The 483,946-nt window shown below is 43.9% G+C and overlaps 1 protein-coding gene across 1 annotated transcript; it reads left to right on the plus strand.

The window, feature by feature from the left end:
* The first annotated feature begins 37,366 nt into the window (after window positions 1-37,366).
* On the plus strand, window positions 37,367-476,985 carry LOC144792084 (putative cation-transporting ATPase 13A4). The gene is made up of 32 exons (XM_078666936.1): window positions 37,367-38,345; window positions 41,831-42,445; window positions 44,241-44,425; window positions 76,762-76,935; window positions 140,372-140,518; window positions 147,333-147,403; window positions 147,495-147,575; window positions 149,625-149,694; window positions 150,355-150,489; window positions 174,481-174,553; window positions 190,305-190,436; window positions 191,021-191,191; window positions 195,564-195,721; window positions 219,232-219,420; window positions 233,906-233,967; window positions 238,607-238,757; window positions 286,928-287,011; window positions 293,243-293,399; window positions 299,547-299,664; window positions 308,279-308,403; window positions 330,418-330,572; window positions 360,801-360,923; window positions 361,834-361,913; window positions 393,354-393,396; window positions 405,158-405,267; window positions 407,548-407,644; window positions 430,814-430,886; window positions 437,944-438,118; window positions 444,648-444,826; window positions 465,619-465,707; window positions 474,064-474,144; window positions 476,370-476,985. The coding sequence occupies exons 1-32, from the start codon at window positions 37,367-37,369 to the stop codon at window positions 476,565-476,567; spliced, it is 5,280 nt and encodes a 1,759-aa protein (XP_078523062.1). The 3' UTR covers window positions 476,568-476,985.
* The last annotated feature ends 6,961 nt before the right edge of the window (window positions 476,986-483,946 follow it).

The following is a 483,946-nucleotide window of genomic DNA, read 5'->3' on the forward strand; positions in this document are numbered from 1 at the left end:
GAGTGATTCCTCCGAAATGTCTATCACCAGCAGGCGCAGGGGTTGGCTATATAAATAGCATGGGGATACGTCCATTATTTTGATAATGAACCTCCAAAGGGAGGCTAAAAATATAAAAATAAAAATAAGAAGCACGGGGATTATCCGAAAAAAGGGACAAAAAGAGGACGGAGACACAAAGACGAGAGCGGACAGACACTAGGCACTTTACTGCGGTCGCGAAAGTGAAAGCAACGTAACCCGTTGTGCGCGCGCCACACCCACCGAGACATGTGTTTTGAATTAGCGCGCACGCATCTGTGCACGATAATTCAAACACATGGCGCCTGTGCTAGTAACCGCAACGAATATGCCATGGGCAGAGCAATGCGCTGGCCTTTGCCCAATTCCGTGCTTTCTTTGTTAAAAAAACGCACGCAAAGGCCAATAGCCTGGGGCAAAATAAAAAACAGAGGGGCATATTATCAAGGACAGGCGATACATTATTGACGCCTTTCTCGGCAGGAAACTGCCGATAAAGCGGCGATAATGGCCTTGATAATATGCTCTATGAATTCCAATCGAAGCCCATGTTAGATGTGTTCCAATTCCCAGGATGATGGCGGAGGGACTTAAGTAAGTCCGCCATCGTAATCACCCCCAAACTTCTTTAGGCACAGGATGTAGGGGATTAGGGGGTTATGGGTGGGGAAGTGTATTACTACTCAGGTATTAATTGTAGCACCTGAGTATTAATTTAAAAACAGAATAAATTAAGATGTTAAAATTGTTTTTATAAAAAAATATTATCTATGGGTTTGAAAAATAATCCTTTAGACCCGGGATGTGAGGGATTTAGTGGATACGGATGGGAACGTGTATTAATACTCAGGTATTAATTATAACACATGATTATTAATGTATTACCAGAAATATTTAATATTTTAAAGTAGTCAAAAAATATATAGTATATATGTGCTTGTAACACAATCCTTCAGGCACAAGATGAAAAGGAACTAGCGGGTGGGAAAGTGTGCTAATACCCTGGTATACATTTTAACACCTGAGTATTAATCAAAAAACGGAATAAATTAAGATTTTAAAATAGTTTTTATGAAAAAAATATTAGGTTTAAGTTTTTAACATATCCTTTAGGCACAGGATGAGAGGGATTTAGTTGTTATGGATGAAGAAGTGTAATAATATTCAGGTTTTAATTTTAATGCTTGAGGTTATTTCCCCCCAAATTAATACTTATAAAGTGAAAATTAAAAAATGTAACATAATATTTTAACACAAGATTATAATTTACAATACATTTTATAAAATAAAATATAATAATTGAAGCACTATAAACTTTTTCCAAGTTTGATTTTTTTATTAATATTTCAAAATAAATAATATAATAATCAAGTAGGTCGTGTAACAGTTCCACCAGTCAATTGGGAACCTTGGTTGCCTCCTGTGACCTGACTTGCTCAGATTTGCAATCCATGTTTCTTCAAAATAATTTAGAAAGGGGCCCAATTTTTCGTTATTTCGTGTGAAGTAGTTAGATTCAGAAAATGATGTGTAGTATTCAACTACACAGTTGGGTACCACAAAGCATAAGGCTTTTAGTTTCTTTAGTTGATATTGTAGTTCACTGTCTGATATATAGAGGTCGATTGCGATGTCGGTCGAAAAGGCTCTGAATCGGATTTGGAAGCTTTGTTTTCAACTGAATCAGAAACCTTTATGTAGGAGCAATTAAGATTTTTATACTTTCCAACTCAGTTCTGAATTTGAAGTGGATGGCATTCGGCAAGTCCGAGTCATTGGGAGCCAGATCATATGTGTGTAGGGGTTGCATTTCCGAATGACTCAGAAGCTTTCCGACCAAGCGATTGCGATGATAGATTCGGAAAGCGTTTACACAGTTGGGTACCACAAAGCATAAGGCTTTTAGTTTCTTTAGTTGATATTGTAGTTCACTGTCTGATATATAGAGGTCGATTGCGATGTCGGTCGAAAAGGCTCTGAATCGGATTTGGAAGCTTTGTTTTCAACTGAATCAGAAACCTTTATGTAGGAGAAATTAAGATTTTTATACTTTCCAACTCAGTTCTGAATTTGAAGTGGATGGCATTCGGCAAGTCCGAGTCATTGGGAGCCAGATCATATGTGTGTAGGGGTTGCATTTCCGAATGACTCAGAAGCTTTCCGACCAAGCGATTGTGATGATAGATTCGGAAAGCGTTTCTGAATCAGTTGTTGCGACTCGGATTGGCAGTCAGAATCTGAATTTGGGGGCCCATGTCAGGCCCCCCTTCACCTGAATCTTTCTGAATGTGGCCTGTTGGGGCACACATGGGTCCCCTCTGTACAATCATGCGCAGTGTGGCAGGCACCAAGGGGTGCCCACCACAGGGCGCACGATTTTCCTCAGCTACCCCTTTCTTCAAAGGGGGCCTGTGTATTAGTTCGGAACAGAGACTCCCATTGAAGTCAATGGTAGTCTAACTGAATCGTATCGGGAAGCATCCGGATGCACCGTAATCAGTCGATTGGGCCGCCTGGATCTGATTCGGTCAGAAACCATTCCGAGACTGATTCGGTCAGAATGCTTTCTAACCACGATTTTAATCAAGCCCATATCTTCACCTGATGTAGTTTTTTATATTTTATGCCAATATACATGTGAATAGTGGAAAACATCCTTGTATTTGTGTTTCTGGGTAAAATGTAGTAATGGTATTAGTCATAGATAATTCAAAATCAATAATCACTTTTCTAGGACTTTTATTTAGAGTTTTAGTTTTTATTATTGACAAAAATGCAGTGTAGGTTGAAGCTTGTTTTTCAGGCAATAAACTGTACACTAAAGGAGCAGTAGTGTTGTTCATTTTGGCATGAATAGTGTATATTTGGGTGGAAGGATGGGGTGAGGATTTAAATGTACGATCCATCTCCAAATATCATTATTCTCTGGTTTAGCAAGGTTACTGTGTGTGCTACAAATGAGTAGGCGCTTTAGATGGTTGTTATTGTCATATAGAATGAATGTTTTGTTAGTAAAGGTTACTGTTAATTCCTCTGGTATGTTGATATCTGAGTAGGTTTTAGGTGTTTGAGGTTTACTTGCCTTTTTTTGTCTTTGTATAATAGTCATATATTAGGAATAGTAGGCATAGAAATAGCTACACGAAAAACTCCCTCAAAACTGAGCTACAGGGCTCATTAGAGGTGGATGAAAGGGTTTTTATTTGTTCAATATTTTGGCGAACTTTAATCTCCATTGCCGAGGCACCGTGGTTATGCTTGGTTGTTTTTTCAACTTTGTCACCAAGAGTAAATGCTCTGCCTGTGCAATGGGATGCATAATACTGCACACACCTCCAATGACACCTGAGCTCAGTTAACCTCTCCTTACATTAAATGTATCCTCAGTAACTCAGTAGTCTATTTCTCCTGCTTGATTTTAATAGTCGGCTTGTTTTTTTGCTGCCATTCTTTATCTGTATTCAGAAAGAAGAAAGAGAGAAAACATTGTTTTAGTAATTTGGTATATGAATGTTTTTAAAACAAATTCACCTGTAATTGAAAAAAGTTTTTAGATTAATTATTTTACAGACTATTTATCTATACTATAGCAAGGGTTGAACTTCTTCGGTTCTGCAATGTTGTCATTGAAATGTTTGTTTTGTTGATACCTGTGGGAAAAAAAGTTATTTATGAAGAGAGTTGACATTATGATGTCTGTTAACTTAAGTGGGTTCTCTGCTGTGTGGTTTGTATTTCCTGAAGGAGATGGTGTATCTTTTCGGATTTTTTGAGAATTTGTTCCTTCAAATTGGTGATGTGTTGTGGCTTGTTCAGTTTTAAAAGAAAGAGAAACAAGTAATGCTTTCATGTTTTGATTTAAAAATGTACTTTTGAAATTAGCCTGCAAAGAAAAAATATTATTTTAGCAAGTTCTTAGTTTTTAAGCAATGCTATGTTTGCATACACATGTATTTTTACTTGCAACCCATGAAAAGAAAGTTATTATTTGTCTTAAAAGTGTTTTGTTCAATTTTACCTTGTATGGTTTGGCTCATTGTTTGATTAGCAACCTCTGATGGTGTTGATGTGGTTGTTATTGATTATGTGTTCCTCCACACTGGTGGTGTGATAGAAGTTGATCTGTAGAGAAATGTAAAGTAGAAATAGCTGTATATTATTAATTACTTTTGTTTTCCTGTGAATGGATGGCTTGCTTTACACCTGGAAAAAGGGAAATGCTTTTTTATGTGGTTCTAAGATACACCAATAAGTTAGATATGTGTTATTATATCTAGTGAGATGGGGTTAGGAGTGGTTTTACATGCCACTTTTTTGGGTGCGGTTTCTAATAATGTATGTACATAATAGGTTCTTGTATCAAATATTTACCCGTCCAGCTATTTCAATAGGCAGGAACTCTTGGGATTGGTGGTAGTATGTTGGGGTGTGTATTTTGAAGCTTTGGTTTCCTTGTAAATCTGAAAAAAAGAACAGAAAATGTGAGTAGGAATAGTAATCTTGCCCCCACCACCATCCAGCACCTTCCCTGATACAAACACCCATTCAGTGCCAACTCAGCACCAGCGCAGTACCAACTCAGCTCCAGTGTAACACCACCTCAGCTCCAGTGCAGCACCACCTCATCACCACTTCAGCTGTAAAGTTCAGCAGCAACATTTCTGATTCTCAGAGACCAGCAGACTGGGGACGTTGGTTCTTAGTGGTATGCAGCAGACTCGGCCATTTACGGCTATGCATCCAGTAATTATTGTAATATGTGTGGCAGGGCAGTGGTGTTTCTTAGGCTGGTCTAGCGGTCTAGTTTTTGTTATTCCCACTCTTCGGGAATTAGTTTAAAAGTCGATGGAAATCCCAGCGTGCCGCGGAGGCGCGCAGCGGACTCGCTCAGCGGACATGCCTAAGGCAAGCCTGTCTGCACCCGTCCGCACCTGGACCGGGCCATGGCCCAAAACCCTGGTAATTTTTCCCCTGGGTATCTTACTAGAGATACTTTACCAGCACTGAATAAAGGTAAAAGGGAAAACTGTACGAACATAGATTGCTCCTTTTTAAAGGTCAATTCTGTTAGGCAGTGCCCATCGTGTGACCGAAGGGCAATGGCCAAACCCAGTATGCTCTTCATTGAGATCAATCTCCATCCACATAAATGAGCATCCACTCATATTAGGAAAAAAAATTAAGAAGCAAAATCCAGGAAAAACAATACAATAAAATACTGAATACGGATGCAAATAAAATAACAAACATGCTATCTTGTGCAGTGTTAAACACTTAGGGCCAGATGTAGGTAAATGTCATTTACCGATTCGTAAATACCGAATTTTAACGATTCGGTATTTACAAATCGGTAAATGCTATGTAGGTATATTTACCGATTTTATTACCGAATCTGTAACATTTGGTAATTACCGAATCGGTATTTACAGATTTGGTAATTGCCATTGATTCCTATGGGCCGTGAGGCCCATAGGAATCAATGGCAATTACCGAATCGGTAAATACCGATTCGGTAAAATTACCGAATTTGCAAGGGGGACAGGGTGTCACTTTGACACCCTGTTGCACCCCTGATTCTGGCATGTGTGCCATGTGGCACACATATATGCCCTTAGGGCATGTATGTGTGCCACAAGGCACAGGTGTACATGCACAGATGTGCATGTACACAGGAATTCGTTATTTACCATGACATAGTATGTCATGGTAAATAACGAATTCTTAAGGGCCTGTGGCACTGTTTCCAGTGCCACCTACATATAGATTTACCGATTCGGTAAATTTACCGAATCGGTATTTTACAGAATCGGTAAATTTACCGAATCGGTATTTTACAGAATCGGTACATTTACCGAATCAGTAAATTTACAGATTCTGTAAAATATAGGCCCCCTACATCTCAATCACCAAATACCGGTCGGTAACGGCCGAAATCGGCCGTTACCGACAGGTATTTGGCGACCTACATCTGGCCCTAGATCCCTAATAAAGCACAGCTGCGAATTCCATTTATTTATGGAAACGTATAGACCCACGCTGGTTTTTCTTACAGAATCTTGGGCTGAAGCTGCCTGTGATATAGATACCACAGGGATTCAACATTTACAGATGTGACATGGACCAAAAGCCTGGAGGCGGAGTTGCAGTTATTACTAGAGAAGATCTAATATCTAGCTGCAAACCCTCATTAGCCTCTTTCTGCATAGAAATTAACAAGCAACAGTCCTTCAAAGGCATAGTTTTATACAGACCACCCAGTCCCCCAAAAGATTTATTGCAGTAAATAGCTTCTGTTTTGGAAAATGTCATCCTGGAAACAAACTATACAGTTATGGGAGACTTCAATTATCATTTAGAGTTCAGCACTGACCCCGAAATTCTCTGACTTGAATTTATCATCTTCTATTGGGTCCACTAAAATTAGCAAACAGCCTTTCGAAGTAAATAAATTAATGACTGAGTTTGTTGTCCCATCAGCCGAAGACATTAGAAACTTACTAGAAACTACCACTTTGGGTTTGCAATTTGTCCATGTCCACCCAACATACCACCGTTCTTGAACTTCTGCCACTGACATGCCTGGTTGTTACACTGCCTGCTTCCTGCCACATATTGCGGAATGCAGCGGGTTGATTTCCGGAGCCACAGCTGCTTCCCTGGATACTAGAGGGGTACCGGACTACACTACCCAGTAGCCCGAGCGGCGCGCATGCCACTGTTGTCAGAACACGCGCCAAGAGGTGTTGAAATGGAGACCCGGTCTCCCGCAGTGCGGGACGCCGTTCTTGAACTTCTGCCACTGACCTGCCTGGTTGTTACACTGCCTGCTACCTGCCACATATTGGGGAATGCAGCGGGTCAATTTTCGGAGCCACAGCTGCTTCCCTGGATACTCGAGGGTTGCAGGACTACATTACCCAGTAGCCCGAGCAGTGCATACGCCGCTGTTGTCAGCGCGCACGCCAGGAGGGGCTGAAAGGGAGACCAGGGCTCCCACAGTGCAGGACGCATGCGGGCGCGCCCAAACAAAGGGCGGGCCCATTCAAGCCCGTCAGAGGCAAATGGAGGCCGAGCTGGGCCAGGTTATTAACATCCATAAGATTGGTGGCTTCCAATGGACACTTGCAGAACTGATCCGAACTAAGGGGCCGATTAGGATGGCGGGCGGGTTGCCCCCACCAGGCCAGCGGTACTCACCGCCGGCCTGGCAGGGGCAATCCGTCCGTCATCCGCTCCTGAATGCCCTCTCGCCATATTAGTATGGCTCGGGGGTCCGCGGCGGACGGAAAGACCGTCCAACACTTTTCTGCCCCGGTCGCCTTGCGACTGGGGTGGCGATGGGTTTATATGGTGGCGGTGTCTATCAGACACCGCCAGCCATATTAGCATGGGCATTAAACAATGGCCACAGTAAGGCATGCGGAGACTCCCTGCAGGGGCCCGTTGTGGGCCCCCAGGGACTCCGAGGGGTGGGGGTGCACATGGGGGGTACCTATGGTACCCCCCAGCAGTTCTATGCACAGCATGCCTTCCTGCCATTGTGGCGGGCGGTGCAGAGTGCCCCGCCCGCCACAATGGTAGGAATGCAGGATGCACCCGCCACTGTGGCGGGCGCCTCCTATTGCTGCCCACGGGACCCCCGCCCTTATGGCGGGCGGTCCCTTTCGCAAACAGGGTGGCGGGCGGGCAAAGTCCGCCCGCCATCCTAATGGACCCCTAAGTTATCAAGGTACTGGGCCTGAACTGGGGTGGTTATCTTTTATTTATAACTAGCAGCCCGTCCCAACGTTGTCCGGGTATGAATTGCTGCCGGCCAGTAGTAAATTGTTTTGTAGGATTTCATTTTGATAGCATTTCTTATCTGTGACAGGCCTGTGAAACGCTTTGATTCACAGTGCACTGCTGATGCACTTAAGAGTGCACGTTCAGTAGTGTGTGAACTCGAGTTTCCCTACTTTATTTTTCCTTGCAATATTATTTAGCGCGAACTCGACAACATGGCATGAGCACAATTTACATTACAGAAGAACACATTCATTTGTGGTAGGCACGGGGAGACAAAGCGATTTGCCTGGATCACAGGATGTTGAGCTGTTGCCGAGATTCGAACGTAGCTCCCCAGCTCTAAAGTTTGCAATTCTAGAACTTGTGGCGGGAGGTGTGTCTAAAAGTGTATGTCGGTGCTGGCCATCAATGAGAGAGACCTGTGCATTTTTCAAATCGGTGGTGAAAAAATATGAGTATGTTGCTGGAGATGTGTGCCGCCGTGCCACCAATGTACTTACCGGGGGAGGGTAAACACCCATTATTCTGCAACTTTCTTTCCGCATACCATCACTCCGCATACTTTCATTACAAAAGTACCATGACTCCGCAATGCCATTATAACACATGGCATTACATTTTATATGCTTTTACCATGCATACATTTACAACAAAATTCGTTGTAAATGCATGAATGGTAAAAGCATGTTTTTTTTATGTTTGGATAAGGTAAGTATGGGTATAGGGGTATATGTTTTGGGGTACTGAGGTATATGTTTGGGCTGTTTGGGTATTTTAAGGGTTCAGATATAGTTTTGGGTTATGGGGTATTTTTAGGGTTCAGGGCTAGGTTTGGGTATAGGGGTATTTTTAGGGTTTAGGGGTAGGTTTGGGTTTTGGGGTACAGGGGTATTTTAAGGATTCAGGGCTAGGTTTGGGTTTTGGGGTACAGGGGTATTTTTAGGGTTCAGGGCTAGGCTTGAGTTTTGGGGTACAGGGGTATTTTAGGGTTCAGGGCTAGGCTTGAGTTTTGGGGTACAGGGTTATTTTTAGGGCTCAGGGCTAGGTTTGGGTTATGGGGTACAGGGGTATTTTTAGGGTTCAGGGGTAGGTTTGGGTTTTGGGGTACAGGGGTATTTTAATGGTTCAGGGCTAGGTTTGGGTTTTGGGGTACAGGGGTATTTTAGGGTTCAGGGGTAGGTTTGGGTTTTGGGGTACAGGGGAATTTTTAGGGTTTAGGGATAGGTTTGCGTTTTGGGGTACAGCGTATATTTATAGGGTTAAGATGGGTTAGTGTTTAAGGGTGTTGGGGTATTTTAAGGAGTAAGGGTGGGTTATGATTATGGGGTGCAGGGGTATTCTAAGGGAGCAGGGTGGACACCCGGAGCTGTAATGTACAGAACCTGGGAAGAAAAAACAATGAAATATTGGGCAGAACGCTCGCTTTTTTTCCCGCAATCCTGCGCCCCGCACACGCCGCCCCCAGCACACACCCACAGTACACGATATGAGACATAGCATGAAGGGCGGAATGTACCACACGCCCCCAGCATTTGTCACGCCCCCAGCACATCCCCACAGCACAACACAGACACGCCCACAAGGGACTACTTTGCTGGCACGGTTCTTTTACGTTTTAAATGTATATGGTGGGCGTCTGCATAGCCTATGTCCTTCTGCTGCAACTGCCTATTCCAACGCTGTATTGGGTGTTGTGATTGGTACTGTGGTTCCTGAGATTAGCAAGCGTTATGCAGGAATAAACTAAACGTGCAGACAATTTATAGCGTCACAGTCTCATGAACTTGGGCTTCTGGTCGCAGTGGTGTCTGCAACCCTCGCCAGGGGGTTTGTAAAAACGCCTGTTGCAATCTCACTGTAATGCTGACAAACCTTAACATGTGCAGACAATTTATAGTGCCACAATTCCCGTAAACTGGGGCCTCTGGTCGCAGTGATGCTGGTGTCTTCACGCACTGATTAAACGCCTCATTGATCACTGTAAATCAGCGATTTGGCAGAGACCTGATAAAACCTCAGCACCCAAATTGTTTGCGATGTAGAATTCAATTTTTTATAAATGTGATTTTATAACAGGAGAGACATTTACTGTGAGTGGTGTTAAAGTGGAAACAGCAACAAATATGAAATGACTTCACCCGATGAATATCACAAACTACTGATTCTCTCTCCCCTCCCTCCCTCCCTCCCCCGCCTGCCGCGTCCATGATCCGTTATCAGGTGTTTTTATCAACTATCTCTGCCTCTTGTGAGTCTCCGTAGCTCCGGGGGGAGGAGGGTTAATCCGGGCCTCAGTCCCTGTATTCCTGCGCACTTTAACAGATTCCGAGTAACCACAGGCCTGTTTTATTTATTTTTCTGAGTTGTCGAGGGGCCTTCTTTTTCCCTGTTTATTCATTTATTTGTAGCCCGTCCCGATGTTGTCTGGGAGCAAAAGGCTGCTTCTGGGCCCCCGGCCGCCCCGACGTTAAGGCTGCTTCAGGGCCCCTTGCAATACTGCAGCAATTGTGCCTGCCACCAAATAATGCCATAACACACTAAGCAGCGGGGACACGACTGTAGTGTCCTAGCATGGACACGTTCTAGTGTTCAAGTGTCTGTATTACACTTTACACCCACCCACCACAGACGTCATGGTGTCACATGACGCTGGCAATAAAAGGGGCCGAGCGCACGTGCTCGTGGCCATTCCCACTACCGTCATCTGGTGTCTGTGTCAGGTCATTTACTGCTCCTCACATGTGGGCCCAGGGCCCTCCACCTCCAACTTTACAATGGCGACGAGGCCGGTAGTGCAGCCCCTGCGTGCCACTACCCTCGGCTAAGGAAAAGGGGAAGAGAGCTGCCCATCTAGAGGGCATCCCCTGTGGCGAGGCGCGACGCGCCGAGAAGACCGGTGGGCACGTCGGAGCCCCGCAGTGACCGGGAGGCCCTCAGCAAGCCGACCGGAGCCCACCCGCGTCGACCGCCACCACCGAGTGCACCAAGCAGCTGCGGACCGCCCAGAGCCCACCTGCGACGGCCGCGAGGCTTACGACCCCCACCGGAGAGGTACCCGGGCCGGGCGGAGCCCACCCGCCGCGACCGCGACGGAGCATCTGGCCCGCCGGCCGAAGGTGAGCCCCACGGGCGAAGTGCCCGCCATGAACTGTGCCCAGCAATAAGCAGCGCCAGCGGAGCCTACCCGCGGCCTGCCCGAGTCGTCCCCCGCCCCCGCCGCGTGTGAGCTTGGAAGCGGCAGGGGCACAGAGACTGAAGACCGCGTGAAAATAAGTGCGGCCGGACCCGCAATCACCGAAGACTACGAGGGGGAGGGAGCGGAGTAGCTAACCGCCTCCCAACCCCCCTCGCAACGTCATCCGGGCCAGCGGAGCCCACCCGTGGCCCGCCGGTAGTGTCCCCCCCGAAGGAAGACTCTGCAGCGCCGGCGGAGCCCACCCGCGGCCTGCCGCGGCACCCACAACAAAGGAGAGACACTGCAGCGCCGGCGGAGCCCACCCGCGGCCTGCGACAAGCAAGGCAGGTCTCCGCCGCGCAGCGTGTGCATAGTGAAGCTGCTGCGGCGGGAGACCGAAGAGTGGAGCACCATAGGCATTTAAAACAGCAGGGCCGGCGGAGCCTACCCGCGGCCTGCTTCAAGCGCCCCCGCCCGAGGAGAAGTAACAGGAGCGACGCGCTCCATCCCAGCCTGAAGAAAACATCAGCGTTACCCCCCCCCCCCCGCCCGCGCAAGGACTGCGAGACGCCGCCGCGGGCAGGGAGGACAGAGGGAAAGGTGACTGGACTGCCGTTTTCTGTGCCCGGGAACTGGCGCCACGCACCCGCCAAAGAACGGCTGCAGCGGAGCCTACCCGCTCAGCACACCACACATCGCTGGCACAACCCCCAGCAGTGCCTCCCTTGCTAGCACAAGCACTCCCATGTGCCCCCACCGCTTGAAGCAAAGTACCGGTGCACCCGGCAAGTACCTGCACATGTGCCCCTCTGCAGCCATCAACCATCTGTGAGGCGCATGTGCATTTCTGCCCCCCAAAAAAAAAAAAATGAAGAAAGAAAGAGACTCACCGGGAGGGTAGTTTGAAACAGGCTCCCAGCAGCAGCAGCTCCAGCCCCCTGTGCACTGTGACAATAGAGTGCACATCAGGGGAAGACAAGACAGGCTGCTAACAATTCCTGCAACACTGCCACCCAGTGGCCAAATGCAAAAGTGCACCTGCCTCCACTAGGACTAAAAACAAGCATTGCACAACGCAAGAAAACTCACGCAGCAAGTAAGTTCTCCACAGCGCAAGTGACAGCGAAAGCGTCGAAACTCCCGCAGCAAGAAAGCATCCAACCTCTCACTCAGCAAGTAACTGCGCAACAGCGCCAGCGACACCCACACACACCAGCAAGGAGTCGGCGACTGCCAGTTCCAACGCGACGTGGGAAAAGGCACCAATGCCTCACAAAGCATCCAAGCACTGACGTCTGGAGGAAACGGCTGCCAAGCACTAAAAGAATGTCCAGGGAAACGACTGCCGCGATCAAAGGACGGAGAGAGCAGCGACGCCTTGTGGCCACAGGCGCTCACCGCATCATCAACTACTCCCGTCAACGGTCCAAAGCATCAAGTACCCGACGACAGCCAAAGCAGCAAGTACCCAACGTCACGCCGCAGGCGTCCCAGAACCCTGAACAGTAAGTGCGCAAACAACGCGCCACGTGGCGACGCACAGCCACCGCCAGCAGAAAGAAGAATGCATGCAGCGCCATCGCGCAGAACAATCTTCGCGAACGATCGCCCATCAAGTGCCGACCCGCGACAGATCCATGGCGCCTCCCAGGAGCCGATCCCCAGAATGATCGCCCATCAAGTGCTGACCCACAACGGGTCCCCCAGGAACTGTTGTAGCGCAAAGTCCGACAGGACGACCGAAAGCAACCTGCCAGGCATCGGCAGAAGTGGACCACCAACCGGTCCAGGACGTTCAACCATGAACAGGTCTACAAACATGGACCCCCGAACGTCACCAACAACCATCAAGAAAAGAAAGCATCAAGAAAAGAAGGTTCGCGACACCAACTCTGGCTGCTGAGGAAGAAGGAGAAAGTGTCCCCGACGAGGACAAGACCAGGGGTGCACATGCAGAGTGCGCGCACTGCATGGAGGACCCAGGTCAGAAGAGAAGACACAAGATTGGTCCAAGTGATGTCGCGATGCAGAAGGAAGAAAAGAAAGGAGAGATCTGAGTGGCACGTTTGCCACCGTGAAAAGGAAGGAAGAAAAGGAGAGTTCTGAGTGGCACGTTTGCCACTGCGAAAAGGAAGGAAGAAAAGGAGAGATCTGAGTGGCACGTTTGCCACCGTGAAAAGGAAGGAAGAAAAAGGAGAGATCTGAGTGGCACGTTTGCCACCGTGAAAAGGAAGGAAGAAAAGGAGAGATCTGAGTGGCACGTTTGCCACCGTGAAATGGAAGGAAGCATATCCATGTGGCCCGTTGCCACAATTAAGAGTAGAAGGAGAAGTCAGTGCGAAGCAACGTCCTCACAGGGAAACAACTAAGGAAAGACAGAGAGGAGTGCAGGAAGACGAAGACCGCTCACTCCCGAAGAGAAGTAAGGTGACAAGTGCCAGGACAACGGTGAGAGGAACACGAGGCCGGAAGAACACCAGTGGCAAAGAAGACCAGCTGACAGACGATGTTTCCGCACACCCAGGATCTGCGGAGAGGAGCAAGCGAGACCGTTAGTGACATCCACCTTTGGGGTCACACGGACACTGGACACATGCCAGCCGTGGTGACCCAGGGGCAGAGGCCTCCGGGACGCAGTCCCCGCGACGAGAGACGGTCCTCCGACGCCCATCCGAAAGGTCCGGGGAGGGCGAAGACATCGCAAGCAAAGACAGAAACCAACAGCTACCTTGGGACGAGGCTGCGGAATCTGAGGTGAGACACATCGTCTCTTCCATACCCCCACTGACGGCGGCGCAGGAACAACTGATGTGGACACATCCAGCCCAGCGCGAATCCGAGAAGAGGACCTCAAGGATATCCCGTGGCAGGGGAACACCGACGAGAGGGGTCATCCTAGTGAGAGGGATGCCTTGCAACGGATCTGCCTTTTGCCAAGTAGGACACAGACTACAAATAAAGCTAAGGCCAAGGCCGGAAATCGTGCATCATTCCCCGGCGAACCACCAGAACTCTAACTGCACCCGTCGCCGTGGAAGTGAGCAAAAGAAGGACTGTGAAGACAATCTCGTAGCAGAGTCATCAACAGACTGTTTCCATCGCGCACCACAAACCGGTGCCACTGTGAACTGATGTTACCCGCAACAGGTTGAACACCATCTGTGATTCCAAGCAGCGGCGGATTGAAAGACACTGCGGAAGCTGAACACTTTACTGCATCCTGATACATGTTATTTTCCCCACAGGTTGATTTCTGAATGTGGGTCTTTGCAATTAAAAAATGGGAGGGATGTAGTGTCCTAGCATGGACACGTTCTAGTGTTCAAGTGTCTGTATTACACTTTACACCCACCCACCACAGACGTCATGGTGTCACATGACGCTGGCAATAAAAGGGGCCGAGCGCACGTGCTCGTGGCCATTCCCACTACCGTCATCTGGTGTCTGTGTCAGGTCATTTACTGCTCCTCACATGTGGGCCCAGGGCCCTCCACCTCCAACTTTACAACGACCACCTTGAATAACGCAGCGTCGCGCCTCCGTCTTGCTTTTAAATCAGAAGGGGCTTTGCAAAAGTACTCTGGAAACTATCACCACGCTCACACGGCATATCAAAGGAAACAGCTCCCAACTCGAGAGTGGCAATGTTGGCACTGCACCCGAAGAGGGTATCGGAGGCATTGGCATTTTACACTTATTTAAGGTGCAAAGTGAGGAATTATCTTTCCGCGTTCCAGGAAGTCCCTTACCTCGCGTCCCCACTGTCGCCGCCGCTCTCTTCCACGCTCCTCCCGCCGAACGCCGCATTAGTTTTCCTCCCCACGGCTCCGCACATTTCAGTGAACCGGGTGTCGGTTCCGCGCCGTCTTTACTTTTCCTCCCCACGGCTGTACTCCTCGCGCTGCTGATGATGTCAGCACCTTCGTGCACACGGCCGGCGCTACTTCCAAGGGACTATTTTTTTTGTAAGGTATATATTTTTTTAAAACTTATATTTTTGGGGGTTATATAGCCTATGTCACTCTGCAGACCCTGCCAATTCCAATGATGTATTGGGTGTTTGGATTGGCGCTGTGGTTCCCGAGTTTACCCGCCTCAAAGGTTCCCAGTTCTTACTTTATAATAGTAGTATAGACTAGAGTGCGTATTATTCTGTAGACTGTATTAGATCGCACTATATTGATCGACTGATGGGGAGAAAAATATGAGTAAGCGTATAGGGCAGGGCGTTGTGGAGACACTGGATGCATTCCTATTAAAGGCAGAGTCAGCTTTAAGACATGAAATTGCCCTTAAGGATCGAAGACTATCACTAGAACCAAGTTGTCCTCCCTGTCATGTAAGTGTAAATGCCCCCTCTGATAAAATCATTGCCACGCCTAACCCTCCCTCACCGGAAGACCAGCACTCATCAGCATCTGATCCAGAGATCATTGACTGCAATGAAGTATCTGATAGATGAACGAGACCGATAGATGGGGTATTTTATTAAGTGTTTTTTCAGACTTAAGACAAACTTAAGACAAAATCCTAACTTAAGTCTATCTTAAGTCTGCCTTAAGTTTGTCTTAAGACAAAATCCCAACTTCTGTGAATACCAAAAGTAGTAAGTGCATTCTGTGAATACCAAAATAGTAGTACGTTTAGGATTGAGTCTTAAGTTAATTCTGTGAATCGGGCCCCAGTTCTTGTTCCGCAGGGGTGTCTGCGAATAGAGGAGAGGACACAGAGAAAGGTAGGGGGGAAGTGTTCTGGTGCGAGGTCCTCCGTTTCTATTGCTTGCGGCATCACTTCCTCACATAGGGGTAACTGCGCTGGTCATAATAATTTGCATCTTCCTCCTGAAGGTACTCTATGCTGGCCAATGTTCCCCCCCTGTCATCGGGAGAGATGGAGCATTGCTCGACACTTAGAAATAAGTCCTTACATCTACTAAGTGCCAGGACAGGCAGTACAAACCCACTATTTGCAGAGTTTAAGGTGGCAGATTGGTTGGGTAGGTAATCCCAATAAGACATTAGCTGGATATTGTGTAGTCCTAACATTTAAGACCCCAGCTCTGGTTCGAAACATACTAGGTAAGGGGGAGATTGGCCAGTCAGTGCAACGGGGATAGACATCTTACCTCTGGGCTTTTTTTATTAACCATATAGATGCCCACAGCATATGCCAGAGGAAGACAGATTGACCCGGTTAAGACAATTTAGGTATGCTATCCCAGTCAGCAATTGTTACGATATCTTTAGTACTCTAGAGGATATCGACTGACTGGCATCACAGAGTAGCTACCCGAACCCGGGATAAGAGCCGATCTAGATCTTGTGGTGACGTAACTTGCCTCAAAGGCAGTTAGAGAAGGTAGAGAAGTGTGGCTCCATGGTTAGAGCGGCAGACCCTGATGCAGTAGTCTGGCCGGGACCAGGGTTTAATTCCCGCCTCGGCGGGTCTCGGGCTCAATTTCCTCGGACCTGATAATTCTCGCCTCGGTGCCTATTCTAATCATGAGTCCCACTGTGCACCTCTGGGTAATAGCTTGCTTAATCTCTTCAATGGCCCCAACAACGCTGTGGATGCCTGACTTCACCTTGGGGGTGCCCAGGAGTGGGCTCCTCACAGGGAAAGGCCAGGAAGGGTTCCTCGGCGGTATTCATACAAGCGCCGAGATGCCTACGGGTAGTCGTGCGCTATACAAGTGCGTAATCATTTCATTTCATCACACTAGATTCGGTGGAACTAGTGCCTAGACCATCGCCTGCTATATCAGAAATGGAACCGTGCAAGAGAGCATATAGTACCAGCGGTTTAGCCCCAATACCTGTATTGTGAGGGCCCCAAACACGAGTGAAGCCTCCATCTGGAAATTCAAACATAACCCGACAACCATGGATCGAAATGGATCCCTGTCCAACTATGACTGTCCTGTGTGCAAGATTATATCCTGGAATATTGCAGGGCTGTGCAATAAGATGAATAATCAAACATGGCGTGATCTGATATTAAATTATGATATACTTTGTTTCCAGGAAACTTAGGGCCAGATTCATCAAACAAAAATCCGCTTGCAAAGGGCCAGATTCTGAGAATCTGGCCCTTTGCGAGCAGTATTTTTGCATTTGAGATGCATCATCCCAAATGCAAAAATCGCAATTTTAGAAATCGCTAAATTGCAATTATTTGCATTTAAGGAATCTCAATTTGAGATTCCTTAAATGCAATCCATGAAAGTTTTTATAATAGCGAATTCGCTAATAGGGCACGCAAATTACCATAAAGTACAACTTCATGGTAATTTGCAAAAACTTTGAAAAATGCACTGAAGTGCATTTTTCGCTAATTGCGATTCGCAAATTGAGATTGTCTTCCCATTCATTCCTATGGGCCTCTAGGCCCATAGGAATGAATGGGGAGATATTCCTCAATTAAGGAATTCTAAGAAATCGCTATTGTTGAAGTGATTTCTTGATGCATTACTTTTTGCAATTCCTTAATAGCGAATCGGTATTTTTCGCTATTAAGGAATCGCAAATTGGGTTGTTGATGCATCTGGGGGATAGACTATAGATCCAATTCATATTAATGGTTTTAAAACACTCCATATGTCTGCAGGGAAGGGATTACGGGGTAGAGCAAAGGGAGGGCTCTGTACATATTCATCTGTGGTAAATAAATAAATAATACCCTATTTTTGACTAGACATATATCATAACAGATAGCTCAATAAATAAGAGTCAAGATTCGAGGTAGTGGGAGTTTTTTGCAGGTTTAATACAGCATAAGGACAGGAACAGGACAACCTGCATAGGAATAGGATGACAGGGCCCAGCAGCTGCTGGGGCTGGATCTGGGATGAGCGCGCGCTGGGCTTTAATAACAATACATGAGCATATATACATAGCGCAAACACATAGCATTACATTGCAGTAGGCGTAGCAGTGGGTGGAGCAGAAGCGGTGATGCGTAGCAGTCGCGAAAGATAAGAGTAAAAAGAAGGTGTAACTCAGACATGTGATACAAACGTAACAGAATATGTCATGAATGGGCGGAAACATAGGAGGGGGCTACCTAAGGAGCCGGGACCTCTAACCTGGTGGTGCGCGCAAACTGGCAATGACGTGTTACGAGGAGAAGCTGGGGGCTATGAACTCTGTGCTAGGAGCAGAGACTAAAGTCTGGAGGGTCGGAGCGACATGTACCTAAACCCTATCTAGTATCTGATGTTTAGGGAACATGTTGATATAAACTAGAAGTCATGAGGGGAAAAGCTAATTGACTCTAAGACTAGAGCATGCATTTATTCTACATGTAGTGCGTGATGAAGAATATTAAATGACCATTAAATACAGTATTTCTCTTAACATGGAGCCGCATAGGCTAGACAATGACGGAAACTATTGATGCAGTTCAGTAGCTTAGGAATGCAGAGAAGGAGGACTAAACTGATAGCTGGAATCACAACATAGTCTTGGCAGACTCAGAGGCAGGGCCAAGCTGCACCGGGCACTGCGAGGCAGGAAGTAAGTGAAGGGTCGAGGATACAGGTGGGGGCTGGATCGCTCCTCAGCGAGGCTTCAGGAGACAGGAGCTGAATCTGATGTCCGGGCCCTGTTGAGGCCTGGAAATGGGGACTTTATAATGAAATAACGTGCACACTGAGAAGCGTGGCAACATTACTTTACATAAGCCTGATATTCGTAGTATTCACGGGGACTGGAAAATGACATACCAGAGGTGGACACAACTATAATTGCGTCATTAATCGGACATGGGGAGTACATATGCATATTGGTCATGCACACATAACATATGATGGATGACACGTAGGGACACAGAACATGGCAAAATTTACTTTTCCACATTCCCTCCTTGTCACTACGTTTCCATCAGGAAACATCAATATTCATGATACCGTCTATCATTTCATACAGTACCATTTGTTCATCTCGAATTGTCTTGGAACGGGATTTAGAACGGGGCTTGGGACTAGGAATACAAGAGGTAGCACACATGCCGCAAATCGCAGGGCCACATTGTATACAGAGGCAGCAGCTGAATATGATCGCTACTGCGATACCTAGAAAGGACAGGACTTTCCATCCCCAGGCGGAAATTATATTCCAGAACCAACCGGACCATGTCCAGGTGCCTGGATCTTGGTGTAATAGATGGGCAATTTTATGGAGTCTGGTTATAGCTGAATAAACAGACGGCGCGTTATTTGGAATGAAAATGCAGCAACTAGATCCGATGAGTCTACAGGCCCCGCCCCTATCGGCCAGTATGACGTCAAGGACGAGACGATTCTGGAGCACAACAATTCTCATAAAGGATTGCTCTTTGGTTAAATTACCTAGAGCGGAGGCAGTCTCATCTATTACAGCTTCAAGGGTTCTTGTTAACCTACGAATTAGCTTACTATTTACAACTGTACCTAAATATGGGAAAACACCTTTATCAATATCAATGAATTGCTCTGCAGCAGTTTCAGTATAGTCGACAATCGGGAGGTTTCTCTTGTGTCTAGTATGTACTAGGAAGGAATTCCTATGGTAGTCAGGTGGGGCTAGGAAAACAGGTGGCAGTAGGAAGGCAATGTAACAGGTTCCCTCCCAATCGAGGGGCAGACGAACATATGCGGTTTGGCCACAAACAAAATAAGAATGACGTGAAGCTTTAAAAATAGATTTCCCACTGTCACTATACTGGATAATAGTAGTACAATCACTATGTCCTACGTGTACAGAACCATAATTACGGACACATAATTCGCCTTTGACTGGTAATACTGAAATAGCAGGTGAGTCTGGAGTAGTATCAGACTGAACATTCAGGACCATGAAATTCGAAGAATAGTTACCTAAATTGTACACTTCATTTTCTAGATCTAAACCTGTTCTGTGGGGGAAACCTTGCTTGTCTGGGAAACATGTACTGTTAAGAAAAGACATATCTGTTGAGGATGACGTTAACGTGGACCATGCTCCACACGAACCATTATGTGAAAAAGGATAAGGAAAAAGTGGCAGAACTCCCTTCGGGGTCTGGAAAGGGGGGAGTCGACCACACACCCAACAATTAGTGGCATTGCTGGTCTGGTGTGAATAATGCAACATGCGGATAAATGTATTGTTACGCATAGCGAGGCGGTATGAATATTCGTGAGGAGGCAGATCACTAAACGTGTGCTCTACTGTAACATTAGAAGGCTTATTTACATGAGGAACTGGAAAACACAGGAAAAATGCGTAACTAGTGCAGGAAATCATTATGCTGATGAATAATATGAAACTTAGAAAAACGATACATCGGTTTGAGTTTTGACTGACTCTCTCACTATGGGGGTCTATTTTATACATGTCAGAAACAGTCTAACCGTTTCACCTAGGGGAGGACTTAGACAATCAAACTGACTGACTCAATTTACTAGACCGTAGTTTTTGTTTATACTCCTGCTGCGGAGTTTTCTCTAACAGGGGGGGTTTTGAATCAATGTCATTTGCGGGACAGTCCTTGAGAACAATATTTTGACAAGTCTTGATATCCTGGGAAATGTTCTTGGAGACCGGCTTTAATCCGTAGAATTTCTTGACGTGCGAAAGGTGCACCCAGCCGCGGCGTCCTTCCAATTTCACAGCTGTACGGGTGGTGAGGAGGACCTGACGGGGCTCCTTCCAACGTGGCTCCAGCGGACTTGATCTGTCGAAGTTACGTACGAGCACCATCGAACCTGGAACGATTTCATGCGGTGCCACCTCGGTATTGTCTGGAAATGCGGCGGCAACCTGTGAACGACATGAGTTGAGGGCAGACATCAAGGAAGCTAGGTAATCTGTCAGCATATTACATGAAACATCAGTAATACTTCGGGGTCTAGGAGTACCCCACATGTTAGGGGGCCGGCCGAATACGACCTCATACGGGGACAGACCTGATCTGGAATGTGCGACCATGCGCATATAAAACAAAGCAACTGGCAGAGCTACTAGCCAGTCCACACCCTTATCTTTACATATTTTGGCAATTCGGATTTTCAGAGTCTGATTATGTCTCTCGACTAGACCGGCTGCTTCAGGATGGCGTACACAATGAAACTTCCACTGGTACCCCAACAACAGGGAAACGTGCTTCATCAACTCAGATGAGAATGGCTGGCCGTTATCAGAATATACGACTCTAGGGAGTCCATATCGAGGGAAGAATTCACGAACCAACTGTTTGGCAGTGGTCGCGGCTGTGTAATCTGGGACTGGATATGCTTCTGTCCATCTGGACAAAGCGCATACAACTACAAGGACATACTTGAAACCTCGACATCGCTCCATCTGAATATAATCCATCTGGAGGACCTCAAAAGGGTGGTCAGGAGGCTGGAAACCACCTTGTTCCACCGGGACACTTTTACCTGGATTAAACTGACAACATATCATACAGGTACGGACTTTCTGCTTGGCTGCAGCTCGTAAATGCTTGTTGGACCAAATGTTCTGGATACTGTCTAACATTGCTTTTTCTCCTAAATGTGCTGGACTATGTGCGGTATTAATGATGACTTGAACCATAGAGTCGGGGAGAAACCATGCGGTCCTACCCTTTGTTAACCATCCTTGATCTGTCTGGACCCCTCCTTGTTCAGACCATTTCTTGATTTCATCGGGAGTAGCATGTAACTGGATATCTATGACATCTTGAGTAGGGTCCTTAACTGTCATACATGTAGTCAGATCTGGAGTATGTGTCATGTTAACTGGACTGTCTAGAGTCTGTGCTGTAAGCTTGGCTGTGCGATCTGCTAGATCATTACCTTGAGAAATAATGTCAGTAACTTTCGTATGTGCTTTGCATTTCATGATAGCGATAGATGTCGGTAAGTGTATGGCATCTAACAGAGCTTGAATAAGGAGACCATGCTGAATCTTGGTTCCATGAGAAGTCATGAAACCTCTCTCCTGCCAGAGCACTCCAAAGTCGTGTACAACTCCAAATGCGTAACGTGAATCTGTGTAAACATTAACTTTCAGGTTCTTGGCGTGTATACAGGCTTGTGTCAGAGCAACTAGCTCTGCTGCTTGAGCGGACAGGGTATCAATACGGTGTGTCTCAATAACTTCGGTGTCAGTAGTCACTGCATACGCGGCTACTAGTTCTCCTGTACTAGTTCTCATACATGAACCATCCACATAAAGTGTCAGGTCAGGATCTGGTAACGGAGTATCTGTCAGATCTTGTCTTGGCTTTGTCGTAATGTTGACTACTTCCACACAGTCGTGTGTGGCAGGATTTGAACTAACTGATGGTAACAGTGTAGCAGGATTCAGGATGTTGCAGCGTCTAATTTCTATGTGTGGCTGAAACAGTGTCAATTCATAACCTGTTAAACGTGCAATTGTCAAGTGCTGTGTTTGTGTTCGATTTGAAAGAACTTCCACGGAGTGTGGGACTTGTACTGTTAAGGTATGTCCTAAAACTATGGAATCACTTTGTCTGATAGCTAGTGCTGTGGCTGCAACTGACTTGAGGCACGCAGGCAGAGCCTGGGCTACTGGATCTAATGTGCTCGAAAAATAAGCACAAGGCTTGTTTTGTCCTGCTTGATCTTGTGTGAGAACAGATAATGCTGTACCTTCACGTTCAGTAACGAAAAGTGTAAAAGGCTTACTGTAGTTCGGTGTCGCTAGAACTGGAGCTTGACATAAAGCTTTCTTTAACTCGTTGAAACTAAGTGTATGTTCAGATGTCCAAGGGAGGACAGTCGATACGGCTGCCTCCTGTGTCGTTAACTGTATCAGTGGCTTGGCTAGAAATGCATACTGAGGAATCCATTGTCTACAATAAGAAGTAAGGCCGATAAAGGCACGTACCTCCTTCTGGGTCCTGGGCTGAGGAAGACTCGCTATTAACTGGATACGGTCTGGTGTCAACTGCCTACCCCTCTTGGACAGTAAGTGTCCTAAGTAGACCACTTGCTGGACACAGAATTGAAGCTTCGAAGGGGACACCTTGTGCCCCATCTCGGCTAGGAAATACAGAACCGTCAGTGACGCTCGCTCGCAGTCACGTTCAGAACGAGCTGTGATCAGTAGATCATCGACATACTGGAGCAGGGCAGTGTCAGTTGGCATGTGAATATTGTCTAGTTGTCTCTTAAGTGCTTGACTGTAAATACTAGGGCTTTCTGTGAAACCTTGAGGAGCTCGTGTAAACATATAGCTCCTTCCATTTAAACAAAATCCGAAAAGAAACTGGCTGTCTGGATGAATGGGAACACTAAAAAATGCATTCTTGAGGTCTATGACAGTGAAGAACGTGGCTTCGGAATCAATAGCAGTTAACAGGGAAGAGATATCTGGGACTACTGGGTACTGCGGAATAATACATTTGTTAAGTTCCCGTAAATCAATCACTAATCGATATACTGGGGGTGCATTTGGATCAGTACGTTTCATGACTGGAATGATCGGAGAGTTACATACATTGGAGTCAGTTTCTACAACTACTCCTTGAGCCATGAGCTCGTCAATAATTTTGGATAAGGCTGCTACAGCCTCAGGTGGCAATCTATACTGCCTGATTCGTGGTAACACTACACCTGGTTTCAGGGTCACACGATGGGGTGTGATTTGCATATAACCTACATCAGTTGGACCTTGCGCCCATAAATGCTGCGGAACCTTAGACAGTCTGGGATCAAAATCTCGTAATACATAGTGACCCTTAAAGTCACGTAGGAACAAACGTATTCCCTCCGGGGAACAACATATAACTGCACCTAACTCTTTCAGTGTTTTAATGCCTAATAGATTTTCTGGACATGACTTAGTAAGTAACAGATCAGTAGTGCGGGACAATGGACCTACTTCTAGAGTGACTGGCTTTGAAATCTCATTAACGATAGGCTTTCCTGAAAATCCAAGGGAAACATTTCTTGAGCCTGAGAGCGGAGCCCCTGGAACTTCGGCATGACTAATTGTGGTCCTACTTGCCCCTGTATCAATCAAAAACTTTCTGTCTTTCCCTAATACTTGACTGTGAACATAGGGACCTTCTTGATCTACAGGTATCCGGATGAGAGGCAAGCCTACCTCCCTCTCTAGGCTGTTTCATGAATATGGCTGGTACTCTGGATACTCAGACTGTGCATACTGGTACATCTGCGATGTAACATGCTGTGTTGCAGCAATAGGCTGCGGTGCTGTAACTGTCTGTGGTGCATTCTGTGACTGAGGAGTCTGTGAAACTTGCTCTTGTCTAGGCGGACGTGGTCTTTCTTTAGTCTTACCAGTAGCTATGTTATGTTTCAGAACTGCACACTCATTTATAAAATGACCTGGCTGTTTACAATAATTGCAGTTCCCTTTAACGGGTGCTGCAGGATGACTGGCTTGATTCGGACCCCTCTTCTGACTGTCTTGAGGAACAGATTGTGCAACTAGTACTTTCATTTTCGTGTCTTTCATACGTTTTCTCTCGTGTTCTTGCTCTTCCCTGATTCTATTCTGGTGATACTGGAGCATCTGGAGCATCTGGGACGGAGTATTTGCTTGCCAGGTGCTTTCGACTTTCAGAACTCGGTTTTTAATTGGTGGACTTGAATTCTCGACTAATTTGGTAACGAAAAGGTGAGGGTATGACTCACTACTTGTCTTGAGGCCACTGTTGATACTAAAGCACTTTTCAAACCTAGAATAAAAATCACTAATATCTTCATCTTGTTTCTGTTTACAGGCTGAGATTGCATCCCAGTCTTCTTTTCTCGTTGTTAATAATCTGGGTAAAACTTGAATTAATAATTCTGGTAATTCTTTACATTTATCTCCAAGACCAGTACCTGGTACTCGTATCTTATCTTCTGCTTCTAGGACTGCCCAATCTATCTTTTTCTCTCCCACCTCCCATTCTTTTTCCTTTAGCTTTTCATACACCCCTGCGGGTAGCAGAACCTTTAACATTTTAATGATATCTGGGTAAGTGTATTCTCCCATACGGAGCATGTCTTTTAATTCTCTATGGAACCCTGCTGGATCTTTGTCATGACAGGGAATTAATTTCTTCATTTCGAGGAGTTCCATCTTTGTGATCGGAGTGTATACAAACACTCGCTGCATTTCGCCACCCGCTCCTCTGACTGGGTGGACTTCTCGTAACGGATTCTGTCTGTCTATGTCGAATGATTTACTTTCTGGGGGTGAGACATGAACAAAATGCGGGTTCAAGAATGTTCTATATTTATGACGCTGTTCTAAAATGACACTAATTAAATCGGTACCTAGACCTCTCCATTTGTACTGGAGTAACTCGTTCAGGATATCATGTAACGGGCCTGGATCAGAATGTTGACCCTCATACAGAGTAATGAGGTGCTGAATCATATACATACCCACCAGTCGCTGCTCGGCCGGGGGCAATTTCAGAAACATTTGTGCCACTATTTCGTCTGGAAAAGTGGTAGAATCAGTAATCCATCGGACTGCTGACCGAACTAGTTCCTGTTCATGCATGGTACTTAACTCACTATAACCGATTCGTGATTTCAGAATATGATCGGTAGCTTGGAATACTTGTTCTAGGGAACCTTGTTCTGGTGCTGGATGATGGAAAATAGACTTGGGTTCTAGACGTAAATGGCGATCTGGAAATCTAGGTTTTCCTACATACGCTATTCTGGCAGTATTCTCATCGTCTTCCTCTTCAGGATCAGAGATACTTTCTTTCTCGCTTACTTGTGCTGCTTTACGCTGTTCGTGTATCTTTATTATCTCTCTACGAATTTTCTTGTACATACTTTCCATGGCACCAATGGTATTGTGCTTTCCTTCGGCTATATTATCACTCCACTTTGTCAGAGTTTTCATTTCTTCCGGGTCTTTAGACGGGTAATCTTGTTCTCTTATTAGACAGTTAATTAAGAACTTTAATATCATGCGCTGAATCTCGGCTTTCCTTTGAGACATGGCATCACTAATACTTTGTGGGTCATCCCCTGTACGGATGAAACGATATATCCTGTCTAGATCTTCTTTCATATTCGGCAGGGTGACTAGATACTCGGTCACTCTCCTTACGCGTACGGAATATAAAACCATATTAAACTCGCCTGGAACTGGGTCATAGACACATTCGCCAAGGGTTTGCCTGATTTCTGCAACAGACTTATTACTTTTAGGAGTACGCTGTGATGCTTGAGCATGTAATTCGAGTGCTGATAAACGCTTGTATGGCGGCGGGGTTTGAGGAAGACCTCCTCCTGCGGCCCCTAAACTAGAATACTCAACTGATGCTTTTCGTCCTGGCAGGGTCGGTAACTGTAACGTGGGCTGGACTTGTATGGCGGGCTGACCCGGGGGGGCTGTTAAGGGCACCCCGGTGTCTGGAGGAGCAGGAATTACCTGGTTTACAGGGACTGGCGGAGCGCGAACAGGATTTGCATATTCGGGGACTGTGTCGTCCAAATAGGACGAGATGAAAATATCAGCTGCGGTCGGTTTGTGACGTAGCTTGGTCGGAACTAATGGTGGCGGAAAATTACTGGATGCCTCCGGGGTCGCTTTTGGCAAGCCTTCGGCAAGAAGAGGATACATACCCTTAATGAGGGCATTCCTCTGTCTGTCTGATTGCTCAGTTCTAACTCGTTCACCTATCTCGATTAATTCTCTTTCTTGGGCTCGTTCTTGGGATTCTCTACTTAGTTCTGACTTTCTGATTTCTTTTTCGGTTCTTTTATGAGCTTCTTTGCGCCATAACTCGATGGCATCTTTCTGTGATTGTCTGGCTTTCTTTTTCCATAATGCCTCTTCTACTCGCATGATGCATTCGGCATCCCATGTACCCGATACGGGCCATCTATACTTTTCTTCTAACTGTTTGGTATATTCTACCCATAAATCTAGATACAATATGGCACTTATGCCATGTTTCTGATACATAAAATGACCTGGACTGTCCCTAGGCGGGACGGGAACTGCTGCTTCCAGCAGACCCTTTCTAGTTTTTAACTGACGTAATTTTGAGAAGAGCGGCATGACTGGACTATAATCTGGACATAATACAATACACAATGAAAACACGAAATCACGTCGCACTCATACCACAACATTAAAATACATGAAGAACATTATAAATAACAGTTCGAACAGAATACCACCTGAAAATACCGTGAACAGAACACTTGAAATTTCTCGAGACCAGAACTGACTAGAACAGAAACTAGATGCACTGCTGAAACAGTACGAAACTTACCGGTCTCTTAAAGAGACACGTCAGGACCCGCATCCACCGAAGTGGACACTTCGTTTGTGGGACTGTGTACCACCAACCCACAGACCAGAGTCAATTAAATTGACCCTGTCTAGATACCACCCCAGTAACGGTACTCACCGGGCAGCAAGAACGGAAGGCCTCGGACTGGACTGGACTGCTACGACGACGAACTTCGGACTTCGGACTTCAGTTACGGGTGGACCTCCGGATACCTCGGACCTTGGACTCTTGGCTTGGGCTCTGGTCGGGACTCGCCGCGTTCCTCCACCGTCTCGTCTGGATGCTGGACCGCCTCCTCCGTCTCCTCCGTGGGCCTGAGGGATACTTGAGCAGAAATATCTGCCACTGCGCAGAAGAGTTCCGTCACGACTGCAGAGGGTCAGGGGGTCGGCGTGGCTTCACCGACGCGTGGGCAAAGGGCAAGTCCCTGTTCGGGCGCCATTATGTGGTAAATAAATAAATAATACCCTATTTTTGACTAGACATATATCATAACAGATAGCTCAATAAATAAGAGTCAAGATTCGAGGTAGTGGGAGTTTTTTGCAGGTTTAATACAGCATAAGGACAGGAACAGGACAACCTGCATAGGAATAGGATGACAGGGCCCAGCAGCTGCTGGGGCTGGATCTGGGATGAGCGCGCGCTGGGCTTTAATAACAATACATGAGCATATATACATAGCGCAAACACATAGCATTACATTGCAGTAGGCGTAGCAGTGGGTGGAGCAGAAGCGGTGATGCGTAGCAGTCGCGAAAGATAAGAGTAAAAAGAAGGTGTAACTCAGACATGTGATACAAACGTAACAGAATATGTCATGAATGGGCGGAAACATAGGAGGTGGCTACCTAAGGAGCCGGGACCTCTAACCTGGTGGTGCGCGCAAACTGGCAATGACGTGTTATGAGGAGAAGCTGGGGGCTATGAACTCTGTGCTAGGAGCAGAGACTAAAGTCTGGAGGGTCGGAGCGACATGTACCTAAACCCTATCTAGTATCTGATGTTTAGGGAACATGTTGATATAAACTAGAAGTCATGAGGGGAAAAGCTAATTGACTCTAAGACTAGAGCATGCATTTATTCTACATGTAGTGCGTGATGAAGAATATTAAATGACCATTAAATACAGTATTTCTCTTAACATGGAGCCGCATAGGCTAGACAATGACGGAAACTATTGATGCAGTTCAGTAGCTTAGGAATGCAGAGAAGGAGGACTAAACTGATAGCTGGAATCACAACATAGTCTTGGCAGACTCAGAGGCAGGGCCAAGCTGCACCGGGCACTGCGAGGCAGGAAGTAAGTGAAGGGTCGAGGATACAGGTGGGGGCTGGATCGCTCCTCAGCGAGGCTTCAGGAGACAGGAGCTGAATCTGATGTCCGGGCCCTGTTGAGGCCTGGAAATGGGGACTTTATAATGAAATAACGTGCACACTGAGAAGCGTGGCAACATTACTTTACATAAGCCTGATATTCGTAGTATTCACGGGGACTGGAAAATGACATACCAGAGGTGGACACAACTATAATTGCGTCATTAATCGGACATGGGGAGTACATATGCATATTGGTCATGCACACATAACATATGATGGATGACACGTAGGGACACAGAACATGGCAAAATTTACTTTTCCACACATCGAATAAAGTAGGAATAGTCAAAATTGACTCAAAGTGGGGGGACAGATATTACCAATTGATCAAATTATATATAAGCCTTACCCATTGTATTATTTTGATTAATTTTTACAACAATATCCTACCAGTCGAGTTTGGAAAGGTAGTAAAAAATATTGCCAGTGACCTTAATGCGGCCAGCAATGATAGCACAAAAGATACAATGATACTCATGATGGGGGATTTTAATTGCCCCCTTTGTTCCCACGAGGACAGTAGAATTTGCGGTTTTAGTGACGAAGAAGGTACATGTAACACTCATTTCTGCCACACATTGTCGGGGGAACTGCTTAATAATCTGATCATCAGTAATGAGCTGTGCTTTGTGAACGACTTATTGGCTAACCCGAACTACATGCCCCCCACATTCAATGGGAGAGGTCTATCATCGACCATAGATTTTATACTTACATCTCGTAACCATGCATTTAGGTTGCACTCCTTTAAAGTAGGTGATAACCCCATGAGTGATCATTTTCCCCTCTGCTTAACGATTGGTATTAGTCTGGCATCACACAGGTCTCAAATTGTAGACAACCCCACTGAAGATTTTTGAACGGTAATGCTGGATAAACTGAATGTTTACAGATTACCGTGGTCTAAGGTTGATCCTGAAGCAATTATGAAACAACTAGTAATCAAGTATAAAACCTCTTTGGACACCTGCTTGAGTGAGTTAGCCCCGCCTAATAGTATATCATCTTCGTTTCAGACATTATAAGCCTGGGAGTTATTACTTGTCCAACATCGGAATAAAGTTAAGAGCCTGGGGTGGTTCGATAAACAATGTACGCGAGCATATACCAACCTCAAAACCGAGCTACATAGGCAGCCCAGCATTTCCGACAATGTCAAAAAGGCAAGACAGGATTATAGGCTGGCTATCAAGGAGAGAAGATGCACCTTGAGAAAGGAAGCCTTGTAATCCCTCCACAATGCGGCACCACAGAAACATAGTGCCGCCTTTTGGGGACCAGTGAAAACTCAATTTTTACAACATGTGGGGTGCCCCTCCATAGAAATCGCCATACCTGAGGATTCCTGGGTTAGGCACTTCTCAAAGATCTATGCTGGGCAGGAGCTCAGTAATGACACCCATACTGTTAACCCAAGAGATAAGGTGGATAAAGCGGACTTGAATTTCACACTGGAGGAGGTGGAGAGAGCTATTTCAGTGAGTCAGGGAGGCAAAGCTGCCGGCCCCGATGGAGTACCAGTGGACTTTTTCAGGTCAACCATTATTCTTTGGGGGCCTATAGTAACCCAGGTTTTTAATGCCATCTGTGAGGACGCGATGCCAAAGACCTGGGATGAATCCATTATAGTTCTGATATTTAAAAAAGGGGACCGTAATGACCCCGGATGTTACCGGCCCATTTCCCTACTGGACTCCATGGCTAAAGTAGCTGGCCGAGTCATATTCGAGCACCTCCAATCATGGGTAGAAGATAGACAGGTGCTATCAGATATACAGTATGGTTTCAAGAGGGACTGGGAACGACCGAGCAGAGATTAAACCTTGCTTTACTTGTGAGAAAATATGGCAGAGTAAAGAAAGGTACCTTGTTTTTGGCATTTGTGGATCTCACGGCGGCCTTCGACTCTGTGAGACACGACAGACTGTGGGAGATACTTGAACTGGCTGGGGTGGATCCCATATTATTCTTTTTTTCAGGTATTTGTATAGCGGTGCCTCAGCTACGGTGCGCTTTGGAATAGGGGAAGACGCATAGCTTCTTTTCCCATTAGAAGGGTGGTCAGGCAAGGTTGCGTACTGGCCCCCTTTCTTTTTAAACTCTATATTATCGGTTTGGAACGAGCACTGCTTAGGAATAATCATGATGTCCCCTTAGCATGTGGTCGACCCATACCTGCTCTCCTTCATGCAGACAACGCAGTACTTATGTCGGGAACTCAAATTGGTCTCCAGCGGGTCCTGGACAGTTTTACAGACTTTATGAAGGATCTAGGTCTCTCAATTAATACATCGAAGACATACATTAGGTAAACAACGTTTACCACAAATTTTTTACTACGCGGTACCTTTACCACGCGGCCGTTACAACGGAAGTCGTTACCACGACTTGCGCTGGAGGGCGTTGTGGGATAAGGAATTTTATAAATTTATATTCCAACACCTTCCCTAGTATCCACGGGGACTGGTGTTGGAATATAAAATTATAAAAATCCTAAGTCCGCGCCCTCCAACGCAAGTCGTGGTAACGACTTGCGTTGTAGTGGCCGCGTGGTAAAGGTATGCGTTGTTACAACCTGCGTTGTAACAACGTACATCCCATACATTATGAATTGCGGTGGGAGAAGCAAAAGGTCTAGGGGCATGTTTGTGGATGGGCAGAAGTTAGATACAACCAAGAGCTTCTCTCACCTAGCTATCCTATTTAATGAAGGCGATTCATGGGCTCAGGCAATATCTACAAAAAAACTGGTGTTTGCAAACAGCTGCCATTAGCTCCTTTTCTAAGAAGCTAGGCAGGAAACCCCCAGCAGAGCTCATTCAGTTCTATAAAGCCAAATGTATTACAATGGCAATGTATGGGGCGGGAGTTTGGGGTTTTGTTAACTTTCACCCTATCCAAGCAGTGGAAAATGCATTTTTAAGATATATCTTACCAGTCCAAGCTAGTACCTCTTCCTATGCCCGCCACGACGAGCTGGGTCTTCTGTTTATCTCGGATCTCATAAAACGTGAACCCATCCTGTTGTGGCACGGGATTTGGCTAAAGGAGCAAATCAAGCTAAATAGGGAGATACTGCAAGACTGTCTTAAACTAGAGGGGTTTTAAAAATGATCTAGGGCACACAGAATATTTTACCGATCCAAATGCAATGCAAGAAAGCCCCAGAAAGAAGCTAAGAAAGGGGGGTCCCCAGCTCCTGGGCATAATAAGAATGTCTGAAGAGATTTTAATGCCCACTGTAAATCAACACCAGTTAACTTTAACAACTTTTGATATTAAACCATATCTAACATTCGTACCAGGTGATTTTTGACAGGTGGCTTTCAACTAGGTTCAGGCTGGGTACTGTTCACAGACTAGTGACTTTTCAAAGAATGAACGATTGGTCGCGGACACTGCAAACTTGTCTGTGTGATAATCAAGCTGAGCAGTCCACCATACACTTAGGGGCAGATCTACAAGAAAGTGCCGCAGCGCGGCACCGCGAGCCCTTTGGCTGCGCCACGCTGCGGCACTTTCACAGCACAGGAATGCGACATATCTACATGTCGTATTCCTGGTACAGAAACAGCTGCCATGTGCCGGCGCAGGCACCCTGGCACCATGGTGCAAGGATGCCTGCGTCATGGGGAGATTGTTTTTGTTCAGGAAGGGTCCCCTTCCTGCACAAAAGCAATCACTGAAGGCATTTTCCTCTTTCAATGCGTGCTGTGGAATGCAGCACGCATTGAAAGAGGAAAAACGAGGAGAAATTAAAACATTTCTCCTCGTTTCACTTGGCTACGCGACCCCTATGGTGACGCAGCACACTGACGCATTTCCAAGTTTATGATTTCTCGTAAATCTGGAATTGCATCAGTGGACATGGGTGTTGCGAGGGAACACCCACAGCTACACCCATGTCCCGCCCCTAACACGCAAAGTGCTGTGTGAACAGGGGCGATATTTACAAGCACAGGTTAAGTCACGCTGGGTGAATTTACCTGTGCTTATAAATATCCCTTAGCAGGCTGCGCCACCGGTGCGTCACGCAAGGTGATGCACTAGCGGCGCATGGGGCTTGTAAATCTGCCCCTGAGTTTTATTTTGTAAATGTTATATAGTGTTAATGAAAGTGTGGATTCTTCCTCTTTTAAAACAACAGGGGCTAAGGCAACGTCGCCCGGCCTTGGTCAAACTTCTGTTCTTGGAGAACGAGCATGTTGCTTGGCGCATAGCAATGTTTTTGAAGAAAGTACTGCATTTTAGAAAACGTATGATACTTGATGAATTATAATTGAATGGGCATTTGCCACTTTTTAGATTGATTCTTATCATTGTTCTTTTTAACTTTATACTGAATCTTATATTTTTGTTATTTGGTTTGTGTGTAATTTTAGCATTGTCTGTATTTTTATGAATTTTTTGAGCTTTCATGATTGTCAAAATATGCAGTCGAATAAAGCTTTCCTTGACTTGACTTGAACTTAGTTATCATCAGAAGTCATCGCATCCAAACCAACACCAATCTATAAACGTATGTGTGAAACAGGCGTTTTCCCCAACTTTTGGAAGAACGCAGCAATTATCGTCCAATTTCCCGTCTCCCACTACCAGCCAAAATAGGTGAGACATTTCTGAATGAACAACTAGTGTCCTTTATCGGAGCCAACACACTTTTCAACACTACCCAGTTTGGTTTCCGCAAAGGGTATAGTACGGAGACAGCTTTGCTCAAGGCAACCGAGGAGATCTGGCAGGCTTTTGATAATGGAAAAGGGGTAGCCCTTATCCTGCTGGATCGCTCGGCGGCTTTCAACATGGTGACTCATGAATTACTGCTAAGTTGATTAAAAACTTGTGGGGTTACAGATCAGACATGGAATCTACTAAAATCCTATTTAAAGGACAGAGAACAAATAGTGAAGTTAGAGAACTTTACTTCACACCCATTCTCCCTTTCATGTGGAGACCCGCAGGGATCCTTGTTGAGTCCCACCCTTTTTAACATTTATGTCTCCCCATCGGCAGATTTGATAAGAGGTTTTGGTTTCTTGCTAACCTCCTATCCTGATAATACCCATATTGTTATCTCTATAGGAAAAAATGACATGGACACAGGAAGTAGATTCCATGATTGTATGATGGCAGTCTGTGATTCGGTGAGCAACAACTGCCCTAAACTAAATGCAGATAAGACTGAAGTCTTACTTTTTGGACCACAAGAATACTTTTGGGCACCATCTCGTTAGGAAGGCATCCAGACGACGGGGCAAGATGGCCGCCGTGAGGTTGTGGTGAGAAGTCGCTCCTGACCTCTCTCCCTGTAGCACCCAGATGACTTTGGGATAAGGACGATTTACCCCATATGGAGTTTGCTGTCTGGCTGCAGAGAAGAGTCGCCCAAATACGTATAGTATATCCAGCAACCAAAGCGAGAATCAACGCTCTTTTCCTCAAACTGGCTGGCTGGAAGGCGAAAGTACGGATGCAGCCGGCGAGGAGGTTGACTCGAGTGTCTAAAACGGAGAGGGGCAGAGACACTGAGAAGGAGAAGACAAAAGTGTCGCAAGATACCCCAATGCACCAGCAAGGCATGAGCGCTAGAGGTACCCCGGCAACACCGGCAACTATTAAAAAAAATGCGGTGCCATCGGGATTACAGCAGCGCGGGACCGGTGCCATCCGTAAAACTTTACCCTCGGCTCAGAAAGGGAAGAAACTGGAGAAAATGGAAACTCGACACAGCAACGATGCAGGTTCTGTGGAGAGGGCAGCTCGGCCCGGACAAGGCTCGGATCACTCCACAGCAGATGCTCTAATGGCCCCAAGACAAGGATCCAGCAAAGGAAAAGAAGCGCCACTTAGGCAGCCTACCTTGAAGGAAGCTTTTTCCCCCAGATCGGTCCCCCCGCTAGACGCCGAGCAGAGCACACACAGGAACGTCCTCGAGGACGCAACGGCAGACGCTCCCAGCGCCGAGGCAGAGGTTGCTAGGCAACCACAGGATTCGCCTTCAGATCCCGGCTGTAGCAATGACATCGGCGGCAGTATGGACGGAGCCGGAGACCGCGCTGGCGGTTCTGTAGCGCTTCAAGGAATGCCCCAGGTAATGCAGGATACTTGTGTGAGTGGCAGAGGGCTGAGCAAGGAGCAGGATTTCAACAATGGGCTAGGAGATGATCCGAGAGGGTCACCCTTTGGAGCTGGGACCACCGGGAGCGCAGATATGATGGAGGTACTAATACAAATGGAGGCTGATATGAGTAATAAAGGTAAAGAGGTAAACGTCGGGGATAGTAATCCCAATCTTGTGAGGAAAGCTGCGCCTCTAACTATCGGCAAAAAATCGTTGGGCCCTGAGGAGACAGAGGGGGCCTCTCTGGAAGGCGAATGCTTCTATTCGGTCAGTGAAAATACTGATGCCACACAAACAAGCGATGATATGTCAGAGGACGGAGAACTAGACGGTGGGACAAGCTCAGGGTCTGCCACGTCGAGGAAAGAAAGTACGCAGAAAAAGAGAAAGGTGAAGGGAAGGAGGCATGGTGGAGGCACAGGCTCGCCAGCAGCAGTGGGGAAGAAGCTGCTTTGGGACTATTCTGCGACATCACAGACTTATGCAGAGGAGAGTAACCCTGGCAGTACCCCCGTTCCGGTACAATATATGGCACCCTTTGACACGATTTGCTCCACGCTTAAACAGATGCAAGGAGAGGCAAGGGCAGAAAGTCGAAGGGCGAGACAAGCTACAAAAAAGGTACATAACACCCTTAAGAAGGTTAATAAGCTATACGAGGGCATTGCCGAAAGAGTTACTGAAGTGGAGGAAAGGACTGGGAAGTTGGAGGAGGATGTTGGGGCATGGCAGGACTTTAAGGTGGAGCAGGAAAAGTTGACAAATGATTTACAATGGAAGCTGGAGGACTTCGAAAATCTCCAGAGGCGTAATAACATTCGCATTTTGGGCGTAGAGGAAGGAGCAGAGGGACAAGACATTATGAACTTTGTGGTTAAACTGTTAAGAGGATCCTTCCCTGAATCACAGTGGGAGTGGGAAAGGGAAGTTCAAAGAGCACACAGATTCCCCTTCACCATTAGAAAAGCCCGAGGCAGTGAGGGCCAGGGGGGGCTCCCCAGGGCTATCTTGATATATGTCGGGAACTACCTACTCAGGGAGGAGATAATGGACAAGGCTAGGCCTGACAGGAAAAAAACCTTTGAAGGAATTACTTTCTTCGCCAGACCCGATTTTTGCCATGTAACGGTCGAGAGGAGGTGGCGACTCCGGCAGCTCATTAAACCTTTCCAGGCTTTAGGGTCCGAGGCGTTCTTCCTGTTCCCCTCAAGGCTAAAGGTAGTTACAAAGGGCAGAACAAATATCTTCTTGTCCGAGATTAAGGCCCAAGAGTTCCTGGAGGAGATTAAATCACAGAAAGGGGGTTGAGAAAGCGTAATTTGTGTAAAAATGCTTGGAAGAAAGCTGAAGAGGAAATATGAACTATTAGTGTAAGGCTCTATAATCCGACATTAATCCGACATGCACAGAGGGGGTATAAAGTCCATAGGTTTTCATCTATTGGAAGGGTGGAGGGGAGAGAGGAGCGATCACCACTAGTTTGTAGCGGCTACACATAGGTCCTACGGACCTATTTGCCAGTAAAGGGGGGGAGGGGGGGAGGAGACTGAGGGGGGTAGGGTGGGTTTAGGGGGTAAGAAAAGGGTTGAAAACATAAAAATACAAGGTGACGTAGGGGTTAAGAAACAGCACAGGAACTCACAATTCAGCGCGCAGGGAGCTAAAATAATGCAGTACGCACTAAACATAAGATGGCACATAGTTGACAAATATCAGATTGCACGGTTGGCCAAAACCTATGATGTATTTTAATGAGTTGTAGAATCGCTACTATTAACATCTGTGGTTTGAATGAAGCCGGCAAAAGATTAATGGTTGCCGCCTTACTTAGGACACTACAATTGGATTTGGTCTGCCTTCAAGAAACGCATGTTGAAGCCGATAAAAGCTATTTGTTAGAGCAATTAGGTTTTTCTCTTCTGGCACATTCCAAACAGGGTACCAAGCATAGGGGGGTGGCAGTATTAGGGAGACCCAGTGATGTAGAGGTAATAAAGAAGAAGGAGGATCAGTGGGGTAGATGGGTGATATTAGAAATCAGGTTTAAGGGGGAGAGGTGCACTATAGTTTCCGTGTATGGATCTACAGAAGACGATCCGGAGATATTTCAATTCTTGGACACTGAGCTAGCTCTGTGGCCTGAGCCCATTGTTTGCTGTGGGGATTTTAACGTTCACGATCCCAGTAGCTCTTTTATGCAGACGGGGAGGATATATGTAGGGAGGAAAAAAAGAACCCACAGGGTATTGACAGATATGGTGGCAAATAATTCTCTAGTCGACCCATGGATTAAACTAAAACCAGCAACAGATGGCAGCACATACTACTCAGCCCCTCATAGGTCACTTGTTAGGTTGGATTACTTTCTGATTTCTACTCCCCTGCTGGCTGGGGCCCAGATGGAGAAACAGCCTCGAATCATTTCAGATCATAGCACATTGATTTTAACCATTAAATTAGGGCAGGCACAGCGGAAGACTACACAGTGGACATTTGATAGAAACCTACTGAAGGACGAAGCATATAGGGAATATATGACAGCTTGGATTGGGGTTTTTTGGGACATCAATAAAGGTACGGCTCCCTCGGGGGTAGTATGGGATGCCTTCAAGTCAGGGATAAGGGGGGAAACAATGAGCTATGTGTTCTCAGCTCAGAAGAAGGCCCGGCTCAAAATTAAGGAAATTAATCAAAGGTTGATAAGAACTAAGGAGGAACTGGCGCGGAATTTACGGGAGAATGTTCCAATCGAAGAACACTTGCTTAAAATAATGGCCCTTAGAGCAGAAGCTGCAGAAAGCATATCTAAGAAAGCAGCAGAGAATTACCTAACCAAGAGGGAAGCTGTGTACGAGTTAAGCGAGAAGGTGGGTCACTTATTGGCAGTCCGGACTAGACAAAGGTTAGCAGCATCAGATATCGCTGAGATTATGGATGGGAACGGGGCCATGGTTATTGAAACAGTAAAAGTAAGGGAAGTGTTTAGGCATTTTTATGAAGAATTGTATACTAAGGATAGGACAGGAATAGTAAGTGAGGTCGAAAATTATCTCAGCGATATTACTCCCTCGGCTATATCTAGGGAAGAAAAACTTAGATTGGATTCCCCCTTTAGTCTGGAGGAATTTATAATTGCATTAAGTACCTTACCATCAGGTAAAGCAGCCGGTCCAGATCAACTCCCGGTAGAGTTTTACAAAGTATTTCATCAAGCCATAGGAATGGATATGTTTAACGTCATGTTGGAGGCCCAGAAGGGGGTCATGATACCCGCCTCATGGGGGGAAGCGGATATCATTGTCATTTTAAAAAAAGGTAAAATTGCAACACTCGCAGGGTCTTATAGTCCTATTACACTGATGAACGCAGACACCAAGGTGTACTCCAAAATTCTGGCAAGAAGGCTGGCAAAGGTGATAGAGGGGCTAGTAAGCCATACGCAGCACGGGTTTATCCCAGGCAAAAGTACTACGCAACACATCAGGCAGGTGGTTACAACTTTTGATGCGGCAGACGTCCTGGGAGATCCTATTGCGGCACTCTTTCTGGATGCCGAAAAGGCGTTCGATAGGGTCTCCTGGGAATATCTGTGGCAAACGCTAAAGTGGTATGGTATGGGGAGTAGCTTTATTACCGCGATGCAGACTCTGTATAATAATCCCTCAGGAAAGATCAGAGTCAATAGAGGATATTCATCAGCAGTTAGGATTGAGAGAGGGACTAGACAAGGCTGCCCGTCTTCCCCACTGCTTTTTGCTCTTTACCTCGATCCCTTGATAAGGAAACTAGAGGCCAATCCAAGGATCCCATCAATAAGGTTGAATGGGACCGAGGTAAAGACGCTAGCCTATGCGGACGATGTGGCTATTATGACATCTAATCCTAGCATGGCCATAGGGGAAATAGAATCTGAAGCGCAAAGGTTTGGTCAGATATCTGGATATAGCCTAAACAGCACTAAAACTCAGATAGTCTGTAGTCGCCACATCATCTGCAATGATTCAAGAGTTGTGAGTTCAGCGACTTATTTGGGGGTCACAATTACAGCTGATTTAGATTCGCTGGTGCAGATTAATCTTGTGCCCCTAATGTCAAAAGTCAAAATGGATTTAAATAGAATGAATAATTTGCACCTGTCATTAGTAGGATGTACCAACGTTATAAAAATGTTAATATTACCAAACTTTTTGCATTTGTATAGGACAATACCGTTATTTTTTGAGTTAAAATGGTTTAGCGATCTCGAAAGCATCTTGAACAGATTTATTTGGGCACACGGCAAGACTCGCAGGGCGTATCGTTTTATGTCATTACCCAGAGAAAGAGGAGGGTGGGGCGCGCCAGATTTCAGACTATATTACTGGGCATCTGCATTACAATATATGCGAGGATTGATTGGAGGGGGTGGGTTGGATGAAAGAACAACAAACAATTCAACTAGGATATATTCTGTAGTGTTGGGATCTGAGGTAGAAAATTCATTTCTTAATTGTACTGATTTTGTTTATTTTAAAAGAACGAGGTTTAAGACTGTCCAAGCCGCAATTAAGATTTGGAATGCTGTGATGAAAAAAATTGGTATGGGCCGATATAATTGGTACACCCGATTGTATAAAAATATATCCTTTCCGGCACAGATATTTGGGGACACCACAATGGCAGGCTGGTCGGAAAAGGGGATTGTGCAAATAGGGGATCTGAGGAGCATGGAGGGGATTGTACAATATACAGAACTAATGAGTAAATTTGGACTAGACCGAAGAGACTTCTTTAAATTTTTACAAGTAAGAAGCTTCCTCGGGAATAAGCAGGGTGGGACTGTGGGGTTTGCCAAGGTAGAAATATTGGAGAAAATCCGAGTAGGAGGGGATTGCTCAATTCGGAGCTTCTATGCAAGCTTGTTAGCAGCAAAAATAGATGATAGAGACAAGCATAGTGTTAAATGGGCAGATAAATTAGGTGGGGAAGTTACTTGGTTTCAAGAGGCATTGGACTTAGGTCGCACACTGCTCTGCTCAGCCCCGCTCCAGTCGCAGCAGTATAAAACTCTTTATTCGCTATACTACACACCAGCAAAGATAGCAAAATGGGGGGGTAGTGTAGGTATTACATGTCCGAGATGTAGCTCCACCGAATCAGATCTAATACATATATTTGCTACATGTCCACAACTGCATACAGTGATAAAAGAGATAGAGAAGTTTCTAGATAACTCTTTGGGTATCCAGATTACTCTAACACCGGTAGAAATATTGTTAGGAATAGTGGTGGATAGCAATATTGCTCAGGCGGACCTTATTTTTGTCGCTATGGCAGTCTATAGGCTCTGCATAGCCAGGGCCTGGCTGGATAAAAATCCCCCAGCAATGCAAGTTTGGCTGTCTAATCTCCTGTCAACATACAATCTGGAGAAAAACATATATGCTCGGAAGGGCAGGAAAAAGAGGAGATTGGGGTTAAGGATATGGGAACCTATTATAAAATGGAGAGAAGGTTTGGGGATGACTGATTAGTGTAGGAAATATTGAAGGCTTTTGGCTCTAGCCACTGTAGGAATCTCAAGATGATATTAACTCAATGAACTTAGTAGGATGTTTAGATGGATGGATAGTGATCTCGTTGAAAATAATTCTGACAAGTAGTGTACTGTAAAGAAAATTAATTGTCTTATTTGAAAGTATGCGCTGTAATGTGATAACTGTGCGTTGGCTAAAATAAATACAATTAAAAAAAAAAAGAATACTTTTGGGGTCCGTCAGTTTGGCCAGTAACTTTGGGCCCCATTCCCCTCCCAGTGGAAAAGGCCAGAAGCCTGGGAATCATTATTGATATTGATATGAACTTCTCTGATCACGTGAACAAACTTACGTCCTCTACGTTTAATACCCTAAGAATCATAAAAAAGGGAAGCCATTTATACCTGATAATCTGCAAAATATGTTAGTTACTTCCCTAGTCATGTCTAAGATAGATTACTGCAAGAGCTTGCTTTTGACCACTCATAAGTACAATATTAACAAACCTCAGCTACTGCAAAATACTGCAACCAGAATTTTGCTCCTAAATTTTGCTCAGTATCCAAAGAGCTAAAAAATCTACACTGGCTCCCCAATCAAACAAAGAATTACCTTTAAGGCACTATGTCTAGCCTATAAGGCAATCCATGGTCTTGGTCCGGATTTCCCGAAGCAGAGTTTCAAACAGTATCTCCCTGCCAGAAATCTCCGGTCAGCAAAGGCAGAATTACTAGTAGTGCCTAGATTCAATCAAGCACGATGGGGAGGTAAAAGCATTGTGCGGAAAGCCTCCAAAATATGGAACCTACTTCCTCTTGGTATAAAGACAGAGCCCAGCCTCCTTGCTTTTAGGAAAGCGGTAAAAACCTGGTTATTGAGGACTTAGTACATCTTTTACCCCTTCCTGACACCTGCACCAACTAATCTGTTTAGCACTTAGACGCCTCATGGCATTAATGCGCTTTATAAATTTAAATATCATAACATAACATTCTACATGTGGATAGACCCGCGGACAAAAGGGGCGGGGGGGTCGCCGTGATCTTACGCAAGTCTCATAAAGTCACCCTTCTACCATCTTTGAACCTTACATGCTCAGATAACCTGATTATCAAACTGGATAACAATTGCGGCACTCTACTTATGATCCTCATTTACCGCCCCCCTCAAAATATGCCCAGCTTTGCGGCTGCTTTAGCAGAACATCTCGCCCCCTTAATAATTTCACATAAAAAAATAGTGCTGCTAGGTGATCTTAATCTTTGGTTGGACTCGGCGGAGTTAGGTACCCAGGCAGCTGCACTGAAAGATGTCCTTCTAGATATGAACCTCACTCAGCAGATCCACCTCCCTACTCATATAAAAGGTCACAGCCTTGACCAAATTTGGTCTCAGAACATCCCTCTGGCCATCAACTCCATCCTGCCTTCATTTGGTCGGATCACTTCATGATCAAATTCACCTTGACCGTTGAAAATCACAGGAAACCTCCTATTCAGTCAGGAGGCAAAACTAGAATCTGGAAGAATGTGGATACTTCGGCTTTTATTGGCACTTTAAGATCTTCTTGTCCTCTTTTAGATCAGGACACTGAAGAAATGGAAGCAGCATTCTCCAGGTGGCTACTTCAGGCTGCCGATGTCTATGCTCCTTGCACCAACTTTCCCCGCTCTCGTCCCAACGACGCTCATATGTGGTTTTCACCTCTTTTGAAAAGTCTTAAACTTGGAGTTCGTCAGATGGAGCGCAAGTGGCGAACAGACTATTTAGAAGCAGACAGAGTTAACTATTGCAAGACACGAAAGGATTACCAAAAACTGCTTCAGGAACATAAAACTAACTACTTCTCTAAAAAGATCCTTAATGCTCACAACAAATCCAAAGAGCTGTTTAACATCGTAGAGAACTTGAGTGCTAGCGACAGAACGTCTCTCCCGATAGCCCCTACTCAGGAGCTGTGTAACTCACTAAATTCTTTTTTTTCCGATAAAATCAGTGCTATCAAACAAAGCATCCCTACTACTCAGTCCCCGCTTTTATTGACTGACAATTTTCATAACACTGCGACCTTGAGCTCACTTCCCCCTGTTGACAGCATTATGCTGCTCAATCTCCTCGCCAAAGTTACATCAGGTTCTCCTGACGACATCTGCCCCCCTTTTATCCTGAGAGAAGTGGGAGCCAGTATTCCTGAGGGTATACTCTCTTTACTGAATGGCACGCTCTCTCAGGGTAAAGTCCCTGAAAATTTTAAAAAAGCCCTTCTTATTCCCTTGTTAAAAAAAGTAGGTGCTAATCCGCAGGACCTGCAAAACTATAGGCCCATATCCCTGTTGCCTTACTGCGCCAAACTTTTGGAGGCTCATGTCTGTAACAGCATCTCCAAATTCTTGGAAGAATCAGAGTATTTTGCACCGAATCAGGCCGGTTTCCGCCCATGTCATTCCACCGAGGCGGTCATCCTCTCGGTGCAGAATACCCTGAGACGGAATGCGGATGAGGGAATACATCAGGCTCTGGTGCTGCTGGACCTCTCAGCCGCTTTCGACACGGTCGACTATAACATCTTGGTCGACCGTGTCGAGCAGGCAGGTCTCAGGGGCCTGGCATTGAGCTGGATCCGCTAATTTATTACGGGGCGCACTCAGGCTGTCAGACTAGGACCTTTCACTGCCCCCACCATATCCTCTACTTGCGGAGTCCCGCAGGGCTCTTCGTTATCACCCCTGCTTTTTAATATATATCTACGCCCCCTTCTGCACTCCCTTAGGAGGGCCAAAGTAACGATATTCAACTATGCAGACGATCTGTAGTTGATTTTCCCTTTAAACACCAAGGATGCTGTGGTTGAATTTCAAAACACTATGTCCCACATTTTAAAATGGATGAACTGCAGTCATCTGAAGCTCAACCCTGGCAAGACCGAACTGGTCTTGCCGGGACTGAGCGCCCTCAGCTGGAACCCCAGCTTCTGGCCTTCCTGTATGGGAACTCCCCCATCTAAGTCATGTTCGGTCAAGAGTCTGGGAATACACATTAGCGAAGACCTCTCCCTCAAAAAACAAGTCGGAGCAGTTGTCTCAACTAGTTTCTTCCAGCTGAAGAAAATCAAGAAAATTGCTAGCTTCTTTTCCCCGGCCGCTCTCACTCAGATAGTCATCTCCCTGGTTCTGTCCAGACTTGACTTCTCCAACAGCCTTTACCTTGGCATTCAAGCTGGAGAGCTCAAACGCCTTCAGCTGGTTCAGAACCAGGCCGCCAGACTCCTCCTGATACCTCTCTAAGAGGCAGTCTGTAAGATCCGGCCTGAAACAGCTACACTGGCTGCCTGTGGAGCAGCGTGTGGCGTTCAAAACAGGGTGCATTGTATTTAAATCTCTGCATGACTCTGGCCCCCTTTTCATCAGAGACATGTTTAAGAGATATACTCCCTCACGTAATCTCCGCTCCACTCATAAATCTCTTCTGACTGTTCCATCTTACAAGAGGAAGCGTCTTGGAGGCAGCTGCTTTGACCTTCTTGCAGCTGGTTTCTGGAACTCCCTTCCCCTCCATCTGAAACTGAATGACAACATCCTCAGTTTTAGACATTCCTTGAAAACCTGGCTTTTCACTCAGGCGCACTGTTGAGCTGCTCCCTCTCCTGTGACCCTGCGCAAGCTCCTTCCTACAGCGCCATAAAGCCCCCGGGCGTACGAGCGCTTACAAATACCTATTAACATTAACATTAACATTAACATAACTAGTGAGATTATAATTCCAATCCCCTTCAGTTGAGCACATAATAATCAAATCTACATTGATTAAAGTATCTGAGGGAAAATATGAACAATAGTTTCTAGCTACTGCAACGTGGCAACATTTGCTATTTGTGTGTTTGTACATTATTGCAATGGCCTGTGCTCAAGAAACACACAACAGCTCCACTATTGACAACACATGGGATGTGATTGCTTCGATATTGTTAACAACCCTTGATTTGTTACCTTAGTCAAAGTATACACATCTGCAGTCAATGGACCTCAATGTCATGTCTGTCTTTCAAACAGTCCTGATTTTTCAGAAACTCATTCTAAGCCACAGCTGCGTGATAGAGCCGCTGAAACTACAAGTCCCAACATGCTTAGTGTTGTTGACATAAAGCCACGACTGGCAGAAGATCACACTCATGGCATGGTACATTTCCACAGCTATGCCAGGTACTCATTTCTAGTCCAGGCATGAAAGTCTTCAGCATCTTATGGTCACCGCATATTATGCATTTCAACATTCAAAACCCCGGGCACAGAACTCCGCTAGACCAGCCTGGTCCGGTCTTCACAGCGTGGGGACACACTGTTTCTAGTGTAACCAGGCGCTTTATAAATGTGTTATTATTATTATTATTATACATTTGTTATTATTAGTATGCAGAGTTTTGCAAACTCGGTGCTCTGCTGGGAATGCGAAGTTTAGCTAAAAACTCCTACTCCGTGGCGTAGCGAGTTTGCCCTGCCACCCACCCCGGAGAGACTCACCTCCGTTGGCTTTCTGGCTTACCTGGTCACGCCCGTGCTTCTGTACCCTGCCCGGGCTGTCCTCCTCCTCCCAGGGCGAGAAAGCAAAAGACTCACAATTGATGGACGCTATGCAGAACAAATCAAAACATTCACCCCTAGTCAAGAGATCTGAGTTTAATTCCTCATTATTTAGCTCACCATGCCACCCCAGTTCAGACATGGCCATATGCAAATCAGTCTTGACCCTGTGCCTCATGGGAAAAGTCCAGCCCGAACTGCCAAGCCAGGTCCTCCCTGGACCAGAAACAAGCCGAACCATCACTTTTTCTGACGCTCCGGTGGTGCAAACCTCTCACCCATACCCATGAGACCCAGCAAAAGCCCGCTTTGAATGACCGCATAGATCTGCAGCAAGACGAAGAAGCGCAGGTCGCTGCGTTGCCTGACTCTGTCCCAGGGAGGCGTTCCATGGGTGTTGCAGTGGATTTTCCCGTGCGACACCGATGGATTTTTACGCTGCCCCATTTTTACTTAATCACGAGAACCTGTGGAAGCCCCAAAACCTTCCGCCTCCCTGGAGCAGGCAGAACGAGTGCAGGAAATCTTTTTATGTCTCCTTGTTTATTCCTCTTTCAATGATGCTGCATTCTGCAGGACACATAGAAAGTAACAACGCCGCTCTGGATTGTTTTTGTGCAGGAAGGTGTCCCTGCCTCACAAAACAGATCCTGCAGGCACCGCAGACACCCTTGCACCATACTGCGAGGGTGCCTACATTGACGCTCGGCTGCTATAAAGGTAATGATAATAATGATAATTACGCACTTGTATAGCGCACGACTACCCGGAGGCAACTCGGCGCTTGTACGAATACCACCAAGGAACCCTTCCTGGCCTTTCCTTGTGAAATGCCCACTCCTGGGCACCCCCAAGGTGCAGCCAGGCATCCCAGCGCTGTTGGGGCCGTTGTGGAGATTAAGCAAGCTATTGCCCGGAGTTGCAGAGTGGGACCCATGATTAGACTAGGCACCGAGGCGAGAATTATCAGGTCTGAGGAAATTGAGCCCAAGACCGGCGAGGCGGGAATTGAACCCTGGTCCCTGGCCAGACCTCTGCATCAGGGTCTGCTGCTCTAACCATTGAGCCACACTTCTCTTCTAAATGTGCCAGCACAGGCAGAAAGGACAGGAATGCATTGTATCGTTCAAGTGAGGTGGTCTCCTTCCCTTTCACTCTGGCATAGGGCAGCACAGCAGGGGGGCTTGGCAGCACAGCAGGGGGGCTTGGCAGCACAGCAGGGGGGCTTGCTGTGCTGCCCTGTGCACAGTGCCATACATGAGGGTCTATCAGCCTGATTCATGTACATGCCGTTTTGCGTGTCCCTAATAGCGAATCATAGCGATTCGCTATTGAGGACACGCAAAACGGCATTCATGTAGGAATTGATACTTAAATAGCGATTCCTACATGTTCTTTATTTGCGAGTAGCAATTTGCTACTCGCAAATACTCCCCATTCATTCCTATGGGCCAAGAGGCCCATAGGAATGAATGGGGATTTGCGAGTAGCAATTTGCTACTCGCAACTAAGATAGCGATTTTAAGGGTGCCAGGGGTGTCCAAAGGACGCCCTGTAGCACCCCTAAAATGCACTTTTGGACAGGTGTTGCGCACACACATGTCCAAAGGACATGTGTGTGTGCTACATGCAACTTTGAAAAATGCTTTTAAAAGCATTTTTCTGAGTTTTTGCTATTTACCGACAGGTCTGACCTGTCGGTAAATAGCGGCCCCAAAAGTCCAAAATCGCTATTTTGTTTTGTGTCATGAATAGCATTTGAGGAATCTCTATTAGAGATTCCTTAAATGCCATTCCACGCAAATATGCGAATTCTTACATAGCGATTTTTGCATTTGGTATCATGAATACCAAATGCAAAAATCGCACTCGCAAAGGGCCAGATTCTCAGAATCTGGCCCTTTGCGAGTGCAATTTACCTACATGAATCAGGCTGTATGTGTTGACAGCCTCAAAACTGCCTTTATTAGTAAACATGGCCGCTCGTTTATCTCTCTGATTTGCCACTATGGGCCAATTTCATGTTGGAGCCCGGGTCTATTTTCTGTCCCAGTCCAACCCTGGTTTTAAATAGAATATTTTTTTATCCGAGTTCTAGGGTTTGATTTCTGCTCTGGTGATTTTATCATTTGCTTTTTTTGTTCTTTGGAACAGCAACGGTGTAAAATAAGTGTCCAATACAGTGAGTTTATTCTATTCCTACACAAACTATAAACTCCACAGAACTCACATGCCGCAACCACTGCAGGCACACAGGGCTGTGGACACAACCCCTGGAGGGGAGGGAGGGCTGTGCTGAGCTGTGCTGTGCAAGGGGCAGGGGGAGTGTCTGGGAGCACCACGAGGCAGGGACAGTCACATCATAAATTCATCCTCACCTCAGAATCAGTAGCACTCCCGAGCTCCCACTCAACTTCTGCAGGCACATACAGGCTGCAGCTGCAGGCAGACACAGGCAGCTGCAGTAGGCAGAGACAGGCAGCTGAAGCAGGCAAGCGTGAGGCAGCTGAGACCGAAAGAGACAGGCAGCTGAAGCAGGCAGAGACAGACAGCTGCTGCAGGAAGACAGGCAGCTAAAGCAGGCACAAAGTGATGGGCAAACCGAGGCCAAAGAAGGAGCGCCAGGCACTCCTCAATGAAGGGGAGGAGAACGAGATGGTGAGTTTTACTTTCACTGCCACTAAGAAACCTTATTTGAATGCCTGTGCGTGCTTGTGCAGTGAGCCCGTGCTTGTGCAGTGACCCCGTGCTTGCGCAGTGAGCCCGTGCTTGTGCAGTGACCCCGTGCTTGTGCAGTGAGCCTGCGCTTGTGCAGTGAGCCCACGCTTGTGCAGTGAGCTCGTGCTTGTGCAGTGAGCCCGTGCTTGTGCAGTGTGCCCGTGCTTGTGCAGTGAGCCTGTGCTTGTGCAGTGAGCCCGTGCTTGTGCAGTGAGCCCGCGCTTGTGCAGTGAGCCCGTGCTTGTGCAGTGAGCCCGCGCTTGTGCAGTGAGCCCGCGCTTGTGCAGTGAGCCTGCGCTTGTGCAGTGAGCCCACGCTTGTGCAGTGAGCCCGTGCTTGTGCAGTGAGCCCGTGCTTGTGCAGTGTGCCCGTGCTTGTGCAGTGAGCCTGTGCTTGTGCAGTGAGCCTGTGCTTGCGCAGTGACCCCGTGCTTGCGCAGTGACCCCGTGCTTGCGCAGTGAGCCCGTGCTTGTGCAGTGACCCCGTGCTTGTGCAGTGAGCCCGCGCTTGTGCAGTGAGCCTGCGCTTGTGCAGTGAGCCCACGCTTGTGCAGTGAGCCTGTGCTTGTGCAGTGACCCCGTGCTTGCGCAGTGACCCCGTGCTTGCGCAGTGAGCTCGTGCTTGTGCAGTGACCCCGTGCTTGTGCAGTGACCCCGTGCTTGTGCAGTGAGCCCGTGCTTGTGCAGTGAGCCCGTGCTTGTGCAGTGTGCCCGTGCTTGTGCAGTGAGCCCGTGCTTGTGCAGTGAGCCCGTGCTTGTGCAGTGAGCCCGTGCTTGTGCAGTGACCCCGTGCTTGCGCAGTGAGCCCGTGCTTGTGCAGTGACCCCATGCTTGTGCAGTGAGCCTGTGCTTGTGCAGTGACCCCGTGCTTGTGCAGTGAGCCCATGCTTGTGCAGTGAGCCCGTGCTTGTGCAGTGAGTCCGTGCTTGTGCAGTGAGCCCGTGCTTGTGCAGTGAGCCCGTGCTTGTGCAGTGAGCCCGTGCTTGTTAAGTGAGCCCGTGCTTGTGCAGTGAGCCGTGCTTGTGCAGTGCGTCCATGCTTGTGCAGTGAGCCCGTGCGTGTGCAGTGAGCCTGTGCTTGTGCAGTGAGCCTGTGCTTGTGCAGTGAGCCTGTGCTTGTGCAGTGAGCCCATGCTTGTGCAGTGAGCCCGTGCTTGTGCAGTGAGCCTGTGCACTTGTGTGTTCTTGCTGCTTTGGTAACACATGTGTATGTTTTCTGCCACATTATCATGTTGTTCAGTCCGGACCATGTCTAAATCCTGCTGAAGCCTAAACTATCTCTAATCAGCTGTGTCCAGAGAGACCCTTTGGAAAGAAACCTTTAAATACAACAAGGAGCAACAAGGAATCTGATCAAAGGGCTCCTGGCCTGCACAGGAGTGATCCCACACGCTTATAACCGTTTTATTTCTGGTTCTTCTTGTTTGTTAAAGTGACCCCCGTTGGAGAGGTCACAGCTTCAAGGGCCTTTCCTCCCTGGGGTTTGTCATCCTGTGGCTGCTTGCAGGTGGACTGTGGGGAGGGAGCACCCAGGTGTGATCTGAAGACAAGAGTCAAGGTGGAGATTCACTAAAGAGACACAAACAAGAACAGCAGGGTGAACTTTAAATGCCACCAGTCAGCAGTGACAAGGAATGATGGAATGTGATGAATCTTTTGGAGTGTGTGAATATACAGGATTTAAAATAAGGACGGGGCAGTTTGAAATATGTGTAAAAATGAGGAAGGAAGAAGAGGAGGCAGCAGTGATGGGGCGAGTTTTAGGAATGAAAGGTGGTTTGAAGCAAAACACGTGCATATTGAATACAATAACAGTGTATTATACAGAATAAAGTATCCCGACATGTTGATAACCAAGGCTGCAAAAAAAGGCCACTTTTTAAATGCGTAGGCATTGGTGGGGTCCTCTGCTATTGTTCAGAAAGGGCAAATGTTGTCTGGTTGAAGTGGAATTGAAGTGCAAGCCAAAAACACCATTTCGAGCCAGCATTCCTAGAGGTATATAGGGGCATATTAGCAAGAACCTCGTTAAAATTATCGCCGTCTTCACAGCAGGAAACTGCTGCTAAAACGGCGATAATGGGCTTGCTAATATGCGTTATAGAATTCCAATAGAAGCCCAGGTTAGATGTGCAAGAAAGAGGGGACCTTTTTAAAGTGGATAAAATGCTAGTATCTTGTGTGCAAAATCCAGTAAAACATAAAAAGAGACGTACATGTCTGTATGAACCAGGATCACTCCCTAGACCCGTCCATTAAGAAAAAACAGTACCTGGTAGCCATGGGTGGGGTCTCAATAGTTTGTGCATAATTCCTGTGTTTAATTTAGACCAAGAATATCAAGTTGAGCTAATGGCTGATGGGGCTAAAGTTACGTCACTATCTAAAAGTCTACTTTGGACATTCTGTAATACCGGCCTCCTGATGAACCACATGTTCCTCAAAAATTTAGCCATTGCAAAAAGACCAAAACTTAAAGTTAAAATAAGACAAAATTCTAACTGTAGTACTCCTAAATGTGTCTTGTGAATACCGAAATTCATAAAGTTAGGATTTTGTCTCAGATTACTTTTGTGAATCGGGCCCTTAGAAACACATCTACCATCAAATCCAGATCTAGACACAATAAATTCCCTTAAAAAACTATGTGAGTGGCTACAGGAAGCTTTTGATATCCTGATACCACTAAGAACAACACAACAGAAAAAAAGAAAATAAGCACCTTGGAAAAATACAGAGCTAAAATAGATAAGACAACAAATTAGAACTAGGCCTGGGAGGAGTTCTCAGAGTTGCACTACGCGGAACTTCACGAAGTTACAAAAAAACTCTGCCGAGTTCCGCAAGCGGCCGAGTGCAGCATGAACTGCCATTCATGCTGATCTTTCTGCTGCTCAAGTAGAAATTCTACCCAAGCAGCAGCTCATGCTCCTCAACTTACCATTGCTGAGCGTAAGTGGAGAATAACTCCACTGCACTACGCAGAACAGAGTTTTCTGTATTCAACGAACTCCGCGGAGTGCAGAAAACTCCACATACTCCGTGAACTGAGGAGAATTCACCCCCCAGGCCTAATTAGAATGCGGCAACACACCTGGCTTGAAACAAACACCAATCAAGACAAACTTCAGCTAAAGAAACCTAACAGATACAAAACAAGTCAGTAATCAAAAAAGCTAAGAAAAGGTAATACTCAGATAGAACTAAAATTGTTAAATGTTCAAATAAGGGATTCTATAAAATTCTCATAGAATTTCGTAAACCAAATGCCTACAAGGAGCTCATCCCATTCCTTAAGAATTCACAGACAAACTGGCCAATTATTACACAACCAAAGCCGATATGTTGACCTCCTATTTTAAACAAAGACAAGCCACCAGCACCAACCCTTTTCCAAAAAGCCCCTCCAAGAGTAGGCTAACCCATCCTCTTCAGTCCTTCCAACTAACACCACACAGCAGCTTTATGGACCTGGTCAAAGCAAACAGGCCTACCAGCAGCCTTTCTGACCCATGTCTACTGCAAACCTACAAGAAAATTCTTCTAACTACATCTGCTGCCACACCAGAAAGAAGAATCATCAACAATTCCTCAACTACGGAAATCTTTCTAGAACTCCTAAAAAAGGCATACAAATGCCCATTACTAAAGAAAACAAACCTGGACCTGCTTAACTCCGACAACTACAGATCAATTATAAAGGACCTTTTCTGGACAAACTGATAGAAAGAGCAGCATTCGCCCAAATGTCACAATTCATTGAAGATAATTCTATACTTTCAGACTTCCAACCAGGATTCCATCCAGGAAGAGGCACAGAATCTGTCCTCCTCGCCATCTGGGATGATCTTAAGGACGCAGTGGACCATAACAGGGTTGCGGCCCTACTTATCTTGGACCTCTCAGCTTACACCCTAATGCAAAGGCTCTACGAAGCCGGCATAGAGGGGACTGCTCTTGACTGGTACAAATCCTACCTCCAAAACAGAACTAATGTCATCCATAGCCTCCTTTCACATCCAAATTGTACTTCCCAAAAGCAGGCATCCCTCAAGGATCGCCCACGCTTTTCAACATCTACACCAAGCCATTACTGGTAGTGAAACATCAATTTTGCCTCACATGCTATAGCTATGCAGATGACACACAAATACTCCTAAAACTTGAAAGTACCAAAGACATTGTAAACTCACAAATTTTCTGTTCCCTAAGAGATGTTCATTAGTTGGTGACATGGAGCCATCTCAAATTGTATACTTCCAAAACGGAAATACTCTCATATGGTGATTGGAAAAATTATAACCCACTCGACGCCTGGCCTGACGATCTGGGAACACCGCTTAAAGTATCTAAACAAGTAAGAAACCTTGGAATTACTGTAGACTTCAAGCTATCAATGAATGCCCAAGTCGACAAACTAGCAAGCTCCAGTAATCTTCAACTTAAGCAAAGGTAGAACCAGCCAAATACTCACCATATGGTTCAACACCTCAATTTCCACAGCCACCTTCTCTGAGGACTGGAAACACGCAGAAGTCAATGCACTACAAAAGAAGCCTTTGGCAGACCCCAGCAAACTCCATAGCTAACCACCAAACACCCTGCTTCCATTCCTGACCAAAGTATTAGAAAAAAACTGCAACCAGCTCTCCTCACCTCCGACGCAACTCTTCCCAATCCGGATTGCACAGCAACCACAGCACTGGGACAGCCCTCATCATGGCTACCGCTGGGCAGTGAACTCCGCTCTGCTCCTGGAGTTTGCAGAGTTTTCACAACTCTGCGTTACGTAGAGCTTGCAGAGATCTGAAAGCTCCGCCCTGCATAGCATAGAGAAGTTTTTTCCTCGCTCGCTTTCGTCAAAGTCAAGTTGGTGAGCATGAGCGAGGAAAATCCACCTCCGGGTGAGATCTTTCCTCATTCGCGATCGTCAACATTTATTTATTTATTTAAAGAATTTATAAAGCGCTGCTGACACCTTGCAGGTTTCCTGGCGCTGAAGAAAACTCTTAACTGAGGCAAATCGTAACGGGGGGATAGGGGGAGGGTTTAAGGAAAGAGCCAAGTCTTAATGCGTTTCCTGAAAGGGAGGAGGTGGGAAATTTGGCGAATATCAATGGGCAGACTGTTCCAGAGTTTAGCCGCTGCGATTTGGAAAGATCTGCCCCCGATTCTAACTTTATAGTAGTTCGGCACTTTTACAAGACAGGCAGATGTAGAACGCAGGGTCCTGTTGGGGGTATACCAAGAGAACAAGGCTTGCAGAGGTTTAGGTCCGAGTCCATGCAAAGCTTTGAAGACCAGGCAGAGGGCTTTGAATGCCACCCGCTGCTTCAGTGGTAGCCAGTGTAGCTCGGCTAGGGCTGCTGTGGCCGAGGATCTCCTGGTCCAGCCGAGGGCTAGTTTGGCAGCCGCCGACTGAATTCTTTGCAGCCGATCCAGCAACACGGTTGGAGACTCGAGTAACATCGCGTTACAGTAGTCAAGGCGACTAAGAATAGTGCACCTGACTATCGTTACTCGGGCATGTGCGGGTAGGAGTGGCATAATTTTGCGCAGAGAACGCAGCAAAGCAGAACAAGTCCCCACTGTTTTTGTAACTTGAGTTTCCATGCTCAGCTTGTTATTGAGCATAACCCCAAGGTTACGGACCGAGGTTACTGGCTGTGGTTTATCCGGTATTTCCAAAGGCCAAAAATCGCTCGGGAACGGACGAGGAATTCTATTTCCAGCACAGAACAATACCTCGGTTTTGGAAGAGTTGAATTGTAGGGAGTTGTTATGCAGCCACCCAGCCGTCTCTCGTAGGCAAACATGGAAGGATGTTAAGGGAATAGAGTCTTCACCTTCCCAAGAGAGAATGAGCTGGGTGTCGTCAGCATAATTGATGGTTTTTATCCTGTGGGACTTTATAAGCGTGATCAAAGGCTTGAGATACACGTTAAAAAGAATGGGGCTGATGGAGGACCCCTGGGGAACCCCCTGGGGCACGGCTGCAAATTCCGATTGAAATGGGGGAAGGGATACCGCCTGTCTCCTGTCCTTCAGGTAGGAATGAAGCCACAGCAGGGCTGTGCCGTCCACACCGGCCTCTCCGAGTCTCTCCAGCAAAGTCTTGTGGTTGACCGTGTCGAATGCGGCAGACAGGTCCAGCAGTATCAGGGCTACTGCCTGGCCCCTGTCTGCACGCATTCGAAGATCCTCCATGGCAACCAAGACCGCTGTTTCGGTGCCGTGGGCTGGGCGAAAACCGAATTGGAGGTCATCCAGGAGGTGGTTCTGCTCCAAGTGAGTGGAAAGACAAGAGCTGACCCATCGTTCGGTGACCTTTGCTGGAAATGGCAGGAGGGAAATGGGCCGATAATTCGACAGACAGTCCGGGCTTAGAGAAGGCTTTTTCAGAAGCGGGGTGACAAGAGCTTGCTTCCAAGGAGTGGGAACGTACCCACAGTGCAAAGATTGGTTGCAAATTCTGCGCAGAGTGTCGAAGAGGTCAGATCCAAAGCTTTTCCAGATTTTCGGAGGCAAAGGGTCAAGAGGGGAGCCCGAAGTTAATCCGAGCGCCAGTCTTTCAAACTCAGTTTCTGGGATAGGGGGGAATTCTCGCAGCCTAGCCATGGGGGGGGGGATCAGATAACATCGAGTCGTGGCCAACAGTGCTGGCCCTCGGGCTGTTGGAACAACCCAACGAAGGTGAAGTCTGCAGATTATGAATGATGGTATTAATTTTTTCTGTGAAAAAAGCTGCGAGATTATCACAGAGTTCTTGTGTGGGTGACTGAGTCCTTGTAGCACACTCTGGATGGGTTAAATTTTTGAGGATCTGGAAAATGCTTTTTGAGCTATTGGAGGCGTTGGCAATAGTTGCACAAAAGTAATTAGCTTTACTTTGCACTATAGCGGTTTTATAAGCTCGAAGATTGTCTTTCCAGAGCGATTTGTCAATGTCGGAGTAGCCTTGCCGCCATTTTCGCTCCGATTGTCTGCAGAGTAATTTGAGGGCTCTCAAGGAGTCGTCAAACCAGGGGGCTGGTGCTCTGCTCTTAGGTTTGCACTTTTTCCGGGGGACAAGAGAATTTGAAGTGTTGGAAATTGAAGTGCAGAGGGCGTTGTAATTGTCCTCTACCGCTGACAAGGGGGAGAAACTATTGACCACATTGAACACCGGACCAGCCGATCTGACTTTCTCCAGAGCTTTCCAATCTCTGTAGAAAGTGTCGGGAAAGATGTTATGTGACGGCCTACTGGCTCTACTAACGTCTATGTGAAATTTGATAAGTGCATGGTCGGTCCAGCACATAGGCAGAATGTCGCTAAGGTATGCTAGCTGAGGAGAGGAGAAGATTAGGTCGAGCAGATGGCCGGCGGAGTGAGTGGGTTTATCGACCAGTTGGGAGAGTCCCAGACTTTTACAGGACATTAGGAGATTATTCAGGGCGGTGTCCAAGCTGCCATTTGGCCAAAGATTAAAGTCGCCCAAAACAAGCAACTTATTGTGGGTGGTGGCCATATTAGTGAGGGTAGAAAGTAGCGACTGTTGCTGCCGGGAGTTGAAGGCTCCCGGGGGGCGATAGCATATCAAGGCTGTGAAGGTAGCTCCGGAGAGACATTTTACAGAGAGGCCAAGAATTTCCGTTCCAGCAACTGGATCCATATCGAGGATGTTGATGGACCAAGAGGCTCTGTAAATAATGCCCACCCCACCACCACGACCCTTGGGTCTGGGAAGATGTAGTATTTTAAAATCAGGTGGACAAGCCCAATCCAATTCAATGTTGCAGTCGGAGTTGGTCCAGGTCTCAGTAAGAAATAGTACGTCGAGATGATGATTATCAATGACCTGTACGATTTCATTGGCGTGTTTAGGCAGGGACCTAACGTTCAACAAGCCACCCAAAAACAAACCTCTGCAGGCAAAGTCATGCAGCGGGTAGGCGGTGTCGGAAAAGGAAAGGTTACCTTCGTGAGCAGAATCTCTGAGACGGAGTAATGACTCTCGAGAAAGAGACGGAGAAGGAGGGGAAAAGTGGGGGACTTGGACGGGAGGAGCCGATCCAGCCGCTTCCGAGGCGCGGACGAGCGCAGACGAGCTTGCCTTATGCGCGCCTTCGGCGCGCAATCGTCGCGCCCGCTGCGCTCGTCCGCTGCGCTTCCTGCAAAGACTCATATTATATAGGGGCTCAACGCCTGGGAGGGGGGGGCGTGGCCAGCCAAGGTGGGCGTGTCTGGCAGGACCCTCGACCAGGGGGAATGGCGGCAGACGCGGGACCAAGGCTACACAACAGCTGTTCTGCTGCTGAGCGCTATCGCGGTAATGCCAGCAAGTTAAAGTGCAAGCAGGTATCTAAAAACACAGAATGACACTTTTAAAATTCAGCACAAGTTAATAAAACGTTGCTCCCGGCTTTCCGCCTCAGGAGTTTTCTTAGAGTAAAAGCACAGCGCTAGCAATCAGCGCGCTTTTAAATGCACCTGGGAGGGGGGGGCGTGGCCAGCCAAGGTGGGCGTGTCTGGCAGGACCCTCGACCAGGGGGAATGGCGGCAGACGCGGGACCAAGGCTACACAACAGCTGTTCTGCTGCTGAGCGCTATCGCGGTAATGCCAGCAAGTTAAAGTGCAAGCAGGTATCTAAAAACACAGAATGACACTTTTAAAATTCAGCACAAGTTAATAAAACGTTGCTCCCGGCTTTCCGCCTCAGGAGTTTTCTTAGAGTAAAAGCACAGCGCTAGCAATCAGCGCGCTTTTAAATGCACCTGGGAGGGGGGGGCGTGGCCAGCCAAGGTGGGCGTGTCTGGCAGGACCCTCGACCAGGGGGAATGGCGGCAGACACGGGACCAAGGCTACACAACAGCTGTTCTGCTGCTGAGCGCTATCGCGGTAATGCCAGCAAGTTAAAGTGCAAGCAGGTATCTAAAAACACAGAATGACACTTTTAAAATTCAGCACAAGTTAATAAAACGTTGCTCCCGGCTTTCCGCCTCAGGAGTTTTCTTAGAGTAAAAGCAAGTTGGTGAGCGTAAGCGGGGAAAGCGGGGAAAATTTCACAACGTGGGGGGGGCAGGTTTCTCAATGCAAGTGGTTGTGTATGCTTGCTTACGCTCGCATTGAGAAACTGCCCATTCGCATTAAGAAAGCTGCTACTCAAGTAGAAATCTGCTCGAGCGGCAGAATGGAAAGCAGTGCCCGCTTGCGCTGTGCTTGGAGCCATTCACGATGATTGTACAGTGCGGACAAGCATCTGGCACTGAAAATCACTGCGAGCGGCATTTTTCTATCGCACTCCACCTCTTTTGGAGTTCCGCGTAGTGAGGCACAGTTTTTTCCCCACTCTGCGAACTACGCCCAGGGTTACCAACAACGTCCATGGCCTACTTAGTTGAGGAGAGACTGCGGCTCTGATCTTCCTAGACCTGCAACCCGCTTTGATACAGCCTCCCACCACACACTCATCACAAAGCTCCACAAGATAGACATACAAGGCGCCACTCTCAAATGGATTGCCTCTTTCCTCAGCAGGAGAATTCAAACAGTCCATCTTCCCCCTTCACCTCTGAACCAAAGGAAATCAGCGGTGGAGTACCCCAATGATCCTCACTTATCCCTACCCTCTTCAGCACTTATATGACACCTCTGGCTAACATCGCCAAAACCCATGGACTCCACATCATATCCTACACCAACGACACACAACACATCCTCACTACCAACACCAAAACTAACTTCCTCACCTAAATGACAGACATTCCCAACTGGTGAAGGACATGTGCCTAAAGCTGCACTCAGACCAAACAGAGGTACCGTGTTTCAGAAACAAAAGCTCCCTGTGGGACGTATCTTGATAGCCCTCAGAACTCAGACCTCCCACTGACCAAGCTAGGAACCTAGGCATCATTCTGGACAATAAGTTAACCATGACAACACAGGTCAACCCAGTCTCCTCCGCCTGCTTTTTCATTCTCCGCCTGCATTGTAAGATATTCAAATGGTGACCTTAAGCTTAAGGTCAAGACACACCACCAACCAGGATCTCATCTCCAGCCACCTGAACTACAGCAACAATCTCTACACAGGGATAGCAGCTCACCTCTTCTGACGACTACGGATCATACAGAATGCCGCAGCCAGACTTGTCCTGGATCTCCCTAGAAGAAACCACATTGCCCCCTACCTACGGGAACTCCCCTGGCTCCCTGTACAACAACATGCCAATTCTAGCTCCTGACCCATGCATACAAGGCCCTACAAAACCATGGACCCGCCTACTTGACCCACCATCTGAACATCCATCAGCCCATCAGACATCTCCGCATCCATTCCTCTAACCGTCACCCCCTCATACAACATAGCAGATGTGGAGGTCTCACCGTCTCCAGCCTTGTAGCAAAGACATGTATGAGCTGCCCTTTCATCTACAGACCTCCCCATCTCTTTCAAAGTTCTGGAAGTCCCTGAAGACCTGGCTATTTGACTAATCAACTGGACTCTGTCCTCACCTGGATTCCTTCACGGGCGACAAGAGTGGTGAGCTCAGTGCACGTATGAGTGACATGCAACTGCCAAATATGTGACGCTTAGAGCAACACTTTCTCGTGAGAAAAACCAAGCAGTGAAGCGCATGGAAAGAGAAAAATATCAGAAATTGCACCCTTTTTTAATTAATGAGGAGCTTTAAAATCTTTGCATTTCAGCACACATCGAAACAACACACCGCCTGTAAAAAGATGTCCCTTCCTGCAGATAAACAATAACACCTGCAGTGCAGGCACCCTTTGTTTAGTTTTAACTGCCAGCAATGGATCATTTAGATCACATTTTAAACTGCTTTCACTTTACACATACTGATTAAAAAATATATATTGATCAGAGGAGGAAATACCAGCTTAAGGCGACTTTCTTCATTTTTGTACCATCCAGGGCATTTAAATACTGTTAATGCCGGTTAAGAAAATGGCCTGGTGACAAGCACAGCCTGAGCAGGAGTAGGGGCCTTTGGCTAAATGTAGTGCTTCTAGTTTTCACCAATGTTTCTGGTGCTATGAGCTTTAAAATTCATAAATTATTGAACATTTCTCTAAAAAGCAGCCCAGTGAGACTAGCCAAATGCTGTTTCATCAATGTGCGTGATCAGGGAATGTGGGCCACTTATTTTGGGCGTGCCCGTGCCGAATTGTGCTCTCAATCCTTCCCTGTCCCAAATGAAGTCACCAGTGTGCCCACCCTAAGCCACAAAGACCAGGGGTGGGCAGATTTGAGAGATCCCACTGCATCCCAGGTATGCCTCTCTTTTTGTTATTGAACCCAAGGGCATGAGTGCCCTTTTCCCTTGCTTGCATTTGGGTTGGTTAATTATTGGACATTTCATGGAAACAGGCCATCACTGCAATTCCTTCAGCCCCTTCAGAGGCTCAGAGTTAGGTCACATTTCTGCAGCTGACCTTGTCTCATTAAACCCATCTTATCCCTTGGAAATGCCTTGGAGAACTGCTGATATCTTGGCAGTTTGATGCACACAGTGGAAATAGGCAGAAGTAGCCTTTCAGACTCTCTGGGCCAAGTTCATGAAGATATTTAAATGTGTAGCTTGAATTTACATCTGCGACTGCCAGGATTATATTAAGAAACCATCACCTTACAATTGCCCATCCACACAGCCAAATATTAGTTTGAAGTTTGAAGTTTTTTATTAACTGTATAATTAATTAAAATCTTTACAGTAAAAATGAACAGTATAAGCAAGCTAAAAACTGTGATTTCAAACCTTGGTACAGATTAAAATTTGACACCCCTCCCCGAGACCTGTGTAGTCTTTCTCCAGCGCGTTAGCGCATGTTCTTTGCACTATTTGCGCCCGAAGATGATCTAGTATTTATTATTATTTTGAAGTAAAGTGCTATTCCCCCAAAGCTAGTCAGGGAGCTCTGTATGTGTGACTAATCCATTTAAATGCAGTGATGCGAACACCAGCATTAAAATGCGTTACTTAAACCCTTGAGGCGTGGTGCCTGGCAGGGCTGCACTTACTGCTTGTGTACTGTGCATTTCAGAGTAGCATATATTAACTTCTCATCCAAATTCCTTGTCCCATTCCTTACTAATGCAAATATCTCAAAGCAAACAAAATGTATACATGTGAACTACTGAAGAGAATTTGTGCAACAATATAATTGATGGATACCTAAATCTCTTATAATTTCACAAAAATTCATGGCATGTTCTGTGAATTCAAAATGTTTGTACCAAAGTACAATACATTCTCCTGGGCTAAATTGAATCTGTAGTGTTTCACAAAGGTAGAGGTTTTGCCAAAGCCGCTGCTCCACACGTGCCAGTAATGACCACTTCATCCAATTTCACCCATGGGGCTGTCATTCTTTTGCAGTCAGAAAGTTTTGTAAAGATTTATCAATAGACAACAAACTTATTAGTAAAATAAAAATATATAAACATGTATATTAACTACTAGCGGTCACCAGTAGGTAGTTCTAGTTAGGACTTAGTTTCCGTAGGAAAAGCATTTTTTGACTTGGCCATAACTTTGGCATTGTTTAACCAATCTTCAGGAAATGTTCCCAAAAGTGTCAAGGTGGGTTCTATTGTTATGGAAAGTTTGGGGGTGATGCGTGAGATGGGGACCAAGAATTTAGGGTTCGAAATAAGGATGCTTTTGTAATGTTTATTCCCATAGGAATATTTAGCCACACCTACAGCCTGAACCGCTGAACGGACTTAAACCAAATTTGACAGGGAGGTAGATGTGGTTGAAGGAAGTGCCTTTTGCATTTTTGCCGTAAATCTGTTTAGTAGTAGTTGAGAAATGTAAGTTTGAAATTGAAGTGATATCTCTGGCCGCGGATATTTCGCAGTGGTTTCACAATGAATCATGAATGCATATGCAAACTGGAATGCTCTGATTGGCTGGCACAACCTGAACAGGAAGTTGCGGGCCATTTCATCAATCAACATGTTCGTGTGGCTGAATTTGTTTTTTAAAAGCTAACATAAGGGGTCAGAGTGGAGGTATTCTGACCCCATGTTTGAGAAATGGGGGTATTAGTGACACAAACTATGTGTCCAAAATAGTTTTTTTTTAATTGTGAGCTATATTCATGTACCAACACGGGGACATCAGGACTATCAACGTTGATGCAAATATTGGTGAAAAAAATATCAACGAATGATTAATATGCATTGTTATAGCGATATTGATATCTTTTTATAAATGTTTTTATAGAGTTATTCATATAGTGAGTCATCTACTGTGATGGTTAGAATTAAATAGGAAAGTTAGAATTTTTTAATGTGGTGGTGAATATTGAATTACGGTTTTTGCTTTGATAGGTTTCAGAGATGGTTGCTCTAGAAATACACTAGAAAAACATGAGTTTGATGTGCACAGTATATAACCCTTAGAGTTTAAAATTCTGTAGTATGCGTGCATATATGTGTTTTCACTTTATGGAAAAGGCGCAACTGTCGTGGTTAACGGCGACAACGCGGTGTCCCAAATAACCGTAAACATTTTAAATTAGTCAGAAAGATAGTTTTTAAAGAAACTTAGTAATGAAATATGAGTTTAAAAAAGCTTTTAAAGTATGTGTGTAGTAATATGTGTAGGGTAATGTGCAGGAATGAATTTTTTACATTATATTTTTGGATGTACTAGGGGTTATTGAATGTCTGCTTTTGTTTTCTTTTTTTGCGATGTGCCCACGGGATGGCGACGTCTCCATAAATATATAATACGTAAAAAAAAAAATGCTTACTAATCCACTGAAGGAAATACAAGTTAATAAAAATATCTCTTATAGAGCCATTTTAGATAGAAAATGCAATTTAAAAACCTTAAAAATTAATTTAAAAAATCATAAGTTACATGGATGTTATAGTTGGGAAATGAAAGTTGAAAAACCTCACAAATAGACTGTAAAATCCAAAGATTACGGGATATAATAGTGAGGATTTAGCATGTAAAAGTCCTTACAAATTCAATAAAAAAAAACAAAGGTTACAGGGACGTTTAGTGAGGCTGACAATTCACTCATACAAAGCCAGAGAAATCCATTATCTCACGACCCTGCAATACACTGCTTATGACCTCACATATTACATCACTCATGACATGATCAGTGTCATCACTGATGGCATCTCAAATGACATCACTGATGACCTCAGCCACAGAATCTCTGATGCACCCACTCACACCCCATGTAACCTTTCATACACCCGGTGTGGGTCCACACTACCACAGTACCTCATTCACAAATATAGTCACTCATATACTAAAACACTTACCTATACTGCCTTTCTTATATCCAATTACTTACCAATATACCACTTATACAATCATTCACTCACCGACACACCATACGCTCACCTATCCAGCCCCTCACTTACACACTCACTAACCCATACAGTCACTGACTCACCCACTCACTCATCCATGCAGGCAGTCACACACCCTCTCACCCAGCCATACAGACACTCATTCACCATACAGGTACTCAGACACCCAATCAATCACCCATTCAGCCACTCACGTACCCACTCAGCAACCCATACAGCCACTAGGACACCATCAGACAGACTAAATACAGACATGCTCAAAACCTAGTCACTCACCCATACATTCACTGAGTCACCTAATCACTCACTACAGTTAGTCACGCACCCACTGAATCATCCATACAGGCACTCATACAGCCACTGATTCATCAATACACCTTGTTGTATGTATTTCACACATAAACATGTTATAAACACTCACAGTCACTGGATTATGTCATCAGTGATGTCATTTGAGATATCATGAGCGATGCCATCAGTGATGTCGCAGACTATATCATGAGTGATGTAATATGTGAGGTCATAAGCACTGCATTGCAATGACGCACGTTATAGTTGGCTCAGCTAACTATAACTGCGGAATTTCTCTCTCTGCTTCGCCAGTTTGGCGATGAGCTGGTGGGAGAAGCAGGTGGCCTGGGTGGAAGACAACCAAGAGTTTGTACCAAATGTTTTAATATGGACCCGATATGTCGATGATTTGTTTCTACTTTGGAATGGTAAACAGGAAAGAGCATGCAAATATGCTCACAGGCTAAACAGCAATCCTTTCCATTGATGGTTTACGGTCTCTATGAGTTCAGAAGAAAATATGTTCTTAGAAATACCATTGAAGGTGCAGGAAGGTAAGGTCCACAACTCTACACAGCGTAAGGACACGGAAGGAAATAGCACTCTGCACTTTAGACGTCAACACCCTAAGAGTCTCAGAGAAAGTATCCCTTAAAAGGAAACCCTCAGATTGAAGAAAATATATAGCCAGGATGAAGAACTCTCTAAACATATATTTTATATTGTTGTATAGCTCCTATATATCCTTATATCGTGTTAAGTTAGCATAGGTACATTTGAGATTTAAACGCCATTTTTCCTTTCTTGCAACTTCTGCACACGACCCTCATTTGTTGACTTAGCTTTAAACCTAGTAGTTTGCCGTGGTGAATGTGAGAATAATATGTTATTGCTCTGATATCTGCTTTGTTTAATAAAACATGTCTGCACGGAGAGTGCTGAAGTTTCAGGAGCAACACGATATGGAATTGTTATGAGGTCTGATCTTCACGCCTTCATAGTCATAACACAAGTGCAGCCTTTGCCAACTTGGGCTTGAGGCGGGATTGATATTGCTTTGCACGAGAATTGTTAACACACTTGATGCGGTGCACATGCAGAGAGAGCTGGTGTATGCTGATGTGATTCCTTCATGCTAGGACACTAAGGTATGGGCCCGCCCTAAAACAACCCAAAGAGACCTTCTTAGATAATAATATAATATATGTGTTAGGGAGGGTGAGATATAAGTGTTGTTAACTCTTATTCATTACAGCATGTTAACATGCTGTCACCATTCGCTTTTTATGTCTTAGTAACTATGCTGATAATTTTGCTACTGATAATAAGTATACTTGTATTATCAAAGATACTGCGCCTGAGAAGACGGCATTAGTAAATAAACATTTCAAATGCACATGTGTCTTCTTTACTCCATGTTCTGGTTTGTAATGATAATATAACGAAAGAGTGTTCATGAGTCCCACGTACCCTGAGGTACTGTAAGTTCGTGTTCTGGTTTGTCTAAACATTGGGTGTTTGATATGTCCAATGAGACACTGTAGCTAGCTCGGTAAGGGGTGAGTTGGTTGCTAAGGTAAGTTTTGGGACACCCTAATTTGCCAAGGTTCCACTCCTCTGTGCACAGTTCTGTGTGAGTACAGAAACCCTGCAACATGGCGCCCAACGGTTTCGGTGGTCTTATATCATGACACTCGAGTAGTTTATCGTTCATGCCTTAACCCCTTCACGTCCGTTTCCGGAAAACGGGGTGTTGGTGAAACCTACCTATTTTTTGAAATAGGTCTTTATTCAAGCTTGATTCTTACTTAAACGGTTTCTTTGAATTACTACCCAGTTGTGCTACAAAGTATTCTTTGTGTTTTCTTGTTTCCAATTCTGTGATGGCGGCTGCGGTGGCTATTGCACAGCATAGTCGCGTAGCGATACGCAACCATCTTCAGACGTACCAGGTCCCAGTAGATGGGATGGCTGTGATTTTCGTGGTAAGTGCAGATCCGGCGTTTCCTTACGAGTTGTTTTACTCTTGGGTTACGTTTCCGGCTGTGGACGCTAATTCTGGTTTGTACCACTCCTACACCGCCTCGGATGTCCCGGCTGAATATACGCCATACAGGGCATTGGAAATACCTATTGATCATTGGCAGCATCGAGTTTGGTTTGATGGCGCCCTCCCCCACTCTTTGTCCCGTGCGAGGTTAGGTCCACTCTCAATTCCGGGTACTAATTGGCCTGCGTTGGGTGGCTTTACCCCGCACCCGAATCACGGGGCTTGCACCCTGGCTGAAATTCGCAGGCTGCATGTAGTTTCCATTTCCGTGATTCGTGCTTTAGTGCAATACATCGGTCGACATCTTCCTGGTGGTCCCCAGGGGGGTGCGGCCGCTCCCATGGAACGAGGCGGTATGCGTCTCAATCCAGTGATGGTAAATTCGGTTTTTGGTGCGCGTCCTGTTGACAACGATGACTTCCCATTCTGGCTAGCAGAGAAGTTTGATCAACTGGAGGCGGTTTTTCCGAATTCTACTCCTGCTGATAAACATAGAATGTTGACGATTACTCTACCGAAGGATATAACTCCTGAACTTGCTGACTGTGACAGCTGGGGAAAAACATTTGCGGCAGTTTATACAAGGTGCTTCGGCACCCCGTCTATGACTGCCCTGCCTGAAATCGTTAGACGTGTTCAGAATGATCACGGTCCAGAGGCAGCGGTTGAATTGGGTATGCGCCTGTGTGGTTCTTTTGAGATTGTAAGTGATCTCATTCTCTCCAATGTTAAAGGAGATGCAGTTAACTTTCAGGTGTCGAATGCTTTGGCTGCTCTGCCCGATGCCGACAAACCCCGCCAGTTAGCAAAGATTGTGGTGGCCGCTTATAAAACGATTGGCCGCACAAGTAGAGGTCTGAAATATTTTCCAGTGAAGGAGAAAAAACAACCACAGGGACAATCTGCAGTGACAGATGCCCAGCCCAAGTCCAAGAAACAAAATTGGCCTAAAAAACAGACACAGAGGAAGCAGACAATGCAGACTCAGAGTACTTTTCCTGCAATAGAAGCTCCTGCGCCATCCGAAAAAGTTTATGATTTGCGCGACCGCGCGATGATTAAATCACCTGATCGTTTTCAGGGTTCTGATCAACGCTCTCCTCGTTCCTTTCAGGACACATCGGCCCCGAAGACCGGTGGAGGAGGAGGGGGTGGACGTGGACGTGGTGGCCAACAAGGACGTGGTCAGTCCCGCCAGACGGACGGCGCAGTGAAGCAGGAGGATTCTACGCCTAGGCGTCCGCAGTTTGCGAAAAAGAAAGTCGCAGCCTTAACAGCGCATCGATATGCCACAGATAGTGAGAACGCGGCTTCGGAATCTGACTTGGGCTCTGACGTTGCTGGACAGCGCGGCGGAGATAACCATAGTCAGAGAGGCGCTGCGTCCACTACTGAGGGTGACAGCGACTGATGTCTACGTTGTGATAGAAACAGCGGATACGAGACTTGCTCCCCCTGAAAGACTATATGAAATTGTCCTGTTAATTGAAGGTGACATACAGCGTACCGTTAAAGGTGTATTTTGGGAGAATCTGTCTTCCACATATGATATTTTACTTTCGGAGGCTGACTGGCCCCCACCTTTTGTGCTCGCGGCGCCGCGAGGGGAGGAGGTAATCCTACCCAGTTTCGCGAACACTGTCTCGAAAGAGCATGCGCAGCATTTTGCAGAAGAGTGGGCTCGGGCTCTCGCGCCGGCTCTGTACCGTAACCAATGTGGTTGGGATAAATTGTCGCCTTGCCACGAAATTCCGTTGCGGTCTCAGCCGCAGCCTCAACCTCAATATCCCATTCGGCGTGAAGCAAAATCTTCCGTCGCGGAAATCCTTGAACAATTGGAATATCAGGGAGTTATTGAAACGTGTGTGTCACCGATGAATAATCCCCTTTTTACTGTGAATAAACCTGACGGATCATATCGTTTGGTTTTGGATTACCGGCATTTAAACTCGCATTGCCGTAACTGTGCAGTACAGAATACCCACGGCTCTGCCCTAGTGGATAGTCTCGTGCGTAAGCGTTTCAAGACAACGCTTGACATATCCAATGGTTTTTATGCCCACAGATTGGACAGCTTTAGCTCCCAATGGACCAGTTTTACAAGCGCTGGAGTCCAAAAGCAATTCCGGCGTCTTCCAATGGGCTACAAGAATAGTCCTGGTGTATTTACCGCTCGAATTGTCTCTATTCTGGAGGCACTCGACCCTGATGCTTTTTCGTATGTGGATGACATATATCTCACAGACGACGATATTTGGGAGCATCTGTGTCGTGTAAATTCTCTTGTTTGCAACTTCGCAGACATGGGTTACAAATTCAACTTTGCAAAATCGCACATTGCTGAACACACAGTGTTGTTTTTGGGCTATGAGCTCAACAATGAAGGTAGAGGTTTGGCTCCTCACTTCTTGGAGAAGTGCGCACAATTGCGCGCACCAACAACTCTGAAAAAATTACAATCCTTACTGGGCTTTTTGAATTTCGGCAGAACTTACATTCCGGAATATGCCCAGCGTATCAAGCCTTTGTATGCTTTGATACAACCAACTTTCTCAAAATCATGCTGGCTGCCTGAGCATTCAGCCATTTTGCAATCCTTGCAGGCTGATCTGCTCGCTTCTAAATATTTACTGACTCGTGATAACCACACCAACCTGGTCATAAGAATAATTCCTGGGACGGTGGGTTTCACTTACCTCACTTTTAATGAAGGTGACACAGTACCTATTGCTTACAAGTCACACTTGTACACCTCGGCTGAGATGCGGTTTCCCACCATAGAAAAGGTTTTAACTGCTGTACAGATGGCTATTCTAAAGGAACGAGCTCTGTCACAGGGGAAACGCATGCTAGTGGTAACACCCTGTCCTCATTTGGAGGCAGTCACGAAAGCCAGTGTACCAAATTCAAAAGCTTTGCACCCTCGGTGGATTCAGTGGGCTGCGTCATTGTCATCCTCGGATGTCATGTTTATTTTTGACGCTTCCTTACGGTCACAGGAGTTCTTGCAGTATGAATTCGTTCACCCTGCTCCTCTGGCGATGCGACCTTTGGAGGACTTCCATTGCATCATTTACACTGATGGGTCGGCGCAGGTTGCGCATGGCTCTAAACATGCCTACGTTTCCGCATGCGCCATTGTGGTCGGTGCTATGTTGAATGATGAGTTCATTTCCAGGGAGGTACACACGTTGCCCCTGGGAGATTGCACCGCACAATTGGCAGAGCTTCGTGCTCTCTTACTAGCTTTGGAGTACGCAGATCCAAGTGTTACTACTCTAATTGTAAGTGATTCTTACTACTGTGTCCAGTCTTACAATGAAAACTTGTTCTTTTGGATTCAAAATGAATTTCATGATTCCAAGGGTAGCACAATAAAACATAAAATGATCTGGGTTCGAGTGGCAGAGCTTAAGGCTATGTTGCCACTCGTTTATGTGATTCATACTCTCGGTCATCAGCGCGTGGGAGTTCACGCTTTTGGCAACTCGCTTGCTGATGAAGCAGCGAAATCAGCAGTATCTACATACTTAGTTGCAGCAGTTACTAGGTCTAAAACCAAGATTGATAGCGACATCTTGGCAGCGATTGCTGCCTCTGAGAAGGGAAGTAAACATCCTTCGGGATTCCCTTCGAAGTATAAATACCACTTAAGTCCCGAAAAGGTTCCTTTTGTGACAATTCCTGATGTTGGGGAACGGCTGATTCCCAACTCGGATCGCAGAACAGACTTGATTGCAGCGGCTCATGAAGGTGTGGCGTCTGCGCATGCGGGCGTCTCAGCCACTGTAACGCAACTACAACAACGTTTCTGTTGGCGGGGACTGTACAAACAGACGCGTGATTATGTCCTTCTTTGTGACATATGCCAGCAGATTAAACCTTCAACTGCTACGCGTCCGCCTCAGACTCAGTTGTACATTTCTAATAAACCACTAGGCTGTGTTTATTTAGATCACTGCGGTCCATTTTCATCTGATACTGCGTATAAATACATCTTAGTAGCAGTTGACTCATGCACACGCTTTGTGTGGTTATGGCCACATCGCAGCGCTGATTCCCGGACTGTCATCAGAGATTTGCGTATCTTTATAGGGATTTTTGCCTGTGGTACCTTCCATTCGGATCAGGGTCCGGCTTTCGCCTCTAAGGCGTATAAGGATGCCATGACTTCGATGGGGGTCCAAGTCAAGTTTTCGTCACCCTACAGACCCGAGGGTAATAGTGTAGTTGAACGAATGAACCGTGATTTAAAGCAATCTTTGACAGCCCGAGTTATAGGCACTGGCAGAAATTGGCTGGCTCACCTCTATGGCGTGCAGCGTGCTCTTAATAATCTCCCTAGAAGGTCTCTGGGTGGGCGGACCCCATACGAAATGCTCTTTGGCATCAAGATGTTCGTCCCTGACCTTGACGGTCTAGACTCGGTGGTTCGCGCCACTTCCTTTGACGCAGATGAACATTGCAATGTTTTACAGAATCTACAAAAGACGAGAGACGCTCTTGCAAAGGAACATTTGCCCTCCACATCGGATGATGCGTTGCAGATCCCGGTAGTTGGCTGGCTACCCCAAGTTGGAGAACTGGTTCGAGAGAAGATCGACAACAAGAAAGAGTTTGGTCCCTCCTATCGAGCTCCGGTCCCAGTGCTTGGAGTGAAGGGCACAAGAACAGTCATTTTACCACCACTTCCAGGTCGTAAGGAAAACAGGTTTATTTCTATTGACAATGTCAAGATACACAGAGTGGCCGATTCTTCTTAGCATGACACCGGCTGTTTCCTGTCCTTCCATTGTGAGAAATTCAATTATGCCCACTGCTTCTAATAATGAACCTGAGGTGGCCATCGAATTACCTGCTGTTTCCACTCCATTATTGAATAATTTACCAGGAACTAACCTTGATGAGACAGACTATACATACCCCACTGATTTGTCCATGCCTGACCTGCAAGCTCGTTTAGCCACGGAATCCAGATTTTCATTTGACTCTGCTTCCCTTGCCTCGAAAAAACCCTCTAAAATTGCATTATATGCTAGCCTGTTTAAAAAACATTTTTTGATACCTCCTTGGATATACATTTGGCTGGTCCTTTTTTCAGTTTACCTTTTTATGTCAATTGGTTTTGTGTTTTATTTTTTTCGGATTATGAATGGACACTATGTCGAGGAGAGAACTTGCATTACTCATTTGAATGGAACTTTGGCCCCACTTTCCTCTTCACATTCTACACACAGATTAAAAAGAGACTTGACTTTGGTTAACATCACAGCGTGGCCTGTTCTGGATGGAATCGCGTGGGATGCTGTTCGTTTTCAGATTCATGGTCCAACGGAAGTCGTTAATGTTCCTAATGTACTGAGAGTTAATATGGGGGATGTGGTGAAACAAAACATTCGTTCTGATGATTGGGATGTTAATGCTGTGGAAAGTTTGTTTTCTGATTTGAAATACTATGCTGCCTTTGATGCTGAGGATTTATATTTAGAATCTGCTAATTATGGTGAATTGTTCTGTTACCAACATTATGGCAATCACTTCTTACACAAGACATCGTCCCGAAGGGATGCGGTTAATTTTACTCAGTGGGAACATTGCCCAGCACCTACACAAGGGAGTTCAGGAACGTTTCTTAAAAAGTATACTTATTTCACTGACTTTAATCAGTCCAATCCCGAGTCATTTTATTTTAAATTTCAGAAACAGCCACTGTCCAAGGTTCGACTTACAAATACAAAATTGTTATATTCAAAGGCCTTCCTAGATGAATTAGTTACTGGGGGGTATGAGTTATGGAAGGATACCATAGACCTTAAATCAGTTTGGGGCTCAAGGGCCTGGCAGGTACGAGGCACTGAGGCTTTGCACCGTGCATGTCTCATCCCAAATCATATGTGGTTTTTGAATGAAACCATTTCCCAAACCACATGCTTTGGATTGGCTACATCTAAAAGGTTAAACACCCCGTCTTTCCCGGAGTTGGAGGAATATGAGAATTGGAGTAATTTTACTAAATTGTCCATTAAAAATATACAGGCTCTGCTTCTGAATTCCTCCTTTAACATTTCCAGTATGAATCCAAAGGGTTGGCTGCTTTGGCACCGTGGTGCTGATTCTTGCCAGAAAAGATTTTTAAATATAACTGACGGTTTTAAGGCTGTTAGATCTGATCCCCGTTTTGATTTGAGTCATACTGTCACCTCTTACTCTGTGGGCAAGTTGTGTCAAGCTTGGCTGAAACATTCAACTTTACCTGCGGTTAAGTATCACCTTTCCAAACTGAATGCAGACGTGGATTTGAATGATTTCATTAAGGGCCCAGCTAGTGGCAGGTCGAAAAGGTGGTTATATGGTGTTTACAATGAAATTTGGAAACTCTCACAGATTGAGGCTGCTTCACGCCTTAGGGCTATTGATCAGGCAAATCTTGAGAAAGTGCTTGCAGTTGTTGACAATAGCATTAACGTGCTTTCCTCTAGAATTTACACATTAGATAATATTGTGTCGTCTGTTGTTGATATTGTGCATGATGAAGTGTCTGTATTATACCATGGTCAAAATCAATTACGTTCAATCATGCAGTTTGCATGGACACTACAGACTCTAAAAATGGGTAAAGTTCCCTGGGGATACATGAACGTTTCCTCTTTATTTGCACCTTTTAATTTGACAGACAAACAACGCTTGCTTTCAATGCGTGATGCTTCCTTTTCTATGCTCCATATTGAAAGATTGGAATCTTTACCTTTTTCTGTGGCTGAGACCACTGCTGCTACGTGGCTTATCCACGGTTTAATAACGCTGCCTTTTGCTTTATATAAGTTTTCAAATTGTATGAAATATGTGCCAATAGGTCGTTTTGAACCCTTAGGTAGCGGTTTTCTTCATGAGGTCTGGTCACTCCCATACACATACAGATGTTTCAAGGATGAACAAGAAGTTTATCTAACAGGGGATGAGTGTACTGAGACGCCAGATCATTCTTTAATGTGCAGACACATACAATTACACGGTTCATGTAACCAGGACCGACCGAATATGGCTTGCGTTTTACAGGGCACGCCAGTTCCTGCTATCATCCCCACGTTTAAATTGTTAGAGAATGGTAGTTATTTAATGCTCAATAATGAAAACTGCTGTGGTTTAATTAAAGGTATAGCTTTCATAGTAACGGTTAGTGAGCGAGTTATTTGCTGCAGAAATGTTCTTTATCCTCCCACACGTGAACATAGGGAGTCTTCCATTTGGCCACAGATACCGACCTTGGGAGCAGAATTCAGCGGCATGGCTAGAATAAGAGCTCTATTGTCCCAGAAAGAGGTGGCCTTGAGCTCGGCCCGTGAAACTTTCGTGCTTCACATTGCTAACACCCGCACGGAGGTTCAGGCTCTTTTAAACACTGATTTGCCCTTGCATTTCGGAGCCATGGTCCGTTCTATCTTTAACGCGTCCTCCACGACGGGCCTAGCACATTTTTTTAAAGTTGTTAGCGGTGGTCTCGTGACTTCCTTTGAGAAGATTTTTGGAGTCATCCCTGCTTTCTTCCATTCTATTTTTTCATCCTTGTTTGGAGGATTTCCGTTTTTGCTTGCATTAGCGGCTGGCGCATTGGTGGTTTTCTGCATTTTTAAATATGGATGCCCTTCCTGTGCAAGGCCACGCACAGCTACTACTGACGCGGTTTCGCAACCGCATGCTTGATTACTATGGCACACTGCCGTTAGCGACTCTAAGCACGGCGTTTGGATTATCTTTTCGGTTCTCCTATTTCACCTGTGTCCAGCCTGTATTTCACTGCCTGACCTGTGATTTCCTTTGGGCCATTGATTTGTGTCTCTGCGGACCAATATCTTCTGACGTCGATTTTGATCAACTGATGAGTCCTATCATTGCTCACGAGTTGGTTTGTTCTGACGAAAGGATTATGGCCTTGGCGGTGGCACATGGACTAATGGGTCCCTGGGATGTGTTGTCGGCAGCGCAAAATTTCTTGGAACGAAGTTTTCTTGAAAACCCACCGAGCTGTCCTCTGATGGTTATAGAGGATGCGGTGCTGGAAGATCACGTATGTTCCTTTCATCTTTTAAATTGGATGGCTGAACTGTTTTCGGATGAGGACAGTGACTTCCTCCTGGAGGCTGTTGCAGCTTACTTTTCATATACAGTCTTATCATAGACACTGCCTCAAATTGACATGCTGATTGATAGCATTTCCTTGATTTTATTGACTTTTGGTCAAGACATTTTATTTTTTGCTTGCCTATTGGCTTGAGCCACATTATACTTGTGGGCTATTTTTTAGCATTAGTTTTTATAATTGAATTTTTATTCATGCTCGTTTATAAATGGATTCTGCTCTCATGTGATGGCACTTCTGTTATCTTATTTAGTCCGTTCTCGGATCATGGGGGGGTGTTGTATAGCTCCTATATATCCTTATATCGTGTTAAGTTAGCATAGGTACATTTGAGATTTAAACGCCATTTTTCCTTTCTTGCAACTTCTGCACACGACCCTCATTTGTTGACTTAGCTTTCAACCTAGTAGTTTGCCGTGGTGAATGTGAGAATAATATGTTATTGCTCTGATATCTGCTTTGTTTAATAAAACATGTCTGCACGGAGAGTGCTGAAGTTTCAGGAGCAACACGATATGGAATTGTTATGAGGTCTGATCTTCACGCCTTCATAGTCATAACACAAGTGCAGCCTTTGCCAACTTGGGCTTGAGGCGGGATTGATATTGCTTTGCACGAGAATTGTTAACACACTTGATGCGGTGCACATGCAGAGAGAGCTGGTGTATGCTGATGTGATTCCTTCATGCTAGGACACTAAGGTATGGGCCCGCCCTAAAACAACCCAAAGAGACCTTCTTAGATAATAATATAATATATGTGTTAGGGAGGGTGAGATATAAGTGTTGTTAACTCTTATTCATTACAGCATGTTAACATGCTGTCACCATTCGCTTTTTATGTCTTAGTAACTATGCTGATAATTTTGCTACTGATAATAAGTATACTTGTATTATCAAAGATACTGCGCCTGAGAAGACGGCATTAGTAAATAAACATTTCAAATGCACATGTGTCTTCTTTACTCCATGTTCTGGTTTGTAATGATAATATAACGAAAGAGTGTTCATGAGTCCCACGTACCCTGAGGTACTGTAAGTTCGTGTTCTGGTTTGTCTAAACATTGGGTGTTTGATATGTCCAATGAGACACTGTAGCTAGCTCGGTAAGGGGTGAGTTGGTTGCTAAGGTAAGTTTTGGGACACCCTAATTTGCCAAGGTTCCACTCCTCTGTGCACAGTTCTGTGTGAGTACAGAAACCCTGCAACAATATGAGATGGAGGTTTATGAAAAGAGGCTACACTCGTAAAGGATCAAATGCAGCAGCTAAGAAAGCGGAAATATTGACTAGGGGTGAACTGTTGTACCTGAACTGTAAGCCAGATAAAGAGGACCAAAAGATACTATTCATTACATGTTATAATTGTATGTCATACAAAGTAAGGCACGTGATGGGCAAGCATTGGCTGATAGTAAAGGGTGACTTGGAGATAGGACAAGAAATGCTGATTATTCCCCCTATAACATACAGGAAAGAGAAGACTCTCAGTGATGAATTTCCAGATAGCTATTTTACTATAGCCCAAAAGCCAGCGACATGGCAATCCGAAACCAAGTTTTTTTTTAAGTGAAGTCATTTTAATGTTTGTAAGACATATATACTACCTCAGATGGATGCAAGAGGAGAATAAGCAGTTTATATAATTGTAGTTCCAATCACTGTGTGTATGTATTGACTTGTCTGTGTGTCCTCATGTATGTGGGGAGCACTATGGGGCAGATTACGATGATCGTGGGACCTTCAGTGGCAGTGCCACGGACATAAGAACCATGTATTCCGCCCGCCACATTACCAGCGGATGGATGGTTGGCACTCAGGGATAATGATGTCCCTTTCTGCCCACCTTTTCATGGCTGTTAACCCGCCATTGAAAGGAAGGCGGAAAGGGACTATGGGGGCCTGTAGGGGGACCCTCTTATTCCTGGCCCTAAGCTGTGTGCCTTAAGCTATACCATGCGGCAGGCACCACATGGTGCCTGCCACGTAGTGCAGGGATAACTAAAGTGTGCTCATTTTGCATTTCGGTTTGTGCTGCAGCCAGCAGCACCTGCCACAATGCAAAACATAGGCATTGCGATGGCCATGGTGGCGGTTGCATCCTAATACTTCTGTCTGGACTGCTAACAGCCTGTCGGGCGGTCCCATTTACGATAGGCTGGCTCTTTGAATGAACTTCTACGCCTAGACAAATAAGCAGCTCCCCCCGCTCAGCACCGTGAGACCCTCACAGGTGATTAGCCGTAATATACAAATCCCTGATAAATAGATTGATTGATGTTGTCTGCAATTGTAATCATATAAAAAGCCAGACAGTAAATGTAATTAAAAACAAGTGTGTGAAAACAGTAGAAATGTGTTACTATAGCTACAAAAAAGGAGGAAATTGTAAAATGTTAAATAGAGCCATTTTCAACAGAGCGCAATAGGGCCAATTGTGACCAGAGGAGTCACTAGGAGCCAATGCAAGCCTATGGGAAATTACAAAGTTGTCAACAAAATCTATTTTTGTGAATGATTTTAGTGGAGTGGAATGAATGGTAAGAGGATCACCAGTGGACAAGGTGAGACTCCTTTTGGGGATGAGGTCTGTTTGAACCAGCTTCTGAGGCACATCAAGGTTTTCTTAGAGGACAAATCTCTTCTGAGAAATCAGTCATTGGATTGTGGCATCTAGTGAAGTTTAAAGGACATCATTCAGTGGGATTAAATTATTTCATTGAAGAGCCTTGAACACCAGGCAGATTCTCATAGAAACTGAGGTTCCTCTGACTGATGAAGCAGGACAGTGTTTGTTGTGTACGCTTGCTAGTTTCATAGGCTAATCTGTCACAGGTTTTACTAACTTTGACCTCCAAACCAATTGAACACCTAACGCTGATTCCAATCAGTGGCTCTCTGATACAGAGCAGGATTCTAGTAGAATATACTGAAGGTGATGTGAGATATGAAATGTACAGTGCGGTACATGGTGTCAGTCGATGCTGACAGGGTCATTATTTGACTGATCCTAGTAAACTTAGATCCCCAAAAGGCGACTTTAGCGTCATGCAAACTGGGTTGGCTGTCAATCAGAATATCTTAGAAAAAATATTTTCTAACATAAATTTTTGTATCCTAAATGTCATTTACAAAAGTATTTCCCCATTTCTTAAAGACTTTCTAAAATTAACTCCAATAATGTTTAGGACACAATATGTAAATCAAATGAGATTCTGACAAAATTAATGTAGAACCACTCCCCCACATCCAGCCCTATTTGGCTATCTCCACTTTCATGAAAGTTTCAAACTGTTTGTCCTGTGAAAATGTTAAAAGAGACAATGTATTGACCAGTTTCATCAAGAGTGATCCAATATCAGTCCTTCCTAACATTTCCAGCAGGGTTAGAAGCTTGAGCAGACAGGGTCAATGATTCAATAACTTACCTTTGCATAGCGTTTGGACTCCTTCATTACCCTGTACTCATAGGCTATGCAACTACTACACCTTTTACATTGCGACTCTAAGAGCAGGGATGCAGGGCATCAACAGAAGACAGTGTATCTACCATGGCCTGAGGTATAAAGTACAAAGGTAGAAAGCCATCTTTGACAGATCTGGAAAGCAAGGCTTTAGTTCAGAGACTATCCTAGTTTGGCCGGTTCTTCAATGGTTATTTTTTCTCCCATGCAGCTGCAAGACTTGTTGGCATTATGTTGTTGCTCAGTTAGAGATGGCTGGTGGTGGTCAGAAAGGTTCAATTTATTTGGCTTGCTTTGCTCATTGAGCTTTCCTCAACCAGTCTTCCATTTAATAATGCAAAAAACAGCTGCTATGACCAATCAGGAGTCATTGATCCTCCTCTGACTCTTTCTCTTCTCCTCACTCATCAACATAGAAAGAACTTTCATTTAATCCTACACTATTCTGCCCTTGGATTATGGACCTGTTGCAGCTCTGGTTAGAAAACGACTGGACCTCTTGTGCGTCCACAAACCTTCAATTACCTGGATCTTCCAAACACAAGCCCCTTACTTGTGCATTCTTTGTCATTTGCCAAGAGGCCACAGTCCTAGTGTTTATTTTGCCTACAAACAACATTAATAACCAAATGAACTCTCTTTGTGGCACAAGGAAACTTCTTTCTTCTATGGTGGTTATTTCATGACAATTGTGAACACCTTTAATGCCACATTTATAGAATTATATATGAGAGCTTCCCAAGCATGTATGAGGAGTACAACCTACTCTTTCAAGTTGTGAGGTCCTAATCTGATTGATCTGTGCACTTTGGGCAAGATAATTCTGCCATCCTGTTTGAGAGTTCATCGCCAACAATAATCCATAGTTTTATCACATAATGTTTAAAACTTACTTTGGTTTTGCTTCAGTATCCTTTATTTTTCATCCTCAGGAGCTCTTTGGCTTCAGGGCACAGACGTGCCGCGTCATCCTCTGCCTCCTTGGGTACCTCTTCTCTCTGGGGTTCCTGAAGCTGCTCTTCCATTGGAAGCCAGAGTGGGACGTCTGGGCTCACTGCACCCCCTGCACCTTGGAAGATGCTGATGTCATTTTACTTCGAACCACAGTATGTTAGTTTTATTTTAAACGCGAACTTCAAAATTGTTGGGATGAGAGGTGAGGTGGCTTTTCAGTCAGGTGGATTTTCAAACCTTGGTGGGGGCTTTGCAGATGATTCATTTAAGTGTGAAACGTATACAGAATTTGTAAGCATAATATTGAGCTGTGTCTGTCTCAGTGTAGTCTGTTTGGTGTGTCCTGCACCAGCTGGAGCCAATAGAGGATGGTTACATTGGCAGCCACATGTTACATCTGTGTGGAGATGATGGGGCAGATCCTGAAATCTAAAATTCACTTATAATTGTGAGGAAAGGGACAGGGTCAGCTCCTTCAACAGCTGCAGAGTGTGCTGGTAAGAAGTGTGACCTGTCTGGTTGGAAGATTAAGGGGGAGATTTACAAGCCCCAGTTGCATCACTTTTTGTGACGCAGCAGCAGCGTAAAAATGCAACGTCTCGGGAGATGCGTCACGTTGTAAAGCCCTGTGAGACATGATACCTGCATCAGGTATAATGTATGCAGGATGGGCGTTCCAACGCAAAAAAGCCTCATAGAAGTGGCACCGTGAAATCTACAAGATTTCACTGCGCCACTGCGCCACTTCTAGTACGCAAACGCTTCAAATATACTTGGAGCAGGCAGAAAGAGTGCCGCAGGACAATGAGGATAGGCCTCCCCCTGCTTTGCTGGAGTTGCGGCGTGCTTGCGACACGACTCCAGCAATGCGTGACTTTTACGTCAACAGAATTTCTGAGACATCTGCCAATCCTTGCGCCATGGTGGGCCATATTGTAAATACTTGAATATAATGAGAAACCCAATATACCCGTGTTTTGAATATTTATTGTTTTGTGATTGGTTCCGTGGTTCATATGTCCTCATAAGGAACACAAATATTTCTTAGATAAAAGACATTTGAATAATATCTCTCTGGCGAGTTTATCAATAATTCTTGCTGTTAAAAATATATATCAAAAGCAATAGAACATAGTATTCCAAATAAATTCCTTGAAGGCGTATTGTAAATACGGCGCATCCATAGTGGCGCAAGGGTTTCTCACAGCGGTGCAGGGAAAGTGACACATCTTCACCAATACATCACTTTCTTGTAAATCTGCCCCTAAGTGTTTATCTTTATGAAGTGCAGTGATGTTGTGCCATGGATCTTAGACAACTTACAGTGGTTGAATGAAGACGCCATGGTAAAAAAGGCACGTGTTAAGAGTCTTTGTGTAAGAATCAAATAGCATCAGGGGTCCAGTGGTACAGTCACACATGCTGGTGCTCACCATCCAGTTTGAAAGATTAGTAATATATTTGAATGGAGGAGATTCCACAATTTGAGCGACGAGGTCAAATGCTGTGGTGGATGAGAGTTGATTTTGTGGTAGGCCTGCCCTATGTCCATTAAAGGGGCATTAGGCAACATTTAACATACTTATGGAGGCCCTTTCCACTCAGTCTTGAGGACCAGGTCAAGGAGGGTCTTGCAGGCGAGCGAGTCCTCCTTTGTGTGACTGGAACATATACATGGATTGGTTACAAGTGCCGAAGAGATTTGACATCTAAAATTTGTGATGGGAGAGGTGGAGTGAGTCAGTGTGTGACTGAGTCGTGTGCTGTACATGTGTTGATATGTTAGAGGTACTGATCAAAGTCACTGACGATGGCCAACTGATGAGTACAGGAGTCAGGCAGCTCTGTCCAATCTGTGTGGAGACAATGAAGAATAAAGGATCTTTTCAGGAGTTGATCAATGGAAGACAGCATAAAGATTTGTCTCCAGTGAATAGTATTTCATCAGAAGGACAAGAACCTGTCAAGATCTTCAGCCCAGCATGGGAGTTGATTCACTAAAATGCCAGAGGTAGTGGAAGTGATATCCTACAGCCTTTTAGTGTATTGACAACACAGGAAGTGATGTCACACAACCTTAGACCTGATAACATCAAGATATTTCTTCTCACTCTCACTCTGACACCCTTCTTCTTTATTATACACTCACTTTGTAGCACACACACACACACACACTATCACTATCCCACATGCTAACATACATGCTCATATTTGTACATGCTCTCTTACCCGCACTCTAACTAACCCACATGCTATAAATTGACAAGTATTTTAGTTTACTATCCTAGGCTGCCAGTGAAGGTCCCTCTCCAGACCCTGCTGCTCTACTTTGTATTCCATGAATAGTGAATGACAGATTATTATTCACTATAGCATAATACAAAGCGAGCGGAAATAGATGTTGGAGCCTCATGCTAGGGACGTGAGACACCAATGTGTTCTTGCCACTGATTTTCACACCTTTGAGGCCCAGAGGTCGCAAAGGCAGTGCCAGGGGTTGCAAGGGGCAAACCAGGGGTCGCAGCTGCGACCCATAACTGATATGCATGCAGCCCAATGCTCTGAGTATGTCCAAGGGAAGGTGTTCTCATCAACTGAGCCAATGGGTGCTTGAGGGCCCCTCACCATTAACCTGGGATGGGCAGAAATATTAGTAGAAACTGATAACAGGTACCTAGATGAACAAGATGATATTTTTGTATTGGGCAACGCATTTCGCGGATTCATGCGACTTAATACGGGACCCTTTTCAGCTTGGTGTTTGCATTTTTTAAATCAATCAATCAATTATAACTTTATTCGGTTTCAAGAATTTGAAAAACCATAAAAGTACATATACAAAATATTTAGTACATTTATGCAGAGAAAAATACACTGAACAATTACTTAAAATACTATTAAGTTAAAATGATCAATATCAATAAGGAAACACCAAGGTTCATAAATTAATTCTGTGTCGTATACAAAATTTTAAAAATCTGGCAATGTTTACTGCTAAATAGTCCGTCTCAAGGAGTTGAAGAGCCAATAAAGCAGGGCGACATTGGCGTAAGCCGAGACTTTTTAAAATTGGAACAATATATCTCTTTCTAGGCTCTAGATAGAATTTACAGAAAAAAACCAAATGTATGGTGGATTGGGATGAAGCATCGTCACAAGGGCAACACGGGAGCAGCTGTGACCAATCATTAGCATTAGGAAACGTAACTAGCCGAAAGATGATGTTCAACCTAAACCTGGTTAATAAAAATCTATCATAATTACTTAAGTTCCAGGTTAAATAGGGCTGGATCAGGATGGTAGATTGGATCATGATAGCATGCTGAACCGAGGATTTGGTGGCTTCCGTTGTCAGGCGGAGTTCCGCCAAGTGGGTTAAACACATATTTTTCAGATTTTTTCTGGCGATCGAGACCATTGATTGCGAGGTAAAATATAGATTCTCTAGGCCCATGTCAACAAGGAATCCTTTAATATATCTAAGCCAGCAGATCTTATTTTTGTTTTCTAGCTGGAGACAATCGCTTACAATACTTTGGGTAAAGGCAAGTTTGTCTGAAGTCCAGAGATGGTGCCATAAGAGTATAGGCTCGACCCTTATAATATCAGTAATATAGGGCAAGCCCAGCTCTAAATGGCATCCAAATGTGGAGGAACCCTGGGGAATAGCAAGCGAAAACTTTAGGAAACTATTGTCCACTTTTTGGAGGGTTTCTACCTGAACGTAACCCCAAACCCCTGCCCCGTATGTAGCAGTGCTAGTACATTTTGATTTATAAATATGAATCAGCTCCTCAGGCGCTCTTCTCCCAATCTCTCTGTAAATTTTACCAGGGCCATAGTTGATTTTAAAAACGGCAATTTTCTTGCCTCAATAGCTTTTTTTCCAAGTGCCCTTCTCGTCTATTAGGACTCCAAGGTACGGGTAAGTGCGGGAGTGCTCAATACTAGTATTATTAAGGTATATTGCTTGCCCTTTACTTCTTTTATGGTCACATGTCATGATAAAGGTTTTTTTAACATTAATTTTGCGATCTAGATAGTATTATATCGGGACAGTGAGCGCTGAAGCTCAATAGGGGTGCAAGCTATAATCACTGTGTCATCCGCGTAGAGGAGAGCGGGGATCTGACAGTGTTGGATTAAGTGTAGGTCCTTTGTCCCATCCAACATGGCATCCTCTAGGCCATTCATGTACAAGATGAAAAGGTAAGGGGCAAGTACGCAACCTTGTCTGACTCCCCGCTCAACTCTAAACGGAGCTGTCAGCTCCCCACCCGTGCCAAATCTCACTTGAGCTGTGGCGTTTGAGTACATCTCCCGTAGGAACGTGACCAGCAATAGGTTGAGTCCCATGTCTTTCAAAATGATCCATAGCTTTGTGTGACCCACGCAGTCGAACGCAGCAGTAAGATCTACGTAGGCCAAGTAAAGGCTTCCACCTTTTGCGTCCACGTATTTACCCTTTAACAAGGACAAGTTTAAAACCTGCTCGATGGTGCCCAAACCCTCCCTGAAACCGTATTGGATATCAGATATAATCTTTTTACCCTTGGACCAAGACTGTAGTCGTTCTAAAATGATACGCCCCACAGTTTTTCCAAAGGTATCCAATAGGGGAATCGGGTGATAACAGGTTGGATTAAAACGGTCACCCTTTTTAAATATTGGTACTAAAATTGATTTTGACCATGAATCCAATAAGCCAATCTTACAGGTTGCTTCTAATACCCTAAATAATATTGGAGCCCAGAGATCTGTGTTAAATTTATAAAAGTCGACCGAAACCCCATCGGGGCCCGGGGCTTTTCCCCCTTTACTGGCTCTTAGTGCGTTCTCAACTTCATTTAAGGTAAATTCCAGAGCGAGTGGGAAGGAGGGGGATCTAATGGTGCTTGAATCTGTCCCCGAGTGGCACAAAACTGTTTGCGGGGTAGCCATGATCCCAAATATTTTAGAAAAGTGGCCAATCCATGTCGGTTCATCTATTGGGACCTCTATTTTGTTTGCTTCACTGGGACCTGATAGGAATGGGGTATTTATCACTTTCCAGAAAGCGGCGCTGTCTTTCAGTTGGGAGCTTTTATGTAGTTCTGCCCAGAGTTCTTCTTTTAGATCCGACTTCCTCAGTCGTGTGGCTTTATGGTAGGTTTTCCTAAGTTGAGCAATCTGATTTCTATCTCTAATGGATGCATTAAGAGCTAATTTCAGATTTGAATAGGCTTTGGTACAAGTAGAGTTACACCAGCCATACTGATTATTTTTTACTCCTTTAGATTTTTTTGTTAGTACTTGTTTTATAGAGTTGGCCAGTGTCAAAAAACTGTCAGTAATGTCCCGTGGGGAGGAATGATCTGCCAAACAGGTAGTTATTTCTTTCATGGAGTTTCTCACTACTTTTACTGTGATCTCTACTGGATCGACCTTTACCCACTTCAATGCATAACCATTCAACCTGGCCAATAGTAAATTTTCCTCCCCAAATAGGTTACTCTGTTTATTTCTTCCTCCTAATATCGGGAGGGAGAGGGTAACAGATATGGGGAAATGATCGCTAAATACGCAATCATGGGTGGTAAAATTCAAAATAAGAGAAGAAGACGTCCCTGTCAAAAGGATAACATCTATACAACTGGAAGCACCTTTGCCATTGAAGGTTGGTGACAGCAGAACTATGGGTGATACTAATTCATTGGCCATAGTTAATTGAAGGCTCATAATCATTTTGTTCAGACAGGCCCCACTTTGAGAGTGATTAAAATGGGTAATACTTATGTCATTCTCGTCTAGAAGGCACCATGTAATATTTTTATTTTGTGGACAGAGTGCCAAATTAAAGTCGCCCCCCCAAATAATAGACAGATTCTTGCTTTGGTGCTGAGTATTAAAATCTAAAAGAAACTTACGGATTTCCTTTAATATAGCGATCAGCAAAGGCTGAGTTAGATTATTATAAAAATTAACTAACACAAGGAAATCTGTTTTATTTGTATCAATTAAAATTATCTGGTAATTAGTCTCTGCCTTTAAAACTACAATTTCCCTGACTTGAATTAAAGTTGTAATGTACACTACAAGACCTCCCTTTGCTCGTCCCGATGGTGATGGTATTGCGGGAGAAAAATATGTTTTATAGCCACTTAAATGTATAGGATCAACAGCCCAGGTTTCTTGTAGGCATATAATTCCATAATCCTGGTTGAAGGTAAGCCATTCGCCTAGTTTTACTTTTGAGAGAAGGCCAGCGATGTTCCAAAACATAATTTTAAGCAAAACCCCTCTCATAACATTTGCCCCAAGTGCTGAAGTCTGGCCCCCTTCAGATGGAACCGGAGTAGGATCAGTGAGCATAGTTGAATGAATCTCCCCCTGTCTACTGCCAATGGGGATTTGGTGAGAGTGTTAGGGTGGTGGGCCCCTTTGCTTACTTCTATTGTGCCCGATGTTTTCCCACGACCTTGAGTTAGTTGTCAGTCTATTTCCTCAAGGGGGGATAGCTGCTCAAATCTGTTCGATGTTAGGACTGACCCGTTCCCTTCTCTCCCAAAAGTTGTTAAGGGTTTATAGAAAAATCCCAGGGAAAGCGCCGAGATACTTGGATGAAGGGAAGAGCAAACCTCTTTGTTATTTAGAAGGGAGCGAACCATTTGTGGGGACCTAAAATTTACAACAACACAGTCTCCCTCTATTGTTTTGTCTGAGGAGCCCAACCAGCCTACTCTACGGACCATAAGTATTTAATTTGTGTAGCCAGTGTTAAAACATTTGTATTTACTCAACCAGTCCACCACCTTGTTTCGGAGAGATATCCAAGATTCGATCTGTCCCTGTTTTAGTGCTGGAACCCCTGAGAGAATTAGAACATATGGACAGGAGGCTGGTGGTAAATCCAACTTCACTGTGTTTAATCGAGTTGGAGGATTAGGTACATTTGCCCTATGTGATAACCCTTGGGTATTTCTATGCTCCTGCCTAGTAATGGGCGTCACGTTGTGAGGCAGTGCATCTTGTCTTAGAAAAGTTCTCGCATGTTGTCCCCTTAGTGATCCTGGTATAGTCTCCCTGCTTTGGGCCTTTTCTTTGTGTTATAGAACCATGCCTAACATGTTGGTTTGGAGTCAGATTCACTGTAGATGTTCTAAGTGAGTCTTTGTCCCCCTTCAATAGGTGTAACTTCTGCTCTATGGTACTGAATCTTTCGTTTATTAGAGAGGTTAATGTGGTCATCATGGCCTTGGTGTGTGCTTCTACGTAACCTCTGATAAGAGCTTCTATAGATGAATTAAGCTCATTTGGACAGTGTGAGGGGGCATTAGAAATCAAAGTGGGTGCATGAGTGCTAATAATTCCCTCAGCTTGTATGTCTACTGACTGTTTTCCTGTAAGATCTGGACCCTGTTGCTCCTTTTTTCTCCCTACCCTGCAACCCTTTGTGCCAGTTTGCTTCGGGTTTACGTCAGTCCCTTTTTTTAATTTTGTTTGATTCCGGGTTTTTGGACCTGACCCTCCTAATGGGTGATGTTCTATGTCTCTCTGCTGGTTCATTGAGGCAGGGTTTTGTGGAGAATGACTTGGAGTGGTTATCTGTTGTTGAATGATGACCCTCGGAGTTAGGGGTCTTGTAGTTCCTTCCTCCCTGGATAGCGGAAGCATTGTGGGGTCAAGGGAGAGTCTACGCTCCGTTAGTGCAATCTCATGGGTAAGAAGTGATTCTGCCCTAACCATAAAGGCGTCCAGAGTGCCCACTGTGCTCTTTCGTTTAGCCATCTTCCTTTGTAACAAGCACTGTGTGAACGCCTTCGGTGGTTCTATACTGCAGACTTACTTCTCTTTAGGGGGATCAAATGCAATAAATAGGAAACGGAGCTAAACCGTAGCTTCGCGGACCACAACTAAGAGTTCAAAGGAATGTTACTCACAAACCAAGGGGGGTGGCCCTGCCCTGACCCTTCCTGGCCCTGACGGGCACAGACGGGCCCGCCCTTGGTCCGGGCTTCACTAAGTAGCAGGGGGAGGCGGGGCTGGTGAGTGCACAGGTGCGCGTGGTCCTGGGGCACCTGGTCGTTGTAGCGCTTCCCCCTCCTTGATGGCGAGCAAAGTTTTCCCCGGTCACAGTCCGCAGCTGCTGATTCTTTAAAATGTTCTTAACATTTTTAAATGGCTTACTACCTTTCTAAAACTGAGAGTCCACTGAGAGACCGCCGTCTGCAGTCCACGAGCGTAAATAGATGATAGTAGTAGTATGGCCCAGCCCAGCCCAGTCTTGAACAGCCGTGACGGCCCGCCCTTGAGGGGCAAGACAGCGTTTTAAGCGCAGCGTGATGCCTCACCCTCGTAAGCGGCGGCAGCAGAGAGAAAGTGACTGGTGCACCCTGGAAATTGTGGTCCCACCAGGGCGAGGCACTCAAAATCAAAGATGCGGGCGGCAACCGCCAGGGCCACCAGGGACTTTGGTCCCACCAGGATGCCTGCAGGGATGCCCCAGACACCAGCCCAAACACAGGAATCAAGGCAGCATCATCCCGATCACTAACCTTTTACCGGCGCTGCCAAGTGATCAATATTGTAGACATCACAGGAGATCATGGCATGAGACCTTTGGCATTGATTATGTTGCAGGAAGTAATGTCTGTAAAATATTATAAATGCTGAAAATAAAATTAAAGGTGGTAAAGCCTTGTTTAAATAGGCACAAATTCTCACCAAGTGCCCAATTAATACACAGGAGTTCGCATGAGATAAGGAAAATGTGGCTGCCTGCTGCAGGGGACTCGCTCCTGGCCCCTGGCTCCTGGTGGCAGCCTCCAAATGCCCCCAATGCGAATCTACCTGCAGGCTCCACACACATTGTGCGGCCTCGGTGCCTCCATGCTGGAAGGGTGGCCACTCAGCATCCCACCTGTCTACCGTAAATCTGAAGTTCTGAAGAAGAATGGTGGGTCAGTGAGCACCCCCGCTCCTCTTACACCCCGCTGTGTGTAAAATACGGGGGGGGGTCGCGAACAGGGAACCGAGCGTGGGTACTGGGATCAGAGATCACCAAGAACAGCCGGCGTACTCCTCGCGCCCTCCTCGATCTGCGTGAAAACCCGAACCGGATTGGCTGCAGTCAACACGTCCCTCCGGGGTGGGGGGGGGGGTTCATAAAGGGCTCTCCTAAGACTTCAGATGTGGATTGAATGCTACCAAAATTATACTTAAAGAGCAAAATATGATTTGTCTATGCCTTCCATTATATTGTTTTTAGATAAGCAGTCCACCATAAAAAAGCCTAGTGACTTATCGGTCAGAAAATAGTTTTAGTAGAATATGCAATGCCTAGTAGAAAATGTCTCTTGCCATGACATTTTCTGTGTGAACCAGTCTTCCCCTTTTGAATTCAAGATGCACATTCAAATAAAAAAAAACTAAAACACACTGCATAATATAAGAATTTCGCACATTTTAAATACTCAAGCAAGGTGACAGTTTTCTTGAAGCTTGTTTCGTAAGACACGTGTGATATCTCCTGATGGGAGATTTAAGGAAGTAGCAGCTCAAATTTTCAAAGGTAGATAAAAGCAACGACATTTTCTAACATGGTACAATGGAACAGCAGGAGCAAACAGCCAATGAATTATCATGACATTAGCTATAGAGATGACAGATACCCTCAAAACCTAACAATAGTGGGAACAATATATGCTCAAATGTTGCTTGGAAGTTCATAGAATTGACTGGCTATTTCAAAATCTTGAGTTGCTCTGCAGGATACTGAAAGCTGTCAGAAGAGTCTTTGGGTCTGATTCAGATCTCATTGGATGGGTTACTACGACACAACGATGATAGATAACCCTTCCACCATAATATAAATCCCATTATATCTTTTGGGATGTGTTTTTTGCCTGATGGGATATCCTTCACTGTTGTGACAGAGTAACACGTCCGCCAATATCTAAATCAGGCGTTCTGTTATGATAACTTTTATCCATTGATCTACTGATGGATCTCAAGAGATGTAAAAGTGAAAAACAATAAATAACAACGGGTCAAAAAACAGAGAGAAAAACCAACAAAACAACTATGTGCTATTATTAGGATACAATCCATGAATCCAAAGTATACATGGTGAAAAATATGTTCCCATCAGATACCCGTCCTGTACCGCCCTACATCATTTGGGATCCTTCACCAGAAGGAAGTGGAATAAATTCCACTTTGGATTAGGTAGATTGTGCCCTAATCGTTTTTGAAGGATGCAATGATGGAATAATGTAAACTATATTGGTATCAGGGGGTAAAAAAAAAAAAAAAAAAATTTGGGGGGGTAAAAAAAAAAATAAAAAAAATTTAATTAGCAGTGCAGAAAATGCTATGTGTAGCATGTGAATAAGTGAAATAATATTGGGTTGCAGGAGTGGAAAAAAGTTTTTAATAAGATCCTACCCACACCCAAGGTTAAAAAACAGTGCGAAGTAGTGTTAGCAAATAACTACTTAGGTGTAATCTAGGTCGACATGTTTCTGCAGATTATATAGGCTCACGCGATGCCTGTCTGCTTCATCAGGACCTTCACAATAAAATGCTACTGCTGGTAATAGTGTTTGTAGTGATTAAATCATATCACCTGGGGTCGCCAAACAGAATGATCCAGATGGTCAACGTCAGGTGGACGAACAAAACATACACAGACAATTGAGAAAAGAATGCACATAGTTAAACAAGATGGCTTTAGACACAAGGAAAAACTCTCATGATATTACATGTTATGCCAAACAATATTGGTCACTGATTGCTCTTTTAGTCAATCTGATAGCAAAGGTCAAAATGACCATATGGAAATAGACAAAATAAATCTCAGTATTCACTCACCCAAAGTCTGGGGAATGAACTCTCCACCTCACCCGGCTACAGCTCAGGTACAAATGGAGCACCGCTCTAGTGAGTGTAAAGAAAAAGAAAAACCATGAAAGAGAAAGACCTCTCTAGAGTTAGTTCACCAGACACACCCTTGCCCCAACCTGTTCGGTTTAGCAGTCTTAAATTCCAGCGTGGTATGGGGAGGGTCAATAATGTTAAAAATAGAACAAAGCCAAGTTTGGCACTCAGTAAACGATGTATGTGCTCGGACTGCCTTTAGTACAAACTTCCCCGTCTATGTTTATTTAAAAGACGGGTGCCTTTCCTGAGCACAAGTGTCGGCGGTGCTCTCTAATGCGCTCGAATCGCATTCCAAAGCTAACAGCCTTTCAGCAAGGGCTGCTCACTCGAGCTCACAGCATAGCTAGCGTGATTTCCCAAACCCCTTACCTGTCCGTCGGTACTCCTCGCCTCCGTCTTGGCTGTCAGTGGGAAGTACCGAAACGGACAGGAAGCGGGTATTTGAATTGTTTTCCGTCGCCCGACTGGAGAGTCACATGACGGATTTCGTCGCATGCGCCTGAACTACAAAATTCCTGGGGATTGTAGTTCGCATGCCGGAATAGTGACGCGCTCAATCACGCGCGTTTAGCCTGTCGGGGAGAGTCATATGACGGATTTCGTCGCATGCGCCTAAACTACAAAATTCTTGGGGATTGTAGTTCGCATGCCGGAATAGTGACGCGCTCGATCACGCGCGTTTAGCCTGTCGGGGAATGTAGTATGCTGGCCGGTTCTACCAAATGCATAGAAATAAAAGAAACACTTACAATGTAAACAACCCAGTCGATGTTTTTAATATATTTATACTCAAATAACCAGTGTCATACAGATTACCGCTAGTCAGTGGAAATCTCATTATTTTTCATTGCGCTAACCGGCAGGTCAATTGTAATCAATATGTACAAGTCAATAAAGGCATGTACAACCGGGTAATCTGACTTGTAGACAGCTATACATCAGAGAATGTAGTATGTTATTTGTATTTACTGTGGAATAACTATCATTAGTTTAGAGGATGTAGAAAACAAAGTGACAGCAGTTGGTAAAAATTGGAAAAGTACAAGCCACTAGTTGTATGGTGCTTGACCCTCCAAACCACTGGTATAACACCCTGCATACAGTGAACAAGTTGTCCACTCCTTACAGTGACATCCAAGGGATGTCTTCGTTCAAGCCTGTTCTGTCTGTTTGTAATTTGTACACCCATCTTTGTTCCCTTTTGTGTAGAAAGGTGCTCACATCTGTAATGTGTTTTGGAATTAATGGGTGTTCCAGCACTGTCCAGTGCAGATCAGTCGGAGCATGTTTGGCCTCTAAGAAATGTTTGGTCATTCTTGTTGCTTGTTTATTGCAACGTATCGAGCTTTTATGCTCGGAAATTCTGACCTTTATTTTTCTCGTGGTCATGCCCACGAATTTCTTCTCACAAGGGCAACTGATTAAATAAATGAGGTTAGAACTGTTACAGTTCGTAAACCTGCGCTGTTCCCATGGATGTTCCGTGCCGATGTTAATTGTGGTTGATTTACAGGTCTGTGGACATGCTGCACATTGTCCGCATGGATGGTGTCCGGTTACTGCAGGCATCTCCCACAGGGTCCCTGTCATTTTTGGAATTTCCACCCTTGGTCTGGTGTGGACCAATTTATCCTTCAGGTTTTGTCCCCTTTTAAAAGCAAAAAGGGGGACGGGCAGTTTGTCGTTTCCTGTATTTAAAATGCCCCACTGTCTTTTGATAATGCCGGTGATTTTGTTTGATAGTGTCCCGAATGTCGTAACACATGTCATTCGTTCTGTTTTTTCTTTCGGCGGCATTACTTCTAGTAGGCTAGCTCTGTTGTTATTTGCTGCCCGTTTTTTTGATCGGGCCACCAAATGTGATGGATAATCTTTATCCAAAAGATCTCGTGTTAGATTGCTAGCATGTACCTCAAAAGAAACCCTGTTTGTGCAGTTCCTCTGTATACGTAAAAATTGCCCATAGGGCAGATTGTCACGAAGGGACTTGGGGTGGCAGCTATGGTAATTTAGCAAAGAGTTTCTGGCCATAGGTTTCTGATAGAGCTCTGATATAAGGCCATCGGTCGTGCCAATGATCATCAGATTTAAAAAAGCTAGTCTGCATGTGTTGTATTCCATTGTGAATTTTAAATAGCGGTTCTGGTGATTCAACCACTCATGGAATTCTGTGAGTTGATTTACATCCCCACGCCACACCACGAAAATGTCGTTGATGTAGCGTTTCCACGCTCGCAGACACTCAAGATGGGGGTTAGTGTCTGCGAGCACGTGCTGCTGTTCAAAATGATGCATATATAGATTCGCGAGACTAGGGGCAAAAACGCTGCCCATGCTAGTCCCGCTAATCTGCAGATAAAGAGAGTCTTCATAGGAGAAGAAGTTCTCTGTCATAGCCAGTGTTGCTAAGGTCATAATAAGTCTGACAGGAGTTATGGAGTCTAAGTCTCGTAATAGCAATAGCTCTTCTATCACCTGTAAAGTCTCCGTTTGGGGTATAGATGTGTACAAACTCTCGACATCGAATGACACCAACAAATCTGTTGATGTCATATTCGATGTCGGGTAGCAATCTTAAAACATCTTTGGTGTCCTTCAAATAAGAAGGCATCTCCAGTACCATAGGTTGGAGAAACACATCGACAAAGGTCGACAAAGGTCGACAAAGGTCGACAAAGGTTCCAGTAGTGAACCTATCCCAGATATAATGGGACGGCCAGGTGGAGGGTGTTGGACTTTGTGTATTTTTGGCAACTGGTAGAAGTACGGAGTGACCGGATTGGACACTTGGAGATATTGGCCCTCTTTAGGAGTGAGCCAACCTTCTGCTAATGCTTCTTCAACGATGTGAGCTACGATATTAGTTAGTCTAGCTGTCGGGTCTTGTTTTAGTTTTCTATACGCCCGACCATCGTTGAGCTGGCGTAGGCACTCATTGCGGTATGTTTCCACATCGAGGATAACCACCCCTCCCCCCTTGTCTGCTGGTTTTATCACAATGAGGGGGTTCTCCGTTAGATCCTTAATAGCAGTTTGCTCGTCTCTAGTCAGATTGGAAAACATCCTCTGTCTGACAGTGAAGAGTTCTCGTATGTCATGGTTGACAGCTTCTTCAAAGGTAAGAACCTTGGGCGGTTGGCCTAGAGTGGTTGGGTTAAATGTCGAAGGTTTCTTCAATCCAGTATTGGTAGGGGGGCTGCATTGCGAATTCACAGTTGGTTTATTCGCAAACATAAAATGAAGTCTGATCTTGCGATAGAGTTTGCTTAATTCAATTTGAGCCTGGAACGGATCCGTACGATTTGTCAAAACAAAACCCAGGCCGTTATTCAATACTTGCTCTTGGGTCTCTGTTAGTTGTTGCGAGCTCAAGTTGATGACTAAACTGGTCCCGCTGCGGTTGACGGTTGATCCTGTGGTATCTTTCTCCCACTCCTCAGATCCATGGTCTGGGGTGGGATGTTCCAGCGGACCTGTCCTTGTCTGGGAGTTCTTTGACGACCCCGGCTTCTCCTGCCCCCCCCTAAAAAAGGCTGTTGGTTGTAATTTCCATAGAATGGGGGTGGACAATATGGGTTCATCATTGGCGGAAAAGGTGGTTGGCCCCATGGTGATGGTTGCCACCATGGTGGACATTGTGGTTGGGAGAAGGCTTGGTTGTATCCTCTCCACCCTCTCCTATTCCCACCACGACCTTGCTGTTTGAAAGATGGCTGACTGGTGTTTGATCCATTGGAATCACTAGAGGCTCCATCGGTGCTAGAGCTCCCATAGTTGGACCCACCTTTGTTTCCAGCTTTCTGGTTGGTAGAACAGAAAGTGTCACTGGTGTATGGATACACCCTTTCCATCGTAAATTTGGCGAGATCTTTTTTAAACTTTTCCAATTTACTGAAGAGTATCGAATCTCTGAACTCCTTGCTAGACTTATTGCCCTCGTCTTGGTGTTTGGTAAATATTTTACTGGATGAGATCGTTGTTTTTATCAGCCCCTCTAGGACCTGAATCTCTATCAGTATTTTATCTGCTGTCATTTTTGCTGTTTTAATGATCAGACAAAGCCAATCGCGTGTGCACTTCCACGCTATAAGCGACCAGTCATGTAGGAAAGCCTTATCGTCTAAAAATAGACGAGGGACATTCCCCACTAATAGACCGCTTGGTGCACAGTTATTTCTCAAGTAGTCGGCCATGACAATTCCATGTACGCTCACTCTGGCATGATTCTTTTTTAAAATGAGTATCTTCGCCCACCCATCTTCAGAGCTAGTGGAAGCAGCTGGTGGCGTAGTATACATTTCAAGCATGCTAGGATTATCCAAAAGAAGTGTCTGAATTTCATTTTCATCGAAAGCTAGGCCAAGGTTTGAGGCCATGGTTCTGTGTTATAAAAGTCTTGAACTCTACTCTAAAAGTTCCTCAACTCAAACTGGTTATAATTCTCAAAACACGCATGAGTCGGAAGAATATTAACGCCCGCAGTCGACAGACTACACTAGAACAATAATACATTAAAGAGGGCGTGTGAGGGAAATATTTACTGACCTTGCATTGTTATAATCCCCTGGCTCAGTGAAAAACAATAAATAACAACGGGTCAAAAAACAGAGAGAAAAGCCAACAAAACAACTATGTGCTATTATTAGGATACAATCCATGAATCCAAAGTATACATGGTGAAAAATATGTTCCCATCAGATACCCGTCCTGTACCGCCCTACATCATTTGGGATCCTTCACCAGAAGGAAGTGGAATAAATTCCACTTTGGATTAGGTAGATTGTGCCCTAATCGTTTTTGAAGGATGCAATGATGGAATAATGTAAACTATATTGGTATCAGGGGGTAAAAAAAAAAAATAATTTAATTAGCAGTGCAGAAAATGCTATGTGTAGCATGTGAATAAGTGAAATAATATTGGGTTGCAGGAGTGGAAAAAAGTTTTTAATAAGATCCTACCCACACCCAAGGTTAAAAAACAGTGCGAAGTAGTGTTAGCAAATAACTACTTAGGTGTAATCTAGGTCGACATGTTTCTGCAGATTATATAGGCTCACGCGATGCCTGTCTGCTTCATCAGGACCTTCACAATAAAATGCTACTGCTGGTAATAGTGTTTGTAGTGATTAAATCATATCACCTGGGGTCGCCAAACAGAATGATCCAGATGGTCAACGTCAGGTGGACGAACAAAACATACACAGACAATTGAGAAAAGAATGCACATAGTTAAACAAGATGGCTTTAGACACAAGGAAAAACTCTCATGATATTACATGTTATGCCAAACAATATTGGTCACTGATTGCTCTTTTAGTCAATCTGATAGCAAAGGTCAAAATGACCATATGGAAATAGACAAAATAAATCTCAGTATTCACTCACCCAAAGTCTGGGGAATGAACTCTCCACCTCACCCGGCTACAGCTCAGGTACAAATGGAGCACCGCTCTAGTGAGTGTAAAGAAAAAGAAAAACCATGAAAGAGAAAGACCTCTCTAGAGTTAGTTCACCAGACACACCCTTGCCCCAACCTGTTCGGTTTAGCAGTCTTAAATTCCAGCGTGGTATGGGGAGGGTCAATAATGTTAAAAATAGAACAAAGCCAAGTTTGGCACTCAGTAAACGATGTATGTGCTCGGACTGCCTTTAGTACAAACTTCCCCGTCTATGTTTATTTAAAAGACGGGTGCCTTTCCTGAGCACAAGTGTCGGCGGTGCTCTCTAATGCTCTCGAATCGCATTCCAAAGCTAACAGCCTTTCAGCAAGGGCTGCTCACTCGAGCTCACAGCATAGCTAGCGTGATTTCCTAAACCCCTTACCTGTCCGTCGGTACTCCTCGCCTCCGTCTTGGCTGTCAGTGGGAGGTACCGAAACGGACAGGAAGCGGGTATTTGAATTGTTTTCCGTCGCCCGACTGGAGAGTCACATGACGGATTTCGTCGCATGCGCCTGAACTACAAAATTCCTGGGGATTGTAGTTCGCATGCCGGAATAGTGACGCGCTCAATCACGCGCGTTTAGCCTGTCGGGGAGAGTCATATGACGGATTTCGTCGCATGCGCCTAAACTACAAAATTCTTGGGGATTGTAGTTCGCATGCCGGAATAGTGACGCGCTCGATCACGCGCGTTTAGCCTGTCGGGGAATGTAGTATGCTGGCCGGTTCTACCAAATGCATAGAAATAAAAGAAACACTTACAATGTAAACAACCCAGTCGATGTTTTTAATATATTTATACTCAAATAACCAGTGTCATACAGATTACCGCTAGTCAGTGGAAATCTCATTATTTTTCATTGCGCTAACCGGCACGTCAATTGTAATCAATATGTACAAGTCAATAAAGGCATGTACAACCGGGTAATCTGACTTGTAGACAGCTATACATCAGAGAATGTAGTATGTTATTTGTATTTACTGTGGAATAACTATCATTAGTTTAGAGGATGTAGAAAACAAAGTGACAGCAGTTCTTTTCTCAATTGTCTGTGTATGTTTTGTTCGTCCACCTGACGTTGACCATCTGGATCATTCTGTTTGGCGACCCCAGGTGATATGATTTAATCACTACAAACACTATTACCAGCAGTAGCATTTTATTGTGAAGGTCCTGATGAAGCAGACAGGCATCGCGTGAGCCTATATAATCTGCAGAAACATGTCGACCTAGATTACACCTAAGTAGTTATTTGCTAACACTACTTCGCACTGTTTTTTAACCTTGGGTGTGGGTAGGATCTTATTAAAAACTTTTTTCCACTCCTGCAACCCAATATTATTTCACTTATTCACATGCTACACATAGCATTTTCTGCACTGCTAATTTAAATTTTTTTTTTTTTTTACCCCCTGATACCAATATAGTTTACATTATTCCATCATTGCATCCTTCAAAAACGATTAGGGCACAATCTACCTAATCCAAAGTGGAATTTATTCCACTTCCTTCTGGTGAAGGATCCCAAATGATGTAGGGCGGTACAGGACGGGTATCTGATGGGAACATATTTTTCACCATGTATACTTTGGATTCATGGATTGTATCCTAATAATAGCACATAGTTGTTTTGTTGGCTTTTCTCTCTGTTTTTTGACCCGTTGTTATTTATTGTTTTTCACTGAGCCAGGGGATTATAACAATGCAAGGTCAGTAAATATTTCCCTCACACGCCCTCTTTAATGTATTATTGTTCTAGTGTAGTCTGTCGACTGCGGGCGTTAATATTCTTCCGACTCATGCGTGTTTTGAGAATTATAACCTGTTTGAGTTGAGGAACTTTTAGAGTAGAGTTCAAGACTTTTATAACACAGAACCATGGCCTCAAACCTTGGCCTAGCTTTCGATGAAAATGAAATTCAGACACTTCTTTTGGATAATCCTAGCATGCTTGAAATGTATACTACGCCACCAGCTGCTTCCACTAGCTCTGAAGATGGGTGGGCGAAGATACTCATTTTAAAAAAGAATCATGCCAGAGTGAGCGTACATGGAATTGTCATGGCCGACTACTTGAGAAATAACTGTGCACCAAGCGGTCTATTAGTGGGGAATGTCCCTCGTCTATTTCTAGACGATAAGGCTTTCCTACATGACTGGTCGCTTATAGCGTGGAAGTGCACACGCGATTGGCTTTGTCTGATCATTAAAACAGCAAAAATGACAGCAGATAAAATACTGATAGAGATTCAGGTCCTAGAGGGGCAGATAAAAACAACGATCTCATCCAGTAAAATATTTACCAAACACCAAGACGAGGGCAATAAGTCTAGCAAGGAGTTCAGAGATTCGATACTCTTCAGTAAATTGGAAAAGTTTAAAAAAGATCTCGCCAAATTTACGATGGAAAAGGTGTATCCATACACCAGTGACACTTTCTGTTCTACCAACCAGAAAGCTGGAAACAAAGGTGGGTCCAACTATGGGAGCTCTAGCACCGATGGAGCCTCTAGTGATTCCGATGGATCAAACACCAGTCAGCCATCTTTCAAACAGCAAGGTCGTGGTGGGAATAGGAGAGGGTGGAGAGGATACAACCAAGCCTTCTCCCAACCACAATGTCCACCATGGTGGCAACCATCACCATGGGGCCAACCACCTTTTCCGCCAATGATGAACCCATATGGTCCACCCCCATTCTATGGAAATTACAACCAACAGCCTTTTTTAGGGGGGGGCAGGAGAAGCCGGGGTCGTCAAAGAACTCCCAGACAAGGACAGGTCCGCTGGAACATCCCATCCCAGACCATGGATCTGAGGAGTGGGAGAAAGATACCACAGGATCAACCGTCAACCGCAGCGGGACCAGTTTAGTCATCAACTTGAGCTCGCAACAACTAACAGAGACCCAAGAGCAAGTATTGAATAAAGGCCTGGGTTTTGTTTCGACAAATCGTACGGATCCGTTCCAGGCTCAAATTGAATTAAGCAAACTCTATCGCAAGATCAGACTTCATTTTATGTTTGCGAATAAACCAACTGTGAATTCGCAATGCAGCCCCCCTACCAATACTGGATTGAAGAAACCTTCGACATTTAACCCAACCACTCTAGGCCAACCGCCCAAGGTTCTTACCTTTGAAGAAGCTGTCAACCATGACATACGAGAACTCTTCACTGTCAGACAGAGGATGTTTTCCAATCTGACTAGAGACGAGCAAACTGCTATTAAGGATCTAACTGAGAACCCCCTCATTGTGATAAAACCAGCAGACAAGGGGGGAGGGGTGGTTATCCTCGATGTGGAAACATACCGCAATGAGTGCCTACGCCAGCTCAACGATGGTCGGGCGTATAGAAAACTAAAACAAGACCCGACAGCTAGACTAACTAATATCGTAGCTCACATCGTTGAAGAAGCATTAGCAGAAGGTTGGCTCACTCCTAAAGAGGGCCAATATCTCCAAGTGTCCAATCCAGTCACTCCGTACTTCTACCAGTTGCCAAAAATACACAAAGTCCAACGCCCTCCACCTGGCCGTCCCATTATATCTGGGATAGGTTCACTACTGGAACCTTTGTCGACCTTTGTCGATGTGTTTCTCCAACCTATGGTACTGGAGATGCCTTCTTATTTGAAGGACACCAAAGATGTTTTAAGATTGCTACCCGACATCGAATATGACATCAACACAGATTTGTTGGTGTCATTCGATGTCGAGAGTTTGTACACATCTATACCCCAAACGGAGACTTTACCGGTGATAGAAGAGCTATTGCTATTACGAGACTTAGACTCCATAACTCCTGTCAGACTTATTATGACCTTAGCAACACTGGCTATGACAGAGAACTTCTTCTCCTATGAAGACTCTCTTTATCTGCAGATTAGCGGGACTAGCATGAGCAGCGTTTTTGCCCCTAGTCTCGCGAATCTATATATGCATCATTTTGAACAGCAGCACGTGCTCGCAGACACTAACCCCCATCTTGAGTGTCTGCGAGCGTGGAAACGCTACATCGACGACATTTTCGTGGTGTGGCGTGGGGATGTAAATCAACTCACAGAATTCCATGAGTGGTTGAATCACCAGAACCGCTATTTAAAATTCACAATGGAATACAACACATGCAGACTAGCTTTTTTGGATCTGATGATCATTGGCACGACCGATGGCCTTATATCAGAGCTCTATCAGAAACCTATGGCCAGAAACTCTTTGCTAAATTACCATAGCTGCCACCCCAAGTCCCTTCGTGACAATCTGCCCTATGGGCAATTTTTACGTATACAGAGGAACTGCACAAACAGGGTTTCTTTTGAGGTACATGCTAGCAATCTAACACGAGATCTTTTGGATAAAGATTATCCATCACATTTGGTGGCCCGATCAAAAAAACGGGCAGCAAATAACAACAGAGCTAGCCTACTAGAAGTAATGCCGCCGAAAGAAAAAACAGAACGAATGACATGTGTTACGACATTCGGGACACTATCAAACAAAATCACCGGCATTATCAAAAGACACTGGGGCATTTTAAATACAGGAAACGACAAACTGCCCGTCCCCCTTTTTGCTTTTAAAAGGGGACAAAACCTGAAGGATAAATTGGTCCACACCAGACCAAGGGTGGAAATTCCAAAAATGACAGGGACCCTGTGGGAGATGCCTGCAGTAACCGGACACCATCCATGCGGACAATGTGCAGCATGTCCACAGACCTGTAAATCAACCACAATTAACATCGGCACGGAACATCCATGGGAACAGCGCAGGTTTACGAACTGTAACAGTTCTAACCTCATTTATTTAATCAGTTGCCCTTGTGAGAAGAAATACGTGGGCATGACCACGAGAAAAATAAAGGTCAGAATTTCCGAGCATAAAAGCTCGATACGTTGCAATAAACAAGCAACAAGAATGACCAAACATTTCTTAGAGGCCAAACATGCTCCGACTGATCTGCACTGGACAGTGCTGGAACACCCATTAATTCCAAAACACATTACAGATGTGAGCACCTTTCTACACAAAAGGGAACAAAGATGGGTGTACAAATTACAAACAGACAGAACAGGCTTGAACGAAGACATCCCTTGGATGTCACTGTAAGGAGTGGACAACTTGTTCACTGTATGCAGGGTGTTATACCAGTGGTTTGGAGGGTCAAGCACCATACAACTAGTGGCTTGTACTTTTCCAATTTTTACCAACTGCTGTCACTTTGTTTTCTACATCCTCTAAACTAATGATAGTTATTCCACAGTAAATACAAATAACATACTACATTCTCTGATGTATAGCTGTCTACAAGTCAGATTACCCGGTTGTACATGCCTTTATTGACTTGTACATATTGATTACAATTGACCTGCCAGTTAGCGCAATGAAAAATAATGAGATTTCCACTGACTAGCGGTAATCTGTATGACACTGGTTATTTGAGTATAAATATATTAAAAACATCGACTGGGTTGTTTACATTGTAAGTGTTTCTTTTATTTCTATGCATTTGGTAGAACCGGCCAGCATACTACATTCCCCCACAGGCTAAACGCGCGTGATCGAGCGCGTCACTATTCCGGCATGCGAACTACAATCCCCAAGAATTTTGTAGTTTAGGCGCATGCGACGAAATCCGTCATATGACTCTCCCCGACAGGCTAAACGCGCGTGATTGAGCGCGTCACTATTCCGGCATGCGAACTACAATCCCCAGGAATTTTGTTGTTCAGGCGCATGCGACGAAATCCGTCATGTGACTCTCCAGTCGGGCGACGGAAAACAATTCAAATACCCGCTTCCTGTCCGTTTCGGTACCTCCCACTGACAGCCAAGACGGAGGCGAGGAGTACCGACGGACAGGTAAGGGGTTTGGGAAATCACGCTAGCTATGCTGTGAGCTCGAGTGAGCAGCCCTTGCTGAAAGGCTGTTAGCTTTGGAATGCGATTCGAGCTCATTAGAGAGCACCGCCGACACTTGTGCTCAGGAAAGGCACCCGTCTTTTAAATAAACATAGACGGGGAAGTTTGTACTAAAGGCAGTCCGAGCACATACATCGTTTACTGAGTGCCAAACTTGGCTTTGTTCTATTTTTAACATTATTGACCCTCCCCATACCACGCTGGAATTTAAGACTGCTAAACCGAACAGGTTGGGGCAAGGGTGTGTCTGGTGAACTAACTCTAGAGAGGTCTTTCTCTTTCATGGTTTTTCTTTTTCTTTACACTCACTAGAGCGGTGCTCCATTTGTACCTGAGCTGTAGCCGGGTGAGGTGGAGAGTTCATTCCCCAGACTTTGGGTGAGTGAATACTGAGATTTATTTTGTCTATTTCCATATGGTCATTTTGACCGTTGCTATCAGATTGACTAAAAGAGCAATCAGTGACCAATATTGTTTGGCATAACATGTAATATCATGAGAGTTTTTCCTTGTGTCTAAAGCCATCTTGTTTAACTATGTGCATTCTTTTCTCAATTGTCTGTGTATGTTTTGTTCGTCCACCTGACGTTGACCATCTGGATCATTCTGTTTGGCGACCCCAGGTGATATGATTTAATCACTACAAACACTATTACCAGCAGTAGCATTTTATTGTGAAGGTCCTGATGAAGCAGACAGGCATCGCGTGAGCCTATATAATCTGCAGAAACATGTCGACCTAGATTACACCTAAGTAGTTATTTGCTAACACTACTTCGCACTGTTTTTTAACCTTGGGTGTGGGTAGGATCTTATTAAAAACTTTTTTCCACTCCTGCAACCCAATATTATTTCACTTATTCACATGCTACACATAGCATTTTCTGCACTGCTAATTTAATTTTTTTTTTTTTTTTACCCCCTGATACCAATATAGTTTACATTATTCCATCATTGCATCCTTCAAAAACGATTAGGGCACAATCTACCTAATCCAAAGTGGAATTTATTCCACTTCCTTCTGGTGAAGGATCCCAAATGATGTAGGGCGGTACAGGACGGGTATCTGATGGGAACATATTTTTCACCATGTATACTTTGGATTCATGGATTGTATCCTAATAATAGCACATAGTTGTTTTGTTGGCTTTTCTCTCTGTTTTTTGACCCGTTGTTATTTATTGTTTTTCACTGAGCCAGGGGATTATAACAATGCAAGGTCAGTAAATATTTCCCTCACACGCCCTCTTTAATGTATTATTATTTCTCAAGAGATGTAGCCAATCACCTTGAGAAAGTGATTTGGGTAAAAAGGTTTTGCATGTTGGTGATGTTGGAACATACACATGTAAATGTACCGTTAAATGTTTTGAGGCTATTCCATAAGGTATTTTGGAGCATATAAATTAGTCTTCCTGTAGTACTCTTTTACGGATTTCTACAATCCTTTGTCAATTGGTCCCAAATTACAGACAACAGGAATAAAATGGGAATATTCAGTTAATAATCCTATGCAAATTGTAGAAATAGAAAGCACTGTTCCTTTTTTGCATTTTTACTATTAGGGTGTTAGAAGTTTGGCGGTTGATCCACAAATTCTCTATGAGTATGTTAACGAGTACTCTTGTAGCATCCCATCCTGTACCCAGATATGCCTTCGGGAACCGGTCCCAAAATGTAGAGACGGGCGGGACTTCTAATTTGCTGGTAGTGAGCACTGCTTTCTTATATCTGGATGTCAATTAAATAGGAACGTTGATTCAACCCATCATAATCCTATTCTGCAGTTTTGGGTGTTTATAAGTTATAAGCCAACTCAAACAGATACCATCACACTTTTCTCTTAACCCCGTTCTTTAACATGTTTAAACGCATTGGACTCTGAATGCTGAGAAAATTCAATAAAAACCTTAGGCCACTCATGAACAACAACATTAAATATACTGTGGACGTGCTGTCAAACAAACCACAGCTGAAACCCTGCCATACTGGCTACCATGTAACCACAAATGAGGGAGAATTCACCGTAGCATTAGGGTAATGACACATAAACCAGCTATTCCCCTAATTATGAGTGGTCAGGAGAAGCATTCACCCTACCACTCCAGTCCTTCCAACATTCCTGGTGCCTCTAGATCTGTTATTACTGAGTATGAAAAGATCAGAACTGATAATTACAGGATGGAGACACTGGGCCCAAAGTCTTGAGTGGGTCTGCTGGGCTTGCAGGCAGGGCCCAGATCTCACTTGCATGCTAAACACACAATGAAGGGAGGAGCACATGCCCCCTTACCTTCTGCACCATCCCTCCACCACCGCCATCCACACCAGGGGCCTTCAAAATAATCAGGACCCATTATTCACTTATTTACTTATTGTCTTTTTTGTCTCGCTCGGCTTTACCCTGGGAAAAGGTGCCAGAGAACTTCTTCTATTGGTCTTCATAATATTACAGTACAAGATATTGACCCAGGCAGGGGGTGAGAGGAAATGAGTCAGGAGCAAATCAGGGCCTTCTTCAATGTATGTTTCACAACAGCAAAGGCTTGAAGTCAGGAGGAGCATGTTTTTGATTTTCCAGGCTGATCCTAAACAATATGATGGAGATAGGTGGGTGCATCTTAGTTGGGAGGGAGTTCCAAATTTGCTAAAGAAATGCTTGCTTCACAGTGGAGGTTTGTCTTATATCGGGAAGTTTGAGATGTAGGGAGTGCTTTCTGCTTAGGTCTTTTCTTTCTCCAGCTAAGGCCAGGTTCTTAAGTCAGGTGGTCCTATATGTCTGTCTAAAGAGGCATAAATAGTAGGAACCCAATGTGCTGGATTCAGAGACCTAGCTTGTGTGATGGTCACTGATCAGATTTTGTCAGAACAAACCAATAAAAAAGAAACATTTCTTTCTAGTGTCCCCTCACTCACCGGGGGTTCCCCACGGTGACATGCTTCATCATTGGGGCCATCCCAGTTCTCTACGAAAAGGGGCATGCTGCGACTAGCGAACTACACAGGAGCACTCAGTTGTGAAAGATTATGTGTGGTGTAAGTGAGATAGTGATGGAGTGGGTGTGAGTGATTAAAAATACCGTGCTAGTGGGCCTCAACAAATTTATTTAGCTCCTAGGTTGGTATATTAAAAAGGGGGGGGACACTGCAATTTAACCTTTTATGAGGGCTAAATCAGGGTGCGGTCAACATGGTTCAAGCTCCCCAAGGCTTTTCATCAGGACCATACAGGGACCAGCCCTGTATTTACCACTCCTATGAGCCCCTATTTAGGGTGTGCAAATTTAATAAAAAACATTCAACGCTGTTTACTCTAAAACATGCGTGTTATACATACGTTTGTATTGATTCGTTACTTCTGAAAAAAGAATGACACATGGTTAGTGGCAAGTTGACCCTTTCTTAAAAAGAAAGGGTGTCACACATTGTTCACGCCTCATATTGAAGTATATGGTGTCCGATCTGCACCTTAATGGTGCGTGCAGGGTCTCAAGTCCAGTGCATATATAAATATAATGGTGTAAAAAGTGGTTTGTGAATTCACACATATAAACAACACAGGACTTAATGTGACTACGGACAGATAACACACAAAACATAAATTTCAATATGGCAAAACGGTATATTTACATGTATTGGTGCCTATTAGCACTTCATGGTCTCTGGTAGGGGGCAGGATCACCTTATGGAAACATTGCTGCCGATTTAAAATGAAAGAAACGGGAACACCGATCAGTATGCTTCTCTTTTATTCCCATGTGAAAGGTAATGCTCGTATTTAGAGAATCGGGACCTTCACGCCGTGTAAAATTGCAAAGTACTTACTTCCTTCACGGTGAAACCGCACCGAATTACCTAGTCGTTACCCCTCCGGACCGCATCTTGAGGCTGCTCCGGTGGGGAATGTTTTTAAGTGATTACATTTCCGGGTCCGTCATCTAAACACTAGACAGAGTGTCAGTGGCGGCCATCTTGAGGGGATGTAATCTCGATGTATAATAAAGCTATTGAAGACAAACTAATCGTGTCTCGCAATCGTTTGTGGATTTTCGTTCTTTACAAATAGCAAAACATCATTGTTCCATTTCAGCTTCTATTTCCATTTGTTTATCATTATTAAAAGAACGCGAGTGACCATATTATTTGCTCTAAATAGTTTTGGGAGAATTCCGATAATTTTGTTGATACACGAAAATAGGGGGTCTTTTGTGTAGAAACCTTTTTAGATAGATCTTATTTGGTTGTCAGTGGTATTTCTATATACGGCGATATTATGAACCACATCAGAACCCAGGTAGAAAAATTGCCTTTCATCACCATTAGGGCGGTCCTGATTTAATCTGCCATATCGGTTTGGTAATTCTATAGTTCAGTTTTATAAGCCCATTTTGTTGCTTAACAAAGGCGAGGGACATTATTTATGATATTGTGTGAGCCTGTGCATATATATTGATGGTAAAGTTTTATGCTTATATGACGTCGTTTGATGTTAATATTTTAGCTCATTCTGCCCAGTTGATTTAGAGCACATGGTGACTTGGTTTTTTTGGAAAAGCTCTTTTATGTTGTTAAAAAAGATGGGGGAAGGGGGAATGTCCTGAGTTATGGGGCGCTTAATGAAATGCCAGAAAAAATGTCATAGACCTCTTGTACCACTTTTCTGTGGTTAGTTCCTGAAAGCACCCCAGGGAATGTCATCGTACAGCCCCTGTGTGTCAGTGTGTAATTTGAAAACCCATCTCTGTTCTCGTTCATGCAGTATCCTTTCCAGGTTCTCTTTATTTTTAACACTTTCCTACACCACCCATGTCAGGTCATTGGGTGTGTGGTTTTTCTCAATGAAATGATTGGTCATCCTAGTGGTAGCGCGTTTACAGCAGATGTTACTCCTGTGTTCCACTATGCGGGTACTCACTTTTCTGGTGGTCATACCCACATAGTGTAAATTGCAAATGCAGGTGATCAAATAGATCACACCGCAAGTATTGCAATTCGAGAAATTACGTAACTCCCATCTTGTGTTGTTGTTAAAGATGACAGATTTTGTCACCGATGTCAAGTGGCATACACTGCAATTATTGCAGGGATAGTGGCCACTTGGTAATGGTTGTCGTCTCAGAGTTGAAACTGTGGGTAGAGGTCGGGTATGTACCAAGTGGTCTTTTAGGTTTTTTCCCGGCAGTGACTGAACATAGGTGTTGGTATGTTTAATCCACCACTGTTAATCATAGGCCAATGTTTCTTGACTATCTTGGTTACAGTATCTGATACTTGGTTGAAGGTTGTAATGCAGATCGGTCTCTTGTTTTCTGTTTGGGGTTTCACTTTCGGTTCTAGGAGGGCATCTCTATCATTGTTGCTTGCTCTCTTTTTCGCAGCTTTTATTCGTTTTTGTGGGTACTTTCTGGATTGTAGTTTCTTGCCAAGGTCTTCTGCTTGCGCAAGGTAGTCATGTTTGTTGCTACAATTTCTTCGTAACCTTAAAAATTGGCCGAAGGGGAGGTTTTGTCTCAGGTGTCGCGGATGAAAACTGTCATAGGTCAGTAGACAGTTACGAGTCGTTTCTTTGAAGTGCATTGTTGTGATAAGGGCGCCTGAATCAGCCCAGATGTTTAAGTCCAAAAACACTAGATGTGATCTGCTCATGGAGCTTGTGAATTTGAAAAATCTATCTTGCTCGTTGAGCCAGGTCAAGAAAGATTCTGCTTCCTCCTCTGTCCCTTGCCAAATCAGGAGGACATTGTCTACATAGCGCTTCCATAGTTGTATATGATGCCTGTGTGGATTGATGTTATTCAGGATTTCATTCTTTTCCAAATAATGGACATACAAACCAGCTATGCTCGGCGCAAATGTGTTGCCCATCCTGGTCCCGGGACCAGTAAAGGCAGCACATTTGCGCCGAGCATAGCTGGTTTGTATGTCCATTATTTGGAAAAGAATAAAATCCTGAATAACATCAATCCACACAGGTAAATACAGGGCCGGTCCCTGTATGGTCCTGATGAAAAGCCTTGGGGAGCTTGAAACATGTTGACCGCACACTGATTTAGCCCTCATAAAAGGTTAAATTGCAGTGTCACCCCCCTTTTTAATATACCAACCTAGGAGCTAAATAAATTTGTTGAGGCCCACTAGCACGGTATTTTTAATCACTCACACCCACTCCATCACTATCTCACTTACACCACACATAATCTTTCACAACTGAGTGCTCCTGCGTAGTTCGCTAGTCGCAGCACGCCCCTTTTTGTAGAGAACTGGGATGGCCCCAATGATGAAGCATGTCACCGTGGGGAAACCCCGGTGAGTGAGGGGACACAAGAAAGAAATTTTTCTTTCTTATTGGTTTGTTCTGACAAAATCTGATCAGTGATCATCACACAAGCTAGGTCTCTGAATCCAGCACATTGGGTTCCTACTATTTATGCTACATTACTTGGAGGCGGATGTATGACGTTACAACGCATACTTTTACCACGCATACCTTTACAACGCGGTTTTTCTATCGCAAACCTTTGTGATGTATTTCTATAGGTACTGTATCGATTCCCCTATTCCTGACCCTGGTTTGGTTAATAATTAACTAGCAGCCATCCAACGGTGCAAAAACCGTTATCTGATTAAGCCACACCACGGCACAGAAGCGCGTTATCTGATTAGGTCATAACGCATGCCATCTAACTAGGCAAGCGATATTCCTCCAGCCCCTGATAAGGAATACGGAGTTCTCAAAACAAATCAAACCTACAGCGACCTGGGAAATTCCCGTAGCCATTGTATTGATTTCACCGAGAACTTCAGTAAAAGAATGTGCGAACGAACCCGTTCGTATGACATCCTTATTGACGTATATATGTCCATCCTTACGTCAATCTCGGCACCTTTCAGGTATAAATATTACCGACATTGCCTTAAGCAAACACACGCGGTGGTGACGAGATTGGAGCAGCGAGACTTGCCGAGGAGCCCAGCAGAGAGCGAAGCCCACAGGCGCTGCCCCGCCTTCCTGACGCGCTGAGAACGAGACGCTGCCTTTCTCCTGCCGAGAAATCCAGCTCCGGCGCTTCCAAGCAGCCCTCGCAGGCAGCTGGAATATCAAGACCTGGGATAAGAGATACCAGCCCTCCACCATTCTAGATCTCAGGTACAGAACTGAATAACCCCTTGCAAAGAATTCTTGAGTCAGTCCCTTGGCAAAACAAACTTAACTTAAACTGCTACTTATCTACTCCCGCCCACGTATTAGGCTTAGGTCAGGTACACTGGGGTAGGCGTGGTTAGAAGCACCAGTTGAGTACGATTAGTCAAATGTATATATGTATGTATCTATTTTATCCATTTTAAAGTATCATATGGCTCAGAAACCATATCAATGCTTTTTCAGTATTATTTTATAATTCTGTCTTTACTGTATGCACTTTACTTAACTATAAGTATTGCAATAATAGCGATTCATTTCTCTTGTACGAGAAAAGAGACTGATCAATAAATACCATCTTTTATTGAACACGCCCGTCTCTTCCTTTTCTCTAAAATCTGGTGAAACTAAGAATGCACTGAACTGACTGAGTAAATTAAGTTGTCTTTTGTTTTCACACGACTCTAGAGATACACTCTTGATTAGGGGAGAGCAAAGTTGTCATGTTCTATGGTTGTCAGAAACTAAATCCCTTCTTGTCTATCCAGGGAGGTTAAAATCCTCCTTGCCTATTCGAGAAAGTTTCTAGTGAACTCTGAGCTAGCTGGCAAACACAAAACTTTAAGTCTAATATCGTCAGTAGAAGACCTAGTTACCCTCCGTCCTAGGTCTATACTATTGAAGATATTATTCCAATGCGCAGAGCCTATTGGGATGATAGGAACTACACTAAATGGCGCCCAACGGTTTGGATAGGCGATAAAACTAACGCAAGACATTAGAGTAACTCAGTCGTGCTTTTTCACACAGAGCCCCTTTTTTCCCATAATACTCCAAAGACGTCTGGAGTGGGTGAAAGGTCATATCCGCCAAACTTCGCAGGAGGAGACTCCTATGTATGATTCTTGGTTTATTCAACGTTGAAGGATACACTGTTCCAAAATATTGTGCATCTAATCTTTGTTTCCGTAGAAACCAGATCTGTAAACAAACAGAAGAACCTTCCTGTCGGTAAAATGACAGACAGTGAAGAAGAAAGAGAGACAGTTAGAATAGCAGCTGAACTAGTAGCAGCTGATACTACTATGCAGGGAAATGACCCGGATATAATACTCATCCCGGTCAACATAAGAAAATCTATAACTTTAAAACTTATAGAAAATGGACTGACATCGAGAGGTGGTACAGTCATATTCGTAATTGAGGCACACGAATATCGGCAGACAGAGGTATTCTATTCATGGATAAATTTTCCAGCAGCAAACGCTGTAACAAAGGTCTTCCACTATTACAAAACAGAGAAACTTCCTAATGAGTACATTCCTTTTGAGGAGGTGGAAATACCACTCAAATTCCAAGAGCACCTGCTCTTGTTTAATGGCGCCCTAAAACATAATAATCACATCACCAGGCTCGGTCCACTAGGTAGACCAGGAGCAACGTGGCCGGTCCTAGCCGGATACACACCACATCCAGACATTGAAGAAATGCCTGCAGCAGACCTTTTAGCACAGCTAAACCAATTAATAAAAATACATAGACAATTAGTCCAATATGTAATGCGGACTTCAACAGTCCAACCAGCAATTAAAATTCCACAGCTGACCCCTCATCAGGGGAACACAAATAAAATTACACCACAGAACATACAGTCCTGTCTAGGTGAAGTACCCGCAAAACGGGAACAAATACCTTTCTGGCTAGCACAAAAAATCACTCAAATAGAGGCTGTGTTCCCAGATACCACCTCTGTTGAGAAACACAGGATTCTGACTATCTGTCTTCCAATGGGAATCGCACCACATGTGGAGGACTGTGACACTTGGGGAACAGTCTTTGCTTCCATTTACACAAAAACACATGGTGTACCATCCATGTCAGTAATTCCAGATGTGCTAAAACAAATTCAAGATGAATATGGTCCAGAACCCGCTTTAACTCTCGGTATGAAATTACTGAAAGACTTCAAGCAGGTCTCGGCAATATTACTAGCCAACATAAAGGGAGAAGCAGCAAATGTGGCGATCCGCCAGAGGTTAAAAGAGACAAATATAGCAGACCAACCATCTGAAATTGCCAGAATCATAGAAAAATCCTATGAAGAACTAGGAAGAGATAGTTTGGGTGGAATACCAGTGAAACCCCAACTAGTTGAAAGTCCTGAAAAGGTATTTATTAAAAATAATTTAAACACTCAAAAAAAGAACTGGGATGGAAATAAACAATCCAATCCTAAAGAAAAAAGATTCCAGTCCAGAGGAAGGTCTCCTCGGCGGAGAGAAAGATCTCCTGACCAAGGACGCAAGTCTCCCCAAAGGGAGCCCTCTGTGAAAAAATACAACCTTAGAAATAGGGATAATATAAAAAAACCTGAGAGATATCAAGATATTGATACACGTCCCTCTCAATCTTTTCAGACTTCTTCGCAGAAATCGGAAAGAAAAGGACGATCAGAACACAGGGAAGAGCACGTCAAGTCCAAGGACAAGGAACCTGCTCATCTGAATAAAAAATTACAATTTCCAAAAAAGAAGGTAGCCAGTATTAAAGTAATCAACAATGCCGAGAATACTGAGGACACAGCTGAAAAACGGAGAATGGGCTCAGACAATGCTAGACAGCGCAGCAGAAGTGAGCATAGCTCGCAAAGTCCTTATGAATCATCTGGAGACAGTGGACACGAATGAATACATTCAGGTGGAAACTGCCGATACCAGAGTTAGCAAACCTCATAAAATATATGAAATAACATTACGTATAGAGGGGGATAAGACTAGAAAAATAAGGGGTCTATTTTGGGATAATCTCTCCGAGGGCTATGACATCCTTCTAGCTGAACGAGACTGGCCACCCGAGTTTGTCAGGGAGTGCCCACATGGCGAAGAAATAATTATGCCTGCCTTCTCAAATCATATTCCAATTCATAAAAAATATACACTTGCAAGAAAGTGGGCAGTAGCTCAAGCTCCTGCTTTATATAAAAATCATGTGGGATGGGATGAGGACTCTCCTCCTCACAAAATCCAGTTAAAATCACAACCTACTGCACAGAGGCAGTACCCGATTAAGCAAGAAGCTAAAAAACAGGTAAAAGAGATCCTAGATCAACTTGAATACCAGGGGGTGATTGAAACTTGCACCTCACAAATGAACAACCCTTTGTTTCCTGTCTCCAAACCAGACAATTCATATCGTCTTGTTTTGGACTACAGACACCTGAACTCATGTTGCAAAACCTTTGCAGTACAAAACTCGCATAGTGCTGCACTAATGAATAACATAGTGCGCAAAAAATACAAAACAACATTAGACATCTCTAATGGATTCTTTTGTCAGAATATAGCACCAGAAAGCAGATATTTGACCGCGTTCTCAATAAATGGCGCGCAAAAAAAATTCTGTCGTTTGCCCCAGGGGTTCAAGAACAGCCCAGGATTATTCTCAGCGAGAGTAACAGAATTACTACAAACATATGATGACGAGGCATTATCTTATGTCGACGACATCTATCTAACAGACGATGACTTGGATACTCACTTGAAGAGAGTGAACACCATAATACTTGGGTTCGCAGCAGAGGGTTACAAATTCAACTTTAAAAAATCAAGAATTGCCCATCTAACAGTCCTGTTTTTAGGATATGAACTATCAAGTGAAGGCAAAAGCCTGGCTGACAATTTCCTAGAGAAATGTGCTGTAATCCAAGCACCTAGAACACTAAAAAACCTACAATCAATTCTAGGCTTCCTAAATTTCGGAAGAACTTACATTATAAATTACGCAGAAAGGGTCAAACCCCTTTATGATCTAATAAAACCAGATTTTAAAAGAATCAATTGGACTCAAAAACACACAGAAATTTTGAGATCTTTACAAACAGACATGTTAATTAAAACAAAATTACAAACACGTGATAACACACGCAACCTTGTGATTCGAGTCATCCCAGGAAGATGCGGATTCACATACCTGACCTCTAATGAGGGAGAAAAGGTACCAATTGCATACAAATCACACTTGTACACAGAAGCTGAAAAAACGTTCAGCATAAAAGAAAACATTGTTCATGCGGTTCAAACGGCTGTAGCAAGAGAAAAAGACAAAGCTGACGGTAGACGTATTACAGTCAGAACAGCAGAATCAGCCTTTGAGGCAATAACAACCCCATGTATTTTACCGACTACAGCATTGAATCCAGAATGGATACAATGGGTAAATTCAATTGTTACAGGCAAAATAAAATAATATTTTGATCCAGAACTGAAAGAATTAAAATATCTAGAATATGAGAGACAATACCATCTGCCAATCAACATTCTGCCCTTACAACAGTACGCCTGTGTAATTTATACAGACGGCCATGCTCAACCACCTGGGTGGGGAGAACAAGCGTACAACCCCACATGTGAAATTACAAAAGAAGTATGGCGTGAAGGAAAACTGAGACCTCTATTAATAAAAACACACTCAGTAGAAACTAATTCAGAACAACAGACTGAAATAATAGCATTGAAAATGGCGCTAGATAATGCGGATCGCGAATTCCCGACACTTATAGTGTCCGATTCGCATTACTGCGTCAAATCATACAATAACGATTTGCAGAAATGGATTCTGAATGGTTACAAAGATGACACAGGTGCCACAATAAAGCAGAAAGCGCTTTGGGAACAAGTAGTTCTTTTAAAGAAAGAACTACCAAAAACTCACGTGATACATTCAGTGAGTCATCAGCGTGATGGCGTTCACGTTGCAGGGAATTCATTGGCTGAGACAGCCACAGCGGGAGCAACTAAACCGGCTTCCGTAGCTACAAAAAAGCGTACAGTAAAAAACATTGACGGTGAAACAGTGCTGGCGGTGAAAACGTCATCAAAGGGCGACTGCTCAGCGCTACCGATCAATTACCCACTCAACTATACATACATAATCGATGCAAACTCCGTTCCTTTTGCTCTAATCCCTGGAGTGGGGGATAGAGTAATTCCAAACACGGACAGGAGAAGCTTGTTAATAGCGGACGCACACATGGGTGAGGGTCTTAGTCACCTCAAGCTTAAAGATTCTCTGGAAGAATTACAATCAGTGTACTGGTGGCCAGGCATGAGCCTGCATCACCACATTTTTGTAAAAAACTGCCCAGACTCCAACAGAGATCGCAGCGGCGAGAGAAACGGTGTATTACCATGGCGTTTCACTCCAGACGGGCTAGACAATAGTCAATAAAACCAACAAAAAAGAATATATATAAAAAAAAAAGCGTCAGATTAACATAAAAAGACTAACTTTCACTTATAATGTAGACCCCAGCGCTCGGCTGACGTCTGGACTGTTATAAAAAGATTTGCGAGTCTATAATGGCATATACGCTAGGAGCATGCTACGTTTTGACTAATAATTTCCCTTTAGCCCTGAAGCTTATGGGGAAGCATGGCCAAATGAGCATTGCATAGCGGGACTCTTCTCACTTCCTTCCTGAGGGATACGGGATGGTGTAAAGAAAAAACCAAGGCATAAAGCTATCTATAATGGAAAAGGTATTAGGTTCGGGAGCTGGGTGGGTCAAACATCTAATAAGTGTCCAACGTAGTCTAAATAACCTGCCAAGAGATTCTCTGAGGGGATTCAGTCCGTACGAACTACTGTTCGGGACTAGAATGATGATCCAAGATCTTGACAGTCAGACTTCAGTGGTTAAAGATAAATGCTTTGACATCAAAGATCGTTTGGCTATTTTGCAGGACTTAAATGAAACAAGAAAAGACCTGAGCAACATAAAGTTGAAACAACAGCCAACAACCACTGAAGAGAAACCACCTGTCCCAGCAAGACCTGTCTGGATTCCAAAAGTCGGGGATCTAGTCAGAGAGAAGATCGCGGTAAAGAAGGAATTTGGGCCTTCTTACAGGAAAGCAGTTCCTGTCTTGTCTATCAACGGGACAAGATCAGTAGTACTACCGCCCCTTGCTGGTAAAAAGGAGAACAGAGTTGTATCCATCGACTTTGTAAAACCACAATCATGTGGCCGATAACAAACAGTAGGCCAAGTGGACTCCCAAGAAGTAGTAGAACACCGATGTTTGCTACAAATCCAGAGGTTCAAACTAAGAGGCTAATCACATTCGAAATGCCCACAGAACATCAACAAGGAATATGCAACAAAGCAATGGAACTTGAACCTCTAAAAACCCAAATAAAAACATTTAGTCGAGACACACCAACCTACAATGAAGTAACATATGAGTATGCTGATAAAACAAAGGAAACTTCTAGAACAAAAAGTAATCCAGAAGCAATTGGAACAATTGACAGAACAGCATCCGGCTACTTCATCAACTTCGGTGATTCATCTGAAGATCTGAGTGAATCTAAGAAACAGCCATCAACAAAACCTTTTAAAGATAAAGCTAAGGAACTTTTGACAACAGCTGAAAGAAACCTATCTAATTTCCCCATGGATTGAATTTTGGATGGCATTAGGTGCATTTATCCTCATACTTTGGCTCATCATGGTACTATGCTTGGGACATTTCATTGAAGGAAAATATGCTAAAATGGACACAGCAAGCCAGAAAATCAACTTGGTCCTTAAACCACACACATCTTCACACGTCGAGAAAAGAGAACTTTCTTCAGTGAACTTCACAGCCAATCCTATACCAGGCGGTGTAGCATGGGACAAAACTGATTATGAAATCTATGGTCCGGTTGAAATCCTGAAGTATCCACACCAATTCAAGATCTCATTGAGTGACTTTGTAAAACCAAGCACATTTGCTGATGATTGGGACTTTGAAAGTATTAATGATATGATGTCTGATCTTGTGATGTCTGCTAAATTTACAGAACATGATTATTTGCAGGGTTCGTCTAATTATGATCAAATGTTCTGCTACAACCACTATGGTAACCATTATCTACACAAATCTGCACAACCTAGAAATGTTTTAAATTATAACCAATGGGAACATTGTGCTACTCCTCCAAAAGGTAGCTCGAAAACATTTTATGATAAATATTCATACTTTTCAGGGTTTAACACAAGTAATGCAGAAACATTTTATTTCAAATTGTCAAATAAGACAGGTATGAAGACCATGCTTACAAACACAAAATTGATATATTCAGATTCATTTTTTGAGCGAATGAATACATTTGGTTTTGATTTCTGGAACAATAATATTGAAGCAAAAACGGTTTGGGGTACAAGAGATTGGCAAGTACAAGGTATAGAATCATTGTTTAGAGCCTGTATGATCCCAGAACAAATTATATTTTTGAATGACACTATTCAACAAACTACCTGTCTTGGCTTAGCCAAAATCAAAGATTTAAACAAACCGTCTATTCCAAAGCCAACAGTGAACGATAATAGCTCTATAGATGTTGAGATAGACGTAAACCATATACTAAACCAAAACAGAACACATCCTGAATGGAAACAATGGTTGATCTGGCCCACAGATACAAATAACTGTCAAGACAGATTCCTGAACAAAATACAGGGGTTCACATTGACCAGGCCAGACCCTAGATATTCCCAAAGACAACATCCAGGGATAGTAACCACCTACAGCGTGGGCAAGCTCTGCCTTCAATGGCTGCAAACGTCCACACTGGCAGAAATTAAGCAACACCTAACTTTACTTACAGAAGGTGCTGACTTGCGTGATTTCATTATGGGACCACGCAAACAGCGTCAAAAACGTTTCATAGCGGCCTCTATATATGCAGCTTATAACGAAGCCTGGAAAGAAACTCAAATTGAGACAGCAGAGAAAATACGGAAATTGACCGTATTAATTTGGAAAAATCACTTTCTGTGGTGGACAATGGGTTAATGACTCTGTCCTCCAGAATATATTCTCTGGACAGCATTGTGTCTTCAGCAATCGATATAATATCGCAAGACTTACTGTTGTTACAACACGGTCAGTCCCAGTTGCGTTCTATTGTACAGCTTGGCTAGACGTTACAAAATCTGCGTTCAGGCTATGTGCCTTGGTGTTTAATCAACACAACGTCATTATTTTATATCTTTAACCTTACTGATAAACAAATCAGTTTGGCACAGAAGGGTGCTGACTATACAATTCTGAGCATTGAAAAACTTGAGAGATTACCATTGACAATGTCAGAACGACCTGTCATTGAATGGATAATACATGGAATAATAAATATTCCGATAACTACTTTCCAGTTTCAATACTGCCAAAAATATATACAGGCAGGCCAGTATGAAAGGTTGGGTAAAGGGTACATTAAGTCAACATGGAACTTGCCTTATACACACGAATGTGTGAGTAATAAAGGCCAGAAAGTGTTTCTTAGTGGCGATAATTGTGCAAGATCACTAAGCGGTACACTTCTGTGTCAGGGTATTAGCTTGCATGGAGCCTGTGAAGGGACTTCAAATAACCTTTCATGTTACCAGCTAGGCACACCTGCAACACAAATAGAACCATTCTTTAGGAGGCTCTCGAACGGGAGTTACATTCTAATAGTAGATCGCAGATGTTATAGTTTGCTGCCCGGAAAACCTTATCTCATAACCGTGACTAGGAAGGTCATGTGCTGTGAATGGGTATTGTTCCCGAACGATTCCCCAGACAGGGAGGCAAGGTTATGGCCCGATTTGAAAATTGCTTCTATTCGAATTGATACTTTAAGCAGAATGAAGACAGTGCTCCTACAGACGCCGACCAGGCTAACGTCATCAAAAGAAACGTATGATCTCCAAGTTGCAAGGACAACGGCAGAGATTCATTTATTGTTATCAACAAATTCCCCCATACATTTCGCAGAAATACTGAACGAAATGTTAAATATTTCTGATACCAGTGGTGTCTCAAGTGTATTTAAGACAGTGTTTTCAGGAATTTTGACACCATTCAAAGCCATCCTGGGTATTTTTCCAGACTTTGTCCATTCCATCTTTGGCGGACTTCCTCTCCTTTTGGGACTAGTGGCAGGCATCCTATTTTTGATCCTGTTATTTCGCTATGGCAAACCATGTCACAGACAAAACACCTGCGACAAGGGAAGAAACGATCCTAGCCATTGGCTACCGGGACCGCATAACTAGAGTCCTTGGACTAGCACGGCTACGGGACTTGAACATGACTTGGTTTCTTTCGTTTAGACCAATGTGGCAACGTTGTGTTATGCCTGTATTAAGGTGCTTGCTATGCGGCGAAGAATGCGTGTTGGACACCTGTTTGACACTACAATCGGATGTGCCATTGGACGCAGAAACCTTGTTGGGTCCGGTAACGGCTCATGCATTGTGCTGCCCCCAGCGGCTACCTATCCTGATGACGGCATTCGTGGAGACTTCACCACTACGATTGAGGGGTATTGAAGTACGAGATGAAAGCAGCATCAATCAGGTACGACCTTCAGTCAGCTATGCTGATCAAAACATCAATGAAGGCAATCATGCTCATGAATGCATGGTAACAACTTTTTCAGACTTAGTGGAACTTTCGCAAGAAGCTGTTGACAGTTTTTTCAACAGTCTAAATGATATGATGTTTTCACCAGAGCAGAAGGAATGACTTTGAGCGAGCTAGCACACGGAGTTCCCTGCAGACTTGAATTTGGCCTTCAACTTTAAAAGTAGAGCAATGAAATGGAACAATTTTTTTTTCCTCTCACCTCCCTCAATTCCAAAATATTTACAATTTTTTGGGACACTTATCTTCTGCTTAAAGTAGACATTATTCTTAGAGAACTGAATTTCTATTTTAGGTAGTCAAGAGACATTAGCTACCCTCTAGCATTTTCATACAAAACTTTATGATTGTGATGAAATGGTCTCGCACTTTTCTTCTGTATTAAGAGCCATTTCATGTGTAGTTTTCGCATTTATTCATGCTGAGTTTGAAATATGCGTTATATGTTTAGCATTATTATACTGCTTATGCATACAGTACATGTGATTGTGTTTCGTATATTTCATAATTCCAAATTTTCAGAATGCATATGAATGTATTTTGGGGTGGTACGGTATACACAAACGCTACTAGTTTCACTATGCCTAGATTTGTAAATATGGACATAGTCTACGTGGAGTGGGTGTGATGTATTTCTATAGGTACTGTATCGATTCCCCTATTCCTGACCCTGGTTTGGTTAATAATTAACTAGCAGCCATCCAACGGTGCAAAAACCGTTATCTGATTAAGCCACACCACGGCACAGAAGCGCGTTATCTGATTAGGTCATAACACATGCCATCTAATTAGGCAAGCGATATTCCTCCAGCCCCTGATAAGGAATACGGAGTTCTCAAAACAAATCAAACCTACAGCGACCTGGGAAATTCCCGTAGCCATTGTTTTGATTTCACCGAGAACTTCAGTAAAAGAATGTGCGAACGAACCCGTTCGTATGACATCCTTATTGACGTATATATGTCCATCCTTACGTCAATCTCGGCACCTTTCAGGTATAAATATTACCGACATTGCCTTAAGCAAACACACGCGGTGGTGACGAGTTTGGAGCAGCGAGACTTGCCGAGGAGCCCAGCAGAGAGCGAAGCCCACAGGCACTGCCCCGCCTTCCTGACGCGCTGAGAACGAGACGCTGCCTTTCTCCTGCCGAGAAATCCAGCTCCGGCGCTTCCAAGCAGCCCTCGCAGGCAGCTGGAATATCAAGACCTGGGATAAGAGATACCAGCCCTCCACCATACTAGATCTCAGGTACAGAACTGAATAACCCCTTGCAGAGAATTCTTGAGTCAGTCACTTGGCAAAACAAACTTAATTTAAACTGCTACTTATCTACTCCCACCCACGTATTAGGCTTAGGTCAGGTACACTGGGGTAGGTGTGGTTAGAAGCACCAGTTGAGTACGATTAGTCAAATGTATATATTTATGTATCTATTTTATCCATTTTAAAGTATCATATGGCTCAGAAACCATATCAATGCTTTTTCAGTATTATTTTATAATTCTGTCTTTACTGTATGCACTTTACTTAACTATAAGTATTGCAATAATAGCGATTCATTTCTCTTGTACGAGAAAAGAGACTGATCAATAAATACCATCTTTTATTGAACACGCCCGTCTCTTCCTTTTCTCTACAATCTGGTGAAACTAAGAATGCACTGAACTGACTGAGTAAAATAAGTTGTCTTTTGTTTTCACACGACTCTAGAGATACACTCTTGATTAGGGGAGAGCAAAGTTGTCATGTTCTATGGTTGTCAGAAACTAAATCCCTTCTTGTCTATCCAGGGAGGTTAAAATCCTCCTTGCCTATTCGAGAAAGTTTCTAGTGAACTCTGAGCTAGCTGGCAAACACAAAACTTGAAGTCTAATATCGTCAGTAGAAGACCTAGTTAACCTCCGTCCTAGGTCTATACTATTGAAGATATTATTCCAATGCGCAGAGCCTATTGGAATGATAGGAACTACACTACACCTTTACAACGCATGGCGCTTAGAGGTGCTGGATAGTAGTAAGTATAATTTTCTATTCCAACTCCAGTCCCCGTGGACACTAGGGAAGGTGTTGGATAGAAAATTAAACTTATTCCCTATCCTAGAGCGCCCCCCAGCGCAATGCGTTGTAATGGTTTGCGTTGTAATGCCTGCGTTGTAATGGTATAGCGTGGTAAAAAATGCGTGGTAAAGGTTGTATACCGAAGACCGACCTAGCTTTGTTTATCCTCCTTCTCCCTCCTTTTTTGCATTTGTCTAAAGAGGCAGCCAGTTCAATGATTTCCCAACTGGAGTAATGTGCTTGAATTCCTTGTTCTGGACATGTGAGAAGCCTAAATGGAGGCAAAGGAAATAGAGTTGTGGGGGACTATGAATAAAGCACTACCATGATCCTCTCTAGATAAGATCATGGCCTGCACTAAACTTCACTGATCAGATCTGGACAGGAAATGTCTGATCTTACAGTCTACTTGTGAGCACATCTCCAGTTTCCATGTTTATAATGGGGACACATGATGGCCATGGAGCAGAGAAGGAGTTTGTTCTGTCAAACCAGTGACTGTATGCTCAGCTGCCAAACATTTAATCATCCCTGGGGGATATAACCTAAAGCAAAGCTAAATCATATTCTCGGTGGCGCCCTGCCATAAAAATCTATGGGGACTTCAAAAGTCTATTTGTTTATGCATTTGTTTGTTTACTATTATTTTAAAAAATTAAATCAGAACTAAGCCAAAATTAACTAATGTTAATCAAAATATTGAACGTACAACTACAAAGCTAAAATACTGTTATTTACTTAAGGGTTGTTATGCAAAATATTCTGTGTCGCATTTTGTTCATTTCAGAGTGCCAGGGCTTTACATAAAATTCTAAATGAAGGAATACACAGGGTAAAAATCTCACTTAATGGATATGTTTATTTATTTAGGTCAAGGACTAGTGTTTGGCTGGATGAGGAAAAGTTCAGTTTTGTTGGGGTTGAGCTTTAGGAGATTGTTGATCAATCAGGTTTGTGTCAGAGAGAGCATGTTATTTAGGTGTTGGATGTCTATAGGTGACAAGATTTTCACAAATGGTTAAACCATTAGCAGCATTACACCCAAATTGTTGTAACTATGTCCTTACCTCATAATTTTGTGGGTGGAAACTTCTATGACTGTATGAAAGCAATTCGAAAGTGGATGGATCAACATTGTTTACAAATCGACTAAGGGAAAACAGAGGTCACCTGGTTTGGAAATAACACTTCCCTGTGGTCCCCATCTTGGTGGGCTTAGGAAATGGGCACCCTTCTTGCTCCAGTGAGGAAGGCACACAACCTGGGTGTGTTATGGATAACAAGCTGACATTTGGGCTACAGGTTAATGCAATTACATCTTCTGCTTTTTTTAATGCTCAGGATGCTTAAAAAGTCTTTTGTGTCATTCCTTTATGTTTCCAAGAAACTGTAATTACGGCTTTAGTTTTGACCAAATTAGAGTATTGTAATGCCCTTTTCTTAATATGCAACATTAACATAAACAGGTTACAGGTATTAAAAAATGCAGCTGTCAGAACCTTGGCACACATCCCTAAACACAAGTCCATTGCACAGGGCACCCCTAAGCTATACTGGTTGCTGGTCAGGCAATGTGTTAAGTTCAAGGTCCTATAACTGACCCATACCTATACCTACTCAAGGTTCTATACCTGACCCATAAGGCTCTCTCTGGAATTTCTGAGGCATTCCTTTAAATGGTCTAGACCGGGGAGAAATCTTCGATCTATGGGTGCTCAGAAATTGGTGGTAAACAGATTTAGGCTTACAAATTGGGGATGGGGGAATTTTTAGGACTTCAATGGCAAAAGAATGGAATCTACTCCCCTGTCACATCAGTGCCATAACATAACATGTAGATTTGGGTATCGTCTGCGTAAAGGTGATAGGCTGTCTGGGCTTGTTTAAGGATCCCAGCAAGTGGTTCCATGTAGAGGTTTAGCAAGGCAGGGGCTAGGATTGAGTCTTGGGGAATTCCTTGTTTGACTAGTGTCACTGGTAAAGTGGAATCATTTATTTTGATTAGGTGCGATCTTTCATTCAGGTATGATGCGAACCATTGCAGGACAGTACCGCTGATACCAGCACATTTTGAGAAGGCTTTTAGAAGAAAGTTGTAGTTGATGGTACGAAAGGACGAGGAGAGGCCCAAGGGGATGAGGAGGCAAGTGTTACTATCATCACAGGATCGATGTAGATCATCAATGATGTTCGAGATTGCGGTCTCCTTACTGTAGCCTTCCCTGAATCCAGATTGGAAGTAGGTTACATTTTTTGATGTGCCCATTTAGGTGTGAGAGCAAACACTTTTCCATAGTTTTTGCAAGGAGGGGAAGGTTGGTTATAGAATTGTAGTTGTTGAGGTAATTGAGGAAAGTGTCAGACTTTTTGAGGAGGGGTGATTTGGCAGAGTATAAGAGAAACTGGAATGGAGCTGCTGGATAGTGAAGAGTTGATGATTTTGGTTCAAGTTGGTGAGATGATGTGTCTGAGATTTTTGATCAGACAGGACTGGGAAAAGGGTCAGAAAGATGGGAGGATGGCTTGATAGTTTGTCTAAGAAGAATTTAGCAAACTCTTCACAGTTCTTACTGGAGGTATCAATTGGATGTTGGGGGGTTGAGGAATTTTGGTGTATGATGCTATTAAAGAGGTCCTTGGGTTTGTTTCTGGACTGCTCCAGCTGGGTTCAGAAGAAAGAAGCTTTTTCTTGAGATGTGTTTTTTGTATTTTATAAATTCTGCTCGTAGGAGAGAGAGATGCGCTGGAGAGGTTTTTTTCTAGTTTCTTCCAATCAGTTTGAGTTGTTATCTCTCCCTGAAAAGATCTGCGATAAACCAGGATCTAGAGGTGATGGTTCCTGAGTTTATTAGTTTTAAGGGGGCAATAGTGTCAAGGAGTTCAATCATTTTTGTGTTATAGTGGGAGGTGAGGTCATCGGCTGTGGTTTTTTGGAGCTCATAAGGATTTTAGCTCTGATTTGTTGGTGGTTGTTTAGCCAGGTTTCAGTCAGGAAGCATAAGCTGATTTTATGGAAAAGGATGGTCTCCGCTTTATCAGTGGTGGGCTTGGCTGCTGACCAACAGTTTCATCACCACCCCCTTTTGTACCACTTTGTTCGCCATAAGTTGGCAGGGTATGCTCAGACATGAGTCCCTTGCTCACTTTGCCACTGGATTCAAGCAAGCCGGGCTGAAGACAGCTAAAATGCCAGAAACCTGTCCTCGGAAGCTTGTTTCCGGTCCAGGGAAGGCATGGCTTGGCAGTTCGGGCTGGACTGTTCCTATGAGGCACTGGGTCAGACTGATTTGCATATGGCCATGTCTGAACTGTGGTGGCAGAGTGGGCTAAAGAAAGGTGATGGATTAAACCCTGATCTCTTGACTGGGTGTTAGTGTTTGATTGGTTCAGATGCTCCGTCCATCAGCACCCCCTTTTAGACCAACAGTTTAGAGCATGCACTTTAATGTGGGTGAGGATTTCAGTTTACAATGTGTGGGTTGGATGGTTGTGAGTTTGGTTGGTGGTCTGGGGGGCCTTTGGAGGGAAGGAACCTGCTCATCCAGAGGATGACCAGGATCTTGCAGGTGGAAGCATTCGCTGGAGCCTTTCTTTGGTATTTTATAGTCATGCCCATTTCTGTGCTTGAAGTGTTAGGAATCTCAAAGTTTAGCTTCATCTCGTTCCACATACTGGAGTTCTGGGCTCCTCTACCACCACACTGCCTCTTGGTGGTAATATCGACTGCGCATAGTTGCCACTGGATCAATACTATATCTGATAATAAATACCTCATCTCAGGAGTGTTTGTATTACCTCACATCTGGTAATAAATTACTTAGTTCTGGAGCATTAGCAGTATCACTATCCATCGCCACTGACCAAATCAGATAGAAATACACCCCAAAATAAAATCATGTCCAAACTAATCTTAAAAGAGGTGCAGCCCATACCAAGCTCTTCCAGCTGAAGCTTTGTATTTTTTGTGGTCACAATATACTAATGCTCAAGGGGTCTGCTTACATGGAAATCTCCACAGAGTTACAACTGACCTGCAGTAGGTTTTGTTTCTGGAGGTTTTTGTTTAGCAGATGAATGCTTGTGATTGTGTTCCTAAAGAATTTTTTTACAGCCCCTGGAGAATTACGATAGTTATTATTTCCGCTCAGTTCTATTTCCCTTCTGTCATCAGTGTGCATATTTGCAGTAATGGCAGATGCTAATAACAATGGACCGTCATCTGAGCAGAGGTGGAAATTGTTGATGATGGAATAAAGATTGAGGTGTTATTTAAAAAAACAATTTAATTAGGTTCTGATCACAAACTGTTTTTTGAAGCTCTAATTTCCCCTCAAGATTTGGAGTTTTGCGGATGTGCTACTCCTTCACAAATGTGATGGATATATCATCTGCTGTATTACAGGAAGCCATTTCTTTATTTTGGTGGTTTTGTGTAGTGTGTGTCCACTGAGGGTGTTTAAGTGTTTTGCACAGACAATTAGCCTAAACTGTGGAGGGGCACTGACAAAAGCACACTCTGCCTTTAAATAGGCAATAGTGTCTGGTGGGGATGCCAAGCTTCAAATAGGTGAGGCCACTGCTCCTCCTATCTCCAGTCTTATAATTGCAGCTGGAATAAAGGGGTATATTATCAAGGGGTTTTATCTCCGCTTTTTTGGCTTTAAAAGCCAAGAAAGCGGAGATAAAATTATCTCCCTATTACCAAGCTGTCGCTAACACCAGTTAGCGACAGCTAATAGGAGATAGCGACCATCATGGGCCCCACTTTGCATGTCAGTGATATTTATCACTAATGATATGCAAAGTGGGCGTGCCAAGATGTTAGCGACTGGAAACAGTCGCTAACATCGCTATCTCCTATTACCAACTTTTGGAGATATTTGCGCTAAGGGCGAATATCTCCAAAAGCTAACACCTGCCCTGAGCAGTTCTTCACCATGTTATCCAATGGGAGGTGGATAACATGGCTAAGAGCATTTGCTCGATAATGCATGAATATCGCTGACTTTTCAGCGATATTCATGCATTGCGGGCGTTTTTTATCGCATTTGCGATAAACCTTGCTAATAGCAAGGTTTATCTGCGATAAAAATCGCCGATGTGCGGCGATAATTTTTGTCTCTAAACAAGTTAGAGACAAAAATTATCGCTAGTTGTTGATAATATACCCCAAAGTTTCTCAGGCCCAGTGATTGCCTCCACCCAGCCTCTCATTCTGGTCAACACTTCCTTTTCTGTAGAGGACCTTGAAGAGGGTGTTTTATGAAGGCAACAAAGACAGGTACACATACTTCCAGTTAAATATGTTTTGGAGGTTTATAGCTGTGATACCTACATTGTTTTTAACCACATGGCTTTTATTCAAGAAAGGGGTCAAAGCCAGTATAAAGGAAAATATGAGACAAATATGAAGAAAACCCAGCAGTCATATTATGAAACATTGATTGATGTGAATATTCTCTCAAAAATATTGTGATGTCAGGAATGTCGTGGGGCAGAATACTGCAGGTAAGAATGTCATTTTGTTTTAAAATACGTTATATTAAGTTTTAATATAATTGAATATAATATCATGTGTTAATATTTTGTTGAGTTCTTTTTAGTTTTTGTGTTGTAAAATTTTATTAATCTATATATATTTCAGTTTTATGTGGCAAACTCAACCAGAAGGTATTAGAGACTAGGACGCATTTATTTGTATAGGCCCAATGAGATGAATCGACCCACCCAGAATCACAGGATGTTGAGCCAACACTGAGATTAGAACCTGGTTGCCCAGTTCCGAATTTGGCAACTCTGCCTGTTACACGTCATCCTCTCCATCATTATATACATTAACACTGATTATGTATAATTTTAGTGTTTTGATTTGGTAATATATTTAAAGTTTCACATTTTTTTCATGTCTTTTTTTGTATTGGGGTAGTTGGGTTTGAAGTGGGACCAGTAAATTTCCCTCCTCCATGTCCAACAGTTTACTCTTCTGTTGGTCAGATTGGAGTAGTGATTTTGACTTTTCCAAGTCTATTTGTGTGTAAAATAAGATATATTTTTTGAATTAATTGTAAAAGTTACTTTAATTTAAAGCAATTGTATTATTTATTATATTTATTTTGATTTGTTTACTATTGTTAGTGCATAATATTTAAATATTCTTAAATACATAGGGGCTTAATTACAAGGCACTTGCTCCACTGTTGCATCATTTTTAACATGGGAAAAGTGAGGTAAAATAGGCGTAAGGGGCTTGTAAATATGCCCCATAGTGTTTGGTGTTGTAATTATTAATATTCATATTTTTATCGTATTATTTATATTTTATTAAGTAGATTATTGATTTAAATGATATAGGAAGCTGGGTTATTAGTTGTGCGGGATGTGATGCCTATGCAAATAATCGGTGTTTGGTTCCCCTTACTGGGAACCAAACACCCCATTGTAGAGTTTGACTTTCACAGGGTAGCGAAGCAGTCCATGGACTACTCAGGGGAGGTGTTGTGAGCCATTAGTCGCTGGCAGACAAAAATAACACCCAACAAATGATTATCTAGTCAGTGCCTTTATTACACACATACTACTAAATAGCACACACTAGTTTACAACCAAATGAATCAGACAGCTTAAAAATACCTAAGATGACATTCTGCAATCACATTTGACCCCTAGTGGGTCATGACCCCCAACATCACAGTATTCCCCACCTATACCAAAGAGACATCACAATATAGGGAAGGTATCACTTTAAATAAAATAAGCCTATTTCCTTTATCAAAGTGCACCACAAAGCAATTGTAAACAATCATCAACATTTCACTATAGTCATGAATCATGTGTTAATACAATCCTTAATGTCAATAAAGCATTTCAACATTAATAACAAACATCACTGTCAGGCCTCTTAAAATGCAGCCAAGGAACCAGCCCTCAGGGATGGCTGCCCTCCCAGCTGAAGAGCAAAAGCTCTTAACTTGGAAGTGTTTTAAAAACCAGTGAAAATCCTTGGTGTTCCTAAGTGTTAGAACCCGCAAACGCGAGTCACTTTTAAACTGCATTCTGGAGGGCTGCTACAACTCTAGCAGTCCCTGAAGCACTTGCTAAACTTGTTGGTGGTACTCCTGCCCTCCTGAGGTCACCAGAAGAAAAAGAAAGATATGGAAATGTGCATCTCTTAAAGCAGGTATGGGCAGTGAATAATTTAACAGTAGGTCCCTGTTGTGGTCAGGATCCCTCTGTCTTTTTCTTAGGTATTCTTTCCGCTTCATTGCGGCGTGCCGGTTCCTACGTGAGACACCCCCAAAGTAACTGGAGTGATGGGGCATGTGGCCCAGGCTAGCTCCCTCAAACTCAGCCTCCTCCCTTGTCTGGCATGGGAGCTGGCTTGGCATTCTTCTCCCACTTGTGCTCCATTTGGACAAGACGCAGCCTGCTGTGTGGCCTCTGCCCCCCAGACATGGGCATGGGGTACAGGGGGCACTCTCAGCCCTTTCCTGTGTTCACTGTCCCTGGACCGAGATTCTGGAGGCCCAAATCTTCTTTAGGCCGGCCCCCAGGAAGATGGTGCTCTCCAGGGACAAACAGTGGAACCCCCATTTATGCCTCCTCCCTTCAAATAAATATTTAAATCTCATGCTGACCACCCAGCACTGCCTACCCTGGAGGTAATATCCAAGAACACAGCAGAACCCCTGGTGTTCCTTTTGCAAGGGTGGTCTAAGGTCACAGAGCTTGAAAAGTCCATTACTCGGGCCTGTTCAGGAGATTTGGCCAATCGCAGTGTCTTTTTTCTGCTGGTTGCGAGCTCTAACCAACAGGAGGACCTCCAAGGCGGCACAGTCTGCAGGAAACTGGTTTTACTGGCTCCCTTGCCAGCTTTCCTCCTTTCCATTCTCTCTCACAGAGGTCTTCCTGCTGGGGAGCAGAAGTTCACATCTTAACTCAAATGGTCCTTGGAGGAAGTAGGGGGGGGCAACTTCACTGTCCCTTGGAGAATCCCACAGGTCTAGGCATCAACTGGGGTCAGACTCCTTATTCCATTAGGGCATCAGGGGGCTTGTTTTCCAAGCTGTCCATGGCTGCTGTCACCATCGTAGTCCCAGTGTCCAGAGTTAAACAGCAAAAAGCACTTTCTCTACCTTGTGCAAGAGTTCTAAAATGGGGATGGAATGTTTTAGAAGCCAGGCATGCCTGGCCAATCGTAGAATGCCACATCACCTCTCTACCCCTGTCCCAACCCTCCCGCACAGCATGCTGGGACAGTACAAGGAAAGACATGGCTTGGTAGTTCGGACTGGACTGTTCCCATGAGGCACAGGGTCAGAGCTGATTTGCATATAGCCAGTGTCTAACCCAGGGTGGTGTGGAGTGCAAAAAAACGATGGATTTAGGCCCAGATCCTTGTACTGGGGTGAATGTATGACATTGTTCTTCATTCTGTCCATCAACTGTGTTTTTTGCAATTTCACCCCGAGTGGGCTGGGGATGCTCAGACGTGAGTCCCAGGCTCTCCATACCACTGGAGTCAAGCTATCCAGGCTGACGAAGGCTGATAGCCAGAAACCGGTCCTTGGATGCTTGATTCCGGTCTGGGAAAGACATGGCTTGGTAGTTCGGACTGGACTGTTCCCATGAGGCACAGGGTCAGAGCTGATTTGCATATAGCCAGTGTCTAACCCAGGGTGGTGTGGAGTGCAAAAAAACGATGGATTTAGGCCCAGATCCTTGTACTGGGGTGAATGTATGACATTGTTCTACATTCTGTCCATCAACTGTGTTTTTTGCAATTTCACCCCGAGTGGGCTGGGGATGCTCAGACGTGAGTCCCAGGCTCTCCATACCACTGGAGTCAAGCTATCCAGGCTGACGAAGGCTGATAGCCAGAAACCGGTCCTTGGATGCTTGATTCCGGTCTGGGAAAGACATGGCTTGGTAGTTCGGACTGGACTGTTCCCATGAGGCACAGGGTCAGAGCTGATTTGCATATAGCCAGTGTCTAACCCAGGGTGGTGTGGAGTGCAAAAAAACGATGGATTTACGCCCAGATCCTTGTACTGGGGTGAATGTATGACATTGTTCTACATTCTGTCCATCAACTGTGTTTTTTGCAGGGACAGTACAAGATGGCACCATTCAGAAGTCATTGTTCACATCTCTGGGAGCCTCAGCTACCCCCTCGCTGACATCTCTGCCAGGGCTTTTCCCTACAAAACTTCAAACAGGTGCCCCCTCCTGCGTTGGGTCCAGTTGTCTGGGCTTCCTCCTTTATTCAGTAGGCCGGTGCTAGGCTATATGTATGCAGTTACAGAGCTGCACATAATAGTAGTCACATACTTCGAGCCTTCACATGTGTGCACAAGCATGTGCACACGTGTTGATATGTAACCAGCTAAGTGCACTTTACCCTATCTGCATTGCAGTGTTATTATCTAAAAGGGTAGACACTGGTGGTAAACACATGCAGTCCATGTGCCATTTCATTACTGTGGGTGAGACACATGTAGAGAGACTCACCCACAATATGTACAAAACAGTGTGTTTCAAAAAGCAAAAATAAATCTGGACGCACTGAATGGACAGAGCCCAAGAAGAAATATATCTTGCACAAACTCCAGCATATTCAGTTCATGATTCTGGTAAAAATATAACAAACCAGTATTCAAAGAACATATTTATTTACAATAAGAATCAAACATCTGTAAAGTAGATTTAAAGCATTGTGCCTGACCGTATGAAAAGCCACTATTTTGATGAGCTGTTGATTTTACTTAGGGTTGATTTCTGGACAGTTTATTGGAACTCTAGACCTAAATGGAACAGTTCAGTTTTTGTAAACGTTCTTTGAACAACCAAAAATGGGAATGCCACTTCACAAAGTAGGTAAAAAGTAAGGTAAAGGTTAGTGTTCCCCAATCGACCTAGGCTGTAGTACCTTTGAATGGTGTTTAGGCACACTAATCTCCACTAATAAGATTACTCACCTCATCAGAAGAGGATGACCAGCATGATGAACAAGTAAAGCCTCCAAAGGGTGGGAACGCAGATGAGTTGTCAAAGAAAAAAATTAACACCTTTGCCTTGGTAACAGCTTCTTACTGTTTCCATTTACCATGTCATTACCGTGGGTTAGACACAAGTAGGGAGACTCACCCACAATAAAAATTTGCAAAACCGGGTAATCAAAAATCAATAAATCTTGGTGTATTAAATGGCCGGGATCTCTTTTGCAACAAATATTATATATATTTTTGTACTTATTCAAAAGTATATATTATTTTCAGCTTAGCTGGACTTAAGAGAAATACTTGCGCGCCTTTATCCTGAAAATAATGAATTAACTGTTATAGCTGACATCTTTTTCCACAGTAGCGGGACAAAAATCAGGACAAACAAAAAACTCCACTCCAGCCGCTTTTCTCTGTCTATCTGGCCTGGCTAGATTGTACTACGCCTGCCTAGACAGAAAATAAGATAAGCATATCACTATAGCTCAGGGCCTCATATTAGATTGGTTCTGTTTCACTTGAAAAGGAAATCGGTGGGCTTGCTGTATCTCAATATCCCATGTCCACCGGAGCAGTTTCCGAAAAAATCTGTAAAAAGTTTCACAACAAATTTCGGGGGGTCTGAACCATCAGCTCCTTCTGGTACCCCGAGAATTCTTAAATTATTCTGCCGCAGGTGTTTTGCCATGTCCTCAATCTTTCAGGATATATAATTCCTGTGTGTTGTCAATGCATCAGTACCTGTTTTCTGCGCTATCATCTCATCTTCAAGAGTAGAGATTCAGTTCTCAGCTTCGGATATCGTTTCCGCATTTATGAGCAGGATTTGGCCACCCGCTGGATTGACTTCTACAATTTTCTGCATGTGCCTTGAGTTTTTTGGCTTTCCGTCCGGCTTTCTTCTCTGTGTTCCATCATTGTCTCATATATATAATTGCAAAATGTCCCCATAGGATTCAAGTGAATTGTCTTGATCTTGTCCCCCGATAAATACCGAGTATTGGGTCCATTACCCAATTTCTCCTTTGGGATTTGACCAGGAGCTGCATGCATGTCAACCCGCTGTGATGCATGCGACACGACAGCCGTTGTTTTCTTATGTACAGTCCCGGAGCCAGACATCCTGTTATCTTTCCCCGGGTCTCATCCTCCTGGCAAATACTCCTGATTTCATTCCACCACCTACTTATTAAGCTAAGAGGGTAGTCAGATATCTATAAGGATTAGTCGCCCGATGAATTAGACTGATCCGAGAGTGAAAAAAAGGGCCCCTCTACGTCCGTCTCCAACAGATTTATACCATCAGCAATTAAGCCATCATTGGAGCCATCCATTTTGTTTGCAGATAACAACCTGCCACCCGGTGAGTGCAAGACTTCTGCTTCTAGGCTTATGGGAGCTACAGAAGTCACCACGGCTGGCGAGGCCTCGCTCCTAGCATCAGGCTTTAAGATATGGCTGTGCATTACAGGGCTGAAATGAGGCTCTAAGTCCCCCTCTCTCCCTAGCACTGTATTTATCACAGCGGGTCCCGTAGCCCCTACATCTCCCTCGCTGATTTCTTCAAAGATTCACACAACAGCGGCTTCCTCTGTAGTGTCCTGTCCTAGAGTCACCTTTCTGGCTGTCAGGTAGATTGCTGGAGTCACTCTCTTCCCACTATCGATGTTACTGACCGGGCTGTTACTGCAACTATCTTCAGCCGCTCCATGTCGTTGTTTGTTTTGGGTGATTTCCGGGGGCTTGCTCAGCACGGCATTTCCTCCTGTACCGCGGGTTTTTCCACTCCTCGCATCCTTTGTCGGCATCCCGGCTCGAACGATGATCCGGTCTCGTCCCGCTGACACTGACACAAAGCTCCTCGAGCCGGGCACCATCCCCAACAGCCGTGCAGATGGAGTAATCGCGGGCAACCCGCAACAAGATACTTCAGCAAAAGTAAGTCCCACAACATTCCCAGGGTTACTTAGTCGTTCACTTGTTGTTTCCCTCTGCTGTACCTGTGAACCACCGCCTCTCATCGGGGGTATCAGGGAGGTCAAGGTAAGAGCGCTCACTCGGCTGAGTGATCAGCCACCATCTTGCCTTGCTAGGATTTTTTATGTCCCAGCTAAAAGCGAAAGAATACCTACAAGAGAGCAAGCCCTAGGAAGGATAATATATAAGTGTGGAAAACCATAACCAATGCCTGCAGGATCAGTGCCTGCAATTCTGCTAGACTTATGCTGACCCGTACGCTGGAGATTTTTTAAGGGTCTCCTCTTGCAGTTAACTATTTCTTTCTTAGTGTTTGTTTTATATGTACGAGTTAGGTGTATTTTGCACTTGGGGGGATATGGGGGGGTTAGGGGCGGGTACGAGGCTCTCCATCACTGTAGATCATTGGGTCTATTAGCCTCCTTGTTGGGGAGGGTAGGGGGGCCTTCATTGGTAGAGGAGGTAGTAGTGGGCAGGAGGGGGGCACATTGGTGTGGGGCAGAGGGTGGTGGGTTCAGGAGGGTAAAAATCATAAAAAAGCCAGTAGCTATCACAGGACTTTTGAAAGAGAGAGAGATGATGTTAAGAGAGAGAGGAAGCGATATCAGCTCTCTTAAACCAGGGTTAAATTGAATTTTTAACTGTGTACATTTAATGTGTGAGGACTTAATGAAAGAGGGAAACGTCAAAGAGTGGCACGAGAAATAAGGAATGTGTCACCTGATGTAGTCTGTATCCAAGAGACACATGTCCCATGGAATAAACACAATATATTAAAGGAGCTAGGGTATGAGTTGCTGGTGTGCACTACCCAAGGCACTGCCACTAGAGGTTTCGCTATTCTTGCTAAAAAGGGCCTTTTAAAAATAATGAAAAGCTCAGCAGATGAGCATGGGTGATGGGCCATGATTGAGTGTATCGCAGCGAATGAGAAGTGTACAATATGTTCCGTATATGGTTCCAACTATGATGAAACCCAGGTTATTGAATACTTGAATATAGAGTTAGCCAACTGGTCAACCCATTTGATACTTACGGGGGATTTCAATATCCAAATGGGAGAAGTGACATGGATTGTGGAGATAAATACTTTTACAAGAAACCTAAGGTATTCAAAGTTTTACAGCAGCTTCTTTATGAACATGGCTTAGTTGATGTATGGCCAAGGTTACCACATCCAGAACCAAGATACACACACTATTCCTGCCCTCATCAAAAGCTAACCATATTAGATTATTTGTTTGTAACAAAAACTCACCTACAAAATGCACACATACAGATTTTTCCCCAAATAACCTTGGACCACAACCCAGTCCTGTTGAAACTTACAATGTGTGGCTTAATGCAGCCCAGAAGCACATTTTCCTTTGATAGGAAGTTACTACTAAATGAAGAGTTTGTTAGCCATATACAAAAATGGGTGACACAATTTCTGGCCATAAATTATTACTCTACTAAGTATGATATAGTCTGGGATGCAATGCAAGCAGGGCTCAAGGGAGAGATACTAAGCTTTGGGCTACACGTGCAGAAACAACTTAGGCAGCACTAAATGGCGCTATATGAAGATCTACACCGGTCTGAATGTACCTTGATAGAAGCAGTTCAGGGGAAGCTAGACATTACACAGGCACAAACAGAGGAGGCATGCTGCAAAACTAGGATAAATGAGAAATGGCCAAAGATGTTGCAACAAAATATCATCTTGTTACGAGTTTGGGGAGGCAACAGGCAGATGCCTGGCCAAGAAGATCAGATGTAAAGAGGATAAAAATACTATTACAGCAATTGAAGACTCAGCGGGGAACTTAGTAGAAACATCAGAGGTCATTCTCAAGGTGTTCAGGGTTTCTTATGAGGGGCTGTTCTCAGATGATAGTGACACTCAAAGAGGAGGGGAAGGCCTATGTAAAGATCCTCATAGGAAAATTTTGAATGAAGAAGACCAGAACACACTAGAGGATTTTATTTCAATGGAAGAGCTCGCAGATGCCATAGGCTCACTAGCTACAGGGAAAGCTGCCGGTCTTGGTAGGCTCCCACTAGAATTGTACAAACTTCTATTACCAGAAATACAATCAGACATGCTAGCTGTTTTTCGGGAGTCACAAAAGGGTGCTGCCCCTGCATCTTGGGATGAAGCTAGTATTATCATTTTTCTTAAAAAAGATAAACCCCGAACACTTCCTGGGTCATTTAGACCGATATCGCTCAGAAATTGTGATGGGAAAATCTATGCAAAAATATTAGCAACGTGACTTTCTTGAGGGATTGCACCCTTAGTCTCGGTCCACCAACATGGATTCATACCAGGGAGAGGCACGGTCAACCATATAGGCAGAGTTACGACAATGCTGGATATTGCCAACACACGTAAACTGCCATGCGAGGTGATACTACTGGACGCAGAAAAAGCATTTGACTGTGTCTCCTGGGAATTTTTATGGGCAACAATGAGGTGGCAAGGGTTTGGAGCTGTGTACAGATCACCAAATGCTCGAGTCTGTCTGCTAGGGCTAGAATCAAACCCTGAATCCATATCAAGGGGTACCCGACAGGGCTGCCCCCTGCGCTCCCCTGCTATTTGCGCTATATATTAACCCGTTCTTAAACCTATTGGAACAAAGGCTAAACATACAATCATTAGGCCCTAGGCAGGAATGGGTTAAAATATTTGCATACGCAGATGATATAGCGATAGTCTCGCCGGATCCCACCACCACATTGGTAGAGACGGAACAACGGGCATCACTATATGGGAGTTGCTCAGGGTACAAACTAAACCTAGTCAAGACACAGGTTATATGTACAGATCAAATACATTTTAACGACCCGAGAGTCTTGGAGGAGTCAACATACTTGGGGGTGCACTCAAATGCGTGCCTTGACTCGATGGTTGTGTCTAATTGGGATCCTATGTTACGCAAGATTAAAAAGGAATTGGACAGGATGGAAGGTCTTCACTTATCAATGTTGGGAAGATGTAATGTTCTAAAAATTAATATTTTACCAAAGGTTCCTTACTTTTTTAGGGCAGTCCCATTTGAAATTAAAAGGAAATAGATTCAGAGACTACAATCTATCTGCAGCAGTTTTCTTTGGGCACAGGAGAAACCCCATCAAGGGTGGAAATGTATGACCCTTCCGCAATAACGAGGGGGTTGGGCAGTCCCTAACTTCCAGCTTTACTATTGGGCTTGTTTATTGCAGTATATTGGAATTCTATTGGTTGGGGCAAATGAGGAAAGCAATCCTCATATCTTTCAGTTGATATTAGGCTCTATAGCGGAGAGAACTTTTTTTAAGATCCTCAAGCCCAGTTATTATTAAAAAAACTCAGCAGGATTATTTATTATACCCCAACGGATGCCACCGCTTTACTTCCAGCTATTTTCTTGGATGGTATCATGAATAGATGGAGAAACAAAGGAATTTTGACTTTAGGAAACCTAGTAGATAGTAGTGGTATTAGGACATATACTTCATTAATGGCTAAATACGATCTTCCTAAAGCAGACTTTTTTAACTACCTACAGATTCGAGACTATCTGATTGGCGCAGAAAAATAATCTATTAGAAGTGGTGAAGGGTCTGGGAAAAATTTGTACTATGTATCAAGCACTTATGGAAATACAAAAGGATGAAGTGGAAGCACAAAATGCTAAATGGAATGTCAGGCTGTCTGTAGGGGGTAATATTTTACAGGAGTCTATTATATTAGCTGATAAACTTCTAATATCTTCCAGTCTAAAAACACAGTAGTATAAAACTATGTTTTATTTGTATAATACACCGGCAAAAATTGGGCGTTGGGATAAATGAGGACAAATGTACCCGGTGTGGGACGGATCAGGCAGATAGTGTTCACATGTTCGCCTCATGACCTGATTTATAATCACTGATCAATAGGATGCAGACCTTTTTGGCCGAAGTTACAGGGGTGCAGATTGAGATAACCCCAACAGTTATGATTAACCCTGGGCGCAATGCTACGCTCCGCCCACGGAGTGTACGTAGTGTTGTCTACTTCGCAGCATGGGTGGAGCATGGGTGGAGCATGGGTGGAGCATGGGTGTTCCCACGCATCCAATCATGGACTTTGGTGCATTCTCAGATTTACCAACAGCAGTAAACCTGAGAAAGAATCAAAATGCTACACCCTCTCAGAGGGGATTTGAAACAAGGATAAATATCTTTATTTCTCCTCATTGTTTCCAATTTCTCAGTGTCCTACATTCTGAGGCACACATAGAAGGAGGTAAATGCCTCTGAGGATCGTTTCTGTGCAAGAAGGTGTCCCTTCCTGCACAAAAACAATCCTGCCTGCAATGCCGGCATCCTTGCTCCATGATGCAAGGGTACCTGAGTTGGCTCAAGCAGCATATTGTGAGCCAGTGCAAGGAAAGGAAAGGTGTGCTGTGTATTATGCTAAACATGGCGCATTACAGCCCTGTCACGCGATACAGCAAGGTGGCTTGCTGCACTGCAAGGAATAATGATAAATCTTCCACTATGTATTTATGTCCGGTGAAGAAGACAATGGGGATAAAAGATCGCAAAATTGTGTTTGTTGAAGCAGAGCTAATTATGTTATATGGGCAGTAGCACTGAACCTATAGTCTGATCCACTAGCAATTGCTGTTGCCCTATTTTTAGGCTTCGCCTACGCAGCGCGCATGCACTGCTTAGGAAAGAGACCTGTAGCCATCGATTGAGTTTTTAAGGCTAAAACGTGCACGCGTTCCATTGCCTTCAATGGCTACACGTGCACGTACCGCGATTCCATTGCGGGAGCGAGCTTTTGCAACATATGTTTGTAATTAACTTACAAACACATGGTGCCCCTAGCTCGCTCCCACATGGGAATCGCGCAGGCCCCCTCCTCTCTCCCTCCCCCCTGCTGATAGCTCGAGGCGCGGGTGCTTGTTTTTCTATGTCAGTCCTCCCGGGGCACAAGCAGGCATCCACTTCTGTCTTTTTGTTGCAATCAGCTGTAATGACAGAAGTGGATGCCTGCTTGTGTCCCGGGGGAAATGCAGGACAGCGGAGAATCTGTCAGAAAACGGCAGACTTTAAACCGATGCCATCATGACTTTCAGCAAATGCAGCAGTAGTTTTTCGGGATTCACAAAGGCTTAAGGGTGGGAGGTTATGTGCACCTCGTTATGCGCCTTGAATAGTGGCTGGGGTCGTGTGTTGAATGATTGCCCCAGTGTGTGTAGTGGGTGAGAGGCGTGAGCTGTGCATTGTCATCTCGCTGGGTACAACAATTGTCCGGAGAGCGGTCGTGTTCTCTCAGTGTATCATGGGTGGCTGCACGAGTAAATCTCTGCTGTTTCATGCCATAAGTAACTAAAGAAGCTGAACCGTTGATGTCTGGGGAAAGGGGGTGCTATTGGTGCTGAACTGTTGGTGTTTAAGGGGAGGTGGTTGTGGCAATTAGTGAGAATTGGTTCCACAGGAAACTGGGGTAGACGTGCTCAGTGCGTGCCAAGCTCCACACGGGTTTGCAATGTTGCCGCTAGTCATACGGATGGAATTCCCAAGCATGTATATTTTTAACAGGCTTTTGAATTTTATGAGGGGACATCATGTGCCATTTGTCCGTCTTCTTTCAACTTATTTTATACCTGTTTTTTTTCTTTCACTTTCGCGTTTGCTTGCGCAAACTCCCTCCCCCTCCCTCATCACAGAGCAGGTCTTTTCAGCATCAGCCCGGCCGAGCTTTAACTCCCTCCCTCTCCCTCACCACACAGCGAGTCCTCCACTCTGCCCCTGTAGATGTATGCTCACTAGTTGTCAGTACCTTCACTCTGCCCTTGTTGGTGACAGTACCCCCACACCCTGCCCCTGTAGAGGTCTGCCCACCTTGGTGTCAGTACCTCCAGCCTGTCCCTGTAAAACTCTGCCCACGTTGCTATTTGCAAACCTTGTTGGGATTCCCACGAGTGAAATGAAGCCCCCCCTTTTCTTGCCTCTTCCACGACGGTGCCCCCACCCTCCTGCTCACACGGCGGCCATGTGTTGCCCACGCCGCCCCTCTAGCCTTGCTCCCAGCAGTGCACTCTCTCCTCTCCGTGTCGCGGTGTTTGCTGTGGCTGTTTGCTCTTCCTTTCCTTTGATCTGCTCTGTGCATGCAGGTTTCGTGCACGGGCCCGGGTGCTATACTGTTCTTGTATACAAACAAGCAGCTGGAGGATTGTGCGCCGAATCTGTCTTGAAAGGCTGTGCGGTGTTTGATGTGTATGGAACTGGGTGTTGAAGAGCACACTGTGTGCGCGCACTGCACTCCCTCATTATCTTTGAAATACTTTGCACTGGGGTGAGGTGCGAGTTGTGTTTTGATGCTTTCACCTCTGGGAGTTACTTAACCCCGACTGCACAAATAATCAACTGTCTGTGGTCCCAGGAAGGGTCTTGTTTGCTGTGGGTGATAGTGCACCGGTCAACTTATGAAAGTTGTGCACCCTGCAAGCGCGTGTGTTGTACATCATATTACAAACAGCTGTTTGGTTAGCGGTGTGCCACTGCACAACTTTTAGTGACAGAAAGTGCCCCTGATTCACATATCACGTGCATGTCGGTTTGGGGGTGCGGGTGTATTTAGTTCTTAAGAGTAGGGGTCACCAGTGTCCCTCAGCATGTTGGCATTCATGGACCCTGTGGAAGGGGTTTACTGATTCTATTAAGTGTCAAACACAGGTTTTCACCAACACAATTCCTCTGTGTCACTTGTGGATTTCAGGGCAGTGGTGGCCCGCTCCCTGAGGGGTATGTATGGTGTCTTCAGGGCATGGTTCCATTCTCCTTCTCCGGGGTCCAGCATAATACCAGTGTAATATGGTGCACGCATGGCACAATTGTCTGTTTTGCTGCTAGTGCACTGTGACGTCACACTCTATGTTGGTGTGGTGATAGCATTTCTATAGTGTTTACTACCCCCGATGAATGGTTCTGATACCTACGCTCAGGGGGTCGTGCAGGGTGTCCACGCGAGACAGTGCACTGCTCCGGTGCTTGATTTTAGCTGCTTGTGCACAGTGTTTTCACAGTATGGAGCGTGGTTCTCTCCCCTGCACTTTAGGGCCTAGCTTGGTCTGTACAAGATGGAGCATTACTTGGTTCTCAGATGTGGGGGCTAGATCATTGTATGGTCCTGGCCCAGTGCATGCTTCTGTTGCCTGTGTACTTGGGTCTTGCGCAATGTTTCACAAGATTGTGCGCACTCCAGTTATCTGCCTTGTGGGTGGTGCTCTATTTTCACAGCAAGCGTATTAACGCCATTGTCTGTGTTCATTGAGACATAAGCTCTTCACCAGCTGTGCACATGGTATGAATCTTTCTTAATGCCTCACTCACTTGGCACAAATGTTTCACGAGACCAACCTTGGGATGTTTGTATAAACAGTGGCGACTGCATGCAGCAAATGAACTCTGATGGAGCACAGGTCACACAATCCAGCCCCTCGCCAGCTCACCAGTCAGCTTTTTTGGGACATCTCTGCACACTATGCGAAGTCTAAGGTTTCCGTCATCCATCCTCTCTGCATCAGCACTGTACCCTGGTACATTCCCTTCTATGCACTACTGACATCACATCTACTGCTCCACCATTTTTATAATTCACATGTGCGCGTTGTTTATTTACCACTGAATACAACATGCTTCATGGAATTCAAAGAAATTAGTAAAACAATTAGGGGCCGATTTCGATCTTGGTTGGAAGGGTACCAAATTGGGTTCGGCATCAGCGGATCGGATTCGGAGGCTGAATTTCCGTCCGGTTCGCACACGGGTCTGGCCGTCGAAGTACGTTGCGAACAATCGCAAAATCTCCGTCCGAATCGTTTCTGGGTAAAAACCGCTCCGTACGACTCGGTCGCAAGCAAACCGTGGCACGCAATGGAGACGAATTCCAACCGAGCCAGTACGATGCTCAATTTGGACAGCCGGATCAAGTCGGAGCTTCTGGCTCGCAACAGCTCCCGGAGGTGGGCTTTGGGGGTCCGCATCGGACCCCCTGTTACCGGCAGCCTTACAACTTGGACACAGGGGGAGACCCATGGGTCTCCCCAGCACAGGCATGTACGGTGCAGATGGCACCAACACGTACCCACTGTAGGGGGCTTACTTCTCCGTGACGTACCCATTCAGTCAATGGGAGCCCATTTAAGCTTCGTACGACCGGCTCCCATTGACTTCAATGGGAGTCTGACCGAACCGAGTCCAACTGCATACGGCCACATCGTACTCGCTCGGTCGGACTGCAGGAGTCCGGATCGGTCGGAAAACACCCCGGATCCGGCTCGGTTGGAGTGCTTTCCAACCGAGAGTGGAATCAACCCCTAAAAAGAAGTGACAAGACTTGCTAAAAGCACAGCTTAGACTCAATTATAAATATATGGAGCAGGAGAAGGGCAAACTAATCCCACATTCTCAATGATCAGAAGCAGTTTTCCCTTATTTTATTCTTTACATGACATTTGCTAAAGTACATCAAACTAATCTCGAGCGTAATTTTCATTTGCAAAGTTTGTGCAAAGTACAACCTTTAAGAGACAGATGTTTATACAAAATGCCACGTAGGAATGAAAACAAGCATTGGCATAGCCAATAGGTCTCGCCTTTGGGACCTTTTAAGTGTTTAGCCATGCAACAGTTGTTGTTGCACCAAGAATATTGTGCTGCATAACTAAATACTTAGAAGGTCCCAAAAGCGAGACCTATTGGCTATGCCATTGCTTATTTATACTTGAAGGCAAATTGAATAAAGTCTTTGCTATAGTCGACGTTGGACTAAGATGCACTTTTAAGAAGTATTATCCTCATTAAGGTATTGTTTTTAAGTAAATATTTTGTCTTTACACGTATGCAAGTAGTTATTGCCTAGTTTGTAATTTGAGTAGTGGCCTGGTTTTGTATGGTCAGAAAAGTCTAAAACAGCTAATTTATTATTATTATTAAGATTAGTGCCTTAGTAGAATACTTTTAAAATGACCCTCCGCTCAGCTGCCAGTGGCTTGGTCTGTTCTATACAAATACCACACCATACTTACACTGGATCTGGCACTCTGTGCCAATAATAATATTCTTAGTAATAGTAGTAGTAGTAGTATAAATAGTAGTACTAGTGGTTGTTGAATACTTTAAAATGACCCTCTACTCTACTCAGCTGCTAGTGGCTCGGTCTGTTCTATAAAAATACAACACCATACTTACACCAGATCAGGCACTCTGTGTCCTACAATGGACCCCTGTGATCCCAAGGATCCAGGGACAAGTGCTACTGTGGCCTTCAGAAGATGAGAAGGAGTAGTCATGTTACTCTTTTACCGGGTTTAACAAACACCATATACTAGTGCGTAGTTAAGGTATCCATGGATCCGTGGATCTGTTCTATATGAAGCCTAAAGTATTCTAGAATATAGGACATTCTCTGGCTGAATACCTATAAAAAAGGGTTGAGCTGTCTTCACCAGATCGGAAGTTACTTAAGTGTACAGGATGTCCATTGCTGTTATCTCAACCACCATAAATGACACAATATGCAACATTCAAAAGACCTCACTTGTCATAAAATGGAACAGGCAAGCTGTGCCCAAAGCTGTGACTCTGAGTCAAGCCACTCAGTGGGAAACAAGGGAGAAGGTCTGGAGAGAGGTAGGACCAGGAGCCCTGCAGGATTAAAGGAGTCTACTCCTAGAAACAAATGGAGTTTACACCTAGAAACTAACAAAGTCCACACCTAGAGTCTAACAGAGTCTACACCTACAAACTAACGAAGTCTACACCTAGAAACTAATGGAGTCTATACTTAGAAACTAACAGAGTCTTCACCAAGAAACTAACAGAATCTACAACTAGAAAATAACAGGGTCTACACCTAGAAACTAACAAAATCTACACCTAGAAACAAAATCTACACCTAGAAACTAACAGATTCTACACTTAGAAACTAACAGAGTCTAACCTAGAAACTAACACAGTCTACACCTAGAAAGTAACCGAGAATACGCCTAGACACTAACGAAGTCTACACCAAGAAATTAACTGAGTCTAACCTAGGAACTAACAGAGTCTAAACCTAGAAAGTAACTGAGAATACACCTAGAAACTAATGAAGTCTACACCCAGAAGCTAACAGAGTCTACACATGGAAACTAACAGAGTCTACACCAAGAAAAGAAATCTACACCAAGAAACAAACAGAGTCTACATCTAGGAACTAACCGAGTCTACACCTAGAAACTAGAAGAAGAAAACCACACAGTGTGTGGGCAGTATAGGAAGCGAGACATTACAATCCACGGATCCAGCTTTGGATTAAGAAGATATTTTTGTCTTGCCTTGTTTTGTTCTATTTTGGCTTGCATTCATATTGCATTATGATACTTTTGTTTGTGTTGTGTGGCTATGATATGCCATAAATTTTGGCACCACCAGTTTCCAAGCCTTGATAGAGGAATTGAGAATTGTCACCGATCAAGGTCTTAGCAGACTGGACAAGCTGGTCAGTAGCTCAAATTTATATGTTCATGTCTCATGTGAGTGCATATAAAATACACTGACTTAATTCGTTTCATTAATGTGTATGTCAGCAGGAGGATTCATTAAAGTTGCTGCACATTGTCTTGACTACAAATATGTTTTGCCTTACCTTTTCTTAGGATGCTTTCCAACAATACAGCAAGAAGAAAGTCACCTGGATATCCGTATATGAACCCACATACATGTGCACTCGGAAACAAGGTCCCTTGATCAGTATGGATGAATCATCTTTAGTAAACAGAGTGATCATGAAGCCACTACTCAAAGTAAGTTCTTTTACAAGTGTACATTGGAAAAGGCTACTTATATGAAATAATTAATTGATCTTAATAATTTCATAAACAAGCATTTTACATGCACAGAAATCATTGTTTCAGTTACACATAGTCAAATGTGCCAAAAACAGGGACAGGTGTCTAGTATTTATTGCCTTTGAGCTTGTAGCACTTGCTTTTCATGTTCCCTCTATGCACTTGACCCAAAGTGGGTGATTTTGCTCCATCTCTTTTCACCCTCACACCTGACCTGACATGACCTTCTGCACTCACACACATATGAATGTTTGTGCAGCACCTCACTTTGAAACCCTGCTGTTTCAATTAAAACATTCTCTGCAAAGTGTTCAGTTACTTCTGGAACCAGGCATTGGTTAGCAAATAACACAGAGAGATAACAAGCATTGGCACTGAAGAGGCAGCTTTCATTGGCAGAGAACTAACCTCTGAACCTCTTCTAAGGTACGGTAATTAAAATAATACATCAAATCACTCACAAGTATCTCACAAACTATTAGCAGGAAATCTGGAACATAGTTCACAAGTTGCTGTAGTATTCTGGTGTTATGGATTGCCTCTCCCAAGTTTCCCTGTCCCTGGCTGCTCAGTCTGTGTGCGTGTTCTGAGTGGAATGCTTGGGTGACTGAATGTGAGAGGACAGTTGATAGATGGGGCTGAGCAGCTAGCAGGCTGCTACCGGTGGGGTTTCCTATGACTTATACCTTGACTTGTTTAGCTGCTTACCTGATACCTGAATAAATCTACGTTGACATCCTCACTCCAGTGTGGTCTCTTAATTATTACTGTTACCCAACAACCCTTTACCTCAAGAGTCAACAAAAGTGATCTTACTGTACTGGGCCCTGCTTGGCTGAGCTTCATTAAAATGTCTTGAAGATCATTCTCTGTGAAGACATGTAGAAAGGCCAGAGCACATAAGAAGCATTTCAGCCAGATCTAACTACAATGGATATAAAAGTAAAGAAGGAAACTATATTCATAGAATGAAGAGTGAGGGGTGATAAACCCCACCTAGCGGTTTGATTACAGCCCTCTTAAACATCTGCACAAGTGTGAAATAATAACACTAGATCAGGTGCAGCTCAACTCTCTGACATTACCAAGAATGTGGGTGTGTTTAATACATATTGATGTCAACACAGAAGCATTTCATGTCACCATTCAGTAACTGCTGGCAGCTTCTGGGATTTACTCAGGACACTGAGGATAATTAAGATGCCATCTATAGGTGTTTGAAGAATAAGGGCCCGAATGAGAGTTTGAAGTATTCCACTACGAAAACTGTTCAACCTGTCACATGAGGACATAAGAACCTGATTAGCAATTGTAACATCACACTGTGGATGATTTGTCACCACATTAAACAGTCTCCACCACTTGTGAGGCATGCCATAGAAGTCACACAGCATCTGGTTATGTGTCATCTTGTGTTTAGAAACTGCTGGAGTCACACTAAGCAGAGGAAGGTGAAGAGAAGCTTGGAAATTAGCTAGTTCATGTCCATCCAGAACAGTTTCTATCATATTTTAAAACTTTCCAGACACATAGAGAGATGAAATTCATACATTTGATAAAACCCTAGGAATAAGAGATAAGAGAGATGTATTGATTAAGAGATGTATAGAGACTGTAGAACACATCTAAAAAGGGTGTGACAAAAATAAGAATTTGTAAATATTTAAAATTCAACAGCTTGAGTAAAATGCTTTTTGTGGAAGGGTTGGAAATACGTTTATTTAGATAACACAATTCATAAGTTATGATTTGCCAGGATAAATTTGGAACTTCTTTTAGGATTAGCTCTGCAGTTCTTGCTGGTATGTTTTTCAAAGCTACCCTATACTGTCACATTAACATACTGAGTTGACTAACTAAATCTTTCTTGTATGTATGCAAACCACAATAGCTTAAAATGAGAACCAACCTGCATCCATTTTGTCTGTGGTCTCCATTCATTTTCAGTGATCCTCCACTCCTAGCTCCTAGAAGTATTCTGCCTGACCTCACTGCTGAGTTTGCAGTTTGTGACTGTTGCTGGTGCACTCTCTGAGAGGGATGTCACTACACGCCCCTTGCCTATAATGAAAGTACTCGTCAATCATTGTGATGGGTTCTTCAGGGGATCTGATGGTGTATGTTGCTGTTTAAGTTCTGTAGCTCATCTGGATATGTGAGATAAAGTAAGGGTGCCTTAAGTGAAGTCACTGGTACCTCTAGGAGTTTATCCTTTTTAGGCTATGCAAAGTTAATCCATGGATTTGTGCAAGCGGGCAGGGGTTATTGCAAAGGTTCTGCAGCGGCTGAAATGGATTGACACACTGGTTGTGTTTGTGTTATTCTTTTTTTATGATTTGATGTAATAAGAAACTAATGTAAGTAGCAAGGAAATATGCCCTCATACCATCACCCTTCTCACATCGTTTCACGTATTGCATTGTAGCATTTATATATTGCTTCTAGTGCCTAGGTGGGGCACTGTAGCACATTCTTGAATGTGTGGCACACTACACATTAGGGGTGTTCTTACTTGGAAGAGTGCTGCATTCATTGTTATCTCCAGTCCTTTACTGTCCTTCCCTTGAGTGGCTTGTTTCAGGATATTGGCAATGATATTCTGATGGTGGTCCTACCCTGCAGTGGTTTAGCTCTGTTATTGGAGCTTCATCTGGATTGCTTAGGTTTGTGCTTGCTCCACAGTCTGCATTGGTTACAGTTGGCTGATGTGATATCCAGTTGTAATGCCTCCTCTGCAATTTGTGCACCATTGCTGTCAACTGAAAAGGATCCTGGAGAGGGTGACCAGAGAATATAGGGGCATATTATCAAGGGGGTTTATCTCCGCTTTTTTGGCTTTAAAAGGCAAGAAAGCGGAGATAAAATGATCTCCCTATTACCTAGCTGTCGCTAACACCAGTTAGCGACAGCTAGTAGGAGATAGCGACCATCTTGGGCCCCACTTTGCATGTCAGTGAAATTTATCACTAATGACATGCAAAGTGGGCGTGCCAAGATGTTAGCGACTGGAAACAGTCGCTAACATCGCCATCTCCTATTACCAACTTATGGAGATATTCGCGCTAAGTGCGAATATCTCCAAAAGCTAACACCTGCCCTGAGCAGTTCTTAGCCATGTTATCCAATGGGAGGTGGATAACATGGCTAAGAGCATTACCTCGGTAATGCATGAATATCGCTGACTTTTCAGCGATATTCATGCATTGCGGCCGTTTTTTCTCGCATTTGCGATAAACCTTGGTAATACCAAGGTTTATCTGCGATAAAAATCGCCGCAGCTCTGCGGTAAATTTTTGTCTCTAACCAAGCAATAGCGATAATTATCGCTATTGCTTGGTAATATGCCCCCTAGTCATTCCTGGTCAGAAGGGGGTGTGTTCCTCAGATCTGATCATGCATGTAGTGATCATGGGACTTTACGCATTCTGTTGCTGAGCGCTCCAAGTGGTTTAATGCTGGAATCAGAGGATCCAACTGTGCAGATTCATTATCTTGGGAAGAGGCATGTTTGTACTTCTTTCCTGAATTTTAAGTGGTTTTGTGAATTTCAAAGGCAAGTATTTCTTCTTGAACAATAGCTCAAGGTGCTAACCTTAAGAAAAGGTTCATGTTTTGCAATATCAGTGGAATTGTTGTAGGTATTGCAGGATTTTTCCCTGAATGCTTTTTGGATAAGCTGAGTTTCCTAGAAATCAAGAGTCTTGCATCTAGTAGCCAAAGATATGCTTAAAGTACTGTGATAATGAGCCCACTGCGGTAGGCGAAGCAACCGTTTTGCTGCATTGTTTTGGAACCTTTTTAGTTACTGTCATAGGAAACAAGATGTGACGTGTAACAGCCTATTGGAATTGTTGGGTATTGATATTATAAAGGTGAGATTAGCCTCTGTTCTTGACTTTATACTAAATAGGAAACAATGTACCTCAGTGTCATTTTCATAATATTGCTGTTGTGCACAAATCCTTTATCACGAGCAATGTGAAAGCATGGAACAACTTTGGAATCAAACATCTGGGATTTAAGAATTGGCTTTCCTCTGACCATTTATATAATGAACTGCAGATTATGTGTGCTTCTGCATCCTTTATCTCCTATTCTTGAATTGTATAACCTTGGTTTAAAATTGACCTACACCTTGCTGGTAGCAGGGTGTTTTAATACCATGTGAGTACTGTCTTCTATCAATGTGGATCACTACAGATACTTGACCCAAGGTTTGAAGGTTTCAGAAGTGTAATTATTCAACTACAGCTACCAATGTGTTATTGTTTGACACAAAACAAATATATTTTACACATTATCCTCTCAGATAACCAGGTCTTTCACTGCACTTACCCCCTCATCAGTAGTTCAAGGTTTTTATTTGATTTGATTTAAACCTCTACTGAGGCCACCAAATAAATAAATACATGAATTTAAAACAATTCTTATTACATACTTTAAAACAACTTTGAAAAACTCTTTAAAAACTTCAACAAATTATGACAGACAAATTCATCAGAAAGCGACTTGCATAACATGATTTAATCTTGAGCAGATTGGACTTTGTATCTAAAAGAAATAGGCTTTATAAACCGGCTGACAAAACATGAGTTAGATCTTGTACTCCTCCATTAGACAAATCACAGATACCTGATATGTTTTCTAGGTTAATCCATCTGGATGTTTAAACCTTTAATGGAAGGATCCTCAATCGCAACAAACCGATACAGCGTCATACTCTGTGTTCTAGCTGAAAGTAATTTTTTAATTACGAACAGTGTTCTACATCCAATTTGAAGCTTATTCTCGGTGTCAAGTCCTTTGGAAAGAGCTTCAAATGTGCTGGCATCCAGGATTGTAAAAGTGCTAGTGTGCAGTGAGACGCATTAGGGCTATACTAAGATTCGTAATAAAAATGTACTGCGACGGCTCATTTCTAAAAGGCTCCAATTTTTAAATGTGCCTTAGAGATCCTAGGTTAGCGTGTATTAGGTTATAAACCCATCCTATTATGTTAACGATAGCTCTAGCATATGTACTACCTAAAGAGAACTCTAGGTGTAATGCTTAGCCCGTCCTCAATAAGAATTCATATGGATTATGGGGTCGATTACGTGTTTAGCAGTCTCACTGCTGTACCACTGTTGAGGCAGTCCCAAGAAGTTCACTGAGCCATGGCCTTTTACCCACCGTATTACAAGTTTTCCATGGGGCTAGCAGTGTGTGGGCAGTGGAGTTATGGGGGGATGGGGCGACACGCTTCAGCTCTGGAATTGAGCTGGAAGCCAATGCCGGGCACATTGAGGTACCTCCAGGCAGAGGGCACATTGTTTCGTTGCATTCAGTTGTGCAAGGGAACTATTATGCGATCCAACCTGGAGGCATTGGGGTGCACTGCATGAGCACCAGCTACATTACATATTCACCCTCAAGCCATTAATTCAGCTCATTACCTGCCTTTCTGGCAACTTTCGCATGGCAATGTCCCCGCCAGAAACAGGTCAGGTTGTAATTGGGCTGGCGGTGAGCTGAACAAGACCTCCTCCATGGGCCACCTCTGCCACTGCCGCCTCAGTAGCTGAAATTTCAACGGTGATGGCGGTATTGGGGTGGTCTGAACCCACAATCAGATAAACACCAATCATCATATTCAGGCCCAGTGATTTTCAGATGTATCTCGGTCTTTTGCCTTTCAGTGTCAAATTTTAACTATCTGTGAAGAGGTTAAAACATGACAATTGACCGCTGTGCGCTCCTCACTGATATCCTTTAAAATCCAGAGTTCCTTTTGTGAAAGCCTAAGGAAATGCAATCAATTCTTACAAGGATCAGTGTTTAGATGTCAATATTGGTCAAAAGACAAAGTTTGTCACTATGAGAGCATTCTGCAGAAACAATCAATCGATTAAATACTGTTTGGCATGCCCAACATCAATATTAGCATTCCATACTAGTAGTGTAAAATTGTAAAAGTCCATAGTTAGAAGTCTTTTAAACAGTAATCCAAAGTGCTCAAAGTGCTTGACAACAGCAATCAAGTTCCTGTGTCACAGCTCCATACAGGCAGCATATTCACAGTTTGCACTCACTGTCAGTGTCAAGACTCCATGTCAACATGCTGTGTTTCAGGAAGCAGACCTATCCTTGTTCAGGGTTGAACTGAAACATTAAATACATGTTTACTGGGTGGCTGACATCAAATTCAAGATTGACTTATACTGGCCATTGTTGGCCTTTAAGATAGCAGGAGGCCCCTTTTGATGGTCGTTCAGGAATCTTGAGTTTTTTAAGTATCCATAAGAGTCTTTGATGGTGGGCGGTGTTGAGTGTGGCGGATATAGTGGCTCTGATGCTACTACATTCCTACACACGGTTAGTTGTAGGTCATCCTAGTTGGGTAATGGTGATGACTCTGTGTCTTTATTCTCCCCCCTCATTCGTCAGTAGTTTTGGAATTACCCTGTTGCTTCTGTGGTGATGTAATATTGTATTGATGTGCATTTACAGTGCCTCAGAGTGCTCTGTATTGTCTGTCATGCAGAATGTTACAATTCCTAATCAAACAAACCTGTGCTGTACTGAGGGTGCATGAACTAAAGCAAACCTTGTGTGGCACAGGTACAGCACTAGGCCTAAGACCAACATTTTGCCCCATTGCTCCAACCTAACCAGTGCTCAAGTTCTCTCATATGCAGACACAGGTTCATTGGGCCTACAGCAGGATTATTAGAAGTATTCTCACTAGTCAAGACTTTATTTGCATACTTGAGCTTGTTTTACTCTGCAGGTGAGGTGCATCCAGGTACAGAAAATTCGCTATGCCTGGGACAGTTCAGAGAAGCAGTTCCAGAAAATTGGGTGAGTTAAAACTACTGTTTACCTGTGTCTCCATAGTTAGATATCCTCTTGCAAGATCCTAACCTGGCAGGGTTTGCTTTACACATTGCAGGGTGCTGGAAGACAAATACTCCTGCTCAGAGATACATTCAAAGTTTGGATCAGGATTTACAATCGAAGAACACATCCTCCGGTAAGATACTGCAGGCAAAGCTGCTTTGTAGTGGTGCTGCACAGCAAATCAATGGTACCCTTTCATTAATAACCTTTGAAACAAAGTTGACCTATAGTCCTCTTGGTCTCACTCACATTCATGCGTGGTAGGTGCTTTGCAACTGTTAAAAGTGTTGAATGCAAACACTGAATTTCTGGAAGCAATGTGAGCAGGTATTATGCAGGGAGACAAATTAAGCAAAAGGTTTTCAGACTCTCTGCACATGTTGTGAACTCCAGGCTTTCTATTGAGATCTGAACAACCACTCACTTACCTGGTTCAACTGGTATTCTGAAACTCACTACAACACCTTGATCCTTAATTTATATGTGTAGATTTACTCATGTGTATATTTACCCTTACACTTTTTGGTAACTTTACGGCTTTTGTCAATTCACCATTTCTGAGCATACATTTACTCCATAATGTGGACTTACATGTCCCTACTCCCAGAAACCATGGGGTGAAGCCAAATTTGTAAGTATATAGTACCTATTTACACATAAGGTGAGCCGCCTACTACCTGGGCAGAGATAGCTGTGATTTAAAGTACAGGGACAGCTAAAAACATGACACCATTGGTTTTTATCTGATTGGCATATTTTTGGGAGACTGGTAAGCCCCTTTTAAAATGGTATACCATATACCCAGGGCCTGTACTTCAAATGCTACTAGTGGGCCTGCAGCACTCATTGTGCCACCCACACAAGTAGCCTTTCAAAGCTGTCTCAGGCCTGTCACTGCAGTGCCTGTGTTTGCAGTTTGCATGAAAGAAAAATCCTTTTTAAGAAGACAGAAACAGATAAATAAAGAAAAGTCTACGTAACTAATCCATGGAGTCTGTGCGTTGTGTTTAATAATTACTTGAATTGTGTGGAATTGTACAATTTGCACTTTGAAATGTTGTGCTGGACCACAGAATATGTATAGGAAGCTAACAGCAACCATGAGCAATTACATGCCACCTGTGGGACTTAAGCTTATCGACCTTGTGACGTTCCTTGACATGGGCACGGCTCAAAGTCTCACTCTGCTAATAGAATCTTTGGGCACGCCAACTATCCATAGCCTCATCACAGAGGACAGCCCACAAGGATGCTCAAAGGTCTGGAATTGCAGGTTCTCGATGGAGACCTGCAGGGTTCAGACCAGTGTCCTAGTCTGTGTTTATCCCAGCACAAAGAGTTGGGTGTTACCAATTCCATAAAGCAATGCACAGCAGCAGCTATACTGCAGAGGTGTGGAGCAACTTATGTAGGGACAAGGAAGCAGTTTGGGAAAGGGAGAGGTCATTTGAAAGCAAGCTACAAAGAGAATTTCTCCCCATTGACAGCACTTAGAATGAGAATGTATTCAGAAAAAGTAAGCACTATTCTGTATTACAAAGAGTAAGGATTTCATCAGAGTAAAGTATATTCCATTAATTTACAAATACACATTGAATAATATATTTATTTTATTAGGTTTGTCTTCATTCATTTGAATGAGACAGAATCTTCTAATCTTCTTCTTGCTCAATAGGGTGTAACAATGTAATATTTCATTTCTCAACTTAGCATAGTCCACAACAGTGCTTTCCTTGATCCCAATCATACGTGCAGTGCCTTGACCACGTACCCCTCCTCTACTTGATGGTCTTGCTTGGCCTGTTTCTCCTTTCTACAGTTGCAGATGAGCCCACATGGAAGCATCTTCATAGAAACTCAGGGCCTCCAAGCATCAGGACCACCACCATGCAAATGAGAAAATTCACTTATTTCTAAGCTCCATGGGAGTTGTTGCTATGGCTAATGATGTACCACGTTAGTCAACGTAGTGCCCCGTCTGTAATACCCAAAGGAGCCCTAAGCCCAAAAGATACCAAAAAATCCAAAGCTTTGGCAGATTTGCTCCACATGTGTTTCCTGCTTCATACGTGTAATAATAAAGTGTCTGAGTGTTAGTAGACCTGCCTTTGTTAGCAAAATGAGTCTGGAATTGAAGGATTGGTTGAAGAGACTAACACTGTCAATCAACAATCTATTTTAGGGAAAAGATCTGTGGGCCAAATACCATTGAAGTGGACATCCTCCCCATTTGGAAACTACTTTTCAAAGAGGTATGCTTGAGCTGGAGGGAAAGGGGTGTTATTTGAATGTTAAAGCACATTGTATAATTACAAAGTATACTGATGAATGTATAGTTCATAAAAAGATAACAGCTCTTGTGAAACTCCCTCTAAGAGGGGGTCTCTTTATTGACATAATGACCATAAGTGGATTTATACTTTTAAAAATCAAGACCATGCACTAAGACGTCCACACTTACGCTAGGTTACATACCAAAGTCTGAGAAGATTGTACAATGTAATAACTTCAGCGTGGTGCAATATTAACAATTTTGTCAAATTTCACTTTTATTGTTTCTGAGCAAAGCCTGCATATGTGAAAATAGCTGTGCATACTTGCTTTTCTAGAAAATATCACACCAGTAAAAAGAGCACTATGCCTTGTCTTTCTAATAAAGAAACTTGACTGTTTTCCCATCTGTGTTGTAAGGGACTTTTAACATGATCTGACACATTTTTCTGTCACACAATTCAATGCCTTGAGGCCCTTACTGGGGAGTAGCCATGCTTTACACACTCATGATTGATTGATTGATTAATTGACAAAATGAGAATGGTCCAAGATGAGAGAGCAATCAAAGGCGGAGGCATAATTAGTATGAGAAATGCATTGATCACAGAGACATAACCCAAGTTATACATTTGTTTCAGGTCTTAAATCCATTCTATTGGTTTCAAGCTGCCAGTATCAGCCTCTGGGTGGCCTATACGTACTATGAATATTCATTTGCAATAATGACACTCACAATCATATCCATCAGTGTCACGGTGCATGATCTCAGGAAGGTGAGTGTCTTGGCCAAGTGGATTTCATTCACATGTGGGTCCTATCCTTGGGGAAATGTATTTTAAACTAATGCCATTATGTTCATGACTACAGACAGCTTTAATACTCTGACACAGATCAGGTAACCCACAGGTAACCCACATAGAAATAACAATGTTAACATTCTGGATTGTTTATTTTATTTATTTAATTTTAAAAGTTTTATATAGCGCGAACAAGACCCTTGCGGGTATCAGAGCGCTTTACAAGGTAAGTATAGGAAATAAACAGGCATATGGTAAATAACAAAATGTTCCAACCAATTCAAAAATCATATAACTACATATAAACATGGCTCATGTGAATTTAGACATGAGAAGGGAACTCACTTCTTTTTTGAAAGATGCAGTAGAGGTATTCTGTCTAGTTTCTGGGGGTAGTGCATTCCAAATCCTGGGCGCCATCCCCGAGAATGCTTGGTTGTTTGTTTTGTTCTTGATGAATCTTTATGGTTTCAGTAAAGGTAACTGGCACTTCTGGAGGATCTGTTACCACATGAAGGCACCAGTTTATGTGCCAGATAGCTCGGAGTTTTGTGGTGTATGGCTTTATGCATCCAACATGCAATGCGATTTTTAGTTGAATTCCGGCTTCGAAAGGGATCTGAGGAATGGGTAAATGTGAGAGTTTCTTTTTGAGCCAGTAATAAGTCTAGCTGCTTTGTTGATTGAAGCTCTTAGAGAGGCCGTCGATGATCTGGGAAGACCACAAAGAGAGACACTCCCATATTTTACTCTTGGGATAACTAGTGCTTGAACTGCCAGTTTGAAGTCCTTTGCGAGCAGGAAGGGTTTTAGTTTTCTCAAGGTGTTCATCTGAAAGTTTGCTCCTTTGGTTGCGGCACTGATGTGTTTCTGCATATTTAGATTTCTGTCTAGAGTTACTGTCAGCAATTTCAATGAGTCAAAAATAAGAAGTTCGCAGTTGAGTGCTGTTAGAGGTTTCATCCAGTCTTGGATTATGATTACTTGGGAGGAATTCAGTTTTAAGGGTATTTAGTTTTAGATGGTTTTCGGCCAGCCAGGTCTGAGTTTTTCCTAGCATTGAGTTGAGAGATTTGATGTATTCTAGTGAGCGGATCTTTAAATATAGTTGTGTATTATCTGCGTACATATAATACTGTACGTTAGAGAAGTTGATAATTTTGGTTCCATGAATTAATTGAAACGTGTAGGAGAAAGGGATGATCCCCGTGGGACTCCTAAAGTATCTAGGACGGGGTTGGACAGGTAATGATTAACCTTGAATCGTTGAGATCTGTTTTGCAGGAACAAGGTGATCCAATCCAGAAAAGATCCAGATAATCCCATTCTGTGTTTCAGTAGGTCTAGCAAGTTGTCATGTTTGACGGTGTGAAAAGCCGAAGAGAGGTCAAAAAAGATTAGCAAACAAGCTTTGTTTTGGTCAAAGATTTGTAGTGCATCATCTATTTTGTGGGTCATGGCTGATTAGGTACTGTGCCCTGCCCGGAAGCCGGATTGGCATTGGTTGACAAGGTTGAAATGATCTATGTGTTTGCAAAGCTGAATGTGTACACATTTTTCTAAGAGATTGGCCACAGTAGGCATGTGGATATTGGGCGGTAAATATTTGAGTCTGCGTGGTCAACCGTTAGCTTCTTTAGGATGGGGATACCTGCCCAGATTTAAGGATTTCAGAGATGATTCCTTGAAGGTGAGAGGTATTTATAATCTTGGTCCATAGAGGCCATAGCAATAGAATGAAGTCGTTTATGCAGTTTGCGGGAAGAGGGTCTGTGAAGTGATTGGCGGGATCCAAAGCCATGAGTTTTTTTAGTATAGCGTCTTCACTGTAAGTGTTGAAGGAAGACCAGGAGGCATTATTTTTAGGTCGAACTTTGGTGAACCTCTGGTTGGGACTCCTGGAAGGGATGATTAAGTGTCCATGTGTCTGTCAGTATGCGTTATTAAACAATTGAGTAGGTCCTTCATTATGTTTTCGGTCTTCATAGTGAAGAAAGAAGCAAACGCTTCGCAATTGGGTAGTGTGCCTGCGTTGGCGTGGAGGGGGGGTGACGTGCACCCTTAGACTGAATAGTTTTTGGGACGATTCTTGGCTTGGTCTAATTGATTACCGAAAAAGTCTGCTTTAGATCATCTGATCTTTCTGTAGTAGGAGTTTCTCTTTGTTCTTAGCAGCTTGAGGTGGTTAGCGGATGGTGCGGATCTCCATCTTCCTTCAATTGATATTAGGGATCGTCTGTCCTCATTGAGTCTTCCATCGTACCAGGGTTTTGAGTCTTTCGTGGTGACTCTCTTCAATTGTAGGGGGGGCTACCTTGTCTAATACTAATGTTCATGGAGTGGAAGTATTGGTTGGTAAGATCTTGAACATCAGATAGTCCCACTGGAGAAAGAAGGATGTTGGTGGTAGAGGTTGTGATTAGGTCAGCACCAATATTTTTTAGGTTCCTCTTCCATATTGCAGTTCTCGTGGGTTGAGCAGAGTTAAGTTGTACTGTTTCGTTGATGAAGAAGGTGATGATGTGATGGTCAGACCAATCACATGGTAGGATAGTATCGAGCTGAATGGATTTGGCCTTAGAGATGACTAGGTCAAGGATTGAGCCTCTATCAAGTGTGGAGCTGTTAAAGATTTGGGTGAGGTCAAGGTCCGAGAGGAAGGCTTTGAGGCTCTTGACCACTGAATAATTAGGGTCATTCCAGTGGAGATTGAGGTCTCCTAGAAATATTTTGGTGTTTTATTGACTGGCATTAGTAGACACAATGTCCATGAGATGTTCGATGAAGGTGAGGTTATCACCTGGTGGATGATAGAGAGTGTGCAGGTAGCAAACTTGTTTGTTATTACTAGTGATGTCTAAGCATTGGTATTCACAGGAGGGGAATACTGGAGATTGGGAGCGGCTCACTGAGAGATTGTTCCAGTCTATGCTGACAATACCACCACCTGGCTTATCTATTCTGTCTAGTCTGATGATATCATGGTTTGGGGGTACCAGTATGTCGAGTATGGGCTTAGAAGATTAATTTAACCAGGTTTAAGTCAGGTTTATGTGTGAGTATGAGGTCTGCTAAATCAGCGGCAAGTCGATGCAGATCTAAAGTTTAGAAGTACGCATTTAAGATGGGGCTTGATGAGGGTTGTGTGGGATTCTTGTGTGAGGGGGACTCGCCTGAGGTTGTTTTCAATGATACCTCTGTGATTATGTCTTTTAAGTCTGTGAGTATTGGAAGGGATAGTTTGGATTAGGGAATCTATGTGCAAGTTATCTGAAAGTGCTGTGTTAAGGGTGGGATGCAGGAGATCATAGGAGCGTAGTAGGGAGAGTAAGTCTTTATCTGATAGAGGATTTGTCCTTCGGATTGGGCGGGTTGAAGTAATGAGGTAAGGAACTGATCTCTACCTTGGGGGCTGCTGTTTTTGGGGGTGTGCGTGCAGCTGTTGGGTGAGTTTGGAGTCTAGGTCAAGTCAAGGGTCTGCTGTGGGTGATAATGTGCTTAATGATTAGATTGTAGGTAAGGGAGTGTGCTTGTGTCAAGTAGGTAGTATGAGGGAAAAACGTAGTCAGTGATGTTGTGTTGCATCCTGCCTGGCTGGTTATCTCGGGAGGGGGGTGGTCTGGTGGGATGTGTATATGTATGGATGGTAGTGATGTGAGGTGTGGTTGGAAGAGTGGGAATGTAGATGTTGCAAGGGGAAGAGTTGGGAGGATGTATGTCATTTCCAAGGGGGGCTGGTGGGTCAAGGATGGGTGGATATGTGGGTTATGTCATAAGGAGGAGTGTCTTGCAAGGGAGTCAGGAGAGGAGTTGGGAGTAGCACTGACACTGGGTGTATATGTTGATATTGTTATCGAAGGAGAGTGTCTAGGAAGGAGAATCAAGAGGAAAGTTAGAAGTGTGCTGGGGATGGGAGCTACTTGGGAGGGGGTAGGGTTTTACTACTTTTTCCTTGATGTGGGGAAAAATGTTATCCAGCAGGTTTAAGCTACGGTCTGATGATTGCATGAGGATGATCCCAGTGAGATAAATGGTGATTGTAGCTGCAGCTTTGTAGATGGGGAGATAGAAATGTTGAGACCATGCTCTGTTTTTCTAGTGGAGGAGATGGCGAACGGGGTGAGAAAGGCTTTCCTCCATTGTGCTCATCTTTTGGTGTAAAAAATGATGTTGGTGGTTATGTATCTTTTGTTTGTTGAAAAGTAGGAGTCTGAGATAGAGGGTTTGGGTGTGATTTTAACAGATTGTGTTTAAAGCATTTGGCAGCTTTTTTTTAAAGGTTGGGGAGGTGTAATTATTGGTATAAGTGTATAGGCCTGGGCGCTCCATAGTGGGGTTGGCCCTTGTTAGTGGGGGTTGAGTGGCATGGAGCGGTATGCGTGGTTGTGGGATTGGGAAGGTTATGGTGGTCATGTGCTGTGAAGGGGGGCTGGGCTTGGATAGATTGAAGGTAAGGCATGAGATGAGGTGGAGGTGTTGGAGAAGAGGAGATGCAGGTGTTAGGTTAAGGGATGAGGGTAAGAAGAGGGGGTGGATAAGGCGCTAGCTCAAGTTTGTGAGGCTAATGCCAAGATAAAAGTGTTTAGTAGATGTGGGGCTTGGTCAGAGGAAACATTTCCACCTGTGTACTTGTGGAGAGGTAAACCCATGAGTGTTATCTAGAACGTCTATGGGCTAATCCATTGCGAGGGAGTCAGTCCAAGATGGCCGCACCATTTGTAGCAGTTATCATAACCTGAAATGTAGTCCTATAACAATTTCAATTAGATGGGCCATTAAAGGAGTAGTGCTTTTTCAGTTTCTATATGCGATGTAATTGCTTTGTCCTTTACCCTCCCTCTGTGGTAGACTTCTGGAGAACGTCTTTGTCTCTTCCTGCCTAACGAAAGGCTGAAAGCAGATGATTAGTTATTGGTATAGATGTAGCAGCCATTTGCCGAACATGGGGGCAACTGCCGACTCATCAAGAAAGGGAATCTCAAAGTGAGATCACCACCATGTAGACGCAAGTCTCCAGACTATGAGCACTATCGGCTTATGTTAGCGAGCAGGCGCCATGACCCGGCGAGTGTGAAACCCACACGTCCAGGGGATCTCGCCGTCTAACTCAGTAGAATCCAAAACAAATTCCAGAACAAAACACAAGCAGACCACAAGCAGAAGCGCTCACGTTCCTGAACCAGCGGTTGCTTCACTCAAATCCATCTCTGCTCAACGACCGGTGAGGGGCGGAGTCATGCCTAAGGACACCACGCAACAAGAGCTATGATCTCGCTGCTTGCCCCAGTAGAGTCACAGGCAAATCCCAAGCAAAACACAAGCATAGGCGCTGCCGGTCTCGACCGAGCGGCTGCTTTACCACCAATCCATTCCTGCTCAAAGATCAATGAGGGGCAGAGTGCTCCACACAATGAGAGCTCCGATCCAAGCACTCGTCCCTGTGTGTGCCCTCACGGAGCGATCTCCAAAGGGATGAGATCAGCACTATCAACCTTCCAGGACCTACACAAAAAGAGAAGCCCCAGTGACCAGGGCCTCAGCGTAGCCGAGAAAGTTCCAGCACAGTCGGAGCACTTCTCCGTGTCTCTGACCTCTCCTACCCTCGAGCGACGGTTCCACGAGAGGGCGACAGGCACCGAGGCATTATATTCTTGTCGAGGGTGCCTCCGTTGACTAAGATCAGCGACAAGGTGGCTTAAATGACCTCAGCTTCTCTCCTCCCATACAGTGGAGGAATGGGGGACCCGGCTCCATGATCTGAGCCCAGCCCACCAAAAAGCGGAGCAGAGTGAGGTGGGAGATAGGATTGCTCTGTTATTTGAGATACAAGATGCGGGGGGAAATACATTAGTTGCTTCAGTGCGGCACAGAATTCCCTTGCTCTTACTCTGTGTTCGATTCCGAGGTCGCTGCGCTAACAGGGATATCTAGTAAATTCCGATCCCAGGCGCGCGGACCTTCCTTTGTAAGCTCCTCACCAGTCGGCCTTGGAAATTTTGGGAGATAAACTTCTGTCATGGCTTGAGAAATGGGTATTCCCCAATGCGCGTATATTTTCTCAGTGGTGAGAAACAGAAACAAGCATTTACAATGCAACGGTTTCGCCTTTGGAAAAGTTAGAGCTATTGGCATTGTAAATGACAAAATTTTTATTTATGTGTTGGTTTTGAAAACAGATAAATAAATGGATTGTCATTTACATTGCCAATAGCTTAATCTCTCGCAAAAGTGAGACCTATTGTACCCTACGGACGAGCTCAGCAGACAGCAATTACTACCACACACACACACCCAGAGCCACACACACACACCCAGAGCCACACACACACCCCCAGAGGCAGCAACACACACCCAGAGCCACACACACACACCCAGAGCCACACACCCAGAGCCACACACACACACACACCCAGAGCCACACACACACACACACACCCAGAGCCACACACACACACCCAGAGCCACACACACACACACCCAGAGCCACACACACACACACACACCCAGAGCCACACACACCCACTCAGGAGAGCAAGCACAGCGAGGGTGCAGGGAAGCAAGCACAGCGAAAGGGCAGGGAAGCAAGCACAGCGAAGGGGCAGGGAAGCAAGCACAGCGAGGGGGCAGGGAAGCAAGCACAGCGAGGGGGCAGGGAAGCAAGCACAGCGAGGGGGCAGGGAAGCAAGCACAGCGAGGGGGCAGGGAAGCAAGCACAGCGAGGGGGCAGGGAAGCAAGCACAGCGAGGGGGCAGGGAAGCAAGCACAGCCAGGGGGCAGCGAAGCAAGCACAGCCAGGGGGCAGGGAAGCAAGCACAGCCAGGGGGCAGGGAAGCAAGCACAGCCATGTTTCCAGTGCTTGGCTATTCTGAACAATTGGTATCCGGCCTGCCACTCAAACGAAAACAACTCCCAGAGTACCTTAAATAGCTAAATGAAACCACAGAAGTAGAAACATTATGTCCTGACTACACGAGAGAGGCTGCAATTGTAACTGCGAGGGACAAATACCACTGAACTGGGAAGAAGACGGCGTACAACTATAGTGGAGGAATAACAACCTCGTACACTACTGCATACCACTGTGCTTTGGATGTCCCATGCCTGCCATCCATGTTGCTTCATCCCACCTCCTTTCCTTCGGTCACTCGTTGCTTCTCCTCCTCATACCCAGACTGTGCTCCTTCCTTCCCCCAGCTGCACCTTCCTACTGTCACCAACGGCTTCTCCTCAATACCCCTTGTACTGCTCCCCCCCACCCAATTAGTGCCATCAGTGTTACTCCCCTAGAACAGAATGGCTAAAAAGCAGTAGTAAAGCCACTAGGTCTCAAGAGTGAAATATATTGGCTTTGCTAATGCTCGTGTTTGAGGTCTTGCCTGACAGCATAGCTGTCCCCAAGACCTACTGTTACCAATAACTTATTTATAAGCAGAATGGGCTTTACATCCACCCGAAAGTACACTGACTCATCACACATGAAATTCTCTATCCCACACATGCACTATGTACAGAAAGCAATCTTTTCTGGTATCAATTGACAACGCATCTGTCAGCAAGATGTACTGTTACAAATTCTTTAAAGTGGGATTTGGCGTCATCCAGTGGAGTAATACTCTCTGACCTCAAGCTAGTGCCTATTTGCTTTCTACCTTCCAGGAAATGCATGAGGGACAAGGGCATTTGAATTGTACACTCAATCATCGCGCTGCTTGTCACATTCAATTATTTATTTCCTATATGTATTCCATACAGAGAACAATCCTTTTTCCCAGCACTGGCAAGGCCAACACGACAGGATTTAATGTAATAAACAGCATTTGTGCATGCAGCACATGGAAATACATTTGTGAATGTGTGTATTTACATAGATTGGCAAATTAAGTTGAGACTTACTGGTGTTGTCAATGCCTGTTTCGATCTGAGATTCCACAATTTCCCACAAACTGGGAACATGACACAGGTGAGGACATTTAACCTCGTCTCCAACACACCCTCGTATTGAAAGCTATGAACATTGGAACATGCAGCTCGTACTGCAAACCATCTTTTTTTTACATTTTCAGCTCATTCTAAATATGAGATTAACATTTCAGTATTTTGATAAAGAATCAATTTGCTCCAAATTTAACATGTATACCTTGTGTCTGCATTAGAGCTCGTTCCAACATCCGCCAAAACTTACATCAACAATCATATACAGATACGGTTCCTAAAATAAGATAAATATTAATTACAGCGTACATGTCAGCAGAATGGGGACTTTATGGTCTACTCTAGATGCTGGGCATTCAAGGTATATAAATGCAGAGTTTTCTATGTACCTGTAAAAAGCAATGCACACCTAATTCTGCCAAATCTACATAGTTTAAAAGATCTCTATGTATGAAGAGGATCTGCGAGGTCAGTGTAAACTGAGGGATAGATCTGATCTCTTAAGGTAGGAGCTAGTGAGATCTGTCACCTGATACATGGCTATGCTGCTCAAGATCTGTAAGTGGAAGTCACTTCAAGAAATAAACAAGTGTCCCGTGTGCAGTTTGCTGCTCGCTTCTCATGTGTCACCCTCAGGCAGTACGAGACGACGGAGTTCACCCTCAGGCAGTACGAGACGACAGGAGGAAAGCCGTACCAGGAAGAGAGCTCGTAAGGGGCTAGGTGGGAACCAGAAAAGGACAACGTTTGTTCGAAGGGCCTGGACTGCAACATACTAACAGCAGCAGAATACAACCCCCTCCGACAGGAGAATGAAGCAACAGGGCCAGTCGACACACAGAAACTGCAAAACAGAACCCAAGTGACACAACAGGACCAGCACTGTGCCATAGCAAAACGTGCTGTGCCAGAAAATCATAAGAGTGTCAGGCCAAAACCACCCCAGTACCTGAAAAGGACCAAAAGTACCCAAAGAATAATTCAGATTTCTCAAAAATTCAATACGACAGTGCCTATAATAACTTGTACCATAACAGTGTCTGACGGAACCCTGCCGTGTCTGAGTATATCTGTAATAGTGCCAGAAACAACTACACCACCAAAACAAAACCAGAGACAATGCATAAGCAACTACGATCTCATCAGTGGCAAAAGAGAACCGCCAACGGACCAGAACCGTTTGCAAGCAAAAAGATTGGCTTTCTGGATAAGAAAGTAAAGTAAGCAATAGGCAAAGAGAAGGGACTGCTAGCTGCACATATAAAAAGCAAGCTGCTGCTGTGTATAGAACCACCGGTGGCTGGGGAGCCCAGCCTGCTTTCAGCAAGTAAACACTCCGTTCAGTGTCGTCAGTGTGACAAAGTTCCCAGAGAAAATAACAACAATGCTGCGTGCTTAGTTTCACAAGCACTGAGGGCTGGGGCAGACTGACCTGGTGGTGACAATTACGGCTGGCATGGCTGCAGAAATCCTTCGGGGCGCCCCGTGCCCTCTGCAGCTCGCCTCCTGCTCTGTCTCTCCCGGGCAAGGCTCGGACTCCTCACCGTGCTGGGTGCAGTGCCGACGCCGTCACGAGCTCTGCAGAGGGGGAGGCTCCGGCTGTGAATCAGAGGAGCAGCCGTCACTCCCCTCCATCAACCCTGCTCTGTCCTCTCACAACATGGCGGGCACTGATTTTACCGTGCACAAGACGCAACAAGTGTCTCTGGGCTATCAACCACCTGCAACTGAAAAGGACTAGATGTTGATCAGCCATTTACTTGCCTGATCAACAGAGTTTAAATCCGGCGCCAGGTGCCTTGGTCAAAACTCTTGTGCGTCAAATTCAATCAACACCTTGTTTCTTATTATTATAATGGCCCGGACGGCGGGAGGGGGCGGGAGGGGACACGGACGGCGGGAGGGGGCGGGAGGGGGCGGGAGAAGACAAGGACGGCGGGAGGGGGCGGGAGAAGACACGGACGGCGGGAGGGGGCGGGAGGGGGCAGGAGAAGACACGGACGGCGGGAGGGGGCGGGAGAAGACACGGACGGCGGGAGGGGGCGGGAGGGGGCGGGAGAAGACACGGACGGCGGGAGGGGGCGGGAGAAGACACGGACGGCGGGAGGGGGCGGGAGAAGACACGGACGGCGGGAGGGGGCGGGAGAGGACACGGACGGCGGGAAACGTGCACAGGACAGCGAGGGGGGCGGAAAGGCACACGGAGGGGGCGGGAATGGACAGCGCATCTGAATTCACTTTCAGTGAAAGGGGAGGGAACGGGAAAAAACGTAACTCCGCCCTGTGAAAAAATCTCGGGAACGCCCCCGAATCTGGTCCGGCCTTGACGGACAGATCCGGCACTCAATGGCTAGCCTCCATTTATGGAGCTAGCCAATGAGAGCCGGGGGACGTTCCCGAAGTGCTTATTGTCGACATAGGATTTCACCTGCGCTGAAGAGCTGCGCAGAGCGCAGCCTTCGGCAGGCCAAACCCAAAAATTGAGTGGATCCAAATATATTATCCGGTGTATTTGTACTGTATGCACAATTAAGCACGCAGAAATCCCGCCGTATGCATGCAAGCAGAAGTCCTCAAAACATTTCTATAAGCACTAGTGGAAACCGTTCCATGTTCCAGGTTTCCAAAAGTACTCTACAACACCTTACAAATTCTTAAAATTCGGAAATCTGCACTCCTACAAGCAAGTAATCTAATCTCTAAACGAAGATTATAAATCATGCTTTATGATATAGTAATGTTTTGTGAATTCCATTCAGACTTCAGATCTTCTAGTCAATCAGTTTGTCTGGCTGTGATGTTCTGTTTCTAGAAAAACTGGATCTGACTGCTGTATATTTTTGCACTTCTTATCAGAACTCTCTGCTGTGGACGATGATCTGAAAATACCCGTATTTCATTCTGTTTGGAAAAACCTAAATGTAGGAAGCTGGCTCTCAATATAGTCTACTAAAATGATGTACACTTTACGGAGAGTCCAGTGTGTCCCATATTGGTACACAGAGTCAAAAGCAGACAATACTAATGTGCTCTAGTTGTAGAAGTGTGGGTGAGGAGTTAGGCCTATCAGAGGGTAGTGCTAAGTATTTGTTATGCTCACAGAGTCAATACATGAAACACACTCAAGAAAAAATCCAAGACCAGTTTGTAAAAATAGCACTGATTTTTATATCATTTTTAAGACTAAGAACTACATACACAGGTAAGTACTTTTTTTACATTAGGAAAATAACTACCAGTTACGCACAATAGAAGTCTACAGGGAACAATAGAAACATAAATTGAAAATCATACAGCCGGTTCTCTGAGTCTACCTTCTAGATTTAGGTAATTAGCAGGGCCAAGTCCAGTGTTACACCAGCGGATCATCAGGAGTGTCCTCGATACGGCCAGGAGCAGGGTGCTCATGACGCTGGTAGTTAGTCCTCTATAAAGAAGGGGGAGGCACCTAAAAAGTGGCTGCACAGAAGGACTTACAGCTAAGTCGGGGGACCCCAAACAAGGGAACGTCTCACAAGGGTATCAGGACCATGGTAGCACAGCTGGTTCATGCAGAGGTGATAGGTCCGACGGCCTCTGTGTGTCAAGATGGTATTCTTGTTCAGGTGAAGGCAGGTTGCAGGGATGATCTCCAGATAGCTGGGCCACTCACATTGTGGGTCTCAGGAGTATCGATGTCCCTCAAGGGGTGCTTACTGGGCAGTTGGAGTCAGGATTGGACTCTTTTTGTCTCGGTTGCAGGAGGCCCGGTACCTCGGATATTGCAACAGCACGGCCCAGGAGGTCCTGGCATTCTCTCATTTGGTGGGGGAACAGATATGACCCCTGAAACGGGTGTATCTCTTCTTGCTTGGCTGCTGTATCTGAGGCCTCACAGCATCAGAATGAGACAGGACATCAAGATGGTCAAGTCCTGGAGGCAGCAGGCAGGGTTTGTGCCAAATTCAGCAGTGCATTTTTGTCTGTTTTCTTCTTAGGTCTGCCAATACTACATTTAGGGGTGTTACAGGAGGAGACAGGGAGTAGCCAATGGGCTACTTTCCTTTAAGGTGTCTACACCCTCTATGTGACCACTTCCTTTAGGGAGTGGGTAGAACCCTGACCTTAATTGGCTAATGCCCTCCGAAACAAGATAGAGAAAACTGAAAACTGGGGTCCACGGTGCTTTCAGAATGTGGGCACACCTTCTAATCTAACACATTTTCCCACCTATCCTGCCCCCATAGGATAAGCAGGATAGAGGTGGGGTTGGCATCCCCCACTATCTAGAGATGCCTGGTTCTAATTTCAAAGGCAGCATTGCCCTTAAAGCTTCAAACTTTGGATTGGCAATCCGGCCTGGAGAAGGTGTGAAGCACCTTCACCCAAAGCACGCATTGTACCCGGCCTTTGAGAGCGCAGGCTGTCACTCCATGAAGTCAGAAACAGGTCTGAGGATGGTAGGTTTACAGGGGACTGTTTGTATTTAATAATAAATCCAACACTGCAATCAGTGAGGATTTATTTAAGCCAAGATGTTTGGTACCAAACATCCCTGGGTAAAGTGAAGCCATTATGGTGCTAGGGAACTTGAAATGATGGGTGTCCAGCTCTTTTACTCTATATGCCTTCCCCGTACACTTACAATATCAAAAAATGAATTTACATATTGTAGGATCATGTCTGATCATGCAGATATGTCCACACATGTTATACATTTGGGTTGTAAGCATTGCAGTAGGGGGAGGTTACACTGTCTGTGGGCCCGGCACACAGGGCTGTGTCTTCGTCAAAAGGTGATAGAATGCCCACCATACTTCGAATGTTCGGTGTATTTCTAAAAGCTCAAAGGCTTATGAATATTGAGTGTGCGACCCTGGAGTGCGCTCCGCCCATGTGCACTGATTATATGAGAGTCAGATTAGATCCCTGTCAGGCTCCATTCAAGGATGCACAGCTACCAAGAAATAATGTATTCCGACAGTTTCATCTATATATCGTCCATTTTATTGATTAATTCTGATGGAGCAATTTGGCGTGAGACTTTTTGTGCCTATTTTTCGAGCATCACAGCCATCCCTGTCGAGAAAATTAATAAGACCATTGATAAAAAGAGTAAAAAGGGTGGGCGCAAGCACACAACCCTGTCGTACACCACGCTGTACAGGAAAGGTATCAGTAACTTCATTTTTTGGGCCCCACCTGACCTGTGCTGAATTAGAAGAGAGGAGTCTAATCAAGATGTCCAAAATCTTTGTCGGCAAGCCCATCTCTTTTAGCACACCCCACAGCTTTGCACGAGGCACTGAATCAAAAGCTGTGCGCAGATCAACAAATGCCACATATAATTTCCCACCTTTGACATCCACTTCTTTCCAATAAATAAAAATAAAACGAAAAACCTGGTCTAAGGTGCTAACTTTACTGCGAAAACCAGCTTGGAAATCACTTAAAATTTGGAACTCGGTCATCCATACTTGGAGCCTTCCTAAGACCTGTTTGCAAAAAATGTTTGAAGCGAGTCAATGAGGCTGATCGGCCTGTAACTCGAGGGCTTGGTTTTGTCGCCTTTTTTAAAGATCGGCACAATTTCTGCAATCAGCCACGATGGCGGTATGGGAGTTCCCGCCAAGACCATATTGGATAGCATGTACGTGCCCCACAATGAATTATCTTCTTTGTACAAATCATTTGGAATTTTGTCAGGGCCTTGCACATGATGAAATTGCCAGTTGGGTCTCCTTAAGTGAAAAGACTAGGGGGTTCATGTTCCCCGATCAACCCCCTCACCCACAGCCTCATTTATCTTGCCACTTACATAGCTGTCAATAGCATAAAGGGACCCAAAGTAAGTCATCCATTCTTCAGGCTGTATATTATGTTCTAACATTGGTATTTCCCCTTTAAGCCAATCAGTGGCCTCTCTCCAAAAGATCGTAGAATCTTTATCTACAAGTGCTGAATGTAAAGCTGAGCATAACAAAGCCTCCTACTATTTTTTAGCACTGCCAATAACCTGTCTGTACTTGGCTCTACAGAGCACAATCTCAGAGTGGACCTTTTGCTTAATGGCACTAAGAAGTTCCCCCTTAGACTTACTACACTCCCGGTTAAACCAGGAACTTTTAGGATTTTTACTGCGGACCAGCAAAGTGACAGCCGTTTCCCTGTGTCTTAGCTGGCTGACTAAGCAGTTCTCTGACTCATTACCACTTGAGAGCTAGAGATTTTGCCAAGGTGCCTAATTAAGTCCCTAGTTTTGCTCTTAACTTTGTCTAGCATTTCCGGATGTTTTTCTGCCCAACTCCATTTTACCGACCTCAAATTATTTGTACGGGACAAAACTCCTGGATCAAGACAACCTCTTTTATGGAGCTGGACATTGCCTTGCTTAAGAAGAGTAAGAGCAAGGGCATTGTGATCGCTTTCAAATCTTTTTACCACAGCCATATCATCTACTATAGGCCATAGATTGGGGGTAATTAGACAGTAGTCTATTCTGCTTGAATGGTTTGGTCTATTAAAGGTGGGGTCTGATCTTGTTCTTCCACTAGTTGCTCTCAAGTCATACTGCAGCGTGAGGGCAAGCAACTGACCATCTTCGTCCATCTTACCTTCGGCAAATTAAGTGGTGGAATTGACCACTCCATATCCCAATCCTCAGTCAGATCAGGGGTAGTCAAAGCAAAAGGTTTGTACGTACAGTTAAAGTCACCTGCTACTATGGTTTGGGTGTTATCCATGTGCTTAGACAATGCATCGTCCAGTGTACGTAGAGTAGTGGTTTCTTCTGTGGCAATGTCCACTCTATTATACACATTAAAAAAATTGCCTTTCCAACCACTAGATAAAGTCAGCTCCAATGCCAAAATATCCAGCAAATCTATATGCAAGTGCTTAAATTTGGACCCTATAGCATTCCTCACCCAGACCAGTAAACCTCCCGAGGGTGTACCCAGCTGGATGTAGTGTTTGTAGGAGATAATTTTGGGCAGTGTATGAATATTTGAAAAAAATTAAAAATGTTCTAATAAGATATTCAAAAATGTTTAGAAAGTGTAAAACATTGCTACAAATGGGATTATATCTATTGAATGTTTTTTACATTTTTAATATTTTTGTACATGTTTGGGTTGATACATTTGAGGAACGTATTTTTTGTATTATTTTAATCTAAAAAGTTTATATGTTTACAGTTGAATTTTAATAGTGTTTTTTGTTTTGGAATTTGTTGTTCAAATGTATTTATTTGTTATACAATTTTTTAAAATCTAAAAGTTATAATATCAGATTATTAATTTTGAATTTTCAGGGGTACATTACAATGAACATATTTTTCATATTATTTTAATATAATGAATGCCTTTTTTATATGTTTATAGTTGAATTTTAATACTGTTTTTTTGTTGTTGAAATGAATTTATTTTTTATATTTTTTTTAATCAAAAAGTTATAAAGTCAGAGTATTAATGATGAATTTTTAGGGGTCTATTACCATGGCATGTGGATTTTGTCCACCCGCCACCGCAACGGCAGATGGGACCGACTGCCAGAGGTGCAGCAGTCCCACCATGGCAATTAGGATGCCACCGCCACGGTGGTATCCCGCATATATTACATTGCGGCGGGGGATGCTGAAACAGCACCCTCCACAATGCAATATATGCATGTCGTGAATTGGCATGCACAACGTGACAGGCACAACCCCAAGTGCAGCCCCCCAACCCCCCCAGCCCACTGGGGGCCTGCAACTGGCCCCCAAAGAGAACTCTGCATGCCTTTCCATGGCGGAGTCTCCGCCATGGAAATGACCTAAAAATGTCACATCCTAATATGAATGGCAGTGCCTGCAAGGCACCACCACCATATTGGAGGCCTTTTCCGCCCGGCTGAGATTCCGACTGGCGAAAAAGCGGCGGACGGTCTTTCCATCCGCTGCGGAGCCCCTCGCAATGCTAATATGGCGGGGGATCGCCACCGCAGGGCAGGCGGTGGCAATCCGCCCCCTAAGCTAATGGGCCCCTAAATCTTTAAAATATGTTTTTTTTAATTAAAATATTAAAGCCCCATTACCATGTCAGGTGGAAAGCCTCCGACCAGCTTTCAGAGGCTTTCCTCCAGACATTGTTGCTTTCACTCTGACCGCTGTATTATGATGACGGCAGTTGACGGGAAACCTGTGGGTAATTTCACTGGGCTTCCGACAGACTCAAGGTGCTCATTTGGGCGTCAGAAGCCAAAATTATCCCATAATGACGGCACAGCCAGCCTTGGCTCTGCTGTCGGGATTATGATGGCACTTTCAGACAGCCTTGTCTTCTAATGTAGAAAGGCTGTCAGAAAGTGACTTAGTTTGGACCCCTTCTGCACTGACCCTCTGCTACGTGCCTGGTGGGCACCTAAGGTGCCACCCTAAACATCCCTGCGCCGTGTGGCAGGCACCGAATATTACCTTTGAAGGGTTTAATGTCCAGCACTTTTCCTGCATATAGTTATATTGGAGTAGAAATAATTAATTTGTAGTGTTTAGTGTCCAGCCCTCTCCCTGAATTTAGTGATATTGCAGACGGAATAGTAATTTTTAAGGCTTAGTGTCTAGCACTTTCCCTGAATTTATTTAGATTAGCATAGGAATATTTAATATCTAGGATTTAGTGTATAGGAATTTTTGTGAATGTTGTTTTAATGTAGTTGGAATAGTTAATATTTAAAGTGTAGTGTGTAGAATGTTGTGTTACTTATGCTTTATTACAGTATATTACAAAAGATTGGTGTATATAACATTTGTATTTATTTTTTCATTTTGTAGAGTTTTATATATCGCGAACTAGACCCGAGAAATTGGATATCAAAGTGCTTTACATGAACACCAGTTTCAATACAGATGGACACATTCAATTTTGCTAGGCACTGGGAGATTAAGTGACTTGCCCAGAATCACAGGATGTTGTGTGTCCCTGCATTTGTGCTTGACCGCTCTAGCCGTAGGGCTACATATCTTTGTTAAACAAAGAGGGGATTATTAGGATTTCGGTTGGAAAGCCTTCGACCACAGGTCGGAGACTTTCCGACAAACATGCATGGTTTAAAGTCCAACCGCTTTATTACAAAGAAGGTGGTCGGAGTTTAAACCAGCCGGTCAAATCGACTGGCTTCCACTAGGCTCAAAGTGCCCGTCTACCAATCGGAATGCGCCACATAATGCCTTACGTATGGCATTTCTGCCATAGGGATTATGATGTTAGTTTCTGACAGGCATTCAATGTCGGGCTTTTCGACATGGAAAGCCTGTCACTAAGCAACTTTGGGGGCCCCTAGTAGGGCCCCGTATCCTCCGCAGCCTCGGGTTAAATCCCTGCAACATGCCTGGCACACGGTGCAGCAATTTACACAAAGTCTCATTTCTCTCCGACCACCGCTTTAGGATGACGGGGGTCGGAGTTCAAATAGGCAGGAACTCCGGGTCAGTTCCGATGGTCAGTCGGAACTGCACCACAATAGGGGGGCACCTAGCAGTGCTACCTTCCCACCTGACTCTCTCCAGTTCGGCTTGCCCCCTAAGCATCCCTGCACCATGTTGCAGGCACCACACAGTGCCTGCCAAATGGTGCAGGGGTGTTTACAAACTTCCATTTTTCAATGAAAGCTTGTTCTGCGGGTGGTGCCTTCCCCGAAACATTGTCAGTCGGAGGCAACTCCGAACAACATTGTAATTAGGCCCTTTATGTACTAACTTATGTACAATGTATTTATTTGATGGTTTATTTACTGTGTTTAATTTTTTAGTTTGGTTAATTGATAGTAAAACATGCTTTTAATTTTAACTATATTATATGTCAATTATTATGGTTAAAATAATATTTTATTTTTGACATAATAAATGTATTCAAAATGTTAAAAAAAAGTTTAGTATGTCTTGGATATTGTGGTAGATAGTTTTTGTGAACGTAATTATTTTAAAGTCTTGATTTTGCTATTGTTTCAAGTTATTCTTGTCCTTAGTGTTTGGGTATAGTCTTGTTTTATGTTGCAAATATTCATACATTGTTTTGGTCTGTTTAGTTAGTTTGGGGCCCATTTTAGTTACAGATTTGTCTAATCTAAGTTCCTGGTAGCTTTGTTCTTTTTGTATAGTTTTCAGTAGTTTGTCTATGGTTGGGTGTGTTCTTTCTAAACTAAATTTGAATGTGTTATGCCATCCTTCCAGTGCGTATTTAGTTTTAGATTGTTGGACTAGGGTACTGTCTTACATATTCTACCATGGAATTAGTTATTTTGGTTGTCATCTGTGTCCTGATCTGTGTAGTCACCCTACCTATGTGTCTTCGGGAGGGTATGGGGGGGGCGGTAATGTTATTTAATTTGCTTAGTAGAAGAGACTTTCTATTAGTAGGTTGTAGAGGTGTACATATAGCTTTTTATTTGATATGCAAAATTGCAATTTGTTCTACACTAAAGGTAGACTTTTAGTAGCATGCTTGTTTAGCTATGTGTGGGTACATTTATAAAATAGCTTGTATCATTGCTTGTTCAAAGCAATGATTATTTTTTTAGGGTAGTAATTATGAGTTTATTCTTTAATTTCTGTTAGGAGTACTATATAAGTTGTATATTATGTATTAGTGTGTATAGTTGGTACAAAGACCAGTGCATAGTTTAAACGTTTCATCCGTCATTCATGTTTCGTATTGTACCAGATTTTCTATATTAGGAGGGGTTGTAAAGACAATAATGCTTTTTTCATGACCTTTGTTGTCATAAAGAAGGAATTATTATTTTTTCTGTGCATAATTATTGATTCAGATAGTATCTCTACTTCTCTAAGGGGCACATTAGGATGTTGTGACGTTCGCCACTGCCGAGCTGGTGGTGGTGACCACCACAACATTGTATCGAGTGAAACTCCCCGCTGTATTACAATCGCGGGGATTTTTGCAGCGGACTCACAGTGCGTCCGCCCCTTTTCTACCGGCTGGCAATTGTTCGATTGCTGGCAGGGCGGAATTGCCCTTAATATGGTGGCGGTGCCTAGCAGGCACCGCCATCCATATTAGGATGATGTGATGTGAAGGCCTTTCCATGGCTCCTTTGCCGCCATGGAAAGGCTGGTGCGAATTGCTTTGGGGGCCCGGGGGGTGGGGGGTTACTCATTGCCATACACAAAGTGGCAGGCGTGGTGGTGCCTCATATTAGTATGCCTGCCTTTCCGTGGCGGAAACTCCGCCATGGAAAGGCATGCGGAGTCCTCTTTGGGGGCCCGTTGTGGACCCCCAGGGGGTAGGGGGTGGGGGCTGCCCCAACATTAGCATGCACAGGGTAGCAGGCACATCACGGTTCCTGTCACGTTTTGCATGCCAAGGCACAACATGCATATATTGCATTGTGACAGGTGCTGCTTACAGCACTGCATGCCACAATGTAATATATGCGGGATACCACAGCCATCCTAATCTCTATGGTGGGACCGCCGTTCCTCTGGCGGTCAGTCTTGTGTACCATTACGGTGGCTTGTAATGATGCCCGAAGTGTTTTTAGGGCTGGTGGATTTTTTGGTTCGGACTATTAGTTGTTTCAGTGTTGGATGGCAGGTAACCGGCCTATTACGTGCTCTGGAACATGGGTTAAGATATTTTTGTTATATTTTAGTACTTGCTTGTTGGGAGCTCGTGCTTGCTTTTCTAATGTTTTCTAAAATGTCTCTGACTTCTATTTCAGTGACGTTGGGGGAGGTGTGGTTATGTTTTTTACATTTATCACTGTATTTTCCTCAGTTGTTGGCTTCTATTGCAGGAAGTACAGTAGTATTTGGTATATTTCCAATTAATATGGTTCGAAGATGTTCTTTCCTGGCTGTAAGTGTATTGCACATGTAACAGATACAAATATTCCCTTTTTGAGAGGATATGAATTTAGCCCCTTCTGTCATTTTCTGGGTTATACTATAAATGTAAACATAAATATGAATTTGTAAATGCAAAGGCTATATTTACACTGATACATTTGTATTTCTTTAAATACTTACAGATATGTTAGGCTTGTATTTTAATTGAAATTATATGTTGATTGTTCTTGCTTTCATGTTTCTGTTTGGACCTGTTGGGCGGGGGAATATATGTACTATTCAGGGTTATATGTTATTTAGGTTTAGTTTGGTTAAGGTGGCTCCGTGGACTAATGCGTCCACTGTAGGGGTCTGTGTTTGACCTCATGGTCACAGGTTCAAATCCCCGGTTGGTCCACTCAGCCTTTCATCCATCTGAGGTCGATAAAATGAGTACCATTGAGTTGGGTAACAAGAACCATCTGTTATTCAGCGCCAAGATACCCCTATGAGGGTGAATGTGCGCTTTACAAATACACATGTTATGTAGGGGTGCCCTCTTGCATAATCTTATCGTTAGACATGGCAGCCTTACGGTGGCCTTACTCCAGCTTTTTGCCTGTCTCACTCCATTTTTCTAAACTGGTTTTTGCTAATTTTAGGACTCTGCACACTTTACCACTGCTGGCCAGTGATATAAGGCTTTCGCTCTCTCCTCTAAACATGGTTATATTGGCTTAACACAAATTGGCATATTTAATTTACTTATAAGACCCTAGTAAAGAACACTACATGTGCACAGGTCATGTAAATTAAATGCTCCTTGTGGGACTGAAGCACTCATTGTGCCAACAACTTAAGTAGCGATCTAACCAAGGGTCAGGTCTGTCAATGCAGAGCCTGTCTGTACAGTTTTGAATCTACCACTTTGACCTGACAAGGTAACCCTCTTGTCAGGCCTAAACCTTCCCTTTTCATACATGTAAGTCACCTCTCAAGTAGGCCCTTTCTAATCCACAAGGCAGGGCTGCATGCATTTAGTAGAGAAGTACATGTAATTTTAGGGCCCGATTCACAGAACTAGCTTAAGAAAAAATCCTCAACTTACTACTTATGGTATTAACAGAAGGTATTTACTAGTAGTAAAGTTGGGATTTTGTCTTAAGTTTGACTTAAGACAGAGGTAAGACAGACTTAAGACAGACTTAAGACAGACTTAAGACAGATTTAAGACAAACTTAAGACAGGCTTAAGACAGACTTAAGACAGACTTAAGACAGACTTAAGACAAAATCCTAACTTTACTACTACTAAATGCCTCCTGTGAATACCAAAAGTAGTAAGTTTAGGATTTTGTCTTAAATTAGTTCTATGAATCGGCCCCTTAGTGTTTTACATGTCTTAGTAGTTTTCCAATACTGCAAGGCCTAGCTCTCCCATAGGATAACATTGATACTACCTTTTAAAATATTTTCAGTGTAATTTCCAATTGTGAAGAGATTTTACTTTGACCCGGTCTAGCGTGACCAAATCAACCTTATTGTTTCTAGGTGCTATTTTAACATTTATTCTTCATAAGTTCAACTTCTACTTGTTGGAGTGTTGTTGTTTTGGTCTTGTTTTATTTATAAAATCATAATATATTTTTCTAACCTGATGTGGTGTCTTTTGTGGTGTTTTCACTGTGTTATTGTTCGAGCTGTTGCACAAATACTTTACACAATTGCTTCTTAAGTTAAGCTTACCTGCTCTGTGCCAAGCCACCTGAGGGTGATCACAGGATAACGTAGGGTGTGTTGTGACTTACCCTGACCAGGATTGTGTTTCCTGCTTGATTGGGGTCCATACTCCTGTCAACCAGAAACCCAGTTTCTATAACACTTATGCTAGGTAGAGCTTTAGCAGGCTGAGCAGCCAGTGCTTTTTGCAATCTAAATGAGGAAAGGATGACGCCTGTACCAGTGTGAACATTTCAAATTGTGGGCCTGATTCACAAAGTTAAACTTACACTTTTATATAGTGTATATTTTTGGGGGTATTTTATTTATTTATTTATTTTATACAATTTATAAAGCGCGCAAATACCCGTGGGTGTCTCGGTGCTAAGTATTCACAAAGTATGAGTTTAATTTTACTTATAGTAATTTTACGACTGCAGAGACTTTGCAGTCAGGGCAGAAAACCCCATGCATAAAAAGAGGACAGGCCGATCTTTTTATGTCATGAGTCTCCACCACAAGTGCATATTCTCAGAGTCATAAAATTACTATTAGTAAAATGTTATTCATGCTTTATTATGCCAAAGTAAAGAGTAAACTAACTTAAAAGTGTATGTTTACCGTTGTGGAGCAGGCCCTGGGACTGTAGCAGCTGACCTTCATGCTAATTTGATTGTCTGTTGATAGTTGTTAGCTCATTAGCTTTGCCTGCATATGCAGCACTGCAGAATACTTCTTTATGTAAAGGTTTCTGTTTATCTTCCATCTTGCCTTTGCAACACTATAGGGCATATATACAAGCCTGTAACACCACTGGAGCGACACTCCGGTGGCGTTGCGTCATTCCTCATATGCCCCTTTTCACTGCAGTCAACTGCAGAAAAGGGACTGGTAGTGGGTGTTGCTGTGGGTGTTCCGCTGCAACACCCATTGCTTTTTGATGTTGCCCCAGGTTTATAAGACTGGGGCAGCACCAAAACCCTAGGCCAGGTAACCCCTAGTCTTAGGATGGTGATACAAGGAGAAGTTATTAATGCCTCCTTGTTTTTTGCTCTTTCTTTGTGTGCTGTATTCTGCAGCACATATTCAAAGAGCAAATTTCCATTAAGGATTGATTATGTGCAGGAAGGTGTCCCTTCCTGCATATAAACAATCACCAGTGCACCACAAGCACCTTTGCCACAAGGCTAGGAAGCTTTATTAGTGCCTGCGCTTGTGGAAATGCAGGGGTGCACCGTGTTTGTGCAAACATGGTGCATCCCTGTGTTTTGGAAATGTCAGTGCAGCGTTGCAGAATTTGGTATAAAATTGTGATCCGGCATTTTGTTTTAAGTATCCCTCTTCATGCCTGTTTCCCAAGAGGGTCACAGGCATTCTGAGGTTGTAGAAGTCACTTCTGACATGATATGTTTCTATTGCTGTTTAAATGAGCTTGCCTACTAGAATTCTTCTAAGTGAATACATAGTTACTTTGCTATGTTAGTTTAATACACGTGCTAAACACAGCCTGGTCCTTAATCCTGGTCTAGTCAGAAACAACAGCAGCAACTCTTTGAAATGTTGGAATATTTGTTTTGTACATTTAAATCAGTCCTTATATTAAATCTCTGTTCTTGAGATTGCCAGTCCTCACTCTTTACCTACATGGAAATTTCTGAAGCACTAATCACAGAAACCCAATGAGGTCTGCTGGCGTTGGCGAGCCGGTAGGGCAAAAATAACTATATTCAGTAGTGAACTGCTCAGGTTCACAGTTCAAAAGCATTTTATTGATATTCAAAGGTTTATTAATCTCTGGGAAACTTTGAAAGTTTAGTTTAAAACCTTCAAGGTTCTGGCTCCCTTAGAGACAACCAGGGGTCTGTGGAAGGCTGAGAGTTACTTAGGAGCAGAGTTATTGGGGTCAAAGTCTACAGAAGCTCTATTTGAAGGGAAGCCAATAGAATGATTTAATCCCATCAGTGATATGGTATGTTGGATACTCTGGAGTGTAGACAATTTCTATAGAATAGGTGCTGATCTAAACAGCTTTTCAGTAATCAATGCCATAGTGCATTAAAGCATCTGTAGCTCACTCCATACAGACCATCGACAGAAGGTGAAGGCCTGTGATTAGGGAAAGGAAAGATTTATCAATGTGCTGAGGCCCAGGAGGACTGTGCACATGATTGGACATTTAACAGACAGTGGATAAAACAGGGAATATATCTCATCCTTTTCCTAATGTGAAACTCTCCTGCATTGTTGCATTCTTCACATATTAGAGGTCTTCCACCCATGTTAATTAAAGCTTTACAATAAATGTATGATATTTGGGGAGACCACATGCAATGCATATGTTAAGTCCTGGTAGCCCGGCTGATCCATCACACCGTGGTCAGGTTTTTGGAAATATGTGCTGGTTGCTGTAGTATTTGAATGACCGGGTGGAATGAGTTGGGATACTGGTGGACATGTCCTGGTGCTGTGTGGTGTAAAGGTCTGTAACTCAACTCCTTCTAACTCTTAACTCCACAGCAATCCATCAACCTACATAAACTTGTTGAGGTCCACAACAGCGTCATTGTTACTGTGTGTCAAAAAGATGGAGGTGAGTTACAATTAAGTTACAGTTTATTAACTCAGCTTGTGTGCTCATGTCCTAATTTGCAACCATTTGCAGCTGAAGAGAAACATTCAAACTCATGAAACATAGAGTTATTTGCAGCGACCTATGGCAGCAAGCAGTGCATTCCTTAAAGAGTTTTTATTTATTGTTTTATTTTTGGAGTTTTATATAGCGCTTGCAAGACCCGGGGGTATCAGAGCGGTTCACAGCATACAAGTGAAAACATAAGTAATAAAGTATAATTGGAATCACAAGGATATTGGGTACCAAGAGTAACGAAGTCATTGTCCGGAAGCATAGAGGTGGCGGTTGAGGAGAAATTCTTTTAGTTGCCTCTTGAAGATCGTGAAAGAGGGATTCGTCCTGATGTGAGTGGGGAGAGAGTTCCAGATTTTTGGGGCATTCCCAGAGAAAGAGCAGGAGAGGGCTTTTTGTTTATGTCTTTTTGGGGGGATTAGGAGGAGTGAGTTGGAGCTTCTGAGGTTTCTTGTTTGTCCTGCTTTTGAGTGTTTGGCGGCGAGGTAATCTGGTTTGCCTGTGTGCAAGGCTTTATGTGTGAGGCAGGCCATTTGTAGGTGCAGCATGCTTTGATGGGTAGCCAATTTAGGGCCTGTAGAGTAGGGGTGATGTGGTCAAATTTCCTGGTCCCTGAGACCATTCTTGCTGCAGCTTTTAGGGTGGTTCTCAAGGGGGCTGTATGTGTTCTAGCTGACCCGGTTAGAGTGGCATTGCCGTAGTCAAGTCTGGAAAGAACTAGAGATTGTGTTGCAGTTTTTATGTCCTTGGGGGTATGAAGGGTTTGATTTTGTTGAGGAGTTTTAGGTTGTAGAGGGCGCCTTTAGCCGTGGATTTGATGTGGGAACTCATGTTGAGGCTTGGGTCTAGAGAGATCCCTAGTGATTTGACTGAGTTTGCTGGAGTGAGTTTGCAGTTTAGAGCGGTAAGGTGGTTTAGCCATTCTTGGATCTGAGCGGGTTGCTCGTGAATTGAGAAGACAAGGATTTCGGAGAGAGTGGAGTTTAGGCGGAGGATGTCATTGATGGAAGAGACTTTGAGATACAACTGGGTGTCGTCAGCATAGAGATGATGGTCGATGCTTGCTTGTTTTAGAATGGCGGTGAGTGGTTCCATGTAAATGTTGAAGAGTGTGGGGGAGAGGACTGAGCCTTGAGGAACACCTCGAGTTGAGGGAGAGGTGTCGGACATTGAGTTTTTGATTTTTATGAGCTGTGAACGGTTATGTAGAAATGAGGAGATCCATTTTAGGACATTGCCATCAGCTCCTACGCATTTTTGAAGGGCGTCTAAGAGTAGGTTGTGGTCAACCGTGTCAAAGGCAGCTGATAGGTCGAGGAGGACAAGTAGGCAGCATTTGTTGGAGTCAAGGGAGTTGTGAATGTCGTCTGTAATGCTCAGTATAGCTGTTTCTGTGCTGCAACCTTTTCTGAACCCAGATTGGTGTGAATCAAGTAGGTTATTAGCTTCCAGGTGGTGGTTCAATTGGGAGAGAACAGATTTCTCTTGGATTTTGGCTAGGAAAGGGAGGTTGGTGATGGGCTTCAAATGTTTGAGGTCATTAGGGTTGGCCTCAGGTTTTTTCAGGAGGGGGGTGACTTGGCCTAATTTGAGGCAGTCGGGCATCAGTCCATTGTTTAGAGAGCTGTTGATAATCTTTGTCCACAGAAGGGTTAGGGTGAGGTTGAGGTTCTTGGCTAGGGAGGCACGTAATGGGTCTGCGAAATGGTTGGAGGGTTTGGAGTTAGCAATCACATTAGAAATGTCCTCTTCGGAGAGGGGGATGAAGTCTTTCCATTGTTTGGGGGGATGGGGGGCAAGGGTGGGGGGCGAGTTTGGGGGTCGATGGAGGAGTGATCTCGGCTTCAGTGAGCGTGTTGTGGGTTGGGGATGGGAGAGGTTTCATAAGGGGTGTGGATATACTCTGTTGGGATTGGGGCTGGTGGTCTAGGGAGAGCTCAATGTTGGCGATTTTGTCATCGAAGAATTTAGCCAGATTGTTACACTGCAGCTTGGAGGCAGGGGGGTTAGCGTTGGTGGGCTTGGAGGTCTGTCTCTGGATGATGTTGAAAAGTTCTTTGGGGCAGTTTTTGGCTTTGTCTAGTGTGTTCCGGAAGAAGGTGGCTTTCTTCTTGATTATGTGTTTTTTGTAGTTGTTGCGTTCTTTTCTGAGTTGGTACAGGTTGATTGTGGATGGGTTCCCTCTCCAGAGTCTCTCAGTGGCTCTTACTTTTCTTTGTTCGGAGTTGAGGTCGTTATTGAACCAGGCTCGGGAGGGAATGTCTCTAACCCTTTTGAGTTTTAGGGGGGCTAGTTGGTCAAGGGCAGTTGTCATTGTTTTGTTGTACAGAGTGGTGAGCTCGACCGTGTTGAGATTGTCTGAGCAGGTTGGGAGCAGCGATGTTATTGTTTCTTGAAGGGCCGGCAGGGGGATGTCTTTGAGATCTCTGGACCATTGGTGGGTGATTTGAGACTTGATTGGAGGAGCTACTGTTTGGTTGATACTGAAAAGGATGATGTGGTGATCTGACCAGTCGATTGGGAGAATGTTATTTATGGTTATAGTTACGCTTCTGGCTATGATAGCATCTAGGGTAGAGCCCTTGTTGTGGGTTTGACCCTTGCAGTGTTGGGTGAGCTCGTTTGTGAGAAGGAGTTCATTTAGGGACTGTATAGCAGTGTCATTATCATTGTTCTTAGGGAGGTTGAAGTCACCTAGGAAGATGTTGTCAGAGTTCGCTAGGGAGCACTGAGTTAGTAGGTCCGAGAATTGGTCACTGAATGCCGGAGAGTTTCCTGGAGGGTGGTAGATGAGATGGCATTTTGTTGATTTGTTGTTTGGGCGTGTAATGATGGTGTTAAGGTATTCGAAGGTAGAGAAGGTGTGAGTTTTGAGTTCGGTTATGTTGATGTTGTTCTTGTGGATAATGGCAATGCCACCACCACGTTGGTCAATCCTGTCTTTGTTGATGATGGAGAAGCCAGGGGGACTAGGAGGTCGAGGAGCGGGTAAGATGTTTCTTTGAGCCAGGTTTCGGTGAGGAACGCATGTCAGTGTTGTTACACAGTATGGCATCAGCCAGCTCAATAGCGTGCTTGGTTGCGGATCTGCAGTTTATAAGCATACAGTTTACCAGGTTGCTGTTGGAGTGGGTTTGAGAGGGGGGGAGCTTGGGGGATTGTTGTGCGTTGGGGGGGACATTTTGTGGGCCTAGGTGGGGGTTTGTCTCTACCTATACCGGTGATTACTTGGATGTGCGAAGGGGGGGTTAGTGTTTTTCTGGGGTCATAGGTTCTAGCAAGATCAAGGCCTTTCTCGGAGACATAACAGGGGTCGTTCTTTTTGGTCTGTTGGATTGGGAGTTGTGGGGGGAGGAGCACCAGCTGGGCGTCATGAGATTGGGCTGTTGTGCTGGCTCACTGGTGTTTGAGAGGGAGGGGGTCGTTCTATTTGGTCTGGTAGATTGGGAGTTGCGAGTGGATGAGCACCAGCTGGGCGTCCTGATATTTGGAGTGGGCGTTTGGCTTCATTTCTGAAGGTTTTGGATTCTAAACATTGTCCTTCTGCCTGCCTTGGTTTTTTTTGTGCTCGTTACTGTGGAATCCTAATGCCAGAGGGCTCCCCGTGCACGGCATACAGTTAGGCCCCCCCAATCCAATTACCTCTATTAAATTCACATAAAGCAATCTAAAAATGAATTATTTCTTTTCTGTGGCACTTAATGTTCCAGCACTTAGAAATTAGGAAAGTGTAACAATAAGTGCTACTCAATAGTAGCAATGCACTATTTGAACTGCTGTGCAAATTAACTGTTAGGAGAATGACTGCATGACCCTCGCCTCACAGACATCTGCAAGGCAAACCATAATCTGTATACGTTTGAAGCATTTGAAGCACAAAAATTGCAATTCCCATAATTTTCTGAGATATTTACAATTCTTTGATTATCTAAAAGCTCCTAATTGCAGACTGTTTGTGTACAAATAAACACCCTCCATATACCCCCCACACACACACACATACACACACACCCAACCTGTGCCATGGGTATGAAAATAAATGTGGCCAAATATTATGTTATTTAGAGCAACTGTACTAATAAAAAGACATTCACACATGTGTTACAACAGTGCAAGGTTCAAACAGTACAGTGAAGCAGACAGGAGAAAAACACTATTTGTTGCTGTACAGATGGCCTGGTTCAAGTACTTTACACAGTGAAACAAACCTAATAGTCACCAGGTCTCTTCAATGTGATTTTACCACACTGCACTCATTTACCATCTTGCATCCTTGTTTAGTCAAATGTATTTTGTTACATAAAATACTAATTAGAAATACCTTTGCATGAACCATGTATGTGGTGTGGAGAGTATGATCTTGACAGCAAGCTCACCATGAAAAATCAGATCAATGCAGTTTTCTCTGCCTGTTTCTTCACCCTTTGCATGCTTCATAAGATTTTCCAATCGGTCCCCATTAACACCAGTCGAACCATCACTCGAGCCCTTGTCACTAGCCGGCTGGACTAGCGCAATGTAATCTTCATTGGAATCAACTCTCACCTCCTGAAGACTACAAATCATACAGAATTCAGTGGCCAGACTCAATATCACCTCCTGAAAAGGACTGACATCACCCCCCCCCACCTCATGAAGCTTCACTGGCTCCCTATCCAGGAGAGCCGTCAATTAAAGATGCTGATCCACACCTACAGAGCCCTACACTGCCAGGCAACAGCATAAATCAACTACTGCCTGAACTTCCACCAACCATCCAGACACCTGCACTCCATATCTCTCACTCACACACCCCACATCTGCCGAACTGTGGATGATGCTTCATCTTCTACCATGGCATGGTGACATCTAATTGGCTGCCTATTCTAGAAAACAAAGGTCCTAAGGTTAGTGAAAAAACACATGTAATAAAGTTATAGTCCCGTGCTGTCGATATCGGTGACCACTGAGTCCCTCGACGCCCGGTACATCGCCCGACTGTGGAGCACTACCGGTGCATGAAAACTAATACAAGTATCCCTTGAGGAAACACCGCCCAACCCCGGCAATCCCCTTAACGTGAGCACCCTACTCCGTTACCCTGACCAGGACAAGGATCTACATGTCCTCGACCCTCACCCGTGTCTAGACACGGCAACAAGAGGTAGATTAACCGCAGACCAAGGTCGCGCATCGAGGAACAATCCCGCCATCACCTAGTCACTTTACTTGATCTTGAAATCCTATCACTTTACTTGATCTTGAAATCATCCAGGAGTTTTGCTATCTAAAACAGGCAACTAATTGTAAAGTCCTGATGATGGTCCCGGTTCATTAGGAGCCAGGGGACCGAAACGTCGACCGTCTAAACAACTCTGTAATATATCCATTGAGACTAATTTTTACAGAGATTGTGTGTCTAAGCTTGCTTCACCATTTACCCAAATAGCAAGAGACAGTTGGCTCCCATGTCTTTTTTGCCTGATGTTGTCTGTTTTCTTTGACCTCTAACTTTCTTCTAAAACTGTTTGAATGTTTATTCTTGGATAGGTACAGGCTTGTACCCTATTAAATGTTTGTATTTGACCCTCTTCGTGGTCACCTAAAATTCGTTATATAAATTGAATAAAATTTCCTGACCCGGCTGGGTACTGGAAAATCAGATATAGTACTTATTCAAGACTATAACTTCATTACATGTGTTATTTCACTAACCTTAGGACCTTTGTTTTCTAGAATAGATTGTCCCCCATGGTCCGTAGGTATCCATTGGGTTCCCTTGTTATAACTTAAAAAATCTAATTGGCTGTCAACACTTCAACCAGGAAGTGTTGACAGCAATCTTGCTACTTGGACACAGCTGGTCGTGGGTGTTGCACCTGCTTGATGTAATCTACAAACTGCATATGTGAGGAAGCAAAACGGTTAACTCTTCCTTTTAAGTAGCTCTGTGTATGTGGATTAACCCTGCCATCTAACATTGTTGCTGTGAGACCAATTGATGAAATATCAAAGCCCACTTTATGTGTAAAAATGTCTAAACCCCATAGGAAATAGGCATGTGGTTAAAACCGGGACTGGCACAGAGTGGGAAGGTGTGGTTTTCGACATCATTTATTCCATAAACTGTGGAGATATATATTGTTGCATTTTAATTCTGCAAACATGCTGGTGCCCTTAAAAGCTTCTGCATTATATATCGAGGGCAGCGAGTTGCGCCTGACCATGGCTCTGTTGTTGAGAGCCTAGACACTGTGCAGGGAACCGGCTATGAAAAAAACATTAGTAAATATGTAAATACTCAGGGGCTTATTTTCAAGGCCATTGTGCCGCCAGTGCATTACTTTTATTGATGCACCGGCAGGGCAATGGGCTTCCCCATATTTTCAAGGCCAAGTAAAGTCACTCTGTATAACCTTTCATGGCATTGTAAATATGTTTTCCTTTCACGCACAACTCTTTGTGAAAGGGACGTCCCATGGGTGTTGCTCTGGGTGTTCCCATGCAACATCCATGGAACTTGACGCATTCCCAGCTTCACAATATTTTGTAAACCTGGGACTGGGTCAGAGTCCTACGGAGGCACAATGAGGAGAAATACCTTTATTTCCCCTTGTTGTTTCCTCTTTCTATGAGTGCTGCATTTTGCAGCATGCATAGAATTAGGAAAAGGCCTTCAATGATTGTTTTTGAGCTGACAGTTGTCCCTTCCTACACAAAAGCAATCATCACCTCAGTCCAGGCACCCTTGCAAAATGATGCAAGAGTGTCTGTGCCGGTACTGGGCTGCTGTTTGTGCGCCGGCACAGGGGAGAAGGACAGGAATGTGCCATATCTCGTAGATACAAAAAGAACAATTGATGGACTGAATGCTGAACAATGTCATACATTTACCCCAATACAGAGATCTGGGCCTTAATCCTTCAAATTTTTTGCTCCCCATGACATTGCAGTTTGAACACAACCATATGCAAATCAGTCTTGACCTGCACCCAATGGGAACAGTCCAGTCTGAACTGCCAGGCCAGAACCTCCCTGGACTGTAAACAAGCATCCTAGGACCAGTTTCAGGGTTTCACCCCTCATCGCCTCCAGTGGCATGAAGAGCACGGGACCCACGTCTGGGCACACCCAACCCACTCGGGGTGAAATATGCAAAAAGAACAGTTGATGGACAGAATGCTGAACAATGTCATGCATTCGCCCTAGTACAGAGATATGGGCCTAAATCCATCGCTTTTTTCTTTTTTTTCAGGCTCGCCTGGTTGATGAGGCGTGTCACCCCGAAACTGGTCCCACAATGCTTGTTTCAAGAATGGTAGTCTGGAATTTGGAGTGGGTGTATGAAAGGTTATATTGGGGTGTGCGTAGGTGCATCAGATATTATCTGAATTACTCTCCAATTAGTTTTTCACTACTGCAAGGTTAATTTCTGCCACAGGATAACATTGGAGTTAACTCGTTAGATTTTATAAGTGTCATTTCCAAATGGGAAGAGATAACTGGTTCATGTTTTTTTTCTCTTGAAACCTAATTTAAAACCCTATCTTATGGTGAAGTGATATTTTAAATAAAAACCCTAAAAATTCCACTTTTATAAAGTTTACATTGTCTCGCTTTAGCCATTTGGTGCCTGCAGCCTGCCTAGAGTCACAACACTGTATATAGTTGACAGTTGAGCATTTGTGTATTTCTCCTAGACAGCCTCACACAACTGGAGCTTAGATGTGACTGGGTGGGCCATCACTGGCAGGATGGGAGAGAGGAGCTGGACTCAGTCTCCTTTTCACCTGAATAGGCTGTGTCCTGTCTCCAAATAAAGGGGCTAACGTCACTTCAGCCAGCTTGGACCCAAGACAGGAGAGGTACAGAATTCCCTTCATGCTAAAGGCACAGGGCCTGATTTAGAACTCAGTGGGTGGGTTACTCTGTCACAATGATATATAAATCCCATAGGATATAATGGGATTTATATTTTGGTGGACAGGATATATATATTTTTTCTATTTAAAAGAGTTTTATATAGCGCTGGCTAGACCCGAAGGTATCAGAGCGCTTTACATGAGAATCAACAATGTAACAGAACAAGTTCAACAAATTATACAATAATACATCAAAAAATAAGCAATACAATTAGGAGGGGAGAGAAAGGAGAGAGAGAAGTAGTGGAGGGGGCAGGGGAGGTGAGAGGGGAGGATAAGGGAAGAGACAACAAGAAGAGACGAAAAGAAATCTGTCTAAAGACCGACTGGGTAGGTGACGACCAAGGAGGGAATCCACAGCCCATCTCCCCTATAGCTAAACCAGGTAGCTCCATTGGGTGTCAGACAAAATAGTTCAGTCTCAATACATTGAGAGAGGAGAGAAGGAGAGACATAAAATAGTGGGAGGGGGCGGAAGGAGAGGACAGGAAAGACGAAAGGAAGTGGAACAATGTGGTTCAACAATATAACCGAAAAAGATCAACTATTACACATTACATCAAACAATCAAAAATACATTGGGAGAGGAGAGAAAGGAGAGAGAAAAGTAGTGGGGGGCAGGGGAGGTGAGAAAGTGATGATAAGGAAAGAGACAATAAGGAGAGACAAAAAGAAGTCTGTCTAAAGCCCGACTGGGTAGGTGACGACCAAGGAGGGAATCCACGGCCCATCTCCCCTATAGCTAAACCAGGTAGCTCCATCGGGCATCAGACAAAATAGTTCTGTCTCAATACATTGAGAGAGGTGAGAAGGAGAGACATCATCATTGTGACAGAGCAACCCACCCACTGAGTTCTAAGGCAGGCCCACTGTCTAGAAGCTTCTCCCACCTTCCAGAACCAGGGCACCAGGGTATTAAAAGGGTGCCTCAGACACCAACCCTTTAGTAACTTCTGGACCTGTGTATACTCTGCCAGGAAGAAGGACTAATGTACTCCTGAAGGACTGCCACTGTGCTGAACTCCTGCTTTGCAATGGTGACCAGCTGCCTGCTATTCTCTTGCCTGGGTGAGGAAGACTGGACATGCATCTCTTAACCCCAGAACCCAGAGTGACTGGAATGGCTAGTTGGTTGGTCTCCTGATCTGAAGCCTCCGGGATATGACAGGCTTCAAACAACCTTGCACCTGGACTCTGCCATCTGTGAGTCTACCCTCCCAAGAAGTGCCACCCCAGTCCTAGACCCTTGGAAGTGGCCCTAATGTGCTTGCCAGCTCCTGTGTGTCCAGCAGAACCAACGCACCTTCTTGGCTGAGCAGTGCTTCCCCGAGCCGAACAAATGCATTGCCGCTGCAGCATGGATCAGGCAGTTCACAAAAACCTGTATCACCTCCACAATCCTCGGATAGCCCAGACGCATGACACATCCATGGCACATGCCCTCATATCTCTCGTATCAGGCAGCCTCAATGACAATTATGTCAAGTCAAGTCAAGTTTCAATTTGTATAGCGCACTACTCACCCAGAGGGTCTCAAGGCGCTTGAGGGAGGGGGTCAGCTTTATTTATCAAATAACCAAGTTTTTAGTTGTTTTCTGAAGGAGAGGTGGTTCTGTGTGAGGCGGAGGTGGGTGGGGAGGGAATTCCAGGTCTTGGCCGCAAAGTAGGAGAAGGATCTTCCTCCCATGGTGGATCTTTGGATGCGTGGAATTGCGGCGAGGGCTTGATTGGACGATCGAAGTTGGTGGGTGGGGGGTGAAGAAGGACAGGCGCGTGTTGAGGTATTCGGGTCCTAGGTCGTAAAGGGCTTTGTGTGCGTGGGTGAGGAGGCGGAACATTATTCTCTTGTTGACGGGGAGCCAGTGGAGGTCTTTCAGGTGACCGGAAAAGTGAGCTTGGCACGGGATGTCTAGGATGAGTCTGGCTGAGGCGTTTTGGATGCGTTGGAGTTTTTTCTGTAGTTTGGCTGTAGTTCCGGCGTAAAGGGTGTTTCCATAGTCTAGTCGGCTTGTGACCAGTGCATGGGTGACCGTCTTTCTTGTTTCGGTGGGGATCCAACGGAAGATTTTGTTGAGCATACGTAGGATGTTGAAGCATGATGATGAGACGGCGTTGACTTGTCTGGTCATCGAGAGGGAGGAGTCCAGGATGAAGCCCAGGTTACGTGCGTGGTTCGTTGGTATGGGTGCGGTTCCCAGGACCGGTGGCCACCAGGAGTCGTCCCAGGCAGAGGGGGATGATCCTAAGATGAGGACTTCTGTTTTGTCCAAGTTAAGTTTTAATCGGCTGTTCTTCATCCACTTGGCTACTTCTTTCATCCCTTCGTGTAGGTTGGTTTTGGCGGTGTTTGGGTCTTTGGTGAGGGAAAGGATCAACTGAGTGTCGTCTGCGTAGGAGACAATGTTGAGGTTGTGTTGGCGCGCAATGGATGCGAGGGGACTCATGTATACGTTGAAGAGGGTGGGACTGAGTGAATATCCTTGGGGTACTCCGCAGATGACTTCGGTGGCCTCTGATCTAAAAGGGGGGAGGCGGACTCTCTGGGTTCTACTGGCGAGGAACGAGATTATCCAGTCCAATGCTTTTCCTTGTATTCCGACGTTGCTGAGGCGTTGTATAAGGGTGTTATGACAGACTGTGTCGAAGCTGCGGAAAGGTCGAGTAGGATGAGGGCAGCAGTTTCTCCGTTGTCCAGTAGAGTTCGAATGTCGTCTGTTGCTGCGATGAGGGCGGTCTCGGTGCTGTGTTTGGATCGGAAGCCGGACTGTGAAGGGTCGAGGGATTTGTTGGATTCGAGGAAGGCGGCGAGTTGACTGTTGACGGCTTTCTCAATGACTTTGGCAGGGAATGGGAGGAGTGAAATGGGGCGGTAGTTCTTAAGTTCAGTGGGGTCTGCTGTAGGTTTCTTCAAGAGGGCGCTGAGTTTGGCGTGTTTCCAGCTTTCCGGGAAGGTGGCGAAGTTGAGGGAGCAGTTGATGACGTCTCGGAGATGGGGTGCGATAACAGAGTCTGCTTTGTTGAAGATGTGGTGGGGAAATGGGTCGGTAGGCGATCCTGAGTGAATGGTGTTCATCAGGCGGATGGTGTCTTCAGTGGTGATTGGGTTCCAGGCGTAAAGGTTGTTGGAGGGGAGTTTTAGTTCGGAGGTAGGTGGGGTGGGCTGGTCTTCAAAGCTGTTATGTATGTCAGCTATTTTGTTGTGGAAGAACGAGGCTAGAGAGTCGCAGAGGTCTTGCGATGGAGTGATGTTGTTGGTGCCGGCGGTGGGGTTGGTAAACTCTTTGACGATGTTGAATAGTTCTTTGCTGTTGTGGGCGTTGTTGTCGAGTCGATCCTTGAATGCTGATTTCTTGGTGGATCGGATCAGTTGGTGGTGTTTGCGGGTGGCGTTCTTGAAGATGGTCAGGTTGTCAGTGGTTGGGTTTTTTCGCCAGGTTTTCTCGAGGGTGCGACAAATCTTCTTGGATTTATTAAGGTCATCATTAAACCAGGGGGCTTTTTTGCTGCCTTGCTTGATGTGATGGTTTTTCAAGGGTGCTAATTCGTCAGCGCTGTAGGTGATCCATTGTGTGAGGTTGGTTGCTGCTTGGTTTGGGTCCGATGATTTTGCAGGGGGGTTTTGGTGAAGCGATGTGAAGAGCTGGTCGGTGGTAATTTTATTCCAGTTTCTCCGGGGAATTGGTTGTGGGTGGTTGTGGGTCGTAGTCTTTTTGTAGTTGAAGTGAACGCAGCTGTGATCCGTCCAATGGAGAGCTGTGGTGTGATTAAAGGAGATGTGCTTGCTGGAGGTGAAGATTGGGTTGAGCGTGTGCCCGGCAAAGTGGGTGGGGGTGTCAACAAGTTGTTTGAGTCCGAGATTGGCGAGGTTGTCCAGAAGGGTGGTGGTGTTGCTGTTGTTGTTCTTTTCCAGGTGGAAGTTGAGGTCTCCCAGTTGAATGTAGTCCTCGGAGGGGAGGGCGTGTGGGCTGATGAAGTCAGTGATGTCTTCGCTGAATTGTGTTTGGGGTCGGGGTGGTCTATAGATGAGGGTGCCTCTGAATGTGGTCTTAGGGTCGGTGTGAATCTGGAAGTGAAGGTGTTCGGCGGTTGTGAGGTTGTCATCGGAACTGGTCGTGATGCGGATGGTGCTCTTATGAACGATGGCGATTCCTCCTCCTGTTTGGTTGATGCGGTCCTTTCGGATGATCTTGTAGCCGTCCAGGATGGCTGTGGCGATGTCGGGCGCTGATGAGGCGTTCATCCAGGTTTCTGTAAGAAAGGCGACGTCGGGCGATTATGGACTCTGCATCGCAGTCATGCAGCTCCTTGGAACCAATGCATCGCCCCCACTGCGCTCTGCATCCCTGACACTGGACTCCTCATCGTAAGCCCCGTTGATGGGACACCTGACGATGATGCAACAGGACAGAGCACCCAAGAACTGACGCAACGCTTTGACTGCACATCAAATTTTCTTTGAGGATCCTCGCAATGATCCGCAACCAGTGGATGAGTGTGGCTCAATGGTTAGAGCGGCAGACCCTGATGCAGAGTTCTGGCCAGGGACCAGGGTTCGATTCCCGCCTCGGCCGGGTCTCGGGCTCAATTTCCTCGGACCTGTTCATTCTCGCCTCGGTGCCTATTCTAATCACGGGCCCCACGCTGAAACTCTGGGCAATAGCTTGCTTAGCCTCCTCACCGGACCGAACAGCGCTAAGGATGCCTGGCTTCACCCTGGGGGTGCCCAGGAGTGGACACTTCACAGGGAAAGCCAGGAGGGGTTCCACAGCAGTATGAGTATCAGCGCCAGGAAGCCAAATAGGCGACACCGCAAGGTGACCGTCTGGTAACCAGGAATTAAGTTACTTTGTTCAGCAGGCCTAACTGGCTCCCTCTAGCACTCCTTTGTGGTTACCTGCACTTGTGACATTTTACCTGTACGGTGTGACCAGATTTCCGAGTTGGTGCTTTGTGGCCCTATGTTCACAGAAATATTTAAGAACACATAACTCCAGTTCTACTGATTGGATTTTTGTCATTTTTGTCTGGTTTTATTTATTAAAAAATGCTCTATTGTTCTAAATTTGTCGTGGACTCCTGCTGTTGTGTGTTTCCATTGTTTCACTGTTTGACATGTTGCACAAATACTTTACACATTGCCTCTAAGTTATGCCTGACTGCTCTGTGCCAAACTACCACGGGGTGAGCACTGGTTAATCTGGGGTCTCTTGATCCTTACCCTGACAAGGATTGCGGTTGCTGTTTGACCAAAGCTCGCACCTCAGTCAACCACAAACCCAATTTCTTACACATGCCTAATATCCCTAATCCCGTTTGGGGCTCAGTAGACAGGTTCTGCCTTAAAGAGAACGTGAAGGAGTGAAAGCCTTTTGTTGTACTATACAGGTGTCCAGTATGAATTGCCTCTGAAAGCCGCTCAAGCTCTGACACTCCTTGAACCTGGAACCAGCATTAAAACAAGGATAGCTAAGGGAGATGGCTTAATACTCTTGTCCCTGCTATGCTACTGATATTTGAGCCTGTGACTATTCTAGCCAAGATTAGATTTTGAATTTGGCAAAAAATTGCTGCAAATTAACTCTTGATCAAGCAATTTAGACACCTCACTTTCTCACACTCCGACATCAAATTATCTTTCAGTCTTTTGATTCACATACATACCCCTGCGATCATGGGGTGTACGAGCCGTACCCCCATTGTACGATCGGTGTATGAGCCGTACCCCCATTGTACGATGGGGGTACGGCTCGTACACCCATCGTACATGGGGTACGGCTCGTACACCGATCGTACAATGGGGGTACGGCTTGAACACCGATCGTACAATGGGGGTAGGGCTCGTACACCGAAGGTACAATGGGGGTACGGCTCGTACACCGATCGTACAATGGGGGTACGGCTCGTACACGCCATGATCACAGGGGTACGGTGCGTACCCCTGCGATCATGGAAGGTACGAACCGTATGGTGAGTATGTGTTTGTGTGCTTTTCCGTACGACTCACACTCGTCGGGTCCGACGGCATGTGTACGAGTCGTATGGTATGCGTACGAGTCGTACGGTTCACGGTTTCAGCCTTACAATACGTATGGATTGAGACGATTCGGACGGATTCACGGAATACGGATCGTACTTCGCGACTCGGACGGACGGGTACGATTCGTACGGAGAGGGCTCCGGATACAAATCGTACGGACGGTTTTTTGCCCGAATCGGAATCGGCCCCTTAGAATATAGCAAATATGATAACTGTCAAATTTGTGACAAAGTAGCCCACCCACCATCTTCTAAGTCAGGCTCGCTGTTTTTATCCAATGTAGATTTCAATTAGACTGCCCGAAATACATACTTTGTAATTGGCAAATTGTGTTTTCTAATGCTCCTTGCAAAAATATATTTCTTATAAAAAGCTATCGGGGATGCAGCATGCGGGTGACTCTGTTCATCTTCTTTGAGTCAATGGGGATGGATCTTGACTGTGTCCAAGGTTGGTGAGAAGTTTTCAAGAAAGTCTTGGGACTGTCGAGTACAGGAAATTGGACCTGACTTTAGATAAGGTTGATTAAGCAAAAAATCTATCAAAGATTATGTTGGTCATTAATTGAATTAGCAAGACTAGGTGTACTAGATTCAGTACATTTTGGGTGATTAGGAATTGAGCAGGCCCTGCTGATTTACTTCACCCCCTTGCTTCTTTTATCTTGTTAAATCTTTAAGGCACTAAGGGGCATATTTATGGCTTTTGTAGTACAGGGCAGCACATCAGGTCACCTTGCTGTGCTTTCCTGTGCCACAGAGAAAGGGTAGGAAAGCACCATATTTATCCAATACAGTGCATTCCTGTCCTTATCCCTTGCACTAGCGCCATTTTGTCAGCCGAACGCCAACGCAGGCACCCTTACACCATGGTGTAAGGGCGCCTGTGTTGTAGGCAAGATTGTGTTTGTGAAGGAAGGGGCACTTTGCTGCACAAAAACAATCCTGAGAGGCTTTTTCCTCTTTGTATGTGTGCTGCAGAGTGCAGCACTCATAGAAAGAGAAATAAACTACGAGAAATCAAGATATTTCTCCTTGTTACGCCTCTCCTGTGGAGGTGCATCATTTTTGGTGCATTTACAGTTTAACCAGTTTTTGTAATTTTGGGAATGGGTCAAAATCTTTGGATGTTGCGTGGGAACACCCAAGCAACACCCATGTACATGCCTCCCTGATGCAGAGTAATGCAATGCACCGGTTTTGCTACTCGCGATTTATTAAGCCTCGCAGGGTCACGCAAGGTGGCTTTGCGTGGCTAAATAAGTCTCATTTTACATTAGCTTCGCTCTTGCACCACGGTGGGTCGTGCAAGGGTGACTCAAAGAGGCTCATAAATATGGCCCTAAATGTTCACTAAAATGAACTTGGTTTGTAATTTTGAGCTTTAGAACAATTTGTAGATACTTCTTTTTTATGAGACACGTAACATTAATTTTTTTAAATAAACATAAAAGCATTGCTTTAAGGTAAAAACATTTTTGTTCTCACTTGGAAAACTAGGACAAGATTTAATGTCCAAAGCTGGACTTAAGGTGAAGCTCAGTTGGATTCATGGCCATGCTTAACTAAGCTTAAACCATTGTATCAATATTTTCTATAAAAATATATATTTATCTAAATATTTATGTGTTTTATTTATTTCTTACAAAGGATTTGCAATTTCATTTCATGTCTTTTAACAATAATTTTGTCATTATTTGAATGTTAATTTAATAAAAGAGAAATGTGGTTCCATTTCCATATAAATACTTTGTTCACAGATTGCAAAGAGGTAGAATCACGCCATTTGGTCCCAGGAGATGTCATCCTATTACCTGGAAATAAACTTTACCTTCCATGTGATGCCATACTCATCAATGGGAGCTGCATTGTCAACGAGGGCACGCTTACAGGTAATATGCTGAATAGGGAATCATTGCAGATACTGTGTTAATGAGGGCATGACTACAAGTATCCAAAAGAATGGTAGCTGTATTGTCAACAAGTACCATGTCTTTAAAAATCACATTTTATGTGGAAATTCCCAATCATTCTCAAATTTTAAAATAATTTTTAATGTATCTATTGTTGTCAGGAGAGTATCTTTATGCTTCTGTCTAAATGTAAAAACCAATCACATCATTACAGCAAGCTAATAGCAAGTATGAATCCCAGTACATGGCGGACCTGTGCATATGGACATCAGTACATCTTATATCTTACTATGTTACACATTCTGTGGATTGTTGGTATGCTAGGTGCTTCTCATTGTTTTGCAAAGGGTAAAAAACCAGTAGATTCAGTTTACACCAACCCAGAACATGCTGCTAAAATATATTTATTGAACAGCCAATCCCAAATAAAATGTCAGAATACTCTAGTGTTTCTTTGCCACAAAGTGGCTTCTAGCAGTTTTGACGAGGAGACCAGAATCACAGTGTATGGAAAAAGGTGATATTCAGTACTCTGTCTAACATTATAATATCTATTCCCTTAGGTGAGAGTGTTCCGGTTAAAAAGATCCCCCTGCCAAACATCAACAACTCAGTTCCATGGAAAATCCATAGTAAAGAGGATTACAAAAAACACATCTTGTTCTGTGGGACTGAGCTCATACAGTCAAAACCATCAAGGATGGAACCCGCAAAAGCAGTCGTACTTCAGACTGGTGAGTTCATACCGTTTATTAACATTCCTTCATCCATATTGCAATGAAAGACTACTACTGAATGTCACTAGACATTTTAGGTTTGTTTAGAAAGGAAAGGTATACTATGGATACTAAAGCAATCCAAACATGTTTGCTAGAATTTAAATTCATCTACTCCATAAAGGTATGGAACAGTTTCTTCATTCTTTGCTGTATGGGTGAATTAGTGGCTGGTTGGGTGGGTGCTTGGTTAAGGGAGGGGGTGTGTGAATGGCTGTATTGTAGAGTAAGTGTCTGTGTGAATGACTGTATGGGTGAGTGAGTGAGCAGATGTGTGAGTGCTTCTTTGGATGCGTGAATTGGTATATAAGTGGTTACATGGTCATGTGAGTGAGTGTGCATGTGCTTATATGAGTGAGTGGGTGGCTGTGTTGAAAGTCTGTATGGGTGAGTGAGTGGGTGAGTGAATGTGTAGGTAAATAAGAGGGTGTGCTAGTAGCTGTCTGTGTGAGTCTGTGGCTGTGTGAGTCGCTGTATGAGTAGTGGCTGTTTGTATGAGTGGCTGTATAGGTGAGGAGTGGATGTGTGTGTACTGATATGTGTTTGTGGATGGGTATGTGAGTGCTTGTGAGGATATGTGATTGGACGTGCAAGAGGTTGCATATGTGTGTGAGTAGATTAGTGAGTGGTTCTGTGTATGATATCATCAGTGATATAATTTGATATGTCATCAGTGATGTCATCAGTGATGTCATTGACCATGTAATAAGTGATGAAATATTTGACGTCGTAAACAGTGCATTGTGGGTGCGTAAAACATAATTAGCTCAGATAACTATAACTGCGGAATTTCTATGGTTTTATAAAAGTAAAATCTGAGCTTATCTATAATGTCCCTGTAACCTTTTTTGTTAGTGAATTTCCAAGGTTTTTTAAATTACATTTCCAAATTATAAAGTCCCAGTGACCTTTGGTTTCTTTTCAGTGAATTTCTAAGGTTTTCACATCCTATATCTTAACTATAACATCCCTGTAACATGTGTGTTTTTAAGTGAATTTCCAGTTTTTTTTAACTAATTGTCATGTTTGCACAGTGCTGGAGAAAGGTGGCATGGCCTCAACCAGCTCTCAGGAACCCTGCTGTGGTGGAGTTACTGGAGGTAGCAGGAGAGCTTCTTGGCCCCCAAGAACCCTCAGCATCCAAGACTACTTCATCCCCCAACCAGTAGTGTGACAGGAGGTGCATTTGTAGAGTGGTGGAAAAAGGGGACGGGGCTTTCGACCAGCTCTCAGCAATCAGGCTGTGTGGGACTTAGTGAAGGTAACAGGAGAGGTTCCTGTCCCCCAAAGACCCTCAGCACCCAAGGGGACTTCTTCCCCCAAACAGTAGTGCACTCTGAGGAGCGTTTGCAGAGTGATGGAGAAAGGGGGCGAAACCTCTGAGAACTACCCGAGGCTGGCTTTTAAAAAGAAAAGTCCTCTTAGGGAAGGGGAGCCACGCCGCCATACTTCCCTTGGCCGATTTCGGCTCTAGGGACCCCATACCCCGGGCCCAGTCTTTTTTTATAAATGTTTTGATTTAGAGGAGGGGGACTGATATGGACCCCTGGGAACCCATCCTCATTTCCTGGCATTCCGGTAATATCTCCGGGGACCCCATCCCCTGAGGCCTGGCCATGTCTGCTGGGTGTCTCCCCCACAGTCCTTGCCAGCTCCCAGCCTCCTGCCGGAGCCGGCATTGCTTTTAGACATAGGGAGCTGCTAAACATAGAGCTACCTCTGTCTAAAAGCAAGTCTGCTCTGTTTCCAGGAAATAAGATAATTTTTGATGCTCTCACTTGTTGGAAGCATAGTGTTTGCTGTGGCTTGGCAAGAGTGGTAAACCTCCCACCAAGGCACAGTTGGCACCCTGGGACATAGGAGGAGCAAGTCCCTCTGGCCATCGATGGCTCCAAGAGAAGGATGCGTGGCCCTGTCCTTTCTTCATGGTGGTGGTACCAAGGAGAGTCCCTGAGGCTCCCCCACCACAAATTGATCATGGCCCGAGAATGAGGAGCTCCCCGGGGCCAGGGTGCGTTCTATAGGCCCTCCATAAAAAATAACTTGTCATATTTTTACATTTTTCTGAAAATAATATAAATTATAATATGAATTAAACGTATTCGTTTAATAATATTTTTTTATATTAAGTATAAGTAAAAACATATATGTATATCGTGATATGTGTTTTATTTTTGTAAATAATTATAATAGATCTCTATGTTTTTAAATTAATTAAATATATTTAATTTCTATTATATTACTGCTGCTTTTTAATATATTTATGTTTTCTTTTTAAGTTTATATATATATATATCTTTATTAAATCATAATATGTTTGACAATGATATTAGTGGCAATCAATTTTATTTTTAATATTTTTGTCAATTACATCATAAGCATAGGAAAAGAAAACTTCTGGTTCGATATTTCACCTTAAGAAGAAAATCATTTCAGTTTTATTAGAAGGTACCAAAATAAATTAAAAAGCAGTGAACAAATATAACTAAAATAAAGAATATTATAATTGCATTGAATAAAAAGCATTACTTCCATGCTCATTGTGCTTCTGGTTGAAAACCTCTAAGTTAGGGCCTTTTTACACATGTTCTCAGACAAAACATGTGTACAATACAGGGTTTCATGAATGAATAGGCATGGCACATCAACAAGTAGAAAACAGGTGAAGACATAGGGGAGGATAGTAGACAAATAGAAAACACTTGCACATCTATCCTGAGAGTGAACCCACACCCAGACTAATCAGCTCGTGGTCTTGATTTCAGCTTGACCCATTAGTAGGGGGGATGGTGAAGTTGGGGGATAAGTCCCCCTACCAGACGGTTATTCTGGTGCAACAAAGGGACCGGCTACTTAACTCAAGTAACACTAACAGTAAGTTGCTGTTCCCTGCCCTAATACTTTAGCCTTTACCAGCAGTTTGATATGCACTAGGCATTTTTATGTAAAAATGTGATGATTGTGCACTCACTCCTCTCATTTTTATGTGTTTTAATTGTAAGTTTTAATTAACTGAACAATGAAGTTTCCTTCATTCACTCACAGTACATTTTTTGTTGAGATTTGCCCACAAAACCACAAAACAAGCCCCAATTATTAGACTTAAATATCACTCAGTTGAGAAACAATTGTTGTAAGATATGGCAATGTTCTATATGAGACACTTAACACTCTCATAAGAAACACAACATCACCCACAAACAGGCCATGTGATAGTCCTCATACCAAGCGTCAAATTGAATAATATAGGCCATGAAAATGTAGCAACATACTCCATGAATTTTCCTACCATGTGTTTTAGATTGGTTAGCGTGTCATTTAATTACAGCTGATTTTGATGTTCTCAGGCTGGATATACCAAAAGAAGTACTGTGCAGCAACACATGGAAGTATGTAAAATGATAGTTAAGCTTTCAAAGCAGGTTTTACATATGAAATGTTTTCCCTTTGCCCAGCTACCCAGCTCTGCCGTCCCATGCTGCTGCAACTGCTCTGCTTCCTCCCTGTTTTTCCTAGTTCTTTCTCTTGCTTTTGCCTTGTTTCTTTACTGATTTCTCATTCCATTCCCCCCGTTCACTGCTTTCTCCTTGCTTTCCCTGTTTTTGAGAGCCTTCTTCTGCTTTTGTGTGTTTTTTTAGTGTTTTATCTTTCCTCGACCACATTTTTTTGAGAGCTTTCTCCTGCTTTTCCTCCATTTTGTACTGCCTTCTCCTTCCTCTTCACCAATTTCTGAGTTCTTTCTCCTACTTTTCCCTTGATTTCCACTGCTTCTCCTTGTTTTTTCCCTCATTTAATGCTCTCACCTGCTCCATGTTTTTCCACCTACCCCCTTGGCCTACCCAGCACCTCCCAGCACCCCTATCTCATCCCAGGACCTACTCAATGGAGGCCACAGTGCGACCTATAGATCAGGATCCAAGCCCAGCTCTCCTCTGCTGCTGCACTGCTTTGCTTCCTCCTCGTTTTTCAGGGTGCTTTCTCCTGGTTTCTCTCATTTTTTTAAATTGCTTTCCCCTTCCTTTCCCTCCATTTTTTCCAGAGTGTTTTCTCCTGCTTTAGCCGTGTTTCTTACTGCTTTCTCCTTCCTTTCTCACATTTGTCTGAGTGCTTTCTCTTGCCTCATTTTTTTTACTGCTTTGTCCTTTTCGTCCCTTTTTCTGAGTGCTTTCGCCTGCTTTTCCCTCATTTTCCCTGCTTTTTTTTCGAAGCAGCTAGCAACTCCACCGCCTTGAAACACCACAGGTGATCTACCTCGCTTTATAAATCTTGTTGATTGATTCAATGAAATTCCAAAATTGCTGTTCATATTCGTGACAATCTGCCCCTCTAGGTTTCAACACAGCGAAGGGTGATTTGGTGAGGTCTATTCTTTACACAAAGCCGGTTGATGCTAAGCTCTACAGAGATGCAGTCAGGTTCATCCTTGGTCTTCTGTTCCTTTCCCTTATAGGATTTACCTATTCGGCGATTGTGCTTAAAAGTAATGGGGTAAGTAGGATCTCAGATGTACATGGAATCCATAACAACACTTACATGCAGTTCTCTCTTTTGGTCTTGCTTTATTCTGCCTTTATGCCCTACCTTTATCTCTGCTGGTGGAATACTCCATTACAATTATGACGGATAACCCGTCCTACGTATTACGACCTCAAAAGAACATAATGGAATCGCAATACATGGATGGGATATCAATCATGTTTCAGATGAAGTATTCCCCTCTGTCGAGATCTAAATCGGGCACTTAGGGCCATATGTAGGTGGCCCAATACTGTTCGGTAACGGTGAAATTCGTTAAATTTTACCATTACCGAACGGTATTTAGGGATTTGAGATGTAGGTGGCTGGATTCAAGGAATCAGTAAATCGCCGAATTCTTAAAATACCGATTCGGAAAATTACCGAATCCGAAATCTTATGTAGGGAGCACTCAAGTGAGTGCATATTTGATATAAGGATTCGTTATTTACCACCAACTACAAGTTGGTGGTAAATATCAAATACCTTTAAAAAAGCAATTTTGTGCTTTTTTAAAAGTGCCATGTGGCAGACATACATGCCCTTAGGGCATGTATGTCTGCCACATGTGTACACATGCATGATTCAGGGGTGCAACAGGGTGTCAATGTGACACCCTGCCAACCTTGAATTTGCTCCCCCTATTACCAATTCGGTACTTACCGAATCGGTAATTCCCATTTCCCATTCATTCCTGAAAAAATCCCGAATAAGTAATTCCGAATATTACCGATTCGGTATAATTTACCGAATTTTTACCTATATACTATTTACCGATTCTGAAATACTGAATCGGTAAAATTCAGTATTTCAGAATCGGTAAATAGTGATTACCTACATATGGCCCTAAGTCTTCTTGATGGGCAACAACTGTTTGGTTCCTACGTGAATCATTGTTTCTTTTCCAATATCAGCAAAACTTAAAATAGCATGATGCATCCTGTTGTACAACCCAGGTCAAAGCATTCAATAAGCAAATTCCAAATAGAGGTCATCCTATTAATCAATTATCACTTTGTTACCTCACAAGTTAATGCCGTCAGCAGCCATTATTTTTACAGAGTAATCCTGTACATTCTTAGTATGAACATTGCTATCAATAAGTATAATTGAGTAGTCTCTATAGAAAAGATCTTATCCTATCTCTAAGTTGTACGCAGAAAGTGATATATCTTAGAAGCGTGTTACAATATGTCATCTCTGGTTGTGACTAAGTAGATCTGATAAGAGATCCCTATTTTCCACCAATCACCAATAAGTTAATTTGTCAACCCTTGACATATCTAGCTGGCCACCAAGTTGGAACCCCAGACTTCAAGGGTCTTGATTTTATGCTACCTGCTTTAAGGTTCAGTCAATCAATCAATCAGGGGCTTATAAAAAGTGGCTACTCACCCAGAGGTTGTCAGGGCGCTGAAGGCTGCTGTTCCCTCTGGGCGGAGGGTCATTTGAAGAGCCAGGTCTTGGTGTGGTTCACGGCACCTGTCTACACCGCGTACTGCTCAGTTTCGGGAGAGAGCAGCATGAGGTGATGAGTGAAATGGTTGAATTAATCACATCCATGTGTAATTTACTTTAACCCCTTCACTGCGGTGGCTATTCCGCCGCAGTGCTAAGGGGGTGGGGCGGCCACGCGGCGAGCGCATGCTGGTAACGGAACCGCTCCGTCACCAGCCGCGGTTGCGCTGTGCTCATGACGGAGCGGTTCCGTCATGGTCCCGCACACTCAATGGAACGCTCAGCGCAGGCGCGGAAACCGCAAGCGGGCATTGACGGAACCGCTTCGTCATCAGCACAGCGCCACGCAGCTGATGACGGAGCGGTTCCGTCATCAGCAGGGGAGGGGTTAAGCAGCATCGCTGTCAATATTTCTGTCACCTGTCGTCCCGTAGTCAAGAAATTTAGGTCAAGATCTAAGCCATATGACCTGTGTGTGTCAAGACTCTGTCGCACCTCACTAATGTGGCACAAAGTAAAATATTTCTGAATTGTAATTCAGATATATTGCAAAATCAGGCAATCTAGGCATTTAGTGGGAGAAAGGGCAATAAGGACTTATGGTTGATCTATTTCTGTAGTAGCTCAGTGAGAAGAAATGACAGACTGAATTGTGGCCTAAAGAAATAAGTAGTTCTATAAAAAGAGAAGCATCCTTACACATGCTAAATTCCTATGCTATACCTCCTTTTGAGAGTAAATCTTGACTGTTTGACTCTACCACCCTACGACATTTAGGGGCAGATTTACAAGCCCCCTGCTCCACCATTTCGTCACTTTTTTGGTGATGTACTGGTGGCGTAGGGGGCTCCTCGATATTTACAAGGACAGGAAAAGCCACTCTGCGTGACTTTTCCTCTCCTTGTAAATACGGCCCCTTCACATGCAGCACTTTGCGTTGTAGAGGCGTTCCAAGAGTGTTTCTGTGGATGTTCCCACGCAACACCCATGGAAAAAGACACATCTCCAGATTTACAAGAAATCGTAAATCTGGAAATGCGTCTGAATGCTACACCACCCTAGAGGTGACGTAGCGAGGCGCAACGAGGAGAAATTTTTTCATTGCTCCTCGTTTTTTCCTCTTTCAATGCGTGCTGCATTCTGTAGCATGCATTGAAAAGGAAAATGCCTGTAATTATTCTTTTTGTGCAGGAAGGTGCCCCGTCCAGCACGAAAACAATCTCGTCATCGACGCAGGCATCCCTGCACCATGGTGCATGGATGCCAGTGCCAGTGCAAAGCTGCAGTTTATGCGCCATTGCAGGGGGAAGCACAGAGATGCAACATATTCTTGTAAATATGTTGCATCCCTGTGCTTCGGAAGTGCCACATCGTGGCGCAGTCAATGGGTTTGCAGTGCCATGCTGCGGCACTTCCTTGTAGATCTGCCCCTTAAATGTAAATGTAAATCTAAATGTGTGTATACTTGTAAAGCGCACTATCACCTGAAAGGTATCTTGGCGCTGTATACCGCTGTGGAACCCTTCCTGGCTTTCCCTGTGAGATGCCCCCTTACTGGGCACCTCCAAGGTGAGGCCAGGCATCCTAGCGCTTTCGGGGCCGTTGTGGAGATTAAGCAAGCTATTGCCCAGAGTTGCAGAGTGGGACCCATGGTTAGCGTAGGCACCTAGGCGAGAATTATCGAGTCCATGGACATTGAGCCCAAGACCCTGCAACGTCGGGAATTGAACCCTGGTCCCAGGCCAGACCTCTGCCTCAGGGTCTGCCGCTCTAATCGGTGAGCCACACTTCTTAAAAAGGAGGTACTAAACACGACAAGAACATCATAAATTGCCTATCTTGTACCTATCCCCCAGAGCCTTGAAACATTAAAGGGTGAAATATTCACGCTTTACAAATACGGATTGTGTCTTTCTTTGTGTAGCACAGGCATTGCCAGATAAAGACTGATTTGAAGGGTTGAGGGGTATATATACAAAGATGACACTGCTGTTTTCACACAGTGGAGTGTCAAATAATTTACCACTGCCGTACGACAAATCCTAACGCCATGTCAAGTCAGAGAATCTTATATAGCGCGCATATCACCGGTAGGTCTCATGGCGCTTGCAGAGATTCTAAAGACTGAAGGTCATATTCAACTGCGTTATGTCTGGTCAAACAGTCACATTTTCAATTCTTTGTGGAAACGCTGGTTGTCCACAATGGAGAGAAGATGAAACGGCAGCTTGTTCCAGAGATGGGGGTCGAGAAAAGAAAAGGAACGACCCCCGTTAGGTAAGGTGCGGACTCACAGTGGGTTAAGAAAAGATTTTGAACTGGGCCTTAATTTTCTTTCTGGCTGGTATCTTTTAAGTTTTTTCGCTAAATAACCAGGCCCAGTGCCATAGATACTTTTATGAGTTAGGAACAAGATTTTAAAGTGACCTCTTTTTCTAACTGGAAGTCAGTGGAGGGACCTCAGACTTGGGACTGAGGGGGATCTTGGTGGTAAATTTAAGAATTTGCAGTTTAGGAAAGAGGACCTCATTTAGAGAGGCTAATAAGGCATTCCCCTGATCCATGCGGCTTACAATTAAGTCCTGGAGCAGAGGCTTCCTGGCTTCGATAGGTAGCCATTTAAAGTTCTTGTGTAGCTTCCGCAGGATCCCGTAACAAGTAACCAGCACAAGATTGTCATGGTTTTTCATGGATAACTTGTTGTCAATCATTATTCCAAGATTGCAGACTGCTTGTTTTGGGGAAAGGCATGGGCCCAATGCCTGAGGCCAACAGCTGTTAGACCAGTACTCATCATCCCTGCCGAACAGAATGATCTTGGTTTTACTGCCATTTAGCTGTAATTTGTTATTGCCCATCCAGTTGTTGATGTGGGTCAGACAGTTTTTAAACCAGATCATTGTATCTGTAGGGTCAGGACCAAATGTGATCAACAGCTGAGTGTCATCAGCATATAACACAACCTCAAACCCATAAGACCTGATTATCCGGGGCAGAGGTGTTACATAAAGATTAAAAAGCATCGGGCTCAGGATTGACCCCTGGGGAACTCCAATGCTTACTGGTCTGCTGCATGAGGCCAGGGCATCTATATGCACAGTAGTGGAGCGTTCCTCTACATCATTTTTAAACCAGTCCAGAGCTTTCCCTCAGACCCCCACCTCCCAGAGCTGTTCTTCTAAAATTATATGAGAGAGTGTGTCAAAGGCGGCTGACAGGTCCAATAGAACCAGCATAACTGATTCTCTTTTATCCAAAGCCAGCCTGATGTTATCAACCATCTCTACTACTGCCGTTTCGGTGCCATGCGCCAACCAGGATCCTGATTGCGATGGATCAAGAAGTCCATGACTTTCCAGATGGACAGTAAGTTATTTATTTACCAAGGATTCGAGCGCCTTCCTGAAATAAGGCAGTAGCGAGATGGGACGGTAATTGCCTGGTTCTCTGGGATTTAGGATTGTTTTTTTCAGGATTGGCCAGACTTGAGCTGTTTTCCATCTTATCGGCACTGTCGCTTGGTCTAGTGACATATTAAAAATCTCTGTTACATTTGTTATCAACAGGGGTGCTAATTGCATAAAAAGCGAGGAGGAAGAAGATCTGCTGGAGAGCCTGATTTTATCTTAGCAATGGCTACTGATACCTGCTTGCGGATCACAGTGTTAAATTCTAACAGCAGAGGCAACAATGGTTGGCTATTCGCAGCTGGGCGCAAGTCAATGTTGTTGACATTGTCTTGGGGGGAGGATCTATAAATAGCTTTAACCTTTTCATTGAAAAAATAGGATACTCTATTGACCCATTCTTGTGTGGGGAAGAGAGAACTGGTTAGCCTGAGGAGTGGTAAACTCCTTCAGAATTTTATATAACTCTTTACTGGAGTTAGCGGCATTGTTAATCCTCGCTGTTAAATAAGACTTTTTGGCCTATTTAATATTGTTTAGATAGGTACAGTGGATCAATTTATATCTGATTTGATCTTCCATAGCTTTTGTTTTCCTCCAGTGCCGTTCGGCAGTTCTGCTGGAATGTTTCTCAGTTTTTAATGCTGATGTAAACCATGGAGAGGCTTTGCCTTTAATCTTGACCCTTGACATGGGTGCTACTGTGTTCAAGGCAAGTATAATGGCCTCTTCAAAGGCCGTAGTTGCTTGATCTACATTATCTGTATGAGGTATGGCTTCAGCATTAAAGTAGGTGGAGGAAAATGTAGGAGTGACTTCACGCCAGGGCCTGATTAAGGCACAGTCATTATCCTTGCAGATTATTGGAGCATCCATACGAATGCCAAATTTTAGCAGATGATGGTCCGACCAGAGTAGAGGTTGAGGTTGTTCAACTGTGAGTTTAGCTGAGTTAGTGAACAGTAAATCCAAGGTATGACCGGCCTGATGGGTAGGACCTACTACCAGATGCACCAGTCCTAATGTCGGTAGTGAAGTTTTCAATTGGCCAGTATCGGGGTCCTGTGATAAATCCGCATGATAATTGAAATCTCCTATGAGAATAAAATTATTTGCGGCTAGAACACAAGGTGCAATGAGTTCCAAGAGAATATTTACAAAATTCTTTTTTTTGCCCTGGGGGTCTGTAAACTAAAGCCCATGTCCATGTTTCACATGAATTGGTCAAAAATAAAAAATAAAAAGTATTTCTGCTTTGTCTGTGTTGCAGGAATCTAGCATGATGATTTCTCATTTTTCCCCGGTGGCCACTGCTATCCCTCCCCCTCTCCCAGCCGCTCTATCTAATCTAGTTAGCTGATATTGGGATGGGAAGGCAATCGCTATGTCAGGAGATGCCTGGTCCTGGAGCCATGTTTCAGTTATGAAACAAACATCCAGTTTTTCAAGATCTAGGAGGCTCGATAATTCTAGAGCATGTTTGGGAATGGACCGGGCTTTAAGATATTGTCTGTATAGTTGATGGGGACTATCAGGTAAGTCCCTTTTTATCTCAAGGCAAGAGGTGGTTGCCATAAATGATTCCTTAATGGAGGTCTAAACGCCAACCGTTGGAGGCACAAAAAACTCCTTGGTACATGATAGATCTTTTGGTTTCAAAATATTGAAGGGCCTATTTAAAGATTTTAGCTCTGTGCTAGAGTAATGCTGAATGGCCATAGTAGGTAGCTTACCTTCCATTTTGCCCCATATAATTAAAAAGGCTGGGGTTCTGGAGGCTGGCGGTGGTCTGGTGCGGACGGGCGCAGATATGCCTTTGGCTCCCTTTCCTGCTTTAAATAGGCAGAGGTGGACGCAGCCCCTCGACAGCCAACACGACCGGAACCATCAGTCCCAAACCAGAAGTGTACAAATAAGCCCTGAGTCCCTCCGCACAATCGGCACAAGCCGCGGCGGACTGGGGACCGGGCACTGCTTAAGTCACGCAAATCAAGTGAGTAATGAACAAATCAAACATACGGCGATAGTTTCAATGCAAAAAAGGCATGTTACAGCTTTATTTACAATACAGGGCTATATGGCATTGGGAAACATTTGCGGCAGAAAGAAAATGCACGCTACGGTACAAAATGTGATGTTCGGCCAATTAGAAGCAAGAAAATACATGCATGTGAGCCTAACGTCACTTTTGTACGTCCAGCAAAAAAACCCACACAAAAACGCTGCTAGAATAACAAATATACACTTACCTGAATGCGGAATGGAGCAGTCAGGAATGAATGAGAACAGTAGAACAATCCCCTAACCCCACTACCAGTCAGGATGGCCAGCCAGAGTCCAAGGGGAAAAAGAAGTGCAAGTTCAGACAGGAGGAAAATACATTCTTGATTGTGGAGGTGATGGAGCACCAACATCAGCCCTTCACCAGCTCCAAAGAGTAAATGGGGAATTTAAAGACCATTTGGCAGTCCATTGGGAACCAGTAGAACTGTGTAGCTGGAGTTAAGAGGACAGTGATAGATTGTAAGGAGCACTGGCACAATGCCAAGTGCAAAACTAAGGAGAAACTGGCAACCAATCTACAGGCAGCATTGTAGACCGGAGGTGGTATGCAGTGCCCCAGGAGAAGCGGGACCCCTTAGAGGAGCACACATGGCTGCCTACCACCACCGCAACGCTGCTCCCATGTTACAAAACCAGCAGATCCTCCTCGCTGCTGTGCTGCCACATGTATTGGCACAAATGAATGCTGCTGGAGGCACAGGATTCACATGTTGCACCCCTGATGTGTGTGTACCTCCCTCGGCTGCCACATCTACAACACCACATTCACGGGAGACACCACTCACATCAGAGGAGGAAGGTGTGGACGGTACCTCTTTCCAAAAACGAAATGTCAGGTAGCATTCATACAAGCCATATACCCAGTTTCTCCTTAACTCTGTGCTGATGAACATGCTAGGGAACACCTGCTGTCACTGCCCTCATTTTGACGTTGCCCTGTTCACCTTGAAAATTTGTGGACTGACAATGTGGCCTAACCTCCCTTATGACACCATGATCATCATCTTGACTGAAGCACTCCTCACCTCAACATGTTCCATGACATGTTCCCTACATGGACTTTGTCTGGAAACCCACTGGCTCTAAACATCCTTTGGGGTTGTTGTCCTTTCAATTTTAGCTGTGATCTCCTACAACATTAGCACTGATAAATAAATGCTCCAAAAAGCACAACCTGTATGTTGTGTGTCTCTATGAGTCAGGAAAAGGTTCACCACTGGCCACTATGTGAGGCTACAACACCAACTACTAGCCAAGGGGACATATTTGCGGAGTCTGGGACAATGCAAGGCAGAGAGCGTAACATATATTGGAAGCACATTTATGTAATGACAAGTAAGCGCTTATTTAACGTTGCAATAATTTAATCCCACTGGTATCATACAGTCATTGTGAATGGTGGGATCAGTGTGTTGGGTCCATTCATGGTTACTAGTAAGCATACAACATTGGCTTGACAAATACATGCTGCAAGTGTGAGTGGTTACGGGGAAGCAATAAGTGTATGAGTTTGAATACTAAATGCGCAAAGTCAGCGAGCACAACATCCTTCCAAGGCATGTTGCATTAGAAACACACACATTGATCCTGCATGTGAACACAAGATGAGCACAGTGTCAACATTCATCCATGAATGCCATGTCCACTGCTCAACAAAGTCTTATTGTAACTAACCCTGGGCGTAGTTCGCGAAGTAGCGCAACGTGTAGCTACGCGAAGTGCAATTCGCACTACACGCGGTACGCGTAGCATTACGCGAACTGCGTAGTGCATTGTTCGCGATGATTGCACAGTGCCGTATACCTGTCGGCACTGTGCAATCATTGAAAATGGCATCTTGCACAGAGCAAGCTGTCGTTTTCTGCTGCTCGAGCAGATTTGTACTCAAGCAGCAGCTTTCTCAACGCAGACTGGTAGTTTCTCATCGCGAGCGGTCGCGAGTATATGCGACCACTCGCAATCAGAAACCTGACCTCCCCGCATTGAAAATCTCACCGGGAGGTTTATTTTCCACGCTCGCGATCGGCAACTTGATGTTGCTGATCACGAACGAGGAAAAAGTCTCACCGGGATGTCATTTTGCTTGCTCATGGTCGCCAACTTGATGTTGAGGACCGCGAGCAAGCAAAAAATGACGGCTGCGCTAAGCTTCCTGTATTTGCACTGTGCTACGTGCAATTCCCGTAGTGCGAAGTAGCTCAAACTTCTCAAACTACGCGAGCGAGCGTAGCGTAGTGCTTTGCCCAGGGTTAATTGTAACATCCTTGAAAGCCATGGGCAACCCGACGGATCTCTGTCCGTGGCTAAGAAGCCCACTCCCACATGTTACCAGGCACTGCAAGCAAAGACAAAAGCAATTACAAAACTTCATCAGAGCACCCATGCTCACTGCCATGCAGTAAATCATGACATACACCTGTATGCAGCAAAGTATTAGATTTAATTAAAATATAAAAGTTTAAGCAGGAATTATTATCTACCCTATTCTAAATACCTATCCTAACCTATTCTACACTAACTTAGCGTATCTACTACTTTAAAACTACCTCATCTTAACACAATAGCATGACATTTTAAACAACCACCCATCTGCCTTCAGCCAGAAACTACACCTAAACATCAACTACCTACACATAGAAAACAAAATAATCATATATATGTATATTTTTTTATACATTTTAAAGTTTTTTTTGCATTTATTTTTATACATATGAAACACATCCTCCTCTCACTCCCTAACTAACGCAAAGTTGCCCTACCCACTAATAAACCAAGCCACCCCTAAAAATGCCCTTAAACTACACTATTACTAAAACTACTCTACTCTAAAATAACCTACAAAATCCTATAGAAATTAACCCCGGGCAGAGACCTCCGCTCCACCCACGGAGTGTGCAGAGATTTGTCTTCTCAACATTTCACAGAGAATGCAGAGAAAGGAAATCTCCGCACAATCTGCAGTGGAGAGAAGCCCCCGCGTCCACCCCCTATTTTAACAAGTAATTAAACATTAATAAAAAATAAATTTAAAATCACTTACCTGTACTGCGGCATCCCTGGGCTGCCCTCCTCTTCCTCGTCGTCTTGATGATCCTTGTGACAAAGGCAAATGCGTGCAGGCCTGTGCATTTCTTGCGAGAAATGCGCATGCACGGGCGCGCATCCATGCACCGTTTTCACAAGGATTAGCGAGACGAAGAGGAGGAGGGCAGCCTGGGGGCACCACAGTACAGTTAAGTGGTTTTACATTTATTCTTTTTAATGTTTAATTTCTAGTTATAATGGGGGGGTGGCGGTGGATGGCATTGCGGAGTTCCACGGAGTTTGTTTGCATCTCTGTTGACCTCTATGTACCCCCGCTACGCACACTATGCCCGGGGTTAAGAAAATGTCTACATGTCAAGCAGGGTGAACGGCAGAAGGGGTCCCCATGGGAGTTATCTTTTGGCCTGCCAAACTGCCTGCTTAATGTCCTGTAGCAGGAATAAGACCTGGTCCACCTTGTTTCTGAAGACTGCCTCTTGAAGCTTCAGGTCAGACATGTTCTTCCTCATGTCCTTCTCAAATTGTGAGGGCCCTCCTGTGGGCTGAGGTGTGGGTGCCAGTGGTTGAGAAGACGTGCTGGTGGAGGTAATTTGGATGGCTGTTTGTGAGGCCCCTAATATCAATTATCCATGGCAGGGTGAGCTTCCACTTGTGATCATTGGTGGTCCCATCGGAAATACAGACCACTTCCTCTGGGCCTGATAATGCCGCTTCATGGCCCTGTATGCCTTGGCAATCCTCTTAATTTGGTGGAAGTGCACCTTATGATGGATGAATTGGTGCTGGCCATCACATGTCATGTTGTCTATTGAAACAATGAGAATATATGTCACTCAAAGGCTGACTAGGAACAGGAATCAACATCAGGAAATATCTTAAATACCATAACACCTAAGGAAGTAGCCCCTACACCCTAAATTCATCTTGCAGCTTAGAGTGACTATACACATACCTGTATCTAGCATGTGAGATGTCATCAGGCCTAATTGCAAAGTAAGCGCTAATTGTTAGAATGTGCAATAGCAACACCATTGGCAGATCTAATTTTGATCATTTCAATACAGAATATCTTTGGAAAAATACATTTTAGCTACCCATGGAATGGTACACATTTTCACCTTCACTGTGTATTAGTGTACCTTGGGCATCCTGCAATGACCTTAAAGCCATGGGCATTTAACACATTGATAAGTGTCATGTCGTGACAGCACTTTTTTCCTCACAACATTCAGTAATTGATAAGGCAAGGAGCCATATCAGAACACATTGCTACCTATACAGATAGTTTGCTAAGTATGACATGTAACGATGCAGAAAAAGTACCACACAGCATATAAAGGAATATGGACCTTCTCATATTTGACCTCTAGCACCTCCACGGTGGACCATGCCACCACTCAATACATGCTACAATATCATGGCATGTGCAACTGACATGCATTCTGTCGCATTCGCAGCCACATCCATTACTAATGCTTATCAACTACCACATACAATAGCATTGTCTGAGGCTGTGATCATGGCTCCCCTCTCAATCGACTTTCAAATTGTCCTTCCCAGATAGGCAAATTGTTCTCCTGAACAATAGTCAGACCCTGATAAACATGCAACACATCACCACAACTTTCCATGGCCTATTTGTCACCTTCCAAATGTTTTATTGTAATGAGGATGCACATTTAATCTGGCAATTCTCTCATCATCTGACATCACACTCACCCCTTGCAGTATGCACATTGCACAGGTAAAGATGCTCACCGCTGATGTTGGGGTTTCTAGAGTTGGCTATCTCAGGTTCCTTGTATGTGGGGGGTCCAGCTACAAGACATAACAAGGAAAGCACATCATTTAACCTATTAAACATATTTGATAAGCAACAACAGCACAGTACATATGCAAGGCTATTGGCTATGTCTCCCTTCTGGTTGACACAGTAGACCTGCCTGGATGATGCACATAGTTAAAGCTGGCTGAGTGAAACACACATGTTACTACCTTACACATGCACCTGTTGGCCATTTAGCAGAATCTTGTGCTGACCCGCATCACTACCTAACTACACAATGGTAGCTGACTTGGATGCTGCTGTGCACTTAAACAATTCACATACCCTACTCAGTGAGGTAATCGTATCCAGAGGCCTTTGAAAAGCAGACACCAGTAGATGAGTAAGCTGCACGAATCTTGATTCATGGGTACTGGTCCACTGAGTAACATGAGTACTGTACCTGGCAGTGCTGCTGAGTACATGATATCTTACACTCAGGTTCCATACATCCTCAAACAGATTTATACATAATAGATCCAGAGGTGACCTGCGCATTGTAAGCCATGGCAAGCCTCATTGATGACAGACGACTCTGGGGCGGTATGCCAAGAAGAATCGTTGGCACATCACTTTGGGGCTTCATTACAAGCCTCCAGCACAGCCGCTACATATATTTTGATGTTGTCAGAAGTGAAATGCCAGTAGTTCAAGGGCCTTGTAAATAAGCCCTTTTAGGTATTGAGTATCTTCTGAGAAGCGCCATCACAACTGCACATGACAAAGGCCTGCTGAGGAATTAGCAGCTGTGGAGCACATCTGCACTACCTGCCCTGTCATCACATAAGTTGTCTGGATATGCTATGGCATTGTATATCAAATCCGTGCTTGCCGGGACTCATCTCTGTCACCTACAGTAACAGTGACAATAGTGTGTGCCACACAGTGTCACAGATGGCACTGATGCATATTGTGCCAGCACTATAGGCATGGTATTTGCCCCTTTTACATGAGGGCATGACTAATTAGAGAAAAACATTCTTGTGAGCCATAATTCATGGCTAAAAAGCGTCAATGGGTATATGAGAAACAGAAGAGAGCAGACACATTATGTGTGCTTACATGTCGGTTCACCAACTTTGGTGCTCACGTACTGTAGTAGGTCGAATTGTTGTAAGGCGTTTTAGGATCCGAGCGAAATTTCCCGATTCATGCCCTTATATTGGTACAATTCACATTGCCCTTATAAAGGCATAGAAATCATACCCTTATTTAGACATAGCCCTTGCAGTCCAAATACAGGCATGGCTACTTCCACCCGTACCGAGAACGTCACAACGATTTCTTGGAAAATCGGCTTAAGCAGTCAGGGACCACCCCTTGCTTGAATATTGATTTGTCCAAGAACTCATGTACTTTACAAAGAACTACTATTCCCTTGGGGTACTTTACTGATGTTATTATGCCCGACTTTACGTCAAACTATGCACCTTCAAGGTATAAATATGTCTTCACTTGCTCTAGCAAGACACAGTGGTTTGGAGCAGTTCGACTATCTACTTGCCCGACGCAGCTCACTACAGTAAGTGCTGAAGGAAGCTGACCCTCCAGCTAATGCACTGATCGAGACGCTGTCCTTTCTCTCACTGAGAATCCAACTACTGTCTTTCCAAGCTCCCCTTGCGGGGTGTTGGGAATCAAGTCCCAAAACATAGATACCAGACCGCCTTCATTCTAAACTATGGTATGGAGCTGATTAGAACCTAAGAGAAATCTTGGATAGATTCTTGGCAAAAGAAAACTAAACCTAGGCTACACAATACTTACTTCTTCCCTTGTTTATCGACTTAGGTTAGGTACATCGGGGTAGGCGTATTTTAGAAACACCAGTTGAGTATTTTTAGTCATTGTTATTTATGTATGTATTTTTATATGGCTTAAAAACCATACAATGCTCTTACAGTATTATTTCATAATATTGTTCTTGCTGTACGCATTATACTTTGCAGCCTGCATTACGATTGTAGCAGTTAATTTCTTCCGTATGAGAAAGAAGACTGTTCAATAAATCCTTTTATTGAAAAGCGCCTGTCTCTCTAATTCTCTACAACTCTGTAGAAACGAATCATGCATGATTGACTGAGTAAAATTCTTATCTATTATTTCCGCGACTCTAGAGATACATTTCTTATTCTTGGGCAACAAAGTTGTCATGTTTATGCAGTTGTCAGAAACTAATCCCTTCTTGTGTTTTCGAGAAAGTATCTAGTGACCTCTGAGCTAGCTGGAACTCACTATTAAGTCTAATATATTCGATAGAGACCCAGTCGACCTCAGTCCTACGTCTAAATCTATAGGATATATTATTCCAATGCGCAGAGCCTATTGGGAATATAGGAACTACACTACAGAATTCCCTGCTAACTGGACCTTCCAAGCAATGTTTCAAGTACGGGTTGTCACAGTCCTCTCCATGGATATGCGGCATCTGTTGCCTTATGCTCTCCCATCTTTGCTGCCTGATTTTAACAGGGTAGCCTTATTCACACAGCCCCCAAGAGCTACCATGTTCTGAAGATAATGGCAGACCAGCCAGAGGAATGCCCCTAACTCCTGCACGTTCATGAGGTGACTACGGCTATCCCCCGGCATTATTTCAGCCACAAACAGCAATCCTACCACTACACTCAAAAAAATAATACATGTATAACAAATATACCCCAAAAGACAAACACCCAACAGCACACAGGACAATAAACAACAATATACCACTAAAACACACAAAAAGGACTTGATGGGCACAACAACGAGGACAGCGGACACAAGGCACAAACTCCAAAAGCTCCAAAACCACTCTCCAGCACAATCAATATACCACCACTACCAAGCACAGACAGGAAAACTCTGACTTATTGTGAAAGTAACTTCACAGTTCTGGTTTGCAGCATGAAGGATACATTACATCACTTCCCTTCATCCATTGTTTCACTTCCCCAGGTGGATGTGGCACGTTTTCAGTCTATGCGTCCTTATTTTTTTTTACGCTAACACTTAAAGGGTCCATTTCACAAAAGGCCTAATATGTTTTGAGATGGGCTGTTCATGTAAATATTGAGGGAAACATCCTCGACAACGCAACTTTTAACACGCAGTGCCTTTACGACGCAACTTTTACAACGCAGACCATTACAACGCATTGCGCTGGGGGGCGCTCTAGGATAGGGAATAGGTTTAATTTACTATCCAACACCTTCCCTACTATCCACGGGGACTGGAGCTGGAATTGTAAATTAAACTATTCACTATCCAGCGCCCCAAAGCACTATGCGTTGTAAAGGCATGTGTTGTAAAAACAGCGTTGTAAAGGCATGCGATGTAAAAGCATGCGTTGTAATGTCATACATCCAAATATTGACAGTGCATATATGCCCAAAATTGCACACAGCATGAGTCACTTTATTAAGACACGCCCCCATTGACTGAGGAATTTGGGCATGCAGAACTGTGATAACGAAAGGGCTAGAACCGTCAGATCCCAAAATTGAAAGCTGATAAAATTTCTGAGACTTCATGATCAGGTTTTGAACACCGCTGCGCACTAGGAGTACCTATGTATTTCGTTATTATTTTGTATTTTAATGAAAACTCTATACAGATCATTGCCACAATTATAGTCATGCTTTGACCAGTGGAACAAATGACTACACAATGTATTTGATTTACAAAGAAAACATTCTGTCATTTACCTTATTTTGAAGACACAGCAAAGTCAAAGCAAATAATAAGTAATTCTGCTAAATCATACTACATTAGAAATAAAGGGGCTAGATGTAGGTAAATAGGATTTACCGAATCTAAAATACCGAATTTTACCGATTCGGTATTTTAGAACCGGTAAATGCTATGTAGGTAATAATTCGGTAAAAATTACCGAATCGTTAAGATTCGGTATTTACAGAATCGGTAATTACCGATTAGGTAAGTGCCATTCATTCCATTGGGCCTGGAGGCCCATAGGAATGAATGTGAATTACCGAATCGGTAAATACCGATTCGGTAAAATAGGGAAAGAGTCAAGGGTGGCAGGGTGTCACTTTGACACCCTGTTGCACCCCTGAATAGTGCTTGTGTGCACATGTGGCACACATACATGCCCTCAGGGCATGTATGTCTGTCACATGGCACAGGTGTAAATGCACAGATTTGCATTTACAGAAGTATTCGTTATTTACCACCAACTAATAGTTGGTGGTAAATAACGAATCCTTAAAGCACAGAAGCACTCTTCAAAGTGCTTCCTACATGTCATTTACCGATTCGGTAAATACCGAATTGGTAAATGATGATTCGGTAAATACCGAATTGGTAAATGATGATTCGGTAAATACCGAATTGGTAAATGATGATTCGGTAAATACCGAATTGGTAAATGATGATTCGGTAAATACCGATTAGTTATTTACCGAATCAGTAAATTTGCCACCTACATCAGAAAAGGCTACTACCGGTCGGTAACAGCCGATTTTGGCCGTTACCGACCGGTAATAGCCTTCCTACATCTGGCCCGTAGTCTTCATGACTTCTCGACATTTTAGGATTGCATAATGCATAATTATGACCCTGCTGACACATATGTTTTTTTTAGCGCAATGTCAAATGTGCATTATTTGAATTATGTTTTAAATCATGACATTTTTATACTGTAATTTTATCTGATGTTTATGGGGAATTTTTTTATGATTTTGAGTAACTAAACAATAAACTTACTTGTGTGTGACGCATTATTTGAATTATGTTTTATATCATGACATTTATATACTGTAATTTTATCTGATGTTTATAAGGAATTTTTCATGGTTTTAATTAACTAGGTTCTCTCTGTGCCAAGTTATTTTTTTTAATTTTCTTTTTACTAAAAATTCAACAAAAGAAAGACTTCAGGTGACATGGCCAGTTACACATTTGCCCATGGTACAGATCCATACATCAAACAGTAAATACAAGATAATGATCAAGGGATCATCGGGATTCCTTCGCCCCCTCTCCTTCCAGACAGATCGGAGGCGCACAGATGTCACCTCGGTAACTGTTCCAGTCCCCCCATACCTTTCCCCACTTTTGGGGACAACCTTTGGATACGTAGACCGATCTCTCCCTGAACATGCACAAATCCATGTCCTCTGCCCATTTCCCAACCCGGCATGGCTGTCTAGCTACCCACAACTGAGCGATGTTGCGCTTGACAACCATGCATGCCAACGTCACCCACTGTCTCCTATACACACACAGATCTGTGGGTTCCCAGACATTTAAAATACAGGACAGCCCGCAGTCTATCATGAATCTCTACCCTCTGTGCTAAGTTATTAATGTTACCCATTGGCAATGCATCAGCTTCCCCCAGGGGTGCCAGATACTACCACTTCCATGGAGTCAGTGCAACCACTACTCAACCTCCAGCCAAATATCACTGTGTCACACAGTGGAGGTATCAGGTTGTAATCAAAATGTTAAAGTGTGCACCTAAACACCTGGAAGTAGATGTATGGATTGTACCATTCAATTGTTTGGATAACTGCTATTCATATCCAAAGGTCATACTACACAGGACCATGACAGTGTCATATTTGTGCCCACCACGTTCCTCATTCATGGTGATTGTAGTATGGTAGGTCACCATTCATTCCTTGGTGTGTCCTCCAACATATTGCTGCATAAGTGACTCTCTACCTACACTATGCATCAAGACAGTATTGTTTGTGTTTAGTAATGGGTGTACACATGCAAAAATGTGGCACTAGCAAATATATTATATGTAGATTTAGACTTTGTATGTGCTAATTGAGTAAGCCTGGGCAGAGTTCGCGGAGTGCCGCAACGCAGAACTCAGTGAAGTGCAAAAGAAACTCTGTCCCGCTAAGCGGGGCTCCGCAAACAGCGGAGTGTATTAGATAAATGCCTTCCGCAGTGATTTTCAGTGCCAGGTACTTGTCCGCACTGTGCAATCATTGCAAACGGCATCCATGTGCAGTGCAAGCAGGTGCTGTTTCCTTTCTGCCGCTCGAGTAGATTTTTACTCGAGCGGCGGCCTTCTCAACACGAACGGACAGTTTCTCAACGCGAGCGGTCGCAAACATATGTGACCACTTGCAATGAGAAATCTGACCGCCCGTGTTGAGAAATTTCGCCAGTACGTTGCTATTCCACGCTCGAGCTTGCCAACTTGAATTGGAAAATCTCGCTGGGAGGTGGATTTTCCTTGCTCATGCTTGCCAATTAGACAAATGCGAGCAAGGTAAAAAATTCCTTCACGCTGAGCGGAGTTTTTCAGAACCCTGAGAGTTCCGCGTGATGTGGAAAATTCCGCGAGGGGAGTGGAGTTTACCGCCCAGACTTGTAATTGGGACAACTTTCTGAATGTGACATATGGGTAAGTTAGTTGTTATAGCATATGTAGACTGTAGTTTTTATAGTGTTTTCCCATACACATCCTATGTGAACCCTGCAGAGTCATCATACAAAGAGTGGCCTCTACTGTCGGCCACAAGTATGAGGCCTAAAACATGGCTTGCATCAGGAGAGACACACACACAGCCTTTGGCCCCCTTCTACACTACCACACCATGATCATTGTGGCTGGCATTGAAGGACTATCTGCTACAGGTAGTTGGCATACACTCTATTTTACTTGTACCAGATGATGTTCAAGGCTGTTTCGCACACCTTGCTACATACATAATCTTTGTGGCATATATTAGTGGACCGAGCGTGGAATTTTAGAGGTTCACTGTGAGTATGGAATACTGATGCTTACACAGTATTGCACTGATATTTTATTTACAGATAGATGTACAATGTGTAATTTTTTCATCCATGTTGGACAATCTTGCTTCAGAAATGAAATTTTTGATGATATTGTCCCTCTGCTCCAAGTTGCTAAAGCTCCTCATCTTCCTCAGCATCTTCATCTGGCATTTCCGCATCCCTAATCTCATCTGGCCATGGCACATGGAAAATGCAGCAGACCAATATAATTTTACAGACCATAGATGGGGAGTAGAGCAATTTGTCCACAGATACATCAATGCTGCGGAATCAGGATGTCAGTATTCCGAATGTGATGGATCTGGTACGGTGTAGGGCATGATTGTAGATCTACAGGCTTCAGTTTGCAGGATCTTTACAAGAGTCATGAACCACGGCACCAGAGGGTAACCTTGGTTGCAGCAAAGAAAGAAGGTGTTGTATTAGTTAAGACTCATAATGAGGGTTTACCCAACATTCATTTCCATTGTGGTCTGTGTCCAGTTCGGCTCATACACCTTGTAAACTGTTATGAACATGGTATGACATTGTGTGACATACAGGAAAGTTTGAATTGCCAATGGCTAATACAGAGCTAAATACACAAGTGTGATGTCCTCTGAGATAAACTTAGGGGGATATGTACTAGGAAGTGGAGGATATAAGCGTTAGCCTTCCTGGCTTAACGCCTCTCTCCTCCACTTCTGAAAGACAAGGCTGCGCCATATTTACAAGAATGTGGTGCAGCCTTGCGTTTCCCACTGCGATGGCTCTAAGTTTTGGAACTTAGCACCAACACAGGTACTCTTGCACCAGAGTGCAAGGGTGTCTGCATGCAGGGGAAGATTGTTAATGTGTAGAAAGGTGTCCCTTCCTGCACATAAACAATCCTTGAAATGACGTTTCGATACTGTCAAATGTGCTGCTTCATGCAGCACACATGAAAGTGACACAATGGCATTTTTTTAAGTTTGTTTATGTACAGGAAGGGACACCTTCCTACGCATGAACAAACAATGGCATTTTGATTTTTTCAAGTGTGCTGCACAAGGCAGCACACATGGAAAAAGCAAAAAAATGAGGATAGATAATGCATTTCTTCTTGTTTCGCCATCTATAGGCCAGGATTTACCTGGTCTTTATTTTGGCCCTGCCTCCTATATACGCCACCCTTGTACATAGGGGGCAGTGGCAAAATCGATGGGGTTTGCGGTGGAACACTCACTCCAACACCAACTGCCCACCCCTTTCACGCTAACCATAGCGTGAAAAAGGGCCTTATGTACAGGGCAACGTTAATCCACGTTAAGTGGCTTAACACTGCCTTGTACATAAGGGGCTGCCCCTATCACCACCACAACGTCACTATAGGTGGCTTATCCATATGCCCCTAAGTATTTGTCATTCAGCTGAGTGCCAATGCCAGGCAGGTGATGATTTGTCACCAATGAGTTTAGTCTCTTTGCCATTGAGTAGACACACGTCTCACAACCATCTATTCTGTCAATTTCTGGCTACTATAGCAAATCCTGAAATAATACCTGTCTGATTAGACAACAGATAACAGTAGCTGGTGATGTGTTGTACTTCAGTCACATATATCTTGTGTTGATATTCTTAGCAAACACGTTTCTATGTGTACAACCATGGTAAGGTTAGTGGGTGTATGTGAATATGGGACATGGTAGTATACACATGGCAGTGCACAGAGTCCATAATGGTTACAGTACACAAGTGTTAATAGATATGGGGTAATGTTGCACTCTACAGTGCGACAGGCTGACTGCATACATTTCAGTAGAACACATCTTGGGCAGAGTGTAGGCCATATCTTTCACATGATTATGTGTCCATGTTTTTTTTGTACAAAACGATATGGACAGTGGACCACTTTTACACCCTCAAAGCACCAACTCAAATATCACCAATATTTATATATACTTAATCTTTCGAATAGCGTGCAATTTTCAAATACTCCCTGCCCTGAGAGTATATCCCAAATCTTTGGAAAAAATCAATGTTGTACCAAACTTTGAAAAGCACCGGCAACAAATTTGGATCTCCACCATATGTGGTTGATAAAGTCTATAAACAAGAATGTTTCAAAATGAAAGACGCTGTATCCGTGATTGCAAAAAAGTTCAAAATTCCTTTAATAATCCATTTGAGGTACCAGCCATGGTTGTACGTCTGTGCAGAAGCAGTGCAGCATATCTCCATGACAGCCGCGTTATATTCCAGAAAACAGTATTGTTGGCTGTCATGGGGCTGTAGTTTGTGCATGAGGGGGCACCTTGCTGCACAATCTGCCACCGGGATGACTGCTGTAGTGGTGGCTTCACCAAAAACGTATACATGTTGTGCACATTGGATGTGCTGTGTGCATATGATATGTGAAATAATGTAGTGAGGTTGAGTTGATCCAGTGAGGTTGATATATGCCTATATATTCCAGTTTTAAATGTGCGGGATAGATCTTTATGCCTCCTGCCCGTGGAATTGACATGTGATACACAGACTTGAGACAGGGATTGCCTTGCTTCAACAATTTTGAAACCCTCATTAAACTATTGTTTAGCTATGTGAGGGTCTTTGACACAATTGCTTAAGCACACAGGGTCTCATGTAGCATTTGTAGCAACTGGGCATCACTGGATGTGAAAAAGCGTAGCTAACCTGCATCCAACATGTAGAGATGGAATGTGCCTTTGAGTTTACATACCAAACACAAGGTGATTATGGACGGAGTACTGAAACTTTTCAGACACTCACCCCAGTCACAGATCTGGGTTGAATCCATCATCGGTCTTTAGCTCACTTCGCCACCCCAGTTCAGCCCTGGCCATATGAAAATCAGTCTTGACCCTGTGCCTAATGGGATCAGTCCTGCCTAGTCAGGTTTTCCCTGGACCGGAAACAAGCATCCTGGGACCGGAATCGGGGTAACACCCTCCGTCAGGCAGGCTAGCTTGAATCCAGTGGCAAAGTGAGAAAGGGACCCACGTCTGGGCATACCCTGCCAACTTAGGATGACCAAAGCAAACACAAGGAGATGACGGACGTAGTGCTGAAACTTTTCAGACAATCACCCCCAGTCACAGATCTGGGTTGAATCCATCATCGGTCTTTAGCTCACTTCGCCACCCCAGTTCAGCCCTGGCCATATGAAAATCAGTCTTGACCCTGTGCTTAATGGGATCAGTCCTGCCTAGTCAGGTTTTCCCTGGACCGGAAACAAGCATCCTGGGACCGGAATCGGGGTAACACCCTCCGTCAGGCAGGCTAGCTTGAATCCAGTGGCAAAGTGAGAAAGGGACCCACGTCTGGGCATACCCTGCCAACTTAGGATGACCAAAGCAAACACAAGGAGATGATGGACGTAGTGCTGAAACTTTTCAGACAATCACCCCCAGTCACAGATCTGGGTTGAATCCATCATCGTTCTTTAGCTCACTTCACCAGCCCACAACAAAAGGCTTTGTCACTGTAAAGTTTTCCAGAGAATGGAAAGTGGAGTCATGGTGTAAGTGAGGGGAATTTCACGTTAGAAATTTAACAACAAATTCACATAATTAGCGAATTACGCTTGCCTAATTTAAAGATTGGAAAGACCTATGTAGGATATCTTCAACTGAGGATAATTTTAGGTGCCTTCTGATATCAATGGATAGAGACCCCCAATTTCCCGTTAAGATTATCAACTGCTCCCTAGAGAAGTTGAACAACATAGCGACAGACCTGACACTTCACAAACTTGTCTAGGTGTCCTATCCCATCTTCTTTATGAATAGTTTTCTGTTGGACTAGAAGGAGCTGCTTGTGAGTGTCAAAAACAAGAAAAGGCTCCCAAACTTTAAAGTTGCAACGACTGTGAACCTAGCATTGGCAAAGACATCAGGTCTGGCTTCATCATATTGTTGTAATGATTAAATGTGTTTTCAAATATTTAATTATGTTAAAATGCTAGGAAAATAAAATAAAACAGACCACCACCTAAATGTGGGCACCGAATGCTTGCTGTGTTTGTTTTAAAGAGATGTTTTGTTTCTAACAAAAAAGCCTTCTAGTTGTATTGTGCATTTTACCAATATGTTTGTGCTGGTGACAAGATGAAATCATCACTGGAAGTTGAAGTTTGTTTCTCTAAATCAAGAAAACTAATGAACCTGGGAGACCAGGAATTTCATCAGATGTGGGGGTCATTTTTTATTTTGTTCTCATTGGGACCGCCAGACTTTTATTAGCACATGTACTAGAACCATGGTTCACTTGGGGCTCGGTTACAGTGCAATAGCATTGTTGAGTGGAATTAAACTCTGAACACCTCACATGAGACACAAAAGGTATTTGATTTAACCTTAAAATCTAAATATTAGTACATTCCACAAACCACAAAAGGGTTTCTATTCTTACATAAAACGTTTCATATTTGCCATGGAAAAAATTACAACAGCAGTCACTGGTCAACACACAGATAAAAGAGAAAAGAAGTGTGCTTAAAGAAAACACATTATACAGATATTATTAACTTGGACCTATATTTGCTTGAGGCCTAGTTGAGGAACATCCGTTCATAAGGTTTGTGTGTAGTATTCAGTTGACAATCTTTCAAACTTGCTTGAATTGTTAAGGTTTCATCAGGACAAACCAGATCTGGAACCCCTTGAGTCAATTGAGGGAGTGTTCTCTGTGGAACCCTGAGATTGGCTCACTCAATTAGAAGGTTTAGAGTGTAGGCATTAACTACTGCATTGGTATACCAGCATTCAAATGTATGTTTCAGTGGACATAAAGCAGACAGGAAGTATTTCTGCCCGTTGAAGATGAGATAGGGTGGACAAAGCTAATAGCTATATTGTTCTCAAGTACTTGGCTTCAACAGGTCTGTGAATGTTATTTGATGCAGTTGCAGTTTCTGAAATGAATGTTCTTTTCCCTAGGTATCTGTTGGGGACATAGTGGTACATGGACTTTTTTTAGTGACGAGTATGGTTCCTCCTTCCCTCCCGGCTGCTCTGGCAGTTGGAACCATGTATGCCCAGAAGAGGCTGAAAAAGAGTGGAATTTTCTGTATCAGCCCTAAGAAGATCACTGTTTTAGGCTGGTTCAATCTCGTCTGCTTTGACAAGGTATGTAGATGGTTTCATCATGGGTTGTGTTCATCTGCTCACTTGGTTTACTTTACTGTGTGCCCCCATGACGTACCTGTGGCCATTTCTCCAACTCCCTTGTTAACCCGGCTCCAGTTCCTCAAGGCTCCTGCCTCACTCTTCCTTCTCTGCTTTATCAACTCTCTTTTTCACTCTGTCTCTTTCTCTCTCACTCTGTTCACACTGCTCCCTCACTCTTTCCTTTGCCACTGTTCTTTTGCGACTTTGCCACTGCTCACTCTTTTGAGCTTTTGCTTTACCTCATTTTTCTCTTTCTCTCCTTGTCTTGCCAATGTTTTTTGCAAAACACTTGCTGTTGAGCATGGACCAAGTAGAGCTTCCTGCCTGTGACCAGTGTCCTTACAATGGCCACAGACTCTCTAATCACTTTTTAACATGCACTTTAATAGAGTGCACGTCTCCACAGTCCCTCCCACTTCCTGCTTCCCTCAGACTGTTACTGCTCCCCTGTGTTTCTTTCAACATCCTCCTCTTCTTCCTTTAAGTTTCAATCATCTTCTACTATCCCCAGCTCAAAAATGAGCTCTCGACTAAGCTCCTCCATGTGCTTGTCCACATACTTCCCCATAGCATTAAAGTGCTTGTAGGGGTTGCTCTCAAGGCCAAAGACTGTGTTCTTGAGCCGAAATAGGTCCGTACTGTCTTTTGCAGCCAGTTGTAAAAGGTCTGGCCATTTTCAGTTGGGTCCCCCTCTCCATAGGTGGCCATGCAGATCACTGCCAGTGCATTGTCAATTTCAATATGTCTGCTCAGGTCAGCCATCTCGGGCTCCTAGGGATCAGAAGACATCCCACGACTGCTGTACCAGTTGACATCAAAGGCAAGGCAGTTGAAAAATTCTTCATCTCTTCCAGTTTGAGAGCCATAATATGCCACAGTGTATGTGCCTGTTTTCTTCAAATTTTCCACAAAGCTATTATCTTCAACAGATGCAGTTGTTGGTGTCTGGATTTTGAGCAACTCTGGAGTATCTTCCATTTTCTTTCGGAAAAATAACCCATGGGTGAGCAGCCCAACAATCAGAGAGAAGAGAAACATTTTGTCTATGCTAAGCAAGGCCTTCTCTTGCGGGCTGCTGGCATTTTCTGGGGGTATGATGTTTGGGTCTATTCCGAGTCCCCCATTATCTTCTGTGATACTTCACTACGTGGTAACAGCACTTCTCTGACCTCCTGCAGTCCGTATCTTAACCTCCCACTGCCTGTGGGTTCCCAAACCCCACCCTTCTCCTACTATTGATGGTTTCCCACCCAAGTCCTCTTGTTCTCTGTGATTTCCAAACCCTCGCCATCCTCTTGCTGTCTGTGGTTTCCCAAACCCTGCCTTCTTACAGCTGTCTGTGGTTTCCCAAACCCTGCCATTTTCCCACTGTCCGTAGCTTTCCAAACCTGCTCTACTCCTGTTGTCTGTGGTTTTCCAATCCCACCATCCTCCGACTGTGTGTAGATTCCCACCCTAACACAGCCCCACTTTCTGCGACTTCCCAACCACAAAAAAGTCCCTCTGACCGCCTCCTGCTGGATTATCCCACACCACACGCTTCTCGCATTGTCAGTGGTTTACCCCCCCTGCCCTCCTTCAACTGTCCGTGTTGTTTTTACTCCCTATGCCCTTCTCTCGCTGTCTGTAGTTTTGTTCAGACCACCTGCCCTCCGCTCTCATGTTGCTTGCTCCCCAAAACATGCAACATGGCATGAAGGAAAAAAGCACTTTAATGTGGTCAACATTAGCCATATCATAATGCTTTTTAGGTCTCACCTGAGCCAGCGCGCATGCGTTGCTCTGCAAGGCTTCTAGTAAGGAATTTAAACGCAGACCACACGCTCATGCGTGTGCTTTTTTTTACTCCCAACCTATAGGCCTTTGCGTGCATTTTTCTAAAAAAAACAGCATACAATTGGCCAAAGGCGTATGCATGTCCTGCCTTCTCTCTCCCCTGGCCTAGGAGAGCGAGCAGCAGCGTGGCCGGGTGCCAGCTGCATACCTCACATTCCTTGCAGTGTGCGCGCAGCACACTTGTTTTTCTATTGCCGCGGAGGCCTACACATTTCAAATGGAAAGGCAAAAACAGGAGTCGGTGAGCAACTCGAGAATGAAATGTGACAACTGGAAATATCTAATTTGAATGGAGGATGCATCGTTCCTGCATACCCTAAATATAAAAATAAATATTCACATTGTCTGCTGGGCTGGAGGGGGGGGTCTGCTAACCAGAGCATATAAAGACGTCTTTGTATGCTCTGGTTAGCAGACCCGCCACCTCCAGATTAAAATAAACCCCAAGAATTCAGAGGTTGCACTTCATCGACATTCGATTCGCACATCAGATAAGCATTGTTTCGGAAATCTAAAATTGTCCAATGCCAAGTGCGATGCAGCTGGCTCCGTTCCAGTGACCGCCTTGCTATTTCATTTATAATCCTGCTTTTTATATTGGAAACACACACAAGTTAGTACTTGACTGCAAAGAAAATACCAGGCCTGGGTGAACTGGCAAGAGCAATTTAAGATTAGTTCAATGTGTCTCCTGAATATTTTTTGCCCTTATTCCCACTTTCTCCCCCGCCCATAAACAGAATATTGAAACCACTCTCTCCCCCGCCAAAAACAGAATAATGAAACTAGAAGTGGCAGCACAGTAGGTAGCCCTGAAAAGGTTAGGCTTGAACACCAGATTAACTCCTTGTCATCCAGGACACCGTGTTTCAGTCCTGGGAGTGCATCTATCAGCAGAACACATTCTGACATTTGTAGCAGTGGTTTACTTTCATGGAAGCAGTTGAACGAAGCTCCAGTGTAATACTACAATCAGGGAACAAATCATAAAAAAGTGCAGGGACTAATTAATCAGCAGTATGCAAGTGACATCATAGCACATGACATCACTGCGCCTGAGATCATGCATGGCATCACAAGAAGTGACATCAGATCTTAACAGACATGTGTTTAGCAGTCCTACCATGAGTATATTTCAGTGCATTGCAAGATTTAGCAACTGTGATTTTGCGTCTGTGTTGTGCGCAAAAATGTGACGCAGCCTTGACACAAAGTTTGGGCCTCAATTTATACATTTTGTTTAACAAACTCTTCCACAAAGAAATAGGCAGCAAGGAGAAATATGGCAGTAAATCTTTTCTTCTTAATGTGTTGCAAATTCTGCATTTTAAAGTATTTGATGTGGTTAAGGCACCTGCTAACTCTGGAGGTTAATGCATTTGCTGGTGAAATCGATGTCTTGTTTAGTTCTAGTTTTAAATTAAAGTAGCATAGAGGATTCATGTCTCTCCTGGTAAGCACACCATGTAACATGCAACTGACAGATTTTTATTTAATGTAGGTAGGTAGGTATGTGGGTTACTTCTTTTAACACAAAGATCCTTTTGTTACTTGAATTTCATACATTGAAATCCTTCTAATATAGCACAATGAGCTATGAAGAAGGTGTGACTCCTACACCTTGTAACCCTCATTGTCTTATGCAACACATCCTGCACATTGATTTACACACATATGATATATTGTCAATGTATAATATTTACGTGTAATGTAAAGTTCTATGACACCTTTCATTGGGGTGAGCAGTGCTATAAAAGAATAAAACAAAAAAGTGGTATTAAATTGTTATTTATGTAAATACTAGTACAGACCAACACATCTGACATTCTTAAAATGCATGCACATCTCTTATAGATAGCAACTGAACAAAGTCAAAAGCATGTGTCTCTTAAGTACCAGTTAAGTGATGAGCCTTGTGACTTTTTTCCCCTCTATAGTATTTAGGTGTGAGGCTTCAGATTATCCCCAGCCAGGATACTTGAACAAAAGGAGGCCTGATGGCCCCTTATCTTCGGCCTATGTTTTGGGCCTAGCTGGAGTTTAAAATTACAAATCCCCATCTCCAGCACCCTGGTGCTAGGAACACAGCAGACAACGTGCAGGCACTGCTGAAAGTGTCCCAGTGTCTCAAGCCTACCCCTTGAAGAGTTCAGCTTATTTCAGTGGAGCCCAACTTCTGTAAGAGAAGCATTGGCATAGCCAATAGGTCTCGCCTTTGGGACCTTAGAAGTATTTAGTTATGCAGCACAATATCCGTGGTGCAACAACATCAACCGTTGCATGGCTAAACACTTATAAGGTCCCAAAGGCGAGACCTATTGGCTATGCCAATACTAGTTTAAACTTTAATTCATGTTGAACTGAATTTTGAGCTGCTGTGCAACATGTAAAAAACAAACACTGACAACGACAATGGATCTCACATAGGTAAAACCAATTGGCTTTGCCATTGCTTGTTTGTATTGCCACTGTTTTGTGCCTTTTGTCTTGCCAGTACTTCCCTTTTGTTTTACTTGGTGTTGTCACTGTGTGTGCCCTTTGTTAGCTAGTCTTTCTCTTTTGTGCCTGCTTGGTTTTCCACTGTTTCCTCCTTGTGTGTATTGCCACGGTTCAATTCTTTCTGTGCCTAATGTCTCTGTCTCCTTTCCCACCTGTTTCTTTTCTCCTACTTCTCCCCATTGATACTTTCCTCCCAGCCTCACCCACTTCCACCTGTGCTCCTTTCAACTCCCAGGAGCTACTTAATGGTGGCTACAGTATGAATGCTCATAGAGGGAACACTGCTGGCACACCAAAGGTGCCCCAAAGGCAAACCCATTTGCATCTGTCCATGCCTGGAACATGCCAGAAACCCTAGTCCTCCCAATAGGAGGGCAGAATCTCCACTCTGCTGGCAGAATTCACAGAGAGAGCATGGAGTTATGGAAAAACTCCACCAACCGCTGTATGGCGAGCGAGAAAATACTGGTGCTAAAAAGCAGCATAAGCAGCACAACATATCAAAATTCCACCTCTCCTGAAATGGAATATTTATTTATTTTTTTTTTATTTTTTTTTATAGTCCTCATAAGTGCAATATTTGAAGTAAGGAGTTGTCGGGGCCCCTTTCTCTCATTGAATCTTACCCTTCACTGTCCTAACATAGGGTGTGTGTAACTGGACAGTTCCCCTGGAGCGTCAATTAAGAGAGAGGAGGGTCCCCTTGTTTCCAATACTTTGTAGAAGGATTGAGTACGGGGGGGGTGGAGCTAGCCATTATGGCTACTCATGCAGGCCTTCTCCTGCGTTTCCATTGCTTACACATAATCATTGGACTTATGTAAACGTTTGTCGTACCAATCACACAGCCAGTTTTACATCTTGGATACCTCCATTATTTAATTTGCACCTTGCTGGTAATTTTCCCAGATTTCCCAGAACTTGAGTTTTTTTCTGGGGGCCTTTCTTTTATCAAGTCTATAGATTCTTAGTATGGAGGTCAACCAATCACTATGAGTTGGAGGAGCAGAGCTTACCCAATTTATACAAATTTCTCTCCTTGCAAGCAAAATTAATAAAAAAAGGAGATTTTCCTGGAGAGTAGAAAGCTTATCAGGTGCATTTGAGCTCCTTACCCCAAAGATAATTAAGTCGGTACTTACAATTAGATGTCTTCCTAACACCCCATCCAAAGTCTTACCCACATCATTCCAGAAGCCGTCGAGAAGGGGGCACTGCCGAAACATGTGTAGATCGTCGGCTCTTTCCAGCCCACATTTGGGGCAGGCCTTCACCGTTGACCCAGCAAACTTCGATAACTTTTTAGGGGTCCAGTAGGCTCTATGAGAGGTGAAAAGATGGTTTCTCTTTAAGGCAGCTGAAGACAAGATTGTCCAGCATTTACTCATAGATACTTGCCATTGGTTGTTCAACTCCGGCGTCGGCAGATCTTTCCCCCATACTCTCTCCGGAATCCTGAAATCTTCCTCTCCTCCCAGAATCAAGGCCCAATACCAAAGTGCGATTTCTTTATGAATAGTGTCTGTTTTCTGCATTTCACTTTCCAGGGAAGGGTTCCCAGATCTAGATTCTTTTAATGATTTCGACCAACCTGAGAGTTGATAGAACTTGAATTTAGAAAGTGTGCCCAAAGTCTTGGAGGATAGGGTATTCCACTCCAAAAGGTTGTTTCCAGACATCAGTTGACCCCACGTGGTTAGACCAGCTGCTTTTATAGGGAGAGCTAGTTTGTCTTTAAGGCACTCAGGGGTGCCAGGAGAATCCCAGATGGGGGCCAGGTCACTATAATAGGGAATGTCTAGAGTGCATCTTATGCTAAACCACAATTTGGCCGCGGATTTCAGCATCTTTAGTTTAATTTTTTTAAAGAACTTCGGGTGTCCGAATTTATATAGAAAGTGGCTGGTTTTACCGGTCATAGTCTGGAAATACAAAGGGTAGCAATTAAAAGCACATAGGAGCTTTCTATTAGATTTAAATTGGAAAGCTCTACAATAATCATAGAGGTCAGGGCTTGCAATGCCCCCCTGGATTTTTTTCCTTCTTAACTTGTTCCAGGCAATTCTAGGATTTTTTGAAGACCATATAAAGCTTGTGATCTCGCTCTGGATTTTTTTTAGATTTATTTTATTAAATTCAAGGGGGATAGCACCAAAGATGAAAGTAAATTTTGGCAGGATTGACATTTTAATTAAGTTCGATTTGCCTTGAAACGACAAAGGGAGACCCCCCCAAACTTTCAATAATCTTTTAACGTCCTTGTCTATTCTTTGGAGATTTATATGGGTGACTTTGTCTAAGTCTTTGACTAGGTCTATACCAAGATATCTAATTTTATCTTTGTTATGGGGGCTAATAAAGTTGTCATTCCAGGTCATGGTTTCAGTCTTGTCTTGATTGACTTGATAGCCAGAGATACTCCCGAACCTGGTCAGTGACTCCTCAGCTGTAGTTAGTGTCCCCCTAAGATTATCTGTAAAGATCATAAGATCATCTGCGTAAAGCGCGATTTTTTTAGACCAGTCTTGAAAAGTAAAAGGAGAGATTAAGGGGTCTGATCTAAGACGTTCCGCCATCGGTTCTATAAAGAAATTAAACAGGAGAGGCGAAAGGGGGCATCCCTGCCTAGTTTCTCTCTTTATCTGGATGTTTGGGGTCAGACTGCCATTTATTAGGATTTGGGCTCTCGGAGAAGTATATATTTTAGAGACCGCGTTTAGTATGTTTCCCCCTAAATTAAACCTTTCCAAAACTCTGTTTAGGTATACCCAGTTAACTCTGTCGAACGCTTTTGCGGCGTCGATGGTAATTATCGATAGAGGGGTTTTCTCATTGGAAGCAATATCTATGGTGGCAAACAACTCCTGCGTTAAATCTTGTAGTTGTCTTCCCGGAATGAAACCCTTCTGATCGTTGTTTATTAAGAGCCCTGCTATTTTTCCCAGTCTCTTCGCCATAATCTGCGTGAAGATTTTATAGTCGCAATTAAGGATCGAGATAGGACGATATGACTCACATTTTCTTGGATTTTTGCCCTGTTTTAAAAGGATGGTAATTATGGCTTCATTCCAAGAATCGGGAAGATTAGCTTTATCTACAAATATTTTATTCAGCAGTGAAGTTATAGGTGGAATCAAGACCTCTCTTAATTTTGAGTAAAATTCATTGGGAAGGGCGTCTGGCCCAGCTGCTTTACCATTCTTAAGGTTTTTTAATACTTCCTCCACTTCCTGAGTTGAGATTTCCGCATTTAGTTCCTTTCTCAATTCAGGCGTTAAACTGGAGAGATTTAGGGGGTCTAGGAAGTGATCTATTTCTTCCAAGTTAGGATGGCAATCTTCATTGTATAGATCAGAAAAAAAGGAGAAGAATTCTTGTTTTATTACTATATCATCGGACCCATTCTCTACAATGTTTCTAGGGTCGACACAAACGACTTTATTCCTAGTTTGTTCTGTCTTCGTTTTCCAGGCAAGAAGTTTGCCACATCCTTCTCCATATTCGTAATGAGCTAGTTTGCTTGCTTCCCATTTTTCTCTCACTTTATTTTCTAAAATTTCAGCTAGATTTTCTCTTTGGTTCATTCTGATCGCCTCTAGATGTTCTTTAAGAGCGGAAGATGTAGCTGCATCTATTTGTATATCCAGATTTTTAATCTTATCTTCCAAGATTGAAATCGATTGTTTTAGGCCCTTTGATTTGTGCACCGCCAAGTTACGAATATAGCCTCTTAATACAGCTTTATACGCATCCCAAGTGATCTGTGCAGAGGTACCTTCTTTATTTTCCTCAAAGAAAGTGTTAGTTCGTGATTTTAACTGGTCAATAATCTGGGGATCTAAGAGAATTGTGCGGTCCAGAGTCCATCTAAAGATGTCATTATTCGGCTCTAGTTTCATGGTGATCTGGACTGCTGAGTGATCTGAGAGATGGGCGGGGATGTGTTCTACATTGACTGTTTTTTCAATCAGACTATGGAAATTGCAGAGATTGTAGGTAACAAGGGTAAATTAAGTTTAAAAAATGTGTTTTTATTCAAGGGTCTTCTTCACACTGATGTTGATGGTGACAACTTTGGCTTAGGGCTTGCAGAACGCACAGAAGGCAATTGTGAATGCCTGCCACTCTATACTGAACGTGTGGTCATGTCATTCTCCCATTTGTACGGGTACTCATGCTGAAGGTGAATACTTGCTAATGGTAAGAGACCCGACTTGAAGCTTCTTTTTAATATGAGATACTGCACACTTTGGCCTAGGTTTACAAAGACTTTGCATTGAGTTTGGATTACTTTTTTTAACCCCTTCCGTGCTCATGACGAGCTGAGCTCGTCATGAGTTGCACCGCTCGCATGCTCATGACGAGCTGAGCTCGTCATGTAACGCGGTAAATCGAAAAAAGCCGCACAGCGCAAAAATCGCGGGCGCACGCATGGGGTTAATGCAGACCCTACACAAAATCTACTGGTGGAAATACAGTCCAACACACATCATGATTTTGAGTGGGAACCTTCTCCTGGCATTCATGGATCTCAGTTCAGCATTGAACTGTGTTAGTCACCACAAGCTATGGAATATTTTAGAGGACTTGGGTGTGGAAGTTCAACTTATAAACTTCCTGAGGCAGTTATACCAAGACTCATATGCCAAGGTTCGTTATGGAAGTCTAGGAGAGTGTACTTCTAGGTTCCCACACAGCAAGGGGGTGAGACAAGTATGTGTGCTAGCCCCTTTCCTTTTTACCCCGTACATAAATGGCCTCGGTCCTTTTTTAACTAGCTAATGCCAGGATTTCCCATATATTAATAACCGTCCAATTCCAGCATTGTGTTATGCAGACAATGCTGTTTTAATGTCCCACACACAACTTGGTCTGCAAAGAGTTGTCTCTAGCTTTTCAACCTTAATGTCAAATTTTGATCTCCATGTAAATATCACTAAAACACACGTAATGAAATGCGGAAATAATAGTGTTAAATGTCAAGACATCCACATCAAGAATACAAAGGTAGAATTCATCAATAGATTCTCATATTTGGGGATTCTCTTTGAAAAAAAAGGGCTCTTGGTCACATGTCATTTTAGCCAGAAATGTTTTATTTGCAAAAGCAATGGTAGCACTGGTGAACTTTGCTTGGAAATTAGGTAAACAACAGATTGCAGAACTAATAAAGATTTATAAAGCAAAATGTGTCCCAACTGCCATGTACGGAGCCGGCATTTGGGCCTACGCTGACCCACAACCCTTACAGTTAATAGAGAATGTTTTCTTAAGATATTTATTAGTGGTACCAAACAGTACTGCTACTCACATCTGTCATGCGGAACTTGGGTTGCCATATATATATATGATTTAATCAAGATTTGACCAATTCATGCTAAGCAATTGTTTTAAACTTCAAAGAGTGCTCTATATCCCCTGGATCAAATATGTTAAGAATTTTATGGCTGATCTTGGGCACCCGGAATATTTTGATGACCCTGTTACCATTTCAACAATCTCAAGGAAATCATAAAGATCGATTGTTTAGGGCTTTTGGAGACCATTAGATTCTCCACTGAAATAATAAAACCCACAGTTAGGGAAAATCAATCGCTATCACTTCAACCTTGTGTGCAACTTTATCTCGTGACTGTAAAAGGGGGATATGATAGAATGCTGCTGACCAGTTTACGCTTAAGCAACCGGCATAGACTAACATAATTTCCAAACATGAATGATTGGTCAAAGTCTCTGTCTCCGTGCCCATGTCATGATTTATCTACACAATCCACAATGCACATGTTGTTTTTTGTACATTTGACACTTTCTTAAGATGGATAGTACCAATATTAGGGGGGTTGGCCATAATTGTGGCAGGGTGTGCTCAGACGTGAGTCCCTTGCTCACTTTGCCACTGGATTCAAGCAAGCCGGGCTGAAGACGGCTGAAATGCCAGAAACCGGTCCTCGGAAGCTTTTTTCCAGTCCAGGGAAGACATGGCTTGGCAGTTCCTACTGGTCTGTTCCCATGAGGCACAGGGTTAGACTGATTTGCATATAGCCATGTCTGAACTGGGGTGGCAGAGTGGGCTAAAGGACGGTGATGGATCAAACCCAGATCTTTTGATTGGGTGTGAGTGCTTGATTGGTTCGGATGCTCCGTCCATCACCACCCCCTTTTGTAGGACTGAGACAATGGCACCCAGCTTTTTTTATGCTACAACTTTTAGAACATGAGGTATTTGCTAGCCACTTAATTAAATACTTGAAGGGTGTAATCAGAAGTAGGAAAACAATGTGATTAATGGGAACTGGTTTTTCTTTTATAAGTGTTTAAACATAATGTTTAAAATAATTGTAACATCAAGCTGAGCTGACTGTGATAGATTTATTGAGACAATGTATTTGTAAGATGTCTTGCTAATTTTTACATAATGTGCTTTTATGGTTTAACATTTTAAATTGAATAAAGCCTATTTTGATTGATTAATTGAGTTGGATTGTAATCGTGAGTAAAACAATGCAATACAATGTGCTGTCTTGCATTACTTTGCATCAAGTTGGCTTTACATGGGCGGGGCATGTGTTTTGATTCAAATCCTTATCTACAAAAAATTGTAGACAGAATTTGCTTAAAAAAACATGCGCATCCTAAGGCAAGTATAACTAGAAGAAATATGTTCAATTCTCCTCCTTTTTTTCCAGTTTGCATGTATGCTACATTCTACAGAAAACATACAAAAGGAAAATGTCTTAAAGCATCGCTTATTTACAGGAAAATAACCAATTCCAGCACAAAAACTATACTGACAACAATGCAGACACCCTTGTTCTATAGAGCAAGGGAGCCTGCATTGGCGCTTGACTGCCAAAAGTGCACCTGTGCAGGGAGAGAGCAAACCTGCACCACTTCTTATAAATATGGTACTTTTCAGCTGTCTCCAGGTCATGCAACGCTACCTTGAGGGAACTCTTTGTAAGTATTGGCCTTACTGTAAATCGATAGTCTGTTAGGATTCTGCATCATGAGCTATTAACTTAGAACCATATTTTTCTTTGAAAAAACTGTTTGACAAACATGGACAAATTAATGTATAGACAAAACAAGATTATTCACCTATGCTGTTTCAATTGGAGGGGAAGCTGCAAGCTAAGTTGAACATGGATCGGAAAAGGTTCAATTAGATAAGCTTGTGTATATGTGGGGTTGCAAAGTGTCTAGAGATATTACTTTTGTTTCTATGTTTAATTATTACTCATGGTGATGCTGCATGTGTGTATGTGCGTGTGTGTGTGTGGGAGAGGGAATATCAGTGTGTTTGAGCTTATTATTTGCATTTGTGTGGGTATTTAGTTGTTCTGTAAGTGTTCCTGGAGAGTGTGTTATGTACACCTATGTATGTGTTTGTACATGCATGCTATGTGTGCAGTGTGGTGTGTGGGTATGTGTATTTCTATGGTATGTTTATGTTGTATGCGCTGTACAGTGCAAGTATGTGCATGGGGTATGTTGTATAGCTGCATGGGTACCTGTACAGGTTGTGGTTCCCACTGTATATGTAGGGTATGTGCTTGGTATGTACAGTATGGAAAGTGTGTATGTTTTGGTGTCTGTTCTGTTTAATCAGTGCTGTGTATGCTTAATTATTTCTGAATGTTTGCATGTGCAAGCGTTTGTGTGCTTGTGTGTATGGGAATAGTGATGCTTTTGTATCATGGAACTGTACGAGTGAGTGTATGTGTGCGCATCAATGCAGTGTGTGTTGATGTTTGTGGGAGTGGTCAAAATGTTTTTGTTCATGGTGCATGTTTGTGTGTGTGTGGTTTGTATATGCATACATGCATACCTGGTGTGTGTGTCCTTTATGTTGTATTCAGTGTTTGAAGTGTGTGTATTGAAGAGTTTCAATGTGTCTGTTATATGACCACAGCTGTGTTTTTGTGTTCTAGGAATAAAATTTGTCGGAGTCTTTATTTGTGTGAGTGTGTTCTATGGTTGTCGATATCACTGCAACCATTGTAATGCTATCCCTGCAATCATGAGTCCTTTTTAGAGTTTTGACTTGCTCAAAAAAGTTATTTTAAGCATCACTAGAAAAATTTGGGACTGATTCACAAAGGTAAACTTACACTTTTGTGTGAGTTTACAATTTTTTGCAATTCACAAAAGAATATTGCCAGTATTGTCTTTATGATTGTGGAATCTGTGCACTTGTGGCGGAGGCTCCACACGTAAAAAGAAAGGCAGTCGTAAAGATACTACGTAAAGATACTACTCGTAATATCAGGCACTGATTAACCATGAAATTACTTGTAGATGTTCTATCAATCAGCCATGTCCGGGGGATACAAGTTTGCAAGTGGCCTGTATTAGCTAGTAAATGCATTTGTAATGATCATAATTATATTTCCAATGTGTTGTATTGAAGGTGTAATGAAATATGCAAATGTTTGAAAGCCTTTGTTTAAATACGTTTATTCAACATAACCACACACTAGATGAAAACAAAAATGAAGAGAAAGTTGATACTCTAACTAGGCAGAGTGGATACGCTGCTCATGACAGGAGGTGACGGCTCCGATGACACATTTTGCTGACTGCTAACCTCCACTCCACCTCATGAGATGTAATATAATGGTGCAGGGTGGCATATGCACAAACATCATTTTAGGATTTTTGTGGAATGGCAGTTTTCATTGTTTGAAGCCAAAAATGTGGACCATGGCACAAACATGAATTATCAAACATCCCAGAATACAACACTCAGTGCAGTTTACCTGTTTGACTCCAAAGGAGATGACACACAGTGGAGACAAATGAACTGTAATGAGGCTCATGTAAAATATTTCACTAATTGTAAGTTTCCTTTATACCAGCCCACCTCAGTGTTTATTCAGAATCAATCAATTTGAAGCGATACAAAATGGGATGATGGACGGAGCGTTTGAGCAAATCAAACACTCACCCCCAGTCAACTGATCTGGGTTTAATCCATCACCATTCTTCAGCTCACTCCGCCACCCCAGTTCAGACATGGCCATATGCAAATCAGTCTGACCCTGTGCCTCATGGGAACAGTCCAGCCCGAACTGCCAAGCCATGTCTTCCCTGGACCGGAAACAAGCATCCTGGGACCGGTTTCGGATTCATAATCCTCATCAGCCAGGCTATCTTGAATCCAGTGGCCAAGTGAACAAGGGACTCACGTCTGAGCATACCCTGCCACACTTAGGGCGAACAAAGCGATACAAAAGGGGATGATGGATCAATAGATTTAAAGCCCTTTTGAGAATACACCCAGATGTGGGTCCCCTCTGCATTACCCCATCTGAAGTTCTCTTCATTCGTGCCCCACCTGAGGAACTTCTCAACATTCCCCGACATCAGGGTCCTTAATATTCCGCTTCCTGATGGTCTTCTCTATATCCAATCACCGGAGGTTCTCAATATCCTGTTGCCTAAAGTTCCCTTCAACTCCCCACATATGGGTCTTCCGTGCTCTTCTCAATGCAACCACCTGTGGTTTTCTTCACTATCCCATCACCAAAGGATCTACCTAGAGTTCTATTTTAGCTCTCCCTTCTCACCTGATAATGTCTTCAGTACCTCACTACATGAAGTGCGCTCATTATTCCATTCAAACCATCTGCCATCACTGGAGGTTCTCCTCAGAAGGCCACCACCTGATGGTCTCCTCAATCTACCAGTTGAGCCCCCTGTCATGGTTTGAGGGTCTTCTCGATATCCAACAAGAGCTCTCCCACAGTGCCTGTCTGTCTGAGCTTCTAGCTGCCTAAGAGGATTCTCAGAACTACACTTGATCCCTACCAGACCCCGGAATCCCTCAGTATCACACTATCCTGAAGGTTTCCTTAGCATTTACTTGAGCTCTCTAAGGGTGGGACATGAGGAGGCCTTTTAAATATGAGGACTGGTGCAGCCAAGCCTCGACAGCACTCCATACACTGTCATCGTTAAATGGTCGATCAATATATTGTAGATAGGAAATTGATGCATTTTATTTGTTTGAGGCTTGAATACATTTTATCTGTCACAACATAATTACATGGTGACTTTATAATGAGTTGTTGCTGTTTTTCATGTGCTGATGTCCATTTAAACTTAGACTGGGACACTAACAGAAGAAGGCCTGGACCTCTGGGGGCTGATTCCATCCAAGGGGCAAAGGTATGACTGGGAAATAATTATATTGACACCTGTATTTAAAGGGGACATTTTTGTCCATGCAGATAATGGGAATGAGAACTGAATATGTGCTATCAATGTACAAAGTTAAAGGCAGTATTGGCACCTCCCATCATGCTTTCAGGTACAAAACTAAGTTCATGCTAATAAAGACAAGTTGTCTAGAATGCCACATCCATCCTTAACAATGTGGTATTGAGCAACCTTGACTAGTAAAACAGCTCCTCGTTGGCCCCTATATATCTCTATCCCTTTACAAAGTCATAGGTTTGCAATAGCTTCCTAATTCAGCCTCTTTGTACATATACCTACTACCCCCACTACCATCGAGCCACCTGTTTTTCTGCTATGATATTAACTCACAGTGTCACAGCCATGTTGTTTGTACAATGCATGCAGGGTCAGAAGCACACCAAGTGTGCTGTTTTTGTCCTTTCAAGCCTATACAGGCACATAATTATCTCTAAGATGTAGATTTGCAATGAGTATGTAAAGTTTTTTTTTTTAAATGCTGAACCCTAATATGTTCCTAAACCAAATTCATTGAAAAAGCTGTAAAGTTAAGTTTGTTTCAGGACAGATAGAACAATGTTGCTAGACTAAAAGATTTGTTAGGATGTTGGGAGGGATGCTACAGGTAACCCCTAGTCTTCCGAAACCTACAAAGTTGGGTTTATGTGTTATAATGAGTCAAGAGTCCTGCACAATTGATAGCCAAAGGCATTTAATTTCCCTTAGTTCTGGCTATTGAGGTTGTTCCAGTGAAACAGCAAGGTTGCAGGGGTCTCAGTAAAGCTTGCACAGGTTCACATATTTTACAATGTACACAGCTGGTAAACAGGGAATATTTAACCAGTGATTAGTTTTCTTCATGTTGTAGGACCTTTTCAACTTCCAGTGCACACATTTCAAGGGATACTGTTGTCCAGCAGGCAATGCTGGCTGTCCATTACAGTCCAATGTCCATTGATGCCTGGGGGTCTATCTAGAAAGCATTTCTTCACTGTGCTTAGAACCTGTCCTTGAAGCATGTACTAAGGGGCTTAGCCGCTATCCCTGTTTCTCAAGAGCAGGAATACTTTTACCTTCCACTTTATCTTGTGTAGTGTTCTCTGTTTCTTTCATTTCTCAAAGTATAAGCTTAGCATGTCATGGTAAATCAAACCTATCTCTCTATAGAGTGTTCCCTCTCCCACTTAACCCAACAATATGATGCATTCTCTATTGCAGTAGAGTGCCTCATTCAAAAAAAGATCTTCAAGAGACCATTTCAAACAGAATCCAACATGTGGCCCTTATTTACAAGCCGTGTGCATTGCTGGAGCATCACTTTGTTGACGCTCCAGAGGTGCAAACAGTAAACCCGTATCTATGAGGCAATACAAAGCCACCCTGTGTGCCTTTTGATAGCTTAATAGATATGCAGTAAAATAATGCTGCATAATTCGCTGCTTTGCCTCACTTCGTCATGGTGGCATGTCATAGGCGTTGCGGTGGGTGTTCCCACGCAACGCACATGGATTCTGACACATTCCCAGATTAACAACAGAGCGTAGCTCTGGCTGTGTGTCAAAATGCCCCACTTATCTCCTTAGGGACAGATTAACAAGGAAAAATAACTTTTTTATTCTCCCTTTTTTGCCTTTTTCTATCTGTGATGCATTCTGCAGCACACATAGAAAGACCTCCATTGATTGTCCCTTCCTGCACAGAAACAATCATTCCTAGAACGTGGAAACCCGTATACCTTGGTGCAAGGGCGCTTGCATTGGTGCAAGGCAGACATTTGTGCACCAGCGCAGTACAAGAGGACAAGAATGTGTGCCATATATCATAGGTACAAAAGGGGGTGGTGGGCTAAAGAGCGGTGATGGATTAAACCCAGATCTGTTGACTGGGTGTGAGTGTTTGATTGGTTCTGATGCTCCGTCCATCACCACCCCCTTTTGTACCAATATAACATAGCTATAGCACATTTCTGCCCTTTTCTTTTGATGCAGGGCAGTGCAGCAAGAAGCCTTCCTGTTCTGCCCTGCACCAAAATTGTGTGAATGAAGCCCTGGGTTTCTAAAGAAGGCAGAAATGATCAGCCAGAACAAAAAAGCAGCACCTTCAAGTAAAACCATCACTAACCGGACACACACCAGAGAATCAACAACGCCTGTATGGGATGAGTGACTGAATAAGGCACAATGGTAGATGTTCCTATAATTTATATTTTCAATTATTGTTGCCAACTATTAATCACAATTTAACTATACAAGAATTTGAAACTCCTCGTTTGTCTTAATGGAGTTATGTTTCTGTGCCAAAAATTACTTTTCACAACATTCGTTTGCAAGATCAATAATTTCCAAAACAAACAATTGTCCTTGTTTTCTAGTGTCAGTTTGGCCATTAGTTTCCTGCTTTAAAGTCATATTTAGTAAACAAAGTAATTTCAGTATTTGACACACTTGCATGCCTATGAACGAGAAGCAGCATTGTAATGAATAATAATGCAACAAGGGGGTAAGGGAGTCAGACACATTGAAATAAACGATACACTGTTATTAAACGATACACTGTTATTAAATACATTCAAGTGCAATCATTAAGTAATTCTGCACTGCTTCCAAAAAGAACATTCTCTGGAACGTATCTTATCTTGAAGGGAAAGCAATCTCAGATTCACCCATGAAAATTATTTGTACTTGTCATACCATGACAATGAGAGGCCCTGATGTTTATTCGAAGCAGATTCAAAAAAGGAGTTATTAATAGATTCTTAACTAATATTAATCATTGACACCCAAATGTTTTACTTTTGCTATCATGTAAAAGAACTAACATGGTCATTGTAACTATAATAATGTTTTCTTTGTTGTTAGACTGGCAGAGATGTTTCTTAAACTTTACCTCCGAAATGTAAGAAAATTATTACTATTAAGATATTTAAGATTTCGCATATTTTGTAAGAAAATATCTTCATTGCATTAGACTTTCGTTACCATATGTTGGAAAAAGAAAGCATAACTTCAGTCAGAATAACTTTATTTGCTGACACAATGTAGGCATAAAAAGTATACTACATATAAAGAAGACATTTCACAGCATTACAACACAGTTAAAATATAAACAATGTTGAAAAATGATTACATTTAAAAATACAAATTCAGAATTATTTACGCAATAGTAAATTCATTTCATTTATGAGGATGTGATTTTAGCTGGATGTACATCTCTTTTTTAATGCTGATAATAAGAAGGACGCATAAGAAAAGCAGATAAAAGGATTAGGTAGTAACTGCGGATAATAAAGGGCTACCCAACACTGTTTAAAGTTAAATTTGCGAATAATAGGGATAATAAATTGTTTTCTTTCATTATTATAAAATTTACAGAAAAACAAAAAGTGTATATCATCCTGTACAGATCGCTTATCACAGGTACAGAATGGAAGTTCAGAAACAACATAGACATTACGGGGGAAACCCAACATAAGTGGAATGTAATTTAAGTGAAACCTCCCCAGAATGTACCTATGTTGCAGATTAGTGACGAAAGATAGATATGTTATGTTTGAATCCATTACATTTATACTAGGGGAGGCCAAGTATGTTTTAACTGTTGACAAATTAATGTTTTTAGTCTCCCTTCTTATCTGTCGATTAGAAAGTAATCGGGCTTTTAAGTCAGTTTTAGATATGGAACTGCAGTTAGTAGGATCCAGAAAAAGATGATGTAGCCCAACTGCCTTCAATTTCGATTCAACATAAGTTAACCAAGTAATATTACCTACTCCATCTAGTTTCAAGACATCTTTTATGATGTCTCTTGTCAAAGTAAGGGTCTCCTTTCACCATATTGAGTGCCACATTAGTATCGGGCCATTGCAATTATATTGGTGATATAAATGGGCCCTCAATATAATGTGACACTAGTAATTGGCACATGACTTTGGTAGTAAAAGGACTCTTTTTAAAAAGTTACCTTCAATAATCTGCAATGTTGTACAATCTTTTATGCCCCAAACAGCTGCCCCATAAGTGGCAGCAGATACAGTCTTAACTTGGTATACTGATTTTGTACGTCTATTGGTTTTAAACCAGTTTTTTTTATTAACTTACTTAAGACCCCAGTAAAGCATAACTATTATTCTTGGATACATGATAGGAAATATTGATATTTATATAAAATATTAAATAGTTTAAATTATTAATACTATGCAGAATAGATTACATTTGTAGGTGAAACATCTCATCTAATAAACATTTCTTAATTGCTCGATCAAGGTGACTATGACTTTAAAATGTCAGGTGCTCTTGGAGAGCCTTGAAATTGGAATAACTTTGATTTTCAATAGGATCGTTAAAAAACTCTGATAAAATATTGATCTCATTGTAGTATTTGGATACCAGACTTCAAAAAAACATAAGATTATCAAAGATTGCTTTGTATTCGGTTTCACTTCTAGCAGACTAGCCTTTAGATCACTGGCCAGATGTTATAAACCCCCTTTTGTACCGCAGATGTTATAAATAGCAAGATTTTCAGGTGAATGTTTGCTCTTTGTTTCATGCTTTTTTGCAATGGATGCAACATTTGTAAATCTCATGCCTCTGGCTTTTTTTTGTCTCAGTTTTCAGACTGTTCACAGGTTCACTCAAGTAGATTCATTACCTTGGAGTCCACTATTAGCTGCCCTGGCCAGTTGTCACTCACTCATCTTTCTGGATGGTAAACTGCAGGGAGATCCCCTGGACCTGACCATGTTTGAAGGAACCAATTGGGTAATGCAGAATAATTAACTAATGGCTAGAAATATTTTGGTAACAGTGTGATCATACATCTAACTATGACAAATAGTTGGGCAGTGTTTCCGTGATTTTTATGTACCTCATGAAGGCAACCAATTGAGTAAGGATAAATCGTATTGCTTACATAGAGCAGGTAAAAGGCACAAATAAAAGAAGAAGTGTACTTCAATTTGTAAAAGTGTCATACAATTTTAGGAATTCAGATCAAACATGCCCATATTCAGATGGAACCTAGTCCTCTCTAGCATACCTCACTAATTGAGTAAGTGCAGGAAAAGAAGTGGAAAGATGTAGAAAAGTGGTATGTGGTGGCCTAGCAGAACAAATGTTGGTTTGAAGGTCCCTGCATGTTAGAAAGGGGGATCTTCCTCTTCCCCAAGGTTTAATAAGGGATGAGGCATATCCACAAGGAAACAATTTTCTCTGTGAACAGAAGAGATCAGGATACATTGTAAAAAAAAATGCATTAGGGCGCCTAGACCTAAAACCAGAGGATTGTAAGCAAGTAGACAATACACCAAGCCCAGGGAGGGAAGGACACTTGTCAGTGATAAAAGCTGTTGGCAGTTTTGTAATCTGTCATTAATACTTTGTGCAGTGCCAATTGTTGGGATCAATTTGGTGATAGTTGCACACATTGAAGTGCCACTGACCGCTTGTACTACTATATATAAATTCAAATACCCCTGACACAAATATGCCTAGTAATCCTAGACTCACTTTTTGTGAACAGCAAAACAAACTCAATTTGATAAAAGCAATGACAATTAAGAACCTTAAATTACGGTATTTAAAAAAAAAAATGGAGGGGCATATTAACAAGCCCCTTATCGCCGTGTTATCGGCACTTGTCTGCCGATAACACGGCGATATCTGCATCGCCCTATTATCAAGGCAGCGCTAGCCACGTTAATTAACTTAACGCTGCCTTGGTAATAGGGCCACTTTCACAATAAACTCATCGTGAAAGGGGCGTGCAGTGGGTGTTGCGGTGGGCGTTCCACCGCAACACCCATTCACTTCGACGCTGCCACCTATTATCAAGCTTGGCAATAACAGGTGGCAGCACCGAATGTAAGAACAAGTCAGACCTGTTCTTAAGGTGGCGAAACGAGGAGAAATGCATTTTGTTTTGCTTTTTCCATGTGTGCTGCCTTGTGCAGGACACATGGAAAAAGCAAATTTCCAAGGTTTGTTTATCTACAGGAAGGTGTCCCTTCCTGTACATAAAAAAACCTTCTCTACCTGCGCTGGCGTTAAGTTGTAAAACGTATCGCCATCGTAGGGGGAAACGCTAGGCTATCCTTGGTAATATGGTGCAGCCTAGCATTTCCGAAGTGGCGAAGAGAGGCGTTAAGCCAAGGCGGCTCACACTTCTCTTAGCCACTGTGTTGCTAATATGCCCCGGGTATCTTGATAGTTTCACTATTTTCATCATCTTGGAACTGTTTTCCTAGTGTGCAATAGTCAAGTGTATATATATATATATTCACTGAAAAAACCATAGGTTATAGACCATATATAGTTAGGAATTAGCATTTAAAAAACCTTATTTTACTCACACAAAACCATTGAAATTCCATATATAGTTAGTTGCACTAACTATATATCGCGCACCCGCAATCCACTGCTGATGATGTCACATATTACATCATTCATGACATGGTCAGTGACATCACTGATGACATCACTGATGACATCTCAAATGACATCACTGATGACATCACTGATGACATCATCCAGTGACTGTGTGTTTCCGTAAAGTTTAAATATGCTTTACATATTGAAGAATGAGTAGATGTATAAGTGTCTGGACGAAGGATTTAGTAGGTGCATGACTGAATGTATGAGTGAGTGATTAAATGTGTCTCACTGAGTGCATGGGTTACTGACTAAACTGTCTTAATTTGTGCATCATTATGTCTGTTGTTCTGTAAACTGCTGCATGTGTTGATCAGTAGCTATATGATTAACTATATGGGTTATTGATTGATTGTCCAAGTATTTGTATGGGAGACTGAGTGTGTGTGTGGCTGGCTGGGAGGTGTGTGACTCTGTGCAGATCAATGTGTACTTGTATCAATGATTGTATAAGAAAGTAAGTATGTGTTAGTATATGTTTGAAAATGTAAGGTGCTCTATGTTTAAATGTATAGACAAGAAAATGGAAGTGTGATTGATTCTTTACAGGACTGACTAGGTGTGTGAGTAACTACATGGATGAGTGGCAGAGTGTGAGTGTCTGTATAGGTGTATGAGTGCATATGATAGTGTTCTAAAGATGAGTGATTGTATGTATGAATGATTGTATGGGTGAATGAGTGAATATGTGTGTAGACGTAGGAATCAGTGAGTGCGTATGTAGTAACTAGTATTGGTGTGTCAATGGTTTCAAAAATTATACTCTGTATTTAACACTGGGTGAAACAGAGGTTATATTAAAATGTGAGGAGATGCATTGTATTGTCACATGAATGATATCATCAGTGATGTGGTCATTGATGTCAAATGAGATGTCATCAGTGATGTCATCAGTGATGTCATTTGAGATGTCATCAGTGATGTCATCAGTGATGTCACTGACCATGTCATGAATGATGTAATATGTGACATCATCAGCAGTGGATTGCGGGTGCGCGATATATAGTTAGTGCAACTAACTATATATGGAATTTCAATGGTTTTGTGTGAGTAAAATAAGGTTTTTTAAATGCTAATTCCTAACTATATATGGTCTATAACCTATGGTTTTTTCAGTGAATTTTCAAGGTTTTGTAAATGCTAATTCCTAACTATATATGGTCTATAACCTATGGTTTTTTCAGTGAATTTCAATGGTTTTTTAATAGCAAATATCATAAGCTGTCGAATGTCAAGTACGTGGTAAGTGAAAACATTTTCGTGTTTATGCACACTGATCTGCTTTGAATGGTGCCCCCCCCCCTCATTTCTATTAGGAGTACTCTCTCTTTGCAGATAGTGAAAGGTAGTTAACGCAGGCCTTTGCCCCCGTTGTAATACGTCGTGCCTGCTTCTCTCTCCATTTGATTGATTGTTATCCAAGCATTTACTGTTTTAGAATTGGTTCTCTTTGGTTCATTCTCTATTTACAAACAAACACAGAGTCGCAATACTCTGTTTAGTCTTTGCAGATAACGAAAAATCGTGTAAAAAAAAAGAAAAGGAATCGAGCAAAATCAGTAGGCCACTAATGGCATCTCTTTTTGACCTCGCTAAAATAGAAACATTAGGAACAACCCCTCATGACAAATACAAAACTAGTGAGATGAACTGAACTCCACACAATGATGGCTGCAAAACAGCTCGGCTCCGCCACCCACCCCGCCCAAAATAACGATAAAGAGCGGCTGCCATGATTGGTTGTGGAATGGCCACGACGGAGCTACGAAATGGTGGTGCTCTCATGCTAACCCCAGCTTCAGTCTGAAACATCCAGAAACATTGTAGACTACCAATTCGATCAGTTCCGGTAGCGCCCCAATGTAACCCGGTAGAGAAGAACTAGCCCTCCCCTCTTTGACTGATGGTTCTTGTTGCCTGTCCCTTCTGTTGTCATTTAACAGAACTATTTAGCCTGCTGAAAGGGGTTGTGTTCCGACCGCTGGTTGGTGGAGACATTTTGACTATATTCTGGACCTGCGTTGTCGCGTAATGCGTCATATGACGCGCCGCGTTAGCGCATCCGGAAGTCATCCGGGGCGCGACGCGCAGCGCGTAACGTAAGCATAACAAGTCATGTGACTTGTTAATAAAACTTTTCAATGGTTCATTTTACTTTTCTCATTCTAATGATGAAAGGCTTGGTCATATGACCTAAAAATTACGCTTTTTATTACTTCCGAACATTATTTTTTCTTAAATATATGTTATAATGTTCCAGGCTAATGTACTTTCCCGGAAAATTTACAACTGTCCTGCAAGTAAAATATATTCTTTTTTCGAGAAAAAGAGCGTTTCTTCGTCCCATGACGGAGCCGTTGAGCAAAAGAGGGTCGACCTGCTGTCTTAGTCGCCGATACGCCTGAATATGAGATTCTTATCGATCACTTTATGTTGCAGGAGTAGAAAACACAACAGCCCTTGACCATTTATCTTTACTGCGTTCCTGCGTATTATACCTTTTACCCTTCATGTAATTGGTCTGCTTTATTTCACTTGCCTTTTAATGATTCTAAAACAGTGACTATTATTAAAAACTTTACCAATGTATATACTACTACCATGTTTTCTTTTAAAAACCTTTATTGTGAAAATTTCATTATACAAATACGAGCCTATAACCACGTGGGCCGGCCACGGAGCAAACTGTAATCGTATATGATGAGTAGACATTTACCCTGTAGAGGAACGTAACGGGCGGGCCATTAGGTTGCAAGAACTAAGGTGTCTAACAGTTGCGGAATCGGTGGACGTACATTTTATAATTAAAATACGACAGGGCCAGTTACAATAAAATTATCTAGATATACATTTGCGGGCAAGTACCATGGGTGACGTTAATTCGAACTTTCAATAGTACAGTAATCAATAACACATCAGAACTTAATATCAATAGGGATGTCGAAATATTCAATCAATTCTCGTCCCCGCCCGCCATGTGCTTCAAAACTGCATACGTATCTCGTGATTTCAAGGTTCTGCAACCAGTACACAACAAGGAGTTACGAGTCCCATTTATTCCGGCGCCATTTTGGGCGAGGACGGGCAGGTCCAGGATATAGTCAAAATGTCTCTACCAACCATCGACTATGATGATGTTCATATGCTGTATTTATTAGAGTAACACTCATCTGTCCACATGAAATTAATTCGCCACAATCTAAACATGTCATTTTAATCTTTCCAAAGTTCTTCTAAATATTTGGGACCGTTTCCCTTGCCTCTGATGCTGTCAGTGCCACTTCTTTGATGAATGTACTGGCAGGTCAGGGGTTCTCCTCCAAATCTCTATTTTATGCAGCACTATAATTAATTGGTGCCACCTCTCCATATGACGATGCATGGTATAGTTACCATAACTATATTTTTTTTCGGTTCCTCTGGAGAGTTCATCGTGGCAGATGAAGCGTGTAACGTACCGGGCATTTACCTTTTTTTGCATGTACAGGAAAGGAAAAAAAAATCGAGCGTCCGAGTTCTAAGGTGTCCCAGGGCCATTTTAGTGGACCAGGCCCAAATCCAAAGAACAGGCCGCCATTTTGAGAGTCCTGTTGCAGCCGCCTGTCGCTGTAGCATCAAGAGCAGCCGAAACTCAGCTGAATGGCAACTGAAACGGTAAAGGGGCGCCCCACTACAGCAGACGAGCCTCCACCTAGGAAGGCCCGTTCACGCCGCCTCCCCCCCCCCCTTCGGCAACCCCACGCCGTTATTCGGAGCAGTATTGTAGGATGGCCACACCAGTGCGGCAACTTGCTAGACATCACCTCGGTGGTAACCGAATCTCAGCGCCTTGTGGTGTCTCCTCTTCAGAAAATATTCTTGCGCTACCTTTGCCCCATTCGCACATCGGTCCGCTAATGACGCCATCTCACAGGCTAATGGGGCGCCCCACGCCGAGTTTCAGCATTGTAGGATGACCACACCAGTACAGCAACTTGCTAGACATCACCTCGGTGCCATCCGGATCTTGGCATCTCAACGCCTAGTGGTATCTTCCATACAGAAAATATTGTTGCGCTGCCTTTGGCCCCATTCGCACATCGGTCCGCTACTGACACCATCTCACAGGCCAACAGGGCGCCCCACGCCGACTTTTACCATTGTAGGATGGCCACACCAGTGCCACAACTTGCTAGACACCACCTCGGTGCCATCCGAATCTTGGCATCTCAGCGCCTTGTGGTGTCTTCTATTCAGAAAATATTGTTGCGCTGCCTTTGGCCCCATTCGCACATCGGTCCGCTACTGATGCCATCTCACAGGCCAACGGGGCGCCCCACGCCGACTTTCAACATTGTAGGATGGCCACACCAGTGCGGCAACTTGCTGGACACCACCTCGGTGCCATCCGGATCTTGGCGCGTTGTGTTGCCTTCGGCCTATTCGCACATCGGTCCGCTACTGACGCCGCCTCACGTGCCAACGTATTTTCTCCGCATTTTATACCCTATGCCGCATAACAGGTCATGTGACTTGTTTATAAAACTTTTCATTGGTTCATTTTACTTTTGGTTTCCTAATGATGGAAGGCTTGATCATATGACCTAAAAACAACACTTTTCATTGGATGAAAATTTTTTTTTTTTCCCAAACGATGAAAGCCCCACCTTGTTTCTGGATGTTTCAGACTGAAGCTGGCGTCAGCATGAGAGCACCACCATCTCGTAGCTCCGTCGTGGTCATTCCGCGAGCAATCATGGCAGCCGCTCCTCACCAGAAGCCTGCAGGAGTCGGGGGCCCCCAAAACTTTTGATGAATCCTCAAGGCGGAGGGGACGCTTTCGAGAATGGGGTCCAAGACCTAGCAGACAAGCGTCCGATTTCCAAGGTGTCCCAGGGCCATTTCAGTGGACCAGGCCCAAAAAGGAAACAGCCTGCCGCCATTTTGAGAGTCCTGTGACAGCCGCCTATCGCTGCACCGCAAGAGTGGGCGCAACTCAGCTGAATTGCGGCTTTTGACACAGTGGACCAAAAGCGGACGGAATGGCAACTGAAACGGTAAAGGGGCGCCCCACTACAACAGACAAGACTCCACCTGGAGAGGCCCGTTCACGCCGCCTCCCCCGGGGCGCCCCACGCCGTTATTCGGAGCAGCATTGTAGGATACCAAAACCAGTGCGGCAACTTACTGGACATCACCTTGGTGCCATCGTTCTGCTGCCTTGGAACTATTCGCACAACAGTTTGCTACTGATGACCCACCCCCGCGACGCCCCACGCCAGAAATCTGGACGTTGTGCTGCGTTGGGACTATTCGCACAGCCGACCGCTACTTCGTTGTTTTTCCCTAAAAATGTTTATATGTTATTACTGTTTTTGTTTTCTTGTATATATTTATAAGTTATTAAAGTTTTATAATCTTACTACTTTGTTGGAGTGCTATATATTTTTAATGTGACACATAATTGTAAAAACTTTGATGTACAAAGAGTCATCCCTGGAATCTTCCGCTTCAGGCTCGGTCCCCTCCCCAATCACAATACAGGATGGTTTTCAGATAATAGGAACGCGTCTGCTGTGACGGATCTCATCGAGTGTGGGCCTTGATCTACTATAACTCCTTTGAAGAGGGGTGATTCTTTACAGCTGGGGCCATAAACTACATCTGCAGGGCTAGCTGATACCCTAGGACCGGCCTGGACAATCGGACACAGAGGAAAAGGAGTGTCAGAGGGTGCGGTAGTGAATAGGGCGAAAGGGAGGTGTCGGGCGGGCACAGGGTGTGATTCTCAGGGAAGAGCAGCGCAGATGGGGGGTGGTTTATTACCCATGCATAAGACAGAGAGCGGGGGTGACCACTGCCTGGGGGAGATGCTTGCGAGGGTGGGGAGCCATGCTAGGGATCGACAGCGTGCAGAGAGTGGGTCTGGTCAAGGCATCTAAAATGACTGCCGTGCACGACAAAAGTGTGGCATTTGAAAAAAGGCAAGATGGCGCAGACAATGTTTTTCAACACTTCCTGATTTCCTTCGAATCGAACGTTAACAGACGTTGGGGCATATTACCAAAGTTAAGCGATATTTATCCCTAACGATGCTTAGCAAAGATTTTTTTACCGCTAAGCATCGTCAGAAATTATCGCAGATAAACCTTGCTATTATCAAGGTTTATCGCAAATACGATAAAAAACGACCGCAATGCATCAATATCGCTGAAAACTCAGCGATATTCATGCATTACCGAGCTAATGCTCTTAGCCATGTTATCCACCTCCCATTGGATAACATGGCTAAGAACTGCTCAGGGCAGGTGGTAGCTTTTGGAGATATTCGCGCTTATCGCGAATATTTCCAAAAGTTGGTAATAGGAGATAGCGATGTTAGCGACTGTTTCCAGTCGTTAACATCTTGGCATGCCCACTTTGCATGTCATTAGTGATAAATATCACTCACATGCAAAGTGGGGCCCAAGATGGTCGCTATCTCCTACTAGCCGTCGCTAACTGGTGTTAGCAACAGCTAGGTAATACAGAGATAATTTTATCTCCGCGAAGCGGAGCGCTGTTACAGATATATATCTTGTTTTTGAACGTTAATTTCTCAAAATCCACTGAAGCACATATATTGAGACCTAGCAAAGGCACATCGAGCTACCAGTCCCTACAATTTTGCCAAGTTTCGTGCAAATCCATTCAGCCGTTCGATTATTATTATTATTTTTTTTTTTGCCCCGCGGGGCCCTTTTAAAACCTCCACATCAAACCTAAGAGGTCAAGGAGGATCTACTATGCCCCCTTATGGTCATTTGCCCCTTCGCTTTGGCCTCCTCTTGTCTCTCGATCCTACCGAGAGACAAGATGGCGGCCGCTACGGACTGTTTGCAATGTTTACAGACGCCGGAGAACCAATCAGCTTCGCAAACCTCCGTTACGCAAAGCGGAGCGCTGTTACAGATATATATCTTTTTTTGAACGTTAATTTCTCAAAATCCACTGGAGCACATATATTGGGACCTAGCAAAGGCACATCGAGCTACCAGTCCCTAATATTTTACCAAGTTTCGTGCAAATCCATTCAGCCGTTCGATTATTATTATTATTTTTTTTTTTTGCCCCGCGGGGCCCTTTTAAAACCTCCACATCAAACCTAGGGGGTCAGCGAGGATCTACTATGCCCCCTTATGGTCATTTGCCCCTTCGCTTTGGCCTCCTCCTGTCTCTCGATCCTACCGAGAGACAAGATGGCGGCCGCTACGGACTGTTTGGAATGTTCACAGACGCCGGAGAACCAATCAGCTTCGCTTCACAAAGCTCCGTACCGCGAAAAGTCCGCGAACCGGAGCGCTGCCCGGTCCGCTGTTACAGATATATATCTTTTTTTGAACGTTAATTTCTCAAAATCCACTGAAGCACATATATTGAGACCTAGCAAAGGCACATCGGGCTACCAGTCCCTACAATTTTGCCAAGTTTCGTGCAAATCCATTCAGCCGTTCGGGCTAAAAGTGAGGCCAACCGTATTTGTTTATGAAAGGGGAAGGGTGATGTAATATGTGTACATGTACACGTGCACTTGCACGCGCCATTGTTTCCTTTCAATTCCGACTTCATGCGCACACTTCTGTTAGGTGCGCATGAAGTCTAATGTTGTTAGCACGGTATTATTATTGTTTAAAGATGCATTCTCGTGAGGACGCCCTGACTCTCAGGCATGGACGGTTGCACTTGTCAGTTACCGTTCATGCTCCGGAGAGAAAGGACGCACTCCCGTGATGTTCAGCAAGCTACTGGATTAAATCTACTATTTTACCTGAATACTCTTGTGTGGATTATTTCCTGCTTTAAACAACACAACTTTACACCGCCCTATGGAAAACTCAATGTTAAAAACACGTTTTGGGACCCCCCTCTTTTCTCGGCCCCCCCTTGACGAACCCCCCCCAAATTTTCAATGGCTGCTCAGAAACAAAATGTGCCATTTTCCTGAAAATTTCAGCCAATTCCGTCCACAAACGCCAAAGTTATTAGACATAGAATTTTCAAAAATCCCATAGAGAAAAAATCCTAACTATATATTCACTGAAAAAACCATAGGTTATAGACCATATATAGTTAGGAATTAGCATTTAAAAAACCTTATTTTACTCACACAAAACCATTGAAATTCCATATATAGTTAGTTGCACTAACTATATATCGCGCACCTGCAATCCACTGCTGATGATGTCACATATTACATCATTCATGACATGGTCAGTGACATCACTGATGACATCACTGATGACATCATCCAGTGTCTGTGTGTTTTTGTAAAGTTTAAATACGTTTTACATATTGAAGAATGACTGGATGTATGGAAGACTGAGTGTGTGTGTGGCTGGCTGGGAGGTGTGTGACTCTGTGCATATCAATGTGTACTTGTATCAGTGATTGTATAAGAGAGTAAGTATGTGTTAGTATATGTGTGAAAAGTATGGTGTTCTGTGTTTAACTATAAATGAGGAAATCGAAGTGTGATTGATTCTTTACAGGACTGACTAGGTGTATGAGTGCATATGATAGTGTTCTAATAATAAGTGACTGTATGTATGAGTAATTGTATGGGTGAATGAATGAATGTGTGTGTAGACGTACGAATCAGTGAGTGCGTATGTAGTAACTGGTATTGGTGTGTCATGATGTCATCAGTGATGTCATTTGAGATGTCATCAGTGATGTCATTTCAGATGTCATTAGTGATGTCATCAGTGATGTCACTGAAGTATGGTGTTCTGTGTTTAACTGTATAGATGAAGAAATGGAAGTGTGATTGATTCTTTACAGGACTGACTTGGTGTGTGAGTAACTCCATGGATGAGTGGCAGTGTGTGACTGTCTGCATAGGTGTATGAGTGCATATGATAGTGTTGTAATAATAAGTGACTGTATGTATGAGTGATTGTATGGGTGAATGAGTGAATGTGTGTGTAGACGTAGGAATCAGTGAGTGCGTATGTAGTAACTGGTATTGGTGTGTCATCATGTCATCAGTGATGTCATTTGAGATGTCATCAGTGATGTCATCAGTGATGTCATTTGAGATGTCATCAGTGATGTCATCAGTGATGTCACTGACCATGTCATGAATGATGTAATATGTGACATCATCAGCAGTGGATTGCAGGTGCGCGATATATAGTTAGTGCAACTAACTATATATGGAATTTCAATGGTTTTGTGTGAGTAAAATAAGGTTTTTTAAATGCTAATTCCTAACTATATATGGTCTATAACCTATGGTTTTTTCAGTGAATTTTCAAGGTTTTGTAAATGCTAATTCCTAACTATATATGGTCTATAACCTATGGTTTTTTCAGTGAATTTCAATGGTTTTTTAATAGCAAATATCATAAGCTGTCGAATGTCAAGTACGTGGTAAGTGAAAACATTTTCGTGTTTATGCACACTGATCTGCTTTGAATGGTGCCCCCCCCCCTCATTTCTATTAGGAGTACTCTCTCTTTGCAGATAGTGAAAGGTAGTTAACGCAGGTCTTTGCCCCCATTGTAATCCGTCGTGCCTGCTTCTCTCTCCATTTGATTCATTGTTATCCAAGTATTTACTGTTTTAGAATTAGTTCTCTTTGGTTCATTCTCTATTTACAAACAAACACAGAGTCGCAATACTCTGTTTAGTCTTTGCAGATAACGAAAAATCGTGTAAAAAAAAAGAAAAGGAATCGAGCAAAATCAGTAGGCCACTAATGGGATCTCTTTTTGACCTCGCTAAAATAGAAACATTAGGAACAACCCCTCATGACAAATACAAAACTAGTGAGATGAACTGAACTCCACACAATGATGGCTGCAAAACAGCTCTGCTCCGCCACCCACCCCGCCCAAAATAACGATAAAGAACGGCTGCCATGATTGGTTGCGGAATGACCACGACGGAGCTACGAAATGGTGCTGCTCTCATGCTAACCCCAGCTTCAGTCTGAAACATCCAGAAACACTGTAGACTACCAATTCGATCAGTTCCGGTAGCGCCCCAATGTAACCCGGTAGAGAAGAACTAGCCCTCCCCTCTTTGACTGATGGTTCTTGTTGCCTGTCCCTTCTGTTGTCATTTAACAGAACTATTTAGCCTGCTGAAAGGGGTTGTGTTCCGACCGCTGGTTGGTGGAGACATTTTGACTATATTCTGTACCTGCGTTGTCGCGTAATGCGTCATATGACGCGCCGCGTTAGCGCATCCGGAAGTCATCCGGGGCGCGCAGCGCGTAACGTAAGCATAACAAGTCATGTGACTTGTTAATAAAACTTTTCATTGGTTCATTTTACTTTTCTTATTGTAATGATGAAAGGCTTGGTCATATGACCTAAAAATTACGCTTTTCATTACTTCCGAACATTATTTTTTCTTAAATATATGTTATAATGTTCCAGGCTAATGTACTTTCCCGGAAATTTTACAACTGTCCTGCAAGTAAAATATATTCTTTTTTCGAGAAAAAGAGCGTTTCTTCGTCCCATGACGGAGCCGTTGAGCAAAAGAGGGTCGACCTGCTGTCTTAGTCGCCGATACGCCTGAATATGAGATTCTTATCGATCACTTTATGTTGCAGGAATAGAAAACACAACAGCCCTTGACCATTTATCTTTACTGCGTTCCTTCGTATTATACCTTTTACCCTTCATGTAATTGGTCTGCTTTATTTCACTTGCCTTTTAATGATTCTAAAACAGTGACTATTATTAAAAACTTTACCAATGTATATACTACTACCATGTTTTCTTTTAAAAACCTTTATTGTGAAAATTTCATTATACAAATACGAGCCTATAACCACGTGGGCCGGCCACGGAGCAAACTGTAATCGTATATGATGAATAGACATTTACACTGTAGAGGAACGTAACGGGCGGGCCATTAGGTTGCAAGAACTAAGGTGTCTAACAGTTACGGAATCGGTGGACGTACATTTTATAATGAAAATACGACAGGGCCAGTTACAATAAAATTATCTAGATATACATTTGCGGGCAAGTACCATGGGTGACGTTAATTCGAACTTTCAACAGTACAGTAATCAATAACACATCAGAACTTAATATCAATAGGGATGTCGAAATATTCAATCAATTCTCGTCCCCGCCCGCCATGTGCTTCAAAACTGCATACGTATCTCGTGATTTCAAGGTTCTGCAACCAGTACACAACAAGGAGTTACGAGTCCCATTTATTCTGGCGCCATTTTGGGCGAGGACGGGCAGGTCCAGGATATAGTCAAAATGTCTCTACCAACCATCGACTATGATGATGTTCATATGCTGTATTTATTAGAGTAACACTCAGATGTCCACATGAAATAAATTTGCCACAATCTAAACATGTCATTTTAATCTTTCCAAAGTTCTTCTAAATATTTGGGACCGTTTCCCTTGCCTCTGAAGCTCTCAGTGCCACTTCTTTGATGAATGTACTAGCAGGTCAGGGGTTCTCCTCCAAATCTCTCTTTTATGCAGCACTATAATTAATTGGTGCCACCTCTCCATATGACGATGCATGGTATAGTTACCACAACTATATTTTTTTTCGGTTCCTCAAGAGAGTTCATCGTGGCAGATGAAGCGTGTAACGTACCGGGCATTTACCTTTTTTTGCATGTACAGGAAAGGAAAAAAAAATCGAGCGTCCGAGTTCTAAGGTGTCCCAGGGCCATTTTAGTGGACCAGGCCCAAATCCAAAGAACAGGCCGCCATTTTGAGAGTCCTGTTGCAGCCGCCTGTCGCTGTAGCATCAAGAGCAGCCGAAACTCAGCTGAATGGCAACTGAAACGGTAAAGGGGCGCCCCACTACAGCAGACGAGCCAGGCCCAAATCCAAAGAACTGCTATCTCACAGGCTAATGGGGCGACCCACGCCGAGTTTCAGCATTGTAGGATGACCACACAAGTACAGCAACTTGCTAGACATCACCTCGGTGCCATCCGGATCTCGGCGCCCCACTGCAGATGAAGTGCCTCTCAACTATGAAACCACCACGGTGACATCCGGATCTTGGCGCGTTGTGCTGCCTTCGGCCTATTCGCACATCGGTCCGCTACTGACGCCATCTCACAGGCTAATGGGGCGACCCACGCCGAGTTTCAGCATTGTAGGATGACCACACCAGTACAGCAACTTGCTAGACATCACCTCGGTGCCATCCGGATCTCGGCGCCCCACTGCAGATGAAGTGCCTCTCAACTATGAAACCACCACGGTGACATCCGGATCTTGGCGCGTTGTGCTGCCTTCGGCCTATTCGCACATCGGTCCGCTACTGACGCCATCTCACAGGCTAATGGGGCGACCCACGCCGAGTTTCAGCATTGTAGGATGACCACACCAGTACAGCAACTTGCTAGACATCACCTCGGTGCCATCCGGATCTCGGCGCCCCACTGCAGATGAAGTGCCTCTCAACTATGAAACCACCACGGTGACATCCGGATCTTGGCGCGTTGTGCTGCCTTCGGCCTATTCGCACATCGGTCCGCTACTGACGCCATCTCACAGGCTAATGGGGTGACCCACGCCGAGTTTCAGCATTGTAGGATGACCACACCAACTTGCTAGACATCACCTCAGTGCCATCCGAATCTTGGCATCTCAACGCCTAGTGGTATCTTCCATACAAAAAATATTGTTACGCTGCCTTTGGCCCCATTCGCACATCAGTCCGCAACTTAGACATCACCTCGGTGCCATCCGGATCTTGGCATCTCAGCGCCTTGTGGTGTCAGTCAGAAAATATTGTTGTGCTGCCTTCGGCCTATTCGCACATCGGTCCGCTACTGACGCCATCTCACAGGCCAACGGGGCGCCCCACGCCGACTTTCAGCATTGTAGGATGGCCACACCAGTGCGGCAACTTGCTACACACCACCTCGGTGCCATCCGGATCTTGGCATCTCAGCGCCTTGTGGTCTCTTCTACACCGGAAATATAGTAGAAAATATTGTTGCGCTGCCTTTGGCCCCATTCACACATCAGTCCGCTACTGACACCATCTCACAGGCCAACGGGGCGCCCCACGCCGACTTTCAACATTGTAGGATGGCCACAGAAGTGCGACAACTTACTAGACACCACCTCGGTGCCATCCGGATCTTGGCGCGTTGTGCTGCCTTCGGCCTATTCGCACATCGGTCCGCTACTGACGCAAACTCACAGGCCAACGGGGCGCCCCACGCCGACTTTCAGCATTGTAGGATGGCCACACCAGTGCGGCAACTTCCTACACACCACCTCGGTGCCATCCGGATCTTGGCGCGTAGTGAAGCTGCAGCAGCTGCAAATAAGCTTCAGACAGTGTTACAACCGCTGCTCAGAACTCTCAACTATGACACCACCTCGATGCCATCCGGATCTTGGCGCGTTGTATTGCCTTCGGCCTATTCGCACATCGGTCCGCTACTGACGCCGCCTCACGTGCCAACGTATTTTCTCCGCATTTTATACCCTATGCCGCATAACAGGTCATGTGACTTGTTTATAAAACTTTTCATTGGTTCATTTTACTTTTGGTTTCCTAATGATGGAAGGCTTGATCATATGACCTAAAAACAACACTTTTCATTGGATGAAAACTTTTTTTTTCCCCCAAACGATGAAAGCCCCACCTTGTTTCTGGATGTTTCAGACTGAAGCTGGCGTCACCATGAGAGCACCACCATCTCGTAGCTCCGTCGTGGTCATTCCGCGAGCAATCATGGCAGCCGCTCCCCACCAGAAGCCTGCAGGAGTCGGGGCCCCCAAAACTTTTGATGAATTCTCAAGGCGGAGGGGACGCTTTCGAGAATGGGGTCCAAGACCTAGCAGACAAGCGTCCGATTTCCAAGGTGTCCCAGGGCCATTTCAGTGGACCAGGCCCAAAAAGGAAACAGCCTGCCGCCATTTTGAGAGTCCTGTGACAGCCGCCTATCGCTGCACCGCAAGAGTGGGCGCAACTCAGCTGAATGGCGGATTTTGACACAGTGGACCAAAAGCGGACGGAATGGCAACTGAAACGGTAAAGGGGCGCCCCACTACAACAGACGAGACTCCACCTGGAGAGGCCCGTTCACGCCGCCTCCCCCGGGGCGCTCCACGCCGTTATTCGGAGCAGCATTGTAGGATACCAAAACCAGTGCGGCAACTTACTGGACATCACCTTGGTGCCATCGTTCTGCTGCCTTGGAACTATTCGCACAACAGTTTGCTACTGATGACCCACCCCCCGCGACGCCCCACGCCGTTATTTGCTGGGTGGCAACTTACTAGACATCACTTTTGTGTCATCTAGATTTCGGCGCGTTCTGCTGCCTTGGAACTATTCGCACAACAGTTTGCTACTGATCACCCACCCCCCGCGACGCCCCACGCCGGAAATCTGGACGTTGTGCTGCGTTGGGACTATTCGCACAGCCGACCGCTACTTCGTTGTTTTTCTCTAAAAATGTTTATATGTTATTACTATTTTTGTTTTCTTGTATATATTTATAAATTATTAAAGTTTTATAATCTTACTACTTTGTCGGAGTGCTATATATTTTTAATGTGACACATAATTGTAAAAACTTTGATGTACAAAGAGTCATCCCTGGAATCTTCCGCTTCACGCTCGGTCCCCTCCCCAATCACAATACAGAATGGTTTTCAGATAATAGCAACGCTTCTGCTGTGACGGATCTCATCGAGTGTGGGCCTTGATCTACTATAACTCCTTTGAAGACGGGTGATTCTTTACAGCTGTGGCCATAAACTACATCTGCAGGGCTAGCTGATAGCCTAGGACCGGCCTGGACAATCGGACACAGAGGAAAAGGAGTGTCAGAGGGTGCGGTAGTGAATAGGGCGAAAGGGAGGTGTCGGGCGGGCACAGGGTGTGATTCTCAGGGAAGAACAGCGCAGATGGGGGGAGGTTTATTACCCATGCATAAAACAGAGAGCGGGGGTGACCACTGCCTGGGGGAGATGCTTGCGAGGGTGGGGAGCCATGCTAAGGATCGACAGCGTTCACAGAGTGGATCTGGTCAAGGCATCTAAAATGGCTGCCGTGCACGACAAAAGTGTGGCATTTGAAAAAAGACAAGATGGCGCACACAATGTTTTTCAACAATTCCTGATTTCCTTCGAATCGAACGTTAACAGACGTTGGGGCATATTACCAAAGTTAAGCGATATTTATCCCTAACGATGCATTGCAAAGATTTTTTTACCGTCAGAAATTATCGCAGATAAACCTTGCTATTATCAAGGTTTATCGCAAATACGATAAAAAACGAGCGCAATGCATTAATGTCGCTGAAAACTCCGCGATATTCATGCATTACCGAGCTAATGCTCTTAGCCATGTTATCCACCTCCCATTGGATAACATGGCTAAGAACTGCTCAGGGCAGCTGTTACTTTTTGGAGATATTCGCGCTTATCTCGAATATTTCCAAAAGTTGATAATAGGAGATAGCGATGTTAGCGACTGTTTCCAGTCGCTAACATCTTGGCATGCCCACTTTGCATGTCATTAGTGATAAATATCACTCACATGCAAAGTGGGACCCAAGATGGTCGCTATCTCCTACTAGCCGTCGCTAACTGGTGTTAGCAACAGCTAGGTAATACACATATAATTTTATCTCCGCGAAGCGGAGCGCTGTTACAGATATATATCTTGTTTTTGAACGTTAATTTCTCAAAATGCACTGAAGCACATATATTGAGACATAGCAAAGGCACATCGGGCTACCAGTCCCTAATATTTTACCAAGTTTCGTGCAAATCCATTCAGCCGTTCGATTATTATTATTATTATTTTTTTTTGCCCCGCGGGGCCCTTTTAAAACCTCCACATCAAACCTAGGGGGTCAGCGAGGATCTACTATGCCCCCTTATGGTCATCAGCCGTTCGATTATTATTATTATTTTTTTTTTTGCCCCGCGGGGCCCTTTTAAAACCTCCACATCAAACCTAGGGGGTCAGCGAGGATCTACTATGCCCCCTTATGGTCATTTGCCCCTTCGCTTTGGCCTCCTCTTGTCTCTCGATCCTACCGAGAGACAAGATGGCGGCCGCTACGTACTGTTTGGAATGTTTACAGACACCGGAGAGCCAATCAGCTTCGCTTCGCAAAGCTCCGTAACGCGAAAAGTACGCGAAGCGGTGCGCTGTTACAGATATATATCTTTTTTTGAACGTTAATTTCTCAAAATCCACTGAAGCACATATATTGAGACCTAGCAAAGGCACATCGGGCTACCAGTCCCTACAATTTTGCCAAGTTTCGTGCAAATCCATTCAGCCGTTCGATTATTATTATTATTTTTTTTTTTTGCCCCGCGGGGCCCTTTTAAAACCTCCACATCAAACCTAGGGGGTCAGCGAGGATCTACTATGCCCCCTTATAGTTATTTCCCCCTTTGTTTTGACCTCCTCTTGTCTCTCGATCCTACCGAGAGACAAGATGGCGGCCGCTACGGACTGTTTGGAATGTTGACAGACGCCGGAGAACCAATCAGCTTCGCTTCACAAAGCTCCGTTGCGCGAAAAGTCCGCGAACCAGAGCGCTAACCGGTCCGCTGTTACAGATATATATCTTTTTTTAAACGTTAATTTCTCAAAATCCACTGGAGCACATATATTGAGACCTACAAAAGGCACATCGGGCTACCAGTCCCTACAATTTTGCCAAGTTTCGTGCAAATCCATTCAGCCGTTCGGGCTAAAAGTGAGGCCAACCGCCCTATGGAAAACTCAATGTTAAAAACACGTTTTGGGACCCCCCTTTTTTCTCGGCCCCCACTGGACGAACCCCCCCCAAATTTTCAAGGGCTGCTCAGAAACAAAATGTGCCATTTTCCTGAAAATTTCAGCCGATTCCGTCCACAAACGCCAAAGTTATTAGACATAGAATTTTCAAAAAACCCATAGAGAAAAAATCCTAACTATATATACCTACTGGCGACCGCCAGTAGGTAATTACCTACTGGCGGTCGCGACCGCCAGTAGGTAATTACCTACTGGCGGTCGCCAGTAGGTATATATAGTTAGGATTTTTTCTCTATGGGTTTTTTGAAAATTCTATGTCTAATAACTTTGGCGTTGGTGGACGGAATTGGCTGAAATTTTCAGGAAAATGGCACATTTTGTTTCTGAGCAGCCCCTGAAAATTTTGGGGGGGTTCGTCAAGGGGGGGCCGAGAAAAAAGGGGGGTCCCAAAACGCGTTTTTCCCATGTTAATTTCCATAGGGCGGTTGGCCTCACTTTTAGCCCGAACGGCTGAATGGATTTGCACGAAACTTGGCAAAATTGTAGGGACTGGTAGCCCGATGTGCCTTTTATAGGTCTCAATATATGTGCTCCAGTGGATTTTGAGAAATTAACGTTTAAAAAAAGATATATATCTGTAACAGCGGACCGGGCAGCGCCCCAGGACGCGTACTTTTCGTGCAACGGAGCTTTGTGAAGCGAAGCTGATTGGTTCTCCGGCGTCTGTCAACATTCCAAACAGTCCGTAGCGGCCGCCATCTTGTCTCTCGGTAGGATCGAGAGACAAGAGGAGGCCAAAGCGAAGGGGCAAATGACCATAAGGGGGAATAGTAGATCCTCGGTGACCCCCTACGTTTGATGTGGAGGTTTTAAAAGGGCCCCGCGGGGCAAAAAAAAAAAAAATAATAATAATCGAACGGCTGAATGGATTTGCACGAAACTTGGCAAAATTGTAGGGACTGGTAGCCCGATGTGCCTTTGCTAGGTCTCAATATATGTGCTCTAGTGGATTTTGAGAAATTAACGTTAAAAAAAAAGATATATATCTGTAACAGCGCTCCGCTTCGCGTACTTTTCACGTTACGGAGGTTTGCGAAGCTGATTGGTTTTTCGGCGTCTGTAAACATTCCAAACAGTCCGTAGCGGCCGCCATCTTGTCTCTCGGTAGGATCGAGAGACAAGAGGAGGCCAAAGCGAAGGGGCAAATGACCATAAGGGGGCATAGTAGATCCTCCCTGACCCCCTAGGTTTGATGTGGAGGCTTTGAAAGGGTCTCGCAGGGCAAAAAAAATATATACCGTTTTTTTTGTTTTTTTGCGTGGAGTGCGCCCGGTTCGCGAACCGGGAAGCGGTCTGGGGAGCGTACTTTCTTGAAAATTAGTGAAAAAAGTTAGAGTAAAATAATAATTGTGAGTGATCAGATGTAGGGTAGCTCTGAGAAGAGCTTTTGGGTTTATGGTACATTTAGGTACTTATAAGTAGGTACCAATGCACAGTCTTAAATTCAGTGTCGTGCGACACAGGTGAGTGTGACACAGGTGAGTGTGACCCACTTGTGGGACACCCCCGCGCCGCACGGCCGCCAGCTGCTGCGTGTGCCCCTCTGCCCCGTTGTGCCTGTCTGCCGAGCCGCCAGCCGCCTTGCGTCTCCCTGTGCGCTCGGCTCCAGCTGCTCTGCCGGAATCTGTGATTGTTCTCTTTCCCCCTAAGCGTTGCCTGTTTTTACCGAAATTTGTGCTTGTTTCTTTTTCCCCGTTTAGTCTGTTTTTGCCGTGATTTGTGCTTGTTCTCTTCTCTTTCTCCCCGTTTTGCCTGTTTTTTCCGTAATTTGTGCTTGTCTTATTTTTCCCCGTAATTTGGGCCTGTTTTCTGTGACTTTGTTTTTCTGTGCCACGCCTTCCCGTTTCCCGCCGCCCTCGCCGCTCTCCCTCCCCGCTTCCCGCCACCGCCAGTTACCCCGCCCCTTTCTCTTTTGTTCCCTCCCCGCTCCCGCCTCCCAGCTGCTCCGCCCACCCGCGCACTTCGCCTTATATGGCGACCGTGCGAACGCGCAGCGGTCACGCGCAGCGGGCGCGCCGATTGTGCGCCGAAGGCGCGCCAAAGGTAAGCCCGTCTGCGCCCGTCCGCGCCTGGACCGCGCCCAGTGCCAGGACCCCTGGCCCCCACCGACGGAAGCCGACCCGACGAACCTACAACGCCGCGGACCTCCTCGCACTCAACGCCGGCCGCACCCCAGGATGTCACCAAGCCGCCCCGAAGCACACCCACGGACCCTTCAGCTGCCACGCCTGCAGGTTCACCTGCATCCGGACCTGCCCTGCACCAGCACTCGCCAAGCCGAACATCAGCAGCAACCACCTCAAGTGCTTCCTGCTCAACACCCGCTCCGTCCACAGACACGCCGTAGAACTCTGGAACCTTCTCGACACCACCGCCCCGGACGTTGCCTTCCTCACCGAGACCTGGATGAACGCCTCCTCAGCCCCAGACATCGCCATCGCCATCCCGGAGGGCTACAAGATCATCCGAAGAGACCGCGACAACCAGACGGGAGGAGGCATCGCCATCATCCACAGAGACACCATCCGCATCACGACCAACACCGACGACACCCTTATCACCGCTGAACACCTGCATTTCCAGATCCACACCGACCCGAAGACCACCCTCAGAGGCACCCTGATCTACCGACCTCCGGGACCACGCACACGATTCAGCGAGGACATCACCGACTTCGTCAGCCCGCATGCCCTCCCCTCCGCTGACTACATCCTCCTGGGGGACCTCAACTTCCACCTGGAGAACAACAGCGACCGCAACACCATCAGCCTGCTCGACAACCTCGCCAACCTCGGACTCAAGCAACTGGTGACCTCCCCCACCCACCTCGCCGGACACACACTCGACGCAGTCTTCTCATCCAGCAAAGACGTCACCTTCAGCCACGCAACAGGACTCCACTGGACGGACCACAGCTGCGTCCACTTCACCTTCAAAAGAACGACGATCCACCACCACCAGCAACAGGCTGCCCGAAGAAGCTGGAACAAGATCACAGCCGACCAGCTCACCGCTTCCCTGAGCCAGCACCCTCCCGCCAGCTCAGCGAACCCCAGCCAGGCCGCTGACAACCTCACGATGTGGATCAACAACTGCGCAGACGAACTCGCCCCTCTGAGAACCCCACCCAGCGGACCCTGCAGCAGAAAAACACCATGGTTCACCGACGAACTCAAGAGCTCCAAGAAGAACTGTCGAGCCCTCGAGAAAGCCTGGAGAAGGGAACCAACCACGGACAACATGACCACCCTCAAGCACGCCACCCGGAAACACCACCAACTGATCCGCGCCACCAAGAAAAATACCTACAAGGACCGGCTGGACAACAACGCACACAACTGCAAGGAACTCTTCAACATCGTGAAAGAGCTCTCCAACCCGAACGCCGCTAACAACGACATCACCCCGTCGCAAGACCTCTGCAACTCCCTCGCGTCCTACTTCCACAACAAGATCGCGGACATACACAACAGCTTCAGCAACCAACCAACGGAAGCCACAACCGCAACAACGCCACCCACCACCACCCTCCGCACCTGGACTCCGATCAGCACCGAAGACACCATCCGCACAATGAACTCCATCCACTCCGGATCGCCGACCGACCCCTGCCCTCACCACGTCTTCAACAAGGCCGACGCTGTCATCGCACCCCACCTGCGGGACATCATCAACACCTCCTTCAGCACCGCCACCTTCCCGGAGAGCTGGAAGCACGCCGAACTCAGCGCCCTTCTCAAGAAACCCACAGCAGACCCCACCGACCTCAAGAACTACCGTCCCATCTCGCTCCTCCCGTTCCCGGCCAAAGTCATCGAGAAGACCGTCAACAAACAACTGGCCGCCTTCCTCGAGACGAATGGATCCCTCGACCCCTCACAGTCTGGCTTCCGAGCGAACCACAGCACCGAGACCGCCCTCATCGCCGCCACCGATGACCTTCGAACTCTGATGGACAACGGGGAAACAGCGGCCCTCATCCTCCTGGACCTCTCCGCGGCTTTCGACACAGTCTGCCACCGCACCCTAGTACAGCGCCTCGGCAACATCGGAATCCAGGACAAGGCACTGGAATGGATCACCTCCTTCCTCGACGGAAGAACACAGAGAGTCCGTCTACCACCGTACAAGTCAGAGGCCACCGAAGTCATCTGCGGCGTACCCCAGGGATCCTCGCTGAGCCCAACCCTCTTCAACGTCTACATGAGCCCCCTCGCGACCATCGCACGCCAACACAACCTGAACATCATCTCCTACGCCGATGACACCCAGCTGATCCTCTCCCTGACCAACGACCCCGATGCCGCCAGAGCCAACCTGCACGAAGGGATGAGAGAGGTAGCCGAATGGATGACGACCAGCCGCCTGAAACTGAACGCAGACAAGACGGAGGTCCTCATCCTGGGCTCCTCGCCCTCCGCCTGGGACGACTCCTGGTGGCCCCCCGCCCTGGGCACCGCACCCACACCGACGGACCACGCACGCAACCTGGGCTTCATCCTGGACTCCTCCCTCTCCATGACCAGACAAGTCAACGCCGTCTCCTCGTCATGCTTCAACATCCTGCGCATGCTACGGAAGATCTTCCGGTGGATCCCCACCGAGACCAGGAAGACTGTCACCCAGGCCCTCGTCACTAGCCGACTGGACTACGGCAACGCCCTCTACGCCGGAACCACCGCCAAGCTCCAGAAGAGACTCCAGCGGATCCAGAACGCCTCAGCCAGACTCATCCTCGACATCCCACGAAACAGCCACATCTCCGGACACCTGAGAGACCTGCACTGGCTCCCGGTCAACAAGAGGATCACCTTCCGCCTCCTCACCCACGCGCACAAAGCCCTACACGACCAAGGCCCGAGCTACCTCAACAACAGGATCAACTTCTACACTCCCACGCGCCCCCTCAGATCAACCAGCCACGCCCTCGCCGCCGTCCCCCGCATCCGAAGAGCGACAACAGGAGGAAGGTCCTTCTCCCACCTGGCTGCAAAGACCTGGAACTCACTCCCGTCCGACCTGCGCCTGACCCAAGACCACCTCTCCTTCAGGAAGAAGCTCAAGACCTGGCTGTTCGAGCAGTAACGGCACCCCCCCCCTCCCAGCGCCTTGAGACCCTACGGGTGAGTAGTGCGCTATACAAATGACTTGATTGATTGATTGAGAGTGAAAACTCTGTTGCCCTCATCTGAGAAGTGAACTCCATCTCCTCTGTAGATATCTTGCATGTAGTAACGCAAGTTATTGTTGTACAGGGAGCCCATTCCATGGTCTCTCATGTAAGCTGAAACAGATTTGTTTACATGCTTCCTCGATTTCTCAATTTGTGGACAAAATTGGTTCGACCACCTCCATTTCTGTCTTTGGCATATATTTGAATATACCAAGGCAGTCTGAGGAAAAAGTGCCATCAATTGCTCAAAGGTGTCCTTTAAAAGCATTTCCAGACCTACCCCAGTCAAAGTGCCCAAATCATTACCTCCACAGTGCACAATTAACAGGTCAGGTTTTGGCAAATGCATAAAGGTTTTCACCAATGGTATCAATTGGTGACATTTTAATCCTCTGTGGCCAAACCACTTAATTTCCACATCTTGTAAATTGAGGTTAGGTAAATTCCTGTTTTCAGCGTACCTTTGAGCCCAATAGATGTAGCTATGTCCAACAATCCAGACAGAAAACATGGCGAGAGAAGGTTCTCCTGCAGTCAGATGAAGTGTGGCAATGAAATGGCAGTTGAAAAAATGAGAGTGTAAAATGAAAAAAACTGAGGAGTTTCTGTGTTAATGAAGCAGTAAGAGTGATTGGTGGATTTTGATTGCTGAAAACAGAAAGTTAGTGTGCATGGATGAGTTCGTTGAAAGATGTATTTTGAGTGGCGAATAAAAAATCATTAAATGAAAGAATGCTCTGGATATGCAGGTGCACTGAGAGTTCAGAGTTCAATTGCAACATTGTTGTGTGAGAGGTCTTGCAAGAGGTGGTTGCTATGCAGAAAAAGCAGAGAGGGGGCAGAGGGGGGAAGGGTTTTGCTTTGAAAAAAAGTGAGGGAAGAGTTTTGATTGGGTGACATGAGAGATCTGTGTGAGGAATTACAGCATTTCTGTGCTTTTGATAGCTGCAGACTCTGGAGTGCATACCTTTTGCTCTGCTGAAGACAAATTGGTGTGTTTCTGAGACTGTTTTGAAACTCAAAGTATTTGCTAAGGTGAGAAAAAAATTCTTTAATTTAGATAGAAAATAGTGTGCTTTAAGGAGAAAATTATGAAGAAAGTTGTGTTTTTCAAATGTTGCTTTGTCTCAAGTGTTTCACAAATAGATTTTGTTTCTTTGAGAAATTGTAATTGGAGAAAATGTGAAGTATTAGTACTGACAGGGCTTTTATGTGCATAGGAGCTGTGGAGTGTTTTCAAATTATGACTTGTAAATCGTTTTTGAGAAAAAGCAATGGTTTTAATATTGATGAGAAGGACATAATGGTGTCTGCTTCTTTATAAGGTAATTGAGAGTCTCTGATGTTATTTTTCCCATTTCAATGTAAGAAGTTTGTCTGTGGAGCAAATCGCTTGTAAATATGCTCCCACCTGTGCATGGCAAATTTAGATTTTGAATGTTTCCGTTACATAGGCATGTTAAAGGTGACTGAAACATGCTGCAAAGGCAATCAAAAAATGCTTTTATGTGTCTTAAGGACATTTTAAGTCATTTCCCCATGTGCAGTGTTTTCAAATTATGAGTTGAAAATCGTTTTTGAGGTAAAGGAATGTTTTCAAAATTTATGTGCGCCATATGACCCCAAATTTCTTTTTCAGGGGTGCAGCAGGGTGTTCTTGAGACACCCCTGCACCGTCGGAAAAATTCGTAATTTGCGATGAGGTAATTGCTAATCGCAAATTGCACCTTCATTCCTATGGGCCTCCTGCTGCATGGAAATGAATGGGTAATCTTGCTGAAATGCAAAGTCGAATCTGTATTTAAAAGGGTCTGCACCTCTGTACGGGTGTTCGCTATGTGAAGCACGAAAGTTTCACGGGCCGAACTCAAGGCCACCTCTCTCTGGGACAAAAGAGCTCTTATTCTTGCCATGCCGTTGAAATGTGCTCCCAAGGTTGGTATTTGTGGCCAGATTGAAAACTCCCTATGTTCATGTGTGGGAGGAAATAGAACATTTCTGCAGCAAATAACCCGTTCATTTACTGTTACGATAAAATGAATACTTTTAATTAACCCAGAACAATCTTCATTATTGAGCATCAAATAACTACCATTTTCCAAGAACTTGAACGTGGGGATGATAGCAGGAACTGGTGTGCCTTGCAACACGCAAGCCATATTTGGTCGGTGTTTGTTGCATGAACCGTGTAACTGTATGTGCCTACACATTAGTGAATGATCTGGCGTCTCAGTGCATTCCTCTCCATTCAGATAAAGTTCTTGATCATCTTTGAAAATCTGTATGTGTATGGAAGCGACCAGACCTCATGAAGAAAACCACTACCTAAAGGTTAATAACGACCTATTGGTATATATTTCATACAATTTGAAAACTTATATAAAGCAAAAGGCAGCGTTATTAAACCGTGGATAAGGCACGTTGCCAAAGCAGTCAACCTTTTGGATTTATACTGGAAATGTTAAAGGAAGAATTACGGAGTAGGGCCTGTAAATCTTTAATGGACAACGAGTAAAATTACTCCAACCATCATATTCCTCTAACTCCGGGATAGTAGGGGTGTTTAATTTTTTAGAAGTAGCCAATCCAAAGCATTTGGTCTGGGAAATTGTTTCATTCACAAACAACATATGATTTGGGATGAGACATGCACGGTGGAAAGCCTCAGTGCCTTGTACCTGCCAGGTCCGTGAACCCCAAACTGATGTAGATCCTGGATATTTTTACTCTGTGTTACGTTAGCATGGGCTCATTACTGGTTTAAACGCCATTTTTCCTTTTTTGTAACTTCTGCACACGATACTTAGTTGTTGCTTTAGCTTTCAGCCTACCTGCGTCAAGATCTATGCCTGCTTCAAGGAGGCGCAGGGTTTTGATGTAGCTTTGTCCTATCTGATTGTAAATGCGGCACACCGTGGGTGGCAGAGCAGCGGTGCACGTTAACTGGTGCATCCCTGGGGATGTGCTAGTTAATATAAATCTGCCCCTTTACATTTAATTATGTGCAGGGGACACAGAGTAGGTGAGGTTTATCCAAGGTTAAGAAGAGATGAGTCCTGTTCAGTGAAAAATTGGAGATAGGCTTCAGTATATTATATACTTAAGTAGTGTGTTAAGTTTTTGATGACTGTTATTAATTTACTGTTGGGTAATAGTGGTTAATAAATTTTTTTATTATATTTTACCACAGATTCAACTGCAGATTATTTCAAGATTTTAGGATGCCTAGCAAAGAAAGAGTAAGAAAGGCTGCAAAACGTCAAAGACAGCAGGACCATGCAATAATGCAGCAGTCCTCTAACAAAAAGATTTGTCAAGTCACCAAGAAAGCACCGGGTAAGAGTCGAAAAACAGTCATAAGAAATATGTGTAGTAAAAAAAATATTACTACAGAAAATGTTTCAGTCCAGAAAAGGAGAAAGAATTCAAATGGTAAGGAAAGGCCAATGAGAAATGTTACTGCTAGAGTAAGAGATAACTCTATGCATGAAAGTAGAAGGAAACAACAGTTTAGGGATATTCGTAAACGAATGTTCCGCAACAGGATAATTGGGAATTTGTTAAAAAATATTAAGAAAGGTCAGCAGAAAGTGGTTTTTTATAAGAGAAAAAAAATAGTTGAGAAAGTTATTGATCAGGCATTTGAAATTAAACGTAAGTTATTTATTTTGACAATCAATAGAATTAGGAAGCTAAACAAGGTAATTTATGATTTCAAAAGAAATAGTAGATGGAAGAGAATAGTTAATCGTAGTAATTTTTGTGAAGTTTTTTCTGGAGAATGGATGCATAGTTCAAGCTCTGAGGCATTTTTTAATGAGGAGAGTTATTTCCAGGATAATGATTTGGTGCATGCAGTTGACACCAGTGGTCGAGCTTATGAAGTGAAAGATGGTTGTCCAGTTGAACAAGAAAAACTTGTGAGAACAGAGATAGAAGAGGTGTTAGGTAATGAGGTTTTAGGGAGACGTCTTAAGGGTCCTGTGTACACCTGGAAGTGTAGTAGTATTTGCAGTGTACGACAGGATTCCATCAATTTGCTTTGTGATTTTATACGGTCATTTAGTAAGAAAAGTTTGAAGCAGAAAATGAAGTTGTTGCAAGAATTAGATCCTTGCAGAGTGAGAGAAGTGACTGGTTTGCATGGTCATTCACTGGCTTGTCTTTCCAGGAGAGTATGCCAGAGTGTTTTTCATTATTTCAGGATGCTAGCAGTGCATCATAATAAAGTGAGGAAATTAGTTAGAATGTTGTATTATGCTAAGAGTCCAGCAATTATGCTTAAACAATTATGCGCTGCTCTTTTGCATGGTTCTGAAATAGATGTGAAGAATATATGTGAAGAAATTGAGTTTTGTTACTTTGGAAGTAAAGAGGAGAATGTTGAAATTGACCAAGAAGAAGAGAGTAATGTGGAAGATAGTGTACAGGTTTCCAGTACAGATAATTTCCAGAGGGAAATTGCGACGTTTGAGGTGAAATCAAGTGAGAGGCCAAATTTCACTTGTGTGTGTTGTCGACGCACTTATTATAAGAATCAGACTAAGTTAGTGGATTTATATGGAAAAAGTGAAAGGGAAAATAATAGTGAATGGAAGGATTTTACAACATACTTGATGGTAGAAAATTGTTTTGATTTGGGATTGGATCAACGTGTGTGTACTTATTGTTGTAACAAATTAAATCAAAACCAGATGCCTGCTAGAGCAGTTCATAATAATCTGGAATTGGTTGAGATTCCTTCTGAATTGAAGGATTTAAATACTTATGAATCTATTTTGATTCAAAGTATCCATCCCTTTCAGGCTATTGTAAGAATGGAGCCAAAGACAGGGAAATTGCCTCCATCAGATTTACAGAGAGGATTAAAGGGAAGAGTTGTTTATTTGCCTCTAGATTTGAAGAAAAACATTAACACAATTGGAGTAGAAAAAGTGGAAGAGGAACCTCTTGTTATCTTAGTTAATGGGGTTCCGACAAAGAATAAGAAAATATGGCAAGATTTAGTAGATGTTAGGAAAGTCAAAAGGGCAACATTGTATTTGAAAAAATATAATAAATACTATAAAAATGTATATGTTGCAGAAGAGGAAGTAAGTGAGGAAGAGGATAGCGATTTGTGTGCTGGTCAAATTGAGAAAGTAGAACCCTGTACTAGTGAAGAAATATATGAACATTATAGTGTTCATCCTTTGCATTCCAAGGAAGTCATGGGGAATGCTATTGAGTTGTTTCAAATGAAACAAGCGAAAGGGAGTCCCATTAGTGTTTGGGAGGAAAGTTTGGAAGCTCGGTGTTTCCCACAGCTTTTTCCAACAGGTCAGGGAGGAAGATATGATGAGCGACCTCATCAAATTCCTGCTTCTGAATACCGGACTTTGCGATTGTATGCAGGAGATCCTAGGTTTCGACAATGCATTCCTTATTTGTTTCATCTCCTGTTTGAAAGCGATCTGTCTGGACTGTCATATGCAGTGAACCACATCTTGAAAAGTGGTATACACATGCAAAACATCTCGGCAAGTGACTTTATGGATAAAGTCAATGTCCAAGACAGTATTTTGGATTCTCACCTGATTAATGTCATGGCGTGTCAGCGTGGTACTAATGAGTACTGGTACCGTCGTCATGGTGATTTAAAATGTATGCTGAGGAACTTAGGAACTCCCACATGGTTCCTCACTTTGAGCTGTGCTGAGTATGGCTGGGAAGACTTACTTGAATTTCTACGAGAGGCAAATGCTAACGTAGAAAACATCGAATTCAAGACACCCGGAGAACTGTGCTCTTTGGATCCAGTCAATGTATGTAGGTACTTCAATCATAGATTTGAAGGTATGATGTCTTTCATCATGAATAAGAAGAATCCACCTCTTGGAGAGGTGTTGGATTTCTTCTGGAGGAAGGAGTACCAAGCAAGAGGTGCTCCTCATATACATATGTTGCTGTGGATCAAGGATGCACCTAAATTTGGAACGGATGCAGAAGACTCAGTGATGAGTTTCATAGAACAGTATTCTACGTGTGCTGTTCCAAACGCAAAGGAGAAAAAAAGCCTAAGAGAAAAAGTTCTACGTTTCCAAAGCCATCGATGTGGAAAGTACTGTCGTCGTAAATTCCGGAACAAAGACAAGTTCTACACCAAATGTCGTTTCGGCTTTCCACGACCGGTGATTTCTAAAGGAAGAGTGAACAGTTTGATGTCTTCGCTGCGACATAATGTGATGAAGAAATCACCTAAAAACACATACAATTTGAAGAGGAACGAAGAGTCTAAGTACATCAACGACTACAACCCGGTGATTTTGTCCATGTGGAATGCTAACATGGATATACAGTTTGTGGCTGATAACTGTATGGCTGTGGCTCGGTATGTGACATCTTACATCACCAAAAAAGAGAAGACAGAATTGAAGGATATGTGGGAGGACATTTCCCATGAAAAGAGCCTCAGCAAGAAGTTGTACAGTTTCAGTCTGAAGATGTTGTCGCATCGAGAAATCGGAGCTTACGAATGTTCTGACCGGTTGTCTTCAGCAAGCCTCTATGCCAAGTCCAGGAGTATCGTTTGGGTGAGTGTTGGTCTTGCTGCAACGCATAATCGAGTTCTGAAACCTGTGCGGGAAATTGAGTATTTGGCGGAAAAGGAGCCAAACAGTACCGACATTTTGAAGAGCAACATGTTGGATACATATTATCCAAATCGAAGCAGTCATCTCGAGAATGTTTGTCTGTATGAGGTTCTGCAAAATTACATATTCAAGAGGAACATCAAAGAAGATACTGAGAAAGGAGTGTATGCTGTAATAGGAAGTGAGGGATGTCTGGTCAAGCAAAGAAAATGCCACTTGATAAACCATCGAAAATTGAGTGGCGAATCTCCTGAAAAAAAGGAGTTTTTCTATTTAGCACTTTTGCAACTTTTTAAGCCTTGGCGTGCAGAAGAGGAACTGCTTGGAGATTTCCTTTGTTATGAAGACTCATTCAATGGTGCCAAGGAGACCATAGAATGTCCTGCTTTTCCTAAATATGTAGAAATGTTGAATGTGGAAATTGAGCAGGAAGCAACGATTGCAGCCGAGATTGCCAGAGACAGTTCTCAGGACAGTCAGAGTTCTGCTTCATTGAGTCAGGATCCACTAGGAGGACCTCTTATCGAAAATGAAGCTGCCACTGCTATGAATGAAGTGGAAAGAGCCATGGCACATGCTCAGGAGGATGCGGTTAACTTAGAAGAGTTGGAAAGACAACTCAACGTTGAGCAGAGGAAAATATATGACGAACTTACCATGCAAATTGATCATGGATTACGTCATGACAAGAAAGAGTGCTCATGTACGTCGTTGAAGCCTGTCCGACTGTACGTGAGTGGAGAAGCGGGAACTGGAAAAAGTTTCCTTATTAAAGCAATTTCGTGTTATTTGCAGGAAAGGACAGAGTCATCGCTGTCTTGTGTTGTCACTGCTCCAACTGGACTGGCAGCACATAACATTAAAGGGATTACTTTACATCGTTTACTGATGCTGCCAGTGGAGCATGACAACAAATTAGAATATCACAAGCTATCTGGAGATGCTTGTTTTGAAGTTTCAAGAGTCTTGAGGAAAATGAAACTTCTTATCATTGATGAAGTAAGCATGGTTTCCAATGTCATGCTTGCCTTTGTGCATTTGAGAATGCAAGAAGTTCTCAAAACAGAGTATGATGTGTTATTTGGTGGCAAACACATCATTGTTTTCGGAGATCTTCTGCAGCTGACACCAGTGAAAGGGCAACCTGTGTTCAAAATGCTCACGCATGAAGATACCAGGAAGTGCTTAGGGAGCATTGGCAACGTCAATATATGGTTAAACTTCAATTATGCTGAACTGCATGAAAATATGCGTCAGGCAAAGGATGAAGTTTACAAGACTATTCTACAAGATGTTAGAATTGGAAAAGTGACCGAGCATGGGAAAGAAGCTTTACATGCACGATTACTGACAAATTTATATCCAGACGAAGACGTTGTGCCTGAGAATATTTTTCAGAAACTTACTGAGAAAAAATCTGGAATATGTTTGATGCCAACTCTTGCAGAATGTGCCAAATTCAACAACAAAATGTTGCATTTAGAAAAGCAAGAGATTGTGAAACTGGAAGCTATTGACAGAGTAGAGCATATGGGATCAACAATTATTTTGTCTGAGAATCTGAAAACAAAATTGGATTTATTAGAGAAGAGTATATCTAAAACTGCGGGTTTTGAAAAGACTCTGAATGTGTGCTTGAACTGCCGTATAATTTTAAGAAGGAATTTACATGTTGAAAGAGGTCTGGTAAATGGATCAATGGGTAATGTTGTTGATTTTGTGAAATACAGAAATAGAGATGGAATTGAATTTTTAAAAATTAAATTTGATGGCATTGAGGAAGTACAGCTAATTGCTCGTTGCTGCTAGATTTTTGCTTGTAAAAGACTTATATGTTCGTCGTAAGCAGTTTCCTGTTTGCTTGGCATATGCGGTGACAATCCATAAATCGCAAGGTTTAAGTGTAGACTGTGCATTGGTGAATATTGGCAGTTCTGTGTTCAAGGAGGGTATGGCATATGTGGCATTGTCACGAGTTAGGACTTTATCGGGATTGTACTTGATTGAGTGTGATGTCACAAACATTTGTGCGGATCTAGATTGTGTTAAGGAATACAATAGGTTGAGAAGAGAGTATGCGCCACATTTGCCTCAGTATCCTTTGTTTGAGAAACGTGTGGTTGGCCGGAAACGAAGAAATGTGACCAATACTGGGGAGGTTGTAGCAAAAAGACGAAAAGTCGATGAACCTGAAATTATAAGCAGAAACAAAAAGGATTCTGTTGAAGATGTTGTTGGTTTTCAATTTGAAAACAGTTCTGGTGTCAACTGCTATGCTAATGTAGTGGTTAATGTTTTGTTTTCTCTAGAAAATGTAAAAGAAGAGATTGTGGTCAATTCTGATCAAAGATTTTGCAGTTTGTTAAATTCTGTGTTAGAGAAATGTAGCACTGATAGAACAAACATAGAAAGTGTGTCTGAAATTCGAAATCTGTTAGACAGATGTTCAGGCCAAACACAATTCTCTCAAAATAGTCAGCAAGATTGTCAGGAGTTTTTAATGTACATGCTTGATGTATTGCATGATGAAGGTGTAGATGTAGATCACCTGTTTGGGCTTTCTTATCAATGGCAGCATGACTGCGAGAACTGTAGGGTATCAAGTACTACTAGTGTAGACTCAGAAAGATTTATATATTTAACTTTGCCAGACAGTAAATCAGTCTCTTTTAATAAGCTAGTAAAAGCAGCTGATCACAACATGGAGTGTAGCCAATGTAAATCTGAAATGATGTCCACATTATTTATACGAACATATGGCCAGTATGTCATTTTAATGTTCCAACGATGTAGGCCTGATGGAACAAAATTGACAACTTTAATTAAAAATTTTGTGGCTTCACAGTTGTCAATATCAGGAAGGACTTTTGTAACTGTAGCAATTATATATCATGATGGTCCTTCAATAACATCAGGACATTATACAGCTTATTTAAAGTGTAGAAATGGCTGGTCATTCTGCAATGATTCTGTTTTAATTTTCAAAAAAAAATTGCCATATGACCTTAAAAACTCTTACCTGGTGTTTTTAAAACCAAAATTTTAGGGAAAGAATCTCGGGATGTGCTCTGAGGAATTTCAAGAAGTTCTCATGGCTCCTACACGATTTGGCCTTGAGGATAAGTGTAGTACAGAGACATAACTTCTTACCATAACAGTGGACATTATGGAGAAATACGTGCACTTTGAATGAGTTCAGAAAAACTGTTTCTTTTTATAAGCTAATTGAAGCAGCCAATCAAAACATGGAGTAGAGGGAATGTAAGTCTGCAATGCTGTCTACTGTTTTACATTGCTTTGTGATTAAAAGTGATGTAGAGAATTAAATAATTGTACTAGTCATAAAGGTAGTGTAAGTCTGCTTCATAGTAAGCAGTATCAGTGTGATAGGAAATGTAGAACATGATTGAGCAAGAAGGGGAAGATAATACTAGTCCAGGATTGTGTAAATGATCTTCAACATTTTAATTCTGAAAGTTGCGGAAATGCGAAAAGACGGGATTGGCTAACAAGAAATCCAAGAGTTATACATGGCTCTGACAAGATTTGGCCTTGTGGAAAATTGTGGTAGAGAGCAAGAAGTCATTTATTGTATGTAACATGTTTTTGAAAACGATGGAGGTTTTCTTTCAGAAAGTGGCGGGTTGAAAGTAATAACAGCACAACAGAGTGTAAGCTGTTCATAGGACATCCTTGGCCGTCATGGAAAGTAAGTTAACTTTAAGGAGTTCTGAATTCTGATTTGTAATGTTGTATGGGTTTTTTAAACACAATCATTTTGATTGTGTTTTTTTTTCCCCGCTGTTATATGATGAATACCTTCAAGTCACTGTTTTAGTGAAATTTGATACATTCTGAGAACAGCAAAAATAAACCATTTAACATGTATAATTAATTCTGTTCTGTTTGCATTTATGATGTACATGTAGAACTGTGTAGGAGGCATGGAGAAGGTGAGGCTTCTGTAAGTGTCAAAGTTGTTGCATACAGTGCTCATATTCTACGTAGTCTTTTATATTTCATTACTTTCACTGTTTCTGACTGATCTAAAAATTTTTTTTTAAAAAGAACAGTAAGTATAAGGGAAGGAAACAGACAGTTATGTTAAAAGAAACACAGCTATAGGGAATAAACTAGGGATACTGTTACCCGCAATCCTCTGCTGATGATGTCACTGAGCATGTCATGAATGATGTAATATGTGACATCATCAGCAGTGGATTACGGGTAATAGTATCTCTAGTTTACTCCCCTATAGCTGTCTTTCTTTTAACATAACTGTCTGTTTCCTTCCCTTATACTTACTGTTCTTTTTTAAAAAAAAAAAATGTTGGTTCGCTTCCGGTTCGCGTACCGGGGAGCGAACTGGGAAGCGAACTAAGAGAAATAGAGGTTGGCACAGTTGCAAATATTGTACCAATTTTTTAATAACGGGGAGGTAGTTCTGAAAAGAACTTTTTTTTTAATTGTTTTTGTTGTTTTATATATTTTTTATTATTTTTCTGAACATTTTTTTACTTTTTTTGAATTTTTCTGAACAGTTTTATATTTTTTTTGTTTTTTTTTCGGAGGGGGCAACGAAAACGATTCATTGTAAAGGGCTCAACAGGAGCAAGAAAACAAAAAAAAAGAATTTATTGTTTGGGGAGTTTCGGACAAACATGAGCATGATTGTCAATAGCTCTGTTGATCAGAGTGATGCTACTTTCTCCGTAGCAAATGAATCCACTGCAATGTACGCAGACTTGTTTTACTTCACGAAATCTCGTTTGTATATTTGGCACCATCTCCCTGCCCTCTGGTCCCGTTACTTCCGGTACAACAGATCTTCTGGCCATAATAGGGAGATTATCTAGGTCGTCCTGTTCCTCTTCTTCCTCTTCTTGCTGAATTATAACTTTAGCAGGTGGTCCACTCTTCCTTGGATGTGGTGGAGGTGGTGGGGAAGCACCAGCTGAAGCTAGTAAAGAAGCCATTGCTCACTGGTAACAAAGGGTCTTTCTCTCACAATGATGAAAGTCAGAGTGAGGAAAGAAGGAGGGATTTTCACCATTTGGGAAAAAAAATAGTTCTCAACCAATGAAAAGTGTTCATTTTAGATCATATGACCTAGTCTTACATCATTAGGAAACCGAAAGTGAAATGAACCAATGAAAAGTGTTATTACCAAATCACATGACCTGCTGTGTTTTCGTTACGCGCTTTGCAGGGCCTCCCGGTTTGCTTCCAGAAACCTGTGCTTTGCGACTCGGTAAGCGTACGAGTTCGCTAACGTAGCACGTCATATGACATATCACGCGACAACGCGAAACGTCATGCGGACGGGAGGCGTCACAATGTTGTTTTCTAACGCGGCAGTTGCGGTAAAGAAACGTTTACCGGCTCGCGGTCTATTTCGCGGCATCAAGGTCAGCTAACGGGAAGCTTCCCGATTCGCGAAGCGGGAACGAAGAAAAAAAAATATTTAAAAAAAAAGTTATTAATAAACATATAAAATATATTTTTGGATTTAAAGAAGAATACATTTTACAGCTACAGATATTAGCTGTTAAAAAACCAATGAAATTCACTGAAAAAACCATAGGTTATAGACCATATATAGTTAGGAATTAGCATTTACAAAACCTTGAAAATTCACTGAAAAAACCATAGGTTATAGACCATATATAGTTAGGAATTAGCATTTAAAAAACCTTATTTTACTCACACAAAACCATTGAAATTCCATATATAGTTAGTTGCACTAACTATATATCGCGCACCCGCAATCCACTGCTGATGATGTCACATATTACATCATTCATGACATGGTCAGTGACATCACTGATGACATCACTGATGACATCTCAAATGACATCACTGATGACATCACTGATGACATCTCATTTGATATCAATGACCACATCACTGATGATATCATTCATGTGACAATACAATGCATCTCCTCACATTTTAATATAACCTCTGTTTCACCTAGTGTTAAATACAGAGTATAATTTTTGAAACCATTGACACACCAATAGTAGTTACTACATACGCACTCACTGATTCCTACGTCTACACACACCTTCACTCATTCACCCATACAATCATTCATACATACAATCACTCATCTTTACAACACTATCATATGCACTCATACACCTATACAGACACTCACACTCTGCCACTCATCCATGGAGTTACTCACACACCTAGTCAGTCCTGTAAAGAATCAATCACACTTCCATTTTCTTGTCTATACAGTTAAACATAGAGCACCTTACATTTTCAAACATATACTAACACATACTTACTTTCTTATACAATCATTGATACAAATACACATTGATCTGCACAGAGTCACACACCTCCCAGCCAGCCACACACACACTCAGTCTCCCATACAAATACTTGGACAATCAATCAATAACCCATATAGTTAATCATATAGCTACTGATCAACACATGCAGCAGTTTACAGAACAACAGACATAATGATGCACAAATTAAGACAGTTTAGTCACTAACCCATGCACTCAGTGAGACACATTTAATCACTCACTCATACATTCAGTCATGCACCTACTAAATCCTTCGTCCAGACAGTTATACATCTACTCCTTCTTCAATATGTAAAACATATTTAAACTTTACAGAAACACACAGTCACTGGATGATGTCATCAGTGATGTCATCAGTGATGTCATTTGAGATGTCATCAGTGATGTCATCAGTGATGTCACTGACCATGTCATGAATGATGTAATATGTGACATCATCAGCAGTGGATTGCGGGTGCGCGATATATAGTTAGTGCAACTAACTATATATGGAATTTCAATGGTTTTGTGTGAGTAAAATAAGGTTTTTAAATGCTGATTCCTAACTATATATGGTCTATAACCTATGGTTTTTTCAGTGAATATATATATATATATATATATATATATATATATATATATATATATATATATATGTATATATATATATTATATTCACTGAAAAAACCATAGGTTATAGACCATATATAGTTAGGAATTAGCATTTACAAAACCTTGAAAATTCACTGAAAAAAACATAGGTTATAGACCATATATAGTTAGGAATTAGCATTTAAAAAACCTTATTTTACTCACACACTAAGTTCCTCAGCATACATTTTAAATCACCATGACGACGGTACCAGTACTCATTAGTACCACGCTGACACGCCATGAGATTAATCAGGTGAGAATCCAAAATACTGTCTTGGACATTGACTTTATCCATAAAGTCACTTGCCGACATGTTTTGCATGTGTATACCACTTTTCAAGATGTGGTTCACTGCATATGACAGTCCAGACAGATCGCTTTCAAACAGGAGATGAAACAAATAGGGAATGCATTGTCGAAACCTAGCATCTCCTGCATACAATCGCAAAGTCCGGTATTCAGAAGCAGGAATTTGATGAGGTCGCTCATCATATCTTCCTCCCTGACCTGTTGGAAAAAGCTGTGGGAAACACCGAGCTTCCAAACTTTCCTCCCAAACACTAATGGGACTCCCTTTGGCTTGTTTCATTTGAAACAACTCAATAGCATTCCCCATGACTTCCTTGGAATGCAAAGGATGAACACTATAATGTTCATATATTTCTTCACTAGTACAGGGTTCTACTTTCTCAATTTGACCAGCACACAAATCGCTATCCTCTTCCTCACTTACTTCCTCTTCTGCAACATATACATTTTTATAGTATTTTTTTTTTTTTTTCAAATACAATGTTGCCTTTTTGACTTTCCTAACATCCACTAAATCTTGCCATATTTTCTTATTCTTTGTCGGAACCCCATTAACTAAGATAACCAGAGGTTCCTCTTCCACTTTTTCTACTCCAATTGTGTTAATGTTTTTCTTCAAATCTAGAGGCAAATAAACAACTCTTCCCTTTAATCCTCTATGTAAATCTGATGGAGGCAATTTCCCTGTCTTTGGCTCCATTCTTACAATAGCCTGAAAGGGATGGATACTTTGAATCAAAATAGATTCATAAGTATTTAAATCCTTCAATTCAGAAGGAATCTCAACCAATTCCAGAATATTATGAACTGCTCTAGCAGGCATCTGGTTTTGATTTAATTTGTTACAACAATAAGTACACACACGTTGATCCAATCCCAAATCAAAACAATTTTCTACCATCAAGTATGTTGTAAAATCCTTCCATTCACTATTATTTTCCCTTTCACTTTTTGCATATAAATCCACTAACTTAGTCTGATTCTTATAATAAGTGCGTCGACAACACACACAAGTGAAATTTGGCCTCTCACTTGATTTCACCTCAAAGGTTGCAATTTCCCTCTGGAAATTATCTGTACTGGAAACCTGTACACTATCTTCCACATTACTCTCTTCTTCTTGGTCAATTTCAACATTCTCCTCTTTACTTCCAAAGTAACAAAACTCAATTTCTTCACATATATTCTTCACATCTATTTCAGAACCATGCAAAAGAGCAGCGCATAATTGTTTAAGCATAATTGCTGGACTCTTAGCATAATACAACATTCTAAGTAATTTCCTCACTTTATTATGATGCACTGCTAGCATCCTGAAATGATGAAAAACACTCTGGCATACTCTCCTGGAAAGACAAGCCAGTGAATGCCCATGCAAACCTGTCACTTCTCTCACTCTGCAAGGATCTAATTCTTGCAACAACTTCATTTTCTGCTTCAAACTTTTCTTATTAAATGACCGTATAAAATCACAAAGCAAATTGATGGAATCCTGTCGTACACTGCAAATACTACTACACTTCCAGGTGTACACAGGACCCTTAGGACGTCTTCCTAAAACCTCATTACCTAACACCTCTTCTATCTCTGTTGTCACAAGTTTTTCTTTTTCAACTGGACAACCATCTTTCACTTCATAAGCTCGACCACTGGTGTCAACTGCATGCACCAAATCATTATCCTGGAAATAACTCTCCTCATTAAAAAATGCCTCAGAGCTTGAACTATGCATCCATTCTCCACAAAAAACTTCACAAAAATTACTACGATTAACTATTCTCTTCCATCTACTATTTCTTTTGAAATCATAAATTGCCTTGTTTACCTTCCTAATTCTATTGATTATCAAAATAAATAACTTACGTTTAATTTCAAATGCCTGATCAATGACTTTCTCAACTATTTTTTTTCTCTTATAAAAAACCACTTTCTGTTCACCTTTCTTAATATTTTTTAACAAATTGCCAATTATCCTGTTGCGTAACATTCGTTTACGAATGTCCCTAAACTGTTGTTTCCTTCTACTATCATGCACAGAGTTATCTCTTGCTCTAGCAGTAACATTTTTCATTGGCCTTTCCTTTCCGATTGAATTGCTTCTCCTTTTCTGGACTGAAACATTTTCTGTAGTAATATTTTTTTTACTACAGATATTTCTTATGAATGTTTTTGTACTCTTACCCGGTGCTTTCTTGGTGACTTGACAAATATTTTTGTTAGAGGACTGCTGCTTTTTTTCATTAACTTGCTGTCTTTGACGTTTTGCAGCCTTTCTCAGTCTTTCTTTGGTTGGCATGCTGAAATCTTCAAATGATCTGCAGTTGAATCTGTGGTAAATTATAATAAAAAATGTTATTAACCACTATTACCCAACAGTAAATCAATAACAGTCATCAAAAACGTAACACACTACTTAACATTTTTACATAGAAGATTTTTTAGTGCTTGGCAAATTTAGATTACAGAAATAGCAGAAAAGAAATGGAATTTATATTCATTTTACCTGTGCTGTTTTATATGTGAATCTGATCTAATTTTATGAGCATATTTTAATATTTTATTGAAGACACTACACATAACCTGTTTTTGAAGGTGTCTTTATTTTTAAATTAAACGGTTTACATTTTTACTTTTTATTTGTTATAAATTTTTTAAATAAATGTTTATAGTTCCATAGGCTCAAGCACGTCAGCTTCCCATCCTATGTCATACAATTCTGACAAATCTGCATCCTCATCACGTTCTTCTTCATCCTCAGGATTTAAATCATCCAAGGGATCAACATCCACTGATGTTTCAATTACGAGTTCAATGATGAGGTCGAAATCAACTGATTGCTGATTGTCGCTCATGTTGATGTTGTCTTTATCTTTAAAGAAAGATAACAACAATGAGATGTTGCAGAGTAAGAGACAAATCTCAGAGATTATAATAGTAAAATTGTTTAACAAGAGTAACATTTTGCAGCTATTATTTAGCCATGTCCAGCGATGCTGAGGAGGTGAAGCCTATGTCCAATTTTTCAGTGAACAGGACTCATCTCTTCTTAACCTTGGATAAGCCTCACCGACTCTGTGTCCCCTGCACATACTTAAATGTAAAGGGGCAGATTGATGTTAACTAGCACATCCCCAGGAATGCACCAGTTAACGTGCACCGCTGCTCTGCCACCCATGGTGTGCCGCATTTACAATCAGATAGGACAAAGCTGCGTCAAAACCCTGCGCCTGGTTGAAGCAGGCATACGTCTTGACGCACGTAGGCTGAAATCTAAAGCAACAACTAAGTGTTGTGTGCAGAAGTTGCAAAAAAGGAAAAATGGCGTTTAAACCGGTAATGAGCCCATGCTAACTTAACACGGTGTAAAGATATCCAGGATCTACATCAGTTTGGGGTTCACAAACCTGGCAGGTACAAGGCACTGAGGCTTTGCACCGTGCATGTCTCATCCCGAATCATATGTTGTTTCTGAATGAAACAATTTCCCAGACCACATGCTTTGGATTGGCTACTTCTAAAAAATTAAACACCCCTACTATCCCGGAGTTAGAGGAATATGATGGTTGGAGTAATTTTACTCGGTTGTCCATTAGTGATTTACAGGCCCTACTCCGTAATTCTTCCTTTAACATTTCCAGTATAAATCCAAAAGGTTGGCTGCTTTGGCAACGTAGTTCAGATTCTTGCAATTTGCTTGGACCCTTCAAACTCTGAAAAATGGTAAAGTTCCCTGGGGATACATGAACGTTTCTTCTTTATTAGCCCCATTCAATTTGACTAACAAACAACGCTTGCTGTCAATGCGTGATGCTTCCTTTTCAATGTTACATATTGAAAGGTTAGAATCTTTGCCTTTTTCAGTGGCAGAGGCCAATGCTGCAACGTGCCTTATCCACGGTTTAATAACGCTGCGTTTTGCTTTATATAAGTTTTCAAATTGTATGAAATATGTACCAATAGGTCGTTATGAACCTTTAGGTAGTGGTTTTCTTCATGAGGTCTGGTCGCTTCCATACACATACAGATGTTTCAAAGATGACCAAGAAGTTTATCTGAATGGAGAGGAATGCACTGAGACGCCAGATCATTCACTAATGTGTAGGCACATACAGTTACACGGTTCATACAACAAAGACCGACCAAATATGGCTTGCGTGTTGCAAGGCACGCCAGTTCCTGCTATCATCCCCACGTTCAAGTTGTTGGAAAATGGTAGTTATTTGATGCTCAATAATGAAGATTGTTGTGGGTTAATTACAAGTATTCCTTTTATCGTAACAGTAAGTGAACGGGTTATTTGCTGCAGAAATGTTCTATTTCCTCCCACACATGAACATAGGGAGTTTTCAATCTGGCCACAAATACCAACCTTGGGTGCAGATTTCAACGGCATGGAAGAATAAGGGCTCTTTTGTCTCAGAGAGAGGTGGCCTTGAGTTCGGCCCGTGAAACTTTCGTGCTTCACATAGCGAACACCCGTACAGAGGTGCAGGCCCTTTTAAATACTGATTCGCCTTTGCATTTCACCGAGATGGTTCGGACTATCTTTAACGCGTCCTCCACAAAGGACCTGGCACATTTTTTTAAAGTTGTTAGCAGTGGTCTCGTGACTTCATTTGAGAAAATCTTTGGAGTCATCCCTGCTTTCTTTCATTCTATTTTTTCCACTTTGTTTGGTGGATTCCCAGTTTTACTTGCATTAGCAGCGGGCGCTCTTGTGGTTTTTTACATTTTTAAATATGGATGTCCTTCCTGTGCAAGGTCCCGCCCTGCAGCTGCTGACGCTGTTCCGCAATCGCATGCTTGAATATTATGGCACAATGCCGTTGGCGATATTAAGCACGGCATATGGATTATCTTTTCGATTCTCCTACTTCACCTGTGTCCAGCCTGTATTTCACTCCCTAACCTGTGATTTCGATTGGGCCATTGATTTGTGTCTCTGCGGACCGGTTTCTCCTGACGTCGACTTTAATCAGCTGATGAGTCCTATCATTACTCACGAGTTGGTTTGTCCTGGCGAAAGGATTATGGCTGTGGCATTGATGCATGGACTAATTGGTCCCTGGAATTTACTGGCGGCAACACAGTCTTTCTTGGAACAGAGCTTTCTTGAAAACCCACCGAGCTGTCCTCTGATGGTGATAGAGGATCCGGTGCTGGGAGAGCACGTATGTTCTTTTCCGCTTTTAAGTTGGATGGCTGAACTGTTTTCGGATGAAGACGGTGACTTCCTATTGGAGGCTGTTGCAGCTTATTTTGCATACACAGTTATGTCATAGACCTTTTTCATGTTTGATATGCTGAGTACTAGCATTTCATTGACAATTCATTTACTTATTTGTCAAGTTTTTATTATTTAGCTTGCCTATTGGCTTAAGCCTCGATAAAGTAGTTGGCTGTTTATTTTTTTTTAGCATTACATTTTGCTAGTTTTTAATGTTTTACCTTGTGGACCGTGCACATATAAAGTTGCAATCTGCTCTCATGAAATGGCACTTCTATTATCTTATTCAGTTCGTTTCCGGATCATGGGGGGGTGTCATGTAGATCCTGGATATCTTTACACCGTGTTAAGTTAGCATGGGCTCATTACCGGTTTAAACGCCATTTTTCCTTTTTTGCAACTTCTGCACACGACACTTAGTTGTTGCTTTAGCCTTCAACCTAGTAGTTCATCGTGGTTTACATGACAATAATATGTTATTGCTCTACTATCTGCTTTGCTTGTTAAACTATATCTGTACAGCGAGTGCTGAAGTTTTCAAGAACAACACGATACCGAATTGTTATGAGGTCTGATCTCCACGACTTCATAGTCATAACATAAGTGCAGCTTCTGCCAATTCTGGGCATGAGGCGCGTTTTATATTGCTTTGCCGAACACACATACACAACACTTGATGCGGTTCACATGAAGAGAGAGCTGGTGTATGCTGATGTGATTCCTTCAAATCTAGGACACTAAGGTATGGGCCCGCCCTAAACCAACCCAAAGAGACCTTCTTAACAAATAATATAATATGTGGAGGGTGAAATATAAGTGTTGCTAACTCTTATTCATTTACAGCATGTTAACATACTGTCACCATTCGCTTTTGATGTACTAGTAACTATGCTGGTAATTTTGCTACTGATAATATGTGTACTTGTATTATCTAAGATACTACGCCTGAGAAGACGGCATTAGTAAATAAACATTTCAAATGCACATGTGTTCTTCTTAACTCCATGTTCTCGTTTGTAATGAATATATAACGACCGAGTGTTCATGAGTTCCACGTATCCTGAGGTACTGTAAGTTCATGTTCTGAATTGTCTAAAGATTGGGAGTTTGTTGTATCCAATGTGACACTGTACCTAGCTTGTTAGGGGGTTTTTGGGTACTAAGGTCAGTTTTGGGGCACCCTAATTCGCCGTGGTTCCAATCCTCTGTGCTTACTTCTGTGTGAGAACAGAAACCCTACGACAGGGGCACCCCTGAGCCTTGCTGGAGCTTCATCACACTTGCGATACAACTCCAGCAATGCGCCACCTTTACGGCACAGATGCGTCACGCATCTGTGGTGTTTTTGCCCCATGGTTTCGCCGCATTGTAAATGCAGCACACCATGGGTGTCGGAACAGCGACGCAGGATGACTGGCACATCCCTGGTGATGCGCCAGTCATCATAAATCTATCCCTAAGCTTCTTATCTTGTTAGAGATGAACCACCATATGTATCATCAAAGTTTTTTGCATTTCCTAAATAGCGAACTTTAAGGAATAAATAGCGATTCTTTACCATTCCTAATTTGCGATGAGCAAATTGCTAATTGCAAATTACCCATTCATTTCCATGGAGCAGGAGACCCATAGGAATGAAGGTGCAATTTGCGATTAGCAATTAGCTCATCGCAAATTTGGAATTTTTTCGAGGGTGCAGGGGTCTCTCAAGAACACCCTGCTGCACCCCTGAAAAAGAAATTTGGAGGCATATGGCGCACATAAATTTTAAAAACATTCCTTTACCTCAAAAACGATTTTCAACTCATAATTTGAAAACACTGCCCACGGGGAAATGACTTAAAATGTCCTCAAGTCACATGAAAGTGTTTTTTTAAAGCCTTTGCAACTTTTTTGGGTCACTTTTAACATGGCTATGTAACTCAAACAGTCAAAATTTAAATTTACCATGCACAGGTGGGAGCATATTTACAAGGAATTTGCTCCACGGGGAAAGGTCTTTTAATTTAATATTGGAAAAATAACTTCAGAGACACTGAAATGCCTTATAAAGAAGCATACACCATTATGTCCATTTCATGAATTTAAAAAGCATTCCTTTTCCCCAAAAACGATTTTCAAGTCATAATTTAAAAACACTCCACATGGGGAAATGACTTAAAATGTCCTTAAGACACATGTAAGCGTTTTTTGATTGCCTTTGCAGCATGCTTGGGTCACTTTTAACACGGCTATGTAACGCAAACATTCAAAATCTAAATTTGCCATGCACAGGTGGGAGCATATTTACAAGCAATTTGCTCCACAGGGAAAGGTCTTACATTAAAATGGAAAAAATAACATCAGAGACACTCAATTGCCTTATAAAGAAGCATACACCATTATGTCCTTGTCATAAATATTAAAACCATTCCTTTTCCTCAAAAACGTTTTACAAGTCATAATTTGAAAACACTCCACAGCTCCTATGCACATAAAAACCCTGTCAGTACTAATACTTCACATTTTCTCCAATTACAATTTCTCAAAGAAACAAAATCTATTTGTAAAACACTTGACACAAAGCAACATTTGAAAAAAAAAACTTTCTTCATAATTTTCTCCTTAAAGCACACTATTCTGTATCTAAATTAAAGAAATCTTTTCTCACCTAAGCAAATACATTGAGTTTCAAAACAGTCTCAGAAACACACCAATTTGTCTTCAGCAGAGCAAAAGGTATGCACTCCAGAGTCTGCAGCTATCAAAAGCACAGAAATGCTGTAATTCTTCACACATATCTCTCATGTCACCCAATCAAAACTCTTCCCTCACTTTTTTTCAAATTAAAACCCTTCCCCCCCTCTGCCCTCTCTGCTTTTTTTGCATAGCAACCACCTCTTGGAAGACCTCTGGTGTTTGCAAGTTCACACAACAATGTTGCAATTGAACTCTGAACTCTCAGTGCACCTGCATATCCAGTGCATTCTTTCATTTAATGATTTTTTCTTCACCACTCAAAATACATCTTTCAAAGAACTCATCCATGCACCCTAACTTTCTGTTTTCAGTAATCAAAGTCCACCAATCACTCTTACTGCTTCATTAACACAGAAACTCCACAGTTTTTTTCATTTTACACTCTTATTTTTTCAACTGCCATTTCATTGCCACACTTCATCTGACTGCAGGAGAACCTTCTCTCACCATGTTTTCTGTCTGGATTGTTGGACATAGTTACATCTATTGGGCTCAGAGGTATGCTGAGAACAGGAATTTACCTAACCTCAATTTACAAGATGTGGAAATTAAGTGGTTTGGCCACAGAGGATTAAAATGTCACCAATTGATACCATTGGTGAAAACCTTTATGCATTTGCCAAAACCTGACCTGTTAATTGTGCACTGTGGAGGTAATGATTTGGGCACTTTGACTGGGGTAGGTCTGGAAATGCTTTTAAAGGACACCTTTGAGCAATTGATGGCACTTTTTCCTCAGACTGCCTTGGTATATTCAAATATATGCCAAAGACAGAAATGGAGGTGGTCGAACCAATTTTGTCCACAAATTGAGAAGTCGAGGAAGCATGTAAACAAATCTGTTTCAGCTTACATGAGAGACCATGGAATGGGCTCCTTGTACAACAATAACTTGCGTTACTACATGCAAGATATCTACAGAGGAGATGGAGTTCACTTCTCAAATGAGGGCAACAGAATTTTCATTCTGAATTTAAGAATGTGCATTGGTACCTACTTATAAGTACCTAAATGTACCATAAACCCAAAAGCTCTTCTCAGAGCTACCCTACATCTGATCACTCACAATTATTATTTTACTCTAACTTTTTTCACTAATTTTCAACAAAGTACGCTCCCCAGAACGCTTCCCGGTTCGCGAACCGGACGCTCCCCACGCAAAAAAACATTTTTTTTTTTTTTTTTGCCCTGCGGGGCCCTTTTAAAGCCTCCACATCAAACCTAGGGGGTCAGGGAGGATCTACTATGCCCCCTTATGGTCATTTGCCCCTTCGCTTTGGCCTCCTCTTGTCTCTCAACACTACCGAGAGACAAGATGGCGGCCGCTACGGACTGTTTGGAATGTTTACAGATGCCGGAGAACCAATCAGCTTCGCAAAGCTCCGTAACGCGAAAAGTACGCGAAGCGAAGCGCTGTTACAGATATATATCTTTTTTTGAACGTTAATTTCTCAAAATCCACTGGAGCATATATATTGAGACGTAGCAAAGGCACATCGGGCTACCAGTCCCTACAATTTTGCCAAGTTTCGTGCAAATCCATTCAGCCGTTCGATTATTATTTATTTTTTATTTTTTGCCCTGCGGGGCCCTTTTAAAACCTCCACATCAAACCTAGGGGGTCAGGGAGGATCTACTATGCCCCCTTATGGTCATTTGCCCCTTCGCTTTGGCCTCCTCTTGTCTCTCGATCCTACCGAGAGACAAGATGGCGGCCGCTACGGACTGTTTGGAATGTTTACAGACGCCGGAGAACCAATCAGCTTCGCTTCACAAAGCTCCGTAACGCGAAAAGTACGCGAATTGGAGCGCTGCCCGGTCCGCTGTTACAGATATATATCTTTTTTTGAACGTTAATTTCTCAAAATCCACTGGAGCACATATATTGAGACCTAGCAAAGGCACATCGGGCTACCAGTCCCTACAATTTTGCCAAGTTTCGTGCAAATCCATTCAGCCGTTCGGGCTAAAAGTGAGGCCAACCGCCCTATGGAAAACTCAATGTTAAAAACACGTTATGGGACCCCCTCTTTTCTTGGCCTCCCCTTGACGAAACCCCCCCAAATTTTCAGGGGCTGCTCAGAAACAAAATGTTCCATTTTTCAGAAAATTTCAGCCAATTCCGTCCACAAACGCCAAAGTTATTAGACATAGAATTTTCAAAAATCCCATAGAGAAAAAATCCTAACTATATATACCTACTGGCGACCGCCAGTAGGTAATATATATATATAATATATATATATATATATATATATATATATATATATATATATATGCGAAAGAACAAAGTCAAAGTTTCTATAGTAGTGTTTGGATTGCATATGCTTTATAGTAGTTTTCTGTTGTTTTCAAGAAAAAGGTACTAATGAGGTAACACCTGAGCTGAAACATTGTTCGGTGTTTTGTTAAATATTCATTGGTTACCACATTTTGCCTTTTCTTGCCACATAATTTAGTCAATTTTTCATCTTCCCTGTTTATGATTGATTGGGGAATGTGCATGACCTCACCACTTATTTGCTTGACTTGGGAAGTCAGATAGCACAGCTGTTCTATAACTATATTTTTAGAAGCAAACATCTTCCTTATCAAAGCAGTTCTGCTGCAATTGAATAGTCTGTACATTGCTGTGTCTCTTTTTTTATTTTTCCTAGACCATTGAGAACTGCAGCCCTGATAAACACAAGGAGGATCAATCCTCAAGCATGGTGATCAAACCAGGACCCAGAGCTGGAAAGGTATTCTGCTTTTACCAAATGTGGATTTTGCTCCTCTTAGCACCCTCTGTGGAATGCAGTGGCTGCCTCAGCCAATCAGAATGCCTTGGCAGTGACTACTGGTTTTTGTTCGATTTCAGCGGTTGGATTATTCCACGGTTTTCGCCTTTTATTGTGCATGAGCATTGACAATGTAGGTCTGCAGTGCTTACCGAAAGGCTGTGTGACCATCGCGTAATACCTTATGGGTGATATCTGTACCATTGCAGACCAGTGCCATATTACTAAGACTAGATATATTAATCAGGTATGAATGTAAGGGAAAAACGGACACAAGGAGTAGATCCGTTGTCACTGTTGTGATAGCTGTACTCCTTATTGCACTTATAAAAAAATCATATTTCCCTGCCTCATCCATATTGAGTCCAGGCCTTTATCTTACCCCTTCTAGGTCAAGCAAATTATTCTGCTGGAAGCAGTAGGAGCAAAGGCCTGTCCACACAATAGCGCCATTATCAGTGCCTGGCCTAGTTTCTGGGAAAAGAATGGGTGGGAAGGAGATCTGCATGTGTTAATTAGCCCTTACCAATGCACCTGGCCTGGCAAGCCCAAGCCCACAGAAGCAAAATAGGAGGGCAAACCTCCAGTACCAAACACAGCATTTGCTCCCCTTGCAGCTTTGGTGGGAAGGGTTCTGAATCTGATAGCTGTGTCACTTGGGGGTTAGGCTCCGAGGGAATGTTGATAGTATCTCCATTGATTCCAGTGATGCTCCAATGGAGGTTTATAACATATTTTCTGCATTTACTAATATGGTGACACCCTAACAATCCCAGTAGTCCCACTTTAATAATGCAGACAATACCTTATATTGTGGTATTCTATTTAGTATAGGAGGGGGGATTATGATCCCAGGGCTTGCTAGGGGTGTGAACTGTTCAGAGCATAGCACCATGGAATTTCTATTTAACTCATTGTAAATATTTGTAATTAGTGCATAGTATTTAGTAGCGTGTGCATAATAAAGGGCCTAATTACGATGGTGGTGGAACTGCCACTCTTAGGCCATCGGTGGCGGTCCTACTGCTATCGAACCCTGCAGGACCGCTGCTGCATTATGATTGGAGCGGTACACCACCTTTTGTACCGCATTTTGATTGGAGGGCAGATGTAGGGCGGGCAGAGACCCTGACCGCCACGCATCCGACAGGCTCAAGGAGCCCATCGGAATGTCGGACGGTCTGCAGTCCCTGCAATGGTGGCGGTGCCTTTCCTGGCACCAGCGTAGGGATTACAATGTCCCTTTCTGCTGGCTGTTTCATGGAGGTAACCCGACCTGAGAAGGCTGGCAGAAAGTGATTTTGGGGGCACCGAGTGGGTCCACCTTCCCCCTGGCCCTCCGATTTGGGCCCATGCGGGCACGTATAATGCCCCCCTACATATCCCTGCACCATGTGGCAGGCACCTCATGGTGCAGGGATATGTCAGGTGTGCTTTTGTTTTAATTGTGGTGTGTGCTGCAGCCCACAGCACATGCCGCAATACAAAAGATACACAGTGCGACCACCGTGAAAGTGGTCGAATTGTAATGTGGTCAGCAGGACTTCCGACTCCCAGTCGGGTGGTCCTGCTACCACATCGTACATCATAATCAGTCCCAAAGTGCTTTTCCTTTTCATAAGAGAAGACACTGAATGGGCAATGATTTATAGAAAAGTTATTTAACTTCTTTTTTTTTATTGATTATTTATTTTCTGACAATTTATTTGCAGCATACCAGAAAACTGGAAGCACTAGCAGATACCACATCCACCGAGTATGCCTTGGACTGCCCTGTTTTGCTCCTTTGAGAGAGTCAAGTACTACAATGGGGTACTTAGTTTCCAATAAAGAGAAATTTGCAGACTTATTACATGCGAAGGACTCCTAGTCTTTGCAACTAATAGCCAACTTTTTTACAGTTCTTTTTTCATTTCTCCAGTTCACTGATTTGGTCCTTTAAATGGGACGTTCCATTGTAGCAGCCATGTTTAGTTTGTTCTGTTAGGCCACCATATATTTCATGCAGGTACCTAGTACATGAGCATGACTGCAGGCAGCTTGTCAGTCTGATGGTTCTATTTGTCATTCTGTGCACATGCAGTCATTTGTGTCCAGACCACAATAGTTTTATGAAAATTAAATGTGATGAAAATTTAATTTGTAAAGCACACTACTACCCAACAGGGTCTAAGCGCTATAACTTTGGAGATAGTGCACACTCCAATTGAAAGTTTAATACTAGTGTTAAAACACCTCCTCTAAATGTTAATAATCAATGGGGCAGATTTATGAAGGCCTTGCGCCGCCGGTGCGTCACTTTTTCCCATGTTAAAAATGACGCACCGGCAGCGCAAGGCCTTCATAAATCTGCCCCCATGTCTTTAGAGCCTTCCGGAAGGCAAGCAGTTCCATTTTTTCGTAAAGATGAAGAGGCAATAAGTTCCAAAGCCTGGCAGTGCAAGTAACAAAGCTCCTGTCCCCCAGTTAAATCTTTTACTTTTGGGAACCCTTAGGTTGCAAGCAGATGAAGGTCTAAGTGACCTGATGGGAAGATCCCATCCTACATTATGCTCCGCCTTTTACAGCAGTTCAGAGGGCTTTAAAGTCTATACGTTTTTGTACCAGCACCCAGAGTAGATGGACAAGACTCTAGAAGCAGATTGAAAGTTTGGGAATTCCCAAAAGAAGCCGTGCAGCAGCATTCTGAAGAATTTGCAATTTGTGTAAACATATTTTCCTAATGTTAACAAATAGTGTATTGCAGTAGGCCAGTCTTGAGATGATAAGAGTATAGACTACAATTTTCCCCAGCTCTTGCGGAATAAAAGGTAGTACTTTCCATAGAGTCTTAAGCATATAGAATGAAGTTGAGGTAAGAGTGTTAAAATGCCCCTCAAAGGACAAATTACTATCAAAGACAACTCCTAAGTCCTTGGCCTTGGAAACAGGAGTGGGAGGAGTTCCAAAATTCTGCGGCCACCAGTTGGGAGATCATGAGTCAGTGTTCCTACCAATTAGTAGTACCTCGGTTTTTTCTGTGTTAAGTTTGAGAAACTTTTACGACATCCATTTTCTAGTCTGCAATAAGCCATGGAATCTGGAAGCTGTGTCATTCAGGTTACTGGCCAGTGATACCACAATCTATGTGTCATCGGCTATGCAGCCGCCTTACCTAAAAAAATATTTCATAACAAAAACCTCTACCAAGTCACTGGAGATCAACCCCCCTTCACCACTACTCTGCAAACTCACCTCCTGGCACAGTTGTGGTTGGCGAATGAAATCCCCTTGAATGCTATCGGTCTTCGGGGGCCAACAAGCCCTCTTGTTACCTCCAGTAAGTCTCAGACAGTGGAATTGCTGAGAGGACTTAGAGGCCATTTCCCCTTTTTACCACCAATCTGCAAACATACCTCCTGGCATGCTTCTGGTCGGGTAATAAAATTCCACTTTACTCCTGAGGGTCTCAGGAACAAAGTGGACTACTTCACCACACCAGTACTGCACCAGGAGGCGCGTTTGCATAATGATGAGAAAGGGGCCATGGCCAGGGACAACCTCTCAGCAATCCAGCTGTATGTGTCTTACTGGAGGTGACAGGAGGGGTAGTTGGTCCCCAAGGACCCTCAAGAGCCAAGGGAACTTCATCAATCTATTAGTAGTGCACTAGGAGGTGCGTTTTCAGATTGGTGGAGAAAGGAAGTGTGGCCTCATACCATGGCTCAGCATCCTAGTGTACGCTACTTCCTGGAAGTAACGGGAGGTTTAGTTGACCACCAAGGACGCCCTTGAGGGCCAACTACCCTTCCTGTTATCTCCAATAAGTCCCGCACAGCAGGATTGCTAATAGGTCTTCGGAGGCCACGTCCCCTTTCTCCACTACTCTGCAAAATTGGCTTATTGTGCACTACTGGTTGGGAGGTTAAGTTCACTACACTTCATGAGGGACCTTGGGGGCCAGGTAGACTTCCTCATACCTCCTGTAAGTCCTACACAACAGGATTCCTGAGTGCTGGTTGGAGGCCCATCCCCCTTTCTTCACCATTCTGCAAAAGTGATAACTAGTTAAAAACCCATAGAAAATCACTGAAAAAAAAAGGTTACCGGGACGTTATAGTGAGGTCCAGATTTTACTTCTACAACACCAGTGAAACTCAGAAATGATAGTTACTTGAGCTAACTCTAACTTACACTCCCGCAATGCACTGCTTAGGACCTCACATATTACATCACTCACGAAATGGCCAGTGTCATCACTCATGACAACTCAAATGACATCACTCATGAAATCACTGATGACATCATCCACAGAACCACTCCCATACCCACACGCACCTCTATACAACCTCTTGTATGCCCACTTACACACCCATATAACCACTGAAATACCCATTCACAGACCTATCCCAGTACTCACAAACCACTCACTCACTCACACACCCACCCACTCATACAACCTGTTACTCACCCATACAGTCAGCCATACAGCTAATCACACACCCTTGTATTTACCCACAATGTCACACAACCACTCACTCAACCACTCAGACTCTCAAAACAGCCACTCACTCACCCATAGAAGCCCTAAGACATTCACTCATACAACCATTTACATACCCATTCTCATTTCCATTCAAACACGCACATATTCCTGTACTCACCCAAACAGCCATTAACACAAACACTCATTGTCCAATAAAGTCACTCATACACAAAGTCACTTAACGGAACACCTACTGAAACAGGTACTCACTCACCCATACAGCCACTTACACACGCAGTCACTTACTCATATGTCCATTCAGACATCCGCTCACTCACCCATACAGTCCTACACACCCACTCACTCACCAATACAGTCACTCACACAGCAACTCACTCACCCACATAGTACACAACCACATATACACCTGTACAGCCACTCACACACTCATACAAACAAGGATACATACAGTCACACAGCCACACATGGTATATATTAAAAGTAGTGTCACTCATTAGTACTACACCTAGTATACTGCTTTATGTTTTGTAGCACCTTATTTTATATGTTTAACAATCATAAACTCTTACAAAATAGTTACAATTACTGGATGGTGTCATCAGAGATGTAATCAGTGAAGTCATTTGAGATGTCATCAGTGATGTCATCAGTGATGTCACTGACCATGTCATGAGTGATGTAAAATGTGAGGTCATAAGCAGTGCATTGTGGGTCATAAGTTATAGTTAGCTCAGGTAACTATAACTGCCAATTCTCACTGGTTTTGTATGAATGAAATCTGACCCTAACTATAATGTCACTGTAAGCTTTTGTTTTCAGTGAATATATATATATATATATGTATATGAACTTCGACCACTAGTCGGAAGCTTTCAGACCGACACTGTCAGTTTTTGGTCCGGCCACAGATTACAATGATGGCGGTCAGAACGTAAACCAGCCGGTCATTCCGACTACGTTCCGACCCGCTCTCGGAGTCTTCCAGCCCATCCGAAATGAACCGTAATCCCCTATGAACAGCGTTTCTGCCGTCTGGATTATGGCGTTGGTTTCCCACAGCCTTTCAGTGCCAGCCTTCTCACAAGGAAAGGCTGTTGGAAAGTGACTTATGGGACCACTTGCAGGTCCCAGTTCACCCTGCGGCTTACTGTTGGTAGTTGAGGGGGTACCTAGGGTACCCCCCTGTAAAACCCTGTACTGTGTGACAGACACCATGGGGTGCCGTCCACAAGGTTCTGGGTTTTACACCCCTCTATTTCTCTTTAGGAGCCTGTATTATGGCCAGTTTACAGCTGTGAAACACGCTCCTATAGGGAAAAGTGAGTATGCAACCAAACAGTGTTCGTTCGCATTGTAATCATTGTGGACCTGAAGTCTGTTGGTCCAGAGTCCGAGAAGGTGGCGGTCTGACGCAACTCCAACCGACATCGTGATAAACCCCTTCATGTTAGCAAAAGGAACCATTGTTGTTTTTATTTACCTCAACTAGACTGTAGATGGATGTAAATATATAAATCCCACAGCACCCTCCACCCTTCTACATGCAGCATAAAAGGCAGAATCTAAGCTGTACCTATTTGTATGGGAAATGTTTTACAAGAAGTACTCGCGTCACTTTTAGTTCTCTTTAGACTGAATATTAACCAGATCTGCATTAGATCATTTTATTAATGCTTCAATTGTAATGTTTTATGCTTTCATCAAAGGTGCCAGTTGATGGAGTTGTCGTTATGCAGCAGTTTCCATTCTCCTCCAGTCTGCAGCGGATGTCTGTCGTTACCCAGGTCATTGGATCGAATGAGTTGATGGGTTTTATGAAAGGCGCACCGGAAATGGTCGTCAGGTTTTGCCGGCCACAGACAGGTAGGTAGAGTTTCTGTGATGCAACAGTCTGTAGAAATGCCAAAAGCAAACCAAGTTATGTACTTTTATCCACAGGTTTAAACATTGATTTTGAGGCTTTTTGAGGCTGACCGATGAAGAGGAATTGGGGGAGTATGACCTCTGTCCTTGAGAAGCCAGATCTACAAAGCAGGCCCGGACTGGCCATAGCGGGCACTGGACAATCCCCCGGTGCGCCGCACGGGTGGGGGCCGGTTCTGGGCCCCTGGGGGCCGTTTTTGTTACAGGGCCGTTTTTGCAGCATAGCTGCAAAATTGGCCCTGTAGCAAAAGCGTCCGAAAACCGGCCCCGGCAAAGAGTTCGGCGGCACCTCTGGGGGTGGGGGTGGGGGGCCGGCCGAGCACTTTGCCAGGGCAGATTGTGGTTCCCAGTCTGTCCCTGCTACAACGTAAGTGAATTCCCCATATTGGTAGTCCTAAATACACCCCCCACTCCAGAGAACACACCCCTGCTCCAGATGAAAATACATCCCTGCTGCAGAAGAGAATTCACCCCTCACTTCAGAAGAAAATACACTCCTCACTTCATAAGAGAATACACTCCTCACTTCAGAAGAGAATACACTCCTCACTTCAGAAGAGAATACACCTCTCACTTCAGAAGAGAATACACTCCTCACTTCAGAAGAGAATACACCTCTCACTTCAGAAGAGAATACACTCCTCACTTCAGAAGAGAATACACCTCTCACTTCAGAAGAGAATACACTCCCCTCCAGAAAAGATTATACACATGCACTAGAAGAGAATTCACCACTGCTCCAGAAGGGAAACACCCCTGCTCTAGAAGAGAATACAGCCCCTGCTCCAGAAGAAAATACACCCCTCACTTCAGAAGAGAATAAGATTTTACACATGCTCTAGAAGAGAATTCACCCCTGCTCTAGAAGAGAATTCACCCCTGCTCTAGAAGAGAATACAGCCCCTGCTCCAGAAGAAAATTCATCCGTGCTCCAGGGGCAAATTCACCCATACTCCAGAATAGAATACACCCCTTGCTTCAGAAGTGAATACACTCCCCTCCAGAAAACATTTCACCCATGCTCTAGAAGAGAATTCACTCCTGCTCTAGAAGGGAACACACTCCTGCTCTAGAAGAGAATTCTTCACTGGTCCAGAAGAGAATACACCCCCACTCCAAAACAGAATTCACCCCACTCCAGAAGAGAATTAACCCCTGTTCCATGAGAGAATGCACCCCTGCTTCGGAAGAGAATGCACTCCCTACTCCAGAAGAGAATTCACCCCTGCTCCAGAAGCTGATCTATCGAGAATTGCTAGGAAGCTGCATATAAGGAGGCAACCACTTCCTTGTAGGGCCTGTCAACAGGCAGTGGCTCGGGATCCTTGAGAAGCACAGCCGCGGAGGTCACTTTATTAACAATGGCTGCAGGATTGGACAATGGTTGGGACAGAGAGGCTTAGCGCAAAGCCTGACTATAATGTTGGGTTACCTGCCTTAGATATTTTCAAGACGTCGCATGGTTCACAGGCCCTGCGGCCAATTGGGCACCAAAGTATTCAAGCCTACCTTGCTAGAGAGATTGATAGATACTGCGGCCAATGGGAAATATCCTTTACAGTGCAACTTTTACCACGCAGTGCCTTTACAACGCAGGTTTTTCAAAGCAAGTCATTACAACGAATTGCGCTGGGGGGCGCTCTAGGATAGGTAATAGTTTAATTTACTATCCAACACCTTCCCTACTATCCACGGGAACTGGAGTTGGAATAGTAAATTAAACTATTTACTATCCAGCACCCTCCAACGCAAGTCGTTGTAACGACTTGCGTTGAAAAACCTGCGTTATAAAGGCATGCGTAGTAAACCCATGCGTTGTAACAACGTACATCCGCGGCCAATGGAACCTGCTACAACTCCCATAATTTAGTGGACATTTCCTCCCTCTGCATTGAGCATTGAGAGATGGTGCCTGGAGGAATGGGGGCAGATCACCCCTCAGCGGCTGCGAATACTGGTTATGCCCAGGGTGAATGATCTGAGATTAATGTTACGGTTAATCAGAAACTGATGAACAAACTCCATACCGCGGGCACTAAGCGGGCACATGCAAACTGGGCCTTTTATGGTGAGATCCAAGAAATAACCAAAACAAAAGACTTTATGATGGTAAAGCCACCGGGTCCCAAGGGTATGGGGCCCAGGGAGCCAGCAGACCCTCCAAACATTGAAAAGGACCCATCACAGGGCTCCACCATAAACATGGAATCAACCCTTTCTGAACCTTCAGGTAAATTTGATGCTATCCTGCAGGCTATTCTTGGTGTTGAGACTACATTTGAATCTAACATTGATGCTATGGAGCTGGAGGTATGTCTGCTCAGAGCACATTACTAAAAGCTCAATGAAAGGGTGGCAAGAATTGAATTGACTTTAGCGATGAAGCACCGATCATCAGTCATGCAAAAACTTCTCACAGAAAGAGGTCTGATTTCTAAAGTACTCTTACGCAGAAGAATTGCACGCATCATAGGTTTGCCAGAGCATGTGAACAGCCCCAGTGGGGAGTTGTTTCTTGAGAAATGGCTTGGTGGGTCAGTCCTAGATGGCAACCAATTAACTTTTATTCTGTGGAAGGAGCTCATAGGGTCCTGAATAGAACACCAAGTATATTGGGAGTTTCTTCACTGCCCTCATTCGAAGAACCTTAGGGGGCCTACAGGGCCCCCTGGTGTTTCAGTGCAAGGGAACTGCATGCGCGGTTGCACATGGTGTGTGACTTGTCTTTCTGTAGCCACAGTTCCCGCACAGCATGGACTTTACAGTCCATGCCATGCTGGAAAGTGCTGTGGCGGTCCTTTCTAAGGCTCTCCTACGAGATTCTGAAAGACAGTGCTGTGTGCCAGTGGCCACATGACCGCCTGCTCAGATTACAACTTGTAATCTGGTGGGGGGCCAATAGTGAGGTTTTGCGGAGAGGGGAGGTGGCATGACATCCCTCTCCGCACCACCATACTCAAAATCAGGCCCTAAGTCTGAATGTAGAAATCCTAACCGGGACTTCGTCCAGAGGCTTTCTGATGACAACATTCCTTCCTTGGACACTGACTGCAGTCTTGCCCAATTGAATCTTACCTTCTCAGAACATTTTCTTTGAAAATTCTTCTACGTATGAAGGTAAGACCTGACCAGGCCCAATCCACTTCTTGTATCTGGCCTGTGCTCCGTCGCTGTCAGTAAGATTTGTTGTTTTCGTCTTGGTCTAACGTGACTAGATGTTTGTGGTTGATGCTTTGATATTTTAGGCATTAGTTTTTGCTAAAACCTTAAAAATTCATAACTTCAGCCTTATCTTAATATCAAATAATATATTAAAATGTACTCTATTTCTTCAATATGTGTTTTCACCCTATTACTGTTTGTGTGTTGCATAGATTCTTTACACATTGCCTCTAAGTTAAGCCTGACTGCTTCATGTGCCAAGCTTCCCAGGATTAAACACAGGTTAACTTAGTGACTTTTTGCGGTTCACCCTCCCAGGCATTGTGGCTGCTGCTTGAACAGGGCTCACACCCCGGTCAACCAAAAATCTAATTTCCCACCAGAAAGTTACTAATAAATTTGTTTGCGAATACCAAAAAAGAATAAACATGCAAAAATGTGTAGTTTTACCTTTGTGAAGTGGGCTTTTAATGAATTTCAGAATAGTGGACCCAGTTGAGAATAAAACAATTTGGCAAAAATACTTCCTCTAAGACACAAAGGAATTGATATGCAGGTAAGGAAAACAAATTCACACAGAACTATACCCACAGCAGTGGGTGTAGCCTTTCACTGCAATATAGTACTATCATGCCTCAAGACCTGCGAGACAAAACCACACTGTTACCATGCCATACAACTGTCCCAGTGACTTTGCAAAGCATGGGTACAAGTGGACTCTGGCCCAGGACCCAGACTTTCAGGGGGCCCCCTGATAGAGCCTGCACTGTTCTGCAGACAGTCTTAAATAGTTTGTTTTGAATACCGCTTTCTTGCAACATCCATAAAAAAGCTTTTTTTTAGATTAAAACAAGATCTCACAGATGGGAAATGAGAGGGTGTCTTTGAGATTATTTGCAGTAATATTAGTGAGCTGCTGCTGTATTTCAATATTGAAAACACACGTCACTATCCCTGAATATTAGATGTAAATACATTTAGAATTTGGATGAGTGTGCCTGCAAGTGACCTGGCCAAAGAGGGTATGAAAGAGCTCACATTGGATCATAAATACAAAGTTGTGGTGAACAGGGGCCCCAAAATGCGTTTGGCCAAGTTCCTCTAAAATATGTTTGGCCAAGGGCCCCCAAAATCCTTAACGTGTCCCCGAACTATCCATATTAAACTGTATCCGCTACCACGTTACCAAACTGAGCTACACTGCCTATGATGAAACACAAACCTTCTTCCAATAGGGCACAGTTGGCATGCTGGTTAATTCAATATCTATTAGGCCCTCAATATTTACTTTCCCATGAAGGGTTTGGCTGCTGAAGGCAACTGAAAGCATTGTATGAAAGCCCAGAAAAAATGAGGAAATACTTTGGGAAGAGGACTGGGAATTACTAATTTCTCTAGAAATTCTTCATTTCGAAGGCATGAACTATTATCATCAGCAAGAAGAGTCCCTGACCTTGTCTAAGGAGGAGCATTGGAATTGGAGGTAAGCTGGATGACAACAGCTATCCTCAGACCAGGAATCACTGAAGACTATGATGGAGATAAGGCCTTGGGACCTGCCCCACAACAAAGTATGATCTTTGCTGTCCTTTTTAGGTCTCGGCTAGCGAAGGCTGCACTTGCGCAGTCTCGCTCGCGAGATCTTATGTCTCATTTTCCTTTTTGTTGTGATTCACGTCCACCCACTCAAGGACCTGGTCACAGACAGTTATCAGGAGTCATTAAAGTGCTTAGTAGATTGAGATGGGACATTGTGAGATGTGTGCAAAGCACACATTTTGGAACAAATAGTGCAGCAAAGTAGAAGAAGGATCAAGTAGAGATGGGCAGAAACAATCTACAACTAAAATATGAAAGCAATGGAATTTTTGAAGACTCTTTTTTTGTTCTACAGAGATTTAGGGAGGCTCTCTATATTTTTGGCATTGACTTAGGAAGGATCTTCCAAAATATCTGCCTGGCTTTTACCATTAGAAACAAGAAAACAATGGAGCAAAGCACACTTGACCTCTCCGAAGACATGTTCAGAACATTCTACTGCACTTAATTCTTCTGTACAACATTATCTCTAAAAATCTTTTATGCAGTACACTGGTAACTAAAAAAAGTGCAAGACAATGTGTTGCAAGGCGCAGAGACAATGTGTGTGAAGAGGATACAGGTACTGACATGAATGCCCAATTCAAGTGACTGAGGAATAGAGTATTTGTTTTTTTTCAATGTATTATTAAATACAGGAACTTTAGTTTGATGTAGTGTTACCTATGTTAGGCATTAAATTAAGAGTATTGTTTCCAAAGATTTCTATATTTTCCTACACATATTTTGTCTTTTTTCCCCAGAAATGTATTTATATTCATGCAGATTTTCCTACACCCCCCTTAAGATGTTTGGTCCCGTAGGTTTAGGATGGATTTCAGACCTGATTACCAACTGGTGGAAAGGAAACTCCATCACAATTATAACATATATCCCATTAGCCATAATACAAGTTCCATAGGAGATAACAGAATTGTAATACGGCGGACGGGATAGCCATAACGTTTGTGATGGAGTATCCCCGTCTACCAAGATCAGGCCCTTAGTCTGAACATGGGAAAATTCAGATTTTATACAAATGCAGAGCTTTCATGCTGTTACTAGGAAAACATGTAGTATTTCTTTTTATTACAAAAATTGCTTATTAATCAACTTTAGCTACAAGGGACATGAAGTATTTTAACAACCATGAACTATTACAACATTGATGAGCTCTGGAGAATTAAGTCAGTTCTACAACAGTGTACCTGCCTTTTGCCTTGTTTCATAAAGAATTGTTCTTGATAAATATATTGCTTGCTATATTAATTAAGAGAACACAGTATGTAACTATAATGCAGTGGTATACCCTTGTGATTATAATCTTGTTTATCCTTTCCCTAACAGTGCCTTTAAATTTATTAAGTGAGCTTGAACATTACACTTTGCAAGGTTTCCGGGTCATCGGGTTGGCATATAAAACCCTGGCTACAAAGACAGACGTTGGAGTGGAAACTTTCACAAGGTAAGCCAGAGGGCTGTAACTCCAATCTGATGATGAAAATTGTCACTTACACTTACATGAAAATATATTCTATTGCTGATCCTAAATCAGCCTTGTTCATGGATCAAAAATAGAGAAGGCAGTTTGTTTTAAACCTTCAACAACTTTGCAAACTTCACAAGATTTTTCCTCAGAAATTGTTGATAGAAGATCCTCCAAATTAAGTGGATTTTCTGTGAAAAGAAACTGCAAAATTCCCCTGTGATATCTCCCTGAACATAAAAGAAAATTATTATGTTAATTATTTTGACAGCAACCTATCAGCACATCTCTCAAATCACCACATCCCAGGTCACTGTTTCCCCATGAACCAGCCCTCAGTCACCATCATCCCATGTTCTTCATTAACAAAGACCCTGTAAACTCTTCTTTGCCTCTTGTGCTGATGAGGAAAAATAAGGTGTTAGTATTTTGTTTACCTAGATGAATGTGGAGGAGAGGTGTTGGAGCAAAGGCCCTGCTATGCAAAACTCTTGTTCCGCAACACCCTTGTCTTTAGTCTTTGTTATAAATGCGGAAAAGCCCTCTGACTTGGTGTAGGCAAATGAAAAGTTAAGGGTCACATATGTCTGTCCTGTCCTGATGAGGGCCAAGGCATGGTCGGTGATCATAGGCTGCGGTGAACCCTCCGGCCAGATGAGGTTCAGGGAAGGTATGGTGATCATGTGCTGTGATACTTTCCTAAATTAATAGCGTAGAGGACCTGAAGGCATTTTAAACAATAGCCTATCACATATTTAATTTAAAGGTTTACCGGATGGTCAGCTCCTGCACATAGACCCAAAGCCTCAAGGTCTTTGGCTTCCTATTACATGCTTCCACTATCTGGAAAAGAGAAAAGATAGGGCTCTCCCATTAAGAACCCAAACACAAGAGACAGGAAGTTTGTGCATGTTCCTGCATGAAAGTTTGAGAATGTGTTACACAAAACAAGCTTTTAAAGGGATTTAAGATGACCTAATAAATATAGAAATACATTTGGAAGATTATATTTATAGAAGAAAAAAAGACATGATCATTTCAGTAGTTTGTGATTTTTCTACCCTACACAATAACCATGATATTAGAAGTCCTGCTTTACCCACTACTAATCAGGCCACCCCTGCTATCCTTCCCTACCCCTTTACCTTGTTCTCTCCTACACTTTCTGCAACACTTGGAACCAAAATTACATTAGGAATATTTTGCAATTGGATCTGCTATTAGTACAAAAATAATGGGTAGTCATCCAAACATTACTTTTCAAAGGGGAAAGGAATTTAAATGACTATTTAATGCACAGCCACTTTAAAAATAAGAACAGAAATGAACAGGTTTTCACATGTAGGATTCCATAAATGCAACAAATATAAGTGGGCAAACAATAAATAATTTTGGCAACTAAGAACAAATGGAAAATTGAACAATATATCACCTGCAAAAGCCAATTTTAGATATATGTAATTCAATGCTCATGCAATCTAAAATAGGTGAGGAGTACTATTTGTGAACAGAAGAACCAAAAATTAGAGCACCACACATAATGATCAGAGTAGTGCAGTGGCGAACGAAATGGAGATAAATCATCAGAATGACTGGAAGAAATTACAATTCTATGCACTTGAACAAATTGAACAAAATGAATGAGGAGAAAATCGAGAACAAAAGCTAAAACAATGAGAATTTTGCCACTTACTGAACTTAAGAACATCAGCACCTTATGGAATGATTTAGGATGACGAACTATACATTAATTCATAGATGAGAAATTACTTCTTTGGTTCAACTACCTGATATTTAATTTTTACTATAGGATTATTTTTAATTTCGGATTTTAATGAAAAAATTGTACGGTTTGCCCAAACACTGAGCACTTTAAGCTTGGTTTGGTTAGACTGATGAAATTGATCAAGCATACTGTAAGTGATATCAAAAGATATATAATTGAGATCAATTTCTAGACATACGTGTATTAATGTTGATACAAATCATAGAATATATTGATGATAAGCCCCCGAGAGGGCATAAATGATGATATACATTTTAAGTTGAATTCATTATAAATGTGTTCATAAATATTTAGGGAAAATGAAGGCTATTAATACATGCATCATGAAGAGAGAGAGGGACCCCACCATAAAAACTACTTATCCCAGAATGCAACTTGAATGAATAGAACATTGATGGATGTTATAGGTACCTGCATGGTTAGAAAATGCCAAAGAATAATCAATAGTTATAACAAATAACTATTTATACAGTATTGATTTTAAATATTAGAAATTTGCACTGATTTTGTTGTCTTTTATTACACATTCCCACCTGAAAAAACGACATGTCCCATGACCGATATATGCATTCGAGTGGAACTGATCAAAAAATGAGGAATGGGTGGGAAGATTCGGTATCCCATGATCAAGGTCCTTGCAGTGTCGAAATGCATAGGGGCATTGTTCATATAATTTATTTTTAGCAATATGATGAATTGATTAAATCTGTAACGACTCACCTGTGAGTGAGGTTCATCTTTACCACATTGGTAAAATTCTGGACTAGTTAGCGGCGAGGCTCTGCCACCATCGAGAATCGTACCACTGGAGAGCTCCAGCAGCACCCGCCAAAACGGGCCATGGTGGAACAATATAAACCAAAGGTTTCAGGGACATTATAGTTAGAAATTAGCATTTAAGAAACCTTTGAAATTCACTGAAAAAACCACCGGGTTTGGGGACGTTATACTTAGTTGGATATTTCACTCATACAAAACTAGAGAAATTCGTCCGTTATAGTTAGTTCAGCTAACTATAACTTGCGCCGCTGCAATGCACTGCTGATGACATCACAAATTACATTATTCATGAAATGGTCAGTGACATCACTGATAACATCACTGATGACATCTCAAATGACATCACTAATGACATCATCCAGTGACTGTGTGTTTCTATAAAGTTTAAATATGTTTAATATATATGCCAAGGCGTATTGAAGAATGAGTGGGTGCACGAGTGTCTGGATGGATGATTTAATAGGTGTGTGACTGACTGTATAAGTGAGGGATTAAGTGTGTCTTACTGAATGCATGGGTTAGTGACTGATACAGACATTAACACACTTTAGTTTGTCAGTTGGTGTAGAAGCGGTTGCATGGGTTGGTAAGTAGCTAAATGGGGATCTATATGGGTTATTGATTGGTTGTCTGAGTATCTGTATGGGTTCCTGAGTGTCTGTGTGGGTGGGTGGGCGGTGTGACTCTGTGCATAGATGTGTGAGTGGATGATTCACTGGGTGTATGGGGTCAAGAATGCAACAGTGAAGGGCTGTATGGGCGGGTGAGTGTGTGTATGGGTGTGTTGGTGAATAAATGGATGCCTCAGTGTTACATGTGTGAGTAAATGCATATGTGAAAGGCAGTATATTTGAGTGTTGGAGTGTATAAATGACTATATGTGAGAGTGAGTGATTGTGAGAGTGGCTGTATGTATCAGTGTGTGCTTATATTAGTTATTGTATAAGAGTGTAAGTATGTGTTAGTATATGTTTGAATAAGTGAGGTGGTTTGTGTATAACTGTATAGGTGAGTAAATGGGAGTGTGATTGATTCTTTGCATGACTGACAAGGTGTGTGAGTAACTATATAGATGAGTGGCAGTGTGTGAGTGTCTGTATAGATGTGTGAGTGCGTTTGATAATGCCGTATTGACGGTTGACTCCATGTATGAGTGACTGTATGGGTGAATGAGTGGATGTATGTGTAGACCGAGGAATTAGTCAGTGAGTATGTACTAATTGGTATTGTTGTGTCTATGGTTTCGAAAATAGTAGTCTGTATTTTAGAGTGAGTGTATCAAAGGTTACATTAGGGTATGCGGAGGTGCGCCAGATTATCACGTGGATGATGTCATCAGTGATGTCATTTGAGATGTCATAAGTGATGTCATCTGTGATGTCACTGACCTTGTCATGAATTATTTAATAGGTAACATCATCAGCAGTACATTGCGAGGGCGCAAATTATAGTTAGCTGAACTAACTATAACGGCCGAATTTCTCTGGTTTTATATGAGGGAAATGTCCAACTAACTATAACATCCCTGAAACCTGTGGTTTTTTCAGTGTATTTCTAAGGTTTTTTAAATGCTAATTTCTAACTATCACGTCCGTGAAATATATGTTTTTTCAGTGAATTTAAAAGGTTTTTTAAATGCTAATTTCTAACTATAATGTCCCTGAAACCTGTTTTTTTTTGTGAATTTCAAAGGTTTTTTAAATGCTAATTTCAAATGACTGTACTTTTATGGTTATAAAAAACCGCAATAAAATTTTTGAAACAAACATAAATACTAATTTCTAACTATGCACACAAAGGTAGGACATGAGAAGAAAGAGGAAGAAAAATGCAGAAAGAAGCAAGACAAATGCAGAAAGAGGCAACAGAAGTCCAGAAAGACGAATAAAAGTGCAGGAAGAAGCTAGAGATGTGCATAAAGAACCAACAGAGGAGCAGAAGGTCCTCCTGTGACCCCAACTTTTTTGCTGAGGGGTACTGGTGGTAACTGACTCTGACTAACCAGTCACTATACAGTGAAAACACCTACAAACTCTAGGGAACACTATGCGTCCCCTTTGATTAGCATGACCTCCTCTGTATTTGCCATGAGTTAGTGCCTGGGTCATTGCATGAGTACATGGGTAGTGACATTGATGATTAGATTACTGCAGGGATAGTGCATGTTAAATTTATAAGTGCTTGGGGTTTGGCAGAGTGATTGGACAAGTACTTGGTGCTCGCTGGGTGATTGGAGGAGTGCATGGATAGTGACAGGGTGGAGGCTGGACTGCATCAGTAGTGCTCGGGGGATCATAGCAGTGCATGTGTTAGTGCCTGGGCCATTGCATAAACACATGGGTAGTGACTGGATGATTAGAGTACTGCAAGGAAAGTGCATGGTAAATTTATAAGTGCTTGGGTTTTGGCCGAGTGATTGAATAAGTACATCATTCCCGCTGGGTGATTGGAGAAGTACATGGGTTGTGACAAGGAGATGGCTGGACTGCATCACGAGTGCTCAGGGGATTTTAGCAGTGCATGTGTTAGTGCCTGGGCCATTGCATAAGTACATAGGTACTGACTGGATGATTAGAGTACTGCAAGGAGAGTGCATTATGATTTTATACGTGCTTGGGTTTTGGCGGAGTGATCGGATAAGTACTTGATGCTGACTGGGTCATTGCAGGAGTGCATGGGTAGTGACAAGGAGATGGCTGGATTGCATCAGTAGTGCTCAGGGGATTATAGCAGTGCATGTGTTAGTGCCTGGGTCATTGCATGAGTACATGGGCATTGGCTCGATGATTAGAGTACTGCAAGGAGAATTGATGGTGAATTTATAAGTGTTTGTGTTTTTTTGGCGCAGTGATTGGATAAGGAAATGGAACTGTCTGGGTGATTGGAGGACCGCATGGGTAGTGACAGGGCGAAGGCTGGACTGCATCAGTAGTGCTCAGGGGATTGTAGCAGTGCATGTGTTAGTGCCTGGGTCATTGCATAAGTACATGGGTACTGACTGGATGATTAGAGTACTGGAAAGAGAGTGCATGGTGAATTTATAAGTGCTTGGCTTTTGGTGGACTGATTGGATACGTACATGGTGTTCGCTGGGTGATTGGTGGAGTGCAGGGGTAGTGACAAGGAGATGGCTGGACTGCATCAGTAGTGCTCAGGGGATTGTAGCAGTGCATGTGTTAGTGCCTGGGTCATTGCATGAGTACATGGGTAGTGACTGGATGATTAGATTACTGCAGGGAGAGTGCATGCTGAATTTATAAGTGCTTGGGTTTTGGCAGAGTGATTGGACAAGTATATGGTGCTCGTTGGGTGATTGAAGGAGTGCATGGATAGTGACAGGGTGATGGCTGGTCTGCATCAGTAGTGCTCAGGGGATTGTAGCAGTGCATGTGGTAGTTCCTGGGCCATTGCATAAGTACATGGTTATAGACTGGATGGTTAGAGTACGGCAAGGAGAGTGTATGGTGAATTTATAAGTGCTTTTGTTTTGGCAGACTGATTGGATAAGTATATGGTGCTGGCTGGGTGATTGAAGGAGTGCATGGGTAGTGACAAGGAGATGGCTGGATTGCATCAGTAGTGCTTAGGGGATTGTAGCAGTGTATGTATTAGTCCCTTGGTCATTGCATGAGTACATGAGTACTGACTGGATGATTAGAGTACTGCAAGGAGAGTGCATGGCGAATTTATAAGTGCTTGGGTTTTGGCGGGATGATTGGATAAGTGCATGGTGTTGGCTGGGTGATTGGAAGAGTGCATTGGTAGTGACAAGGAGATGAATAGACGCCATCAGTAGTGTTCAGGGATGTATGGCAGTGCATGTTTTAGTGCCTCCGTCATTGCATGAGTACATGGGTAGTGACTGGATGATTAGAGTCCTGAAAGGAGAGTGCATGCTGAATTTATAAGGGATTCCGGTTCCACTGTACCCAAAAGGGCTAGAGGTCTCAGCTTTGCTGGGGAACCAGCTCGGCCTCGGGAAAGTCTGGAAATCTACCTCCTGTGTTGCAAATACTTCGGAGTCCGGTGGGAGCTTCGGAGATGCAAACCGGTCAGATGCATCTTTGGTGCCTGCCAAGCAAGGGAGCAACTCCTTTACTCCAAGAGAAATTCTTCAGTCATCTAGTCATGTAGATCATCGAAGTTCTGAGATTTCTGTATCAGAGTTTTGCCCAGGTGTAATCTAAAGTGCTGTAGTCAGTGGTTATTTTCTTATACCCCAGGAAGGGATTGGACATACTCAGGGGACCCGCCTATGGGAGGGTCTGGAAAGAGGTGTGGCTACACCCATTTCCTTTGTCCAGTTTCACACCAGAGCCAGGGCAACCGGTTTGAACTGGGCTATGCACTGATACACCAAATGTGTCCCAAGTGCAGACTTCAAAGGACTCTTGGAGTGCACCCACCCAACCCCAAAACACTAAAGCCTGTCAGGGAGGTGGTGACACCTCCCTGTGTCAAGAAACCTATTGTCCAGGCCAGAGTTTCGTCCAGCAGCAGGAGGCCAGACTCGTGTCTGTGGCATCCATTTTGTGATGCAAGGGCTCTTTTAAACTGGTACCGGGTGTACTGGTGTGGACATGTCTCTCCCTCTAGAAGGGTGGAATCATACCCCCGCCACCAGGACTAGGTTTATCTGGAGCCTCTGGTGAATCTAGTCCAGTCTTGGGAAGTGAGGGTTGTAACCTACACAGAAGACACACAACTCCTCCTTATCTTCCAGGAAAAACACCCACTACATTGGACTCTTTCAAACTCTGTCCCAAATCCATTGTGGACTTGATGGAAGAAACACTGTCAAAGGCTTAGCTCAGATGAGACTGAGAGAACTTTTACTAAATCCAACCTTTGGTGGCCTCAGGAAATGGGCTAACCCCCCATTCTTCTGACTTCTGTGGTAAGGACCCTTGGGGTGAAATTCAGCTCTGACCTTACATTTGAGCCCCAATTCAAGGCACTATCCCCCACTTGCTTCTTCACTCTTAGGTCCCTTAGGAGGAGGATGCATCTCATCCATGTGGAGGTTGAATTACACCAACAGCTTGAATCAGCGCCTTCAAATCTTCCAGAATGCTGCTGTTTGGCTAATTCTCGATTTCCCCTTGGGCATCGGTGTCAGGTCGTTTACATTATCTATACTATTTTCCAGTAAATAAAAGGATCCAGTTCAAAGCACTGATATTTGCTATTAGAATCTACTCCCATAAAGGTCCACTCTATCTCATGCACCATGTTAAGCTGTATGTCCAGGAGAGATCATTGAAATCTAGCAAACTCAATCTCTTCCACATCCCACAAATTCATAAGGCCAGAAGAGGAAGTAGATAATTTGTTTTCCTGGACTCCAAGTTGTGGAATGCACTTCCTCTTGGTTTGAGAAGTAATCCGTTAGAGACGTTTTTTTAGACAGGGCATAAAAACCTTACTCTTGGCCTTCTGCCTTAGTGCCATTTAGAATCTTTCTGCTAGGGTTCCTGTAGGTGATCCTTTCTGCTAGCGCCGGGACGCCTCTTGAGAGGTACAAATGCTCCCTACAAATGCATTGTATTGTTTGTTATTGCATATCTTTATAAAGATTCCTACAACATCTCCCTCAGACAACCAAGCCCATTAGGTTGCCCAGCCCCTACTATGCACAACCATGGTCCTATGGACAGCTTTTGGTGGGGAGCCTGCTACCTACACACTCATAATCCCTGTTAGGTGTTGAAGGCTCTTTGCAGTTCTTTATAGGTTCCTGTAGGTTCCATACAAGATCTGTCAAAATGTCGGAAATGTTATCTATTTAAATTGTAAAATGTTCAATAGAATTGTTGATAAAGCACCCCAATATTCTTTGGTGCAGTAATAGTATTAAAACTGTAAATAAATACAAGAATAAGTAAATGATCTCTAATAATAAATATGATGCATGCACCATGTTACATTATAAATGATCATGTTCAAAAGACTGTTTCACAAAGCTGTACTCTGAGTGGTAATTTCTCTGTCTTTGATATTTTATTTTTCCCTTGCCTGCTCTTCTAGGGAAGAAGTAGAATCAGACCTGGAATTTCTTGGACTTCTTGTAATGGGAAATAAAGTCAAGGCTGAGACCAAGCCTGCATTACGGGAGCTAATGGATGCTCAAATTAGGGCGGTGATGATCACAGGTATATGAAGCAGTCTTTACTTCATTATGCTGGCAGGTTAGGTGATTTGGTAGTCAGTTTTATGGTGGTGATAATGCTGAAGACATTCCAGATGGTTTTATAAGTGAGAGCTTGTTTTACTTCATGTGACCGGAGATACAAAGAATAGTGCATGGAAAGAGCACCGCTGTTAGAGCACAGTATTCATTATCAGGGATCACTCAACACATTCATGTATGACTCTCATAAATATGAGCAATCCCCTTATGTCACTTAGTGGTGCTGGATTTTCAGGTCTGTAACTAGTAATACAAGTAGACAAAAAGGTAACTGTTGTCCATAAGGTTTTGAAAAATTGCCAAACTGCGTATTTTTAACTTAGTTTGATTTGAACTGCTTTCAACATTCCTACAATTTCTTTTTGCAAGGGATTGATTCCAATAAAACTTGTGTAGGGATTGCAAACAATTCCACTCTGCCGGCATAGTTGGCATTGAGTTTGCCCACTCCACGTTCTGCTTGGAATGCGGAGTTCTGGCAAACCTCCGCTAACTGCTGCATGATGGCATTTTTTCTTGTGCACAGCTCCCTAATGATGAGTTGCAAATGCACACAAGAATTTGCATCTCATAGCCCAATTTTTGGGTGCTAAAATGCCCCCCGATGAGATTTTTCAACATAGGCGGTTACGGAAAGTTGCGACGAAGTAGAAAATCTACTTGAGCGGCAGAAAGAAGCAGTACCCTCTGGCACACCCTGTTGTGCTGTTCATGCTGATTTCACACCACAGAACAAGCTCCCGGGTCTAACAATCCGCTTGCGCCGCTCGACATGCTGAAATCCACCCACTTGTCTCGCAGAGATTTATGTAAGTCTGCAGAATTCCACGGAGTGAAACTGCACGATTACCGCTCACCTCTATTCTTGTCTGGATTTTTCTGCATAAAATGATCTACATTTTGATATTTTTGACAAGGACAATTGTGATGAAGCTGAAGGCTGCATCAGTTGAGTGTGCCACAATGTTGGGAAAGCTGAGAGTGAGACAGTGTCATGTGGCTATCTGATGAAATAGGTCAATTGCTGGATAGATGTTTCGGCTTTCATCCTGCAAGTTATAGACTTATCCTGCATAACAAAGTTTTATAAGTAAAGTCATCTTTCCGAAGATTTGCAATATTGTTTCTTATGGAGATGGCCTTAGTCATCCCTGTCCTCTTGAAATGAGATAAAGGAGTCTGCCTGCCACTATTGCAAGCCTTCCTGACAATTGCTAAACAGTCCCCTTTCCTGCTGGAATTTCCAGGACCTTCTTTCCAAATGTTCTCCAGATCAAAATAGCTTTGTGAATTAAGTCTTTGGATCCTCCAGCTCTTCAGGACTATCCTTGGAGGGAAATTCAGGCAAAGGTAGGAACAACTGTTTCATAATACTTAAAGATGGATTCAGGGATTTTTTATCACATTTGACAGAGAAATCCTCTTCCTTCTTATACACTGATCATTTTCATGGGATTATGAGCCAAGCATGGGCTTTCAAATGAAAAATTTGCCACAGTCTACACAACAGTGTGATACAATTCCAGTTCTAGGAGGCTGCTTATTGTTTAAGGACCCACCGGGTTTTTCTAGTGGCTGAGTAGCTTGTTCCTATTGTTGTATATTTTTAGATAGTTACTAATGCACATCATAGTGCATTTGGAGCCAATTAAATAGCGCTAAATGTTGGAAGCAAGTTTTTTTTTTGCAGAGTTTTTCATAGCGCGAACTTGACCCGAACCGAGTATCAGAGCGCTTTACATAGCACCAGTTACGTGGCACACACATTCATTTTTTTGTTAGGCACAGGGAGATTAAGTGATTTGCCCAGAATCACTGGATGTTTGGCATCGTTACAAGACTCGAACCCAGATCCCCAGGTCCGAGGTCGAGCGCCCTAGCCGTTAGTCCCATCCCAAGAGCACAGTCAGCGAGCGCCAGTGGCTGCTCACGCCTGCTATTCTTGTTCTGTTGAATTGAGCAATATTTCCTAAAACTAAATGCACTCTTGCACACATTTTGACCGCAAGGTGGCATTTTTGCTTTAAGAAGTAGTGCTAAATGCAGAATTACTCTTCTAGTGTAATCTCTGGTAATTCTTAGATAATACGGTATGATTTCTATACTGATTTCCAAGCCATTCTATTAACTTCTGCAAATAAAAACTCATCCAGTAGTCAGTTTACACACATTTGGAATAATGCTCATTCTTTTTGTAAGAGAGTGAATGGCTATTTATGGAGCTGTTTTTCATATCTGCCTAGTAACATGAGTCATTTGCAATTAAAAGCGAATGCAGTGATGTACAACACTGTTTTCCTGGGGTACGCTAAGCAAGGCCTTAACTTGGCGTTTAATATATTTCGTGTGTTGTCATTTCTCATTGACATCACACATAACTAAATGTGCAATGATGCATTCTGATGACATGCTATTTGACATTTTTAATATTATCTTTGGGGACACATTTCCTCATCCATTCTTGAGGACAGCATCTTTCTCTACCCACATAGGTTGTAGGACTATCTTATAGATAGATTATCTGAGCGATAATGCTGACACTATCAATAAATTATAAACAACCTTTAAAAATCAGGCATATGAGGGAGGATCGTAGATTATCGGGAGGGGAGTTCCAGAAACGAGGGGCTTGGAAGGAGAAGTTCGACCCCCCATGTTTCTTCCTCACAAAGCGTGGAACAACCAGAAGATTCTTGGAGGAGGACCAAAGGTTTCTAGAAGGAGTATATACTGTTAGCCTAGTTGCTACATAAGAAGGAGCTAAGCCTGCTAATGATTTGAAAATAAGACACCCCAATTTAAATAGGCATCTATGGGTAACGGGTAACCAATGCAGTTGCCTCAGAAGTGGGAGAGCATGATGGTATCTAGGCTGTCTATAAATGAGTCTAGCTGCCTGATTTTGGACAGGCTGTAGCCGGCGTAATTCATACGCGGGAATACCAATATAAAGGGAATTAGAGTAGTCAACCCGAGAGTTGACTAGAGCTAGAAGGATAAATTTGAGGGCATCAGTGGTGAAAAAACAGGAAACTTTATGAATAGTCCGGAGGCATAGAAAACAGGATGAAACAACCATAGTAATCTGGGCATGCATCGAGAGGTCATCGCTGATTTTAATGCCATGACTTTTCACAGACTTCGTAGGGGAAGGGGCAGAGCCAAGAGAAGAAGGCCAGTAATTAGTAGTTGGATGGGCCTCCGAACAAGAATAGTTCCGTCTTGTCGGGATTTAACTTAAGATGGTTAGTGCTCATCCAGTCCTGGATAAAGATCATATTGTTCTGGAAATGAGAGATAGAGTCAGGAGAAGAGGAAAGAGTGAAGATGAGTTGAAGGTCACCAGCGTAGTTAAACACAGTGACCTCCCGGTGGCGTAAAGCAGAGATTAAGGGAAAAATATAAAGATTAAAGAGAAGAAGGGAAAGAGCAGAACCTTGGGGAACACCGCAGGTTACTGTTCGAGGATAGGAAGAAAAGGAGGAGAGCTGAACCGCCTGTTTACGGTTCTCCAAGAAAGAAGAGACCCAACTCAAGGCGACATCCGAGATGTCAGCATGTTGGACACGGTCGACCAAAAGATGATGGTCGCCCGCGTCAAAGGCAGCCGATAAATCTAGAAGTACAAGGGCCTGAGGAGATCCATGATCAGCACTTACTTTTAATTCATCCAAAACTGAAAGGATGACTGATTCCGTGGAATGAGTGGGATGGAAACCAGCCTGATGGGGATCAAGATAATCAGAGGCCTCAATAAAGGAACTAAGGCAATGGGTTACATATCTCTCCAATACTTTACCCAGAAAAAGGAGGAGGGAGATGGGTCGAAAATTAGACGGAATAGTGGGATCAGCCCCAACCTTTTTCAAAACCGGAACAATTTTAGCTGACTTAAAAAGGTTAGGGACAACACCCAAAGCCAATGATTTATTGAGTAAATCAAGAGGGGGGTCAGAACGGAGAGAAAAGATCTCACGAAGAATGTGTGAGGGACAGCTATCAGTGGGAGAACCAGATTTCGTGGAACTCACCAAACTGAGAAATTTCTCTGTTGAGATGGGTGGGAAGTGCGTGAAGGTATGTGTATTAAAAGAAGGTGAGGGAGGGTCAAAAGAGGGAGAAGGAGGAGATATATGCAATTTAATGGTAGAAATCTTAGTGAAGAAATGGTCATGAAATGAGTCACAAAAATACTGAGAGGGAGGGGGCTTGGCAGTGACTCGATCAAGTTTAGAGAGACTGTTGAGAATGGAAAAAATATCCTTAGGCTTATTGGGAGAAGATAGAATCATTGCAGAAAAGTATTCCGTTTTTGCAGTAAGAATATCATGTTTATATTCCCTAAGTATAGTGGAGTAAATGATTTTGTCGGAGGGATCATAACACCGATGCAACTTTCGTTCTGCCTGTCTAAGCTGAAGTTTCTTTGCTTGAAGAGAGGGTGAGAACCATCTTTGCATGTCGTGTGATCGTTTAATTCAAATGGATCTCCAGGGGACTAATTCCTCACAGGATGAGGTAAGCCAGGAATTAATGGCCAAAGCCTGATCGTGAAGGGAAAAGTCTAAGTTAGTGGGACTAGAGGCATTGAGCGAGGAACAAATGGACTCAATATTCACTCGCCCTCAATTTCTAACTTTGGTGTTAGTAGGTAAAGGATATTTGATACCTTTGTGGAGTTTTCATCTCCTATACTTATTGAGGCCAATTAAACAATCCTAGATTGATCAATGTACTCATTCACTTACATGACACATTAAGGACACCATCGGGGCTACTCCTAAAGGTAACTTACACTTGTGATTATTTTACACATGTAATTTACTCTTACACTTTGAAGTTACTTTACTTCTTTTGGCTATTCACAGAGTGCAAAGTTACTCAAAAGTGTAGTCCTACACATTTGTACTACCTGAAAATAGGGTGGGGCCATCTTTATTAGCATAGGTTCCTATTGTTAAAAAAGAAAGAGTAGTTTGTCCAGCACCACACATGGTCAATATCAATGATTAGATGGTGGACCACGGGTTGAGCAGGAGCTGATTTTCTTTTGTTTGTTGGTGGTGCACAGCTGAGATTGAACCATGAAGGAAAGGTAGAGATTTTTAGCATCAATAATAATCTCTTAATCTCAAATATTGGCAGAGGCAGATGTTAAATAGGATACTTTATATTATTGATCACGAGGGATCCACTAATTAAGTCAAATTTGTAGAAAAAAAGTGATATACTGTTAATTCCTGGTATTTCGAAACAGTGACATAGAAGACCTCATTGTGTGGATTCAGAAGGCTTTTCATGAAAAATGTCTATAGTTAAGACAGGATCTGGCAGCATGGCATGTGAGGATAAACAGACCACATTAGCTAGAATTCCAATTTCCCATACAAAGCAGTTCTCATGTGCAAACATCTAAACTCTTTAGTTGCTTTCAGGAGTCTGCATTGTTAGCTGAAATATCCAGGCAGAGATTTATAACATTTTAAAACATTGTGTTTTTATAATAAAGTTTTAAATAACCATACAACAACCATTTACAACATATCTGAAAGCTGGAAAGCATCTTAACCTTTATTTAAGAACCACTGCTGAAACATTTTAAAGAAGTGAACAGCTGAGGCAAACGTCCCCAGACACCAGAATCATACCCCATATATTTATAATAATTTGGTTGTGCAGATCCCCCTGAAACACAGCTGCTGGGCTCCCCTATTCTGAAACCAGTGCAGAATTACAAAGACGCGTTCAAGATTGAGGTCACAAAATGCTAAACATAAGGTTTCAGCACTTACAAATGTAGGTAGTAAAGACATCCTTGACTTCAGTTTGGTCAGTAGAATGATGTTTCTATTTCCAAATGTTAGAGGAGTCCATAATGGCACTAAGCGAACAGGAATAATATAAACCAATAATTGAGCCAATGCCTTTCATCCTGCCGATGGAACTTCTTCAGCATTGAATGAACCACTTTGAATAAAATATATCACATTAGCTATAGAAATTATAAATAAATAGTACATAATAAAGATTGACAGATATAAACATAAATTGAGACACAAAATAAAAATAATATTCTCTTATTTGTAACTACACTATATATACAAATTAATAGAGCATACATGAACACAATTACAATGTTTCTCATAGCCAATACAGTGTTATAAAAATGTAGGCTGCTTAGACAACTGTTATGTCGAGAACACAAATGATTGAGTTAAAACATGACAATTATATTATTGTGTTCTTTATATTTTGAAGTTGCAGCCATAAAACATGCAGAGAGCTTATATGAAACAGATCTGTCAGAAATATATATTTCAAATATGAATACTTTATGAACATATCTAAGACTCTACTAACATTGATCATCATCAAAAAACTCTTTTTTGACATAGTGAACTAGCAAATAATTTATAATATCATGATGGTAAATATAAATCAATACTAGAATGTAATTTGGTAAACTACAAAGCACACTCTTTGTAGAGATAGGGGTGAAAGATGACAAAAACACATATTATTTGCCCACCAGCAGGGTGGCAAATCTTGAAATATAGATTAAGGTTGTAGTCTGATGGATGCACTCAATGTGGGTATTCGAACATCAATCAAATATACACAGAATAAAATGTGCTGTTTTGATATATTCTGGGGTGCACTGTTTACATGCCACTTGATGATGCTGATTCCACTGTGTTCTTATTATTATTATTATTATTGTGAGTTTTACATAGCGCCTGGTTACCAGTAGGCATCCCAGCGCTCACCAGAGAAAAAACACTACCACACTGAAACAGGAGTAGCAGGAGTTAAGCAGAGAACAAAAAAGTTTTTAAAAGTTTGCGGAACCGGAAAAGGCTGGCTTCCGAGCGTAAGTGCAGAGGAAGAGAATTCCACAAGGTGGCCACGTTTATCGAGAACCTTCTGCCACCAGTTCTTGCCTTCCGCACCCTCCCGACCTGCAACAAATGTTGATGATCGGAACGGAGAGAGCGGGGGGCCTTATAGGGCTGAACCATATCCCCCAGAATGGGTGGACCTGCCCCCTGCAGGACTTTATGGGCGATACAGAGTGACTTGAATTTCACCCTGTCCCTAACAGGGAGCCAATGCAGCGCCTTCAACGCAGGGCGAGCCGACTGACGCCTGGGAAGACCCGTCAGGAGCCTGGCGGCCGCGTTCTGCACTTGCTGCAATTTGTTCAGGGTAGATTCTGGTGCACCCAAGAACAACGCGTTGCTGAAGTCCAGCCGCGAGATGATGAGCCCCTGGACGAGAAGCCTCCTAGTAGCCGCTGGGAGCAGCGGTAGAATCTTCCGCGCTGATCGAAGCAGACCAAAACACACGCCAGCTGTCTTTTTAGCATGAGTTTTAAATGAAAGGTCCTGCTCGAGCCACACCCCCAGGCTCTTGATCTCCTGCCTGGGGGTGGGAACTGGTCCCAGACAGTCAGGCCAGCTGCTGGGGAATAAAGATGGAGAAGAGTTCCCCAGCAGCATCAGTTCCGTCTTGGAGCCGTTGAGCTTTAGTGCTGAGCTGCACATCCACGTGTGGATCTTATCCAGACACAAGTGCAGCCGGTCGGGTTGGTGAGCCGACTGGGAAAGGCCTACCACCAGCTGAGTATCATCAGCATAGCTGGTGATCTTAATACCCAGCGGCAGTACCACACTCTCCAGGGGGGCCATATAAACGTTAAATAAGGTGGGGCTCAACGAAGAGCCCTGTGGCACACCACACTGGAGAGGGACTGAAGATGATTTTTCATGGCCTTCCCACACCTCAAATGTGCGGCCTTCCAAGAAGGAAGGGAACCACTTGAGGGCCAAACCGGTGACCCCCACCCCCGACAGCCGTTGGAGAAGCACCTGATGGTCCACGGTGTCGAAAGCAGCACTAAGGTCCAGGAGGATGAACCCCTGGACGAGAAGCCTCCTAGTAGCCGCTGGGAGCAGCGGTAGAATCTTCCGCGCTGATCGAAGCAGACCAAAACACACGCCAGCTGTCATTTTAGCATGAGTTTTAAATGAAAGGTCCTGCTCGAGCCACACCCCCAGGCTCTTGATCTCCTGCCTGGGGGTGGGAACTGGTCCCAGACAGTCAGGCCAGCTGCTGGGGAATAAAGATGGAGAAGAGTTCCCCAGCAGCATCAGTTCCGTCTTGGAGCCGTTGAGCTTTAGTGCTGAGCTGCACATCCACGTGTGGATCTTATCCAGACACAAGTGCAGCCGCTCGGGTTGGTGAGCCGACTGGGAAAGGCCTACCACCAGCTGAGTATCATCAGCATAGCTGGTGATCTTAATACCCAGCGGCAGTACCACACTCTCCAGGGGGGCCATATAAACGTTAAATAAGGTGGGGCTCAACGAAGAGCCCTGTGGCACACCACACTGGAGAGGGACTGAAGATGATTTTTCATGGCCTTCCCACACCTCAAATGTGCGGCCTTCCAAGAAGGAAGCGAACCACTTGAGGGCCAAACCGGTGACCCCCACCCCCGACAGCCGTTGGAGAAGCACCTGATGGTCCACGGTGTCGAAAGCAGCACTAAGGTCCAGGAGGATCACTGCCACTGATCCCCCCGAATCCAAAATGCTCCTAGCATTCTCCACGACCGCCAGCAGGGCGGTGTCAGTCCCCTGACCAGGACGAAAACCCGTCTGGGAATCGCCCAGGAGGGAATTAGCCTCCAGGAAGTCCGACAGGCGGCTGTTCACCAGCTTCTCAGCCACCTTGCTGAGACCCGGCAGCAGGGAGATAGGCCTGAAGTTGGCGAGGTCGGCAGGGTCCAGGTTAGGCTTCTTCAAGAGAGCCTTAACAACCGCACCTTTCCAACTCGGGGGTACTACACCTTGAGTGAGGGACAGATTAATTAGGTCCGTCACTGGGCCGCCGATGGTGGATGCCACCTGCTTTAGATATTTGATAGGTGCCGGGTCTTTCGGGGAGCCACTCTTCATGGTCCTCAACACCGAGAGAACTTCCTCTACAGTAACAGGACCAAGAGAGACCAGCTCCACTGATCCCATCCCCGGCTGAGAGCTGGGGTTGCTACCAGAGGAGGCTTCCTCACCTAGCCGGGGAAGGGATGCCAGAATTTTATCGATTTTTATTTTAAAAAGAAAAGCCAAATCTATGCATTTTTTGCGTGGGTCCTCATGAATAACCTGAGGTTCGGGGTTTTTCAGTAGTTCCTTAATGACCCTGAATGACTCTTTCGAAGAGTTGGCCGCAGAGCCTATTCTCTCTTCGAAGAATCCGGATTTTGCCACCCGAATAGCAGATTTGTAGCTACTCAGAGCCGACCGATATTCTTTCCGGCTCGTTTTGCTCCAATCTTTCCTCCAGGACCGCTCTAGCCTCTTGCATCCCTTCCTCAAAGTTCTTAGCTCTGATGTATACCAAGGCGCCGAGCCCACTCTCTTCCCCCTCGAGAGTTGTTTCTTTTTGGGTAGGAGGGTATCCAACGAGTCCGTAAGCCAGATGTGTAAATTCGCATCGGCGACTAACGGGTTAGATCCAGGGGGAGGGCGCGTTGCCTCCAGGTGTACCGCCCAGATGTCAACTGGGAGCCTCGACCAAGCTCTTTCCATGGTGTGAACCCTAGGGACCAACGCAGCTGGGCTGTCGTACTGCCATAGTACGGACACCAAAAAGTGGTCCGTCCAGGGCAGGGCCAGCGCAGGAGATGAATTGAGGTGGTCCAGATTTGAAAATATGGGGTCAAGCAAGTGGCCCTTTGCATGAGTCGTACCCGAGTTGGCCAGATTGATCCCAAAGGCTTTGAGATCATCTAGCAGATCTACTCCCGGGGAATTAGAGGGGTCATCAAGATGGATGTTGAAGTCCCCAAGGGCGACAAAGTTGGCAGTTGAGGAGGCCTGAAGTGCGGTTGTTTCTAAGAAAGAGTTGGGGAAATTTCCCAAGGATCCAGGAGGACGATAAATCAGCAGGCCTGCCAGAGACACAGTAGATGTCAAACGAAGGGAGAACTGACAGCTCTCACAGTCACTCACCCCTCCGTTCTGAACCTTGCAAGCAAGCGTATCTCTGTAAAGGATAGCAATTCCTCCTCCCCTCCCCACCGGTCTATCAAGATGGGATATAAGAAACCCTGGAGGGAGTGCTCTGACCATATCAGGGCCTGAGCTGGGGGAGAGCCAGGTCTCAGTAAGAAATAACACATCCAGCTTGTGGTCCAAAATGAGTGAGTTGATTTCAATAGCGTGACTCGGCAGTGACCGGCAGTTCAGTAACGCAATGGAAAGCGCAGATTTAACAGAAGCAGAGTTATGGCCGGAAATACAGGCTCTGCACGGTAGAAACGGAATGGTGCCCTCCTGTGCGAAACTGCATATGGTAGGATGGGGCGGGCGACAAGAAATTAAAGCCTCCCTCCCATACCGGAGCCCGGTAGTGGGTGGCGCCGAAGAGACGGGTATAACGACAGGCCCTGGGACCGTCTGGGCCCGGACGGCCAATCAATTTTGAGACAGATTTTAGTAAAGGCATTGGACATGGCCAGGATTAGTGAAAAGAAAAGACTTTTTACACAGACCTAAAATATACATGGTACCTAAGGTCCAGCAACACCCCGCGGAACCTCTGTGTAGACCCATCCAGTCAGTCTGTGATCTTTACATGAACCTTTGGGTCAATATTAGTATTTTTTGCAACCTATTGTGCAAGAATAGAAATTGTATATTCAGGATACCACTGCTTTTCTCAACAGGTTGTCTCAGGTACCTACAGACCAAATTCACAATTGGTGGCCTTGAACAATCAACATCAACGCCTTTTAAACCTCCATCCCACGCTCTGAAGGAATGAGGTCGTGGAATGGGCCTTATTACAGAAGGACAAAATTGGTGCTAATATATTTTTGAATGGAATTGCTACTCTTTTCTTTGCGTCCAAGTTATTTTCAATAGAAGAACAGATTCTTCTTACAGAAGAGTGGCATGTCCATGGGTATTTCTGAAGCCCACCAGAATTTTCTTGGTAAATTAGTTTATCTTGGAAGACGCAACATGTAAAGACCAATTGCAGATTTACCTATGTTTTATTGATGACATTTTCATAATGTGCAACAGGCTCAGAAACACACTAGAGAGCAAAAACTCAATATTTTCAATACTTGAAATGAAAACTTTTAGTTAACTCATCACATAGATAAAACGGAGATATCATTGTGGCATGTTTCAGTGATTCTATTATCTTCAGGAATCAAACGCAGGGTATACAGACCGCCATCTAATATAAATAATTGTTTACACATCCAAAGTTTTCATCCTGCATCTCTTAAGAATCCCATGCAGTTTTCCCAGTTCATGCATTTAAAACATATCACTTCAGACCCAGAAGATGTGATGAGTGTTTTAGACGTATACAAGGGTAGATTTCAGAATATAGGATATTCTGAACTCTTTTGGTGAACTCCATTTGGCGAGTCAACACAATGAACAGAAAAACTTTGGGGCATATTATCAAGGGGGTTTATCTCCGCTTTTTTGACGTTAAAAGCCAAGAAAGCGGAGATAAAATTATCTCCCTATTACCAAGCTGTCGCTAACACCAGTTAGCGACAGCTAATAGGAGATAGTGACCATCTTGGGCCCCGCTTTGCATGTCAGTGATATTTATCACTAATGACATGCAAAGTGGGCGTGCCAAGATGTTAGCGACTGAAAACAGTCGCTAACATCGCTATCTCCTATTACCAACATTTGGAGATATTCGCGCTAAGCGCGAATATCTCCAAAAGCTAACACCTGCCCTGAGCAGTTCTTAGCCATGTTATCCAATGGGAGGTGGATAACATGGCTAAGAGCATTTGCTCGATAATGCATGAATATCGCTGACTTTTCAGCGATATTCATGCATTGCGGACGTTTTTTATCGCATTTGCGATAAACCTTGCTAATAGCAAGGTTTATCTGCGATAAAAATCGCCAATTTGCGGCGATAATTTTTGTCTCTAAACAAGTTAGAGACAAAAATTATCTCTATTGGTTGGTAATATGCCCCTTTGTTCCAAAAGGTACATAAAGAACAAACCTCTAGGATGATTTTTGGTTCACAATTGTCTACCAAATTGAACTGCTAAAGACTAAACCTGATTTTCAGTGATTAATATTTACTTAGAAAACTTATTTGCATAAAACTGTTTCAACAACATCGAGAGGATTATTTCATTCAATAAGAATAAGTCCCCCAAGAAATGCCTGGGCACTAAGAAGGGCCATAACTGTATTCACTGATACAATGCTATAATGAGAAACACACCTACTCATCTTCAGAATGATTACAAGATTACACTTTGACATTTTGGGGATTGCAAACCTAAGAATGACATTTACAGCCTGACCTACCTCTGGGGCATTTTATATCTTTGGAAAGCAGATAGGAAAATTAAAACCAGAATTACAGAACACAAAAGTAATATTCAGAATCATAATAGAAAATACAGTGAGGTCACACACTGGATGAAAAAAGGTCACAACATTAGCCAAGTTCAATTTAAATTTTTAGAAATGGTTAAACATTATTTGGATGCAGATAATAATAAAAAAACTTCTACAAATAGAGATAACTTAGATAAAGTGAGTGGATAACCTAAGGGCATGAATGGGAAAAGGGAAATGCCATATTTTCGTCAACATAGATTTCAATTATATGTTTTGAGATGTATCATGAACCTGATTCAGGATATATTATTTAGGATAGCTTTAAACTATTATTGTGGTTTTTGTTGGATGTTTTGTATTGCATTGTTCATTTGTAATACAATGTATGCATTCACCTCGATTCATTTCTTCATCTTCAGGGTAGCATCTTTCAAGGTGGCACCCGTCTTGGATTTCAAATTTCCTCATTTCCTTATTTTATTTTTTACACCCTCTGATATTACTGATTAGGGTCGAGCACTCAATTTGTGTTCATGTGTCATTTTATTGATTTTCCTTCACACTTGCAACAATAATCTTTGCTTGTTTCTGCGAATTTCATTATTGTCCACTTCCAGCTGTCCTGTAGACAGTTTACTTCAGGACACAGAGAACATGCTCTTTAATAACATTTAAGACACATGCACGCCAGGCACTCACAGAGAGTTCCATGAAGCTCATGCACATGAGGATTTCAGTTCACTTTTACTACCATCCTAATTGTATTGTTTTACATATGCTGTATGTAGGAACTAAAAATAACAAACTGAGCAGGAGACACTATGTACCAGTCCATCTCTTCCCCCACTCATCCAATGTCAGTGGAAGAGACCAGAGCCTCAAGCCACTCCTCATCCTCCAACCCTGCGACGTCTTATTCCCATTTTCTTCGAAGTCAAAATAGGGGGTCAGCCATATTGTTAATTAATTTTTTATATATCAGCTATATAGTGTTTTGGGGAGATTCCCATCTAAGAGACTATCTTCTAGTGGGGAGGATTCTCATGGTGTCTCTCCCTTTTTTAGCACCGCTAGTAAAGCATGCCGGATCTGCAGGTTCCTGGAATACTCGGTTTTAGCCAAATCATACTCCAGTTGTAATTGGAGGAAGGGAATCAATCAACCCCCAACCCCCCTTCCATAGATCTCCCACCTCAGAGATACCCATTAAGTCCCAACGGTCAAATCCATGGGTGTGTCTTAAATTGCAAAGTAGGTGAGTACCAACAGCTTCCGCTTGGCTGGGTTAGTGTATAGTGCCCCTGCAAAACCACCCCCCAGGAGGAGACAACTATCCACGTGAAATCCAGGATCTTCCTGTGATCTATATGTACACTGGTTTATTGCGGTGAGTTGTGTCGCCCAATATTATTTTTTGATATCCGGGAGGGAAATTCATCCATCGTACCACCCTAATGTTAACTTCTGAGTGGCAATCCTAGGTGGCTTCCCGTCCCACAAAAGCTCCTTTAAGGCACTGTTTATGGCTTTGAAGTAATCTGATCAGACCGGGTTTGGCGTCTTCTGCAAGACATATAAAAACCGAGGGAGGGATATCATTTTAAGTAGGGCTGCATGCTCCAATAGGGACAGTGGGAGTGAATTCCAGTGTAGGGCACCACTCCTAAGCTGCTGTAGTGGAGGCAGCAGATTATTGTCAGGGTTCACTGGAAGTTTCCTCCTTGGCCCTGCTGTAGCCATTGTCTCTGCCTCCCATCCCCACCGGCCAAGCTTGGGATCTCACTATGCCCTTAGTTGGCAAGCATGCGGGCAGTGCTGGACTTCCAACATGGCCGCCAGCATGCCTGCTGTTCAGCTGTCTAGTTTCTTCTAGGAATCCCCTGGTCTGATGAAGCACGCACCAACATTCCATGATGCACTCATCAGAGATTCAACCCGAACAGCAGCTCACTTGAACCTCCGTAATGTCAGTTAGTCAGGGTAGTTTCGTCGGGCCTCGTGTTTGGCTTCGGCGGTTTCTGTCATCTTTCCCGAGTCTAAGGTTAGTGTTAATCCCATGCTCATGCTCCGAAACTCGTCTTAGCCGAGTTTGGTGCATGTCAACCTCAGAGCAATGTTCCGTCTGGTGTTTACTGGTGAATCCAGTCAGTACGGGAGTATACTGTTCCTCACGCCGCACTGAACTTAAACTAGTGTAAAATAGTTGCGCATGCTCAAAAACTTGTATTACGAGTTGTGTGCACTTAACCACAGAGTAGTGTTTAAAGTGATACTTTGAGTCTGGTTAATGCAGGCGTGAATTTCTCCTCATGCCATATTTAAACATTGGCTGGAGCATTTGGTAATTCTAGAAAGGAAGTTAAAAAGCGACTGCTTGATAGACTCCATTGTTACTGAGCCTAAGAACAACCACTATAACCTCCCTTATTCCTATCATTTAAACTGATTCGGTTTATGATCTGAATATAAGAAATCCTCATTAAATACAGGACTAAAGAAGACTCAAACCCACAATGAGTTAATAGTACACAGAATAGTATCCTTCTTATAGATTTCCACATAGTTATTTAGGAGTCACAATAATAACTTACCTTATGTTTCTCTGTGTGAAGTGTTGCATTTAGAAGACGTCCAGTCTATCCTGCAAGTAAGTGAATCGAGTTAGTACCTTCTCCAGTGAACAGTAAATACAACATTCCTGGAGAAGTCAATAGAAGAGAGGCTTTGCTCCAAGATTATTCTGGTAAGACTAGATACCTTAATTTAACAATGTTGTAAGTATGAATTTAAAAGTTTTGTTAAAAAAATTTACATAATTACAGCACAGTAAGAAGAAAGAAGATAAGGAAGAACAGGCAGAAAACCACCGTGGTCCCCTTCCCCCTTGGTACTTACGTGTGAAGGACTACTAAAACCTAGCAGGGAGTTTCTGAGAGGGGCATTGGGAATTAGGCGTTGTTCTGCTCCTGTGTTCTCAAGAGTGCTGGCTACCAGGATCTTGACAATTATATTCATAAAAGGGAGCCGGGTCTTTGAAGACTCAGATTCATAAGTGTTTGAATTCCATAGCTGCTTCTGTGAGAGTCTAGTCCCTAGGCAATGACTGCATCACCCCACTAAGTACATAGATGACTGACTTAGACCAATTAATCCTGTATCTGGCAAATCTACCAAACACTATGAAGATGTGTAATATCCTAATCAGGGAGGCCGCTGGTGAGGCCAAGTACAATAGAATATCATCGGCATACAATAAAATACGGTCTTCCCAGTTCTCAGCCCACCTGAGCCCTCTGATAAGGGGATCTTTCCGTATCCACATCACTAAGGGTTCGAGGGTCAAGGCCCAAAGCAATGGGGAAAGGGGGCAGCCCTGCCTGGTACCTCTGCTGAGTGTGAAAGGATGAGATTTCCTTTTATTGACTATTATTTGGGCGAGCGGTTTCATGTATAGAAGGTGAACCTACCCCACCAAACCCGGGCCGAAACCCAGTTTCTTTAACAATGAGAAAAAATAGGGCCATTTGATCATGTCAAAAGCCATGGCTGCCTCAAGGGACACCACCAACCCATCTTCGACGATCGTCTTGGCTTAGTTTACCACTCCGTGGAGCCTCCGCAAATTAAGAGAGGTATTTCTGTCTGGCATAAATCCCGATTGATCCAGTTGTACTAATTTTGTGATTACACGTAGTAAGCGAGTAGCTAGTATTTTCGCCAATATCTTGGCTTCCGCATTAAGCAGTGATATTGGTCTATACGATGGACATGTGTTCTTAGGTTTACCCGTCTTATAGATGACCACTATCGTTGCCAACCTTTAATCGATAGGAAGCGAGCCTACTTTCTTACTTTCATGGAACATTTAAATTAATTAAGGTGCAATTTTACTCAGGCAAGTTTATTTCGTTCGATGGGCAAGCCATTTGGACCTGTTGCTTTACCCGCTCACAAGTCATGTATGGCCTTTTCTACCTCAGCCCCTGGTAATTCTAGGTCCATGTCCAACTGCTCTTCATCAGTGAGGATTGGCAGCGAGATGTTCCTAAAAAAGGAGTGTGCCTCTCCCTCTGTGTGTAGCGTCTGGGCACATGGATATTTTTATAATAATGACCAAATGCATCTGCGATATCCTGCGGTTCGGGGAGTCTCTTACCAGACTCCACCACCAATTCCGCTACAACTCTGTTTGCCTGTTCCCTCCGGTCTAGCCAGGCTAGTATTTTCCCAGCTTTATCCCCAACTTCATAAATTTTGCTGACGGTTACCCTTTGTTGTGTCTTTGCCGCATTGGTGGCCAAGTCGATGTACTCCTTTTTTTTTAACTGCAAGGCATGCTTCGTCCCATCTGAGTTGTCATCTTGGAGGTTTCCTTCCAACAGTAATATATCTGTTTCTAAATGCACTACTGTTGCCATTTTTTCTTTTTTAGACCCTGCGATATGAGCTATAGCTGTACCCCAAAAAACAACCTTGTACGCCTCCCACAAAGTCAAGGCAGAGTCCACCAAACCTTTGTTCTCCTAAAAGTAAAGTTCTATTTCATTTATTATTTTCTTTTTTATCGGGGGGGTTCTTTTTTTTTTATATATATATTTTTTTATTAGTTATAACACAAGAGTAGAAATGTACATTTCGGGTGTCGTTGGTAGAACATATTACAGTGGCAAACGGGCAGAAGAAATGAAGAAATACAATACAATTGTAGGCATCCGGACAGTATCAGCACCAGCCAGAGCTGGGTCAACACAATACAATACAAATAATCATAAGCAAACATTATCAGAATCCGCTCACCATGGATATAGGATATAAAATGGACACTCGACACCCGAATATGCATAACAACAGGTTCAGGAGAATACGCCACATCTCTTGTGAAGAAGGAAAAAAGGGAAAAAGATAGGTCATAGAACAAAATAAAGGAAAATGAAAAAAAAAAAACCTCAACCCCCCACCCTACACCCCTGCAGATGGCTACGACCTAACCCCACTAGCAGCGTGCCTGTCGCCTCCTAAACTACACCCCAAGGAAGGGAAAAGATGGAGGAGGAATGTCTTACGATACGATGCGGGCTCCCGGACTCCCCTCTCCCCCGCCGCGAGCAGATGTTCCCTACCATAGTACTAAGCGAGGTAAAGCAAATTTATAAGCAAACTGATAGGGAAATCACCAAAAGAGAAAAGACCATCCCTCCCAGCCCCAGACACCACAGAGGCAACAAATCCCATTGTCGAACACAGTCAGTACACCAAACCCAGAAGGAGCAGAATCCCATCTGGCCCTCACTCCCACCGATGCCACCCAGCAGTGTCAAAGGAAGTCCCTGCACAGAATTAAAACAGTCAAGTTCAGCCCTGGCCTCTACGATCCATCACACAAACCTTCTTCGATAGGACCAGCATAATAGTAAAATAGTCAAAACGTTGTAGAAAAGGGAGGGGATCAATATAGCACGAAAGGGTCAGAAGAGTCAAGTCTCGAAGTCTATCAGAAACACGAAAGTCAATCCAAAGAATATCGAGGGAGGTCTCCAGAAGGGTTGAGTGCAAACCGGGCCCAGGGAGTGAGTGTCTATGGGACCCTTGCAATTAAATGAATCATACAGACAAGTCCTCATTTGCCACCTTCAACCAACGTGTTTTCGTCTGGTGGAGATCATGCCCCCTGTTCCTCTTGAAGCCACCCTTGTCTGTTAAGTTGGGTTTGGTGATTCTTCTTTCCAGCCAGTCGCCACCCATCCAGCATTTCCCATGCCTCTTCAGGGGTAGCAAAAAACCAAGTCCTCCCTTAACTTGGCTGGGAAGAGCATCGCATTTTTATTGTCTTTCTCCCGCAGTGCTCTTTTGATTTTGAGGAAGCTGTGTCTCTGACGTTGCACATGGAGTGTAAAATCTGGAAGAAAGGTCACTTTACTGTTTTTGAATTCCATTGGAGATGTTGTAGGGCAGTATGATATCTCTGTCCCTGTAGTGGAATATACTTGCCCCTATAGGCCTCCGGGGGGCACTAGGTTTTGGCTTGCATCCGGGCACTCTGTGCGCCCTCTCGAACGTAAACAATTTTGACAATCAAGTAGTCTTTAAGTGGGCCAGGACCAGATCCTCCACAAATAAGTCCAATGCCTGCCCCTCCTCGCGTTCAGGAACCCCAAGTATTCGCACAATATTGCACCTCGAGCGCCCTTCATTTTCATCAAGCTGGGCCTCGATCCTTTCACCATGGGCCTGAAGCTCGGCCACCCTCTGCTGAAGGGCGAACGTGTCCTTGACTAGGAAACCTGCAGTTGATTCGACGTCCTTGAGTCTAGTGTTCATAGAACGCATATCCGCTCTGATATCCTGAGGAAACAGAGTCAATCCTGGACTCCAGAGCTGTTCTCACCATCATGATAGCCATCATTATATCTTGGAGAGTCAACTCCTGAGCACCAGCAACTTCCTGTTGATTCTCAGGCGGGTCGTCTGATTCCCTGTCTTTGGGGCCGGTGTCTTTACTCCAAGCGTACTTATCCAGTTTGAACTGCATAGAGGACTTGGTGTTTCGACCACCGGCCATATTAGGGCAGTGCCAATCCCTGGTCAAGGGGACAAAACTGGCTGGTTAGTTCTTTTATTTCACTGACTTAGTTCTACGAGATTACAGCCTCCCACCAGGACGACTCGGGCGGTTGTGCTGGTCACCACTTTTTGCTATAGGTCTTTTGAGCAAATCCACTACCACTCTGTGTGTGGTTGCCTTCAGTGATGTACCGGCTTTTCTTCAAACAGCGGGCCGCTGGGATAACTCCGAGACTCCTACTACCCCCTGGCTCCTCTTTTCAAGCATCAGGCCACCTCCCAGGCCCACAAGCGGCAGTTGTAGCCTCAGGACAAGAAAGCCATTCAGTCAACACCACCACTCCGCTTCCTTATGAATGCGACAGAGAGGGCAGACTTTCCCCTGATTGGCAGAGCAGCCCTGATAATGTCGCAGTGCTAACAGGGCTAAAGAACGATGATGGTTTCAACCCAGATCTGTGACTGGGGGTGAGTGTCTGAAAAGTTTCAGTGCTCCGTCCATCATCTCCTTTTGTTTGCCTTTTACAGGGGTCAGGTACCACCTCAGGCAGCAACTGTAGGCCGCAGGTGCCAGGGGCCCTGCCAGAGGCCCCCAAAGTCATTTTCCGACAGCCTTTCTGTGGTGAAAAACTAACTTGGAAAGGCTGTTGGAAACCGAAAACATAATCCCGATGGCGGAAACGCCATCCATAGGGCGCTACGGTGCTATTCCAACCAACATAAATACTCTGTGAGTCGGTTGGAACTGATTCTGAATGACTGGCCGGGGATGTATGATGTTACAACGCAGGCTATTACAACGCCTGCCTTTACAACGTGGTTTTTACATCGCAATCCATTACAACGCATAGCGCTTTGGGGTGCTGGATAGTGAATAGTTTAATTTACTATTCCAACTCCAGTCCCCGTGGACACTAGGGAAGGTGTTGGATAGTAAATTAAACGTATTCCCTATCCTAGAGCGCCCCCCAGCGCAATGCGTTGTAATGGTTTGCGTTGTAATGACCGCGTTGTAATGGTAGTGCGTTGTAATAGTTTTGTTGTAAAGGTTGTTCACCACTGGCCGGTTTACGTTCCCAGCCGTGAACATTGTAATCCTGCGATTGGACTGTAAACCGTACGAGTCAGTCAGAAGGGCTATGATAGAGTCAGGAAGATTCCGACCGTCGGGCAGAGGCTTTCCACCCAACATCCTCATTTAAAACTACAAGGCCTATTACGATGTTTGTCATCCGACCTGCAATAGAAAAATTGATGTTTTCAATCTTCCTTGCACCTTGTGCCAGGCACCACAAGTGCCCCCCAGGCCTCATTTCAGAGGCCTAGGGGGACGGGGGCCCTGCTAAGAGCCCCAAAATTCCCTTTCCATCTGCCTTTTTATAATAATAATAATCATCATTTGTAAAGTGCGACAATCACCCGTAAGGGTCTCTAGGCGCTGGGGGGCGTCGGGAAGATTAAGCACGCTATTGCCCAGAGTCACATGGTGCTGGGCTAACCTGCCACCAGAGCCGGGGATCGAAAGTTGATCCCCAGATTCCAGCGTCAGTCACTCTGGCCGCGGCGCCACACCTCTCCCGGAACGCCATGGAAAGGCAGACGGAAAAAGTAATCGAAATCCGTATGGCTGTGCCTGAATAGGCACAGACCGTATTGTAGGGATTACTTTTCCACCGCTGCCCGACAAGCTCAAGAAGACTGTCAGAACAGTAGCAGTCAGTCCCACCCCCCGATACCTGAGACCGCTGGATCGTAATCCGGTACTCAGACCACTTCAATGGATGTTGGTGGCCCACCACCGACGACCTGTCGGTGGTAGGCTCACCAACATCGGAATGGGAACATAAGACTCAATGTATGTGGGCATGACAAATTGAACAGCAGTCAAAGAAAATATGACATTTGTAGTAAATGAGAGGTAAAAAGGAAAGGAAAGAACCATGGTTCCAATAGGAGAGAGGAAATGGTGGAATGTGTGTCAGTATATGCACCAAAGGCTTTTCAGCCCTCACCTTCTCCCTGTTCTGAGCATCTGTGAATATGGTCTGCATTTAACACCGGTACCATCAAATACACTATTGGATTTCAAATCCTGCTATACAAGGTAGGGTTTTTGAGACTATGGAGTGTTTGACCTTCTACTGTTGTAGGGGTAAGATAGTTTACTGAATTACTAAGCTATCGCAGTTTGAAAGTACTTAAGATAAAAAACTAAACAGTCAAATGAATCAAGCTTAATTAAAAAAAGTTGACCCATACATTTATTTATTTTTTGAAAAACATGAATCAATGTGCCCAATTGCTGCTGATTGGACATTTAAGAAAGCTCAGACTTATGTTGAGAGCTGCATTATTAAAACTACTGCAATTCACCCGAAAGACATACAATATGATTAAAATGATTCCAGCAATAAATGTATTGCTACTTTCAAGGTGCCTATTTATTTTCTTGTGCTCAATTATGTTTTTCATATTTGTATATGTGTGGAAGAATTGTGATTTGGCTTATTTGCTTTCTGTGACTGAAATCATTACATTTAACCTAAGCTAATGATTATTTGTTTAAAACACTGTAGTTTTAAATGCTGGAATGGATTTTCTGTGTTTATTTATTATTAATCTTGAAGTAAACATTCACTGGCAAACACTAAGGTTCTTTAAGACATCAATACATTGATTAACCTCGCTTAGAGGATTAATGCTACTTCCTACCAATTGATGCATGTTTGAACCCTGTCAAACCATATCATTTACTGAAGTTAATACAAAGAGTACCCTTGATTATCCATTGCTGACCACCACCAGTTTGTAGGATTGTGATGTCTATTGCGACCGAGAGAATGGTATCATTGTAAACAATATTTATGTTAGGCTATGTTTCTATAGGCAATTTTGTGCTTAATGCCCATCATTTCTTTGTATGGTAAATGGTTCACAGTGATGTATAACAGATGGTTTTCGTTGTTTCACAACAAGTTTACTCAGATCAATCTTGTTCTCCTTCACAGGTGACAACCTCCAGACCGCTCTTACTGTTGCCAAACATTCAGGGATGGTCCCAAAAAGAAGCGAGGTGATTGTGGTCGAGGCCAATGGGCCAAAAGGATCCATACCCGCCACGCTCATATTTCAAACCCAGAAGGATAATGTTAGGAATGGGCAGGTGATCAATGGAACTATCTCTTCCTACTTAGATTATCTACTTTGGGATATATGAGGATGAATCATTTAGAAGAGACATATTAGCCGTTAATTGTGCACCTGATATGTTAAAAATAAGATAAAGTCAAATAGAATTTACAATTTCCCGAAATGTTAATCAAATGTTCTTGTACCCATATTTACCTGCAATGATATCCAGAGGCATTCATAACACTTATTTGCCTGAAGCAGTGTTCCAACCTGCCTGAGCAGAACCACAAAACTGGTTTAAACCTTCTGTGCCAATTAACCATTTGGGTTTGTAGACATTGACTACATTGATTTACTCTATGTCACTAACAATCTTGGAGGCTGATTTATATTGTGGCTCTAACGATACGCCATCACCACAGAGTATCCATACCACCAAGATAATGGTCTGACTGACCAATTTTTATGTGGGCAGACCATAGGTGTACTCATGGAGGAGGCTACTCCACCTCCAACAGCCCTGCAGAGTAAGGGCCATCAGAGGCAGAACTTAAAGTCCATCCACCTAGATTAGATGGGTGGAATTAGAGGTTCGCTTTCACTGCCAGTCACTGCTAGGAAAACCCTGGTGTTAATGGGAAGTGAAAACTGCTGCATGCTGCCCTCACCATGAAAGAGAACTCCCATTGCTGCAGGAGCATTTTGTTTTTGCTTCTTCCACTGTAAAATATAAAAGATCGACAGCAACTTTGAACAACAATCAGAACTAAGCATGGGCGGATCTAGCGGATCTCGCGTACGCGAACTTGCGGATTTACGGATTCGCAATCCGCGAAGATCCGCGAACTCTAGCGGATTTGCAGATTTTCCCGTTTTTTGTGTTGGCGCGCGTTCGCGCCGATTTTGGGACAAGTTCGCAATTGCGAACTTACTTTTCGGCTCGCAACGGCCGCGACTATGTTTTTTCTACGTCTGGTTTATCATCACAGGTTCACAGGACCCTCTGTTTCACCACTGCCACCCTCTGGGACACCCATGCCACCCTCTGGTACATCCTCACTGCCACCCATTAGGTTTATTTATCACTGTAGATTATGGTGGTTGAAAAAAGCAAGCACACCTGCCCTTCTTCAACTGCCATCAATTAATTTGTGGGTCATTAATGTGTCAGTAATTTTGAAACTTCCAGTCTGGCTGGCACCTGCTTCCTTCCTTATCTATAATTTGCTTTTTGTTGCAGTGAAATTTTTTTTCACAGGACCTTTATGGTCTACTTGTAGCTATTCTATGAGCCTGCTGTTTGGGTCATAGCAGGGTCATAGAATAGTTGCAAACTCTGGAGGGGCTGAGGTTCCGTAAAAATTATTACGATGTTCTGGGCATTGCCGAATATAGACGAGTTTGGTATTTACGAACCACAAATGACGAGTTCGGCAAGTGTGCGAATTTTCGCTACGCTACCTGCCAGGGTTCGTCTAATATTACGTGTTCTTCATCTGAACCCTTGGGTTCCATTTTAGATACGGCATCCATTTTGTTTCTTGCCCTCACGTAGTCAGCGAGCAGGTAACTGTTCGCCCCTTGACCCTCTAGTTCCCAAGCCTTGCGGAAGACGCATATTCCTTTATGGCCGGAGAAAATGACACAGCAAAGGCAGATGGCACAGCTTGAGGGTAATCTGGTTGTACCGGTCTATTGTGACAGCCTTGCAGGCAATGGATCCAACTCTTTTGATCTCGCGATCATGCTTCCGATATTACCCCCACACTCTTTTCTCTACACGTGTCTGACTTCCTTGCAGCTGCTCTTGTCTCTTCTTCTTTGTCATTTACAACTCTAATGGGTGTGCCTAATGGTGGAAGATGTACTTTTACAGTTGGGAACCGGCATGGCTATTGTAATTATGTTCCGGGATTCTGAACACATGAAAGCGACCCTTTTGAAGTTTACTGTGGGAACCGGATTGTAATCTTTTGTCCACATGTTATGCAATGGCAACATTCTGTATAAAAGAGAGCGACCTACATATACAAATTGAAGCAGACTCTCAGAACCTACACACTGTTGTACTTCTTGTGACTTTTGCCTCCCTGCAGTAATAAACGCTGATCTTTGACGCCGAAGGAAGTATCCCGTGTCTCTGTAATTTGTGCGCCGAAACAGGTATCCCATGAAGGTTATAGGTGTTGTTCCCTGGCACCGCTGGTACTGTTAAAAGTCCAGTCCTTCAGTTGGCGCCCAACGTGGGGCGACTTCAGCGGTACCGGTCCAAAGCCTGATGATCGTGAGGAACTTCGTGTGAAATCTCCGAGGGAAGGTGCACCCCGCTTCATCGATCCTGTTGTCGAAATAAGTGGCCCGAAGTTTTTCCCTGCGAAGATTCCCGCCTCCTGACGGCTGCGACGGACCGATGCCCTGACTGTCGACCTGTCTTCGACGCCCGGTGCAGACCTTACGTACAAGCGAGACAACAGACGGGCCTTCCTGGTGACGCCATTGAAGTTCTGAGTTAAGTATTTGTGGGTCGCTCCCAGTCCTTAGTGGTTGTTCTAGCTTTTTGAAAGCTTTGTTGTTAGCCTTTAAGGTTTTGTTGTAATAGCTCACTGAGCTTTGTAATAGCCTCCTCAGGCTTTGTGGTTAGCTCTCCGAGCTTTGTGGTAGCCTTAAGGCTTTGTTGTATTGCATGGTTCCATTGCATTTGTGGTTCTTAGTATTGGTCCTTAGTATTATTTGACAGTTGCAATTGCCAAAAACCGAGGGTTTTGACTTACACGAGGTTTTATTGCCTCGGTAATCCTTGAAGTTTGATACTAGGTTAGTGTGCACGATGCCTAGCCATAGTGGTTTGTTTCGTATTTTCCAATGTTGCGCAATGGATTCCCGGTTGGAGGACTCGTGTCCGATACCTCCAGTTGGAACTCCGATACATGATCTTTATAGTCGACATGGGGTGGGTCCTATAATATATAATGATTATTGGGTCCGCTATACAAAGAAAGACGGTGACCTTAGATGGCCACCACATGGAACTTTTGAACTTTCGATTTTAGATAATCTTGAGGCTAAATTATTTTTAAAGAAAGCTAGGCCAGCTATGTTTGATTCCTTTCGGATATGGCGTAAAGAGGCCAAGCAGAAAGAAATCAAACAACTTAAAAAGGATCAAAAGCAAGGGTTTGTTCCGATAATGCAAGCTATACGAGAATGTAAACAGGATAAAGAAGAAAAGGAAATGGAAATCTCTACTAGATTGCATCACATGAAAATAGATAAATGTTACCCAGTTTTACCGAATAAACTAGAAAAGAAAGAAGAAGATTTGAAGGAGGATTCCTTGCTGTCATATTTGATGAAATCACCACCTCCTTATGTACAGGGTGCTACTGCTCCTGTAGCTGCTCCTGTTGTTCCTCCTGTTGTACCCCTTGTTGCTCCAGCGGCTGCGGGCCAGCCCGTTGTTAACCCTACGTTTGTTCCACCACCTGTCCTTGTTCCTACTGCTCCTGTACCTGTACCTTCGCAGACTGTTGTTTCTGCCACTCCGACTACCTTGTCCGTTCCTACTATGCCTTCCTTCACTTCTGGTGTTGTTGCCCCTGTTTTTCTTTCTCCTTCTGTTCGTAAGCGTGTTCCTAACTCTGTTGCTACCCTTTATTCACCTCTTTCTGGTCTATTATTTTCGTCTGATTCATCTGAAACTCCTCAGAGACGGAGTCAGATCCCTAGTGGTAGGGAGAAAGAGACGTTAATAACCATGGCACATAGGTGGATAAAACATCCTGCTAACTACACTCCACGTGTAGTCTTCGATACGTTTTCTCAGTTTAATGAGCCTACGCAGAGACTCGTATTTGAGGAGATGTGTAACTTTTTGAGGGAAGAATGGTATAATGATGATGTAGATAATGTACCGTCTGACATAATTGAACTTCAGAGTCACTTTTCGAACGGTATGATTATAGGAGACGATGTACGACGTGCCGTGGAACGCTTATTAGCGTTCAGATCCACCGCACATTCTCGGGTATCATTAGATGATACCACTGAGAACTGGAAAGCGGTTCCTGGTCAGTATCCCATGAGAGAGGTTCCGCCACTTTGGGTGCCTGGTGACCCTACTGCTAACCCTGTGGTTCTACCGCATTTTCGAAGGGTATGGATACATCTTCCATGGAAACGATCGGAAGTTTTGCAAGTGAAGCAATCCTTACCCGATCCACGTAAAAATCCGGCTGGTTATTATAAGGAGTTATCACAACTGGTGGAAGCTTCTATTATGAACCTTGCCGACATCGACATGTTGTTTGGCAATGTTGTACCGCAACCAGTTTGGGCTAAAATTCGTCAAGCCAATCACGCAGTTGAATTAGGGGGTGATTGGGCTGCACTGCTAGCAGCTGATGCATTACAAGTTGGTGGGGCTAAGCCTGACCAGTTGATCTTGGATTTGCCTCAGAAAATAATTACGCTCATGAAAACTCTCATGCCAGCGATGAAGGTGAACTGGGATAAGTTATCAGCTTGTAAGCAAAAGAAAGACGAGAGTGTCTCAGATTTCTTTACAAGGTTTGAGGAAGCGTTTGTCGACCACAGCGGCCAGGACATGGGCGCTGAGGGAGGCCAGCGGTTATTCGTTGACAAGTTCGTATCGAATTTGCTGCCTGAACTAAGCAACAAACTGAAGAATTCAGAGAGTGCGTGGGCAGTTTCAACCCCTGCGCAAATACTAGCAACGGCCCAGTATTATGAGAATAGGGAAAAAGAAGAAAGTGATCGTGTAGAAAAGAAAACGAAGGAGCTCAAAACGAAGGTTTTGTTGCAGCAAGCATACCCTCCACGATCAAACCAAAATGATTCACAACAGCAGTATCGGCCACGAGCACAGCTCGATAGGACACAGCCGCGCTCTGACAACTTTGATTACAGATCTTCACTTGGGTATAATCAGTGCGCATATTGTAGGAAAGAGGGACACCTAAAATATGATTGTCTTGCCTTACGAGACCGTCTGAATGGTGTGTCGACACGTGGAAACCGTGGTGGTGGTCCTCAACAGGCACCACGTGGTAGAGGTCGTGGTTCATCCCACAATCAGATTGATCGTCATCAAAATCAATCGGATGCGAATAATTATTTTGACCAGCGAAATGCGGGGTCAGTTCGATCTGCACAGTATAATGTGGATGATTATTACGTAGAGCATGAGACTGTTGTAAATGACCATTACTAGGACAGCCAACGACAAAGAGAGGGAGTAGTGTCAGTTCCGGTCGATCAGAGTGGGCCTTACGTTGCAGTGGCTACATCGGGTGTAGTTGAGCCTTTTCTGTTAGACACTGGTGCGACAAAAAGTTCCATCATGCATTCGAAACTCCCTGGCGCACCTTTGTCTGGCTTAACGAACGTTTCCGTTGGATTCTCTGGCGCCCCTGTTAGTAACCCAGTCTCTAATCCTTTGCCTCTTACGATTGGACCTCGTGAGCTAACGGCTCCACTGATTCTATCTACAGGTTGTGGTGAAAATCTTTTGGGCCTGGATTTGTTGAAACGATTATATGCAACATTGTATTGTTCCCCCGAAGGAGTGGAGCTTACATTGGGACGGAGAGTGATCTCTCCCATGTATTTGTCGGTCGATAGATTCCCACCGGAATTGAGTTCCCTCCCTGCGTCCTTATGGGCCACAGGTCCTAATGATGTAGGCCTGTTAGACATTCCACCCTATGTGATTCAATTGAAACCAAATGCGCGATTACCGCGTTTACCTCAATATCGTATTTCTCTTGAGGGCGAACGAGCGCTGTTAGCAATCGTTCATGATCTCATTGGAAAAGGTGTTGTTGAAGAAACTCGTGGAAATGTGTGTAATAGCCCTGTATTGCCAATTCTGAAACGAACTGACCCAACTAAACCTCCTGTGTATCGTTTCGTTATAGATTTAAGAGAAGTGAACAAAATAGTGGTTCCACAATTTCCTGTGGTCCCTGACATTACGGCTTTACTAACAATGATTCCGGCATCTGCCTCCTGGTTCACAGTGATCGATCTAAAGAATGCTTTCTTTAGCATCCCGATTGCAGAGGAAAGCAGAGACCTATTCGGATTCTCATTAGGTGGTCGCAGTTTTAGGCTAAAACGCGCTCCACAGGGCTACTGTGAGAGTCCGTCAATCTACAGCCAAGCACTTAAAGGTCAGCTTGATGCCTTTGTATTACCTAAAGGTGCAGCTTTGATTCAATACGTTGACGATCTTTTAGTGGCAGCTGATACAGAAGCTATTTGCAAAACGGCTACAGTATCATTGTTACACTATCTACATAACTTACACCACAAGGTATCGCCTTCAAAGCTACAGTATTGTTGTCAAGAAGTTACCTATCTAGGTCACTTATTGTCAAGAGAAGGGAGAAGGTTGACCCCGGAGAGAATTGCAGCGATTTCCCGAATGACTGTGCCAAAAACCCAGAGAGATGTTCGCGCCTTTTTAGGTATTACGTCTTATTGCAGACAATGGATTCCAAATTTTTCATTGTTGGCGAAACCATTGATAGCCCTTACGTGCAAGGATGTCCCATCCCCAGTACCTTGGTCTGAAGAATGTCAGAAAAGTTTTTCGGAACTGCGTAATGCGTTGTGTTCGGCTCCTGTGTTGGGCACTCCTGACTACAGTAAGCCGTTTACACTATACGTTCACGAGAGGGATGGTTGTGCGTTGAGTGTTCTGACACAACCTTTTGGTGGTAAGCAACGCCCATGTGCCTATTTTTCTTCGACTTTAGACCCAGTAGCAAGAGCTTTGCCAAGTTGTTTAAGGGCAACAGCGGCAGCTGCGGCGTCCATTCGACAGTCCGCAGGTTTAGTTATGGATAATATGCTCACGGTAATGGTTCCGCATGCAGTTGACACTCTATTGAATCGAACGAAAACTCAACATCTGACGAGCGCAAGATTGTCTGGATATGAGTTGACGTTGCTGGCCAGTCACATACGGATAAAACGATGTAATGTGTTGAATCCAGCAACATTGCTGCCGATCGACACAGAATCAAGTGGTGAAGCAGTACATGACTGCTATCTCAGAACTGAAGAGGAAACTAAGGGTCGTATTGACCTAAAAGATACTCCATTGACAGATCCCGATGGTACTTTGTATGTGGATGGTTCTTGTTTCAAGTTGCCGAACGGTGATGTGACGACTGCGTATGCTGTAGTTACATTGAGAACGATTGTGGAAAGCGAAAGACTAAGTCAGAATTCGGCTCAGGCTGCCGAGTTAATCACTTTGACGAGAGCGTGTGTGTTGTCTAAAGATAAACGGGTGAATGTGTTTACAGATAGTCAGTATGCGTTTGGCGTGGCACATAGTTTTGGACGACTGTGGAGAGAGAGAGGATTCCTTACGTCGCATGGCACGAAGATTCAACATGGTCAGCTTGTAAATGATCTTTTAGATGCACTCACATTGCCTAAACAAGTGGCCATAGTCAAATGTAGCGCACATCAGAAAGTAACGGACGATGTGGGTCGTGGTAATGCGTTTGCGGATGAAACGGCTAAAGAGACGGCTAAAGATTTGACGAACAGAATGTATGTTACGAGCTCAGTAAGATGGCCAACAGAGACTGGTATGTGTGAAGACACATTTGAAAGTGTGAAAGGAATACAGAATGAAGCCACTGAGACGGAAAGGACTAAATGGAGAGAGAGCACGGGAAGATTGGATGAGAATGGATGTTGGGTTGATTTATCAGAGAAGCAGAGATGGATGTTACCGGATGTGTATGTGCTCGCTGTTGTTACAATGGCTCATGGTATGGCACACATCAACACGAAAGGCATATGCAAGTTGTTGTCTCATGTATTGAAAAATGATGGGATTACTAAGTGCGCCGAGAGAGTGGTTAAGAATTGTATGGTATGTTTGATGCACAATCCTGGTAAGGGCACCCCCACTCCACCTGGCCATTTTGCCCCTCCTACGTACCCCTTCGAAGTTATCCAGTTGGACTTTATCCACATGGAGAGATGTAATAATTTGAAGTATGTGTTGGTTGTGGTGTGTGCATTTTCTAGGTGGATTGAGGCCTACCCCCTTAAGGATAATACGGCTTTATCCACGGCAAAAATTTTGCTCAAAGAGTATTTTCCCCGCTACGGAATGCCTCGGGTCGTATGGTCGGACAACGGAAGTGAGTTTGTTGGGAGTGTGATGAAGAGTGTGTGTCGCGGTTTAGGGATTGTACAAAAATTTCATAGTGCAAATCATCCACAATCAGCAGGATTGGTGGAAGGATATAATGGCACTTTAAAACTGAAATTGGCTAAAATTCAGGCAACAACTGGTTTATCATGGCCCGACGCTTTGCCTCTGGCTCTCCTGTCGACCAGGGCAACTGTACACTCTCGAGTAGGGCTCAGCCCATATGAGATTGTGTTCGGTCGTCCTGCTAATATATGGGGAGTCCCAAGACCTAAGGAATTTGACAGAATTGAATACCCTATGTTGATTGATTATCTCTATGATCTGACTGCTAAATTGAGTTTGATTCATCAACAGGTCTTTGAGTCTCTGCCATCACAAACAGAGGCTCCTGGTCATCGACTTCAACCAGGGGACTGGGTCCTCGTCAGAAACTACGGACGAAAACGAAACCTAGAACCAAGATTTGTGGGCCCGTTTCAGGTACAGCTGGCTACGAGGACGGCGGTTCGACTACACGGACGCCGGAATTGGGTACACGCTACCCACACCAAAAGAGTCCCGCTTCCTCTGCCGTCGGACACCTGGATGAGAAGAGGTCTTTCTTCATCTGAGACCGACACTCCACCACGTTTCGTTCCATTCAGCGAAGCTCGGCTTGTATCTGACACCGTTGCTGACTCCTCTCAAACAATTTCCTCCACGTCAACCTTGGAAAATTTGACTGTTGAACAATTGCCTGAACAATTGAACACTCCTTTGCCGTCCAATCCATTGTTTGAAGATCAGACTCGCCCTGGAAGTAGCCGATATTTTCTTCGTCCACGAACAAGCCATAAATAAAAAGATTTTTTTGTTTCTAGGTTCTACATTGTTCTGAAAACAGTGGACATTATATATTGTGTATCTTTTTCTTTTTTCGTACAGCCAAGAACATTATTTAGTTAGAACCTACCATCCAGGTTGACCGTAAGGCCGTGCGGGTACTTCCTTCTGTTTAGCAGCTATCGACACAAGGTTGGTTTCTATTATCAATTTCTGGGAACTCCTGGGAATTGATAACCGCTACTCAGAACGAAGTGCGTCAAGAACGTCGCGGACGGTCGTTAGGGGATGGAATCATCATTGTCTGAGCTGTCGAAGAGAGAAGAAATGTTGGCGCAAAGATCTACATTGCAGAAAATATGTCATACAAAATGGTTTTTCTCACAAGTAATCATACTGTTTCTCACCATATCTATGCTATTGGTAGGAGGAATATATTATGGGTCTCAGTTCTTATTGTCTTCTGCTACACCTACTCTTCCATCTCATGATCAATATGTCGTTTCTACTGTTTCTCCACATTCCTTTTATCCTCTGCCTCAACACGAACAAGTCAGACGTGCGGAATTCAGAAACAACTCTTTTATTCAACTCTTGCATCAGCATCAGTTAGTGGTAAACACTACCAATTGTTGGGTGTGTGGGTTAATGCCACATACCATGGATAAAGGTATTCCGTACTTAGTTCTGCCTTATAGTGCACAAGGGTCAGCTCGAGCATTACAAACTATGTTCCGTAGCGCACTAGATTCCTACCCCCATCGAGAACCACGCTCAGCAAACTCTGGTCCTGGCCCGTACCACAAGACTCTGGCGAGAGCTATTGCAGACTTAGATAGAGATATTTTTGACGCATCGCTCATCCCAGAGGAAGAGGTGCGAGCATATAAGGAACTAAGTGAAGCTGAGTACAGCTTATCAGTGGGTGAGAGGCAGCTTAAAAGCTCGCCACCGATATGGATTGTACCTCACCTTGGTAATTTCTGCTTGAAAGGTCTTGGTCGAAATCCGAGAGCTCAGTTTGGGGAGAGTGCTTGTACCGAGACATATGTCTTACCGACGCTCTCTTCCCCTGTCTTCCTGACTGCCAAGGGTACTTACTTTGTATGTTATGATCGAGCCTATACGTGGTTACCTCATGACTTCTCGGGTACCTGCTATATTGCAAATCTTTTGCCTCCGACTTTCACTGTGGCCTCTGATTACCACAGAAATAGAATTGTAAGAGGTGTGATTAGCAAAGAAGATACTTCCGGACAAGAAGAGGGAGACTTCTTTAAGGGTTTCCTACCGTTCTGGGGACCGATGGTTAATAGCAGGAACCTGAGGCAGTTAACTCGTGTAGTAGAATCAACTGCCAACATAACTGCAAATGCCCTTGGTAATTTAACAGCCGAAGTCCAGGCGGATAGACTGATGACGTTGCAGAACCGTATGGTTCTAGATATCGTTCTAGCAGATAGAGGTGGGGTTTGTAAAGTCATCCATTCGAGCTGCTGCATATTTATACCTGATAACGCTCCAACGGTTTATCAAGCCATCTCTAAGTTGCACAAAATTTCGGAGTCCATACACGTGGACAAAGGAAATTGGACGCTTCTGGGATGGTTTTGGGGTCTGATATCGACTTGGGGTTGGAAGATTCTGATGATCATAGGGGTTGTTGTGACATTTCTGTTCTCATGTTGTCTTTGTGTGCAATGTGGTCCTGCCTTATGTGGCCTTTGTGCTACGACGTGTATAAGACAGCCTGTTGTCACCAAAGAGGCATTGAAGGATAGAATAATGTATCAACAACATCTGAGTGATCTGATGAGTATCGAAATCGATTATGATTCCGACTAGTGCTTGCCTACATGAGGGCAAAAGGACCGTCTGAGGTTCCGTAAAAATTATTACGATGTTCTGGGCATTGCCGAATATAGACGAGTTTGGTATTTACGAACCACAAATGACGAGTTCGGCAAGTGTGCGAATTTTCGCTACGCTACCTGCCAGGGTTCGTCTAATATTACGTGTTCTTCATCTGAACCCTTGGGTTCCATTTTAGATACGGCATCCATTTTGTTTCTTGCCCTCACGTAGTCAGCGAGCAGGTAACTGTTCGCCCCTTGACCCTCTAGTTCCCAAGCCTTTCGGAAGACGCATATTCCTTTCATGCGTCTTTATGGCCGGAGAAAATGACACAGCAAAGGCAGATGGCACAGCTTGAGGGTAATCTGGTTGTACCGGTCTATTGTGACAGCCTTGCAGGCAATGGATCCAACTCTTTTGATCTCGCGATCATGCTTCCGATATTACCCCCACACTCTTTTCTCTACACGTGTCTGACTTCCTTGCAGCTGCTCTTGTCTCTTCTTCTTTGTCATTTACAACTCTAATGGGTGTGCCTAATGGTGGGAAGATGTACTTTTACAGTTGGGAACCGGCATGGCTATTGTAATTATGTTCCAGGATTCTGAACACATGAAAGCGACCCTTTTGAAGTTTACTGTGGGAACCGGATTGTAATCTTTTGTCCACATGTTATGCAATGGCAACATTCTGTATAAAAGAGAGCGACCTACATATACAAATTGAAGCAGACTCTCAGAACCTACACACTGTTGTACTTCTTGTGACTTTTGCCTCCCTGCAGTAATAAACGCTGATCTTTGACGCCGAAGGAAGTATCCCGTGTCTCTGTAATTTGTGCGCCGAAACAGGTATCCCATGAAGGTTATAGGTGTTGTTCCCTGGCACCGCTGGTACTGTTAAAAGTCCAGTCCTTCAGGGCCCCTCAGGAAGCACTACCTTGAATGTTACTAATGTTAAGTTTGAACTTTTGCACTTGCTCATTGCTTTCAGTTTAGCTAAAATCGTTTTTTTCTGCAATTTCGCGCGTTTTTTGGGGCTCGAATCCGTGCGAGATCGATTTCGGAAGCCGCGAATACGTGCGAATACAAAATTGTTTTTTGTGCGACGTGTATGTTCGCGTGATCTTGCGCGTGTTCGCGAGGCGCTTCTAGCTATACGTTTGCCAAGTTACCCTATCGGTCGTACACGGGCGCGGCCATCTTGTTTGCGTGACGTAATTCCGTTTCCGGCCGCTATGTGTAATCTCGCAAAGTGTGCTGCTCGCTAGTACAATTTCGCGCGTGCTCGCAAGGAAAATCTCGCGCGAACTTACCCACGCGGTCGTGAACGGGCGCGGCCATCTTGTTTCTCATTCATTGCTATGGTTCTGGGCATGCTTTCTCTATCCTCTCTCAATCTCTGCCATCCTTTGCTTGTTTGAAGTTTATTTGATCTAATTTTACTTATTATCTATCCCTCTATTTTTCTAGCTCTATATTTTTGTGTTTTCTGCTGCTTTTAGTTACTTTTAAACTACTTTTTTAAACTCTTTTCTTTTCTTCTTCACTATTCTATTTCTTGTTTATCATTTAACTGTATTTCTGCCCAGACCATGGTAAAGGGAGCCGGGAAGCACCCTGAGAAGGGGAAGGGTCCCGCACCCCGTGCCCGGCTCCCGTGCGGGCGTTTGAGGGGGGAGCAAGTGGTCCCGCGGGAGATCTTCAGCGCGGAGGAAGTGGCGGCACTGATCTTCCACGTCCAGCGCCGCCTCCCCAAGACGATCCTGGGAGGCGGCAAGATCGCGACTGGCTATGGCATCCGGGAGCGCCGCAAGCGGTGGGAGAAGGTGTGCAGGGCCATGTATAAGATCTCTGGGGTCCGGCGCACATATAACCAGGCCACCCACCGCTGGACCGATGTCATGGACCGGGAGCGGGACTTGCTGGATGCGCTCGGCGTAGAGGTCCCCGGGCTTGGTGAGTAGTAGTAGCTATTCATCACTACTCTGTTTTATCCGGCTCTGTTATTTGCAAATCTTTGTTCTTTACCAAGAGCAATAATGCTGCCGATTACATTGAGGTAAATTTTATTTCAAAATCTTCTATGCATTTCAGGTGCACTGCTCTCCTTCTCAGTAGCCTTGCTTGCTACTATGCTTCTTTGTTTTGTATGTTGTGTTCATAAGCATTTCATTGGCCTGAGAAATTATGTATGAGTGTAGTGTAAAGATAAGAACTGCGTAATGCTAGACAGTAAGGGTCATATTTTCAATTACCGGCGCATCCCTGCAAAGTAGCAGGGATGCGGCAGTAATTGTGTGCCATGCCACCACCACCCATTGGCCCAAAACGTCTCAGAAGCCTTACGCATCTGTGCCGTAAAGGCAGCGCATTGCTGGAGTTGCGTGCCAACGATGGCGCAGCTCCAGCAATGCTCTGGGGTACCCTATCTCCCCAATGCTGCATCAAGCCGTACGTCGGCTTCAAGCGCGCAGGGTTTGAGTCATGCATCATTGTCCAAAAAGTGACTGATTGACATCTTGTAGATTTCCCTCAGCCACTTTTAGGATTCGTTCCTGCGCAGGTACGCCCTTTTTAATATATACGCCGCACCAACACCATGGCGAGTCTTTTGTTCTGCCGCTGCGTCACAAAAGGCACGCAACAATGGAGGAAAATGAGCCGCAAGGGACTTCTAAATCAGCCCCAACAGACTGAAGTCCAGTCCTTCCTTTAGACACATGGCTATAAGAAGAAATAGTGGCGGTGGTGGGTGGATTGATAGTTTGAGTATTCACTGATCTGCAAGCAGGATGGACTTTGTCTGTCACTTCGCGTGCTGCGGACTGCTGCCTGCAGTGCCAGGCCTAGGCAAACCTCTTTAGTAGTCTGTTTATTGAGTTACATAGGAACTTTCTAAGTCAACGTTCCGCAAATCAGGCAATACGAATAACGTAGTATACCACATGAGATAGATCCCGTGGAATAGTTGTCTATCTATTTGCTATTTCTCCAAAATATTTTGTTATTGTTCTTTTGAAATGTTTGATTTGGTTGAAAAATCTCATCCATGTTTTCTGGTTTTTCTTTCTTTCATGTTGTACATCAGCTCCCCCCAAGGGCAAGAGGACACAGGAGGAGGGTGCTGAGGATGCAGGGCAGGATCGGGCAGGCGAGGGCTCCTTTGCTGGCCCCAGTAAGTTTACATTTTAATAAACAGTACCTATTTTTTCCTAGCGTTCCTCATTCGATTTTTTCTAAATCGTCTTTGATCTTCTTGTAGACTGGATATAAATTCTTATCCTGCCTCGAATATGACTCCCTGTGGTATTACTAGACTATTCTTATTAGTCTGTCTGTGTAGCTAACTAAGATTGGACATTTGGCAATTCCATTGGACTCCCATTCTATTCAGCAATAGCTCTATGCACTGTCTCCTTACTGACTAGATAGTGTGGCAGAGTCATTCAGCTCCCGAAGTCACCGATGATTGATCCCCAATGATCTCTAGATTATCGTACGCAGGACAAGAGAGTACGGAGTCACAGCACAGTCAAGAAGTGTCAGAGGCACTCATGCTTGCAAAAATTCCAAAACCTTTAGCTCATCCACTCTAGTCTGGAGGAACAAAAACCACAGAGTCTATTTAAGTTTAAAAGCTTTATTAAAAGTAAACACATTTATTAAAATCTACTTTGTCATAAAACTATTTAACTGAAAACGGAAAAGTGGTTAGTGAGTGCTGACGATTAATTGGACACATTTCTTGTGGTCGAGCCGAGCTCTCACCTGGTTTGAACTTGATCCTGGTCGTGTTCTTAGGAGTCAAGCTTCTGTCTGTTAGGAGAAAAAGTGGTGCGTGTTAAAAATCAAAAGCAAGCATTCATCAGTTGTGCATAAAAGTGCAGCAAGACAACAGCCTTCCCTGGAAAATGGGACATTTTTACTATGGAGTAGACAGTCACAAATTATTAATTGTATTCAGTTTTTTTAACATTTCTCCTAGACCAAATATTATATAGTAGTGAGTGGTGTATTCTAACATTCTTAAATGTACTTTGTAGGTGTAACATCTGGTGACGGGGCCAGCGCGGAGGTGGCTGTGTTGGGCGAGGACTCGGAGGACTCTGGGGAGGAGGCGGTGCAAGAGCCAGCGGACGGTCCTGTGGGGGTTCAAACGGTGGTGGCGGAAACAGGTAAGCTATATATTCCTTACTTATTGAGATTGAAGACTGCATAGTGTGCTTTCTGCACGGGTGTATTACAATTACAAATCAACCAGGTAGTAGCCTCCTCGAAATGTACTTCGACTTAGCTGTGAAGTTTTTGGTGAGAAGAATCCCAATAAGTTCTTAGACGAACGTGATGGATGGGATGAACGAAAAGCGAAAGAAGGGTGTAAGTAAGTGGGACGCGAACTTGTATGATGGCTGGCAAAGAAGAACGATATGTGTTTGCTTGGCCCCCGAGGTGGCTGGGAAGGAAAGAATATGGTATGGTGCATGGCTGGGTCAATGATGAAGCAAGGATAAGTGGAAGGACAGCAGCCTGGGTGGGTGAAACAGAAACTGTATGTGTGCGTATACTTTGACTGAATGGATGCCTGGAGCATGGTATTCTCTGACTCTTAGATAGCACATGTGTATCTAGAGAGAGTAGATGGTCGCCAGATGAAGTAAGTGTTACCTTGAAGAGCATGTACCACCGCACCCGCACGTCCGTTCCAGTGCAGGGAAGGCAAGGAAAAGAAATTGTAAATGTGTCCAATACTACCATGAATAGTAGCAGTACTTTGTATTGCGTCTGCAATCACAGCATATATCTGGTTATTACGGTGGACACTCCGTACCTCTCTTAATAACTTTAGTTTACTTGTAGTACGTCATTCATGTGTGGGTGTATCACTGTTCACTCAATATTAAGCAAAGCACCTAAAGTCATCCCATATGTCATCAAATACGTCCCATGTGAAATGATAGATAATCAAATTAGTTAGCTTCTTCATTTTCCTTTTCTAGTACTCATTTGCACTGTAGGGTGAAAGGTAAATTAATTAAGCAGTAGCCCTTGTAACAGAGTATTCTCAGTGCCACCCGTAATAGAAAAGTAATAGCTTCACCACCTGCATGTACTGGACCGGTACAGTAACGCAAGTCTGTCTCACTCATCATGGTGTGCAACTTTTTTTCTTGGGTGCAAGTTCACTGTGCTGTCCATGTCATTCTGCCGGCTTGCATAAGATAACGTACCAATTTCCCTAAACAAGAGAGAAGAAGAAGAATAAGACTGGTGTACTGTCATAGTCGACTGTAATGGAAGTCCATAGTGGTCGTAGAATTTGTTCATTAAACTACCACTAATGTTAGAGCAAGGATGCAGAAGTGGGAGGTTACATAGATACTGTCCTCAATAGTTATGTACTGTGTTTTCAATTTGCTACTTGTACTGTGACCCAACTTTCGGCTCAATCACTTTGTGTTATTAATGCTAAGGAGCATTGGTTACAGACTATGTCTTTCTTTCTTCATATAGTTGCTCCTTCCAAATCAACAACACGGAGGGAGCAGGCTAGACTGGCCCGGCAACGGAGGCTGGAGGCCACTGTCGCCGAATATCGGCGGCTGGTGGCCCTGGAGGAGGAGGAGGACACGCAGTCGAGCGGGGCAACAACAACATCCTCGACTGTGACCACTGCATCCTCCTCCGTAACTAAGCCAGCGGGACCGAGCCGGGCTAACAAAGACAACCGCCACCGCCAAGCAACAGAAATACCAGCTGCCCCCCACAGGAGCTGCAAGGAACGCCAACGCCGCCTACGAGTCCGAATGTCCAACCTGGAGCAGGAGGTCCTGAAATATAAGAACTTGGTTAAGGGCCTCCGCTCCGAGCTTGCCACCCTCCGCAAGGAGTATGATGCCCATGCCGCCAAATGCACCAGCACCAGCACCCTCCAGTAGTGGAGTGTCCCTTGCCCTTTTTTTATAGACTTTTGGGGGGTGGGATTTGGGAGTTGGGATCGTTTTGGGACGTTTCAAAGACAATCGTTGGGGTTAGGGTGGGTGAGGGAGATTATTTTGTTAGGGCTACATAAATATATTTTCAAACTTTATCTGACCATACCTGTTTTTTACTGCTTTTCAGTCTGGTGGGTGGGGGGCGGGGGTGTAACAGTAACTTTGTTTTCCTGAACAGTCGTAGGACTTTAGTAGTACAACCGTCAATCTCTTGTCTACTCCGAAATAATACTCCATTATACTACCTCCCACCAAACGCTTATCTTACCTGTAATTTGTGTTAGAAATTAGGGCTAGGCCCAGGGCTGGCTCCACGTGAAATGGGGATTAACGTTCTCAATCCTGGGCGGGTGACATTTCCTCATTGCGGTGGTACTAGTGGTGTGACACAGTGGCAGTTGCAGGCCTATGGAAAAAAAGAAAACGAAACCTTGTTTGTCCTTACTGTAGCATTACAACGGTTACGGTACGATCGAGAATATAGCAGTTGACAGACAGAACAGTGCCATAATGTAGCCTAACAAATGGTAAAGTATTTGCTTGCAAGTATAACTAGTACTTGCGTTGAATTTATTTGACATTGGCTACTACTACTAGAAGATATAGTACTGAAGCTGAGTAAGTCTAGAAGATATCCTCGTATTCCGTCACCAGCCTGTTGCTATGACCTTATCCTCCCCAGCAAGTGTGTGGATTTATTGATGTCATTTTAGTCAGACATCAAGCAAAACAACACAGCCCGGGGGAAGAGGGTTAGGGTTTGTAAAATGGATGGGAATGGGGGTTTCTTTTTGGGTAGGTTTTGTTGAGAGAAGAAAAAAAAAGCAGAGCATGGACAAACAATAATTGAAGATAAAGACAATCTTTGGTTACAAAGTAAAGCTAAGCACATGCAGTCACACTCATAGAATAAAACGATGGATACTGTATCTGTATTGCGTATGTTGTTGGAGTTGTCCTTGAATTTGGTAAGTAAGTTGCATGCAGCAAACAATTCCTCTTATTGGCGGCACTCCTCCATTCCAGCTGACGCTTCGTCCATCAATGTTGGTGACCACTGACAGAAGACACCCTGTCCACTGCCTGCCTGGCGGATGTTGACTGAAACCCGGCCTGTAATTATTGAACGGAAAACAGGAAGTGCTATTACAATACCACTGATAAATAAATAAAAGGTATGTACGCTGTGTGGTTCAAAATGTGACACTTTGATTTCCCTAATAGACAGTACAATATTTTTGAAATTGCGTGCTCTGTCTGAGTCACCTTTTTAAGGATAAATAAGTATGGCCAAAATATTATAGCGGATCTTTCCCCTCAAGGTAGGTGTACTGTAAACTGTATTTTAGAACAAAATTTGACCTTCCCAGCAATGCTCCCACCAAGACCCTTACTAAAGCCAGTCGCAAAAATGTAGAAGAACCCCAATCAGATCTCCAAAAACGATGCCTAGCAGAAAAATGGTTACAAAACGTACTTTGAAAGTAACAGTAGGCCCAAATACAGACCGTGGGTTGTATTCAAACCACTTGCAAGCAAGCAAAAGTATCCATAGCCAGCATCGCTCCAACAGTGCTCTACAACACCAGAACTGCGTTGCAATAGAACCCCCCGAAACACATGCAATCCTGCTGCTAGGGCTAACCCTAACGAACCATAACTTACAAAAAGTGCCAAAACTGGTGTTTCCTTCAGGATTTTGTCCAAAACACTTCTATCCGGTATTAGACCTTCCCAGGAATGCCCCAGGCAAGACCCGCCAACCCACCCGGAAAAAACCACCCGACAACACCCCCAAACAGCGAAAAAGCTAAATCTCATACTTACAATATCTCTCGGCCTTCGGTCCAAACGCGCGCTGTGCAGCTAGGTCATCATCATCATCAATCATCATAACTCCTGTTTTCCACCACGGATTTCCTGAAAAGCAATGCAATCAAGATTAGACTGTCGCAGCAGTGCTTCGACAGACTCCAAAAATTACCCACAAACACCCGGAACCCCGCCAAAGAGCACCTCAAAGGCAAGCAAGTCAGCAAAAACGGCAAGAAATTTCCACCTCATATTTGGTCCAAAACACTTTTGTCCATTATTAGAGCTTCACAGCAATGTGCCCAAATCCGTCAACTCACCCGCATAGAAGTACAACACCCCCACAAGTGCTGAGTCTTTCTTCATTGGGCGTAATCCAGCACTCTGCTTGGAGGGAAATCGCAGTCTGGAGGAGGAGGATAGAGGAGCATGTTCTTCAGAACTTGTGAACCTGAGGAATGTAGACTGCGGCACCTTCAAATCAATAAGCAAACAAGTGAAGACAGTTCTGATGATGGTCTTGTTTTTGGGATTAGGTGATTAAAGTTTGAATTAAATTAACTGTGCAAAACAAAGAAAGAGAGACACAAAGCACACAGGAATAAAAGTGAATAAGGACGAAAAAGAAAGTTCTTGATTGATTGTCTCATTTTCAGGGCTCGGTGTCAGGGAATAAGAACAAGATTTCGTCATCATACTCTGCGAATTCAGGCTGGATGAGGTCAGTGCCACCGAACAGAGAAAAAATCCCCTCATCTACGTTGCCGTCCTCCTCGTCTTCATGCGGCGTGCTTTCTCGTACTTTGTAATCTGGTGGTATGAGGTGCTGATTCATCTTGATCATTGTCAGCCGCTCCACATTTTTGGGCGAGAGGCGGCTCCGTTTGGGAGTTACAATGCCACCAGCAGCACTGAAAACACGTTCAGAAGACACACTTGCGAGTGGGCAAGACAAATAGTTTATAGCCAGGTTGAAGAGCTGTGGCCACAATTGTTTTTTGCCATGCCAATACTGCAATGGCTCATCATTAAGGAAGACCTCTGTTGAGTCATTCAGATAGTCCTGCACCATCGACTCAAGGTCATCAACTGTTCCTCCACTTTGCTTACTTTTTGCTGTGCCTGTGACATTTTTTCGAGAACCATACCCCATCAAACTTAGCCAATCCTCCTCCGCAGCCACTGTTAGTGTTGTCATTGTGTGTGGTGCAGATGATCCAGTTGCCGGTGTCTTTAATGGCTGAGAGGTCACTTGTGCCCCAGCCACAGGTGCAGAAGTGGATTCTTGTGACTGGGGATGGCCTGCTGATGCTGATGCTGATGTACTGGCTTCTCCTTCAATAACCTGCCGTTCTTTTTCAAACCTCTTGGCTGACCAGGCTAACCAATGTTTGTACTTTTGAACATCTGCATCAGCAAAAGGAAAGAATGCTTCGCCTGCCAGCGCCTTTTTGTAGCGTGGATCCAGAATAGTAGCACAAATGTAATGCTGATCTGACTTGATCTTTTGAAGACGTTCATCACCACGTAGGCGCTCTAATAATTTCTCAGACAAAATAAAATGGTCTTTTTTTTTTCATCTTTTTCAAACTCAGAAGACACCGCCATCAGTTGGTGCTCCAGCATGCACAACAATGGGATAGCTTTTCCCAAATTACAGTCCTCCTGGCTGACTGCACGCGTGAAGAACTCAAAAGGACGAAGCATGTCTGTCAGGCTTTTAACTATGTCCCATTGCGCCGCACTCATCCGCAGGTCCTCCTTCTGAGATGTACCCTCTGTGAAGAAATAGTGATCGAGTACCGTATACTGCTCATACAGACGCTCAAGCATGTAGAAGGTTGAGTTCCAACGTGTTGCCACCTCCTGGATGAGTGCTTTCACTGGCATTCCACGTTGAAGTAGCAGTCTCCTCAGATGCTTCCGGGCCTTAAAAGAATGGCTGAAATGGTTGCACATTTTGCGGCAGGTGGCCATTACCTCGAACGCTGTACTGTCTTTATCACTCAAGAATTTTTGAACTACCAGGTTGATACAGTGCGCCAAACACGGCACTCTAAAATAGTGACCCTGCCACATGGCCTTAACTACATTGGCGCCATTATCCGTGGAAACATAACCAATCTTGCGTTTTAGGGGGGATAGCATGTTCAAGACCTTTTTGTCAAACTCTTCCAAAAGGTTTTCTGCTGTGTGACTTTTCTCCAAGCCAAACATGGCTAGTGTTGCATGTTTCCGAGCAGCTTTGAAAACTTTGTCCGGGTCAACACCTGCGTTTAGCTTTGCTAAAACACCTGAAAAAGAGACCCAGTGTCCAGTGATGCACATGTAATCAGCGCCTGCACCACTGGTCCACATGTCTGTTGTCAGATGTATTGTGTGAACAGCACTCTTCTTCAAAGCTGCCCCAATCGCCTCCAGCACATCTTCATGTAGTGCTGGAACCGCAACTCTGGCAAAATAGAACCGGCTAGGAACCTTCCATTTAGGGCAGAGCGTTGCCACTAATTCAAGAAAACCTACCGCTTCTACAAAAGAAAAAGGTAGAAGGTCCACAGCTAGCATTTTAGCCAGCTTAGTGTTATACAGACGCGTCAGTGGGTGGTTGCGTTCATATGGCACGTCTGAAGTAAGCATTGTTCTAATGTTGCCCTGGACCAAGCATTTACGGGCTGATAATGACTTCGTTGACCCAATTTTGCTCGCTGGTGAACTTTTGTGCGTTGGTGTCTCACTCGCTCCAACACTCTTAGTGTGCCTCACATTGGGTGTGCTGCTGACAGGGGTACTGGGTGTAAGGGAAGTGTTTGACACGTCTTCTTCCTCCTCGTCATCATCAGATGAAACATCAACGTTTCCTTGAATTTGCCCTTTCTTGATCGCATCTAGGTGCGCAAACCATCTGACAGTGTGCTTTCTCTCAAGATGACCTCTCTGGCCGCCGGTACCATAGTTGGTACCTGACTTACCACGACTAACTGCAAGCTTACAAAGGGTACAAATGGCAAACTTTGGATTTTTTGGACAAACAGTAAAGAAGTCCCAAACTGGGGACTTGAAGTGTCTGTGGGACCTGGAGGAGGCGGCGATACTGGTGGTGGTGGTCATGAAGCTAATGCCAGATGAAGTGGAGGATCTGGATTGCCCAACTTTTGTACGTTTTGCACTTTCACCGCCACTAATTAAGGTCGAGGTTGACGGAGGTCTCTTCTTGCCAGAAAGAAATATGGAAGCGGGACGAGTTGGTGTACTACTTAACTCCAATGATTGTGGTGTTTCCACTGCCTCCTCATCGACAACATCATCATCATCATCATCACGCTCAGCAGCTCTTCGGGCTAGGGTCAAAATGTCTGTTTGCTGCATGCCCGCTGGGGCTGCAGTGACCTTTATGATGACTGGGTCGTCGTTGGCAGAGTCTTCATCAGCAGCAGTATCCGCCACTTCTTGTTGAGCCTCATCACACTCCATAACTCTGAGACTTTGGACGAGCTTCCTTTTACGCTTAACTACCTTTGTTGGATCATGGTGTGCCTCACTCTCAGACGGCTGTGGTGCTGGTTCCCAAGTTTGATCCGTATCATCAGAAGGAGGTGTGCTTGAAGAGGATGTAGACACCACCCTTGATCTCTTCCTTGCTAGGGGTGTGGAAGACAATGAAGGATCATCAGGAGGAGTGGCTTCCTCAAATGATACCTCGCCTTGATTGTCGATTTCCTGATGTGCCCCTACTTCGGGAGCAACAACTATTGTGGGCACTTGTGACCCTCCATGCACCTCTGCTTGCGCATCTCCTTGCGCTGCCTCTCCTTCCACATGTACTTGGGCTTGTACTTGCACATGTGATTGTTGTTGCGGCTGTGGTTGTTCAACACTCGTCAGATGAGCTACAACAACCTGTGTTAATTGAGGGACATTGCTGCTGCTTTCTTGCGATGAGCCAACATCACTGGTCGATGGTGATTGAAGAACTATACTGGCTGCCTCTGCAGCACTCAAGGGCTTGGACTTAAGTTGGCGTGGTGGTGGTGGTGGCACTGAGCCCAATGGAGCGGGGGTGCTGCTGCCAGCTTGGTCCCCAGCAGATCCCGCTGCTGCTGCTGCAGGCATACTTTTTTTTTTACTCCCAAAAAAAGGGGCGGGCGGCACACCAGTCTCCTTGGTAACTTGCTTCTTCTGCTCCTTACTGGCACCTTTCTTGCTAGAGGAGCTACGGGTTACTTTTTTGGGGGCCATCCTCTTCAGAGCAGGTCAGCAGGCAGCAGTTGCACGAGTTGCAGAGGGTTCTGTGTCCAGACGTGACGTCGCGTGACGTTATGCTGCACACACCGCTGCAGGACTTCTTCCTGGCACTGGTGGTTCTCTTGAGTCTTCTTGTGCACCTAAAAGCAATGGAAGACAGAGGAACATCAGTTCAGTTATACACCCCAAAAAATCGACAAAACACAGAAAAATGAGCACAATCCCATGCCATCCATGATGTTTACATTGAAGACACCCCACAGAAAGACTAGGGACATGCAAGTATGCAACACTCACTACCCCTGGGCATAATGGATGAAAAGTAGGCAAAATAAGTGCAGGCCTCAGACACTGCCTCTCCTCAAAATGGCCCCTTACACCCCAAGCACATGTTGCCTGTACCAGCCAGCACTCAATATGGCCACCACCACCACCCACATGGCCAGTCCACATCAACAGTACACCCCCAAAAAACAGAAAAACAGCCAGAAATCACCACAATCCAATGCCATCCATGATGTTTACATTAAAGAGAGTGAGACCACACCACAGGCACACTCAGTCCATGCACCACCACCCCTGGGCAAAAGGCCACACCAGCAGCCCCCCAAAAACGACCAAAAACAATAAAATAAGCACAATCCCAGCCCATCCATGGCCTCAATTATGTTTAAATTCAAGAAGACACCCCACAGAAATACTAGGCCCATGCAACACTCACCACCCCTGGGCAAAGGGCCACACCAGCAGGCCCAAAAAAACGACAAAAAACAATAAAATCAGCACAATCCCAGCCCATCCATGGCCTCAATGGTGTTTAAATTCAAGAAGACACCCCTCAGAAACACTAGGCCCATGCAACACTCACTACCCCTGGGCATAATGGATGAAAAGTAGGCAAAATAAGTGCAGGCCTCAGACACTGCCTCTCCTCAAAATGGCCCCTTACACCCCAAGCACATGTTGCCTGTACCAGCCAGCACTCAAGATGGCCACCACCACCACCCACATGGCCAGTCCACATCAACAGTACACCCCCAAAAAACAGAAAAACAGCCAGAAATCACCACAATCCAATGCCATCCATGATGTTTACATTAAAGAGAGTGAGACCACACCACAGGCACACTCAGTCCATGCACCACCACCCCTGGGCAAAAGGCCACACCAGCAGCCCCCCAAAAACGACCAAAAACAATAAAATAAGCACAATCCCAGCCCATCCATGGCCTCAATTATGTTTAAATTCAAGAAGACACCCCACAGAAAGACTAGGCCCATGCAACACTCACCACCCCTGGGCAAAGGGCCCCACCAGCAGGCCCAAAAAAACGACAAAAATCAGCACAATCCCAGCCCATCCATGGCCTCAATGGTGTTTAAATTCAACAAAACAGTTGTATCATGCACCCCTAACCAACCCTGGTCCTACTGGATACTGTAGCTACCCACAATATAATTTATTTAATGTTCTGAAAAAGTTCCAAAATTTTACTTGCAGCAACTGTAATGCCCCAAACAAACTTACTTGTGAAAGTTGATTTCTAATCCAAAAGTGATCCAAAGACAGTCAAAAAGGCCTCAAATCCAAATATCCAGCAGCACCCACAAAAAGTAATCCTTCCAGCTCCAGATCCAAATGAAAGTGACCAGGAGATGGACAAAGCACTGGGAGGAGCCTGCTGGACAGGAACAGGAAGTGGGAGACTGTGGGGCACTTCCTTCCTCCCCCCCCCCCCAAAATGGACTCCTTGCAAAAAAAAAGGCCATGCAAATGTCAACCTGAGGAGTGATTCTGATAAAAATCATAATTTTCTGAAGGTTTATCCTGTTTGCTGGTGATTTTCTTGTGCGAAATTGCAAAATCTCTATTTCGCAAGTGCGAGATTGTTCCTTTCCGCCGCAACTACGTGTTCGCAATTGCGAACTCTCGCGAGGTGTGCTGTGCAAGGTGGCAAGCCGCGATTATGTATTCGCGGGCGCCAAACTCCCGCGGGAACACGCAGCAAGATCTAAAATGGCGCGTCACTCGCAAAGAAAAACAACTCGGCAAACGCTAAATGACGGAAAGTGAACGCCGTGCACCACGCCGCGCGCCGCAACCAAGCAAAAAATCCGCCGCGAGCGGATTCACGGATTTTCGACAAATTCGCGAGCGTTCGCGGATTGCGAATTTGCCGAAAATCCGAAAAATCCGCGAGCGGAGCGGATTTTACGCCCATGCTTAATCAGAACATAATATCTCACAGCTAACCTAATAACCACCAAATGAGAGAAACACCTGACTTAGTGCAAAACCCATATAGAAGACTCCTCAGCGATCATGAAACCGGTACACTCAGGAGCCCCAACAGACCCGTGCCCGCACAACATTTACAACATGAGAAGACCACCAATCAGTAACATCCTCACCCACACAATCAAAACCTACATTAAATCTACCACCTTCCCTGAAGACTGGAAACATCCAGCAGTAAACGTGTCCTCAAAACCCCATCAGCTGACCACAGTGAGCTGAGCAACTTCCAACCCATCTCTCTTCACCCATACCCAGCCAAAGTGATTGAAAAGGCAAACAACAAACATTTAACCAACCCCCTTGAACTCCACAACCACAACCTACTGGACCAAACTCACTCAAGATTGAGAAGCAACCACAGAACAGAAACTGCACTCATTGCGGCCACAGACAACATCTGCACCATACTGGACAATGGAGAAACCACAGCCCTCATCCTGCTCAATCTCTCTGCTGCCTTGGTACAGTCTCCCGCCCCACCTTAGTCAAAAGACTGCAGGACAGAGGCATCTAAGGAAGTTCCCTCCACTGGATAAGCTCCTTCCTCACAAGAAGAACACAGAGAGCCAGACTACCACCCTGCACATTGGAATACTAGAATTGGATCTGCTGAGCACTCCAGGTATCATTGCTTAGCCCAACCCTATCCAACATATACATGATACCAGTGGCCAACATCATAAGATCACAAGCCATCTTCATCATATTTTACACCATTGACACCCAATTCATCATTTATCTGACCAGCACATCCACCACCAACAAAACCTACTTCTCCAACTGCATGATCAACCTATCATACTGGATGAGCTCCAAGTGTCTGAAACTCAACTCTAACAAGACAGAAGTGCTAATCTTTGGGAACAAGAACTCTCTTTCAGACTCCACTTGGTGGCCATCAGAGTTTTGTCCCACACCAACCGACCACACCAGAAATGTGGGAATCATTCTGGAAGACAAGCTCACATACCAGCACAAGTCAATGCAATCAGCTCCTCCTGTTTTCATATTCTCTGCATGCTTCTGAAGGTCTTCAAATGACAACAGCAGATTCACTGTCATACAACCCTCATCATAAGCAGATTAGACAACCACAATGTACTCTATGCAGGGATCTCTGACCATCTCCCCCACTGTCCACATACAATCCAGAACGCTGCAGCAAGACTCATCCTAAACCTCTTATGATGCACCACACCTCAGAGAACTTTTTAGTTCCCCATACACAAATGTAGTCAATTCAAACTACTCATGCATGCATACAAAGCACTGTAGAACATCGAACCAACAACTGGCTTCCCTTTCATCAATCCACCAGACACCTTCGCTCAGTCCAATCTCACTTGCACACACCCCTGCATCCACAAAAGCTAAGCCAGAGGTTGGGAATTCTTCTACATCACACTCAAGACAGGTGAGGACCAGCCTCAACACAGGGTCTCCTACTAACTTCTTGAATTTGGTAAGAAGACAAAGACCTGGTTCATTGACTAAGTCTGTGGTGCAGACACCCAAAACCTTCAATCTTAGACCTACAAGCCTGCTCAAGCACCTGGATAACTTCACACATGATTAGTTGCACTTTACAATTTCTCATAACATAACAATATAACATGTTCACAAAGTACATCCTATTTTGAGACTCTCTTTATAAAAATAAAAAGAAAACTGTTTGGTGTTGGGCTCTGTCATTTTGAAGGGAGCCCTGCACCAAATTTAAAGGCATTGACAGGTACAGCCGTAACAGTGGATCCTGCCAATGCTTTATAAATGACCACCTACTCGACCGTCATTTATGAATCCAGCAAGAGGGACAGCTCCCAGGGCGATTGAGTAACTTACTCTATCATCCTGGCAGGACAAAAGACCATCGGCCAGGTTATACATAAGGCCATTAATCACTCATTGTAAAAGGCTGAGCCAAGACAGTTTTCTTAAGTGACTATCATTTCCCTCGACAGTTTGTTATTAGAATATAGTGTGGAGTCGAACTAGTCCCAAACTGGGGTGGCATAGTGAGCAAGAGAACAATGGTTTAAATCCATATCTTTTGACTGGGGGTGAATGGTTGACAGTTTCATCACTCTGTCCTTCATCTTGTTGTGTTTTCAGAAAGTTAGCCTTTTGTGCCTGGCAGTTAGTCTTTGTAAATTCCTCCCATACTGTCACACAATAGAGGGATGTGCCTCAGTGGGCCATTTGCTGGCAGGATGGGGAAGCGGTGCTGTGCACAGTTCCACTTGCAACTGAAACTCCATGCACTTCAAAGAAAATTTCCAGAAATGTCTCCCACCTTCCAGACGAAGGGTACCAGGATATAATAATAGGACCTTCAGACCCACTTTCTGTTTACTCCTGGACCTGCAGAAACACTCTCAGTTGACTGTCACCTACTGTGGCCTTCTGTTTTGTTTTCAGACTGCTTTTCAGTGGCTGGAATGACAGCTTTTCTGCTTGTAGCCTGTCTTGAACCCTCAAAGGCATGCCCTGCTGTTGAGCCATGCATCTTCACCTGTACCCAGGAGTACAAGAGTAACTCTAAGGGCTAGTTTGCTGGCCTCCAGTTCAGAGCAACAGGGACACAAAAGGTTCCCCCCTTCTTGAACCTGCACATTGGACCCAGCTTGAGTGAGTCTTGAAACGCCTGGAGGTGTCCCCCAGTCCTAGATCCTTAGCTGTGCTACTACAGGTGCCCAGGTCTCCAAATCCCATACCTAAAGATTTAGAAAATGTGTGGTCAAAAACTTCTGAGAGCAATAGAAGGAGAACGAGACCAACCTGTTCACCTATCCTCCTGAGGCACATCACCGATTGGATTGACTTTGCAGCTTCTTCCTCTATATTCTTCTCAGCAGCAATACATCCTTTTCAGCTGTCCATCAAAAAAGGACCAAAGCCTTGTGAAGCTGTCTTTGGCTACAGCCCTCTGCCTTCTCCTGCTGGAGCTTTTTGACTTGCATTTCAGAGACTACGTCCAAAATTAGAGATCTTCACAACCATTTTATGTTTCTGCTACTCGCACTGGTTGTGGGCCGGCGGGTGGATCGGTCTGCTGGAAAGCAGGGGAGGCATGGCTAGCCCACTGTTGTGGGCCCTGACTGTTTAAGACAGCCCTCTGGAGCCAACCAAAGCAGTCTTGCGCACTCTCCCTTTTCTCCATGTAGGCTGCATGCCCCTCCCACCTCCTCCCACGCCACGCGATCCCCTAACCTGCCAGTCATGCCGGCAGCGACTGGTTAGTAAAATTTCTGTACAAGAAAATCCTGTATGCTAAATTATTTCTAAGAAAAGAAATTCAACTGATGCGTGGAAAGTCTCTTCCCTTTCCAGTCATTCCCCTGCCACAAGGCAACTAGTAATTTTTGATTCAGTCACCTGCAGGCTTGACTTCATTGAAATGGCGCAGCAGGCCTGGAGGAAGGCAGTTGTCATGGTCTGACTGGCAAACTACTGGTTGACGATATAAAGAGCGCAGCCGGAGGGGTGGGCGAAGCTGCCTTGAGCGGAGCCCCGGTCCTTAATCAATAACTTAAGACTAAGAGCATTGCTAGGCTACTGGCCTGTGATCCCATCTCTAGCTGATAGTTTCCTCTGGTCTTTCTGCAGACTGCAGGCCCACTGACACTCCTGCGAGAGATGACATAGGCAGTGGTACTGGCCAGTAAGCTAGCATGCTGGAGCTGATAACAGTGGTACCGGTGATGCTGCTGCGAGAGATGACCATGATGGTGTTACTGGAAGTGATGGTGTTGGCAGCGACAGTAGTAGAAGGGAAGTGTGCACTGCTGGCAGTGGTACTTCTGAGAGAGACCATGAGGGCAGTGGTAAAGTCACTTACGTTTTTGCCAGCAATAATAATAACACAGGTGTTTGTATGCTGGTACTAATGGCCGTTACACTGCTGAGAAAGATGGCAAGTGCAGCGTTACTGCCAGTGAGGGTTGCAGGCTGGTGGCAGTAGCAGTGGTACTGATAATACCTCTGTGACAGCTGGTACTGATAGTAGTAGTAGCGATGCTTATATGCTGGCAGCAGTACTGCTGAGAGAGATCGTCAGGGCAGTGGTACAGCCAGTGACGCTTTTGGCAGCAAGAGTAGTGACAGCGCTGCTGCTGGCAGTGATGGGGATGACTCTGGTGCCAGTAATGATACCGACATCAATTGCAATGTTGAAAACACATGTCATCACTATCCTTGAATATTATAGATGTAAACACATTAGAATTTTGGAGAAATGGCTCTGCACAGTCAGTGACCTGGTCAAAGAGGGCATGAAACAGCTGAAACTGGACCATATATTCAGAGCTGTTCCTAACAGGGCCCCTCTAGATATATTTTGGCACAGGGCCCCCAAAATCCTTAAGATGTCCCAGTTTACCCAGTTTTTTTTAAATCTTGGGGTGAGAAGCCCCCCGAATCCCCTTTAGGTTGTTCAGGCTTTCTTGCTATGCTGGCTCACCACGGTGCCCTCCCACACAACTGTTACGCAGCACGACCTTCAAATGTCACCAGCCGCCACTGTTTTTTATTGAGGAGATGCTCCTTCCGTCACAACAACTATCCTGATCACAACACAGCCACCATTGCACTGTGGTGTGAGAATCTCTGCATTGGCACTGGGCAGCACAAAGTGTGCCAACTCATGGAAAGAGAAGAACTGCCCTATTTATTTGACGCAACACAGTTCTGCCCCCTTCGCGTGACACAATGCAGTGCAGTCACTTTGCTTGATGCACTTTGGTGCACGACTTGTTGGTACATCTGGCCCCTTTAAACCATTAACGAAAGTTCAGCTGTTTCTATCACAATAATGAGTGTTTGGAGCATTTGCTGTTCTCTTACAAGCACCTGGGAGAGTGAGTTAAGTGGTGAGTGAGGCGCGGGAACTCTTATTTGATTTTGTGAAAAGTCCAACAAAGGTTCACCCCAACGTGCGTGTTTAATGCTTTGTTTTGGCTCTGAAGGTATCCTGATTTGTTGAATATTGAAATATTATCTATTCACATATCTGATACTACCTCTTTGTCAACAGGACATATTCATTAAGATGGATGAAAACCCCGTCCTTAAATATGCAGCAAATGAATTCTATTTTGCCATGAGTGGGAACTCCTATCAAGTCATAGTGCAGCATTTCTACCACATGCTCCCAAAAGTAAGTGTTGCCTGCGATGAAGATATTCCAAAGTACAGTGATGTGTCTCTCGTTTTCATTTTTGGAATAGTTTATGCCTTATTCTTTATAAAGGTCTGTGAAAACATGGGACTGTCATAGGAATCTGAATTTGATCTATTTATACACTATGGTAATCAGGTACAATGTTAGCCAATATAGAAAGTGCAGGTTGATAAAAGATTATGAAAATCCTTGAGCCACCGCTGCTCCCTATCATAGGTGCTCCAAGTTTTGTGTCCTCAGCGAACTGCGGACATGCCCAGAGGGTTGGTATGGTTGGAAGTTAGGAACGTGCCGCTTGCAGTTCCTAGTAGAGTAACTGAATAAACCATTAATGACTAATGGAAGAGAGTGTGGGAATAAAAAAGATCTGGCACATCCTTTAGCTCCAGTATGGTGACCTTGAAGGTGCATATGTAGGTAAAACCAATTTAAGTTTTTCATGGATTGGTTGTCTCTTCATAAATGGGCTTTAACATGCTCTTCAGGCATCCAATTGGTACATTTGAAACCTGGTAAAAATTTAGGCTGGGTGTGTTACCAGTGGGTCTTGGTCTAGGCCCTGCATACCATAATTGCCCTAAATTGTGTGATCCAAGGCAAATCATTTTATCTCCATTTCCCGGTGTTCCTTGAAGTTATTTTGAGTTGCCTCAGTTCACAGATTTAAAACTGACTTCTCTGAGTCAAATTAAACCAGTTGACAAATACTACATTTGATATGAAGTCACATGATTGGGTCCATACAAGTATTCCAATGATCAAAAAACCCAGCCAGAATATGTATTCTCTGATGAACCCCAGATTTAATAATAGTCCACTTAGTTTCCCCTTATTTCCGCCTGCTTTTGAGTCCCTGAGTCATCATGTTTTGCTTTTGTCTTTGCAGTTACTTCTGAACGGGGTTGTTTTTGCCAGAATGTCTCCACAACAGAAAACCAGCCTGATCGAAGAATTCCGAAAACTAGAGTATGTTCTGCTTTTGTTCCTTTTATGTAGAGTTTGTTATGTTGAATTCAAAATGATACTAATGAAGCACAGTGATGTACAGCATCACTACAGGTAACTCATGTGCAAGTATTTTTGGGGTCCAACTACTATGCGAGTATCCCATCTGAGCATTCCCTCACCTCTATGAGCAAAGCATTAATGAGGCCACTGGTAACAATGTGGAATGATCATGTGGCCCCTTGTGGTAGTGTTGTGAAGCACTATAGAGCCTATCAGTGGCATCTCAGGCTGTACAAAAATGGGGTTACTGATTGAGTTGGGGGTGAAACAATCACAAGTCTTCTCAGGATGATGCCACAAGGAAACTCCAAATTGACCTGCTCTCAACCCCCTGGTAGCTTGGAACAGAGTAGCCAGGCTTACCTTAGAGGCTATGTGTAAAGTATTTTGCAACACTTCAAACGGTAACACAGTAAAAACAAACCACAAACGATTCTCCCTCCAAATTAGAAAAGTAGAGCAATTGTAAATAAATAAAATAAGACCAAAACAACAAAAATGTAATCAGTAGACTTGGATATAAGCAGGTTGAAAGGATTTAGTAAAAATAGAGTGAAAAGGCATAAAATGCCAACTGTGGATATCTGTTAGTGGGGGACCGGAATACAATCACAAGTTAAGGCTAACCGCAATGGAGCGTATACCAGCTACAGAAAACCAATTAAGCCCCCTGAACAAATTACCTTAAATACTGGTTTGTGGAGCATTGCAGGGGTCCACGTCAAAGTTGTGCCGTACAGCTGAAGCGATGCATTTGTTTTGAGATGTGACGAGGCTGAAGTGTGAGGTCCTGCAGCATCATCAAGGATCCGCTTATAAAGACTGGTGATGAGAAGTTAAGGATGCACAGTGTAGTCAGGGAGATGCGTCAGTTCCGAGCAGCCGTGAGGCTGTGATGCGGAATCCAGCCATCGTATTGAGGCTGCTGTCAATGAAGAATGTGAGGGCCTGTGGTGAGGAGGCATTGCGCAACAGCGGTTCTAATGAGACAACAGGCTGCAAAGTGATGCAGGTCTTTGCAACATTTTGAATCCATGCAGCAGCTGTGATCTGTCGATTTTGCTTCTGGTTGCGATGCACAGCGGAGAAGATGCATCAGTTAAGCTAGACATTAGTTAATCTAGATCAGGAGAGGCTGGCAAAGCCCCTTAGGCCGACTTCTGAGGGTCAAGGACTGGGCTGGTATCACTGGGCAGGGTAGATACACATATGACAGAGTCCAGGAGCAGAGGTAGGGTTGTTACAAGCCTGTTATATCCCTACCGAATCAGGTCAGGAGGACAGTCAACTAGTGATTGGAGTTATTATGGGGTTCTGGGTACAAGAGATGCAGGTCCTGTCCTACTCACCTGTTCAAAAGGGCAGCAAACTGCATGTCAGCACAGCAGGGCAGCATTCCTTATGGTCAGCAGTCCAGCAGAGTGGCATTCATTTCAGCAGCACAGCAGTGCTTCCTACTAGCAGAGTAACCACAGGTCTAGAAGTGTACTAAAGGGTTGGTGTTTGAGATCCAATATGTATACCTAGTTGTGCCTTTGAAGAGGGGTAGAAGCTTCTGGAGCCTTCCCTTTGAAGTGCATAGGTACCTTGCTTCCCCTGCCCTGGCTCCAGACTAACTACATGGCATATGCAGCCCTTTGTGTGGAGGCAGGACATAACCTATTCAAGTGTAGGTAGTGCTGTGTCCAGATTCTCCCTCCCATCCTGTCAGCGATGTCCCATCCAGGTGCACCTACGCTCTCTACGGGTTGTGGCTGTCTGGGAGGAATACACAAAGCCCAGCTGTAAACTACAATTAGTCATGAGACCCAGAGACAGGCTGTAGGCACTTAATGGCTAAGGCAGGAAAATGTCATCTTTCTAAAAGTAGCATTTTGAAAATATGTAATATTAAATCAGACTTTACCATTAGTTAGGATTTTACAATGCAATTCCAAAGAAACCAAACATGAGCTGGTTACCTGTTTTCATTTGGAAATTACAGCTTCTTAAATGTAACAAGGTATCCCCAATGTATCCTATTGGAGAAGTAGGCCTTGCAGTAGTGACTATCAGGACATGTAAAACTTAAGAGTACATGTTCTACTTTTTAAATACATTGCACCATGCCACCTGGACAGTCCAGGGCCTATTCTAGAGGTGACTTACATGTATTAAAAAGGAATATTTGGGCCTGGAAAAATTGTTATTTTTCCATTTCAAAATGCCAGTTTAAAGCTGCACACACTGGTTGCAAGGCCAGCCTGGGGCATGTTTAAAGTGCTTCTTAAGTGGGTGGCATAATCAGTGCTACAGGCTAACTAGTAGCATCAAATTTACAATGAGCACATGCACTTTAGCACTGGGTAGCTGTGGTAAAGTGTCTGAATTCTAACTCTACACAACATATGCACTGCATCCCCTCTACTCCATTCCATTCTACTCCACACGCTTTCACTCTTCTCCATGCCACACACTTCCTCTCTAAACCACACAATTCATGCTGCACAATTTCACTACACTCCAAGCCCCACAATTCCACATCAAACGATGCTATTCCACTCTACACAGTTTAATGCCAAACAATTCTTCATTCCGTTCCACAATTCCACACCACACAATTCCACCCCATAGCACTCCATGCCACACAATTCAACTTCATACCACACAGCTCCAACTCACACCAGACAATTGTATGCCACACAATCCCACTGCATGCTACGAAATTCCACTCAATGCCTCAGATTTCCATTCCACACCACAAAATTCTACTCCACTCCATACAATTGCACTGCACCAGACTCCATTAAATTCCAATACACTCCACGCTGCCCAATTCTGCTCTACTTCATGCCACATAATACTATTCCATGCCACACAATTCCAATTCATTCCACTCCACACAATTATACAACATGACACACAATTCCATTCTATTCCAAACAATTCCACTCCACAACACACAATTCCATACCACACAGATCTATGCATGCCGCATATTTCTACTCCACGGCACACAATTCCACTTCACTCAATTCCACCCCATGCCACACAGTTCCATGCCACAGAATTCCTCTCAACCCAATTTCACAGAATTCCACTCAATTCAACCCCTCACGATGCCACTAGACAGCATACATTTCCACTCCACACCACACAATTGAACCCCATCCTACCTTACACAATTCCACCTCCATTCCACACAATTACACTCCATATCACACAATTCTACAACACTCCATGCAACAAAATTCAAATTCACACCACACAAATCAACTCCATGTCACGCAATTACACTGCACTTCACACAATTCTATTACACTCCACTCTGCTCCACTGCACCCCATACAATTCCACTCCATTCTACACAATTCCATGCCACACAAATCCACTCTACTTCACTAGACACAATTCCCCACACCACCACACAATTACACTGCATAACACCTAATTTTACTTAATAGCATGAAGTTTCACTCCACACCACACATTTCCACTGCCCTCCTCTCCACAAAATTCAACACAACAACATTCCACTGCACAGAACCCAATTCCACTCTAATCCACACTTATCTACTCTACCGCACACCATTCCACTGCACTCCACTCCACACAGTTACACTCCATGCCACATATTACTATGCCACACAATTCCACACCACGCCACATAATTCCACTCCATGCACACAGTTGCACTCCACTTAACACTGTAAAGTTCCACACCACACAATTCAACTCCACACTACACAGTTTCGCTGAACTGCTCTCCAGTACACACAGCACAATCCAACTCCACATCATGCCACTCTACTCCTCACAATGCTACTTCACTCTACCCTAGTACACAATTACTCTCCACTACCCAACTTGCCATATAATGCCACTTCGCACAAATCATTGCCACACAACACACTCCACACCCCAAAATGATGTTCTATTCCACATCATACACTATCACATTATACCACACAGTTCCACTCCCTCCAGTCAATTCCACTCACCTTCACTCAATTTCACTCCATGCCACTACACTCTACAGCACAACATACAATTCCACTCCACACCACACACATCCACGCCATACCACTCCACTCATCCTCAAAATTCCACTTTACTGCATGCCACACAATTCTACTCTACTTCAGTTATACAATGACACTCTACACCACGCAATGCTACTTAACGCCACTCCAAGCCAAACAATGCCACTCCATTCCAATGTGCACAGTGCTACTCCACCTAACTCTATACCACGCAATGACACTCTACTTGATATATTGCCATTCCCTGTCTCTCAATGTCACTCCACACAATTCCTCTACACTCCATACCACGCAATTCCATGCCACATAATACTATTCCATTCCATGCCACACAATTCTAATTCACTCCACTCCACACAATTACACATCATGACACACAATTCCACTCCACAACACACAATTCCATACCACACAGTTCTCCTGCATGCAGCACAGTTCTACTCTACGGCACACAATTCCACTTCACTCAATTCAACTCTATGCCACACAGTTCCATGCCACAGAATTCCACTCTATACAATTTCACACCATTCAACTCAATTCAACTCCACACAATGCCACTTCAGAGTATGCATTTCTACCCCACACCACACAATTGAACTCCATCCCGTCTTACAGTTTCACCTCCATGCCACACCACACAATTACACTCCATATCACCCAATTCTACTACACTCTGTGCCACAAAATTCAACTTCACACCACACAAATCAACTCCATGCCACACAATTCCACTGCCCTTCACAAAATTCTATTATACTCCACTCTACTCCACTGCACCCCATACAAACCCACTCCATTCCACACAATTCCATGCCACACAAATCCACTCCACTTTACTACACACTATTCCCCACAGCACCACACAATTACACTGCATAACACCCAATTCTACTTCACAGCATGAAGTTCCACTCCACACCACACAATTCAACTGAACTCCTCTCCACAAAATTCTATGCCACAAAATTCCACTACACAGTACCCAATTCCACTCTAAGCCACACAGATCCACTCCACCGCACACCATTCTACTGCACTCCATGCAACAGATTTCCATGTCGTACAATTCCACACCACGCCACATAATTCTACTCCAGGCCACACAGTTACACTCCACTCTACAATGTAAATTTCCACTCCATGTCATAAATTTCCACACCACATAAATCCACTCCACACCATACAATTTATCTGAACTGCTCTCCACTACACACAACACAATGTCACTCCACACCATGCCACTCTAATACTCACAATGCCACTTCACACAAATCATTTCAACACAACACACTCCACACCCCTAAATGATGTTCTATTCTGCATCATACACTATCACTTACACCTCCAGTCAATTCCACTCACGTTCAATCAATTTCAATCCGTGCCACTCCACTCCACAGCACAACATATAATTCCACTCCACTACTTTAACACCATGCTCTTAACTCCATGCACACAATTTGACTCCATGACACACAATTCAACTCCTCTCAGTTCCACTCCACTCTACACAATTTAACATCACTTTACTCCATGACACACAATTCAACTTTACTGCACTCCACACCACACAATGCCACTGCAGTGCACAGAATGCCACTCCATCTCACACAATGCCACTTAACACCATGCTCTTAACTCCATGCCACACAATTTGACTCCATGACACACAATTCAACTCCTCTCAGTTCCACTCCACTCTACACAATTTAACTGCACTTTACTCCATGCCACAAAATTCCACTTTACTGCACTCTACAACACACAATGCCACTCCATGTCACAAAATGTAACTTCACTCCACAGTGCACCATGCCACTCCACTCCACCCAAAACAATGTCTCTCCTCCCCATGCAGCCCAATGCCACTCCACGTTATGCTATACCACTCCAGTGCACTCCACTCCAACAAATCTAATAGATATCATATACTCAAGACCTATTGGCTTTGCCAATGTTCGTTTATTCTGTGAATATCACAAGAATATTTGTTTGCAGACATTTCTCTGTTGTGTGCTGAATGTAGTATGACTTTAAACCACTTTACTATTGACTGGTAAATGAAACTCCAGGAGATGCAGGTAGTTTAGGCTCAGAGAAGGGTCAGGAGAAGTGCTACCCACATATCCATTTATGCCTCTAGAATGCTTTTGCTTATTTTAATCCCATTTCTTAACTGATCTTAGAGCTGTACTCTTTGCAGTATTATGCAAACCCTTGGATGTTTCACTTTGAAAAGTATATTCTTTACTTCCGGTACAGCCACAGCAGTACCATCAGTGACCCCTTGAGCAAACAGCCCTGTCCGCGACAGGACATGTGGCTATCTGATTTGAACAAGAACTTGTGGGAATGGTCACTTGTGTGCAATTAAAAAATTTAAAACACACTTTAGTTTTGGATTTAAACCATAGTCATTGTCATTAAATCTAGCTTAGAGCTGCTTGATCTTTCAAAATATTCATTTGTTTGTAGTTTTCTAAGAAGTGAACAACACTCACTAGGATAGCAAAGCGGTTTACAGAGACAGACTGAATAAGTAATGCACATTTGAGTAAATATGGGCTAAATGTTGAAAACCTTAATTTTGAAAATGCTACTTTTAGAAAGTCGCCATTTTCCTGTCCTTAGTTCTTTTCTGTCTGCAGCCTGTCTGGGGTCACATGATTAGATACAGCTGATGGTTCATCTTTCCAAACTCCTCACAGAGAGTCACACAATAGAGGGATGAGGTGTGCCTGAAAGGGCCATCTGCTGGCATGATGAGGGGGTGGTGCTTAGCACAGCCCCACTTGCAACTGAAGTGGGTGTGCTCTGCTTTCACACAAAGGACTTTTTACCTTCACATTGTCACTCCAACCCGATTGGTGCCAGGGCAGGGGAGTCAGGAAATTCAATGCACTTCAAAGAACATTTCTAGAAGCTTCCCCTACTTCTAGAGGAATGGCACCAGGGTATTGAAAAGGACCATTAGACCCACTCTTCAGTTCCCTTCTGGACCTGCATAAGGACTTTCGGGGGACTGCCTACTGCTGTGACCTTCTGTGCAGTCTTCAAGACTGCTTTGTTGTACCCGGAAGGTCTGCTTTGCTGCCTGGAGCCTGCCTTGAACCCTCAGATGCCAGACATTCTGTTGAGCCCTGCATTTTTACCCTAACCCAGCACTCAGGACTCTAAGGCTATTTTTCAAGCCTCCGGTTCAGAGTCACAGCGACACAAAAGGCTCTCACCATCTTGAACCCACACCTGCAGCAAGTCCTGAACCCCCAAGTGGTGTCCCACCAGTTCTGGACCCTTGCTTTTTGGCCAAATACTTCTCTGAGAAACAGGAGGAGTCTGAGGCGAACCTGCTTGCCTTGCTGCCCGCGGTGAATCACCAGTCAGAGTGACTTTGTGGATTTTCCTGCTATATTCTATTCCGAAGCAGCAACTCCTGTTAAGCAGTCCTTTGCCAAAAGGGTATCCCAACCCCTGGAACTGTCTTCAGCTACAGCCCTCTTACTCGTCTCAATGGAGATTTTCAACTTGCAAATTAGAGACTAAGGGCCATATTTATCACATTTTCATTCAATGCAAGACAGAAAGACACATTGTTGTGCTGCATGAAAGGGAGAGGGCAGGAGTGTGCTGTTTTTTTGTCAAAAAATATGTTTATTGGTATTTTGTCACATATTACAATTCAAACTGACAAATGGTATATCTGGATTGGCGTAGAATTGTGGCATTTGAAGAAGACCAAAAAGTGGTGCGCATCACTAGCTGTATACTCCCCTCCGATTCCCAGAGCAACCTCAAAAGCAAGAGCGGGGAGTAGGCCTACACCACGGTAAAACATACCATTCGGCGTCTTTCTTTTGTGATGGTTTAAACCCAAAACCTACCAACAGGGAAGGGGTCCTTCAGAGGGAGCAAGTCCCAACAAATGAACTCCCAGAAATGAAGAATATAAAAAATATAAACCCCCCACCCCCCCAACCAAACCAGTACTGGTGGCGGCTATCCAGGCACAGCGAGGTTCCAAGTCATGGTATCTTCACGCTGGTTAAAATTGAAAAAGATGCATATCTCTGACAGTGGCAGGGCAGACGGCCAATGGTAATCCCTTGGTATGGAAGGCCACCAGTGGCCCCCATCTATATTCAAAGTTCTTATAATCATCCCTGAACATATCCACCATCCTTTCAAGGCACAGTAGTTTCCAGATTCTGGAGTAGCCAAAATGAGATAGCAGGAGCCTCCTTCTTCTTCCATGCGGCCGCTATAGATACTTTTGCAGCTCCAATGCAAGTCCACATAATGGCCTTATCTGCTTTTGTTTGATGTTTGAGGGAGGGGTCACGAAGGCCTAGGAGAATCTCTGCCATAGTGGTCGCAATAGGGTACCCCAACATATCTTTAATTTTGTGTGAGAATTTCCTCCCAGAAGGGTCGTATCACAGGATAGTCCCACCAGATATGTTGGAAATCACCCAATAGTCCACAGCCACTCCAACACATATCAGACGAATCGGGAAATATTTTTTTTTATCTTAGTAGGGTATAGGTACCAGTCCATCGTTGTTTCTAGGTGGGCCTCCCGTGGCTTTATGGATTGATTGAAAATAATTTATATCGCGCAACTAAAACCCTGAGGTGTCAAGGCGCCTAACAAAATGAATCAAAATGGCAAATCAAACTACAGGTATGCGTGCGAAAAGAGACGAGTCTTCAGGGCCTTTCTGAATAACTGCAGGGTAGGGAGAGACCTCAATTCCCCCGGGAGAACATTCCACCACTTGGGTGCCAAGGCGGAAAAGGCTTTACCACCCCATCTAGCTTTTCGAATACGCTGGACTGATAGGAGAGCCTTGCTTGAGGAGCGTAAGGTCCTGCAGGGACTGTAACAGGGCAAGATAGATCCAATTCCTATAAGGCTGTTTTTTGCTAAAGCTTTTTAGATCAGGCACAAGATTTTAAACAAGATACGGTCCTCCATGGGGAGCCAATGAAGCCGTTTTCTGGCCAGGGTGGCCGAGGTGCCTCGAGGTAGGTCCAGAGCAAACCTAGCCACTGCGTTCTGGACTACCTGCAAGCGCTGCAGCAGACTTTTATTCAGTCCCGCATACAGCGCATTGCAGTAGTCCAGATGAGAGCCCACTAGAGCAACTGCCAGTTGTTTCCTAGCCTGCTGCGAAAGATAGTGCCTGATCTTCCTCAGTATGCAAAGGATGCCCCAACAGGTAGAGATGGTCCTGTTTACTTGTTGACACATACTGAGGGTTGGATCGATCACTACCCCGAGATTTTTAGCAGATGCAGCAGGGACAGGACATGCTCCCAGTGAGTCTGGCCACCAATCGGCTGACCATACCTCCTCCTTGCCTCCGAACACCATCACCTCAGTCTTCTCCCCGTTCAGTTTCAGCGAATTGTGAATCATCCACTGTCCGACAGCCTCCATACAGGATCTAAAGTTGGAGGCTGTCGGAATAACTGGCTGGGAGAGAGAGACGAGGATCTGGGTGTTATCCGCATAGGAAACTACCTCCATCCCAAAAGATCTAATTAGTCTGGCAGGGGGGGTCACATAGATGTTAAAAAGGGTCGGGCTTAGCGCCGACCCTTGAGGGACCCCACATTGCACAGACAGGGATGGAGATAGAAATTTACCCAGCTTCACTCTTTGCTCTCGTTGATCGAGGAAAGAGGTAAGTAGAGCTAGGGCCTCCCCCTGAACCCCAATCTCCCTCAGGCGAGATGTTAAGACTGAGGGAGAAAGGGTATCGAAGGCGGCTGTAAGGTCTAAGAGGATCAGGAGGGAGGTCTGTCCCCTATCCACACACATACGGATGTTATCCAGTACTATGGTGAGGGCAGACTCGGTGCTATGTTCCCTCCTGAATCCATGCTGGGAGGGATCCAAACAGCCAGAATTTTCCACGAAGGCAGCAAGATGTTTGTTCAGATGGATTTCTAACATCTTGGCAGGGGCTGGGAGCAGTTAGATGGGACGGAAAGTCTTTAGTACCCCAGGGTCGAGAGAGGGTTTCTTGAGTAAAGGTTTTACTACTGCATTTTTCCACTGCTGAGGAAAAATACCCTCCCTCATGGCCCTGTTCATGATGTCTACAAGAGGGGGTAAAAGAGAGTTTCTACACTGCTTTAAGATCTTAAGCGGGCAAACATCTAGAGGAGAGCCAGATTTTATTTTATCCAGAAGTGTCTCTGCATCCTGTAGGGAGAGAGAAGGGAAGGATTCCAGGCAGCATGGCTGAGGTTTCTCCGAAAGGGCAGGGTCCAGGGCAGCGGGGACAACGGGCTTGGTGGTAACAGGTCTCAGTAACTCTAAGGCAGTATAAGTGTCCAGGATCGTAGTCTGGAAAAAAGACGCTATGTTATTACAGAGCTCCTGGGACGCAATCACCGGGTCGGGGGTCTGAAGGGTAGTAAGGGAATCTGCTATCCTAAAGAGCTCTTTAGGAGAGGAAAGTGAGGAAGTTAGGGCAGTGAAGTATTCTTGTTTTACCCTGATAACTTCCAATTTATACTTTCTTATCAAGATCTAATGGGTATCCTTATCCCTTAGATCCCAGCTGGTATGCCATAAATGCTCCTGTCTCCTGGCTTCTTGTCGGAGTAGTCTTAAATGCTCCGTAAACCACGGGGCTGAAGGTCTTCTCCTGGCAGAATAGCATGGCCGTATAGGGGCCAATACTTCCAAGGCCTCTGTAATGGTCTTATCATATTGTAGGACAGCTGACTGGACATTGTCCCCCAGGGAAGAAGGCATGCTAGATATCCAAGGTATAAAGGAACCTTCCTTAATATTATTCAGGTTCCTACGTAGTTCCGTTTTACTCGGAATATTTCTAAAGCCATCCAAGATTGGACAGGACATAGTGAATGGTACGGCCAGGTGATCTGACCATGACAGAAAAAAGGGATCTTTTACTGTCAGCCTCCAATCGTTGGAAAAGATTCCATCGAGCGTATGTCCTGCTCGATGAGTGGTTGCTTTCACCAGCTGGGAAAGTCCACAAGCCAACATAACATCCAGCAGGGAGAGAGTGTCATGGGTCTCTAACAGCTCAAGATGGAAATTAAAATCTCCCAGAACCGTTAAGTTTTTGCAGCCAAAATAAGGTTCTAAGGTGTGGAGCAGTTTCTGTCCGAAGTCGGCTCTAGGGCCTGGAGGGCGATAGACCAAAAGTCCATTAAATGTGAATTTATGGGGGCCTGTCAGAGAAAAATAGAGTGCTTCAAAGGTATCCCTGGAAACCTTAACCAGTGTAATGAGGCAGTGGAAGCACTCCCTGTAAAGAATAGCTAACCCCCCACCCACCCGGCCCGCTCTGTCATGCCGTGCCAGGCAGTACCCTTCCGGGACTGTTTCAATAAGGTCAGGGCCAGAGGAGTCCTTTGCCCAAGTCTCCGTAACAAAGACCAACGAAGACTTTCTGTCGAGTACAAGCTCCTTAAACATAATACTGTTCTTAATGAGTGAGCGAGCATTAACAAGAATACAGTCTTCTTGCCGCGTATTGACTCCTATGTCAACCGGAGGGTATGATAAATGACTGGAGGGAGGTAGACCAGAGTCACTGGGGCATGCCAGAAAGCAGCCACAGTGAGGAGATGAGAGAAGATCTTCAGGAGAGCTTCTATGATAACACGATAATCCTAAGGGCTTAAGCCTTAACATCTCCTGTAACAAGTACTTACCGGCCGATGGGCCAACCTCATTTTGACCAGCCGGCCAGCCGTCCAGCTCGTCCTTGGCACGGACGGGCGCAGACGGGCTGGACTCTGGCGTGACTCCGGCGTAGCGACGGCATACACGCTGCGCGCACACGCTGCGCGCCATGAGTCCGGTTTATATAGGGCTCTGGCTACTCTGCCTACCTACTAGAGCGCCCAATAGTGCAGCGCTTCCCCAGACCCACCCAAGATGGCGCCCACCAATTGTAAAATGCGAGGATCAGGGCAGCCTGAATTGCGGTGAGGACACGATTTACAGTGCTGAATTGCGGACAGTGAGTAAAAGCAGGGAATAACTGTGCTAGAAATAATACCTAAATAAAATAGGAAAACGGGGAATTTAAAAGCGCTAAAAGCGTCTTAAAGCCAGCGCAATGCGAGTATTATGCGGCCAACAAGAAAATGCTCCTACCTCCAGCCTGCTTTATAGAGAATGCCAGGAACTGCCTCTGGCTACTCTGCCTACCTACTAGAGCGCCCAATAGTGCAGCGCTTCCCCAGACCCACCCAAGATGGCGCCCACCAATTGTAAAATGCGAGGGTCAGGGCCGCCTGAATAGCGTTGAGGACACGATTTACAGTGCTGAATTGCGGACAGTGAGTAAAAGCAGGGAATAACTGTGCTAGAAATAATACCTAAATAAAATAGGAAAACGGGGAATTTAAAAGCGCTAAAAGCGTCTTAAAGCCAGCGCAATGCGAGTATTATGCCGCCAACAAGAAAATGCTCCTACCTCCAGCCTGCTTTATAGAGAATGCCAGGAACTGCCTCTGGCTACTCTGCCTACCTACTAGAGCGCCCAATAGTGCAGCGCTTCCCAAGACCCACCCAAGATGGCGCCCACCAATTGTAAAATGCGAGGGTCAGGGCCGCCTGAATAGTGGTGAGGACACGATTTACAGTGCTGAATTGCGGACAGTGAGTAAAAACAGGGAATAACTGTGCTAGAAATAATACCTAAATAAAATAGGAAAACGGGGAATTTAAAAGCGCTAAAAGCGTCTTAAAGCCAGCGCAATGCGAGTATTATGCCGCCAACAAGCGGAGTGATTGAATTTCAAGATGTCTGACCATAGCTCGGCCACTCTCTATCTTGAATGTCGCGTTGTAAAAGCCCCTCCCACATGTGCATGCAGCAAGGTCTCGGGGTGTGCATGGAAGTAAGAAGATAGTTATACAGAAAAGAATTCACTCCTTTCATAGAGTCTACATTCTGTACATAGGTCTCAAATTTTGTGAGGGGGCGGGTGGCTGCTTCGTGAATGTGAGGTGTAAGCGCCCAATGTTTCAGTTGAAGATAATGAAAATATTCGGTAGGCCCCAACACATAGTCCCTCTTGCAATTGTCAAAGGTGAGAATATCGGATTTGTGGAAGAGGTGTAGCAGCGCTCTGCAGCCCCCTCCCTCCACTGATCAAATGGTACTTCCTGTAGGGCCGGAGGGAAGGCTGGGTTAAAGTGGATTGGTGCATAAGGTGATGGAAATGTGTTCCACTGGTCATTACTTGATATAGAGTCCTATACTTTTAGGGTAGTCCGGGTAGGCATGCTAAGGTAGGCATTCTCAGGTCTTTCCCTCCTGGGTCTCCATATGAGGTCCCAAATCATCCTCCCTGCCACCGCCTTATGCATATGGAGTCAGTTCTTCTCCGATTCCCTCTTGGCCCATTCGGTCATCACTTGTAGCTGAGCTGCCTTGTAATACAGACCATAGTCTGGGAGGCCCGACCCTCCCTCCCCTCGTGGTCTCCTCAAGATCGAGAAGGAGAAACGTGCTTGCCTCCCTTGCCAGACGAACCGCAGAACCATACATTTTATTTTAGGGAGAAAGTCCTTGTCAAGCTCAATGGGGAGAGCCTGAAAGAGGTACAAGAGTTTAGGAAGCACTGTCATTTTAACCGCTTGTAAGCGGCCCAGCCAGGAGATAAAGAGCGGTTTTCAACGCATAAGATCTGCCTGGAGTCTCAAGAGGGAGGGTGCGAAGTTAGCTCCATATAGCTCCTCTACCCAGGACGTCAATTGGACCCCCAGATATTGAAGAGGGCGGGAAGTCCATTGTAATTGAGTGCATGTCCGGGGTTCCCTAACTTCGGCATCTGGGATTGTGAGGTTAAGAATATAGGATTTGTCTGTTCCCCTTGAAGCCCGCCACCGCTTCAAAGCATGTGAGTTCTGTTTGAAGCTCAGGGAGAGAGGTGACCGGTTCCATGAGTGACAGGAGCATATCGTCCGCGAAAAGTGATATCTTATGCATTTCTCAACTAAAAGGAATTCCCTTTATCTCTGGTGCGATGCGGATGGCCGTGACCAGAGGCTCTATACTGAGGGCGAACTGAAGAGATGACAAAGGTCACCCCCGGCGGGTACCCCTAGTCAGGGGGAAAGGAGCTGACAAAATCCCATTCACCTGTACTCTCGAGCAGGGTTAGACATAGTTAGCCCTTAGCATGTTAATAAATGTATCTGCAAACCCAAAGGATGTAAGTGTAGTTAAAACGAATGTCCAATCCACCCTATCGAAAGCCTTCTCGGCATCTAACCCCACCAGCACTGCCAGGATATGTTTCTTGTTAGCTTTTTCGATTAGGTGGATGATACGTCTGGTGTTGTCATGAGTCTGGAGGCCTTTAATATATTCAGACTGTCTGGGTGGATAATATCCGGCATAAGGTCATTCCGTTGAGTCGCGAGGATAACTGAATATAATTTTGCATCTAGATTGAGAAAAGCGATAGGACAGTATTAGGTGCACATCTGTGGATTCTTCCCATGTTTTGGAATAACTGTGATCACAGCTCCGCCATCAAAGGAGTAACCTCACCTGTGTAACCTCACCTGTCTCTGCGATAACATTAAAAAGGAGGGTATGATGGCTAGGGCAACCTCCCCGGGCATTATGGGAGCAGTAATTCTGTCATTCCAGTCTTGTGAGACCTGGGGGAGCTGTAGTGCCCGCAGATAGTCTGTGCATCTACCTCCAGAGGTTGCCCCGTGTACAGATTCCATGAAAGGCGCCAAAAATATCAGCTTTCTCTGCGTCTTTATGAGTCAGCCCCTCTCGCCCATCTTGTATGCCACCTATATATTCTGGCTCTTGCTTTTCCTTCAACTGCCGGGCTAAGTGTCTACCGATATTATTCCCTTGTGAATAGGAAAGTTGATGACGTTTCAGGAGAGTATACTCTTCCCGATTCTTGTCTATGGCCCTGTGTTTCCCCTGCAGTGCAGTGAGCGTGCGAAGGGACTCTTGAGTGGGTTTGGTTTTATGGGTTGTTTCCGCTAAGAACGCCTTTGACCATTACCCATCGTCCCTCCTTGTCTGATTTGGAGAAGTGTGGCTCACTGGTTAGCGCGGCCGACCCTGATGCAGAGGTCTGGCCCGGGACCAGGGTTCAATTCCCATCGCGGCTGGGTCTTGGGCTCAATATCATCGGACCCGATAATTCTCTCGCCTCGGTGCCTACTCTAATCATGGGTCCCACTCTGCAACTCTGGGCAATAGCTTGCTTAATCTCCACACCGGCCCTAATGCTAGGATGCCTGGCTTCACCTTGGGGTGCCATCCTGGCCTGTTCACAGGAACAGGCCAGGATGGGTTCCTTAGCGGTACAGTACGGGGACACACTTGCTAGTGTAACCAGGCGCTTTATAAGCTCAGGATTATTATTATTATTATTATTATTATTATTATTATTATTATTATTATTATTTAGTATCAGTGGGATGAAATTTCTTAAATGTGTGAAAAAGGATCGCGGTCACCCAATGTTTTGTGAGTGCTGATGCTCTATAAATTATGGGGTAGTTTTTGTGACAGAGGCGGGTCTCCTCCGCTCGGGGTAGATATGTCTCTTGTGCTATTATATCTAGGTGGTGATCAGAAATATATTTCCAGACTTTTTTGTGGGGAGTTAAGGCCTTTCACATTCCAGGAGCCTACTGTGAATGCCATTGGTTCTGTGTCGCACCCCTCCGCCCTCTCAAGTACCTGTGTAGCAATCCCCGGTTCCCTGCAGCAAAGTCCCTACATGGGAAGCAACCTGTGTGCATCTGCTGTGTATAGCCCAACTCAGTCAAGGTGCGTTTATGTGGGGAACCATTAAAAAGCTGCCACCAGTCTCCCTCCCTCCCCCAACAACATATCCAACACCCGAACCCCAAAATCGAACAGAATTAACTTCCCTAAGTGTCAGATCGGTGATAAGTCTCCCACCATGGGTTAAGGAACCCATATAGGCTTGACGGAGGGACGAGAGGAGCGAGGTCATGGGTTGCTCCTCTCCCGGACATTCTAAGAGCTCTGGTCACCCTACATGCTCAGTCTGGCGGAATCGCCCGGGCCAAATGTTCGAGTCCCCCCTAACGGCATGAGGAGATTATCAAGCACGTGTGTGTAGCAAGCCTTGTGTCGCGGTATAGCAGAGGTTGTGTCGTCCTGTAACTTTGGGTCTCAATAGGCCCCATTCTCATCCATAGACCTACTGGGTGTCATCACCTGCCACTGCTAAAGTCATGAAGAGCCAACTTACAGGTGTAGTGTCCCCTTGGGTAGCGCAGATTGAACAGGTGTGCCGCTAACTTGAAGTTCGAGGCCCCCTTTCAGCTGTATGTTCTTTGTGGCGGAGTCAGAGTCATGCCCTATAGATCGCCTCCCAAATACTAGGCACGGCTGATGCTCTTGAGAAGTCCAAGTTATTTGTAGTTTCATCGTGAGCTTGTGGACTATTGCGATTTGGGGGAGCTGGTGCTCTGTGTGCCTCGTGCAGTGCTCTGTGGGAGTTCGGGGTCATCCATGGAGAGACCCAGCAGATCCAGCCCGTCTTTCAGGTCTCCCACATGTCTCTATTAGTTATGGTATTCAAAGCTCAAGCCAAAGGGATAGGTCCATCTGTACCTGATCCTGTCTTCGCCTAGCTTGGAGGTGATGGGCCGTGTTAGACCTGGCACCTTGGCGTGAGTCTCCCTTCCACTTTTTTTGCTGATGTGCCTCAGATGTTTGGCTGGTGTTCGATGCTCAGGGCACTGCGCCACGGCCAATCCGTGCCGCAGTGCAAGTGCTCCCAATGTAAAGTGTATATGTAATTGATTCCCACCATTGGCTTATTTGGTTTAATGTCAGTCCCCAGTAAGGGCACGAGGAGTGCCGGGGCTTGTACATACAAATGCTGCTAGTGGGCCTGCAGCATTGGTTGCGCCACCCACAGAAGCGGCCTCGTAAGATGTGTCTCGGGTCCGCCATTGCCGACCCCGCGTACAGTCCCGTACTGTCACGCTGACTGCGCAAGTGCCCACACTTGCCAGGCCCTAAACCTTCCCTAACCTTCATATCAGTCACCCCTATGGTAGGCCTACGGGCAGGGTGCATTGTAAGTGTAAGGTAGGACAAGCCTAGAGTGTGGCATGTCCTCGTAGTGAATTACCGCCCTTTTCGTTCTTCACTATGGAAGGGCTACCGGTTCTCTTAGGCCAAGATGAGCTGTCAGAACTATTACACGCTATAGTCCCGGCAGGATCAGGGAACACGGTAGCACGTCGAGTTTAGTATGCATGAACTCAGTATAATAAAATACTTCCTTTAGTAAGGTTTATTTTAATATCCTGTGTTTGCAAATGCTACTTTTAGAAAGTTAGCCTTTGCTCGCCCAACTATTTAGCCCGCCTCTGCCTGGATGTGTATCTGTTGTCTGGTTTGTGTGAGTGACAGGGCTGGGAGTTTCCCGGGGACAGTCTGGGCCCCCAGGTGGTGAATAGGGTTCTTACACCAGGATGGGTGGGCGGAGTAGTCCTTGACTCTGAGTAGGGTTGTGCTCCACCACCACAATGCTGGCTCCACCTCCTGCGGAGCGTCTGATGTCCCTGCCCTGCACTCTGAAAGAAGACGGCAGCTTCCTGTAAACAGAGTACTCCAAAACCGGGTTGAACTAGGCTCAGGCCCCCTTGCCTACAAGGACAAAAGTATTGCAGTATAAATATAGGAGCTCCGCTCCATACAAATCAGATCCAGTTTTGACCACGACGAACCTCTGCCTGACTAGAAGGACCAAGAGAAGCTGAAGGACGGAAACCAGTCTGAATCCTGTAAGACTGGCCTGCAGTGGTGCCTTGCTGAGAACGGAGAGGAAAGGACCAGAAAGGACTTTGTAGACTTGTGCCTGAAACGATCTCCAAAGGCTTGATCGAGAGCTTGCCCCCTGAACGGAACCCCAGGACCATTGGGTTCAATCTGCTTGTGCCCGTCTGCTGTTGGGCCTTAGTTCTTATTCCCTCGCCGGAGTTGTGACCCGGGTGCCTTCGCCCCCTCCCAGGTCGTGACAGCTCGGAGCCTGGTCGCCCCGCCGTAGAGAGCCCCGCTCATCCCTGAGTCGCCCTCCGCTTCAGTGCCGGACCGCCCGCTCTCCTGTCACCTCGCCGCTAACGGAGCGCGTGGTGCACCTCTCATCTTCTCCTGCCGGAATCTGCACAGAGCGCATTCCATAGCCTCGGACGGTCCGAACGTCGTAACGTACCTGACTGTCTCGCTTTGCCCTCCTGCATACCAGGACCCGTGCCGCACCTCAAGAAAGGCCTCCCCGTACCGTGGTACCGGAAGCCTGGTGTTGCACCCATCTGCCATAGAACGTGACGCCCCTCACAGATCCACGAGTACGACCCGGCGTGCTAAGAAGTAGTACGCCCCACAGGCCTGAACGGCACCTCGCCCCGTGAACTGCATCGATCCCGGATCACCACAACCCTCTACCGTCCTGCTCACCCACTTCGCACCTCGAGGGGGCTCCGAGCCGGAGAGATCCTCTGGAGAACCGTTGGCCTTGTCCAGGGTCCGCCCTCACCAGTAGCCGCGCCTGAAACGCCTCGGACTTCCACAAGCAAGGTACACTTGAACTCCGTCCCGAGTTCATATCGGATCCAGGGTCCACAACGTTCTTATTTCCCTGTCATCATACCTTGCTGAACAACGAACATTGAAAGACTAAGCTTGCCTATTGTAATCTGGTGGCCTCTAATCGTAAACGTTATTTGGTCTTGTTATCATCCTGCTTGAATCTTTTTATATAAAGTATACGTATTTTTGATACAACCATACGACTGGTGTCCATTTGTGGTGGGTCAGTGGGTTTACCGTGCGTGATCATAAATGCTTAACTTACTATCGCCCTGAGGATTAGCCTTGTCTGCTCGCGCCACACTACCTAGAGGGTGAGCAGGGGTTATTCGAAGGAGTAGTTACCTTGCCCTGACTGTAGAACTGAGGGTTCCTGCTTATCACAAGTACCTACCTGTGCCAACCAGAGACCTCCGGTTCTAACATTGGTACCTACGGTGAGGATTTGATTTGCATTTATGATTCATGTACAGTAAATTACTGATCACCACGTAGTGAGAGCAGACCAATAACGAGCCACAGATTACGTTCTTGCCGAGAGATCTCCAATCTCCAAAAACCATGCCTGGTTCACTTCCCGAGAGAGCACGCTCTGTAATTTCTGGAATCGACGAAGTTGACTGGGAAGGGCTTGACCTGTTGAAACTTGATCAGTTGAAAGCCCTATGCGAGAAGTTCCGACTCTCCCAAGCGAGCTGCAAAACCAGAGCCCAGCGAGTCAAGGCACTAACAGCCTGGAAAGAGTCGAGAGAGCCAGGCAATCGGGTGGTAGTGGATCCACCAGATAGCCTTATGGAGATGCAGGGAGGTCCGTCGTCAGAAGAGCTGGCGGACAGGGCCACAACCAGAGCGCATGAAGTAGAGATGGCCAGATTGAAAGGACAGATGGCAATGGAGGAAAAGAGGCTCCAGCTGGAGCATGAGATACGCCTGAAAGAGTTGGAGCTGAAAGCAAAGAGCTTGGACGCAGCTCCTGGTGGCAGCACAACGCCAGCCCAGGTAGAGTCAAGGGTCTACGTACCGAAGGATGTGGTGAAGGAGTTTTCAAGGGGGATGACATAGGGCAGTGGTTCCGGGCCTACGAGGTAGCCATGTCCTCCCACCGGGTCCCTGGGAGAGATTGGGTAGCGGGGTTGTGGGGACGGTTCCTGACCGAGGGGCGGGATACCCTGCTAGATCTTCCTTCTGAAGAGTCCAACTCCTACCCGCACATGAAAGATGCCCTGATGAATCGATTTGGGTTAACTCCTGAAATGTACCCGACAGCGGTTTAGGAAGTTTGTGAAGATTCAAGGGGGTACGTATGTGGAGTATGTGACCTTTTTCTGCAGAGCGCTGGATGGTTGGGTGAAGGGCAGTAAAGTAACGGATTTTCAAGGGCTGCTTGATTTAATAGCATGGGAGCACTTGTCGGATAATTGTTTTCCTGAGTTACGCCAACACCTGATCGATAGCAAGCTGTCCAACCCGAGGAAGCTTGCTGAGGAAGCGGACCGCTGGCTCAGCACCAGGGTCCACAAAGGTCCAGTGGGCGACTCAGCCAAAGGTGGGCAGGGTCCCTAGCAGAAGAGTGGGGGGACAGGGGAAAACAGAAAGGGTTCCACAAAGGCCCCCAAAGTAATCCCCAAGGGAACCAAGGGAAAGGTTCTCAGCCTCCCCCACCCCCGAAATCAACCGGGGCCCGACAGGTAAACCTGTGCAAAGAGGGCCCATCACCTGTTTTAGGTGTGGCGACCTGGGTCACGTTGCCTCTGACCCTAAGTGTCGCTTGTTCGCAAAACCCGCACCCACTGGTGCTAAGTGGACGGGTCCATTCGAGGTTGTGGAGCGCAAGAGTCCTGTCACCTACTTGGTGAACTTGCAAACTCCCAGGAACCCTTTGAGGGTCCTACATGTTAACCGCCTTAAGCCCCACTTGGAGAGGTCTGAAGTGGGCATGCTGTTGGCAACCGATGACGGAATGGAGGAGGAGACCGAGCCTCTTCTGGACCTCTTGGTGGCCTCCGAGCGAGAGGGGTCAGTGGATGGAGTTAACCTCTCACCCTCCCTGACCCCTGAGCAGCAGAGTGATTGCCACCAGCTGCTGGGGCAATTCTCTGACTTGTTCTCCCTGGTTCCGGGTGTCACAGATTGGTGCGTCCATGATGTGGACACGGGAGACAGTTTGCCGGTAAAGCACAAGGCTTACCGCGTGACTGACAGGGTATGAGCCTGCATCAAGGAGGAAGTCTCGAAGATGTTTGCTCTTGGGGTGATTGAGTCCTCCAGCAGTCCTTGGGCCAGCCCAGTGGTCTTGGTCCCGAAGGCTGCGACGCCGGGAGCCACGCCCGAACTACGGTTCTGCGTGGACTATCGAGGACTCAATTCGGTCACGAAGACTGACACGCACCCCATCTCCAGAGCTGATGAGCTCATCGATCGGTTGGGGGCTGCCCGGTACCTCAGTACATTTGACTTAACGTCTGGGTACTGGCAGATCGCCTTAACTGAGGGGGCCAAAGAGAGGTCCGCGTTTTCAACCCCAGATGGGCACTACCAATTCCGGGTCATGCCCTTCGGGATGAAAAACGCCCCTGCCACCTTCCAGGGGTTGGTCAACCGGGTGTTTGTTGGACTGGACGCATTCAGTGCCGCCTACCTGGACAACATCACAGTGTTCAGCGGTACGTGGGAAGAACACTTGCGACACCTGTGGGAAGTGTTGGCGGCTCTGCGCAAGGCAGGCCTCACGATCAAGGCAAGCAAGTGTCAGATCAGGCAGGGTTCGGTGGTGTATTTGGGACACCAAGTTGGGAGCGGCCAGGTAGTGCCCCTTCAACCCAAAATTCAGACCATCCTGGCTTGGGAAGCCCCCAAGACCCAAACGGAGGTGAGGGCCTTCCTCGGACTCACCGGGTACTGCAGGAGGTTCGTCAAGGGATACGGCACCATCGTTGCCCCCTTGACCGAGCTGACTTTGAAGAGGCAGCCCCGGAAAGTGATCTGGACTGACGCCTGTCAGGTAGCATTCGACACCCTGAAGACAGCCATGTGCACGGCGCCCGTGCTCCTGGCTCCTGATTTCTCCAAAGAGTTCTTAGTGCAGACAGACGCTTCAGAGCATGGGATTGGGGCTGTCCTTTCACAGACGACTGAGGAGGGCTGGGATCACCCTGTGGCCTTCATCAGTCGGAGGTTACTTCCACGGGAACAGAAGTGGAGTGCGATTGAGCGAGAAGCTTTTGCTGTGGTCTGGGCCCTGAAGAAGCTAAGACCCTACTTGTTTGGGTCTCACTTCCGAGTTCAGACAGACCACAGGCCCCTCAGATGGTTGATGCAAATGAGGGGTGAGAACCCGAAACTGTTGAGGTGGTCCATTTCTCTACAGAGTATGGACTTTACGGTGGAACACCGCCCTGGCATAGACCACGCCAATGCTGACGGTCTGTCAAGGTTTTTCCGCCTTAGTGATGAGGAACTCCCTGGGCAAGGGTAGTTCTCCCCACATTTCAGCTGGAGGGGACACGTGTTAGATCTGGCACCTTGGCGTGAGTTTCTCTTCCACTTTTTTTTCTGATGTGCCTCAGATGTTTGGCTGGTGTTCGATGCCCAGGGCACTCCGCCACGGCCAATCCGTGCCGCAGTGCAAGTGCTTCCAATGTAAAGTGTATATGTAATTGATTCCCACCATTGGCTTATTTGGTTTACTGTCAGTCCCCAGTAAAGGGCACGAGGAGTGCCGGGGCTTGTAGATACAAATGCTGCTAGTGGGCCTGCAGCGCTGGTTGCGTCACCCACAGAAGCGGCCTCGTAAGATGTGTCTCGGGTCCGCCATTGCGTCCCCGCGTACAGTCCCGTACTGTCACGCTGACTGCGCAAGTGCCCACACTTGCCAGTCCCTAAACCTTCCCTAACCTTCATATCAGTCACCCCTATGGTAGGCCTACGGGCAGGGTGCATTGTAAGAGTAAGGTAGGACAAGCCTAGACTGGTGCATGTCCTCTTAGTGAATTACCGCCCTTTTCGTTCTTCACTATGGAAGGGCTACCGGTTCTCTTAGGCCAAGATGAGCTGTCGGAACTATTACACGCTATAGTCCCGGCAGGATCAGGGAAAACGGTAGCACGTCGAGTTTAGTATGCCTGAACTCAGAATAATAAAATACTTCCTTTAGTAAGGTTTATTTTAATATCCTGTGTTTGCAAATGCTACTTTTAGAAAGTTAGCCTTTGCTTGCCTAACTATTTAGCTCGCCTCTGCCAGGATGTGTATCTGTTGTCTGGTTTGTGTGAGTGACAGGGCTGGGAGTTTCCCGGGGACAGTCTGGGCCCGCAGGTGGTGAATAGGGTGCTTACACCAGGATGGGTGGGCGGAGTAGTCCTTGACTCTAAGTAGGGTTGTGCTCCACCACCACAATGCTGGCTCCACCTCCTGCGGAGCGTCTGATGTCCCTGACTTGCACTCTGAAAGAAGACGGCAGCTTCCTGTAAACAGAGTACTCCAAAACCGGGTTGAACTAGGCTCAGGCCCCCTGGCCTGCAAGGACAAAAGAATCGCAGTATAAATATAGGAGCTCCGCTCCTTACAAATCAGATCCAGTTTTGACCACGACGAACCTCTGCCTGACTAGAAGGACCAAGAGAAGCTGAAGGACGGAAACCAGTCTGAATCCTATAGGACTTGCCTGCAGTGGTGTCTTGCTGAGAACGGAGAGGAAAGGAACAGAAAGGACTTTGTAGACTTGTGCCTGAAACGATCTCCAAGGGTTTGATCGAGAGCTTGCCCCCTGAACGGAACCCCAGGACCATTGGGTTCTATCTGCTTGTGCCCGTCTGCTGTTGGGCCTTAGTTCTTATTCCCTCGCCGGAGTTGTTACCCGGGTGCCTTCGCCCCCTCCTAGGTCGTGACAGCTCGGAGCCTTGTCGCCCCGCGGTAGAGAGCCCCGCTCATCCCTGAGTCGCTCTCCGCTTCAGTGCTGGGCCGCCCGCTCTCCTGTCACCTCGCCGCTAACGGAGCACGTGGTGCACCTCTCATCTTCTCCCGCCGGAATCTGCACGGAGCGCATTCCATAGCCTCGGACGGTCCGTACGTTGTAACGTACCCGACTGTCTCGCTTTGCCCTCCTGCATACCAGGACCCGTGCCGCACCTCAAGAAAGGCCTCCCCGTACCGTGGTACCGGAAGCCTGGTGTTGCACCCGTGTGCCATAGAACGTGACGCCCCTCACAGATCCACGAGTATGACCCGGCGTGCTAAGAAGTAGTACTCCCCGCAGGCCTGAACGGCGCCTCGCCACGTGAGCTGCATCGATCCCGGATCGCCACAACCCTCCACCGTCCTGCTCACCCACCTCGCACCTCGAGGGGGCTCCGAGCCGGAGAGATCCTCTGGAGAACCGTTGGCCTCGTCCAGGGTCCGCCCTCACCAGTAGCCGCGCCTGAAATGCCTCGGACTTCCACAAGCAAGGTACACTTGAACTCCGTCCCGAGTTCATATCGGATCCAGGGTCCTCAACGTTCTTATTTCCCTGTCATCGTACCTTGCTGAACAACGAACATTGAAAGACTAAGCTTGCCTATTGTAATCTGGTGGCCTCTAATCGTAAACGTTATTTGGTCTTGTGATAATCCTGCTTGAATCTATCTTTTATATAAAGTATACGTATTTTTGATACAACCATACGACTGCTGTCCATTTGTGGTGGGTCAGTGGGTTTACTGTGCGTGATCATAAATGCTTAACTTACTATCGCCCTGAGGATTAGCCGTGTCTGCTCGCGCCACACTACCTAGAGGGTGAGCAGGGGTTATTCGAAGGAGTAGTTCCCTTGCCCTGACTGTAGAACTGAGGGTTCCTGCTTGTCACAAGTACCTACCTGTGCCAACCAGAGACCTCCGGTTCTAACAGGCCAAAATTGTTGCCGTCTTGCCAGAGTTGCCGGAACCAAATCTTGGTAGATGGTGCAGGAATAGTCCTGGAAGGATATTGTGTCTTTCTTTCAGGCCACCAGAAGTACCGCCTCTTTCACCTTGTAGGACTGGAATTTCACGAGGACATTGCTTGGCCTTTGTCGTCCTCCCACCGCTAGCATTCCAACTCGGTGCACTCTCTCTTAAGCTTGATCTTGAGTATCTTTGGGCTGACGATCTCCGCAAAAGACCCTCCAGGAAGGCCTCTAGATCTGGCCTTCCGCCCCCTCCTCAAGGTCATGCATCCTTATGTTTTCCTGCCTGGCTCAGTTTTCCAGATCTTCCCCTTTTAACTGGGTTTGGTGGAGCTGGTCCTGGAAGGCGAGAATAGTGTTGTGCATCTCAGAAATGCACTTGTCCACTTCCTGAGTGCGTGCTTCTAGATCGACCACCCTCGTGCCCACTGAGAACACATCACTTTGGAGATCTGCCATCCATGTGGTGAGGTCCGACTTCAGTTGATTGATTGAGGTTTGGATGTTGTGGCTCAGCTCTCTCCACAATTCTGCTTTAAAATCTCGCAGGGAGGACATAAGATCATCCTTGGTGAGGACCATGCAATGCGTATCTCCGTCCCTATCTGAAGCCCGACGTTTGTCTGCCGGTGGAAAGAAGCTTGAGACCTTAGTTGTAACTCTGGTTACCGTCTTCTTCGGCGGCATAGGGGCTGACCCCGCCTGCTCTCTTTGGTCCTGGAGTGCAAGGGTGTGAGCGGTAGGCCCTGATGTCCTGAGGGAGCTCCGCAGCCGAGATTAACCAGGGTCTGCGCTGAGATGGTTCCCCCGGAGTGTCTACCTCGAATGGAACCAGTAGGAGGCAAGCAGCAAGTCATGTGCGGTGGAGCCCTATTGCAGGCTCTGGACTTCAATGGGTGGCTGTCATTAGGTGCTCCCTGGTTTGGATGGCCAGCCCGGATGTACTCCAGGAGGGGTCAGCAGGAAACCTGCTAAATACGCTGCGAGATCAAGCAGGTGCAGGTTTAGGCTTCGCAAGAGGGACGACAGGTAGGTCTGCAGCCAGAGCGGGCAGTGCTCCTTGTGGCGGTCCAGGTTCCTACCCCACCCCCAAATGCCTCCTCCGCGATCGGTAGAAGTATTCTAAATGTCCTCTTCTGGGGCCCAAGAGTAGAATAACTGCAGCACAGTATCTCCAGTGTTCGCTACACTCACATGGCGCGGTCATCATGGGAGGTAGACACGGAGATGGCACCTATTCCAGTTTCGGCTGCCATCTTAAAGTCAGACACAGCATGTAAGGGGATCGTGAAAGTCAGCCTGCCGTATTTCTAGCTCAAAATGGGCCACCTTCAAAGTCTATTGCCCCTGCTTATGTGCGCACCCCCCGGGGGGTCCTCCGGTCACCCGCTCAGCTCCGCCCGCTCAGCCTCCCGGGAGACTGTAGGTCGAAGTAGCACCACACCGCTCGTCGGACTGCAAAGCGGACTGCTCACCTCCACTCTCGGAGCATCACAGCTGGTGTCTGGCCACGTCTGTGGTTCATGGCAGCGGGGTCTCCACTTTTAAGTCTCCTCACAACCCCCTGTCCAACGCGATCGAGGGACTGGCGGCTGCCATTTTAATCCACGCCCAGGCCTCTCCGGCATGGATTCCTCGTTGCTCACAGGGGTGATCCCGCAAGTTGATCAACAATTCCTCCTCCGCTCCAGTCCCTGGGATGTCCTGGGACCACTTTCAGTGCAGGTAGGGTGGCGATTTGCGGTGATTTCAGGTCCCGAACAGCAGCGGAGCCCAGGAGCCGATACGGATTACATCCATTCGGCCACCTTGCTCGGCCACCGAATGTGCTGTTTTTAACATTACACACCGCAGTACTGCTCTCTGCCTACACTGGTGCACAAACTGTTGCCTATTGCCAATGTTGGTGTCCTTGTACCATAGTGCAAGGGTATCTACATTGTAGGAAGTATTGTTTTTGTTCAGGAAGAAACCCCTTCCTGCTCAAAAACAACCCTCCTAGGCTTTCTTCTGATTCTTTGTGTGCTACAGACTGCAGCACACATAGAAAGGGAAAGAAACTAGGAGAAAATAAAAGTATTCCTACTTGTCATGCCTTCTCTGGCGAGGCATAGCATTTTGTCTCATTGCAAGGCCTACCACAATTGGAAAGTGTGGGAATGCACCAACATCAATCGGTGGATACTTGGGAACACCCACAGTACACCCATGGACTGCCGCCGTGGGGCAGAGTACCACAATGCAGTAAATTTTCTGACCTGTACTACTTAGGAGTTGCATTGCCCTTGCATTGAGCAACGGGGGGCGCAAGGAAGACACAACTCCTAAGTTTGATTTATCAAGCTACGCAAGGCTACCTTGCGTGGTTTGATAAATCCAGAATACCACAACACCTGCGCAAATCCCTGCGTTGTCTTACTCTGCCCCCGGGAGGCTTTCCAAGGGTGGAGTGTGGGTGTTTCCTACAGAGAGACCGAAGCTTCCACACACATCAACATGAAGAACGTTGCTTTATTCAAGATAAATCCAAACCCCTTGCAGGCAACCACTTGCTGACACCTCCAGCTCGCAGACACCTCCAAATGTTGTCTCGCACCTCAACATTTCAAATGAACGTTGGAGCAGTGACGCAGAGTAGAGGTTGCATGAGCCGGACAGACCACAAACCAACTCCCCTAACATTAGTGCATGCTATACATTGAATATAATACGTGTCCCACTTTTCCCAATACAAGAAAATAAATTGTAAATAAAAAACCCAGATACATTGCCCAAAAGTAAAGCTACAAAATACAAGTATGTCATCATATACTCTGACTCTTCCAGGAAATTTGCAGACACGGTTTTCCAAAGTAGATAAAGAAGTACCAGTCATCACTTTGTACCCCATAGGTTCATTACACGTCTGTAGGGAGCCATTCACCATGATTAATTTCAAGCAATTCCACTATTGTCCATTTTGCAATTCCACAGCATAACCATCTTTGCTTACTTCATCCACACAACAAGCAGGACCAAACCTCAATTTACCCTTGGAACATTTGGCATCAGGTAATTTCACACAACCATAATCATCCTTCGTCAACACCAGGGGACAGATTTACAAACCCCTTGCGCCTCTTTTATGCCGCTGTTGCGTCACTTTTGTGACGCAGCGGTGGCACAAAAGAGGCGCCATGGTGTGGGGTATTTACAACATGACGCATCTGGGAGATGCGTCACGTTGTAAAGAACTGCGCCAGAGTAGGCAGTATGGCGCAGGGGGGGGCATTCCGGTGCAGGAACGCCTCCTAAAAGTGGCTGAGTGAAATCTACAAGATTTCACTCAGTCACTTTTGAGCCCATGCTGCGTCAAAATCCTGCGCCTGCTTCAAGCAGGAGTAAGGATTGACGCAGCATTGCAAAGATAGGGCACCCCCGAGCATTGCTGGAGCTGCGTCACGCTTACGATGCAACTCCAGCAATTAGCCGCCTTTACGGCACAGATGCGTCACGCATCTGTGCCGCTTTTGCCCCATGTTGCGCCGCATTATAAATGCTGCGCATCTATGGTGGCGGAGCCGTGGCGCACAATAAGTGACGCATTCCTGCTGATATGCAGGGATGCGCCAGTTATTGTATATCTGCCCCAACATTTTTTGTTCCTTTAATGATGGCATACCTTTCGCTACTTCTTGTTTGACTATCCTTAATTCTACTTGCAGACAGCTCGTTAGCATGTGGATTGACACTACTGGAATTGATTATGTGTCAACCAAGCCAGCCACAAAAAATCCTGAGTACCCCTCTCCCTCAATGCTGCAAAACGTGCAATACCAGTCACACAATGAGGAGTATTGCAAAACGACAAGAGCAAGGCACACACAGCAATCCGCACACCAACATCTTCTAGTACAGCTCCAATCCTCGTCGCCAAAGCAACAGGGAAACAGAAGCTTTCGAACACATCAACTTGAAGTAAGTTACTTTATTAAAGATAAACCCAAACACCTTGCGGGCGGCCGCTTGCCGACACCTCCAGCTCACAGTCACTTCCAGCTGCCACCTCTCCCCTCAAGAGGTGTCACAAGATGGAGAGGCTACTAGCCAACCCCCATAACATTAGTACATTGAGTATAACAGTACCCCCATGCACCGTCCATGGAGATTGACTCATTCCCACATTTACAATCAGTGGCACATCTGGAAATGAATCAAAATGCTGCAGTTCACCTGGTGAGGAGTATCTAGAAGAAGTATCTTCATTTCTTCTTGTTACTTCCTCCTTCAGCGTGTGCTTCATTCTGCAGCAGATATAGAAAGAGGAAAATGACTCAGAGGATTGTTTTAATGCATGAAGGCGCCCCTTCCTGCATAGAAACCCTCCTGCTTACAATGCAGGCACCCTTGCATCATAGTTCGAGGGTTACTACGTTGGCGCTAGACAGCATATTGTATAACAGCGCTATGCAAAGACAGGAATAAGCTGTGGATTGTTAAGTACAGCGCATTCCTGCCCTTTCTTCATCACGCAGCTGCGCTGTGCGATGATTCCATAAGTATGCCCCTTGGCGTATTGCTATTCACATATCCTTTATTGGTCCCCAGAATGTTCTGTTCATTTTAACCCAATTTCTTAACATATTTTAGGGTTACACTCTTTGCAGCATTATCCAAACCCTTGTATGTTTCATTTTTAAAGCAACGCTCTCCTTCTGGCAGTGCCAGTGGGGCCAGCAGTGAGCCCTTCTGCAAACAGCCCTGTCCTTGGCAGGACATGCAGCTCTCTGATTTAAGCAAGAAAGGGTGTGAAGTATTACTTTTATTTAAAGCAGGTCAACACGCTTTAGCTGTGTATAAGGTGTTGTAGCTTAGAGGCTGCTTTACATCACCTGATGACATTAGAGCATTAATTTGTAGTTTTCCAGGAAGTGAACCACACCCACCAGGATACCCTTATGGAGACAGGCGGAGTAATGAATGCACATTTGAGCAAATATGGACCAAGTGCTCCAAATATCATGAGTCTTAAGCAGTGGGAGATGATCTGTAATCATTATTCAAGTTGAAGGTGGCCCCTCCTGTACATATTCCGGTTAGAACTGGTGTTGAAAGAGTCATACACTGAGCTCCCTCTTGAAGGGGTTGAAAGAATTTTAATAGAGAGTGAAATGAAGTTTCAGACTCTCTGACCACTCCATAATAAAGCTTGGTTGAGTTGTTGATTTCTCCAAGGCACTGGTGGCTGCTGGGCCCTTAATGTGGTGGTGCCTAACATTTGACAAAGGTCCACCTCATTGTTTTCCACATTTGCCTTCTGTGTCCCCTATATCTTAAGAATTATTTCCAGTGTGCCAATGCCAGAATGCTTTCATAGTGATCCCTTATGCAATGAATGACATGCAAAGTCACAGTTCCAGAATGTTGCCATTGATACCAGCCACATGGCATGGGTGACCCATATGTCTTAATCACCCACATGTCAAAGTAAGGATTTTCTTGTGGTTTGCTTCCCCTGCCAGACCTCCACTCCCAATGTGCCATGGTCGTCAAGTACTACCTCCAGTGTCCCAGCACCATCATTTTGCCCTAGGTGCCCCTTCCCCCATAGCATGAATTACAACCAGTAAGTCCAGACCCACATTTTACAACAGGAGCCCATACTTATGCCAAGAATAACAAGAAAGGTGCCAGTGAAAGCAAGCTCTCTTGAGTGTCCCCATAAGCCAAGAATGACCACAAGTATGCCCTGACCAGCAGCAGACTCACACACAGAAAACATGCTAACAAACACACTCTTACTCACTCTCACTCATAATCTCTCTCTGACTCATGCTCTCTCATTTACACATTCTGATTCATATTCACTTTCACTCACTGTCTTTCACACACACATGTAACTATACATTCACACTCACTGATGTGCACTATTAATTTCACTCAAAAAGCCACTCACACTACACTCACTGATTTGCACTGTTAATTTCACTCACACATTCACTCACACTCACTCTTTCCCAATCATTGACCCTTACTCCCAACAACTGGTGTACAGGGGCTCTGATATAACATCCTGGGGGGACAGGTGCTCTGCTTTAATGAATAGGTGTCAGAAGACCCCTCAGTCCTCCAGGTCCTGGTGCAACTGCACTTACTGCACCTTTCAGAGTGACACCCCTAACTAACTTACACTCCCTCTCACATTCTCTCCCTCACTCACTCACTCACTCACTCTAACTCACTCACAGTGCATTACTACCCCACATTCACTCATCTATACTCACTCTCATACTCATTCATTGAATTCTCATGTATATCCTCATGAACAATGCAAGCTAACTTGAAAAGACTTCTCAACTCTATAAGATAACAGCTGAGCGAGAGCAAGTATTGTGAGATGTCTTCTTATTGACTGGTTCCAGATATTAGACAGACATCGACATGCAAATGATGGCATTTCTTCAACATTTTTACTTTGCTTTGACTTTATCAATGTTAAATGTAACATCAGTCAGCAAGTCATGTCACATTCCCACCTGTTGTGCTTTCCCAACATACAAGATATGCTATGGTGGCAAATCCTGCTCATCTCAGAATCTCAAGGTTTGAGACTGTAAAAAGTTAGTTTTTTAATGTCTTTCCAACTCCGAAAAAGGGTTTGTGACCCAGTACATATCGCTATTAAAATTCATCTTTGGAGATAACTGAAGACATTACAACTCAACTGTAATTACAAAATAGGAGACTGGCTTCTATGAAGGGGTTGCAGGCTCCCATGTGTTAGCATGTAAATGAACACATGAAGCAAACCTTGTTTCAGGCAATAATGTCACATTTTTCTTTATCACAGTTACTATGTTGGAATGTGTGGAGATGGAGCTAATGATTGTGGGGTGAGTAAAAGTACATGTGTGCTTATTCTTTCTAATATAATATTTACTGAAAATGTAAGAGTTATTTCTATACTGTACACTTAGGACTACCTACCTGCCTGCCTCTTGAGGTCAAAAGTATTTCACCGTTCAGAGAAACAGCATTTTTTTATGATACAGGATCAGTGGGTGGTATATTATCTGCCCCATTCTATACTCCTGATGTGGCCATTCCCCCTTCTGCAATAAGTCCTGCCTCTAAACCTGGCCTTTGCGCATTGTCCCTTTATTAAGCCACTGGCTCTATACTCATTAACCGTCTCCAGACCCCACTGGTTTCCAGCCGACTAAGTATCCCTAATTTCACCACACTTGGAGTCACCTCAGACCTGCAGCAAGGCAAAATGCTTGACTATATTCACACGGTCATGCTGGTGTTGTCTATGCAATGGTCCTTGAAAGAAGGGGGTACCATCGGATCATTATTGCAATGTACCCTGAGGTGAAGGTGGACATGGCTGGGATGTGTAGTTATCATCATGATGCTTTGATGCCCAGGTTCCTTGCATCGGGCTGTAGTGCAAAATTTTGAGTGAAGATTACGCTTCATGTGGAGAGGGTCCAGAATCTGGTACCTTTAGCCCCCCACTTTTGCCTGTACAACAGCCCCCTCCTCCTGGCTGTATCATGCAATGCAGGGATCAGATCATTGGTGCTCAGCAGAAGAAGCCTTGAAGTGGTGTCCGACATTTTTTTAATGGTTTGTTAAGAAAAAGATGCATGTGCCAAATATTTTATGTTACCATCCAATACAATGGTTCTTAACCTGTGATGTGATTGCTTAGAACATTTCATAATCTTAACAGTGTAATAAAGGGTATATAAATAAATAAGCAAAATAGAAAATAGAAAATTTTGAAAAGGTCTATAAATGTGAAGGAATTAGACATTAAAAAATAAGGTAATATCCTCAGATTGATTAGTGGGAGAATATCAAGCACATTGAACAGAAAACAGTTTGAATGATGAGTGGCCTCAATTAAATGTAGAAAAGTTTCAACATTCCCATTGAAATTTGGATTATTGGGGGCAAGATGGCGCCCGCACGGATGGACGTGCTGGACGTGTGAGCCGATCTCTCTCCCTGACCCACAGGTGATTTGAGATAGAATGTGAAAGAAACGTTGGTGCAATGAAAACGGACCGGCTACGGGAAAGAAATGGAATCGAAACGGAAAAATAACGTGTGCAGCCCTTTTTATTTTTCACCTCGTGGAGAATATTGCAATCGTGACAGTGAAGAAAACGCTGACGCTGATGCCGATACGGAAGGTGGTTACAGCGCTGACGAGACTCCGCCGAGCCTGGTGGGCGGCAACTTTCACAGGTGCTGCTGCTTGGCTCCGCTGCGAACACGGTGAACACCGCCTTGTTGGAAGTCGGAAGGAGAGAGGAGCTGCGAGAGTTTCTATCGTGATGGCCCCGAAAGGCACAAGGAAAAAACGAGACCCTGAAAGTAATACCACAGTGACTGCATGTGGAGGTGAGAAGGGCGTAGGTGGGGCTGCCGCTGCGGTAAAGAAAACCGGGGCAGGGGTTGTTTCTGAAACTCCTGGTGTAGCTAGGCAAACAATTTCCACCCTGTTTCTGGCGGCAGAGGAGAAAAAACGAAAAGAAGCAGCGCGCAGCCCACAGTCAACATCACAATCAAAGAATAATACGGGAGAACTCATTACATCAATAAAAGTGATGCCGAACGATAAATCGTCAGAACTAGTATTAACAGTGATGTCGCAAAATGTTAATACACCAATCGATTTTGCATCTGTGAATGAAAGCACTGATGCTATTATTTCAGATGGAGTGCCTAGCTCTGAGTCACTGGAAGGAAATGCTATAGAACCTCCTGAAGACTCAGTCATGGTAGAGAAAGGCTTGGCTGTAAGGGTGGGTACAGCTGTATCTAATGAGGCAGAATCTGTGGATTTTTACTCAGTGTCAGAAAATTCAGCCTTTTCATGTGAAGATTTGGCCACACAGTACTCTAAGCAAATGTGTATGGAAGAAGTTGAAAGCGAGGTTGACGATGAGGTTGATGATGACGAAGCTGATGAGTGTACAGAAGAAAGCCCTATCACTGTGAGGGGTGGAGGGGATGCATCTATGGAACAAGGGGCTGTCGGAGGATATCAAGAAGACTCAACAGGCAATATCACTCTAGCTACAATATATCAAACAATACTGAGCCACATGGACAAAACTGAGCAAGAAAGTCATAAAATTCAAAACTCTTGCCGGAAACTCCAAAGTTCTATTCGGAGACTAGCAAAATCACAGTCAGACTTTGGGGAAAGGTTTACTGAGGTTGAAACCAGAATATCTAATATTGAGGATGAACTGCAAAAACAGAAAACGGCCACTGAAACGTTAAGTGCTAATAAAGAGGACTTACTATGGAAAATGGCCGATTTTGAAAATCGCGCACGGCGCAATAATCTAAGAATTATGCAAATACCTGAAGGTAACGAAGGGCAGGATCCACGCAAGTTTATTGTGGAATTGTTTCAGAAGGCATTTCCGGATTTGAAAAAATGGGACTGGGAGCGAGAGATTGAGCGTGCCCACAGATATCCTTTCAATATCCAACTTCGAACTGGGCAGAATGTAACTAAACCTAGACCTTTTCTTGTGGCCTTCAACAGCTTCCGTGCCAGAGAAGATATATATATGCACACTCGACCAAACAGCAAAGGCATGGGTGAAGGGTATACTTTTTTCGCAACAGCAGACTATAGTAAATACACTATGGATACACGCTGGCAGCTTTGTCAGTTGGTGAATCAATTTCAAACAAAGGGTGCCCAAGCCTACATTATGAATCCGGCTAAACTTAAAGTGATATATAAGGAGAACACTCGCTTTTTCACTAATGTAACAGCCGCAAAGGAATATTTGCATGGTATAAAGGATCTTTAGATTATATTCATGAATGACTTTTAGGTATCAGTTCATGATTTAGTTAACGGGCAAACATTTTGAGTGATGTACAACACAGATTGGTTGATATAATTATTATTATTTTTTTCTAAAAGAGAATGGCTATGTACTTAAGAGACGTATAGTTTATCTTTTGTGCTTTGAGAGTTAGATTGGAAGTAAGAATAGGAAGATTTGGATATGACGATATCAACAGTTTCTTTATAGCTAAAATATGAATGAAAAGAAGCCTGTGGGGGAGCGACAGGGGGGGAGTGCTGCTCATTACCATCACTAGGACCAGGAGTCCGAAAGCCCTGGTAATGGAGGGGGGGAAAGGGGGGAAGGGGATTGGGGGGTTAGGGGGTTGTTGGTGGAGGAGGGCACTGGGGTTAAAAGGGAAAAAATCCACGTTGGGGTCAAATGACATTATAGAATTGACAAAAAGACAAAAACTTAGTAAGAGACTATTAGCCGAGGGTAGGATGAGGTGTACCAAGGCAATAATAAATCACACAAATGCAGAAGGTAAAGAGGGCGGGAAATTATAGTAATGGTTAGTAACATTAAAATTTGTTCTTTCAATGTTTCGAGTCTCAACAATATAAATAAAAGGAAAAGGATCACATCTGAAGTTCGTTTTTTGAAGCCGGACATTTTGTGTTTACAAGAGACCCATCTTCCTTGGGAGAAAAGGGGCCTAGCTGCTGAGTTAGGGTATACAGTTTTGGCAGCATCCCAACAAACAAGCTTGATAAGAGGAGTAATGATCTTGATTAGACCACGTTTAGGCACACTTGTGCGCAGCTTAACGGACAAATGGGGTAGATGGGTGATAGTGACATTAAATATAGGAGGTACTTATATAACAATATGTTCTATCTATGGATCTAATTTGGATGAGGGGGAAGTATTTGAATATTTAAACTCTGAGCTAGCTAACTGGAGCTCTCCCCTGGTTGTGTGTGGTGATTTAAATATTAATTTGGCAGTGGGGGAGTTAAATGCTGGTCCGGAGAATTATAAGGGGCGAAAACCTCGGATGTTTAAAGCACTAAATAACCTAGTTAAGGACCATGCGCTGGTTGATATTTGGAGCAAAAATTTCCCAACATTACCCGGGTATAGTTATTACTCCTCACCCCATAGGAAATTTGTCCGTCTGGACTATTTTTTTACTTCAACTAGCATTCAATCCAATATCAAGATTTATTTATATCCTAGGGTAACATCGGACCATTCCCCACTTATAATTAAGATTACCCATGCTGGAGAAACGAAACAAAGCAGGAGCTTTTCGTTCGATAGGAAACTGTGTTTGGATGTACATTACAGAGAATACATGGGTAAATGGATCACAGAATTTATACAGAATAATAAGAACTCCGCCAATATTGAGATAATATGGGACACTTGGAAAGCCTGTTTTAGAGGGGAGGCATTGAATTATGGACTCTATTACCAAAATCAGCAGCAGAGGAAATTGCGAGATTTGTATGACCAGCTAAGTAAGGCGGAAGAATATCTAATAAAAGAAATAGAGAAGAGGGATAACATGACTAAAATCCAGTAGCATGAGGGGATAATTGCTAAATGTCGTGCTAATATCACAGGAGTTTGGTGTGAGGAGATAGCTAGGAAATATTTAATATATAGAATCCATATCCATGAGTATGGAGAGGCTATAGGAAGGGCACTGGCCCTAAAATTAAAAATGAAGGAATCTGCCCGTCAAATTGTGAAACTGCAAGATAAAAATGGGGTTATGTTTGAAGATCCAGAGAAAATATTGGAAATATTATATCAGTTTTACAATGAATTATATACTTGTCAATCTAATCTATCTCCTGACGGCTTTCTGCATGAGGTTATATTTAGTAAATTGACAGATTTTGAGAAAGAGGTGCTAGATCAGCCTTTTACAATGGAAGAACTGGAAACAGCAGTAAGAAATATCCCGAATGGGAAAGCAGCTGGCCCTGACTTTATTCCAGGGGAGGTCTATAAATGTTTTTTTGAACCTTTAAAAAACCTTATGCTTCAGACTTTCAGAATGGCACAATTAGGGAGAGCTCCACAGTCATGGGATGACGCCTCAATTGTTGTATTTGCTAAAAAAGGGAAACCACCGGAGCTACCTGCCTCATATCGACCCATATCTTTACTAAATTGTGATAGCAAGCTATATTCAAAGATGCTTGCAAATCGTATGTCTAAGGTTATAACACCATTAGTATCACTGAGCCAGCATGGGTTTATCCCAAATAGAGGGACTATAGCACATATTAATAAAGTGATCACCTTGATAGACATAGCAGAAACCGAGAGAAGAGATTTGGCGCTGATCTTACTCGACGCTGAGAAAGCGTTCGATAACGTAGAGTGGGCATATCTGTGGGCAGTAATGAATAGAATGGGATTTGGCAAAAAAATTCTGAGAGCTATTAAAGTATTGTATCGCGCACCTAATGCGAGAGTTGTAGTTATGGGCAGAAACTCGGAAAGGATAACCATTACCAGAGGTACACGCCAGGGGTGCCCCTGCTCCCCACTTCTTTTTGCGCTATTTATGAATCCTTTTTTATTAAAATTATTAGAGTCACCACATATTAAACCATTTATTGTTTCAAGCATACCCCATTCAATATTCGCATACGCGGATGATATCGCTATTATTACCACGGATCCTGGACAGGCATTGACAGAGATTGAACGCTTGGCTACAGATTTTGGAAGCAGCTCCGGCTATAAGTTAAATGCCGCAAAAACGCAGGTGCTTTGCACAGATACGGTTCAATTTAATGATAACAGGGTTACCCACGAAGTGATATATCTAGGAATTATAATTAAATCCCACACACAAGAGATAGTGGACGCTAATTGGGGTATGATAATGCAACAAATCAAGCAATCCTTAGACAGATGGGGGAGACTTCAGCTGTCTATAATAGGGAGAGGTAACATCATCAAGATGAATGTACTAGCTAAGATATTATATGTATATCGCAGTATTCCCTTAGAGATACCCTTAAACCACATTTATCAACTGCAAATTCTATGTACAAAATTTTTTGGGGCACCCGGAAAAACCAGACGTGCAATGAAATGGTTGACTCTGCCTATAGAGAGAGGAGGGCGTGGGATCCCGGATTTTGTGTTTTACTATTATGTTTGTTTTTTACAAAGAATGAGAATTTTGTTGATGGGAGAACAAATTGATGACCCGGCAGAATCCCCCTCGATATTTTATCTATTATTAGGGGAACATGCGAAAGGATGTTTGTTAAAAGAGCTGGAGGGGAATTACTACAAACACACCCGTTTTAAGGTGGTCGAGTCCGCATACAAAGTTTGGAGAAAGGTTGCGAGGATATTGAAGTTAGAGAGAATTTTGTATTATACTCCCCTTTCTGCGGACAAAATACTTCCATCAATATTGTGGGACAATGTAGCGAAGGAATGGAGCAGGAGAGGGGTGGGTAGAATCGGAGATCTATATGATGCGGACGGAATATTTAATTCTTTTTCTAGTATGGTTAGTAAATTCCAGCTACCTCAGTCTTCTTTTTTTAAATATCTTCAAATCAGAGATTTTTGTTTAAAGAAACTAAATAGACCCAGCCCGAATAAATTAATAGAGGCAATTCAATCAAAAAAAAGGATAGGTATGATATATCGGTTGCTGATGGAATGTAAGCCTGATGACTTGAACAAATATAATGTATATTGGCAGAATCAGTTGGAGGAAACCGATCTAAATATTGCTGATTTCATTTTGATGGCTAAGGATATCTGTCTGTCAGCCAATTTGAAAGCTCAGGTATACAAGACAATATTTAGATTATATTATACTCCCAAACGTATGGCAACATGGGGGCCTATGTATGACGGAAAATGCTTTCGGTGTGGAGGGGAAGATGCAGACATTGTTCATGTCTTTTACGATTGTCTTAAATTAACGTCTTTCATCTCCAGTATAGAAAGGTTTATATCTTTGGTCATTCACTATCCGATTAAAATATCCCCTGCACTTATGTTAGTAGGGGGTGGGCAATGTGTTAATGAAAATGAGAATTTGCGTAAATTTCTGAATTTTTTATTTGTGGCAATGACTATAGCTCGATTATGTATAGCTACGGAATGGCTACAACCTGAAGCACCGATGTTTGAATTCTGGAGAAGGAAACTGTTTAATATATATGAATTAGAATGGAACTTGTACGCATTAAAGGGTGTCAGGAAAAGAAAATTAGGTATATCGATTTGGGGAGCACTAAAAGTGTATCTAGAGGAATAATCTTATGGATTCGAGTATTTAGTTTCTGGAATTGTTAACCTGCCCTACCCGTTATGTTCAAATATTATTGTAAAAGAAGATGATGAAGGTCTACATTTTTAGGTTGTGAATGTATTATTTTTGTCAAGTGACCCAACGATGGTAATAAACAAATAAAAAATACAATAAAAAAAATGAAATTTGTATTATTGTTTTTGAATTAAATAAAATATTTCATCATTTGCATATTTGTTTGATGAAAGATCGTTTCTGTATTTCTCCGTGTATTTTTTTGTGGAAGAAATCATCACTAATGCTTGAGCCGGGGTCCCTGGCTCACAGGGAGGGCTCAATGGGAGTCCCCCAATTCCAATTATTTTTCCAGTACAGATTAATTGGGTGTGAGAAATTGGGTTATTGGTTAAGGGAGGTGTGAGCCCTTCTTTAGCAACAGCCGCAGTCCTTGCCATGATGAACTACAAAAAGTGATTAAATAGACCTGTGCTTAACCCCCTGGTAGGTTGGAACAATGAGAAGAACAGTCAGGTTTAACTTAGATGCAATGTGTAAAGTATTTATTAAGCATGTAAACAGCAATAAACTAAAAACACAACATAAGAAAAATCCAATACCAATTTAGAAAAATAGAACGTATTTTAGTAAATAATGTCATAGCAGAATGGCAATAACCCAATCTTTAGAACCGGAGAAATTGAAATGTAAAGCCTTTTGTGAAAATGGGGCCAAGAAGCAGAAAGCACCACTCAAGGCTATCTGGTTGCCCTGTGTGGGGGGAAAGTTATACATTCAGGAAGATCGTGATGGCCCACAGGCCAGAAACAGGGACCAGGCTAGTCCAGCTGAAAAGAAACCTTCTAAAGTCCAATGAAAGAGTTCTTTTCACGTTGGAGGGGGTCGTATGGAGAAGCCTTTCGCCGTGCAGAGCTGGCCAAGAATTGTGGACCTTTGTTGCCATAGTGCAAAGAGCTGGTCATCACTGGACCTTGAGCTTGGTGGATCATTGTGAAAGTCACTGTTGGCACAAGGTGCAGAGCTCGTGTTGGCGGACGTTGCGAGGGTCACTGTTAGTGTGAAGAGCAGATCCCATTGACACTTCTCTTTGCAGCTCTTGTACGATGCAGAATCTTGGTTCTCATGGGACTATATGCTGTTGTGAAGAGCTCGAACATTCAGGATTTTCCCCGTTTACGAGAGGAGGGGCACTGACTTGATCACACCTCATGTGGATCAAGACTCTCTTAAGCAGAGGCCAGTGGGAAGGCTCATGCATGACCATGCCGATGCAGTTGGTGCCGGGCGGTGGCAGGGAGGCCTCTGGAAGCTTGTTGTGTCTCTGTAGCTCACACAGGAGGTCAGCCAACTGACCATTGGGTCACTCTGGGTAGCCTGGGTTCAGACCAAGGAGGCAACATTTTCCTTCTTCAGGAAGCATGTGAGCCCTTCCAGTAGCACAGCAGTCCTTCTGGCAGGAGGGCCGTTCTTCTTCTGAATCTTCCACACGTCCAGTAGGGTTCTGATGGTGGGTTCTGTAGGTTCCTTCTGTATATCTGGTGCCAGCCTGTGTGTGGGAAATTCTAAGACCTACGCCCAAAACAGGTTCTGATCAGTTCTTCCCCTTGACCTGGTTCTGGCTCCAAATTGTCTATGGTGACAATAGGCAGGTTAGGCTTGGTGTCAAGTTTGTTTGAGTTTGCTGTATGCAGAGCCCTTTGAAATGTACTCATGGCAGGGGGAAGCTCCTCACAGATGCTGATAGGGGGTACAGCATTGACACTCAACGCTGTCCTCAAGTACTGTTGTATTGTGTTGAATTACTTCAGGTCCACAAATCCTGTAGGACACTATCACAATGATTGAATGGTGTCATCAGTAATGCAATCAATTATGTAATTTGGGATACCATATGTAATGTCAACAATTATGTCATTTACCATACCATGAGTGATATAATATATGTAAATGTAAATGTAAATGTGTTGGACTTGTAAAGCGCTCGGCTGCCCGTAAGCGTCCCGGCGCTGAAGACCGCTGGGGAACCCGTCCTGGCTTTCCCTGTGAGATGGTCCCTTCTGGGTATCTCCAAGGTGAAACCAGGCATCCCCGGTGTCTGTGGGGGGCCGTTGTAGAGATGAGGCAAGCTTAATGCGCAGAGTTGCCGAGTGTGATCCCTGGCTAGAGTAGGCACCGAGGCGAGAATTGTCGAGTCCGCTGACCCTGGTCCACGACCCTGCTGCGTCGGGAATTGAACCCTGGTCCCGGGCCTTTCTCTGCTTCCGGGTCTGCCGCCTCTAACCAGGGAGCCACACCACTCCACTTTATGACATCATTCTGTGGAAAATGGGGACAAGAGTTATTGTTAGTTCACTTAACTATAACTCGCAAATGTCCGAGTTTTTTCATTTTTTAAACATTAGTTGTGATCTCATTTTAACCTCTAATTATAACTTTAGCCCTTGATTTTCCAGTGAAATTCTTGGGTTTAAATGTAAGCTAAGATCTTACTACCAAACCTAACTATAACATCAGTTTAACCATTGGATTTTTCAGTTAATTTCTGTGGTTTATTTTATCACATTCAAAATTGAGCATACGCTGAACTCCCGAAGGCAACTTGCAGTTACTGTGCTCAGCCTTTGGCTGTGATCAGGGGGTGGGTATTTCACACTGGGCCTGGTCTCCCATCAAGTTCTGACACCAGCCCCCACAAGTGCTTTGGCTATGCACACATGGGGTTGTAGACAAGGCCTGCCCTTTAGCCAGGCCCTGAGCTCATCCCCCCGCACAGCCTCCAGCCGTGTTTAGAGGGGCTTGGAGAGACACAAATCCTAGCAATGTAAGAAAGTGGGGTATAAGTTGGGAAAGATGTGAGCCTTTCCCAAGCAATAGGCACACAACCTTCCATCTACTAGGAATCAAGTACCCCATTGTAGCACTTGACTCTATGAGGGTAGGGAGGCAGAGCAACCCAGGCGCACTCAGGGGAGGTGGTGTGGGCTAGTGCCCCAGTTGGCAGGTACACCACGAACATCACCCAGTACATCATTGTCCAGATAGCGCTTTTACTTATAAAAAGGAAAATTAGTTTAGTATGCACATGCTACAGTGACATTCTCCTAACAGTCCACACCCCTAGCGACCTGAACGCTAAGACTATGAAACCTCCACTTATTCTAGATACAATATAAGGAGTGTCTTTATTGAAATATGGCCCTACTGGCTTTGTCTGGGAGTCACCACATTCATAAAAGCAGACCATATCATAACAGATTGTTAAAAAACCATTAAAATGGCTATGTGCAATACCACCTCATGATGACTACCAATCTGATAATAATCAAAACAAAATATTTCTAATTTTTATTAAAGCATTGAATACATCATTGTCAGTTTTGGTATTCATTACAATCTCAGCAAAAATATTAGTTTTTCTTCCACTTTTAACTTGCTGCCAGAACAGCATTAGAATCCACTAATCGAAATTTCTGCACACCAGAACCTCTGAGCAAAATCCCAAGCTGTAGGAGTGCTTAAAAGCATGTGAAAACTCTCATGGGGGTCACGCATTTAACCCCATAGGAGGGGTTAGTTCTATTTTGAAAACACTTTAATGGGGCTCCTGGGGGACTTCCAAACACCTGGCAGCCCCTCAAACATTTAGCAATCACTTTGTAGTGTCTGTATCCTTTCTCTGTGGCTTACAGGGTTCTTCATTCCGTAGCTGATCAGAGACCTGCAGCAGCGCTTTGAAGTGGACGCTACATGAAGAACAGATTATTTTTTGTCCTTTTTATTTTATTATAATAGTTTCCCCTGTTTCACTGTGGGTACAACAACATTTTTCTCCATGCTGGCCTACCAAGGAAGTCCCAAAGCACCTGTGGTTCCTTCCAGCTTCCTGCATCTGTGGCACAGCGCTGTGCCGACATTACTGGGCATTCTTACCCGCCCCTACGGATTGCAAGTGGCAACAGAAACAAGGCATTATTTATGCCCATAGTAAGTGCAAATGGGAGGCTCAAGGCTGGGATCTCCCTCAAACCCCTTGGGATTGAATGGAGCAATCTGCTCTCATTGGTGAACATGTACAATATATGCTGTGATCTCTGCTTTCATTCTGAGCAATCCTAGTGATGTCTTCACAAAAGAGAATTCCAAAACCCTAAGCTTTGGGAATAAGAGATATCAAAGCTGAAGGAAACAGTAGGGGGTTCTGGAGAAAGCAATTACGCATAGTTGGTTCAAGTTAAACAATGTTAAACCATAGCCTGGTCAGGGTTTACCAACCCTGCCACTGGCTGAATGCCCCGCAGCACAATGCTGAATCCCATAGAAGACACTTACATGCAAAAGCCTATGCAATAGGATGCATAAGTCCTCAGGATGTTAACAACTTCGAGAGTGGTCCAACAATGATTTGATAATGGTGCAGATGAGGTGTACCTTTCTTTATGAGTTGCTTTTTGGAGCCTTTTGCTAAGTTCCTCAAATGCATATGTGGTTTTCTTCCAGGCTCTGAAAATGGCCCACGCTGGGATCTCTCTGTCAGAGCAGGAGGCGTCAGTGGCCTCCCCTTTCACTTCCAAAACTCCCAACATTCAGTGTGTCCCAAAGTTAATCAAGTAAGTTTGTCAATCCGTTATCAATTAAAGTCTTCCCTATAATGTGATCAAATTCTTTATGAGATGAAGGACCCCTGCTGCATAGGCTGATATTACAAGTAACCGAAGAGATCAATGACCTTACAAAGCAACACAGCCTTAGGCCTTGTTTGTCTATATGATAATGGAACTTCTCGATGACTTACAATATCCTTAGAATGTATTGGAGGTACTTTATCCTATATATAGTTCACCTTTAATATGAGGGTGTATTGCACTGTCAGTGAAAGAGTGTGCAAAACGGCATCCCTTTCATGTGTAACACTAGATTCTGTTGTACATGTAAACTATTACACTGTAAATGGATGAGCATTGATTTACTGCTAAAGTATGGGTCAAATGTCTGCTGATAGCTGGAATATTGCTGAAACATTTAAATCCATGTTTTAATCTTTCTCAATCTATTTATTTTCTTGTCTTCTAGTCTTGGGTTGACTTTGTATCAGAATCAGTGTATAATCAAGAAGTGCTCCATGCTGTTTCTACATTTAGGGCTCTTCTTATTAAACACAACAGCAATCATGATTTCTCATAAAGTAGGTCAAACACCCAATGCCGACTGCATCCCAGTTGTCGGTGGTGGCGATGAGGGTGGTTTCGGTGCTGTTGTTGTTGTAGAATCCAGATTGGGACAAGTCCAGGGTGTTGTTCTACTTGAGGAAACAGGTCAGTTGCCTGTTGACAATCTTCTCGATGACCTTCACCAGGAACGGGAGCACGGAGATGGGCCGGAAGTTCTTGAGGTCCTTTGGGTCCACCTTGGGTTTCTTGAGTGGGGCGTTTATATCAGCGTGTTTTCAGCTCTCCTGGAAGGTGGCGGTCTCGAAGAAGCTAATGACGATCTTCCGTAGTTGGGGTGCGATAATGGAGCTCGCTTTGTTGAAGATGTGGTGAGGGCAGGGGTTGTATGGCCGCTACCCTCATCCTCCTGGACCTCTCGGCAGCCTTCAACACTGTCTGCCAGCACACCCTACGCACACGCCTCCATGATGCAGGGATAGGTGACAAAGCCCTGGATTGGATCACCTCCTTCCTCACCAGCAGAACCCAGAGAGTCCGCTTCCCTTCATTCTGATCCGAAGCCACCAAGATCACAAGCGGTGTACCCCAAGGATAATCCCTCTGCCCGACCCTTTTTAACGTCTTCATGGCACCGCTCGCCAACATCGTCCGATCACATGACCTCAACATCATCTCATACGCCAACGACACCCAGCTGATCCTCTCCCTCGCTAATAGATCCAACACATACAATGTATACATTCAAATGTCTCTTCAAAGATTTCCTAGGTTAGATTTATCACTTCCCCTTGAGGTACTGTGGGTAAAGGACCTCAACAAATAGATACATTCAGATTCACGTGGCAAGCTGTGCGCCAACATCCATGTTTCATTAATTTGTGTACAATATAGAGAAGTACTTTTGAGTTGGTTCTAATTGCCATTTAGAATAAACAACGATTTATCAGGTATAAGAAATTATTTTTGCATGCGGATGTTGATTAAAAAGGTTGATGTTTCATACACTTTGTAATGACTTACAATCTAAGAGATTGCTGAGTCCTTAATTAAAGAAATATTATGTTTCTCAATCATAAATGACATGTACTACATTCTACTGAAGGTAGCAAGCATCCACAAATACCCAGTGAAATGGGCAAATAGGGTTTTATGCTAAAAGCTTTTAATGAACACCAAATTGGTGATAATGGCCCATTGAAACACAGATAAACTCCCCAAATGTTACATGTCGCTGGAATTCTGGAATCAATGGGTATGGGATAAGTTAGAAACTAAGTTACAAATCACGTTTACACATTTTATGGCACATCTTCTCTTCTAAATAGTAAGTGGGGGGTGTCTCCCTTTACAGAGCACAAGGGCACATGGTCAAATGCAACAGGCTAATGTTTCCTTCAAGATAACCACCCGATAATTCTTCTCACATTCATTCACCTCCATAAGTTGATCTATAAATGAACACATCTAAATCAGTACTGAAGAGCCTTAGAACAACCCATTATGCTTTTTTATTATCACAGAAGCGTTATTCTTCTGGATATGGGCAGTAATTATATAGATGGTGGACATGCATACATTGATAATATGTCCTTTGTAGTCCCATTGATGGTTATTTAAAAAAGAATTATCCCTTTGTTAAAAAACAATGAAAAATGTTTCAATTAAATTATCAAAATGTGTCCTAACATGTTGACCAAGCGTCTTGCTTTTCACTTACAGAGAAGGGCGTTGTGCTCTAGATTCTTCCTTCTGTGTCATCAAATACATCATCACTACCAACCTAATGGCCTGCAACTGTGCACTTTTGCTTTATTGGGTAAGGATAAAAATATTAACTAACTAGTAGTTGAACACATTAATCAGTATCCACATATTAATTTACTCATTGTGACACCTTTAAATAATGTTTTTTAAGTCAACCTGGATTTCTAACACTGTTTGATAGTCAATGATTAATTAAATTATCTCTTTACATTTTTATATAGTTGTTTGTACTTTCACAATATATATAGGAACACATATGCCTCATTTTGTTCTTTTATGTGCCCTTCTTTACACATAGCTAAACATTATTAATAAATAAATTAGCATTTGCAATAATTCACTTCTCGGGGTAGCCTTGTGATTGCAAGAGGAGACTTGTTAAACACTAATGCCAACACAGAACTATTGCAAGACACATATTGTGGATTAAAGAAATCCACATTGAATATTAATATTTGGTGGACAAAAATTTAAAAAAAGGTTTATACTTAGCAGATCATCAATAAGGAACTTGAACCAGCAACTACCCATATTGGGGCTTGATAGCAAGCTAGGGCAATTTCTCTTCTACAAGTGTAAAAGAAGAATGGGAAGAGCTCAACAGAACAAAGAATTGAAAGATGTTTGGATAAAAAGGCCCCAAAGTTTGCAAAGATTATTTTGGAGAGGAAAAATTGGAGGGATCTTTTATTCCTAGCAAAATTGTGCTACCTAGAAAAGACACATGATCCAGTAGAAAGGTTTGAAGGTAAAAACCTTGAAATCAATGCTCAACATAATAAACAGTAACCCAAATTCCACACTGGATCCTAATATGACCACTAAATTGAATGTTGCGTGTGTTATGTTGATTTGTACAGTGCTCTAGAAGTAGAGGGTGTGCTGGTGCTGAGCAGGATTGTAAGAGTGTGGTCAAGGCCAAATTATTCCAAGAACCAAGTCTTCAGCTTCTTGTGAAACTCAAGTAGCGAGGAGGGGGTTCTGATATGTTGTGGAAGGTTGTTTCATGTTTTGTGTGTGCAGTATGAGGACAAGTGACATTCTGTCCGGCTTTTGTGAATGAAGTGAGTGTGTGCACTCAAGAGTGAGGTAGAGCTAAGGTGTCTGGGTGAATTGTTAAAGTGTATGCTGTTGTTGAGGTATGTGGGTCTAATGTGGTGTGGGGCTTTGTTGATGTGCATGAAGAGCTTGATCTGGCTGTGTTTGTGATTAGGAGCCAGTGAAGCCCCCTGAGGTGAGATGGTGGTGTAGCAGAGAAGTCCAATCATGAGTCTAGCGGTGGCGTTCTAAATGGTCTGAAGTCTGTTCAGTACCTGCTTGGAGATTCCGGCAGAGAGAGTGCGCAAGCAGAAAGCGTCTGCATGAGCCTGACACCACACATTCCAGTGCTTGATTTTAGTTGACAATTGCAGCCGAGACATAGACGATCCATTGGTCATCTCATGTCAAAAGGAGATCTATAGATAATTCCGTCCCATTCAATCTAGGATAAATTACCCACCCCTCATCTGGGTGGCTTTTCTTTAAAAGGGCTTTGTGGAGTGAGGCAATAGCAAACAGGAGGAAACGTAGCACATCTAAGGGGTAGAGGTAGCAGGGCGGCGGACGGAAATAGGTAATCGGCCACAGACCTCGCACCAAAACTAATACGTTCTTGTAGTGAGGATAACCTTTCCCCGCCCTATGAGGTGTCTTAATACCCCATTGAGAGTATTTTGATCTTTTTAAGGCTTACCCATTGTGGTTCAAGCCCACACCACAGGCACACTTTTGCCCTTTTGTGGTCCCAGAGACTAGGGCCGGGTGCGTCTTTTAGGGGACGCAGACCATCCACTCTCAGGGTTTGTTGGTCCTGAAGAAAACCTGGTTAGTTTATACCTTCATGGTTGAAACATGTAGACCAGATACACATAGAGATACATGGGCTCATAATTACCCTCACTCTATCTCGCCATTGATTTTAATATTGTCCAGTTGCTTGCAAATAAAAATCTTATTTTTCCCAAGTTAAACCAGGACAATTTTTAACACACTTATAATTATTTTTCTTTAATTTTTTTTTCACGCACCATCACTCACAACCTGCTCCACTGTAAACAGGTGTTGTAGCACACCCTGATGACACTAGGTCATTAGGGTGGACCCCGATGATGAAGCATGTCACCACTAGGTGGTGAGTGAGGGGTTTCTTAACAAAAGGAGAACTCTCTCACTTTTGTATAACCACACACCCCATTAGGAATCTGCGATTCCATGTGGGTGGTACTCCTTGTTTGTTTCTTTTTTTTTTTTTGTTCAATAAGTTTGTATTGGTTGTTTCAGCATCAACATGCAATGAGTAGATCCAGTAGCATAATTAGGGTCAGAAATTCATGGTTTAAAAGTACTGTACGCTACTTTACATCACTAGTAAATGTCAATTCAAAAGTACAATAGCCGATATCTTGCCGAAAACAGCAGAACATGTATCTTATACTGAACAACATTTTAGTAACAGACATTGTATTCCAATAGTATTTTACTCATTCAGAAAGAAAAAATGTACCATGATAAATAATACAATGATGGGAGACTGCAAACACATGTGGATGGGTCGTGAACGGTGTGGGACCATTTTAAGGTGGCTTATGTGTCGTGAAGTAGTTGTCAAGAGTCGACCACAGTTTTCTCGTGGGAGGGCGCCACGGTGTCTGTTGAAGTGCAATATTATCTGCACCACGTAAGCTGATTATCCAATTCAGCCACCCTGCGAAGTTGGCTTTGTTGGTATCTTTCCAGTTACTAAGGACTGTCTTGACCGCCGCTGTGAGAAGGAGATCAAGTAATGCCTTATCGTCTGCGTCAAGGGAAGGGTCCTGGGTGAATCCGAAAACTAAGTAAGGGAGCTCTTTAGCTGGTGTAATGTGGAATAGTTTTGATATAAACTCGAATATCCTCTCCCAAAAATGTGCTACACAGTCGCATTCTAGGATAATGTGTGATAAGTCACCTTCCGCACGTTTGCAGTTCCAGAAAAAGGCGTCTGGGGTGATGTTGTGTGCAAATAATCGCGCCGGGGTCCATAAGGCCTTATGAAGGAGCCAGTATTTTGTCTGAGAAAGTGTAGGGCTGATTTTGTGTCTCGTGCAAGATACCCATGTATTGGTCCAATCTACTTCTGTGATTGGCCTGGACGCAAGGTTATTCCAGAATTGTGTGATTGGGGCAGTGAGGTTAGATTGTTGGGGACGACTGAGTCTATAGAGGAAGGAAACCTGGTGTCCTAGTCTGTTTACTCTGGCAAGGTATGATGGGAGGGAGGGTGTTGTCAGGGAGAGTTTGGCTTTGGACAGTGCTGTTTTTACGTTTAGGAAGTTATAAAATTCAATTGGTTCAAGATCGTATTTGATTTGCAAGTCGCTGAATGGAATAGAGTATGACCCCGTAAATAGTTGATAATGGAACAGTATGCCTTTTTTGATCCATGACGTATTGTGCAGAGGTTTACCCTTGTACAAAATGTTACGGTTGTCCCATAAGGATTCCCATTGTGAGCCACGAATGCTGTTTTATAGGATTCTGTCAAACTTCAGAAGAGCAGATTTGGTGTTCTGAAATATTGATTTAGAGTGGGCAAGTTTGTTTAGATTAGATGAGAGAGCCGCGCTAGGGGCAACACCATCTAGAATTCCTTTCTCGATTTCTAGCCACGCTGGAGTATAGTCAGGTGAAGGTGCGAGCCAGTGGGCTCCCTGCTTGGCTAGAAAGGCGGCTTGATACCTTTTAAAATCTGGCAAATTGACCCCACCTGCGGTTTTGTCTAAGCGGAGTTTTTTTATGCTGATTCTAGCTCTTTTCCCCTTCCAAAGGAAATTTGAGATAGCCATGTCTAATTTGTGGTAGAAGTCTGGCGTAAGGGTTAGAGGGAGCATAGATATCAGGTAATTAACTAGAGGTGATATCATCATCTTGATGGTCTCCACTCTGCCCCACCAAGTAATAAAGCGAGGAGACCAACCCTCCAGTTGGGTCTTGATTTTGTTTAAAGTTATCTTTTCATTCCGTTGGAGGGTCTCCATAAGGGAGTCACCGAATTCAATACCTAGGTATTTCACAAACTCTGGTTGCCAGCAGAGCCCTGAGTTTCCCAGCACTTCTTTGGGCGTTAAAATATTGAGTGGCTTGACCTCTGACTTATCCCGATTGAGTTTGTACCCTGAGTGGGTGGAGTAAGTGTCAATGGTAGTCATTAGTGCAGGGATGGAGGTGTCTGGTGATTCTGTTACAATCAGGATATCGTCCGCATAGGCGGCCAGTTTGACACACTTATCCCCGAATTTCACACCTTTGATGGTTTCATTTTTTTTTATATTAGCGAACAACTGAAAGAAAGAGGGTACCCTAAGAAAATGTTAAAACACGCCACCAAGCGCGCGTGGTTCACACCCAGAGAAGAGTTGTTAACCAAGAAAGACAAGAAACCATTGGAACAACTAGTGTGCGTCTCTACTTATGGACCACTCACAAATAAGTTTAAATCTGTGGTCTTAAAAAACTGGCATCTGTTATCTAATCTCGAAATTCCTTTTGCCAAACCTATGTTCGCCTTGAAAAAGAACAAGAACATAGGCCAACAAATAATTCGAGCAGACTTGGGTACCTCCAAAGCCAAAAGTGACTTACGCACCATATGGAACTTAGATCCGGTGAAAGGCCACCACAAATGTGGTAATTGCATATCGTGCGCCAGTACTATCGAAGGCACAACTTTCGAGCACAATACCATCAAGTGGACCCATGATGAGTTCACAAATTGTAAAAGCAAGAATGCTGTTTATGTAATAGTTTGTCCTTGTGACAAACTTTACATTGGGAAAACTAACCAGCAAGTTAGTCAAAGACTGTCCCAACACCGGTCAAGAATCAAGCAAATAGTGCTGACCGCACCCATGGTCCAGCATTTTATTGATCTTGAGCACACTGAAAAAGATCTAAAATGGTCCGTCTTGTCAGGGGTAAAGGCTCCCCCACGTGGAGGCAATGTGGAGAGATTACTGTTAAGACGAGAAGCGTATTTGATTGCAAAGTACGACTGCGTGAGTGCAGGCTTGAACGAATATGGAGAGTGCTAAAATCATATATAAGGGTCCGATGTAACATGACCACTGTTAACAATGCCCCCAATAATTCGAAAAGTGAACTGTAAATAACTTGCGTTTTTGGAATAAATCCTTGGACTACAAGTCCCATAACTACCAGCACACATGTCCCAATATAAACTCGGTCATGTGACCACCAACAAACACTCCCTTGAATGGATACCTGACTAGACGTTAACAGCGATACCGAAATACCGCAGGTCAACCAGGCAACCATTAGTGAATAACGTGAGCAGCGCGTGATAAACAACCTTTCTAAAAACTTGCATTACCCTTTACATTCCGCAGCGCCCGCGGGAAGCAACATTTAACCAAACAAAAGAGGCGGTGACTCCCTCGATATGATGAAGTCCTGATAACCCACAAAAGCCCGAAGTAAGTAAAAGTAAAAATAAACCATGAATAACGGTTTGATGAAATCTTTTAGAGCGCCTATCTGAAATCACTCTGTTTAAACGTTGCAGTACTCGGTGATCGTGGGGGAAAGAACAACTAAACAATAGAGGCCGCGCCCGCTCCTAAACGATGGCGTCCCGCTAAACAAACCAAAAGCCAGCAGTAAGTAAAGGGGTTGAATATATAAAAAGATGCACACGTTTAACATTTTGAGCTCTTTAACTAAAACGGCGCTGTTGTAACATTACAGCACCCGATGAGCTTCCCAACATTAGAACCTGCACCCAATTCAGCTTAAAGGACATGCGGTGGCAGAAACAAGAGTCATTAAAAATTTAAGTTATTCCGAATATTCCGGGCAATTAAACAGAAGCAGCAACACAGTGTCCCCAATGCAAAAAAGATACATCCCTTGTGTTTTACTTTGCAGATTAAAATATTAACGCCAGTCAAGAGTCTTAGACAAGCACAGCAGACTCGGTCATACAGTGCAAGAAGGTAATAAACAAATGTCAAACAACCTTCTTGAAAGTGACATGATATGTGAAGGTCCCACATTAAAGTATGTCCTCCCCTTGCTTCAATACAGGTACCCAACTAATAAGCCCTGAAGAAAAGTCCGATAAATGAATTACGGACTTGGAAACGCGTCGGCTTTGAGACATTCCTAATTAAACGAATGCTTTGTTCCACATAAGGCTTGGTTAAACACCTCCATGAGTGTAATGGCATAAAAGAACGTATATTAAGTTCAAAGCCTTTGTGTGACCAGGTTTATAACAAATATAAAAAAGTTTTTCTTTTCAAACCTGGTAGAATCATTCAGTAGGGTACAACTTTGAAGTTAGAAACACTTGTTTGTTATTGTTTGTATAAATTGTGAAAAAAAGAACTTATTTATAATTTTTCTTTATGTTATTGTGAATAAGGTTATAGTATATGTAAATATATGTTCTGTGCACGGCAACGAACAAACCTCAGACTTTGTTTCAAAATTTCCTCAAAAAAATGTGTTGAAATTTGTAACTATTTGAAAAATAAAGCCAAAACATCCAAGGATTAATCAACCTTAGGGTGTGATTCTGCGCAAAATAAAGTATAAGCAGAACAAAACAGTGACCTGGTCCTTCTTATTCTATAGCATTATATGTTGTCCTACCCGGCCACAGTATAGGACACAACCCCAATTTTTGGTAAATATTGGAGGAGAGGCACTTAATCCCTATCTTTAATCTTTCCACCAAAAACTTAGATGAGGCTAGTATTAGTCTCCTTTCTAAAGGACTCTCATTTGTGCCCCACTCGACTACCAATGTTTTTGAACTGTACCAAGATATTATCACGTTTTTCCGCAAAATTAGATTTAAAAAGTTTTTTATGGACAAAGAGCAAATTAACGACAGGCCCATAAATCTTTCAGGTATGTCCAACCCTTCTACGTTCACACCGAACCTTGACATGCTTGGCCCTGAGGTCCAGGTCTTTGAACACACAATACTTAATTGTCTTAGAAAAGCCTCCAAATTTGTACCCAAACCGGTATATAATCTTACCAAAGAGGAACATTATTCTCTTCAAACATTATCTAAAGGCAATACCCTTTCAGTCAAGGCCTGTGATAAAGGAGGAGGCATTGCACTCATTGATACCCAGACATATGAAAATAAAATGAAGTCTATGCTAAATTACAATAATTTTTATATTTTGCAACAAAAGGACCCTTCCTCAGTAGTCAAAAAGCGCATTTTAGCATTAACAAAATTGGCACTGGAGAATAATGACATTTGTGACAAAGAGTTTGATTATTTAAATCAATCTTCCTTCATCATGCCCTGTATCTATGGAAATCCGAAGATTCACAAGGATATACTTGATCCACCGTATCGCCCAATAGTTTCGACGATTGGATCAATGACTGAGCCGCTCTCGAAATATTCAGATGCCCTATTGAGACCACATATATCCAAAATACCATCCTACATCATGGATACTACTTCCATCATTAATAAAGTAGAAGGAATTCCATTTAACCAGCCTAATAACATTCTTGTCACACTTGATATAGAAGCGCTATATAGCAATATCCCGCAGGTTCATAGATGAATATCAAGGCCCTTGTCCTAAGTCCTTTTTACTTGAATGCATACAAATAATACTCACTGAAAATACCTTCCAATTTGCAAATAGCCTGTATAAACAAATTTAGGGCGTGAGTATGGGGGCCTCGGTAGCTCCCTCTGTAGTTAACAACTTTATGGCTAAATTTGAACACACTACTGCACCCCCTAGCACTACTGTTAGTTTCCCACAGGTACAGAGGCTGGTGATAACAATACGGAATATACGCCACCCACTGTTCTCCCGCATTATTGGAGCACTATTGATATACGTGTGAGAGCGAGACCAACTATTACATGTTCGTTTTGTCTTATATGTATGTTTGTATCTTTTCCTTTTACAGGTGCAGAAACCTGAAATCGGTAAGCCTCCTAAACCAGGAGTATTTGGGAGTGAGCAATCGCTCCTCCCTTCATGCACTTTTTTCACTTTTAAAATTTATTTTTCACTTTCATGTCCCTAGGTTAGGGTGAGCCTTAGTGTGCTCATACCGCCAGGGTTTAGCACATTTCATAGTCCTGATGAATGCCTGGTAAACTTACACCGTTTCATAGGCAGAAACATGTTGACTGACGTTTTGACTGTTTGGAATTAACCAAACGCCTAACTCTTGGATCAATTCCTAAACACATAATTTTAAACTGTGTCCAAGTGATCTACAAAGAAATAATTTTTGATACACTTAAGACACTTTTAACTCATTTTCATTGCACGTCTACACACAAAAACCCGCTCCGCAGTAAACCTGGCGTTGAAGCACACTGGCGAGGCACTCGGCCTCTTCAGTGGGGCCCTATGATGAAGCATGTCACCGACTAGGTCAGTGAGTGAGGGCTTTCCTAACTGACCTAAGTCAGGCCAGTTATCTCCTTTTCTTCTTTTTTGCTCCATTTTGTGGTCACCATTATACCACAGACCTCTCTTTTTTTGTTTGACTACCTGAACCGGGGACTAAGAGTGGTTCTGACTCTCCCTACCTCTCCCTTTGTTGTTAAATTTGAACACACCCATATATATAATCAAGTAGCTCCATTCTTTGAGTCCATCTATATGTGTTCATGCTATATAGATGATATTTTCTTCATCTGGACAGACACTGACCAAATGCTGCAGGAATTTTTAATGTGGCTCAATGCCTGTGATACTAACGTTCGCTCTACATCACACACCAGCCGGGATCAAGTTGAATTCTTGGACATTGTGATTAAACACAATGATGGCACATTAAAAGTAGATTTATTTATTAAACCCACAGCACGCAATACACTACTGCATTTTGACAGTTACCATCCTAGAGCACAAAAAGAAGGTATCCCCTTAGTCAATTTCTTAGACTACGTCGCAATTGTTCCAACATACAAGACTTTGACAGGCAATCTGGTATTTTAAAAAACAAATTTCTCTCATGTGGCTATCCCCATAGACTGGTACGCATGTCACTAAAACAGGCTCATTTTTATGACCGCGACTCCCTTTTACAACCTAAGATCAAAGAGAACTCTAACCGTTTAATATGTATCACTAAAAACTCAACTATGAACAATCAGATTTGTCAGATTGTCAATTCAAATTGGCACATTCTAAACAGTAATCTAGAACACAAGGACAAAATTCCTAAACTGATCTTCGCACATCGGAGAAATAAGAACATTAAGGACCATATTACTCGCTCAAGGTTTACTGAAGGTACCCCCTTTCTGCAAAAAACTATGGATGGTACTACTCCTATTACAGGTACATATAAATGCAATACCTGTAAAGCAAGCAATATGGCCATTACAGGAAAGAGCTTCAATTATCAAGGTTTTAACATCTACCCCCGCAAATTCTCTAACTGCAAGTCAAATTTTTTTATCTACCTACTGATCTGTCCTTGTAACCTAGGATATGTAGGTGAGACCACAAGATCTTTCTGTACCCGTTTTACTAAACATCGTTCGGCCATACATACCTCTAAAACTAATGCTCCTCTGGTCAAGCATTGTATGGATCTCAAACATAAACCCAATGATTTGAGATGGTATATTTTGCAAAATTTAGACAGTAATCTCCACAACAACACAGAGGACTACAGGAAAAAACGAGAAGTTTTCTGGATCTTCAGGCTCTCATCACATACGCGTGGGCTAAACAATGAAATTCCCTGGGAAAACGCAATTAAGTATAACACCAAATGAGTAGGAATATAGGACATTATTGAGCATTCTGTGATTACCTCTTAACCATCTCATGGTATCTGAATATCTTTACACAATTTATCCCCATATCGTGTCTTAATTACACACAGACTCAACTCATCTTATCTTATTCATTAATCCGTTGATAACTTATCAACTAAATATATCTACTCCCAGGAACACATTAAACTATGTATTTTTGAGTTTCATGTATAAATGATTTTGTACACAATATTTTTCTCAGATAAATCGAAACGTTATCATTCGGTAATATTTATGCCTATTAAAAGGTATAATTTGGCAGACATAACAAGTTTGCTGGATTTGATTTCCTGAACTGCCGTATTAACGTCACAGTTCTGATAGCCTGCGAATAGTCCTGCATCTATTTCTATAGTGCTGCCAGCAAAGACCACAGAGAGGCAAGTTAGCATTCTAGCATTTGACGGCGTTTACCGGCATCTCATCAAATTACGGATCACATGATCCAGTTGTCGTCATCACAACACAGCATGTTTTTGCTTACGGCTATATTTCCGGCATGGCTGCCGTAGTCGGGTCTTGCTATCGGAACGAGAGCACCGTGGATGTCTATCACGCATATCAATATTTAAGTACAGGCGTAACGCTAGTCATATATTAGAAACGCGTTGTTGTATCTGAAAGACGATAGATACTTTCTCCATTAGGGTCGAGTAAACAGAGCATTAATTGTAACCCACGGTATTATGTCTTTCATAGTTAATCAATCCCGCGCTTCCAGCTTACAACAAACTCGTATATTGAAGAATTCAGAGGTCGCATATATCCTTGCTTCTTCTCTGCAATCAACAGAAAGGTAGCTTTTCAGTGTTACGGTTAAACTGATTCCAAACGCATGACAATGCACTAGAGACGTTTAAAACCCATGTTGGTCCGTGTCTCTTCTTTTATCTTCATATTATAGGTAGTTTTCAACTTGTGGACCTATAGTTAAAAGCAACGCCGTAACCCAAGGAGGGCCATATAACGCAAAACAATAGAGGTATTAAAAAGTTCACCTTTATTTAGATTGATGTTTTGAGGCTACATCGCAAGATAACTGATAGAGCATTTGATTGCCAATTTGCTCTAGATCTACCCTTGATGTGGACTGCCTAGGGTTTTCCCAAATATAACTACATATGTGGCCTTATACTATCCACGCAAGCTGGGCAACATGATCCAGGTATATATATTGACTCAGAGTCATCTATGCTTGTATCAAGACTAGATATGACCTATATATCATGATATTATATCTTTTATAGATCTAAAAAGTGTCTGGAATTTGTTTCCTATTTTATCTTTATATGGCCAGTGCATCCTTCAAGGTTATCTCATAACATATTATCAGGTAACTCTCTTTTGAAATTATGAGCATTACACTTTTAAAACATCCTAAAGCTAATCTCTTCTCCCTTTATATATGTCTTGGAGAGATATAGCTGACAATTGTTCTCTTTGCTTTCTCATACCACTGGTAGCTATTCTACACATCTCTGTTACATATTTGGTCAAGTGAAGTGCAGCAAAGTATCTAGCAACGGTAAGATTAGCAATAGATTCCTGTGGATTATTTTATAAGGATCTTTCACTTATGGTGATATTATCTTCTCATCTCAAAATCTACATGAATTTTTTTCTTCTCAATAATTAAGTGGCTTCAGCTATCTCGCCTCATCACCTTTCCATTTTTTATTCTTATCACGGGTTTTTACTCTATTCTTCTGTTTCAATTTTATTTCCATGTTGGTTGTAATATATCACACCTCAGAGCCGTATATGTACCTCTTCAACTTGAATTCAACCACTTCAGCCTCAATGTATTGTTGTTTAAATACTTTTGAAATGTGTATTGTTCTCTATTCTAGAACATCGAGTGATTCTCCTGAAGAAGGCGGTTACTCGCCGAAACGCGCGTAGAGACTGATGACAACATTAAATATACTGTTTAGATATTAAAACCTGCTTTTGATTTTAAGAATATTGTTTAATCAAATATAATTTTCATGGTCTTCTTTTTATGTTATAATGCATATGTTATATCTCTTTTAAAACAGTAAAGGTGCTGCATTTTTGCTATTGTGGCAACCTTTTTTTAAAAATGTATGATGTTTTATGTATGCTGTATATGTTGTAATTTTGAATAAATTACCTACTGGCGGTCGCCAGTAGGTATATATAGTTAGGATTTTTTCTCTATGGGATTTTTGAAAATTCTATGTCTAATAACTTTGCCGTTTGTGGACGGAATTGGCTGAAATTTTCAGGAAAATGGCACATTTTGTTTCTGAGCAGCCTTTGAAAATTTGGGGGGGGTTCGTCAAGGGGGGGCCGAGAAAAAAGGGGGGTCCCAAAACGCGTTTTTCCCATGTTAATTTCCATAGGGCGGTTGGCCTCACTTTTAGCCCGAACGGCTGAATGGATTTGCACGAAACTTGGCAAAATTGTAGGGACTGGTAGCCCGATGTGCCTTTTGTAGGTCTCAATATATGTGCTCCAGTGGATTTTGAGAAATTAACGTTTAAAAAAAGATATATATCTGTAAGCGCGGACCGGGCAGCGGCCTAGGACGCGTACTTTTCGCGCAACGGAGCTTTGTGAAGCGAAGCTGATTGGTTCTCCGGCGTCTGTCAACATTCCAAACAGTCCGTAGTGGCCGCAAACAGTCCGTAGTGGCCGCCATCTTGTCTCTCGGTAGGATCGAGAGACAAGAGGAGGCCAAAGCGAAGGGGTAAATGACCATAAGGGGGAATAGTAGATCCTCGCTGACCCCCTAGGTTTGATGTGGAGGTTTTAAAAGGGCCCCGCGGGGCAAAAAAAAAAAATTATAATAATAATCTTACGGCTGAATGGATTTGCACGAAACTTGGCAAAATTGTAGGGACTGGTAGCCCGATGTGCCTTTGCTAGGTCTCAATATATGTGCTTCAGTGGATTTTGAGAAATTAACGTTCAAAAAAAGATATATATCTGTAACAGCGCACCGCTTCGCGTACTTTTCGCGTTATGGAGCTTTGCGAAGCGAAGCTGATTGGCTCTCCGGTGTCTGTAAACATTCCAAACAGTCCGTAGCGGCCGCCATCTTGTCTCTCGGTATAATAATAATCTTACGGCTGAATGGATTTGCACGAAACTTGGCAAAATTGTAGGGACTGGTAGCCCGATGTGCCTTTGCTAGGTCTCAATATATGTGCTTCAGTGGATTTTGAGAAATTAACGTTCAAAAAAAGATATATATCTGTAACAGCGCACCGCTTCGCGTACTTTTCGCGTTACGGAGCTTTGCGAAGCGAAGCTGATTGGCTCTCCGGTGTCTGTAAACATTCCAAACAGTCCGTAGCGGCCGCCATCTTGTCTCTCGGTAGGATCGAGAGACAAGAGGAGGCCAAAGCGAAGGGGCAAATGACCATAAGGGGGCATAGTAGATCCTCGCTGATCCCCTAGGTTTGATGTGGAGGTTTTAAAAGGGCCCCGCGGGGCAAAAAAAATAAATAATAATAATAATCGAACGGCTGAATGGATTTGCACGAAACTTGGTAAAATATTAGGGACTGGTAGCCCGATGTGCCTTTGCTAGGTCTCAATATATGTGCTTCAGTGCATTTTGAGAAATTAACGTTCAAAAACAAGATATATATCTGTAACAGCGCTCCGCTTCGCGGAGATAAAATTATATCTGTATTACCTAGCTGTTGCTAACACCAGTTAGCGACGGCTAGTAGGAGATAGCGACCATCTTGGGCCCCACTTTGCATGTGAGTGATATTTATCACTAATGACATGCAAAGTGGGCATGCCAAGATGTTAGCGACTGGAAACAGTCGCTAACATCGCTATCTCCTATTATCAACTTTTGGAAATATTCGAGATAAGCGCGAATATCTCCAAAAAGTAACAGCTGCCCTGAGCAGTTCTTAGCCATGTTATCCTATGGGAGGTGGATAACATGGCTAAGAGGATTAGCTCGGTAATGCATGAATATCGCTGAGTTTTCAGCGATATTAATGCATTGCGGTCGGTTTTTATCGTATTTGCGATAAACTTTGATAATAGTAAGGTTTATCTGCGATAATTTCTGACGGTAAAAAAATCTTTGCAATGCATCGTTAGGGATAAATATCGCTTAACTTTGGTAATATGCCCCAACGTCTGTTAACGTTCGATTCGAAGGAAATCAGGAAGTGTTGAAAAACATTGTCTGCGCCATCTTGTCTTTTTTCAAATGCCACACTTTTGTCGTGCACGGCAGCCATTTTAGATGCCTTGACCAGACCCACTCTGTGCACGCTGTCGATCCTTAGCATGGCTCCCCACCCTCGCAAGCATCTCCCCCAGGCAGTGGTCACCCCCGCTCTCTGTCTTATGCATGGGTAATAAACCTCCCCCCATCTGCGCTGCGCTTTCCTGAGAATCACACCCTGTGCCCGCCCGACACCTCCCTTTCGCCCTATTCACTACTGCACCCTCTGACACTCCTTTTCCTCTGTGTCCGATTGTCCAGGCTGGTCCTAGGGTATCAGCTAGCCCTGCAGATGTAGTTTATGGCCACAGCTGTAAAGATTCACCCCTCTTCAAAGGAGTTATAGTAGATCAAGGCCCACACTCGATGAGATCCGTCACAGCAGAAGCGTTGCTATTATCTGAAAACCATCCTGTATTGTGATTGGGGAGGGGACCGAGCGTGAAGCGGAAGATTCCAGGGATGACTCTTTGTACATCAAAGTTTTTACAATTATGTGTCACATTAAAAATATATAGCACTCCGACAAAGTAGTAAGATTAAAAAACTTTAATAATTTATAAATATATACAAGAAAACAAAAATAGTAATAACATATAAACATTTTTAGGGAAAAACAACGAAGTAGCGGTCGGCTGTGCGAATAGTCCCAACGCAGCACAACGTCCAGATTTCCGGCGTGGGGCGGGTCATCAGTAGCAAACTGTTGTGCGAATAGTTCCAAGGCAGCAGAACGCGCTGAAATCTAGATGACACGAAAGTGATGTCTAGTAAGTTGCCACCCAGCAAATAACGGCGTGGGGCGTCGCGGGGGGTGGGTCTTCAGTAGCAAACTGTTGTGCGAATAGTTCCAAGGCAGCAGAACGATGGCACCAAGGTGATGTCCAGTAAGTTGCCGCACTGGTTTTGGTATCCTACAATGCTGCTCCGAATAACGGCGTGGGGCGCCCCGGGGGAGGCGGCGTGAACGGGCCTCTCCAGGTGGAGTGTCATCTGTTGTAGTGGGGCGCCCCTTTACCGTTTCAGTTGCCATTCCGTCCGTTTTTGGTCCACTGTGTCAAAAGCCACAATTCAGCTGAGTTGCGCCCACTCTTGCGGTGCAGCGATAGGCGGCTGTCACAGGACTCTCAAAATGGCGGCAGGCTCTTTCCTTTTTGGGCCTGGTCCACTGAAATGGCCCTGGGACACCTTGGAAATCGGACGCTTGTCTGCTAGGTCTTGGACCCCATTCTCGAAAGCGTCCCCTCCGCCTTGAGAATTCATCAAAAGTTTTGGGGGCCCCGACTCCTGCAGGCTTCTGGTGGGGAGCGGCTGCCATGATTGCTCGCGGAATGACTACGACGGAGCTACGAGATGGTGGTGCTCTCATGCTGACGCCAGCTTCAGTCTGAAACATCCAGAAACAAGGTGGGGCTTTCATCGTTTGGAAAAAAAAAAAAGTTTTCATCCAATGAAAAGTGTTGTTTTTAGGTCATATGATCAAGCCTTCCATCATTAGGAAACCAAAAGTAAAATGAACCAATGAAAAGTTTTATAAACAAGTCACATGACCTGTTATGCGGCATAGGGTATAAAATGCGGAGAAAATACGTTGGCACGTGAGGCGGCGTCAGTAGCGGACCGATGTGCGAATAGGCCGAAGGCAGCACAACGCGCCAAGATCCGGATGGCACCGAGGTGGTGTCCAGCAAGTTGCAGCACTGGTGTGGCCATCCTACAATGTTGAAAGTCGGCGTGGGGCGCCCCGTTGGCCTGTGAGTTTGCGTCAGTAGCGGACCGATGTGCGAATAGGCCGAAGGCAGCACAACGCGCCAAGATCCGGATGGCACCGAGGTGGTGTCTAGTAAGTTGCCGCACTGGTGTGGCCATCCTACAATGCTGAAAGTCGGCGTGGGGCGCCCTGTTGGCCTGTGAGATGGTGTCAGTAGCGGACTGATGTGCGAATGGGGCCAAAGGCAGCGCAACAATATTTTCTGACGAGAAGACACCACAAGGCGCTGAGATGCCAAGATCCGGATGGCACCGAGGTGATGTCTAAGTTGCGGACTGATGTGCGAATGGGGCCAAAGGTAGCGTAACAATATTTTCTGTATGGAAGATACCACTAGGCGTTGAGATGCCAAGATTCGGATGGCACCGAGGTGATGTCTAGCAAGTTGGTGTGGTCATCCTACAATGCTGAAACTCGGCGTGGGTCGCCCCATTAGCCTGTGAGATGGCGTCAGTAGCGGACCGATGTGCGAATAGGCCGAAGGCAGCACAACGCGCCAAGATCCGGATGTCACAGTGGTGGTTTCATAGTTGAGAGGCACTTCATCTGCAGTGGGGCGCCGAGATCCGGATGGCACCGAGGTGATGTCTAGCAAGTTGCTGTACTGGTGTGGTCATCCTACAATGCTGAAAGTCGGCGTGGGGCGCCCCATTAGCCTGTGAGATGGCGTCAGTAGCGGACTGATGTGCGAATGGGGCCAAAGGCAGCACAACGCGCCAAGATCCGGATGGCACCGAGGTGGTGTCCAGCAACTTGCCGCACTGGTGTGGCCATCCTACAATGCTGCGCCGAAAGTCGGCGTGGGGCGCCCCGTTGGCCTGTGAGTTCGCGTCAGTCAGTGGGGGCTGTTTGAGGATCTGACTGCATTGGAAAGCAATGTGATGCTGTGCGTCGCCCCCAAGATGGAGGTTCCTCGGCTGCAGTGGGGAGCCCCTTGGTGTTTCACTCGCTATGCAGCTGAGTTGCGTGCACACTTGTGGCGAATAGGCCGAAGGCAGCACAACGCGCCGAGATCTGGATGGCACCGAGGTGGTGTCCAGCAATTTGCCGCACTGGTGTGGCCATCCTACAATGCTGCGCCGAAAGTCGGCGTGGGGTGCCCCGTTGGCCTGTGAGGTGGCGTCAGTAGCGGACCGATGTGTGAATAGGCCGGAACCAGCACAAGGCGCCAAGATCCGGATGGCACCGAGGTGGTGTCATAGTTGAGAGTTCTGAGCAGCGCTTGTAACACTGTCTGATGCTTATTTGCACCTGCTGCAGCTTCACTATTGCCCTGGTGTGGCCTAAGATCGCCCATGACATAGGCGGCCACCTCCCGGGGTCCGGCGGAACTTTTTTCCTTTTCCTTTCTGCATCTTGTCCCAAATTCGTTTGACCTGAAGACACGACCAGGTCCCTGAATGTGTGCAGGGGGACGCTATTGATTGAATCAAAATGGCGGCTTCACACAAAGCTGACTCAAGCGTTTTCTGGTGGTTTCATAGTTGAGAGGCACTTCATCTGCAGTGGGGCGCCGAGATCCGGATGGCACCGAGGTGATGTCTAGCAAGTTGCTGTACTTGTGTGGTCATCCTACAATGCTGAAACTCGGCGTGGGTCGCCCCATTAGCCTGTGAGATAGCTGTTCTTTGGATTTGGGCCTGGTCCACTAAAATGGCCCTGGGACACCTAAGAACTCGAACGCTCGATTTTTTTTTCCTTTCCTGTACATGCAAAAAAAGGTAAATGCCCGGTATGTTACACGCTTCATCTGCCACGATGAACTCTCCAGAGGAACCGAAAAAATATATAGTTGTGGTAACTATACCATGCATCGTCATATGGAGAGGTGGCACCAATTAATTATAGTGCTGCATAAAAGAGAGATTTGGAGGAGAACCCCTGACCTGCTAGTACATTCATCAAAGAAGTGGCACTGAGAGCTTCAGAGGCAAGGGAAACGGTCCCAAATATTTAGAAGAACTTTGGAAAGATTAAAATGACATGTTTAGATTGTGGTAAATTAATTTCATGTGGGCAGATGAGTGTTACTCTAATAAATACAGCATATGAACATCATCATAGTCGATGGTTGGTAGAGACATTTTGACTATATCCTGGACCTGCCCGTCCTCGCCCAAAATGGCGCCGGAATAAATGGGACTCGTAACTCCTTGTTGTGTACTGGTTGCAGAACCTTGAAATCACGAGATACGTATGCAGTTTTGAAGCACATGGCGGGCGGGGACGAGAATTGATTGAATATTTCGACATCCCTATTGATATTAAGTTCTGATGTGTTATTGATTACTGTACTGTTGAAAGTTCGAATTAACGTCACCCATGGTACTTGCCCGCAAATGTATATCTAGATAATTTTATTGTAACTGGCCCTGTCGTATTTTAATTATAAAATGTACGTCCACCGATTCCGTAACTGTTAGACACCTTAGTTCTTGCAACCTAATGGCCCGCCCGTTACGTTCCTCTACAGTGTAAATGTCTACTCATCACATACGATTACAGTTTGCTCCGTGGCCGGCCCACGTGGTTATAGGCTCGTATTTGTATAATGAAATTTTCACAATAAAGGTTTTTAAAAGAAAACATGGTAGTAGCATATACATTGGTAAAGTTTGTAATAATAGTCACTGTTTTAGAATCATTAAAAGGCAAGTGAAATAAAGCAGACCAATTACATGAAGGGTAAAAGGTATAATACGAAGGAACGCAGTAAAGATAAATGGTCAAGGGCTGTTGTGTTTTCTATTCCTGCAACATAAAGTGATCGATAAGAATCTCATATTCAGGCGTATCGGCGACTAAGACAGCAGGTCGACCCTCTTTTGCTCAACGGCTCCATCATGGGACGAAGAAACGCTCTTTTTCTCGAAAAAAGAATATATTTTACTTGCAGGACAGTTGTAAAATTTCCGGGAAAGTACATTAGCCTGGAACATTATAACATATATTTAAGAAAAAATAATGTTCGGAAGTAATGAAAAGCGTAATTTTTAGGTCATATGAGCAAGCCTTTCATCATTACAATAAGAAAAGTAAAATGAACCAATGAAAAGTTTTATTAACAAGTCACATGACTTGTTATGCTTACGTTACGCGCTGCGCGCCCCGGATGACTTCCGGATGCGCTAACGCGGCGCGTCATATGACGCATTACGCGACAACGCAGGTCCAGAATATAGTCAAAATGTCTCCACCAACCAGCGGTCGGAACACAACCCCTTTCAGCAGGCTAAATAGTTCTGTTAAATGAGAACAGAAGGGACAGGCAACAAGAACCATCAGTGAAAGAGGGGAGGGCTAGTTCTTCTCTACCGGGTTACATTGGGGCGCTACCGGAACTGATCGAATTGGTAGTCTACAGTGTTTCTGGATGTTTCAGACTGAAGCTGGGGTTAGCATGAGAGCAGCATCATTTCGTAGCTCCGTCGTGGCCATTCCGCAACCAATCATGGCAGCCGCTCTTTATCGTTATTTTGGGCGGGGTGGGTGGCGGAGCCGAGCTGTTTTGCAGCCATCATTGTGTGGAGTTCAGTTCATCTCACTAGTTTTGTATTTGTCATGAGGTGTTGTTCCTAATGTTTCTATTTTAGCGAGGTCAAAAAGAGATCCCATTAGTGGCCTACTGATTTTGCTCGATTCCTTTTCTTTTTTTTTACACGATTTTTCGTTATCTGCAAAGACTAAACAGAGTATTGCGACTCTGTGTTTGTTTGTAAATAGAGAATGAACCAAAGAGAACTAATTCTAAAACAGTAAATACTTGGATAACAATCAATCAAATGGAGAGAGAAGCAGGCACGACGGATTACAACGGGGGCAAAGGCCTGCGTTAACTACCTTTCACTATCTGCAAAGAGAGAGTACTCCTAATAGAAATGAGGGGGGGGGGCACCATTCAAAGCAGATCAGTGTGCATAAACACGAAAATGTTTTCACTTACCACGTACTTGACATTCGACAGCTTATGATATTTGCTATTAAAAAACCATTGAAATTCACTGAAAAAACCATAGGTTATAGACCATATATAGTTAGGAATTAGCATTTACAAAACCTTGAAAATTCACTGAAAAAACCATAGGTTATAGACCATATATAGTTAGGAATTAGCATTTAAAAAACCTTATTTTACTCACACAAAACCATTGAAATTCCATATATAGTTAGTTGCACTAACTATATATCGCGCACCTGCAATCCACTGCTGATCATGTCACATATTACATCATTCATGACATGGTCAGTGACATCACTGATGACATCACTGATGACATCTCAAATGACATCACTGATGACATCACTGATGACAACATCCAGTGACTGTATGTTTCTGTAAAGTTAAAATATATCTTACATATTGAAGAATGAGTGGATGTATAAGTGTCTGGATGAAGGATTTAGTAGGTGCGTGACTGACTGTATGAGTGAGTGATTAAATGTGTCTCACTGAATGCATGGGTTAGTGACTAAACTGTCTTAATTTGTGCATCATTATGTCTGTTGTTCTGTAAACTGCTGCATGTGTTGATCATTAGCTATACGAGAGGCTATATGTGTTATTAATTGCTTGCCCAAGTATTTCTATGGGAGATTGAGTTTGTGTGGGGGTGGCTGGAAGGTGTGTGACTCTATGCATAGATGTGTGAACAGTTTATTCACTAGGTGTATGAGTTCAAGAGTGCATGTGGAAACAGCTACATGGGCAGTTGACTGTGTGCATGAGTGTATTGATGAGTGAATGGATATCTCAATGCTACATGTCATAGTAAGTACATATGTAAAACACAGTACATGTGAGAGTTGGCATATATAAATAACTGTGCATGAGAGCCACCGAATGAGTGAGTGGTTGTATCGATCATTGTGAACTTGTATCAGGGATTGTATAAGAGAGTAAATATGTGTTAGTATATGTTTCAATAAGTAAGGTGTGTTTAACTGTATAGTTGAAGAAATGGAGATGAGATTGTTTCTTTGCATGACTGACTGGGTGTGTGAGTAACTCCATGGATGAGTGGAAGTGTGTGAGTGTCTGTATACACTGAGTGTATCTAAGGTTATATTAGAGTCTGAAGAGGTTTATCGTATTAGCACAAGAATGATGTCAAATGAGATGTCATCAGTGATGTCATCAGTGATGTCATTTGAGATGTCATCAGTGATGTCATCAGTGATGTCACTGACCATGTCATGAATGATGTAATATGTGACATGATCAGCAGTGGATTGCAGGTGCGCGATATATAGTTAGTGCAACTAACTATATATGGAATTTCAATGGTTTTGTGTGAGTAAAATAAGGTTTTTTAAATGCTAATTCCTAACTATATATGGTCTATAACCTATGGTTTTTTCAGTGAATATATATATATTTTTATTTAGAATTTGTTGTGGTCAGTACATTGAGGCTTACATTTATTCACAGTTTATTCTTTAACCTGAGCATCTTCAGGAAACTTGTTGCCTAGGAAATTTTTATTTTACTTATTCTACTGTGTTAATCCATTCTTTCTCAGTTAGTTTCCTACGCTAACTGAGAACTACCTACCTGAAACACTAGGGTGAGTGCTATTTGTAGTATGAACACGGAGTGTCCGCAGGGACTGTATATTAGTAATATTGATATTAACTCCAATTTAAGTGGCTAATTTTCTCCCCAGCCCGTGTCATCTTGCCGCAATGACATTATGCTAAATGATATAATTGCCCAATTCCTAAACCACAGTTATCTCTTGTTGATTCAAATGAGTGTAGTGCCTGTTTATGTAAACCTCCCCAACTGGAATCAACCCAACTTCTGACTGTGACAATCTATCATTTTCATTATGTCTGTCTTGAAAGTTGTGTAGGCACTGAAGTGGGATTTCTGGAGCATATACTGTTATAGTATTTAGTTTCTTTAATAACATAATCAGTAGTTTCCTGCTGTTCTCAAAGTGTTAGGACGTGTTCAGGTTAGCTTTACGTTACACAGTATTATCCCCTAACCCTGCTCACCTTAGGGCTTGGCCCATTATCTATCCATATCAGTAGCCACTGTGACTGAGCCAAGTGGTGATATATCTCATTGTCTGGCATCCCCAGCCACACACACATGGGTTTCACAACAATTCCTATAGGATTCTGTTCAATTCCTTAAGTGAAGCTGATTTATAAAGGGAAACATTTTTTCAATCCTGTATGTTCTAGAAAAGCCACTAATTTCAGAGGGAGATTTACAAAAAGTTCGAGCAACGCAATGCAGCCCCCTGTGACGCTGCGTTGCGCAACAGAGAGGGAGCAGGGGAGCACCAAAACTTCAAAGATATGTCTCTCTCCTCCCCTTTCCCTTGTGCCAGCGCTAATTTCAGCTGCTGTGCGCCATGCACACACTTTAGCGCCGCAGCGCTGGGGTGTGTGCATGAGTGTAGCATACGGTTTGTACAGGTAGGGTACTCTTGCTGTACAGAATACTATACTAGACATGAGGGGAAGCGCAGCACGCACGCAAAGTCGGAAAAGAAAGGAGAAATGAATGCATTTCTCTTTCTTTACGCCTAGTTGAAAAGAGCGCAGTTTTCTCACACTTTACCCTATCTACTGTTTTTAGTAAATTGGGTTTAGCGTAAGAAACCTTGGGTGGTTGCATCGGAACGCTCATGCACCACCCTTGGCTCGCCCCCGTGGTGCAAAGTAATGCGAAGCAGCGCAATTACGTTATTTCCAGTGCTAAACAAGTTCCGTGCTGGAAAGTTAACGAGGAAAAAAAGAGTTCATGCCATTTTGCGTCCCTTCTGTGATGCAAACACGGCTCAAAATCTTAGTAAATCTCCCCCTAAGAGTCTTTGAATGTGGGTGCGGAGCTCATCTGACAAGTTGTTGGTCCAGCTTTGTTTGATAATTATCCTGAGGCTGAAATGGAGGTGTTGTGATGTAAATGTTGATTTCTTTCTTTCTTTTGGTGCCTCTGGGTTACACAGAGGCTAATGGCTGTTGTGTGAATGAGGACTTATCAACAATGTACTGACAACAGATCATGAGCATTCAGTCAACTTACAATACAATGGGAGTTTTGCTAGTTCTATGATCTGTTTCTGGCTGGCTGGAAAGGAGGGATGCCATTTCCTTGTGGTCAGCCATGTGGTCGAAATTAAAGATGGTGGAGGCAGCATTAAGAAACATTTTGTGCCATCATTGATAAAGAAAGGCGTCCTAGTGCACACTGCATGGTACTGGTGGCATGGTGATGATATTTTTGACTGGGTATGGTGTCTTCTTTTGAATTGTTTGCACTTTTTTGTCACATATTCTACCTAAATCATGTCTTTACTTCTTTGCTAAATTGACCATCTTTTTTTCTCGGTATACTTTTTAGGAAAACAGACTTTTTGGAAATTACCACTTTCTCCTTCAAGAAATGCTCATCGCCTTTCCCACTTACTTGACAAGTAAGACTCAATACCTGTGTGTTGTATTACATTCAAAAGCATTGGATATCCCTGCTGAACAGGAAGAGATAACTTGAAAGTGGCACCAAACACTAAGGCCAGATTTAGTAAAATGTTGTGTCAAGGTTGCATCGCTTTTGTGGTGAAGCCGCGATGCAAAATCCATTTTGGCATTTACTAAGCTACATAAAGTCAAGTTGAGTGACATTGGGCCCGATTCACAGAACTAACTTAAGACAAAATCCTAAACTTACTACTTTTGGGATTCACAGAAGTTAGGATTTTGTCTTAAGTTTGTCTTAAGACAGACTTAAGACAGAATCCTAACTTAAGTCTGTCTTAAGACAAAATCCTAACTTCTGTGAATACCAAAAGTAGTAAGTTTAGGATTTTGTCTTAAGTTAGTTCTGTGAATCGGCCCCATTGTGTGGCGTAGTAAAGACAAATTCACATCAAGGCAGCAAATAGTGCTGTCTTGTATTACTTTGCGTTGGGTAGGTGTTACTTGGGTGGAGAATGGGTGTTCCCATTCATCGATCCACGTATTTCGACACACACACAGATTTACAAAGAGTTGTAAACCTGTGTTTGATTCCTTATGGCAGCGGTTCCCAACTGTGTGCCGTGGCTCCCTGGGGAGCCACTAAACATAGTGAGGGGAGCTGTGAACTAACTTTAATGCATCTGTTGTTGAAGGGTCTGTTAGCGTCAGTTAAACCAATTAAACTTAAATGCATGATGTTGATGATTTGTAAGTGACATGCCTAAAACTGTAAACGTAATTCTTAATGGATGGCATGTCGAGCGACTTGAACTCCAGAATTCACTGGACACTCACGTTACAACACTCCCAAAGAAAGCGGAAGACACCTGATTTATTTTGTTAGACTTATTAATAGTTTTGTTTTTTTCCAAATGCATTTTACACCAATGCAAGTTATCAGGAAAGTACATTTGTCCTGTCAATTAAACACACTACGTATTATTAAGTATTGACATTTGTACTTGAATCATAGGTACTTCCAGTACACATTTCTTTTAGTACACACACATTTGCAGACAGGCCTGCTCTCACCTTGGGCACAGAGAAGTAAAACACCATATAAGGCATAATGCCAACATTTGGAAGCAAGAAAGAGAGACGTTTAAATAAAAAAAATAAAAAAGAGAAATTTATTTTGCTTGTATTGATTTGGTGGCAATTTTAGGGAGGAGACAGCTAAAACAAAGCTGTATGTGGTTTACAAAATCGTGAGTCACCCTGCTGAGACAGGTGTGTTAGCACATATGACATGGGTAGAAATGGAAGCGCATGCAAATATTCTTCAAGCGCAGAAACACTTTGGCAATGGGGCCTACATGCATAGGGGTGCTAACTAGTACTGTAAGTGGGATAAAAAGTTTGAGAGGGTTCTCTGAAATAGGCATGGGTAAAGAAGTGTAACTAGGAATATTTTATTAGTAGCGCCGCCTTAGAAATCCGATGCACCCTGCGTATATGATTATAATACATTCATCAGCTTCATCCCAATAATTTTCAGGGGAAAAAATGCAAGTACTTCAGAGGCCGGGCTTACACCCCACTCCCTCCCCAAAAAATAACAGTGGGGAGCCATGGGCAATGGCCAATGGGTCAAGGGAGCCGTGGGTCAAAAAAGTTTGGGAACCACTGCCTTATGGTGTGCATACCCAGCAGAGGCGTAACAAGGAGACATATTTTCATTTCTCCTTGGTACTTTCTATTTCTATGTAGAAAGAGGGATATGTCTCTAAGGATTGTTTTTGTGCAAGAAAGTATTCCTTCCTACACAAAAAATGTCTGCCTGTGATGCAGGGGTCTTTGCACCATGGTACAAGGGCACCTGCATTAGTGCCAGGCAGCCATAACCGTACCAGTGCATAGAGGGAGGTGAACAGTGTCCTTATAAATATGGCACTGTTCAGCTCTCTCCCACCCTCCCAACACAGTGCAGCAACTTGCATGGAGCATTGCATTATGTGAAATATAATAAATATGCCCCTATATGTGTTTTAGAAATGTTCTGTGGATGTTGCAAGATCACATCTCAACTCAGTGCTTTTCAATCATAATTCACAATCATCCATTATAAGACACTATCACAAAGTTTCATGAATACGTTTTATATTTAACAACACTTCATTCACTTCTTCACAGGTGACACCAGAGAAGTTGTGTTGACAATGACTGGAAATATATATGCATTTCACAGTGTGCGGCCTGGGGGCCAATTCATTTATTATATCTCATAAAACAATCTCCTTATAAAGAATACACTGTACAAAATGAACACTCCTCCTGCATGACGTTGTCTAACAAACCTCATACATCTATCAAACATCCTGCACATATATATGAACATACATACTTGTACATGTCTATTTAAAGAAATCCTAGAAACATCTAACACACTTTTTATGCCCCTCTATCACACATCCACAGAAATGGTTTTATCAGCTTATGAGACCTCTTTATCAGTGTATGTACTATAAACCTTTATCAAAACTCATGTACCTCCATCAAACATCTCACTGGTGTTTACTTCTTCAGAAACTCCTCATTGCCCGAGATGCATGTTTTATTTGCTGTGATGTGCACCATGACATGTGCCTTGAGGCTCCGGCTGCTTTCAGTGTGATCGTGTAACAGGGACCTATATCATAAGCATAATGAAAGGGGTCTTGTCGCAAAGGAGATAATGCACCCTTTCCAAAGGTACTTCTTCCTGGTGCAACCCAGCTGCAGGACCACCAGGACTATGAAAGGTCAATGAAGTGGCCCTACAAGCATGGCCAATTGCTCTACACACCAACCAAATGTATCAAAAGTATTTTTGTGTACCCCCAATCTGCTCTCCCTGGGAGAGAAAGACCACCAGACACCAAGGTAATTAATTAAATAGAATAGGGTTGGTTGGGGTGTGAACCATCTTGGTCTCAGGAATGACCTCATAGTAAACTGTCTTTTGCATCCCTGGGGGGCAGACTGTGGGATTAACCTCAATCTGTCATTTTTGGGGGGGGGGGCATAAAGTACACTCAACACCATGGATTGACATTTATTAAAAATTTTAAAAAACTGATGGGAGCCTGCATCTCCTAGCACAATAGATTTATTTATTTATTCGCAGAATGAGTTTGGGATTGTCCCCTCATGATATGGGGCTGTACAGTCCACCCCTAAAGCACATACAGACTCTCCTACTCCTGGAGGACATAGAGTTGGTGCAGAGTTGGTCCCTGAGTGTGTCCTTTGGGAAGAGGCCAGTTTGCCTCCGGTGACAAACAGAGCAGGGGTTTCAACGTGTTGCCATGGGCGCTCTCCTAAATGCAAGCATTACATATCTTCAGTGAGGACTGTGGTCTCTTTTTGTACCCAGCGCACTATGGAAAGTGCATGCTATGTCAAATTCAGGTGCACATTTCTTAAAAAGAGTGGGCGTTGGTCCGTCCTGGCACCGGGGCACATTCCCCACTTCTGGAGCCCAAACAGGGGCTCCAGAAGTGGGGCTAGAATCTAAATATTGTAGCCAGACAATAGAACAAGCAATAGAATTTTGGATTCTTCTAGGCATAGTTTGATATATGAGTCTACAAAGAGGGAGAAACTCTTCCAATTCTGCCACCCTGGGGCAACATAAAGACTAACTGGTGTCTGGGGTTAGATCCCAAGGTCACGACGAACTGACATCCCACACTTTTTTTAAAGCAATCCGTGGTGCCTAGGTCTGCAGTCCAGTTCCAGGATGAGCAACACTTGCACCCCATTCTGTTTTTCACTTTTTTCCCTGATAGATTGGTAGGTTCCTGAGCACACCTGAGGAAGGGCAGCTAGTGGGTAAAAGCCCCAATCTTCCAACCCAGAGGAGCTAAAACCTACCAAACTACCAGTGATAAATATGGGGAAAGTAATAGGGTTGAGCACTGAAGCATTTGGCACAGGTAGTATTTCTTGTCCTAGGGTGAAGGCGGAATGGTAGTTTACCCTTCTTTGCCAGCCGATATGTCAACAATACTACTAAAGAAATCAAAATTTCCTCTCACTTGCAATGGGGAATGGTTACAGTATTCAGGCAGAGGGTCAGCTGGCACCTAGGAAAACTTACCAAGCATGGGCGTTTCTAAAAACTAGCAACAGAGGGTGGTGTGACTTGTTTTAATGTGTTCCGGCCCAGCATGCCCTGCAAACCACAGAAACATGCCAAGTGCACCCTATTGTCCATCTCTTTTCAGGGAGATTTCTGCAGCAGTTTGGCCAGGGTCTCAACACCCTGTGTTCTTACACCTCTCCTGACTGAAATTCTTGCACTTAGGGGCACATTAGGATTACGGTTAATCCGCATCCTCCGGGCCGGCGGAAGCCACCGCCGGCCCGGAGGATGCGGATTAACCGCTGTGGACTGAAAAAAGACCCCCCGCCAGATTAGGATGGCTGGGGGATCTTTTTTCCGTCTGCCGCTTTTCCGCCGCGGTCGCCTTCCGTCCGCGGCGGAAAAGCACTAACATGGCTGGCGGTGTCTATCAGACACCCCCAGCCATATTAGGATGTCAGCGGTCCTATGCCTTTACACGGCGGCATTTCCGCCGTGCAAAGGCATACAGACTTTTTTTTGGTGGCCCGTTGCGGGCCCCCAGGGGTGAAGGGGGGGTGGGGGGTGCACAAGGGGGGTACCCCTCTGCCTTTGCGTGCACGAAGCGGCAGGCACCACGTTGTGCCTGCAGCTACGTGCACCAAAGGAAAACATGTTTTTTTAACATTACGGCGTGTGCTGCTTCAAGCCGCACCCGCCGCAATGTTAGAAATACAGGATGTGACCGCCAGGGTGGCGGTCACATCCTAATTAGCATGGAGGGACTACCGCTGCCCCTGCGGACGGTCCCTCCTCCTCTGGGGTGGCGGACGGACGAAGGTCCATCCGCCATCCTAATGAGCCCCTCTGTGTGGATGGATCTAATACATATCATAGGAAAGGACCAAAACTGCAACCATATGCAGACCTTAATAACAAAACGTTGACCCACCCACTCAAGCAGGTTACTGATTTATCAGGAGAAGGGTGTGGTCACTAGTAGTAGGGCCTTGGTTTATCACTGCAAATTCCAAAACTTTCCCCCAAAAAATGTGAGAAAACTGTAATTTTTTCCAAAATGTGATATTTGCAGGATAGTCTGGGTGTCAACACATGGAGGAATCCGTGTAACAAACACACATTTAGGGTTACTGTTCCTGGAGAGGGAGAGAATGTATAGGCAGGTTGTATGAGACTGGAGCAAGGACATGGGGGCAGTCAGCAAGGCTGTCTCATGTTGCCATCACACAACCCCAGGGGGACGTCATACTTCATCATAGGGCGTTTGCACATCATTGGGCCAGCGCTGCAATGCCCAACGGGTCCCCTGAAGAGTCACTTTAACGCTGATATTTTATTGAAATGCCATATGATGAGTGTAAGGTAGAGTATAAGTGGGGTGGTTTCCAGTGTGTAAAGATGCGAGTTAAAGCTAATGAGGGAGTTCTCCAACTATTTTTTAATAACTGGACTTCCCCGCGTCCTTGTTCCAGACTCATACAAACTGCCTATATATTCTCTCCCTCTCCAGGAACAGTAGCCCTAAATGTGTGCTTGTTACATGGATAAATGTGTTTGAGATATAAGCTAAGGAGTCCCGGCATTGGACCTCTAATCCATCTCCCACTCCCCCCTTCCTCTACTCAGGAAACTGTATGAGGTGGGATCCATGTAAGCCACACCATCCTGGACCTTTATGGGTGTCTAGTTTACAAAAATGTCAGTGATGGTCAACCCTGGGCCCGAATACTGCAGCTACCCACATTGCCATTAAGAATATCATTCTAAAGGAAAAACTTGATGTCTCCATTTAACATTTGGAAGGCATTCACGTGGATGGTGTTTGGCCAAGTACACACATGGGTTTACCATTAATATTTGGAGATCCCCCAGATTATAGTACTTTCCCTCTTAGAAAGGTGAGGAAAATAGGTAAAATACCCAACATTTGGTGTCTATAGAACATTCTTGTTAGGAAACGTTGGTTGTATCGATGAAAGCCATACCATCTTGGATTACACTGCGTGTCTATTTATTTGAAATGTTTGCGGTTGGCAAGATTCCTCGGCAGCTTCATGCTCTGAGAACAAAATACAGCAGATACTCACAGCTCCATAATGAGGGAAGTCCAATAAAAAAATCCTGATGCCTCCATATCCCATTTGGGGTTTTGCAGGTACTGGTGGTTGGCATGCGTCATGCATGTACCACTTTGAGTGGTGTGAATGTGATGCAAGCCTCCCATAAATATGACACTCAGTGTCTTTGGCCAGACAACATTTCCTACCGGACAAATTATCTTTATCTCAAGCTTGCCTTATTCTCCATGAGATATTTAATTTAGGTGACACGTTTATTTCTGTGTTACAAAATCTAGTACCTGACACATTCATTAAGGATTTAAAGGATGAGAAATGTACACGAAGACTTGAAAATTGAGACCGTTAGAGATCTCCTAAACAATTTGAAAATTCAAAGGAGACTGGTGGGGGTCCATTTTGATGAATTTCTATTATGAAGAGTCTATCAATGATTTAAAGACATTGGTGTTTCATTAATTAAGGAGGCTAGTTTAGTAGACAGTAGAATTAGTTTATGGCCACTTTACAGTGTCCACACAACACCATAAGTAGTATCCTTACTCTCATTACTGCAACCACTTTCCCCTGGGGACACTCACAAACCCACTGATCCTGATACACTCACACACCACACTAATCTGATGATGTTCACTCCTTCAGATATCGTGTCATGGATAGCCATGTACTTTGCAGATATTCAGTGGAGTTGGGATATGTTGTTTGGCATCACGTGTCACTACCTTCATTGCTTCTATGAGTGCAGGATTTGCAATGCAGGAATTTTTAACAAGAACATCCATTTATTAGACAGCACCATAACTTTGTTTACTAATGTTCAACTGAACTTTATTGCCATATAAACACATGCATGATTTACTTGCCTTTCAGTAACTTTAAACAGAGCATCCTCAGAGCTATCTCCCATCAGACCTCTGAGGCACCTGGTGTCCCTTCCTGTTGTGATCTCCACTGTGGTTAATTCTCTTTGCAACCTGCTCACTGTGGTATGTGCCTATCTCCTGGTCCAGCGGCAGCCATGGTACAGCAACACTGATGTCTTCAGGTATATTTATTTCTAGATTATCTGTGTGTCATACTGAAAAAATAACTCCTTAATGTGAAACCACCTTCTGACCACCCACAATCACCTCATTTAAACACCTACCACCTGGTAGTTCTATATCACCTCATATACACTTCCACTTAATGTGCACCTACCCCTTGTAGTTGTGCATCTCCTCATATACAGTGCAGCTCATTGTGTACCTAAAACCTGGTAGTTCTGCATCTCCTCATGCACACTCCCATACACGGTGTACCTACTGCCTGTAGTTTTGTGTCACCTCATATATACTCCTACTTAATGTGTACACACCACCTGGTAGTTCTGCACCACCTCATATAAAGTAAAGTAAAGTAAAGTAAAGTCCACATTTGTAAAGCGCACAATCACCCGTAAGGGTCTCTAGGCGCTGGGGGGCCGTCGGGAAGATTAAGCGAGCTATTGCCCAGAGTCACATGGTGCTGGGCTAACCTGCCGCCGGAGCCAGGGATCGAACCGTGGTCCCCAGATTCCAGCGTCAGTCGCCCTGGCCGCGGCGCCACACCTCTCCCACTCAATGCTTACCTACCACCTGGTAGTTCTGCACGCCCTCATATACACTCCCTCTCTATGTGTACACGCCGCCTGGTAGTTCTGCGTCATCCAGTGCTTAGTTTGTAACAAACTAAGTGCCAGGGCCTTTGTTAGGAGGCCACTGCAGCTTGCACTACTAATTGTTCTTGGCAGCGTTGCCAACGACAGTACCAGCACAACTGTTAACCATCACACTCCCACAAGCTTCAGACTAATACAGGGCCCCAAAGCTTCAAGAATTTCATGGGAGGCAGGTACTAGTCATTTTATCTGGAGGATGAATTAATACACAGCTGTTGTTGTACTCAACAATAAATTAGACAATCAGCACCACCCTGTGGTAGACTGTTATAAGTGCTAGTCTCAAAAAGTTATGTGCTGGTGCTGGGCACTGGAAAACACCGGCTCAAATTAAGAACTGTGCATCACCTCATGAGCTCTCCTACTGGATGTGAATGCACCTGCTGGCGGCCATTCATCACCTCATTCACATCTATGTGGAGTGTGCACCCGCCCAGGCTAATCTTCATTTATACCAGCATAATCTTGTGTAATTCCAGCACTTCCCTTTACAATTGTTACATGAAATGGTTAGAATATGCAGTTAGGCACATCGCCTGGTTGCACTTAGTTCTAGTAAAGTTCCTACAACAGGAGAACGGGAAGAGCATAAACAAACCAAATGTAAGCGTATGTTGTGTGTGTCATGTGCAATGTCATGTTTTTAAGCCCAAAATGTGTCTTGTGCCGAAAATGGAGAAAAGGATGCATTTCATGCTAACAAATGATGCAAAATACCAAATCTGGCATTTTGCATAATAATGAGTAATTTTGACAAATTGTTTGCTCCATGCATGTTCCACAAAGGATATCACCCACACGTAGCGTGCACATATCTGGTGTTCTTTCTTCACCTCACTCACATTTATGTGTGGTGTGCACACACCCCCTGATGTTCATTCATCAATGCATTCACAGGTCTGGCTCCTTTGTCTGCACGTCCTGGAGGCCAATCACTTCCACATTCACAATCCTGTTAAAATGTGTACACACTGCCTGGCAGTCCAGCATCACTTCATTCACAATCATACTTGGTGTGTACACTTGCTGTGTGAATTCCCCAGCTCATTCACAATGTTGTGTGGTGTGCATGCACCTCCTGGTGTCAACACCACATTCACACTTCTGCATGTTGTACACGCATCCCCTGGTAGCAATTTAGTACCGCATTCACACTCAGGAGCGTATTTACAAGCCCCTTACGTTGCCAGTGCAGACCCATATCTATAAGGCTACGCGAAGCCACTTTGCGTGGCTTGTCATGGCCTCGTACATATTGTGTAAGGCAAACCAGTGCACGTTGCTGCGTTGCCTTACACTGCGTCAGCGAGGCATTCCATGGGCGCTGGAGTGGGTGCTCCCACGCAATACCCATGGGTTTGAATGGTTTCCCCGATTCACATGGATCTGTAAACCTGGGAATGCATCAAAACTGTATGCCTCTTGCAAGGGGCGGATAAAAACATTGAAAGAAATGCAAGCAGAGTTTGAGGTTTCGGACTCTGAATGTTTCCGCTATATGCAAGTCCGACATTCATTGCCGGCTACCCTGCCTGTAGATGAAGAGCTACTGGAGGCCTCGCCTCTTGAGGACAGGATTTTGGATGGACATCTCCCCGACAAAACAATCTCCCTGATCTATAAGAAACCTATCAATAATAGGGCTGATTTACTTAAAGAGCTTAGGGTTAAGTGGACACGAGATGGAGTAGAACCAGAGGATGAAGACTGGAAATTAGCTGTGTCCTCCCCAAAAGTGGTCGCTATTCCTGCAAGACTTTGGCTGGTACAGCATAAAATATTACATAGGGTTTATGTCACTGGTCCTCGCCTTGTGCAGATGGGGTTGTTGGAGGAAGGAGTATGTAGACGTAAGTGTGGATTAGTGGGTACCTTTTTACATATTTGTTGGGAGTGCCGATATATGACTGAGTATTGGGGTAGGATTCACAATACTGTAGTGTAGTTCCTATATTCCCAATAGGCTCTGCGCATTGGAATAATATATACTGTAGTTTAGACGTAGGACTGAATTCGACTAGGTCTCTACCGAATATATTAAACTTAATAGTGAGTGCCAGCTAGCTCAGAGGTCACTAGAAACTTTCTCGAATTCACAAGAAGGGATTAGTTTCTGACAACCGCATAAACATGACAACTTTGTTTCCCAAGAATAAGAAATCAAATCTCTAGAGTCGCCGAAACAATAGATAGCTATTTTACTCAGTCAATCGTGCATGCTTCGTTTCACCAGAGCTGCAGAGAAGTAGAGAGACGTGCGTTTTCAATAAAAGTATTTATTGAACAGTCTTCTTTCTCAAGCATGGGAAATGAACTGCTACAATCGTACTACTGGTTATAAAGTACACTGCATATAATACGAACAGTATCATAAAGTAGTACTGTAAAAGCATGATATGGTTTCTAAGCCATAAAGTGCATAAAACGAATAGAATACATACATTTATAAATAATGACTAAAAGTACTCAACTGCTTCTAAAATACGCCTACCCTGGTGTACCTAACCTAAGTCTAGTACTAGGGAAGAAGTAAGTGAGGAGTAGTCTAGAATTCTCTAAGAGGTCTAATCAGCTCCGTACCTTGGTTTTAGAATGAAGGAGATCTTGTATCTCTCTCTCAGAACTCGATTTCCCAGATACCCGCAAGGGTAAGCCAGAAACACTGGAGCTGGATTTCTCGGCAAGAGAAAAGACAGCGTCTCTCTCAGTGCGTCAGCTGGAGGGTCGGCTTCCTTCTGCACTTGCTGCTGCAGGGCGTCGGGCAAGTAGATAGTCGATCTGCTCCAAACCACCGTGTGTTTGACTGGGCAAACCTGAGCATATTTATACATTGAAGGTGGCGAGTTTGACGCATGTTTGGACTTAATCTCGTCACTCAAAGGCTAAATTCTTGGAAAACGCCAGGAGTTCTTGGAGAACTTAATATTCAAGCAGGGGGAAGTTCCTAACTGCTGAAGGCGGGTTTTTCCAAGAAATTATTGTTAATTCTCGGAACCTAGTGGAAGTAGCCATGTCGTATTTGGGCTGTGTGGCTTAGACCAAATAGGGTAGTGATTTCTATGCCTATATAAGGATATGATAAAGTGTACCTATATAAGGGCATAAATCGGGAAAATTACACTAGGGGCCTAGATTCGAATACAACAAAACTATTCAGGAGGTCACTGGTGTCTTGCTGTTGCCGGAGGCACGAAGGTGCCTTCTCAATATATGGGAGCCTACTGATCTTAACAATGCGCAAATAAAGTGGATCACACTGAGCTATATGATTGCAAAAAGAAATATCGCCCAACAATATGGTGCTGAATTTCCTCCCACCCTTGAGAACTGGAAGAGGGATTTGGACTGGAGTATGTTTCGAGAAAAAACTGTGTATATTGCGAGAGGGCGTCCTCGAAAATGAGCCGCAATCTGGACTCAATGGAATCAGTATAGGGGAGAAATTTGTACTTCATCTAGAGATTCAATGTTTGATGTTCCTCCTTCCCCGTGATGCTGCTAATGGGTATATATTTCGGGCTTTGCTCCACTCGTTTCACTTTCTCCCATTCGTCTAACGTATTGCAGATTATAATGTGATTCATCTGTATTGTGTCTTTTTGTTTGATGCCTTGAGTTAATAAAAAAGAATTATTAAAAAAAACTGTACGCCTCCCCAGGGCAGGCATAACAAGGAGAAATATGTTTATTTCTCCTCGTTCTTTCCTCTATTTATTATTTTTGTGGAGGCAGGTGCCCCTCCCTGCACAAAAACAAACCTGCCAACAACACAAGGGTGCCTGTGGCTGCCAAAGCAGCACCAGCATAGGACGAAAGGACAGGAAGGCACTGTATTTATTAAGTATGGTGCATTCCTGCCCTTTCCTTTTGACACAGGGCAGAGCTGCAAGGCGACTTGCTGCACAGCCCTTCTTCAGAAACCCATAAATGAGGCCCTCATTGTTTACTGATGACATGGTTGCTCTGCAGAATCAAAATAATAATCATTTAATAATATAATAATCATTTCAATGCTTTTGCATTTGACTCGTGAGGGACACCTAGTAATGACTAGTTGAACTGCAGCTCTTTGTAGAATTGTTTTGATACTGGATACTATATTATTCACTGCCCACTGCTAATCTTGTCCCATAATGCTTTGCAGGACCTTTGGTTTATATGTATGTTTGCTCATAACTGTGCTTGGGGTGGTCCTAAGAGGATGGGACCACCACCGATTCTTTCAGCAGGATGTGCTCTTTGTTTTCAAGGCATCTGCTTGGTTCTCCCCCTAGGTTAGAGAGGATCCCAAAATCATCACCTCTCTCACTGCTTGCTGATTTTTCACTTTCACTTTTGTGAAATGACTATGTATTTCAGCATGTAATGACAGAGATACTTGTTCTTTTACCAAAAGTATATGACGTTTCTATTTTATTAAATGGGAGTTCAAAATCTGTGTCTACGCCCACCCTTATCCATGATACCTACCACCAGGTTCACATGTCCCTGAGACAGAAGAGAAAGAATAGGGTTTAGGCTGTTCAGTTGGCGAAACCCATTACCTTACCAATTTTGGGTTCCAGAGATGTTCTGCTGTAAGGGTAAAGCCCATATTTTTTATCCTAGAAGCTAGCCTTGAAGATCATGGGTTGGGCAAAGGGAACGCTTGGAGGTGGGATACATTAAAAAAACATAACTTCACTGACAAAAGCAGAGGTCAAAGTGAAGTTATGTTTGGCTTTCGTAACAACACTTGAACATATGCTTAAAAATACCTCAGAAATTCGTCCCCAAAAACACATTTAGGGGTCGATTCTGATCCGGTAAAAAGCGCTCCAAATTGCCGTTTGGAGCGTTTTTCCAGTTCGAATCATACCCTACAACGTCCCCCGTACGTACGACGAAGTACGATTCGTACCAGGAGCCGTACAAATCAAATCCGTGAATGAATCTCCCTTGGAACCCGCTGTATGCGACATCTGTACGGGTCGCGGCTGCTTTTTCTGAACCGGCAAGTACGATTTGTGTTGGGTATGCAATGTACGACCCTTTTTCTAAGGGAGCTGGAAACAGCCGTAAAAGCAGAGTTCGCCCCGAAACAGGTACGGAACGGCCCCCCGGGTACGGTGCCCCCCATGATCACAGGGGTACGCACCATACCCCTGCCATCACAGGGTGCATGCACCGTATCCCGCGATCTTGGGGTGTACGCACCGTACCCCATGTACGCTGGGTGTACGGTGCGTACCGCATGTCCGCTGGGTATACGGTGCGAACCCCCCATGATCGCAGGGGTACTGTGCATACCCCTGGATCATGTGGGGGTACGCACCGTACGGTGTGTATGTGAATGTGCGCTTTTCCGTGCAAATTGCCCTTACCTGACGTGGACCGTACAAATCGTGTCCTGATACCCTGGTCCGGATTGTACTCCTCAAGTCGTACGGTGTATGTACGAGTCGTACGGACACGGCTCCGGATGCGAATCGTACGAACGAGAATTTTACCTGATCGGAATCGGCCCCTTAATGTGCAGTATTGATTGTGAATTAACACAAAACACAGATGGCCCAATTCACAAAGGAACTCACGACTCGTAAAGTTATGAGTGAGGAGTGTCTGCACCCATGGGGGAACCTCCATGTTCATTTATGTGAATAAAAACATTTGTAAGTCCATCGGGTTGATTAAGGGTGTGGTCATGAGCATTGCATTTGTTGTGTAAGTTATGGTTTGCATGGCTATAAGTGCGAGTTACGGAATGTGGTGATATCCGTAATTGAGCTTGAAATTGAAATGTAATGAAAAAAATTTACAATGTTCTGCACTGAATTCACATCAAATATTTTTGGGGGGAATTATGTACTAAAAACACCGATGCTTTTCTTGACAGTGCTTGCATCTCTGAAAATGAAAGCATGTCCGCTTTACGAAATGGTACCCGGAGAGAAGCATCTTTTGGGCAAAGTTTTGAAACAACATCTTTATGGGTGATTACTAGTTTCGGCGGCATGATAATTGCATTTATCGTCTCAAAAGGGAAGCCCTTCAGAATGCCCCTGTACACAAACTGTGAGTGTGTTTTCTATGTCTGTAGTACTTTGACTGTTTATGTAATCAGTAAGTAAGTAAAGTTTATTCATGCATAGTTATTTAAAAATATAGCATTTAAAATACATTTGATTTTATCATACAATAATTCCAAATAGTGATTTTAAAACAAAAAATAAATATCACTGACTATGCAATTCTTCCTACCTTGCTATTTTGCAGATTTAAAAAGGCTTTATATTAAAAAACATTTTTAAAATATGAGCTATTGATATGTGTATAAAAGACAGGAGTCCTGTATCTTATCCTAAAGTGTAGATGTGCTGTGCTATGTTTTTTCATAAAGTACACACATGTAGCCATAGTATGTGCCAAAAAAGCAGAGAGTTATATTAGAACACATCATCTATAAATGTCAATTTTAGAGCTTTTAAGGTTTCTCATTTGACAAGTAGTGCTCAGGAGTAGTTAACAGTTTTTTCCCTGCACTTATTAAAAATTTGTGAATCAACAGCTAATCATAGATTCAGTGGATCTAAAGCTTGTATTGATGACAGCTTGCCTACAGGTATGTATTCCCCACTCGTTAAATGGAACTCTGAGCAAACGTCTTCTGTCTTGAAATATTCACAGATATTCACATGTGATGTGAATTATATTTTCTGTCCCATTATTACTCAGCCTACCAGGCACTTCCATGGGTGCCTTGTTCTATTTTTTCCTTCCTTTTTTTTAAGGGATACTGTCACAATGGAAACACATAAAACCAATTTTCAGGTTTCTTGACCATCCAGCTTCCAGATATGGTTGAGACTTGAATATTTATCCTCAACGTCTTGGATGGTAATTAGGCTATAGTTTACCAGCTGTTGCCTATTGCCATCCTTGATTGATTTTTGATTAACTTCATGAGAAAGAGTTCATCTGTTACTGTAGTGCACAGTTACCGGTTTTAATATACTTGCCCAAAACACTGCATTTTGATTTGAAAGGACCTTGCATAAGCCCATACGGACCAGGGGCCCCATCCTCCTTACCTCTTGGTATTACTTTACCGGTTTGATTTTCCGAGAAATGATAAGCGGCCTTCTGCTGTGAGCACGGCTGATTCCTTAATACATGACTCTGTGAGTTTGGTTCCAATGTGGTTAAATTGCTGGAGTGCTTAAAGTGCTCCCTCAAGAACTTTACCCAGATCGCTTCCGTTAGATTTGATTTGAGCTTAATATTTGAGCTGGCGCTTGATTTCAACCATTAACATAGCACCAGAAATGTCTTGAGTTGTTCTTCTTGGAGAGAAATAGGACCTTCACCCAAAAAGTTTGTTTGAGTTTTGTGTTTTTTTTCCTAAACTGTATTTCTGTAGTTTTTGTTTATACTATTGAAAATTCTGCGAAACACAAGGTTTTCTGCAAATGTCTAGGCCAGTCTCCAAGACTGATTCCACTCCATTCTTATTGCACAACAATGTGCCATAATTATTATCTTAGTTTGTTCATCTGAGTTGAATTTATTTTTGTCCTGGTACGTCTAATATTGTGGTGATTGTCCAATTTTTTTCCCAGTTAAGAGGGGCCACATTGCAACAGGAATCTTTACTACAGCAATCATGTACTACCATTTCAGCTCTATCTTTTGTTCTTACCTGTGTGTGCTCAGACCACATGAGCTTCCGATAGTTGTTTGAAGTTATTTCTCCAGATAAGAATGTCGCTTTCTGGTGGAGACAGTTTTGGACACAAATTTCTATTATCTGCTGACCATGATCACTTTTGTTTATTTTTAGTACTTTAAAAGATGTTACTTGGTGCAAAAACAGGAGAGTTACTACCCTGTTATCTAGAATAGAATTGAAAGATGTAGTATTATAGGTCCATTGTGGAGGGGAGTCTTGATCAAATACCCCATTGAGAATTTGTACACCCAGGGATTCTAAATCTTTTATTAGTGGGATTGACAATGCATCACTTGAGCTTTTATGTGTATCTCTCATAGCCTGTGTTGGTTCTGACCACATATAGTCCTGCTGATTTATTTGCTCATCTCACTGACAAGATTTTAATAAGTTCATATTAACGTCCCCTGTTATTATAATAGCTGGAAGTCAACCATCTGAGGAGCTTTCAAGAATTATTTTCAGGAGCTCCGATACCATTGATGTCCTTGTTCTTATACTCAGTGGAACATAGAGATTATTCAGAAAAGAGGATTTTGTGTTTCATGTCACTTTATAAGTTTTAATATTGATATGGTTTCATCTTCCGTATCAATCAGTTCTATTTCTCTCTGTTGGGCAAATGTGGCCAAACCTACTTTTGGGCATCTGGCTTTGTTCACTTTCCTTGCCGTGAGAAATAAACTATGGGTGTTTATTATAAACAGTTGTAATGCCCATGTCTCTTGTAAGTATATAACATTTTAAGTAGTCCTATTTTTTACTGAGATCATGAGCGATTCTTCCTATGCAAGGCATTGGTTGGCCAACCTATATTGAGCTTCACCTTTTTCTTTATATCTAGCGTTATCTTGTTTTTTTGATGCGAGATGACATGCTAGATGTTCTCCGTACCAGGTTTACCAGAATTGAGTATGGTTGTCTTGTGTTCCCATGATTATTTATTTTTGATACCGGATTTACTGGGGCAACAGGGGCTAGACAGGCCAGTAGAGGGGCCATTTCAACTTGGATACCCTGGGGCAGTATGATTTGATTTGATTTTAAAACCTATAAAGCGCAACAAATGCCCGGGGGGCGTCTTGGCGCTAACACTAAAAAAAAATCGACGTCAGAGCAGAGGCAGGTGCATTAGATGTCTGTTTGAAAGAGCCAGGGGGCATATTACCAAGCAATAGCGATAATTATCGCTATTGCTTGGTTAGAGGGAAAAAAATATCGCCGAGCACCGAGGATTTTTACCGCTGAGATACCTTGATATTATCAAGGTTTATCTCAAAAGCGGTAAAAATCCTGCGAAATGCATGAATATCGCTGAAAAATCAGCGATATTCATGCATTATCGTGACAATTCTCTTAGCCATGTTATCCACCTTCCATTGGATAACATGGCTAAGAACTGCTTTTAGCAGGCGTTAGCTTTTGGAGATATTCACGCTTAGCGTGAATATTTCCAAAAGTTGTTAATAGGAGTTAGAGATATTAGCGACTGTTTCAAGTCGCTAACATCTTGGCACGCCCACTTTGCATGTCATTAGTGATAATTATCGCTGACATGCAAAGTGGGCCCCTAAATGCCCGCTATCGCCTACAAGCTGTCGCTAACTGGTGTTAGCGACAGCTTGGTAATAGGGCGATAAAATTATCGCCGCATTAGCGGGCAAAAGTCCCGCTAATGCGGCGATAATGCCCTTGGTAATATGCCCCCAGGTTTTTAGAGATTTCCTAAACATGGTGAGGTTTGGACTATTTTTGATCGTGATTGGTAGGCTATTCCAGAGTTTAGTCACTCTTACCAAGAAACACCTGCCACCCCAGCGAACCTGTTTAAATCTGGGTGCTTGCAGCAGCTTCTGATAAACCGATCTCAGATTCCTAGAAGGAACATATGGGGCATATTATCAAGGGGGTTTATCTCCGGTTTTTTGGCTTTAAAAGCCACGAAAGCGGAGATAAAATTATCTCCCTATTACCTAGCTGTCGCTAACACCAGTTAGCGACACCTAGTAGGAGATAGCGACCATCTTGGGCCCCACTTTGCATGTCAGTGATATTTATCACTAAGGACATGCAAAGTGGGCTTGCCAAGATGTTAGCGACTGGAAACAGTCGCTAACATCGCTATCTCCTATTACCAACTTTTGGAGATATTCGCGCTAAGCGCGAATATCTCCAAAAGCTAACACCTGCCCTGAGCAGTTCTTAGCCATGTTATCCAATGGGAGGTGGATAACATGGCTAAGAGCATTAGCTCGGTAATGCATGAATATCGCTGACTTTTCAGCGATATTCATGCATTGCGGCCGTTTTTTATCGCATTTGCGATAAACCTTGCTAATACCAAGGTTTATTTGTGATAAAAATCGCCGCAGCTCAGCGGTAAATATTTGTCTCTAACCAAGCAATAGCGATAATTATCGCTATTGCTTGGTAATATGCCCCTTGGTTATGTAGCCCTATGGCTGATAGAGCCCTTCAGGAAAAAGACTGCCTAACATTGATATTGCTAGACTTATCGACGGCCTTCGATATCGTCAATCATAATATCCTAATTTCGAGACTATCTGGATGGGGTGTTCACAGTCCGTCATTAAGGCTCCTTCTATCCTATCTTGTTGAACGATCTTTTATGGTAGAAGTAGGAGGTACCAGCTCACAAATTTTTAATCTGCATTGTGGAGTGCCTCAGGGCTCCTCCTTGAGCCCCACGCTCTTCAATGTATATGTGGCCCCTTTAGCTGCTCTGATCAGACAGTATGGTTTTTCAGTAATCAGCTATGCCGACGACACACAAGTTGTGGTGTCTGTTACCAACAATGAAAGCGAGGTGGCAGATCGCTTCAACACATGCATGGCACAGGTGAATAGCTGGATGCAATCCAACTGTTTGAAATTAAACGGCAGCAAAACAGAGGTTTTCGTTTTGGGAACTAATCCTCTGGGCTGGTCGCCTAAATGGTGGCCTACTGAGCTGGGTGAGTGTCCCCAACCTCGGGGTGATTTTTGATGATCGGTTAACCTTTGACAGTCAGATCAATGTCCTTACAGCAAGGTTCTGGGCCATACTTAAGCTGATCAGAAAGATCCGAGCTTTTATTCCCCCTGAGACCCTGAAAACAGTGGTAATTCACTTCGCAATATCCAGGTTGGATTATGGCAATGCCCTGTATCTTGGGATTCAAAATCAATATTTGAGCAGGCTCCAACGTCTGCAGAATGCGGCTGCCAGATTAATCCTGAACATTCCTAGGTATGAATCAGTGGCCTAGCGACTGGTGGCACTCCATTGGCTACCTGTCCGGAAAAGAATAGCTTTCAAGGCACTTTGCATCACCTTTAATGCACTTCATGGTAGAGGTCCTCTCTATCTGACCTCCAGAATAAAGTACTATGGCGCATATTACCAAGCAATAGCGATAATTATCGCTATTGCTTGGGTAGAGACAAAAATTTACCGCTGAGCTGCGGCGATTTTTATGCGATAAAAAACTGCCGCAATGCATGAATATCGCTGAAAAGTCCGCGATATTCATGCATTACCGAGCTAATGCTCTTAGCCATGTTATCCACCTCCCATTGGATAACATGGCTAAGAACTGCTCATGGCAGGTGTTAGCTTTTGGAGATATTCGCGCTTAGCGCGAATATCTCCAAAAGTTGGTAATAGGAGATAGCGATGTTAACGACTGTTTCCAGTCGCTAACATCTTGGCACGCCCACTTTGCATGTCATTAGTGATAAATATCACTGATATGCAAAGTGGGGCCCAAGATGGTCGCTATCTCCTATTAGCTGTCACTAACTGGTGTTAGCGACAGCTAGGTAATAGGGAGATAATTTTATCTACGCTTTCTTGGCTTTTAAAGCCAAAAAAGCGGATATAAACCCCCTTGATAATATGCCCCCAAGTGACAATAGTTGATTCTTATTATCTTATGGGTCTACAAGTTCAATAAATTCTACGTTCACTGAAAAGATTTCCACTAGAGATGGCACTGCCTGAAAAGGTTTAAGAATGTTGCCTGTATTCAGAATATCATGCTTACCTCTTGATTGGTATTTAGGCGAAAAAACATTTTTTAATGGTAAATTCCATCACATTTTGGACTGATTCTTTTGTGGTCTTCCATATCCCCCATTTTTGGCAGCAGAATCGTCTATATGGATTTTATGTTTTGGGTCGTTCCAATCTCCGCCTGCCAGTACTTGCAATGCCTGTGGCTTCACTTCGAGGTTGGTTATCTACCCCCCTGTGCCTGTGACCTTATGTATTATTGCATTCTGTTGAGGCTATGTCTCCTTATAGTCATTGCATTTCCCAAGCTTTTTATTTATTTTAACACAAACCTCTTTGTGTGGGGATGATATTACTTGATCTCTCTCACATACAAGCTCTTTTAGTACTCTGGAATTTTGACAAATATCGGGAAAGGCTTAATATTTTTTTACCAAGCTTTGTCATTGTTTTCAGGTTTTGCACACTCTTGTTTTTTTATGGTTTTAGTACATGTCATTACTATATTTGGTCCTTGTTTATTTCTTGCTTTATGCAATTGTCTTTTTTGGTTATTAGATTTTTGGGGTTCTGAGAAAGTTAAACATGCTGTTTGAGATCAATTGATTTCTTGCAGTGCTTGAAACAGCTATTTGAGAAACACTGTTTTCCATATTATTTGTACCTTGGAGAAGAAATCCAACCATATTGCTTATTTGTTTGAGTGGTGACTTGTCCTGTATAGAGGGTTACAGTTTTTCTTCAACTTTATCTACTTTTATTTCCTGGGGAGATCTACCAGCTTCTTTTGAATGGTTTTGTTGCCTATCCTGTGGATGGGCTATTCTGTTTCTTGGAGATTTTAAAATAGCTTTTTAAATCTTCTATCAAAGCAGTCATTGCCTCGGAAATTGTGAAAGGTTTGTTTACCACTGGAGCAAATGTATAGTCTACAGTGACTGAGACCGCCTACTTTTGTACACGATTGATCAAAATATTTAATTCAGTCATGTTTTGGTCAATTCCAAATACTGTAGCTGCCATTATGTTCAATAGATCAATTTGAACATCCTTTTACTCTCTGACTGACATGAGAGGGCATCCAGTATTAGCTGGTATGTCCTAAACTAAATGTCCCTTACAGAGGCTGGATCTTCCATTTCTGATGGATCCTGTTGTGAGGGGGATCCCCTAGTGTTTTCTCTGCTCTTCTCAATTATCTTGAGTTTCTGAAGGATCATCCCATACAGGTTTTTAATTTGCACATTCAAGATCTGTTGTTCCCGGGCCTTCGTAGGTTGTTAGTTTTGACACTGCTGGGTACATTCCTTTATTCATTTCAACATTACCTTCCATTGGGAGTGGGTTTCCATTCATTAGAAGATATGTCAACACATTGTGCTCTTGTTTCTGTTCTTGATGAAGCTGATTTGGTGATACTGGAATTGGCAACAAGAGTTACAGATCACTAAGTGAGCCCAAACCGCCTCTATATTTTCCCCTAGTTCAGACTTTGAACTTCCCTCAGTTTTGTCTTATGGGGGGTGATTTTAGTTCTAGAACAATTTTTGTTTTTTATTAGTAGTATAGGCTCTTGCACGGTATCTGAGTCGCGTGGCATAGAACAAAGAATATTATTTTGTTATTTTAGGAAATCAAATCGCTGTGTAATTTTCTGAGATCTCTAGAACATACGGTCAATTGGAGAAATTAATGGATGATTATCTCTTGCTTATTTTGCTTTTATATTTGTTGTTGATTTTGAGAACTGGAGCCTTTTGTTTCTTTTTGTTATAATATGTGGGAGCCTTACCCTTCCTGACCTCATGACGTGGTATTTGTAATGTCAAGTGGAGTGTAGCAGATTTGTCCCTTAGCCACAATAGAGGTACTTGAAGGTGGGATTTTACTTTTCTATGCTTTTCTGGGCTCTACACACCCAATTGCTTCCAATTTCTTTGTTTCAGTGTATTTCTGCTCTTTTCCTGGGCACAGATTTCCAGTTTATTTTTATCTGCTGGTAGATGAAAAAAAGTTTTCCTGGGGGAGGTTTGATAACAGGCAGAGCTGCCTAGGTACCTCCTTCTCCTGTAGGAGAACTTAGGAGGGCACAAGCACACCTGCACCCTTGCTTTGTCACCTGGTTTGGACTACTGCTGTGCTGCCCAAGAGCTTTTGGGGGTGTGCAGGGTCGAAGTAACTGCTGTGTGGCCACCTACTGGCGGGATCTGCCGCAACGTCACAACTGGAGTCGACGTCCTTATATTGCTGCACTGCCCATGGGTTGAGGGTTCAAATGACTGCTGCCTGGCCACATCCAGGTGGGATCTGCAGCAGCGTAGAAACTGGGGTCAGCAGCACGTAGGTAGCTAGGGTCTTTTTGCTGGTCTCTTGTGGTATCTTGTGACCCGCAGTATTGGAGAGGGTTTAGGTCAATTTAGCTGGACTGCGGGGTTGGAGGTATACATTTGGTAGAGAAGGTGCTGCTGTGGTGCCGCGTTCTCCTATATTGCAAGGTCGGAGGTTATGCTGCGACGAACTCTGATGCATCTATTTGTATATTGCCCAAGGGCTGCGGAGTTGGATGATTGCTGCCTCTGTCTGACTCTTGCTAGCTCGTAGCAGCTAACCAGGTTGGAGGTGAGGGGTCCCACTCCTAGGGGCATATTATCAAGGAGCGGCGTTAAAATATCGCCACTTTAGCATCAGGAAACTGCAGCTTAAGTGGCGATAATGGGCTTGATAATACGCCCTTGAGAATTCCTATAGGAGCCCATGTTCTGGTTTCAACATGGGCTTCTATTGGAATTCTCAAGGGAATATTATCAAACACATAATCGCCACTTTAGCTGCAGTTTCCTCCCGCTAAAGCGGCGATAATTTTAACGCCTTGATAATATGCCCCCTAGGAGCAAAGCAGTCTCAGTCCAGGCTGTTATGCTGTTGAGGTGAGGGTGGTGGCTTGCAGTCAAATAAGGTAAATAGCAAGTCGAGCAAGGTTCACTGCACTGCAGTAACTGCAAACACAACAATGATGGACAGAATGTGGATCAATGTCACACATTCACCCCAGTCCAAAGATCTGGGCCCAAATCCATCGTTTTTCCACTCCACACCACCCTGGGTTAGACAATGGCGATATGCAAATCAGCGCTGACCCTGTGCCCCATGGGAACAGTACAGTCCGAACTACAAAAGCCATGTCCTTCCCAGAACGGAAACAAGCATCCGAGGACCGGCCCGGTTTCGAGGTAACACCTCTCTTCAGCCCGGCTAGCTTGATTCCAGTGGTGTGGAGTAACTGGGACTCACGTCTGAGCATCCCCAGTACACTTAGAGCGGTAACTGCAAACACAACAATGATGGACAGAATGTGGATCAATGTCACACATTCACCCCAGTCCAAAGATCTGGGCCCAAATCCATCGTTTTTCCACTCCACACCACCCTGGGTTAGACAATGGCGATATGCAAATCAGCGCTGACCCTGTGCCCCATGGGAACAGTCCAGTCCGAACTACAAAAGCCATGTCCTTCCCAGAACGGAAACAAGCATCCGAGGACCGGCCCGGTTTCGAGGTAACACCTCTCTTCAGCCCGGCTAGCTTGATTCCAGTGGTGTGAAGTAACTGGGACTCACGTCTGAGCATCCCCAGTACACTTAGAGCGGTAACTGCAAACACAACAATGATGGACAGAATGTGGATCAATATCACACATTCACCCCAGTCCAAAGATCTGGGCCCAAATCCATCGTTTTTCCACTCCACACCACCCTGGGTTAGACAATGGCGATATGCAAATCAGCGCTGACCCTGTGCCCCATGGGAACAGTCCAGTCCGAACTACAAAAGCCATGTCCTTCCCAGAACGGAAACAAGCATCCGAGGACCGGCCCGGTTTCGAGGTAACACCTCTCTTCAGCCCGGCTAGCTTGATTCCAGTGGTGTGGAGTAACTGGGACTCACGTCTGAGCATCCCCAGTACACTTAGCGCGGTAACTGCAAACACAACAATGATGGACAGAATGTGGATCAATGTCACACATTCACCCCAGTCCAAAGATCTGGGCCCAAATCCATCGTGTTTCCACTCCACACCACCCTGGGTTAGACAATGGCGATATGCAAATCAGCGCTGACCCTGTGCCCCATGGGAACAGTCCAGTCCGAACTACAAACGCCATGTCTTTCCAAGAACGGAAACAAGCATCCGAGGACCGGCCCGGTTTCGAGGTAACACCTCTCTTCAGCCCGGCTAGCTTGATTCCAGTGGTGCGGAGTAACTGGGACTCACGTCTGAGCATCCTCAGTACACTAAGAGCGGTAACTGCAAACACAACAATGATGGACAGAATGTGGATCAATGTCACACATTCACCCCAGTCCAAAGATCTGGGCCCAAATCCATCGTTTTTCCACTCCACACCACCCTGGGTTAGACAATGGCGATATGCAAATCAGCGCTGACCCTGTGCCCCATGGGAACAGTCCAGTCCGAACTACAAAAGCCATGTCCTTCCCAGAACGGAAACAAGCATCCGAGGACCGGCCCGGTTTCGAGGTAACACCTCTCTTCAGCCCGGCTAGCTTGATTCCAGTGGTGTGGAGTAACTGGGACTCACGTCTGAACATCCCCAGTACACTGAGAGCGGTAACTGCAAACACAACAATGATGGACAGAATGTGGATCAATGTCACACATTCACCCCAGTCCAAAGATCTGGGCCCAAATCCATCGTTTTTCCACTCCACACCACCCTGGGTTAGACAATGGCAATATGCAAATCAGCGCTGACCCTGTGCCCCATGGGAACAGTCCAGTCCGAACTACAAAAGCCATGTCCTTCCCAGAACGGAAACAAGCATCCGAGGACCGGCCCGGTTTCGAGGTAACACCTCTCTTCAGCCCGGCTAGCTTGATTCCAGTGGTGTGGAGTAACTGGGACTCACGTCTGAGCATCCCCAGTACACTTAGAGCGGTAACTGCAAACACAACAATGATGGACAGAATGTGGATCAATGTCACACATTCACCCCAGTCCAAAGATCTGGGCCCAAATCCATCGTTTTTCCACTCCACACCACCCTGGGTTAGACAATGGCAATATGCAAATCAGCGCTGACCCTATGCCCCATGGGAACAGTCCAGTCCAAACTACAAAAGCCATGTCCTTCCCAGAACGAAAACAAGCATCCGAGGACCGGCCCGGTTTCGAGGTAACACCTCTCTTCAGCCCGGCTAGCTTGATTCCAGTGGTGTGGAGTAACTGGGACTCACGTCTGAGCATCCCCAGTACACTTAGAGCGGTAACTGCAAACACAACAATGATGGACAGAATGTGGATCAATGTCACACATTCACCCCAGTCCAAAGATCTGGGCCCAAATCCATTGTTTTTCCACTCCACACCACCCTGGGTTAGACAATGGCGATATGCAAATCAGCGCTGACCCTGTGCCCCATGGGAACAGTCCAGTCCGAACTACAAAAGCCATGTCCTTCCCAGAACGGAAACAAGCATCCGAGGACCGGCCCGGTTTCGAGGTAACACCTCTCTTCAGCCCGGCTAGCTTGATTCCAGTGGTGTGGAGTAACTGGACTGCAGCCCAGTTCCATAGGAATGTTGGTCTCTCCTTAGAGTTCATGCCCCGATGACTCCCCCCACACGAAAGAACCAGGAGTCATGCCGGGGGCCCTGTTGGAGCCAGTATGTGCTATGTTGTGCTGCGTGGTCAGAGGAGAGGAGAGCCGGGGGCACACACAGGGAAATGGAGTTTAGCAATGGCGGTCGGGAACGCCGGAATAGACCCAGTCTGTTGCCACCTCTGCCCATGCCTACTCCTGGTGCCATCCTGTTAAATTCTCTGTCTGAGGCAGCCATTGGAGTGACACCAACAAACCGTCACCAGAAACTGGTAACCGGCAACAGCATCAGCAGCATCGGCAGCACCAGCACAGCTCAGTTCTCCTGCTTCCTGTTCCTGTTGCAGTGTGTCACATCTTCAGAGTCTATCAGTTGATCTCCAACTCATCCTCTGGCAGCTCAGTGTATGAAACATAGATGTGGTTCATACATATACAAAGATGCAAGTCAGAAGAAAACATTTATCATAAAAAGCAATGTATATAAGACTGAGATTTTGTGCTGTGTGAAATAAAACCCTAACCCACCAAGATTCTTACCTTTGAATTTCTGGCCGACATCATGGTATTATCCTCTTTGTCCAGCTGAGTAAATCTGCACCCTTAGGGCCCGATTCACAGAACTAACTTAAGACAAAATACTAAACTTACTACTTTTGGTATTCACAGAAGTTAGGATTTTGTCTTAAGTTTGTCTTAAGACAGACTTAAGACAAAATCCTAACTTAAGTCTGTCTTAAGTCTGTCTTAAGACAAACCTAAGACAAAATCCTAACTTCTGTGAATGCCAAAAGTAGTAAGTTTAGGATTTTGTCTTAAGTTGTTTTCTGTAAAACGGCCCCTTAGATTTTACATGGATGAGATACTGTCCTTAACAAACCACGTCCATCATCTATCTACCACCTATTTCTCACTGCTGTGTGTTCTGCAGAAAATCTTGCCTGTCTGTTCATCCCTTGGTAGTGCAGTCAACTATTGTGGGTCAATTGGACTATTGTAATCCATTGCTGTTCAACTCTCCTGATTCCATTTTGAGTTGGCGGCGGCAAATTAAAAATGCAGCAACCAGATTGGTGGTGTAATGGCATTGGCATTCTTCTGCTTCCCCGGCTTAGATGTTTAACACTGGCTTCCTTTAAATCTCTTTCCTGTGTTCAAAAGGCCTTTTTCCAGAACAGACCCCTTTTATCTTTAGCACAAGTTTGAACATTACCCACCTGTTTGCATGCTGCGCTCTTCTGAGACAGTCCTCATCATCTCAAAGTTTATATATGAACATTTATGGTTCATATCCTTTTAGGTTAAGGAGGCCGGTTCATGGCATACTCTTCCCTTATCTTGGCAAACATAACATTAGAAACTTACACAAGTGCTTTTAACCCCTTCCATGCTGCCGAGATTCTGCTCCTGTGCTGAAGATTTCAGCACGGGTGCGGTCATTAGGGCCCCAGCCGTCATCAGAACACGAGCGCTGTAGTGCATGACGGCCGGGGGCCGTCATCAGCATGCAAGGGGTTAATTTACAAAAGCTAATGAATGAATCTTCCTCATTCTCTTTACCTATTGAAAGTAATTGGAGTATTATTTAAAGGGGGGAGAACCCCCTTAAACTAATAGTCACATTCTTTGTTTAGATGAACAACTGGAGTCACTAAATAAGCCTGTGCTTATCCCTCTGGTAGCATGCCACAAAGCAGTCAGGCCTAACTCTGAGGTAAGGCATAAAGAAGTTATGCAGTACCGTCCTAAACAGTATTAACACATAAGAAAAATCCCAAACCAATGTAGAAAGAGACTATGTTAATTAATAAAATGATATTAAGGTGGCAAACATTGAATAAGTAGAAACAGAGATATGAATTTTTAAATCTTAAATTGAAAACGGTACCAAAAAATACCAACCACAGGTATCTGATCATGGTAGTCAAGGTCAAAGTCAAAAGTTAAGACTGCTGCAATGGGCTACCAGTCTGATACAGGGACAAGGTTTGTCTTGATGGACAGGTTACCTTCTAACTTATAAACTTTCATGGAGAAACGTGGTCATCAATGAGTTCTTGGCAGGGCAAACTCCAAGCTGGATCTGAAGCGAGGCTGAAGACCAGAGTCCCAGTGTTTCTCAGAGCAGTCGAAGTTCATGATAAGGACATCTCAACATTGATTGGATGCTGCTCATGTCAGTCCTGGTGAAGCCGTTCGTTCGGACTTCAAAAGTTTTCTTGATGTACATTCTTCTTCAGCAGGGAAAACCGGCAAGTTGAGGCTGAATGATGATTCAAGCCTGCAGCTTTGATAGAGATCCTGGTCTCTGTCCGTTCTCCAGGCATTAAGGGCCCGATTAGGATTGCGGTGAATCCGCATCCTCTGGGCCGGCGGAAGCCACCGCCGACCCGGAGGATGCGGATTCACCGCTGCGGTGAGAGAAAAGACCCCCCGCCAGATTAGGATGGCAGGGGGGTCATCTGCAGACGGGGAGACCGTCCGCCGCTTTTCCGCCGCGGTCCCACAGCGGAAAAGCTCTAATATGGTGGCGGTGTCTATCAGACACCGCCGGCCATATTTGGATGCATGGGGAAACATGCTTTTCCACGGCAGGTTTTCCGCTGTGGAAAAGCATGTGGTCTTTGGTCTTTGAGTGTCGGGAGTGGGGGGGGCACATGGGGGTACCTATGGTACCCCCCCAGCATTTACATGCACAAAGCGGCAGGCACCGCGCGGTGCCTGCCGCTTTGTGCATGTAAATGTTAAACAGGCATTTTTAACCTTGCGGCCGGTGCTGCTTCAAGCAGCACCGGCCGCAATGTTAAAAATACAGGATGTGACCGCCATGGTGGCAGTCACATCCTAATTCGCACGGAGGGACCGCCGCTGCCCCTGCGGACGGTCCCTCCACCTCTGGGGTGGCAGACGGACGCAGGTCCGTCCGCCATCCTAATAGGCCCCTCTGTTAGTAAAACGTTTCTTGTATTTAGGGGATGGAGGAGTACACTCTAAATACCAGGTAAAAGTCCTGGAGCTGTGAAGCACCACTTGGGGTTCAGGACTCACTCCAATTGGGGCCAGCAGCAGAGACCAGGGCAGGCATCATTGAAACTCATAAGCAGGGCAGTTGCAAAGATAGCGGCCTGTGGAAGCTTTGTTATAGACCTCTAGCTGAAACAGGAGGTCAGCCCACTGTACTTGGAGTGACATCTGAGGTTCTGAGTTCAAAGAAAGCAGGTTCAATGTTCCTTCCGGTTCTTCAGACTTCAGGACAGTTCTTCTTCTAGTTCTTCTCAGGGCCAGATGTGCTCTGAGGAGAGGTCGGTGGAGTCCACATTCACGCCGAGTGCCAGCTTATCGGTGGAAGGCATTCCTTTATCCAGACCCTAAACTGCTTTTGGTCAGTTTCTCCCCACCCACTGGGTTTGAAGCCAGCATGACTAGGGAAAAAACGTGGGGCAGACCCAGGTGTGAGCTTCATCTGCCAGTGACAGGGTAGGTCTCCTTTGACGCTCGGGAGTGGTTGGGCACAGCCCCCAGGCCTTCGTGTCTAGGAGGAAAACTCTATTGCATTGCCCTTTGTCCACTGTTAAGAGTAATTTGCATTTCACCACAAAGGGAGCCATCAGGGTCAAGTGATAGCTGGACAATAGCAGTAAAGAATGTTGGTGTTAGGCAGGAAAATGACAATATAAAGTCTGATTTGAGCATTAGGGTGAATTTTACAATATTGTTAGCATGAGTCCTTGACATATTTTTCTATGATTCCCCTTCTGGAATTAGCACTTATGCAGAGGTGTGGAATTTAGTCAAATATCAACTTGTCAGTGGGACAGTTTACTTCATAAATCAACTTGTCCTGTAACAAAATCCATTTGTCCTTTTGATGCTATGTAGTGCAGCAATATATTATGGCAGCAATCTCATTACATAAGAGCTCTGATAATAACCTCTTTGAATATGCCAGAGATTGTATTATAATATGGTATGATTACTATCAATTCCCTTATTTTGAAACCTTTCCACAGATTCACATACTTGGGCTGGAGGTAGCGGAAAGTAAAACTTCCCCATGGTTGGAATGCCCTTTTGAGTCTGTGTAAACCTACTAGCTTGCACAGTTTATAGGTTTTCATCAGCTTTTCTCTAATATATGTCCATATAGAGAAAGGTTGGAAATGTATCCTGACAAGGGCAGAAGTAAAGCTTCTTTCAGGGTTGGAAAAAAACATGGTTGGTGGGAAAGTGAACATTTTACTGCACAACAGATCTTGACTTGAGGAAATCTGCACATGATTATTTGTCAGTGCTGAAATGCAAGATTTTCTGAACTCCTTCTGTAAATTCTTGTGAATTCACAAAAGCCGTACATCTGCATTACTGCGAGGACGGGAAACAACCTTTACAACGCAACTTTTACAACGCACTACCATTACAACGAAACTTTTACAACGCAAAAACTTTTACAACGCATACCATTACAACGCATGTTTTTACAACGCAAGTACTTTTACAACGCATGCCATTACAACGTAAGTATTGGTAAGTATATAATTATATTTAATATTTTATATGTTTTTTTTTTTTTAAGTTTTCAGTTTTTGGGTAAAGGGGTATTTTTAGGGTTCAGGGTCAGTTTTCAGTTTTTGGGTAAAGGGGTATTTTTAGGGTTCAGGGTCAGTTTTCAGTTTTTGGGTAAAGGGGTGTTTTTAGGGTTCAGGGTCAGTTTTCAGTTTTTGGGTAAAGGGGTATTTTTAGGGTTCAGGGTCAGTTTTCAGTTTTTGGGTAAAGGGGTATTTTTAGGGTTCAGGGTCAGTTTTCAGTTTTTGGGTAAAGGGGTATTTTTAAGGTTCAGGGTCAGTTTTCAGTTTTTGGGTAAAGGGGTATTTTTAGGGTTCAGGGTCAGTTTTCAGTTTTTGGGTAAAGGGGTATTTTTAGGGTTCAGGGTCAGTTTTGGGTTTTTGGGGTACAGGGGTATTTTTAGGGTTCAGGGACAGTTTGGGGTTTTTGGGGTACAGGGGTATTTTTAGGGTTCAGGGACAGTTTTGGGTTTTTGGGGTACAGGGGTATTTTTAGGGTTCTGGGTTAATTTGGGTTTTTTTGGGGTACAGGGGTACAGGATAAAAAAAATTAAATTAATTAAATTAAATTAAATTAAATTATATTAATTACAATTAATTTAAAATAAAAAAAATATTATATACTTACCAATACTTACGTTGTAATGGTATGCGTTGTAAAGGTATTTGCGTTGTAAAAACATGCGTTGTAATGGTATGCGTTGTAAAAGGTTTTGCGTTGTAAAAAATTCGTTGTAACGGTATGCGTTGTAAAAGTATGCGTTGTAACGTCATACATCCGCGAGGACATATACCTGGGTGGACTTTTGTGACTTTCTTCAAGAATTGGACCCCTATTTAAATCGGGCATTTTGTTTTTATAGAAATTCTATCTCTATATCTACCGGATGGCTTCACTTTGAGTGTCAACATTCTGTTCTTTCACAAGGATCATATTGGCATGCAAAGTAGTTTTGTTCAGTGTCAGGAACTGATGTGGCAATGAGTGTTTTGAGACCAAAATATTTTTGCTTTTGCCAAAGTTTGTTATAATTACGAGAGCCTGACATCTCACACAGCAATAAAGTTTCACAAAACCCATGTGAAAAAAGACACGCATTAACATAACCAAAAGACAGACCACCAATATCATACCTGTTGACTTTGCCAATGCTTGTTTATTTTCATGTTTCCCATAATTATATTGCAACTAGTTACACTTATTTTGCATTATGAATATTTGTTGGAAATACTAGCATGCATCAACACGTTGCTAAATGATGCTTCAAAGAAATGGCACCTGAAATTTCCTAGTAATCTAGCAAAACCTTTTTTTGACTAGTTGCAGTTTTTTGTATGATTATCTTATTTTGAAATCAAATAATCCCCAATGTTGCTTTCAAGCTTTTGCATATATTATTTGCACCTAGTCAGACAGCATCCTGAAAGCATTATGGGCCCGATTCACAAAACTAACTTAAGACTAAATCCTAAACTTACTACTTTTGGTATTCACAGAAGTTAGGATTTTGTCTTAAGTTTGTCTTAAGACAGACTTAAGACAGTCTTAAGACAGACTTAAGACAAAATCCTAACTTAAGTCTGTCTTAAGACAAACTTAAGACAAAATCCTAACTTCTGTGAATACCAAAAGTAGTAAGTTTAGGATTTTGTCTTAAGTTAGTTCTGTGAATCGGGCCCTATATGTTGCCTTATAGCGTTAAAATTTGCAAACGTGTGTACACAGTTTTATACTGGAACCACTGTCAGCAGTGCGGTCTGAGTTTACATTTCCTTAAAGCACAAACCCTAATAATAAAGCTTTGTATTAATGAACCAATATTACAAATTCTAATCCTATTAAGATTAGGGCACAAATATTATTTTAACTGCAGAAGCATAGGGTGGTAGCTTAATCTGGCAGCCAAATGTTTTGTGCTGCAGGGCATTGTACCTGTGTCCCAACACAAAATAAAATTAAAAAATTTTGTCCTTGACCCCAAACTACATGTCCTGGGCGTTGGGCTACAGGAATTCCACACCCCTGTTAAATGTAATGTAATAGTGTAAACAAGTGTTAACCTTGCCATAGTGAAAAACATCTTTGAAGCGTTTTCACTTCCAAGACATGTAAAACATTAAATAGACATGTTCCACTTTTGAAAGCACCTTATTTATGGATTTTGCAGGCCTCACTTAGGGAGAACTCATACGCATTAAAAAAGAATGTTTAGGCCTGGGGTTTATTTCGCCCAGTCAAAAAGACACCTTTAAAGCTTCCCAGCTAGGCTGAAGAGCAGACTGGAGACATGTTTCATAGTGAATGTTGTATAGTGCTACTTTAGTGGGTGGCACAACAGTGGTGCAGCTCAGTGGTAGATTTACAGGGCCTGGTACATGTGGTACCATATACTAAGGACTTAAAAGTAAATTAAATTTGGCAATGGGGCAATTTATACATGTTTTAAAAGGAGATCACAAGCACTTTGCCACTGGTTAGCAGGAGTGAAGTGTAGAGAGTCTTCAGTTCAGCAGAAATGGGTTTAGCATAAGAAGGCAAACATCAGGGGGGATGCCAAACAAAAGATGGTAATCTCCAACACATATGTAGGTTCACACTTTAGTAATCCAAAGAGCCACACAGATCACAAGAGCACAATATTGTCTATCAGCAACAGAGACATATATTTTTTGCCTAAAATATCAGTTTTCTTTTAAGAGCCTAGCTCTTCAGGAAAGGATAAGGATTGCAAGTAGAACTTCTGACTTGGAATGTTTTAAGCTCAACTTTACTATTTTGTTGCATCTGCTGTTGCGCCAATATTACATTTTGAATGCAAAAATTAACGTCCAGGCATATCAAAATCAGCCACAAAAAAGGTGGTGGGAGGATGTTTGCAAGAAGTCTAACCACTGGCACTCAGGGATGGACCCAACCTATTGTTCTTTCCCCCCCATGCCACCTAAGAATAGACCCAGCCGTATGCCAACGGGTCTTAGTCGAGTGATTGCAGAAGATTAGGCTTATCGCAAAGGGTTATATTTGGTACCACAATCAGTAATAAATATAAAAAATATATGATGACACACAAAGCAAAAGTTTCACAAATGCAAGCTCACTTGATTTAAAGATTAGTTGCTTTATAAAAACAGACTCAAAATGCCATAGAAAAGGTCAAATCCCACACGGAACTTGGACTCTTACTGCTGAGTGTGTGTGGGACTGTCATTGGTTAATCACCACTCTCCTCACACATTTACCACTAAAATCAAGTTTGTAGCAGGCCCAGTGCCCATAACAAACCAGGGCAAAGATGTGTGCTGGGACAAAAGCAGTGTGTAGCACCCATACAAGGGAGACACAAGAATTGCCCTGCCATCCAGTTTGCCACCTTTCAAGTGCACCAGTGTTTTACATGTGCTTCGGGCAGAGCTGTCAGTCAGGATTTGACACTGGTGTACCAACAGGATGCCCACAGTCCCACACTTGATATTGTGCTGCGCTCAAAAGTGTTATCCCTGCCTATTTAGGTTTATCTGTTGATCAAGCTGTCCGATTGTGAAGCTCATGGGAGGAATTTCACACTTCGTCCACACCTCATTCAGGCCAAGTACAGGCATGGAGTTGAGATAGCTTAATGCCAACTAGCCCTCTGAAAGCTCAGGAAGGTTAAAGGTAAGTTCCTAAAAGTTACTTTTTCAATATATTTATTAAAAATTAGAATTCACTGTTAGATTATTATTATTGTTATTATTAAGCAGATTTGTACCGCGCATAGCTGCCCCAGCAACGGGGCGTCCCAGCGCTACCTCCACATTACCCGTATATTGTGACAGCCCGGGAGAGGCAAGAGAGTTACGCTGGGAAGAGCCAGGTCTTTATGCCTTTCTGGAAAGATAGATGATCTCCAAGCCCTTTAATAGCAGCTGGAAGGGAATTCCAGAGTCTCGCTACCATAACTTTAAAAGAACGACCACCAGCTCTGGCTCTCAGAACTCTGGGGGTGCATGCCAACGCTTGGTCCGCTGACCGCAGGCAGCGCCTTGGGGCATACGGTGTTAGGACATGCGGTTTTAATTAAATAAAAATTAGTTTTTTAAATGGCATCTGTAGCAACATACATGCCAAACATTGTACATTAAAGTGTATAATCAATGCTTAAAAGTTTTATTTGTGCCAGTTTCAACCCGACTAGTAGCAATGTCATCTGGGTTCTAGTCCCCGGGGGAATCTACCTTTTCTGATGTCACACATGTTCCCTTTTTAAATATTTTGCACCCTACCATGTGGGTAGCAAGGTTTACCTAGGGGTACCTAACTTAATATTAAAAATCAGGTTTAGCAACCTGTCAAAAGATTGATTTTTACAGGTCTGTGCAGGTTTCAGTTCCTGAAATCAAGCTATGCAGGGTAGGCCTAAATCCTTGCTTTTACTGCAACTGTATTGGATGGTAAAGACCACAAGTATTTAACTTTGAAGGCCGTAGACATTTTTTGAAGAAGTATTCTACTGCCTTACATGGATTGTGTATATGCCAATCATTGCTAAGCTTATCTAATCATACCTAAAGAAAGAACACAGTCAATGTACTCTGTTTATATCATAGGTAACAGTGCACAGAGTTCTAAGCGCAGCAGAAAAAGGAAAAATCTGTGTTGACCATGCAGGAAAGGTGGATTTCATACATGTGCGTACTGGGAACCGCACAGATGTTTGCTAAAGCACATGTATGTTGGGTGGTCAAGGTCATGTTTTTAAACCAAAAATCTCAACATGGACTAATTGAATATTCTAACATTCTAAGATGTTGGCTTATCTTGTTCAGTGAATATTTACAACATGTCAGAGATTCTGTCATTCAGATTTGTGTTGTGAACATTACTAAAGGCTGCAGGTTCATGACAAATGTAAATGGCTGAATACCTGCATCTTTTGAGTTTTTCTTTTTGTTTCAGATGTGTTTTCCTTTTTGTTGGTCGCACAGATTGCAGTCTTCCTCTTTCTGACGTTTACAAACAATGAAGACATTGAGACTGCACTGGAGGTAAGAGAGGGGCTCTCAATGCTTGAGTCTCAAATGACACAGGATGCTTTATTAATGCATAACTCAGAGTGCGCCCTCTGATGCTCAGAAATGTCATTACACCTTTGAATATGGTGTTTCTAAAACATTATCAATGATCATAACACTCGCCTTTCAGAATTTTAGGAAAAGTATTCTCTTGGGTATGTTTTTTATTACTGTGTTACATTTCAGGACTACACTTCCAGAAACTTCAATTATTTAAAAACAGGGATTTCGCGTTTGTAATGTCCAGTGCTGCGGTCTTTGTTTGTGTCCCCCAAAACCTCACTCCCTACGAATTCCCTTACTACCACATTTCACCAGTGACCCTCAACTCTCCATAGCTCCTTTCACATGCATTTCATTTGCTTTATAGCGCTTCTGAACCAGTATAGGGTGTCAGAGCACTTTACTTCACACACACACATGCACACAGCCACACACACACACACACACACACATTATGCTGAAGCAAAGAATCCTACTTCTGTAAAGCAGTCCAAAGGAAAACTTACATTAGACAATGAATACTACAAGGTGTAGGAATCACAAATACTAGCAGGCAAGATATCTTAAGAATGTATGGTCTGGAGAATCACAAACTCAGGATTTAAAACGTACAGTGATTCGCTTTATAAATAAGAATGTACCAAAATTAACATTTTTTAACAACATTAGGATAATGCGAGACTGGAGGAAAAAAAGCAAGGGTCTAAGTTATTTCATGCAGCTCTTTGTCGACAGTTCATAGCTCAAGGCGCTATATTTGGGTTGTATGTTATGAACTGGAAAAGGATCTCTGTGAATGAATGAATGAAATGATCTTTATTCGGATTATGAAAAATCCATAAAAGTACATACAGGATGAATCATTTAAAATACATAAAAACATGTATAAAAGTTAAAATACAGCCCAATTAGACATGAGCAGCATATGTGGCATAAAGTGCATGATACAAGATATAAGACATTAAACAATTTGGGAGAGCATTCATAGATTTCTGTTTAAATAATACCAATAACATTGATTCCATACAAATAATTAAACCTCTATACGATTTATATTTAGAGTTTAAAGTGCGTTATGCATCCGAAGGCCATTATGCATGTTCCATACTTGCCCTCGATTTTACACAGGCTTTTATGAAGCAGCTAATAGTGAATATGACATCGTCAGTTGATAACATTTGCAAAAATTTCAATGCCAATTTAAAGTCTCTTAGATTGTATTTTCTGAAAATTGGCATTAGATAATGATGGATATACAATTTATAATGGCCACAGAAAATAAAGTAATGCAGTAAACTTTGTTTCCCACCGACAGAACACGGACAATCAAGTTCTTCTAGATTCTTATTATAGCCGAGTGGGAAGCTCAATAAATTTACAATACTGCCATCCCGGAACCTAAATAAAAGGCTCCGGTTCCATCTTCCTATCGGTAATGACAAATATCTGCAGGGCTTGTGGGGTTTATTTAAAACAACATTACTTGTCTCAGTTAGTGGAAGATATTTAGTAATAGCTGGTTTCATTATTTCAATTCTCATACGTTCCTCTTTATAAAACTCATACAATGCCCGTTTTACATTATTCTTGTGGGCGGGCACAATAGTATTTGGGAAGCTAAACAGACAGCCATGTCCCACGCTAATCAAGCTAGTCTTGACCGCATTTAGCCAAGGTATGAGATGGGATCGTTCATGAGATAAACAATCTAAAATTATACGACGGGTCAAAGAAGCCGCTGGATTTGTCCATATTTTTAACCAAAAAAGCGTAGGCCTTGACCTGATAAAATCAGCTATATATGGTAACTTAAGTTCTTGGTGACAAATGAAGGTTGGCGTACAGGAAATACCACCCAGCACCTTCCTGCAAAATCTATTTTCCTCCAGCTGCAAGGGCAGGCTATTACAATAACCCCACACTTCAGATCCATATGTCCCAGTTGGCAGGCATTGGGTACGATAGATGTTTAACAGGGGGGTAATCACATCAGCCGTTCTCGGTTGGCGAAGAGATAAAATTGAATTAATTGATTTACCAATCTTATTTCTTGCGTGGGCAGTGTGATGCTGCCACGAGCCTGTGTTGGAGAATAATAACCCTAAATAGGGGAAAGTGCTAGTGCATTTTAATTCATTTTCACCACTTTTAATTGAGAGGATGTTATATCTTTTTGAACCACAATTCATAATAAATGATTTTTTAAAATTGGTATTTAAACCTAAATCAGACATAAAAACAACAAACCCTGTAATTAATGAGCGCAGAGCATTAGGGGTTCGCCCCATTAATACTGCGTCATCCGCATAAAGTAATGTGGTAATAGGGGAACCATTAATAATTGGAACATCTTTGGAGTACTTGCTCAGGGCAGGGCTCAGCCCATTAATATATAAAATAAAAAGCAAAGGGGCGAGTACACAGCCCTGCCGGACTCCTCTTTTAATGGAAATATCACCAGATAGTTCGCCATCATTGTTGATGCGTACTCTTGCCTTAAGGTCCCTGTGTAAATATGAAAGAAAATATACTAATGAATCATCTAAACCATATTCGAGCAATTGTGACCATAACCTGGAACGGTTAACAAAATCAAAAGCGGAACTCAGATCCATAAAACCTAAATAAAGTGGGGACTTTTTAACAATAATGTATTTGGCCATGATTAGGTTCAAGTTGAGACACTGCTCAACCGTACCCACGTGGCTTCTAAACCCCAATTGGCTACAATGTAACACATTATTATCCTCGGCCCATTCCCTTATCCTCTTGAATAATACCCTACCAAGGACTTTTAATGTATTGTCGATCAGTGAGATCGGACGGTAGCAGGCCGGATCGGCCCTGTCACCTTTCTTGAATATTGGTACGATGACACTGTTCGACCAGGATTCGGGGATGGAGCTGTCGGTCAGATTGTTAAATAAGTTACATAATAGAGGGGCCCAAAAGTTAATTTCTGATTTGATCTGATCGATAGATAGACCATCAGGGCCAGGGGCTTTATTACTAGCACTATCCGAAATTGCATCCTCCACCTCAGATATGGAGAAGTTCGGTCGTTCAGCATTATTTAATAACATTATAGAATCTATAGTAGGGGCTGCTATATTATAGATTTCGGAGAAGTGCTCCACCCAGACCTCTCCATTTATGTTACAGTTGATTGGTTGGATGTTAGAACCAAAAGACCTGAGTGATTTGACTTCTCTCCAGAACCCCGCGGTGTCTTTTAATAAAGCAGTCCGCGTTAGAGACTCCCAGTGGTTAACCACTAAAGCCTCAGTTCTTGTCCGTAGGGCGAGTTTATATTTGGCTCTTGATTCTCTCACTAGGTTAAAATCCCTAGGATTTTGTTGTAAAGCCACCCTCAATTCCCTATTGGCCTTTGAACATGCGGAATCAAACCAGCGAGGGCTTTGGTCTATATTGGGCCTAGATGGTTTAGAAGATTCCCTTCTCACTGCCCCACAAAGATTACTGAATGCAACAACCAATACTTCGCCAGTACTATCAAATGACAAGCAGGTGTCTATTAACAGAGGATGCTTTTTGATTACCTTGGCTAGGATAGCTTTATTATCCACCCCTTTCCATATTAGTCTTAGTTTATCGGTAGACAATACCAAATTTTGTGGCCCACTCTCAGTCTTCGAGGCGGCCTTTGTGGTCTGAGGATGGTCTAGATGTATTCTAAGCGGGTGATGGTCACTATATGCGCTGCAAATAACCTCAGCTTTTCGAATTATATTACACAGGGATGGACAAAGAAATATATAGTCTATCGTGGAGGCGCAGCCTTGACCTATATAGGTGGGTTCAAATTTAGTTTCAGCACTAGTTCCAGCAAATTCCATCGCGTTTACTAGATTACGAGATGTTAATAAATTCTTCAACTCCTCACCATTTCGGCAAGGGGCACTAGTGCGATACATATGGGCATTAAAATCTCCTCCTATACAGATACCATCATAATACCCATACTTCAGCCCCTCCGCGATATCATCAATAAAATTAAACAAAGACAAAAAATTTCCATTGGGATGATTAACAAAGTCATTATTATAAAAATTAATTATACATAAAATCTTCCTGTTAATGTATTTCACAGCCATAAAACATTTGCCTGGTGTTGGGATCGGTTTGGTTTGTACCCCAGGTTTTATCTTAGACCAAATAGATAACCCCCCGCTTGGGCGTCCCATGGGTGAGGCTATGGCCTTTAAGTTATAACAGCAGAAGCCCTCCATTGTGGGGTTAGTTAAGCACCAAGTTTCTTGAAGCAACAGTAAGTCACAATTGGTGTTCACCCAGTCAGTCCATTCTTTGATTTTCAGTTTGGAGTTAAGACCCGCTATGTTCCAACTTACAACAGAAAGTACAGAATCCAGGGGGTTATTGTTCATAGATTGGCCTCTTCCTGAAATCCCTGTCAAGGAATTTATGGCTACCTGATTTCCATTGGTGACAGATGGTAAAGGAACAACTGAGTTGGCTGGCTTAAATGGAGAGGGTCAATCCAGCATGTCCAAACCTGACAAAGGTGCAAATCTGTTAAATGTGTTGAAAGGGAAAGCAACTGGCTGAAAATGCATAGCTGGTGGCTGAGGGTACCTGGGTGGGGGGTGGAAATGCATTAAAGACGGTCGAAATTGCATAGGTGGCTGTCTGTAGAAGTAGCTTAAAGGTAGCATAGTTACAACCGTGGAAATAGCTGAGCAATTACCACTTATGTTAAGCAGATGTCTTACAGTTCCAGGATTTTTAAAGTTAAGAACCACACAATCCCCGTCCTTATCTTTAGGTAGTGGTCCAATCCAAGGCACCCTGCGAACCGATATGATTTCTCTTGATATGTCATATCCAGCCCCCTTGTGTTTGGTTAGCCAGTCTATACATTTATTTCGTAATTGTACCCAGGTTTCCCCCTGGTCCTCCCTCAGCGCTGGTACTCCTGCCAAAACCAGAACGAACGGGCAGGCATCCGGTGGCAGGTGTAAGGGAAAAACAGGCCCTTCGTGTTTGCGAGGCTTATTGGACCCTACTTGAGTGGAACCTGTGTTGGGAACTACAGCTGATGTTGTAGCTGTAGTAGGTTGTGTAAGGCTGTCATCCTTGCTGATGGCATTTTTGTTAGTAGTAACCAAAGGGGTAGTTTTCCTAGGTGCAGGGGTTGGGATGGTTTTAACAGCTATACTAGATTTTGCACACTTAACCCCTGTATTAATAGTTCGCGGTTGGATTATAGGTTGTGTAATGGACGGTGGAGACGTTTCCAGGTTTTCCGTGCCCTTATCCAATGTAATACGGGCTGCCGGTGTTTTTGATGACAGAGTATTGCTTAAGGATTCAAGATCTTTTAAGAGACGATCGGCTCTAATTTGGTCCAGAATGATAGACCCCTTCCTTTTGGCTTCATCATTTTTAACCAGGTTGTCTAATCTGTCCAATCTTTTAAAAACATTATTAAATTGGTTGATCATAAGTTTCTCCAATCGGTTAAAAATAGTGTCCACTATAGTTTCAATAAGGTTCCCATTTTGTTTAGAGAGGTTATAATTATCTCCCATTAGTGTTGTTTGGGTCCAAATGGTATTTAAATTCCCACCGGGGTGAATGGTGGACAAAGGGGAAGTGCTATCTATATCCACTGAGTCTTTTTCCTCCGTAGGTACAGTTACCACCCCCAAAGATTTTTGTTTATTCCACAGGCTTTGGGGAGTGGGCTGTCTTTTATTCAATGAAGGTTGTTTCCTTTTATTAGCGCTTTGCTTAGTAGTACCTCTTTTCCTTTTTTCCCCTCCCGGTTTATTACTACAGGAGTCCGTAATATCCAGGGTAATGACATCACCCTGGGAAACAGGTATGCTAATAGGGATAGTTTCTTTGAGTGGAGGTTCCAGTAGGCTAGCAGCAGCGGTTGTTAAAGGGACAGAACCTGCAGCTATATAGGTGACGGTGTTTTCATCTTCCAAAACGATGGGCACGTCTACAAGTGGAAGTGATGGCTTAACCACAGTAACCTCGGGGATAATATGGATATTTCCAGTAGCACTCGATATGTTATTGGTAACAAATGAGCCCATGGAGAACCTCCTCTCGGTCTCTACAATTTCATTGAAGGCAGTTTCTATCAATGTTTCGAAGGATGTAATGAGAGAAACAGAGGCAGAGGTATCAGCACCCTGGGAAGATATATCAATATGGGTATTTGTAATAGTGGAATCGCCCATAATTGTGCTTGAGTATAACACTTACGTTTGAGGAGAACTTAGGGGGGTGGCCCGCCCGACCACAGTCGTCCACGGACGGCCACAGACGACCCGCCCTTTTCCCGGGCTTCTCCCGCGCGCGACTCGCGGGTGCGAGAGGCGTTCCCTGCTTATGAAGCGCCTCCTGGCGCGTGTCCGTCGTCGCTTCCGCCGCGTCCACCCCCGGGGCAGCTGGGTGATGTAGTTCCCCAGCTGCTGCTGCTCCGGGTGGATGGCGGTGGATGGCGGTGTGGGCGCTGGCCGTTTCCCTCACGGCGCGGTTGTGGAGCAGAGCAGAGCAGGGGTAAGTTTTAAATCGTGTTGGCCGTTCCCCTCACGGCAGGTTAGGCAGTGCTTTAGGTGTCCCCAGAGCGCTTCGGCGCTCCCTGCTTATGAAGCGCCTCCTGGCGCGTGTCCGTCGTCGCTTCCGCCGCGTCCACCCCCGGGGCAGCTGGGTGATGTAGTTCCCCAGCTGCTGCTGCTCCGGGTGGATGGCAGTGGATGGCGGTGTGGGCGCTGGCCGTTTCCCTCACGGCGCGGTTGTGGAGCAGAGCAAAGCAGGGGTAAGTTTTAAATCGTGTTGGCCGTTCCCCTCACGGCAGGTTAGGCAGTGCTTTAGGTGTCCCCAGAGCGCTTCGGCGCTCCCTGCTTATGAAGCGCCTCCTGGCGCGTGTCCGTCGTCGCTTCCGCCGCGTCCACCCCCGGGGCAGCTGGGTGATGTAGTTCCCCAGCTGCTGCTGCTCCGGGTGGATGGCGGTGGATGGCGGTGTGGGCGCTGGCCGTTTCCCTCACGGCGCGGTTGTGGAGCAGAGCAGAGCAGGGGTAAGTTTTAAATCGTGTTGGCCGTTCCCCTCACGGCAGGTTAGGCAGTGCTTTAGGTGTCCCCAGAGCGCTTCGGCGCTCCCTGCTTATGAAGCGCCTCCTGGCGCGTGTCCGTCGTCGCTTCCGCCGCGTCCACCCCCGGGGCAGCTGGGTGATGTAGTTCCCCAGCTGCTGCTGCTCCGGGTGGATGGCGGTGGATGGCGGTGTGGGCGCTGGCCGTTTCCCTCACGGCGCGGTTGTGGAGCAGAGCAAAGCAGGGGTAAGTTTTAAATCGTGTTGGCCGTTCCCCTCACGGCAGGTTAGGCAGTGCTTTAGGTGTCCCCCTAAGGATCTCTGTGACAAAAGCAGTAACCGTCTAAGATAGCGGCATTCAACACAAAATGGTGATTGCTTTGTACATATTCTTTGCAGCAGGCATGTTAACCCTCTGTGCTAATTTACCATGAGTGGAAAATGCCACTAGACATTAGAATTCATGACCTCCAAAGCACCACATTTGTCAGTATGAAGCATTGCATTCAGTGACCCATCCTCCCAGCATGATCTGCAATGGGGAGTGTGAGCATGTCTAAGTCCTGTCTGTTTGAAGTATTAGAGGCAGAATCTCTCCCCTTCTCTTGGCACACAGGGGGTTTCCTGTGATGAGCGATTATATTCAATAATATTGAGGTCAATGAAGTTGAGTTCAGTTGGCCAACATGTACATAGTCCCCTTTATGGCAGGGCAGTAGTACAAGTAGGGCAGAACTTTGGTACAGAAGGATGTGTTTCAGGGAATCCTGGATGTTTTGTGAGATGATTCACACTTCAGAACTAGAGGATCAGCTGTCCAGGCTGGAATCACAGGTAAAGCATCAGCTATAGCTCATGGAGGGAAAGTGATAACGAGCAGGATGAAGTGGTCTAAAGCCAGTATGTATCAAGGTTCTTCTTCACTGGAGTCACTCCTTAGTAAAGTCAACTGGATGGGTGTATTCTCCGGTGTATTGCGATGGGCATTTCAAATGCAGATGGCCGTCCAACCCAAGGTGTTGAAGGAATTTCCTGCCTGGAGACATGATTCATGCCTTCTAAGACTCAACACAAGGTCTTCTGGTGCATGTGGTGCTGCTAAAAGGTTCTTCGTTACAGCCCAGGCCCAGTGAATGTTTGTGGACAATCATCGAATGCCCTAATGATCTAAATGCCAAGGAATTTGGTGAATGATCCACCTAGAGCATCAAAAACTCATTCAGTGTGTTCTTCTCTTGTAGCTCGTCTGCACTCCCACTTACTGGAGGACCTCACTGATCCTAATGCTGTTTGTGAGTTTCATTGCAGCCTACACTGTGGAGGTAAGATGTTTACCATTTTTCTGTTGCTGCTCCAAAAACATACCTGTGATGTAAGGAAATAGGATTTTAATGAGAAGGATCTTTCCAATCTTTTGGAACTATTGGTGGTGCATTGGAGGCAGTTTCATGCTTATTGATTATGGAAACAACGTGTTTCCCGGAGGCACCAGAACCTGCTGGTATGTTTCACCTCCTGTGTTGGCACTGAAAGGGTGAAGTCCTGCCACATATAGGGCCAGATTCACAAATTGATTTCTCGTTTATTTGTGTCTTCTTAGGTGTAAAATACTCCTGATCTTCTGGACCTGTTTTACTGTGCATTTTTGGGAGTTGCTAGGCCTTCCCCTGGCCATTGGTGTGGATTACTCCTTAGGATCAGAAGTACGACGGCAGCTTTGTGAATCTGTTTTGGAAATTCTTGAGTAATTCACACTTAAGTTAGACATGAGACATACATACACACCACACACTTATGATTCAGGCATGTTAACCTCAGTCCCACGGAATTCCTGATTATTACTCCTGCGGTGAGGAAGGGGTTGTCAAGCAAACGTAGGGTAGGTTTCAAGCAAAGAAAAATCTCAGGTTGGCCTTGCAAAGTGAGTAAACTCCATTTTTTATGGTCGATGCATAGTGACTGAAGGCCAGTCACCAGGGATAATAGAAAAATGCTGCTGAGATTTGGTGAAATACAAACACCAGGACATATATATCACCTGGAGACAGTGGGTTGAGCAAAGAACAGTGCCTGCCCACCCAAGTGAACTTCTCAGCCAGGAACAGCCTCCAGGCATCACATATTTCAAGCATTGACAGGAGTACATCTCTATTTGAGACCAACCCTCCAAGAAGAAACTATGCTAGCGACATTAAAAAGCAAGCGTTCAACACATGAGCATCTCTTCAGAAAAATCTGTTCTGAATGCTAAGATTGTCCATCTCTTCCATCTCCAGACAGATTTCTGGAACCCTGATGATCATCTCTTCTCGAGATAGCTCTCTTGAAGATCCTGAAACATGTATTGTGGTGATTAGATTAGATCTCTACTTTTCAAATGTCCATATAGGGACATCATCCTATGTTTTTCTACATCTTCCACATGCATGAGACATATTGTAATATTTATGGACTTGTGGCACTAGAGTTCATCCTTTGGACTACCAGACTGTCTCCAGCTATGTTTAATAAGTTGCTTCCTGTCTCAGAGGGGGTTTATTTTAGGACAGTTCTTGGTTGAAACAGGTTTTCAATTTGGCCTCTCATTATTCTATTGAAATATTATTAATATGGAGGCCTTTATTTAGTGGCATCTGAATAGGGCACTAGCTGGGGAATATGAGGACTTTATGTCAATAAATATTACTCTTTTATCTAACAGAGCTCACTGTTGATTATTAACAGCACATTTAATTAAAATGTATTTTCTTTTCAACATGTTTGCACTAACGGACAAGGTTGAAAGATTGTCAAGGGACAATTTGATTAAATGTAAGATATTTTGAAGGCAGAGTCTCCTTCCCAAGCAGCTTTGGTTGGTTTTTGTATGAAGCTTCATGCTTTGTGGGCAAATGCTTATAGAAATGGCTTTTATTAAGGGTGGAAGGCTAGGACCTGATGCTTCTCTGGTGATATTTAGGGGTAGTTCCAGGATTAGTTATGTTCCATTTTGCTTTCACCCAATCATGACCTTAATGTATGACTTTTCACTCCCTGCCACTCAATTACTTACCTTATTGAAATGTTTATTAATCAGTATTTCTCTTTACTGTCTAATCGGAAAATGTTAATTGTTACCATTTCATCCATAGAAAACAATAAAACAATAATAAAACTTGTGTCCAGAAATGGAATTCTAGATCCAGAAAAAATACAATGTATTTTTGACTGAATCAATTGTGTTCTCCTGTGTGAGCATTTTACTGTTACCGGGTCCAGGACAATTAACTTTCCTCATTTGTCAAGGAGAAAAAATGTACACTGTGACTGTGTGGGTATCCGAAAAGAGGTCCCCGGGTTTTTCAGAAGGCTTTTAGAAGCTTGGAAAACACATTGTGTAAACAATGAAATAGAAATATTATGTTGACTTTATTAATAATCAGTGACATTTTTATGTTTAATATCTAAACATTTTAAAATCATGAGTATTCCATTTGTTTGATTTTGCTATCAATTTATTGTAAATATGTATAGTTTTTTAATCTAACAGTTGCTTTTTATTTTTTAGACATACATCGTTGATAATCGCGGGTTCTGGAACTTCATGAAGACCTTATTTAAGTACAAATCTAAAAGTAAATATAGGATTTTGCAGAGATCGTTGGAGAAGGACCCAAACTGGCCACCGCTAAATGTCACACAATTATCTGAGCCAATCAGTGCTGATATCGAAAGCAAAATAGGTCTGTTGGAGCTCAGTGTATGAGAATAATGGAGGAAAGCTCAGCTTGACCCAGGGACTCCTGACATGTCTGCCATCTGCACAACCTCCAGAGATGTACTGAGCAACATGACACTTTTTTACATAGAACTCAAAGTTTCCAATATGAGTGTTACTGTCTTGGCTACACCTACTCTGAAGGTTTATCTGCTGTACTCACACCAGGTGTAGTGCTACAATTCAACCGAGAAGCAGAAAACAGCCTTATTTGTAAGCAACCATTGGGCAAAGTCATGAAATCTCAAACCCCCTGAATAGCCATCACTTCACTTCAAACCTGCATGGAAACCCAACAACTGGCCACACTCAAGGTATGGAGAGATGGTGTTTCACTAACCCCTTTGTTCATCTCTCAGATCACTTTCTCTTCATCCTGGCCCACAGCTCCTTGTAACTTGAGTAGAATGTGTCTCACAGGAGCGGTCAATTAGAATACCTGGAGCTGCCCATTAATGTTCAACATTAGAAGGTGTATGGAAACAAACTGAGCAGTTCTAATGTAGGAATAACTAGCATACAGCTTGAGTGTAGAGAACCAACCAAGCACATTTCAAGTACTACGCAAATATTTTGTTTGAAGTTCGATGGACAAAATGCAAACTTCCTTCTACAAAGCACATCATCAGCTAGAGAACAGTGCAACCTCTCAAATCCAAGACCTAATTGCTTACTGACTCTGCAGGACTATCTCCTCTCTTCAATAGGGTTCCACACTCTCCACTTATCTAGCTTTTGTCCATTCATCTATTTCACACCACCTCTGGATTATCTAGTACAATGGAAGTTATACAAATGCACTCTATAATTTCCAGATGTAAAAGATCCATTAGCAGTCAAAAGCAACTGATGAACATGGTCACAGACTCAGGCAAATTCAATCAGATCAGCCCAATTTTGAATATGCTCACTTGTGTTTGTAAAAAATGCGAGGATATAGTACGAACATTGCCACCTGACTTACAAAGCCATGTACCGAAACATTCCACCTTATGTAATAGGACTGTACACAATTTCTTGCTGGTTGGGAGGTCTCAGAACCAAATGTTTTCTCCAAGTGGAAGACCCCAAATCCTGCCTCAAAGCAATCTTTCACTGGTGCCTGCTAGAAATTGATTAACCTTTGACATCAGGGAATCATCCAACCTCCTACTTTCAGAAGACATGTCAACCACCACGTTTCTATTGGTTCATTAACTGCCTTCCTTCAGCTGCCAATACTTTGACTTGCACTGCTCACTCCAATGTAATAGTTCTTGCTGTTAACATGTAACTTTGTTATATGTTTCTGATTTGTATTACAGGACTATGGGCCAGATGTAGGTAGCCAAATACAGGTCGGTAACGGCCGAATTCGGCCGTTACCGACCGGTATTTGGCTACCGAGATGTAGGGGGACTGTAACGCTGCAAATCGGTAATTATACCGGTCGGTAAATATACCGGTCGGTAAATTTACCGACCGGTATATTTACCGACCGGTAAAATTACCGACCGGTATATTTACCGACCGGTAAAATTGATATGTAGGTGGGACTCTTCTGAGTCCCACAAGGCCTACAAAATCGGTATTTTACCATCAAATTGTATTTGATGTTAAAATACCGATTCAGGTGTGCATGCACATGTGTGCATGCACACCTGTGCCATATGACAGGCAGACCTGCCCTTAGGGCAGGTATGCCTGCCACATGGCCCCCAAACCTTTTTTGGGGGTGCTAGAGGGTGTCAAAGTGACACCCCCTGCACCCTTGTCAAAATCGGTATTTACCGATTCGGTAAATACCGACCGGTAATGCCCATTCATTCCTATGGGCTTCAAAGCCCATAGGAATGAATGGAGCATTACCGGTCGGTATTTACCGATTCGGTAAATACAGATATTTACCGATCGGTAAATTGGAACATCTGGATGTTCCTACATACCCCCCCTTCTTATTTACCGATTCTTATTTACCGAATCGGTAAAATTCGGTAAATAAGAATCAGTAAATACGTTTTACCTACATCTGGGCCATGGTTCTATATTTTCAGGTTTGAGTTATGCGTAAAACACCCAAATACCTCACAGTCTTTATGCACTACATAAAGTTTTTGAATTAACAAAAAAAAGATAAACAACCACACCTAAGTATCTCCTTCTTGAGGAGTCTGAGGAGAGAGTGGGAAGATGGTGTGACTGTGTGTGGAAACAATGGAAGGCGATAGTGACTCAGCCTTGTTAGACTAGGTTCGAGGATTCCCTGAGACCGACCTTACATAATAATAAAAGTTGTATCACCATCCAAAATTAAACTGTATCTTTCAAGATATTAAGAATAAGAAATTAATTGGCCTGCATAGTCATTAGTAATTTAGTTAACTATTCTCCATCAGTCAAATTTAAAACCTGCCTGTTTCTACTCATCAATGTTGTGAATTTGCTGTGTTTGTGTATTATTGTGTTCCCTACTTTAGTCTGTAGAAAGAAAACTCTACTCTAGCTGCTGTCATTATAATCACTGTTCAGGACAAGAAGTCCACTGTATTCAGCTGTCATGATGAATGTGTGAATAAAGTCTCCACCACCTTGTTCTCCAGGCAGCATAACATACGTGGGAGTCGTTCAGGCTTGTTTGAGCAGAATTTTCTGGGAACTGTGAGTGGCCTCAGGGAACATCCATTACACAAACAGTTCACTTGAGTTAGGAGTTTTATGAGCGAGAGTGCAACTTCCACCTTCTCAGGGTGGCAAAGCTGACCTAAAAACAGGATGCTATAGACCATACACACACATCTGCTCAGAGTAATAAGCTATTTATTGCATCAATTGAGGAAGGGTGGGTTATTGTGACTCACACAAGGCTTTACCTCTTGTAAATCATTGCTCCGCCATGCACTCAACAGAGATAATAACTTGCATGTTACATGCTCTGAAAATCTGCACCCTTGCTGGCATCTAGATGAATGATATGGGTAGCCAATGTTACAGTGTAGAAAATCAAAAAGAATCAATTACAAGTGGAGTGAGGACTTGTGCAGGATAATGTGAGAAGGTGGCAGCACAAGGTATACTGAAAAGGGCAAACATGATTTAATCATTAAGGGTATTCACTCTTGCACTCCTCACTCAAATCATTCCAGATTTATGAAGAGTGGAAAATCCCTGTGAGGGTCTCAAGGTGCTGGAGTTGCAAGGTGTTTTGTGGTGCTCAGTTAATTCAAACTACCACGTGTTCAATCCTTTTACAATTAATATTAAACACTGAAAGAATCAAATCAGTAAACAGACTTCTTCAATATTTTATTTTTTTCTGCGGAATGTGCTTCTGTGTTCCATCAGTATCTCCTTGATCTCAATCCATCACTTTCTGTGTCATGGATTGACCAGAAATAGACATGGTAAAGCATGAGTTTTTTTTACAGGGAAAGAAAATTGACAGAATTTGGGCAAGGTATCCTTCCATTAAGAAACTGATGAGGCTAAAGGGCTAGCAGACTGATTTTCATGTAGTCAATTCTAATCCACAATCTTTTTGTGGAACAGTCACAGTGGCCATAAAAGTATATAAAACACATTGTCAATAAACATGAAACATACAAACACACCAATGAGAAATAAAAAAAATGTATATAAAAGCTTCAGAACCTCGTTTGAAGCTGTTCGCTACAATATAATACCTTTCCTGCTATAAGAACAGGCGATATAGGGAAGAGGTGGCGCAAACGGAAACGACGAAGAAGGCAGTAGAGCGGAGGTTGAACAGGGAGATCGTCCCTGAAAAATCTCAAGAGCATATGGTGGAATTAAAGACTTTGAAAGATCAGCTAGACACCGCCATTCAGCTAAGGATCACAAAATGATTTTGAGGCCAGCAAGATGGCCCCTATTGAATATGGAGAGGGAGCCAGTAAACTCCTGGCATGGAAAGTCAAGTCGGATAGGACACGAAATATGATAAAACAAATTGATAGCGAGGATAACTCCTCTTCGGTATCTACCGACTAAGAGATTGGAGAAACCTTTTTTCAGGAGCTCTACAAAGAAGATAACGTAGTATACAGAACTTTTGCGAGGAAGTGGTTAGGTAGAAACACGCTTGCCTCCCTAAATTCCTCCCAGTGTGAACATCTGGAGCTGTATATATCCCAGCAGGAGGTCAGGATGGCCCTCACTGCTTGTAAGAGGGTTAAGGCTGCAGGGCTTGATAGGCTCCCAGCGGAACTGTAGAAATCTCTGGGACAGGCAATAATCCCGACCATGACTGCACTTTTTAACAACATACTATTTGAAGATTCTAGGCCTCCTGCTTCATGGGGAGAAGCTACCATCGCAATAATCCTGAAAGCAAAAAGAATCCGGCGAACTGTGGCTCATATAGGCCCATCTCCCTCTTAAATACGGACTATAAAGTTTTTACAAGGATCCTCGCAGTTAGGTTGGGAGCAGTAGTGGGTAGACTGTTGCATCCTGATCAAAAGGGTTTTGTAAGAGGGAGAAACCTATTTGATCTTACTCATGATTTTATCGGAGCTATCGACCTGGCCTTCACCTTTTCTTTACTTCTGGCAGCAATGACACTAGACGCCACAAAGGCCTCTGACAGAGTTAACTGGATATATCTCTCTGCAGTAATTGAAAAAATCAGTTTTGGAGAGAAGTTTTGCTGAGTCATACAGGTTATATATTAAGATCCTTCGGCAAGACCTCTAGTTAATGGCAAATAGACTAACCCTTTCAAGATTACTAGGGGTACCAGACAGAGCTGCCCACTCTCCCGCTCCGCTTTGAGCTGTACATCGAGCCTTTTGCTCAGCGCCTAAGAGACGAGCCGAGTATCACATCATTTAAGTTTGGAACATGGGAGAGGAAGGTAGCCCTGTATGCGGATGACGTTTTGATCCTGTAATCTGAGCTGGAGGCGTCCTTCCCTCGGGTCATCAGGCTGGCACAAGATTTTGGGCGAGTCTCTGTCTGATGGTGAATGCAGAGAAACAGAAATCATGGTGTGGAACCTGTCGGGGTGCCGGCACCAGACCAAGAGTGACATGAGATATATGGGGGTTAGGATTGTACAGAATGTAGATAAGATCGCTGGGACTAATCTTGCAAACATCTCCAGGGAATGTCAGAAACTCAAGAAGTCTTGGGCCCATCTTCCACTGACTATTTTGTGCAGGATCAATCTGATTAAAATGATTATACTACCAAAAATTACATTCCTCTTTAATACTATTCCCCTACATTTTGAAAAACAGGCGATTGATAAATTACAGCGAGCTATTAATTCATTTGCATGGGCATATAGGGCCACGAGGATAGCGTGGAAGAAGCTAAGGCCTAGGAGAGAGAAAGGGGGATTAAGCTCCCTGACCTTCATTACTATGTAATGTAATGTAATGTAATGATGTCTTGTAAAGCGCATGAGTCACCCCACATGGGGTATCTCTGCGCTGTAGACCGCTAAGGAACCCGTCCTGGCTTTCCCTGTGAGATGGTCCCTACTGGGTATCTCCAAGGTGAAACCAGGCATCCCCGGCGTATGTGGGGGGCTGTTGTGGAGACGAGGCAAGCTAATGCCCAGAGTTGCCGAGTGTGATCCCTGGTTAGAGTATTCACCGAGGCGAGAATTATCGAGTCCGCTGACCCTGGTCCACGACCCTGCCACATCGAGAATTGAACCCTGGTACCGGGCCGTCCTCTGCTTCCGGGTCTGCCGCCTCTAACCAGTGAGCCACACCACTCAACTGGGCCTGGGCTTTTCAATTATCACACTCAAGGATGCTGTTAAAATCCCCAAACAACTCAGAGAGGGGGGTCATGTTCTCGGCTATGTTAATGGGTGTGGGGCTGCCGCTTGAAGGGTTTCTCTTTAAATATGGCGATCAAAAGTACTTCAACAAGATCAGGCAGAAAGTTCTTTTGGCAGTAGCCCAAATATGGGCTAGAATTAAGCAACGCACTTGCCTAAACTACTACTCAAGCTTAGCTCCCCTGTGGGACACTCCAGGGGCTCCAGACTTCTGAAAGACAAGTTAGCCACACTACTTAGAACAGCAGGGTTTATGGTAAGAAGGGATCTGGCTGCTGACGGGTCACTTTTATCATGGGCTTCTTTCCATAATAGGCCTGAAGAGGGCATGTCTAGGTTTAAGAACTTACGACTGCAGAGTTGGTCACAGAATCTCAAAAAAATGATCAGCATAGGGAACACTCTAGAGGAGCAACTGGTATCAAAGTCTGTGTGGAGCAAAGAGGTCTCTTTCTTCTATTGGTCTATAGAAGAAACTGTTGATGGAGACTTTAAATTGGCGGAAGAATTGTGGGGAGCTTCTACGCCAGACGAGCACTGGGAAGACCTGTGGCAGACTTCCTTTCATACTTTGTTTGCTACCGTAAAACCAGCCTGGTTTACGAATAATCATTATTTCACTACCCACAGGGCCTATTTATCTCCAGCAAGACTCCCTAAAATAGTGTAGGGCCCCCCAGTCAGTGGTAAGAAATGTGAACTAGTACATGCCTCAGATATACACATGTTTAAAGATTACCCAGCGATAACAGAATTCTGGGAGGAAGTAGGGGCAACTCTAACTGACATTGCGGGTACCCCAGTTAAAATTTCTCTTGCCCTGATCATCTTTGGCATAACTAGTGAAGTTATAGGACCTGTTATGGGGTTTCTATTCTATGCTATTCTGTTGGCTAGGAGAGATATTTGAAGGAGATGGGTGGAGGCTACTCTTCCCACTTATTCTGAATGGTTGTCCTCTCTTTTTAAGATTTCCAAGATAGATTTGGGTAGACTGCAGAACAGTAAGAAGAAAGTATTATGAGATTGTTTGCTTAATTGGTCTCAGCGTTAGACTTTTGGGGCTAGACTTCTTTGGGGTGGGTGAAGTTTAGGGGTTTAAGTTTAAAAGTACTTTTGGATCCTATGATTATGCCTCTCTGGAAACTCTCAGACTGTGTCGGGCCCTGCTCTTCCACCCAGTTTCCATTGCGAGCGGGCCCGCACCAACAGTCGTCGGTCACATTTCACCAGAAGAGAGTGAGGCCAGCCCTTTTCTCAGAAAGTGGCTAGCGGCATTCTGTAGGATTGTTCATACGTTTCCTTGAAACCGAGCAACGGTATTGACATTCTACATTCTGTCGACTGCGGTCTGAGGCGAATGAGGATTATAAAAAAAAATATATAATCATTATAATACTTTTCCTGAGATGTATTGCCCCCCCATATAAAAAGTACAGTGTTAAACATATAGTAGGGTCCTCCATGTGCAAATTAATAAGATTGAACACATTTATAGCCCCTATATTTTGTGCAAAAAAAATGATATCTTCTTACATTCCTCATAAAAATCACAGAATATTATCAAGTGCTGTGT

The sequence above is a fragment of the Lissotriton helveticus genome, chromosome 11, assembly GCF_964261635.1.
Source record: "Lissotriton helveticus chromosome 11, aLisHel1.1, whole genome shotgun sequence".
Taxonomy (NCBI): Eukaryota; Metazoa; Chordata; class Amphibia; order Caudata; family Salamandridae; genus Lissotriton; species Lissotriton helveticus.

Bases quoted from the DNA above. Each gene is read 5' to 3' on its own strand.
- LOC144792084 (XM_078666936.1), top strand. From the start codon at position 37,367: ATGAGCTATGTGTTCTCAGCTCAGAAGAAGGCCCGGCTCAAAATTAAG. The intron at 42,446-44,240 runs GTATACTCTCTT...TTGTTACCTTAG, and splicing joins GGGAGCCAGTATTCCTGAGG to TCAAAGTATACACATCTGCA. The intron at 308,404-330,417 runs GTATATGAAGCA...TCTCCTTCACAG, and splicing joins TAGGGCGGTGATGATCACAG to GTGACAACCTCCAGACCGCT.